Source organism: Peromyscus maniculatus, chromosome 3 (assembly GCF_049852395.1).
Source record: "Peromyscus maniculatus bairdii isolate BWxNUB_F1_BW_parent chromosome 3, HU_Pman_BW_mat_3.1, whole genome shotgun sequence".
In the NCBI taxonomy this organism is placed as follows: Eukaryota; Metazoa; Chordata; class Mammalia; order Rodentia; family Cricetidae; genus Peromyscus; species Peromyscus maniculatus.
This window is the reverse complement of record NC_134854.1, coordinates 110,379,108-110,920,223: the sequence shown is the minus strand read 5'-3', so window position 1 is coordinate 110,920,223 and position 541,116 is coordinate 110,379,108. Positions and strand designations below refer to the sequence as shown.

The following is a 541,116-nucleotide window of genomic DNA, read 5'->3' as shown; positions in this document are numbered from 1 at the left end:
CAAAACAAGTCTTGAGTTAAAACATCATTCACTTTGAAATGTCAGACTGTGGAGAAATTTGAACCATAGCCGGAATCTTCTAGATGGTTGTAGAGCACTCAGAAGAGACACTTGAAGGCATTATGTGAGAGGATATGAAAAACTAAAGTGAGTGAATTCAGCACCCGAGTCAGGGGACAGAGAAAGAATTGCAAATAGAATAAGAGAAACTCTCAGAAACAGCTTTCAGCTTGGTACAAATGATTCTGTCACACTTTTGAAAGTTCTTGATTTGAGGTCAGAAGTCCAATGTGATTTCCTGCTTTCCATGTGGCTAGTATATTCACTGGGATTTCACAAAGATAATAAGGCCTCCCCAATTCCCAAGATTGAGAAGTATATCTAATTAGCTTCTAATTAGGGTCTCTGCTGTAAGCCCTTCCCAATTTGATCAGAAATTATAGCATATAAATTCAATCAAAATCATACTAATTCTTCCTTTCTGTTCTGGGGATTAAACCAAGGGCCTCATGCATACCAGGCAGTTCCTCTACCACTGAGCTGATCTTCAACCCCCCTCCTTTTTTTTTTTTTTTTTTTCACTTTTTATTTGGAGATAGGGTCCCACTAAGTCGACCAGGCTGGCCTTGAATAATACAGTCATCTTGTAGACTAAGGTAGAAAAGACCAATTATCATTTATTTAGTGACTTACTCAAAGCACTGCTTATACTTCCTATTTGCCAAGCATGACTTCACTTGCTACCTGGAACAGAATGGCCTGGAGGAATAGCTGAAACAGTGGGCCATTGCCCTTAACACCCTGCTGACTGCCGTGTACACTTCTGCAAAACCCTGCTTGCTTGGCCACAATACCGTGTGGTTTTAGAGTATAAAATGAGAATACACCGGATCCTTCATCACAGCCCTTCAGGAGATGTCCTGGTTGCGGTGCCTTGGTGGCATCTCCTCTCTTCTGTCTCACTGGTGTCAGAGCGCTTATTTCAAAAAGATTCCCCTCACAGTCACTCCAATAGCCACACCAACTAGTTTGTCATTTTTTTTTAGTTTGTCATTTTTATTTGTGCTCTCAGTATGCTTTTATTTTCCTTCTCTTTTTGTTTTTTTGTTCATAGTACTTTTAAAGAAGTGTAAGAACCAGGCCATTTCACTCATCGATACTCCAGCAGCCACCTTTGACTGGATGTATTAACTCACCTCATGCTACTGTCCCGCCTAACGGTCAACAGTGTTGCTTGCGATCAGTGATGCCCCTTCCACACCAGAGTCCAGGTGGCATCAGGAAGCCTCTTCGTGTGTTTATTCACATCCTGATCCTGCTGTTTGCTCGTTGATAGTGAAATCTGAATTCAGTTGTGTTCTGGGCAGCTACACACTTTCTATAACTTCTGCTCTGTTGAGATTTTCTTTTGCCCTAATCCATTGTTAGTTAATGTGTACACTCTAGAAATGTTTGGGTGGGTGCATACTTAGATTCATTTGGCACAGGGTTCTGTGTCTCTGTGGTTAAATGTATTGATCATGCTATCTAGCCCCCTCAGAACAGTGTTACACATTGGAGTTGTGTTTGCCAAGGGCTGTAAACCCATAGGCAAGTTAATTAGCTTGTCTGAACCTCTTACCTTCACTATGAATGGAGAAAATGTTTCTTAGATGCTTGTTCAAAGGGCCAGTTGATTTTCTCAACAGTTAATGCACCTACCAGTGTTCAATGGTCATTTTATTAACATCAGCCAACCTTGCACAAATGAAAGTATTTGTCCTTATATGAATTTAGTCTTGTGGGTTTTTTGTTTTTTGTTTTATTTTTTTAAAGGCAAGATCTTGCTCTGCCCAGGCTGGTACTGAACTTCTAGGCTGCAATGATCCTCCTGCCTCATTCTCTATACCACTGTGTCCTGGCTAGCTTTAGTCAACTTGACAACTGAGAGAAAGAGATCTCAGTTGAGAAAATGCCTCCCTAAGATCTGGCTCTAAGTTATTTTCTTAATTAGTGGTCAGTGGGAAAGGGCCCAGCCATGGTGGGTGGTGCCATCCCTGGGTTTGTGGTTCTGAGTTCTATAGGAAAGCAGGCTGAACAAGTCCTGGGGAGCAAGGCAATAAGCAGCTCCCCTCCATGGCCTCTGCATCAGCTCCTGCCTCCAGGTTCCTGCCCTGTCTGAGTTCCTGTCCTGACTTCCTCAGTGATTGACAGTGATGTAGAAGTGTAGGCCATATAAACCTCTCCTCCCCAAGTTTTCTTTTGGTCATGTGTTTTGTTCCAGCCATAGAAACCCTAAGATACACTGCATCCAGCCTCTCATTATTCTTCCATCAGGACAACTTTTAAGTTAGTTGTTTGAACCTAAAATCCCTCTGGTTTGAAAGTATTATTTAGTTGTTCTCAAGACAGTAAACAAAAAGCATCAGAAATACCCCACAGGCACCAGGCACACATGTGGTACATAATACACATAAAATAATAAAATAAATAAATCTTTAAAAATTAGAAAAAGAGTAGAATTTTTTGTATGCAATAAAAGCAGTGAAATTTCTGCAAATGGTGACACACACCTTTAATTTCAGTACTCAGGAGGCAGAGGCAGGAAGATCTCTGTGAGTCTGAGACCAGCTGGTCTACATAGTGAGTTCCAGGACAGCTGGGGCTCAGAGCTACAAAGAGAGATCATGTCAAAAAAGAAAGGAAGGAAAAAGGAAAGAAAAAATAAAGAAAAGATGGAAGATAAGATTTAAAAAAACAGGGGCTGGGGAGATGGCTCAGAGGTTAAGAGCACTGGCTGTTCTTCCAGAGGTCCTGAGTTCAATTCCCAGCAACCACATGGTGGCTCACAACCATCTGAAATGAGATCTGGTGCCCTCTTCTGGCCTGCAGGCATACATGCAGGCAGAACCCTGTATACATAATGAATAAATTAAAAAAAAAAAAAAAGATTTAAAAAACCAAAAACAAACCCCTGCAGTTCCTAGCATACAGTACACAGGCTTGAATCTGAACCGAGGTGTTTTAGGCAGTATGGTTGATGAATGCAGAGCAACTGTCAGGGTTGTGTGTTTAGAACCAGGACTGCCAGGAGGTCACAGCGCCACACAGGTGAGCACGGCCAGCGAGGTCTCAGATGCAATGTGCATTTGACTTTCAACTAATTGCTAGTCCTTGGGCATTTATAAGACGTTTGCTGTTGCCAGAATTTTCACAAGTGGCACATGTGGAGACCTGACCCACAGTCTAAGAACTGCCTCTGCCTTTCGGGTATGAGCTAGTGCATTATAAAAGCGGTGCAAACGGTTCCTATAAGAGGACAATCTGCATGCTCACACAGATGAATGCAGGTGCCTTCTTTGCATAGTTTACATCCAGGGTTGGTCAAGTTCACAGATGCAGAACCAGTGGACATGGAGGGCCGATGGCGTGTTCATAGTCAGCCTGTCTTTGGCATGTGCCAGGCACAGCTCTTGAAGATCACGGATGATGTATATACAATCACATGTGACCTTTGAGTCCCTCCTCTGAGAACATTACAAAGAATGAAAAAGAGGCACAGAGCAGTGGTACATTATCCCAAGTCACCCCTTTCCAAATGGAGGATTCACCGAACATACCTGTCCTCTCTTGCTTCTGCATTAGTTAAGCTCTTTCAGTGTAAGCCACACATACGTCCTCAACTATGTTTGTGCATTGGATTGGAAGGGTGCCTGGGCACAAGGATCCAGGGATGAAAACCACAACCCATCTGGCCTCAGAACAGACTAGAATAGTTCCTGAGCTCCGTGTTCCAAGCACATCAGAGAAGCCAACTCAGTGCCTTTCTGGATTTCAGCCCTGTGCCCCTCACTCAGACCTATCACTTCTCCCTCTGCTGACTTCTGCCTGGTGCTCCTCGGCCTTCTGCTCAGTACAATCCTCACTTCAGTACTGCACCCGTGAGGATCTCCAGCAGGGGCCCAATCTACAAGCAGGCCTGAGTGAGAAGCGGGGATATGCCTGCCTGTCTGGACTCTCCACCCCTGGAGAGCTTGTCCTAAGTGCATTCCTCTGGAAGCCTTCTTTATCTATTTTCTCTAGCTTAGACATAATCCATTTTGAACCTTCTGGCTTTGATGTTCACCGGGGTCAGCGACTTTAGGGTCAGTGACTTAAAGGGCCAAGTAGTAGAATCTAGGTAATGACCCTAGGTAATGACCCTATGGATTCTCAGTCACTTGTGACTTGGCTCCTTCTCTCCAGGTTAAAATCTCAGAAGGAATGAACACAGTTGGCCCAGCTCACTTCCTGCACCAGTCCTTGGTGCCCAGGCTGCAAATCTGTGCCCTCGAATCCGTACCCACCCAGGAGCTATCAGCCATGGATACACATGGCCAGCAGGCTGCCCTTCCACTGGGCAACAAAGTACAGGCTTTACAGCAGATGTGTAGACTAGTGAATGAAAGAACAAGGGACCGAACAAATGCTTGGAGATTAAATAGCTTTATTTTTAGAAAAGTATTTGGGGTGCGGGTGTAGATCAATGGAGCCCTGCCTAGCATGTGTGAGAGGTCCTGGGTTCTAGGACTCCCCAGCACCAGTGAGTGAATGAAGGAATGAACGAATTAATGACTAAATAAAGCAGGACAGCCTGCATTTTGAATTTTTGCTTTCATCGCCACCTGCTGGCCGGAACTGGTATCAGGCTAAAGTTCTGTTACAGACGTTTCCTTGTATTCAGAAAGAACCTTTTTCTAAGAAAAGCTGTAGTTTCTTTCTTTAAAAAAAGTTTACTATTCTAAAATTAACATTTTATTTATAAGACAGTTGTGTAAATTTTTGTTTATATTTCATATATTTTACATGAAAACATTTTAGAGGAAACAAAATTGGTATTTTTACCAAAAAAAGAAAAAACAGATTTTTAAATATCTTTACATAATTAAAGAATATAGGAAAATCAATATGAAAATATTAGGGGAATGAAGAGATGTATCGGGGTTAAGAACACTTGTGGCTCTTGCAGAGGACCTGAGTTCAGTTTTCTGCACCCACAGGACAGCTCATAACTACCTGTAACTTTAGCTCTGGGGGATCTGATAGTTTCATCTAGACTCTGTGGCTACGCACACACATATACACAAATAAAGATAAATTACTAAAAGTCGACCAAACAAAAGACCTAGACAGTAGTAGACACCTGATGGGAAGTCTAGCCTGTGCCCGCAGGCCTGCCTTCTACTGCGTGACCACCTAGTGTCTTCACCAGGACACGGAATGGTGTGCCTTGTCCCCTGCCTCTGGGACATCATTACACTAGGCTGTTTTCCTCCTACAGTTCCTCCTGGCCATGCCTAGCTGACCATCACAGAACGACATAGAGCACAGGACATTTATCCCTGCACTTCGGCACCCGCACACTTGCCAAGTGTCGTTACATCTATCTTCTTCTGCCTGCATAAGCTCCTGTCGGGCAGACCCCTCCAGAAAGTATGGCTCTGGAAGTTACTGTGACCGCCCAGTGCAGGATTGCGGACCCCTGCTGTTGTCAGTTCAGGAACACTGGGGCGTCTATGACAGGTCTTCCTAAACCTCGCCCACATCTTTCTCAAGCCCCCTTTACTAAATTCTCAAGTTGCCCAAGGTTCTCATGCTGTCTGCTTCCTGCCCACATCCTGGCTGAATGTCAGTATCTGTATGCCCAGGAAAGGCGATGGCTGGGTCAAGGTCACACTACTCAGGCTGTGCTTCTTCCTCTTGTGCATACAAAATCAAGACAGTTCCACAGCATCAGAACATCCTTCCAACGTGAGACAAGCACGTATTCTATCAACCCTTGAATACTTTATAAAGATGTGTTTATTTTTATTTTATTGTGTATGTGTGAGTGTCTGCCTATATATATGTGTACCGTGTGTGTGTGTGTGTGTGTGTGTGTGTGTGTGTGTGTGTGTGTGTGTGTGTCCCAGGAGGCCAGAAGAGGGTGTCGGATCCTCTGGAACTAGATTACAGGTGGTTGTGAGCTGCCCCGTGTGGGTGCTGGGAACTGAACTTAGGTCCCCTGCAAGAGCAACAAGTGCTGTTAACTGCTGAGCCACTTCTCCAACTGTGCTGAGAATTTTTTAATGTGAGCTGCATGGCAGTCTTCTTTAAATTCTTAACTATCAGGACACATGTTTCCACATGCCTAAGTACCTTTTCAGTGGTTTGTTGATTGACCCTTGGCCCTCAAAGAGGATGCAGTTGGATAGAGTGGTGACAGCCTCTGAGCTTAACACACTCATGCTTGTTTTTCTCCCTACTTTGCTGCCTTTCAGATCGCCATGAGGTTATCTCCAAAGAAATTTTGGAGCTGGACCCTTGGGAGAACCAGTGGAATGTTGTCGCCATCAACGCCCTCATGCATGACAGCTATGACGTCTGCCTGGTAGCTAGGATGAACCCCCGAGACCTCATCCCACCGCCCTCAGATCTGACTGATGAAGGCGGTGACCACAGAGGGCAAAGCTGAGGGTCTCACGGCTGGAGGAGCCATGGCCTGGCAGCCGGGCCTCCGAATGCAAGACCCCGCATTCTGTGTGGCGCTGACGTTCTCACTGCATGCCTAGCAGCCCCTGTGTAAAGCGGTACTGAGCAGTGACAGGGGTGGGTGGCACAGGGTCTTCCCTTAGGGGCATCGCAGCCCGATGAAGTAGATAGGGCAGTGCCGGGCGGATGGCGAGGGTGCATGTGAGTGGGACAGGGAGCGCATGGAGGGCAGCACCCTGCTCTGCTGGGGACTCAAGAGCACTGCCGAGCAGACCCACGGGTGCTTCTGATGATGAGATTGTGGGAGAGGCCAGTCAGAAGCCCTAAAGTAGGAGAGCTGGTGCACGTCTGGGACATCTAGTCCGGCCTGGGCACACTGCTCGCACACAGGATTTGTCACCGAGAGAATAAAGGTTATAACTGGGTGACCAGTGCCGAAAGAGGGAGGAGCGTGGGTCTGGGCCCAGATAGAGGGGCCATCTTTCCTGGAGCTTTGCCCCAGCTTAGTCTGTCTATTAGAACTGCCCTGACCTACAGCCCTGACCTACAGCAGCAGTGCCCACTGTGGGCCAAACGCTCGGACCTGGAACCCAGCTCTGTTGCCACAGGCCACAGTGAGCAGAGCGTTACTGGACACAGAGGGGCCCCTCGGGGTTAGTACTGAGTGTCTAGACTGAACTTGCCCAAGGCCTCCGTCCAGCTCTCAGCTTTACAGGACCTTCCTCAGGTCGAGGCTGGCTGACACAACAGGTCTAAGTATGAGGACCCAGGCCAGGCTCTGAGTGAGGAGAGAAGAGGCACCTATTGGCTGCCTGCTGCCTCTTTCAGATCCCTCTCCTGGCTGGGAGGGTGAGCTGAAGCCTACTTCAGCCCAAGCAGGGCACGGTGAGCTCCCCCGCCCCCGGATATATTAGGGGTGATGTGCAGTTACAAGTGGAAACTCGTCTATTTTGCCTCCATTCACATTTCCGGATGCACGGCAGATCCATCGGGTGGCTGTTCTCCAATAACTTGAACAGAGCTCCTGGGTAAGCAGGGTGGATGCCCTGGGCTCCTCTGGAGAAGAGCAAACCCTGCATGGAGCGTGTGTTCTCCAGGTTCCAACCTCTACCTGACAGGGAGCCAGGCTCAGTCCAACTGGAGCCATTGCAACTTGTTTCCGACACCAAGGTGGGAACTCTGGGGGTCCAGCACAGGTGTACCCCCAGGAGGCTGCACTCTGGGAGGTAGAGACCATGTCTACCTCTCTGAGGTCACCCCCTAAGTCTCTGTAGCAGTATCTCTCACATGGGTGGAGTTTTGGGTGACCAGAATAGACAGTATGTCTAAACGAGCTCTCTGAGCCTGTCTGGGACTTCAAGTTTCAGTGTCCTCATTCTGCCCCCTAGTGGAGGGTAGTAATCTGAGGTTTCCTTTTCTCAGGCAAACCAGAGCTGCTCCTCAAATTGGCAGCCAGGCTTGGGAGAGGTTCTAAGGGGTCTCTGCCACCCCACCCCACCCCCTGATCCCCTTCCAGAATCCCTGTTCCTGCTCACCCACCTGGGCACGTTAGAAGCTGCCTGTCACCTGGATCATGGGCCGCAGTGGCTTTATCTTCTGAACGCACTGGCCAGGACCATGGGCAGAACTTTCCAAATCTTCCCTTCCTCCTATACAGAATGGGAAGGAAAACCCCATATCCTTTGCAGGGTCGGTGTGTAGAGTGAGTGAGAAAACGCTAAGTGGAATACTAGTTTCAACACAAATACCATGAACAGGCTTTAGCGGCTGGCCTTCTTACTGTTACCATGGTCAGGGTTTCCCAGGACAAAGTGCAGAACAGAACCCAGGGCTTTGGGGAATCTCAGACTTAGGGAGAGGAGTGGCTGCGTCTAAGTTGGTTCCAATGTCCCCTGTGCTTGGCTCTTTCAGCAGCGAAGACTCCCTTGGGTCTGCAGCCCCTTGAGAACATAAGTAGATGCCTCCAGGGCATCATCAGGTAGTGAGAACCATCCAGGGCTAGGACACCATTGCTGCCAATGCTAGGAAGTATGAGAAGGGAACTTTCCAGGGAAGGCTGGGGGAGGACACAGGACAGTGGCTGGTCCCCCTGGAGCAGACAGTCCCAGAGCTGGAGGAGAGGCAGGAGCTGGGAATATTCTCAGGTTTATTCCCGACAGGTGCATCCAGGATTTCAGATGTCTGGCATGAACTCCTTTTGTTCTACACTCAGAACCCAGAGGACAGCTTGCTAGCTTTAGTGCTCACTTTCAGCTCGGGGGGCCTCTCCGCTGACTTTCCTATTTGTGATTCAAACCAATCCGCTCTGGCCTCCTGGAGAACTATTGTTAGAGATTCCATTTGGACAGACCTTCCTGTTACCCCTTCACTGTCACTGAAGGTCTTCTGACACCGCAGAAGGCCCCTTATAAAATGTCTACTACTGGGGCTTCTTATCTTTGTGACGCAGGATTGCTGGACGCTGAGCGAGGAGACACAATGGGGAAGTAATTTGGATGCTGGGCTGATAAAGGACTGCAGCTGTCAGCCTCACTGACTCAGTTTGTGCTCAGCAAGAGGCAGCATTGTTCTCAGGCTGACTTTATAATGAAGAAATGCTCTGACTGCAGACTTATAAAATACATTTCTGCTAATGAACGATCGCCTGCATTTTGGTTTTCACATTGTGGGTGAGTGTAGGTTTCTGTTGAACAAGAGTCCCAGTGCCTGGTAAATGTGGGAATGCCATGTCAGAGAGTGAGCATCCGGGACAGAGGCAGGTGGAGAGATGGCAAGGGGCAGCAGGTGGCCTGCTTCCGGGCAGGGCAAGCCCTGGCCCTTCTCTTCACGGCTCCTCTTTCTACACAAAGCAGATCAGCAAACACAGCCCCCTTCCCCACCCTCCTGAGACAGTCTTGCTATAGCCCAAGCTGGCTTCAATTTTGCAATCCTCCTGCCTCTGCCTCCTGAGTGCTGGGCTTACAGGCAAGCACCACCACTCCAAGCTATAAAGTCTCATCTCATGAGGAGCAAAAGCCAAACTCATCTCAGTAGGCAAAAATGCCAAGAGCCCACATTTCCCGTGGTACCATACAACCTCAGTGGGACAAGTTACCATGGATTCAGAGGCTTAAACCAGCACAGACTTATCCCCTTACAGTTCTGGAACTCAAGAGCCCTTGTGAATCTCAACGAGCTAAAATCCATGGTGGAGGGGCTGTGACTCTTCTGGAGACCCTCTCTGTTTCTTCCTCCAGAATCTGCTGGGCTGTCTTGTTCTGAAGCCCTCTCCTCCATCTTCAGAGCCAACAACCGCACGGCCATGCCTGCATCTTCTCTGTCTCCCTCTTCCACTTTTCAGAACTATGATTAAATTGGCCTGCCTGGACAATTCAGGGGACTTCTTGTAGAGATCAACTAATTGGCAACCTTCAGGCCAGTGGTGACCTTAGTCTCTGCTATATAACAAAATATATGCAGGTTCTGGCACAGATGTGATGTGGCAAGGGAATAATTTTTCTGCCTATCATACCCAGAATCCTTTATGTTACCCATACAATGATCCACACATATGTAAATATCTGGTTCCCCCACCTTCTCTTTCTCTGGTCAGGAAACACAGGAAAGTGACAGAGGTATCAATACACATGCAGCATGTGTCCTAGGACCTTGCTTGCCTGTGAAGACACAGCAAGAGGTCACCACTACTCCCCAGAGGGCCTCTAGGAGCAGGGATGCCTGGAGCTGGCTGGGGGCTACTTCACACCCATGAGGAGCCACCACAAATAAAACCGGTATAGCAGAAGGGAAAAGTGGGCAGAGAGAGCCAGGTCATGACGGCATTGCAGAATAACCAAATTAAATCATCCCCAAAGCCAGCCCTGCCTCTGGGTCTTTCCAGGTTTGTTAACCAACATCTCACATCCCTTTGTGAACCATCCCAAGGCTTCTTAATAGTGAGTGGCACCAGGGATGAGGGCATTGTAAGCAGGAAGTTCCAAAGGTAGGAGAGTCATGGGTTGTCATCCTGGTTAGGCAGTTGACTCTGGTCCTTGATTGGGCACTCAAGAGTTAAGTCATACCTATTATACCTGAGGATAGGGCTGAGCAAGTGCAGCTGTCCAGTCCAGACACTTGCTGGAGAGACTTCACCTGCTGGAGCCAGTTACTACCTCATCAGACTTCATGAGTCTGTTATATGGGACCCACAATAAGGCCCCAAGAGGCAGAGACACTCCTGTTGAAAATGGCCAATTGGAAAACAGAGTGGGGACTCCAATCAGGGAAGCCAGTAGGCTAACTGCAGATCTTCACTTCCCAGTCCTCTCCTCTAAATCCAGTCAAGTCTCATCTTCAGTTCTGTAGCAGACCAACTATGGCCTCCTCCTTCCCCTTCCCCCATGTTGGCTGGATCACACGTATCTTCCCCTTCAATCTTCCTCCCCACAACTCATCACTTTATTCCAGCCCCCAGCTGCAACAGGCATTCCCTGAGAACCCACTTGCCAGAGAATCAAGTAGGCCAGCAGAGCGAGTAAGGTGAGCTTCATGTCTTCACTGTCGGCTCCAAATCCAGTCCCCAGTCTCACCCCTAGCTCTGCAGCAGACTACTTGTTGTGGCCTCCCCTGATTCCCAGGGAACTAAGCAGAGCCTGCTGGAACACTCTGCTTTCTTCCCTCTTGTGGACACCTTCAGCCTCCTCCCCTCCCCCACCAGCCCATCCCCTTTCATAAATGTCAGCTCCCAATACCTAGAAAAACATTTTACCCTGAACCCCCAGAGGCCACACCTATCAAAATCCCATAAGAAATCCCTACCAGGCAACATACAGCCACCACACCCTCCTAAGAATGAAAGAAGGTGACAGAAACCGAGGAACAAAACACCCAACCACGACCAGACCAGATAACAGCACCTGGAGCTACAACCATCCCGAACCCAAATGCCTAGGCACCAGCATAAAAACACAACCCATAACAACTGCAGTTGGGTTTGTTTGTTTGTTTTTTTCTCTTTTGACTCTTTGGGGGCCGCCACCCAGCTCCCAAATAAACACACAGAAACTTATTCTTACTTATGAATGCCCAGCCTTACCTTGACTTATTTCTAGCTAGCTTTTCTTAAACTATTTTATCTACCTTTTGCCTCTGGGCTTTTACTTTTCTCTATTCTCTTTCTCTACTTCTTTCTCCATTGGTGGCTGAGTGGCTGACCCCTGGCATCCTCCTCTCCTCCTTTTTTGATCCTCCCTTCTCTTATTTATTCTCTCTGCCTGCCAGCCCTGCCTGTCCCTCCCCTGCCTAGCTATTGCCTGTTCAGCTCTTTATTAGACCAATCAAAAGGCAAAGTAACACAGCTTTACAGAATTAAACAAATGCAACATAAAAGGATGCAACACATCTTTGCATCATTAAACAAATATCCCACAGCATAAATGAATTTAATGCATCTTTAAGTAGTAATCCACAACAAACAACCAGGACAGTGTGTCTCCACTAGAGCCCAGAAACCCACCACACTAGGCCCTGGGAATTACAACATAGTTGAAGCACAAACAAAGCCATTGAAATAACCTTTATGGGTATGATAGAGGTCCTTAAAGAGGAAATGAATAAATCCCCTAAAGAAATCTGTGAAAGGGGTTGGGGATTTATCTCAGTGGTAGAGCGCTTGCCTAGCAAGCCCAAGGCCCTGGATTCGGTCCTTAGCTCTGGGGAAACAAAGAAAGAAAGAAATCTGTGAAAACATAAACAAACAATGGAAGGGAATGAATAAAACAGTTCAAGACCTGAAAGTGAAATTAGAATCAATAAAGAAAAACCAAACTAAGGGAAATCTGGGAATGAAAAATTTAGGAACTCAAACAGAAACCTCAGAGACAGGCCTCACCAATAGAATACAAGAGTTGAAAAAGAGAATCAGGCATTGAAGACACCAGAGAAGAAATTTATACCTCAGTCAAAGAAAATATTAAATCTAAAATACTCCTGGCACAAAATATCCAGGAAATCTGGGACACTATGAAAAGACCAAATCTAAGAATAATAGGAATACAGGAAGCAGAATCCATTTCAAAGGCACAGAAAATACTTTCAACAAAATCATAGAACAAAAATTTCCTAACCTAAAGAAGGAAATGCATATCAAGGTACAAGAAGCCTACAGAATGCCAGAAAAGAATTTCCCTTAGCACATAATAATAATCAAAATACTATAAACATACAGAACAAAGAAAGAATATTAAGAACTGCAAGGGAAAAAGACCAAGTAACACATAAAGGCTGACCTATTACAATTACACCTAACATCTCAGTGGAGACTCTAAAAGGCAGAAGGGGCTGGCCAGATGTTCTACAGACTCTTAAGAGAGTACAGATGTCATCTCAGACAACTATACCTAGCAAAACTTTCAATCACAATAGATGGAGAAAATAAGACATTCCATGATAAAAAAAAAAAAAAACAAATTGAAGCAATGTCTATATACAAATCCAGCCTTCCCAAAAGAAAATTTCTCTTAAAGAGGTAAAACACACCAAGAAAACACAGGGAATAAATAATCCATGACCAGCAATTCAAAAGAGGGGGAGCACACACAACACTACACAACAAAATAACAGGAATCAACGAACACTGCTCATTGATATCTCTCAAGACCAGTGGTCTCAATTCCCAATAAAAAGACATAGACTAACAAAATAGATGTCTTACCAAAGGTAAATCAAGATCAGATAAGCAATTTAAACAGACCTATAACCCCTAGTGAAATAGAAGCAGTCATTAAATATCTCCCAATCCAAAAAAGCCCAGGGCCAAATGGTTTTAGCACACAATTATACCAGATTTTCAAAGAAGAGAATGCCAATACTCCTCAAATTATTCCATAAAACAGAAACAGAAGGGACATTGCCCAATTTGTATTACAAGACCACAGTCACCCTGATTTCTAAACTACAAAAGGACCCAACAAAAAAAGAACTACAGACCACTATCCCTTATGAACATAAATGTAAAAATTCTCAATAAAATACTTGTGAACCGAATCCAAGAACACATCAAAAAGATCACCCACCATGATGATCAAGTAAGCTTCATCCCAGAGATGCAGGGGTGGTTCAACATATGTAACTTGATAAATGTAATCCACCATATAAACAAACTGAAAGACAAAAATCACATCATTATCATCTCATTAGATGCAGAAAATGCCTTTGAAAAAAATCTAGCACCTCTTCATGATAAAAGCCCTTGATAGATTAGGGATACAAGTGATATAACTAAACATAATAAACGCAATTTAAAGCAAGGTGACAGCCAATATCAAATTAGATGGAGAAAAACTCAAAGCAATTCCACTAAAATCAGGAACAAGACAAGGCTGTCCACTCTCTCCATACATATTCAATATAGTATTTGAAGTCTTAGTTAGAGCAATAAAACAACTGAAGGAGATCAAGGGGATACAAATTGTAAGGAAGAAGTCAAAGTATTGTTATTTGTAGATGATGTGATAGTATACATAAGTGACCTGAAAAGTTCCACCAGGAAACTCCTACAGCTGATAAACTCTTTCTGCAAAGTAGCTGGATACAAAATTAACTCAAAAAATCACTAGTCCTCCTATATACAAATGGCAAATGGACTGAGAAAGATATCAGGGAAACAATATCTTTCACAATAACTTCAAATAATATAAAATATCTTGGGGTAACTCTAACCAAGCAAGTAAAAGTCTTGTATGATAAAAAGTTTAAGACATTGAAGAAAGAAACTGAGGAAGCTATCAGAAGATAGAAAGCTCTCTCATGCTCATGGATTGGTAGGATGAACATAGTAAACATGACCTTCCTACCAAAAACAATCTATAGATTCAATGCAATCCCCATCAAAATTCCAACACAGTTCTTTGCAGATGTTGAAAGGACAATTTTCACCTTCATATAGACACATACACACAAACAAAACAAAACAAAACAAAAAACCAGGACAGCTAAAACAATCCTGAATAATAAAATAACTGCTGGAAGTATCACCATCCTCGACCTCAAATTCTACTACAGAGCTGTAGTAATAAAAACAGTATGATAATGTCACAAAAATAGGCACATCAGTCAATGGAATCAAATTTAAGACCCAGACATAAATCTAGTGGTGTTTTATAAAACAGAAAGCTATATTTATAAAGATGTCAGAAACACACTGGAGAAAAGTCAGCATCTTCAGCAAATGGTGCTGGTCAAACTGGATGGCTGTGTGTAGAAGATGCAAATAGATTCACACTTACTACCCTACACAAAACTCAACTTCAAATGGACCAACGACCTCAATGTAAAACCAGATACACTGAACTTGATAGAAAAGAAAGTGGGAATAGCCTTGAACTCACTGGCACAGAAAAAGACTTTCTCAACAGAACACTGTTAACACAGGCACTAAGATCAACAATTAATAAATGGGACCTCATGAAACTGAAAAACTTCTGCATGACAGAGGACACGGTCATTCAGACAAAGTGGCAGCCTAAAAAATGGGAAAAGATTTTTACCAACTCCACATCCAAAAGAGGGCTAGTGTCCAAAATGTATAAAGAGCTTTAAAAAACAAGGTATCAAGAAAATAACCCAATTTAAAAATAGAGTTCAGATCTAAACAGAGGATTCTCAAAAGAAGAAACTCAAATGGCTGAAAACACTTAAGGAAATGTTCAACATCCTTAGCCATCAGGGAAATGCAAATCAAAACTACTTTGAGATTTCATCTTACACCTCTCAGAATAGCTAAGATCAAAAAGACAAGCATCAGCTCTTGCTGGTGAGCTCCTCCACTGCTGGTGGGAATGCAAACTTGTACAGCCACTAGGGCAATTCCTCAGAAAGATGGGAATAGATCCACCTCAAGACCCAGCAACACCACTCTCGGGCATATACCCAAAGGATACTTTGTCCTACCATAGACACATTCGCTCTATGTTCATTGCTGCTTTATTTATAATACCCAGAAATTGGAAACAAACTAGATGTCTCTCAACAGATGAATGGATAAAGAAAATGTGGTACATTTACACAATGGAATATCACTCAGCCACTAAAAAAAAAAAAAAAAAAAACCTCATGAAATTCACCAGTAAATGGATAGAAATGAGTGAGATAACCCAGACTCATAAAAACAAATATAATATTTATTCTCTTATATGTGGATATTAGCTGTTAAGTCAATGATAATCAAGCTACAATTCCATAGAACCCCAGAGATTAGGTATAGAGTAAAGGAGTAAGTGGGGAACAGAGAGGGAAGGTCAGGAGGAACTGGGAGGAGTAGAGGGAGGGGAACCATAATCAGGATATATTATGTGAGAAAATAAAAGGAAAAAAATCAATAAAAGGAAAAAATTTAAAATCTAAATGTAAAGGGGATGAGAAAGGACTAAATACAAGTAGTGGTCATGACTTATGAATGAGGAAATAAAGCTAATTATTTTTCTACTTCTAATTCTGTCATGGATGTTTTGGTTTGGGTGGTGGCTAAATCATAAAGTATATTCAATACTGAAAGGGTCAAATCATGTGAAGCTTCACATCTTTCATTTCAAATGCCAACTCTAACTGTATATATGTTCAAGTTGTATAGACTTCGAGTCTGGTTCATTTTGGTGTGTGGATTTTTTTTTTTTTACTTTGCAGGGTTTTTAATGAAATTTTAAAAGTAAAAATTAAAAAATAAAATTTTTATCTGGGCATGGTGATATATACATATCTGTAATCCCAGAACTTGGGAGACAGAGGCAAAAGGATTGCCACAGGTCAGAGGTTATTATGGTCTACACAGTGAATTCCAGACCAGCCCAACTTAGATAAGACCCTATCTCAAAAGCAAAACCAAAAAAAAAAAATGAGATTTAAATAAATAGATGGCTTTTAAACTACACCCTTGGCTTCTGGGGGAGGAAGAACCGGTTTTCTTTAAGACTGTGGCCCGGTAGGTCCACTGCGTCCCACTGGATGACCCCACACCCGTGAGTATATAAGAAACACAAATTCCACCTGATGGGCTATAAAAAACTTTTAAGGGAGGACAGAAAGTTGGGTGAGGTGGGTATAGATCTAGGAAGAGTTAGGGGTAGGAAAAGGTGAATAAAATCAAAATACATTGTATGTATGTACAAAATTCTCAAAGATTAATAAATATATGTGTAATTTTAGCAGAATATTTTATTGATTCTTTGGGAATTTCACATCATGAACCCAAATCCCACTCATTTCCCAGTCTCTCCATATCCACCCTTCACCCTCGAAGCATCCCTCTCAAAATAAAATAAAAATATTAATAAAAAAAAAGCACTTTGCTTCTCTATTATAGAATATTATTTTAAGGTATGTTACATTTGTTTGTGCTGTGGAATATTTGTTGAATGATGCACAGATGTGTTGCATTCTTTTATGTTGCATTTGTTTAACTCTGAAGCTGTGTTACTTTGTCTAAAACACCTGATGATGTAATAGAAAGCTGAACAGCCAATAGCAAAGCAGGAGAAAGGATAGGTGGGGTTGGTAGGCAGAGAGAATACATAGAAGGAGAAATCTGGGAGGAAAAGAAGAAAGAACAAGAGATAAAGGAGAGGAGGATGATAGGGGCCAGCCATCCAGCCACACAGCCATCCACAGAGTAAAAGTGAAAGTAAGATATACAGAAGTAAGAAAAGGTAAAAAGCCCAGAGGCAAAAGATAAATGGGATAATTTAAGAAAAGCTGTCTAGAAACAAGCCAAACTAAGGCCAGACACTTATAATTAAGAATAAGCCTCCACGTGTGATTAATTTGGTAGCTGGATGGCGGGGGCCCCCAAAAGATCCAAAAGAGCTAAGAGCAAAAAAGTAAAGAAAACAACCAACAACACTCCTCTGTCTTTCCCACTTCATTCATCTTAGTGGCATTGGGAGCTGTGGTGTGTCACACAGTAGACCCTTCTGTCCAAATAGCTTTACTTTCAAATGTTCACTGTAATGAGCTGATGGTCTGGTTCAAGGCCTCTGGCTTTTGGTACACCATTAACACTGGACCCTCACCAAAACTCCTCTTGGACATCCTGCTGTTGTCTTGAGTCATGGAGATCCTGGGACTATGGTTCCACAGGACCAGTTCCTTCATGTGCAGATCACAGGTGGGGTAGATGTTGGGGTAGACTCAAAGCCATGAATTTGTGCCCGGGAGGTAGCTGAATTGGTCAGTTTGGGCCTTTGCTGGGACTGCCCCCCTTCAGGTGAGGGTCAGAGCTAGCTTTCCTGAGCCCACAAGTCAGCTCTCCCATTCCTGTGGTAAGGGGTGGGGCCATCTCTCCCTTGTGGGGCGGGGCCGTCTCCCTTGTGGGGCGGGGCCATTTCTCCCTTGTGGGGCGGGGCCAGCTCTCCCTTGCGGGGCGGGGCCATCTCTCCCTTGCGGGGCGGGGCCATCTCTCCCTTGTGGGGCGTGGCCGGCTCTCCCTTGTGGGGCGTGGCCGGCTCTCCCTTGTGGGGCGAGGCCGGCTCTCCCTTGTGGGGTGGGGCCGGCTCTCCCTTGTGGGGCGGGGCCAGCTCTCCCATTGCAGCTGCAATCCAGCTGCAGGGCCAGATATCTCAGGGCCAGTGAGAGCAGGAGGGGAACTCTGTCCTACTTCTCACTGAGGGGAAGGGCAAAGAATGAACAGTTGTGTTGAGGAACTGCCAGATGTACTTTCCGTGGGCTTATGAAAAGACTCCTCAAGGATGTGCTCTGGCAAAAAACAAGGAAAAGGGAGATGATGGGACCAGGAAACGGCAGGTCCCTCTGGGAAAGCAGCCTTGTGGAGTGCTAAGCAGGCTTCCATGCTATGGTCCCAAAGAGCACCCACTCCCCTCTGCCTCTGCGTCAGTTCCTGGCCTGACTTCTCTGTATGATAGACTACAAGCTGTAAGCTGAAATAAACCCTTTCCTTCCCGTGTTGCTTTTGATCACGGCGTAAGTGAGCTCAGTACTGTCCATACACGACGTCCTATCTATGCCAAGATGACTACGTAGTCACTACAAGGATCAAGCAAGCAAGGCTGACAGTGGTGGCACTAACCCCAGTGTTTGCTGTGAGTCCAAGGACAGGCTGAAGATGTATCTGTACAGGAAACTGCCATTTGCGCTACGTCATATGAAATTGTGTGTAAATGAGCTCGTATGTACACAGAATCTTCAAGAATCAGATGCAAAAACCAAAACACAGGAATCTACACACAGAGGTAGAAGATGAACTAGCTTTCAGTGCCCATCCATTCCAGCCGCTTGGATGCTTTGGCATGTGTGTACAATAACAAGAAACGTGTGCTGCTGAGGACACTGAGCATCAGAACCTGGAGTGCAGCTGGTCAGACTGTGAGCCAGCATGAAAACCAGCTTGGCGGTTCCTCGGAAAGGTGGGTTATTGTCACCATCTGTCCCAGCAATGTCACTTCTGGGCATAGTCCCAGGAGAATTAAAACTGAGGACTAAAATAGATGTGCACACCAATATCCACAGTGGCAGGATTAACAAGAGGCAAAGGAAGCAGCCCAGGCACCCTGGACACGTGTCTACAGCACGGACAGCGGTCCAGAAGCCTTCCAGCAGATGGAGATGCTGCCATCTGCTGCCACATGGATGAGACTAAAGCAGAGCCGCGGGCAACAGTACGGCTCCAATCGTGTCTGTTATTTAGGACGGACTCAGAAAGCAGAAACCTTTCTTAAAACAGGAAAGCTGACTCTTCCTCTGTGTGAGGTGTCTGAAGACTTGAAGAGCTTCCATTTCTAGTCATGTGGTCGCAACTAAACAAGCTTTGCCTTCTGCAAACACCAAGAAGCTGGGGTGTCCTCGGCACTCCTCTTTCCAGGCCTTGGCCGGTGCCAGTGCGCAGACAGCAACCTCTGGGAGATGGCATGTTAGTCTACTTTCTATTGCTCATACCCTTGAAAGGACAGTCTACATATGTCACCAAGGAGATGGCTTTATTCGGGCTCATGGCTCTGGGAGGCCGAACGCCTTGTCCAGTGTTACACATAGTTCTTACAGTCAGAGAGTCCAGAGGACATGCAAGACTTTGCATGGTGAGAGAAAGGGGGTGTGTGAGGCTCTGTGCTTGGGCCTCCCTCTTCTCATAAAGACACCAGAATTCTATCACAGGGTTTACTATGATGGCTTGATCCCAGTTACCTCCCAAGGAACCCACCTCTGAAAACCACAGTCAGACCAAGTGTCCACGAGCCGAATATCTCTCAATGGGGTTGAACTCCATTGGGAACTTGGGAGTGGCCAAGCCACATTCAAACCACAACCACAGGGACAAATGAGGTGGCCTTCCAGCTGCCCCAGCTCCCTGCTGCGATGCAGTAGAGATCCAGGCAGAACAGAGTGCAGGGAGGGGCGCTGTCATCTGTGGAAGCCATCTTGCCAGCACAGGAAGGGAGAGAGCCCCCCAGAACTCCCTGATTCTGTGCACAGTTTGCTGGGGTTTCTTTCCAAAAGCCAACCTCTACATGCCCAAGTGAGATTACACCAAACCGGCCAAGAGCTGCTGGGAAGCCATGTGTGAACCCCAGGGGTCACACAGGGAAGGAGGTTTCTAGGTAGGACAGCCCTGTGGGTCACCTAAGAGCCCGAGAAGCTACAGAGGAGCTGAGCCTTTGGAGTATGACTGAAGAGGCCCAGAAGAAAAGGCCACTCTGGCCAACTGTTTACAGGTCAAAATCACAGACAGTCAAATGCTAGTCAGAGCCAAGTCCTGCCAACCATGAAGGAAAGTGACATTAGCACTTATCACTGTGGCCAGGATGACACTCGACACCAAAATAATATGACACTGTGACTCTGTGCTTTGGATCAATAAATGTCCCCCCAAAGAACCATGTGTTAAAGACTTTCACAAGCCTGGGTGCTATTGGGCGATGGTGGACACATTAGGTCCTAATGATTAGGAGGGAGAGTTAGTTGAAGTAAGGTTACCGGGGCATGCCTTCTAGGGGAATATTGGGATCCTGCCTGCTTTCTTTCTCACTCCCCAGCTGCCATGTGGTGACTGCAGCAGGATACTCTGTATGGTGATTTGGAATAAAATGGCTCCCAAAGGGAGTTGTACTATTAGGAGGTATGCATGGCCTTGTTGGAGTAGCTATGGCCTTGTTGGAGGAGGTATGTCACTATGGAAGTGCTCTTTGAGGTCTCATATATGCTCAAGCTGCACCCAATGAGCCAGACCACTTCCTGTTGTCTGCCTGTCAAGATGTAGGACTCTCAGCTCCAGCATCAAGTTAGCCTGCACACCACCATGTCACACCATGATGATAATGGACTAAACCTTTGAGAATGTAAGCCACACCAATTAAATGTTTTTTCTTAATAAGAATTGCCATGGCCATGGCGTCTCTTCATAGCAATAGAAACCCTAACTAAGACAAAAGTCGGTACCAGGGACTGGGTACTGCTGTGATAGTCCTGACCATGCTTTTGTTGGTAGGAATATGGACCTTGGGACTGTGGGTTAGAAAGGCAGTGGGATGCTTAAGTACTGCTTACTGGGCCATCCTAGTAGAAGCAGGGAAGACAGTGGTGATGAGTGTGATTTGAACCATGGGGGGCTGGCTCAAGATGTTTCTGAGGAGAAGAATTTTAATATGTTGCCTAGAGATTGTTCTTGTGATATTTTGGTGAAGAATGTGGCTTTTTGCCCTTGTCTGAAGAGTCTGCCTGAGGCTAAAGTGAAGAGTTTTGGAGTAATTCCATTGGCAGAGGAAATCTCAAAAGAGCCTAATACAGACTCTGTTGTGTGGTTATTACTGGTCTCTCTTACACTGATTTATAATGAAAAGGAACAAGAAAATGTAAACTTTGAGGTAGAAAAGAAGCACCAGGAAGTGGAATGGAGCTAAGTCCTATGTTCAAGGAGGAAAACAGATTAAGAAATGGATAAAGGGAGTGGTGACCTCAGGGCAAGATCCCACCCTGCTAAATTTCCAACTTGTGAAAAGGAATTAGAGAAAAGCTTAGAGCCAGGTTTGGTGGTGCATGCTTTTAATCCCAGCACTCAGAAGGCAGAGGCTGTTGGATCTCTGAGTTTGAGGCCAGCCTGGTCTACATATCTAGTTTCAGGACAGCCAAGCTTAGGCAGTGAAGGACAGAAAGGTGGTGAAGATGTAGTTGAATAAGGGGGCAGAACTTGGCAGTTTCAGTCATGTGGTTCTGGCTTTAAAATCAAGGACAGAAGAGGTTATAGAATATGTCTCTGTGTCTAAGGAAAGCCGTTGAGGCCAGGCATGTGTCAGGGGTGTCCATGAATGGAGGCCCAAAGAGGCCATTGTGTGAGGCTGTCGAGAAACGTGGGTTAACTTGGAGACTCCAAAATGTTGGAGATGCCAGAGTCGTGGGATACCTGCTGAGGAGAGCTGCTCACAGGGAGTGGGACCAGCCCAAGAGAAAGAAGTGTGCTGCAGTCACCAAAGCTGGAAGGAGTGGAGATCTGAAGAGCATTTTGACATCAGTCAGACAAGGAGATGTAGAGGTGGGAGTTTGCCCAGCTGGTTTTCAGTCTTGCTTTGGTCCGGTATTTCCTCACTGTGCTCCCTTCCCTACATTTTGGAATGGTAATGTATATCCTGTGTATATATATGTTGGAAGTACGTGATCTGCTTTTTTATTTTGATTTTACAGGGGATTACAGTTAAGAGATTGCATGAATCTCAGAAGAGACTGAACTTTAGACTTTTGAATAAGTTTGAGGCTGTTATGTGAAACTATGGGGACTTTTGAAGTTAGACTGAGTGCATTTTTGCATTATGATATGGCTACAAGCCTCTGGGGGCCAGAATGTGGAATGTAGTGGTTTGAAAGAAAATGGCCCCCAAAGGGAGTGGCACTATTAGGAGGTGTGGCCTTGTTGGAGTAGCTGTGGCCTTGTTGGAGGAAGTGTGTCACTGTGGAGGTGGACTTTGAGGTCTCTTTTATATTAAAGCCACACCCAGTGAGCCAGACCACTTCCTGTTGCCTGCCTATCAAGATGTAGGACTCTCAGCTCTAGTACCATGTGTGCCTCTATGCCATGATGGCACACCATGATGATACTGGACTAAATCTCTGAAAACATAAGCCACCCCAATGAAATGTTTTTCCTTTATAAGAGTTGCCATGATCATGGTGTCTCTTCACAGCAACAGAAACCCTAACTAAGACACCCTGGCAGCAGGATGCACCAAGCTGCCATGGGCTGAGACTACAGAGCTATGTAAACAAGGGCTGAAAGCTATGAAATCAGGAGCCAAAATAAACCTCCCTTTGTAAGTTGATCACCACAGGGATTTGTTACAGTTACCATTTGAAAGTGAAACATTGATAAGAAAGATTCTTGGGAGATTCAAGATGGTGGAAGCTGCCACATCTATAGGGCTACATAGCTGCTCTGAGAAGCCTCCATGATCCACAGAGGCTACGAGGGGAGATGAGGCGGTAGAAGATGAGCCTGAAGAGCACACAGTATCTCTGGAACAACTTTTAAAAGGCAGGTCTTATGGGAAGATGCTTTTAAAAAAGTGGTTTTATGGAACTGGAAAAGAAGATGGCAGAACGGCATGGCGAGAGGCAGAGAAAAGAGAAATTAGAGACAAGACAGTGGCCATAGGTGTGGAAGCTCAGCCCCAGCAACAAAGGAGAACGTTGTTGCCCAGTAGGCCCAGTCATCGTCTGCCAGGAGGCTTGGGCCATGGGCAGGGTGGTGTATAGCAACCTGGAGCTTGCACAGGCCCTGCCCCCAGACACACTCCCCAACTGCATGGTTGCCCTGACTCTGAGCAGCAGCAAGGTATCCAAGTTGAGGAATGGTTTGTTTTCTGGATTGAGTCTCCTTGAAAGACTTCCATAGTCCATGCTGCTGCTGGGGGCCATGATGATGTCCGTGGTCCACGCTGCTGCTGGGGGCCATGGTGATGTCTGTGGTTCATGCTGCTGGTGGGGGCCATGGTGATGTCTGTGGTCCACGCTGCTGTCAGCTGCTATGGACAGGGAAGCTTTTGCAGTGCTATCAATGACTAAAGACTCATAACTGAGAATGGGAGACATTGAAGACAACCTCTCTCCCCAACAAAAAAAAAAAAAAAGAGACAGTCTCAACAAGGAGCTATTGAAAAGAGTCCTTAAAAATTGTGACAAAGAGCCAGGCCGTGGTGGCGCACACCTTTAATCCCAGCACTCGGGAGGCAGAGGCCAGCCTGGTCTGCAGAGCGAGATCCCAGACAGGCTCCAGAACTACACAGAGAAACCCTATCTCGAAAAACAAACAATCAAAAAAAAAAACCGCTAAAAATGCTGACGTGTCCCTCTTCACAATTGATGGCTTCTGACAGGGTTGTGGGGGCCGGGGGCAGCACACTCAGTTTCCCTTAAGGGACCATCCACTGGGAGACTGACCATGCTCCAGTGGGTATGTGGGCAACACAAATTGGACTTGGTGGGCTTGTTGGTTTTGTGGGGAGGGCACAAGGGTGGGAGGGTGGACCCAGGAGGAACGGGAAAACAAGCGTGATGGGGTGCATTGTATGAAATTCCCAAATAATTAATAAAAATATTATGTTGGACAAAGAACAAAGAAAGTGGAACGTCCCCCACTAGCTCCTGATGTGAATGCTTGGTCTCTGGTGAGAGGTGCTATTTGGCAAAGCTTGGAAACCTTGGGAGGTGGGTCCCGGCTGGGGGAAATAGGGCAGGTTTGGGAGTGTGTTATTCCAGATCCTTCTTCTTGTGCCCTGTGCTTCTGCTTGGTCAGGAAGTCAACAGCTCCCCTCCAAGGCCACCGTTCTCTGCCCATGTGCATGGGGCCAAGCAGCCATGGCAGTGAAACCAATGCTTCTTCATTTGAATTTCTCCTCTCCTCTGTCTCGTCACAATGATAAAAGCAACTCCCTCACACACCGTGACGGGGGCTGCCTGCCACAACAGTCCACAACCTGGGAAGAACTCTGTCCGCAGAAGCAGAAGGAATGCAGAGGTGATGGCGTGCACAGGCACAATAAACACTGCTGGAAAAATATGCTCAACATGACGAGAATACACAGGAGGCAGAAAAAGAACCCAGAGGAACTTTGTCTAGAGGGGAAAAGCACCTGTAATGAAAAGAAACAAAACTATGGGACAAGAGGAACAGCGTATCACAAGAGGAACGGCGTATCACAAGAGGAAGAGCGTATCACGCGCTGACAGAGAAGGGATCGGTAGCTTGAGTGAGACGGAGCAACCACAGTGCCAGGAGGGAAAAGAGAGTATATGTCAATCTTCTGACCTTGGTGAAAGCTGTAAATGCCTAGCTCACCTTGAAGAGAGAGCTGATAGGTTCAGTCTAACACATTTCCAAGTAACCTGCTGTCCTTTCAACTGAGTGCAACTCCGTTCCAATGCCCTGCAACTGGGCCCGGGGGGAGCTCCATGTCCCTGCCTCTTCCCTGCAGAGGTGTCTGTACTTATGAAACATTTGGTGCCTCAGACCCCACCCCCGATCTGCTTCAGGAACCCACATAGGTGAGTCACAGGCACATCACCATCACAGGGCAGAGGAGGAGGGATAACAAAACAGCATCTTCAAGAGTGGTCCTGCAAAACCGACCCAGATGACTAAGACCCTCAAACGCCCGCAGCTGGCATACTGTATTCCAGCAGACCCACAGAAGAAGAACTGTGTGGGAAATGGGGGTCCCTCAGAGGAAGACGGCCAGACCCAAACTGGACCAGAGGAAAAGAGGAAGAATTCTAGAATGGGAAATGTGGTGGTACCTAGAAAAATGGTTTTCTTGTTTTAAAATTTTCTTTAAGAGAGAAGCCAACTGATAAAAGTAAAACTGGTAAGCTGGGCGTGGTGGTGCACGCCTTTAATCCCAGCACTCCCGAGGCAGAGGCAGGCAGATCTCTGTGAGTCTGAGGCCAGCCTGGTCTACAGAGAGAATTCCAGGACAGTCAGGGCTGTTACATAAAGAAACCCTATCCCTAAAAACAAACAAACAAAAATAAAACTGGAGACAGTGTTGTGGGATATGGGACATCCATGGGTGTGAGCTGTATGAACACAGCCACAGACAGGAAGTCCTGCTACCCGTGGGTTTATGCACATATTGAATTAATACGAAACCATTTGAAATTGGATTCTGTCATTTGAAGGTGCAAGCTGTAAATCCTTAGACAATCAAGGTAAAGAAAATAAAAGGAGGCTGGGGAGTTGGTTCAGGGGTTAAGAGCACTTATTGTTCTTGCAGGGGACCCAGGTTCAATTCCCAGGATCCACACAGTGGCTTACAACCATCTGTAATTTCAGTTCCAAGGGACCTGATGTCCTCTCTCAGGCACCAGGCACATATGTGGTGAACAGACAGACATATAAGCAAGCAAAATACTCATGCACATAAAATAACAAATCTAAAAAATATTAGAGAAAATAAAAGAGGTGCTAAAGACTAAAGAGTTTATCTGAATTTTTTTATTAGTAGTAAAAACTCAGGAGTCAAATATCGGGGTAAAAACCTGATTGATCAGAGAAGCGGTGGAGAAGCAACCAGTGACCTCCTCTCTCTCTCTCTCCTTTCCCTATCCACAAGGGCCCACAAATCTTTCTAAACCCCTCCCTACTACTGCCTTTATCTCTCTGTATGTATCCTGGGTCCTCCCAAACCTCTATGGCTAATTCTGGTCATCTAGTCGCTAACTCTGCCCTGATTTAAGGTTAAACTTTATTAACAGTCTCAGTGTCACTGTGCAATCAAATATCCCGCAACAAGAGTTGGCTCAGCAGTTAAGAACACTGGCTGATCTTACAGAGGACCTGAATTCAGTTCCCAGCACCCACATAGAGGCTCACAATCATCTGTGACTGCAGCTCCAGGTGATCTGAACCCTGTTCTGGCCTCCTCAGATATTGCACACATGTAGTGCCCATACATACATGAAGACATACAAAATAAAAGTAAGTATATCTTCTATGAAAAAAAAAGGAAACCTATTTGGGGTGGCAATGGGCTTCACTTGGCAGAGTGCTTGCCAAGCACACACAGAGCCCTATGTTCAATCCCAGCATCACATAAACTCGGTGTGGTGGCACACACCTGTAATCCTAACACTTGGGAGATAGAGGCAGGAGACCTCAGAAGTCTAAGGTCATTTATAGCTACATAGCAAGTTTGCAGCCATCCTGAGATACATGAGATCCTGTCTTAAAAAAAAAAGAAAGAAAGAAAGAAAGAAAGAAAGAAAGAAAGAAAGAAAGAAAGAAAGAAAGAAAGGAAGGAAGGAAGAAGGAAGGAAGGAAGGAAGGAAGGAAGGAAGGAAGGAAGGAAAGAAAGAAAGAAAGAAAGAAGTCATGCATGGTGGCACACACCTATAATCCTAGTATATTATAACAGAAGGCAGAACAGGTGTATCTCTGCAAGTTCAAGGCCGGTCTGATCTACATACTAAGTCCCTGTGTCAAAGAGGGGGGATGAGGAGGGAGGAGGAAGGAGGAGAGGGAGGAAGAGGAAGAGGAGGAGGAAAAGAAAGTGGACCCTGTGTCCAATAACCAACTGTATCAGCAACAGGAGACATGAATTAGCAAGCACCATGTCTTAACAGTACTTACAAAGGCCAACAGGTGAAAACCTGAGTTCCTAACTCCAAGAGGAAAGATCCTGAGTCACTAGCAGCCTTGCCACTCTAAGAAAACAATCAAGGTGAATAACTTATAAAAAGAAGGGGCTTATTTCAGCCCGAAGTCTTGGAAGTTTAGTCCATGACACAGTGCTTTAGACTAGTCAGCAGAACAAAATCCACTTATTTCATGTCCAGGAAACAAAGGCACAAGGATCCCACAATTTCCTTCAAGGGCATCTCTCCCCCCACAAAAGACCTACTAGGCTCCACCACTTTTGTTTGTTTATTTGTTTGTTTGTTTTTCGAGACAGGGTTTCTCTGTGTAGCTTTGGAGCCTGTCCTAGAACTCACTCTGTAGACCAGACTGGCCTGGAACTCACAGAGATCCGCCTGGCTCTGCCTCCCGAGTGCTGGGATTAAAGGTGTGCACCACCACCGCCCGGCTTCTAGGTGCCACCTCTTAAAGCTGTCACTGCCTCTCCAGTATGGTCAACCTGGTGAGCAAGGCTTTGACACATGGCTTTTTGAGAAAAGCTATCCAAGTCACAGTAGCTCTGCCAAATGGCATGACAGACAAGTACAGGCGGACATTCTGTGTGGTGTCATGAGCCACTGAATGCCAGGGGGATGTCAGTGGTTCTAACTGTCCGCTATCAGCTGTAAGAGCCAGTGATAAGAAAGCAGATTGTTCGATTTATTCATAGATGAAATTTGCCTAGGCACACGCTCTGTAGGCCGAGAGGCAAGGACAGTAGTTCTAATTATCTGGATAAGACATGAGGGCCTGGAGATCCCGCTGTCATCTTGAGAGTGGGCAGACAACTTCATATGAGGTTTGTTGTTTGAGACAGGGTCTCATTGTATAGCACTGGCTGGCCTTAAACTAAGAGATCTGCCTGCCTCTGTCTCCTGAGTGCTGGGACTAAAGGCATGTGTCACATCTGGCTTTGAGCTTTTGTTTTTAATTATTTGCTTGGGCACACGCCCACAGAGGCTAGAAGAGGGCATCAGATTCCCTGGAGATGGAATTATAGGCAGTCATGAGCTGCCTGATGTGGGTGCTGGGAACCTAGTGGGCATCCTCTATTAGAGCAGTAAGTGCTCTTAACCACTGAACCATCTCTCCAGCCCACTATGAGGTAATTTTAACAAAGTAAATGTGCTCCATGAGTTTGCTCAGGTTACATCAGCCACAGAAGCAGAGAGTATACGGAAACTGGTCCCAGCTTAGGGGTGTGAGGGAGGCTAGGTGTAGTAGTAACATCTGGGCTGAGCTTCAAGAGCTGAGTGGGGCATGCGTGTTCCAAGGCAAGGCTGGGAGGTAAGGAGCAAAGGAGAGAGAAGACCCAGTGGCAGAACAGTGGAGCAACAGGGAGGACCGAGCTGCAAGCAAGCTTGGGGGCAGCAGTTTGTGAAGAGGTAGCTCCATATCTGAACGCTCAAGTGCAGCTTCCAGGGGCCTGATGGTTTTCCGAACGTTCTCTCTGACCCCCTCCAATAGAATCCTATAGCTTTTAGCCGGATGCATGACCTTTTGAAATAATGACTACACATCCAGACTCAGTAATTCTGTTCCCAAATAAAACTCAAGAGAAATTAAGATGGAGAAGAAAGGAATATAGAGCAATGATTTCCTAAGTACAGAGTTTCTGGTTTTTTTTTTTTTTTTTGATTTTTCGAGACAGGGTTTCTCTGTGTAGCTTTGTGCCTTTCCTGGAACTCACTTGGTAGTCCAGGCTGGCCTCGAACTCACAGAGATCCGCCTGGCTCTGCCTCCCAAGTGCGAGTTTCTGTTTTGTGTGATGGAAAAGCCCCACAAACTGACAGTAGTATCAGGTCATAATATAATGAATGTAATAAATCATATCATAAATATAGTTATTGAATGAATACTGTGAATGTAATCAATGATTACCACAAATGCAATTAATATCATGAGTGTAATTAATAAATATTATGAGTGTAATTTAAAAAAAAAAGAAATAAAAACATGGCAGCCCAAAGATATGTATGAAAATATTCACAGTAGCGTTTTAAAAAACAGCCCAATCTGGAAATGTGTCTTCAGCGTCAGGATGACCAATTGTAGATTACAGAGCAAGGAAAAGGAGGAAATTACCTCACAGGGAACACAGACAAACTGACAGGTAAGGTTGAGTGGAAGAATTCCATGTGGAATGCTGCAGTTTTCAGAGTTCCAGAAGAGGTAGGTAATCTGTGTGACTGACAGACATCAGACATCGGGGCAGTGGTTACCCAGGGGGTAGCTCTTCCTCGTGGGCTGCACAGGGAAGCCCACAGAGGCCCCGAAGGATCCTGTGCACACACGTACAAATTTATCAAGATGCATCCACCCTGTGTACTTTACCAATGCCAGCACGGGCACCCCAGCCACCCTTTTGTTCTCTCAAGCCAGTGACTTCACAAGCTAGGAGCCAAATTTCAGGACTCAGGCCGTTCGGCCTGCATTGGATGGAAGTACTTTACCCCAGGGACGTCTCACTGGCCCCGGCCTGTCTTATCCTTACCATGCTAATTTGGAACTTTTCCTTTGTTTTGCTTTTTTTGGGGGGGAGGGGGGCCGGGGCGTTCTGTGTAGCTTTGCACCTTTCCTGGAACTTACTCACTCTGTAGCCCAGGCTGGCCTGGAACTCAGAGATCCACCTGCCTCTGCCTCCCAAGTGCTGGGATTAAAGGTGTGTGCCACCACGGCCAGGCAGGCACTCTTTCTTTCTTATTTAGAGCTTTTGTTCGTGTCTTGTAGCCCAGGCTGTCCTCAAACTGCTCATCCTCTTCCCTCAGCCCCTGAGTTCTGGGACTGCAGGCCTAAGTCACCAGGCCTTTCACCAGTCACTAGGAGGTCTTTAGTTTTAAAATAGTTAATGTATGATGTTCTCTTAGTTTTTCTTCTCATTGATGATTAAAATTTTTCACTCAAACCACAAGTTTTAACAGTATTTTGAAGAAACATATGTATGAAACACTATAATCCTTTGGTACTATGATTTGATTTTTGGTGTTATTTGTTTTGTGAGCACTGAACACAGGGCCTTACACATTACACAAGCAGTTTGCCAATAAGAGTTACATTCTCAGTTCTACTTTGACTTTTCAAGAAAACTTTTGCACCCACTGTCCTGTTACAAACAATAAGATGCTCAAATTTTGGGCTGGGGAAAAAAATTAAGCTACATTTTTATTCCAGAACTTTGTTTTGCAAAAGACGAATTTTATTTTGTACTGACTTCTTATAGTGCTAAACCAAGTTGAGGTCTGGACTCCATTACTATTTTAACTTCTTCGTTGTCCTGAAGATTAACAAGACTCATGCTTATTGTATTTTAAAATACGGAATCAAGGGGCTGGAGAGATGGCTCAGCAGTTAAGGTCATTTGCTGCTCTTCTAGGGGACCTGAGTTCAGTTCTCAACACTCTCATCAGATAGTACCTCTTCTAGCCTACAAGGGCACCTGCACTCACACGTAGCAAATACACACACAATAAAAAATAAATCCCAAAGAAATATTTAATCAAAACTTCATTCAGATTTTGTCTCTCCTAGGCATCTGTTTCTAGTATTTAAAATCTTTAAAATGTGCAAATGCAAAAACACTGCACACCTGTTTTAAAAAAATAGTGTGGCTGGTTGTGGTGGCACACGCCTGGTCCCAGCACTCAGGAGGCAGAGACAAGTGGATCTCTGTGAGTTCGAAGCCAGCCTGGTCTACAGAGTGAGCTCCGGAACAGTCAGGGCTACACAGAGAGACCTATTTTAAAAAATCAAAACCAAAACCCAAAACAAAACGAAACCTTGACATTGTGCTAACACAGCACATTGAGTCAGTGAGTTCCCTGACCCTACCAGGGTTTGTGTAACCGCATGCAACTTAATGCCAAATTAAATCCAAATGTCCCTTCAATGACACAGGCCTAGTGTCAAGGGTTTCTCAAGACACGGCCACCACAAACGCTGAAGTCTGGACGTTGCTGCATGGAACCTAATCCCAGCGCTCAAGGCACACAGCAAGAAGTCCCTGACTTAGCAAACAGCACTGAAATCAGAGACCCCTTCAAATGCAAATTCCACAGTGTCCCACCTCACCCCGTCCCTTCACACAGCCTTTGCTCCAGCCCAACGGGATTCCTTATCCTGAAGATCTGGAGCAGTCAGGCTTGGCTCGGGTTCCTCATCTCTCCTCTCTCTCCAGTTCCACAGAACCCGGGGAAGAGGCCTTCCCTGAAGGCGCAGTGCCGAGGCCCACACCGAGCCGCCAGACAAAGGCAGGAGCTAAGGCACCCTCAGAGGCTGCCCACAGCACCCTGGGCAGGCAGCGTGCTGTGCAGGATTCAACACACAGCTGTCCCGTCGCGCGTGTCGCGCAACACCCGAGGCCTACTGGGTCCCGACGTGCCACCACCGGCACTGAAGGCCACCAACACGGAAAGACGAATCGCCTGCTCCGTCTGGCCACAATGTACACCGTCCCTAAACTACACGACCGGAGTCTTCCCGGACTTCCGGCCGAGTCTGCGCAACTGCACACACCCAGTTCCGGCGTTCCCTACAGCCATCTTCCTGACAACGCCTCCGCTCCCGCTGCATGCCGGAAGTTGTGGTCTTGGCGCCGAATGCGCGGTGAGCGCGCGTGGCAGGAAGCGGAAGCGGCGGGTGGCCCATCCCCGGCCCCGCCTCGCCGCCCCGCTCGCTGCCGGGCTATCACTGACGTGTCTCTCGGCTGAGGAAACGCGCTCCGGAGCTAGCAGCATCGGCTCCCTCGAAGAGGAGCGCACCTGAAGCAGGGCGTGGAGTCGGATCAGCCGCCGCCATGGCGAGTGAGTCCCGTAGGGCCACCCCGGCGTAGCCCGGATGCGTCCCCTTTTCTTGCTCGGCGCCCGCCGGCAGGGCTGCCCGATCCCGGCGGAACGCGGCCTGCCCCGATACCCCTTGTCCCCGCGCCCCGAGACCGAACCCTCTAGGTCTCCGCGCCCCCACTCCCGGCTTCCACTCGTGCCGGACTCCCCAGGTGCCCGCAGGTTACTCTATACCTAACTTTCTCTTTCTGTTTCTTCCATCAAAGTCAAATTTCTGGAAGTCATCAAGCCCTTCTGTGTCATCCTGCCGGAAATTCAGAAGCCAGAGAGGAAGGTAAGTTCCCCAGATGGTGGTCAAAGAAGCCTCGAGAAACTGGGCGCTGGAAGTTTACAGTACAATTAAAGATGGCCTCATCACACCGAATGGAAACTGCCCCTCTGGAGTGTAGCTGTGTGTGCTGGGAGACTCACGGGAGCTGTCGATAGGTGACTTGCTTGTGTGGGGATTCTCATGAAACCATCTTGTTTCATTTGGAGCGTCTTTGAGTAGATGGTAACAAAGCCTCGAGATTGCCTGATCCAAAACTGGGTCTGAGCAGTGATTGAATAAGACCTCAGGAGCCCAGATTGAGTTACCCTCCCTTCTTCCCCTCCAGCAGGAGCAGCTCATGGGGTGTTGGTTTCGTCTAGGAGGCGACTTGAGTATCGAGTTTCCAAAGGAAAAAGCCAGTCATGTAATCGATATGAACGTGTTTGTATTTTTTTATGTATGCTGCCTCAGCATTGAGGATAACGAAGTCGACTGCCATTGGCAGCAGGTGCATTAAAACGAAGAAAGACGTTAGCACGGTGTGAATCTTTTTTTTTGGTTTTTCGAGACAGGGTTTCTCTGTGTAGCTTTGCGCCTTTCCTGGAGCTCACTTGGTAGCCCAGGCTGGCCTCGAACTCACAGAGATCCGCCTGGCTCTGCCTCCCAAGTGCTGGGATTAAAGGCGTGCGCCACCGCCGCCCGGCTCACGGTGTGAATCTTAATCAGAATTTCCATGGCTGTCAGCTTCAGCCCAAGAATAAATACTCCTAATGTGAGATTGCCCAATGAAGGATAGTCTAGGCCTATTGGTTACAGAAAACAGTAAAGCTACTTTGTGTCCCTGTTTTTTCAGACTGTGTCATACATTCACATATGGCATCTGTAGTTGGCATTCACATGGCTACTTAGTGTCTACTTGCAATTTTTTTTACTTAGGATAGTTTCCTACAGATGCCTGTACAACCCTAGCTATCTTCGGCAGGTTGATGTGCAAAGTTTCCCATGCTCCCCCTCAGTGCAAAGAATCTGCTCTAGGGCCAAGAAGCCCGAGTCCCATCTTTTTCCTTCTTTCTTCTGGAGCCTTATGACCTTGGCCTGGCGGAACAAGGGAAATGGGAAATTTTTATAAGGTACAACTGTGGCCCAGGGAGGGAGTTAGTTGATGAGGGTTTTTGAAAGAGGACTAGAAGTTGCCTTGAGGGTTTGGGAAGGATTCCTGGCAAAGGAATGTATGGTTTGCTTACACAGTGAAGACAGAACATTAGTGTGCTTGGATGGTAGGTTCTTAGATGCAGCTCTTGTCGATTTTAAAAGCAAAGGCTGAAAGAAACACAGGGAAGATGAGTAAGATGGCTGGGCAGATTGGAAATGACCTTGGCAGTAAGGGAGAGGCCTGGAGTGTGGCTTGGGGGCTCTTGCAGTAGAGGGAGAATCATGGCACTGGATGAGGATGGGTTTGGGGCTATTTCAGAGGCAGAAGAAGATTCAAGGCTCAGATGAAAAGCTTTTGATCTTTTGCTCCTAAATGACCAGGAGAGGAGGCTTACTCATTTAAAATAGTCTTGAAAAATACTTTCCTTTTTTTCTAACAGGTCCATTGCATGGGCTGGGGAAGTGGCTAGTGATGGACATGAGGCCCTGTGTCTGCTGTTCATCACCACACTATCTAGTAGTTGTGCATATTCATTACAAGCTTGTCTTTCCAGTTCCTGTGAAATGGTGTTGCTTCCCCCTCATTAGGTGCTGAAGTCTTGGTGTGGTAGGATGACAGGTAGAAAGGCTAATGACCTTGAGAGACAGAGGAGGAATGTGAGCCCCTCAGCTGCCTCTGCAGCCTTTGAGCTTTGAGTTTACCCCACCCATGCTTGGGTCCAATACTGTGTCTTTCTGGGAGTGACTGCATGCAAAGGACCAGTCAGCGCCCCACATAGGTGCTTGTTGGGGCTTTTCTTGGCATTTCATTCACTTAATATCATTCATTAGTCTTTAGCTGTCTGTTAAACCTGTGTAAAGCCAGTCTGGTAGTGGGGTCGGCACTCCTGGTGAAGACCCTGAAGAGCTCTCTATCTAGTGATCGTGGTCTCTTGAACAGGAGGAACTTCTTTCTAATCAGGCTAGTAGTAAAATGATTTGTGTTGACTGTTTAACATACTTAATTTGTTACCTTTCTGATTGTTGTGCCAACATTCCTGACCAAAGCACTGTAACAAAGGAAGGATTGATTGTGTTTTGGGCTTACTGTCCACAGTACAGTTCATCACGGCAAGGAAGGCATGACAGCAAGAACTTAAGGCACATGGGTCACATTATATCCCCAGTCAGGGACAGGTGAATGCTGGTGCTCAGTCACTTTCTCCTTTTTCTTCAGTCCTGGACTTCAGCCCGTGGATTGGTGCCACCCACATTTAAGGTGGATTTTCCCACTTCAATTAACTCAGTCCAGAAACTCCTCCATACTCATATCCAGACGTTTGTTTCCATGATGGTTCTGAATCCTATGATGTTGACAGTCAAGGTTAACCATCACACTAACTCACCCAGGAAGGGGTGAAAATAAACTGGTGCTGCTGAGTTTTAGTGAGCAAGTTACATAGCAACTCTTCCTGTCCTCCCCAGTGTTAATTATAGGCTTTACTCTTGATTCACTTACTGATCGGCCCCAAGTTTTTTAAACTAATTGAGTACAGAATCAGAAGATGGTTAGTGGTGCACTATAGGGAAGTGGTGACCGGGCCGTGAAGCTTGTCTGTTTTGCAAGTCACTTTGGCTGCAGTGTTCATCCATCTTGAGTCTCAGCTTTTACTGTGAATGGGGAAGAACAGAGCTTTGGGCTCAGTCACTTGAGCTGCAGGATTTGGGACAGATTTAACTTCCCTGGTCACTTTGCTCATTGTCACATAAAGATGATCTGTGCAATGGGAGGGTTATCTGAGGTGAAGATCCACAAGAGTTTTTGCATCACATCTTAGACAGAAACAGCACGTGACATACACTACTCAATGTTATGGTGTGTTTGGTATACATTTGACCAGCCTCTGATAAATGGGGCATGAGATCTTATTTGAACCCATCTTTATTTATTTGCCTATGAAATAACATAATGCTTTCATTCACTCTTTTCTAGATTCAGTTTAAGGAGAAAGTATTGTGGACAGCTATTACCCTCTTCATCTTCTTAGTATGCTGCCAGGTAAGGCCTGCTTTGGTGTTGGTAGGGGTACATAGGCTGGGAGCACGTGTGTGATACCTACCCTCTGCCTGTTTCCAGATTCCCCTGTTTGGCATCATGTCTTCAGACTCAGCCGACCCTTTCTACTGGATGCGAGTGATTCTAGCCTCTAACAGAGGTAGGACTCGGCTCACCCTGCTTTTCCCTGCAGTGGGTGTGAAGAGCCTGGTTTACTTCAGTTCCAGGCTTGGCTTTATATGGAGCTCAGAAAGTTCATGAAGGTGCATAGCTTGGAAAATAGAGGATGTTGGTGTGGAAAAGTAATGCAGCATTTGCTGATAAATGCATCCTGTTGGGTCTGAATGCAATATAGAACCTGTAATAACAAGATAAGGCTGCATTGTAGAAAATTGTTTAAAACATGGAAAACTAGAATACTTTTAAATACCTAAAGTGATAACATTCTTTAGAAGGTGTAATTTGTTTCTCAGCTGAATCTTTTTCATATCTATATGTTACAGGTTGTCCAAAAGAAAAAAAAATGGTTTTGTAAGCCCTGACCAAATACCCATGTGCACAGTGAGGATTTTGAATATGTTGATACTGCATTTGATTAACTCATTTATAAAATATAGTGCACATTAATTGGAAATCAGAAGTCTGACTGGTTTTAGTATAATGGAAGGTGGGAATTTATTCACAGCCAGATACAGTTGTAGCAGTCCCTTTCCAGACTCTGGGAATGCTTTGAATCTTATCCTTTCTTACTAACTGATGGGGAGACCAGCCTCTCTTATCACCATGAGGCTATGGTCAATCTGTTGCTGAATTAAAATGCAGCAGTCTGGATAACATGTGACTTCCTGAACAGAATGAGATGCTGCTGCCTGGCACGATAGAATGCATTAAGCTGTGCTCTGATCATTGGTATTTGGGGGTGGTTCTGTAAGTTGAATGCTGCCAGCAAACTGAATGCTTCTGAGTTTGTATAGGCGTACCCCCAGTGTTGCTCACTGTAGTTAACTATGTTTTGTTCTCCCGAGCTGATGTTGGCTGTGTCTTGCCTCCTTTCCCTAAGGTACCTTGATGGAGCTGGGCATCTCTCCTATTGTCACCTCTGGCCTCATCATGCAGCTCTTAGCTGGTGCCAAGATCATTGAAGTTGGGGACACCCCAAAAGACCGAGCTCTCTTCAATGGAGCCCAAAAGTGTAAGAAAGATCGTACATAATGTTCTGATGTCCATAGTTGAGAATGGGAATTTGCTGTAAAGCTTCTTGGGTTAAAGCAGTTGTGCTCTGTGCTCTGAACTCCTTGGCTGCCCCTCTGCGTGCACTCCTGACGCACCAGGGAGAGGCAGGGCTCATCCCTTTATTGTGCGGTGTGCACTCCTACATCACTGTCTCCCTCGTTGAACATAGCTGAGGGGCTGTTGTACCTGCTGCTTTGTTATTGGTGGTTGTTTTTCTTGTGTGTGTGAAGGGGATTTAAGGGACGAGAGGGCACTCCTGTATGTCCTTTGATCCTTACCAGCTTGTAAAGTGAAGAAAGTGAGGTGGTCATTCTGAAGGCTCAGTTTTCCTTCCTCAAAAGGAGGTAATGGTGTTTGCCATACAGCAAGTGATGAGTGTTACTGGTGACTATAGCTAGCCACCAGCATCAGTGGTGGTGATGCTACCTACCTCTGAACTGGAATAGGTTATTCAGGAAGTTTTCAAACCTTTTTCTGCCTTAAGAATTTAGGAGTGGCTGCAAACCTCATGCTGTCATTGTTTTTCTCTGCTGAGTAGTACTCCATTGTGTAAATGTACCACATTTTATTTATCCATTCTTCAGTTGACAGGCATCTAGGTTGTTTCCAGGTTCTGACTATTACAAATAATGCTGCTGTGAACATAGTTGAGCATGTGTCCTTGTGGTATGATTGAGCATTCCTTGGGTATATGCCCAAGAGTGGTATAGCTGGTTCTTGAGGGAGGTTGATTCCCAATTTTCTAAGAAAGCACCGTATTGATTTCCAAAGTGGCTGTACAGGTTTGCACTCCCACCAACAGTGTGGGAATGTGGATAGAACTACAAAGTACCATCCTGAGTGAGGTAACCCAGACTCAGACAAACATGGTATGTACTCATAAGTGGATACTAGATGTAAAGCAAAGGATAACCAGACTGCAACTCACAACTCCGGGAGGCTACCTAGTAAAGAGGACCCTAAGAAAGATACAGGGATTGCTCAGTGGCAGAGAAATGAATTAGATCTACGTGAGCAAACTGGGGGTGAGGGTGCGGTGGTAATGAAGGGCAAGGGTCAGGGGAAAGTGAGCTTAGGGGAGCGGGAGGGCCCAGCTGGATCAGGACCAGAGTGGGAGAACAAGGAAAGAGACACCATGATAAATGAAGACCCCATGGGAATAGGAAGAAACAGAGTGCTAGAGAGGTCCCCAGAAATCCACAAACATACCACCACTAGAGACTACTGGCAGTGGTCAAGAGAGTGCCTGGGCTGACCTACTCTGGTGATTGGATGGCCAAACGAACACTCTGTCATGATAAAACTCTCATCCAGTGACTGATGGAAGCGGATGCAGAGATCCATGGCCAGGCCCCAGGTGGAGCTCCAGGAGTCCAACTGGCCAGAGAGGAGGGATTCTATGAGCAAGAGATATTGAGAGCATGATTGGAAAAAGCACAGGGACAAATAGAATAGCCAAACTAGCGGAAACACATGAACTGTGAACCCATAGCTGAGGAGCCTCTGGATAAGTGAGACAGTTGATTAGCTTGAACTGTTTGGGAGGCCCCCAGGCAGTGGGACCGGGACCTGTCCTCGGTGTATGAGCTGGCATTTTGGAATGTAGAGCCTATGCAGAGACACTTTGCCCAGCGTTGGTGCAGGGAGGAGGGGACTGGACATGCCTCAACTGAATCTACCAGGGTGGGCTGACTCCCCAGGAGAGAACTTGCCTTGGAGGAGGTGGGAATTGGGATAGAAGGAGGGAGGACGGGAATCCGTGGCTGATATGTAAAATTAAATTAATTATAAAATAAAAATATTTATAAAAAAATAAATAAATACAAATAAAAAAAAATAGGAGTGGCCGGGCAGTGGTGGCACACGCCTTTAATCCCAGCACTCAGAGGCAGAGCCAGGTGGATCTCTGTGAGTTCAAGGCCAGCCTGATCTACAGAGCAAGATCCAGGACAGGCACCAAAACAACACAGAGAAATCCTGTCAGAAAAAAAAAGAATTTAGGAGTATTGGGCCAGGTGTGTAGCTCAGTTGTAGAGTGCTTGTAGCATGCCCAAATCCCTGGGTTTGATTGCTGATACTGAAAAGAAAAATTTATTTTAAACAATGCAGGGTTACTAAGCTATTTTTGTTGTTGTTTTAGTTTTTTACATTTTTTTTATTTATGTGCATGTGCCACAGTGGGTGTGCTCAGGTCAGAGAACAACTTGGAGGTGTGATTCTCTCCTTCCTTCGTGTGGGTTCCAGTATCATATTCAAATCATTCAGCTTGGCAGTGGGTGCTGCTGAGTCATTTTGCTGGCCCTGTTTGTTTGTTTGGTCTTATTTCTTTATTTTTTTTTTATTGTGTTTTTATGCATGTGTGTGACATGAGTCTGTGTAGAGAGGAATCAGGCAGGATAGTTTTGTGGAGTTGGTTCTCTCAAGTGTTTTATCAGCATAGACATCTTGGCAGCCCCTGAACAGTTTTTTTTTTTTTTTTTTTTGTTGGTTTGTTTGTTTGCTTGTTGTTGTTTTGTGTTTTTTTGGTTTTGGTTTTTCAAGACAGGGTTTCTCTGTGTAGCTTTGAGCCTTTCCTGGAACTCACTCTTTAGCCCAGGCTGGCCTCGAACTCACAGAGATACACCTGGCTCTGCCTCCCAAGTGCTGGGATTAAAGGTGTGCGCCACCACCACTCGGCTCTGTACAGCTTTTTAAAAATTCGAATATGGACTGTACTAGGCAGACTCCTGAAAATTTAATTCACTCTTATTTAGAACTAATACTGTAAAACTAATACGGTATGTCAATTCCACTGTGCCTAGGAGCAAAATATAATAAGATCCATGAAAGTGTCTGTAGAGGAGCTCTGTCAGAGGAAATGGGACCAGAAGTCATTTGCAATATAAACTTAGATCAGAAGGATTGGTTTTATCCCAAGGTCTTCTGTGCTCTGGACCTCAGTGACCTGCAGTGCACCTGGGTGCTGCAGGGGTGCCAGCCCTGCATTCCTCCTGGTTTTGCTTGGGATTCAGCCGCCTTTCCTGGGACCGTATTTGCCCTGCTTCCGCTCTTCCCCCATCACTAAGCAAGTGTTGAGCGCATGTGTTACCTCACACTTTGACAGTGTGACTATTGAGAGTCCTCCTCCAGCTCCTTGGAGGCAGTGTCAGCACGGTGCTTCTTCTCAGTGTCGGGCATTCAGGTGTTTATTAGCCACGTCCTATGCTGTGTGCTGTCCTGCTTTGAGAACATAGTTCTCTTGCTTTCTAGTGTTTGGCATGATCATTACTATCGGTCAGTCCATTGTGTATGTGATGACGGGCATGTACGGGGACCCTTCGGAGATGGGTGCTGGAATCTGCCTGCTGATCACCATTCAGGTAATTGTTATGCTGCCCCCCTCCCCAATATCCGAAATACCAAATCTCAACTGTGCCTCACAGAAGCTGAAGGTTGTGGGTTTGCCCTTCTTAATCCACCAGAGGAAGGCTGCGGGCTCACACTCACTCAGCTTTCTGTTTTTATACTCAAGAACCCAATTATTGAAGAAGAGAGCCACGTCCATTGGGAGCAGTAACATCTATTTGGGTTTCTTTAATCTTTTCTTCTTTCTTTCACAGCTCTTTGTTGCTGGCTTAATTGTCCTACTTTTGGATGAACTCCTGCAGAAAGGATACGGCTTGGGTTCTGGTATCTCCCTCTTCATTGCTACCAATATCTGTGAGACCATTGTGTGGAAGGCTTTCAGCCCCACCACGGTCAACACCGGCCGAGGTAAGGACCCCGGGAGCTCATGCTGGAGTTTAGCAGAGATTCTGTCTGTGGTAGGCACAAGCTCCTAGTTTTTCTGTGCATCCACTATGTTTTTAAATACAGGTGGGCTTATACTCATGGCAATATCCAGCATAGATTTTCACAGGCCTTGTCATGACTGGCATACTAGATGTGAGTGGGGTCTGGCCTCACGTCTCAGCTCAGTAAGAACTGCATTACGTAGTAAGGGCTTTGTGTTTTAACCTCTGTCTTGGGTGGACACCAAATCGTGTCCACTTCATTGACATTGAAATTGTGCACATCCTTGCCTTTATGTATTTTGGAAGTTTACTCTGGATCATTTTGGGGAAGAAAGAAAAAACAACTGAACTATTAAACAGAAGCATTTGATCACACTTGCCCTTGAGCTCAGATCCTGGCTAGTCTATTAATGGTCTGTAGGTGGTGTGAGCACATTCCCCTACTGCTGATCTGGGTCATCATGTAGTGAGGGGGTCATGACACATATCTAATTCCAACCCTCCAGAGGCTGAGGCAGGAGGATCTTGAATTTGAGGTCAGCCTGTACTATGTAGTGAGGCCATGCTCTCACAAAACTAAGAGCTGACAATGTAGCTCAGTGGTAGAGGTTGGTGCACAGTTTGATGCCTGGCACCACAGAAAAAGGAAACATGAGACCACATAATGCCTGGCTCATTGTAGGTACAGATCAAACATTAGTATGCTATGGCATATCCATTAAGAGTGCCCTGGGAATGGGAATGTTTCCAATCAAAATATGTAAAAACAAAGGAAGCCTTAGAATAAGACTTACTAGGGAAAGAGACTTTTGTCACTAAATGTGTTATTTATTTAGAAGAGTCTTATGAAAAATATTTGTGCATGTTTTCATAAAATTGAATGCAGAGGCAGTTTCTGCCTCCAGAGGCCATATAATCCTGTACCTCTAATGAACAAAAGCTGTCCTCTAATGAAATCAAAGGCTCATTGGAAGAGACTGGGGTGGTGGAAGGTGGGCGGGGCTTGTCAGACTTGGATGTGGGGAGGCAGCAGGTGAAGGTGCAGTTGGAGTCTACTACTTAGAAAGACCACATGATCAGGGACGCCTGTATTAGAAATGATGGCAGAGAAGGGAGCAAGGTGGGAGGGTCAGTGCCAGGCTCGGGAACCAGCAGAGCTGGATGGAGTGTGGTAGACTTGATACACTCACACTGCAGAACACGTTGCTGGGGAAGTGCCATGGCAGCCTGGAGCAGACAAGATGTGGTGGCATGGATTGGTTGTTAGGGAAGAAGATGTGGGAGATGGGGCTAAGGTGGAAAACTGAGAGGTCACTGGGGGTGTTTCCATGGCCAGGCCTGGTGGAAATGTAGTCTGAAAGAAAGGATGATTTGATTTCCCGGCTGCCAGTGTGGGATGAGATGCACCAGGGATCCAAGGATGATGACATCAGTAAGGTACAAGGACCAGAAGTATACAGTGGGCACAGATGACTTGTAGCCGGAAGGACTGCTATAGCTTGGCTAGCTCAGCTTCCCTGGGCAGTGCAAAAGTCTAGGACTAGAGATTAGTGTGGATAGCATGCATGGTATGCCACTGAGGTGGTGCTAAGTGTGTGGAGATGGACTTGTTCCCAGAAATTTGGCAGATATGACAATAATTGTAAAAATTACAAGATCTGGGACCTAATCCTGGCATTGCTGGCACTGCTGTGGGTCACCATGACAAAAATAAGGAAGAAAGGGCCACTGGGAAAGGTATTACAGGGTTGATCTGGGCATCTCAGTTGAGCAAAGTCTTGAAAGCCATGAGAAAAGCAACCAGCAGTGCTGGAGCCTAAGGTGAGCCTGTCCCCAACAGGCAGGAACAGGGCAAAAATAGTGCTTGGTGGGGAGCTTAGAAAGGCCACTGGGGATGAGCACAGCACTTCCTTCTTCCCCTGGCCTACCTGGACCACCCGTTAGGTAAGAGGCTTGTCCTGGCCTCAGTTCCTGTGTCCCTGAATACTGAACAGGAGATAGGCCACAGCTGTAAGTGTAGGCAGACTTTTCTGTCCCACCAGCCAGTTCCAAATAACCACTCAGGGACTTATTATTAATTAAAAATGCTTGGCCAATAGCTTAGGCTTGTCTCCAGCCAACTCTTAAAACTTAACCCATTTCTGTGATTTATGGGCTACCCCAAGGCTCATTTACCTCATCTATGAACTTTCCATGTTGCATCTTGTGCATCTGGCTTGAGACTTTTTGTGTCTCCCTAACTCCGCCCTCTTTCTTCTCAGTATTCTTAGTCAGGTTCTCCCACCTAACCTTATCCTGCCTATCTATCGGCCAATCTGTTCTCTTTTAACCAATGAGAGTTATTGTACATATTTACAATAGACAAAGATTGTTCCACAGCATTGGGCTTGCTCTAGTCTCCCCTTGTCCTATGGATATTTGGGACCCTCTTCCTGCTCCCTTCACCTTTCAGAAGCCTGTCTGTGCCAGGCCTGCTATTGGGCCTGACCTGTGGGAGGGTGGAGACTGGTCTCAGGCCACACATCCACGATGTTCCTCCTTGTGGGGTTATTGGTGCCTTCCCCACTCTCCCACTGTGGGCAGGCCTCTTCAGAGATGGATGAATTCTCTTACTGCCCAGCTTCTAGAACAGGCAACGTGTGTCACAGATATGTTTAAATTGGTGGCTGTCCTTCCACACATCTGGTGACCTAAGAAATGAGAGCAGCCAGCTCTTCTCAGAAGAGAACAGCTCAGTGCTGTAGTTTGTTTCTCTGAACTCCTTGACCTTTCCTCTCTGTTTTGGTTGTTAAGTGAGCTGCTCTTCCTCCTCCACCACATCTGTGTTCTACTCTGCCCACAGGGATGGAGTTCGAAGGTGCCATCATCGCACTGTTCCACCTGCTGGCCACCCGCACAGACAAGGTCCGAGCCCTTCGAGAGGCATTCTACCGCCAGAATCTCCCCAACCTCATGAACCTGATCGCCACCATCTTTGTCTTCGCTGTTGTCATCTATTTCCAGGTATGTCCAAAGGCAGCTAAGTCGGTCTGCCTGTGCAGTCGAGCTCAGCATCCACATGTCCTGCTTCATAGTCCTCAGGTTTATGATTACTGCTCTCTACCTTGTTTCTTTTAATTGTACTGACCCTCATACTTAATGGCAATTTTTTGCATTTGGGGGTTTGTTTGTTCGAGACAGGGTCTATCTAGTCCTGGCTGGGCTGGAACTCACTATGTAGATCAGGTTGTCCTTAACCTCCAAGGTGTTGGTTTTTTTTTTTTTTTTTTTTTTTTTTGCTTTTTTTTTCGAGACAGGGTTTCTCTGTGTAGCTTTGCGCCTTTCCTGGAACTCACTTGGTAGCCCAGGCTGGCCTCGAACTCACAAAGATCCACCTGCCTCTGCCTCCCGAGTGCTGGGATTAAAGGCGTGCGCCACCACCGCCCGGCCCTCCAAGGTGTTGGGATTAAAGACTTATGCCACCATGCCCAACATTCTTTGCAGTATTTCGATATTCACTAAAAGAAGGTGCAGCAGTTAGCCAGGTGTGGTAGCTCATTTAGGTGGGTGGGATGTAAAACTAAGAGTTCAGGACAGCCTGGTATATATAGTGCCATCCTGTTTCAAAACAAAGAAGGCCGGTGAGATAGCTCAGTATATACAGGTGATTTTTGCCAAACTTAGTGACCTGAGTTCAATTCCCAGGACCCACATGGTGAGAACCAACTCTTGTATGCTGTCCTTTGGTCTCCGTCTACACAGTATGGCATGCATGCATCCCCACGCGCGCGCGCACACACACACACACACACACACACACACACACACACACACACACATTAAAATCAGAAGAAGGGACAACACTTGAAAGACACATGTTTGTGATGAGGACTGTTCTGAGGCCAGGTAACTCAGTAGTGACTCCTGCTGGGTCCGGCTAGCTGCCTGCTTAGTAACAAGTCAGTCTTCCAGGGCAAGGTGAGTATCTGCAGTTGAATCAGTACGGAGTTTGAGTCTTCTGTCTTGTCCTAGTGTCGTGGTCACTGGCTTTGTAACAGGAAAGAAGATGTTCTAGTGTCCAGGGCACTAACAGGATCTGGAGCTGCCCGTGTACGCCTTTTTGTTTAGGAAAGAAAAGGGCATGTGCCCTCGGAAGCAATCACAACTGGGAGCTCAGTGGCAGAACTGACACCCAGGGCCACCTCTCTTGTGGCCAGCCTGACTTCCCTAGCCACACTGGGGACTGTAGGCACAATAGGACGGTGAAGGGGCATGTTGTGTCTGTCTTGTAGGGCTTCCGAGTGGACCTTCCAATCAAGTCGGCGCGTTACCGAGGCCAGTACAACACCTATCCCATCAAGCTCTTCTACACCTCGAACATCCCCATCATCCTGCAATCCGCTCTGGTGTCCAACCTGTATGTCATCTCCCAGATGCTGTCAGCACGCTTCAGTGGCAACCTGCTAGTTAGCCTGCTGGGCACTTGGTCGGTGAGTGTCACTGGATGAGGGAGGATTATACTGATGTGGCTAGTCGTGGTGGTTTGTGACAGGGTGTCTAATCTCAGGACCAAGTATTTCACCCAAAGATGAAATTTCTGAACTGCTTCTTACAAATGCAGTTCAGTGAGATTGCCTGTGGGCATGCTTATGACATCATAAGGCATCTGCTTGGAGCTCCTTGGCTCTGTTCTGTGGCATGTTGAAGCAGCATCCAGAGACTTCTGTAGTTGGACTTACCTTTGGGCCACCAGCTCACAAATAATGACACAGAGACTTACAATTATGAAAGCTCAGCCTTAGTTTAAGCTTGTTATTAACTAGCTCTTATAACTTAAATTAACCCATTTTTATTAAACTACATTCTGTCACATATTGCCCATCCTGCTTCCTCCGTGTCTTCCCGTCTTTCTCGCGTGCCTAGAGTCCTCCTCTCTCTTTCTCTCTCTTTGCCTGGAAGTCCTAAACCTCCTGCCCACCTGTTGGCCACTGACCTTTTTATTACACCAATCTCAGCAGCACACCTTCACACAGATATCCCACAACAGACTTCTGTGTCTTGCTCTAGGACACATCATCTGGGGGCCCAGCCCGTGCTTATCCAGTTGGTGGCCTGTGTTACTACCTGTCTCCTCCGGAATCATTTGGCTCAGTGCTGGAGGACCCTGTCCATGCTGTTGTGTACATTGTATTCATGCTGGGATCCTGTGCGTTCTTTTCTAAAACATGGATTGAAGTTTCGGGTTCTTCTGCCAAAGACGTAAGTCTAAGTCAACGTTCCTACTAGGGAGATGAGACGGCTGCTGGCATCCAGGTAGCCTCACTTGTTACCATTTATAAGTTTACGTAAGTTTGTGGTGTAAGTGGTCCATCCTGCCGATGGACCATCCCCTTTGGTGGGCTGTATGGAAGCCCTGAGGGCAACAGATGGAGATTGATAGAGTTGGTTCTGAGTACCTGAGGCCAAACTAGAGAGATAGACTACTGTGTGAGTGAGTGCATTGCTGCAGGTTAAAGTCCTCCGTGAAGACTAGGGATGGGGGCTGTGGGGGGTCTGTAATTGCTTAGTTCCACTGTGAAGCACCCCCTCTCCCCAGCATCTGGCTCATGTGCTTATATTTGGGTCACGCAGGTTGCAAAGCAGCTGAAGGAGCAGCAGATGGTGATGAGGGGCCACAGAGAGACCTCCATGGTACATGAGCTCAACCGGTAAGTGTGATCACTAGCCTGGACCTTAGCGGTACCAGAATAGCCCTGTACAAGCCGTCCAGCAAAGACAGCCCAAGAGGGAGAAGGAAGCACAAAGCCAGGGGTTGAAATGGTATGGGGTGGTGACGCCTGAGCAGTGCTGGCCTAGGCTGGCTGGGCCTGAGTGTACCCAGAGCGAGCTGAAAACATCCTTGGGCTAGGGGTCTGGCACAGATAGAGCAAGGCACAGCAAGAGCTGGCCTGGAAGGGTGCTTAGTGTGCAGAACAAGAGCAAACCAGAGGCCAGAGATGGCCAGGCTCAGCCACAGGCGATGGAGGATGTAGCAGTCACCTTGCAGAGGGGAAGGAGATGAGAGACTGGGGCTCCCCGAGCAGCAGGTGACCCTGCGCAGATGTCTCCTCATCAGGGTTCTGAAGCTGCCTCTTGGTAGGCAAAAGTGCCTGATGCTTTCCAGTCTGTCACCATGGTTGGCTCTTCTACAGATGCTTTGTAGAATGGGCAAGTGCTCCTATGAAGCTTGCTGACCTCACTGAAGGAGACCACCACAGGAATGCCAGAATTGCAAGTTTCCTGTCAGTTTTTGAACCAATGGTAGCAGGCTTTTCACTTCAGTCCATGACTCTTAAGGCCCCTGACTGAGACTTCCTGGGAGAAACATGCAACCCCAGGCAGAGAGAGACTCTTGATATTTGTGACTCACCCCTCCTGGCACATATGTGGATTGTTTCAGCTTTCGGGGGTCAGAAGAAGCTAGATGAAATGTCTTATGTTCTTGTTTTCAGTCTGTTTAAAATCTAGTGTGGCATCCATGTTTGGATTTGTGCTGGTCACACTCCCCAAGTCCTGTGTGGCCAGCTTAATGGGCCTATCAGGCTTTCTGGCTTAGTAGGCAACACAGGACTGTCTGTCTGTCCACAGGTACATCCCCACCGCTGCAGCCTTTGGCGGGCTGTGTATTGGGGCCCTCTCAGTCCTGGCTGACTTCCTGGGTGCTATTGGGTCTGGAACCGGGATCCTGCTGGCAGTCACCATCATCTACCAATATTTCGAGATCTTCGTCAAGGAGCAGAGCGAGGTGGGCAGCATGGGAGCCCTTCTCTTCTGAGCCTTGTGTGCCCATGGACCAGGGTGAGGGCACGGGCTCCAGAACTGCCCGGAAAGGGTGCTCTTACCACTGGAGCATGCTACCGTGGCATGGGGACTTTCAAAATTTTTTATTATTTTTTTTTAATTTCATATCTTTTCATTCCACTGTGTAAAGTGCTAGGAAATTTCCAATTTGAAATTTTGCTTTTTATTCTGGCATTGGCAAAAAACCAATAGAAGTGAATTGTTAGCTGATGGCCAGAGGGTGTGGTAACCGATTGTTCCCAAGTATCCGATGTAGTTTTTATTTAAACCCTTGCACTTCTCAGTGCCTGGCAGCTGCAAGGGTCCCGACTGCCCCAGGCAGTCTGTGGCCCTGGTTGAAGGAAGCACAAACTAGGAGATGTCTGCATCTCATCTGGGCCGCAGAAAACGGCTGCAGGCAGATGTGTTTTCTGGGGACCTGCTTATGGGGAACTCCGAGCTTGGCTCTCGGGGTGAGGACATCTGGTTAGGACTCTGTAAGATGCCATCAGTCTGTAAAGCGGTTTCATAGGATAGCGCTGCTACTGGAGGAATACATGCCCCAGACGCTGGCCCGCCTGTTACCCTGCATGTGCTGTGGGTGGTGCAGCTGAGCATGCAGACAGGTGAGGAACAGCAGGATCTGCCTGCCTGCCATTGCCAGCAAGGCGGGGATTCCAGGCTTTACCTGGAGCCTAGCCAAGCTAGGTGGCTGGGCACATGTAAAGGGCCTCATACTTGCCCTTTACTGGTTCCCACTAGAAAGGGAGCACCTGTGATGGCCACCTCTGTCTTCCTACTGGGAACTTCCTGTTCCAGTTTTTAGAATTTTTTTATTGTCGTTAGGACCAAATGTAGACTGGCCCAGGACCTGTAGGAAAATCACACCAGGATTTAGAGATCTCTTAGGGAAGTGGCTCAAAATCCTGTCTGGAGTTAGGTGTCTGGGGTAACAGATAACGTGGCCTGGGGTTAGAAGCTCAGACCTGTAGGAGAGGCCCTCTCAAGACAGACACTGCCTTGCTGCAAGGGTACAAGGCTGCGGTTTAAGTCAGAGCAAGTAGAGATTGTCAGCTTACCTTAAGACACAGGGGGGTCCAGATTATTCACACAAAGAAAGGGGCAAGAGCCGTGGGGGGGGTGCAGCCATATGGTCACAGCCTGCCAGCTACACCTGGGTCCTCACCTCAGTGGAAGTAGCAAATGCCTCCCTGACCCAGGGCTCCCAGGGACCCTTGCTGCTTTGCTTGCCAGCCAATGGCAATCCAGGGACAGCTAATCACTTGCCCTATACAGGTCAGCAGCAGGGCCAGATCCCTTGCCCACGGCCCAGGACTCACACCATATCACATGTGGCCTTGTCTAGACCCAGTCCTGAGCAGAGGAGCCTGGTGCCCTCCCAGTCCACAGGGTCTTCCCACTGCCCTTCCTCTGCCTCTGCCACAGAGTAGCAGGGCCTCCCACCTACCCCAGGGACTCCACAGCTTCTGGCAGGCAGGTGCGGAGTCCCCAGCTCTGGGCTGTGCTGGGGAACCCACAGCCTCAGCTGCTGCTGTAGCCATCAGCTGGGCCTAGTAGCCAGTGGTTGATGGTCACCATTAGTGGGTGAGTGGGGATGACCTGGCTTCCAAGAGGACTGTCACTGTGGACACCAAAATGGCTTAACTGAGATACAGTGAAAAAGTGACAAATAAAACCGACTTTTTACAAGCTGCCTCGTCATCTGTGTTGACTGCCACCGAGAGCAGAGGACTTGTTCGGGAGTGTTGGCGATGTGCCGTGGTTACCAGTGGACCTGTGATACCTCTGGGAGCTGCTCTACCAAGTGCTGCCTGCCACCTCCTCTCCTGGGGCTCCCACTCCCGGGAAGCACGGGCCTGGGGCAGTGGAAGCCCTGTGCACCAGCAGAGCTGAGGCTGTGGCTTCCGGGACAACAGTGTGCACCTGGGTCCTAAAGGCTACTGGAGTGGCTGCCCAAGCCAGGGAGGTGGCACAAGCTGGTGGGCACCTGTAGCTCTAATTGTCCAGGTCCAGAGCACAGCTGGTCACAGGGAGCCCTGGCCTGGCTGAGGCTGCTCTGGCACCAGACCTGCAGGCAAAGCAGAGTATGTTTGGGCTGGCCAGAGCCTGATGGGGACAGGTGACCTGGAACGGGCCTGCCAGAAGCTTCCTGTTGACACGCCCATACAAGTGACAGGCCTTGTGCCCTGTACCCTCATCAGCCTGGCTGGTGCTTCCCTAGTTCCCCTTGGGACAGGTGACAGCAGTTCTCGGGCAGGACAGAGAGGGTGTACTCATCAGGCTCCCTGCACATGCTGCTCTGTACAGCTTTGGGACATTGCTCTGCTATGCTGAGCCAGGCAGGCTCTCCCTTAGGACTGTGTGGTGGGTGGGTTAGGGTTAGGGTTAGCCTGACTGTCCAAGCCTGGCCTCAGCATCACTGCTCGAGACTGCTCAGACATGGTGGGCAGCCAGCTCTGCCCTGCACTCTCACTCTCCTGCCCACCAGCCACAGAGCTGCAGAAGCCTAAGACAGGCGCATGGTTGGAGGTGCTGGGGTCCGGGCAGCAGGTAACTGTTGGCTTCTAGAAAACCTCCCACTCCAGGGAGGGCCTGAACCTCTTGCTGCCTGGGCACTGGAGGCTACATCTGCCAGAGCCAGCCTGTCTGGGAGTTAACAGAGCCCTGATTACAGCAGCAGTTTGGCTTGACATGCCAGGCTTGGCCTCTGTCCGAGGCTCCCTTCCTGCTGCTTGGCTGCTGGTGTCCTCCAGGTACCTCTGCTGGGACCTAGCTGAGATGACATAGACAAGGGTCCAGGTCTACCAGTTTGACAGGCCCTAGAATCACCGGGGAAAGGAACCTGTGGGGATTCATGCCAAGGATTATTTAAATGAGGTTCACCTCTGTCCCTGTGAGGGATTTCCTTCATTAGGTTGGGGCAGGAAGGCCCGCCCTAAACGAGGGCTTCACTCATTGGCTGGGTTCTGGACTGATCAAGGAGAAAGCTAGCTGAGCAGGGGCAATCATCTGACTGTGATGATGCAGGGCGACCAACTGCTTCAAACCCCTGCTGCCTCGACTTCCCCACCACAGTGGACTGAGCGAGAGGACACCCTTTTGCTGCACCAGGGTTCCTCGTGCTCCCTGTAGCCCTGTTCCTACACTCCTCCCCGCAGCCCAGCCTGGCTGGATTGGATGACAGCCTCAGGAGAGTCCAGGGAAGACACAGTCTCATCTCTGTTCTGTACGGTGGCTCAGGCCTTGGGGAAGAGCATGCTTCTTAGTGGTAGCAAAAACCCGGCCTGGACCTCAGCGTTCACCAGGCTCTGGTCTCAACTGCTACAGGAGCACCATTGCTGGCCAGCCCGCCTCAATGTGGCTGAAACCTGAGGTCAATTCTTCTGGTATTGCATTGTACCAGCAAATAGCCTTGTGGAGGAAATGGAATGGAAGCTGAGTCCACCCTGTAAGCTCACACCCCAACAAGAGCATTTCTACAGTGCCTACCAAGCCTGGCACCTGTGTTCCCCGCTTGCCTGACAGACTCCTGTCCATCCTTCAAAGCCCACCTCAGTAAGACTTAAAAACACCCCCAGTCCATCAGAGGGGCTGGAGCAGGCCTGACGACACCCCAGTGTTCACAAGGCTCAGGGGAGGATCATGAGTTTGAGGCCAGCCTTGGCTACTGTCTCCACAGTGGTATGTCTGTGGGTGGGCTGACAACAGCTTTTTCCTCCATAAAGGAACCAGAGGACAGTCTGTGTACACTAGATCAGAAAAACCCCTACGAGACCCCGTGGAGGAAAAACAAAAAGCAAGAATTGGGTCCATTACTGCTCCTGGTTAGAGCAGGCAAGGAGCCAGTGCGCTGACACACACCTGTCATTCCATTGCTCCAGGAGTAGAGGCAGATGGGTCTTACTGAGTTCCAGGTCACTACACAGTGGACCAGGTCCACTACACAGATTCTCCCTTGTATCCCCTCTTACACACACACACACACACACACACACACACACGGGGGCAGTGGGCAAGAAGGGCATAACAATGCACCTAGGAAGGTCTGGCAGTCCCTTCAGAACTAAATGACATGACCTCTACCCAATTATTTTTTTTAATTATTTATTTTATATACAACAGATGTTTTGCCTGCAAGTATATCTGTATGGGGGAATCAGATCCCCTTGAAGGAGAGTTACAGACAGCTGTGAGCTGCCATGTGGGTGCTGGGAATTGAACCCAAATCATCTGGAAGAACAGCTCTTAACTGCTGAGCCATCTCTCTAGCCCCTCCCCCCAATTCTTATATGCATGGGTGTAGTGGTTTGAAAGAAAATGCCCCCCAAAGGGGATGGTACTTTTAGGAGGTGTGGCCTTGTTGAAGGAAGTGTGTCGCCATGGGGGCAGGCTTTGAGGTCTCTTTTGCTCAAGCTTCCCCCAGTGGGACTGTCTGTAGACTTCCTGCCGTCTTCTGGTCAAGATGTAGCTCTCAGCTCCAGCACTGTCTGCCTCCACGCCTCCATGCTCCCCATCATGACGATAATGGATTGAACCTTTGAAACTAAGCAAGCCACCCCAATTAAATGTTTTCGTTATAAGAATTGCTGTGGTCATGGTGTCTCCACAGCAAGAAAAACCTTAACGAAGACCATGGGAAATGGGAGAGCCCAAACAACCATGATCAGTCACCTGATAAGTAGATGGTGTGATAGCCATATACTGCCCTGAATGAAAAGAGCCAACTCAAAAAGGAGGAACCCTTTCAACCACAGCACTCATGTGGGCCAGAAACAGTTTGTCTTAGGGTTCCTATTGCTGCAAAGAGACACTGTGACCATGGCAACTCTTATAAAGGAAAACATCTAGTTGAGATGGTGGCTTACGGTTTCAGAGGTTTGGTCCATTATCATCATGGTGGGGAGCATGGCGGCTGGGAGTATGACAGTGTGCAGGCAGACATGGTGCTGGAGGATTCTACATCTTGGTAGGCAGGCAGTGGTCTGGCTCACTGGGGCTGGTTTGAGCATATATGAGATTTCAAAGCCCTGCCTCTAACAAGACTGTACCTACTCCAACAAGGCCACACCTCCCATTAGGGCCACTCCCTTTGGGGGCCATTTTTTTTTTTTCAAACCACCACACAACTGTTGTACAAGACTCCTCCAAGAAAAACTGCCTCCATCTTAAGGAGTTTGTCTAGACCTACTGGATAAAGGTCATCACAAATAGGCTTGTTGATGGTTGACCTTCCCTTTTCCAAGGGGCCAGGAAGCTCCTGGGACCTTCAGCCATCCCTCCCAACAAGTTGTATGTAATCTTGCTCTAATTCTACCCTGTGGGCCTCAGGAGCTCTGAGAGGCACTAGAGGACATGGGTGGGAAAGAGGGAGGAGGCTCCATCTATAACGCCATGGGAGGAGTTACCATCTCTGCTGGTGCACATTTCCAGTGTGGCTGCTTTAAGGTACCTACACCCCTGCCTATGATCCCTACGCTTTGCTCTGTAAGACCAATAAATTCAAGGTCTTGGGTGGAGTTTAGTTTGTCAATGGGACCCTAGGAGAAAGTGGGTAGACATCATTTATTCTCCCCTAGAGAAGGGACTTTAGCAACGGCCCAATGCTGGTGTGCCTTTGTGTGGGTGCAGGGTGGGGGAGGTTATGGAATTTTTTAGTGAATAACCTCCTTCATAGGAGTGAGGTAGATTTCCTTTGTCAGAGCTCACAATGGCCCACTTATGGCTTTGGGATTTTACTGTATGGAGGTTTAAAAGAGAATACAAGCAGATCTGAAACTCTAGGCAAGGATAGGAATTCTCCCATCACTTGGGATGAGGGAACCACGGCCCATTGTGAAGTGCAAAGGAGGTTGAACCTGGGATGGACAGCACCTTCCTTCCCTAATCTCTTTCATCTCTAGCTCACCAGGAAATGGGCTGAGTGTTGAAGTGGCTTGCACAGAGGGAACAAGAGGTGAAACACACCATCATCGCATACCCCTTTGATACATTCAAATTTTGCTCCAATTCAGAATTACCACAGAATTATCCGTTCAAAAAACATATCAGGGTGGGAGTAGAGCACACTTCTATCCCAGCACTCCAGAGGCAGAGGGATCTCTGTGAGTTTGAGGCCACCTGCTCTACAAGGAGAGTTCCAAGTCAGCCAAGCCTTCATAGTGAGACCCTGCCTTAGATAGATGGATGGATGGATGATGGATGGATGGATGGATATATGAGATAGATAGATAGATAGATAGATAGATAGATAGATAGATAGATAGATAGATAGATAGATAGATAGATATGTGATCGATGATAGAAATAGATGATGGATGGATGGATGGATGGATGGATGGATGGATGGATGGATGGATGGATGGATGGATGGATGGATGCCTCCTTTTATGTGCTCCTCCCGCACCTAAGCGCTCCCACAGGCTTTCTCTACCCGGAGGCTGCGTGTGTGGCCACACGGGGGCGCTTCGGGCCGTGCCACTCAGGGTCCGCAAGCCTTTGCAAGGTTCTGGGCCGCACCTCCCGCCCGCGTCCCCATTAATCACGCATGCTGACGGCGCCGACCCGCGCGCGGGCGGCGTGACGGCGCCGGTGACGGCGGGTGACGGAGCGGGCAATCGGCGGGCGCGCATCGGCCCATCTTATCGCGCCGGCCCAGCCTTCGCCCGCCGCGCGCCGCCCATTGATCGCGCGGGCTGGGGCCGGGGGTCAGCGCGGACGCTCGGCCTGACAGCCACATCCATCGCGCTGACGGCCGCACGCGCGCCTCGCCCGGCCATTAATCACCGCGCGGCGCCGACTGACGGGGAGGGCGACAGGGCCAGCGGGCGACTGCCAGCCCTGCCAGCCCGCATTTCCCACTGCCGGGCCCTGCCGCAGGTCACCCGCATCATCCCCAGATCACTTGCAACCTGGGATGGGAGAACAGGGTGTATCTCTCAGGATCCCAAAGGAGAGCTGACTTGTCTGGCTGAGACTAGGTCATACCATAGCTCCTTTCTAGGAGCTGGCGGGGCCATTTCTGGAAACCAGAGAACAACCAGGAATGCATCCAAACGCAGAAGGCTGGACCTAAGCTTGCGCCTGTTTCACAAACTCTGACCTCCCCTAGCAACAAGAGCCAAGAACTGGGCATTCTTCTCTGAACCCTAGTCACATCGTGCCTGTGGCCTCAGAGCCTCACTCCGGCTTGGCAGGGCCTTTTCAGACATGGCCAGCTGCCCAACCAGGGCTGACTCAGGGTCTACAGGGTGTAACTCCCACCCTCTGCCTGCAACTCCATTTTCTTAGCTAAGGCTTGTTGACCCATCACTTTTTGATGTGAGAAAGCAAGTTCTGTTCTTTCTTAAAACCCAGATATTCTCTGAATCAGCCTAGGGTTGAAGGCAACCTGAAGAGGTGAGGTGTCTGCAAAGCTGAGGACAACCATTCGCCCGGAGGCCACTTGGGGACCGGCACTGCACCTGGAATGAGGGGCAGAAGCTTCTACTCAGCCACCAAGCAGCTCAAGGAGTGGCTTCCAGGAGCCTGGCCCGGAGCTGGGACAGTGGCCACCTCCTGTGACCAGCCCCCATCCTGCCTGACTTTAATATTACAACAATTTTTCAAGCTGGAGCTGAACTAGTGGGAAAAATGGGGCTGCTGTAATTGTTGTTAGATTGTGTGTCAGCCTGATAAGATGTAACAAATACTTTCTCCCCACCAGGGTCTGCTGCCCGCCTGGGAATGGATGGAGAAACTTCTCACAGTCTGCGAGGGATGGGCCATAAAAACTTCGCCTGTAAGATTAATGTAATAATCACAGGCCTTGCTGGAGAAAAGAGAGGAAAATTAAAATAACCAAACCTTGCCACCTAGCCAGGCCATCTCCCTCCTATCAGAGAATGGCCCCCCCTCCTCAGGCACAGTCACAGCTCAGATGAGGGAGAAGTAGCAGGGTCCAGGGGCTGTGGCTAGGAAAAACAAGTCCTCACTGAAAGCTCTGGAGAGCAGGTGCCGGGGGCTGCACAAGAACATCCCCAACCCACCACTACTGCCACTGTTTCTATCCTGATCAGGTGCTGTGAAGGTTTCGACTCAGCCGTCACCTGCCTCAGTCTACCCTGCAGCCTCACCTGCTCAAGGTCAGATCCTCAGCTACTGCTGGGTACCAAGTCCAGACACACAGTTCCCAGCGCAGGCTCTAGCCAAGCTGAACGCAAATCTAATTTCTCCTGCTGGCTGGGCAGGCGATTTGGCCTCATGAGGACAAAATGATGTCACACCGAGGATGATGACACTTATAATCTCAGTACTCAGAAAGCAGAGGCAGGAGGATTGCCCCAAACTCAAAACCAGCCTGGTTTACATAGCAAGACTAACTCAAGACAAGGTATCCAATGTGCAAACTACCTACCCATGAGTCTACACTGACGGTAACTAAGCAGGTAAACAGTGAGATGGTCCTCATGCAGACTCCCAAACCATGATAACCTACAGCCCGGAAGAGGCACAGCTGTTCTAAACCCGTGTGGTCAGCACAGAGCGACTTCACTCAAAAGAGCCCAGCACAGAACAGGAAGCATCAACAATGTCCCAGACATGGCAGCCTTGGCCAGGAGCTGAGGGTCACAGTAGAAGTGTCCTACTGAAAGTACCTGCCAAGATGGGCTGCAGACTTGTGTGGCTCTGAATGCCCAAGGGTCACCCCCGTCACTGTCCAGATCTGAGAGGAAGACGAGGTGTGACATCCCAACAGCGCTCTCAACACTGACAAACGTGCTGCCCTACTGCAGACTGCTGTCCCGGCAACGCCCTGCACTGACGCCACCGCAGTAGCTGTAAATCTAAACTGCTTCTGTAATTCCTGTGTATGTGCCACGCATAAATAACCTTGTTTTGTGCTGGGGATAGAACTCAGAACCTCCCATAGTAACTCCAGCTCCAGGGGCTCTGATGCCATCTTTTGGCCCCCACAGGCACTTGCCAACTACACACACACACACACACACACACACACACACACACACACACACACACAGTAAGTACAAACATAAAAAGAGAGGTATCATCAAAATAACCTATTCAGTTTTATTAGAAAACAAGCCAAGTGGGAAGGGGTTCCTTCCAAGCAGCCACGGAGGTTTCCTAACTCAGAAAGAATGTTTCCACACAGAGCCAGCAACACTGCAAAGCATGCTTGACTCCAGCTCTGTCCACGGTGTGGGGTCTGTCCTCTGGGTGCACCTCAAAACCCAATGTTACTTCATGTACTTGTCCTGCTGGTCAGCCAGAATCTTGGCAGAGGACTTGGCATCATAGAAGAGTTCGCTGATCTCTTCCACGTGCTCCTTCTCAATGCTGTCCTTCCCGTTGATCTTTGCCAGCAGGTTGGCTGGGGTCAGCAGCTGCACCGAATACCTACAGCACAGCACAGTGGTCAAGATGGGGCCACTGAAGGGAGCCCCAAATCAGCAGGCAGCATGGGCACTGCCGCATGGCTGCAGCAGTCCAGCTGCAGTGAGCCCAGGGTGAGGACAGCAAAGGGGAACTTCCACTGCCCATCACAACTGAGACAGGGACACCAGGAGGCAGGGGACAGACACAGTGCTCTTCTCGAATCTGCCAAGGAGGTGACTCCATTTCTGCTGACAGACTAACACTATGATGCACACACACCCTGCCAGGGCAGACAGTGCCAACTTAGATGGGGACTTTGAACATGCAGAGAAATCAACCAGCAACCAAAAGCTCATGCTGGCCCAAGATGTGAAAACTCCATCACTGAACGTTCAATCAAACAGCTGACAATGTCTTCCTTTACTTCAGGAACAAGAGCAACATACTCAAGGGGCACAGGAGGGCTCAGGGCCTGAAGAACTACCTCCTGTCTTCTCCAGTCACCGCCTCTGAGCCCTGACAGAACAGCCTGGAGAACACAGCACATGCGCTGATCCCCGGGCTGCGTCCACCAGATACCTGGAATACACCCAGGGTAAGGTGATAGGGCAGGCCCTGCTCTACTGGGAAATTGAAATAGAGTGGTGTGGGCTCCGCCCGGGGCTTGTGGAGACTGAGTTCTAAAACTCATTTCTAGATCCTTGGCACTTTGAACTCATGCCTGCAGAAGGCCCTTGGCACAGCAGAAGGGTTCCAGCAGGCTGCTACCTGGCGTACCATACCTGAGTGTAGTCTTAGTGCCAATCTCTCCCAGGTGGTTGAGCGCCTCCTCGCTGATGTTGATGCCTTCTGTCTGGGCTCGGATCTTAATGATCTTTGGAGAAAAACCACGGTTAAGTGTCTCACCTGTGTTCAGTGTCTGCCCTGCTGATGGCCACCAGCCCTGCTGGCCTGCATCTTTGGGGATAACCCGCCATAATCACAGTCCACCCGAATGACGTCACACCAGGGGGACCCCCATGTCCAGTGCAGCTCACAGCTTCCTCTGGCCCTCTCCATGGCTACAGAAAACTAGGACCACTCCTAGCTTTGCCCGCAAGGCTCCGACTTCTCCTGCCAGCTTGGGTACTATCACTTATGAGCACTCAAGCAAGAGAAGACATTTTTTATTTGCTTGATAAATACTATGGTTAAATAAATCAAAAAAGTTACTTGAAGAGATTTAGCAGCCTCCTAACATCGCTGAAATATCTAATCTATCAAGCGCCTAATGCTTGTTGCACTGAGGCTCCTGGGGAGGCTGGAGGGGCGGCCGGCAGCCGCTGAGATGCCGCAGCAGTGGCACGGGGTCCCACGGGCGCAGCAGCACTGAGTGATAAGGGCCAGCGGGATAATGATGTTGTGTGTTGCGGGGCCAAGATAACTCGAGGACTTCGAGCCTCATATAATACAGGAATTTTTCACTCTGGCAGCTTCGTAAACAAGATATCAAGGAGCCGTTGTTTAAATTAAAGCCGTAAAAACAGCCAGCGTAGAGGCATAGGAACTGGAAGACACTGAGTCCTAGCACCAGACTCTAGAGAGAGGAAAAGGTGTGTGGAAGCTTGAGACGGCTGAGCCTGACAACCCAAGACTCTGCTGGGGTCAGCAGTCATCACTGTCACCGTGAGCAGCCTGGAGCTGAGGTCAGCAGGCTGGCATGCATTCTTAAGAGGTGGCCACTTCACGGGCCACCACTGCTAGTGCTGCCTTTATCCAGAAAAGGCCGTAAGAGGAGAACTGGGGAAAACCTCTTGACTAGTTCAAACATGTCCCAAACACCACAGAGGCCACAAACCCGTCTGCTGTGCTCCTCAGGGGTCAGGATGTGAGCATATATACACACAGGCTCAGCTATCAGGTCCAACAGCAGAGGAGCCCAGGGCAGTCACCAGATGAGCTCAAGAGCTATGGAAAGAAAGCTAGGAAGGATGCCCCCTGCTCTGCTCCAGCAGCCAGCTACACGACTCAAGGACTCGTGACCTCGGGCCAACAGCAAAAATGGCTGCTCAGGAGTCTTCTGGAACGGCAAGAGGGACTGGGATGTATGTACATCAGTGGCAGGGCATGTTCTCAGCATGCATTGGGTCCTAGGTCCCATCCCCAGGTCTGCCAACTCCAGAGAGATACAAAGACTGAAGGGCAGAGGCTGGCAAGGGGAGGGCCAGCATCATCTCTTTGCTGGCTGGCTCTGTGGCTTGGCTTCCTTCCATAATACCAGGGATATCTGCTCTCACTGTCTCTAGAACAGGCCGGAGCAATTGTGGGCGCTCCTACCTCAGCTGCTTGGGAACAGGCGGCTCATGGAAGAGATCTTTAATCATTTAATAACCTGCAGGGATGTTTGTGAGGTGTCAGCACCAGGGGCACCCTGCACCCATTAAGTTGAGTTTGTCTATGTAAAACCTGCCTTAACTCCAGCAAAAGGCTGAGGGGACCCCTGGAGCCACTAAGGCCAAAGCGAGACCCAGACAGGAAGCCACCGGGAGAAGCCTGGAGACTGACCTGAGCAGGCCTGTCCATCACAGCACCAGTATGAGGGGAGGCAGAGCACTCCAGAGGAGCTTCACCTGGAGCTCCAAGGTGAGCTTCTCCGGAGGAGGCCAGCTCCACCACTTAGTTATCACAAAGCTGTCGTCAAAGACCCTAGAGGCTGGCCATGAAGCAGCTGAGGATGATGGTGCCCTGTCCCATCACAATCTCACAGAATGCATGTGATAATTTTGCAAAGCAAGGAGACGGTCTTCTTTGTCACCATCTCAATGGAACCTGAGTGACAATGCCTCAAAACCAAAGGTAGGTCTCTCATTTCCCAGAGAAAGGGCTGTTCTGGTTTGTGATAAGACACTGACCAAATCGACTTGGGAGGAAAGGTCTACACATCTCATAGATTACAGTACAGCGTCCAGGGAAGCCAGGCCAGGAACTCAAGGAGGAGCCTGGAGGCAGGAACTGAAGCAGAGACATGGAGGTGTGCTGCTTACTGGGTGGCTCCCAGGTTCATGCTTGGCTAGTTTCTTACACAGTCCAGGCCCACTTAGGAATGCCTAAATGGTACTGTCCAGGAACTCTAGACCAGGCTGGCCTTGAACTTAAGAGAGATTCACCAGCCTGCCTGCCTCTGCCTCCCAAGTGCTGGGATCAAAGGTGTGCGCCACCACTGCCAGGCTGTGGTTTCCTTCTGAGACAGGATCTTACTACACCTCAAAATTGTGATCCTCCTGCCTCATCCTGTTGGTATGGCAGGTGTGCATTACTATATCAGGCAACTACATCATACTTGCCCTTCTGTAGGCTGATAGCATCCGGTGGTCATTAAGTCCATGTTTTCTTTTCTTTTCTTTTCTTTTCTTTTTTTGAGACAGGGTTTCTCTGTGTAGCTTTGGTGCCTGTCCTGAATCTTGCTCTGTAGACCAGGCTGGCCTTGAACTCACAGAGATCCACCTGGCTCTGCCTCCCAAGTGCTGGAATTAAAGGCGTGAGCCACCACTGCCCTGCTAAGTCCATGTTTTCTTTTCCCTTTTCCTCAAGCTCATCAAGAGTAGATAGATGGACCAGACCCACAGAGAGCAGAGGTTCTAACCCATCCGAGAATGTCCACTCAGAACGATCCATCTTTCAGAGTCACAAGGACACTGTGACTTTCTCAGACTGGTGAGCAAAAGCCAGGCCGGGGGGGGGGGGGGGGGGGGGGGGGGCTCCAGAGGCTTACCTGCTTCATCTCCTGTGGTGTATATAGCATGGTCCTGATGATCATCACCCGGTCCAGCAGGTCCAGTGGGATGCCGTGTGGAGAGGTGATGTCCTCAGTGCCCCTGCAAGAGCCAAAAATCACTCCCATTACCCAAGGAACTCTGAGATCCTGAACCACAGACACATGAGTAGAGGCACTCTTGGGACAGAGTAGGTTACTAGCATCCCCGAGAATCAGGGCCAGGTGGCCCAGGGGAACAGCTTCATCATTCCAGAAATAGAAAATTTGGGAAGATGGAACACAACAAAACCCAAAAAACCCTAACTATTTGCCACACCTTCAATGAGTGTTTTATAGTTATACTGCCAATGTGTGCATTTTTCTGGTTTTGCCTGTTGCTTCAGTCTTAATAACCATGCTTAATTTTTACTTGACAGCACATATTAATGAATTATTTCCTCTGAAACTAGCACCATGCCTGAGCAGCATAAGGGTCTAAGGAATGGATGACTACGCCAGTCTGCACAGCTACATGAGTGACCCAGTTGCCCAACACCATAGCCAGCAAAGCATTTGAATTCCTAAATGTTTGCTGCTTTAGTGATTTAGAAAAAGAGAAAGGGGAACACCTTGATTGAGTTGCATTTCCTCGGTTACTAATGAGGCACAAATGTTTTCCCTAACATTCACTCTTTTCTTCCTGAGAATTGTCCAATTACATCCTTTGTTTCTCTCTTTATCCCTTAGCCAAGCCCTTGTCAACAGTCAGGAGAGGAAGCCTGCCAACCTGCCAGGCCTGTGCCAGCTGCCTGATGGGACAGACACATGCTGGGCAGACACTGGTGCCCACAGGCCGGCCCAGCTGCAGCCATGGGGGGGCTTAGTAGCTGTGGCTCTGTATCAGGCCATCCTAACTCGGGTGGCCATCAGCCTCCCTAACATCTTGAGCCTAGTCACAGCTGCAAAAGATACCACAGCTGATTTAAAAAAAGAAAGAATAAGGCATGCCACTTTAATTTGTTAATATCAAAATATGTCGTTTTAGGGCTGGCAACACAGTCCAGCAGGCAAAGGTGCTTGCTTACCAAGCCCAATAGTCTGAGTTTAGTTCCCAGAACCTATATGGTGCAGAGAGAACCTCCACAAGTGTGCGACGCTAAGTGAGTGTGAGAATGCGCACACAGACACACACAAGGAAGGAAGAAGGGAAGCAAGAAAGAGAGAAAAAAACATTCAAACATCTATTTTGAAATCTTTCCAATGCAGTTTAGTACCAGTATATATTTATTATAAAAATAAATGGAAGTAAGATGTACAGCAGCACAGGATAAACTTGAAACCTACTAAGGAAAACAAGCCAGACACCAAAGGACAATGGGTGACAAACTGCACTCCAGGAAACTAAGTGGCCACATCCACAGAAGGAAGTCAGAGGCTACTGCGGTCGTCTACTGCGATCGTCTACTGCGGTCGTCTACTGCGATCGTCTACTGCGGTCGTCTACTGTGGTCGTCTACTGCGGTCGTCTACTGCGGTCGTCTACTGCGGTCGTCTACTGCAGTCTGAACGGGAAGATGGGACTGGATACGTAAGGGCTACAGGAGTCCTGTTTTGGGGGTGAGGAAAAGGTTCTGGTGGAAACAGGCTGGTGGACAGCTGAGTGGTTGAGGACACTGGTTGCTTTTAAAGAGGACCTGTTGTTTGGTTCCCAGCACCCACATGGTGGCTCACAACTGTCTGCAACTGCAGTTCCAGGGGATCCAGTGCCCTCTTCTGGCCTCCACAGGCTCCTGCATAGATGTGGTGCACAGATACAGGGAGGCAAGACATTTATACATGTAAGATAAAAATAAATGAGTCTGTAAAAGAGTTTTGGAAACACAGATAGTAGTGATGGTTGCGTCACTACTACATATGTCAATGCACGCTTTAGCACTGGGGTGTGCTCAGGGATGGCCTGCCTTGTAAGCATGGCACCCTAGGTTTGATGCCCAGCACCACGTAAGACTGAGTGTGGTGTACAAGCCTGTATTACTACACTACCATGCCTCAGGAGGATCAAGAGTTCTAGGTTACCATCAGCTATACAAGAAATCTGAGGCCAGCAACACTTTTTTTTAAATAATAAGGGGAATTGTAAAATATGAAGTTTTATCAGGATTCAAATCACAGTACTTACAATAGTTATCATCTTTTCAAGAAAAGTAACTTTTAAAAATGGTATTTAAATTTTTGTTACTGAATTCCCTTTCAATTCTTCTTAGAGTTTATTTGGGAGGGTTTTTTGGGAGGGTGGAGTCTCAGGACATCCAAAAATCTCAACTCTGCCATGTTGAAATAGTCCAAGAACAAATATTCAGAATTCCACAGCCTCATTATAAATCATCTTGGATTCATACATGATAAGAGCATAAGAAATTTAATGAAAAAAGGTATGTGAGAAATGAAGTGCCCCTCCAGCAGCCCTCAAAAGAACAGAACTTATATGAGTGTGGTTACTGAGCTTCTTATGGTTGAGTTCATAAAGCTAAAACTTAAACCAAAAGACCACTCAGAAGCTATTAAGTGTTGTAGAATATTACTTAAAGATGTGTTACATTTGTTTATGCTGTGGAATATCTGTTCAATGATGCAAAGATGTGTTATTGTGCCTGTCTAAAACACCTGATTGGGCTAACAAAAAGCTGAGCAGTCAATAGTAAGACAGGAGAAAGGATAGGCAGGGTTGGCAGGCAGAAAGAATAAATAGGAGGGAAAATCTGGGGGAGGAGCAAGAAAAGGAGAAGGACATCTGGGGCCAGCCACCTAGCTACAGAGCAAGTCACAGAGAAAGAAGGAAGGAAAAGATATACAGAAATAGAGTAAGGTAAAAGTGTAATTGGATGTTTCCTGTTCCACCTGCTTATTCCCAAATACCTGGGCAGCCGCTTCCCAAATAAATGACTCCGAGGCTTAATATTATTTACGAATGGTCAGCTGATAGCTCAGGCTTGTTACTAGCTAACTCTTACACTTAAGTTAACCCATATTTTTATTTATGCTTTGCCACGTGGCTCATGGCTTGTTACTTCATTTTCTACATGCCCTGCTTGTCCTGTGGGAGCTTGCTGTCTCCCCCAAACTCTCCCGACTCTGCCCTTCTTCCTTCCATCATTCTCTCTGCATCAGGCTGTTTCTCGCCCAATCTATTCTTGCCCTGCTACTGACCAATCAGTCTTTTTTATTAACAATGAGCATTATCCACAACATTAAAAGCCCAGAGGCAAAAAGTAGATTTAAGTTAAGAAAAGCTGGCAAGAAACAAGCCAAAGCTAAGGCCGGGCATTTATAAGAAAGAATAAGACTCCATGTGATTTGTTTGGTAGTTGGGTGGCAGGTTCCTCTAAGAGCCAAAGAGTATTTAAAAAAAAAAATCAACAACAATTAAGGACTGCAAAGTACTATTTAATCATGCAAGCTATGAATCTGAAGCACAAAGATTCTTCTGGAAAACCCATTCATGGGAAATTGTCTGTGGACGCCCATGTGAGACAAGAAAAACACAAGGACACTGTTCAGTGGCAGCTGCAGGGACAGCGCTGAACTAGGAACAAAGTGGAGCACATCTTATTACAAACTTCTTAATAAATGTATTTCGGTTAATATTGCGCTCCCGGGTAGACAGTCTAGACTGTGAGCCCACAGACCCAGTGCTCCTTGAGCTTGGGTACAATGCCTCTGCAGGATGCGCTGGGTCTCTAGAAACATAGCTTTCACTTGAGCAAAGAGCCCACTCACTTTTTAACACTCCTCTGCCTGAAACTCTGGGCTCTATACCATGCCACTGTTGACTTCTGGACCCCATACTTTCTGTCAGAGGCTGTGCTGTGCACTGTTGGATGCTACGCCACATCCACAGCACCGAGTCATGAAAAATAAAAATGTCTCCAGATATTGCCAGATGTTCACAGGAAAAACGGCCCCTGTTTGAGGATCAGTGCCCACTGCTGCTCTCTGTAATACATAATGCCAGGGACACAGATGACACAAGGCTTTGCTGATGCCTGAAAATGCAGTAAACACCTAAGCAATTCAACAGGCAACTTCCTGACATGCTCCTGACCTCAGTTCAGTGGACACAATGAGATACTTTAAAAGGCCAGCCATATGACTTGGCTGCCAATGCAACTTGGTAAGAATGGTCATTTTGGGCTAGGGAGAGGCTGTGCAATTAAGAGAGCTTACTGCTCTTCCAGAGGACCCAGGTTCAGTTCCCAACACCACACCAGGTGGTTCATAACCACCTGCAACTGTTCCAGGGTATCTAACACCCTCTGACATCTGTGGCACCTGCACATACATACATGGTGCACATAAATGCATGCACACATATACACAATAAATATTTTTTGTTTTGTTTTGTTTTTCGAGACAGGGTTTCTCTGTGTAGCTTTGCGCCTTTCCTAGAACTCGCTTTGGAGACCAGGCTGGCCTCGAACTCACAGAGATCCGCCTACCTCTGCCTCCCGAGTGCTGGGATTAAAGGCATGTGCCACCACCGCCCGGCCACAATAAATATTTTTGAAGGATGGTCATTTCAATGAACAGTTCTATGACAGCTGGACATCTTTATATCTGTGATGCAGAATTGACCCTTCTTTCACTGTGCACAAAAATTAACCCCAAATGATGTATGAACCAAGAGCTGAACTACAGACTCTTAGAAGAAAACAAGGGCATGCGCCTACAGTCTCAGGTTAGACAGTGCTTCTTATTGAGAGCAAAGCACAACAGTAGGCAGGCTGGACTCCAAGGTGGACTGGAATTTGTTATTGGGGGCAGGAGGGTGAAAACCATAGATAGCATTGCACACACAAGGCAAGTACTCTACTGAGCTCAACTCCTAACCCACAAATTAGTTCTGAATAAAAATTTAAAACCTATGTCAAAAAATTGATACGACTACCCAAAGAAAGGTAGAAAATACTCAGATACATTTATATAATGTTCATTCATTATTGATCTATGCAATAAATATCCTATATCCAAAGTACATAAAGATTTTGTTTTGCTTTTTTCGAGATAGGGTTTCTCTGTGTAGCCTTGGCTGCCCTGGAACTCACTCTGTAGACCAGGTTGGCCTTGAACTCACAGAGATCCACCTGCCTCTGCCTCCTGAGTGCTGGGATTAAAGGCACCTGGCCATAAAGAATGTTTACTGTTCAAGAAAAAAGACAAACAACCTAAATGAAAACTGGGCACATCTGTAATCCCAGAACTTGGGAGGGTTAGAAGTTCAAGATCATCTCTGGCTAGATAGCACAAATTTGAGGCCAGGTTGGGACACATGAGACCTTGTTGCAAAAAACAAACAAATACACAGAACATTATTAAGCATTTCTCCAAAGATTTATAAGTGACTATAAAAATAAAATGTTCAACTTCCCACCACCCATTAGGAAAAACAAATCAAACTAATGTGCTGCACATTCTACCCACTGGTATCTCTAATTGGAAAGACAATACTGGGGAGCACTGGAAGAATGGAAACATGGGACTCTGCCCAATGCTGGTGGGGCATAAAGAGGGCAGTGACTTGGAAAAAGTCATCACTGTTGAAAGGCTGAGCAGTTACTACCTAATCCAGCACCCATACTCCTAGGGACACATCCCAAAGAAGTCACAACTATATCCACATAAGATGTGCACAGATGTTCACAGCAGCATTATTCATCATAGCCAAAATAACTCCTGCCTACCTGCTGAGGAATGGACAGGTGACATACGCCATCAAATATTCCACACTATGGAATATGGTTCTGCTACAAAGTGTAAAAAGCAACACAGATGACCCCTGAGAACAAGCAGAGTGAATGATGGCAACCACAAGAGGCCAGGTCATATAGTACCATTTATATGAAAAAAGGCAAATCTGTAGAGACAGTGAACATACTACAAACTACTGAATGCTCCATTGTGCACCAGATATGTCTATCAATACAGTGCTTTTTGTAAAGCATCATTCTGGACATGTGTTACAGGTCAACCACATTGGTCTAAGTCTTGACACTTTGGCACAACAAGGTAACCAACCTTCAGAAATTCCTACCGACCTTCCTAAATCCGAGGAAGACATGGCTCCATGGGAAAATGGACCCTCCACAGGCAGAGCTGGGGCCAGTGCTGGCCACTCTCATCTAACAGTTGGTGCTCCTGGACCCAAAGGGAAAGGATTCCTTGGAACAGCAAAGGGGTAAGCACCTCCTCCTCCAGCATCCACAGGTGAACACTTTTCCTTATGTACGTTACCTAGAGGACCTGGGGATAGTCTGCCAGGGCCAAGAGGGCTTATGACAGGACCACATGACCTGTCATGCTCCCACAGGTTACTGAGACCAAGCCATGCACGGGACAGATAAGCAGGGAACAACCTATGGTACACCACTCCAGGCCCACATGGCTTAGAGCAATGGTTCTCAACCTGTGGGTCATCACCTAAGACCATTGGAAAACATATTTATATTACAATTCATAACAGTAGCAAAATTACAGTTACAAAGTAGCAACAAAAATAATTTTACGATTAGGGTCACCACCACGAGAGGAACTGTATTAAAGGATCGCAGCATTAGGAAGGTTGAGAACCACTGGCTTAGAGACTCTGCACTCAACATTTAATCTGTGTAATTTACAAGAAAAACAAGGGACTTGCTTAAGGTATGGGCTTCCATATGCCTGATATATATATCCCTTGTGGGAGGGAACCAGGCTCGTGCTAGGACTTATGCTCTAGACAACACAAGGCCAGCAGGCAGTGAGCTCATGTCTGAGGCTCAACCCATGAAGCCACTGCCACAGAGCTGGTAAGATGGCCAGAAGCCAAAGGATGAATGGAAGGCAACTTCTGGAAAGGGCACTGTCATGGCTATATTTTCACAGCAATGGTGTCAGAGCTAGTGTTCCCTGATGCCAGCTGTATAACAGTCCTGTACACTGTCACTGTGATTGGTTTAGTAAAGAAGCTGACTGGCCAATAGCTGGACAGGATAAGGTTAGGCGGGAGAACCAGACTAAGGACATTGGGAAGAAGTCAGAGGAGTCACCAGCCAGACACAGAGAAGAAGCAGAGGGTGCAAGATGAAAGAGAGGTGATGTCCTGTGGCAGAATGTAGATTAATGGGCTAATTTAAGTTCTAAGAGTTAGATAGTAACAAGCCTGAGCCACAGGCTGAGCATTTATATTTATATTTAAGTTTCTGTGCGGTTATTTGGGAGCAGCTGCAGAGAAACCCCGCTTACAGCCAGCTCCATGTGATGCCATGCTCAACACTTCATGCCTACTCACTGCCCAGCAGCCACTGGGTTGAAGCATCATGTGGGCTTTCCAGCAAGCTGAGTGGCAGCACTTTTGGCTTGTAGTCTACCATTGGGAGGTAACCTCATCTGCCCTTGGGTGTCAGGGTGCCCTGACATCACTTTGTATGTGGCTCATATAGAGAGCACTAGAAAGCTGACAAGGAGAAAGCCCTCAACACTGTGACTTCCCTTCGGAGCTTGGGTGTCAGGCGAGATGCTTGTGGTACAAGAGCTCAGCAGCTTCTCTGGGGAGAAGGCTGTGCATAGCTCACCACAGGCTGCTCACATTGTGCAGATATTCCTGGACTCTGTCTTTTAGCATTCTAGCCAAAACTTGCTGAGGCTATGTACTCTGGAGTCCAGTCTTCACCCGAACCCAAGCCATGTGCACACCTGGTGAGAGCTCAGGCCCTGCCTGCCCAAGCTAGCAGGAGCAGCAGTGCAGTGTGGTGCTCCATGTGGGCGTTCCACCATCTCTTGTGGATGCTGTCAACATGATGGAGCATCCCCGCCAGCACTCAGCACCAAATCCACTTTTAGAGTTCATATGGCTGGCAAGAGTTTGGTTCTCACAGCAGGCTGGGATCAAGAGCTCCTTCCTTCTGGATATAGCCCTGGCAACTGGGGCCCAGAGCTGCCAGCCTCTGTTGGCACCCACTGGCCTAGGTTAGCTCTGTTGGCAGAGCTCCCAGCAGGGGGCATCATATGTCTATGCTGAGCCCAGATGAAGCTGTGCAAAAAAAAGCAAGTCTCCAGCAGAGCCACGGATGCCAGGCTTTCTGGGCCAGGGCCCACATGTAGCTTCCAGATGCCACCCAGGTGGGCCTGATCCTCTCCAGAAGCTGGCCTGGACCTGGCACGACAGCTTCCTCCAACCCTGCAGGAGGCACCTGTGATAGTCAGAAGACTATCCAGACTATCAGAGGGAGCCAAAACAGCCACACAATGAGCCACATATATATCCCAACTACAAGTGGGCAGGGACACAACTGAGGGCTGCTGTGTAATGCACTGGTGCTCATAGCAAGCACCAGACCGCCCCAGAGCCAGCAGCACCCAGCGTGGACAATCTTAGTGTAGACTAAGTTTCTCCAGCAAGAGCCAGTGACATTCTTCTATGTGGCCCATCATCATGGAGTGGCAAGCCAGCAGCTGGGCTTCTGGTTCAGCTCTGGCTGTCATGAATATGTCATGGGCCATAGGACTCTTCCAGTTTTCAGTGCCCGCTATCAGGACTACATAGCCCCAGGGTACTGTCTCATGTAACTGCTGTGGGCTTGAAAAGCAGCCCTTTACATCCCAGCACTGCAGAGACCAGCCCCGAATGTCCCAAAGGACCACAGAAAACCTCTAGGCCACTACAACTACATATTAGGAACCTGACATGGGCCTCAGACAAAAGCGTGCACATTCTCTGCAGGTCAGACCCCAAGTACTAAAGACAAAATGGAGACTGGAAAAGCCCTCCACCCAGCTCTGGGCTTGCACTAACAGGGGAGAGACTGTATGACCACCCAGCATCCAGGACTCAACTCTCAAGGGGGTGTGAGGGAGGATGGCCACCAAGGTACCACCGTGTCACAGAAAGGTCTGGAATGGGAAGAACATGGCAAGTTACATCATTCAGTTCCCTCACCTGAAGTGAGGCGGGTATCACTCAGCAGGAGATATAAAGAAGTCAGCAGCTAACCCATGACATCCCAACGAAGACCCGCCCTATGTGACCATCACTTTCACACTCAATGGCCCTAAAGACCACTGGGAAGACTCCTCATCACAACAACACTGACACACAACCTTGCTTCTCCCCCATCTGCCTCATGGTGCTGCGGGTATCCTGAGTCCAAGCAGGAAACCTGCTCAGAAGGAAGGTGGGAAACCGGGCAGGCGGGAGGGGCCCTACCTGATGACACAGTTGCCTCGGTTGGATGCGAAAATGACAATGGGAGCGATGGAAGATTCCAGAGCTCGGTGCAGGTAGGTAAAGCACTCGATGTCCAGCATGTGGACCTCGTCGACAAAGAGTACTCCGGGAACGAGTTCTGCGACGCCCTGGTCAATGTATTTGTTCACCACCTTGTTGATCTCCCCTCGAAGTTTATCTAGATGAGGGAGGGCAGGGTCAGCAGCAGCAATCAGCTCCCGCTCTGAGCTGACTTCCATCCAAACCCACCCTTGCCGCCCGTTTCCCTGGCTGTGAGGCCCCAGCAGGCCCAGGCCACACTCCAGCTTCAGTTACATCGTCTGAAACAGGAACAAACACAGCTAAAGGCTACAAAACTGGCAGCTCTCCCTAAAGTTGTCTGGCTAACCCAAAGAGGGTTGTGCACAGGAAGACCATCACCTCTCCACACTCCCCATCCTGCCTTCCTAGCTCACTCTCCCGACCTGATGATCCAGCTCCCACCTCATCTCAGAGACTAGCAGATTTGGAGCCTAGGATGACAGGAGTTTTCATATGCAAATCTTCCTGTTCTGTGTTCTGTAAATGACCATCTTGTGGCCCTATATGACAATGCTTAGGTTAATTAGCCTTCAATCAAGTGTAGTCTCGGCCCTCCCTGGAGAGGAAGATGGTTTCTAGCTCCTAGATGACGAGGTTATCCGGAGTCATACGAGCCGCCCCAGGTCACAGCCCAGACGTGAAAACACCATCAGGGTCAGGTCACAGACAGAACCAGAAGCCCTGCAGAAGCTGCTGCCTCTTCCACCACATCTACCAGGTAAGGACTGCCTGAGAGTAAAGAACAAGTCAGGGCAAAAGGCTGTGGCCGTGACTGTGTGCAGCACACACCTGAGCCCCAACACTAGGGAGGCTGAGGCAGGAGGTGCAGAGTGCAAGCTATTCCAGACTGTACAGTAAAACCCTGTCACATCAGCCATAAAGCCAAGCAAAGACCCAGACCCAGCTGCTCTTGGGATCTGGAAGAACTGTCTCCAGCTGCTCCCCTGGCTGAGACCTCCAAGATCACAGAGACTTCAGTGTTTCACCCACATTTTAAGGTAACAAACCTACAGGTCATTAGGGAAAAGAGGACACCGAGGTGGGAAGAGAAGAGGGATATAAAGGCCACATAGGAGCAGAGCCCTAGGCAGTCGGGAGAGGGGGCACTGCCATGGCAGCAGAGTTTGGCCCGACTTCTCAACTTCCCTAGGACCTCATCAGGACCAGACAGGTGCACGGGGCCCGAGAGCTGTCTAGACAGAGCGTAGACAACAGGGTTAAGCTGTGATCTTAGAGTAGAGGAGGGAGGACACCATCCCACACATACTTTGCTTAGAGGTACACACAGGGCCACAGGGTCCTGACCCGCTGAAGGCACTGGGCTGGCTCTTACCTGTGATCTCTGTCTTCTTCGGTTTCATCAACTGGCCCATCATGGACAGGATATCTTGTCCCCCCTGGAGAAGAGAAGACTTAGTCAAGCCAGGCTGTCTAAGGAGGCTGCCAAAACTTTATTCTCCTGCTTCATATAGGTCTCCAATGCCAACTCACTTGAGATCCCTACACAAGTCCCCTGGAAAGCTTAATAAGCTTTTATTTTCATGTATGTATGTATGTGTGTATGTATGTATGTATGTATGTATGTATGTATGTATGTATGTATGTATGGTTTTTGTTTTGTTTTTTGACACAGGTTTCTCTGTAGCCCTGGCTGTCTCGGAACTTGCTCTGTAAACCAGGCTGGCCTTGAACTCAGAGATCCCTGCCTCTGACTCCCAAGTGCTGGGATTAAGACCCGTGCTACCATGCTGGCTCCCTTGATAACCTTCTAAACACAGAGGAACTTTCATAGGCTCTAGACCTGTAGGAATCAGACAAATTCTTTCCACTGAGAGTATAGCGGGCAGAGTGGCCTCCTCTGCTCACCGTTATCTTTTTAAACTTTGTGGATTAGCCACAAAAGACCACAAACTCTCCCTTGGACACAAGCTCTTCTATGACTCAAAGCTTGGTACAATCTATACCATCTTCAAGGAAGGCCCCTCCTTCCTAAGGAGCTGCTCTGTTGACACCCAGGCTCTTACACAGTGCTGACTTGCTCCTGACCCCACACTCCGCCTAAAGCAGAGGCTTCTGAGGTCAGTTTGGAAACAGACATCTACCTCCTGAAGGCACCTGCTGGTCGAAGACCAGTGTCAACAATCTCTTGAGCAAACCCTCAAGGGACCCCTCTCCTGCTGAAGAGGTGGCCTAGGGAAGATGAAGATGAATGCAACCTGAAAGGCCACCAGCAAGGAACACGTGTACTTTGGTTCTCTGAATCCTGTTTCTCAGAGACGTGGTTATGGGATGCATCCTTTCCTACAGTTACCAGTCAAGGTGTAAGAAGTATCCACTGTCCCTCCAGAGCTACAGACTTGGCTCCAACTCAAAGCTAAAGGTGCTGAGCCCTGCTAAGTGGAGGGAAGGTCAGAGTTGTGCTAGGCTTTCAGAAACCCTGTGTGGGCTCACAGAGCACTTGTGCCTTCCTGCCAGTAATACTCAGAGCATCCAGGCACGAGCCATGGCTGGACAGAAGCCAGAGAGGAAGCTGGCTAGTTCAGGGCGGGAGGCTTGGCTGGGAGAAGAAATAGCCCAGGAAATCATCTGTGACTGCTGCACTAGAATGGGAACAAAGGAGTCCCGCGTAGCTCATGCCCATGTTAATTGCTGAACATCACAGACAAAAAGGAGCGTCTGCCTCCAAAGTGGCAGCAAGATCTTGCCGATTCATCCCCAGAGCTTCACAAAGAGACAAAAGGCAAGTGTGCTGCCCACAGCGGCACAGCAGTACCTGAGGCCGTGCATTGGCCACATCCAGGTCATGCAAGGTCACATCCTGTATGATTTCCTTCTTCTTGTGCACATCTCCCTTTGGCAAAGGGACATATTCTTCAGCTTCAAGGTCAAACTCAGTGGCATAGGTGTCACACCTGCCTTGCCTCTGTAGACAGAGAAACATGAATGCTGTGTGAGTTTTCACTGCCCAGGCCTCAAATGGCAGAGTGCCCAATGAGACAAAGGCCTTGGTTCCCAAATGCAGCCTAGCAAGGACAGCCTCCCTGACAATCTCCCAATGTGCCCGACCTCAGTGTGCCCACTGCCCTCTGCCAAGAGAAGGAAGCTATCGGCAGGCTGGAGACACCCGATACTTTCTCCAGAGTCCCCCCAACACCCGTAACTGTATGCAATTCCTGATAAAGGGCAAATCCAGTAGATTAACTGGAGACAGAGGGAGCTGCTCAGACTCTTTTGTAGGTGGGTGATTTACTGCATGATATCAAGTATTATGCTCATCCATTAAACAGTGAGCAACCCTGTACAGGACACTGGGAATCAGATATGAAAAGAATGCCAGCTAATGCTGCATTCCTTCCCACATGCATATATCTTGGGAAGAAAATACCAGAGAGATAAAGGAAGATTAAATACACTGCACATTTCAATTTGAAAATGACTAAAGTTGTTTTGGTCTCTCACCTTGTACTCCCCCTCTAAACAGGTCTTAGTATTTCTAACAGACTGTTTTCATCATGAGAAGGTTAAAGAATGAAGATAAAGGAAAAGAAACTTTATAATGCGCAGAGGGACAACTGTCCTTCCCCTGGCACGGCACCAGGCAGCGCCCACCCTCCTCCGGCACCCGGCTCCTCTTCCATGACACACAAACCAGGCACAGTGCTCTGTCCCAAGAAGGAAGGACATTACCTTCACAGCCCCACTGTTGGCTTCAATGTAAATCACATCCCCAGCCTCCACTCGCTCTTTCTGCAAACTTTCGAAAATACTGGGGTCCAGCTGAAAAAAACAAGGGTGACTCAGAGAACTGCAATGCATATCTGACTTCCTTCTAGCATGCTGTGAGGTGCCTCTCCACGGGATGTGGAGAGGGCCGGCAACTGCACGGAGCATCCATCCATCAGCGGGGGCCATGAAAGCAAGAGCACATCAGAGTGGGATGAGGATGACTGGTCCAGGAGAGGAGGAGGCAAGCGGGCCCAGAAGCCAGCCACAGGGTACCCGGAGACTCTTCACCTTCCTTAGCTTCCAAGGCCATAAAGGAGTGAGGAGGGAGTTCTTAAACCTCCCCTACCTCAGAAAGCACCGGACCTTCCTAACAGAACTTTCCAGTACTTGCTTACCAGGCTAGCGTTCTGCCAGGCTCATGATTCTAGAGCCTTGTTTCCTCATCTACTAAACAGCACCAAGAGACAATCACAGATGCATAAAATTCAAAATGAGACATAAGCAAGGGCCCTCCCAGGTTCTGAGTCAAATACCAGTGCTCAGGGCCTGCCTGTGGGCACAGGCAGACTGCCAAGGAGCACAGGCCTGCTGCTTCCCTGGGCTCCCCAGACCCATGTCCCTGGCTACTGACATTCTAGGACAGCATCTTTTAGACACATCTCTCCAGGCTAAACTTCAGAGATATCACATATGTGGTTGCAGTGGGGGAAACTGGAGCTCTATTTTGAACAAAATTAAAGAGTACAAACTCAGCACTGCGTAGAAGTCAAACAGGAAAACACATTCTATGGCTCCATTTCTATGAAATGTCCCCAACAGGTAGACCCATAGAGACAGAGAGTAGTTTGGCGGCTGTCCAGGGCTAAGAATCAGGCTGGGAGGGACCATCAGTGGCTTGAGGTTTCTTCAAGTCTAAAATTAGACTGTGGTGATGGCTGTGTGACTGTGTATTAAAATCTCTAAAGCTGCATATTAAAAGTAGTGAACTATATTTTAAATTTGACATCAATGGAGCCCCAGAACACTATTACCTCACCTGCAAAGCCAGGGCTCTACCTTGCTGCTCAGTGGAGATGGATGGCCAGCTGGGTACTGTTGTAGCAGGACAATGAGTACCAAGTGCACAAGGCAGGCCTAGTAGAAGACTAAATGGGTACTCCTTGTTCAAACTCAGATGTGCCTTGTACACTAGACCACCCATCAAGTACCAGGTTCTTCTAGCCAATATCGACATTTGCTCCGGGATATAGAAGTACATTTGAAATTTTTTTTTAACTTTCCCCTTATTTTCCTCAAATAAACTGTCAAAGTCGCCTTATAGACAAGTCAAATTTAAGTTGCAGGCCTTTTAGTATAAGATACACTCAAGGACATACCGTGTGTGTGTGTGTGTGTATGTGTGTGTGTGTGTGTGTGTGTGTGTGTGTGTCTTCCTCTCCAGTGTTTTCATACTGGTTAATTTCCCAAATGAACTGGCTGAAGTTGTGATTACTGAAAAGGTGCTGCCTCCTACTAGGAAACTTCATGAGTACAAAATGAAGCCTGAGCATTGCATTCAACAGAGAGATCTGCCAAGCCAAGCTCTTGGGATGAAGAACCCTGTTAGGAAAAGGAGAAACAGCTCTTTGAAGAAATGACATTTTTATGATCTCCATAAAACAGTGACCAAAAAACACAGAATCACAGAACCAGAAAAATCAGAGTGGAGTAAAGACAGAAATTACCCAGTTGGTCTAGCAGCTTAGATGAGAAGCTGGATCCAGAGAGCCCAAGTGACTTCCTGAGGTTGTACAACAAGCTGCAAGGCAGATACATAATGCTGAGATCAGAGCTAGCCCTGCCATGCACCCTGGATGGGCTCGTGCAGGCTGCCTGACTTCTATGGGCAGCTGCCCATTTACCTTACACAAGGGAGCTTTGGTATGTCTACACACATGAACTGACAGCATGTGAAGCATCTGTTGAAGCTGTCAGCTCTAGGCCAAACACACACTCAAGGAGGGTGTAATGACGTTTACTAGTCATTGTGGCAATAACTAATGCAGAGCTATGACAGTCATGAATATCCACCTCTCACTGCGGATCTAAAACTACAAGTTTGATCCCCAGGATTGTATGAGATAAGCAATTAGCACAGACAGAGAGCTGCTCAGAGACCACATCACTTGCCTGTAATGGAAGAAACAAAGCTAAAAGTTAAAACAAAAGGTAAACAAAGCTAAAGATTCCCTTTTGACTTTAAAGTCTATGCTCTGCTCTCAAGCATCCTGGCTTGTGTCCCAAAGGATGACAGGATAATCCTCTGGGGCCAGACACCAAGTCCCACTCAGTATACTGCAGCCTCAAGCTCCAACCCATGGAAGCCTGTCAGGAGCAGCTGTCAGGGCCCTGCAGTCCACTGAGCTGTCTGCCTACAACTCAGTCAGGCCCTCGAGGTGCTGCTTTCTGTGTGCATCAGAGGGCTAGGCCTTGGATATGAAGTATCAATGGAATATGGCATGGCAGAGGCAGGCTCCTCACTTACCTACCAGCTCATTCTAATGCACATGTGTGCTTTTCTAGAAGGAAGAGAGTAGCAGCTACAGCCACTGAGCTTTCAAGGGCCAGACCCTGTACTACCATTTAACAGCCTCACCGTGACCTGTGCAGCCCCACTTTGCACAGAACCCAGGCAGAGGTTGTACCATCTTCCAGAGCCACACAACACTGGGAAGTCCAAGTAAGTGCCCCACAGACTCACCTTCAGCTGTTTGGTTCCTTTGGCAGTCTTGAGCCCTATGATCACATGGCTGATAGTTTTGCCATAACCACCCATGGGGTTCTCTGTCTCACATGGAGTGAGCTCTGTCACCTCCCCTTCATAAACCTCCTTGGTCTCCTTTATCCGAAGCCCTGGAAGAGATGGCAAAATGTTCATGAGAGGTTGCACCATCTTTCAGATGCTAACTTTTTCTCACACACCTACACCCTAAAACTCTTAGCCCCAAACATCCATGACAAATCAACTTTAATAGCCTAAGTGGAAGAATGTCACTGTGGACAGAGAAGCAGTAAAAAGACAAATGCAAACGGAGGTGCTGTGAAGTGTAGAAGAGAGCTCTGATTGCTTAACCCTTGGGACTTTTGTTTTATTTTAGTTATGTGTATGTGTGTGAGGATGTCTGCATGTGAGTGAGTGCAGGTGCCTGCACAGGCCAAAAAGGAGCACTAGATCCCCTGGAACAGGGGTCACAGGCAGTTCTGAGTCAACCTGCATAAGTGCAGGGAACAAAACTCAGGTCTTCTGCAAGAGCATGTGATTGAGTCATCTCCCTAGTCCCTGATTTCAATTTACAATTTTTTTAAGTATGTATTTATTTTGTTTGTGCATGCATGTGTGTAGGTACAGGAGTGTGTGCATAGAGGTCAGAGGGTGAGTTGGCAGAGTCATTTCTCCCTTTCTACCATGTGGATTCTGGGAGCTGAATGAAGGTAATCACACATGTAAGTTTAACCACTGGACTATCCTACCAATCCTTGATCTCGATTTTTAAAGGGTCTTTCTAGATTCTAGCCCAGAACTACATAGCTATCTTTCCCAACACTGACCCTCAGATATGCATTTCCAAGGAGTGAAATCTGTTTTGAGCTGATAACCATCTGAACCCATGGGATTCTACCCATTTCTCTGTGGAAGGCCACTCCCACTTTTTCCCCAGGGTACTCTTAAGGAGGGAGGGGTGAGAAATATGTAGATAGATAGAGGGGAGAGAAACAGAAACACAGAACAGCTCAGGAAGGCCTGGATCATTATCCACCGGTCCCTTCTGTCTCTTTTAAAGAGTTATTTATAGGAATGCCAAGGGGTAGAGCAAAAGATCTCCCCTAGCACAGCCAAGTGCAGACCCTTCCAATCACCTAGAACCACGCACATGGTCAAGCAATCCTCTAATGCAGCCCTGCTGGGTAAAGCAAGTTCAGATCTCACTAGGAAACCTCTGTGGGCCTCCATATCTCATTCCCCTAAAAACAACAGAATAACCTGCTATCCATCTATGACTCCTATACCTAAGCAAAGGATCCTGTAGCAATTGTAGATGACCCTGGACCCTGCCATGTGCTCACAGGGTTTGACCTCTTCACCTACTCCATAGCCCTCCTGCTCAGCAGAGAAGCATAGCAACCACTCTGAGCCACACTCCACTTGACTGCGACACTCCCAGGGCTCGTGCTCAGCTCCACTGCATACACATGAAGCCAGCCCCAGGAAGCCAAGCCAGCACTTTGCCTCCCTCTTGACAGACCTAGGCCTGTGTCTCTCCACACCAGTGCTAGAGCTATTCCAGTAAGCACGTGCTCACCAAAGAGCCTCGTCTCCATCTAACCTGTATTTGCCCAGGAAACCCTAGAGGAATTTAAGATGTGTTTCAACCGATCTCTTACAGAAAGCTCATCTGTACCCTGGTGCAGGTAATGTATGTCAACACACAGCACTTCCCAGACAAGAATCTGAGTGTTGGGAATCTGACAATATTGAGGGATTACTAATCATTTTTATAGGTGTTACAATGGTATTGTGATTTAACGTGTGTGTGTGTGTGTGTGTGTGTGTGTGTGTGTGTATGCACATGCATGTGAGTCCCCAGGGAAGCCAGAAGAAGGCATCTGATCTCTTGGAGATGGAGTTATAGGTGATTGTGAGCCACTGGACATGAATGCTGGGATTTGAACTCTGGTCTTCATGATTGAGAAGCAAGCCTCCCCCACTTTTTTTTTTTTTTTTTTTTTTTTTTCTTCTTCAAGACAGGGTTTTTCTGTATAACAATGTCCTGGAACTCACTTTGTAGACCAGGCTGGCCTCAAACTCACAGAGACCCACCTGCCTCTGCCTTCCCAAGTGCTGGGATTAAAGGTGTGCAACCACCACTGACTGGCTGAAAAGCAAGCATTCTTTAAGATTAATTTATTTATTATGTATACAGTGTTCTGTGTGCATGCATGCCAGCACACCAGAAGAGGACGCCAAATCTCATTACAGATGGTTGTGAGCCACCATGTGGTTGCTGGGAATTGAACTCAGGACCTCTGGAAGAGCAGCAGCTCCAACCCAAGCAAGCATTCTTAACTGAGCCATTTCTCTAGCACTTGTGATTATTTTTTAAGTTCTTGTTTTTGAAAGACATATGAAAATGTTTTGAAATATATGTAGATTAAAATTTTATGAATAAAAAGCTAGACAGGCAAGATGGTCCACCAGGGAAAGGAACTTGCCACCAAGCCTCACAACCTGAGTTGTATCCCTGGAACTCAAATATTGAAAAGAAAGGATCATCATACTTCTGATGAGTACACATGTGCCATGGTGTGTGCATATGTAAACATACTTCTAAGCACTCAGGAGTGTGTTCATGTGCACACGCATGCAAACACAAACACACACACACACACACACACACATATACAAATATAAAAAAAAAATTAACAGATCTGCAATTTGCTTCAAAATAATCTTGAAGGGGACCGATGAAGCCTTATGCCAATCCAATTGTGAGCTGAAGCTGGTGACGGGAGAACTTGATGACTTTTGTATTTTCCATGGTAAAGTTAAAGAGAAAAAAACCATCACTAATCCCCAAACTCCATCCAGAATACTAACATTAGAATGGCATGTGATAACAAGAATTCAGTTCTGGGGCTGGAGAGATGGCTCAGAGGTTAAGAGCACTGACTGCTCTTCCAAGAGGTCCTGAGTTCAATTCCCAGCAACCACATGGTGGCTCACAACCATCCGTAATCAGACCTGGTGCCCTCTTCTGGCCTTCAGTCATACATGCTGTATACATAATAAATAAATAAATCTTTAAAAAAAAAAAAAAAGAATTCAGTTCTGAAAAGCTCTTTTAAGGTCTGCATTCTGCTGGTGGGAATATAAACAGCATGGTGTGATCTGCTACAGTCTCTCATCCTTAGCATGAATGGGGACAGGCACAACTAAGTGGCACAGGTAACAATGGTCATAGCAGCATCACTTACTCCTGCCAGTCTCTTCAACAGTGGAAGTGAAATGAAGTCATGGTATGCTCCACAAGGGAAACCACCCAGCAGCGGGAGGCTCAGAGTTACTTGCAGCAGTGTGGATGACTCTTACACAGAGAACACTGGGAAAGGCACCATCAGCACACAAGGAAATAAATGTGAAGTTCAAAAGCAGGCGTGACCACTACAATGTGAGAAATCAAGACCATCCCTAATGTCCTCATGTGGAAAGGGACAGTAACAAGAGAACACAAAGGACACTGTGGGCTTCTGGCAGCATCACTGTTTTTATAATGGCTGGTCTTAAGAGTTTTGAGAACATGGATGTTTTGTGCATTTTTTGCACATTTGCTCAAAATGACGAAGTCAATTTAAAAGGTAGAGTATAAGTGAGTACGGCTGTGAGGCCTGGTGAGGGAGAGCACAAACACTGGAGAGGACATGGCTCGGCTCCTCTGCTGGCTCTGTGCTCATGGATCTCACCTCCAGACCCATTTAAGGGGCACTGCCATCCCTCAGCCCATCTGTACCCCAAAACCATCTGCTCCAAACGTCAGGGGCTGGGGCCATCATCAGTAGTTTAAGCTCTACAGAGGATCCTAAAGTTAAGCTCAGCAGAGCCCTAATGCAGAGAGTAAACAATGCCCACTCTTTTCACAAGAGTGGGCATGATGACTGCTCCTGATCGCAGAATGCCAATCCCTACCACTCAGCTACCTGCTCTGATATGGAAATGTCCCAATGCCACACTGGCAAGGTGTGAAGTGCTCTCTATCACCTCCCCATCTCAAATGCAGCCATTACCTTATGGGCTCAGTGCCAGCTTTCCCCAGAAACCTAATCAGGACAGACACTCTAACAGTCCAGCTGAGAAGAGCTTTGCTCTCCCACCATCCACCTGATAGCCTGCAAATGGAAGCTTTGGAAGAGCCCCAAGCAGGGGGTACACTGCCGCTTTAGTTACAAAATTCTCAGCTCCTGGGTATTGAGAACAGAAAACTTTGAACAAAATGCATCAGAAGATTGTGACAACCCAGGAACTGTCCTTCTGAGTGAGCTAACAGCAAATCTCACACATCCCCTGAGAGCAGCTGCCTTGACTGCATCCCAAAATTCCTGCTGGAGGGCAGAGGCTGCCCACCGCTCACTGGCGCCTCTATTTGTTAGCCGCCGCTCTGTGCTGACAAGCTGGCAGGGTGTGGGTGACGGACAATGAGACCTGCTGTTCGTGAGGAGAAAGGCTGAGTGGTGCTATCTCTGGCAGAAATGACATAAATGACGGGTTTCATCTGCTGGCTCAGGTTTCTGAACTCCTGACAGGGACCTTCATCACATCAAGGAAATAGCACAGACTCCTGGCTTTTCATTTCTGGTCAGCTTATGGTTTCCTCCCCACCCCCGCTGCCAACCTCACCAGCATTCAAAGGCACAGGGCAGGGAGACGAACAGGCAGGCCTCCTTTCTGAAGAGAGTGGATGCCTTGCCCTTTTATTCTGGTGGAGGATGGAGAAAGTTCTCTTCACCTAGCTCCCATCAACAGATGGGCAACCCCCTCATCAGAAACTGCAAACCACAGCCAGTGCTAAGATAACTCATCTGCATTTTTCATGGTTTAAAGCAGTGAAGTTATACCTGAGGCTCGGGTTTTTTTCAAATGTTGCCAATGTCAGTAAAACATTTTAAAACAAATTTTTAAAATTTATTCATATAAATTTAAAGCAGATGTAATAACTTGCTATTTAAATCATTAATCAGTTAAAGGAAACCATAGGCAACTGGGTATGGGAAAGGCCAGCAATACCAGCACTAGAAAAGCTGAGGCAGGAGGATTGAGGCCAAGGCAAGGAAGGCTACAAAGAGAGGCCCTATCTCAAAAGTCAAACTTTTGAGAAAAAGGAAGAAAGAAGAAAGAAAGGAAGAGGAGGAGGAGGAGAAGGCGGGAGAAGCAGTAGCAGTAAGACACAGAAAAGGAAACAATGGGCGTAAGCTTTATAGACTACAGTGTCTGCAGCCATAGCTGCCTGCCAGGCCTGGGCAAGGAAGGACCCCTTGAGCCCAGCAATTGAGGCAAAATGGCAACACAGTGAGAGAGAGCCCATCTCAAAAATTAAAGGGAGGCAGGGAGGAAGGGCACAAAGAAGACAAGGAAAATGGACAAACAAATAAGAACAAAAGCTAGTTCTCAGGAAGATTTCCAGCTCTGGGGAGCCCATGAGCCACATCTGCTGCTGTTCCAGACCACCATGGAAGTGCAAGGAATACACTACACCCCAAAACCATGGGCTGAAACAACAAACACGCACACCAAGACAAAGCATATCAGCACAGCACACAGTGCACAGCACACATCAGCGCACAGCACACATCAGCACACAGCACACATCAGCACACAGCGCACAGCACAGAGCACACAGCACACATCAATCAGCACACAGCATACAGCACACAGCACACAGCGCACAGCACACATCAGCACACAGCACACAGCACACATCAGCACACAGCGCATAGCACACAGCACACATCAGCACACAGCGCACAGCACACATCAGCACACAGCACACATCAGCACACAGCACACATCAGCACACAGCGCCCAGCACACATCAGCGCCCAGCACACATCAGCGCCCAGCACACATCAGCACACAGTACACATCAGCACACAGCACACAGCACGGCTCCACCTGGACAAAGAGCAAAGCCAAGCTCCTCGTTCCAGGATGCAAGAAGTAGACCAGGTTATGCCCATCAAAGATACAGACTCAGTTGCCATTCACCAAGGCTTCACCTAGCAGGGAGCAGACGGGAGACCAGGAGGTACTGGGACATGCAGGCGCTGGCTGTGCTCTACATGTGGGCTGAGGGACAACTGGATGAGCTTCATTTCTCACAACCCACTCGGGTTTTCACTAGGCTGCTTAAAGAAGGCAGAGGCATATTTCCAGGAACACGTGTTTTGTAGGTTTTTGAAAGGCTCATTTTATTTATATGGCTATATGTCTGTGTGTGTATATACTCACATAGTGCAGGTGTCCAAAGCCACAAGAGGGCATTGGATGCCCCAGAATTGGAGTGACAGGTGAATATGGGTGAGTGTTAGGAACCAAACTCAGGTCTTCCACAGAACAGTAAGTACTCCTAACACTGAACCCTCTCCAGCCCCTACTCTGTGGTTTTTTAAACTGTAAACCACTGTCTCTGACTTAAAATGGGAGTCACCCAGGGGCTGAGATATGGCTGAGTGAGTTCCATCCTAGCACCCCTTAAAAGACCTAAAAATGAACCATCTCATAGTCTGGTGCACACAGCAAGCACAGGGACACAGTAAGATGAGGCAGCATCACATGCTTTCAGCTTTGATCTTCCTCAAGGTCACCTGCTTCTCTCATGCACTAGGGAACATCAGGAAGCATCCACGACATGCCAGGTCTGGGGCCACAAAGACTCACACCTCTCTGTGTATGCCCAGCAGACTCTGAACACTCCCATGCTCCTCTCCATACTTCTCATCATCTCAAACACAAGCACAGAACTTGGAGTCATCACCTGCCCCTATCTCTGTCCCCACAACGGAGCCTTTCACAAGCCCTAAGAACTGTCCCAAAGACTTCTCTGAATCTAGTCACCCACCCCTCCTGCACCACCTCCTGCTCAGACCCCAGTGGGTCTCCCTCTGCCATGCCCCAGTGAAGGGGAACTGCGGATGGAGCTGGACTAGAACCCACAAGCACCTTACCCTTAACTGCTTTGATTGCACTCAGGGTAGTCCCGATCCTGGCCTGTGGAAGAGCAGCAGACTATCTCAACCTCCGCTTTTCTACCTACCTCTAGTGATCCAATGCATTTCCTTAATATTTCTCTCATTAAAAAAAAAAAAACAACAACAAGATAAAAACTTAAAAATAGATTACGGGAGGGGGGGGGTGTTGCTGGTGAGAAGGCTCAGTAGGTAAAGGGGATTTCTGTGCTAGCAGCAACCTAAGTCAATCCTAGGAAGCCATTAAAAGGTAAGGAGAAAACCAAACTCTGACCGTCACTCACATCCCACAGCAAGTGTGCCTACACATACATCATGTACCCCTCCAATAATAATATTAAATACATTTTTTAAAAAGGAAAACATACTTTTAGCTGGGCAGTGGTGGCACATGCCTTCTCAGCATTCAGGAGGCAGAGGCAGGCGGATCTCTTGAATTTGAGGCCAGCCTATCTACAGAGTGAGTTTCAGGACAGCCAAAGCTACACAGACAAACCCTGTTTCAATCAACAAACAAACAAAAAGTACTTTTCTGGGAGCTAAGGAGGTGACTCAGTGGGACAGAGTACTTGCTCTACAAGCATGAAGACCAGAGTCTGGACTCCAGCACCAATGTGGCTGGGCATGGTGGCACAAGCACCTGAAATAACAGCACAGATGGGAAGTGGGAGTAAAGACATAAAGAGCCCTAAGATCTACCAGACACCAGCCTAGCTCCAGATTCAGTGAAGCTGTCTGAAAAAAACAGGGCAGATCAACAGAGCAGGACACAGCGTCCTCTGCTGGCCTCTACACACACACTTGCATACGACTCAGAGAGTTTGGCAACCTGGAACCGGTGCCTCTTTCCACATCCCACTCTCAGCTGGAGTGAGATACAGATGCTTCACAGTCACCTGAGCAGCTCTCAGAAGCCTGCTTTTGAACAGCAAAACCTGAAAATCAATCTAAATGTCCACCTTCACATATGGGCTACCCACACAGTTAAAGGAGTCCGTGTTTCCATAGCAATTTGCAGAAATGAAACTGAGGACATACCTAGCACTAGACCAACAGAAACCAGGCTTAAAGGTCATCTAGAAGTCCTAGGTATGGGCTTTACCTCAGGAGGGGTCCTTCTCTCCCACAGGCAGTCCTGGCCTTGGCTACAGAAGGCAGGCTGACCTGAGCTCCAGCTAGCTTTGCTACTTACTAGTCAGGCCCTGGTCCACTAACTTTCTGTTCCTCCAAATGCCAACTGCAGACAGAAGTTTGGTTAGGGAATGAACAACCTGGCACAAAACAAACTCTATGGTGGCAGTATAGGCCTACGAGGCTGGCATCACAAGTCTCAAAGTTTGGCCAGTCCCTGGTGTCCTCGCTTTGTCAAACCACAACTCCTTTGGCCTGCCACTGAGGGCCAGACGCTACAGCAGCTCCGCACTCAATGAGTGGCGTGAGTCAAAACCTGTTCAATGGACAGTCACTCTGGAAAGCAAGACATGGGCACTAACTAAGGAAACCTAGCTGGCGCTCTCTCTCCTCCCCACCCCTGTGTGTGTGTGTGTGTGTGTGTGTGTGTGTGTGTGTGTGTGTGTGTGTGTTTAAAAGATCTCTTTAGCCAGTGTGGTGTTACATCCTAGCACTTGGAGGCAGAGGCACACAGATCTCTGTGAGTTTGGGGTCAGCCTGGTATACATATACAACCAAGACTACATAGTGAGATCTTGTCTCAAAAAATCTGTATAGCCACAACATTTCCTGAAGAGATTGGTGCTGAGATCAAATCTGGAGCTTTGCATGAGCAAACACATACTCTAAGCTATATTCTGATCCTGACGTACATCTATTTTTACCATGTGAAGAACCCAAGTGCCATAACTGGGGTCCACAATTGCTCCGGCTGCTGAAGCACTTTGTCAGAACACTAGGGTTTTGTCATTGACTTGCAACCGTGATTGATGGCAATGGGCCAAAGGAGAAACAGCTACAAACCCTGACACATGGCATCTTTACAACCAAGAAGCTCTAGGCCCGGGAGGTGAAAGCCGCTTTCCCATGCTCCCCACACTCCCCACTCACCAATGGCCCTTCGGAAGTTCTCCATCAGCACTTCTGTCTTCTTAATCTCAGTTGAGTACACTTCACTACCCACCATCGGGCAGAAAGGGACTTTACTGCCCAGCTCCTGAGCAATAGCCAGAGCCAAGGCTGTCTGTAGAGGACAAGAACGGGAAGACACTTGCTTAGTGTTAGAAATGGTCATTCAGAGACACGGGTTATTCACACAGCATCTGCTCACCTTCTGTCCTCAGCAGGCCTGCTTCTGTGTCAGAGGGTCTCTGCACACTCTGCAGATCATACACCCAGCCTTGAGCACCATCACACTTGGCAGGTCTCCCCCAGAAAAGCCTGACTGCAAGTGTTTCACACGACCCTCACATCTAAGCCGATGCTACTGTCTTCCCCACGCTACCGCAGAAAGACTGAGGACTAAACACACAGCCCAGATGCCACAGCCTAGAAACAGGCACATCTGAACGGCAGCGTCATCGTCTCAGAACAGCTTCTCACCAGAAACAGCACCACCTCCTGACTCTCGCCTCCCAGCCTCAAACAGCATCTGGCCTGTCTGCCCAGGCTACTGCAAGGCCCGAGACCACTTTCTGTTTGTACACATACCACAAACACCAACCTACAGGCCAGGAGAAATCAGCACTGAAGGAAGGTGTCACTTAATGTCCACTGTATGTTAAGTGGCCCACAAGAGATGAAACATTAGACAGAGTTTTCTGACATGAGTTAGTCCTAACAAGTCACATTAGTATGCTCTGTGAAATACAAATGGCTGCTGGTAACCCAGCTACAGGGGGCAGAGGCTAAGCAAGGCCAGACATAGTAGATATCTGGGCAAATATCAGGATGAAAGACAAATGTCTGAGAATGACTGAGAGCAGGAGATGCCGTGGCCTTTAAAGCTGGCGACCTGAACAGAGAGAATATATGACCTGCCACAGGTACCTCTTACTCCTTTCAATCCCTTTCAGTGATGGTTTCAAGATAGTAGAATCTGGCAGCAAATTAGCATACAGTAAAGTGGAGAAAGAAGTAGCCTGGGAGACAGAAACTGGACTGTAGTGCTAACTGCCGCCACTCAGAGTAACCTTAACACTGAGCAAATCTAGCAGCCTCATCAGTCAAATGAAAGGTACAAGCACTAGGTTAGATCACAGGTAGCAAACATGTTGCCCACAAACTGGTTCTATGTGGTTCTCATCACCCTGAACAGCAGCTGCCTCCCTACTCAGCCCCAAAGCATCTGGGAACACAGCTGCCTCACCTCGGCCCAAGCACACGCCTGAGTCTGTGAGCCCAGAGCAGACAACAGTAACACTGATATTCTAGGAACAAGGGGAAGATGTCCGGACTGTGACAGGGTACAAAGAGAGGAATGCACTCTTGACATGGGACACCTGGTGGGGGGCCATTTTCCAAGTAGTTCCACAGACCTCAATTCTCCACCCTGGGCTTCGTGCCCTCAGGCAATTCACTGGCTCCCTCACCTCCTCTGGCCTACTTCCGAAGTGGCCATCTGCACACTTGATTGGACAAGGTAAATGCATGAGAGGAGTGCTCTGCACTTTCCAGTTGCCTCTGGGTGAAGGGTCCTGGAAGGGAAGCACAGAACGTGCCGGCCTAGCCCTCCTATCTACCACTGGAAATATCTCACTGACCTTCCACAGGAAGCTATCAACTTCACGTTCTAGTTTGTATTTGCCTGTTTGGGTTTGGGGTTTTGACTGTTGTTGGGTTTTGTTTTTTGGGGTTTTGTTTGTTTGTTTGTTTGACAGGAAGAATATGGTAGCAAATGACCATATAGCTGGCCTAACACTCACTACATAGCTCAGGCTGGCCTGGTACTCTTGCCTCACCTGCCTGAGTGCTGGGATTGCAGGCATGCATGGAGGTCTTGGTTTGTATTTTACAGATTAAGACTCAAGGCCAAATGTAATACACCATATAAACAAACTGAAAGAAAAAAAACCACATGATCATCTCATTAGATGCTCAAAAGCCTTCGACAAAATCCAACACCCCTTCATGATAAAGGTCTTAGAAAGATCAGGAATACAAGGAACATTCCAAAACCTAATAAAGGCAATTTACAGCAATCCAACAGCCAACATCAAATTAAATGGAGAGAAATTCAAGCGATTCCACTAAATTCAGGAACAAGACAAGGCTGTCCATTCTCCCCATACTTATTCAATATAGTACTTGAAGTTCTAGCTAGAGCAATAAGACAACAAAAGGAGATCAAAGGGATACAAACAGGAAAGGAAGAAGTCAAACTTTCACTATTTGCAGATGATACGATAGTGTACATAAGTGACCCCAAAAATTCTACCAGGAAACTCCTACAGCTGATAAACTCCTTCAGTCAAGTGGCAGGATACAAGATCAACGTAAAAAAGTCAGTAGCCCTCCTATACACAAATGATGAAAGAGCTGAGAAAGAAGTCAGAGAAACATCACCCTTTACAACAGCCACAAATATCAAACACCTCGGGGAAGACTCAAGGCCGGCCAGCCAGCACAGCCGGGTCACAGCAGTGCCCATGGCCGTCTTCCCGTGTGTGCACGCCATGCCACTGACACCTGGCCCACAGAGGCGCTGCTGCGGAAAGAACGCTCAGCAGCTTTACTTCAGTCTCATCCGAACGCTCCTTTCCTAAATCCCAGCTCTAGTCTCACTGCCAACGGCGGCGTGAGGTCTTCTTAATGGGGCTGCACCAGTACAGTAAGATGCCCCTGCCTCTCCACACAGCAAGGCAGCCTCACCTTCAGGCACTACAGATCTCTCCTCAGACAGCACATGCCTTCAAACTCATCACATCAGCAAACTTGCAAAGTGAGGCAAGGCCTGAGTTCTTCACATTTCCTGGGAGGAAACTGGCCAAGTCTCACACAGGAATGAAGGACTCGCATGCTAGCAGCATGGTGCCAGCTCCGCAAAAAACCCAGGGGTCCACAAAGCACTTAGACCTGCAAGAGCATGGACAACTTCTGCCATGCAGCTCTGCAGAGTCTGTAGCTCCTAACAACACACAGCATTAGAAGAGAAACCCCTGAATAGAAACAGGTCCATAGAAAGGCAGAAAAGATGAGCCACCAGGGCTTCTACCTGGGTACAAGGCATGAACCTTGGTCCTATCCTACCTGCAAGTGGGGAAAAGTCGCCTGGCACACTCACACACAACTGCACTGCTCTGTGATAATCCAGAAACATACAGTTCAGGGCCCCTCACGAACCTCTCAGCAAGCACAGTCTGAGGGGAAGGAGGAAACTTCCTAGACTTGCCAAACCCAACTCCACAAGCAAAATGAATTTAGAATAAAATTAAAAAGAGAGAAAGAGAGGGCTGGAGAGATGGCTCAGAGGGTAAGAGTACTGGCTGTTCCAGAGGTCCTGAGTTCAATTCCCAGCAACCACATGGTGGCTCACAACCATCTATAATGAGATCTGGTGCCCTCTTCTGGCATGCAGGTAGAACACTGTATGCATAATTAATAAAAGTTGAGGGGTGGGGGAAATTTTCCTAAAGAAGGCACAGAGCCACATTCTCCCCCTGCACCCCTCCTCAGATAGGCACCATAGGACAGCCACGAACTGTCTTCAACAAAGCAACTGCTCTGGATGCTTCAAAACTGGCAAGTTGGGTGTTGGGCTGGCAAGATGGCTCAGGAGATACAGGCACTGCTGACGAGTTTCACAAGCTGAGGTGGATCCCTGGAGTCCCCAGGATAGAAGAAGAAAACCAACTCCCACAAGTTATCCCCTGACCTCCACATGCACACCATGGTAGGCACGAACTACCCTCCTCAAATTAAGTAAATGTGATTTTTTAAATGTCAGTATCATTAAGAGAAAACAAAGCAAAATGGTGGGGACAGTAACTCTTCTAAATGAAAAGGTAAAGAGACACAGGGTTACTGCCTGGGTGTGGCCTCTGACTGCGTTCTGACTTTCTCTTTCCAGTGCTGCTGAGGATGAAGCCCAGGTCCTTTGGTGAGTGTGCACCACTGAAACATACAGAGCGGGTAGTCTGAATTTATAATAAAAGTGAGAAACTGAAGAACCCTCTTTTCCACATACATGTCATCTTGTATGTGCATACATGTGTGTACATATGTGTGTGTGGGGGTGCAGGTGCACATGTGTGTAAAGGCCAGAGGTTGATCCTGAATATCATCCTCAAATACTTGATACCTTTTTTTTTTTAATGTGTACACATGTGTATCTGAGTGTAAGCTACATGTATTTACACATCCACAGAGGCCAGATGAGGGCATCCATCCCCTGGAGTTACAGTAAGGTGCCTAGTATGAGTGCTGGGAACCAAACTCAGGTTCTCTGAGAGGTCAGCAACTGTCTCCACCAATGAGTCTTCTCTCCAGGCCTCCACCTTAAACTCTGAGACAGGTCTCTCACTGGTTCAGCCAGACGGCCTCGGTCCTCTTGTCCCACCCCTCAGCACTGGAATCAGGCAAGCACTGCCACTCAGACCCTCATGCTTGTGTGGCAAGCGTGTCACCGACTGAGCCATCCCCCAGCGGCTTACTAGTCGTTTTCATTTCCTTTTCGTTGAAAAAGCAAACCAGAACAAAACAAAAAATCAACTGTATTATCTCTGAAAACATACTCCTACTGAGCACTGAGGCGCATGCCTGAAATCCCAGCTACTTGAAAGGCTGAGGAAAGAACAGAAAATCGAGCCAGCCTGGGCTATACAAGGAGTTTCTAAGCATGCAGGGCCAGTCAGTGAGGCTTTCTCAACAGGGCTCAGTGGCAGAGCACTTGCTATGAAGCACCAAGTCCTGGGCTGACCCCAGCAGCACAGAAGCAAAGCACAAGAGTGAGGTAATGCGTTAACTGACATGGGCGCCCCACACCTTCCTCAAAAGGCTGTGCTCCTCACACTGAGACCATCCTCTCCCTGCTCCTGATCCTTTTCAGTTAATTATTTGTAATTTATAAAAACTGCAAGAAACTCTAACACAAACTACACATTAGCTAATGCTGCAGGAGGAGTCAAGTTAAGAGGTAAGAGGAGGATATACAGCAGGGCCCTATTTTCAAATAGAGATAAAGAAATAGCAAATGTCAATAGAGTCACCTCTCCAGGTGGAGGCCCAGACAAGCACTCCATACTACTCTTCCAGCCCTTCTCCATGCACTTGTCAACGTCAGCCCCACTGACGTTGCAGACAGGACAGTCCCTTATTCTGAGGACTGTTACATTCCCTGGAAGATCTTCAGCTCAAGTTGTGACCAAAATTAATTATTAAATAATTTCAGAGGTTACCAAATGTCTTCAGGTTGAAAATTCATATTCCAACATTAACTCCACCTAACTAGATCCCAGAAAGAGAACAAAGAACATGAGCAAATGAAAGAGCTGAAAAGATGGAGGCTGAGGACATTCCAGAACAGACCAGAGACATAAAGATCAGCTATAATGATAAACATTTCTAAAAATGTTTAAGAAGCACAATTCACCCAGCCTGGTCTACAGAGCGAGCGAGTTCCAGAACAGCCAGGGCTACACACAGAGAAATCCTGTCTGGAAAAACCAAAAAATAAATAAAAAAAAATAAAAAGAAGCACAATTCACGTCAAGATGGAGAAACAAAAATCTACCTTGTGATGTGCATAATGAAGCAATAAAGCCAAAGCCCCTCCAAAGCACCCAGAAGGCAAACCAGAAACCCTCATGTCAGACTGCTAAACAGAACGCCTAGAGACACAACACTGAAGAGAACAGCTGAGCACCGTGCCCAGCATGAGCATCTCTCAACTCAAGGCCAAGGCCAGGCCTGGCAGTTCATGCCTGTAATCCAGCACTCGGAGGACGACAGGAGAAGTGCCAGCCACAACCGCAGAGACATGCACTTGAACTTCAAGTTTGAGGCCAGCGGGGAGTCTTCTCCACTAACAAACCTACAGAAGGGACTTCCAGCCAGTGTACCTTAGGAAAACAACTGGACGGAGAGGGAAGGGGCATGCCATAAGACAATGTGGTGAGCAGATGGCACACGCCGTGAACCAGCTGATGCTGCCTGTGTAGAGGCTGGTGAGCTCACACTGTGGCGGTTTCCACCTGTTTACCAACACAGCTTCCTCTCCAGTGTAACATCCATCTAGGACACACTCCCGAAGGGTGTAGGGGGGCATGCCTTTAATCCCAGCACTCACAAAGCAGGAGGTAGACCTCTGTGTTCAGGGCCAGCCTGGTCTATACACTGAGCTCTAGGACAGCCAGGGCTACGCAGTGAGACCCAGTCTCAAAACAAACACACCATCTATTCAACAGTTATGACTTCAAAGTAAAAATTAGTTATTCCCTCACTACTGACTTAAGAACTGGCGGGTGAGGTGCGGAAAGGTGTGTGACGTTGCGGAATATTTGTTTACACTGTATAAAGATGTGTCACTGTAAGTGGTTTAATGAAGAGCTGAATGGCCAATAGCTAGGCAGGAGAGCGAGGAGGGATTTCCCGGGAAAGAGAGGAAGAGGAATCTAGGCACTCGACTTATGAGGAGACACTAGAACATGGAAAGGAAAAAGGAGGTGCAAGATGGAAGAGAGGTTACACCACGTGATAGAACATAGAAACGGGTTGATTTAAGCTGTAAGAGCTAGTTAGGACAAGCCTAAGCTAAAGGCCAAACTTTCATAATTAACAATAAGTCTCTGTGTTGTTATTTGTGAGCTGGTAGCCAACAACAACAACAACAACAACAAACCTGACTACAGAAGGAAGAGGCTGTTTTAACACCCACAAGCCCAGGTGCCTCCTCTTTGTGGCTGCTGTGAAAAAAGGCTGAGGTTCAGACTAGGAACTCTGGTAACTTCCAAGTATCTTACCAGTCAGGCTTGGTGAAGTTCACCTATAATCCTGGCACTTCAGGTAAAGGCAGGAGGATCAGCAGTTCAAGGCCGGCCTGGGCTACATAGTGAGTTTGAGGTCAGGGTGGGCTACGTGAGACCCTGTTTCAAGGTCAGCAAGATGGCTCAAAGGGTAAAAGCATTTGCCCTGAGAGCCTGACAGCCAGAGTTTGATTCCCAGACCCCACAACAGAGGACAGAACAACTCCTGAAAGATGTCCTCTGACCTCTACACACGTCCTATGTAACGTATGCACACACAATGGGTAGAGTGAGCACCTTCAAAATAGATGTCACTCTGGAGATTTTTATGACACTCAGATCAACAGAAAAGTATTTCTTAACAAGGCAAAGGAGACTTGAAAGAGACAAAAGGAACATTCGAGAGACAATGTGACCCTCTGAGGATTTCACTCTCTGCTGGAGGTAGGCCAGGGTAATTTTAATTTTAAAACACAGATTTTATATGCTAAGTTGTGTTACTGCACATTGGTTTTTAAAACATTCATATAACCAGTCTAGCTAGACAGAGACTAGTTAAGACATGAATTCAATTGGGCTTAAACATCAATACCATTCTCTTGGGTAGCTTAAAAAAGAGGGAAAATGAATGATTACCTTGCCAGTTCCAGGAGGCCCTGCCAACAAGACAGCTCTTCCAGCCATTTTCTTGCTTTTGATTAATTCTACTATGACGCCACATGCCTGCACACAATGGAAAGAAACAATCAGTCAATATTAAAATGCCGCCTGGTGGAAACAATTCAGTGCTCAGTCCACAGCTCACATACTCTTTCAACACTGAGTGTCAGCAGCTGCCACAACACTGCTGTGGAGTGCAGTGGAGCAGTGGAGCAGTGGAGCAGTGGAGCAGTGGAGCAGTGGAGGCAGCCGAGCCACGTGCTCCAGCTATGGAGAGAAAAGGGCGATGAGAATGCGTGGCTCTGGGGAGCTGAGGGTCTTTCTCCTAACACTGTAACATTTGAAGCCCTGGGCAGAAATCTACGTTACAGGTAAAAACTGAAAACTCAGAGTATCCACAGCAGAAGCTTGTCATGACTACAGGACAGCACGCTGTAGAGGCTAGAGTATGGCGAAGAGAATGGGAAATGGAGGTTGAAGCAGCAGGGATCAGCACAGACCTGGAACTTAAAGTGCAAAGGCAGCAGGGATGTGAATTCCAGGCCAGTTTGGCTACAGCAACACTATCTAAACAAAAAAGGCATGCTATGAATCCATCCAATAAAAGAACCGGAAAGGGTGGTGAGATGGATTGGGGGTGGGTGGGTGTAAAAAGCACTTGTAGTGCAAGCCTGAAGAGTTGAGTTCAATCCCTGGATCCATCCCACCGTGGAAGGAGAGAACCTCTGGCCTTCACCAGAGCACTGCAGCAGTCATATGACCACACCGCACCCACAAGTTAACAAATGAAACGTAAAGAAATACCATCTAACATTAAAAGACTAGGAAGGGACTTTAGAAGATCACCTAGTCTTACTTTTCAAATGAAGATACTGAGTACCAGGGAAACTGCCGGTGTGTTCGATCATACAAGAATCCGGTACAGAGGCAGGTCTAGGGTAGACGGTGAAGTCACATACACTCTAGTTTATATGCTGGCTCTTTCACATGCCAGCTGAGTGCCCTTAGACTTATTTATTTGAATGCAAGTGTTCAAAATAACTTTTTGGGCACACAAGAAAGGGCTTAGGGGTAAAGTGTGCTGACATCTGCAGTTTGCTTTGAAATGTGACAAAGCATCACTGTAGGATGGTAACTGTAGAATTTAGGCACACTATTTTTTACTGTGCAAACATTTCAGCTTTTTGTCTGCCTAGAAAGCATCAAACCAAAGTGAGGGTTATTAGACAGAAATGAAATAAACAACGAGCTCAAATCATCTGATAAACTAAGCATTCAACTACCATGACCTGCTTTTAAGAAAAGGTGCAAGTGAGCCAGGTGGTGGTGGTGCGAGCCTTTAATCCCAGCACTGGGGAGGCAGAGGCTGGCGGATCCCTGTGAGTTCAAGGCCAGCCTGGTCTACAGAACAAGCTCCAAAGCTATAGAGAGAAACCCTGTCTCAAAAAAAAAAAAAAAAAAGTGCACGTGAATTAGGGTCAAATGCTTCCCTTCTGGAGAGATGGCACTCCAAGAGGAACCCAGAGTCTCCCCTGCCACCTTCTGTTTGCAAGAGGCTGAGAAAGCATCCTTCACCAAATTTAAAGATCAAGTTTTTGTAGCTACTGAGCCTCTGTAGAAACCAGAGTGGAGAGGGCTGAGGAAATGGGAAGAATAGTGATTTGGGGTGAAGAAGCGGGGGTGGGGGGTGAACACCAGCTTTATTACTGCTGAACTGACAGGTGGGAAGGTGGCCTGCCTTCTCCCACCTCCGATTTCTGCGTGTGAAAAACAGAAAAGATCAAAACACCTGGCATGACTGCCAAAGATTTTAGGTAGACTGAACTGGAATTAATAAGTAATGCTTAGATGGGGAATAGGCCAGACTGCTCTTCCCCATCACTCTACTTCCCAGGTCAGCTCCCAGGCCCAAAGAAACTGCATCAACTCTGAAAACTTAGTCAATTCTATACCTAACCCCACAGCCTTCCACTGTGTTTCCGGTGAGACCTAACTTGCGTGCCCTGACCTGCAAAAAATGCAATCTCTGCTTGCTAATGTGATCCCCGCTTCTCCTACTGATCTTGGGAGATCAGGCTCCGGCTACACACGCCCCGCGCACAGGCCCCACGCCCACCTCTCTCGCGTTCTCCTGGCCCACGAGCCCTGAAGCCGCCTGCTTGGCCAGGCCGCTCTCGTCCAGCCCCAGCCCCTTCACGTGGCTGTGGGAGGCGATGCGCTGCGTCTTCGTGGTGCTCTTCACTTCCTCAATCTTCATTTTGACCAGCGTCTGGAGACACAACTGGCGTGAAGAGGTAGGAACTACGGCAAGCCCGGTGCCCGGGTTACCACGCGGCCGTTACTAGGCCGCTCTCTGGGACACGCCCTTATTAGCGCGCCATTGGTAGGAGAGAGAAGGCCTCGGTTTCTATTGGCTACAAGTTACGCCCGTCGCTGGCTGCGGGTGAGTTCCGCCCACCAACTTCCGTTTGTGTCACAGGTTGGATTCCCCCAGGGCAGGCATTTCCTCCCCTGGCTATCTTCGATGGGGAACCGCTAAATACTTTAAAGCACTTTTAATGTCAGTGGCAGTTTTTTGTTTGCTTGTATTTATAAAAGCCTCTTTTAATGTTTATTTTTTTCTTTAGACTAAAATGTCTGTGCCAGGGTGACTCGCTGACAATTCCCGGGCGTCTGGCTGCCCTGAGAGAACTTGAAGCAAAGCCGCTGCCCAAACTTCCCCCAAGCCAACCGGAGTAGACACCCCAAGGATGCCCCGAGGAAGCTGATCAACCATCCACTTTCAGTTTTTCCAGAATAAAATAGATCCAGAAAGCACTATTCCAGCCAGGGCTTTTTCAAACAATTTATGCCATTATTTTGGTCATCACATACCTAATGAACTTTTTTTTTTTTTTTTTTTTTTTTTAAAGATGGTTTTAATGTTGCCTTGGTTGGCCTAGAGCTCAGAGACACACCTGCCTCTGCCTCCTGAGTGCTAGGATTAAAGGTGTTGCCACCATGCTCTTATCAGTCATTTTCACCAGACTGGAGTGGGTACAGTTCTCCAGGTAGTCCAGGAAAAAAAAAAAGAAAAAGAAAAAGAAAAAAAAAAGCCTATGATTGGTGAAAAGATGGTCCTTCATTTGAATTAGCAACCGTTATTGGTGCAAATACGGTAGTTCGGTTTCATGAACCACTGTGCCATAGCGTACATTTAATCTTTCATTTGCATGAAGGGCTGTCCTAAGGGCAGCAAACACTCTTGTTTCCCCTCCTCTACAGCATTCTGGCTATCGAAGCAGGTGTCCCTCACTTTTCAAGTTGCATAGGAGACGCCTTCCTGTGCTGCAATGTGCAATATATTGCAAAAATAGACCCACTATAAGACTTCTCTTGCCGGGGTGGTGGTGGTGGTGCACACCTTTAATCCCAGCACTTGGGAGGCAGAGGCCGGCGGATCTCTGTGAGTTTGAGGCCAACCTGGTCTACAGAGCGAGATCCAGGACAGGCTCCAAATCCAAAAAGCTACCCAGAGAACCCCTGTCTTGAATCAAACAAACAAGACTTCTCTTGAGTGGTCTTTCCACCTCTGTTAATAGTATTGTGGGCTGAGCTGGTAATATGAAGAAGATGAGACAAGGGGCTGTGGTGGTGAAGACGGTGATGAAAAGGCAGCTGGAGAGTTCCAGAATAACGGAGCAGAAATGACAAGTGACAGGCATCAGAGAAACCAAAGGCAGAAGTTGCTAGGCAAGTTCTTGGGAGCTCCAAGTCTTTTTTATTATTTTATGTGTGGGAGTGTTCTCTCTGCATGTGTGAATGTACATCACACACATTCAGTGCCTGAGGAGGTCAGAAGAAGGCGTCAAATCCCATGGAACTGAAGGTACAGATGGTTGTGAGCCACCATATGAGTGCTGGGAATTGAACTCAGGTCCTCTGGAAGAGCAGCCTTTGGTGCTCTTCACTGCTGACCCATCTCTCCAGCCCAGGGAGCTTCAAGTCTTAAGGGTCAAACTTTATAACATCAGACACTGTAGGAGTTGAGGGTCCCAGCACTTGACCATTCAGAAGCTATAATACTAGCAGACATTGCTTGCTGCTAGAAGCTGTGTAGAACAATAGTTGCTATGTACAGAGGCCATGGATAGTTAAAGCCAAGAGCAATAAGCTGCCAACCTGAGCACCTGAAGCTCTTAACCTGAAGTTAAGAGTTACTTGGGAAGAGGGAAACTCAATCGAGAAGTTGCCTTGTAGTGATATATTGTGCAGTCCAATAAAACTTATCTGGGGATCAGAGGACAGAGTCAGCCACTAGATTAGACACAGAGGGCAGACAGTGATGGCACCTGAAGCTACAAGCCTCTGGCTTCTAAAGCCTGGAACAACACGGCCCTGGCTCTCAGAGCTGAAGCTGCAACCTCTGGCTTGGCCAGTCCAGCCCCTGGGCCATGGCACTCAAGAGTTCGGGACTGCCAGCACAGAAGAACTTCTCACCTCCCCAGGATTTCTATCTGAGCAGAGTAGAAGAACGACTCAGTCATCTTACTGGTTATGTCAGGGTCACTTCCCAGCACCAGAAAACAAAAAAAAACTGTAGGCTAAAGAAATTCATCGAGCGGCCCAAGAACACACAACAAATAAGCAGCCCTGGAACTCCGAGGGAAGACTTAAAGCTTGAAATCCTGTGTCATATTTAGCCCATCCCACAGCTCAGGTGAGACAATAAGCCAGAGAATATGTCCTCTCAGCTTCCATAGTGATCTTGTTTATCTTCATAATTGTACTTCCATCCATTCAACAAGTAATTGTTCGCACCTGTATAAATAGACACTATTGTGCACTCAGATACAGGCAGGAAATGGCCTTGATGAGCCTACAATGAGTTGGAAAACATGCAACAAATGTGCGGGGACAAATTCCCTAGTCTAGTGGCATGCCAACCCAAGGTAGGCACCTGGAGTAGCCTGCAGAGCCCAGAAAGGTGTCGGTAAGGTGATGGTGCCTGGGTGAAATCCTGACTGACAGCTGTAACTCCCTCAGAAGTAAATGATACAGCAGCATCTTACAGATGAGTAAACTGAGGAAGGTAAGCCTTGACCAGAGTGTATGGATAGGGAGGCCAGAGAGATGAGCACTGGCTACTCTTGCAGAGTACCCAGGTTCAGTTCCCAACGCTCATAGCTGCCTGTAATTCCAGCTCCAGGGATCCAACACTGTCCTGGATAGTTCATTGTCAACTTGACACAAGTTAAGAGTTACTTGGGAAGAGGGAACCTCAATTGAGAAGTTGCCTTGTAGTGATATATTGTGCACTCCAATAAAACTTATCTGGGGATCAGAGGACAGAGTCAGCCACTAGATTAGACACAGAGGCCAGACAGTGATGGCACACACCCTTAATCCTAACACTCGGGAGGCAGAGACCCGTCTGGATCTCTGTGAGTTCAAGGCCACACTGGGAACAGAGCCAGATGTGGTGGCACACACCTTTAATCCCAACACTTGAGATCTCATGCCTTTGCTAACAAGTATTTGGGAAGCACACACGTCTTTAATCCCAGCACTAGGAAGGAAGGAAGATGGCAGGGCACAGAAAGGTATATAAGGTGTGAGTAAACAGGAAGTCTTGCTCTTTAGACTGAGGATTTTGTAGAAGTAAGAACTACTTGCTGGCTTGTTCTGCTTCTCTGATCTTTCAGCTTTCACCCCAATATCTGGCTCTGGGTTTTCTATTAATAAGACCTTTTAAGATTCGTGTTACATTGCCTCTGTAAGACTTGCCTGTAAGTAAGTCTGTAGTGCATTTTCTTAATTGATGGTTGACATGGGAGGGCCCAGCCTATTGTGCTACCCCTTTGGCAAGTGATCCTGGAATATGTATGAAAGCAGGCCAGGCAAGCCTTCAAGAGCAAGCCAGTAAGCAGCTTCCTCTATGGCCTCTGCTTCAGTTCCTGCCTCCAAGGTTTTTTCCTGCTTGAGTTCCTGCTCTGACTTCCTTCAATGATGGACTGTGATGTGAAACTATAAGCTGAAATAAGTCTTTTCTCCCCAAGTTGCTTTTATCATAGTGGTTTTTTTTTTTTATCACAATAGAAACCCTAACTAGGACAAACACCCTCTTTTGAGCTCTTTGAGCTTTTCAGGTGCCAGAAAAAAATGTGGTACATATGTATACATGTTGGCAAAATACTCATACACATACAATTAAATAAATCTAAAAGAAAAAATTAATTGCATGTGTATCTGTGTTTGTCTGAATGTGCACTAAGTGTGTGCAGGTACCCTAGATGCCAGAAGAGGGCACTGGAACCTCTGGACTGGTGTGGGCAGTGTTAACTAAACCTACAGCTTCTACAAGAACTGCAAATGCTCTTAGCCACTGAACTATATCTCCAGCCCAGGTCTTGGTAAATTTTCAAATAATGAAATCAGGCATAAAATTTCCCTGATGACAATGGACTGAAACTTGAAATAAAAAATTGAATAAATGGAAAATTCACTAAGATGTAGAAATATTAAGACATTTTTTCTTTTTTCTTTGCATTTTGAGATGGGGATTTCTGCTAGCCTTGAATTCCCTTTGCAGCAGAGGCTTTTCCTCACACCCCTGGTCTTTGCACCTTGCTTCCCAAGTGCTGGAATCACAGATGTGCACCACCATACCGGCAACAATGTATTCCTAGACAATTAACATGGCAAAGAGCAGATCACAGGGGATTAAGAAAGCACCCCAAAGCTAGGCACAGGGGTGTGCACCTAAGATCCCAGCGCTTGGGAAGTGGAAACAGGAAGACCCCAAATTCAAGGCCAGACTGTGCTGCACAGCAGGAAGAAGAAGATGATGAATTCTGACTTCTGTTACAGTATGAATGGACCTTGAAGCCTGCTAAGTAAGACAAGCTGAGGAATGGAGGGTTGGCTCAGTGGCAAAGTACTTGCCTAGCATGCATGAGGCCTTGAGTTCAATCCTCAAGTACTGCAAAAAACACCACACACACACACACACACACACACACACACACACACACACACACCCCCCTCATAAAACAAGAGGCAAATCACTACCACCATGTATTGACAGTGGATTTTTTCTAGTTTTGGTTTTTATTTTTAGTTGTTTGTTTGTGTGTGTGCCACGTGAATGCGGGTGCTTGTGGAAGCCAGAGGAAGAGTTGAACCCACTAGGGCTGGATGATGTAGTGGGCTCAGCTCCACCAGAAGAGCAGCAGTAGGCACTCTTAACAGCTGAGCTGTCTCTCCCATCTGACAATGGATTTTTAAATATGCACAAAAGCACAGTCAACAAATGAGAGGATTAAGATGTTAGACTGTGTTAAATTAAAGACTGTGCATCGAAGAGCAATATGAAATCACTGAAATGACAATGGGCTGGCTGAAGTGGGGAGATGGCTAGGCAGTTAAGAGCACTTGCTGCTCTTGCAGAGGACTCAGGTTCAATTCTCAGTATCCGCATAGTGGTTCACAGCTGTCTTTAACTATAGTTCCAGGGGAACCCCACACTCTCTTCTGGTTTCCTCAGGCACTATGCACACTTGGGGTACACAGACACACATGTAGGCAAAACTTTACTCATACACATAAAACAACAATCTTTAAAACATGTGAAGGACTTGGTATTTCTCCAAAAAGACACATAATCAGCAGGAGGAGAGGCTCCACACGTTATCACTGGCTCAGGGAAACTCAGAACCACAGTGAGACACTTCCCCACACTCAGATGGCTAGAATTAACAAAAGGGAAAATAACAATTGTGCAAAGATGTGGAGAGATTGAAACCCTCGTTTGACACAGCTGGGAATGTATACTAGAGCTGTGAAAATCAGTTTTTCCAAAAGTTAAAAATAGATGGACAGAAATCTAGGAAGTCGGCTTCTACTTTTAATGTATTTTTATTGCATTGGTTGAACGTGCGTGCATGGTCATCAGAGGATGACTTTTGGGAGTCAGGCCTCTGCTTCCACCATGTGGGCTCCAGGGATTAAACTCAGGTTGTCAGGCATGGTGGCTGGTGCCTTTACCCAGTGCAGTCTTGCCAGCCCAGTTTTTGTGGGTTTTTTTTGTTTGTTTGTTTTTGTTGTTGTTGTTGTTGTTGTTTTGTATTGTTTGTTTGAGTCAGTCTCATACCGTAGCCCAGGCTGGTCTGGAACTTCACTGTGTAGTCTTAACTGGCTTCCAGCTTTAGTCACTTGAGAGCTGGGATTGCAGGGGGGTGTCAACCAGACCCAGCTTTTCAGGCTCCCTGGCCCCTTGTATTTTTGTTTGTTTGTTTGTTTGTTTCTCTTTGGAGACAGTCTCACTATGCAGCCCTGGCTGACCTGGAACACACAGAGATCTGTCAGCCTCTGCCTCTGGAATTCTGGGATTAAAGGTCTGAGCTATCACACTCAGGCTATCATCATATTTGATGAGGCTGCTTGTATCCTAGTATATCCTTACCGAGGAACAGTGGAGCATGATAATGGGTTGTATCCGAGTCCAGGCTGGGCCATGGAGCTAGAGCTAAAGCCTGGCTTCCCAGAGACCTTGAAGAAAGGAGGAAAGGAGCCTCCTAGGCCAGCCAAGGACTGGATGCTGTTCCTTACAGACTGAGTGGGCTCGGGAACACTGTCCTATCTATTCCACAGGAAGATATAATGGGAGCTAGTGGAACGGTCTGAACTGGTGTGGACCAGCTTTTGCCATAGCATTTGATCTCTTGTCCTGGGACTCAAGGTGGTACTAGCAGATTATGTCCAGGACTTGGCATATCAGCTAGCTAACCTGGGGCTTGGGTGATTACCTCCCCTGGGGTTAGTATGGGACACACTGAGGCAAACACATGGTTAATACAATCAAGGCAGCAGAGACCCTCAGAGAAAAAGCACATTTCCATTTCATTCCTAAAAAGAATCTTTAAAGCCCAAACTCAAATCAAAGAGCACAGTATAATAACTTCCTGTGGGCAAATTTATAATTAATCCTGGATTAATTGGCCTTAATGAAGTTGAATTAATTACTGGCTGTTTGTAAAGAACTTTGAACTACCTGAGTACAAAACAGCATTAAAAAGGCAGAAAGGAGCCGGCATCACATTAATATGAAGAATGAATCCGAGTAATCGCAGCTCTGCAGGCTGGTTCCCGCCAGTGATTTTGTCAGGACTGCACTCAGCCTGTGCCACAGTCCCAGGTCTAAGGAGGCTGCTGCAGAGGCAGCTGCCTTCCCAGCTGGAGTGTCAGAGTGCATCCACACCAGCCACAGCTACACTCTATCTGACCATGCCGGGCCCAGAAGTGTTTTCAGGGGAGCCTGGACTGCCCCTCCCCCACAGTGAGTGGGGAGAACACATAATGGATGATGAATGCAGTAAAAGAAAAAACTCCGCCGGGCGTTGGTGGCGCACGCCTTTAATCCCAGCACTCGGGAGGCAGAGGTAGGCGGATCTCTGTGAGTTCGAGGCCAGCCTGGGCTACCAAGTGAGCTCCAGGAAAGGCGCAAAGCTACACAGAGAAACCCTGTCTCGAAAAACCAAAAAAAAAAAAAAAAAAAAAAAAAAAGAAAAAGAAAAAACTCCAAAGTATGTTAAGGGGCTAGGGCAAATATAGCTCACTGGTAGAGCAATAAGGCCCTGGGTTTGATCCTTGGCACCTCAAAAAAAAAAAATCATGTTAAAGGACGATACATGCAAAAGACAGACTAGAGAAAGGGAGAGGGGCAGAGGGGACAGGCGTATTTGAGGTATGCTGTCCAGGGCACCACTCACTGAAGGAGTGGCAGTTGAACTTGAAGGAGGTGAGGAGAACCGTGAGGAATTCTGGGAAAACATTCCAGGATGAATTGGCCTCATAGGTCTGAGGAGTACTCCTGCCAGTAGAAAAGAGTGGGTAAGGCTGTGAGGAGCAGGGGCAGATGCCAAGGGGCTAGAATAGTGACTCCAGTAAATTAAGAAGCTGATACACACCTATTGGAAGGGCTAAAATTAAAACAAAGCCGAGCACTTCTCAATGATGCCCAATGGAAGTATCCTGCCAATCAACTGAAGCCACATAGGGCTGCTGGGAGTATAAAACAGAACAGCCCCTTGGAAGACAACCCAGCAGGTTCATCATGTGTCTTAGTTATGGTCATCACTGCTGTGATGAAACACCATGACCAAAGCAACTTGGAAAGGAAAGGGTTTATTAGATTTACACTTCCACATCACTGTTCATTATTAAGGAAGTCAGGACAGGAACTCAAACAGGGCAGGAAGCTGGAGGCAGAGGCCATGGAAGGGTGCTGTTTACTGGCTTGCTCCTCCTGGATTGTTCAGCCTGCTTTCTTGTAGAACCCAGGACCCCCAGTCCAGGAGTGGCACCACTGAGAATGGACTGGGTCCTCCGCTATCAATCACCAATGAAGGAAGTGCCCTACAGGCTGGCCTACAGCTGATCATAGGGAGGCATTTTCTCAATTGAGGCTCCCCCCTCTGATGATTCTAGCTTCTGTCCAGTTGACGTAAACTGTCCAGTACACCATATGACCCAGCAGTCCCTCTCCTCAGCATGTAACATAGTGAGACTTGCCAGGCTGTGGTTGTCTACTTCATGCTGCTATTTATAGGGTGCTCTGAGGAGGGGAAGCTTGGAGGGACAGGAAACGAGACACAGGGGCTGTCAGGAACTACAGGTGAGGGCAGGTTTGATCACAGCAATTTGTGGGAGGGTTATGGGCCCATTTTTGTGTCTTGATCGTGGTAACAGGTTCTGGATTTTCTGAGTGAATCAGATTGAATGGTTTAAGAGCAATGGAGGTCCAGAGACGTTGCTGGATTACATAGGAAACATTAATGGGATTGCTGGATGGATGTAAGGACTGGAAAGGTGGGGTTCTTACCAAATGCATGAGAAGGGGGGGAAGCTGGTAGAGTGAGGTGGAGAGTGTGGTTAGGAGTCTCACTTTTGTTTGTTCTGAGACATCTCACCTTGCAGCCCTGGCTATTCTAGAAATCACTATGTTAGAGCAGGCTGGCCTCAAACACATGATCTTCCTGCCTCTGCCTCCAGAGTGCTTTGATTACGGGCATGTGCTGCAGTGCCTGACAGGAATCAACTTTAGGTGTTGGGTGTCTGGGAGCAAGGTCTCATGTAGCTCACAAGGCTGATCTTGAACTTGCTTTGCAGCTTGAACTCTTGAACTTCCTTTCTCTCTCTCCAAAGTACAGGGCTTATAGGTATGTGTCAAGATATATGATTGGAATTTGATTCTTTCTTTCTTTCCTTTTTTAAAGATTTATTTATTATGTATACAGTGTTCTGTCTGCATGTATCCCTGCAAGCCAGAAGAGGGCACCAGATCTCATTACAGATGGTTGTGAGCCACCATGTGGTTGCTGGGAATTGAACTCAGGACCTTTGGAAGAACAAGCAGTGCTCTTAACCTCTGAGCCATCTCTCCAGCCCCCGGAATTTGATTCTTGACAAGTCTACTTGATTGTGACTACCACTGGACTGCAGAGACATCTGGGTGCCACCATGCCTGGTTTATGTGGTGCCAGGGTCCCATACATGCTAGGCAAATACTCTACCAACTGACCTATGTCTCTGCCCCTATAATTCTTTTAGGAAAAAGCATATAGGGTGGTATAATGAAGTCCTCCAGATCCATCATCCAACTCAACAATAATCAACCCACAGGCACTACACAGTCCTCTTCTTTTAGGTTTCTTGTTTGGGTAGCTTTTAATTCTCCCAATTTCAAATATACCATGGGGATAAAGAAAAACCTGGTGCTAAGGAAGTCCCCAGAAATCCACAAGGCTGACCCCAGCTTAGACTACTAGCAATAGTTGAGAGGGTGCCTGACCTGGCTTACCCCAATAATCAGATCGGTGAATACCCTAACTGTCATCATAGAGCCTTCATCCAGTGACTGATGGAAGCAGATGCAGAGATCTACAGCCAAGCACCAGGCCAAGCTCCAGGAGTCCAGTAAAAGAAAGGGAAGAGGAATTCTATGAGCAAGGGGCATCAAGATCATGATGGGGAAACCTACAGAGACAACCAAACCAAGCCAGTGGGAATTCATGAACTTTAGACCAACAACTGTGGAGCCTCCACAGGACTGGGCTAGGACCTCTGCATAAGCGAGACAGTTGTGTAGCTTGATCTGCTTAAGGGGCCCCCTGGCAGTGGGATCAGGATCCATCCCTGGTGCATGAGCTGGCTTTTGGAGCCCACTACCTATGGTGGGACACTTTGCACAGTCTTGATGCAGGGGCAGGGACTTAGACCTGCCTCAACTGAATGTACCAGGCTCTGCTGATTCCTCATGGGAGGCCTCACCTTTTCGGAGGAGGGAATGGTGGGTAGGTTGGGGGAAAATGCTAGAGAGGGTGGGAGGAGGGAAGAGAGGGGGATCTGTGATTGGTATGTAAAATGAATAAAAAATTTCTTGAAAAAAGAAGAGTTGCTTTGCTCGTGGTATCTCTTCATAGCAATAGAACACTGACTAAGACATGGTCTTTGTCATTTACTTCTTCTAAACCACCTATTTGTCTCATTTGCTGCTCTGTCTCCAGCATAACAGTGTATGATAGCAGATGTTTGTATTTGTTAGAAAACCAAGAAAGTGAAGTCATGAAGACTTAGAAATAAATCAACATCTAAATTTGGAATTACATTATTCAGCTCTCTGTTACTCTAACAGAATGCCTTGGATAACCAACTTAGGAAGAAGAGAGGTCTGTTCTTGGCTGGCAGTTTTGGAGGTTTCATCCATGGGCAGTTGGCCCCATTACTATGGAGACTTCAGTGATGTAGTACATTGTGGCAGGATCATATGGCAGAGAAGTCTGCTTACCTCCTGCTTGTAGGTAAAGTAGAAAGGTGGAGGAAGGGGCTGGGGTCTCAGGGACACACCTCAAGGACCTCACTTCCTCTGATGAGGTCCCATACCCCAGAGATTTTGTCACCTCCCAAAAGTGTCCAGGCTGAGACAAGTCTTTGGCACATGGGTCTTTGGGGGAACTCGCCTAAACTATAGCAAATATCACCCAAGGTCTTCCTTCACCATCTACACCCAACAAGTCACAATGTCCTGGCAGCAGGAAATCTTTGTGAATCTCTTACCCAAAACTCCTAGGACCAAATACCCAAGAACTCACAACTTTGTAGACACAAGGGAAGATCCAGAGAGTAGCTAGATACCTACCACATGCCTCCCACATGGATAGGGGCAGCACCTCCAATCACTTCTGTGTCTGCAAGAAGCGTGGGCACTGATAATTTGGTACAGCAAGAGCCAGCCTCTCTTGGCGCAGGTCATGGTATGTTACTAGCTTGTCAAGACACTTGCCATTTTCAGAGCATTTTGGATTTTGGAAATACAGGCCCACGGCTGGAGAACTAACTATTTTAAAGTTCAGATTGTCTTTCATTTTTCCCAGTATTTATTACAAAATGATCAAAAGTACAGCAATGTTGCAGAATTTACCAGTGTATGTGGGATAACTCATCCCTAACAGGCTAGAGGGCCAGTTGGACCAAACCAGGAATAAGATACTTTCTGACAGCCAACCTGGGTCTGCCTAAAGGCCTTAGCAACAGCAGCTGAGACATGATCTGGAGATGACCTGGACCAATGAGAGGCAGCCAAGTCACACCAGCAGATGCATATTCATCAGACCTTCCTTCAGGGTGGGGTGGAGGGTATATAAGGCTTGCCTCTTCCTGAATAAACTGAGCTTGTTGTTTCCACATTCTCCTAGAGTCTGTGTCATTGACTCTGCGCCTACTTGGCCCCCTCCCCGAAAGGGAACAACAGCACGGGACCCTGCAAACAAGTGCACACCTGCATTTGTGCTGCTATCCCCACAGCTGCGACAGGGCTTTTAACAAAAGGACTTCAGGAAGGAAGAGTTTATTTTGGTTTCTGATGAGAGGGTACAGACATCATGGCAGGGCAGGCACAGCAGCATGAGGGTGTGGGTCACACAGTGTCACAGGCAGGAAGCTGAGAGGTGAATGCTTCTGCTTCACTCATTTTCTGTAGTTTATTTAGGCCGTGGCCTTAGCCCATGGAGTGGTACAGCCCATTATTAAACCGTCTCAAAACACCCTCACAGACACATGCAGAGGTATGTCTCTTAGGTGATTCTAAATCCCACCCAGTTGACAGGATTAAGCAATCCTCATTCTCCCCTCACCTGGACTTGAACAACCCCATTTTACTCACTTACCTTATCACACATATCCACCTGGCTCCTCTGCATAGAGAAGCACTTTAACCATGTGCTCAGCCCCAGGCTGGGTTGTGACTTGTGTTTTGCTTTGTTCTGAGATGGAGTGTGACTATCTTGTCCAGGTTGGCCTTGGACTCTTGGATTCAGACATCTTCTTCCTTAGCTTCCAAGGTCCCTGGATCACCCAATGTGACCCAGGCATCTCTGATGCATTTTAAAGTAAGTGACAGAAATAGCACCCTCCCCCCTAAGCACCCCACTATACTGCCACCCCCCCCCCCGTGTTCAATATTGGTCTTTAGGTTTGGGGGGGCATATAGAATTTCCATAAAAGTGCACAGATCTGAAGTGTATACTGATTGCATGTTGATACATACACACACTGGTAAAATGTAAACCATCAAGGCTCAGAATATTGCAATCAACTCAGAAAATGCTTTCAAGGCTCCTTCTAGTTCATTTCTGGTCCACCCCCACTCTCAGAAGCACCCTTAGCACTATTTAGGCTTTTCCCACCAAAGACAGTTTTGCCTCTGGGACAGTAAATAATTTTGAAATCTTCCCCCAAATTCCATCCTTAAAACTTCCTTCTAGCCCATTCAACTCGACTCTGTCTGAGGTTGTAACAGTCATGCCTCCGGGTACTATTTCCATTTAGGTGAGGTATCACTACCAACAGGAAACCTCTCAGGCCCATGGCTCCTTCCCACTCCACATCTATACCCACCTTATAATTACTGGGTTCACTGACTGCCGCTCTCCCTTCTTCCTGTTCTGTGGCAAGGAGCTCTTTCCCCTGAGGCCCAGAGTCGTCCCAAAGTTGTCATTCCTTTAAAAGTCAACCCAGGAGGGGAATGATAGCTCAGTGATTAAGAGTTCTTGTTGCTCTTGCAGAGGACCTGGATTTGGTTTCTAACACCTACATGGTAGCTCACAAACACCTGTAACTTCTGTTCCTGGGAAACTGATGCTTTCTTCTGACCTCTGTGGGCACCAGGCATGCACGTGTTGTACAGATATACATGCAGACAGAACAGTCATACACATAAAATGAAATATATCTAAGAACATTTTCAAAATTCAACACATGAAGTTCACTATTGAGTCTGAGGTCAATATCACATTAAAGCTTTAAAACATTCATTTGGGTGCTGTTTTTCAGTGTTGGAGATGGAGCCCAGGGTTTTTTGTGTGTACGAGGTGAGCACTCTGCCACTAATGACACCCCTAGCCCCTGTTTTATTGAGACAAGGTAGATAGATAGACCACGTTGGCTTCTGCCTCTTGGGTGCTGGGGTTATGGGCATGTGCTATCAGGCTCAGCTCCTTTCATTACAGGTTAAATACACCTCATCTGAAATGCCTAGGACAGGAAGTATTGAAGATTTCAGGGCTTTTTCTTCGTGTTTTAGAATGCTTGCATACACATAATGTGGTAACTTGTAGGTGGGACCCAGGTCTGAATATGACATTGTTTCATACAGCCCTGTGTACAGAATCTAAGGGTAATTAGATATCTAGCTTCAGTGGTTTCATGTTTTGACTCTTGCCTGTCACATGAAGTCAGGTGTGGAATTTTCTACCTGTAATATCATGTCAGAGCTCAGAAAGTTTCAGATTTTGCTGTATTTGGGATTTTTAGATTAAAGGTGCTTGATTCTTTACTATTTGTCAGGATTTTATGTAAGGCCGTGGTGGGCAGTGAGTTTATTTGAAGCCAGATCCTGTTCAGAACATTTTGTTGGAATGTCCTCTAACACTCTTGTTACATGTCTGCTAAGCTCCGTCCTAAAGATGCCCACTGTTTCATCACTGGGTTTCTTTTTCTTTTCTTTCTTCCTTCCTTCCTTCCTTCCTTCCTTCCTTCCTTCCTTCCTTCCTTTCTTTCTTTCTTTCTTTTTTTTTTAGTGTTTTGAGACAGGGTTTCTCTGTGTAGCTTTGCGTCTTTCCTGGATCTCACTCTGTAGACCAGGCTGGCCTCGAACTCACAAAGATCCACCTGCCTCTGCCTCCCGAGTGCTGGGATTAAAGGCGTGCGCCACTACTGCCCGGCTATCACTGGGTTTCAAAGAGAGTTTTATTTTCAAACAATTTTATGTTATGTTTCCTGTCTGGAAGATGGGAAAAATGGAGGCACAAAATTTGGGGGTCATTTTCCCAAGGGCACTAATTCATATGAGGACCCCACTGTCATGACCAATCTAGTCCTAATGACCCATCTCTAAACGCTATCACAAGCGGGGGGAGTGTCACAGCTCCGGAACACAGATCTGTGGAGAACACAATTCAGTCCACAGCAAGGACCCTAGTAGAGAGTCTTGATCCTAGGAGCTACTGGAGCCACCTTCTGCAGACACACATATATGGCCTGGTTCATCACAGAGACAAGCTGACTGCCAGGTAGGGGTCAGTGAACTTTAAGCTTGGCCACCATCTGAGTAAAACTGCGGCCATCTTCATGAGGCCAGCTGTGTCTACTTCCTAAGAGTCCAAGATCATTATCAGGCCTGTGAACTGATGACATTCCCTCCTAGGAGGAAGCCCCAGGAAGGTCACTAGACCTTCACTGCAGTATCTGGCCACTCCTCCAAGCCATGAGTATTCAGTTCAGCCCTAATTGCACTTGGCCTCAGGACCTCAGGGAGGGTCGAGAGTATACAGGCTGGTGTAGACTGGGGGAAGGGAAGAGGCTTCATCTGTGAGGCTGTGGGGAAGCCATAGTCCATGCTCAGTGAAGACTTTCCAGTGCAACTGCTCTGAGATCATCAACACTCCTAACAGGAACCCCTCACCCACATTTATCAGTAAGGCAAGTAAACTCATCCCTAGGATGAACCAAGGTAGAGATGCCCTTTGGTTTTGTCCTTGGGATCTTAGGAAGAGGAGGTAGATGCCATTCACATCTCCCCACAGGAACGAATTTTTTTTTTTTTTTTTTGGTTTTTCGAGACAGGGTTTCTCTGTGTAGCTTTGCGCCTTTTCCTGGAACTCACTTGGTAGCCCAGGCTGGCCTCGAACTCACAGAGATCCGCCTGCCTCTGCCTCCCGAGTGCTGGGATTAAAGGCGTGCGCCACCACCGCCCGGCTAACAGGAACGAATTTTAGCAACAAACGCTGAAATATTTCTCAGCACTCCCAAGTCAGGCTTTGCGTTAGACATCATCCATCCTTGTGATGAAATGCCTATACAAGCAACTTAAAGAAAGAGGTTTTAGTTTTAGTTCATGGTTTCAGAGATTTCAGTACACAGTCACTTGGGCTTAATACTCAGAGCCTGTGGTGGCCCAGTAGCCCATTATCTTGTGACAGGAGCAAGTAGTGGTCTGACTGAACTATTCATGGTGGACAAGAAGATGAGAATGGGGAAGGGACCAGGGACTACTAGACACAGCCTTCAAAGATACAACCTTCAAAGGCACTCTCCCAGCAACCTGCTTCCTTCAGCTAAGCCTCATCTCACAAAATAGCCCACCACCTGGGGCCCCAGCACTGAACACACAAGCCATGAGACTGTGGTGGTTGAAAGAAAATGGCCCCTAAAGGGAGTGGTGCTATGGAGAGGTGTGGCTTTGTTGGAGTAGGTGTGGCCTCACTGGAAGAAGTGTGACACAGTGGAGTCAGGCTTGAGATCTCATATATGCTCAAGCCATGCCCAGGGGTTCAGACTACTTTCTGTTGCCTGCCTATCAACTCTCAGTTCCAGCACCCTGTCTGCCTGCACGCCACCATGTCTTAACCACCCTCAATGAAATGTTTTTCCTTTATAAGAGTTGCTATGGTCAATGGTGTCTCTTCACTGCAATAGAAACCTTAACTACAGAAGACAGAGGACAATTCACTTTCAAATCTCAACCCCTCCTGCCCTAGAAAAATGGAAGGCTGGGAATGCAAGGCCAGCATGTTCAGCTCTCCGGTCCTCATCCCTCCCCAGTGAAGCCCCAGGTACCTTCTTTTCTTTGGCTTTTACTCTTTGCCAGACAACCACCTAGGTTTGTGGCCTCTTTTGTGGTTCCAGATGCCCTTCAAAACCTGAAAGGAGTTGCAGATGCTGACAGAACATTCACCACGCATTTCACCCACAGCTAAGTTGCAGCCTGTCATGGTAGCCTAGACTCCAGAGTGGTGTTTTGTTGTTGTTGTTGTTGTTGTTTTTCCTAGTCAATGAGGTCCTCTCCCATCTTTTCACAGTGCTTCCAGGTTTCCAACGGGCAGTTCTCACTGGAATTCTAGTGACAGTGTTTGAGGGGGTCTTACCTGAGCCTTACCAGGCTGCCTGCCTTCCCGTCTCTATTCTTGGCCACGGTTTTGCTTCATTCCTCTCATTTTCAGAGCGAATATGTCAGTCACCACATCCCAGTGCTGTGTATACAGTCTGCACTTTAATAAAGGCTGACAGAAATGAATGATAGACCAAGGAGTGTGTATGGAGGGATGAAAGGGTGTGTGAATGGATGGGTGGGTGTAATGATGGAAGGAAGAAACGATGGATAGGTGGCAGGATGGATGGAAGGAAAAGAGGGAAGGACGGATGGACGGAGAGACGAGTGAGTGGGTGAATGGAAGGATGGATACATGGAAGGAGGAATCTCCAATCTCAGGCTGGAGAGACTTCGTGGGGGGAGCCAGGTGACAGCAACCCCAGGTAGGCAGTTTGGCTGCGGTCCCGCCCTGCGTGCACCCGACGTCCTCTCCGCCCTGCGGTAGCGCTGTGGGCGCCCGAGGGCGGAAGCTTCCGTGCCGGAACCGGCGCGCTGGGCGCCGGTTGCGGGGGGTGCGGCTTAGCGGGCGGACCGCCTAGCCGGCGCTCAGGCGGCGGCGTGCGAGGCGGCGGCGGCATGGCGGGCCGGCGGGTGAATGTGAATGTGGGCGTGCTGGGTCACATCGACAGCGGCAAGACAGCGCTGGCGCGCGCGCTGAGCACTACGGCCTCCACCGCCGCCTTCGACAAGCAGCCGCAGAGCCGCGAGCGCGGCATAACGCTTGACCTGGGCTTCTCCTGTTTCGTCGTGCCGTTGCCGGGGGCTGAACCCGGGACCGGCGACACGCAGCTTCAGGTCACGCTGGTCGACTGCCCCGGGCACGCCTCCCTCATCCGGACCATCATTGGCGGTGAGCGCGGGCCGGGGCGGGAGCCGGGCTCGGGGTCCGAGCTCGCGGGACGGTGGCGGGCCTGACAGCCTAGGCCTGGCCGCCCTCCCGGGAAGCTTGGGGGCTCGAACTCACAGCCCACAGATGTGGACGCCGTTCCCGCCGTCACTGCCGTGCAGCGAGATACTTTCCTAGAAATACAATCCAAGGAAACAAACCCCACAAAAAGGGTATACGCAAAAGTTTCAAAAAGTCATCATCATTCACCTGACGTTTGGTGTCCCCATTCTCTGTCCCAAACACTGTTCCCAGCTTCCTGTGTATGGGTGGTTTCAGGAAAAGTACACAGAAACTCATGTACTCTCCGGAGATGAGAAGATCCCGGTTTTTCTCCTCCCCTTGTAGTACTTGGGGGGAGGGGGGTGGGGCTCGAATCCAGTGCCTTGATATTAAGAGGCAAGTGCCCAGTCCCTGGCTCTTATGACCTGATCTCTCCCTTTTTATACACAAATCAGCGCTGTATGGAGACTGCTCCACATCCATACATAAAGTTCCACGACTTATTTTTTAAGTCCACACAAAGTTCCTTTGTACACGTACACCAACATTTTCTTGATGGACTTTTGTGGCTTTTCTAGGGCTGGCTACCCATGCTGCGGTGACTAAGCCCAGAAGTCTTTGGGGTGTGCACTAGTATAACAGAGTGAGTTAGGTCTGCACTGTCTAAGGCAAAAAGCATATGTGTTTTCAGTCATGAAGAGTACTGCTAAAATCTCCCCCTAGAATGTGTACTACTTAATTCGTCTTTAAATACAGGCCACTTAGGAATAGGGCATTATAAATAAAACATCTCCTAGCTACCCCTCTGTGCTCAACTGTGGACCCCTCCCATTTGTCCACACGAAACTGTTCTTATGCCTTTTAAAATTCCTTTTGCAGACCCATTTAACTACTAGAGACAGGACCCCATAACCTCTTTTATAAGTACCCACCACAAAAATATGTATGGCTGAGTCTACCTTCTGTAGCCCCAGTGACCCATTTCCTGCCTGCCCCCTTGCCCTTGGGTTTCTTTCCAGCAGCATTCTGTAAGCATATGCCCGAATGTATAATGGGGCAGATGGTTCATTAGTCCCTGGGCATTCCAGGTTCCAGCTGCGGTGATTAGTAAGGGCTTTGATCTTTGTGGCCTCCTTTTCTCCATGCTGCAGGCAGTCTGAGACTATTTCCCTGTTTCACTGAAGTGGAAATGGAGACTTACCTGCCCAGAGTCACCCTCTTGCACAGTCTCTATTCAATCCACGATTCACTCATTAAAGACTGTCAAGACCCACATAGTAAAAAACAAACAAAACTAAAACCTCCAGCTAGATTCTGACTGGCCATGTTCAAATGCATTTTAGAAAATGTACTCTCAGCTAGTGTAAATTGGAGGTGGAACACACAGGGTAAGAACTAGAAAGTGGGCTGGCATGTGTCTCAGTGGTAGAGTACCTGCCTGGTGTGCAGGAGGCTCTAGGATCTATCCCCAGTATGGAAAACAAAAAAGAAAAGAAAAATTAAGTCTTTTCTGGTAAATACAGAATCTGACTTGGAATAACTTAATGCTTTTTCATCTTTATCATGGTGTACAAATGGTCCAAGTTCAGTAGAATTTTGACCTTTCCTGGTTTGTGACATGGTTGATTGTCAGGCCACTGAGCAAGCAGCAAGCTCCAGCTCCTAATCAGCCTTGAAGTCCAGAGGGCAAACTACTGTTTTCCAGAGACCGGCTGCTAAGCGGGCAGGCCCAGAGTTTCTGTGTATTCAGTTCCTTTTTTTGCTTACTATATTCTGAACATATAACTATATTGGATGTAGCCCAGTTGTAAGGGGAGAAACATCTGAAATATGGGCAAGGCAGAAGGACAGATATTCTTTTGGAGGTGTGCAGGACTGGTGTGCAGCTTTTTTTTCTTTACTAGCTGTGCGGCCTTTGAACCTAGCTCTGGATCTTCCATCACCAGTGCACAATGCTAACTATGCAGTTATTTTCTGACATGGCCTTTTTCAAATATTTTTTCAAAGTTTGCAAACAAATTTGGCAGGAAACCTGTTTGTCATGTAGCTACTAATGAAGTGGGGACTTAGGAAGGCAGCTCGTAAGCTGGATTGTCAAGGCCTGCCTGTCTCCCAAGCTGGGAACTTTCCATGTCACCCCAGTTTCTGAATTCTTGCCCACCCCTTCCACTATGTACATTCATGTAGAACCTCTTTGTGTGACAAAAAACGTTTCAGCATTAGCCCAGTATATATGATTGAATGGCCACGGCCATTTGGGTGTCTGTTCTGGCCCACACCTGTGGCCAGGAGGACCTTGTGGCTGGGCAGTCCCTGCAGGGTAGAAGTGTCACGTGGGTTTTCAGATGAGAAGACAAGCCTGGCAGGTAAAGTGTCCAGGGCTGCTGATGGAAACCATCTCTCGGCTGTCCTCATTTATCACCATGCCTTGCCTTCCTGAACCAGCTACAGGGCAAATCCTGGCAGTGCCTTTGGAATCCTGCCATTTGGACACTGCTACCCAAACAGTGGGTGGGGTCATCCACTGTCCCTTTTTTTCAGGGGTTCATCGGGTCATGTCAGCCCTTCCTTCTAGATTCTCAGTCCTCTTTTGTTTGGTTTGGTTATTGACATAGGGTCTTTCTAGTCCTGACTGTTCTGGAACTCACTTAGTAGACTAGGTTGGCCTAGAACTCACAGAGATCCACCTGGCTGTCTCCTAGGTGCTGGGATTAAAGGTGTGCACCACCATGCCTGACTCCCCAGGACATTATTGTGTTTGGACTAATCCAGCCTCCTTGTTCCAGGCTCAGTTTCTAGGCTCAGCCTTTCTCTGAGCCTCCTCCCTGACTGCTTTCCTATGTTTCTGGCCTTCAGTCCTGCTGGTGACCTTTCTACTACTTAAGTGGGTCAACAATTGCTCCCCCCAAGGGCTTTGCACCTGCTGCTGCTTCTGTGGTATGTCAGCCTCCTTGTTGCTTGTTCCAGTTCAAAGGTGACTTCGTTAGTGAGGCCCCCAGCCCACCTCTCTGTGGTGTGTCCCTAGCCCTCACCCCTCACCCTTTCTTGTGTGCTGATGCCCCTGGGGTGTTGTGTCCACACACAGTCCATGTGTTTACTGTAACTGGGGCTCTGAGGGCAGAGTGGGAGCTGACTTGCCAGTGCTCTGTGCTGCCTGGGCTGGTACCTAGCATCTGGCAGGTTCTTTGTGAATTCTGAGGGAGGGAGAGCTGTGTTCCACCTGCGGGCCTAGCTGGTTGTGAGTTCGTGGATAGAGTGAGGACAGGGCTGACCTGTTGAAGTGCATCATGGGGTTGGCTCTTGTCCAGGAGATGACAAGAGAACTGGTGGAGGCATACCGCCGCTCTCCAAGGGATCTCTGGAGCTCCATGCACAGAGAGTAGGCATACTGCCATGTTCCAAGGGGTCTCTGGAGCTCCATGTACAGAGAGCAGATGCTGGAGTCGCTCACTAAGCTAGGCATGGAGTGCGCCTGTCTAGCTCCTCAGTGTGCTGAGGCAAAAGGATCATCTGGGCCCAGGAATTTAAGTCATAGTCTCTGTTTGAAAAAAAAAAAGACATTCCCCGCCTCTTGTTGAGTGACAGGGTGTGGGCACATTAGAAAGAAGAGCTTTCCTAGAGCAAAGAACAATGTGATGAGGCTGCTTTGTCAGTTTAGGGTCGGAGGCAACTGGTAGCATGGGGTGCAGCAGGATGTCATTATGGGATGGCACGGGTGTGTTCATTTCAGTGGAAGGTCTGAGCAGAGTTAGATCCTAGAGAGTAGCCCTTGCGATGACTTCTCCTAAGGACCTGGAGCTTTGGAAGGCTGCTGCTGTGTAGGCTGTGTAGGCTGTGAAGGCTAAGCTGTGGGTAAGAAGCTGCAGGCAGGGACTTCATGGGCAGAGGTGTGGTCTCCTACTCCTCTCCTGGGATCCCTGGATGACTGTGCCAGCAGTTCTCAACCTGTGGGTTGCAACCCCTTAGGGGGAGATCAAACCACCCTTTCTCGGGGGTCACCTAAGACCATTGGAAAAAGCAGATATTTACATTATGGTTCATAACAGTAGCAAATTAGAGTTAGGAAGTAGCACTTTTGTGGATGGCGGTCACCACAACATAAGGAACTGTATTAAAGGGTTGCAGCATTAGGAAGGTTGAGAACCATTGGACTGTGAGTGGTTTACTGAGTGGTTCAGACCCTTGGTCCACTGGAGAAGACCATCACAACAACTGAGTCCATAGTGATAGCTTCAAATGATGGCCTCTCAAGTTAGAGCCCACCCTCTGATTCCGTTGTTTTCCTAGATGAACTCCAGAACAAGACTCCTTTCTTTATGAAAACTGGATTTCATCTTCCTATGGCTCAGATGAAGTACTGGTGGTGCTCTGGGTCAGAGGTGATGGATGAATGCATGTGTCAGTTATCTGGTGCTGTTCTTCGGGTTGGTGCATGGCCTGTTTCGTTATTTTATTTTCTTCACAGCTGCCCTGGGGAGTAAAGGTGAAATTCACATTTTACAGTTGAAAAAAACTGTACCTCAGAGAGAGCAGGGGCACAGTTACTGTTAGCCAGGTTTGAACCCAGTCCATGTGCCTCCCCAGCCCTTGACTGGCTTTCTCAGTGTAAATGAAAAGTGTGCTGTCCACTGCACCCCCACCCCACTCCCCGCCCTGTGGTAGTGCTTTAGGGTGATATTTTTCTCAAATCCATTTTCAAGTATAAATCTTTCAGGGTTAGAACTTCAAAAAGATTAAACAATGTATGTTTTAAAGACTTGGGTTGGGGTGAGGGACTTGAGACTCATCTTCAATCTAACTCCAGTAGGCAAGAGGAAGGCTGAAAAATGCTGGTATCTCGGCGTGGCCATTTATAGTCTCCTGGTGGCTGTGAGGATGAACAGTGTGTTGTCTCTGAGTCTTTTGTTCTAGTTGTTAATGAACAGCTCTTCTGCCAGCACTGACTTGTCTCCAAGCCCTCCCATCCCATCCCCACTGTGTGCGGCGAGTCCTGCTTGGCCCGGGCCGTCTCTGGGCCACTCCCCGATAGGAACGAACCAGAGGTTGTATGTCTGACCCAGTCACCGCACTTGGAGCTTAGAGGGTTCTTGTCTGTTACCCTGGAGACAACTTTCTTTGTAAAGCTTAAGCTATGTGTCGTCTCTGCTTTTCTGACTTTCTGTACTCTTGGTGCCCAAGAGGTAAAAGCTTTTGGCTCTGTGATCTTTTCTAGGCCTGTCCCTTTAAGTCCCTCTGTATTCTGAGACCCTTCCTTTGGACCCATGAATATAAGAGGGTTCATGTGCGCAAAAGAATGTATGCCATCAACTAAATTTCTCATGTCACCCTCTGTAGTCCACACTGGCCTTTAGGCATGCATACCCATGGCCAAAATGCTGCTTGGTAGGCAGAGGGGGCTTTGGACCCAGGCCTTGGCCACCAGGGGACACAGGGGTGTTACTCTAATTGGGAAAAAAAAAGATGAAAAATCCTTTTCATTTTCTTTGCCTTTGGTCTTTCCGTAAGAATCCGTGGAGGAACATGTGTTGTTAAAGTGTGGCACTTACATGCCTGTTGGACAACAGTGAGGCTTATTTAGGTGCAGAAAGAGAAGTGCTTCCTTCAACTCAAAGCCTTTGGCATCAGGTATCCGCTGGGCTGTGGTTCTCTGTTCTCTGTACCTCTATCTGTTATTTTCAGCATTAACACACACACACACACACACACACACACACACACACACACACACACACACACGCACACGCACACAGCTGGAAGAGTCTGCCGTGTGGTACAGCTTCTTTGCTGTCCTTTACTCTCAGGTGATGCTGGGCCAACACAAGTTGCTTGCTTTCCCTTGCTTCAAAGGTCTCTGGTCAGAGGAAGTCCTCCCCACCGCAGTGTGCTGCTAGAGACATACAAGTGCCTCTGCTGTGCCTGCCGCCTAATCACTCCCTGACCCCACTTGATCGCCTTCCAAGCTGCAGTGCCTTTAGCTGTCTCCAGGAGACTCGAGTTGAGCTCCTCGGGACCACTTTCCCTTGGAGCTGGACAGCGGGTGACTTTGCTTTGGTTGGGGTGACAGTGTGGGAGCGGCACAACATCAGACACAGTCTTGAGTTTAAATTAATGCAGAATATTTGAGCAGGAACCAACAGGAAAGAAAAATGGAAGCAGGTAGTCATATTTCATTCCGTTGGGGTACATTTTTCTTCTCATGGGGCTTGCCCTTGAGAACAAAACATATCAAATGTTAAATCAAAGAATATTTTTGTAGTCATGCTAGGAATAGAAAATAATGCAAAGACTTTGCCTTCTTGAGGCAAATATTTCTCTGGAAGGTTATAATCAAAGTCAGAAGGAAATTGTAGCCACAGCTTTGGTAAAGCTGTGATCACTTAAAATTAATTGCTTTTAAGCTTTTTTGCTGAATGTCTCCCGTCTGTATCCGCATGTCTCTGGGTTTTCCTTCAGAACCACTTCATTCAGGTTGGGGTAAGATTTGGACAGGCATCTCAGAAGATATAACCTATAAATGAAGCCTCAGGACCTGGCCCTTCTTGGTCATCTTTTGTTCAGGGGAACCTCAGCTAGGCTGGGACTGAGCCTTTCACGATTATTGTTCCCTTCCCAGTAAGGGCTTTGGTAGCATGTAGAAGGTGATGCTGTCTGTAGCTCTGGCCTTCAGCTACCTTACAGCCCCAGTGGCATTTCCGAGGCAGCATCATGATGGGGCTGGGAGCCAGTCTGAGCTGCAGTCCTCTGCTGTTGGAAGGACCCGTATGGCTGGAAGCACCATGGGGTAGGGTCGATGCCTGTGTTTTCGGTAGCTCTACCTGGCCTGCCTCACAGAAAGTCCATGATAATTTTTAAAGGCACTTTAGTTCAGATAGTGTGCAGTTTGTCATGCTCAGTGGTTTCCCATGTGCTTATGGTGTCTGTCCTCCACAAAGAAGTGCTGTGTTTGCTCACAGTCAGTTCTGCAGACCTGGGCAGCCGCCTTCTTCTACACAGCTCTATAGATTTGCCTTTTCTAGACTTTGACAGAAATGGAATCATTTTGTGCCCGGCTTGTGCTTGGGATATGCTTTGTAGTTGTTGTTTTGAAAAAAGGTCTCAGTGGGTAGCCCATGCTGGCCTTGAACTTGCAGTGCTCCCAGGGGCTGGCATTGTGGCATTCCCAATTTAGAACATGCTTTTTAAAGATAATCCATACTGTAGCATGTAACCAACTGTACTTCATCTCTTAAAAAATAAATTCTGTTTCCAGTTGTGATAAGATAGATATAATACTTGCTATCTTACTAAGCCATCTGGGTTGCTTCTTTCTGTGCATGCCTAGCCCGTAGAGAGCCCTGTCCTAGGGACTTCTCATGAGAGAGGGTCAGATGGTGATGTCTTGGTGGGTTTTGTTTTTGTTTGGTTTTTTTCAAGACAAGTTATCACTATGAAGAACAGGCTGGCCCCAAACTCACAGAGATCTTTGCTTCCTAAGTGCTGGTGTGTGCCACTATGCCCAGCTCTCTCAGTGTTTTTATCCTCTCACTTTGGTTCTCCATGCACCTACTGCTGTTTTGGATGTGAAGCCAGATATAAGCCATGTGTATCTTCAAGGGTCTTATAGTCAAGGGAAGCAGGAGGGATTGGGGTGGGCAGATAAAATGCAGGGTTGTAAGAGTCTTGATCAGGAGAACCTGTGTGATGTGATGTGTGCCTGTGTTGTGGCACAATCAGGAAGGACACCCCCATGATGGTTCTGGACACAGGGCCAGCCAGGCCTAAACAGATGACTTGGAGATTTCTGGGTAGAATGGCCACAGGGAGGAGCTCAGCCAAGTCCAGGGCTGTGAGAACAGGCTGATCTGGTGGGGAAGTATGCCGTGGTGAGGTGCTTAGCCAGTCCAGGGAGGAAGGGCTGTCCTGTTGGAACTCTGTAGGATGGTTGAGAGCTTACTGGTGGGAAGATGGAGGATATTTCACCTAGAGGACCCAGCATGCAGACAGACAAGGCATGGAGCTCATGAAAGAGGAAGCAAGTAACAGGCTCAGTGGCTAGTGGCGGGTTGGGATAGAGCTCAGGAACTGGGTCACCTTGTGGGAGGGAGTGTGTTTTAACCAGGAGCCTTATTATAGTGATTTCCACAAGTTCTGTCGGATTCTGAAAAAGGGTCCAGGACAAGTGGCCTCCGGGCAAGGTGTTCTGAATGTGCCCCTCCAACAGCAAGCAAGCAGACAGGCAGACAGACAAGTGGCCTCAGGTGTAACGTAGAGGTGCCAAGGCTGAGGAGCTTCTGCCTCTCAGGAGAGGGTGAGTAGAGGTTTGGAGGACACATACTGCCTTTTAGACCTGACACCTACTGTATTCTCAAAGCCTGTCTCAGGGAGGCTCTGGTGATAAGTAGCTTGCTGCCCGTCTCTGCTGGGGCTGCTGCCCCAAGCTTTCCCTAGCGTGGTTCCTTGCCATGGCTTTGCCCATAATTGCAGTCATGCCTCAATCCATGTCAGTATCAGAAGAAAGCTATAGCTCCTGAAGAGCAGTTTATATAGGCACAGGTTCTGTCATCATACTCCCCTGCACTGCTCACCCTCCTCCCTTGCACCACTCACCCTCCTCCCCTGCACCTCTCACCATTCTCCCCTGCACTGCTCACCCTCCTTCCCTGTACTGCTCACCCTCCTTCCCTGTGCTGCTCACTCTCTTCCCCTGCATTGCTCACCCTCTTCTCTTGCACTGCTCACCCTCCTCCCCTGCACCACTCACCCTCCTTCTCTGTCCTGCTCACCCTCCTCCCCTGCACCACTCACCATCCTCCCCTGCACTGCTCACCCTCCTCACCTACACCACTCACCATCCTCCCCTGCACTGCTCACCCTCCTCCCCTGCACCACTCACCATCCTCCCCTGCACTGCTCACCCTCCTCCCCTGCACCACTCACCATCCTCCCCTGCACTGCTTACCCTCCTCCCCTGCATTGCTCACCATTCTTCTCTCAACTATTTGAGTTTTGCTTCTTGTTAATTGGGTCTTTCATTTTTTTGTGCTGTGCAGTTAGGCCCCTGCTGCTTTGAAGTGGCCTCACTGGATAGGAGGGAGGACTTAGCTAATGTGGATGCTCCTCTTGGCAGAAGAAAAAACAACTTTGCTGTTGAGAGACGTTGACTTTCCCTCTTTCCTGTCACTGTGTTGTGATGATGCCTCTCTTGTCTTGGAGCCTTCAGGAAGACTAAAATGATTTCCTTTGTCTCTAACCTACTTCCTGAGGATATTTATTTGGTGGCACACACAGGTGCTACCCAAAGATAAACTTGACTTTTTTCTTTTAAAATCAGTGCTGGAAATGCACTAATGTTGCTCTGCTTGGTCGAAGGACCTGCCTGGCCTGGCCCTTTGCTGTAGGTTTAGAGCCCAGGGGAAGTCAATGGCTGCTGCCCTTGGCAATCTGACCTTGATATTAGAGTTCAAACTGCCCATCTGCATGTATTGTGACACTTGAAGACAGTTACTCCACCGTGGCCATTTCCAGGTGAGTCCTCTTTCTCAGCCCTTTTCACACAGGCACCAGAGACCCAGTATGTGTGTGCTTAGGTATTTCCTATTCTAGAAACGATGGCTTAGGGCTAGCTCAGGGATGGTCTGCAGAGCTTAGCTCTAGAGGAGGAAGACAGACCTAAGAAAGAAGGCCCTGTTTTTTTAACACTTCTGCCTGACACCTCGAGACCAGAAAACCACCAACTGCCAGGGATTGGCATCCAGTAGACACTCTCTATGGCCAATGTCCTTTGCTGCAGAGCCTAACAGCCAGCAGAACTTCCTGTTGGATATTGTTGAGAGCTTCCCACTGAAGATGATGGGGGACATTTTAGCTAGAGGACCCAGCGTGCACAGACAGACAAGGCAGGACCAGAGCACGGAGCTCACGAAAGAGGAAGCCAGTGACAGGCTCAGAGAGTAAGGTTCTGATTGTGTAGCCAGTAGTGTGGCCGTGAGCACTGGGTAGCTATTTGTGCATTTGCATCAAGGCTAGCGCTGCCCAAGCACGGAAATACAAGTTCTTCCTCAGTGCAGCACTGGATGGACTGAAACATGGCCAGTTCTGCATCCCTACTGTAGATCGGTTGGTGCTGTCTCTGGGTGTGGTTTGGTGCTAGGGACTGTCATCTTTCTGGGAAGGATCTTGGGCTTCCTGCCTTCCCTTGGATTCCATACTTGCTCTCTACTTGTTCTGCACACTTGCCAAGCCCCCCTCACCCTGCTTGCCTTCCTAGTGCCCCTTTAAAGCATGGCCTGTGAAATGACCCTCAGTCTTTCCTCCTCCTTATCCTCACAGGAATCACTTTAATCTCCAGCAGTTCCATTGGTGCAACTGCTGCTTTGGGACAGGTGCTAGGTCTGACTCAGTCTCCCAGTCTACAACCAGAAACTCTTATTAGGCACCTTCTATACCTCCCTCTTAAGTCTTCAGTTGCTCTCCGTTGGCAGAAGCCCAAGCTCCTCATTGTGACTGATGCAGTCCATCCTGATAGATTTTGTTTTCTCTCTCTGGGACTGACTGCCTGATACTGCTTGGATACTTCTTCACAGACAGAACATGCTCTCTCAGGCTGTGCCTTCTGTTTTTGTTTTTTTTTTTAAATAATTTTATTTATTTATTATGTATGCAGTGTTCTGACTGCGTATATACTTGTATGCCAGAAGAGAGCACCAGATCTCATTATAGATGGTTGTGAGCCACCATATGGTTGCTGGGAATTGAACTCTTCCAGGGGTTCAAGAACAGCCAGTGCTCTTAACCTCTGAGCCATCTCTCCAGCTCCCAGGCTGTGCCTTCTAATGACAAGCGCTTTTCTGGGGAGCTGCATCTCCCTCCCAGGCTGAACTAGGTAGCTTCACTGATGACTTGTAGCACCGTGTGCATGCTTTTAGAAGCTTATTTCTTCCATCTTACTCATTTTGTATTTACTGGGTGAACTCTTTGAGGGCTGGGGCCTGTTATTTCATTTGGTCCCTAAGGGGATAGGATGGGACCTGGCCCATTCTGAATAATTGACACATATATGTAGGTGCTCGGGAGTTACTGAATGAAGGGTGGATGGATGGATGGGTGGATGGATGGGTGGATGGGTGGAGAGGAGGTCGTTTCCTACTGCCTGCACCAAGCAGCCCTACTCCTGTAGTGCTTTAAGGGACTGACCAGAGTTCAACAGTGGAGAAAGCTTGCCTTGAGGTTAGACAAGTTAATCTTTCAATGGAAATTCAATCCTCACTTTTCATTTTCAGGCCACTTTGCGTAGCAAAGTAGTTTAACTCATAGCAGATTTCTGCCATGCTGATGGTTAATTTCACGGCCCACAGAGGGTCAGCACACTAATGCCGAGAACACGGCGACCTCGGTGTGGCTCGCCGCACACGGTGAGGGCCCAGCAGCCCTGTTTTTTTTAGAGTAGCAGTATTCAAACATCCTTCAGCAGGCCAATTTTGAGTTAACAGGGGTGACCCTTTCAAGAACATTTTTAAAAGCTATAGTGTAGATCCCTCCCAGGCCGTGTATTTTCCTTTTTCCATGCAGTTCAAAAGGGCTGCGTCATCTGACAGGGTTTTGCAGGCAATCTTCAGCTTGACCCTGGTTGTTTAAATCTGCAGGAGGAAATTTGAACAAACTTGTACTTTGGTAATTCTTCTGCCTTCGTGAACCTTTAACCTTAGGGTTTCTTTCAGAGCCATTGGCTGCATTGTCACCCACCCCCTGTCCCTGCTGAGGCTTTCAGGGGGCATTGTCTAGTGCGTCTGTTTTCACTTTGCTACTGGCGTTCTTTTGAGGAAGGGTATTAATTCAGACCTGATTCTGAGGCAGGAGGGGAACTTTTAAACTTGCCCCAGAGCTCAGGGATGGGGAAATGAGCATAATGCAAGCCCGTGGCTGATGCTGGTGAAGGAGAGGGAGGCCTCCAGCTATCCAGTGGGTAACTTCAGCTCTGCCATGTCCTGTCTGACATCATGGCCAAAGAGGTGATTGGCTCTGATAGACAAGCCTGCTGAATGTAAAATTCTGGAGTGCCAAGTTCTTAGGAACCTAGGAAGTTGCCAGTGAATATAGGGTCCCACTGACCACTATAAAGGACCATATACTAATGAACTTCCTGGAGTCAGCAAGAAGGCTCCTCAAGTCTCGGGGAGAGCTCTGTCTTGTCATTGCTCAAGACTTCCTGATGCTTGTTCCATCCTGCCTTTCTCTTTCCTCCACCAGCTAGCCTGTTCATCCTTCATTCCCTGTTTGTTTTCTTGCAATGTGACAGCGATGGTACCAGCACAGGTTCTGGTGGACTCCGCTGCTGATTTCATGAATGGATGGTGATTGAGACCGGTCTTGCTTGTTGAGTGTCGTACACTTTAATGCAGGATTTGGGGCTGCTCGAACCCCTGGCCTGGCTTCTTGGCTTTCTTTCTTTCTTCCCTTGGGCTTCTTAATATCCTAAAAGTAGGGCTGGGTGACCTTTGCTGCAAGCTTGATGGCACAGAAGGAGAAGTGGATCGTCATATTAATCAAGGCCATTCAGTAGTCTCTGAGAGACTTGTATGCTAGCGAGGCAGAAGTTGCCGAAGCTTTCCAGACAGGTGGGAGTCAAGTATCAGGAAGTAAGCAACACCATGAAGAATTGTGAGTTGTGGGCAGTACTAAGGATGGTACAGGGCTGTTGGCTTTGGAGTATCTACCTGAGGCCTTCCCGAGGTGGTGGAGTGGAAGGTAAATTCTGGAGAAGACTGGGGCCAGCCACTGGGGAGTTGGGATAGGTACTGCATGCCAGAGGAGCAGCCTCTGCAAGGGCTCTGAGGAGGGGCAGCTTGGGCTGCTTTGTAAGAGGGAGAGTGGGTGGGTGGCAGGCAGTGGTGGCTATCTTTGGATAGATGTGCACACCTGGACTCTGTTAGTCCTGATTTTGCTGGAGGATAAGCAAAGGTATGTTGTGATCCAGGGACACAGAGAGACACACACCACACCAGGCTTTTTCTACTGGTTTTTGTCTGTCCTTAGTTTTGCCTGTTTTTGTTACCAGGCCTCATGTTCATGTGGGTGTTTCTTACCCTTCCCTTAAATTCTTTATGTTGTTTTGGTTGCAGTATTGGAGAATAGAATCTAGGACCTTGTATCTACTAGATGGACACTCTATGCCACTCTTACCTTTAGTAGAGCAATGGGCTGAGGTGGAAACTGGGTTGGCAGACAATCCTGGCATGGCAGGAGTTAGTCAGTTTCACTGTTCTGTAGTTGTGATTGACCAGTAGACACTGGCACACTGGCATCTCTGGTTCCAGCCACAGAGTGGGAAGGAAGCATTCCTGAGTGGGCAGCAGGGATGTCAAGTAAGGCATCTAGTCACAGAGCTGGTGAGCAGATAAGATGTGGCTGGAACCTGGACACACACCTTCCTTTCTTTGCTTGTCTTCTTGAGCATACTGTCCTTGATGTTTCTCTCCCACCTCTCCTGTGGGGTGTCCTGGGTGGAAGGTAATACACAGGGTTGGGATGGGACAGATTCTACCTTTTCAGGAGAACCAAGGTTGCTATGGTTTGCTCTCCCAGCTTTACCCATGAGGTAGAAGAGTGGGTGCTGACATTCTGATGAGTCGTTGTTTAGAACAGAACTGGAAGCTGATTTCAGAGATGCCCAGCTCCTTCTTCTGAGCTTTGCTGCTGAGCAGATGGTACTGGCCTCAGATTCGTGTGGGTATCTTCTATCTTTTCCTTAAGTTCTTCATGTTGTTTTTTTTGCAGTACTGGGTTATGGAACTTAGAGCCTGGGATACACTCTGCCACTGAGCTACACCTCTAGTTCCCTTTTCTCAAAACAAGGGAACAGTAACAGACATCCTTCGAGCTTTCTTGAGATGCCAGCTTGGTCTTCTGTCTCCAGGAAGTGCTTGTGTCTGTGCTTCGGGGGAGTCACCAGAGCAAAAGTAACCTGAGGGGCTCTTGCTCCCTTTTCTGCTCTGGAACCAAATGAGTTTTTTTCCCCTGCAAGATTTCTTAGATAAATGAAAGTACTGCTTACTCATTATTTTAAGTTCATCCATCATTTCTAAAAGTTTTTCAAGTGCATAATAAAAGTTCCCATGACAACCAACAGCTTTTTGAGCGGTGTTTCCTAGGAACCATAAGAGTCCATTGCATTCAGTCTGATTTCTCCAGCTGAGTCTTCCCTCTTCTTATCTCAAAATCTGCCTCAGAAGGCAATCTGGGGACATGCAGCAAATACTCTGGTAACAGATGTGTGTCATCCTCTTCCTGACAAGTCCCCAGCGGGGAAAACCAGCTCTACCCCCTAAGCCATCTACTGGATGTGGGTAGATACACCCTGTGCTGCTGGTTGGAGCTGCTTGGTGCACAAGAGGGCAGTGTTTGCTTGCAGTCTCAGATGGGTGATCATGTCGAGTTCACAGGTCAGCATAGTTAGAATGACCTCAGACGTTTTCAAGACAAAATAAACTGTAAGCCATAGTCATGATGAGTCCTCATATATGCCTTTAAATACATGACCCCTTCGAAACCTTACTGCTTGTTAGCCTTCTTTTCCCTAAAAAGAAAAATATTGTTTCTTTCAATGTTTATTTTTCATTTTTTTTAATCAATGAAAATATGGTTTGCAAGTCTTGTACGACAGTGGCAGAGGTTACACAGTGTCGCAGAAGCAAAACAATGGCTTTCTAATTAAAAACCAGATGGGGAGATTTTTGTTTGGAGCAAGGGGTCAAATGTATTTTCTCCCCCTTTCACATCAATGTAAAGATTATCTGCCTTAACTTTTAAAGCGTTTGAAGGTGTAGCTGTCAGCCATCCAACCTTTAGTCTTTCATTCTGTTTTCTTTTTCTGCAAGGTGGCTTCCCTGCATCCTGGTGTTCTCTGAGATTGGCTATGCCTGCTTTTTTTTTTAAAAATGAGGATTGGCCATTTTCAGTTCTCTCATGATATTCTTTTGCAGAAACTTTCAGGCCAAAAGGACTCCACTGGAATGCAGATCCTGCCCCAACCAGATTTCAGCTGCTTCAGAACTGGGAGCCCCATCCTTACCTCGGTCTATACCTCCTGATTTCAGTGTTTCTAGGATGCTGATGTCCAATAGAATTTTAACTGATGACAGCAGTGTGGTCAGGCCCCACTCATTGACGACGTGCTGTAGGTGACAGAGCAGCTGGAGGGAGGAACAAAGGGAGACCAGGCATAGGAGTGGCCATAGCTTGTCTTGGCCCCCCCATGAGAACCATCTGGTCTTTCTGAGCTGCCTCTGCACCCTGGATGAAGGCAATGTCTTGAACAGGGTGACCGCATCAATAGCATGCCTGTAAAGCTCATGCACAGAGCAGAGGCCCTGACGGTGTAAGTGTCAAGGGTAGTGGGGGCTGTTGGACAGGCAGATAGAGACAAGGACATGGATTCCTGACTGGAGACAAGCCAGGTTTTCCTATATTGCTTGTGTACTTGATGCGTTGAGCATGTCCATTGCTAGCTCCAATGAGCATTGCAGCAAAGCACAGTGAGACCCAGATGCAAAGGGCTGTCCACCACCTGGTCCCCTGATAGCCATCAGGGAGACGGGCAGTTCCATGCTGAACCCTGTATGAGTTCAGATGTCATCTTCTAGTCTTTTGTAATCATATATCTTCCAAAGGGAGTGTAAAATAGGTGCTATATAGGCCCTGGGTTAGGTATGACATCCCCTGTGGTCTTGAATTAACCCGTGACTTCTCATTTAAATGTGAATGTGACACGACTGAATGCAGTGTCAATGGGTGGCTGCCTCACTGGTTTCCCTGTGACCTACCTGAATTCTACATGGGTCTGGGTATAAAAGAACGATTTTTTTTTTTTTTCCACATCAGCCTTGCAAAAGAGGCTGCTTACCAAACATTTTTCCAGGAACAGAATTTTTGAAAAATGTTGGAGCTCTCAGTTTGCAAAGGAACCTCCTTTGCAAGGGGTAGGAAGTTGTTTTGGTGTGGCTCTGGGTGGTTTTGTCTTTTCACTCCCCTGGTAGGGCTGGCAATCAGGAACGGAACCATGTTCTGTGCTGTAATTTCCAGTTGGGCTCGTGAATGCTGTGTGTTTGTTGGGTCAGTGTCAGCTCACAATGGAGCAAAATGAGTGAGAGCCCTGCCACAAGCAGTGTGTGGGCACACCACAGAGACATGGTGACAAGGTAGACTGTATCAGTGAGAGAATGTTCTGGGTGCTGTCCTGTCTGCGATGTAGATGGAGTCATTGTTCGGAAGAGTTCCAGGGTTCCCTCCACAAGTATTGCAAGGAAGGAAGACCAGCAGTGTTTTTTCCTTCTCTGTGTTGATTCCCATCACCAAATGCCAGCCTGGCCTTTCCAGTGAACATCAAGCAAATGTCATTTTCCAGCACGAATTAAGTTTCAGTTTCAAAACACACATGGATGCTTTGCTTTTGTACGGATAAATATCAGAAATGACCGGCACTGGAGGGAGTTGGGAATGGTGTTCCCAAAGGAGCCAGGCAGGAGAGGTGTGTATCCATGTGTGTACTGTGGTACAGTGTTCCAGAGAAACCAGCATTTTCTGCAGGCTCTTGGCTGGTGAGAGGAATCATTGGGACTTGACTCTGACAAGGCTAGGAAAACTGTTCTGACCACCACTGCTGGGAGTACTCACTCTAGTCACTGCTTTCGAGCCCTCCCCTTTGTTTCTTGGGGTGCTGCTTGGCTCTCTGGCTGCCATAGCCTTTATGGACCTGTGCTAGTGTGCTGCTTCTCACCATAGCATGTGCTGTTTAGAGGAGTCTGTGGGTGGCCCTCTCTTGTGTCTTGGTCAGCAAATAGATTGTAGAATTTTGAGGAACTTTTCAGTTTTCTGTGTAGATCTTGAGGTCAGTCAACTTCTTGTGTTTGTCCCGCTCTGTAAGCTTTGCATGGCATGCCTAAAACATTGTAACCTGTTGGGCACGCAGGGAATACAGTTTACTTTTAGATGCATGAAGTCTGAAGACCTTCGATGGAAATGTTGGGTGGACAAGCTGTCATGTGACCACAGAAATGAGATTTTCTCAGTCTTACTTTCTTTACCAGAGCAGTGGACTTACCCTGGGTGTGTGTGAGAGTTAGCAGTAGCAACTGGGATGCCAGTAAGTGGACACTGCCCTCCTCGTCCCTGGCCTTGGGGCCTGGGACCCTGCTTGGTTTAGCAACAGGATGTAGCTACTTTTAGGGTCTTTGGGGTAGTCAAACATCCTTTCCCTCAGCACTGCTGGCATCAGGAAAGGACATTAAGATTATGGAAGAGCAATGTTTCCGAGAAGCAAGTGACATTATTAATTTTTGTTTATAGCGAAGAAGAGGAAGGAAAAAGACTTTCCTTCTTTTCCTTGGCTGTTGAGTAGGATAGAGGGCAAAGCTGGCCTTCCTGTCTGGTGTCTTCATCAGCATCTCTTTTTCTTTCTCCTCCCTTTCTTCTTCCTGTCTCTCTCTCCCGGTCTCCTACATTCTCCCTGCTTCCCCTGTTGCCTCCCTCCTTTCCTGCTGGCCCTGCAAAGACCCTCTTCTTGTCTAAGCTAGTCCTAGGGGAATTCAGTGTCATGTTCTGGAGATAGCCTGATGCTGGGAGGTGTTTTGTTTCATATGGTCTTGGCTCTCCTTTCCAGCATGTACGTGGCTTTCAAGGGCCATGCCAGGTGCTTGCCCTGTGCTGGCTTGGCTTGTACAGAGTGCTGCGTGTTGCTTTTGGAGTGTGTTCTTGTAGTTCCCCATGGAGTAGCCAGGGCAGTGGATAGTTACAGGGTGGTAGCAGAGCTGGTGAGCTGAGGGGAAGGCTGGATGTGAATAGAGCTTTACCTCTGGGTAAAGCAGGCCTGAGGTTCTGGGCCAGGTGGAGGCTCTCTGGAAGAATTAGCCAAATTCAAAGTTGCTTGCCATTTAATGAGTCCCAGGTATATGAGCTCTGCCAGCCCAACACATGCAGGGTCTGGAAAGCCTGAAGGAAAAGACATGGGCCCATTTGGGGGAATGCCTTCTGCAGGGGGAAGCTTGCCAGGTCTTTTTTTCTTCAAAAGCAGGCAGGGAGACTGTCAGTTGGGAGCTCCTCATGGGTTGGTCATACAGTTTAGCCTTGATACTGGCCTGGGTCTGTGCCCTTACTTACCCTGCTCTGACTGGGGCTTGGGGTACCTTGGTGTGCTTACTTAACAAAGCTGGGCTCTCAGCCTCAGTTTTCTTATCTTCTAAATGGGAGGAGAATCGTGTGTGTGTGTGTGTGTGTGTGTGTGTGTGTGTGTAGAATCTCAGGAGAGAAGCTGTACATAGTGCTTGTCTAACTCAGGAAATTTATAATAGTATATATAGTGTAGGTTTTAATTTTTATTAGAAAGTACATATAACAATCTTGTGAAAAATCTCCCTGCCCTTTTGATGGGAAGATATGCTAGATGAGCAGTGACTCATGCCACCTGTAATACACAGATTCGTCTCTGCTTGAGACGAAATGAACACACTTGAAGTCACAAGTGTGGTTGGAGTTTAGAAGAGGAAGGCCATGGTGGTGAACGGTGATGTAACACAAGGACCAAGGAGCGACACATAGGCTGTTGGCTTGTGAAAAAGCAGTGTGTTAGTCTTTGGAGAGGCCAGTATTGCTGCAGGGATCCTTAGCCTGTGTTATTTGGAAGCCAGTAGGCACTGGTCACTGAAATGTGTGCTGCAAGGAACATAACCTTTCTGGAAAAAAAAATGATGTCTAATATCAGGGAAGAGATCCCAGCCACAGGACAGCACAGAGCAGCGTGAAGACGAACGGTATAGTTGGCAGGCGTACGGCCAAGAGCCAGGGAAACGGAACTTGAGTCCTGGCTTTAGTGCTTGTCAGTTGTGTGATCTGAACTTCTTTGGGCCTCAACTTCCTGGTCTTCAAAGTCAAGAAAGAACCATTTTGAGGACGAGAAGACATGCATCTGGCATACAGTATGCAGGTAGTAAACCTAACTGCAGCTCCTGCTGCTCTATTCATTGCTGTGATAAGGCTCTCCCGCCTCCTGGGACTGCCCATCGCCAGCTCTGAGTGTAGAGCGTTTCTCAGAACCCTATAGGTTTTCTCCTGTAGGCTAAATGAGTGCACTGAACCATGGATCAATCTTGTAGACAGGTTTATAAATGAATTTATAGGACCAAATTTTGGAAATCTATTTTCTCTTGATTTGCTACTTTAAAACCAGGTTTTTAGAATCCCTTAATAGCTTAATATATAAGAGCCTAAGCTAGGCCAATGTTTATAAGTCTGGTGAAGGTGAGAATTTCATAAAACTTTGGGATATTTTTCTAAAAGACTGGTTTAAATTAGGGCATACCCCCTCCTCTGAGTTGCTGTTGATTTTGGGGGACATACTCATGTCCAAATGCACTAAATATAAAAGTTGAATTTTAAAGCTTTTAACTATCACAAAGCATTCAACCTTTATGGGGGTTTTAAAGGCCTTGATGATTTTCATTTGCCCTCATTTGCATGTCTGTGAAGATTTTTGAAAATGAGGATATAAGGAACATTTTAGGGATGGCAGGAACTATCAGTTCATCTGATTCTGGAGAACCTCCCCCGCGCTTTCCTCTTGCATCCTGCTGCTTGCTTAAACCCAGCAGAAAGTCAGCCTACATTCTTTACAATTAGAAAGGCATATTTGTGTCAAATTTGTCTTAGAAGACAGGCTCGTATATATACATCGGTATATATATATATATATATATATATATATATATATGTATATGTATATGCATGTGTGCACATAAATATATTAAAAATAGGAAGGTTGATTTTGCAGAGTGATAAGTGAAGTGGAGCAGTCGGGAGAGAACTAGACACACATTTGAGTTTGAGGGAGCACTCAGCTGTGAATGGGCAGCAGAGCAGACTGGGGGTTAGCCTGCACATACTCACACAGGAGCAATGGAACAAGATGCAAGGTGGCTAGTGAAACTGCTCTGAGTCAGTCATGTAGTGCAGGCTCATGGGCTGGCTTGCCCCGTGAAGATTTTAATATTATTATTTCAGAGGCCTGGCTTTTTAATCACCTCAAAACATTGTCTCTTTGGGGGAGATTTAAAATATACAAGTCATCTTACTTCTCTGTGGTGAAATGCCACTTTTCCTGAAAAAAATTCCTGCACACAAAGTGAAACTGGAAGTTGTTGGTTTAAGTAGCCTGGACCCTGGTGCTGAGAACTGAAAGCTCGCCTCCCTAGCAGGCCACTCCAGCTTTGGATTCCTAGACAGCGGCCAAATTGCCTGTTGTATATTTTGCTCCAAACTTGGCTTATGGTGAAGTGTTTTTTGTGGAGCCAGAGAATGGGTAGAAGATGAAATTCAAGGACAAAATGGCATGTGTAGGTCAACGGTTCAGAAATTCATGTTGAATCTGTGCAGCTCTAACAGAGTTCAGATGGACTTCCGTTCTTTCCCTGTGCTGTCAAAACCTTGCTATTCTGCGGCAGACCACGGCTTCTCTGCTTGGGACGGCATTGTTACTCACCAATCCCTGTTGTTACTGTAGGTGTTGGTTTATCCTGCTAGTTCTGTTGTTACATGCTTTGGGCATTTGGTTTGAAAAGAGTCGATCAAGTGTTTGCTTGTGGTAATGAGCCTGGTGTGCAACTGAGCAGGGAAGCGAAGCTGGGATTTTGTATACATTTCTTGGCGTTTATGCTGGAACATAGGCAAGAAAGAAACTTGTTTTTACGTTCTAGATAGGTGGGAATCACAGCTTTAATTTTGATTTGTTCTTTTGAAATATAAGTTGGCCCGATACTTTTTTTAGTCTCTGGAATGAGTGGGAACCCGTGTCTGATGCAGATTGTACTGAAGCTGTGTTTCCTTCCCAAGGTGGACAAAACATGTTCTGTGTGCAGAAACGTGAGCTGCTGCCTGCATTGGGAGGAAGGGAGAGAGGAAGCTGTTTGCAAAACTACTTAAAATAAATTTGAGGGGTCAAACATGGAACACGGTCACAAAAGGGAAAGGAAAAAATGCCTTGGGTCAGTTGCACTGGAATAGCACAGGCATTCACACTGGCTAGAGGGCTGTGTGTTTCTTGCTAATAAAATACAATTGGAGTAGATAATATTTGAGTATCTATGGCTAGATCTCACTGCCTCTGTATCAGGGAAATTAACCTAAAGGGCCCTGTTTTAAAAGTTTGATTCAGGGGAACAGATGTCATTTGGAAGAGAGATGGCAAGCTGTTTTCCTCTTTGTGGGGGCCTGCCCAGTCCCAGCCTTCTACGTGGCACCTTGTGTCTGCGTTGGCGGGCTGTGGCTCAGCAGAAGGCAGGCTTGCGTTAGCATTTTATTTAAAAGCGATCGGTACTTTTAAATTAAACATGCAAAGTTATCTTGGTGAGGCATTGAGGCTGCTGGGTTATCGAATTTGGCCCTAAGTTTAGCCACTTCAGCAGGGATGGGGGTGGGATCTAAAGCAATTAATATGCAAGCACACTTGAGTCAGCAAGGTGGTAGGTTAGTGTCTTATCAGGGCAGAGAGAATCTTCTCTAGATTTACACTTTTTTTGCAGGTAGATTATAAACCTATTGTTTAAGATTCATATTTGAAGGTAGGGTGCCAGGTTTTAGCCAACAAAGCAAGTGGGGGGACGACACTTCTGTCTGATGCTCATATAATGCTTAGCACAGAGAAGACCTGATGCTCAGGTTATTTGTGGTTTTCTCTCTTTGCTCTCTTTGTTTGGGTGGACATTTTGTTGTTGTTGAAAAGTGCTCACAGAACTCACCAGCTCTGGTCAGACTGAGCCTTAAAAAGACAAACTGGGCAGGCAAGGAGATGGCTCAGCAGGTAAAGGTGCCTGCTGCCAAGCCTGAAGTGAACCCCTAGGATCCACATGGTGGCAGGAGAGACCTGACTCCCTCGTGTTGTCCTCCAACCTCCACAGGTATGCTAGGGCATGTGTGAAAATACATACTCATACACAATACATAAGTCAATGCAACACATTATAAAATGACAGATTTAAAAAGACTTGAACATGGTGCTGAGCCCTGAAAGGCCACCCTACCCCCTACACACACACACACACACACACACACACACACACACACACACACACAGGCAGAGCTCTCGCACCTACGTTACCCACCTGCTAACACTTGAGCCGCGCGTATTTTCCATGCTCTCTATGCTGTACACAGTTACTGGGCTGCCGTGTGGGGAGAGGGGCTGCTTCATACCGTTTCTTGCCTTTAGACGGGAAAAGTCAGATCTCACATATGCACTACACTGTGGAGACAAGTCATCTTCTGCCTTTACTTGAGAGCAAGACCCCAGATCCAGCACCACTGCAGCCTGGGAAATGTTGCTTGGTTCCGGCACACAGAAACATTGGCTTCTAAAAATCAGATGTGACTTAAAAATGAACAAATTTAAAGATAGGGTTCCTGGAGTGGTACAGCCCTTTGTTCTGTGTGTTTGAAGGTAACCACAACAGAGGGCCAGGTTAACCAGCAAAGCACACAGGAGGAAGTAAGTGGACACCCTTCCCTTCTGGAGGCTTAGCTGGGATAACTGGCTTAAATTCAGGAATTTGGGGGCCTTGGGGTGGCAGTACCCTTTGGTAAGAAGCGTAGGGCTCTGACTGCTTCAAGGCTGCTCCAGGACATGGCCCTGGGATGTATGGCCAAATGACCTCGGCTTTTGGAAGGTGACACGGACTGGGCCTGGGTGTGAGTGGGTGTGTGGCTGGCTCCCTCGTAAAGGGTCTCCAGGGTTTCCTGTGGGGCTGTGCCTTTTCCATCCAATGCCACAGTCCTTCTACTTGAGATGAAGGATAAAATGCTTGGGAGAATAGCTTTCATTGTTCCCATTCCCGAACGCTTTTCTGTATGTGGAGAGCTTTTTGAGTTTGTCTGTTTGTTTTCTGTCCTTCCATCTCGACCCACAGCCTGTGCCGACATTCTTCTGAGCAGATCACATGCGCCTGGCAAGCAGTGGGCATTCTGAACTCTTTTTGTGTTTCCAGCCATGGTCCTCAGTTTTCAAGGGATACCACCAGTCTCCATCCCGACTTAGGAGAGAACCAAACCAAAACAAGAAGCCTTGACATAAAATGCAAGTAAAACTTGGCAGCAGCCAGCATAGGAGTTTGGAAGTGTCTCCTCTGAAGGGTCTTTCTTGTGGAGGACCACTCACTGCAGCTCCACAGCTGGGGGTGGGGGGTGGGGAGGACAGAGGCCGCAGCACTCTTAGTCTGGGGTTTCCAAATTCAGAGATGCATGAGGAATGAGGAAGAGAATACAGGCAGCGCAGGCATGACTCATGCTTCAGGACTTGCTTTCCTGGGCAAAGGTACCCAAGTTGCATCGTGGCCAGCAGCTGGCCACCGAAGCCATTGCTCGCTGTCTGTTAATGTCACCACAGACTCCAGAACGAGAAATGTGTTTCTGTCTTGAACAAAAGAAAATAAATGGGCGTGGATAGTAACTATACCAAACTCAGTAATAGAAAAGAGATCAGCCAAGGTTTTTTTGTTTTGTTTTGTTGTTTGTTTGGTTTTTTTGAACTGTTAGGTTTTTAATTAGGTAATGTATGCAGACGTTAGACAATTCAAGTATACTAACAGATGGATATAAAGAGGAAGTTCTGTCCTCCTGTCTTGGAGCCCTAGGCTCCTAATTTTCCCTTGCCGGGTATGTGCATAATGTGCATGGTTCTGGTGACCTTGAGATGGTACATCTCATCGGGCAGCAGCAGCAGCATCGTGCATCTCTGTGATGTCACTGTCCTCCCTGTAGATGACCTGTGAAGTATCACTTGCTACTCTTAGTAGTGCTGGTTACTCCTTTTGTACTGCTTTGTGCAACCCGAGGGTTCCCTTCTGCATATAGGGTGCAGATACCATTGAACTTTCTTCCCAGAGAGGCCAGCGGGCTCCTACCAGCATGCTGCTAGCAGAGACTCAGGGAAAGCTGCAACTTCTAGACAGCTGCCGAGGGAAGCTATCACTGGTCAGAAGCATGGACAGAGAGGGGGAGCAGGGGAAGCAATTTCTTGCTGGGTTGTTCAGATTCACTTTCAATTCCTGGGCTCAGGCATTCCTCCTGTCTCAGCCTCCTGAGTACAGGAACTGCAGGGTATATGACAGTGCCTGGCTGCAGTGTTCCCTCTCTTAGGGCCCTGTAATTTTGTTCTTTGTTGGAATCCCACTGATGTGGCCATGAATTCCAGTCACATGTATCATCTGTATATATATGACCATATGTATATGAGCTGAGCCATCTTGGACAGATGATGTAACCTCCTGAGCTTTAGGCTGAGTCTGAGTAAGCAGGGTGCTCAAGGTCTGCCTGTTGGGACTGGAAGAGTCAGGGTGACCATACCTGCTAGTTTTCATGGCTGACCCATTCTTCTTATCTGGTCCTAAGAACCTCTAATGAGTCAGACACAGTTCTTCCCTTTTAACTAGCAAGTGACTTAAAATCTGAAAAATGAGACCCCACTAGAGTCCATCTGTGGGCTCCAGGTTGTCAGCTCTAGAGGAGACTGCTTCTGTCAGTTCGGAGCTGACAGTGCATGCCAGTGCACTCTCTAGCCTACAAATCCTAAGCTTTGTCCTGCATTCTCGTAGAGACCATTTTCTCCCCAGAAAGGCTGGGATGTTGTCTTGATTAGAAACCTGACTGTGGCTGGGCTCACTTACAGGACTTTGCCTAGTGTGAGCAAAGCCCAGTGCCATCCGCACCACCATAAGGAGGGAAGGAGAGGAGACAATGAGACATTGCCCAGAGGAGGAGCCCTCGTCTCTGCTCCTGGACAGCAGAGCTGTCTGGGTCACTCTAGCCATGGTGTCCAGCCCCTCACATAGCACACAGCAAACCCTCAGTGTGCAGTTACTGGATTTCTCCTCTCTCTCTCTCTCTCTCTCTCTCTCTCTCTCTCTCTCTCTCCCCATTTGGCTCATTCATAGACTATGAGAGAGAGATTTGAGTTTTTCACATGTTCACAGGACAGCCTAGAATAAAGTCACTTTCTAACCCTTGTGTGAGAAGTAATCACATGGAACATTACTTTAAGTGCTATTGATGGAGGTGCCTAATGGGGCTAAGCTGCTTCTGCATTGCTGAGAGGATACTGGGGTGGCCATGCGAGCAGTGGTGCACCCAGCTGCATGTAGCTCCGAACCACTCTTTTTATTTTTTCTTGAGAGATAGTTTTTGTTGTTGTTTTAAGATTTATTTCATTTTATGTGAATGAGTGTTTAGTCTGAATATATGTATGTGTACCATGTCCATGTCTTGTGCCTGTGGAGGCTAGAAGAGGGCCTTGGATCTCCTGGAACTGGAGTTAAGGATGGATGTCAGTCATCATGATGGTGCTGGGAACTGAACCTAGGTCCTCTGCAAGAGAAGCCAGTGCTCTTAATCACTGAGCCCTCTCTCCAGCCCTTTTGGGCTTCTCTTAGTGTCCCCAGAGAGTTGCCAGGAGTCAGTGGGTAGACATCACAGCAGAGCACTGGTGTTCACACCTTCTGTTCCTGTGTCCTTCAAAGTTAAAAAAAATGTGGTATAATATACATAACACAGAATCTCCTTTTTAATCATTTAAAATTAAAATAGTATTATACATGTTTGTGTACGTGTGTGTTGATGCACATTGTGTGTGGGCACGTGTCTCTGTGTGTGTGTGCATGTGTGTGTGTGTGTGTACATGTATAAGCACATGTGTTGTAGAGAACTTGTGAGGTCAGAGGACAACCTTGTGGAGCTGGTTCTCTCCTACCACTTTTATCTGAGTTCTGGGGATGGAGCTCGGGTCTCCAGGTTTGTAAGCAGACGCTTTCCCCCGCTGAGCTGTCTCGCTGGCTTCTTTTTAATCATTTTTACATGATCATTGGTATGCCCACTGCCGCCCATTGCCCAGACCTTTCATTTTCCCAAGCTGCACTTCGCACGACTTTCCATTTCCCTACTCGTGGCCTCTGGCACCGCCATTCTGCTGTCCATGGACCTGGCTACATGGGAACCTCACATGAGTGGAATCAGCAGTGTTTTCCTTTTGTGACTGGATTATTTTACGTAGTACAATGTCTTCAAATTCATTCATATTGTAGCATGTATCAGAACCTTTTCTTTATTAAATAGCTAAGTATCTCTCAGGATATATATTTATAACCAGCTCTGTAGTTTTGTTTTTTGCTTTGATTAATTCACGTTTCCTATGTTATTGCATGATCTTTGGAATGTTACTAGTAATGATATAGTCTTCTCATCCTGTTTAAAATGAAAGGCAGCAGAATTATTTATGATAGTCAAGTGAAAACAATCCAAGTGTGTATCAACTGATAAATGTAGTTTTTAAAATGTGATATATGTCAATAAAAAGGAATATTATTCAGCCTTAAAAAAGAACAGGGCTATGAACAGATATAATTTTTGTGTGTGTGTTTGAATATATGTTTTAAGTTATCCTGGGTGAGACTGGTGAGTCTTATGGTAACTGTTTACTTTATGAGGAACTACAAACCATTTTCCATGGTAGGTGTACTAGTTAACATTCCTCTCAGCAGTATACATTACCAGTTCCCTTCATCTTCTTTATCTGTTGGGCTGTACCTATCCCAATGTCTATTTTATTGTGGTTTTGATTTATATATTTCCTGATGGCTGAGGATGGAGAACATCTTTTTGTGTGGCCATTAATATTATCTTACTTGCTTATCTAAGCTCTTTGCCTATTTTTTAAATTGAATTTCTTTTTTTATTGTGAAATTGTAAGACTTTCTAATATATTCCAGATAGTTCCTTCTGAGATGTGGGACTTGGGAATATTTCCTTCTGTTCTGGGAGTAGTCTTCTTATACCAAAAAACAAACAAGCACTTTAAAAAACAGACATTTAGCCGGGCGTTGGTGGCGCACGCCTTTAATCCCAGCACTTGGGAGGCAGAGGCAGGCGGATCTCTGTGAGTTCGAGGCCAGCCTGGGCTACCAAGTGAGTCCCAGGAAAGGCGCAAAGCTATGCAGAGAAACCCTGTCTCGAAAAACCAAAAAAAAAAAAAAAAACAGACATTTAGCATTGTACATATTATGGGTGTAGCATGATGTTCCAACATGGGTGTAACATGTGTGGAAGGTGTCCACATGATTGGCATGTCCGCCACCTCAAATATCTCTGTGTCATTTGCACTGGAACATTCAAGATCCTCCCTGCTGGTGTTCTAAAGTGCTTGGCTGTTGTCAACCACAGTTGCTGTAGGAAGTTGGAATCTACTCTTTTTCTTTTTTTAAATTTTATGTGCATTGGTGTTTTGCCATGTATGTTGGATCCCCTGGAACTGGAGTTACAGATAGTTGTGAGCTTCCATGTGGATGCTGGGAATTGAACCTGGGTCCTTTGGAAGAGCAGTCAGTGCTCTTAACTGTAGCTGCATTTTGAATTTCTGGTTTTTGGTTTTTTTTTTTTTTTTTTTTTTTTTTTTTTTTTTTTTTTTGGTCTTTCAAGACAGGGTTTCTCTGCACCTTTCCTGGAACTCACTTTGTAGTCCAGGCTGGCCTCGAACTCACAGAGATCCGCCTGCCTCTGCTTTCCAAGTGCTGGGATTAAAGACATGCGCCCACCACCGCCCGGTGCATTTTGAATTTCTTAGGTACTGTCTCTCCACCCTTAGCCCTCTCCCTAACCTCTCAGAACCCTATTTTCCTCCCCTCTTCTACAATCATTCCTGTAGCTTCCAGTGGTATCTGCCTTCCTGTGTCATACACACTTCCCTTAGCAGAATGTCCTGTAGACATAATAGGTTACCACAAAATACAGGATCTCATTTTTTAATGGTTGAGTAATATTTCTTTTTCTTTTAAAAATATTAATTAAAAATTTTAATTATGTTATGTCTATGGGACGAGTATGTGCATGTGAGTGCAGGTATCCACAGAGACCAGAAGAGGGTATCGAATCCCCTAGCACTAGAATTATAGGTAGTTGTGAGCTGCCCAATGTGGGTGCTAGGAATCGATCCCGGGTCCTCTGGAAAAGCAGCAAGTGCTCTTAACTGCTAAGCTATTTCTTCAGCCCATCATTTTCTTGATACTGAAGCCAGAAGTTGTAAAATTTTGAACAAGTCCAGTTCATTTTGTTGCTTTTGCTTTTGATGTCATATTTAGAAACCATCGCATAGTCCACGGTCACAAAAATTTACTAGGCGTTTTATGGAAATTTATTAGTTGTTTTATAGTTTTAACTTGCTCTCACTTTCTTTCAGTCTCACTCTATTTCTCTCCAAAGTCTCACTATGCAGCATGACTGGCCTGGCTATGTAGACCAGACTAGCTAGCCTCAACCTCACAGAGATTTCCCTGTCTCCTGAGTTCTTATCAAAGCAAGTCTTTGATCCATTTGAATTAGTTTTGTGTGCTGTGAGGCAGAGGTCCCCTGTTCTATTGCACATGAATTCTTGAGCCAGTACCTTTGTTGGCTCTCAATTTGAGTCTTTCTTTTTACTCCCTAGTTCTTGTTTTGTTTTTGTTTTTGAGACAATGTTGCTCTGTGTAGCCCTGGCTATCCTGGAACTCACTCTGTAGACCAGGCTGGCCTCAAACTCAGAGATTTGCCTGCTTCTGCCTGAGTGCTGGGATTAAAGGCATGCGCCATCACTCACTTTGTATTACTGTCTATGTTTGCTTTTGAGGCAAGATCTTATGTAGCTAAGGATGACCTTGAACATCTGATCCTCCAGTCTTCTACTTAGGTGCTGGGATTAAGGCATGTGTCACCATGTCTAGCTTTGAATTGCCCTTGGCCAGGGATGGGGAGTGAGGCGTATTTATTTGTGTATGTGCACACAAGTCAGAAGACAACTTGCAGGAATCTGTTCTCTCTTTCCACCATGTGGGTCCTGAGATTGTGAATTTAAGAGTTTTCAGATGTGGCAAGCCATCTTGTCAACCCCCCTGAATTTTTAAAAAGCTGAATTCTGAAGCTGGAGAGTATTCACAGCAAGCAGGAAGACCCCAGTTTGATCCACAGAACCCATGAGGTTGATTGTTGGTTGGCTGGTTGGTTTTGTTTTGTTTTGTTTTGTCTTAAAGGCTGGCATGGTGGTCAGTACTTGTAATCCCAGCACTGGGGGCAGAATGATCTTGGGGCTCTTAGGCCAGCCACCCTAGCCTAATGGATGAGCCTAAGCCAGTTCGGGACTCCCAGAAAACAAGATGGACAGCATCTGAGGAGGAGAGACACCCAAGTCTGACCTGTTGCTTCCCCACACATATGCACACCCCTCCCCACAAGACTGCCTTCCCAGGCTTGTCGGGAGCAGATTAATGATAGAGTTCAACTGTGGAGTCGTGTGGAGGGACACACTTCCTCCAGCTCCTCTGACATCACTAGCCACCTCTACCGCTAGTCTCCCCTTTCGTCTCTAGGGTGCATCCCAGCAAACCTGACTGTTGAGGTGCCATCTGCAGGAACATGGAGACAGGGCCTCTCATGCCTTCACGATCACTAGGTTTCAACATGATGGAACCATTACTTTTAGAATCCAAAGCTTGAATGTGAAGGTCAAATGGGTCCTAAGCAAGCCCTGCCTCCATCTTGAATATTGCCATTCATATGTAGTTGCCAAGGGCCTTATCCATATTTAGTCCAGGAGTTCCTACCTGAGCCAAAATGAATGAAAAGATGCTCTCTCTGACTCAGGAACTTAGGAAGAGGAGACAAGGAAATTAGGTGTTCTGGAAATTTGCATGGTGGTAGCAGTATGGAAGAAAAGGCAGCTGTGCATTCCAAGTTTCTGCTGGCTTCTGAGGACCCTGGGATCCTTCCTTAAGCCCTCCTTGTTGATGCCATTTGTGAGGAAGAACAACCAAACCCTCCATTAGTGGATGGCCCATAAGGTGAGAATAGGTGCCATCTATTATTTCTCACAAATGTGGGGTGCTGGGTGCTGAGCCACCTCACCCTCCAGGACTTCGTTCTTGAAGTTGGTGAGTAAAGACAGCATGGGAAGCAGATGTGCTGAGAGGCATAGTGTATGAAGGGTACGGACTGTAAAACCGCTGGGTGCAGTAGGGGTGGGGAGGCCCATGGAGGAGGTACCATTCGTATGGGGCCCGGACAGGTGAGGTGGAGTCTGCCTGGAGGACACCTGCGACTTCAGTGGGTTCAGAAGGTGCAGCAGCGGGAGGAGACCGGCACCCAGCTGGTGACGCTGGTCAGGCCAGGACATGTAGGGCATTTCCTGGAGGAAGTGCTTGTCTGTGAAAGGTCTGTGGCATGGAAGGGAAGATCTGTGGTTTTCTGTGAGAGGTGAAGATGGGGAGAGGAGTAGACGTGCTGGTTAATGTTAAATGTCAACTTGCCACAACCCAGAGTCACCTGGGAAGAGAGCTGCAGTTGAGGAATTGTCTAGATCAAGTTAGTCTGAGGCCTGTCTGTGGGCTATTGTCCTGACGGTTGATTGACATGGGAAGACCCAACCTACTATGGGCAGTGCCATTCCCTGGGCAGCTGGTCCTGGACTTGGTGAGGAAAGCTAGCTGAACATGAGCAACAACCTAGCAAGCAGGCAGTAGTCATTTGTCTCTGTGCTCTTGACTGGATGTGATATGACTGACTGCTTGAACTTCGGTCTTGACTGCCCCTCAGTGACAGACTGTAACCTAAAGTTGTGTCGGTGAGCCCTTCCCTTCTCTGGGCTGCTTTTGCTCAGGGTGTAGGATCATAGCAACAGAAATGAAGTTAGACTCCAGGAGGCTCTTTTAGAGGCTAGCACTCATAGCCTGTGGGAAGGGCTGAGGGGCAGGAAGGAGGAAATGCAAGGTAGGAATCAGGCTGGTGGTGTTGGGAGAGGGTGCTCAAAGCAGAAGGGTGTGAGGTATGGGTGTAGAGAGAGGCCTGAGAGCTCTGTTGCTGCCTCCAGGAGGCCTGGTGGGTGCGCAGGCGGGTGGCAGGCAGGGCGGCCTCAGGGCCCCTCTTCCTTGGGGAAGATGAAAGGGACTCCATTTGACTTCGTTTTATGCCAATCAGGTGCAGCTTTTAGATTCCTGGCAAGCTGCCACATTGCCCCCAGGCGAAAGTTGGCGGCCATGGTACTGTTGACCCTTTGTAGTAGATGGGAAAGTCTCTGCCTCGCGGATGGCCTGGAATCAGGAATTTGGAATGCATAGCTAATGTGCCCCACTCCAGACCTTTGGTGTTAGTGTTCCACAGGATCACATCTAATTGACTATTTCCAAACTCTTGTGCATTTTGACTGTACAAGCAAGGTATGTTGCCAGCAGCCCCCGCTCGCCCCCTTGCTGGGGCTTCCTCATCTGCAGTGTTCTGGTCCTGCCTTGTTCTTCTGACATGAGGGGCCCCGTGCCTAAGGGTGCATAGTGCTTTTCTAGCAACTCACCTGGCTTCCCTCTGGTCTCTTGCCTGGAATTCCATAATGGGCCACTGTGTGTGAGGTGGCTCTGCCTAAGACTGCCTTTCCTATCATTGTAGGTCTGTGTGAGCTGGACGGGCTATAAGGCTGGCAGGGCCTTGACCTGGGGTTGGGGGCATGTCAAGGTGTGGAATCATTGCCCAGATGGAGTGGCCCCGGATCTTCTTTCATGAGTTCTTCCTTTCCCAGTCTCTTGAGCATGGGTTCTATGAACCTAACTTGCTTCCTTGGCATGGGGTAAGACCCAGCAGTCCACAGGGCTCACTGAGTATGTTTCTTTATGGCCACCTTCTGACTTGGGCATGTCATGATCTTCCTAATCACAGCCATAGAATGGTTCCCATTTTGGTGCTACTTTTTAAAATGTGTGAGGTGTTATTGTAGTAAAGTATAAAGGATGGAAGTGCTGTCAGCACTTCAAGTGTTCATCAGTGTTCAAGTTCAGTAGTGTTGAAAACACTCATGGTACACAGTCCTCACCACTGTTTCCAGACCCTTCACACCACACCAATTTGAATCCTCTTCCTCGACACAGCTCCCATTGTTTCCAGCCCCTGGCTGCTGTCATCTTGCTTTCTGCCTGGAGCCTGACTAAGGACTGCGGATAAGCAGAATCATGTACTGTTTCTTCTTCTGTGACTGGCTTTTTTCACTTAGTGTAATGTACTCAGAAGTCCCATGTTCTAACACATGTCAGAATCTCCTCCCACTTTATAGAGTGTATATCCAGCACATTTTGATTTTCTGTGTATCTATTGAAGCAAATATGTTCTTGGGAACTGTAGGTCTACAAGGATCAGGTCCTTTCAACCTCTTTGGGTGTTTACCTAAGAGTATAGTTGCTGGATACAATTCAAGTTATCCTTTAAGGAGAAAAGACAGGTTTTAAAAATTAAGATGGGGTTAGCTTTTTTTTTTTCTTCTTTAAACTAAAAAAAAAAAATTAGTGTGTGTATGTGTATATGTGGGTTAGGAGCACATAAGCCACAACATGCCCAGGGAGATCAGAGGACAACTTTGTAGAGTTGGTTCAGTCCTTCTACCTTCACATGGGTTCTAGAGATGGAGCTTGGGTCACCAGGCCTGAGCAGCAGTCACCTCTACCCACTAAGCCATCTCACTAGCCACAAGGCTATTTCTTTAAAATAAAACACTGGGCATAGTGGTACGGGTAGCTTTCTGACACTGGAAACAGCAAAGCTGGCTCTGGAGTGACAGCCTCTAACTAGCCTGGCTGAATGCTGCTGCTGGGACATAGTTCCCATGTGTCTTGGGCCATCACTTCACTCTGAAAGGTGGGGTGCCATCACACTCCTAGGCTGAAGTGTAAATCAGATGTCTGTGTGGGAGACTGTCAGTCTTCCTGTGGGTACCCTTATTCCATGTTAGCTGTGTGCTGCAAGCCTGTAGTCCCTGTACCTGAGCTCCTGCAGTGCAAGAAGAACATGCTTGGGGAATTCTGGGCCACCATGCTAAACTAACTTCAGTGACTGTCTCTCCAGCCCCTCTCCTGACCTTTCTCCCATGATGCCCCTGCCCTGCCATTGAAGCACAGCCCAGTATATTCAGGGTTCCCTCTGGTCTTTCCAAGTGCTGTGCTCCTGGACCAGTGTTCCTGCGACACATGTTCCGCTCCCTCCTGGCTCCCTCCCTAGTTTGCTAACTACTTCCATGGACTGATGAACGCTTTCCCCAACACTTACTAAGTGATGTTGGAAGAAGAGTGTAGAGTCTCTCGGGAGAGTGCACACAAGAGGCAAGAGATTGTTTCCCTAGGACTGTCCTTCTCCTTGGGCAAATGCAGATGAGGTTCTGCAGATGTGCAGGTGGTAGTGATATGTGCATGGGCCCTGACATGCTTTTCTCTTAGAAGCCACCCAGCCTCTAGCTTTCTCTGGGGACTGTTCAGCCCTGTAGAAAAAACCCAGGTTTTAGATTTTAGGTTCAAATTTGGAACTACTTCTTACTGACCTTAGGACAAATGGCTATGGGGAGGACTGAGAGGTTTGCCATATAGACTGTCAGCCATTGAGCCCTGCTTCCTAGAATCTGTTAGCCCCAAGTGCCTCACATGGAGCTTGGGGGAGTTAGCAGACGCCCTCTCTAGATGCAATACTCTCTTGCCTGGCACATCCCTGGGAAGATAGAGCTATATGGTCAGCCTCTGAGAGGCTGTGGAGTTGAGGCCTGCTCCCTGTCTGTAGTCCTTGCCAGGGCTTCTCAGACAGCTTTGGTAGTGGGGGCCCCAGGTTGAGCCAGCACTGACCAAATGCCCTGCCAAAGGAGGCCTGCACTGTACTGTAGCTTGGCATCTGCAGACTTCCCTGTGCATCTGCTCATTCGCCCATGTGTGATTTTTCAGTCTTTGGGTGATTGTTTACCTGGTTATTTGTGTGGAAATAATAATTTTAAAATATTGTCCAAGATATATTAACTTCTTTGCTTAGTACCAGCCACTATATTAATATGACTTAAAAATGCCATCTTAGGAACCTCACTGTAGCCCTGTAGGTTAAGGAACTCCTTGGTAAGGAACCACAGCCACAGAAGTGACTTGTGGGATCGTAGGCTCACTGATGGGCAGGCCAGGATGTGGATGTGGCTCATCCACTTCCTTGGTCTTCCCTGCTCCAAGCAAAACTCCTCCTGGTGCCAGCACAGGCACACGGCTTTCCCTCTGGAGGGGAGGTAGGAAAGGAAGCCGCGTGTCTTAGATGAGAATGATCTACAGCATGTGGAATCGGTTCTAGCCAGGGGACTAGAGGGAAGGAGAAAAGACTCACCATAACCGGCAAGGTGGAAAGTGGGGCCTCCACATGTTGCCCACATTCCTGGGGGGAGTTGATGCTTTGTTCCTCCTTCCCTGCTGCCACTCCTCAGGACAGAACACAGGGCACCTGTGTGGCGTACATCACATGGTCGCAGGGTCAGAGCCTCTGAGCCTCTCTGGGCTTCCTGGGCCTCCTAGTGGGAGGTGGCAGAGCTCTGTCTAGGTTGAGGGTCCTGTGTTCTGTGGCAGTCACCACTCCGAATCCTGTCAGAGACCAGCAGGGTCTTGGTAGGAGTAGAGAGGTTATTTCAGTGGCAGGGTGCTAGAAAGCTTCCTTCCACATGGCCAAGCATTCAGGGGATTTGTGGGAACTCTCCGTCCATACCTATGATCCATGTTGTGACTGTCACAGATGTTCTAGGAAATGACTGAAACGAGCCAGGATTCTTTGCAGCATCTGTGTAAGAATGGGATGACTGAGGCAGAGGCAGGTAGTCTGTGCTGTGTTGCAGTGCTGCATGGGACATCTGAAACATGAAGCATCACACTGACTGCAAGGCAGAGTGAACCATGCAGCTTCTCCCAGTAACATACAAAGTGCAAGCATACGGGAGCTGCCAGCTAGACAGAGGGAGATGTCAACAGGCCACTTCCAGGGCTGGGGATGCAGGTGCCTGACATCTAGTTTCCTTCCTAGGGTTTTTTTCTCCTGGGTTATGCTGTTCCTGGTGAAGTTTTCCCCAGTGCCTGCAGTGATCATTATTTATTTGTTTCCTTCTCTCCTCCGGCAAAGGCTGCCCACAGCTCTCTCTGAGGAGACCACTGCGTTGCTGCAGCCAGGCGCCAGGCTGTGGCCAGCTGGCACTCTTTGCCATGTTCTGCCCCTCTGTGGGATTCCCAGCGGCAGTGGTGCAAGCCACACTTAACACCGTCTTTGTATCTGTTGGCACTTGGAGATTCCTTCTTTTAAAGATTTCTCTTACTACTTTATAAGTGTATGAGTGTTTTGCCTGCATGTATGTATGTGCACCATGTGTGTGCCTAGTGTGCCCAGAGGTCAGAAGACAGTATTAGGGAAGTCAGAAGAGGACATCAGATACCCCGTATCTGGAGTTATAGCAGACTGAGCTGCTGTGTAGGCGCTGGGAATCAGACCTGGGTTCTCTTCAAGAGCAACAAGTATTCTTAACACTTGTGCTGTCTCTCTAGATTCTTAATCTAGACTCATTTTCAAGCTTAGGAGCCAGGCTTTTGGAGTTGAGGAAACATGAAAGAAGCATACCTTAATTTTATTAGTTTAAATATTAAAGCATTGAAAAAAGTTTTCTGATACCCCAACCACAGTTCACTTTTCACTGCTATACAGAGCTGGAACCAAGCTCCTGGCGTGGATGATTAACAAGGCACATACTTCGAAAAGTCTTTAAATGGGTCTTGGATAATGATTTGGTCTCCTAATGGAAGTTGAAGTCTGTGTTAGGACTGAGCGCTGTATCTGGTGACAGCAGAGAGATGCTCAAGTCTACTTGGAGCTGTCTCCCTCCACAGACACCTGCCATGCACAGGTGGGGCTTGGGTTGCTGCCCTCTGTCTCTGGGGCTATGAAAATGTCTCCTGCTCCTTATTTCCTGGCTGAGTGCATCTTCCCTGCCCACAGTCAGTGCGCAGTGGCCAAGTCTTCCAGCATCTTGAAAGATACGTTGTTGGGCCTGGGCATGGAGTCAGGATGGTAAAGCCTGTGACAAGGATACGTGAATAGAGGACCCCTGAGATACAAGAAAGAACTCAGCCTTTTCCCAGCAAAGTGCACATCCTGGTGTCTGGAGGTGCTGGGTCCCAGCAAAGAAGCCTTGCTTAGAACAGCAGTAGGTTGCCCTTGTGGCCTCTCTGTGGGGGCCCTGTCCCTATGGGTAGGTTTGTACTACGGCTAGGAGACAGGAGTCTGTGACGCTGCTGTTTGTGTGAGTCAGTTTCTAGAGAGAAAAGGGAGGAAGGAAAAGGGTGATTTGTAATACTTCTCTTCTGACGTGGGTCAGTCAGATAACTAAAAAGACAGGGCACCCTGCTGGGCATGGTGGTGCATGCCTCCAGATCAGCACTTGAGAGACAGAGACAGGCAGATAGCTGTGATATTCAAGGCCGCCTAGTCTATAGAGCAAGTTCCAGGACTGCAGGACTACATAGTAAGACTGTCTCAAAAAACAAAAACAACCCCCTTCACGGTGCATGGCCAAATGGAATTGTTCATTTGTTACGATCAGTTGATGGACATGGGCACAAGTTTCCCTCTGCACAGATTTCAGCATGCACATTTTTTGATTCTAATCTATAGGTAGAGTTTTTACTTAAGAGTGATTGGTGTGTGTATGGGTAGAATGTATGCTATGATTCAATATGACAGTAGTCTTCATGTATCTTTGTAATAGAAGGTTATTTTTTTCTAATTATTTTTGGATAATAAGCAAAAGTATAAGAAAATAATAATTGACTATTTTCCATGGTTGGAATTGTATATTTGAGTCATTTTCTTCTGCTGCTTTTTAACCTTAACACTGTACCCTCAGCATTTTCCCATACCATTCAGCACTTTAGCAAACATAAGTTTTTCATGCCTGTAGGCAGTCTAGCAGATGAATATACAGTTGTTTAAGCATGTGATGGTATGGAAAAAATTGACTTAGAGAAATTTTGTTCAGAAATTGTGTTTGTCATTCCTGGCTCTGGGTGGCCTCTGTTAATGTGCACAGAATTGACAAGTACCTTGTTGGGTACTGAGAGCCTTGTACAATAGGGGCAGGTGGGCAGGAAGGGCACTGCTGTCAGTGGTGGCAGCAGGGGCAGGAGCAGGTTTACCATGAGGTCTTCACAAGAATGCCCGTGCTCTCGGCTTAGGAATTTGCAGTCTACCCTGGCCTCTCTTGCTGAAGGAATGCTGTCCCTCCTGTAACCACGGTTCCCTCTCTTGCTTTCCCTGTTCTGTGTATTTTTGTAAGCTGCTTTACATCCTTTTGCAGTAAGGCAGCTTAAGAGTAAATAAACATGACTGTTCCCTCTGGTGCTGGACATTTAGCTTGTTCCGATTTCTTGCTGCTGTAAGTAGTGTAGCGCTAAATATCTTCGTGCATTGAGGGCTAGCCTGAGCTGGATTATTTCCTGTGACCACATTCCTAGGTCAGGACCAAAGGGCATGTGCACCTTTACACCTTGGTCCCACATTGCCACATTGCTTCTTGGAAGGTAGTACCAGTCTGTGGTCCCCATGGCAGTGGTGGGAGAAAAGATGGGCACATCTCTCTGATGTCCTCGTGAGTGTGGTATCCTTTTCAAGTCCTGACTCCTGGCTCTGTAGCACCATGGCTTTTCACCTGGCTGTTGTTGTATCCTATATCATTGTCACCAGAGTTGAGGTCTGTCCTGCCTCCCCATGTAAATCTTGTTTCTGGGGGGAGGTGGTCCTGTCGCCAGCCAGTCCTGCCTGCGAGGACTGCCCCTCTGCCAGACAATGGGCACATTCAGACCCAACTCTGTTTTCAGTTATTAAAAAGCGGAGCCGGCTGTCTGCCTGAGACTTTAATCTTTGAGCTTTTATTCCCTCTCCTTTTTCCCTCCCCCAGCCTTTTGTTTGTGCAGTTCTGAACTGAGCTGTGGGATGTGTGGGTCCTGGAGTCTGAGTGTATTGGGCCTTCTCTTGGCAGTGACAGAGAGTTGGAGCTTGAGTAGGCAAGGGTGGCCGTGGATGGGAGGACAGGCAGAGAGGAGAGGCAGGCTCCAGCAGCCTTAGGACTTTGCAAAAGCTATGTGGTTTCCATGGCTGTGGGGGCAGAGGACTACCACTTTATTCTGTCCCCATGCTTTGTCAAGACACTTCTGCCCTTGAATTGCATAGTCTTTATAAAGCCTGCTATATTTCCTCTTGGGAAATAGTTGCTATGGTCGAATTAAGTATGCACGTATTTGAAGACACACCCAGAAAGTTCCAAACCCAAAAATGTCTTCCAGCTTAGACAAGGTACTCTGGTGGTGGTATACTTGTGCCCTATAGCGACACTTTGTCCAAGGTCACTAAACAGTTGAAGATTGATTGGCAGAGCCATAATCCAGACCTCTAGAGTAGAGACACTGACCTTGCTCTCGCAGGGACACTAGGACTCCTGCCTGTGGAAGTATTTTTGTCAGCCTGAATTTCTTCTCTAAGATGTGGACACCTTTCTACCAAGGACCCCACTTTTCAGGCCAAGCAAGCCTTTGACCTGAACATGGGGCACATTTTCCTTCACACCCCGTGTATACATTAAAAACTTACTTATGTGTGTGTGTTTGTGTGAATGTTATGTGCACATGAGAATGTTATGTGCACATGTGCACGTGCGGGTCTGCAGAAGCCAGAGAAGAGTGTCTGGAGTTACAGGCTGTTGTACAGGTGCCTGATCTGGGTGCCGACAGTTGAACTCCTGTCCTCTTGAAGAGCAGGAAGCCATCTTTTCAGCCCCCAATGTATCATGCTTATAATTGAATATATCTTGTTTTTACTTTCTTTTTTCAGACCACTCAAGCATTCTCTAAATGGTTCAGAGAAAGTGAGTGTTGCCTTGCCTTCTATAGGCAGGCAGCGGAAGTGGACTCCTCCTCTCAGTTATCTTTGTCCCGAGTGCATGTGTGAGGAGGCTTCAAGCTTCTCAGTAGGTTGTGCTTCACTAGCTTTGCTCTTGGTTATCCTTCCTTCGAGATGGCTTTCCTTCACACCTTCAGAGTTCCAGTTCTCCTTAGCTTCATGACTAGAGGACATGCCTGTGTCTGTGTACCATTTGAGCCACTGTTAGCTGCAGGTGTTTGGGTATCTCTGGTCTTTCAGGATGAACACATCTTTCTGCACTTTAGTATTTCTTTCTTAGAAGTAGAAATAGCTGGGCAGTTGTGTTGTAATAGATGTTGCCGAGCTGCTCCCCCCAGATGAGTACTGATTGTTTGTTTTATATAAATAGTATTTTAAGTGAATTGTCATCTGGGAAAATACAAGCCTTGCCTCCATTCATTTTTTTACTTTCTGTGCCCTGACAAACCATCATACACACGTTGTAAATGTGGATTGGAAAGCCCAGCTTCAAGGTGAATCAGCTTTTACCCACTCTAAACTGGCAGTGTGTGGCCTCTGCCAGACCTCCACATCCATGGCCTTATCTGCAGAGGCATCCAGGAGACTCTCCATCTGACCTATAAGAGAATCCTTCAGTGGCCTGTTTTCATCCAAGCCTTGGTGGAGAGGAAAAGAACCTGGGTTGAAGCTGTGGGAAAATGGTCTGGTATTGTGGGCTCATGGAGGAATGAACTTGATGCAGGGTTCCTCGAACAGCCACAGCACTGCTGGAGAACTAACCCATGTTCTCTGCAGTGTGTCTTCTTTTTAGAACATCTGTCACTTGAGAACTGTGGGTTGGGGAGAGAAGCTGTGAACCATACAGTTCCTTTCAACCCTGAGTTGAGGCAGTTTACTGTTGGTTCCTTGTTAGCTGCTAAAGATCACAGGCATGTGTTGTTCACAGCCTACATTGCCCCCCTTTATTTTGTTTTTTTTTTTAACTTTGCTTTTCTTTTACTTAGCCATCTCCTCCTTGAAGTCATGGATTAAAAGTGCTAGTGTCATTTCCGTCTAGTACGTGTTAGAATAAATGCATAACCACTACAGTAAAATTTGTATGTCACCTGAGATATGGTGCATGTGCATAAACATAAGCAAAACATTCCTGCACATAAAATCAAAATAAACAAAGCTCTAAACTATGATGGATGCATCCTATACTTTGGGCAACTGCATACTCTAATAGTCCTTTACTCTCCCACCAGACGACTTGGAGCTGAGCTCTGATAGATAATGGACACAGGGGGTTGGGGATTTAGCTCAGTGGCAGAGCGCTTGCCTAGCAAGCGCAAGGCCCTGGGTTCAGTCCTCAGCTCTGCCGGGGGGTGTGGGGAGATATTGGACACAGATAGGAAGTAAGGGGTGGTGTCTGACCTAGAATTCTGGGTGCTCTCTGCAGAGCAGAGGTCTGTTGGGAGCCAGGATCAGTATACTGGGGAAGGTTTGAAGGAGCTCCAGAACTACAGCATTGGGGTCTGGGAAATCCCAAAAAGGGGGTGTGAATGCCCAGAGCCCATGAGCCAGCCCAGGACCCTGGGCAGTGCCCAAGAGAGCAGGACCCAATTTCTGTGTATGTGGTCTCTACTGGCATGTGTAAGGATGACTGACTGCCTGGTTCAGTGTAGGACCGAACTCAGTCTGGGACTGGGAAGGACAAAGTACTGTAATTCTGTACTCTGCATACCTGGGTTTGGTTTTGGTTCTCTAGTGTTCCACCACAACTGATTATTCTTAAAATGTCCTAATGGACAGAAGTTAAAAGAACTTGCTGTATGTTTTCCCCTAGATGTAACATATTGGCGAAATTATTATGGCCACTCCACGTAGTTAAAAGGAAGATTTATTTAGTAGGTAACTTACAAATGAAGGGATAGGTAGGTCGTGGGGTCTGGGAAAGGTGTATCGCAGTCCAACGGTGTTCTCTGGAGCTCTGCTCGGTCAACCTCCACCGTCTAGGGTCCAGGAACAGAGAGAGTGCTGGCCCATCCAGATCTCAGGTCTCCTTGGCGCCTCCCTTGGCCCCACCTTGTAGGTGTGACAGTTGCTGAAGCCTCAGTGGGGGTTGGAACTTCCAGATCAAAGCTGGAATGGCTACCCACTACAGTAACATGTTGCTGCATTCCCGTAGATCTGATGCTTTGAGTTGTAACATTTAAAGTTCTCCTGGCCCAGAGGTGGTGTTTCACTGCGTGTGGTGGGGCCAACTTGGTTACATGATGAGTTCTATGCCAGCCTGGGGTATATACAAAACTGCCTCAACAAACAAACAAAATCCCTAAAACAAACCCAAACAGAATCAGAATCTTTTGTTCTTTCTCTTGCCTAATATGGCAAGAAAGGGGTTTGTACTTTCTTGGTCTTATTAAGGGGACAAAGCATTTAATATTCCTATTAAGTGTGTTGTTTGCTGTGGGGTTTTTGAGGGCTCATTTGGAGGTAGAGTCTAGCAGGGGAGTGTGGCTACTCATAGACCCTTGACCAAAACCTAGTCCTCTTCTATCAGGGAAAGACATCATCTTGTACTAAGTACATAGCTCTGGGAAAGACACACGGAGTGGTGAGGGAGGAAGAGGCTACTCACCTAGCCAGCCAGGTCAACCAGATCAGCTCTGACAATGGGGCACATATATGGTAAATAGGTCACCCTTCTGTCTTGCTGTGGATGTTTTACACATGTCCTTTATTGTGTTAGACAGTCTTGTCATGAGTAATTGTGGAAACTGGTGTTTTTATAAAAGTTCATCTACTGCAATGATCATGTAGGTTTTTTTGTTCTGTTAATTATGGTAAATTATAAACTGAAACTTTCGAATGTTAAACATAACATGTTAGTTATAATTCTTACATATAAGCACTGCTTCAACTTTATAGCTTTTTGGTGGTGTTGTTGGTGTTTTGTTTGAGACAAGGTCTTGTAGCCTAGGCTGGCCTTGATCTCAGTGTGTAACTGAGGATGACCCTGAACTCCTAGTCCTTTTGTCTTCACATCTCGAGTGCTGAGATTACAGGGCCTTGCACATACTAAAAGATACTCTACAAATGGAGCTGCATTTCCAGCAACTCAGGTTTTGTTTTAGGTTTAGCCCAGTTCTGACATGTTCTTATGGATTATTTTCCAATGTGAGCTACCTTGCCCCTGGACACTAGACAGTAGATGGCACAAATGGATGGTTATGCCCAAAGGTAGAAATTTGAGCAGAAGGTCTTTGTTCCTTCAGTGACATTCTAATGGCATTTGTTGAGGTCACGTTACTTGGTTTAATTTGTAGCCCCTAGTAATTCTTAAATAAAGCCCCATGCTATTCCCATTTCTCTCTAGGCATACACAAGCCTTAGAGTTGAATCATGATGGGCTTTCTCTTATAGTGGTGTTGTTTTCACTTGGATAAAGGAAGATGAGTGTTGGCAACTACACAGGAAAGCACTGAACACAAGTTCCAGGATCAAGGCAGCAAAGGTTAGCCAGCATTGCCTGTTAAGTTTGACTTTTCCATTCAGGCGAACATGACTGGGTGAGTTTCTGATTGGGCTCTGGGGTATCTTACTCAAGTCCTTTCTGGGCACAGTCTCTGTACAGATACCTGAGCAAATGATCATACATAACAACTCATATAATCCTAACCTGTGACAAATGGCTGAGAGAATGGAAGCCGATGAGATTCAGTGTCTGTCGGAGACGACCTAAGTAGTGACAAGCTCGGCTTTGTTGCCCTTCAGTGATGGTGGGCTTTTCCAGGCAAGACCTAACTTCTGCTACTATACACTGTAAAGATATCTGAAATTTAGTGTGTGCTTGTGCTTTAAGGATAAAATGGTAACAAAAGTTCCTTTATAATCATTATTTGATGCACCTCATTTATTGCCTTGATAATTGAGTCACTGTTGTACTTGGCCTCTGGATTATCAAGTTTGGTGCTCCGTTACCTAAAAAAACAGCTTTCAGAATAAGTCAGTGATCTGTGCATGAAGCAGGGTGACTGGATGTCAGTGGTACTAGAACTCTTGGTGGGAATTCTGTTAGAGTTAGGGGTTTCTAAAGCAGACTACGACATATGAGTTAATCCCATTTTATCACTACTTTATAAAGTTGTGTGTTTCCAAAGAGCAAGTCCTTTGCATAGAGATGAACTCTTATAAGGAAGGAATGTAGAAGAGTCTGGACTTACAGTAGGAGTAGTAGGCACAGGGACTCTGGCACCTTGCTACTTTGCTAGGAAAGCTGGCTCCAGCACTTGCTCTGCCACCGTGAGCTTGGGCTAGTAACTTAGCCACTTGGCGCTTCAGTTAGTGTCCCTTTCTGCAGGATAGGAATAATAAAATTGTTTGTATTTACAGCAGTCATTGTGAGGATTAACAAATTAACATGTAAATGGCATAAAATGAAGCCTAGTGCATAGCCCACCCAATACCATCAGCTGCCATTGTTCTGAATGCTGGCATCTGTTAGTGAGACTGTACTTGGTTTTGATTTTCAAAAGACGTTCCCTACCTACTTTTGCTTATCCTGAGCACAGATGTCCCCTGCCTTCTTTTGTGTGAGGCTGGGTAGAATTGTCACAGTGCCTACCGACTGTGTTCAGGGAGCTTCCTAGAATTCTCACATTTGCTGTGAACAGGTGTGCTACCTGTTCCCTGCTACCCTCCCTGCCCAGTCATCTACATGGCACAGTGGCCAGGGTGTGTGCTGGGGCATCCTGAGGTGCCCATGTTGTCTTCCCCATGTCCTGTGGATACATACACTGACTAGAGGGAGCTTAAGTAGGACCCTCCCAAGTCCAATTAGAAACTCATCCAGCCATGTTTGTCTGATTGGGAATGTCAAACTTAATTATAGGAGGTTTATTTATCTAGGCATCAATGAGAAGAAAGGAGTATAGGTTTGTCACACATCACTGTCAGATACTTTTGTCAGCTTCATGGCTGAGGTTTTCAGTGAGAAGTGGTTGGCACTCAGACAGGTTGGCCTCAGCTTGCTAATTTCTACCGATTTTGTACAATTTGAACTAAAGTGAATGCTTAAGATATGTCAGCTGAAGTTAATCAAGATGAGCTAGAGGCCTTTCTATCACTGTTTGTCCCTTACTTAGCTGTTTGTTGGTTTTCTCACCCATCTGTTTACCTGAAAATTGATAGATCTTTCCTCTAGGCCAGACAGATTCTGTGCCGAGCTCAAGGCAAAGGATTGCCTTCTGGAAGCTTCAGTACAGGGAAAACAGACATGGAAAACGCCTTTTTGGTGCCACCAAGCAGGCTAGGGGAGGGGAGCCACAGGGCAGTAGTGAGCTGGACTGCAGGAGCAAGGAAGGACCTAATGAGGGGCTCCCAAGCTGCCAGGGAAGAGGGTCTTTCTAAAGCACAGTTAATTCTGTTGCAATGAAATCTGCCTAAAGAAAGGGCCTCAGGCCTCAGCACATGGACTGCTGGTCCTAGGCAGTACTTGTCTGCAAGGATCCTTTGCCCTGTAAACGTTTTATTAGACCATTAAGTTGTCTTCAGCTTCTCCCACACCCACTAATGCCTGAAAAGACTAAGCATATGCTTCCATTTTTATGAAAACTCTTGCCTTTCTAGAGCTTATTCTTTGTCTTTTTTGCCCTAACTTATCTGTCCAGAGTCCTTATCCCACAGATCTGGCCTGGAAGAGAGGGTGGCCCGGACCCAACTCCAGGGCCTTAGTATTGCTAAGGAGTTCATTGGTGCATTATGGCTAAATGCCTTTGCAGACCATTCTTTTTACAGTCAGTTACTAGCAGTACAGCATAGGAGTGGGATGTCTCAATGTACCAACCTTTTTGGAACTTGCCTCTCTCTTCCTTTTTCAAGTTGAAATTTATCCCTGTGAGGGCTTTACAATGCAGTGTAATAGTGGGTTCAGGACCACTACTAAAGACGTAGAGGGTGAATGCAGTGTATAAAGAGTCATGAGCTGAGATGGTTTGGGACCACTTGTTGACTAGCTAGGGTAGGATCAGCATATTGTGGCTTTTCTCACAGACACGTCAGACACACCAGTTTGAGCAGGTGAGGTAAGCTGGGTCTTTCCTGGTCTTAACACTCTGTGTTGAGTTGCACATTGTGTTCCAAGGTACTACTGAAGCCTTTTCTCCACATTGTTAGGAGTTTACACTCAGAGCTGACCTAAGTGGACACATCTTAATCATCCTCACTCCCAGTGCTTCTAAAAGGTACTAGAAGGATTTCTATGGTCATCTAGCTGCCAACCTTCCTGGTTGACTCCCTGAATGTCACTGCTAGCTGGTGCCAAGTTAGGGACAAGATTGCTTGCCCATATGCCTTCCTGTCTATCTCTTTCTCTCTTTAGACAGGTGACAGTTTTTTCTTTTTCTTGTTGTTTGTTTGTTTGTTTGTTTTTTGTCCCCAGTGAAGACGTTTTGTCCCAGGAGCTTGAATTGCTATGACAAAGGAAACTACAGGTAGTTGGATTGAGATCTCAGTGAAGGAGTTACTTGTAGTAGAGTAGCCCAAATAGCACATGGCCTCAGAGCTCCTCCCAGCCTCCTTGGGCATAGTTGGACCTATAACCTCTCTGGCCCCTCAGCACCCATGGTGACCTCTGAACCTCATTCCCTTCTACCTGTCCATCATCTAGATACAGGATGCCAGGGGCTCACAGTATGGGGGGAGGTGGGCTTCTGTCAATAGGTTATGTCAGTGAACAATCATGGGGAGTCACACATTCCATGAAGGGTTTGTGCCAAGTCAGGGTGCTGTCTGAATTACCCCTGAAAATCACCTAGGAAGGGCTTCTTTGAAGTGATTGTCTCCATGTGAACCAGACTTTCCTCTGACATTCTGTGGCTCTGCGGCTGGGAAGAAACAGGTAGCTGGTGTTTGGGAAGCATACTGAGTGGAAAGTGGCATTTGAATTTCTCTTCTCCCAAACTGATCTTGAAGACCTGGTTTAGGTAGGACATTGGCAGAGACACTGAGTCTGACTTGGGAACTGGGGTCTGCATGTGAGCAGACAGTGAAGGCGGAAACTTGGGAGACTTGGTATGCCAGCATCAGAGAGCTGCATTTGGGTGATCAAGACAGTCTTTCTCAAGTCAGACTGCAGTGGTGGCAGTGCACGCCTTTAATCCCAGCATCTCAGGAGGCAGAAACAGGCAGATCTCTGTAAGTTCGAGGCCAGCCTGGTCTTATAAAGTGAGATCCAGGATAGCCAGGGCTACATAGAGAAACTTTGTCTTGAAAAATCAAAACAAGACAAGACAGTCTTTTCTCGATTGCAGTCACTTAGAACCACCTGTATATTAGCCTCTTCTCGGCTCGAAGCCACATGTGTTCTGAGTTAATGTACTTCTATAATCCAATTTAAAGGTTTAGGTCATTGTAAGGAAATGCTGTCTCTCTAAGCAAGTAGAAAACCAATGTCCTTTGCATGTAGGAGCCCCATGTCTGTGTGTGGAGTGTCCTGAAAGCAAACAGTTGTTAGACTTCAGCCAGCCGTGGGCTGTGAGCTTGCTCTGTGTTTTGGTTTTGTTGCAAAGAGAACTTAGAACAGTTCGCAGAGTTAAGCAGATTATGCTCCCAGTTGGGACTTGCTCATTGTTTGATCAGAAAAGTTGAAAGAGACCAAAAAGTTAATAATTTTCTCAGATCATTGTGTAACCATAAATGTCCCCTACCTGGACGACTTTGCTTTAGGCCATAGCAAGCCACTGATAGTTGTGACTAGGAGCCTTCTGTGCTGTAGAAAGTCAGCCTGTGTAGGTCTGTGGATGGTGGGGTAGCAAGACTGGAGAAGCCAGGGAAGAAATTCAGAGGCCTGTGCCAGGACAGTGACTGTAGTGAGGGAAGACAGACTGATAGTTCAGCAGGGAGAACGGTAGGATGTAGGAGTCGTCAATGGAGAAGGTGATGGTCTGGAAGCTCCGGTCGTGCATAAGTGGCCCCAGTGAGGAGGGGAGGAGAGTCATAGGAAGGTAGCGTGGAGCAGTGGGGAGACATTCTGATATTGAGGTTTCTACATCTACACAGAGACATCCAGGGCAGCACAGTTATGTCTGCAACTTGGAGTTGTTTTGATAGAAAGGACAACTGAATTCCAGGCTAGATCAATCTAGGCTCAACTCTGGCTCCACTCTTTGCCTCTGAGGACCTTAGTTCCTGTTTGGACAATGAAATTCATGAGCTCCAGCCTTAAGAACTATGGAGAGGGTTCCTAGTGTGTGCCTGGTATAGCTGTGGCACGGAGCAGATGCCAGAAACCAGCAACATGGGGTTTGAGGTTTCTTCTGGTTTCCTAGTAACATTTTTTGGGGAGAATACTAGCATCAAAGCGAGCAGATTGCTGCATGCTTTCCCTGGAGTGGAAGAAGCATGGCTGCTGCCTGTCAGATAGCTGGTGTATGTAGAATGAGGGAGTTCTTGCTGATGCTGGGGGCACACGTTCAGGCATCAGGCCAGCTGGCTTGACTGACATTGTTTCTTTTTATTTTTGTCTGCTTCCTAAGCAGCAAAAGCAAAAGGACCCTGCCTATCTGCCAGACCAACTTTAAAAGTATCAAATGGCTGAGAAGAGTAGTAGAAAAGCCAGACTGTGGTGGTCTCAGCTTTGTCGCTGCTGGTATGTGCCCGGGCAGTGGCATGGCCTTAGTCATTTGCAAAGTAGGATAAATACTAGGGTGGTGGGAAGGTTGGAGTGGACAAAACAATCATACTCAGAGTCAATGCTTTGCTAATATTAGAAAAACCTGACACTGTGGTGTTGGCTCCTTGTCTTGTGTTAGTAGGCATGGCTTGCACCAGGACTAGTGGTAAGATTGGAGGTGTGGTTTCCATTTTAAGATGGCAAAGTAATAGTTCATATTTTTCTTGGACACTGAGCCACAGCCACCATGGTAAAAGAAAATAGGAGTAATGTGCAGTATAGTGCTCAGGCTGATGTCGTGATGGCTGGGCTGCCCATCTGTCAGAGCACCTGACCTACCCTTGGTCTCCTGGGTGGAGAGGAACTTGGATAGACTGTCGCTGACCTGCAGCAAGTTTGCTGCTAGCCCCTGCTGTCCACTGCTTGGCCTTGCCAGTGGGAAGAAGATGTTGGAGCTCAGGCCTCAAGAGTGGCAGCTACTGCACGTGGAACTGACCATGTGGTCTGGGGATATCTCTTCCTGTCTGAGTCCTTGGCTCTTCACCTAACATGGGTCTGACAATGTGCTGACTGTGGGGATACAAATCATCTTTTTCTGGGACAAGAATATGTAGCATGTTCCTGGCATGAATGTGGTGAGGTGAAAGTGCTTTTGAAGCCAGCTGATCTGAAGGGTTTGACAGGTGACATGACTCCTGTGAGGCCCAGCTTTGTTGTCTGTACACCAAGTGGTGACACTTCCCTCAGGTAGACACCTGGCTCAGGACATTCTAGATTTGGCAGATGTCACAGGCAAGAGCTCTTGGGAGGTAGCCCTTCAGGTATGAGTGCCTGCAGTGGAAGGTTAAGCCAAGTAGGAGGCTCAACATGGGCTGAGGTCTCTTCCATTAGCTGTATGAGGGGGCAGTGTCAGACCTATTTTAATGTATGTTAGAAAATCTCAACTAGTGCATAATCCTGTCATTCATATGAACATTTATTGTTTTGGAGGTTAGTAAGAGAGGGTCTCACTATGTAGCCTTGGTTGGCCTTGAACTCAGGGAGATCTGCCTGCTGAGAGTAAAGGTATGGCTATTATGCCTGGCTGCTTCATAACTTCAATTTTTTCAATATAAAAAGTTTGTCGACTTAAAGATAAACATCATATTGATGATGTTCATAAAAGAGATAAGACCCTTCAAGAATGCCAGAATCAGGAATGAGGCCCCTCTCCTCCTCAAAAGGGCAGGCAGCATTCTAGATTCAAGGAATCCAGAGAGATGTACCCTGAAAAAAAAAATCAAGAACTGTTCTGAGAGACATAAGGGATAATGAAGAATTTGATGGCATAGTATCTGTCCTGATTCTGAGACAATAGGTGTTTGAGGGCATTAGTGTCATTTTCTGCAAGCTACTTTAAAGTGGCTTTTAGGCAACTTACATACACAGAGGTAAAAATTGTTTTTAGATTCTGTTCCAAGTGTACAGTACCCATAGAGGCCAGAAGAGGGCATCAGATCCCATAGAACTGAAGTTATAGCCTGTTATGAGCCACCATGTTGGGTGCTTGGAACTGAAACCAGGTCCTCTGCAAAAGCAAGAGCTTTTAACCGCTGAGCCATGTCTCCAGCCCTACAAAGACATTTTTGATGTTTTATTACATTAGTAGACTCTATATCTGATGGTGGTCCTTTAAGATTGTATCAGATGAAAAAATATATATATACACCATCTTAGTATAAGAACACTTTATGATGTTTTCACAGTGATGTAATCACAACAGTATATTTTCAGTACATGTTCCTATTATTAAGTTTGTGTGTGTGTGTGTGTGTGTGTAGTACACAGGTGTGCACACAGCAACTCAGAGTGGATGGCAGCACAGCACAGGGTGTCCTGTGTACACCGATCTATTCCTTCAGATAATTTATGATTTGGTGCAGGATGACTGATATTTGAGAGTGTTATGCTGTGGGACTTTTCTTCAAGTCTTTGCTAGGGTTTCATTTCTGGAATGTATCTTTAATAATATATTATAATTGAATAAGAAAAAGTTTTGACCCCAGAAAAATCATTTAGTGACACATCAATTCAATGTAAGTTGGTTGTGAAATATGAGATCAAGAATTCTATTTCTCAGTAATAGAAAATGAGATGACTAAATTAAAAATTTTGTCTCAAATCAGCAAGGCAGAAATTTATTCAGTAGCTATATTTGCAGCCACCAGTTAAGATCCTTATTAAATAGAAAATGACCTGGTCCAGGCCCAGAGGCCATCAGTTAGCCCTAGAATATGTGATGTGGAATTATAGAGTTACCTGGGTCTCTTTATTTCCAAAGGGAAACTGGAAACTCTCTCAGTGTTTCACCTAACAGTCATAATTAAGATTCTTTTGACAAAGATGGTGCAGAGCAGTTGGTTGTGATCTGTGTATCTCCTAGCATGCAGATGTGAGGAAATGCCTATGCAGCTGTGGAGGAGACTGTAAACCTAGTAAGCCATGGTTGAAGGTGGGTGCAGAGAAGTGGAGCAGGTAGCTGGTGACCAGCTGAATTAGATGAACTATCTCGTCATTATGGCCATGACAATGTTAGTTTATTCCATATCAACATCTAGCCCAGAAATGTACCCTTTTCTCTTGATTCCTCCTGCCATATGGCTGGCAAATGAGGCATAGTTGAATCTCACTTGTATTTTGGCTTTTCTAAGGGGTTCATGGATGTATATCTTGTTTCAAGGTCATGCCCATTGATGTTACTCAGATATCAGGGGCAAGGTGTTCATTCATTTTTTGCTCTGTCTGCATTTGAGATGAGACTGAACTCCTGGAGGTGACGTGGCCATCTTTGGGTTTCAGATTCCAAGTGTCTATCTGGGTTTGGATCCTGACTCCACTTTCTAACATCTGTGACTTGGCATAAAATGATGATGATTATGACAGTGATGGCAGCATTGACCATCCCTGGGCCTTGATCAGAGTATAAGCAGAATGTATGTCCTTTGATCAGAGTGTGAGCAAAATGTACGCAGTGCTGTGTTGGGGCCAGTGGCACAGGGTTGCTGAGGAGGACAGTAATGGTGCTTCAGTTGCCTTGTCAAAGCATTGCTTCAGGATCCTTCTAGTCAGACTCTGAAGTTAGAAAGAGCTCAAAGTCCACTCCAAACTACATCCTAAAACCAGGAAGGGTAACCCATGTGTGGTAGAATACACCTTAACTCTAGCCCTTGAAGGAAGGTGAATTTGGAGTCAGACTGGGCTACATAGCAAGAGTATTTCTGATATACCCTTTCACCTAAACCTGTGAAGTTCTTGAGAATTACCTTTAAGCACAGCGGAACCCAGGACCTGAAGTGTTAATGGTCACTGCCTCACCTCCAAGATGACACTCCTCATATTGGGACTACAGAATTCCTCCAGCTCTACTCTCTGTCCAGTTTTGCTCCCTATACAGAGAACTGTCCAGGAAGATCCCAAAGAAGATACGGAGCAGGTGACAGCACCTGTTTGGGAGCCCTGTATACCTCTAGAGACAGGCCACCCTGTAACTGGAGTTTTCCTGCCTTGCCCACAGTCAGGACAAATCTCTCTCACCCACCGGTCCCACAGCCGCTCAGACCCAACCAAGTAAACACAGAGACTTCTATTGCTTACAAACTGTATGGCTGTGGCAGGCTTCTTGCTAACTGTTCTTACAGCTTAAATTAATCCATTTCCATAAATCTATACCTTGCCACGTGGCTCGTGGCTTATGGGCATCTTCACATGCTGTTTGTTATGGCGGCTGCTGGCAGTCTCCTTCCGCCTTCCTGTTCTTTCTTTTCTCCTCTCTGTTAGTCCCACCTATACTTCCTGCCTAGCCACTGGCCAATCAGTGTTTTATTTATTGACGAATCAGAGCAATTTGGCATACAGACCATCCCACAGCACTTCCCCTTTTCTTTTTTTAAAGAGGAAGGTTTTAACTTTTACACATGTCCAAAGCCAGCTTGGTATATTTGGGAATTTGGGCGTAGCTTCTCTTACTACTTCCTGCTAGATGAGGGCACTGTATCTTATGGGGACACAAAGAAAATTTTAGAATTATGGAGTAGTCCGTGAGGGTGTATTGTCTGAGCCAGTTGCCTTGAAACGGTTCTGGATGTTGGATCATCTGGGCCTTGGTGTCATCGGAGACCTTTCAGGGGGTCTTGGCTGGTCAAACCTGATGTATCTTAATCTGGAACAAATTCATAGCCTCTGGCTTTCTGTGGAAACAAAAGCAGAGCCTCCTTTCCAAAGCAACATATCCTTACATCCGAATTTTGAAGTCAAGGTACCTTTAAAATATACATTTTGGCATAACTCAACAGCTTTTGCAATCAAATGTTTTTCTTCAGTTACAAATATCAAAGAGTACATAATCCAGATTCTCTGTGGGGTAGCCATCTTCACATGGCTTATTTTTTTTATATTACCTTGAGCCTATTGCTTTAAACTGTAGCATTCTAAGCCTGAAACAGCGCTGGCGCTGTGGCTGCTGGCCCCCGCCCACTTCAGCTTCCCAACATGGTGGTGATACGTTTTCCGCCAGTTCTGGGAGCCATCAACTCTCAGAAATAGGGGGTCTATGCTTCTATTAAAGCAGCATGTAGCCCAGAAACCTCTTTTTTTGTTTTGTACTAGCAAAGGCTAAATCCACGACGCAGCTTAATGTGCCACTTGCAGAGGCCTCATTCCCGCCAAACTGCAGGTCAAGCGCACATGTCAGGAACCCGCCATAGTAGCTCAAACACGCAGGCTGCCACTAACTTGAGAAAAACAACTAGGAACTGTTTTTAGCTCCGTTTTAGAATCTTTTTTCTCAGGTCTTAGGTAGAAACTCTTGCCAACACGTTGGGCGCCATTTGTAACTAGAGTTTTCCTGCTTTGCCCACAGTCAGGACAAATCTCTCTCACCCGCTGGTCCCACAGCCGCTCAGACCCAACCAAGTAAACACAGAGACTTCTATTGCTTACAAACTGTATGGCTGTGGCAGGCTTCTTGCTAACTGTTCTTACAGCTTAAATTAATCCATTTCCATAAATCTATACCTTGCCACGTGGCTCATGGCTTATGGGCATCTTCACATGCTGTTTGTCATGGCGGCTGCTGGCAGTCTTCTTCCACCTTCCTGTTCTTTCTTTTCTCCTCTCTGTTAGTCCCGCCTATACTTCCTGCCTAGCCACTGACCAATCAGTGTTTTATTTATTGACCAATCAGAGCAATTTGGCATACAGACCATCCCACAGCACACCCCAATGTTAGGGACTGAGAAGGGGAAATAAGTGATCCCTGTTGGGGCATGGGGTCTTTAAAACAACAGGAGTGGCCAAGTTCTGGCTGGAGTTCCAAACCTCCCAGAAATAGCTTTTCTCCCACATCACATGGCCTAGCAGACCTGCCAGTCTTCATGACAAACCGAGTATTCTGCTGTTTCCTTTCCCTGGAGATTGTTGATAAGACTGTCATGTTTAGTTGGAACATCACAGAACTTAGACAGAAAAAAATAAACAAGCCTGAGGCTCTGGCCTAGTTGTACAATGGTGGAACATCAAAGCTTGGCCAGACAGCAGACTCAGCCCCTACCAGTGGCTTTATGGTCACCAGCAGCCAGCAGGCTTCAGTGCAGTGTAGGCTCTGTGGAGTGTAGGAAGCAGGAATGAGCTGAGAGCAGCTCTGGGAAAAGGATTTGTTAGGGAGAGGCAGAGCTGGACTTAGGCCATGCTGTTCACACCAAGTTGTCATAGTGGTGTCCCTGCAGGTCTGCCACCTGCCTCAGTCCAGTAACAACCGGTCCACACCTGTACTAGCTTTTTGGGTCTGTCTCTTGATGTGTTCACAAGATCCCAAGGTCTCAGGAGGACCTGCTTACAGACTACTGGTCTTGATTACTCCTGGGATGCCCCCAATGGTCCTATTCCACAGGTCGGTCCTTTGATTGGCGGAGGCTGGATGTGAACTGGCACCAAATCTGCAGGATGTTGCTGGGCAGCACTAGTTGAAGTTCATGCAGGGATAATCACATGCACTCTGGGTACTTACTGTGTGGGCCTCATCTCAAGGAGAGGAGGGATTGGAATGGAAGCAGGGTCCTAGCTCTTACCCTAGTGTGCAGCAAAGATGATATCTTGCCTCCCTTACCTTTCGGCAGCGAGGAGCTACAGTTTGTCAGGTGGCTGACTGAATCAGGCTTTCACACACTCCTTGATCCTCTAGACTAGTTCTCAGTCTCCTAGACCTGTGCCCACCTGCCCTATGGACTGCCTGGAGGCATCTGAATTGAGTCTAGGAACCGGTGGCAGCACTAGTTCCCTCCTCCCACCCCCAGGTACACGGTGTGTTCCCTCGGCATAGTCCTCTCTATTTTAGCATGATTGTGGCCTTGGTAGTAGGTCTGAGCAGGTATCCTCAACATCTTGGGGATGGTTGATATCGGTGCCAAGACTTGGTCAAGTGGTGAGCACCTTTGGTATTGGGCCTGACAGACTGGAAATATTAATCCCCTGTGCACACTCTCAGGGATCTTTCTGCACCCCTGTTCTGCACTCGAGGCTCAAAAGCATCCTTGGGTTGCTCTGTCCACTCTACAGATCAGTAGAGAGCTAAAGCTGCAGTTCACATCCAGGGAACAGGCAGAGGCCAATTCAGATGTGGTAATGGCATGGGGTTATTTTCTGGTGTATTACCAGTTTTTGGTCTGAGCACTCAGAAAGCTCTTCACAGGGCTCCCTTTGTGATTCATGCAAGCTAAGTGCCTGGGGGAGGGGGATGAGGAGCAGGGGAAAAAAGGCAAATCACAGCAGCTTCATGTGCGCAGACTGCTCTGCTGGGTCTGGCCTGAAGCAGACATAGATTGTAGGGACTGCTCCGAAACAGCTGGTAACAGGACACCATGCTTGCAGCCTTTCTTTCTTTCTTGTTGCCAGAAAAATAATCAGCTCAGTATCTTAAGTGCTTGATGGAGTGGCCCAGACACCAGCTGTAACTTAAAACAATTTTTGTTTCAGTTGTTTAAAATAAACAGATGGCTGGTGTTCTAGTTCCATCACGGTGTCTGTACCTTTGAGTGAATGGCCTCTGTATGCAGCTTCTTGGACCTTCTGGTCATGCTGGCATGGGCTGTGTTCCCTGGGACTGCCTGTGTATGCTTCCAGAGGCTGGATGTGGACTGAAGGTGGCCTTTAGGCTGGAGCTTCACCTATCCCTTCCTTCCTTCACTGTGCCCCGTGCTGGACTAGTTCATTGCATGAGCAGGAAAAGGTCCAGCCTCCTGGAGCAAGTGCTGACAGAGCCTCTTGCCACGCCAGAGTGGCCATCTCAGCCTCATAGGTGGTTGGGTTGCATGCTTTAAAGTGTGTTTATTGGTTTGAGTGTTATTGGCAGAATTCCTAGTGAGGAAGGTAAGAATTCTTCCCATTCTATTCATTTCCTTCAGCCAAGACTAGCCATCCTCCCACCTCTTCAGAAACTTTGCTCTGTGCATGAGGGCCGCTGCCTATTGTCAGGAAGTACATAGCTGTGGAGAGATGAACCAGAGAAGAGGTGCCAAGGAAGGTGTAGAGGGAGTTTCTCCCTGTCACCTGTGCCAGCCCACGTGGCAGATGGGCTCATTCCAGGCACGTGCTCTAGAGCACTGCACTACTATAGTCCCTGTGATTCCTGGTCCAGCCAACTTCCTTTCTCTGGCAAGTGGTAGCCACCTCCCAAATAGCCTCCTTGCAGTCTTTTCTCCTTCAGTAACCCCATTATCCACGTGATAGAGTAAACATCAGCAAATATACAGGTCATGCCATTCCTCAACCTAATTGGCCCTATTAGGAATAACACAACTTGTATCTTGCAGCTGCCATCCAGGCTCCATGTGACTGGGCCCTGCTTCTTTGTTGCTGTTAGACATTGCCTTTTCATGGTGGCATTTCCATGACTGCTCTCCTCTGAGACTTCTTGCCTACAGTGGCCTTAGCTTTGACCCCTCTTCCTTTCTACCTTGCTAAGGAGCCTCCTGCCATACATACTCGTTAGAACAGCATCCCACAGCACCTGTTCTGTCCCATAGTGCTGTTTGGCTTGCTGCATGCTTTTATATAGAAACAAGGCTAGGCAGGAATAGTTGCCGTTTGTGTCTCAGTAGAATGTAAACTTCACAAGGATAAGTATATTTCCTTACACTAGTATCTGACACATAGTAGCTACTTGAAAAAAAAATAATGGCTGATGAGTTAGATGTCCCTGGACCCTAGCACTGTTCTGCTGTCTGAAGTCCTTTGTGAAGACACCCACTTTTACCTACAGGAACGCAGTACTGCTGGCAAGTTGCATAGGTAGCAGAAAGAATGAGTGATGGTAAGAACAGAGCAGAGTTTTTTTTTTAATTGCAGTGTTAGGGGTGGAACCCAGGTCCTGGCATATGCTAGTTACCTGCTCCAGCATTGAGCTGCCCTGCAGGGCTCCTGTGCACTTACTGTGAGGCTATTGGAGTATACATATTAATGTGGGGATGTTCCAACACAACTTCTTGGGGTATGTATCATGTGTCCTCTTTTGTAGCTAGAGCACTTCAAGGACACAGAGATAGTCTCTTAATAGTTACAAGCTTCACTTGGGACTTGACCTCAGCTATCATTGCTCCAGAGGGTGTTCATAAGGGATAATGCCTCTGTTCCTGTCAGGGGATGTCTGGAACTGGATGAATTGATGTGGTCCATCTCCACAGGAAGATGTGGAGTAATAGTAGTTCCCGCATACAGAATCTTCTCTTAGGGTGTTTACATGACTGTGAGGTCGGAGCTGTTAACCTATGCTAATGTCTCAACAGGTGTAGAGAACATGAAATGCCAGGTGAAGGGGCTCTAAGTAATGCAGGAGGCCTAGGGTAGCATGCATTCTTTCAGCAGGGTATAGCTCACCAGACTCTGTACCTCCTCTGAGATGGCTACAGACTATTTCTTTACTTATACAGCTTTCTATGCTGTCCCCGCAGGGGTGGGTGCTTGTGCATGTGTGCACATATATGTGGGGTATGCTGGTGAATGATTGTGCTTGCTTGCATGGGTTTTTGTAGACAGCAAAGGTTGATGTCAGGGTATCCACCTCAATTTAGAGCTTGCCCTTTTGGTTAGGCTGGGCAGGTGGCCAGCACGCTCCTGGGATCCACCCCCAGCACTGGAGTGACAAGTATGTAGTGTACTGTGGATATGGTTTTTACATGGCTACTGGGGACCTGAACACAGCATTTTACAGACTGGGTTGTCTGCTCAGCCCTGCTGTGTGGGTTTTTAATGCTCACCTAGGACCTGTTCTGAGGTTCCAACCACTTGCCTAATGTTACTAGACAAAGCAATACACTTTGTGCACTGGGAAACTGGGAGGTACAGGTGACATCTTGGGACACCTGTAGCAGTCAGCTGGTGGTGCTATGTACATCACAATGGCTGGTGGTAGGACAAATCACAGTTCTTTTGGCTTCTAGTTAGGGACTTCTAGCTCTTTCCAGTGGATTGTGTTTCCGTCAGTGTTTGGAGGGATAAGAGTGGCATGATGGCATATGTCCCTCTTAGATGCACTGCATTTGCCTGATCATTAACCGCTCTCTTCGGGTTCCTGTTAAACATGGTAGACCATGCTAACCCTGGGAAGCCATATGCCCTAGGTACATTGGCATGCTATATAAAGTGAAGCAGTACTAATGAAGGCAGCACATGTAGCAAGGCCCTGAGGAGGAAAGAAGGACAGATCCACAGCTATGCCCAGAGGTGTCACAAGAGCCACTTCATCAACTGAGAGAGAACACCTGGAGATGCTCTTAGAGCCTAGTCACTATAGCCTGGCCACCCTAAGGATACCTCTGTATCCAGAGTCTATGGAGGTCACCTTTGTTCAGGTGAATATCCAGACCAAATGACAAGGCTCAGAAGAAAGCCACTCCCATGAGATGAGACATCCCGACACAGGTGGGAGAGGTCGGACCACGACTGGAGTGTTCCACCTTGAAAACACAGTAGTCAGGACGTTGTGAAAGAAGATGAACAGATCAAAAAGGACTGAAAAGGAAAAGACGATCGATGTGAATATCAAAACTAGAGCCACCACCACACCAGTGACTCAGCTAATTACCTCACAAGGCTCCCTAGCAGCAGGCTGGGCTTTATTCTTCCTATTACTCTCTTAAATTTTTGCCTCTGACCATGACAGTCATTCATATGTATTGAATATGTTTCTGGGATAGAGAAGCCAGTAGAAGGACGAAATGATAATCTATGAATCTAGTACACAGTATTCTCTCCTGGTTTTATCTAGATGTAATTATTCTGGATATAAAATTTTAGACCCTGATTTACAACAATGTTTGAACCCTGAGCCTTGCTCCATATCATAATTAAACATTCCTTGCTGGCTCCATACTGTTTTATGGTTTTGAGTTACTATGTTCACCCTAATGTGTGTGTGTGTGTGTGTGTGTGTGCGCGTGCGTGTGTGCGTGCGTGTGTGTGTGTGTGTGTGTGTGTGTGTGTGTGTGTGTGTAGCACCTCATTCTGACAGCAGCCTGCAGAGTGTTTTCATTGCAGAGTATTCTTTTTTTGTTGTTTGTTTTGTTTGTTTTTTCTAGACAGGGTTTCTCTATGTGTATCTGGCTGTCCTGGAACTCACTCTGTAGACCAGATTAGCCTCAAATTTAGAGATCTGCCTTCCTCTGCTTCCCAGGTGCTGGGACTGAAGGTGTATGCTATCACGCCTGGCTCATTGCAGATTGTTCTTTAGAGCACATTACTGGAATATTGGAAAGAAGATGGTTTTGTTTTTGTTTTTTTGTTTTGTTTGTTTGTTTGTTTTTAATGGGTGAGGGCATATTTTGTGGGTGGAATAGGGATGTCTTAGTTAGAGTTTCTATTGGTGTGAAGAGACACCATGACCACGACAACTCTTATAAAGAAAACATTTAATTGGGGTGGTTCACTTACAGTTCGGAAATTCAGTCCATTACCATCACAATGGGGAGCATGGTGGCAAGCAGGTGCTGGAGAAGTAGCTGTGAGTCCTATATCCTGCAGGCAGCAGGAGGTCAACTGAGACAGTGGACAGTGTCCCGAGCATAGGAAACCTCAAAGCCCGCCCCCTCAGTGACACACTTCCTCCAACAAGGCCACACCCACTCCAACAAAGCCACACCTCCTAATAGTGCCACTCCTTGCAAGATTATGGGGGTCAGTTACATTCAGACTACCACAGGGGACAAGGATATTGGAACATATGTGGCCTTATTACTACATAGTAAAGAATTTGTCTGGTCTGGGCCCTGAGTTCCCAAAGCCCTTGAGTTATCTTAGGTGCTAAGTATGTCTGTTCATGTTGGGCCATGGGCCCACAGTTGGGTTTTTGCCGTTAAGGAGATGTTTCAAGTAGTCATGCTGGGAAGACCAATCATATGAATGGGGTGTTGGGGCTTTGGGTCAATGATAGCATCCTGATTTTATGACCACTGAAAAGTGGAAAGTGACTTCAGTTTCATGGCTAGTAATCCAGTTAGGCACATCTCAGTAATGAGACCTCCCACCCCACCCCACCCCACCCCACCCCACCCGGAAAAAAAAAACCCTCTGGAAACTGAGGCTTAGATGATTTCCTGGTTAGCAAATACCGATATAAAGTCCTTAGAAAGTAACATATTCAGGCCCAATGGGGACTTGGCCCAGGAGCACAGAGAAGGCATCAGACCCACATAGGCCTCCTGCCACGTGTTTCCTCATTTGCCTGGTATAAAACTATAATCCTAATTATGATGCTGTCATAGTTCTCTAACCCCAGGGCTGGAAGAAGCCATTTGAGATTGGAGCACCTGGGCAGAAGTGTGAGCGGCCTAGGAAGTCTCAGTCTTGGTCTCTATGCATCAAAATTTCATAATTAGTGATTTTGGTGTCATCTCAAGTCTTCCCATGGCTATTACCAAGACATCTGGGAAAATGCTACTCTTAAATTTTATTTATTTACTTACTTAAATTTTTAAAAGAGAATTTCACACATGAGTGCTGTATTTATATCATTTTCACACCTTTCTCTCTCTCCTCCAACACCTCTTGTGCCCCTCTTCCTTTCAATTTCATAACCTTTTCTTCTTAATTATTATTGTCATATATCCACACATGTGTATATAAATACAGCCTACTGAGTGCATTTAGTGTTGCTTGTATGTATATGTATTTAGAGATGACCAATTGGGTTGAATAACCTATTAGGGAGTTCATTCCTGGAGAGGGCTGATTCTCCCTTTCCGAACAGCTATTAGTTGCTTGTACCTCTTCGTCTGGGGGTGAAGTTTTTGTGAGATTGCCTCTATCCACGTTGACAATCATCTGTTGTTGTCATTGTGTTGGTCTTATTGTTGAGATTTCTTGGGTTCAGCTTTCTTGTCGTATATGGAAGACATTAATTATCTCTTAGTAGGTGTCCTAGTCCTCTGGCTCTTATAGTCCTTTTGTCCCTCTTCCTCCGTGTTCCCTGAATCTTAGGTGTAGGGATTATGTTGTAGAAGTGTCAATTGAGGTTGGGCATCCTATAGTCAGTTGTTCTCTGTACTTGGAACAATTGTGTGTGTGTGGGTCTCTGGAACTTGTGTCCTGCAGAAAGCAGCTTCTTTGGTGAGGGGGAGAGCTATGCTTGTCGGTAGATAGAATGATAAGTATTTAGGATGTAGTTGGGAATTATACTGGCTTAGGAAGTGGCAGTGGTAGGGCTTCCTCTGGGGTTCGTGACCTTACCAGCCATGGTAGTTTACCAGCCATGGTAGTTTGGCTAGGTCCACTGTTCTAGCGTGGATCCCCCCTGTTGAACAGGCCTTACAATCAGATGGCTGTTGATTACCCCAGTATAAAGTGCCACTGTGGCAGTCCTGGGGCTGTCTTGCTGAACTGGTCATTGGTGTGGTTCATAGGCTTTACAGCGGACAGGACTATTCATTTCTTTACTTATTCCCTTGGCAGCTTGACCAGCACCTTCAGATACCCTGAGAGCTAGTCCTCAGGAGGAGGCTTTCTAGGTAAGTTGTAGCACTATTCCTCAAGTCCTGTGTCCTACGTTTATGGTTTCTTCAGCAACAGGGTCTCACTTTCATTTTCTGGTAGGCAACCATGGGCAGTGGTGATAGCCTGTATTGTTTAGGGAGTCTCTTAGACTCTCATGACTAGCAATTCAAAGGGAGGTTTCCTTTGCTTGGTTGTGGGAATTCTGTTAAGTAGTCTGTAGCTCTTTGGGGGGAGCATTAATTATCACCCCAAGTAGCATAACTTCATTTAAACTCTGTGTGTGTGTGTGTGTGTGTGTGTGTGTGTGAGAGAGAGAGAGAGAGAGAGAGAGAGAGAGAGAGAGAGAGAGAGAGAGACTATATATGTATTTTTAAGTAAACATAAAATGTCTTCCTATCCCCGCGGCCCGCCCCCCAGCGTCCTGCGTTGCTTATTCCTCTTTCCTTCTCCCTCTGTACAAATGCTGGGGAAGCTGTGGGGGAAGGGATCCTCATTCACTATTGGTGGGAATTGCAGACTGGTAATAGCCAGTGTAGGAATCAGTGTGGAGAATTCTCAGACAGCTAAAAAGCAGATCTGCCATATGACCCAGCTGTATCACTACTTGGCATATGCCCAAAGTATGACCTTCCTACTCTACAGAAACTTACTCAGCTATGTTCATTGCCACTCTATTCATAATAGCTAGGAAGAGGAAACAACTTAAATCTCCTTCAACTGACGCATGGTTGGTAAAAATATGGTATGTATACACAATGGAATTCTATTCCGCTGAAAAGGAAAAAAAATCATGAAATTTGCCAGTAAATGATGGGAACTAGAAAATATGAGTGATGTAACCCAAATTCAGAAAGGTAAACACCGTGTGTTCTCTCTTATTTGTGGATCTGAGCTCTGAATTTTTAGATGTGACTATATAGCCTAAAATAACCACAGAAATCAAGAAAATAAAAAGGGACCTTGGCAAGGGGGTGGGACGGGACACCAGAGAGACAGATAGTAGGACACAGGTGCCATGAAAATAGAAATGGGAAGAAAGAGAGCCTCCGCGTGGGTGGGAGGGGAGGCAGTATGCGTGTGCCCTGGCTGGGGAGGACTTCTGGGCTCAATTGATCCTCCTTCCTCAGCCGCTTGAGTAGCTGGGACCACAAGTACAGACCACTACTCCTGACATAACTCAGTCCCTTCCTTCCTTCTGCACTATCTTAAAACATTTATGAACCAAGTATGATGGCACACGCCTTTTATCCCAACACTCTAGAGGCAGAGGCAGACAGAACTCTTGAGTATGAGGCCAGGTTGGTCTACAGAGTAAGTTACAGGACAGCACGGCTATGCAGAGAGACCCTGTCTCAAAAAACAGCAACAAACAAATTTATGAAACCACAAATCAATTTACCTTTGCTTACATGACTCTAAAAAAATTGACAAAATCAGTATCATTATTAGTACTAGAGTTAACTGTAACTCCTTGAACTTAATACCATGTTAATATTCAGAATCACTGCCCCCTGGTATTTAAATCTTGTTCTATAGAAGGAAATAAAGCATACATATATATTTTCTGGTGTTTGGTATAAGTAAGGTGCCCAAGGCTCAGAAAGGTAAGTGGTTTCCTTAGGTCAGCTCTCACTGAGGTTTGTGGTCTATGCCCACTTGTTTAGTGAATGAAGCCTCTAACCTCAGCCAGAAGCTACCCCCCAGTGCAGGGCTACCCTTCCCTGGAAACCAGAGCTGGGTGCTCAGTGTAGATTTCTCTTAGATTTGAGTCTGCTCTTTGTTTACTTTTTTGAACAACTGGGGATGGAACCCAGGGTCTTGCATATGCTAAGCATGCATCTCCCACTAAAGCCATACCCCAGCCTCTGTGTCTTTAAGGGGCTGCTTTTGGGATGGGCCAGAGTCAGGTTAGGCCTCCTAAAATGAGAATGCATGACTAGAAAGGTAGAAAGGGTAGTGGGGGATCATGGCTTTGGTATCTTAGTTCTGCCATGCTCTGGCTGTGTGTTTGAGGCTTGTGAATTGCTCTCTCTGGTTAAGTTTGCTTTGGGAGGATGAAATTAGTCTTTCCTTTACAGCTGAAGTGGAAATGATGGAAATGTGGGTTCTGAGCACTCCTAGCATAGTGCTTTAGCGTGGGATACTTACAAATGTGAACTTAATGAGTCTTCTGTGCTAGGGAGGAGGACAGAGCACTGAGAGTAGAAGTTCCCACCCACCCTTCATCCTTCCTGAACCCCCAGTCCCAGGCCTCTTCTTCCTCTCTCTCTCCTCTCCCTGACTTGGTGCACAGGTGTGCAGGATAGGGATACTGAGGCAAGGGGATACCAGATGGCACCAGCAGACTTTGGAGCAAAGACAGGACCCCAAGTGTGACTGTGTCCTGTCATCACCCCTCATGTGGTCTTGATAATGATGCTTTGCAGATGAAGGTGCTTGGCACAGAGTGGGAAGTGCTCCTTATCTTCTTATGGTATTATGGGTATTTCTAATTTCAGAGTAAGATGTGGGACTTGTGGATGCAAGAAACTGGCAGGGTGCTCAGCTCTTGGGCTCTGCAAGAAAATGGAGCTCTGCTTAGCCTGAGGGTGGAGCTCATGGCTGTGGGAATCTTGCTGCCAGGGGTGTGCTGAGACATTCCTTCACCTTGGAGGAAATGAGAGTTTTAGGAAGAGGTCAGAGGCCCAGAACCTTGACGAAACCAGACAGACCATACAGTGAGTCACATAAGAAGGACATCAGAACCAATTGGCTAGAGAGGGTCTAATAAATTGTGTCCCTCACAAGGACCGACATTTTCTGTTCCTTGGGTGGGCCACATGTGCTTCGCTCTCAGGAAGATTGGGAACAGCTGTCCTGAATCGTTGCTGTTGAGTCATATCTGGTCCATGGGCCAGCGGTTGGCGCCTCTGGTCATTCCGTCCCTTTTTAGCAAAGCTCTTGGGGAAGTGCATGCTCAGCATCCTCTGTGTGGTGCTGGCAGCCTGGCTTCCGTGGCCTCCTGCTGTGTCCTTAGCCTAGAGCAGCCTCTCCAGGGCTTTCCATCTCCTCTAGTAACTTTGGTGCTTGCTTAGCAGATCTTCCAACTTTACTCTTCTGGACCCCTCTGTATTACTAGCATGTGTATGCATGTGCATGTGTCCCTACAGACTGGGTTCCTTGAGGAACAGTTTTGGGAACAGGTGTTCAGATGGCAGAGGACCAGATTCTCATTTCAGTGCCTGGTACCAGTGGAATTGGGGTAGCTGGTTTGCAGGCATGGGGCATCTTGAAGATTAGCAGTGGGGAAGGAGAGCCTCAAGATGGGGATGCTTCCCTGACACACTGGTCTGGTCTGCCCACCACTTCACCGGGGCCCTCTGTGTCCTGGCAAATCTCTCATTGATTTCATCTCTCAAATTGCTAACTGTTGGGCCCACGGGACATTGTGGGCTATGCAGCCCTTCACAGTGAGATGTGTTCCTGCTGCCCCTTCTGAAATGGGGCCTGCGGTGCCTCTTCAGTCCCCAGTCTCCGTCCAGAAAAATGTCTAATTGTATCTTGAACTCATTTACATTGCTTGCTTCAATGGCCTCACTTGGCAGCTGAGGCTGTATGCTAATTCCACCCTTTTCATGAAGGAATTCTGCTGATTTTACTTACTTTTTATGGTTGATCCTGTCCTTTCTTCTCCCTCCACCCCCCATTTTTTGTCTGCTGCTTTCCAGGCAGTTTATCAAGCTGCTCTTTCACTGGCCCTGCAAGCCTCTGCCCTCAGGATGTGTTCATCTGGTTGAGCTCAGACCTGAGTACTGGCCCTTGCCTTCCTGAACTTCTAGCTCAGGACTAGTGGAGAGGGCTCTGCCGTGGTTTCTCCACAAACAGGAAGGGCTTTCTGTGACATGGTGGCAAATATCTTCTGGGGCATGTGTCTGAGGCCATAGTGACAGCTGATTTTTTTCCCTCAGAGCCAAAGTGAGAGTACCACAGCATCAGGAGCCCTGGGAGGGAGGACCTGGCTTTTACACCAGGTGGGGTGCCCATAGTGTGGCCTAGACCAGTCTCTGCTGCCCTAAGTTGAGCCTTCTTTACCCATCCTCCCCATTCAGGTTTGCTGAGTGTTTTCCAAGTAGACTAGCCCTGGAACCTGCTCATCACTGGGAATGGTGCTGTACTTGAGCTGACACTTCTGTGGCACAGCTGTTCTCTCTCCTTTCTCTTCCTGTACTCCACATACCTTGTTTTGTTGTGTTTTGTTTGCAGTGCTGGGGAATGAACCCAGGCCTTGTACGTGTTAGGACACCACCACTGAGAAAGAAAGAAGGGCTTAGTCATTGTTATGGGGAAGGGGGATGTCCTTTGTGTAGTGACGAGCCTGTCAGTGATGGAGGCTACACATCCAGGGCTACGAAGTTGTAACGTTCTTGTAATGAACTCTCCCAACAACACCTCTCTCAGAAATTGTCCCTGCATTGGACAGTGTGTGACTAACTTCAAAGTACTGAACCTCTTGGGCCTTGTAGGGCTTTTCATTTACTCCACGAGTATTTGTTGAGCACCTACTATGTGCTGGTGGTACAGGGGAAAGACAGCCCACATGCCTGTCTCAGTGGAGAAGCAGAAGAGGAGTGAGCAGTGCAGCAGAACTGTCCCGGGGCATGATGGAGCTAGGGAAGGTGCCCCTTCGAGGCCAGAGAAATAAGGTGATGTGAGAGGTGCAGGCCAAGGCCATGTTGTCCAAGGGGTGGAAGGAGGGGCCTGACACACCCCCTCATTAGCTCTGGAGATGCCAGCGCTGGGGAGGGAAAGTACTCAACTCCGGGAAGCCCTGGTGGAGGTCTGGGTGATTTGGAGCCCTGTTGGAGGTTTGTAGCCTCTGACATCAGAGCGCCGCCCTGTGACCTTTAGCTGACCTTTAGCCTCCATCCCTGCCCTCTCAAGCACTAAAGGGGCTTCCAGGAGCAAGGGGTCACTGTGGGCCTGTGTGCTGGTGCCCTGCTTCTTTCTGACACAGGTAGGTGAGGGCCAAAGAAACTGGTGTTCGTTCTTCTTCTAGTATTCTTTTCTAGAGAGCATTCTCTTTAGAGAGCTCACACTCGGGAGCTGCAGGCCACTCTTGGCCTGTAGGCATGTTTGGTTTGGGTCATATAGTTTAAACATTTTTTGAATTGGTTGTCAAAGTTTAAAATTTGGCAAATTTCATGTAATAGTCCAGATTTTTGGCTTCTCTTGAAAAGTGGGAAGACCTGGCAGCCCGAGGCCTGCATTCCTGCCTGTCTGTGGTGGGCTGGAGCTGGGGAGACTGTCCCCTCCAGCGGGGCTCAGGAGTCTCCACTCCCTCTGGCCCCATACTTGGTCTTGCTCTTTGCTCCCTCCATCACCCACGTAACATGCCCACAGCCCCAGGCGTTTATGTTTTAGATCACTGTGTCCTATATCCTCCATTCCAGAAATGTAGGGCCTTTGTCAGTGAGAACAGGGTTTCCTGTCCCAGGAAGTGGCTGTGTGTTTCAGACCCCAGGGAGGGTTACAATTTCATCTGTAAGCTCTCTAGTGCCCAGCCGGTGGGAGAAGCTGAGGCACAGACATGGAAAGCCCATTTACAGTGCCATTTGGTGTAGCTGGTGAACTGGGGTCCAGTGTGTCACTGCAAAGCCTGTCCCACAACCCACTCTGTCTACCACAGTGGCCCACATAGCTGAGGTGTGCCTGCACACCTGAAGGTGGGAAGGCTCCCTGTGGCATCACTTGTGTTCAGAGGAAGTGGCCCGGTGGGTAGATCTCAGACAGAGCTAGGTTAGGCCCAGTGCCCCATGTTCAAGTTGTGAGTTGCACTGTCTCCTGCCCCCCTTTTCCACACTGACTGGACACTTTTCTGTATGCTGAGCAATTCTGACTTTGTTAAGCCCACATTGTTGAGGCATGCCAAGTTGAGACCTCCATAGGTAGTAGCTGGTTAGAAAATGATGCTTATTTTCACAATGGAAATAACATGGGTAGGACCCTAGAATTACCAAAGTTTTGTGAAAAATACTGACTTAAAAAATAAATCAGGTGCAGCCGGGCGGTGGTGGCGAACAGCTTTCATCCCAGCACTCCGGAGGCAGAGCCAGGCGGATCTCTGTGAGTTCGAGGCCAGCCTGGTCAATAGAGCGAGATCCAGGACAGGCACCAAAACTACAGTCTCAGGGGGAAAAAAAATCAGGTGCAATGGCAGGTACCTTGTAAGTCCCAACAACTCAGGAGGCAAGGCAAGAGGATTGCCTCAACCCAGGAATTCTTAACAAGTTTGGGTAACGTACTGAGACCTTGCCTTCAAAACAAACAAACAAATAGATAAAATAAAGAGTGGTGTTTTCCCAGGTGTCCTGGTAACAGTAGTGGGAGATCTGAGATGACTCCAAATTGTACAGGTCCACAGCTCTGTCCCAATATGGTCCCCTCCTAACCACATGCTGTACTGTGGACCACAGACTGGTTAGGAGTGGCTCCAGCTGTGCTGGTTGGCCAGAGAGCAGGGCAGCACTGCAGGCTTCAGACAGGCGCCCACACTCTAGATGTGCTCTGCACCCTCCACTGTGCGCCTTCCCCAGCTCCTGCTCATGACCCCAGGTAGAGAGAGTGGCCTGTGCTGAGGGAACAGTAAGTTCAGAAACCCCTTGTCCCGGGAATGTGCTCTGGGTCCTTAATGGCAGTAAGCCTGTCTGTTAATTAATGCCAGGAAGGTGCCCTGGCTTCATCTTGAGATACCACCCGCTCCTCTGTGCCCGCTTTAGCCTAGAGTTTCAGTGTGGTCTGTGTTTGGGCCTCAGACATCACCATATGAAGTTTGCTCTGGCCGCTGGCTCGGGCACCCTTCAGAGTTGCATTCCCACATCCCCTCTCGCTGGTTGTCCACAAGTTCTGCATCCATATTTGGTGATTCATCTCTATTCCCCTTCCTCCCCCAGCCCCTCAAGGTGTCTGCCAAAAGTCTGTATAACTCATATCATCTCCCAAGCTGTTATAGTATATGAAGACAGAGGATAACTTAGTTATTTTTGAATACAGATTCTTAGCAGAAGTAAGAAGTGTGGTGGGGGAGTTTTTATACTCGCTGCATGAAATAGACAATATTTCCTGAAACAGGAGATATGAACCTCAAAGAATTTAAAATAAAACATTCATTTTATTATTTTTTTTTAAAAAAAGGAAAACTAGGGGGGAAAAAGTAGAATAGTCAGTCTTTTTATCCTAAGTACAGATGAAATTGATTAAACCTTAAAGACTGGCCTCCGCACACCCGGTTTATTAATTGAAGAATTTCCTCTTACCCAGAATGGGAAGTTCACATTAACATCGAGCTTGCCCTGAGTGCTGGTGACACTTGAGAACTGAACATTTTCCACAATCCTATTTTCTCTTCGGTGCTAGAGGAAATCCTAAAATGGCTAAGATGGGGGAGGGGTGGGGGGAGCAGAACCCGTACTTTTAAGGAAGCCTTCTTTCATTTCCTTGTAAAGCATGAAATCAAATTATAGCTCGTGGCCCACAATTATTTTATTTCTACATTTCAAATTCCATTTTCTGCTCCTTTTTGCTGCTCTTGAACAGGGGCTGCACTGTTGGATGGAGTCCTCTGAAGAGATTGCCCCAGATAGACTGTGACACAGTAGCTGGAGGAAGCCAGCAGCCAGGCTCCCCTGCTGGGTCAGGAGCCAGGCCCCACGAACCCTCCTGCATCCGGAAGGTCCATGGCGTCACTGCTCCTGGCCAGGGAGCCTCTGCTGTGTGTGCAGATCCTGGCAGTACCTCGAACTCTTCAGAAAGGGCAGCATGTGGCATTTTAGAGACTCCCAAGTACTAGTGGTAGGAGGTGGCACAAGGTGAGGCTGGTACTAGTGGTCTACTGACTTCTGGGGGCTAAAGGTCATGCTGTGTTCCCATCCAACCCTAGGTTGGATCCCTCACTCTGGCCCTGTTGATGCTACCTACTTAGCATCTAATAATGTTTCATGTTGTTTTGTCTTGTTCTGTTTGTTTTTATTAGCTGTTTTCTACAAGTTATATGCTGTTACACTTACTACCATATAAAGTTCTTAACCTAAATGCAATTTTAAAAATATTTTAAAAACTCTCCAGCTAGGCACAGTGGCATGATCCTAGCTTCTCTGGAGAGTGAGGTAAGAGGTTTTCTGTAGCCCAGGAGTTCAAGACCAGCTGAGGCCACATACCAAGTGAGGCCTTATTTAAAAACAAACAAACAAAACCCATTTTAAAGACATGAATATGCAGATAACATATTTGCTCACAGAGAGTGCTTGGGGGGCAGAGAGCCCTAGTTTAACTGCTGCCCGATTGCTCAAGTGAACCATGTGTTTGAAAATGCTTTTTAAGGCTGCCTTCAGTGGTCACACAATCACAGCCTTCCTCTGGCAGACAGCTCTCCTCCAGGTGGGACTGAGGTACTCATGCTTCTGGAAAAGGTCTGTTTCTTGCAGTTTTCAGTCCACTGGAGACCATCTGACCAATAGCCTCTGACTTTGGAAGATTTCTTTGTGATTTCTCTGAGATTCCCAATCTCTTTGGTCTCTTATTCATAGACTTCAGGGTATTGCCCAGGCGCTGCCCCAAAGCATTTTGGGCTCCTGTCTCACCTGCTAGCTGTGTGACTAGGCATGACACTTAAGATCTTGCCAAGCCATGGCTTTGTCAGCCTGTGTGATGTGTGTATAGCAGGTCCTTCTTCCTGAGCTGTGTGGGGTGGAAATGACCTCCTCTGGATGGTTTCTCTTAGGTACCCAGTAAATATTCTTTCTCCTCATGCCCCTGACTCTTTGACTATAGGTGTCTCTTTTATTTTCCATTTTTAAGCTTTCACTTTGAAATAATTTTGTATTTGTTGAAAAGTTACAAGAATAGTAGAAAGAACCATTGTGTCCATTGCTGTGATGAAACACCAAGACCTAAAGCCACATGGGGGTGGGGATTGGTGTTTGTCTTACATATCCTGAGACACAATCCATGTCTTTCCATTTGGGAAGCCAAAGCAGGAACTCAATCAGACGGAAACCTGGAGGCAGGAGCTGATGCAGAGCCCATGAAGGAGTGCCGATTACTGGCCTGTTTGTTCCCTATGGCTTGCTCAGCCTGCTTTCTTATAACATCCAGGACCACTAGCCCCTGGGGCGGGGGCACCACCCACAATGGGCTGGGCCCTCCCACACTGATCACTAATTAAGAAAATGCACTACAGGCTTGTCTGCCTACAGCCTGATATTATGGAGGCCTTTCCTCAACTTAGGTTCACTCCTCTCAGATGATTATAGCTTGTGTCAAGTTGATGTAAAACTAGCTATAGCCAACACATCTTGTCACCCTGCAGTGAACTTTGACCCTCTCCACACGCCTTTGTCTGGTTCTGGTGCTGCCAGACTTAGACTAGGAAGACTGGCCACTGGTCTTACAGAGGCCCTGACTTTAGGAGAGTATCTTCACAGCTGACAGTATGCCTCAGCCCCGGTCCCTTCCTGGTAGCATCAGAGCCACTCCCTGAGGAGCCTATCCTGGTGGCATGGTGGCTGTCCTAGAATGTCAGGGTGATTGCACAGATGGGTGCTTCTGTTGCCTGACTCTAGAAATCCTTTCCTTTCCCCAGGGAGATCTGTGGCTGGTGCAGGGGCCTCTTTATTGCTTCTTTCAATGTTGAACTGCTGACAGCAACAGTGTCTGGCTAGATTTTAGTAACTTTTATTTTTATTATGCTTTCTTTTGAGGAGGGGGGAAATCCTGTTGCCTGGTCATAGTGGCATACATTTATAGCCCTTTACCCCAGCACTTGTGAGGCCAAGGCAGGGCTTTGTTTTGCAAACTGTATCGTTTAGAAGGAAGAAGCAGAATTGAGGAGTTCCAGGTCAGCTTCAGTTACAGAGTGAGTTTGAGGCCAGCCTACACTAAATGAGACTCTGTCTCAAATCCCTCACCGCCTCCTGCAAAAAAACAAAAACAAAAAACACCCCACAAAGAATCCCTTTACTTAGGTAAGTAATATTGGCCTTACAATGGTATAACATTACTCTAAAAAAATGGTTTTTGAGTCAGGACCACAGTGCATGTGGCTCAAAATCAAGTACAGAAATGTCAGCCATTGTAGATGACAGACCAGCTGTGTCTGCTGCTGCGCATCCATCAGGTCTTACTGACTCCTAAAGAAGGGGTGGGAGAGTGAGTGGACCCTACCTGAGATTCCAGTTGCTCCTCCCACCTGTGTGTGTACAGTTCTTTGCCTAGTGCAATGGAGCCCTGGAGTCAGTTGCTGGTCTAGAGGCTAGGAGAGGTTAACTGAAGGGCTAACCTATGTGGCTATGGGGAAGCTGTCATCAGCGCTGGGTGACAGCCTTTCAGTGCAGCTCCTTTGGGTCACCCACAATTCAGCCAGTAATCCCTCACCCATGCTGTGTAAGTAAAGTCAACAAACTCACTGGTTCCTGGGGGGACTTTGGTGGAGTCGGTCGTACTTTGAGTTGTTGGGACTTTAGAGGCTAGATAGACATTTGTTTATGTCTCTGCCTGAAACTCTCCCTGCCCTTCAGTTTTTGGTCTGTAGTACAGTTTCCTCATCTTTAATGGTGTGACAGTACCATGCAAAATGAGTACTTAATTCTGTGTTAGGTCCTTTGACCATGGTCACTGTTACATTGCTAATCCAGTAGGTGAAGCACAGGATTTGAGTGTGGTTTTACTGAAATTTTCCTTGTGATTATGAGGGATCTGTAACTAGAGTTTTCCTGCCTTGCCCACAGTCAGGACAAATCTCTGTCACCCGCCAGTCCCACAGCCGCTCAGACACAACCAAGTAAACACAGAGACTTATATTGCTTACAAACTGTATGGCTGTGGCAGGCTTCTTGCTAACTGTTCTTATAGCTTAAATTAATCCATTTTTATAAATCTATACCTTGCCACATGGCTCGTGGCTTACCGGCGTCTTCACATGCTGCTTGTCATGGCAGCAGCTGGCAGTGTCTCCCTTCCTCTCAGCCTTCTACTTCCCAGAATTCTTCTCTCTCCTTGTCCCACCTATACTTCCTGCCTGGCCACTGGCCAATCAGTGTTTTATTTATACAGAACGATGTCCACAGCAGGGATCTTTTTTTATGTGTGGACTGTTTGTGTTTATTTGCTCTCCTGCTCAATATAACCTCCCCTCCTTCTTTCTCCTCAAATCCATGAGCTTCCTCTCTGCCTTTGCTCAGATGGGCAGTGGACAGGTCCCTTCCATTGATCTGCTGTATACCTAAGCCACTTGTCCAAGCATAGTTCTGAGCCTGCCTCTCCTGTGCCCTTGCCTACCTGGAATCTACTTACTGTGTTAGCTCTTTGCTTGTTACTTTACATCACTGTATCATAATGGGTTGGAATCTTATTGTTTTGGCTGTGCAGGTGTGCCAAGGGCTCACCCTAGGCCAGAAACATGGGAGTGCTCAGTCAGCAGTATGCTGCTTTCTATTGACCTCTCTGGCACTTTCCATTAAATTGTTGGTGCTTTTATGACTAGTTTTAACTTTATTCTGTTTGAAGCATTAAGGATAGTAGCCTGATGTGAATGTTAGGCCTTTCCCCAGCCTTTGGACTTGTCTTTAATTTTCATGCAGAAATGTTTGAGTTTTATGTTGATGAGTTTATTGGCTTCCTGTTTTGACCTCTAGCTATGTACCTTGCCTGGGTATGCTTTACCTTAAAGTTATATTTCCTTCCCCATGCCTTTTCTTCTAGTACTTTTATGTCTTTATATTTGAAACAGTTTTTTGTTTTGAGACATGGTCTTACTATGTAGCTCTGACTGGTCTTGAACTAATAGCAATCCATCTGCCTCTGATTCCCAAGTGCTGGTATTAAAAGCATGTGCCACCACCATCCCTGGCTGAAATGTTTTGTTAAATTACATTTATTTGGTGTGTGTGTGTGTGTGTGTGTGTGTGTGTGTACATACCACAACATGCATATGGTCAGAGAACAGCTTGCAGAAGTTGGTTCTGGCCTTCCCGTTGTATGGGTCCTGGGAATTGTCTTGGTGGCAAGGGCCTTTATGCATTGAGCCATCTTGCCTGTCCTTGTGTTTGAAATTTGATTAATTGGGAATCATGGTGTAAGGTGTAAAATAGAGATCCAATTTTATTTTTATCCAGATGCTATCTGTTGTCCCTAGGTCACAGTTGTGAGTTGGTCCTGATTTACAGATAAGGAGCTTGGAGAAGGACAGCTACTCACCCGTGGCTTCTCAGCTACAAAACTGTGCATGCACTTAGCTCTGGAGCTTTCAGCCAGTCCCCAGCTTTTATACTATTTTGGCATTTTCTGCTTTTGGCTGGAGTCCACCTCTTCTGTCTGCTTTCTTGTCCATCCTGTTGGAAATTCCCCTTGCTCTATTACATGGTCTTCTTTGTTGTTTCCTTGTCCCTCCTCTGCAGACATGGCTGGCATTGTTCTTCTGCGGTGTCCTGAGGTGGTGATGAATGCAATGCTCTCACATGGCACGTGTGTCCTAGGGGACACTGGCAGATCGCCTTCACTTGAGTCTGCTCTCCTTCCTTTGCCACCTGCAGGGCCTTACCCACCTGCTCTTCGGGATGCCTCCGGGTTCCCAGAGGACTCAGGAATGTGGGACTCTGGCCAACAGGCAGCTGGCAATAGGAAAAGAAAAAAGAAAAACTGAAGTCAGAGAACACTTGGTTCTAGTGTTTCTTTGGCTGTTGATTGTGCAAGCTGGTCTGTAGGTTTATCTTTAGGAAAGTGGCAGAGCTTCTACCACATGGGGCCAAAGTAAGGGTCAGTGCTAATGGGGAAGTCACAAGTGCAGGCTTGATAGGAGCCAGCACTGGTGTAAATCCAGGGCAGGAGTTGATTAGAATGGTCAGGATAGGGTGGAATTGGGAATCCACCTCCTTACAGGGATCTTCTCCTTGGCTCCATTGGATGTAAGCCCTGTCTTACTTCATCTGCTAATTTGAAAAGATTTTCTGTGGACTTCTTGAATGGTGGTGTTGGCCATGCATTCAAACCTCACAACACTAAATGACTCCTATTCCAAGTCCAGGCTTGGCTCCATCTAGTTCATTCTAATAGTGGCTGCTGTTTATGGGCTGGACCTAGGTTGGCTGCACTCCCACCCTGGTACTCTGGGTATAAATACCTGGCACTTGTCCTTCTGGGCCACTTGGTCACTTAGTCTTTACCTCAGGAACAGAAGGTCTCAGTACTGCTTGCATCTAGAGTTCTGGGTGACTTGGGGAGATGTCACTATCACCTGCTCAGCCTCTTCCACCAGACTATCTACTCAGCATTTGGCCCAGGTGTTGGGAGGATTCCATCTTTGTAGGTCGGTTGACAAAATACGGATTCTTATTCCAGTGGCAGACACAGTGCTTCAGGCTGTCACTGACACCTGATGCCTGCTGAGGGGCTACCTCATGTACTCCTGGGAAATGGTGGTAGCATTCCTTCCTTGCTACATTGATGTGGGGAGCACAGGCCTGTGGGTGTATGTGAGCTGCACAGAAACACCAGGGATTCACAGTAGTCCCTTACTGTCCAGGCTTGTCCTACTTCAGGGACACTTCTGGAGAAGAGAAAAACAGAAATGCATCAACCATTATATACCCTAGTAGATTCTCCTTTGCAAAGCCAAATGGCTGTGACATGATGTAAGTCTTCACACACACACACACACACACACACACACACACACACACACACACACACACACACACAGAGCACTGAGAGTCAATGTAGAGACAGCTATGACCTGCGTTGACATCTGACTAATATTGGCTTCTACCTGTTGGCAAGGTGGTTTTAGGGAAGTTATCTAACTTGCTAGAGCCATAATCTTATTTACCATAAAATGGGGAGACAAGTAGTATAATGAGTGATGAATCAGTATGGTACAGTGATGATGGGATGCCCTTGGCCCGCCAGGAGCCTCATCTAGGCATGCCCTCTGGACTCTGCCTCTATCTTTCCTGAGCATCTGCAGGGGCGGGAACCTATGTGCATGCACTGCCCATGGACATGAAGGTTCTTTGGTTCTGGCTGACATCTTGCTGGCATGATATGGAGTATTCTGATAGAGAGATGTCAGTGGACTGAGCTTCATTCCCCCGAAATCTTTGCTCCTTGACCTTGACTAGATTTTCAACCTTCCTGAGGCTTTTTTTGTCATCTGTAGTACCTCTTTATCTCAGGTTGGGCTGCAGCTAAACCAAGAGGAGCATAGACCTCCATAGCACATGTGTCGACAGCCGTAAAAATAGAAACCGTGATGGCTGCAAACATTCTGGGGGCTGCTATGGCATTGTGCCATTCCAACACAGGTGCTGTCAGCGTTTCTCCCACAGAGGAGACAGCTGAGGCTCTGGTTCCCAGCAGCCATGTCAGGGAGCTCCAGAGGATCACGTGCCTGTGGCCTCTGCAAGTCACCTGCACTCGCACGTGCACTTGTACACACACACACACACACACACACACACACACACACACACACACACCTATCCATAATTAACAATAATAAAAATAAAACCTTTTTAAAAAATGGGAATAAGTTATCACTACAGCTTCACTTAGATGACAACAGTATATTTACAATGTTCCTGGGTACCTAAAAAGTCAAGAGCTGAAAACAAAATTTTTCATTATTTTAAATTTAATATTATTTCCCCTTCTTAGAATGCTTGCTCCTTTTGATTTTTTTTAAAAAGAAAATCTGATTTTATAGATGCTAAAATATGTTTAAGGTTTTATATCATTTTCCCCAGCCAAAACATTGTTTTCTGAATGGTTTTTTCCTCCAACCCCAGAAAGAAAATTACATCTCCACAGATAGCTCAGACTTTGTTAAATGCCGACCTTTGTATGGTTTTTTGTTATTTTTATTTTTGAAATGATTAAGATATGTAATCTACAGAATTGAAGATTGTAATTTTTTAAGTAGGGAGGAACTTTAACCCTGTCATAATTGCTCTGCAAACCTTTCAAGGGTTCTGTGGTCAGAATGACTGATGAAAAGCCCTGATAGATGGCTAAGTATAGAGGGTCCCTTGTAAGCCTTGGGTTTTTGTCTTATTTCCCACCCACTCGCTCGGTCTGTCCCTCTAGTCTCAGGGTGATTTTCTACCCTGGGTTCGTGGGAATTGGGAAGGACACTGTCTGATTCATTCCATGAACATACTAGAGAGTTTGAAAAAGGCAAGGAAGGCCAGTCGTATCACTTCCTGTTGCCTGATCAAATGTCTGATGAAGAGCGGGAGGGACTAGGAGCGGCTGCCGGACAGTGGGCATTTCCCTGGAGCTGACCCGGTTTCCAGCAGTGCCCTTGTTCTCAGTGTGACAGTCAAGCGGCCCTGACCTCTGCTTTCCTTAGAAGTTCCTGGTGCTGCCATGCTGCAGAGGGTCTCCTGGAGCAGAGCTGTGTGCTTGCTGCAACAAAGGCCATTTGTGGATGCCGGATAAGACTGCAGGCTCCTGGTGCTTGGGTCCTGGCTGCACTAGCAGTTAGGTGTAGTGGTCAGTTTCACTTTCTGTCGCCAAGATTCCAGCATGAGAGAGGGCCTGATGTGTGGAGCTCATAAGCTGGTCTCTCCACCAGCCAGGCAAGCGAGGCTCTGGATAGTTATATGTACTTTGGAAATTAGATTTTGAGAAAAAGAATAGACTTCTAGTCAACAGAATGGAAGAGGTGGGGGTACTAACATTGCACAGTTCACCCCAACAAGGACTTATTAAATGGTGCCCAAGCTGGGTCTTGTGTTTTGCATAAATATCGAAAGGCAGGCTTCAGGTGAGAACTCAGCCTTGGGTGAGGTGGACCAGGACCATGGCAGTAAGACTGGAGCAAGTAACCTGGACAGAGTGCAGCAAAGGCCAGGCAGGCACAGGTGAGCATCAGTACAGGGTACCATGATTCTCAGGTGGAGCCTGGGGAGGAACTAAAGATGGGGATTTGTTGGGCCTCTCAGGTCCCCATGGGAACGACATGTGTGGCACAGTGGGTGAGAGCTCAGCTACAGGTGTTCAGATCTCTGCTCTGATGCATTCGGTGTAAAACACAGACACTCATTCTGCTTCTTCAAAGTCCTGTTTTCCTCATCTGTGAAGTTCTTGGTGGGGCTAAAGTTCTGAGAGAACCTGGACAGCTGGAATTAGCCCTGAGCCAGAGATCTGCAGAATCAAGTACTGGGCTGTTCTGCTCTGAGTCTGTGCAGAGACAGGTGCCCAGGACATGACAGATGCCCCCTTCATGGTTTGCCTACAGGCTTTAGCTCCTCTAGTGGCTACAGAGCCAACTCCATGGTCCTGGAACCAGACCCAAGGCCTACTATGTGTGGGAACATTGATAGGTGGTTAGGTGCCTCTTATTGGTGGGATGGGCTCAGACTTATCTCATGGGAGACAAGGGAGCACCATGCAACCAGGGGGTAAGGTTTTGTGTAGCCCGTGGTGGCCAGCCATGGTAAAGCTACCACTGGTTAAAAAGAAGGAAGACTGGAGGCCACATTGGGAACCTTGTGTGTTCCGAGGGCAATGGGGTCTTTTAATAGGAAAGCAACTCTGCCAGGTCTGTGTTTCATTCTTTGATTTAAATACTTAAACTATTACTAGATTCCTTATACTCTCATTAGAAATGGAAAGGAACAGAATGTATGTGGATTCCTACCACTCTTTTCTCACTCTATTTTTTTAAAAATATTTCCTTGGATATTTCATGTGTGTAGAAGCAAATGCTCATTCATCTGCAGTGCATATGCAGGCGTAGGCGCAATCTTCCACATGGGTTATAACACACGTAACTCTGCCCTCTGCTCTTCTACTCCACTGCAGACTATTTTATAGTAGAAGCAGTGGCTATATACTATTCTATTTCATGGTATAACTATCATTTTTAAGCTTGTTCCCTACTGATGACATTTACGTGGTCTCCAACTTCAGTAACAATAGATGTGTTGTAAGTGTGTCCTATGTGTCTACAAGCTTGCCTGGGTCAAAGATCATATCTATTTTCTTTCCATTTTATTTTACATATTGGTGTTTTGCCTGCATGTATGTCTGTACACCATGTGTATAGTGTTCTTGGAGCCAGAAGAGGGTATCAGATCCCATGGAACTGGAGTTATAGGCAGTTGTGAGCCACCATTTGGTTTCTGGGAATCAAACCCTGGTCCTCAGCAAGAGCAGCCAGTATTCTTAATTGCTGGGCAATCTCTCAGTTCCAATTATGTACATTTTGATACCTGTCTCCAAGATGTTTTCATACCACTCTAAAGGTCTCCAGCAGTATGAATCAGTTATGTATTAAATTTTAGCAAGTTCTTTTGGGGGACACTAGAAGATGGATTGTGGGGGGCCAGTCTGAGGCTGTGTCCTTCGAGAACAACTGACTTGAATTGGAATGGAGATGGTTACCAGAGGCTAGTTGGTATCCATTGCATAGTGGGAGACTGTTACCTCCATTCTGGGAAAAGCTGTTGGGTTGTAGAAATAATTCTCTTCATAGAAATGGGAGAGTCAGTGTCCCTCCCACGCTGTAGGTGGGATCTGGGGTACTACCACCCAGTGACTTAAACAAGGATATGCTGCTGTTGATGCTGCTGCATACACCTGTCCTTCTAACTGCATTGTATCCTTGCCTGACCATGCTGGGCCATGCCAAGCCTGCCTACACTTAGACACACTCCTGCTCCTTGGGGCCAGAGCTTTGGCTAGCACTGACCAGGAGGCCTCTGGGAGCAGCAGGCAGAGTAGTTCCCTTTGGTGCCAGGTGGCCATGTGACCTAGAGCACGTACTGCCATGGTTTGAGCCTTTCTGCATCTGAAACAGGGTAATGAGGATTAAGCAAACTACCTTAGCACACATTGCTGGTGTGGCAACCGTGACAGAAGGTCTTTTCCTGGCCTCTCTCTCCCGCAGCAGTAGGTGGGGTTGGTCGTCAGACTCCCTTTCAGAGGGAGTCTTGTCTTCAGTCTTTCATTCTTCAGACTTGCTAGTGATCATAGTGTGGTCCTGAAGTCCTTAGGAGGAGGTCTTGTAAACTGAAGATGTAATTACCATTCATTTCAGAGGGGGACATATCTGTTTTCCCGCTTTCCCTAACTTACACTTTTTCCCTTCTAAATTATTGAAATATAATAATAATAATAATAATAATAATAATATTTATAATATTATTTCTAAAATATTGAATTGAATAATTTGAAGTCCTCTAAGTCCCCTTACAAATGGCATAGTCATTCTGTTTCTTAACACCTGTGCTTCTAACATGGTGGCTGGTACCTTCTCTTCACTGACTGCCCTGTCATATGAGACCTGCTTGTTCAGCTCAGGCGTGCTATACATGTGTTCACAGCCAGCTGTCTGTTCAGCAGTTCTGTGTGCCAACCTCCTAGAAAGAGCAGAGGCTCCATAAACAGAGCATAGGACCAAAGTTAGTAGATCATGAGCATCAGTCTTAAGGCAATTGTAGGCAACCTAGGTGTTTTGGGAAGAAGCGCTCTGCATCTCTAATCCTCACACATTGCTGGAGGCCTGTATTTTTTAAGCCTTGCTGTCTTTCTTAGTAAGGGCAGGTAGCTAGGTATTCAAGTTTTCCTGTGCAACATCTGCCCTTACTGAATGAAATGAAAACGAGAGCAGTGGTACAGCAGAGGGGGGCGGGGCTCTGGATGAGAGCAGTGGTACAGCAGAGGGGGGCGGGGCTCTGGATGAGAGCAGTGGTACAGCAGAGGGGGGCGGGGCTCTGGAGCCAGGCATCCTTCACCTAAACCTGAAAATGAGAGCAGTGGTAGAGCAGAGGGGCGGGGCTCTGGAGCCAGGCATCCCTCACTGAAACTCAGTCCTGCTGTGCACAGCCACAGGCCCCTGAGAAGACCCTCAGTTTCCTCCCATCTCCTGCTGCTCTTTTGCCTTGATGAGGTTATGCCAGTCAGAATACTCACTTGGATGGGGCAGGAAGTATCCAGCATTCTCCCCAGTCTGCCCACTATTGCAATGCTTTGCTGGGGCGGGGGATGGTGACTTCCTGTGAGGCTCACTAAGCCAACTCTTCTCCTAACCTTACCTTTTATTGCCCCAGGTGCCCAGATCATTGATCTGATGATGCTCGTGATTGATGTGACCAAGGGAATGCAGACACAGTCCGCAGAGTGCCTTGTGATTGGCCAGATCGCCTGCCAGAAGCTGGTTGTGGTGCTGAACAAGATAGACCTGTTAGCGGAAGGGAAGAGGCAGGCAGCGATTGACAGAATGACCAAGAAGATGCAGAAGACTCTTGAGAACACCAAGTAGGTTCACTAATGACAGCTCATGTGTAAGGTGCTTGCTCATTTAACCTCTGGACAGGCAGGTTAGCCTCACGTCCTGGGGGGCAGAGTGCTGCCTGTGGTCACAGCTGTGGCTGCGTGAAGCTGACTCAAGGCTAACATGCGGGTAAGGTTCCAGAACATACTGGAGCATAAGGAAATGGGGTACCCTCACTTGTGGGAGTGGCATAGTTGGAGGTTGGTATCCTCTGGGGAGTCTCCATCCTGTCACTTTTTTTTCTTTTTGGTTTTTTGAGACAGGGTTTTCTCTGTGTAGTCCTGGTTGTCCTGGATCTCGCTCTGTAGACCAGGCTGGCCTCAAATTCACAGAGATCCGCCTGCCTCTGCCTCCCGAGTGCTGGGATTAAAGGTGTGCACCACCACCGCCCAGCCCCATCATGTCATGTACCATATGAGTCGTGGTACATGCCCCTGTGTGTGTGCTGAGGGCCAGGTACAGGTGCTGCACTTTATAGCTCAGATGTGTGGCTTTCAAGGCCTAGGAACCTAGTCCAAGGGCCCCTCCATGTTGCTCCGTGAAGACCTGGTCCTGCCCTTGTCATAGCCAGGCCTCAGCACTGGAGCCTGGGTGTCATGTTCTCCAACCACAGCTCTGCTGTCAACTCAGGACAAAAATCCTAGAGCCCTGCAAAAGGGTGACTGCAGACATGTGACTGCTGCTGCTGGCAGCCAGAGCATTTGCAGCTTTATCTTGTGAGAGAGAGTTGGCATGTTCCTGAAGAACTCTGAGCAGGGAGCAGTCAAATGAGGTTTCACCTTGGGCCATCACCGGCTACAGGGGAAAGCTGGCCTGGTTGATGGAATCAGGGGCTACAGGGGAAAGAAAGAGGAGGTAAGTTAGTGTGTTGTGGACTTTTCCCAGGGAGAGAAGAGGTGTCTATGGTTGAGGTAATGCAGGAGGTAGAAGGAGAGATGTAGGAGACCCCAGTTGCCTCTGGTTGCAGTTGGGGCAGCAAGGTATCAGAGCCATGGACAGAGTTAGGAAGTGAGAGGTGGAGACCACAGTACTATAAGCCACCTGGTTGCTCAGGAGACCACAGAACTTACTGATTTCTGATGTGGCCAAGCAATGAGTTAGTGTCCTTGCTGGGCATACAGCGCTGGCGGGCCTCATTGTTCTGTGACTCTCTCTCCCTCTCTGGTCGTTCCTTCTGGTCAGTTCTGAAGAGCCGTCACTGGGCGACAGGGCTGCCGTCTCTCCGCTATGCTGCCTGAGACAATAGCCTCTCCTCGTGCCTCTCCTTCTCCAGCCTGTGGAGGGCAAGCAAGTAGAGAGTGTTTTTGTTTCCCTGTCATAAAGATTGATATGCCTTCCCATTTATGATTTTTTCCCCTGATCCAACACCTGCAGCTCTCCCTCAGAATGCTCAAGTTGGTTAAATTAAAGCTTCAGCCCTGTGAATGGGCCATATATGTCATAAAAGATTTCCTTGCACTGTCTTTTGTTAGCAAAATTCATCAATCTGATAAAATCGACACATTTAGATAAGTGTTGCATAAGAATTCAGACTTCGTTATTCCTAACGGAAGTGGATATGAGACTGTAAAAAGGAAGATAAAAAATTATATCTTCTTTTTAGTGAGTTATTTGATCTCCTTGCCATTTTATTTACTTGTCAGAAAGGGGAAAATGAATTTTGGAGTCCTGCATAGACCCCAACAGCATCAGCTCACTTACTTCATTGACAGGCCTTCAGGAGCCTGAGGGTACTCTGCACCACCTGCAGCTCTGACAGTCATGTGAGGGAAAGCCCCACTTGTTTGTAAACCATACTTCCTAGCTTAATGTATTGGCTGAAGGTCAGATTATGAACTTTATCATCTTGCCGGAGGAAATTGTCATCAGAGGGGGGTCTGAGCCCTTTTCCTCCTCCCACACCTAGAGGCCCTGCCACAGAGGGCAGGGTTGTCGCTTGTGGGTGGAATCCTGGAGCCCTGTGCTAGGCTGAGTTGTTAAGAACTCACTTGCGGGCTGGAGAAATAGCTCAGAAGTTAAGAGCACTGGCTGCTCTTCCAGAGGTCCTGAGTTCAATTCCCAGCAACCACATGGTGGCTCACAACCATCTGGAATGAGATCTGGCACCCTCCTCTGTATACATAATTTAAAAAAAAAAAAAAAGAACTCATCTGCATCATTTTCAGGGGTCATTTCCTTTCCTTTGCTGTCCTTGTAAACTAAATTTGAGGACATCTCTGTTTAGGAAGAAAAATATGGAATGGTGGACCCCAGTATGGTCCAAACCTGAAAAATGTTTAAGACAAAACTTATTCTTCTCTACTTGGAGTTTCAATTGAAATAGAAGGCTTCGGAAATACAGAAAAGTAGTTGAAAGGAAGAACTAAAGACTTTTTTCCTTAAAATAACAGCTGCTGACATTTGAGCTCCTAATTTCCTGTCTTTTGAACATATAACAACGCTCCCACAGGCGCTGTTTTGAAAACATAGGTATCACTGTGTAGCCCAGGCTGAACCAAAGCTCTAAACTCTCTCCCTCAGCCTCCAAAGTGCTGGGATCACAGGGATGTGGCACCTACACTCTCTTTCAAGTTGTTTTGATTTGCTTTGGTTTTTTAAATTATGGTAAAATACATAAATCTGTAATTTCAACCATGTAAGTGAATAATCCAATGATATAAAATGTATTCAGAATGTGTATGTCCACCCAGACCTTTCTATGATCCCTTGTAAACTACTCCCAGACAGTAACTCTCCTGTTCTCTCCTCACAGCTTCTTTTCTGCTCTCTGTCTCGGTGATTTGCCTTGTTCAAGTGGAGTCATGTATGGATTTCATAGAACATTTAAGTTCCATCTGTGTTACAGCTGTATCAGAAGAGCCCACTCTGTTGTATTTGTGCTGTGTGTTAGCCCCACCCCGCTCCACCATTGACCCGCCTATGGACTTCTCTCAGCTGTTGGAATGATGAACTGCTGTGACTGATTTTAGTCCCTCTGAGCCATGTCCCCAGGTATCTAGGAGAGGGGAGTGGCTTGTACACTAGTCCATATCCATCCTTTCTGAGGCACTGCCAAGCTGCCTGCATAGCAGCTGTCCTGTTCATGTTCCCAGCAGCCGTACATGAGGGCTCCAGGGTCTCCATAGTCTCTCAACACTTGCTCTTTTCCTTGAGACAGGGTCTCACTGTGTAGCCTAGGTCTACCTGGGGCAAACTTCTTGCCCCAGCCTCTCGCTCAAGTGCTGAGATTATAGCCTCAAACCACCATGTCTGGCTGTTTCCATTTCTTCCTCAGCCATCTTTGCTGTGTAAGGGGCCACCTCAGTGCGGTTAAAGTTTGCTTTTTCACTGTGGCTGGTGCCGAGCATGATGTTGGTCACCTTTATATTTTTATAGAGAAATAGCTGATTACATCCTTTGCAAAGCTTTAAAATGAGTTGTTTTCCCATTGTTGAAATTGTAGATCTATACATTAATCTCTGTCTGAGATATGATTTGAAATCCTGTAGGCTTTTTGCTTTCTTTGATATACAAATGTTCTGAATCGTGGTGAAATCTCTCTCATTTACCTTATGTTGCTGCTATTGTCTGTGGTTTTGGATTCATAGCTGTGAAACTGTTCTCAAATCCCATGTAATGAATGTGTTCTCCAGTGTCTTTTTATGTGTAGGTTGTTGGTTTATTTTAGTATCTTTTGCAGTGGTATGAAGTGAGAGTTCAGTTTCCTTCTTTTGCATGTAGCTGTCCAGTTTTCCCAGCACCATTTATTACCCCTTCCTTTTATTGTTGCTAAAAAATTAACCCTCCATTTAGACTTAGTTCTTGGCTTTCTGAGGGCCAAGGCAACTTATAGAAGGAGGGGTTTATTTTGGCTTACTGTGCGAGAGGGAGAAGAATCCATTAATGGCAGGAGGTATGGCTACAAAAGCAGGAAGTTGAGAGCTCCTATCTTCAAATGCACAAACAGGAAGCAGAGAATGTGAATCCAAAGAGGCACAAGGCATTTATTCTCCAAGCTCACCCCCAGTAATATACTTCCTCCAGCAAGGCTATACTATTAAACTCCCCAAAAGAGTGCAACCAGAGATCAAGTATTCAAAGTATCTGAGCCTGTGGGGGACATGCTCACTCAAACCGTTACAACTCTAGTCCATTGATGTATATGCCTATGCTTATGGGAGTACCTCACCTCTTTGACAGCTAGCTTTGCACTGAGTTTCGGAGTCAGGAAGCAGAGTCTTCATAGCTCTGGCCCTTTTTGAAATTGTTCTGACTGGATGGAACCCCTACAATTTTGTATGAATGTGAGGATCTGCTTATCTGTGTCTGTAAAAAGGCTCCTAGAGTTTTGATAGTGATCTGAAGATAACTTTGGTACATTTGATACCTATACAGTATTGTCTCCCAATCCACAAACATGGACTGTCTCCCCATCTGTCAGTGGTTCTCAACCTGTGGGTTGCAACCCCTTTTGGGGGTGGGGGTGCCTAATGATCCTTTCACAGGGATCACCTAAGACAATTGGAAAACGCAGATAATTTACATTACAATTCAGAACAGTAACAAAATTACAGTTATAAAGTATCAACAAAAATAATTTTATGGTTAGGGTCACCACAATATGAGAAACTATATTAAAGGGTCACAGCATTAGGAAGGTTGAGAACTACTGACCTTTAATTCTTTTTATTTTTATTTTTATTTTTTTGGTTTTTTTTTTTTTTCTAGACAGGGTTTCTCTGTGTACCTTTGCGCCTTTCCTGGAACTCACTCGGTAGCCCAGGCTGGCCTGGAACTCACAGAGATCCACCTGGCTCTGCCTCCCGAGTGCTGGGATTAAAGGCATGCGCCACCACCGCCCGGCTCTGACCTTTAATTCTTTCTTCAGTGTTTCATAGCTTTCGTTGTTCAGGTCCTTCCTGTGGCTAGATTTATCCCTGTTTATTTCTGCAGAAGTTTTGCAAATGCAGTCACTTTTAGTTTCACTCTGGGTTGCTCATCTCTAAAATATTAGAAGAACTAATTTTTATGTGTTAGTGTTATATGAATTCAGCTCCTTTAAAATATGATTGCAGTCATGACATATTCTTCATTTTCGTGTCTGTGGTTATTAACATTATATATAGCAGATTCTCAAGTAGTCTGTTCTCACTCTGTAGACTGGGCTGTTTTCCTTCTTATACCTAGTGAACCTGAACTGAGCACCTACCTCTTCACAACATTCAATTTTGTGCCTACAGTTATTCCGTCATGGTAGATTCTCAGCTGTGAGATCTTGGAATTAAAAGTCATGAAAACTTAAACCCTTTTTGAACATTTGAACACTTTCCAAAGGGAGTCTGCCATTTTACATGGGTACTTGCGGCCAAGTTTGGCTCTGAGTATAAAGTAATTTAGATGGAGATAGTGTTCTGTGCTTGTTTTGGTATGCAGGTGACTGCTGGTGAGACAGAACACTTTCCTGACATGTATTAAGCAGTTGGACTTTCATATGTGTGATTTGAGCATGTGTGTTTTGTCCCTTTGCCTCTTGATAGTTTAGCTTTTCTTTTTGATCTTAGTGAGGACGTTGCTGTTAACCCTTTGCCCGTCACACTTGGTAGGAACAAGGCAGCAGCATTTGTTTCTCCCCATTTTAGTTGCTTTTGTTTTGACATCTCAAGTTTCTAATTTTCATGTAGTCAAACTCTTTGATTGTTTTTCTTTGTGATTTCTTTATCTCTGAAAGCATTTAAAATTACTCTTGCATAAACATTTATCAATGTTAACAGAAATCAGAATAAAAGATAAAAATGTACTCCCAATCTCCCTGGTGCAGCAAATTAAAATGCTTCCTCCCAGGATTCCTGTCAGTCTTTTCCACATGGACATAATTTGAGGTAGTTGTTATCACTACATTGACACTGTTCAGTGTTCTGTGCTTTTCTGTTTATTTTTCCACTAAGTGTTATCATCTGACAGCATGCTTGATGCATCTTTCTTCCAGACTCCTGGTTCTTTCTTCTCTTAAAATACTTTCTATTTCCCTCTTTCTGTTACAGCCAACTTAGAGCCCAGCATTCCCCAGTCTCCCCTCATTTTTGACACCCTCCCTAGGATTGGACTTACTATCAGCCTCCAGGGATTCATTCCTGACTCTGTGGACTCTACAGGCCTGCATCATGCTGGTGTTGTGGCCACTTGCTAGCGCTGTGGTGAACTGCCACATGCCCTTGGGAAATACTTCCTCCCTGAGGTGCTGTTTCTTTGTGAATTGGGAGCTGGTGAGTTCAGCCTCATAACCTTTCTATAGGAAGCACATAGCACCCTGCATGCAGCAGGACCTTAGCAGGGAGAACTGTAATGAGGGAGCTTGGTCCTGTGCCAAGAATTCCCCCACGCAGATCATTAAGTCAGCTGGATCATACAGTTACCCCAGAGAATCAGTTTTGCAAGTTGCTTGACTGCTGAGAAAACAAGACTTGATAAATGGTGGCTATTTTGATATCTACTATTGCAAACTTCAAACTTCTGTTCTGTTTGCTTAGATTTCTTTTACACGGCTTATAAATCCATCTATATGTAATAGATGTATATGTGTTACTGTTATCTAGAACTCTTTGTATGCAGGTGAAGTTCAGCCTGCACGCACAGTCGGTGAGTCTGAGCCAGTGAGCACTATGACACATCTATGTGAGTAGACTGGAGGAGATGAAAGTGGGTCAGGAGATGTTCTTCACACACACACACACACACACACACACACACACACACACACACACACACACCTGCAACACCAGGTCCTAGGTCTAAGCCAGGAAGCAGAACCAGAGTAGTTGGGCTGGGTTCTAGTTCCAGAGCTCCCTTCCACCCTGTTTCCTGTGGAGAAGATGCCGGACTCTGACTCCAGAAGGATGGTGCACTAGGCCTCTGGCAGCCCTGACCAGTCCTGGCTTTTCTGATACAGGGATGTCAGCCCTGCTCCTGGCCATTGGGATCCTTTGGTGAGCATGTGCCTAGTGCCAGGTGCAGAGTAGGGCAGGGATGTTTACCTTCGTTCCTTTGACTTTATGTCTTCGCTACTGTACAGGACAGTTTTATGACAACTTGACACAAACTAAAGTCATCTGAAAGGAGGAAATCTCAATTTAGATAATGCCTTTCGAAGATCAAGCTGTAGGCAAGCCTGTAGGGCATTTTCTTAATTAGTGATTGAATAGTGTCTTAGAGTTTCAGTTGCTGTGAAGAGACACCATGACCAACAACTCTTATAAAGGAAAATATTTAATTAGTTTCAGAAGTTTAATCCATTATCATCATGGTGTGACATGGTGGTGTGCAGGCAGACATGGTGCTGGAGCTGAGAGTCCTACATCTTGATCGACAGGCAGCAAGAAGTGGTCTGAGACATTGGGTGTGGCTTGAGCATATATGAGACCTCAAAGCCTGCTTCCACTGTGACACACTTTCTTCAATAAGGCCACACCTCCTAATAGTGCCATTCCCCTTGGGGGTCATTTTCTTTCAAACCACCACAGTGGGGGAGAGCCCAGTCCATTGTGTGTGGTGCCATCCCTAAAAGCAGACTGAGCAAGCCAGTAAGCAACACTCCTCCATGATCTCCAAATCAGTTCCTGCCTCCAGGTTCCTGCTCTGTTTTCGTTCCTGTACTGACTTCCTTCGATGAACAGTGATGCAGAAGTGTAAGCCAAGTAAATCCTTTCCTCTCCAGGTTATTTTTGGTCATGGTGTTTCATCATTGCAATAGCAACCCTAAGACAGTTACTGTTTTATTGCTCTGAAGAGACACTGTGACCAAGGCAACTTTTAAAAGAAAGCATTTAATTGGGGGATTGTTTACAGTTTCAGAAGATGAGCCCATTATCATGGCAGAGTGTGGTGGCAGGCAGGCATGGTGCTGGAGCAGTACTGAGAGCTTCCATCCTGGTCTGCAGGCAGCAGGCAGAGAGAGTGAGACACTGGGCCTGGTGTTGGCTTTTGAAACGTCAAAGCCCATGACTTCAACTCCTAGTGACACATCTCCTAGTTCTTCCTAAACAGTCCACCAACTGGGAACCAAACTTTCAAATCTGTGAGCCCTTGGGGGCCATTCTCACTCAAACCACTACACTTTACTTTTGTGTTTCCTCTCTAACTCACTGTAACAATAATCTTAAAAGGTCTTATTAGTAAAAACAAACCTGGAGCCAGGTATTGGGGTGAACACTGAAAGATCAGAGAAACAGAACAAGCCACATCCAACCTCACCTTGCCAACTTCTCAGCCGATCCTGTTTCCTCAGACTGAAAGCCTCTGAATCCTCATCCAAATGGATCTCAGCTGATTTGCTGCTAAAAGCTTTAAAAGGCTGTAGTTCCTGGTCCTCACACCTTATATTCCTTTCTGCTTCCTGCCATCACTTCCTGGGATTAAAGGTGTGTGTCACCATGCCTAGCTGTTTCCAGTGTGGCTTTGAACTCATAGAGATCTATCTGAATGGATCTCTGCCTCCAGAATGCTAGGATTAAAGGTGTGTGCTACCACTGCCTAACCTCTATGTTTAATATAGTAGCTGTTCTGTTCTCTGACTCCCAGATAACTTTATTGGGGTGCACAATATATAAACCACAACTCACATCAGTGTTTTTATCTTTCTTTACTGTACCAGGCTTTTTCTCTTGGGCTACCAACAAGCTCTAAATCATGACACGGAGACTTCTTATTAGTTTTGAATGCTCAGCCTAGCTTAGGCTTGTTTTCAGCTAGCTCTTTTAACTTAAATTAACCTGTTTCTCTTTCTCTACCTTTTACCTCAGCGCTTTTTACTTCTTTCCTTCTGTATGTCTTACTTTCAGTACTTCTCATGTCTGCTGGTGGCTGCCTGGCATCTTGCCCTGGGTGTTTCCCTTATTCTTTCTTCTCTCTTGAGCCTAGATCTCTCTTCCTATTTATTCTGTCTGCTAGCCCCGCCTATCCTTTCTCTGCCTAGTTATTGGCCAGTCATCTCTTTATTAGACCAATCAGATGTCTTAGGCAGACAAGGTGAAGCAGGTGCAACACATCTTTACATAATTAAACACATATCCTTACATCTTAAATGAAGCATAAACAAATGTAACACATCTTTACACAGTTAAAATATTCCACAACACTTTTCTGCTTTCTTTTTGTTTAAACTCCTCTTCCTTCTTTCTATCCCTCTTCAAATTCAAGCATCCATCTCTGTTAGTGTCACCCAGGTGGAAATGTCAGCAAGTGCTCCAGCCTCTTGCTTGCCCCATGGCTCCAGAAACCCTTGGATTTAGTTGTGTATCATTCATAGAACCTGGCACAAGTGGGATTTCATCAGACCCTAGTTAAGAAGGAAGGAATCTGTTGTAAGAAAACCAGACATAATCTGTGTCAATAGTAGATACTGGGCTCTTTGGAAATGGCTGGGTGGGAGGATATTTAAGCCAGAGGAGTTTTCCTTTAAGAGAAGCGAAATCTGAGACTGCAGAAAGGCCTCCATAGGTCCTAAGAAGAGATCAGGAGGTGAAGGTTGGCTGAGGGACAGGCTTAGAGTCCTTTAGATAGACAGTGGGGTCTGGTGGTGCTGAATTCTTTCCTGGACTCTTCAGTTCTTTCCCTTCAGTGACCTCTTCTTGTGACCCCTTGAGGAGAGTGGGGGGTAATGGCAATGGGCAAGGGTCTTGAGGAAGGTGGAATCCTGAAGTTAGCGTCAACAGCTTACACTACAGCGCAGGCGGATGAGTCTGGGATGTGGAACAACTCCCACAGTTGTTAGAGAAACTTAAACTTTGAGTTCTCTAAATCTCCCTTACCTATTTCAGGGAAATGTCTCAGCTCAGTCTTGCCTTGTCTTCACAGTGCCCCAAGTTTAACCAGGCTCTGGTTACACTATCTAGCTAGACGCTAGTAGCTTTGTTTTAGTTTTCTTGTGTTTATTTTTGTAGCTTCAGTAGTAGAAATTTCTTGTCCCCCAAGACTTGGCTGCTATTAGTTAATTTAAAAAATCCCTTAGAGCAGAAAATACTTTTTAAATGACACATTCATACCTTAAGCATAATATTTTCATTGAAAACACTTATATTCCTGTTCACTTAACAGAATCAGTGTCTAAATGACAGAAGAGTGACCATGTTCATAGTGTTCCACCCCCTCTTCCTCTTCTTCAGGTGCTTGTTGGGATCTGCCCTGCCTGTCTGGGGTGTCTTGGGTGTGTGAACAGATCTGTGTTTGGAATTGGGGGCATCCCCTCTTCATGGTCTGATTTTGCAACATGTATGTTTTCTGCTTCATTATAATCTCAGTCTTCCACAAATGATCACTTACATTGTCTTGAATTCCTTGGATGCTGTGCCATGTGGGTAGGGGATGGGGGAGAAGGCAGGTCTTTTGTGATGTACCTAAGAGCCAAGAACTATGCTGATAGGGCTTTCCATTCCTTACCTCTGTCATGACCCTGCGAGCTGTATGTTGCTCCTCCCTGCCACTTTGACAGAAGAAAGTCTTGAAGCTAGCTAGCCTGGCTTCAGTGGCTTGTCACAGGTTACACAGCTAGTGAGTATGGGGAGTGTTTCAAAGCTAGCTCTGTGTAAAGCAGCCAACCTATGTTCTGTGGGTAGATCAAGAAGAGTAACAAAGCCTTTTGTCCAGTGTGTTGAGTTCTCAAACAAATATAATTATATGATAATTGTTGGGAACTTAATCTTTTTATTGTGGAAGGGCTAACATAACTTTCTGTTACATGAGAAAAGTCTCATTTTGTGTTTTCACATTTCAACATATATAAAAATGTTTAAAGATAAAAACTATATATAGTTAAATATAAAAGGTAAATATCTTATAGGAATCATTAATAAAGTTTTTGAGTTAGAACTTTAAAAACATGATAGACATAATTATAGCATCCAGTATTCTGGCCATTTTTTGTCACTTTCAAATAATATACATACTGCAGAGATACCTTCATATCCATGTTCATGCATCACTATTTACAATTACCCGAGTAAAGCAATCAGCTTAGGTGTCTGTCAACAGAGGACTAGATAAAGCAGGTGTGGCCTGTGTACACACAGTGGAGTTCTGTTCGGCCGTAATGAAATTATGTCATTTGCAGGGAAATGGACGCAACCAGATCATCAAATTTAGTCAGACTCAAAGATATATGATGTGTATTTTCTCTCATTTGGGGATCCTAGATATCATATGGATACATAAAACCATGTATGAGGAGAAATGAAACTATCTGGGAGAAAGAATAGCAACAGAAAAGGAAGAGTCGCTGGTAAATATGTCCAAGTACATGGCATACATGAATGAAAATGTCTTCATGAAACCTATCACTATGTATCTTAGTTAGCCTTGTCAACTTGATACAACTTAGAGTCATCTGAGAGGAGAAGCCCCAGTTGAGGAATTGTCTAGATTAGGTTGGTTGGTGAGCATATCTGTGAGGAATTGTCTTGATTTATTTTTGTTTTTAAAATTATGTAGATTCGTACTTGTGAATACAAGACATTAAATTCCCTTGGAATTAAAGTTACCTGCAGCTTTGAGTTGCCTGATGTAGGTGATGGGAACTGAACTCTGGTCCTCTGTAAGAGCAGTGCTTACTCTTGTTGGGTCATTCCCCTAGCCTTTGTCTTGATCATTGTAGGAGGGTCCAGCACACTGTGGGCAGCACCATCCCTAGGCAGGTGGTCCTTCACTGTATAAGAAAGATAGCTAAGCATGAGTCTGGGAGCAAAAGTGAGCTAACAAGTAGCATTTCTCCATGGTGTCTGTTTCTGTTATTGCTTGAGTTCCTGCTCTGATGTCCCTCAGTGAGGGATTATGGTCTGGAAGTGTAAGTCAGATAAACCTTTTCCCCCCAAGTTGCTTTTGGTTATTTTATCATAGCAACAGAAAGGAAACTGGAACACTATGCAAAATAAATGTACACAATTACAATTTTATAAAATAACAACAACAAATTACAGGCATAAATTGCTAGATCCTAAATGACCCTCAGATACAAAGGCAAGAACCATGATCATTCCCACATCCAGAATCTTGTGTTTTTTCCATAGATAATGCAGAACACACGTGATGCACATAGTACCTGGCTAGATGTTCTCATTGCAGTACCTTATTCAGCCCTCGAAGTAATTGTGTCAGGGATTCTGCTATCATCTTAATGAGAAAACTGAGGCACAAGGGTAAATGGGTACTGTGCAGTCATGGGAAGGAAATCCAGAAGCCAGGAAAGACAGAGCTCAGTGTTGTGATCTTGGAAGCCTCACTACAGAGCCTTGTGCTCCCTGACTCCATGATTGTCCTCACAAGGACACTAATCCCTCTGCTAGTTGGTATCACTTGTCCTTCAGAACCAGACTAGACAATGGGGCCCAGTGACACTCATGTAGCCTTGACCAAGTACAAAACCATGAGTCCTGTGCCTGTTCTTTCCTCCTCCTCTCTCAGGGAGACCTATACAGGCCAGCTGTCCCACAGTCTCTGCATAAGCTTTTCCACACTGTCTGTACCTTAGCATAGCTGACCTGTTTTTGTCTGTTTTGACCTGTTTTTTTAAGAGAGCTCATATTCTTCCTTAAATGTGGTTATCTTGAAGTGCAGTTTCACATCACCAAGTATAAAACCACTGCATGGCACAACCAAAAGGCAGAGTGGAAGTTGTCTTACAGCTTGCCGATCAGGAGTGTCCATGAACTGGTACGTTCCACTTCCCTCTTCAGGACCTGGGCCAGGACTGCTGAGTAGAATGCCTGCAGACAGAGGCCACATAAGGGTTATTTCCTGCATTTCTGTTGAACAACGGCACAATCCCAGTGCATTCTCTGCCTCCTCCTTGTGGATCTAGATGTGAGCTCTCAGCTATTGGTTCCACAATCATGACTCTTACCCTCTGAAACCCTAGGCCTAATTAAACACTTTCTTTTCTAAGTTGCCATCATCATGGTGTTTTGACACAGCAATAGAAAAGTAACTAACAAACAAGTGGACATGTGTTTGTTTCTTGTTTTCAGTGTGTGTGTGTGTGTGTGTGTGTGTGTGTGTGTGTGTGTGTGTGTGTGTGTGTGTGTGTTTAGTGGAATTGCTTGGCCGTGTGGTACTTTTGTGTTCTTAATTTTTTGAAGCATATTTTTGGTTGGGTATACAGTTTGTGTTGACAGGCTTTTTTTTTTTTCATTTAAATTTTGTATACTTTAAATATGACATCTTTTCACCTCCTGGCCTCCATATCTGAGACCAGTTCTGCCTTAATGCTGCTCTCACACACATACTTGAGTCCATTTCTTCCCCAAGCTGGGGAAAGTACCCTTATCACTGACCATGGCTGTCATCTCTACTTGTAGATTTTGAGTTAATGATTGAAGTTAGTTCAGCTTCTTAAGCGTGCAGGTTAATATCTTCCATCCACTTTGGGAAGGTGTAGAACATTATTTTCTCATTCCTGATGCTCCCACTTCGTTCTTCTTGCTTCAGAAAGCACCATTGTACTTAAGCTGCCCCACTTGCAGCACAATTGGGCTTGTACAGCTGGCTTCTCTCCCTCCTTTTCCCCAGATGGAATGATCTTGGTTGTCAGCTCTTTATTCTGCATGCTCAGACCCACTGCGGACCTCCTCAAGTGGAGTTTTCATTTCAGTTCTTGCACTTCTCAAGTCTGAAATTTTTCTTTTGTGATTTCTAACTGTTGTGTTAACTTTCATGGGGTGATGTGAACAGACATCTGTTCACCCCAGATAGGAGCTGATGACAGACCAAAGTCCACCTTAGTAAATTGCTGGATTTATTAGGGCTATGGAACTACAAGAGCACAGACAACTTGAAGAAGGTTGTATCACTGAAAGCTCACACCCTGCATGAGTGACACCTGGTGACAGCTGGGAGCCTGGGCTCTCTGTGTGACATGCAGGCAGGCTCTACTGCTTGGCATCCCTCTCCCCAGAAGTCCTTAAAACTTACTTAACCAGGGAAGAAAGGGCCCTGAGAGCCTGATTGCAGGGACTTCCTCACCGTTCCCATTGTTTCCTTTCTAAATCCTAAGGAATCTGTCTACCCTTAGAACTTCCTGAGTCTTAATGAGCTTCACAGAGAGTGTTTCAGTTTGGAGAAAATTGCCACAGTTTATCAACTGGTGTGTGTGTGTGTGTGTGTGTGTGTGTGTGTGTGTGTGTGTGTGTGTGTGTGTTTTGAGGTTTTGAGACAGAGTCTCTATGTAATCCTGGCCATCCTGATCCTGGAACTCTCTCCATAGATTAGGCTGGCCTCGAACCTACAGAGAACTGAGGTATGTGTGTGTGTTGGTTTTTTTGAGACAGAGTCTCTATGTAGCTCTGACCATCCTGATCTTGGAGTTCTCTCCATAGATTAGGCTGGCCTCGAACCTATAGAGATCTGCACCAACTGTTTTACTTTCTCATTTGGTGGAATATTGTCATCTTTCCTTATAGTTGTTTAGACTTGGTTCATTTATTTGAACACACTGGGAAAAACAAAAACACTGATGTATAGTCTGGGAGGCTTCCTGTGGCTGATTTCTGTTAATTCTTTCTCTTACATGTGGACTCTCCCTTTGCACATTGTGATGGGTAATTTGATTGTCAGCTGGATGGATTGATAAGTACTTAGAAGGTTAACATGATGCATCTGAGTATGTCTGGGATGGTGTCTGCAGAGATGATGAACTAAGAGCTAAGACCTCTCGGAATGTTGGCGGTACCACACCATAGGTGAGGGGCCTACATGGAATAAAGGAAAAGAAAAGCCAGACAGCATGGGCATTCTCTTTTTGCGTCCTGGCTGTCATGGTGAGTCATTCTGCTCCACCATGCCCTCCCCACTGTGAAAGACCTGAAACCCTAAGCCAGAATAAATCTTTTCTCTGGTGTTTGGCTCATGTATTATATCATAGCAAAAACATTCATGTCCCCTTCCTCAAAAAAAAAAAAAAAAAAAAAAAAACCAAAACACTGAACTATGTGCCTGTATAATGACTTTTTGATGGAACCTAGACATTTAGAATGATATAATAAGGTAGTTTTTGAAGTCACAGACACCATCACTATGCTCGTTATAGTTTGATGGCTTTTCTGAGCAGATTATGTGAAGTTGTATTCTTTGTCATGGGGACCCTGAGGACTGCATTCAGTTAGCTTAGTGATGACTAAAGATAGGACAGGAGTTTCCCTAGATGCCTGGATGTAGGATGTTCCTTTCTGAGGGGCTTCTACATATATGTTGGCCAAGCTGTCCATGTTCTAGCAGGCAGTTGACAACTATGGATTAGCTTTTACTTTCTGTTTACATAGAACTTCAAAGTCAGAGGTGAGGGCCCAGGTTCTTCTAGGGTCTCTCTTGAGCATACAAGCCCTGTGCCTGGAGTGACCTCAGTTCTCAGGATATGTCAGAGCTTTTCCAAGCCAGCTGTGAGCGTCTGGTTCCTGAGCTTTTCCTGCTCAGCTCATTGTCTGAACTGTTACCTCTCACCTCATTGTGTTATTGATGACTTCTCTTTATTTTCAACAGATGCCCTCAGGGAAAGGGCTTTTGCAATGAGAAAATGAGCTGGTTATTGTTCTATCCTGGGTTCCTGTCTACCCTCATTATAAGAACTGAGTGGGCAACCAGCAAAGGGAAGATGGGGGAACTTCATTTTCATGCAGGAGTAACGCTTTAAACAGGAAAGTAAAAATTCAGAGAAGAAGTAGAAACTCTGGGGCCCACAGCAGCAGCAGGATGCCAACTAAGAGGCTGTGGGTATCATAGCTCCATGCCCCCCAGCAGACTTTGGGGTGCAACCTGGAAAAGTCATAGCGATATGGTGCCAGAACTTTCTGAGAGCTTTAAATCTCAAATCAAGAAAAGTTCCTTTAGGGCAGGTCTGCAGAAAGCAGATGACCAATAGCAACAGTAGGAGGGAAATGTTTCCTGTCTCTCTCTGGCATGTCTGCAAGGCAGGAGTCACAGGTCTCTGGACTAACAGGTCTTGGAGGCTGGAGACAGCTGCAGGAACAAATACCTTTCTGCTCCTGGATCATGGAGTCTTGCAGGCTGAGTCAGGAATGAGGTTCCATCTAGGACAGAAACCTGGTGCAATGAGTCTTAACAGCATCTGTGTCTGGCAAGTCTTGAAGGCAGTCTTCCTTTTCCAAAGAACCCAGCATCCGGGAGCCTGCCTACTGGCCAGAGCCAGCAACTGGGCTCTGCAGTCTTCATTCCATTCCTCTCTGATAGTCTGGTGAGTCTCCTTCTCCAGAACTATTGGCTCAGATATCTATAGTGCCAGCTGGAGCCTGATTGGCTGAGCTTAAAGTGTGTACATGCAAAGATGGTGAAGAATGGGATCAGTCAGGAGACAGCTGTCAGACCTAGGAGGGGAAAGAGAAAGCATCCCCAACCTTAAGCGTGTTTACAGTTAGGTCACTTTCTCTATCTATTCTCCTTCCTCCATGTTGTAAGGGGAGTGGGAGTAGAGTGGGGAACTTTCCTTTGGCTTTTCATGTTTGTTCCTGATGCTTTGAGCTTGCTTTCAGCTGCATGCCAGGGCCTTGGTTTAGATTGCCATGAAGCCCCAGTCTCTGTCTCAAGCCATCCAGTCTGTCACTACCAGCTGTCAGATACATCCCGCTATGTTACAGATCCATTTTTGCATGGGTTCTGCTTTATTCTGAACCCTTGCTGCCATAGCAGCCCCTGCGAAGTAGGCACCTGGTTGTCAGAAGGGTGGCAGCCCATGAGATTGATGCCAGGGCCGGGATCCCTTCAATCAATTGTAGGAGTGTCAAGCATAGCCCATCTCTGCCTCCTTGCCTTTAGGGTTTTTGGGACTCTAGCTTCTCCTATTTAAAAGTCCCAAAGCAGGTCAGATACACATAGCCTTTCTGATGGGATCTTCTAGGAAACTACCAGATAGGAAAATTGTGATATTTTTCTGGATCAAGTGCTTTGAGGGAACTAAAAATCTATTCTGCCCCATTCTGGCTCATGGTTGTGGTTTTCAAGGTCACTACAGAGTCGGAGGGTAGGTAGAACAAAACAGGTTAAAAATATCTATTTTTAAACTTATTCTCAGGAACTCAATCATCAAGCCTTTGGTTAATTCCAGAGTTCTGAAAAAGTTGGGTCATTTCTGTTCATGCTTTTGTGGCTTCCATAAAGAGAACCTTTGCATGTACTTGTTCACCATGACTGTTGATCTTTCAAGGTATGTTCAGTCTGAGGTTCATAGCCTATGGATTCCTCCAAAGCCAAGGCAAGTCTGACCTTTGCCAGTATGCCTGTTGCAGTGTTATTTACAATAACACTGAAAGCTCATAAATGAGGAACTTCCAAGGCAAGCATATGAATATTGGATTTCATGCTATTGTGTAGCCAACAGTGATGAAGAGGAGACCAGGAGGGCATGCGTGAAGGAGTGGAAAGTCAAGTTCCACACTGTGGAAATCTGTGTTTGAAGTTGACTCTGAAGGTTATAGCTAGTGTCTTGGAGTAAGATAATATGTTTCTCCGGTCTTCATTTCCTCATCTACAACATGACAGAGGTGGTGAGCTGGAGTGTAAACTGAAGCATTCATGTTTTAAGCTGTCATTGTGCTTGATGTTTCTGTTATTCAGTAGAAAACTTTGTGATATGATAACTATGATAGTAGGGTATGAGATAGCCCATACATATGAAATATCTGATGTAAGGCATTGAAAATGTGGAAATAGGGTGTGTGGTGGTTTGAGAATGGCCCTCTCGTTTGTTTGAATACTTGGTCCCCAGTGGGTGGAACTGTTTTGGAAGGGTTAGGAAGTGTGGTGTTGCTGAAGGAAGTGTGTCACTGGGGGCAGGCTCTGAGGTTTCAGAAGACTCTCACCCTTCCCAGTCTCTTTCTCTGCCTCCTACTTGTGGATCAAGATGTGAGCTCCCAGCTGTTCCTGCTGCAGTGCCTTTGTCCTGCCATCATGGATTGCAGCCCTCTGAAATTGGAAGCCCCAAATTAAACTCCCTCTTCTCTAAGTTGCCTTTTTCATGGTGTCTTATTACAGCAACAGAACAGTAACTGAGCCAGGGGAAATTCCTTGGTGCAGAGCACGGAAAAGCTATGTTCAGAAGAGAAGATAGCACAGTGAGAGGACTGTAAACTGCTTCTATTTCCTCCTCCCCTGACAAGGTTACTAGTTTTGTTTCAATGAAGGTGGCTTAAGGAAGAGGTTCTCCTCAAAGAGGCAGGGCTTCCTCGATGCAGCTTTAGGGACTTTGGGGTCACAGTTAGTCCTGAATTTCAGAGAACCAGATTGTGTGAGTATTTTTAAGGGCCTCTTGTATTCTAAGTCGTACCTAGATCCCTGCTGCTTCCTGGGGAGGCTCAAGAACTCCTAGATGAACCCCTTAGATTCTGATGTCCAAAGGGGCAGCCTTTCTCTGTGTGGCCTCTACTTTACCTCCTGACAATCCAGAGCAGCAGTGGTACCTTCTCACACTCACCTGAAGGGTGAAAAAAAGGCACATGGCAGGTGGGAAGAGGTGGGATCTGTGGTTGGTATGTAAAGTAAATAGAAAATTTCTTAATAAAAAAAAAAGTGGAAAAAAAGAGAAATGTTCCACATACAAAAAAGAAAAAAGAAAAGAAAAGAAAAAGGAAAGGCCCATGGCATGCTCAGTGATATGCCAGCAGCTCCACAGGTCTGTGCTGGGTTGTGCCAGCAACCTCTTTGACTGTTACAATGCTTGTTGTTCTGTTTCAGATTCCGGGGTGCACCAATTATTCCCGTAGCAGCCAAACCTGGGGGACCAGAGGCCCCTGACACAGAAGCTCCACAGGGCATCTCAGAACTCATTGAGGTACTGTCAGCTGGAACCCACGGTGCCCTTTGCTCCAGCCCTGCTCAAGTAGCCCTCCATGTCTCCCTCTGCCTGAGAGAGAGGGAGAGGCAATCCTAACAGAAGGTCTCCAAGTCGGTTTCATGGTCTCCCACTCTCTCTGATGTCAGACCCCCCACCTCCCTCAGAAACTCCAACACAAAGACCCATGGAGCCCCTGGGCATTGGGCTGTGCAGAGCTCTTCCCGCCCACTGTGTGTTCTGCTCTGTCTCTTCTCTTTCACACACTTCCATTCAGACAGAGCAGTGCCCACCAAGGTTACCAGTCCCTCAAGCCTACCACTCTCCCTCTCCCTCATTCCTCAGTGGAGACTCAGCCGTGTACAGCATATCTGATCACAAGGTCCATTCCTGTCCTTCAGACCCTCCAGTCTGCAGCTGGAGCAGCACAGCCTCCATCCTGACGGCCTCCACTGGAGGAGTAGACATTTCATCTTGCAAAACTATGGGCTTAAGGTTCAGGCTCTCCCTCCAGGCTCGGGCAGAGGACAGAGACAGGGAGCCCAGTCGTCCAGGTGGGCCAGTGCCCTTTCCTTCTCCCTGAGAAGAGAGCGCCGAGAGCACAGCAGAATTCCAGAGCACAGTAAGAGTGCTCAGCAGCTTGCCGAGGAATGGGGCTTCCATCCGGGTATCACCCTGGTGGGCCTGGGGAACACTGTTTTGACCACTGTCCTTGTTCTTCCCCTTGCCTGGCAGAGGGCAGCCAGCAGACAGGGATGCAGGCAAGGTGGTGGAGATGGAAATATGAAGGAAGAAGGCCGTGAGAAGGAAATACATTTATTTCACTGAGCTCAGTCACTGACATGGTGCAGGAGCTCTGTGTTCGACTGTGTGCTGGTGTTGACCTGCTACTGCTCTCTGCCTAGACTCAAGTGATTCATAGGTGTGGTCACACACACCTGTAACTAGAGTTTTCCTGCCTTGCTCACAGTCAGGACAAATCTTTGTCACCCGCCAGTCCCACAGCCGCTCAGACCCAACCAAGTAAACACAGAGACTTATCTTGTTTACAAACTGTATGGCCGTGGCAGGCTTCTTGCTAACTGTTCTTAAAGCTTAAATTAATCCATTTCCATAAATCTGTACCTTGCCACGTGGCTTGTGGCTTACCAGCATCTTCACATGCTGCTTGTCATGGCAGCGGCTGGCAGTGTCTCCTCCCACCTTCCTGTTCTTTCTTTTCTCCTCTCTGTTAGTCCTGCCTATACTTCGTGCCTGGCCACTGGCCAATCAGTGTTTTATTTATTGACCAATCAGGGCAATTTAACTTACAGACCATCCTACAGCATACATCCTTAGAGGCTAAGGCTAGAAAGATGGGAAGTTTGAGGCCAGCATGCTTAGTGAGACCCTATCTCAAACAACAGAAGAATTGCTTGTATCAGACAATCCATTTCATGCAGTGAACAAAGTTACAGTACAGGGAAGGTAATGGCACTGTCACAGAGATGCTGTGAGGCTAATTGAGTTACTAGGGGTGATATGTTTACCACAACAGTGACATGATTTGGCATACTAGGCTCCACGCTTAAACTCTTAACATACTGGGTCTGCAGCATTTTCAACAGCTGAAAGGCTGGGAAAGAGTAAGTTCAGAAAGTGAAATGACCTGCCCCAGTCACAGGGCAAGTTTGTGGGCACATCCCCTCCTGAGACACTTGATCTGTGGTCCTGAGCTCATGTACTGTCCTTGCCTAAGATGCAGGCTCCCAGGATTTCTCACCTGGCCCCAGGTGTCACACAGGCCTCATCTGCCATGTATCATATTCCCCCTCATCAAGTACACATGATAGGCAAATATGGAATGTCAGCTTCTCCTAGAGAAGTTACTTCCTCTTGAGAGGCCTCTCCATCAGGGCTGAGTCTCCCCACCTAACACATCCCCACACCCCCACTGTATGAAATAAATTGATATGGGAAATTCTGCTCTTGGTGCCCCTTTCTATTGGAGCAGGATCTCATTAAGTAGCTCAAGCTAGCCTGGAATTTTCTATCTTCTATCCTGAACCTTTGAGGGTATGTAACACAATGCCAGGAGTTCCTACTCTATGTAAGGGAACAGAAGAAAGAATGTAGATCATTTACCTGCTTATCTTAGTGGGAACTCAGACTCAGAACAATGGTCAGTTTATTGGGGTCACCTGCCCCCATATCCCCAGAGCTAAGTCCACATGTGACTGCCATGTCCCGGCCATGCCTATTTTTCACACTTAACAAATGTTTTCTGGGAAAGGCTCTTGTTACTCCACCAGTTCCAGAGAACACAAATCTGGGATCCTGAGACAATTCAAGCAAAATCCAGAAAAATGTGACTATGAAAGATGTTCTTTAAGGAATGAGCCTCTGTGCAAATCTCAGACCAAGTCTGTTATGAGTCTCTCCATTATTTTTCCAAAGGAATTGTTATCATGAGACAGTGCTTTCAGAACATTTACTCCTGACCTGAATGCTTGGACAACACTGCTACTCCCTCATAAAATCAGAAAGTAGAAAATACAAAGAGAAGTGTGGTCTCTGTGCTCTTTTTTTAAAAAATAGTGATTAGCTCTGGCAGCATCTCGAGCCCATAAATGACCTGAGAAGCAGTGGCCAGTTGGTACTGTTGCATATGGAAAGTCAGCCATGAAGGAAAGGTGGATGCCCAGACCACAGAAGCCGCCGGGCTGAGTTAACTTAGATCTCCATTTGTTAGGGCTTGGCAGAGGGCAGAAAGGCTCCATAGCACATGCACAGACCTTGGCCTTGGACCTCAGGCCTAGGCTGCTGCCCCTGGAAGCCAGTCTCCTACCCTCTCACCTCAGTTTCCCTCCATTTGTCCTTCATTCACACACCTTTCCCTCAGGCAAGATACCTGCTACTGGAGATCTCTCTAAGTCCTCCACAGCCTTGTGGGGCGGGGAGAGACACCAGATGGTAACAGCAGGGGGTGGTCTGTAGTGATAGGTGTGGAGACTGAGCCATACAGGAGAGCCCCCTGTAGAGGGCTACTATGGGTGCCTGGAATTGAGGTACAGCAGACAGACAAGGCCTGTCTGGCCCTGAAACCTAGATGAAGACTCCTGGAGCCTGCAGCTCCGGCAGGGACTGTACGTGAGGACTACAGGTCAGATGTCCTGTAGGAGCTGCTTCCACTGCAGTATGGAGGCCTCACGAGTCCACTTCCTCTCCCTAAGCTACGTTGCAGTACTGGCTCTGATCTGAGCCAGCTTGCCAGTCGCCTTGCAGGAGGCCAGTGGCATAGCTGCCATGCTGCCAGTGGTTATAGCAGCATTTCTCTTCCAGCTCCTGAAGTCCCAGATCTCCATCCCAGCCAGAGACCCCTCGGGACCGTTCCTCATGTCTGTGGACCACTGCTTCTCCATCAAGGGTCAGGGCACCGTGATGACTGGAACCATCCTCTCAGGTGCTATCAGTCTCGGAGACAGTGTGGAGATCCCTGCCCTCAAGGTCAGTCTGCCATGACGCTCCTTTGTCCCCTGCAGCAGCAGGACAGAGGACAGGCGTTTGGTCTTCAGGGCAGCAGAGTCTACTGGACCTTTCCCAAGTCTTCTCTTCTACCTGAGGGGTGAGGCGGCCTGCTGCTCTGAGACCCCATCCACTGTTCAACCCTTCTGACTTTGTAGCTTCCTTCCTGGATTCTAGAACCAGGGCTTTCCCTAGTCTCACAACAGTGACTGTGGGGGGATGCTGGGGGGCCCACATAAGAGGTTCCCAAGATAAGGACACTGAGTCTTCAGGGATGAGGTGAGTTTTAAGAGCAAATGGCCAAAAAACTAGGGTGTCAGGTGAAAGTCTAAGCTTTCTGGATATTGGCAACAAGTATGGTAAAACTATCTCTATCCTTTGTACCCCTGACTGGCCTTAAATTTGTGATTCTCCTGCCTTAGCTGAAATTGTGTGTGTGTGTGTGTGTGTGTGTGTGTGTGTGTGTGTGTGTGTGTGTGTGTGTGTGTGTGTGTGCGCGCACGCGCGCGCGCGCGCGCGCACACCCTCTGGGCACCTTTTTCTTAACTATGAGAATCTTAACTCCCTCGTAGTTTTGGTGCACAGTTATTTCCGATATCAGAAATACAGATCACTCTGCATTCTTGGTGACCACAGCAGGTGCCCTGCAAACTCTTTGAATACCCTTAGAGAGAGTGGAGGCTTAGGGTCTCCCCATCTCCTCCTTCTCCAGGTACCATGGCCTGGTTGGCCTTGATAGTGACTTTATTTAGAAGGTGTTACTTAATTGGGCCTAGTGGCACTCACCTATAATCCCAGCTACTAAAGAAGCCAAGTCAGAGAGGAAGCTCATTGGTGAAGTGCTTGCCTAGCATAAGACCTTGTAGGATATTCTGCCAATGTTTCAGTGTATGTCTGGGCACCATGGTTCAGCCATGTTGACACATGAAGTGAGCATGTTACTGAGCAAACAGGCCAAAATTCAGCCCTGTCCTGAGCAAGAAAGGACCATCCTTCCTGTATCTTGTGCCATCTCTGGTTTAGAACAGTGTGGTTGGGCACAGGGAAGGAGCATTTTCTAGAGACAGGATGAACAGTGTTGTATCTCACATGAAGGGTTGGTTCGTGGTAGAGGAAAGAATTCTCTAAGCAGGGAGATCCAACTGGGGGAGGAGCAGCCTAAGTTCTTGTAAATCCAGGGACTCCAGGGATGATGCAGTCAGAACGGGGCAGCGAGCCCTGTGTTTTCCTGAGGAGAACTGTGGATAAAAGATCTCCTTCTCTTCTCCCCATGTAGATATTCTTCTGAAGATCACATGAGTCAAAGCCATTTTAAGCCAGGGATTAAAAGTACAGATTATATAAAATAAAGCATAAAATTATGAAAATAAACTAAAGTATATTTAACAAAAACAAGACTAGAGTTGTGACTGTGTGCTAACTCTTAGTTGGAACAGAAAGTAAATTGATGCTAAATTTCTGAACGGTTCCTGTGTTCAGCAAGGTAGACCTGTAGGGCCAGCTTGACTAGCTCCTTCCATCCTGGGCAAAGACACATTGGCAGCTTAAGCGAGGAGCTAAAGATAGGAAAGAGATATGACAGGAGGGCTCTCAGTAGTGAGCTTTGATCTAGGGTCCATTGGGCATTCAAGGGATAGAGAAGGCTGATACCAGAGTCAGCTGCAGGGCAGAGACCAGGGCCTTGGAGGGAAGATAAAACCAATGTTCCTCATCCTGGGTAGGCACACAGACATGAGAGTGGGGACATACTCTGAAATTCCTAGCCACCTTTTTTACCCATTGAGGTAGAACTTACCTATCCATATCCTGACCTGTGCCCTTGGGCATATGACAGATGTTTAGCATCTGCATGTCTAACTTTTCTCTTGCTGTAGTATCCCTGTATTCCCAGATATTTGTCAGTAATCTTACTGGTTAGGAAAAGCAGAACTTGTAAGTGCTATGTTTGAATAGTCAGCTAAGATTTCCAAGCACAGTGTGGAAAATGCAGCCTTCTCTTTTCTACTTAAAGTAACGTGTGGGGAGAAAGGGACAAATCAAGGAAGAACTGTTAGGGTGTGGTTATTCCACAGCTCCTTGGTCTGTCTGGACCGCCAAGGATAGGAAATCAGGAGATGGCCGTTGAGAAAGCGCAGCTGCAGTGGGGCATCCTTCTGTTGAAAACATTCGGGTGTGCCTGGTGGACCCTGTCAAGCATCTCAGCAGAAGCTGGGGCGGAAGTGGACTTGTTGAGGAAGGATGTGTGGGACCCTCCTGTTTAATGGGACAGATCCCTGTGTGTACAAGTCCCTACATGTCAGAGACTGTTATACTAGCAACATTTCTGGACAGGAAGGGGCAGAGACCTGACAAAATGGGAAGAAAAAAAGCTCTTGGACTAGGATACTACACACAGGAAATGATATTCATTCTTTAGCTTACAAATGCATGCTATTCTTTAAAAGCATATATAATGAGTTAAAAAACTACAACAACTCTGAGCACAGAGCCAGAGAAGTGGTCCTGGGATGGTACTGTTGGTGTCCTGCCCCTAGGTGAGGCCTGTCGTGTGCCCAGAAGCTTTGCAGGCATGCTGGCATTCTCTGCAGAGGCCTTCATAGGCTGCAAGTGCACAGAAGCTCACCTCAGAGCCCGAGCCCCGGTCTCTTGACCTCTCACCCCTCCACTGGCTGTGAGTGGTGACCAGTGCCTGTCAAGCCTGTCAAGCACGAAGGCATCATAAACTGTGGCCTTTTTCCAAAGCACAGTGCCATCCTTGTCAGATTTCACTAATGGATGCAGACACGTCTGACCGCGTGAACTCCCTTGGAGCAGGACACAGCCATTCCAAATAAACAGTGCATTCCCCTGGCCATACCTTGGCCTGTTTTCTGCTGCCATGTCCATTCCCAGCTGGGGCTGATTAGCTGAGTGAGGAAATGTTGGGGAACAAGGAGTAAATGAAGGGGAGGGGAATCTCATTTAGATCCCAGAAAGGTTTAAACAGCAAACATCCTGAGAGTCACAACTTACTGGCTGTCTTGGGTCTATAGGTTGGGGGATCCCTCTGGTGAGATTTTATCTGGGGATTGTAGGCAAGTCATATTCCTGTTGCTGATTGGCTACTGGATTGTAATACCAGAAACTGTCCAAACCTCAGACATGGGAAAGAACATGCTGGGCCTTCAGAGCACACCTGGCATTTTCCAGCTCTTTGGGCCCAGGCAAATTGCTCAGCCTCTCTGTGCTACACCGATTCAGTGCTGACAGGCTTCGTGCTTGCCTCTGGCCAGGGCTGTGGGACGAGGGATTCAGGAGGGTGCTTGGCAAGGCTTCTGCACTAGGAGTGGCAATGTCTGAGTGGACAGTTTTGGCTCATTGTCACCTTTTGGTGTCATATATGGAACTCTGGATGTGGATTCAGAGACATAAATGTGGTGTGGCCTGGCTGTAAAGTCGCTGGTCTCTAAGGACTGCTGAAGGACTTGCTGAAATGAGATGTGCTTTGCACACAGCCCAGCCAATGCTGGGATAATGGTGAGATGTGTTAGTTAGTAGCATATTTAGATACTTAGTTTATGAAACATGTAGAGAGACAGAATTTGATAGCATATTCCTTCAAGTTGTCGTGGTCAGACTTATTTAGTCCCAGAGAAGAATCGGAAAACTTTACACACTACAGGGCATTGTTGCTTTTATCTTTGCCTTGGCTCTTAGAAATTGGTCACAAGGTTATAACATCTGGGAAGAATAATTTCTCTCACTTCCACAGACCTCTACTTCCTTCTACTACTATTTCTTTTTTAAATTAAAAAAAAAAAAAATTGAGACAGGGTCTCATTATGTAGCTCTATAGCCTGGAACTCACCTGCTATCTTTGAACTCAGAGATCTGCCTACCTCTGCCTTCCAAGCACTGAGATTAAAGGCTTGTGCAACCAAGTCTGGTTCTGTCCACCTTTCTTAGCTTAGCTTTGGTGTACTCTGCTAATGATCCCTGAGGGCCTTTGCACTCTCAAAACTCTGCAGATCTCTTCCCCTGACCTGGGCCTGTGAGCACTCAGCCTGGCACTCAGCATGCTATGATAACATTTGTCTCTGAACTTTTGTTTCTATGATGCTGACCTCCTAGCTGTCCATCTGTTTTCAGGACTAGACCCAAGATGGACCCTACAAAATATGTGGTTAATAGGAGAAAAAGTCCCTAGAGCAAATAATTGAGATGGTTTTTAGTTGGCATTTGATTGGTACTGGACAGTGGGTGCCCTTGGAGGCCACATTTGGCTTCTCCTGGGACTGTATCTCCTCTTTGAGGCAGTGTCCTGATGCTTCAAATAAGCAGTCCTTGCTTGGGCAGCACATATACTAAAACTGGAACAATACAAAGTAAGTAAGCAAAAGTAGAGATGTACCCTGGAGTCACCATGTGGTCTTGTTTGGGAGGAGCAACTCATCATATGTCTAGGGCTAACCAGCTGCCTTACTCGGCCAGGCCCTGGTCTAGGAAGCAACTCTTTCTTTCTCTGCTTTTCATCTAGAAGTTCTATCCTTGCTTCATAGCTAACTGCTTGTTGCTTTAGAAGAGCCATGCTGGGAGGCAGGTTTCCTGTGAATTTGATGCTTTCATAGGTTAGCTTTGTCAGTGAAGACTTGGGGAGGCTGTTCTCCAGGTCTGTGCGTGTCTGGTTGTGCCAGATACATGGGCTTGGAGGCCCTTGCTCACTCTAGTGGAGCAGCAGAGCAGAAGAAGGCCAGTGATAGAAACTGGGACAGTCAGGAGAACTGGGGGGCTCCCCTTTGAGCAGATCAGCTCTTGCTTGGTGGCCGTACAGCTCTGACTGTGCCATGGTTAGGTTCCTCAGACCCACTGAGGCCACTGCTACCTCTCCTTCACCTCACCCTGCCTCCTGCTCTACTTTTTTACTCTGCCTAGCATTGACAGAACAACCTTAGGCAGAAAGCTGCCTGTGTCCAGGTCTTTGACCTGCTCAGCTGTCTAGACCCATGGTTGCCGATGTAAAGTCTGCAGTACTCTCACGGCATGGCAGACTGTAAGCTTCCCTGAGACTTTAGCCTCAAAGTCATTCTAGAGCCTCTCAGGATCACCTGCTGCTCTTAGTGTAGTAGCCTTGAGTGAGGTAGAAACTGGGTCAGTCCTGTCACAGGCTTAGGGAAGCCATTCTGAAGATCTAGATCAGTTCTAGGGTATAAGGCCTATTCTGCATGCCGTACATCCACCTTTCTACTTTACCCCTTCAGACCTGAGATGTCATACTCCTATGGTTAATCCCTAATACTACTCTATCCCAGTGGGCTAGTCTGATGGGTTAGGGTTCCCTTCCCCTGTCAATGAGAGAAAGTTGAAGTCCTGGGACTTGGGATGCTACGCCAGGAAAGCCAGCCTTTCTGCTCCTTCGGACATTGGAGAGGAAGGAGGTAATGCCTGGACATGGAAGGTCATAAATGTCATCAGCTGCCAGCCCTAGAGAGACACAAGAGGGAAGAGGCAAGAAGAGGGGCCTAGAAGTAGAGACGAGCCCCGCAGGCTTCTGGGAACCACCTACCTCAGAACTGGGTCTTGTGAGAGCCACATCTCAAGCCTTCAGGCCAGGACATCTGCTCTCAGCCAGAAGCATCCCGAGTGGCAGGAGCAGAGTCTTCTCTTTAGCTGTCAGGAGTGTAAGCCCAAGCTCGTCGCTGTGGCGGAGATGAGTTAGATGTTCTGACTGGATTGCTGCAGTACATGAGCACCCTAGAGCTGCAGGGCTTGGGGGAGCTCTCCAGGAGAGCTGGGATCTGTTGATAGAAAGTAGAGTAGCTGCTGGACAGGAAAGTGGGGGGTGGCGACCTGCTTTGCGGATCAGGCTCTGGACATATATGGACTGTATTTGAGGCTTTCCCTCCACTCCATAGGACAGTTACATCACATCACAGAGCCATTGTTTCCTTCTTGGTTAGTCACCGGGACTTGACAGTCTACACGGTATGCCTGCAAAAGGGCTTGTGGGTAGTAGGGCTGGCTGTCTCTGTCATTGTTGTCACTGTCTCTGCCATCAACTTCACATAGAACCCTGAATTTGTCTCCCCCTCGCCCCCACTCCATGATCCTTTTTGCTTGGTCCTTAGAGATTTGCAGCTCAGGTGTTCATCTGAGCTTTATACAGTGAACAGTCCAGGACACACTGGCTCATGAGACTTTGCCTTCTGTCTTAAGGATGTGAATCACGTTTGTGGTGAAGTTGTAATATCCTGTGGTCTTAGCAGGGCTTGGCTGAGGATGGGCGGTGACAGGTGAGGTGGGAGATTAATCTCAGCAGGCAAGTGGCAGGGAGGACAGTTCTCTGCTGTCATCAGAAGTTGCATTCAGCATTTTACACAATTTTTGTTCCTGTGGAAATCCTGAAGGCTTTCTCACCCCTCTATCCCAATAACTATCATACCATGTCAGCCTGAGTGTCAGCTGTAGCTTGACACACTGGACCCAAGATGCACCTCCATGGAGCCCACATCCCTCCAGTGCTTACTGTGTTAGGTCTCCCCTTCTTCTGGGCACAGTTTCTATGTTCTGACAGCCTACCCTCAGGTACAGTGCTGAGGCCCACAGTGCTTCTAGGGAGGCCTGACTGCTCAGATGCTGTGGGTAAATTAAGAACTTTGTGGGGCTGGTCTAGTTGGGGTCTCATGTTCTAAGCTTATGTTTGGTGACTTTTAGAGGTACTGGATTCAGAAATGGAGCTGGGATTTGGCCTGATGCAAGGAGGAAGCCCAGAGAAGATAAGAGTTATTTAAATTGCTTCCTGGGCACCAGGCTGTGCTCCAAAGCCACATAGATTCCTAGTGGGCCATTAGCAGCAATCTGAGGACAGTGGCATTGTCCTGAAACTCCCCACCAGTCCTTGCCCTATCTTTTGCACAAGATAAAGCAGACATGGGTGCTAAAGTCTTCTCAAGGCCAGTCAGCAAGGACCTCCATGTATGCTCTGGCGACATGAGCTCTTCAGTCTGCAGGAGCTCCCAATAGGGAGGAAATTCAGCTAGAGCTTGCTTCAACTTAAAGAGCCAGCTAGAAGTCTTGGGGCCACCTATAATTATTACTCTTGGGCTGTGAAGAGCTTGGCCCTGAAACTGTGGGTCTACCCTGTTCCCTTGAGGGTTGAGTGCACATGGTTCTGTGCTGGGAGAGCTGCATCTAGGCCAATGTCCTAGTGTGGGAGATGTGGCAGCTACAACCTGGGTATCTTGGGAGGGGGCAAGCCTGGAGCAATGCCATCCTCTTCCTGCTCCCTGGCTTATACTTCCTACATGAACAGGTACTTCCCTTGTCTGCTATAAAGTGGGGAGAACATGTCACCATCCTCAGATAAGAGTGTGAGGATTCCTTTTCTGTTGCTGTTATAAAACACTGAACAAAAGCAACTTGGGGGAGAGAGGATTTATTTGGCTTACAAGTTACTGTTCATCTTCAGAGGAAGTCACAGTAGGAGCTTGGAGCAGAAACCTCGGAGAAACACTGCTTACTGGCTTGCTTCCCCTGGCTATGTGCTACCTTTTTTCTTTGTTTGTTTGTTTTTATACAATGTAGGCTTACCTGCCCAAGAGTGACACTGCCTACAGTGGGATAGGCCCTCCCACATCAATCAGCAATCAAGAAAATGTTCCACAAACATGCTCACACACCAGTCTGATGGAGGTGATTCCTCAGTTGAGGTTCCCTCTTCTCAAGTATAGGTTTGTATCAAGTTGACAAAAAGTATAATGCAGGTCCCATGCATGCACCTCAATGACTAGGTTAAGTCAGTGATGTCATCATTGACGGCACAGGATGCTCCGGCTTCTGCCATCCCCTGCACATAGTAGGGCTTCCCACCCAGTGGATACCTGTAAAGCAGATGGGTGGCAGGAGAGTCTGGTCACTTCAAGTGGATTTCCCTTACCGGAACTGCCTGTTGGTAGAGTACCAGCCTGGGCAGCCTCACAGACTCACCAAGTGGCCATTGCATCTGTATGTCCCACCACAAGGCAAGATCCCTGTCCTGTACAGGCTTTGAGTGGGACTGAGTCAGTTTTGTTTCTAGGTCAGGAAAGTGATTTGGTCAGAAATAACACGAGGACTGTGCTGGTATAGCTGGGCATGGTGCCCTGCCAGAGCACAGCATCCAGGTCCCAAGTATGCATCCCATTGTTGGACCACAGGTGAGTCATTCCTCTGCAGAAAGGTTACCTTTCTCGTGAGGACAGCATCCAGATGGGCCTGAAGGCACTTGTCCTTTTCACCCTTGTTTCCTTCTCATGGTAGGGAAGGTGGCCAGGAAAGCTCTGACTCAAGCTAGGCCACGATGGATAAGGGCTCACCACAACCTTTCCACCATAGCCTTGGGGCCACCATGCCCTCCTTCAGCCATGGCATATGACATGTGTCACCAAGGAAAATGTGAGTTGCCAGTAACCTGAGAGCTGGCAGGACTACAATTTGGCACCTGAAATAGGTTCTCTGTTGGGAAGTGAGTGACAGCCAGGGGTTGAGGACCAGGTGGACATAGCCTTGGTGCAGCGATGCTGAGTTGGCTAGCAGCTATCTAGTGCTAGACTGTGCCCAATCCAGGCGTGATGCTGTGTGGTACCTAGCAGCATCTGGTCTGTGCAGTCTCCAGTCTCCTTTCCGCAATGGAAGCAAGCTCTGGCTGCAGTGAGCAGTGTGGCCTGGTGTGGTCCAAGTAATTAGTCTGGTTGCTTCTGTGAAGCCAGGCCTGCCCTCCCAGATGTCACTGCCTCATTTCATATTGAGGGTGGACCACTGAGTACATTAGTCCTGTGGAGACTACAGTGGATGCAAGTGTCCCTTATCACTTCATGGGGGAAACCAGTCTTGCCCCTCAGATGTATGCATTGTTGCTGAACCAGGAGGAGGGCACAGCACTCTGCCCATCATCAGGAGTGGTTGTGCCCACAGGTGAGTGGTACCTAAAGTAGCTGATGGACACGAGAGGGTCTCTTAGCCCCAGGCTAGGAGCTGAGCTGCTTGGTAGATTGTGACTATCAAAGAACAGAAACAGGAAGGGGATATCTGGAAGGCCAGTGGAGAAGGCTTCAGGGGAGCCTAGTCAGGAAGTAGGCTCTAGAGAGCTGTTCTAGGGCCCCGTGTGGTCTCGCTTTTGAGCACTTCTGTTTGCCCTAGGCTCTCTTTGTCACAGAAAGCCTGTGACCATAGCATGAACTTGTTGCTCCAGCTCCTCAGGACCCACCTGCCCTCCAGAATGGCCTCCTACCCTGTGTATGTAGAATAAATCCCAGAAACAGGGATGTCGCTCTTGTCCTTCCTGGTACTGAAATTGTGAGGCCCAGCAGGCCCTAGGCCAACACTTTTTGCATGTAGAAACAGCCGAGTCTGTGTTTGTAAAGACTCAGTCCCATCGCATTTGCCTGAATGCCAGTCAGCAGGAGTCAAGGAATGATGTCTGTAATAGTGAGAGGACCTATAAGGCAGCAGTTCTCAACCTGTGGGTCGTGACCCATTTGGGTTGAACAACCCTTTCATAGAGTTTGACTAAGACTGTGAGAAAGCACAGGTATTTATATTATAATTCATACCAGTAGCAAAATTACAGTTATTAATTAGCAACAAAATAATTTTGTGGTTGGGAGTCACTACCACATGAGGAGTTATATTAAAGGGTGGAAGCGTTAGGAAGGTTGAGAGCCACTAGTCTAAGGAGATTCTTAGCAAGTGGTTTAGGAGAACTGGGCTCTAAAGTGGGTCTGACCTGGTACCTGTGCCTGCATTGTGTCTGTGCAGCCTAATGGCTTAACCTCAGCCCCTGTCTGCACAGAGGAAGAGTCAGTAACTGTGTTTGCTGCGCAGGCCTGTGGTGAACAGTGAAAGGAAAGAGTGATTTTATTCGGCGCCCACAGTGTTCATTCAGCACATTGTGAGCACTTGCTGTGTGCAGGAGCCATGCCAAGTCACAGCTGTTCTTAGAAGTTACTTCTCTGGGGCAGGGGACTGAGTGACTCATTGAAGTGATAGCGGACAGTGAATCTGAGCCTGCCTTGTGAGTCCCTGAACTGTCAGCACACAGCTGTGGCACAGCCTCTTCCTGGCTTGGCTATTCGGGACAGTGGGCAGGAGAGCTGTCTTTGTGAATAGGCTAGAAGTCTTACATGATTCAAAGGATCCAACCACTCAGTGATCCCTGGGAAGAGGCTTGGCTTAACCAGGCAGGGTTCTGTAACCCAGGAAGTACTATGCTAGCACCCCCTTACTTCTCCTTGGGGATCCAGCATGCTGGCTAGGGGTTGAAGGGAGCTGCTGGCCCTCCAGCACAGCCCACCTGTCTACACCTGCAGCCTGGGTTCTGTCCCTCCCTCCCTGGTTTCACTCTCGGGCTCAGCTGTGACCTTTGTTTTTGTTTTCTCTTTAAAGGAAAGTTGAGTGTTTCCTGAGTATGTGTAAAGTCAATGCACCATTCAACTGAATGCTTACATTCTTTCTTTAAGAATAAAAATAAAACAACAATAAAAGCACTGTAAACATTGCTGTAATTATTCACAGGCTTTGACTTGTAATAATCACAGGGAGCAGGCAAGTGAGATGCCTTATTAAAGTAGAGACTTGACTGCTTTCGTTTGAAGTTTTAGTAAAAAATATTCCATTATACCATATTCCTTTAAAAACTAAATTCTGTCCATTCAGAGTTTGAGGACTTTTGTCCTTTTCATGATATTTAAATGAACTAGCTCTGGGCAAGGGTCACCCAAGAGTCTGGGCCTGTTTTGTGGGTCCCTGAACTGTCAGCACACAGTTGTGGCACAGCCTCTTCCTGGATTGGCTATTCGGGACAGTATTTGTGAAGACATCAAACATGGAAACGGAGATTAGGACCAACCTGGCCTGTGCTACATTGGTACCCACTGACCTCACTGTCTGCTGTCCTCACTGCCTGGCACTAATACACAGAAGCCTTCAAGGTGGAGCAGGCATCTGAAGTCTGAGGGGACGAGACTTCTGAGAGGAGGCTGAGCTGCCGAGGCCAGGCGTCCAGGGCCCCCAGGCTAATGCCAGGGCCTCGTGTGAGAGGAGCTCCAGGTGTTGGGGGTCATGGGACAGTGAGCCTTAAAAGTATTGAGGAGGTGGCCTTACCCTGGCTTGGTGAAGGTCAGAGCTTAGGAATGATGAGGGAGAGACAGACTGTAGGTGACCCCAGACCTCTGGCCTGAGGTACTGTTGGGTAACAGTACCCTTGCTAAGAATGAGATCCCCAAAGGTCTGGAAATAACCGGGGCTTATAGCCAGTGCTGTGACTTAGGTTTCAACAAAGTACAGGTGACTGGGGGCCCCTACTTGGTGAGTTCTAGGGTGCAAACTAACAGACTAGTTTGCAGCTCAAAGTTTGGGGTAATTTTGTATCTATCTGTGGATCTAAGCCTTGCACTCAAGTCCTCTAGCATGGAATGATCAGGAAAGTTTAAAAAACGTAGCCATAGAGGATCCATGAGGGCTGCTTCTGACATCTCTGGCTCCCAGTCACTTCTTGGTTTTGCCTCAGGAGCTATCCCCATTCTGAAAGGTGAGGGGGTGCTTCTGGGGACCCCCGAGAGAGACAATCCTTGCCTGCTAGGGCCAGGTAACAGAGAGGGCAGCCCCCTGCTTCTCAGCCTCCTGCCTCCTCCTCTGCTGCTGCCGCTGTGAAACAAACCGGGGTGCCTGGGCGGAAGGTCAGGAGTTTAAAAGCTTGTTTGATTCAAGACTGGGGTAAGAGACAGGAGGGGAGTGCGCTGGTTTTATATGTGGATCCCAGTATTTTCTTTTGAGCTGGGGCGGAGAATGGAGGGGCAGGGAGGGAAGGCAGGCTGCCAGAGGGAACATTGCCAAGCAGAGCACTGCTAATGCAAACCATACGGCCGCGGGCAGGCAACAGGGCCCATCTCCTGGCCTGCTTAATGCAGTCCTTGCAGGCAGGCAGGCAGGCGGGAGGGCAGGCAGGCAGCCTGGGCAGCAAGGCTGCTTAACCCTTCAGGTGCTGAGCCAAAAGCAGGCCTTCCCACTTCAGCATGTGACCCTTTCTGTCCTCAGCCCTAGGCAGTAGAAAGTTGAGCAGCAACCTTAGCTCCTACCCACTGGGTACCAGCAGCATTTCTCCTCTCATCTGTGGTAGCCTGAAGTCCCTCCAGCATTCTGGAAGTCAGCTTAGCTGGGGATGGGGAAAACCATGGTGGGCAGCCGTAGGTCTAGAGCAGGTACTTTACACCCAGCAACCCACCTGGGAAAGCTGGCCACCCCTTCTAAGGCAGTTCCTAGAGTGGTCCAGACTAGGTGCCAGTGGCATCAGGATAGTAGTCAGCCTGCATGCAAAGCCCGCTGCTGCGGTCAGGCGATAGACAGATGGGGACAGAGACTCTTCCGACCTGCCGAAGGGCTGCAGTAAAGAGCTGGAAGAGCTGGGGTAAATGCAAAGCCCGGTGCAGAAGCGGGTTTCAGAGCAGCATGCCACTTGGCCCCGTTTACATGCACTCGAGTTTGTACAAGTGCGTCAGGAAAGATCTGGAGGAGACAGTGCAGGGTGAGCAGTGGCTATCTTGGGGGAGTGAGAGACAGTGGAATTTAGGGAGCTCAACGAGCTTTCATGTTTTCGTCTGTGTAATTGGTGTCTAACTCTTTACAACGAGCCAGCATTCATCTGGTTCTCGTGGGGCTTTTATGAAAGAAAAACCATAAAGAGCCAGAGAAAGAGGAACTTTTGTTCTACTCTCCCATGTCTCCATTATCTCCCTTTTGTGCCTTCACCCAGCTCAGGCCCTGGAAAGCCGTTCTCTGCTGGGGAGGCCTCTGGTGGGGCCTCCCCTGTTCTGGTGGGCCCATGGCCACCCAGTGCCTTTGTGTGCTGTCTGCAGGCTAGCCGGACCCACTCAGTGCTCAGCACAGCTGAAGCTTACCATGAAGTAGCCCTGTCTCTGGGTCACTGTGCTAGGGTGACTACAAATGGCAGCCTTGCTCCGTGGTGATGAGCATGGCTCCTTCTCCCCCTCCAGCTGCTTTTGCTTGTAGCTCCCAAACTTTGGCTCTTTCCCTGTGTACCCTTCTCAGAGAAACACACAGGGCCTGTTGTTTGGTGGTCTCCTGTGGCCTGTGACCCCCTGTGCACGTCCGTAGATGGTTCTGTCCTTCTCTCAGGGGGTAACTGCCATCTTCTCTAGCAATGCTCTGTAAATGTAGCACTTTAGTACTCCTGGCCTCTGCTATGACAGTGATAAACTCTTATTTACCAAAAGCCTACTTGCTCTTCCTAAGGCACCCAAACCAGGCACTTACTGTCCTTTAATAGGCAAAGAAAAATTGAAGACTGTAAGAAGTCAAATCCCATATTTTACATGCAGATCTGGCTCCAGTGCGCATGTGCCCTGCACACAGCCTCCGTAGCTCCTGTAAGTGATTATTACATGGTTTAAAGCACTCTTGACGCTGTCACACTTGGTCTCTCCAGCTGCTGTGTAGTTCCCAGGCAGGACCCTGCCCTGCAGCAGTTCTTGGCAGTTTTTAGCTTTGGGCTCTGCAGGCCCCATGGTCACCCTTAATCTTAGCTTAGACTGTGGTATAGAGTGACCACTTCTAGCTACCAGTTCAAGCAGTATTTTTCCCAGAAACTGTATGTAGCGGAGGGGCTACATGTATGTAGCTTCATTCCAGCAGATGAAGATGTGAATGTACAAAGATCTGCCTCTTGGAGGTTCTAAAACCTTAGTAAGAAAGGGGCTTGTGCCTGGCACATGAGGCTCCTGGAGAACTTGGCTGTGGAATGCCATGTAAAGAGCGGTGCTTGAGACGGTTCAGTTGTGTCTTCCTGAAGGACCTGACAACGAGGAGCCCTCCTTCTGGTCAGTGCTATAGAACCCTTGCTCTGGAGCTCTCAGGAACCTGCTAAAGCTGTGGTCCAAGGGCAGGGCAGTATGCTCTGGGGCAGGCAATCGGGTATCTTTCGGCCTAACTGGGCTTTGTGCTCTGGGGTGGGTCATGGGACTGGGGTTGGCAGCTTGGTAACTCAGGGATGTGTGATAAGTTGCTGAGTTCCACTGAGTCGTGGTGGGGTGGGTCATGGGACTGGGGTTGGCAGCTTGGTAACTCAGGGATGTGTGATAAGTTGCTGAGTTCCACTGAGTCGTGGTGGTTCCCAGCCAAACCTCTTTCTATCAGGAGACACCCAGGTCACTGAACATGCCTTGAGAACTTCGAGACCTTACATGGTAGTATCTAGCAGAGGAGACTTCTGAAAGAGCCTTTGCCCCCTCTTTCTGTGATCAGAGCTCTAACCTTCAGGCTCCAGCTCAACACCTGACCTTGTGGCCCCCATGAAGTGTCAGGGGCCAGTGGTGGGAAGCAGGTGGTCGGTCTGTGAAGGCCAGGAGTGGGTTGCTCGGGCCTGCTCTTGTGGCCATGGCCAAAGTCCGTAGGGAGCCCTGTGAAGCTTTTGATGTGCCGCTGGTGCTCGGCTGCACCAAGCTTGTTTGCCTAAGCACTGCTCCTGCCAGTTCACGCGGACCTTCTCCTTCTTTTAAAAACATGCTTCTTGCCAAAGGTTATTTTGGATCTGTTTTTGTTTATCAGGTAGGATTGTTCCAGCACAATTGAAAGCAGACCCACATGTTGACACGCACTGGAGCTGCTTGCCAGGGCACGCGCACATACACACACGCAGGATATGTGGGAGTCAGCCAGAGCCCTTGAATGTAAGTGACTTGAGAATGGGCTCCAGGGAGACTTCTCCATGGAAGACTTGTAGCTTAAAGATACCCTATAGGTACTCGTGTGGGCTCAGTGTCAGTGGAAGCTAGGGAAAGGACCTTTTCAGATGGGTTGATGGGCTTTAGGGGCTAAGTGGCTCTGATGTGGCTGTATAAGGGCCTCACTACTCTAGACATAAGCTTCCTTCACTGTGACTGCGCTTCCTCATTCTCAGGCTGCTGTGCAAATTCTGTGTTGACCAGGGCTGAGCAGATGTAGGTCAGAGGCAAAAGAATGGGACTGCCAGGCCCTGTGGCTGGGCCTCCTCTTTGAGGCAGCAGCCCTTTCTTTGGAACACAGCTGGGTGCTTTCTGCTGGAAGACTTGTAGTGGGTTTCTTCTGAACACCCCCCCACACACCGTGGACTGGGCTGCACACAAACTGCGCAGAGGAGCCCATTCTGAAACAAACTCATTTGTATCTTGCTAAACCTTGCAGCCCTGTGGCACCTGGAGGCATGCCGGTTACAGAGGGGTTAGGAGGCTAGGCTTGACCTCTTCAATTCCAGGCCAGCCTTGCAGGGAGGCAAGTGCACCAATTCAGCTCTGGGTCTCACTGGAAAGGAAACAGAGTCCAGAGCAGAAGTCTATTGCTTGTATTCAGGTGCCTGTGGGAGGAACCAAAGAGTTCATTTGCTTCTCTAACTGAAGACATATCTGCTCTGAGCCCGATGGCCCAACAGAGATGTCTCTCCTTTGTGTCCTGCTTCTACTGCATTTGACTCCACCACAGCGGCTGCTTCCAGTGTAATGTGGTGCAGCTCCAGGCTGGCCTGCTCAGGGCTGCCCTCCTTCCCACCTGGCAGTGCTCTGCCACAGCAGGCCTCAGTTTCCTGCTGTCTAACGCTGACTGCTGAGGTTCAGGGCTCACATAAGTGGTCAGCAGCTTGGCAGAGCGAGGCCCTCATGCCTGCTGACATTTCTGATGCGGCTTCACTCATCCCTTCCATATCATCCATTTGCAGTCTTAGACCAATGAAGGCACCACAATGGGAAATACAGGGACACTTGAGCTTTCCCCTTAAATAGGAGGAAGAGGCATTCTGGCATTTTCTTCACATCTTTCAAGATAAGATAAGCTTAATCACTAAGCACCTTACTGAAGAGTATCTACCACTGACCTTGTCCTGCCAAAGCAGGTGCTGGGGGCCAGCTCTTCCCCAGTAGCTCCACAGCAGCCACATACCACAGACTGCTGCCCAGTCCTGTGATAGTGCTTTGGGGGACTCCCCACCCCCAAGCATACTGGACACCTTTCTTCTCCAGTAAACAGGTCACATTGTCACAGAGCTAACTGAAAGCACAAAGTGACGTGTTTCATCTGAGCTTGGACTTTTTCTAAAATGTACTTTCTACTTCTTGTTTCCATGAGCTTCACAGTTCTTCCTAGAGTTCTGCATATAATTCTACCTTTACTTGATGACTCGGCTCATTTTGATGAATCCGGTGTTATTATAGGGATGGGTATTATGGGAATTTACTAAGTGGCTCCATGCCAACTGGTCCTGGAGGGGTTTGGTGGGCTGTCGGGGGGTGGGGGGGAAAGGCTCTGGTCCTATGCAGGCCACTAGGTACAGTGTGAACAGAGGGTTTCTGTGCTCTCTGGGCTTGGGAAGGACCGAGGGACTGTCATAGGAAGGAAGCAGAGTCAGGGTCCCTGGCCTTGTGGATAGCTGGTTGGAGACCCATTGTGAGTGTGGTGCTGTGCCAACCAGGTTGGGGCTGCTGGTAGTTCACATGAGGATGAGAGAGCTGGTCAGGATGCCACTGGCCTTTGTGACACTTGATGAACTTGTGACCCTCCCACCGTAGCCTCCCAAATGCTGGGATTACATGCATGCACCACCATACCTATAGTGTGAGATGTACCATCTTGCCCCTTTTGAGTATGGGGCACTGAAGAGAACCTAGGGCCCTTAGTGTGCTAGGGTAGCATTCTGCTATCAAGCCTTCCACTGGACACAGGACTCCTGACGACGAGAGGTAGCATGTGATGGCTCGGCAGAGGTGGGAAGCCTGTAAAGGAGGACTATAGGGTAAAGGAAAGCCAGGGCCTGCCTCTGCCATGCCCTTACTGCCTGCATCATTGTTATTGTGGGACCATAGGATGGACTGAGATCAGAGGGCTTTCTCCTTCCCAGTCTGCAGCCTTTGCTGAGGTTTAACCTATTTTTCTCCGTATGCTGCCACTGTGGACAGTGACCCAGCTTCCCTAGTGTACACCTTCAGTCTGCTTCTTGTCAGCCTAGAGCCAGCACCCATCGGCCTCAAGGCACTTGGTACTCGGCCTTTTCAAGCTGTCCCAAAGTCTGTGTAGAACATAGTCCATAAAGGCTGTAAACCAACACACTTAAAGAGTTTCAATTGTACTTAGGAAGACCCTGAGAGTATCTGTAAACTCCTGAGTTTAGATAGTTTTGCTCTATGGGTTAGAGCTCTTCTGTCTGAAATTGATAGAGATACTTCTCTAGGTCTGTAGTCATAAATATTCACGGCATTGTTTTGTGGGTTTTACAGCCCCATGTAAGTGGTAATGTTTTGCTTACTCTGAGCCTGTTCCCTCCAGTCAGCACCCTGGTTTCCAGGCTTATCTCTGCTGCTCTGCAGTCTTAGCTCATGAGGTCTTCCTGCTGTGTGGGGCTCTGTGTGCTTGCTAGTTACCATTCATTTCTTTCTTCCCTTCGCTCTTGTGGTACCTGGCACCATTTTTGTTGCTGCTTGCTTTTCAAGCATATCTCTTGCACCTTTAGTGTTCTTTTTGTTGTCATGGCGTTTACCTGTAGAGTGGTATGCGGGCTTCTTTTCTGGCCATGTCTGGTTGGGTTTTTTTAATGCCTAGAGTTCATTTCTTTCCTAGATGTGGGGATTTTCTGCTATAATCTTATTGAAAACACTTTGTGTTTTTAGTCCGCACCTCAGCTCCCAGGTTTAGTCTGTTCACTGTGTCCCAGTGATGCTGTGGTTAGGACTGCTCTTTCTGTCTGTTTTGCTGTCAGAGAGCTAACTCCTTAGCCTGATTTTCAGTTGCTGCTGTCTTCTCTTCCACCTGGTTTAGTCTATTGGTGAAGCTTCCCATTTCCATTTCCACATAAAAATAGTTTTATTCTATTTATTGATTTCTACTTTTGTCTTGTCTCAGGTTCCCTCTGACTTTCTTGTCCAAGTTTTTGAATTTATTTTTCTTTTTAATGTGTGCATGTCTGTATGTGCATGCCTCATCAGCATATGTGTGTAAGAACCCAAAGAGGCTAGAAGAAAGTGGTGGATCCACGGGAACTGGAGTTACAGAGGGCTGTGAGCTGCCTGCATGTGTGTCCTGGGAACCCAACCCAGGCCCTGTGCAAGAGCAGTAAGCACTCTTAGCGCTGAGTCATCGCTCCAGCCTTTTCCTACTCAAGTTGAATTTCTGGTCCAGATCTCAAATTGACTTCTTTACTCCATTTGTCTGTCTATTTGAATCCTCTTTGAACTCACTGGTCATTTTAAAACCCAAAATTTTAATTCTTTGCCTGGCATCTGGCCATTTTGCTGTCTTTGAGTTTGGTTTTTAAGGAGTTGTAGATTTGGAGAAGTTGTGTTTCGTTTGTTGCTTTGTTGTATGTGTCTAAGTTGTGATACACATATCTGTTGGAATGGGTCTTCATTTGGGGATCTTCTTAGTGATCAGTCTTCTCTTGAGGGCTCAGTCCTAATACCAGGGAGGAGAAAATGAACTGCAACCCTCCCAAACAACTCAAATATAGAAATACAGCTAGAGTCAGTTAAGCCAGCAGATACACCAGTGGCCATAGAAAAGAATATAGCAACAATATTGTGAACTAGAGTTAAAATCAGTTACAGTAAAAACGATAATAAATGAAGTAGAATAGGCAGTGAAAGAGAAAAAAGAAAAGTAAGGTAAAGTAAAATAGAAGAAAAAAGAAGGAAAGGAATTAGAAAAGAGTGAAAGATAAAGCTAATTATACACTAAGGAAAAATACCTTAATGAAATTAGAAAGTTAAGAAGAATGATTTAAAAACCAAAAACATAAAAGATCTTTAAAAACAGAAAAGTGAAAACAACTAATAATATAGTAAAAAGAATGGAAAATGTTTTTTTAAGTGATAACAAATTGAAAGGCTTCTTTCTGGTCCTCTGAAATTGGAATCTGCTGGGTGGGGGTGGGGGTAGTAGTAGCTGTTGTCTCTTGCCTTTCCTGCCATTCTGGCTGGTCAGCAATCCGTCACAGCTGCATTGCTTTTGAGCTTCTAGGAGCCACTGTTGGCCTAACCAGCTTTGCTGCTTGCGGTCCAGGCAGGTTCCACTTCATCCTGGATCTGCCCAGTGCATTCGTAGGTGACCCACGTTCCAGCCCCAGAGAGTCTAAGTGCACTGGAGAGTGGGAGAACCCGACAGCTCTGAGATCTGCACTGGAGGGAGAACTGAGGGAAGGAAGCTGCTGCTCTGCCTGCCCAGCCAGCACTTCCAGACCTGCCCAGCAGTGAGCCACCCTGCCAGGAGGGAGGCAACTGCAGCAGTCAGGCCTCTGCTCACTCTGGGCCCAGAACTCCCAACTCAAGCAGGCAGTAGACCACATGTGCCCGGGAATGAGCTGCTGAGCTCAACATTCCACAGACCATGGACTTGGGGCCTCCACAGGAATCCTCAGGGATATTACTTTGCCACAGAGGCAGATCAGGACCACAGACCACAGCCCGGTCCTACCTAAGCTTCTCTGTACCCAACTCTCAGTTCCCTGTCTTTCATGGCCATCTCCAAACAGACACCATAGCACGTGCCCAGTCTCCCTAAGTTGCATTTGTTCCTCGTTTGGGCCTCCTTTCAAAGTGGCACCTGGCTACAGCACCCAAGATACGGAGAAAGATCAAATGGATTTCTTCTCTAGCAATGGCTGCCGCACAGGAGAAGTCACTGTCACTCTGCATTTCCCCACTGGATTTGAGCTTCAGGTTTGTCCCCTGGCTAGAATGCCCATTGACTATTCCCAGGTCTGCCTTTTTTAACTCTAAGTGTGACTTCAACTCCCATCCCAACATGTCCTGCAGAGATTGCTGTTTGTCCAAGCTCTTCTGCCATCTCATCTCTCTAAATGGTTCCACCGTTCTTCCTCTTTCTCTCTGGAGTATAGTCTGTCCTTTGTTGTCTGGGATCTTGGCCTTTCTTCACTTGATGGACATTCCCCAGGCATTTTCATCCTTCCCTTTGTGATTGTTAGGAACATTTGAGTCCTGTGTTCAGTGTACACTTCCATGACCCTCACTCCTCGTGGACAGAGCTTGGTCTAGTAGGAAGAGTAAGCCTCACATCCTTAAGGAAAAAGTATTTCACTGTTGTTATTTGGAATCTTTCCCATGAGAGATGTGCCTCTCCTCCCCTGGTAATTCAGTTAGGCATCTTTTTTTGTTGTTGTTGTTGTTGTGTTGTCGTCCGTCCGTGTCCCCCCCCCCCCCAGACAGGGTTTCTCTGTGTAGCTTTGCGCCTTTCCTGGATCTTGCTCTGTAGATCAGGCTGGCCTCGAACTCACAAAGATCTGCCTGCCTTTGCTTCCCAAGTGCTGGGATTAAAGGCATGCGTCACCACCACCTGGCTCAGTTAGGCATCTTGAGCAGTACAGACTGTGGGTATGGGCTTAAGACTTCATTTTACAATCCGGTGCTACATTATTTTGCTACCCAAAAGGTTTTGGGTATCCTTGACCACTGGGTGCTCTCTCAGTCTGACTCCTGTGTCCCCTTGACACAACCTGTCTGTATTTTGAGTATTTCCTGACTTTCAGATATTCTCTGCGCATCTTGTAATTTCCTGTCCTAGCCCTGAATCTGTTGTTTCTCCCAGAAGCCTCTGGTTCTTTTTACTGGAGAATGATCATACAAACCGAGATCTAGGCACTGGTACTTCACTGATACTGGGTCATCGTTGCTTCTGAGCCTTGTTAGAAAAACAGAAAATGCACTGAGGTGTAGTAACACTTACCTATATACTTATAATGGCAGATGAAGATATATCCCCCACACAGCACATATTGCAGCTGGGTGAGAGTCCCCTACTCTAATCAAAACCCATGGGGCTCCCTCTAGCCTTCCTTCCTCCTTAGCGATGATTTCTTCCAGTAGAAGGAGCCAGGCTCCTGTCACTGCACCCTTTACCTGTAGCTGCCTTAGAACTCTCCTCCATTAAGTTGATAGAGGTGGGTTGATGATGTCACCCACACTACCATGAGCCACTGTGCTATGGGAACAGAAGCGTTGCTCTTCAGAAACGCTAGTCATTTCGAAGAGTGAACCTCAAGAGTTGATCTGTGCATAAAAGATGACTTTGAAATATGGAGGCCAAGGAGTTGCCCTCAGAAAGGACCTTGGTGAAGCGGCTCTAAAGTAGAGGCCTGTATAATCTGCTCCTGTCTCCAGAAAGAGTTGTACATACCATGCCTACCATGGTAAGAGGAGAAGCCATACCTCTCCCACCAGTGTTTACTGCATTACAGCTTCAGAACACACTGGAGATTCTAAAGGGCAAAGCAAGGTTGGTCTGAGCCAGGAGGAAAGAATGATGTAGGAAGACTACTCTTCTGGGGTTAGGCCAGGAGAATTAGTCTATGGGACTGTTTTTCAGTGCTGAAAGTAACGCCTGGGGCCCTCATACAGTGCAAGGCAGGTATTCCACTACTGAGCTGCATCCTTACCCTTACAAAAATAGACAATACATTTTCATGACAGGAAAAAAGTCTAAATATATTGCAAAGTGTGTTTCCCACCCTAGTCCATTCCATATATATGCCTATGCACAGTCAGACATGTCTCTATGTCCCTCATTCCTGCTCTATTAATAGCACTGTGATGTACACATTTTGTACCCTGAGTTCCCCACAAAGACTTTATCTTGGAAGATGTTCCTGTGTAATGCCAGGTCTGCCTGTATATTGCTTAGGGTTTTTTTTGTGTGTGTTTGTTTGTTTGTTTTCAACTTAACACTAAGTCGTCTGGGAAGAAGGAACCTCAGTTGAGAATTGCATCCATCAGATTAGCCTGTGGGTAATGTCTTAATGCTGACTAATGTAGGAGGACCCAGCCCACTGTGGGCAGTGCCATTCCTAGGCAGATGGGCCTGGGCTGTGTAAGGAAGATAGCTGAACATGAATGAGAGAGAGCAAGCCAGGAAGCAGCATTACTCCGTGGTTTCTGCTTCAAGCTCCTGATTTGTATTTCTGTCCTGACTTTCCTTAATGCTAGACTGTGACCTGAGACTTGTAAGATGGAATAAATCTTTTCCTCCCCAAGTTGGTTTTGGTCAGTGTTTTAGCACAGCAACAAAAACAAATGCAGCCCATTTCCCCGCCCTCTGCCGCAGTTGCAATGGTACAAATGCACCTTCGTGTTGTAACCAGCTTGCCTGTTGTTTCTTTCCAGTCTTGATTGGACTTTTATTTTGTGTCTTAAGACTATGCATTTATGGCACAGTTCTTTGTTTTTGTTATTTGAGTGATTTTGGTTTTTAAACAATTTTCCCAGAAAAGAATTTCTAAGGAAGTAGGTGGTTTTGGCAGATGTTGCAAAGACAAAAGTCAAGGCTATGACAGCTGGTATGTTTCCCTCAGAGTAACAGAGGTGCCAGACAGGAATTTGACTGTGTCTCCTGACTCCTTATCCTTCTCACTACTGGAGAAAGTGTGCATTCACCATGAACTAGATGTGCCTGAGCAAGACTGGACCCTGCCTTTCTCTGACAGTGATCATCAGGTCAGGGGTTTGGGGTCAGTGTCCGCTTTGATGACACTTGTCTCTAAGACCCAGCATAGGGCCAGGCCGTGGAAGAGGAAAGACTCAGGAGTCCCTTGTGAACAAGTGTGCACTTGAGCCTGGGGAGTGGGGCCACACACTGACCCTCTAGGAAGCACATGGCAATCAGCTGGCTCACTGAGTTGGAACCAAGGACCTATAGCCTATACTTGTCAGGTGACAGAGTAGAAATCTACATCTGTAAGTCAAGTACCCTGTTTTAAATGTGGAGTCATCACACAGTGTCAGCCAAATAATACCCTGTGTACGGATCCTGCCTTTTGACCACCTTTGGGATATCTGTTCACTGACCTCTCTGCAGTACCTTGGCAGTCTTCTCTCTGGAGGCTTCTGTCCTGTCTGAGGGGGCTGTGGAGAATGGGTATCAGTATGGATGTATGTTCAGCTGTTATAGCACACATGGGTGGGTACAGTTGTGTCTCTGTCCTGTCGAGGGGCCTGTATCCAGTGGAGAGGACCAGCTCCCATGTCCAGCACCAGTATAGCAGAATAGGTTCATATTGCTTGCTATTTAGTGTGTTGTATTTTGGCTGGTAAAAGATCTTTTGGGAATGACTTTTTATGCATTTTTATGCCATGTTCTTTAATGTTGATGTGAAGGATTTCTTTTGTGTTTGGGACATGGGTCCTTTGTCAGATAATAGTTATGGAGTTTATTACTCCATGTCTGTAGCTTTCCTTTTTCATGATATCTGAGATCTTTAATTTTGATAAACCAATTTATCTTTTTTTTTTTTAATGGCTTGTGTTTTTTGTGTTTTATGTTGTATACCATCCCAAGTTAATTTTGTTTGGTGTGAAGAAAGGCTTGAAGGGTGGAATTTTTAGTTGTTTTTTTTTTTTCATATGTTTGAATAGTTGTTTATTGAGAAGAATCGCCTTTCTCCCACTAGTGCCTTGGCATTTTGTTTTAAAAAGTGAATTACTTGGGCTGGCAGGTTGGCTCAGCAGGTAATGGTGCTTGCTACTCAGGTGCTTGCCTGAGGACCTGAGTTCAATCCCCAGGACCCACATGGTAGAAGAAAAGAACTGACTTCTGCAAGTTGTTCTCTAACCTTCACATGTACATATACATACATAAATGATACAACTAAATTTTACATAAATTGCTTAATATATGTGGGTGTATTTCTGGGCTCTGTTCAGTGCTGTTGATCTGCCAGTTTTAATTACAATCTCATGCTGTCTTCATTACTGTTAGAGTAATTTTTAAATGACATAGAGTGAGTCTTTCAACCCTGTTCATCTCATTTTACACATTATTTTGGTTCTTCCAGGTCCACTGCCACCATACAAATTTTCATGTTAACTTATTTTTTTAAGTGTGTTGGAATTGTGACTGGCACTGGGTAGGATCCATGGAACACCAGAGAAACTGAGCATTCCAGTCCATGAACATGGTATATCTTCTACTGTTTGGGGGTATAGTTTTTCCCCAGTAAAAATCTGCAGTTTTTAATATCATTTATTAAATTTATTTCTAAGTATTATTGATATTACTGAGAAATATTTTCTGGTTTATTTACTGTTTGAATATAGAAATACAACTGAATTACATATTTTGATACTGCTGTGGTCACATATTGAACATCCCCTCCAAAACTCAGGTTGTTTGAAGGTATTTCTGGACTCTGTGTTTTGTAGCTTACCTTTTCTTAATATCTGAGATCTTTAATTTTGATGACTTCAGTTTGCCTTTTTATATTAATGGCTTGTACTTTCTGTGCTATAGGTTGTGCGCCACCAAATTAATTTTTGTTTGGTGTGAAGAAAGGCCTGGGGGAGGAGGAGCTGCCGGGTTTTTGTTTGTTTTTTCATGTCATACAGAATTTAGCCACCATTCTAACAGTTTTCAGAGACAGAACCTTTAAGGAAGGAATAGACCTACATTTCTAGCTTTTAAGTATGGGTATATATCAGATTTTCCCCTTGTTTTTTTATTATTATTATTTTTTTTTTGGGGGGGGGGGTTTCGAGACAGGGTTTCTCGGTGTAGCTTTGTGCCTTTCCTGGAACTCGCTTTGGAGACCAGGCTGGCCTCGAATTCACAGAGATCCGCCTGGCTCTGCCTCCCGAGTGCTGGGATTAAAGGCGTGCGCCACCACCGCCCGGCTCTATTATTGTATTTTTTAAACCTAATTTTATCCATTTATTGGTATAAAAAATAAGAAAAAATATCTTCTTGTTATCCTTTCTGTTTTTCAGAATCTGTTATGGTCTCGCATTTTTCTAATATTGACATTTTTTGAACAACCGACTTTTGGCTGTTGGTTTCCATTGATTCTCCTTTTTCCTTTTTTCTTCTTTCTTTGGGTTATTTAGCTGTTTTCATGCAATCTCTTGAGGTGAGAGCTATATCATTAATCATCAGGCTTTCTTCTTTTCCAGTAGATACATTTAGAACTATAAATTTTCCTGTAAATCCTGGTTTAACTTCTTCCTAATGATATGTCCTATTTTTAAACACCTGACTAAAACTTTAAAAAAATTTTGTAATGGTTCCTTCTTGGTCCTATAGGTGATTTATAAAAGTGTGGCTGAATTTCCCAGTATCTAAAGATTTTTCAATTAACTTTTTGTTGTTGGTCAGAGAACCAGCATCACTCTGTCTTGATGAAGAATCACCTTTTCACATCTGCCCCCAGCCTCTGCTGTGCCCACCACACGGACTGTCCAGTATTGTCAGGGATGAGGATTGCGTATGACTTCCACTGACTGGCATGGGACAGTTTGCCGGCTGCAAGCAGAATGAGTGTTGTCATCCGGTTCTGGTACAGCATGCTCAGTCCTGAGGTACGATGTCTGGTGATCCAGGCTCCGGGGAAACAGAAGGGACTGATGCAAGAAGCCGCAGCAGGTTCCAGGCACTCCAAGATCCCTCCTTGCTCAGCATTGACAGGCATGTCATGTCCCCTCAGTGCTGCCTCTGGTGACGGCCAACCACAAGAGCAGGGGTGGCCCCTGGCTGCTGCCTGAGGTCTGGACAGGAAAGGAAGCAAGTTCAAGTATGTCACCTGTTTATAGTTTTCATGATTTTGGATTTGGCATTTTGATCAGTCTGGTTTTGGTCAAGGAAATGCACCCGTATCTCATAACAGGAAGCCCCTTTTGTGATCTTTACTTCAAGGCATTTTTCTCTCTCTACTTCCCCTTACCTTTTTTTTTCTTGGCAAAAATACAGACCTAATATGATGTGCATCTTATTAAAAGTTCAGCATAATTTATTGCCATTGGTTTGTTTACAAAATAAACATTCCAAACTGCATGACATGGCCTTCTAAGCATCACTGCTCTTTTTTTGTGTGGGTTTTTTCTTTTTCTTTTTTTTTCCATCTTCCTTGGGGCTGAAATTGGGCTGGGGAGATGGACAAGAACCCAAGCCTGAGAAAAATCACATGGTACCATGCCTGCTTCCTGTGGGAGTCACTTGTTAACTGGCTAATCCCAGGCAGCTAGCTAGCCCAGCAACTAGTATTAGGGATGTGGGCAGGCACCGCAGCATGGGAGGCTGGAACTCATCCCAGACCTGCCTTTGCCTCCTAGGTGAGGGCCTCAGTTGGGAAGCAAGAGCCAGGGAATTCTTGACCCTTTCCCAGCCAGCCATCCTTCTGCTCATGGGAAGTGTGTGATGGGAAGAAGAAGAAGAAGAAGAAGATAAAAGCAGTGTTCCCCAGCCCTAGCTGAGCCTTACACCTAATGGAACACACACCATTGTTAGGGTTCAAGTCTTACCCCCACCAGTCCAGAGGATTGTTTGCCTTGGCACCTGGAGCCAGGCTAGCCTGGCTGTTTCTGTGGGGAAAGGGATTAGAAAGTTAAGATTTCAGCCTCTAGGTTGAAGACTGGTTGCTCTCACTAGATGGACCAACCTTAGAAATACCCAAAAGCTAGAAATTGAAGTCCATGTGAGATCTCAGAATACACTAGGCAGGATCAGATCGCCTGCCTCCATAGGCAGGAAGGTGAGGCACAGGCTAGGCAAAAGGAACCTGAACTCTGCAGCCAGCAGTGTAAGACACACTGACTTCCCCCTGGTTTCCTTAACTCTCCTCATGCTTCTGCCTTGAGTCCAGTGCTGCAGACTCCCGGATGGGCCTGCTTCCCACTACAGTGTGGGTTTTCCCACCCTTTTCCTGCTGCAGACTGCAGGTGTTTTCTGGCTGAGGCTGCTCCAAGCTATCTATCCACAGGACTTCAGCACCTCTACCCTTCTACACTCTGTAGGTCTTAGAGAGGCAGCCCCAGGGTCACCTCATTGACCTTCCCAGCCCCTCCACTCTGCACTCACACACTCATTTCTGTCTGTCCTCCAGGAATCTGGTGGCCACTACCTGACTATAGGGTATCCACTGTTCATTGTGTCCCTCTGCGGTTTGATACACTAGTGTAGTAGCTTCAGACAACTTGCACACAAGCTATGCATTCAACACATGCTCCTGATGTGCTATGAACCAAAAGTCTCTTTAGGACTTTGCTCAAAATAGTTGATAATTTGCAGATTTAGTTTTGCAGATCTTTCTGTGCATATGTAAAAATAGATAACTACCATTTCTTAAGATTGCTTACTGTTCTGTGCTCAGGTATTTTCCTGTGTTTTACACATACCATGAATTATTTTTTTTCCTTCTTGGGTATTTAAGCTGCTGTTGGGTTTTTGTGTTTCATCATGATTCAAGTTGAATAGGGATGAATGTAAAATCATGTGCTTGGTTCCTTCCCTCAGCTCATGAACAGAGAAATGTCACTTCCTGACAGTACAAGGGGTGCTACCATTGCTGTGCTGGAGCACATGATGTGTATGTGGTCTCCTGTGCCAGTGGCCCTTTTATAAGAGACTTGGCTGAGTTTGAGCAACAGGACAACACTGTATTTCTGTAGGGTAGCATGAGGCTATGTAGCCTTCCAGCCTCTAGCTTTCATATCTGTGTAGGGCTGGCATTCCCTCATCTGTACCTGAACAGTTCTCTGTCAGTGTACTTGGCCCAGCCTTGCAGAGCTCCATACCACCTAGGCTGCGGGTGTCTCCTGGGACTGGGCTCTTCCAAAAGAGACAGATGTAGGTTGTCAAGGCCTTTTCCATTGAAGATCAGAAGAAGCCTGGCTTTGGAAGCATCCTGGGAAACCAGTTGGGTGTCCAGGCGGGTTCTGATTCCTGGCTTAGCAAATTCACCCTCTCCCACTACATTAGTTAGGGTTCCTATTCCTATGAAGAGACACATGACCATGGCAACTCTTATAAAGGAAAGCATTTAACTGGGGCTGGATTACAGTTCAGGGGTTTAGCTCATTGTCATCATGGTGGAAAGCATGGTGGCACACAGGCAGACATGGTGCTGGAGAAGTAGCCAAGAGTTTTGTATCTAGATTGGCAGGCAGCAGGAAGAAAGAGTGAGCCACTGAGCCTGACCTGAGCTTCTGAAACATCAAAGCCCACTCCCAGTAATACACTTCCTCCAACAAGGCCACACCTCCTAGTACTACTATTCCCTATGAGACTATGGATGGTTGTTTGAATGAGAATGGCCCCCATAGGCTCATGTTTGAATATTCATTCCCCAATTGGTGGAATTATTTGGGAAGGATTAGGAAGTGTCCTCTTATTGATGGAGGTGTGACACTGGGGACAGGATTGAGGTTTCAGAAGACTCCCGTCATTCCTAGTGTGCTGTCTCCTGCTTATGGATCAAGATGTGAGCTCTTAGCTTCTCCTACCATCATGCCTTTGTCCACCATTATGGAGTCTAACCCTCTGACACTGTCAGCTCAATTAAACACTTTCCTTCTAAGTTGCCATGGTTGATAGTGTTTTGTCACAGCAATACAACGGGAACTAAGACACCTGACTCTTGTACTGTTCATAGAATGCACTAGGTCTCTCATTTTCCTTCATCTCCCTCATAGTAGCTTTACTTCTGTCTTTCTGCTCTGGACTCTTTCATGACCAAAAGAAGGAAAGAGAAAATAAGGCTGAGAATGGGCCAGTGGAAGGACTGGTACCCGAGGGACTTAACGACTCTATCATCTTTAATGAGAGGATCAGCAGTGAGGATAGTGTGGTCCTTGAAAAGGCCATGTGGGAGCAAGGGGATTCAGAAGAAGGCCCCATTTGGAGGAGGCTACAGACATGTGTGGTCAGCTGCCCCAGGCCTAGGTGGCTGTACTTTATGAAATAACATGAGGATGAGTTTTTCTCATTGCAGTAGAAAAACTACCAGATTTTTATCAGGACAAGTTGTTGAGAGTGTTAGTTACATCATTTGTCAAGACTCATTAAGTTGTCAAAATTAAATCATTTTCCTCCACTTTCTGGATGATAGGTCCTAGGGATAACTTTTCATAGCATGACATTTAATCAACCTAGTCAAAATGCAGAGGGGGCAGTACAGTGTTAAGGACCTTGTGCCTTTGTGGAGTGTAAGTGTTGGAACTCTGAAGGAAAAGGAATCCTGGTGGTCAGAAGCCAAGGAGTACCTACAGCTCTGAAGGGAAAGGTATCCCAACAGAAGTGTTACAGCCCTGTTCCAGTGGGGGACAGTTTCCCAGCAAAGTATTGCAGTCCTTGCTCTTGGAAAGGTTTCCCTAAGGCAAATGTAACAACTCTGTTCCGGCAGGGAGGGTTTTCCCAGTGAGGTGGTCCCAGCTCTGCTCCAGAGAAGTGTTACAGTTCTGCTCTGCTTCCCTGGAGTGTGCCAGTTCTGCTCCAGCAGGGGAAGCTTCCCTAGCCAAAGTGCTACAGCTCTGCTCTGCTCCAGCTCAGTTCTGTTCCACTGTGGTGAGAGCTGTCACAACTGTTGTGCTCAGGCGGAAGTTCCAAGGGAAGTCTGCCCATGGAAGTGTAGCAGTTCTGCTAGCTCCAGGAAAGCCATTACCTCCGTGCTGTGCTCTGGTGAAAGTTGTTACAGTCGAAAGAGAGTCATTACCACAAACCCCACTCGAGATTTATTGGGAGGGGAATCCAGGAGAGTGGCTGCCTCTGCCAGGGTGGAAAAAGGACAACCCCAAACTGGACAAGTACAGGGCTTATATAAGGTTTCCTAGGGGTGAAGCTTTCCAGGGTGAAGATTTTCAGGGTGGGGATTGGTAGGATCTCAAGTCCTGAGCTTGGGACAAGCTTCGAGATTAGTTGGATTTCGTGCTCATGGATTGGTTGGATAAGTCCTGAGTTGGTTAAGGGCAGGGTATGTTTCCTTGGCTCTGGTCTCAGGGCCAGGGTGTTTTTTTGTTGGCCCTTTTTACCCTACGTGGAGTGAGGTCACTGTCTTAGGGTTATTACTACTGTGATGAAACACCATGCTCAAAGCAACTTGGGAAGGAAAGGGTTTATTTACTCTTCTTCGACATCACAGTTCATCATCAAAGGAAATTAAGACAGAAATTCTGGCATGGCAGAATCCTGGAGGCAGGAGCTGGTGCAGAGGCCATGGAGACATGCTGCTTACTGACTTGCTCCCCATGGCTTGTTCAGCCTGCTTTCTTGTGGAACATAGGACCTTCTGCCTGGGGTGTTCCGTGCACAGTGGGCTGGGCCCCCCACATCAATCATTAATTTAGAAGATGCCCTACAGGCTTGTCGACAGCCCAGTCTTCGGGAGACATTTTCTCAATTGAGGCTTCCTCTTCTCTAGCTTGTGTCAGGACATGAAAATCTGTGTTGATGAAGGGCTAGGACTAGTGGTTCCCACCCATTTCCTGAGATTCTGGTATTAGGCAAGGATGACCAGATAGGCCAACAGATGCATTGTCCTGCTCTCTTATAAGTTCAAAACTAAATACCCTGGGTTGAAGAGATAGCTTAGTACAGTGCTTGCCCTAGCAGCATGAGGACCTGAGTTCTTTCTCCAGAGCCCACAGAAAAAGGTCAGACTTGGTAACACATACTTGTGACCCCAGCATTGGGAGGAAGAGACTGTAGATCATTATACTCTGCTTGCCAGTCAGGTTCATCTACTCCATGAGGCTCAGACCAATGAGACCCCGACTCAAATAAACAAGGTGGACGACAGCTCCTGAGGATTGACACCTGATGTCCCCTTCTCTAGACATTCACTCTCTCTCTCTCTCTCTCTCTCTCTCTCTCTCTCTCTCTCTCTCTCTCTCTCTTATGGATGCATGCACGCACAAATAAATAACCTAGAGTAATCACAAAAGTAAAAGATAATAATGCTTAGCTGAGAAGTAAACATTTGTTAGCTGTTATACAGAAAATAAGGGAGAAATGATTGAAAATTCAAATTAGTGGGAACTCATGAACTTTAGACCAACAGCTATGGAGCCTCCATGGGACTGGACTAGGCCCTTTGAATAAGTGAGACAGTTGTGTAGCATGATCTGCTTAAGGGGCCCCCTGGCAGTGAGATCAGGATCCATCCCTGGTTCATGAACTGTTTTCTGGAGCCCATTACCTATGGTGGGACACCTTGTGCAGCCTTGAGGGGGGGGGGCTTGGACCTGCCTCAACTGAATATACCAGGCTCTGCTGACTCCCCATGGGAGAGACCGTACCTTTTTGGAGGAGGGAATGGGGCATGGATTGCGGGGAAGAAGGCTGGGGGGCGGGACGGGGGAAGAGAAGGGGATCTGTGATTGGTATGTAAAATGAATAAAAAATTCCTTAATAAAAAAAAAAGAAAATCTCATTTCTTCAGATAATCATGGCTTTCTTTTTGTAGAGATGAAATATGGCTATGGTTAGAACTCAAACAGCACCAAAATGGCAAAATGAAGACAGGTAGTTATTCCTCTTGCACCCTAGCCACTGCACCCTAGCCACTGCACCCTAGCCACTGCGCCCTAGCCACTGCGCCCTAGCCACTGCGCCCTAGCCACTGCGCCCTAGCCACTGCGCCCTAGCCACTGCACCCTAGCCACTGCACCCTAGTCACTGCGCCCTAGCCACTGCACCCTAGTCATTTCACCCTAGCCACTGCACCCTAGTCATTGCACACTAGCCACTGCACCCTAGTCACTGTACCCTAGTCACTGCACCCTAGTTACTGCACCCTAGTCATTGAACCCTAGCCACTGCACCCTAGTCATTGCACCCTAGTCACCGCGCCCTAGCCACTGCGCCCTAGTCACTGCACCCTAGTCACTGCACCCTAGCCACTGCACCCTAGTCATTGTGCCCTAGTCACTGCGCCCTAGCCACTGCACCCTAGCCACTGCACCCTAGTCATTGTGCCCTAGTCACTGCGCCCTAGCCACTGCACCCTAGCCACTGCACCCTAGCCACTGCACCCTAGTCATTGTGCCCTAGTCACTGCGCCCTAGTCATTGTGCCCTAGTCACTGCGCCCTAGTCACTACACCCTAGTCACTGCACCCTAGCCACTGCACCCTAGTCACTGCACCCTTTCCACTGCACCCTAGCCACTGCACCCTAGCCACTGCACCCTAGTCACTGCACCCTAGTCACTGCACCCTAGCCACCACACCCTACCCATTGCACCCTAGTCACTGGACCCTACCCACTGCACCCTAGCCACTGCACCCTAGTCACTGCACCCTAGCCACTGCACCCTAGCCACTGCACCCTACCCATTGCAAGCAGATAGTAATGTTTTTATCAGCTTTCTCAGAAGCAGTTTTATATTAGGACTCATATAAGAGCATATGTGTAGCCGGGCGGTGGTGGCGCACGCCTTTAGTCCCAGCACTCGGGAGGCAGAGCCAGGCGGATCTCTGTGAGTTCGAGGCCAGCCTGGGCTACCAAGTGAGTTCCAGGAAAGGCACAAAGCTACACAGAGAAACCCTGTCTCGAAAAACCAAAAAAAAAAAAAAAAAAAAAAGAGCATATGTGTGTCTGTGGGTTGGGTTGTTTTTTACTTGAAAATGAAATGGCACAATTTTAATTGTGCTTTGAAATTTTTAGGTTTTTAGAGATATTTGAAAATGACCAAAATTTATCCTGAAAAAAATAGACATTGGCAGATTTGTATTTTTCTTTCCTTACAAAATTGGAGTTTTATTTATTCCTGCTCTTCTCTGTGTAAAACTTCCCACAACTGATGTGTTATCTTCATGTTAACAGAACGTTTTAACTTAAAACTAACTTAAAAATAGTGATGAATTGTGTGTACTATTCACTGAGCTTGAGCACACAAAGATCAGTTCTGTTCAAGTCATGGGCAAATGTGTGGAAACTAAGGCTCAACAAAACAGAGGCTGCAGTGTTTATTTATGTCCATGATAGGCCAATGTAAATTCAATTTTATCTACTACAATAATATATTTAACAAGTAGTAATTTACTACTATTGCCTCACTGCCCTAGTCTTTCCAGCCATACTATCTGCTGTGCTTTTTTATTGTTTGACAGTTCCTTCCATTTATATGATGAATATCAGTCCTTTATAAGGAGTGCTCAATAAAAGAAAAATTTCACTCTCCCCTCTTTTTGAAATGGAATCTTTATGTTTATTTATTTATTTACTTGCTTGTTTTCAATACATCCCAACCACAGTTTCTCCTCCTTCCCCTCCTCCCACCTCTCCTCTCCCCCAGATCCTCTGTTTCCCTTCAGAAAGGAGCAGGCCTCCCAGGGATATCCACTGAACGTGACATAACAAGATACAGTATGACTGGGCACAAACCTGTATTTGGTTTTTCTTATTACTCTTTGGGGGCCCGCCACCCAGCTCCCAAACAAATACATGGAGATGTATTCTTACTTATGAATGCCCAGCCTTAGCTTGGCTTGTTTCTAGTCAGCTTTTCTAACTTAAATTATCCTGTTTCTCTTTAACTACATTTTGCCTCTTGGCTTTTTTTTTTTTTTTTTTTTTTTTTTTTTTTTTTTGGTTTTTTGAGACAGGGTTTCTCTGTGTAGCTTTGTGCCTTTCCTGGATCTCTCTCTGTAGACCAGGCTGGCCTTGAACTCACAGAGATCCGCCTGGCTCTGCCTCCCGAGTGCTGGGATTAAAGGCATGCGCCACCACCACCTGGCGCCTCTTGGCTTCTTACCTTTCTTTATTCTATGTATCTTTCTTTCCTTCTAACTTTATGGCTGGCTGTGGCTGGCCCCTGGCATCCCCTTCTCCTCCTTTTCTCGCTCCTTGCTCTTCTTTCTTCCCTAGATTTCCCCTCCTATTTATTCTCTTTGCATGCCAGCCCTGCCTATCCTTTCTCCTGCCTTAGCTATGGGCCATTCAGCTCTTTATTAGATAATCAGGTGTTTTAGGCAGGCAAAGTAACACAGCTTCACAGAGTTAAACAAATGCAACATAAAAGAATGCAACACATTTTTGCATCACTAAACAAATATTCCACAGCATAAACAAATGAATGTAACACATCTTAAAGTGATATTCCATAACACAAACCCTCATATCAAGGTTGGGCAAGGCAACCCCACTAGGAGGAAAAGAATCCTAAGAGCAAACAAAAGATTCAGAGACTCCCCGACTCCCACTGTTAGGAGTCTCACAAAACCAGGCTAACAACCATAACATATATACAGAAGGACCAAGTGTGGACCCATGTAGGCTCCATAATTGTCACTACAATCTCTGTGCTCCCCTATGAGCCCTGCTTAGTTGATTCTGTGAGCCATGTGTTCCTGGTGTCCTCCACCCCTCTGGCTCCTCCAATTCTTCCTCTTCTGCAGGGTTCTGAGAGATTCAAGGGGAGGGACCCAGTGAAGATCTCCAATTTGGGCTCTCTGTCTGCTTAATGTTTGGCGGTGGGTCTCTGCATCTGCTCCCAGCAGCTGCCAGTGGAAGCTTCTCTGACGATGATTGGGCTATGCATCAATCTGGACTTCTGACAGCCACATGGTGTGTGTGTGTGTGTGTGTGTGTGTGTGTGTGTGTGTGTGTGTGTGTGTGTGTGTGTATGTGTGTGTGTGTGTGTGTGTTTTAAAAATAATACTCAAGCCAGGCATAGTAGATTATACCTTTAATCTCAGCACCTGGGAGCCTGGTTTCATATTATGGCTGTGATACCAGGGCCAACCTGGGCCATAATATGAAACCCTGTCTCCAAACAAACAACAACCTCGAAAATGATAGGGGGCTGGAGAGAGAAGTCAGTGGGTTAAGATCATGTACTTACTACCTTGTAGGGGACCCGAGTTTGGTTCCCAGCATCCACATGGTACCTTACAACTACCTGGAACTTGAAGAGGGGATCTGACACCCTCTTCTGGACTCTGCAGACATCTGCATTCACATGTGCACATGTGCCCACACAAACATGCACACTCATAAGCAGTGCTCACTTTATTAATTTACTGTGGTTTTCAGGATATTTGCCATGTGTATATTTGCATCTAATGGTTGTTCACATTCCATAAGCACTTGGTTATACGGCTACTTTTTTTTTTTTTTTTTTTTTTTTTTTTTTTTTTTTTTTTTTTTTTTTTTTTTTTTGGTTTTTCGAGACAGGGTTTCTCTGTGTAGCTTTGCGCCTTTCCTGGAGCTCACTTGGTAGCCCAGGCTGGCCTCGAACTCACAGAGATCCGCCTGCCTCTGCCTCCCGAGTGCTGGGATTAAAGGCGTGCGCCACCAACGCCCGGCTTTTTTTTTTTTTTTTTTTTAAAGATTTTATTTTATTTATTATGTATACAGAAGAGGGCGCCAGATCTCATTACAGATGGTTGTGAGCCACCATGTGGTTGCTGGGAATTGAACTCAGGACCTCTGGAAGAGCAGTCGGTGCTCTTAACCTCTGAGCCATCTCTCCAGCCCCTACGGCTACTTTTTTATGTAGAGTGCTGCTTTAAAAACTTTCAGTTGATGATGTACACACAGCCTGTTTCTTAAGCTCAGTTGACTTGTGTGAGGATAGCATGTGTGACTCCTCAGTGATAAGACTGCAAGTCAGATGGTCCATGGCTTTACAGTCCTAGTTCTTATAAAGATTGTCTAATTTCTTCCTGGAAAAGTGGCATCAGGTTACACCCTGCAGTACTCTGTGAAGATTGTTCCTTTCCCCAGACTTGAGCCCACATTGGTACTAGTTGTTTTAAGCTTTGCTTGACTTGGCAGGTGAAATGAGGCCATCTTTCTTTGCTGCCCTTTGAATTTCTGTAACTTATAAACAAAATTATCTTCACATACTGTTTACTGGACATTTGTGATGCAGTGTCTATAAATCACCTTTTTATAGACTTTGTCTATTTTTGTACTGGACTATTTTTGTCTCTTTAATTTGCATAAACTGTAAAATGAAGAAATTGGCCTGTGCCAAATGTGTTATAAGTATTATTGTTCTTTTAGTGCTTTTTTTTACATTATTTATTTATGAGTATGTGTGTGTGTGTGACAGTATACAAGTGTAGAGGTCAGAAGACAATTTAGAGTAGTCAGTTCTTCTTCATGTGGGTTCAAGGGACCTAACTCAGGTCATCAGGCATGGCAAGTACTTCACCCACCTCACCATTGTGCCGACTTCCTTTAGTAATCCTTTGACGTGGCTTATTCTGTTCCACTCAGCAGTTTACATGACTTGTATGTTTTCTCTTCTGTTCAAAATGATCTCTGAGGTTAAAATCTCACCCCCTGCTTTGACCTGAAGCCACCCCATTTCTCCATCCTTCTGCATATAGTCTTTGCCAAATGTTGATGAGGAGTAAGCTGTTCTGACCTTATCTCCATCGGGTCTAGGCACATGTGTCGACAGCCCTCCTTTTGACCCTCGCTTCAGTGTCACACTTCTTAGGACACACCAGATCACCTCTGTGCACTCTTGTCACTCATTGGTACGCTCACTTCCTCCTGTGCCGGCTCTCTGTTCTTTTTGGTAAGTCTAGTTTGGAAGACATTTTTCTGGAAGGGGTGGTCCATCTCTTCCCTTGTTTTCCCCTTAGCGTCTCTGTTGCTGTTTCATGTTTATGTTTCAGATGAACTTTCACTTTGTTTGGGTATAGTTCTAATTGATTTGAATACAGAACAGCTAAAGATCAACTCTTTAGTATTCCTAAGGGGGAAAAATTACCTATTTTAAAATCTGGTCCTTTTTTGTATTTTCCCACCAATTTCACATTTCCTTCAGTTTCTCTCCATTCCTTGAGTTTGTACTAGACATGAGGTCTATTTATTTTTATTTTTGCTTTTGTGTAGAGAACTGTTGGTTTTGATATTAATTCTAAACTACCAGAACAGCCTCCAGTGATGTTTTTATTGTTTTTTCTCTCTGATCCTCTAGAATCTTCTGGTACACAGTTGTGTCATTTGCAAGCAGTGATAATCTCCATTCTTCCTTTTGAGTACTCAGGCTTCCGCTTCCTCTCTCACTGCAGCGCTTACTGGCTGCAGAGAGCACACAGGCATTCACTGTGTATAGTTTTAGTGTTAAGTAACTAATGTTTTATCATTACACAAGATGTTAGTATCTGGTTCATTTAATGTTTTTATTGAAATAAGGAAATAGTTCACTTATTTTTCAAGTCAAGAATCACTATAGAATTTTGCCAGAAATCTTTATATTATTTAGCATGGTTTATGCTTTCTATCTTTGACCTACTAATGTGCTGGGTTCTCTAACAGTGCCTTCCAGAATCTGTGCTGTTTAGTTACATGCCATGCTTTCAATATTTGGACTGTAATTTTGAGTACTGTTAGTGAGTATCTCTATGTTAGCATTCCTAATTGAAATGTATGGTTGACACTTCTGTTGAGTCATGGTGCTGTGTGAATAGAAAGCTTCGGAGGAAGAGCTTGCCTACTTTCCTCTGCTGTTCCGTCTAAACAGACACCTGCTCCTTAGAAGAGGGATGGAGCTTGTCTCTGGAATCATCTGGAATTAGTAGGAAGGGTGGTACTTTAACAACTCAATATTTTTTTTGTCTATATTATTGGTATTTTTTGTTTGAGTCCCTCATACCAGTTTGGTAACCTGTTTCCCTAGAAAAGGGTCTATTATCTATTTTATTTTATTTTGGTCTTTTTGAGACAGGGTCTCTCTATTAGCAAGATGTCCTGGAACTCACTATGTAGACCAGGCTGACCTTGAACTCACAGAGATTCTGTTACCTCTACCTCCTAAGTGCTGTGACTAAAGGCATGCACTACCACACCCAGTTTCTGTTGTCTGTTTTCAAATGTGTTTGCATTGCATTTTGCAGAATAAACACCATTTTGTTTTACATGGTCATTTTTTTTATTTTTTTGGGGGGCGGGCGGGTGTTTTTGGTTTCTTGTTATTTGTTTGTTTGTTGAAACAGTCTCACTAAGTAGCTCTAGATGCCCTGGAACTCACTACATAGACCAGAATGGCCTCAAAATCACAGAGATTTGTCTACCTTTATCTCATGAGCGCTCAGATTAGTGGACTACATAAGAACACCAGGCATTCATTTGCCATTTTTCATTTTAAACTTTGTATGTGAACTCATTGTTGGCCTTAACAACTCCCTTTTGCACACATTACCAAGTCTACGATTATTTGTGTTCTGACTGAATATGCCACCACCTCTTCCCCTTCACCCTGCCTCCCTGGGCTTCCTGTTCCTTCTTCCCACTGAGAGGCTCTCCCTCTGCCATTCCTAAAAGGTCCCCCCAAGTCCACCTGGTGCTCTCCACTGCATCTTTCTTCTTCCTGGATGCCCCGTGTGAGTCCTTTACCTCTGGAGCTGCTTAAGGGGGGGGGGGGGAGGGAGGTCTTCATCTCCAAGGTTTAGGCTCTTTCTCTTGGTTTTCTTTCCTTATAAGCATTTTTACGGTTGTATGACACTTTTTCCAACTGTTTTCCTGTCTGTAAAATGGGTAGTTTTAAAACCTTTTGGATTAGATGGGACTTAAGTCATCATGTTATGTTTTCTCACCTGACTTGTATAACACTGCCCTTTTAGTTCATTCTTATTCTCTGACAGATGACAAAACTAAGACTCAGGAAGGCGACTTTCCCAAGGTCACACACTTGATACAGTGATTCACACTTTTCTCAGGGGTCCCTAATTCCCAAGTCTTTATTTATTGTTTCTGTTAGCAGCAGCCATAGCACTGTGGGTGGATTCCAGGTCACCCTGTATTTCTGGCTTTTGAGGTGAACTGTGGCACATAGGGTAACCTGGTAACTAGGCTTATTTTGTGCTTAATTGGAACCAGACTGCAGTAGGCTCAAAGGTCAAGCAAACAGTCTTCTGGCCAGTACCGTACTACCCTCCCAGCCTCCTCGAGTCGGGGCAGCTCTGCTGCCTGGAGTGTGGCCTGGCCACAGACAGGCCCTCCAAGCTTTCCTTCAGCTCTTGGGCACTCTTTGGACATTGTTTCCAGCCTCAGTTCTGTGTCACATTCAGAGACAGTAGATGGAGCCAGAGACTTGGAGAAAAATGACACCCAGTCCAGAGTCCCCAGCTCTTGGGGCCAAGACACGGTGTTGCAGGTAGAGGAAAGGCTTGGCCCACTGGGGCTGAGGAGTGACCAAGGATTTCTTGGCTTCTTTCCTTGTGGTCATATATTCAAGTTTCTGTGAGAAGGAACGGCTCCAGGCTTAGCCAAAAGAAGTTCATAGAAAGTCAGACCAGCCTCCCCCAGGCCGAATGGCTGCTGCTGAGCCTTGTCCTGGGTTTTGTGTCAAAGCAGAAACTCTTCTGTCTGTTGCCCCACAACAGTGACTGGAAAACTGCTGCATGTGCAGCTGGGATAGGCAGGAAGTGGGCCGTGTCTGAGCCATGGAGTGTCGATAAGAAGGGTGGGACAAAAAAGACTCCCTGCTCTGTGTAGGTGCAGCCAGGCCTGCCACCTTGCCTGAAAACCTGCCCTTGTACATCACCACCCTGGCTCTCCTCTCCAGAGCAGAGCTGCCACTGACAGCAGCTGGCCTTGCCCTGTTTGGTGGTATGATGAGAGTGCTTACGTCACATTCCCCTCGTGCCCACGCCTAGCCTGTGTAGGGGGTGGAGCATGTACCCGATGACCCTGTGTGACTCCTCACTGTGGAGCCCAAACAGTACATGGCACCAAGGTACTTAAGCTCGCTGGCACTGTGGCGGATTGAGCTTTTGTCTGGGGTAGAAGCAGCAAGCAGCTTGGTGCCCTGTTTGTGGCACCCTCTGTGCCTGTATGGGGGTGCAGTGGGAAAGCAGGGCTTATGAACTGCTAGCTACTGCTCGGATTCGGAGCTGGCCTCAGGAAAGGCTGGCTATTGCGCTTGTATGGTGCCTAGTAGCCCAGCCCTTTGCTCACTCAGAAGAGAAGGGCCAGGCCTCAGTGCTTCCAGAGCTGCCTTTGCTCTGCTCTGCATGTGCCAGGCTGGCTGGGGGTGTATGAGACCAGGGGGCTCTTTCTTGACTGCCTCCTGTATGCCATGCGTTGGCCTGGACCCTCTGCAAACTGATCTCAAGCCCTCCCATAATCTTCCAAAGCTGGGATCTTGTCATCCTCTCTACAGAAACTGAAGCCATTGGTGTCACAGCCAGTAGGCCCAGCCTTCTCAGAGCCCTCATCCAATGGTTTTCAGACATTTCAGCTAAAGAACTTGAATTCAGATGGACTTGCTGTAGAGCCCCTCAAACACAGGCTATAAAAATAGCCAATCTGTTACAGTGCGGTGGGGAATTTAGGCTGCTGCCTCGTCATCCTCATTCTTGTGGCAGCTGTAAGCACCCTTTTGTGTAGCCTGCTCAAGAGTCCCAGTATGGAATTGTATTCCTGGGCCTCATTGTCTGCAGGAACATGGAGCCTGAGTTTCAGTCTTCGCAGCTGTAAAATGGATGCTTTGTAGGTAGCTTTTGTTTTGTTGTTTTGAGCTGGAAATTGAGGTGCTTAGCCTAACAGTGGTTGTGGATGAACCATTCTGCCACATGGTCAACTGGGGGCTTGTGCCCAGGAGCTCATGAACAGTCTGCCTTTACCTGGGAACCAGACTGTGCAACATTTGTTTATTCATTCTGTGACTCCCTCACAAGTACTCCTCAAGGACTGGACTAAGTCTGGGCATGGGAGATTGTGTAGCAGCCTGTCACTTACTGTTGGGATTAGCTTGGCCCAAAGCTTGCCGAGAACCTGAGTTCCAGGTGGTAGTCATACAAGTAGAGAGGCAAGGCTGACAGAATGGGCACCTGGTGGGACTTAGGTGCTAGGAGGAGGACAGGGCAGGAAGAAGGGAGTAAGAGGCTGGCTGGCGTTGGAGCCACAAGGAAAGTGACAGGAAGCTCAGCAGCAGCAGTGAGGGCAAGGACCTGCCAGAGGAGGGGTCAACACACAGGGTGAGGAGAGAAAGGAGGGCCCTTAGTGATCAGCTGACTGGGTCCACACAGAAAACCTCCGTACCCATTGTGTAGCAAAAGGGGAAACTGAGGTTCAGAGAGGAAATGTGCACATGGTTATATAACCAATGGATGGTCATAGATTGCAGATGTGGATTTGTAAAAACTGCCAGCAGCTGTTGGTTTCATCTGAAGTTGTTGTGAATCTCCAGTCGCAGAGGTTCAGATCAGATGCTCTGGTTCTAAGAGCTCTTAGGTAGAGTCAGGAAAAGTCCAAGTGGTCAGTTGCAAGTGCCTCCTCCCTCAGCCTTTTCCCAGGAAGGCTTGGCAACTGCCCTGGGCCTCGCCCTGTCTGCCTTCTCTACCTGGCCTGCCTTGGCTTGCTGAGATGGCACCTCCACATTCTGGGGTACTACTCACATACCATCCTTTTTGGGTTTTTATACTGATCCATCCATTTAAAACAAACATATTTGAGAAAGGAAATGGAAAACAACAGAGTACTGGTTGTTTCCAATTGTATACACCCTGTGCAGTTTAATGACGTCATAACAGAATCAAAGGAGGGGCCTGTCTGCTCCTCAGTTCTCAGGAAGAAAAGCAGGTGCCACCATTATCTCCATGACTTGGCCACAGTGCTTGAGAGCCTGGGAAGCAGGGCCATGAGTAACCAAGTAACCTTCAGCTCTATGTGGTGAGCCTGTCAGCAGGGTGAGCAAATTAAAGCTCACTTCTCTGGCTCTAGAGCTGGGGAAGACAGGCTCACCTGGTTTTCTCCATCCTGCCATAAGCAGGGGCTGTGTCTGTTAAGCTGGGAAGCATCTGTTCTTGACCAAGCAAGACCCCAGCTCCCTAGTCCATGCATAGTGACAGGGCTGCCACTTGCAGTCTTGGCCCTGGACTGTAGCTCTCTCACTGGGCAGTTGATTCCTGAGTATTGGGGTGGGGGTGGGGGTGCAGGACAGAGCCGAGCAGATGAGAAAGCAGCAGCAGCCCGGCCTCTTGACTTGTGTTCTGTTGCAGTCTACTTTTTGTTCTGTTCTTTTCACTCCAAAGTGGTTAGATTGGACCCGCTGAACTGCCAGCTCACAAGATGGAAACCTAGAGTGGAGCTCAGCCCTGGGCCACCTACCAGGCTCTGCACCTCCTGGGCTTATCACCTTGTTTGTCTGTGCCATCTCCCAGGCTCTGCGTCTCTAGGACTGTCACATCCTAAGAAAGCTCCCCTGGATAAAACAACCTAACTTTAAAAAGGCACCTCAGGAAGGCTACTACAGAGCAGTGTGAACTAACATGAAAATACGTCAACCAAAGGTGGTTTGCATCTCGGAAAAGCCTGTAAAAATTTTTAAAATAAATAAAATTTGGACTTAAAGTGAAGCCATCATAGAGGGTGGCAGTATTCTTAGGGGAGGGCTAACCATGGAGTCCCTTTAATTCACAGCTCCTTAGTTCTCAGAAAATGTAGTTTTTACACTAATACGATCTTCCTGCAGTTTCCAAAAGTGCCTCTTTGGGAACACGGTGATGTTCCTTTCAGAGCACTCACTCACCTGCTCCATTCTCTTTCACAGACTTCCACACTGGACCCGCTGTTTTCTGCGGGGGAGAGCTTGATAGGTAGTTGGTGGAAGCATGGCCCTCTACAGGATTGGAAGCTGGGCACGTTCAGGAAAAGGGGAGGATTTCATTTCCTAATCTTTCACACACTAGGTGTAGCCCAGCGTGGTCCTTGGGCCTTGAGTACAGCCTGTTTGCAGCTTGTCCCTCCATGGGAAAACCCGGGTCCTGGATCTAGTTTCAGCATTCCACTCCCAGCCTCTGATAGTGCTCTGCCTCCTTTTCTGACCTGGGTTGGGTCTCTTGTACTGGCAGGAGCCTGCAGAGGGTGCAGAGGCTTAGCTGCTCGTTCACATGATTAGAGCAGCCCCCCAGGAGGACTGTGACCTGCCATGGTTTGGACCTGTCTGTCCCTGACCATTCAAAGTACTGTTAGAAATCTTTCCAATTCTCACGTCCTCCTCCTCCTCCTTCTGGCGACAAGTGGTCCCTACTCTGCTACTGTGGCCCAGTAACCTTTTCAGTGACGTCTCCTCCTTCTCCAGCAGGATGGACTTGGCACAGTGTATGTACTCCAGGATTTAGACAGCCAGGCCCCCTGTCCTGGACCCACGGTGGGCTTCCCAGTGCTGTGACTGTCTAGATGCCCAGGTGCGTGGCAGGATTGCGACAGAACTTGAAGATAGACTGCAGAGCTGGCTCACTGCCTGGCAGACCTAGCACCAAGCCCCACCCATCTCCTGTGCTGGCCCTGCTCTGCCCTGGAGTTGTCCTTATGGTATTTACTCCTCAAAGGCACAAGTTAAGGTACCTCACCACATATGGTAGTAGGTATACATTTTGGACAGTATAGGCCCTCCCAGCTACCTCCAGTCACCCATGACTGGTCCAAATATCTCTTTTCTGTAGCTGTGGCTACTTCTACACACACAGGACAGAGTAGAGGGGTCTTCTGTCTTTGTGTCACCAGCCTGTACTGGGATAAGGGGACCTTTGTTTGATATGAGCACCCACCAGCAGTCAAATACCAGCATTCAGCAGAGGGTCCACCTTCACTTTCCAAGGAAGGACGGAGTCGTCCTTGATTGTTGAAAAGTAGAATGTTCTAGCTAATGAGAAGCAGTTGAGAGATGGGTGGCCACCATCCTTGTAACAGGCCTCATGTCCTGACCTGCTGTTGAGGTGCAGATGACAGACAGCAGGCTATAGCAGGTGTGGCTTCATCTGGCCAGATGACAGGCCGAGTGACAGTGGGCTAGGGTGGACGGGCGGGGCCGCTGTCTCCTCCACACTAGTCGGTTTTGTAAAAGAAAGAGTTCTCAGGCTCTAAGCTACCAAGTGTAAAAAAAACCCTGATCCTCTCTGCCAAGTTCTTTTGCAGGAAGATGACTTGGTTTGGGGAAATGCTGACTTTGGGCTTGTACAACCTTGGTTGGATTCTGAGGGTTACCAGCTCAGCTGTACAGTTGAGTTGAGTCAAGAAGCCTGGAGGTCTCTGTTCTTTCTCATTTCTAAGTCCCAGCATGTCAGAGGAGACCACCTTGGAATACACTGGCAGTTTGGAATCTGCCAGTTTATGCAGATTCTCTATGCCTGGCAGTTTATGTGAGGCTGCATCCTGATCATCTCACCGAACCATGGTGAGCCTCCCCTGCAGGGGAAGTTGCTGCGCCTGTCACTGCTACTTGGGGCAAAAGGGCTACCTGAGACGAGAGGTCTGTGACCACCTGTGGAAGCCAAGTGTGGACATGGTGAAGACGCAGTGTTCACTGTCCAGGCAGTGGGTTCCTACTGTGCTTTCTGTGGACTGTGTTCCCACGTTCAGCTTTGCCCCGTGTTGTTCCTTTCCATGCCACACTGAAGCCCCAGGTAGCCAGTAGGTGTTTGCCACCACACTGTAAGCACAGGGTACACATGCCTCTTAGCTAAGCTGGTTTGTTGTCAACCTAGCTTTGATATATCTGTCTGTCTCTCACGAGCCACAGTGCCACCCACGATGTGTGTGTGAAGGTCTGGAGGTCATTTACGACCTGGGCGTTGTGAGCTTAAGGGGCATAGACACCGGGCTCTTGGGAGGTGCTCCCTGGGGAGGCACTGCCTTCGTGTTCCTGAACATACTGCACTTTTGCTTCAGAACTGTTCAGTTTTCATTTTTAAAAGTTTTCTTTATTATTTTATTTATGTGTATGTGTCTTTGTGAGTGTATGCTGCATGTGTGTGAGTGCCCTCAGAGGCCAGAGAAGGACATTAGCTCTCCAAGAGCTGTAGTTTCAGGTTGTTGTAATCCACTTGACATCAGTCTGGGCACTGAACTTAGGTCCTCTGGAAGAGTGGGAAGTACTCTTTCTTAGGTTTTTTATTGCTGTGAAGAGACATGACCACGGCAACTCTTATATAGTCGAACATTTAATTGGGGTGGTTTGCTTACAGTTCAGAGGTTCAGTCCATTATCATCATGATGGGGAGCAGAGCAAAAGGCAGACGTGGTGCTGGAACTGAGAGTCCTTACATCTCGATAGGCAGGCAATAGGAAGTCCAGTGAGACACACATAGGAAACCATTCCAAAACACAGGGAAGGGAGCGTAGTGAGGAAATACTGGACCAAAGCAAGCCAGTAAGCAGCTCCCCTCCATGGCCTCAACATTAGCTTCTGCCTCTGAGATCAGCCCTGTTTGAGTTCCTGTCCTGTCTTCCTTCAGTGATGAACAGCAATGCTGAAGTATAAGCCAAATAAACCCTTTCCTCCCCAACTTGCTTTTTGGTCATGGTGTTTCATCACGGCAATAGAAACCCTAAGACATTCCTAACCACTGAGCCATCTCTCCAACCCCTCACTTTTGTTTTAAAAGAAAGTAATACCTTCAGTTGGAAAATAGCCCCAAGTTTACTAGGATCCTGAACACTTGTGCCCTGGCTTCTGCACCCTCCAGGCAGCCGCTGTTCCTCTGGTGATGCACTCCAGTGTCGTCTTCTCACTCCATTCAGGCTCTGCAGAGTGCATCTCTGCTTTAGTTCCCCGGGTCTAGATTTGACTGCCACACAGATAGCTCACTCCTAAACACTGCCTAGGAGTGAAAATGTGCTTTCAGATGCTCTCCCATACCTGTCCCCCTGCTCATGTTGGAGGCACAGAAGGCCTAGCTAGGCAGAGTTCTTTCTTTTTCCCTCTGATATGAGTTTTCAAGCTCAGCACTGTTGTATGTTGACCTGACAGTCCTACAGCTAAGGATCATCCTGATCTCTATGGAACAGTTAGAAGCATCTCTGGCTGTGCCCAAAAGATGTCAGGGACACAATGACACCTCCCCCACACTCCTCATTGCCATTGTGACAGCCAACAGTTTGTTCATGTTGGGACATCACCACTTTCTCTGAAGTAGGGATCCCCCAGATGGAGAGCCACTGCTGCTCTGGTAGGATTTGGAGAGCTGTGCAAGGCCAGACACAGATGCTCGGCTTGGGAAGACAGTAGCTGAGGTCAGGTAGAGACATCAGCCTGCACACTCTGCACACTGCCTGCTCATCAGTACCACCACACACACACACACACACACACACACACACACACACACACACACACGACTCACACGTACAGGATCTGGACCCCACACATATCAAAAGAGGGTGCGGTATGTTGTACGGTAGGTGTATTGTGAAGCTAAATTTCTCAATGGCAGCACTTCTGAGCTGTGTGATGTTCAGAAAGAGGCTTCTTAGGGTAATGCTAATGCACCTGCCTCCTGTGCTGAGGAATAACATGATAGTGAGCACACACTTACATAGGGGCAGGAGCAGGAGCATGCTCTAAGCATTGGGTATCTCTTTATTCTCTGAGGCAGCATCTTGTGTCCTGGACTGGCCTCAGCTACCACACCCAGCAGATACCATTCTATGCAGGAAGTGTCTGCAAAGCCCTCCCCAGGTGCTGGGCTCCTTGAGTCCATGTCCACAGTAAAATTCGATTATAGTAGTGGGCAGTGCAGGCCTTTATCCTCTTCAGATTCAGGAACCGAAGGATCAGAAGATGAGGCCTTTGCTTAGGACCACACAGTGTACTCAAAGAGAGAAGAGCATGAGCCGCGCCATGCTCAGCCTGCCTGGTTCTTGGACATCCAGCAGACAGGACTGGGTCTGAGGGAGGAGGGGGAGATAGAAAAGAAAGGAGGCTGTTGTTGGTCCTGTGTGTTGTAGCCAATTAATCACTGTCAGGATCCTCTTTGCCTGAGGTCTTTTGCAGAGTGTTGGTGTGTGGATAAGCTCCATGTCTTGAAATCTGGGCATTCACCAGAGCCCTTGGCAGGATGTCCCCAAGCTAGCCTACCTCATAGGCTTAGTCCTCCCTTGCCACTGCCAACGACCTGAAGTTGTGGGTCATCTTGGACACCCTCTTCCTGTTTTTTTCTTAGTTGTTGATAGTCTTTTTCTGATTTTAAAAGCAATACACATCTACTTATTAGGCAAAATACGCAGGAGTATGAGGAAGAACATTGCCCAGAATTCCAGTGCTCATCATTGTGTTAATGTCTTGTGGTGTCTGCATAGCAGGGTTCATTGCGTTTAACTCTCACTTACTCTCCTGTTTCTGACACGTTTTCATACCACTGTTTTGTGTCCCCATGTCTTTGGCAGCTCTTGGCAGTTGCCATTTTATTGGTCACGTGATATTATGTTTATATGTTTTCTGTATTAAGATTCTCAAAATAAATTTTAATTGTACAGCTGACACCTGAAATACATCTTTGTTGTGATTCTTTATGCATTGGCAGGAAGGGTCAAGTCTTTTTTATCACATCATGCTTCTCATCTGGCACAGGGATGTGCTGTTTGTGAATTTCTTTTTCAGACTGCTGTTTCTCTGTTGTTTGTTCAGTTATAATGGGAGTCCATGCTCTTGTAAAAAATTGATACACAGACAAGTTGAAAGTCTCTGAGATTCCACCCAGAAAGAGCGAGGGTTAGAAGTAGCTGTGTATCCCTGCAGACGTGCTTGGAGTCAGCTGTACGCCATTGAACACATACATTTCATACAGCAAGTGTGTCATCAGACCTTCATGTATGCGTACCTACACACCCTGGCCTCTGCCCCTGCAGGGCTTGGCGTCTCAGAAGGAGCTAGCTCTGCTGCTGCATCCCTTGTGGTCCATATGAAGATTGCTTAGCATTTATGCTGCACAGCATCTTTGGTGTTTAGTGTAGTTTGGAGCTACTTTGGCTCTCTAGAGAACTGTCACAAGGGTCTGCTGTCTGGAGACCCAGGCCATGTGGGGGGCTGAGGAGTCTGACTGGAGCTTCCTGGGGCTCTGGTGCAGAAGACCCAGGGTGAGAGCCAGCAGGCGAGGCTGCTGCTTGGTCCGCCAGCATCCTTTCACTGGGGCACAGGCCTCCCTCAGCGCTGTGTGGTGCCATCATTTTCCCTCCCATGACATACGACAGCAGGGAGTTGAGTGGTTTGTTTCATCTCTTCTTAAGAAAAAGTTAAATTTATAATCCCAGTCTCGACCTTCCTTGTAACTCATGTGCTCATCCTGTTAGCTGGTTTAATATATGGCACCACTATTTCATTAAACAACATACAGGAATAATTAGTTCAGCAACGATGCCTCAGAACAAAAGCCCTTGATTTAGTTTAACTTTATAAGTTGTTCTCTTTTGATGTGCAAGAACACATCTGGGGTCTTAAAGAAAGCAGAAAGAAAAATAGAAGCCGTTTTGTCAGGCGGGGTTAGGGTTTCTGAGCTCAACCAGTAACCCTTTGGTACCAGGCCTCCCAAGCCAGCAGAAGACCCGAGAAGAAGGCACAGGGCCTTGGAGACAGCAGCAGTGGCTTATGGCTATCTGTTGTGGGCCTGGGAGAAGTGGTGTACCTCCTTCCTTAGGGACAGAGTTCCCTTCTAGCTGTGTTCCCCACATTTTTCTCCACCCTACAGCACTCTTCAGAGTCCCTTGGAGTTTGCCGCTGTGTTACTGAGGCAGACCAGGAAGGGAATGAGGCCCCACTTTTAGGACACTCTTCTCAGGGCTGCTCAATAGCCCACTGGGTACTCTGGCTTTGTCTCTTAATCACTGCTCACTCATAAGGCATCTCATGGCTGTCAGTAGGGTGGAGAACAGCCCCATCCCTCCCTGTGGCAGCCTTTGGGTGCTGTTCTACTCAGCTACAGCACGCCATACACTGCACTTTGTGGCCTCTGCCTCAAGCTGCGTGCAGCCTGGGCCTCCTCTGACCTCACCCTGGGCCTCCTGCCTTCCCACCCACATTTCACTGCCTCTCCGGCTTTCCTCATGATCCTTGCTCTGCAGTCCTGCTTGACCAAGACTCCTGTCCTCCGTGCCCTTGGGCCGGTCCTCCCTGGCCATGATTTGGAAGCTATTAGTGGCCCAAAGCTCCTAATAAGGTTGGGTGGGGTAAGGCCCGCTCCTCTGTCTCCATAGACATGTGCAGTTTGGAGGCACACCATCTCTGAGCAGGTAGGAGACCAGGCCCTGCATTAGCCTGGCTCTAGCATGTGACAGCTATGTAGCTATGAGTCTCATGTTGGCCATGCATGAAGTCCATGTGTCGCTCTCCCAGGAGTGACTGCTAGGAGTCAGATGCTTAGTAAGGTCCTCACCAGAACCAAGAACATAGGTTGTTCAGTGGTGGCAAGCATTGTCCCCTTGAAAAGTTAGTTGGGGCACACTTCCCAGACTTGATTCCAGATGCCTTTTAGTCCTGACAGCTGAAGTGATTCTTCCATCTGTGGCTTCTGGTCTCTAGGACTCTGGGTTCTGCAGTAGGCAGAGGGATGTTCACATCTCCTGGAGGCTGCCTGCTCCCCTCCACTCTTTCAGGGCAGCCTCTTCTCTGTCAGTTTACTCTTCCCTACCTCTTGCCCAGGACATGAGGGTCAGGCTGCTACTCAGTGCCTTCTGCTTGCAGAATCCAGGTAGAAGTGCCAAGCTTCACCATGACCTTGCTTCAAGTGTCTAGGAAGTTCAGACAGATTGGTTCCCTTTGTCTCTGCTGACATCACCACCCAGGCATTGCCTTTGCTATCACTTCATATCCCAGCCCTTTCGGAATAATACATGGAGTACCAGCAGCAAATGTCAGTCGACCAGGAGAGTGTGTCATGGGCAGATACCCTGTGGACATCATGCCAACAAAGGGAGAAAGGCCATGTTTATCCTACTGTGTGAATGAGAAAGCAAGGTCTGAAGATGAAATGGAACACGCTGTGTTTAGACCTGGACAAAGTCTGTACCAGGTCTGTTGGAGCTTAATATCCCTGCTCCTTTCGCTGCTTGGCAACTGTTCTCAGTCATCATCAGAAAGGGAAGCCTGAAGGTTGTTCACACTTTTTCATCTGGGTCATGTGTCCATGTTAACTGCCATTTATGTGCCCATCCTTGTTTCTAAAGCCCTGACCCATCTGACCCTCCTGCCCCTTTCTGTGGCTGCTACTCTTCAAGGCAAGGCACCAGGCTAGCAGTTAGGAACCAACTCATCCTGCCCAGCTGCCTTGCTGGGGACAGCAGTCTGCAGAGGCCCCCTTGTAATCTCTCTATCCACAGCTCTCATTTTAATTTGCAAAATTGAGCCCAGATCGAGAGCAGCAAAGCCAGGGGCGGTAAATATTCATGCCTCAGTGAGCGAGGGTGGCTCCATTACTGGTCTGAGGTTGGGAGAATTACCTGGGGATTATGTATATTCATGGACCGATTTTTATTTGCGATAGAACATGACTCACGTTGGCCTGTGTGCTGCGCGGTCTGCCCCAAACAGACTGCACAGAGCTTATGCCCTTAAGCTTCTGAAAGTCATCTGTGGATTGGCCTCTCCTCTGCTCCTAGGAGACAGTTTGGAATAACAATCACACCGCAGCCAGCCAGGGGCTCTCTATGAGTCCCTGTCTTCTCAGGGCCTGGGTCATCAATGTCAGGTTATAGGTGAGACAGACAGCGATTGCCATACTGCAGGGGTAATGTGGCTGCCCTACCATGCTGGTACCCCTAACCTCAGCTCTCACCCATCCTTTGCTTGATCTGCAAGTGCCCCCAGCTTGAGTGATGCCTGGTGAGGCAATGCAGATCTGCCCACTGCTCAGCACTGCGTGTCTTGCTGCCATATTCAGGGCCTTGATAAGGGAAAGTACTTTGCAAGGGTCAGCAAACCACAGGAGGGGAAGTCTTTATTGGATAAACTATATGTTACCTATATATTTTTAATTTTTCATTTGTGTTTATTTTATGTGTATAAGTGCTTATCTGCCTGCATGTCTGTGTACCACACATGTGCCTAATACCTGAGGAGGGCAGAAGATGGCATCAGATCCCCTGGAACTGGAGTTACAAACAGTTATGAGATGCCATGTGGGTCCTAGGAACCAAACGTAGGCCTTAGAAGCAGAAGTGCTCTTAACCACTAAACTATCTCTCTCCCAGCTTGAGACGTGTGTGTGTGCGTGCATTTATTTCAATGCCACACTGTTTCACATAGATTATCTCAATCTTACAGCTGCCCAATGGGATTGGTACATTTTCCATTTAAGGAAACAGAGAGGGAACTCCTTTGTTCAATGTCATGTTGTTACTGTAACCTAACATCAGATCACAGGAAGCCAGACTCCAAGGCCTGCTGTCCATCAATTATGTGTGCCTCTACACCAAAACCATTACTGCACAGAGAACATACCCAGTCAGAGGGATGATGTAGAGCAGCGCTTTCTCAAGGGTCTTGTAGAACATGCAACTGAGGCAACAACCATTCCACCTTCTGTAGGTGCCAGTTGACAGCCCACTAGACTCCTGCCTCCATATCATGATTGCTGAGTGGGTGACCTTGGGTTATTCACCTGGCCTTTCTGGGCTCTGGTTTGGGCATCTCTATGCTATGGGGCATAGTGAAGAGTCCAGGTAGAGTTTTTATGAAGATGAAATCCTGCAGGCTTGCCAGAGTAGCACCTGGTCCAATGGTAGGGCAAGAATGGGGATAGTGAGGAGCCACTGTGACAGAAACAAGGCATGTGGGAAGGGCAGGGGAGAGGACACTGTTTGTAATGGGTGGATGCTGGCAGAGCTCCATCGGCATGACCCTCCTGTGGGTCCTTGTGTGCTAGGATCCCATGTGTTATCCAGGCACGAGTGGAAGACCAGCAGGAGGAGTGATGAGAAGAGAACCAGGCGGTGATGTAGTGACTCCCCAGTACCTTCCCAGCCTCTATCCATCGCTCTTATCCCAGGATGGTTCTAGGCAGTTCCCCTGAGCCCGCCTGGCAGATCTTTCCCATGCTGACCTCGCAGACCTTCAACCCTAGAGTTTCCCACATTGCTTGCTCACTGACCTCCTCCACTGGGAAGGCCTTCCTAGAAACCTTTGCTTACTCAGTCCTTGCTTGGGCATCACCTATTAGGTGCTGACTCAGAGTGTCCTATTGGTCTCTGCTGGTGCCCTGGAGTGTGCCATGCCATACCAGAGCCAGACTGTTCATGGGTCTCTGTGCTAAGAGTAATGAGAGGGCCATGAAGGCCTGAGTGGACCTAAATGTTAGGGGTGAAGAGCGGAGAGCAGCAGGCACCTACATAGGTCGGGGAGAAGAAAAGCAGAAGCCACTGTCACTAAATACATGCTGAGGACACAGGACAAAGGTCTACGGGTGCTGAGGTTTTTCTCTTAGCCTAGAAACCTGACAGAGCTTCCTATCTCGCCAGGCATTGGTGGCACACGCCTTTAATCCCAGCACTCGGGAGGCAGATGCAGGCGGATCTCTGTGAGTTCGAGGCCAGCCTGGACTACAGCGTGAGATCCAGGACAGGCACCAAACTACACAGAGAAACCCTGACTCAGGAAAAAAAAAAAAAAGCTTCCTACCCCCCCTCCCCCCATGGCCTAACTGAGCCTACTCAGGCACCAGCTCCACTAGTGTGTCCTTAGTCCCTGGTCCTTGGTGACATGTGTCTCAGTCCACAGGTAGCCTTTCCATTTCCTGACAGACGGCTCGGCCTTCTTTTTACAATTAGAAAGAAGCTGATAACAGGAAGAGACAGACGAGAAAAATCAGTATTTCCTGTGGTCAAACAAGCCAGGCCATCCCTCTTAGTTGGTGTTGTCTGCCTAGAGGTGGACCTGAGCCAGGCTGCTACTATACACCCCAAATGCACAGTCTCTGCAGTCCTGGGGGAGGAGGGCAGGGAGGCAGCGCTCTCTCCTTTAGTTCTGGACACAGACATTGTGAACCCCATTAACAGCATCCATTTTGTCCCAGATGTGGAGTGACACCTCTGTCACAGCAGCACTGTGGTCCGGTGAACACCGACTTTGCAGCCAGGTGTGACTCTAGCCAAGCTGGAATCCTTGTCGGATGCTACCGACCAAGTGGTCCAGGGTAATGACCGGCTTTGGTTTCCATCTGTCAGATGGTGGCAAAGGCATCCACCTTCTGGCCACTGTGAAGGCCAGAGGGTGACACCAGGGCCTGGCTTCCCTGCAGGGTGCTGGACTGAGGAAGGGACTTAGAGGGCTTCTGTCACCTCAGGCACCAGCGGTAGCACATTCCTGCAGCCTGCTGGGGTGGACTTTGTTTCTCCTTTAACTTAGAGTTCTCAAAAGCCTTTATTCCAGTTCTCAAAGCCATATATACTTACTTTAGAAATTGTTCTGAACTATGGGGAAACCAGAAAAGACAACACACACACACACACACACACACACACACACACACACACACACACGGTTAAGATGATTCTTGAAATACATTTTATGCCTGGACAGTCTGTCCACTATTACAGGGAAGCATTTCTCCATGCTGACACAATTGCCTACTATAAGCGACATTTTATTCACTGTTCTATTGAACTGTCTCTCTGTTGCTTGGGTGTCTCCATCTCTTGGTGATCATAAACAGTGAGGTCAACTTTGCTGAGACATCCTCCTTGTCTTTTGAAAAGTTTCTAAGAGGTGGGGGTGCTTAGGCCTCAAAGGAAGGCATGTGAGAACTTTCCAGAGTAGTTGGGCCAGAGCGATCCCTAATGGAGTCAGGAGAGCTGAGCCTTGGTCTCATGATGACTGTGATGAGGAGTGCATCCTTGCTGCAGGGCACATTGGTCCACACACATTTGGACCAGCACCTTTTAGGATCAAGTACCTAGTTCTTAGACCTGGCCTGGGTACTCTGCTGGCCATGCCGAGCAGAGCTGAACAGACAGGCAGACACTCCTGGAACCCTGCTTGCCCTAGTATTTCCTGCCACTCCTTTTATTCCCTGCTTACTCGGTCTGCACTGTTGCTTTGGCCTCCCCCTCTCGGCAGGAACAGCTGCTGTTTCTATAGCAGGGAACACCTCAGACTTCCTGTGTTCATCAGAGACCTTCCTCCCGTGATGGTGACCGCAAGGTAGCCTCCAGGCCACAGTGAGCCCTGTCACCTTGGGAGTCTGGGAAAGGCTCTTCCTCCAGCTGCCTGCCTACCCACTGCTTGCTTCCTCGACCCCCACCCTCACCCCCAGTCTAGTTGAAAGTAGACTATCATTATTAAGTGAGTTGATTGGAGCCCATTGGTAAACCTTGCTGACTGATAGTCTGCCTTTAAAAGCACTAGTTTTAAATTATGCAGCTAGTTTTTGAGTATCTCCTAATAATAAAACCTTTAGTCAGCTGCTAAGCCCCAGGCTCTTGTGGTACCCCATCTGGAGGCACCCCTGTCCTATTGAGTTGTCCTTGGAAAACCTTCTCTCAGCTTTATGCCATAAAGATAGACAGTGTGATTTATGAGTGTGTGGTATCATGGGTTGTGGTGTCTGCCTTCTCTGACTTGATCTGAAAGCCAGGTGGTATTGAGGACCTCTCCTCCTCATCACACAGTCCCCATACTGCTTTGCTAGCCACATGAGCTTAGCAGTTTAGACACCTCAGCTGTGTATAGCCTCCTAATAGTCTCACGCATTGTCCAGTTTGCTTAATCCTGAGGCTCTTGATCACACCCATATGGGGCCTCCCAATAGACACCAAAAAATAAATGCTGGCTTTACTTTTCTGAAATGTGTTAATGTGACTCTGAGGACCCCTCTTGTATTGTTCCTATATCCTTAGGATGACACACAGAAAAAGGCAGATGGGACTTGGTCTCCTCAGAGTCCCACTCAGGATTAGTACCATCTAGTTGAGAGTTCACCATCATGGCACACTGTGGCCCCTCCTTGCCTTTTTCTACATCCCACTTATAGTCATTGTCCTTCAAGACTCAATTCAGATGCTGCCATCCTTCTGCTATCCCAGATCCCTGCATCACCCTCTACATACCACACTTATACTATATCTGTCACCTTCCCCAGTGAAGATGGAGCCACGATTTTCTTCTCCAGGTCCCAGAAGCCAGTGCAGGGACTACTCTGTGCTTCATTAAAGCCAAATGAGAGGTGAGGGCAAGTGACACTGGATGAGCCTTGAAGACTGCCACTATAAAGGATGAGCAGCAGGGCATTCCATGTGGATCCAGCAGAGTCAGGGACCTAGCCAAGAGCCATGCAGTCTCCTATAGATACTGCATACAGCCAGGCTAGAGAGAAAGATGCAAAGCCAACCCAGCAATGAACCAGGATGTCCAGAGCCCCACAGCAAGCTTCCACAACTGACCTAGGCTCTAGACTGGGGGATGATCTGACAGTACAGAAGGAAGGAGCAGAGTTTGGGGAACTTAAGCATAATGGGAGGTACAGGGAAGAGGATGAGGCTAGGTAGAAGGACAGTGAATGCTAGGTCTGGGCTGCCACAGTTGAAGAAAGAACTGAATACTGAAACTTGGATGATGAATAATACAGGCTACCCCCAAGTACCTGATGGCTTCTGAAGGCTCACCTGTAGAGACATACAGCCTCCATACATCTTCACAGATTCCCACAGCCCGAACCCTACAACCCCATTTTATGGAAGATGACCAAGCCTGGGAGAAAGACAAGAATTGAGACGGCCTCTCTACCCTCAACTGCTAACCCTGGCATCCAGTGCCTAAGGAGAGCCCCTGCCCCTTAGCCAAGCCCTCCTTCTATCCTGTGCACCATCGTCCCACAGCCTCCTGTAGCTGAGAGGCGGGACTGCTCACCACATTGGTGCTCATGCCTCCTGCCTTGACCTCAGTGTCTGTGGCACAAGGTGTGGAATACTGCTGGTTGGTCTCCCTGTGCAGACGGGAGCACTGGGCAGCACTGGCCTCACCTCTTCCCTGGCAGTGGTAGTGCTCAGGAATCCACTAGGCTCAGCTGATGGAGCAAATACTCTGACACTATAGGGCTGGAAGGGAAGTAGCATTTCCCATACCATCCCGTAGCCAGCATCCATCTGTGACCATAAGCAAAAAGCGCAGGCAGGGGAATCCAGGTCACTGCCTTGGCGGATCTCAGGTCAGTCATGGCAAGAAATGAAGTGAGAGCAGGGTGATGAAGACAAAGGAACAGGAGGAGGAGCAACAAACCCATGGCTTCGTTTATCTAGTTAGCTGACACTGTTGGCCTCCTGAGACGGGTCAGACCCAGACTGCTGTCAAAGGTGACTTGTAAGGCTGGGACAGTTTCATATTCAGCCTCATGCTAGTCTGTGAAGTGGGTACAAGAAAGTAGCATCTGTCCATCAATCTCCAGATAATGGAAATACCACTTTACTGGCCAAGTGCTGGTCAGTGGAACAATGGATAACAAGGACAGCCAGGTTTACAACCTTGGAGCAGCCAATTTTTGGCACCAGTGTGTGTCTGAACTCTTAGTTCTGAGGGATTTGAAACCAGGGCCATCCACATGTTAGACAAACACTCTACCACTGAACTGGATGCCCATCTCTTAGGGGTATGTCAAACGCTGATGACCTAAGCCAGGTTTCCTCACATGTTCTTTTGCTCATTTCTGTTTATTATAACTTTAGCCTTACAATAGAGAAAACAAAATGGCCGCATGCATGATGTGTCATGTTACAAGTGTTTTGGAGGGCCAACCCTCAGCCTTGGGGTGCTGGAGTGCCTAATCTGTACCTCTTTCAAGCCTGAACTTTTGCCCATCTGCCTTCTGACACTGGGTGATGGGTGTGGCCTGACATGCAGGCTTTTCCATGCATGAGATGGCTCTCAGACTTTCTCCTGCATGCTGGGGTCTGGGAGACTCATGGGTCTGCGCTCAATGCTGGGCTTTGATGAAAATAGGGTAGCCACAGAACTGGGGGAACTTTCTTGTCCACCTAAGATTTAAACCCACATGTTGTTCATTGCCAAGGCCCAAAGACCCAGATGTGGCCACCCTTGCTGCTCCATTATGCAGAGGGCCTCTGGCCACCAAGAGGACAGCTGGTCCCCTCAGCTTGCTTCATATGGATTCTTTACTCCAAACCCAGCAGTCACTAAAAACAATTAAAGCATAGTTGCATGGAAGACAGAAGAATCTAATGTTGATGTAATTGAGTTTAAAGTTTTATGAGATAACAAATACTAGGGGTGGTTTGGAGGAGGAAGAAGGCTTCCTAGAAGGCCCCTTGTCACTTTTATTGTTCCCCTTGTTACAGCCACTGAGAGGCTAATGGGCAGAGTGAATTTGTGAGGTTGACATGGGGGGACATGACCAGTGCCATGTCAGGAATCAGGGATTAGTGCCCAACAAAGTAAATGTATTCATTTTAGGAGCTGGCATCCAGCATGGAGAACCCCAAGAGGCAGCTGTACACAGACATACTAGAAGTTAGAGCTGGCTATTTTAAGCATCTCCTGAGGTGGGTGTTAGAATCATTTGTATACAGAGTGAGGAAGGTGGAGAGCCTGAGCAGAGGAGAGGAATTGCTATTGGGCCCAGTTTATACTAGCCAGTGCTCAAGGAGCTGGCACCCAGTGGAACTGAAGCCAGCCTAAGTGAGCAGGTGGAGATTGGCCTCGAAGGCAGACTGAAGACAAACCTGCTGCTTCCTCTCATCTTGGAATATGGGGAAAGTTCCCCTTCCCCTAAGCATGGGTCTCCCTGGCTCCCTTTTATTTAAGGTCTGGTGGAATTTTTGCATAAAGTAGAACTATCTAGTTAAAACAGCTTCCATTGTTATGGAGGGTCCAGGAAGAGAGAACCTAGGCCAGGTGGAGGAGTAGCCTTAACTATCACGAGCTTCCAGAAAAGCCCCTGGCCTCATGCCCAGAAGCTGTATGGGGCAAGGTGAGAGAATCATACACAGCCCTTCTCACCTGCCCCTTCCCTTCTTTGAGGACTGAATCAGGCTCAGAGTGTATACCCACAAAATACCCTGTTCTAGCAGGTTTCTTTGTTTTGTTTTTAATTAGTTTTTATTTGTAGTAGTTGGGAGTAGGGCAAGTGAGAAGCCTTTTGGAGGGGCTTGTTACTGGTGATCACAGGGATGGCACAGGAAGGCGGCAGCAGCAAACACCAGGCTTGTCTGTCAGACTGTTAAGACAACAGACTTAGCCAAGCATGGTGGCTCACACCTTTAGTCCCAGCATTGGGAGGCAGAGGTAGGCAGATCTCTAAGTTCAAGGCCATCCTGGGCTACAGAGTGAGTTCCAGGATAGCCAGGGATACCGAGAGAAACCCTGTCTTGAAAGACAAAAACAAAGAGCAACAGACCTGCAGCCCCAGTGAGTATGTAGGAAAGAGACTTCCTTGCATTGTTGGTAGGAACATAGCTGGCCACTACCAAGAGCAGTCGGTGAGATCTGCTAGGACCAGAAGCATACACGGTGCTAGAGAAACTGCATTTGTACAAGCTGAGGCTTAGTCACGACAGAAGCTTAATATATCATAAATATCAATAAAGGTGGGAATAAATGATTGGGTGCGGAGATGGCTCGGTGGGGAAAGAGTCTGTAGACCTGAGATCTGATCCCCACCATGTAAAAGCTGGATGTGGCAGTGCTTGTCTGTAGCTCCAGCACTTGAAGGGAGGATGCAGATCCCTGTGGCTGCTGACCATTCTAGCTGAATTATGAGAAACCTTGTCTTGCATAAGGTGAAAAGCATTGAGGAAGAAGACACTTTGTTTTTGTTTTTCGAGACAGAGTTTCTCTATATAATTTTGATGCCTGTCCTGGATCTCACTCTTTGGTTTTTCGAGACAGGGTTTCTCTGTGTAGCTTTGCGCCTTTCCTGGGACTCACTTGGTAGCCCAGGCTGGCCTCGAACTCACAGAGATCCACCTGGCTCTGCCTCCCGAGTGCTGGGATTAAAGGCATGCGCCACCACCGCCTGGCTTTCGATCTCACTCTTTAGACCAGGCTTTAGACCAGGCTGGCCACGAACTCGCAGAGATACGCCTGCCTCCCAAGTACTGGGATTAAAGGTGTGTGCCACCGCAAGAAGACACTTTGATGTTCACCTCTGGCCTCCACTAGCATATACCACACACATCATGATAACATATATAGATACATGCTATGTGTGTGTGTACTCTGATATGAATAGATGTCAGAAATACAACACCAAAGGGGAGCCAGTAGTAAACAGGGATACCATGCCTTCGTATATACTAACTAGTATGTGTACTACTCAGGAACACATACAGGGATGTAAATGTATAAAACAGAACACAGTGAATTCATGAGGGTAGTTCCTGCAAGTCAGTCAGGAGGGGAATAGGATTGGGATTTTAGTCAGCTCCTGGCAGAGGAACACAGGTGATATCACATCACTTGATTCTCTGTGTTTTTGAATGGCTTTAATTTCTCTAAAAATAAGTGGTTAGAATGGAATGCCCCAGGCTGACCTGCATTTTGCTCCCCAGCCCAACCTGGCCCAGCAGGGAGGCCCCCCTGGCAGCCCCCAGAGGCTCATATGTGCTGTCCTCACACAGAGCCCTGAGTTTGCCTTTTTGTGTGTGTGATGCGATTAAATGCATTAGGGAGAGGAAAATGTCTTATCTGTACACAGCCTTGCTCGAAGAAGAGGGAGAAATAAGAGCAGCCAAATTGAAACCTTATTAAACAAAATTGGTTAGGTCTGATGGAGCCCAACCTAGACGGATCTTTAAAAGCTTATTTCATTTTCCCCTCTAGTCTGAACCTCTTTGAATTGAAGTAACTGATCCTGCTGTTGTAAGCTCATTAGCGTCAGACCCGTGTGTCTCTTTTCTGCCCCAATTTACATTTTATTAAGTCACAGCAAAGCTGCGCAGTGCTGACCTCGGCCAGGGCACAGGCTCATTAACAGAGAAAAGTTGGGTAAGGTCGGTCCAGTCTCCTCCTAGCTGGTACCACCACTCCAGAAACCGCTGCATGTCACAAAGTCTGTTCAGCTCGAGCTGGGCAGCTGCACAAGCACCTGTGGATTGTGCAGAAAGCTGAGGTCCTTAAACACTGCTGCTCCTCCAAAGATCATACTGTGTCACACTCACCCAGCAAGGGGCTACCAGGGACTTGCTGCACTGTCTTGGAGCCCACTGGATGGCATTACACTCATCCTGTACATAGCTCTGGTATTAGTGCCTAACTTCGGCAGGCCTCAGTGTCCTGGTCTGTGTAGTGAGACCACCATTAGCAAGCTAGAAGACTCTTCCATGAGAGGTGCATGTGCACACCTGCAGTTCTTCTATGTGCACAGCAGCAGATGGTGAGGTTTCCGGACTGCAGAGGACTAGGGCTGCATCAGTCAGGGTTCTCTGGAGGAACAGAACTGATAGAGTGAGTGAGTGTGTGTGAATATGTATATATATTCATTCGTGTGTGTGTGTGTGTGTGTGTGTGTGTGTGTGTGTGTGTGTGTGTGAGAGAGAGAGAGAGAGAGAGAGAGAGAGACAGAGACAGAGACAGAGACAGAGACAGAGACACTAATAAGGCTGTGGTCCAGCTACTCCAAAATGGCTGTCTACTAATGGAAGATCCAAAAATCCAGTAGTCGCTCAGTCCTCAAAGCTGGATGTCTCAGCTGTTCTTCAGTATCTGCTGGAATCCCGAAGAAGTAGTCTCTAATGCCAGTGAAGAATGGACTTGCCAACCAGAGCAAAGGCAATCATCAGGCAAAGAGCAAAAGCTTCCTTCTTCCATGTCCTTTATATAGGTACCACCAGAAGGTGTGGCCCAGATTAAAGGTATATCTTCCCATCTCAAAAACTCAGGATTAAAAGTGGGTCTTCAAATGATTTAATTAAGAAAAATCCCTCACAGGTGTACCTAGCCACTTGGGTCTTAGTTAATTCCAGATGTAGTCACGTTGACAACCAAGATTAGCTATCACAGAGTGTGGCAGAATTCTTGCCTAATATGCATGTGGACCTGGGTTCAAGCCTCAGCATCACATGAACCAGATGTGGTGGCACGTACTTGTAATTCTGGCACTTGGAAGATAGAGGCAGGAGGATCAGAAGTTTAAGGTTGTTATCCTCAACATAGTGAGTTCAAAGCTAGCCTTGGCTACACAAGACTATCTAAAGAATAAAAAATAAAATGTTTTTTTGCGTAGTGGGAGACCCACCCCAGTTGTTCCAGACAGTTGCATCATGTACAGCCTTCAGAAAACTAAGTTGCAGACACTTGAAAGCTGGAGGTGTGTCAGGCACAGGCTCTGTGTGCTCTCGCTTCCAGGAAGGTAGCAATGAACCTGCAGTGGAGACTGGGTGCTGGGGCAGTGCAGCCAGGAAAACGTCAGGCTTAGTTTGCATGAGGAGGTTGCCACCCTTTGCCAGGCAGACAGCACGGTGGCTCAGACTGAAAGTTTGGGGAGAGGTGGGGTGGCTGTGTCTGCTAGCACTGCTAAGGCTTTCAAGGCAAGTCTTGCTTTCCCAGCTCCTTCCTCACCCACCAGAAGGCCTTGGTGGGGTTGGGCAAGTTGTGGTGGTGTGTGATCACCTATCTGGAACTTTGGACACTTATGCTTATGGACAGCATACAGCTGCTCACTCAGAATCTGTAATCACCTGTGGGTCAACACCCCAGAAGCTTGGCAGGGAGAGCGATCTGCGCTCAGCTCCAGTGGCCTGAGCTTTGGGTTCTGCTCAGCTGCTCAGGAGAGGAGACTGAGTGTCAGGCCTGCCTTGCAGCTCTGGCATTTATTGTCCCAAGTCTCAGCCTATTTGCTTTGTGACCTTGGAGACATCACAAACCTCTGTTTCTTCATCCATAAAATTGAATGTAAAAATATTGACCTGCCTCGTAGGGTTTTTATGTAGAATAACTGACCCAGATGATGGTAAAGCTTCTTTGTTAATCAGAAAGGACCAAAGTGCTTAGCAAGCACAAACTTGAGTTTTAGAAAATTGTGTGTCTGCTTGATGTATTCCTCCCCCTCTGCTTCCTCCTTGAGTTTACACCTTCTTTCCTCAGCAGGGCTGAGATCAGGGCCTAGAGCCTGCTTAGGGTACAGCAGGGTCCCAGCCCTATCACGTAGCCTCTGTGCATTCTAACTACTCACCAGAGAACCAGGACAGGGCCCACCATAGTAGGGGCCCATGACAAGGCTGTGCTGGGTCTACCTGGAAGGCAAGACTGTTGTTCTTGGTGACAGGTATAGCTGTGTAAACACAGGGTGAGCCAGGAAGTAGCATACACATTTTACCTAAGGTCTGGGAATGTAGAGCTACCATTTTCAGACAATGATGCCTAAAGGAGCTTTTCAGTTTTGCTGAGGCCAGGCTGCTCAAGAACAAGGGTAGGGTGGGGTGGGGTGGGGTGGGGTGGGAATTTGTCACTGTAACATTGGCCATTCTCTCTAAGACTCTACTTCTAGGCCATTGGCTGAGAACTTCCCTGAGCTCAGACCCTCTGTTCTCACCCAACACAAGACAGGTCTTCTACTACTTGGAACCTGTCCTTGTCCCTATGTCTTCCTCATCCTAACATACATTCTGAAGCTAGGCTTGATGGCACATACCTATAATCTTGGGAGATGGAGGCAAGAGAATCAGGAGTTCAGGACATGAGACTGTGTCTCAAAAATACAGTAACAACAACAACAAAAATGTCACTTAACCTCTAAGGCTTGTCTTTGTCCCGTTTCCCTCTGTCCTGCTTCATTTCTCCTCCATCTGTTTTCCACTCTATAGACAAAGTACTCCTTTAAAGATGCAGGCAAGCAGGCATGGTGGGCACATCCATAACTCTGTACACTCAAGAGCTACCACAGGAAGACTGAGTTCAAGGCCAGCCTGGGCTACATAGTAAAACTCAGAAAACAGACTCCAAGGCATCATCCCAGGCTCACCTGGTTTGTCCCTCTTATGTGGTGGAGGTGGTTTACCTTTGTCTTCAGCCTTATGCTCTAGCCCAACCCCCAGCAGCCTGCCTCCTCCAGTTTCTCAAAGGGCCACACTCTCCTCCTCCAGTTTCTCAAAGGGCCACGCTCTCCTCACAGGGGCCTTAGGTTTGCTCTCCCCAATTACTGGGTCTCCTATGCATGGTAGTTCTTCCTCCTGGTCCCAGCTCCCTGCTATCTCCTCAGGCAAGCTGGCTAGCTTCCCTAAAGCCTGCTTCCTTTTCTCTCCCTGCACCTCCCCACAGTCATGCAATTAACATTAGTTATTAGTCATTAGCTGAAAACTTAGCTCTTGCTCTCAACTCCAGGTAGCAGATCCCTTAGACCCAATGCTGTTGGTTTCTTGCCCAGATCCTGGCCCTGGACTTACATGTGAAAGAAATGTAGCAGACATGTTAAGTGATACACATGGGCTAGCTCATTCTGCATTGTGTAAGGAGTGCTTGGATTTTTGAGTGAGTGGATAGGGTCTCACAAACTAGAAAATGCGTGAGTGGAAGGGAAGCCTGTTTCTGAACTCTTGGTGTCTAGGTCAGCCCTCTATTCTGAGCTTTGCTGGGTGGAATGCAAGCTCATTGACGACTGGTGGTGCGGTCTGCATGTGGCCCGAAGAGCCAACGTAGTGGCATGCTGCCTGTCCCCATCTTTATCTGCTTCACAATTTCCTGTCTCGGCCCTTGGAATCTTGATCTTCAGTTATTTGCCTCTCTGCTCTTATGCCCTCGCAAGGCATTCTTTATTATTTCAGTCCTGAGAACATGAGCCTGTTGAAAGGAGAGCATGCTGTGAGGGAAGCCCGCCTGGCGCTGGGTGGGAGCAGCAAGCAATGCTACGAAACCTAGCAGTGCCAGACTGTAAAGATGTACAGCAGCTAGGCTCACCCTGATGAGAAGTGTATGTCTGTGCTTAGAGAACTCAGCCCTCACTCCCGAGCCCCTGAAGTCCTGCTATAGGATCCAAGTCCTTGAGAGCCCATCTTGCATCTAGGTACCTGGTCAGATTCTTGTGAGAGGAGAGGCTCATCAGAGCACTTCCAGCCCCAGTCACAAGCACTACAGATGAGTGTGCATAGGAACCCAGCTCAAGCTAAGTGTAAGACTCTGGCAAGCAGTCCCCAGCCAGTGACCTGCAAGTACCCACCCCATGCAGGGTTCTCAGTACCCTATCTACAGTGCAGTCCTTGGAAAACCCAGCCACTCACACAAGGCAGCGTGATCAGCAACTACTACTGCACATGTAATAAGCCTGTACACAGTCATATGTGTGTGGGAAAGGAGAGGGAATGCTGGACACCCGATTCCAGAGGTGGTCCCTGCACCAAGGCATACAGCATGTTTGCAGGGAGTGCACAGCAGGGTCAAGGACTGGTGACACCGGCGCTCTGGAGGGGCGATCGCTGATAGGCTTACAGGTCGGTGTTCACTGCCTTACAGTTAAAACCACCTTTGCAGAAGTGGTCGCTACCCTGTAAAGCAAGATCAGGGTCAAAGTGTGCAGCTTTGCTTAGGGTGCATGTAGGGAAACCCTTCCCAAAGTGCCCTGGGTGCTAGGGGTACCAAGAATTTGTCAAGAGGAAGGAATTTAAGCAGGAAGAGTCCTGGCAAAGCACAGGACATTCAGAATCATTGTGTGTGGGAATTCATTCCAGAGCCCTCTAGCTGTGGCTTATGGCTTAAGGAAGGAAGTGTTGTGTACATGGGATGCGGAGGGTGTGTAGTTGGGCTATATGAAGGGTTTTACTGAAGGCTGGGGGCCCCACCTTCTGCAGAGTACTTCCCAGGTGCCTGAGGGTCTGAGGAGTCTGGCAGCCTACCCATGTAAAGGGGCCCTCAGGTGACTAAAGGCCCTTCCTGCTCCTGAGAGCCGTGACTAAGGGAGTCAGAGTCGTGAGGCATAAGACTGGAGCCCCAGTAGAAGCGGTGACACACTTGCCTCCCTGGATCTACAGTGTAGAGCACTGCCCCGGGAGAGGTGGGGATGCAAGTCCTCTTGGGGTAGATGCTCTCTGAGCTGGTAGTCTTCAGGACCCCGCCTCCATCACCCACCCTAGGTGCCTCCTAGGCCACCTCAGAGAAGGCTTGCATTTCCCTTTGATTGATCTGGGCTGCAGCTTTTGACACTGCTTCTCACTTTCTCTGCCCTCTGACCCTGTGGGTGGGGAGTTAATGATCTCTAAACAAACACTTGAGTTTGATACTCTGGTGAAAGGCTCTGGGCCTGAGTGCCACCAGCACAGCATTCGCCTTGTGTCCAGGAGGAAAAGTGTGGGTGTCTGCCCGCAGCCCCGGTGACAGGGATGTTTGTAACTGAATCATACAAGTCCAGGCTCATTCCGTCCCTCTTGCTGGGTTTTCTGAAATGGGTTTCGTGAACTCTGCTCTGTTCAACTGAAATTGTTGGATGACGTCTGGCGAGTGGGACACAGGAGGAACGCCACCATCTTGGGCTCTGCTGTGTCTGCTCCTGATTTGCAGACTGGGAAGGCAGAGCCTGCTCTGTGTGGAGTCACCGGTACCTTTCAGAAACTGAGATAAGATCACATTGCCCTTTCGGGTAACTCCAGGCAGTCCCATATGATATACATGGCGCCTAGGCCTTGACCTCTGGCCTGCCACTGCCCTCCTGCCTCTTGATTGACTGCTTAGCCTCACAGGCGGTTCCATCTCTGGGCCTGGCCCTTACTGCTGCCTCCACCTAGAGCTATCTCGCTCTGGATCTTCACAGGCCTCAGCTCAGGGGCTGCCTCTGCAGCTCTCCTTTCCCTGCCTGTGCAAAAGCCGGAGCCTGCCCCACCCTAGGCCATGTTGTTTCTCATGGCTCATGCATCTACATTGTAGAATTGTGTTTCAGTAAATATCAGCACACATTTTCATATATTAATTTATGTTATACAAAATAGCATTACTATATCTGAATGTCCTGTGTAGATAATTTTTCCTGTTTCTAGATACTGAGCTCTTGGAAGCAGAGCTGGTTCTGGTCCTTCTCCTGGAATAGGGCCTGCCACATGTTAGGCACATGGACCATGTCAAAACCAGGGGAGGACCCTTCTCAGATAGCCCTCAGCCTGGACAGGCAGACACAATCTAGACAGTGGGAGTTTCATGGGTGAGGAGAGGCAGAGGGTCAGGCCACTCGGGAATCAGGGACAAGTCCTGCCCTCAGTCACAGACTCCATAGCCTGCCATCTGACCTCAGCCTTCAAAGCAAAGGGCACACTGGTAGGCTGCGGACCTGGGTGTCAAGGCTATGCAGAGGACCAGAATGTGCTGGGATGGTGGATGAAAAGGAAGAAGCTGGAAGGTCTGTATCCTGGATGAAGCAGCTTCCGGGGGATGGGGGGGCCCGGGGGGACCACTGTTCTTATGCTAGCACGGGGATGAGATTTGGAAAGTGGCCTAGCCTAGACCTTGGCTCTTAGGGGTCTGACTGAACCCTGGTCTCCTACTGTTTCCTGGACTTCCACCAGGACTGGAGATGGGTGGATTTGGGGGCATAGAGGCAGAATCACCCCAGCCGCAGCTTCAAGGCTCATGATTTCTCATGTTCTCCCTCTTGCTCCTAATCAGGTGGTGAAGAAAGTGAAGTCCATGCAGATGTTTCACACACCTGTCACCTCTGCCATGCAAGGAGATCGACTGGGCATCTGTGTCACCCAGTTTGACCCCAAGCTCTTGGAACGTGGGCTGGTCTGTGCGCCTGAGTCTCTGCACACCATTCACGCAGCCCTCATCTCTGTGGAAAAGATCCCTTACTTCCGGGGCCCCCTGCAGACGAAGGCCAAGTTCCATATCACCGTGGGCCATGAGACAGTCATGGGCCGCACGCTCTTCTTCAGCCCTGCTCCTGCGAACTTTGACCTGGAGCCCACTCTTGATTCCTTCGACCTCTCCCGAGAATACCTCTTCCAAGAGCAGTACCTGTGCAAAGACTCCATGCCCACGGGCACAGAAGGTGGTACTGAGGTGGACAGGAAAGCAGGCCACGCCCCAGGGGGCCAGTGCCCCCGGCAACAGTGGGCCCTGCTGGAGTTTGAGAAGCCAGTCACCTGCCCCCGACTGTGCTTGGTGATTGGCTCCAGGCTGGATGCGGACATTCATACCAACACATGCCGCCTGGCCTTCCATGGTGTCTTGCTGCAAGGACTAGAAGACAAGAACTACACAGAGAGCTTCCTGCCATCACTGAGGGTGTACAAGCTGAAGCACAAGCATGGCCTTGTGGAGCGGGTAAGCTCAGCCCTTGGGTTCCTTTCTCTCCCTGCTCAGTACTAGGCCCAAGTGTGGGCTGGGACCGGAGTCAGAAGTCCTCAGGTTTTAGACTAAATAATTAAGGCAGGCTACAAGGCAACCTGAGTGCTTTCCATCATGCCCTCGTAGAGCTGAACTCTAGCCAGACCCTCCAGGCCAGCAGACTGGCCTTTCCCAAAGGCCTCCTGCCTTTGCCAGGCCCTGTGCTCCATGTGATGGGCTCCTGCCAGGCCCAGCCCAGGTTCTCATGACCAGTGGGAGGACCTGGGCACAGTCCAGGTCCACTTTGCCTACAGGGTAGGAAAGGGCTAGTGGTTCGTAGATACAAGGAACAAGAGGAGAGAAGACCAGAAAAGTCACTGGCTACCTGAGCACCTGGGGTCACTATGACTGGACAAAGCTCTGGGATGCAGGCTTGTCACTGGAGTCTGAACAGTGTGGTCCCTTTCCTGAAGTTAAGTGGGAATCCAGGCCTAGAATGAAGGGCTCTTGGGTGTCCGGGCCTCATTGTCTCTTCTGCTTGGCCCTCTAGCTATACCACAGGGCTTGGTAGCTGTGTGTGGTCCCAGGGTATAGCTGGGCTCCCACCAAATCAGCACAAAGGTAGCCCTCCTCCCCATCTTGGTGCAGCTGCTCGTACAAGGCCTGACCTCTGTATAGTACGCACCTGTGGCATACAAGCACACACTCCTCGGGTTCTTTTTTTAAATTCATGGTATTCACTAGAGCTCTCTGCCTTCCCTGCCTCTTCTGCTTCATCAGCCCCACAGCTAAAGACCTAGACCTGGGTGAGTTCCATCCACCTCAGCACAGCAGAGATGCTTCTGCAGATGTGGTGATAAAGTGAGCGTCGTTGTTCATCCAGCTTGATTTATTAGCAGCATTACGGGGTGTAATTATTCTGTAGTAAAGTATCTATCGGAGAATAATGTCTTCTTGGTATGGCTCCAGATCTAATTGTTCTCCCTCGGGCCTGTCACTTCCTTAGAGAACGAGAGGAACTGTGAGGAGCAAGGAAACACACAAGTGAAGTGACCCAGGCCTCCCAAGAACAACAGAAAGGCTCTGGAGACATGCTGATCTGTGTCCTGTCACTAGTCCAGGGCAGCCCAGGGCCACCAACCTTTTCATACTTAGTCCAGGGAGGCAGCAGAGCATGGATTTGCACCAGATCAGATCCCACGCAGGCAGCCCTGAGAGCCACAGGCTTCTCAGCCACCAGGGATGGCTGTTTGGTCTCAGTAGGCGCATCCATTGAATGTAGACAGTGTTGACCTGACAGGCATGAAGCCTGCACCTTCACATTTGAGAACTGGCTCTCATCAGGTAAAGCCAGAACAGCATAGTTCCCAAGGGCCCAGCAGGGTTGTGAAGGGCAGCTGTGTTCGGCAAGGTCTCTAAGTGGATTGAACCCAGAGGGATAGGAGAAAGGTGTGTGTGTGTGTGTGTGCGTGCGTGCGTGCGTGCGTACATCAGGGGACCAGTGATGTGCCCCCAGTCCAAGGATGAAGGCCTGAAAAGTGTCTGGAGTCTCATGTCTACAGCAGTAGGACAGTGATAGACATGTCGGCTCCAGAGAGGAGCATGTTCACATAGACAGTCTGTGCAAGGCAGAAAAGTGTCCTGAACTCTCCTCATCCTTGGCTGTGCTGGCCACCTCCAGACATTCCTAGGTGTACCTCTACCAAAGTAGTTTCTGGGTGGTCAGGTCATCTTACAAGGTTAAATCTGATAACCTAGGCAGGTCTGCACCCCATGCTCTATGATACTGGACAGACTTGATACACTGGCCCTGTCCTATGAACACTCAGTCAGCTCAGGTACCTGAGATGTCCTAAGTTGCTAGTGAAGAGAGGCCCCACCTTCATAGATAGGTGTGAGTGGACACTTGCCATCTGAGCATGGACTGAGGGAGGCATCTGGGCTCTCTGTTTCTGCTGCCTATAAAGGTGTCATCTTTCATAGTCAGCTTTACAGAGTTCCTGTGTTTATGTCAGCCTTGGATACACAAGAAGGAGGTCCAAGATGGTCCTCACAGTAGAGGCTGAGACTGAAATGGAAACAGGGTCCAAAATAATGTTATGAAGGTCCTGCCGGCAGTGCTCGGCCCCCAGGAGATGATGCTAACTCTGGGGGCCTCAGTCTGCTGGGCTTGCTCTGCTGCCTGTAGATGTGCCTGAACACAAGGGTGTTCCTCAGAGTAAGTGGTCCCTGGGCCCAGGCTGAGCAACAGTTCTTACTCCAAATCTAGTCATCTGAAATAAGCTTATTTTCTCTGGATACCTTTTTTCAACTGGTGCGATCAAACACAATTTAATTAACTTACCATTAGTAAATGGCTTTCTTTGCTTGGCTAACAAATGAGCCACCCAGAAACTTTGGTACCAGCTTCATTCCCATTTTTAATTATTTTGTGTCTACAGTGATGGAATATACTGTTTTCAATTTTGTCACTTTTCTAATCATTGTTTTTCTGTGAGTTAAGAATATTGTAATGTCAGGGTATATTGAGTTAACCTAAATAATTACAAGCACAGGGCTTTGCTGATGGGACTCAATAAGATGATGCCCTACGCCCCATTGAGCCTCCACGGTGCACCCTTGGAAGCCCATTTCATCTTGTTTTCACATGAGGGGTCCACACGACTAACAGAAATCACTAGTACTCCAGAGGCAGAAGCAGGAGGATCTCTGTGAGTTTAAGGCCAGCCTGGACTACATGGAAAAGCTTGCAAAATTTAAATAAAGTGTCATTCTCCACTAAAACATAGACTGCACATGAGTTCCTTCTAAAGAGTACAGGACGGTGAGTGAAAGGCCGAGAAAACAAACCCAAACAAACCTCCAGGTGAGTGTTAGGTGGAGTGGGCTGCTGGCCGTCCTTGTTCCTGCAGTGGCAAGTCCCTGAAGGCCTTGTTCAGTCTCTGCCCCATGGCTTCCTTGCTAGTAAGGCCCCGAAACTGCTGTGAGCTGCGCCTAAATGCAGGTGTGCTCAAATACGTCTTTTCATTAGTGAACACTACAGTTTGACTTTCACTACGTTTTCATGTATCATGAAATATTCTTTTTAAAAATGTTTTTCAGCTCACTAGGCAAAAAGCTGTTCTTAACTCACCAGCTATCTAAGAGCAGGTCCAGGCAGAGTCTGACCCCCTGGTCAGTTTGCTGCTCCTTGTCTTCGTGGTAAACAGCTCTTGCTGAGGCATGATCTTCCTCTGAGGGAATCCTGGTCACAGCTACAGGTGACCAACCCTGCTTGCTCCACAGCCCCAGGACTTGGGCCATGCAGTATGGGCTCACAGAGGTAGAGACATCTGGGGTGTCACTCAGGAGGAGAAGAAAGCAGTCTGAAGGGCTGGAGCTCTCTGGAGATGCTCAAGGCTGGCCTGTCTGGCAGTGGGCTAGCCCCTGGGGGGGTGGGGGAGCATTTAAATGTGCACTGTTTGAAAGGAAAATACAAAGAATGAATCAGATTTTGAGAGAGAATGAATGGAATGGAAGAGATGGAAGAAATGCTGATTCACCGAAGGAAAACTGGAGTGAACTTGATAAACCAACAAAAATAAGAAAAACAAGAATAATGCTAAGAAATGATGACAAAGATACAGAGGACAAGATTAAGAAGTACTTACTGTACTAAATAAATGCCAGCTATAAAGACAGATTAATAGATTGGGTTAAAACACAACTTTACTGACATGCTATGTCTAAGAAGCAAAAGTAAAAAAAAAGGATGTCAGAAGACTAAGCAGAAAGATCACGTGAGTGGTCCTTTAACAGAGGAGGGGCAGTTACAGATCTGAAGCAAAGAGGGGTAGCATGTAGTAACAGGCACAGTTACAGACCCGGACCAAATACATGAAAAGTCAGACCCGACAGGAATCCAGGGAGATGGGGTGTGCATTTTCAGATGCAGTGTTCAGCCTCCCTCTGGGCATATGTAAATAAAAGTGTTAGGTGTATAACAGTGTGGGTTTGTACAGATCTAGCAGAAATTATGAGTTGCTAAGGGTAGTCAAGTTGAGCAGAACTACTGGGCCCTGTCCTCACAGGCTCCTAGTGCATACAGATTTAGACACAGCTGCTGTGAGCCAGGGGCCAGAAAAGTGAGTCTTCCTATGGGCCAGCGGGACCAAAGCCCATGGGTGCAGTGGAAAACTGAGAGGCAGGAGAGGAGAAAAGGAACCCCACCTAAGGTGGAGCAAGCCCAGAGGAGCGGGACCTTTGAGCTGTGTCTTGAGCAGCTAAAGAGCCACTGGTCAGACATGGAAGAATATGGAGGGTTCCAGGTCCGGGGGCTGCTTCTGTGACACAGAGGCCAACCAGTGCCCGGCCCTGAACCACTAGGGGAGCCCTCAGCCAGGCCACCCAGCCAGCACCCAGTGACAGCGTCAGGGCCTCTTGGAATAGGGGATTGGGTGGGCTTGGGAGCAGTGGCTTTGGTTCCCAGAGTGGAATCACCTCAGAGCTCGACCCACAGATGCTGTCCTGTGGAAGCTTCAGCCATCGCCTCACCTGCCCTGCCACACCCTGTGACTCAAGGCTTCCCGACCCAGTTTACCTGGATCCTAAGAACTCCCCGGTCTGAAAGAACCTGCTCCATCGAGCCACATTTCTCCTCCCTAGCACTTCTGCCTTCCTTGGCGTCGGGTGAGAGTTGGTGCCCAGCAGCACCTGCCTGCATGCCCAGCACATGCTGACTGTTGCTGAATTCGGGACACCACTGATCTGACTTCCAGCACCGTCCTCCTCCTGCCTCAGCACCTGGCAGCAGCTCACATAGCCCCACACAAATGACGGCACACAGGAGAAAGGTCTGTCAGCTCTTACCACACGATCTGTTTAGATAGAGACCCTTACAAAACTAGACAGCACTGTGCACAGCACTAAAGTGGGCCCCAGGGTGTGGTGAGTGGATAAAGAATAGGAAACAAACATGGAAAGTGCTGGTACTTTGCCAGCCATAAGTCGACCTTTGTTAAGCCCTGTGCATCGTGACCATACTCACATGAGCATTGCTTGTGGCATACAATCCTGGGTCCAGGCTGAAGTGGCAAGAAGCTGCCCCCACTGTGTGTGGCGGGGGAGTCAAACCAGGCATACTGGCTACTGCCGGTCTGGCCCCATGGCGCCAATCAGAAAGGCCTCAGGCTGGACTTCAGGAGCCTGAGGCATGGACCCAACCAAGTGTAAACATACAGACGCCACCAGGAGTACTGGCCAGCTTTGAAGTCTGACCAGCACTGCCTCGGGCTCCTGGCTCTACGTAGCTCCACTGCTGATGGTTTGTTAAGCCTGCCCGGGGCCTGAAGGAACCTACCACCTGCTTCTTCCTGAGCAGGGACAGCCCAGGCCTGGGGTTCCTGTGCAGGTCATCTGCAGCCCTCCAGCCCCTGGTGGAAGTTGCTCCCTGGTCTTTCAGTCTATCGTGCTGTTCTTGCCTACAGGCTTCCAGCCAACAGGGTGGAGGCTATGGACCCTTGAACAGATGGGTCCCAGGAGGCAGAGGTTATGAAGGTCCACTGCAACAGCTTGCTTTTCTCCTGCTCTAACCTGACCGTAGCCCCAGCCTCTCTCCTGGCTTCCGGGGTCAGAGTCTGATTGCTGGAGCCCAGCTCCACTGCTCACCCACTTTGGAGATTGCATTCATGTTCAGAAGTAGATGCAGGTCAGGTGGCTGGACACAGTAGAAAGCCAGCTCTGGAAACTAGGACTGAGTTGGGGCACAGAGTAGCATGACTGTGCTGTGTCGCTCTAGCCCGAGTCCTCTGTAATAGTGCTGTCTGTGGTGGGAGTTGAGAGCACATGTGAGAAAGCCAGGGGCCTGGCAGATAGTCAGTACTCCGTAAATACTCATCTCCTTTTCCCTGTGGAGGGCAGCTGGCAGGAGCCCTCACTTAGGACCTCTTTAGCCCCGACAGATGTTTTACCCAGGAGGGACTCAGGTGATGGCTGCACATACAGAACAGGTAAGGAGTGTTCAAGGAGGAAGGAGGCCTGGCCTGAGGGAAGCAACCTTAGCAGCCTGAGAGCCTGTGGTGAGCAGAGGTGTAGTGCAGCTATCCCCGGCAGCAGCCTGTTGTGAGGCACGTCACTGGCCTACCCCAGACGTCAGGTTCTGAGCCTCTGGAGTATGTGTGATGAGCTGAGACCATGTCAGGCTAACTTACTTTCCCAGGCTTGACACAGGCCTTATGATGAAGTTGCTCATTGCTCACAGACTTTGGTGTCAGAAACCTTGTCTTATCCCTGCAACAACCTTGAGAAGCAGAGAACTGTGTCTAGTTTTACAGAAGCAGAACCCGAGGTACAGCATGGTGAGTTGGCTTGCCTGGGTGCTGCAGTGGGGAGGCAAGAACCAACCCCACCCCGTGGGTTAGCCTGGGGCCTCTGCTTTTCCATCAGGCCATGCTGCTGGGGAGGAGGAGGAAGAGGACTGTTTTCTGCTGATGCGTAAAGGGCACACCATTCTGTCTGTCAGTGTCAGTGACTTCAGGTGGACTGGAAGAGGAGACACCTCAGTAGCAAGGGGCTCCTTCCTCCTGAGACTGCTGGTCTCTGTCTTCTCCCAGGATACTGTCCAGGGTGGAAGGGAGAGGGGGAGACTGGGGTACCCTGCTGCTGTGAAGACTGAGTGTGGGTCCTGCCCTCCTTCCTGTCCAGAAGTCCTGATCCCTGCAGCTGGGCTTTCTGGGTATGTTATATCACCTGCCCCACATGTCCCTCCATCCCCACTTCAGTGTGACATTCACTAATGCAGTCTCTTCTAATGGTCATTGTGCTGTCAGTCTTGGTGTTCTGGCCAGTATCAATGTCCTAATCCTAACAACCTATGTCATGAAAAACCTGAGGTTCGGAGAAGTCCCCTGCCCCAGGCCATGATGCTATAAGAGACAGGGCCAGAACTCAAGCAACTAGAACCATTTCCCTTCTGGGAACACAGGGCCCTCCCTCCTCACTGTAATGGCTTGCTCTCTTCACCAGTGACTTCCCTTCCTGTACAGTGAACTAGTCGAAGCTTCAGAACTTGGGCAATTCCCAAGCCTCATCCTGGGAACCAAGCCCTGGAAGAGAGACACATGTAATGACATAATTATGTGCACCAGCAGCCAAGTCCCTGCTCAAAAGCTGGGGACAATGGGGACTCTCCTGGCATGGCAGCAAGAGCCTGGACACACAGCTGTAACTGCTGAGGGAGCTTGATCCCTCCAGCAACCATGGGCGGGTAGATGAAGCAAATTACTCATGCAAACAGTGAAAGTCCCCACTTGAGCTATTGTGACCGCTGGCCTGTGTTCAGCATTGTCCCCAGGAACAAGGCCACCAGCAAACCCCACAGGCATTGCCTTCGGTTTGACACCGGTGATTGATTCAGAATTCAAGTCCTCTAACTGCTCTGGCAGGGCTTTCCTTGCCGTGTGCTGGTGTCTGCTCTGTAGTCTGTCACTGCAAGAGTCTGAGTTGGGCCACAGGGCTTCTTTGGTGTGGGCAGCTAGACAGGGCAGCCTGAAAGGGGGCTGGGCTCCAGGTCCCACTGTGTTGCCAGCTCCACTTTCCTCCCTTCCTCCTCCCTCTAGACCACTTGTGGGAAGTAGAGTCCCTGATCATAGGGACTGTCTCCTCTCCTGGCAGGGTTTTCCCTGAGCTGGGGCAAGCAGGGTTGAGGCTGCTCAGAACCCCTGGGCTGGGCTTCTAGTACCTGAGTCAGCCAGGTAACGTTGGCCCAGCGGAACCCAGACACCAGAGAAAACCATGCTGGACTCATTCACAGCAGTGACATCTCCCCTGCCCCTTAGGTCTTGTGAGGAGCAGTCAGAACAGCCCCCGCTTGGGCTCTGAGCAGCAGGACTTGACAGTCTGGGTGAAATATCTTGATGGCCTCCTCTGTTCTCCAGCATGGCCTCAGGAGTAACCACACTCAGGGTGCCACCCTAGGTCACCCTCGGTCTCCTGTGTGGGGCTGACACAGACAAAGACCACTCTGTCTTTTATGTAAAGTCTTTATGACACTCACTTAGTTGTGCGAAGTGATCATAGGAGCTGTAAGCAGGCATGGCCACCAGTATCCAGGGAATGCACAGGAACCAGGGGGTTGAACTTGTACCCTTCCTGGACTTAACCTGCCCTTGGGAATGAAGACACAGAGGTTAATGGAGGACACAGTGAACCTAGTTGGTGCTAGTATGTCTTCTGGCCAGGCCATAAAACAAGAAAGCAAGAATGACAGAGACACTTCTTTTGGATTTTAAATCCTTTTAGCTGCCACTCTTGCCATAGCAGAACTGAGGCCAACCAGCAAGATGTAGCCCCTATAGGCTCTGGTGAAGCCACAAAAAGCCCATTAACTTCACACCTTTACCTGGATTCTTAAAACAATACTGGGCATGGTGGCACATGCCTTTAATACCAGCACTCATGCGGCAAGGCCAGCCTGCTCTATGGCAAGCTCCAGGACAGCCAGGGCTACAGAGAGAGACCCTGTCTCAAAAAACAAACAAAAATAGTGTGGTAATATAGGTCCATGAACAGGGCTTCACACACACACACCAGCAGCCCAGCAGGACTGGCGGCCCAGACATCACTGGTCAGCCAGACAAGAACACAGCAAGTGTGGAGCCCTAGACCTTCACTCTGCCTTGTTTAGGTAGCACTAAAACTAACTTCAGGGACTTCTCTGGGGCTTTTTGACAGTCTCCTGATACTAACAGAAGTACTCTGTCCCTTGGCAAGGACCTGGTTTATGGAAAGAGGGAGGCTCCATGTCTTGGTGGCCTTTGGCTTATAACAGTTTATAGACGAAAGACGGGAGAGAGGGCCCAGTAAGGAGGCGCCTTCTGCAGGTCGTTGCTAACGGATAGCATGCCACCCAGCTCTGTGTGCAGGAAGCCAGGCCTGCAGGCTCACTGGACAGCCAGCTCTGGCCACCGAGCTGCAGAACTGAGTAGGCAGCATCTGGGCTGGAATCAGCTCTACAGTCTTCCTAAGAAGATTAAAAAAGAAGAAAACCAGTTGATGGGGGGCGTGGCTCACACCTTTAATCCCAGCACTTGGGAGGCAGAGGCAGGAGGATCTCTGGGTCAAGGCCAGCCTGCTCTACAGAGTGAGTTTCAGGACAGCCAGGGCTACACAGAGAAACCCTGTCTGGGAGCTGAATGCGGGGGCTTGGGGGGGCACGACCATTTTTCCAATGCTGGCAGTAGACCTCTCATAGATGAGTCTTGTCCCCTTGGACATACCACATGAATGATAAAGTTTTGTCCCCAGGGAGCAAAGAGCCACGCAGCCTCCCACCCCTTCTTCCCCCTCAGTTCCATGCATGCATGCTTGTGCTTTCCCATCATCTCTGAGCACATGTGTACCAAGCTCTGTGGGATGTGGGGTATAAAGAAGAACCCCTTTCCTTGAAGGAATTTTAATCCTTTGCAGGATTAAATGGACAAGCTATCAGGTTTTAACACAGGGTAGCCAAGCTCAGAACCAGGAGTTCTACCTTCCACCTGGGGGGTTGGGAAAGCTACCTGAAACAGGATGCAGACTGGAACCTGGGTTGATAGGGAGGAGTCCCCCAGGGGACAGAGGAAGAGGGTGATGGGGGCATGTAGAAGGATCACTGAGGCTTGAGATCATTCCATCTAGGCGGATTCTGGCTGGCCATGCATACCCACAGATGCCAGCTAGATATCTGCCTTGATGTTGCACTATAGGTACTTAGGAATAATGCAGGTCCTTATGGGAAGAATGAATAGATGGATTTGTTACTGGTTTGGTCTCAGTAATTAACTCTTTTTGGGGACGGGTTGTTTGTTTGTTTGTTTTTCTGAACCAGGGGCTCACTATGTAGCTCTAGCTGTCTTGGAACTTGCTCTGTAGACCAAGCTAGCCTTGAACTTACAGAGATTCTCCTGCTTTTCTCTACCCTGGGATTAAAGGCATGTGCCACTACCACCTGGCCAAACTTTGATTTTTTTTTTTTTTTTTTAAAGACAGGGTCTTACTAGTAGTATACAGCCTGGGCTGACCTTGAACTTTCTAAGTACCCTAGATCCTCCTTGAACACATGCTTATCCTCCTGCCTCAACCTTCCGGACAGCTGGGCTTACAAGGCATATGCTACCATGCCCTACTGGTGATGCTTTTTTAAGATGCTTTCAAAGTAAGCTATGAGTTCTTGGTCCAAGGACTGCCTTTCTTAATCCGTGGATACAGTGATGCTGGAGGTAGTCTGGGTCTCAGGTGTATCTGTCTCGGAGAACCTCACCATCCTGGGCAGCACTCTAGCCACTGCTTCAGTGTGGAAAGGAGCTACATCATGCTGACTGCTGGTCTGGGCCAGATCCTTGTGTGCTGCTCCTCAGATCCGACTCCCTTAGGTAGGAGGAAGTCCCTGAAGGTGATGAGGGCTAAACTATTCAAGGCATGCCAGACTAGGCTGTAGAGGTGAACAGTAATAGATCCTACCCTCTTGGGCAGGGAGCCCAGCTCTTCACAGTGACCATTCTGTGCTTGTGGGGATGGGTTTCTATGAAGCAGCAAGCTCCCATCTTGTGCCATTTGGAATTGGGGATGTCCAGACTGGGCAGCAAGGTGCAGCTTGCTTGCTTGCTTTTTTGTTTTGTTTTGTTTGTTTGTTGTTTGTTTGTTTATTTGCTTCTCAAGGCAAGATTTCTCTATGTAACCGTCCTGGTTGTCCTAGTACTCTCTTTGTAGCCCAGGCTGGCCTTGAACTCAGAGAGATCCACCTGCCTCTGCCTCCCAAGTGCTGGGATTAAAGGCATGCACCACCACTGCCCATCTAGGCGCAGCTTTCATAAAGCCTAATCAGTGGAACTTCCTGGATGCCAGTGAGCAGAAGGCTGGCACTGCTGGCTCAGAGGCTGAGTAGACAGACCCACCCTCCGAGAGCAGGGGCTGCCCTGGGGGAGCGTGCTGGAGCCATCTCGGAGGGAAAGGAGGAGTAGCTGTGTGGGAAAGAGGCTTGTGAGGTACAGAGGGCTGCACAAGTGGAGATTGTAATTCTTATCATTGTTTGTATCCAATTCATCAATCACCAGGAGAGAAGGAATGCGGGGCCTTTTATCTACTGCTATGAATCAAGGAGAATAGGATATGTTTTTCCAAAAGGGTTTTAGGGTAAATGAGACAGTTTCTACTTTTCAAAACAATCTATCTAGGGTGCTTGGCCAGATTCAAGCCTCTTTAGTAGCAGTGAGATGTTTCTGCATCTTAGCAGGAGATAGCCCAATGGCCCAGGGCATGCACCTCAGAAGGGGACAGCCACTAGAAGTGACTGGAAGAAACCGTCCTCTACTTGTGGCTGTCAAGAAAGAATAGGTTTGCCTGGTTAGAGTGAAAGATAAATACTTACCTGTTTCTTTTAAATTTTTGTTGGTTTGGTTTTGGCTTGTTTTTTGAGGGGTGCAGGGGAGGTTCAAGACAGGGTTTCCTTGTGTAGTCCTGGCTGTCCTGGAACTAGCTCTGTAGACCAGGCTGGCCTCAAACTCACTGGGATCTGCCTGCCTCTGCCTCCCAAGTGGTGGGATTAAAGGCGTGTAGCACCATCTGGCTTAGTTTTTAATTTTGAACAGATAATTCATTCATTTCAAAGGTTAGAATGTAGGAAAGATATATAGTGAAAAATTCTCCAGGCACTGCATGGCCTTCCCCTGAGGCAGCAGCTTCTCTTGATTCCATGTACCCCTACTGCACACAGCTTTGCTAGTGCCCACCCAGTGTCCTGTGACCTTCATACCGTTTCCTCTTTGTGGTCACTGTGGCCAGTGGGAGCCATGCTCCATTTTTCTGCCTGTAGGCTGGGACTTTGAATTGATCCAAGGCCGTGGCTACCGGACACTGACAGTGGGTAGCCTGTGTGCTGACATTTCCCACCTGGACAAGCATCTCTAAAGGACATTTTCCTAGAAGCACCATGCGTGCCTGAGAGATCTGTGAGTGCATTTTCCATAGTAGTTGCCAGAATGAGGGACACTTCTTATAATAGGGTCTGACTTAGTGGCTGAGCACAGTATCTACAGAGTGGGTTGGTGAGGACAAGAACCAGCCAGGTAGAGAAGGGGTCTCACTCCCAGCTGTAATGAAGCTCTTATTGACAAGACTCTGGCAGGCTAGGTACAAATGCAGCTAGGCTGAGTGCAGCGACATATGTGGGAGAAGACAGCTCATGATAGAATCCATTCAGGATGACTGCCCCCCCCTCCCCCGCCGCCAACATATATGCTTCTTGTCAGCCTGAGTACCCACAAAGAGATGAGGGGGCAGCCAAAGTCCCCGGCAGGGATGTGAGCTTTGAAGAAATGGGCCTGGCAAGGTAGCAGGGGCCAGGGACCATAAGGAATCTTGCTGGAACTAGACCGACAGGGGGCATCATTGAGGGGAGATGCATACTGCATAGTGAGCAAAGAAAAGCTCCAAGCAAGGCCTGTGGGTAAGGCGGGATGGCGGGCCGGATGAGACTGCTCCCTAGAGACTCTCCTGGGGGAAGCCAGAGCCACAGGAGCCTCGAAGACAGGGGCAGGGAATATGGCCCAAGGCCACCTCTGCCCCTCCAGATCGCTGACCCTGGAAGATTTGTATCTTGGCTTTAGCATGGGGCTTCTGAGGTTGCCATGACTGTTGATCCTTCTTAGTGCCTGTGTTAAGGAATATGGTGAATATTTAGTAGTGGGTCAGACCTTCTCCCTAGTCTGTATACATTATTATATATGAGGTGGGCACAGCACTTCACCCCAGAGTCAGTTCTTAGCGTGCACTACTAATGCCTCCTTTCCTATGTGGGGACAGGTAATGGATGACTACAGCGTGATTGGACGTTCCCTGTTCAAAAAGGAGACCAACATCCAGCTCTTTGTGGGGCTTAAGGTGCAGCTGTCGACAGGGGAGCAGGGTATCATCGACAGTGCCTTCGGCCAGAGTGGCAAGTTCAAGATCCACATCCCTGGTGAGTGCAGTTGCATCTGTGCAGAGTGTGGGGGAGATGGCAGGCCCAAGCACCATCGGGACAGCATTGCTAGCCTTAGCTTCTGGCTAGGAAGCCAGTGAGTCCTGAGAAGGTCTGGGCAGGGACAAGGTCAGGGTTGAATTTTATCCCACTGTTTACTGTTTTGGACACACCTCAGGTTCCTGGTGAAGTAGGTATTGATCTTACAGAGAGCTCAACGGAGGAGGGAAGGGGAAGCCTTCCAGGACTGGCACAGCACCATGGTGCCCAGTAGGTTCAAGCAAACTGTAGAGACCATCAGGCTCAGGGCCGTGTGCGTGGCTGTGTCAGGGTGTCACCTGCTTCTGGAGGTGGAGCCTCTGGGTCTCTTTCCTGTAGTCATCCTTTAGGTCATGTGTGTATTTATACAGTCGGCATTTTATTGAAGCTGACTGTGTATCAGGCCAATGCTTGATACTAGAGGTATGGAGCTTGTGGGAGAGGACAGGCAGTGAGCTAATAAATATCCACAGACAGCGCAAGACAAGTGCACAGGCCTGAGCTGGGGTGTGCAAGGTGTGTGAAGGCCTGAGCTGAATCTTAGCTGGGTGTGGGAGGGGTGGCCTTCAAAGGTGGGCATGCACTGGTGTGGGAGTGATGCAAGTGTGAGGTGGGCGTGTGCTAAGTATTTGAGGGCTGCAGGTCTGAGGGTCCTGAGTGAGAGATCTGGGGGTGTGGGGGAGTCATATACTGGCTGTGTGAGGGCTGCATGTCTGAGGTGATGTACTAAGTACACATGGGCTGGAGGTCATGGGCCGGACTATCCTGGGAGGTTGAACAGGTAGTGCACAGGTTACAAGCAGGGCCTACGCATAATTCCTTATGGCACAGGAGGCACTGAGGGGTCTGTTTGTAGTGAGTAATGCATTGTGATCCTCAGGCTTTTACCCCCACATACTTTGTACTATGACAATTTTCAACTGAACAAAGTTTAAATATTTACAGGGCCCCATCTCTGGTAGCACACAGACTCATAGTTTTCTGTGGCTCCAGGACTCTGGGTTGGGAAAGGATAGATGTGAAGGGAGGTTTAGATGAGGTGAGCAAGGTCATCTTGGTTTGTAATTTCTTGGCTAAATCAGCCCTGATTCAAGCCAGAAAGGAGGGCTCATTGGCCACACCTCAGGTAAGGCTAGGGGACCCAGAGGGCCACAGATAACATTGCCCTCTCACAAAGGGAGGCAGCAGTCACGAGAGGCCCTGTCTCTCTGTGCCTCTCTGGGGTTAGGAAGCATCAGGTAGGCCCACAGCAGAGACAAGGACCACTGTCTTGTATAGCCAGCTGCTTACCAGCTGGGCACACAGCTCACAGTGCCTGAGTCAAAGAGTTCACAGCCAGTTCTCCATCCACTCCGCAGTGCTGAGTCCCACTGTCATCCACTCCGCAGTGCTGAGTCCCACTGTCATCCACTCCGCAGTGCTCTGAGCCCCACTGTCATCCACTCCGCAGTGCTCTGAGTCCCACTGTCATCCACTCCGCAGTGCTGAGTCCCACTGTCATCCACTCCGCAGTGCTCTGAGCCCCACTGTCATCCACTCCGCAGTGCTCTGAGTCCCACTGTCATCCACTCCGCAGTGCTCTGAGTCCTCACTGTCATCCACTCCGCAGTGCTCTGAGTCCTCACTGTCATCCACTCCGCAGTGCTGAGTCCCACTGTCATCCACTCCACAGTGCTGTGAGTCCCACTGCCATCCACTCTGCAGTGCTGAGTCCCACTGTCATCCACTCCGCAGTGCTCTGAGTCCCACTGTCATCCACTCCTCAGTGCTCTGAGTCCCACTGTCATCCACTCCACAGTGCTGTGAGTCCGACTGTCATCCACTCCGCAGTGCTCTGAGTCCCACTGTCATCCACTCCTCAGTGCTCTGAGTCCCACTGTCATCTACTCCACAGTGCTGTGAGTCCCACTGTCATCCACTCCGCAGTGCTGAGTCCCACTGTCATCCACTCCGCAGTGCTCTGAGTCCCACTGTCATCCACTCCTCAGTGCTCTGAGTCCCACTGTCATCCACTCCACAGTGCTGTGAGTCCCACTGTCATCCACTCTGCAGTGCTCTGAGTCCCACTGTCATCCACTCCGCAGTGCTCTGAGCCCCACTGTCATCCACTCCGCAGTGCTGAGTCCCACTGTCATCCACTCCGCAGTGCTGAGTCCCACTGTCATCCACTCCGCAGTGCTCTGAGTCCCACTGTCATCCACTCCGCAGTGCTCTGAGCCCCACTGTCATCCACTCCGCAGTGCTGAGTCCCACTGTCATCCACTCCGCAGTGCTGAGTCCCACTGTCATCCACTCCGCAGTGCTGAGTCCCACTGTCATCCACTCCGCAGTGCTGAGTCCCACTGTCATCCACTCCGCAGTGCTCTGAGTCCCACTGTCATCCACTCCGCAGTGCTGAGTCCCACTGTCATCCACTCCGCAGTGCTCTGAGTCCTCACTGTCATCCACTCCGCAGTGCTGAGAGTCCCACTGTCATCCACTCCGCAGTGCTCTGAGCCCCACTGTCATCCACTCCGCAGTGCTGAGTCCCACTGTCATCCACTCCGCAGTGCTCTGAGTCCCACTGTCATCCACTCCGCAGTGCTGAGTCCCACTGTCATCCACTCCGCAGTGCTCTGAGTCCTCACTGTCATCCACTCCGCAGTGCTCTGAGTCCTCACTGTCATCCACTCCGCAGTGCTGAGTCCCACTGTCATCCACTCCGCAGTGCTGAGTCCCACTGTCATCCACTCCACAGTGCTGTGAGTCCCACTGTCATCCACTCCGCAGTGCTGAGTCCCACTGTCATCCACTCCGCAGTGCTGAGTCCCACTGTCATCCACTCCGCAGTGCTCTGAGTCCTCACTGTCATCCACTCCGCAGTGCTCTGAGTCCTCACTGTCATCCACTCCGCAGTGCTGAGTCCCACTGTCATCCACTCCGCAGTGCTGAGTCCCACTGTCATCCACTCCACAGTGCTCTGAGTCCCACTGCCATCCACTCCGCAGTGCTGAGTCCCACTGTCATCCACTCCGCAGTGCTGAGTCCCACTGTCATCCACTCCACAGTGCTGTGAGTCCCACTGTCATCCACTCCGCAGTGCTGAGTCCCACTGTCATCCACTCCGCAGTGCTGAGTCCCACTGTCATCCACTCCGCAGTGCTCTGAGTCCTCACTGTCATCCACTCCGCAGTGCTCTGAGTCCTCACTGTCATCCACTCCGCAGTGCTGAGTCCCACTGTCATCCACTCCGCAGTGCTGAGTCCCACTGTCATCCACTCCACAGTGCTGTGAGTCCCACTGTCATCCACTCCGCAGTGCTGAGTCCCACTGTCATCCACTCCGCAGTGCTGTGAGTCCCACTGTCATCCACTCCGCAGTGCTGAGTCCCACTGTCATCCACTCCACAGTGCTGTGAGTCCCACTGTCATCCACTCCGCAGTGCTGAGCCTCACTGTCATCCACTCCGCAGTGCTCTGAGTCCCACTGTCATCCACTCCGCAGTGCTCTGAGTCCCACTGTCATCCACTCCGCAGTGCTCTGAGTCCCACTGTCATCCACTCCGCAGTGCTCTGAGTCCCACTGTCATCCACTCCGCAGTGCTCTGAGTCCCACTGTCATCCACTCCGCAGTGCTGAGCCCCACTGTCATGTGAGTCCCACTGTCATCCACTCTGCAGTGCTCTGAGCCCCACTGTCATCCACTCCGCAGTGCTGTGAGTCCTACTGTGTTGTCCCTGTGTCAGGCTCTGGAACCACCGAAGTGAACACAACTGGGGTGACTGTGTTCGTGGAGCTTGCAGTGGATTGCAAACTTGTCATCAGGTACCACAACAGTTCCATAAGATCACTGGTTAAACTGTTGCCAGCTCTGGAAGTCTGGAGCTGGAAATCCAGGATGAGAGCTTGGGCAAGGCTTGTCTCTCCTTGGTTTACAAATGTCCCTTCTCTTTGTGTCTTCATGTAGCCATCTCTCTATATCTGTCTTAATCTTGTGTAGACATCAGTCATATTTTATTAGAACTAACATTAACAATCTCATTGTAACTTGATCTCTTTAAAGGCTGTCTCCAACAGCAGTCTCAAGCTGAGGGGCCTGGGGGTCTGTGTGTTTGTGCGAGTGTGGGGCCGCTCGGTCAGCCTGCAGCAGGTGTGAAGACAGACCACATATAGGCATTCTTATATCTGCATTGCCACTAGCCATGTTTATCCTGGGCAGGAAGGTGTACGGTGTTGTAACATCTCACAGCAAGGCCCCTGACTGAATCTGGGGTTTGGAAGGTTTCCTGAGAAGGTGACATGGCTCCCAAGACTGTGCCCAGGACACACACACTGGCCAATGGGCACGCAGCAGACAGTGCATCCTGTCATGGCCTCAATGCCCATGATGTGTGGTGGTGAAGAGCATGGTTAAGCAGGTAGAGTCAGAGCTTGGTATCGAGTCTCACCTATGTGCAAGAGCCAGGTTCATGGTCACTGGTGGATCATAGCTCATCAGTGGGCCACAGGAATGTGTATAGAGGAGCATCTTTGATGCCTTTGGAAGTCAGGGCCAAGGCCTGAGCTGGCAGATGTGGCAGAGCCTGACTAGAGATGCCTTGCACGCCATGTGCTCCTGGAGGTAAACAAAGAAAGAGGAACTGCTGTTCCCTCAAGACTTCCTGCACACATCTCCTCCTGTGTTCCAGCTATGGTCTGTGTCTTGGTGACACCTGAACCCAGTACACTGGTTTTAGCTCCTTCCCAGGAGCAGACTGGTATAGAAAACTTCAGGGCTGGCTTCTTAGGGAAGCCCTAGGGGAAGGGGTCATGGGAGAGAGCACATGACCCTCCCCTTCCAGAGGAGAATGGGAGGTGATGAGGAAGTTCCCCAGGCAACAGAAGAAAACCATCCAGGATAGAAGGAACAAAGAGTGCTAAGTCACAGAGACTGGACAGAGTGCAACATAATTTGAGAATGTTGAATAACAACAGGGTAATAGTCATTGACCATTGTGTCCTGTGGGACATTGTTCTGAGTGCTTTCTGTCTTGTAGCCGTTTACTTTGGTGTGTCCAAAATGCTAGTTTTTAAGCAATGGTACTTCTGTCCCCCAGCAAGGTCTTACAGGAAGTGAAATAGTGGTGGAGGCCCCAGGATACTCCCTGCTGCTCACTCTCTGTTCCAGCCCAGAGGCTTGTCCTTGGATAGTGAAAAGAAGTCACTTGTACTTTGCATCTGGTCTTGCCAAAAACTGGCTATCTTGACTTTGGGTCTGGGTCCTTCTGTCTTGGGGATGCCCTGTACCCCCATTTCCTTCTCCCTGGGTGCCAGTGCTCTGCCATAGTCTGCACAGTACTGGGCCACAGCCTTCTACCTGATGTCTCAGGGCACATGCAAAACTAGGTTTCCCTGTGCAGAGCTCTGTACTCGGCACATTAAGACAGACACTTGTCTCAGTCACAGAGAGCATCAGTGGTTCAGTTATTGGCCAGTGGTTGCTAGCCAAAGAAAACCTCTACCAGTCACATGCCAGGAGCACAGAAGAGGTCTGGATAGGGAAGGACGGAATGGTATGCTCTGTACCAACCATTGCTGGTGCTGGGCACCAGCTTCTGCCCAAGACGTGTTACAGAAATCAGTTTTCCATCTTGTAGCAGTCCTCTGTGGTGGGCTCTCAGAGAAGCTGTCACTCACTCCAGATCTGAGGATAAGGCAGTGTTCGCATCTTGGAGGCTAGACAGGTACTGGCCCCTCCCTGCTAAAGCAGAGTTCTCAGCATGGTGTCTACAGGACAGTGCCAAACAGTCAACGTAGGACATGTTGGCAGTAGCTACTGCACCTATAAATGTCGTCTTTGTCATTTCTTGGGCTCCTTCCTGTTGGGGTGCCTGAGAAGGCCAAGAGGTAAAATGGTCACACCCTTAGCAGTCCCCAGGGGGAGGGAGCATTCTACCCACAACTTTCACGAAGTCTACAGGTGACAAGGTGACCTTCCAGGTCAAGTGCCTTACCAAGTTACACGGCTGGAAAAGGGAGGGACTTTGTCGGGCCCAGCATGTCTGGGTCCAGCAGAGCCCATCTGGATGCTGAGAACTGGGCCTGAAATGGGACATGAGGCTTAGTCTGGGAACCAGGTGGGGGGGGGGGGGGGACCCAGTGCTTGCCATGTAGGCTCCAGATTCGCCACATTCTCTCTCTCCCTCCCCAACCCCTCTCTCACTCTCTTTTTGGTTTTTAGAGATAGGGTTTCTCTGTATTGTCCTGGAACTCACTCTGTAGACCAAGCTGGCCTCGAACTCACAGAGATCCACCTGCCTCTGCCTCCCTGAGTGCTGGGATTAAAGGCATGTGTCACCACTGCCTGGCAATTCACCATATTCTTGCTGTCATCCTCTGGCTGAATTTGGATTGGCACCTGGCCTACTATAGGTGCACCTGGGAGCACCTGTGCCCTGAAGAGGACCCACTCTGAACTGAACTACCACTGCCCAACAATGAATCGGGTCTCCTGGCTCCAGTGGGTCTGGGACGAGGGGCTGTGCTGTGAGTTACTGTTCATTTAGGGCTCAGAGGATAGACAGCTACACGATGACTATGGCAAAGAGCTCTGCCTTCCATGGCACAACTGCCTGTAGCAGAGGCTGCTGCTCCAATCTCAGGCCCTCCATTCAGGATCCACCCACTCATGCCCCCTTCTCTCTGTGGAAGATCTGTGCAGGGAACCAGAAGGATCCAGTGTCCTGGTCTTAAACCAGATTTCACTGGACTCAGATTATGTTAGCCTGAAGAGCTGGGAGACATAAAGTTGCCCACAGTCTCCTCATCTCAGGGCCATGAAGGCTTTTGTTTATGTTTCTTTCCTCGTGTGTGTGTGTGTGTGTGTGTGTGTGTGTGTGTGTGTGTGTGTGTGTGTGTGTGCGCGCTCGCGCACCGAGGCCAGAAGTCAACCTCAATTATTCCTCAAGAGCTGTCTACCTTAGTTTTAGGGTTGGTTGTTTGATTGGTTTTGTTTTTAAGACAGGGTTTCTCACCTGGAGCTCACAAGGCCAGTGTGCTTCAAGCTCTTTGGCCTTCCAGTGCTGGGGTTTTAAGCACACGCCACCACACTGGGTTTGTTTTTACGTATATTCTGAGGATTGAACTGAGGTTCTCTTGCTTGTGCATGTGGCAGGTACTTTACCAGCCTGGCTATCTCACCAGCCCTCCTCCTGGCACTTCACAATACCACAGGTGTGATGAGGAGGGTACATTGTCAGGAGCAAGGGCAGAACACCCCCTGCTCCAACCTGCTTGAGAGTTATTCAGACTGCAATGGCCACAGGCTGTACTATCCCAAAATAAGTGCCACGTCATCAGACCACACAGGTGGGATTGGAAGACCAGTCCCTTCACTTGTCAAATGGCCGCTTCTAAATTCCAGTGGCTGGTCCCCACGGGAGGTGCGATGTCACTCCTTCTCAGCAGCCCTGGCATGTTTGTCTGGCCAGCAGAATTTGCCGGCCACCCACCTGGGCCTGAGGCTGGCATTTGGGAAAGAGTTTCTGTGAGAGCTCAGGGTGCACTGACCGCTCCACACCCAGGGCCCTCACCAGTGAGCTAATAGCCTCTGTCCTAGGTAAGAAGCTTCCGGCTAGCCTCTTCCTGTCTCAGCAGGGGACGTGACTTCTCACACAGAGTCAGGGCTTGACCTGTGTCTATCTCCAAATGGGAAAATAGGAAACAAAACAGTTTTTATACCTGTACCCTTCAAGTAATAGCTCATCTGTCTCAGCTGTGAGCCCGCTCAGGGCAGGAGGAGAAGGCTCTGCTCTCAGTCTCCTTGCTTAGTGACATCACCTGTTTCCTTCAGTTATCATCTCACCTTTCAGAAGAAGCTGGTCCGAATGGTTCCAGCTCTAGCCCACACCCATACTGAGCACCTAAGCTCCTCCGGACACAGTTTGGGTGCTGTGAAGTTTCACTGTAGCCTTCCCTGGTGGAGTGCAACACTAACTTGCCACCTAAACTGAGGCTGGACCCAGAAACCCAGGGCTCCATAAATGTTCGATGTTTCCAGCACCTGGGTTATGAACAACATTAGCAGAGCATCTTAAGTTTACTGTATTATGAACAGTGTTTTCTTAGGATTGGTTCTCAGAAGGTAAACTCTTCTAATTTTCCACAAAGAGAACACCAAATATTTAGAAGTTTCCTGCAAGCTCCTGGCAGAGTAATCCCCAGAAACATTGGGTCGCCTCACCTCACACTCTTGTCAGCCAGGTAGATGGAGCTGGATTTCAGCTTTCCTGTCCCAGGTGCCCTCTCTACTCAGGGCTTATTTACATTTCTTAGGTGTCTACTAAAGTCAGTCTTACCCACCCACCCCCATCCCCTAAGCACACACACTAAAAGGCTGTGGCTCCCAGCCTGGACCAAGCAACTGCACAGTCCCCACTCTGGACCTGCACCTGGGGCTGGTCTGCTGATTCTAACCATAGACCATGTAGTATAAGCACATCACCCCAGTACCCCATGCAGGTTTGGGGTGCTGCTACCAAATGGCCCTTGGTCGTCCTCAGCATCTGTACCTCTGATCCAAAGACACTATGTCCTGAACGCAGAGCCAGGGCCTGTGGTGGTAATCCTATCAACCCACAGTCCTGAAGCTGAAGCCCGTCGGAAGCAGTTGTGGCTTGGGGCACTGGCAGGCAAGCTTTTCAGAGTCTCTAGAAGGTATCATCGTGTCCCAGTCTAGGTAGCCTATGAGCCCCCAGGCACCCTGCTGGGCTGCTGCACATTGCATCCCTCCGTGCCCTGGCCAGAGTGTGTTTCTGGGGTCCTCCTCTGAGGGCACTTGGCAGAGGAAGTCAGTGTCATAGGATCGTGGGGTACTAATCATAGAGGGACATGGTAAATACTTATGGAGATCTGAAAGCTTCTGGGAGAGCATAAGACCAGATGGGGGTGAGTCCCAGGTGCCAATTCATCCAAAGTGCTGGCTGTCCCCAGACATCCTTACAAGGGGCCCCAGCCAACTTGGGGAGAGACAGCTAGGTCACCCATGATGGCAACTCTTCTGGACAGCCATTCATTCCACCGGGCTCTGCCTCACAGCTAGCTGCCAACCCCACAAGGAGACAGGAAAAGAGCTCTCTGGGAGAAGAGAGCTGAACAGGGGTGAGGGGTGAAAGTTGAGGTTTCAGAAACTCCTATAAAAATGAAAACAAACCATCCATCTTTCTCCCGGCATCTTACCCCGACAGTGCCCTTTCTGGATCTTGCCCTGACATCTATGGGGACAGCAACTCTGAAACCTGACCCAGCTCCCATAGGCTGCTGCCACCCCAGCCTAGGGCTGCCCTGGATGAGGACAACCTGGCATCCAGAGCAGGGAGCACTTTGGGGTGTCTTCTCCCCCTAAATGAATAGCCTCCTTCAGCTTTGGCCATTGAGGCATTTCAAAGCAATTGTAAAAATTATATGAACCCCATCGAAGAACTGTTACAACAATGTTTATTCCCAGCATTTGAAACAAGGACAATGATATTATAAATAATTGTAGATGATGAAGATAGGCAAGAAAAAATAACATAATTAAAAGAATTTTACAAGACGGCCCGTTCACAAAGATGGATGGAGTAACACAATACGATGAAAATATCTGCAATTAACATAAACCAGCACAGTGGACAGAAACCAGCTGCTGGTCAGCCTCCCCACAGGGTCCCATCATCCACATGGGCAGTACTGGGGCTTCTTGGGGTGCCTATCACAGCTCTGGGGCCCCAGGAAGAGGCAGTCTGAGGGTTCTTTCCCAACAGCAGTTAGAAGCCTAGAATCCAGGGCCTGTTCAGTAGGACCAAGGAAAACCCAGGATTCTGGAAGTCACAAGGCATGCTACAGAGCTTCCCTCAGGATCCCCTCCCTAGCCCAGGATGACATTAACCCACTACTCTTTCCCCGGGTTCCCCATCACAGCACCCTGCCAAACCCTTCTGTGTTTAAATCTCCTACAACTTCTCCTATGGACTGTCTCCCTTACATAGCCTCACTTCAGGATTGGCACGCGACAGGTGCTTGGTTACTCAGGGTTGGTCAACAGATTGGTAGCCTCAGGCCAGATTGTGTGGTATAAGGAGCAGATCGAGGTGACTATGCTTATGTGGTTAGAATGTAAGCAGAGCACACAGCCTGGCTGGACACCAATGATTTAGGTACCAGGTATGTACCTAAATGCTGGACCAGCATCCCCACCTCCTGTCTGGGCAGGGACAACCTAGGAGCACTTGGTCACTTAGGTCTCTTGTATGCTTGTCTCCTTTTCATCACTATTTGATTTCCTAAAATAATAATATAATAATTAAACTTGTTCTTAACTGAAAAAAAAATATGCCAGACAGTACAGAGTTAGATGGTTCTGTTGCCAGCAAATCAGAAAGTTTGGATCTCTCCCACAGCCTCCTGTTTGCTTTTAAGAGAGGGAGATAGATGTGGTGGCCCCTGCCTGTAATCCTAGCATTCAGAGGGCAGAGCCAGGAATCCCAAGCCAACCATAGCTACAAGGGGAGGCCCTGGTTTGGGGGAGGTTGGTTTGGTTTGGTTTGGAGGTTTGTTTTTGTTTTTGTTTTGTATGTTTTGCTGTTTGTTGTGTTAAGAGGTATAGATAAAGCTGAAGTTCAGGCCTCCATGGAGATGACTGTCACTCCCTCCAGCTGGCCCGTGCCCCAGTGGGTTTTACAAAGCTTTCCCTGTTTGAAGACTCTGTCATTGCACAGGCTAAGCATCCCTTATCCAAATACTGAAGACCAAAAGTGCTAAATCAACCTTTTTTCGGATTTTATGTTATTTAGAGACATCACTAGCTTAGCATCCCTAATCCAGAATTGAAATGCCCTAAAATGTGAGACTTTCTGAGCAGCACATAGGCACTCGAAGAATTTCTGAGTTTAGCACCTTCTGGGTTTTGTCTATATTGTTTTGAGTTTTATGGACATGGCTGCAGGTTGCTTCTGCAGCCATTGCAACTGACCCTGTCTAACCACAAATGTCTCACGATCTGAATAGCTCAGTTTGCACACCTGTCACCTGTCTGAGGTTACCAGGGCATTCCATTTTTCCACTCCACAGACAGACATGTGAGCAGCTCTGGGTAGGTGCTGACAGCAGAGTTGTCCCCAGTACCACGGGTGACAGAGGCCTGCACATCAGTCAGTTTGCATGCCTGCCATCCCCAGCACTGTGCTCTGGCCAGTTCTTGCCAGTTCCCCAGATGCAGAAGGTGCTTTTCCGAGCTGCTGTGCTCACCTTGTTTTGTGTCTCGGAAGCTCGGGACTGGCCTTCCCTGAGCAGAGCAGGCTGGGCTTTTCAGGTGGACTTGTGCCGGGGAGGAACAGGAAGCCTGGGCATTTGGTTAGAAATTGGGCTCTTGTGGGTGCCACCTGGTTTCCTGCTAGCTTTGACTTCCTGTCAGTGACTGAGAATCAAGCAACCTTGGCTTTGTGAGAGCTGACCCTTTGCTGAACCCTCGGGAAGGGCCACACAAGTGAAAGTGCTTTGGCCGCAGTTCACGGGAAGGAGAAGTGATGGTTCTCGAGGTGAAGGATCGGATCGGGTGGCGTGAGTTCTTCCAAGGCAGGGAGGCCCTGGAGCTGGTGGGGTTCCTCGGAGGAGCAGCTGTGCAAAGGCCCCCAGATGAGACCCAAGGTGTGTGTGGGGGGCAACAGAAAGCAGAAGCTGTAGGGAGGAAGGAGAGGGGTACAGTGGGGAAGAGTGGGGAAGCAGTGAGTGATGTCCTGGAAGGCAGGGGCAGGGGCAGGGGCAGTGGTCCTGGAAGCCAGGAGAGAACTCAGCACATTTGTCTATGTGAAACCTCTTTCTCGGTGACTTCAAGTGAAGCCCTGGGCTGTGGGTCTCTTTCAAACTCGAGTTCAGTCAGCCACCCACTATTGGTCTGAACAATAAAGCCTGTGGTCTGTACCTGCCCAAAGCCCTCCAAGACTCTGAGAGAGTCATCGGTGTCTGCGCTCAGACTCTTGGCCCTCCTGGCACAGCTGGGCACTGAACAGGTCGGGGAGGGGCACAGAGCAGCGGGCCCCAGGCACTGGGCTTCTTCAGCCCTGTCTCCGTGCATCCCACCTGTGTGTGCCGTCCTCTGACGAGAGGGAGGTGAGGGAGAGGCCAGCTTCCTGACGGGGCAGTTGTGAGACATTCATAAAACTTTTATTGGACTTGCCACCCTTCCAGATAAATATTTTTCAATTTTATGAGCTCGTTTTAGGGCCTAGGCTTAATCCTGGCTTTGTAGCTGCCTTAAAAAAATTAAATATTGTTTTGGCAAAAGGAGCCCCTCCCCCATGCCGCCAAAGGCAGCTCATAAATCCCAGTGTTCAACTCTTGCCCTTGCCCCTCCTCACCCAGCTCTCTTCCCTCCCACACCCTTGTCCTAGAACAAGATGGGATCCAGCGCATGGCCGCGAAAGAAAGGAAGTTCAGAGGAGTCTGCTTTGGAGGCTCCCAGTGGGGTTCACGTAGGCACTGCTGCTCCATGGGTCCCAGGTCCTCAGTGAAGCCTCTTCTTGCATGCCTCCCTCGGTCTGCTGTCTTGAGGACTGTCCTCCCAGGCCACCAAGCCCAGGAGTGCCCCAGCTCCCTGTCTGCCTCTTCCCTTATGACTGTGTGCTGTCAGAAACTGTCTGCTCTGTGTCCTTATCAGGCATGAATCTGGCCTTCTTGGAAATGTGACACACTCTTCCCCAGGCATGGCTCCAGATCTGAGCCCCTATCGGCACCCAGCAGGCAGAGGTGGCAAGTGCAGAGTGGGTGTGTGTGGTGGCTCTGGTGGAATAGAGTTGACATGGTTTAGACTTCATTTTATGTGACACTACAGTCACGGTGACTCAAAACTTTATCGCAACCCTGTATGGTAAGTGCTCCAGCCATCCATTTCTCAGATGAGGAGCCTGAGGCCAGGGCCTAACATCCCATATGAAGCTACACAGTGATTGGCTCCTGGGCCAGAGTCTGGGTCCCAGTGGTGAGCAAGGAGCCTGTCTTCTAGCTGCCATAGGGATGCCTAACTCTTGAACACACGGTGTGTGAATGCACCTGAGGAAGGGAAGGCTCCTGTCCAAGGATAAAGTATATGGCTTTATCTTTCCTGAGCATATGCTGCCCAAGTGCCGAAAGATTTTCTCTCTGACATCTCCCTGTGCCCGCCAAAGAGTGGGCGTTGCCCCCTATCTCAGAAGAGGTACCTGTGGGCCAGTGGCACAGGGGCTGGTCAAGGCACCTGCTTGCCTGGGAAGAGCAGTGTGTCCTGCTCAGCCTTTGGGCTCACTCCCTGGCCTGCTGTTCCTGCCCTGCCTAGTCCTGCTCCTGCTCTAAGGCCCCACATGGCCACCCAGGGTGTAACTGCAGTCTGGATGCCTGGAGACTCCAGAGGTACCACCACTAAACTGTCTCAAGGGAAGCTGTCCCTGTGACAATATCTGTAGCTTTGCAGGTCACTGAGCTAGCCACCAGACAGGCAGGTAGCATAGGAAAGTTGCTTTCCTGGGGGTAACTAAAGAAAGCAGGGACCCGATGTTGCCCTGAGAACAGAATCTCACAATTTTCCATGTACCCAGGGGCCGAAGTTGCCCTGTGACAGCCAGATCTGCCTGTGTCTATATGATACAGGGTGCCCAGCCATGTGGGCCAGCGCCACAAGCACAGGCATCGTGAGTCTGGTCCTCAGCAGTGTCTTACACACCGTCACTTTGAGAACTTCTGAGCCTCACTCCCACTTGCCAGGCAACTTGGAGAAGACAGACCTCCCACAGCCAAGCATGGCCCTCGAGGTCACACAGACCCCTGCTCCTTACCCCGCAAGGACAGAGGAGGCTGAGCCGTGCCATTGCAGGCGGGACAGCACCAAAGAGTCCTTAGTGGGCTGGTGCTGTGGAGGAGCAGACACTGATGTCCCAATGGGCTGCTTGTCCTGCCTGTGGCATCCCAGACCTCTCACAGCCCTCAGACCGAGAACATCACAGTGGCCCATTTATGTCACTGGATGTGCTCTTTTTGACAAAAGGCCGGGTTTCCACTCACAGAAACACACAATGCTCTGTGAGGTGAACTGATCTGAAGAAGGCTTTCTTGAAGAATGGAGGGGGCTGCGAGGAGTACAGCAAAACAGTGTTGCTGCCCAGTGAACTGGCTGAGCAATGAGTGTGATGGGTGATGAGGCCACAGCTTGTCCCCAGTACGAGGGAGATGCCACGGCCACTGCACCTTGACAGCTAGCCCTGCAAACACAATTCATTCAGAGATTTCCACTCGGAGAGGTTCTCCTGAGAAGCAGGGTGCTCGGGCCACAATTGGCATGTTCCCTCCTGACCCCTGGGCACCAGAGCCCACTTCGTTCCTTGCATCCGGGGGCAGCTGTGTTGGAAGCCTGGCATCAGCTGAGGCAGGCACAAGTGCATGCAGGGCCAGGTGCATGCGCTGCCAGCTCGTGCAAGCTCAGCTCACCATTGCCGGTACAGATTGCCTTGTAATATGTCACAGAGCAATAAGGTACAGGCCACCAGCCCTTCAGAGAAGCTCTCCTGGGCCCCCTGCTTTCCCACCTGTGCTGGAGCTGACTGGGGGCCGCGGAGTCCTGAGGAGTGGTGCAGGCCGTAGGGTTCTTGAGTGGTTTGGTTCTCCCAGAACAAAGGCTTACAGCCCTGTGGCCTTGCCCTCCTTCCCAGTGCAGGCAGGAGCTTACTTTAGAGATAGCCCCTCTTCTGGCTGTTCTCATGAGTCTGGATTCTCTTTTAAAAGAAAAACAGAACTCCTCAAAGTGAGCAAAAACTCTAGTGTGGGTTAAGCTGGTGCAGCTGTCCCCACTGAAGACCCTGCCAGCCTTTGCTGAAACAAGCTCTCATTTCTTCTCAGTTCACTCAGTGGCAGAGGCTGGGGAACAGGGCCACAGATAGCCTGGGTCACTAGCCACTGCCTGCCGTAGAGCCCTTCTCTCTAGTTACAGAGGAGGCTGGAGAAGGAGCATGCCTCAGAGCATCTGCCCTGAGCACTGGGGACCAACCCTAGCTGTCTCTAACAGCGCACTGTCAGACAGGCTGACATCCTGGTCACATGTATAAATATGGTCCAGTTACAGGGAAACTGGGAGGGTTTGGGTTTCACTGGACACAGTGATTTCATGGATGCTCCCCGACTGAATGGTATAGTTGGATTTTTTATTTGTTTGTTTGTTTTTTGTTTTTATTTACTATTTGGAGGCTCACCACCCAGCTCCCAAATCAATACGTGGAGACTTATTCTTATTTATGAATGCCCGGCCTTACCTTGGCTTGTTTCTAGCCAGCTTTTCTAACTTAAGTTACTCTGTTTCTCTTTAACTATGTTTTGCCTGTGGGTTTTTTACCTTTCTTTATTCAATATACCTTTCTTTCCTTCTTACTCCGTGGCTGGCTGTGTGGCTGGCGCCTGGCATCCCCTTCTCCTTCACTTTTTCCTTTTCTCACTCCTCGATCTCACTCTCTTCCCTAGATTTCCCTCCTATTTATTCTCTCTGCCTGCCAGCTCCACCTATTTCTCTCTTCTGCCTAGATTAACCAGTCAGCTCTTTATTAGACCAATCAGGTGTTTTAGGCAGGCAAAGTAACACAGCTTCAGAGAGTTAAACAAATGCAACATAAAAGAATGCAGCACATCTTTGCATCACTAAACAAATGTTCCACAGCATAAACAAATGTAACACATCTTAAACTAATACTCCACAACAGAACAGGGGTGTTGGCATTAATCCCCAAAACCCACCTCCTGTGTCTTCATGATGTGTCCTGTAGTGGGTCTGTGTCCCACTTCCTGCAAAAGCAGGAAGCAGACCTCCAGTGCTGGGCTGAGGCTGACATAGCCAAACCACATTGCTCTTCAGAACCTACCAAGAGGTAGCCAGTAGTCTATACTAAGAGAGCCACAGGGCACCAGCACAGGATATATAAGGTCCCTGCCACAGGCCTGGGCCATGAGAACACATACATAGGTTTACTGAGGGCAAGTTGTGCAGTATCCTCAGATATAGTATCTAGTGGGCTACAGTGAGCCCTGACAGGGCTATCGGAGTGGAGAGAGAAGTCTGTGGTGTTTCTGTGTGCCATGCCTCTACCCCACATCCCTCATGCCTCAGTCTCATGCCCAGATCACAGATGATGATGCACTGGTGAGCCACTGTGCTGCTATGCAGTAAGCACTAGTAAGGCGTTGGTTACCTGGATTTGGCCCTCGAGGCCAGGTCACTGACTCCAAATGCCCCTTTCTTTCTGTACCCCCTCCCCTGCAGCATGTGGTAGAATATGGCCTCCTAAAAGTGTAGCCCGACTTTCTCCTCAGGTCTAATGCACACTGTCCTGACAACCCAAGGTCATGGTGAAGACAGTGCTCTTTGGGGTCTGGAGAATTGTTGACTGAAAGGGGTCACTTTGTTCACAGCAGCCCTGGGTAAGTCGCTCTGGGCCAGGGGGCATCTGTATAGCACGCGGGAAGTAGAGACAGTGATGGGGACACTTATCTGAGGAGCCTGTGCCTATGGCTCTACTCCCAACCACTATGTCCCGAGAAATGGAAGGACCTCAAGCCTGACCACTGTAACAGGGACCACAGCAGAGGTTGACATCTTGTCAGCCGAGGAAGCCACGTCTCATGACAGAAGCCGTCCCCTCACTCCACTTTCCTTTCTGTGCCAGTGCCCAGGCCGCAATGCTCTCCTGTCTAACCTTACCCAGTCCACGTCACCACCCCTGAGTCCCACAAGGTGCTGGAGGAAAATGGAGGTGAGGCCTGGCACACGGGGATACCCAGGCTGCCCCGGCTCACTCGCTATGCGCTGCATGATAAAGGATGTGTGGTTGGAGAAGGAAGCGACAGACCCACCTCCTTCCAGAGTGTATTCGTTCCTGTCCCTGACTCCTCTGGCTCCTCAGGTCTTCAGCCACCAGCCCTAAGCGCTTGGCACTTGTAGGGAAGGCTTCTGCATGTGCTGAGAAGAAAGGAGGCATTGTTTGGCTCTTGGAAGCAGAGGTTTCTGTCCCTCTCCCAGGACCTTGCCAGCACAACACTCTTTCCCTGAGGCTCTGTACCTGTGAGCAGCAGGACCTGGTATTCACAGAGCAGGCAGCTGATCCCCTCATCCAGTCCCACATCCCCTCAAAAACAGATGTCTTCTCATCGCACTGGCCGGGCTTTGAAGGACCAGGCTGGAATCCAGATCCTGACAATGGTTGTTCTTTTGGTGCGGGGCTGGAGAGCAACCCTTAGACTTATGATGTCACAGCGCACCACCAGGACTCAGGTCTCCAGGGAGGGGCCCAGCCATCTGTCATCTCCCAAGAGCTTCCAAAGAGACACACTGGGGGAGGTATTCCAAACCAGAGGCCTGCCTGAGGTCTCCATATATGTGAATAACTCCACTAGCTATGTACCACAGCTTAGAGCCAAACAGGGACAAATCTCAGCCTGGGTCAGAGCACAGTGAGTGTTTTGGAAAATGTCAAACCAGTAGACAAGAGCCACTTTTGACCACCAGCCACTGTGCTGCATGGTGCTGTAAGAGGCCCAGGCAGGCAGCAGGCAATAGTGATCCAAGAGATAGCTGCTATGAAGGTGAGAGTTGGGACAAAGGGGCCTGTTGAAGGAGAGAACCAAGACCTGGGCAGGGAGAGGTACTGTTCTGCAGACCCTGCTTTGGGCACAAGGACCCATGTGACCTCAGCATGAGGAGACAGCCTTGGCAGATATACCAGGAAGGCAAGCTGGAGTGCCAGTGTTTCAGTGGGCCATGCCCCTTGGAGGCACAGGCCAGGCCTGAGATCTTCCCTAGGGGTCACAGTAGGGCAGCTTATATGACTAGCTTATATGCGGAGCGTCAGCTGTGTGCTTGCACACACCAGTGGTGGGGAGAGAGAAACTGTCAGAGTCTACAGTTCCAGGAGCGTGGAGAGGGACCTGTGCGGCCATGCCACCCCCGCCTTCATCTGCCAGCCGCAGAGGGCAGGGGTACAAGTCACCTGCGCTTGCCTCTCCCTCTTCTCGGGCAGCAAAGCTGATACAGTAATCAGGATGCCACATATGGGCCCTGGAAAATGACTGCGCCTGAGCCTTTGTTCACTCTCATTATTCTCAATGGCTTTTTCCCTAAGTCATAAAAATGACGTTTTTAATATGTGGATTTTTTTTAAGAAAAAGCAATATGAAGGCACTATGAAGATGACTTTTATTGTCAATAGCTCTACCTTTTAAACCAGTTATCTTAGTTTCTGCTCTAGGTATTTTAATTGAAGATTAACTTATGTTAAAGAGTGTACATGTGAAGGGTGGGAGCATTAAAATTCTGCTCCCTGAGTGGTGGGGGAAAATACTTCGTGGGAAGCCACCAGGAACCTGCTCCCCACTCTTTGGCTTCAGGACTGCCCTACCACAGTCTTTCCCACCTGCCAGGAAAATACAGGGTCTTCAGTCCCCCTAGATTGCAGCAGCCACACCACAGCCAGAATTGCCCCTGGGCATAAAGGAGGGAAGGTGGACAGAGCTGTGCAGTGGTTGAAGGCACGGGTCTAAATGAGGACGTCCTTGCTGTGCCCCTGGTCGGTCACTGCGTGTCTCTGTCCCTCAGTGTCCTGGCATGTCAGTGGAGGTGGCTGCAGTTGAGATGTGGTGTCTGTGGGACATAGTCACCATGCAATGCAGGGAACATTTTCTCTGACTGGCCCAGAAATAGCTTTTTTTTTTTTTTTTTTTTTGGTTTTTTGAGACAGGGTTTCTCCAAGTAGTTTTGGTGCCTGTCCTGGGTCTTGCTCTGTAGACCAGGCTGGCCTCGAACTCACAGAGATCCACCTGGCTCTGCCTCCCAAGTGCTGGGATTAAAGGCGTGCACCACCACCGCCCAGCCAGAAATATCTTGATAGTGGGGCACCAGCTAAGCTTTCTGTGGCCAGGCTGGGATCATGTGAGATGGTCTTCCTTCAGGATCCCTCTGTGTAGCAGTTAGCTACTTTAAGACCATTTTGCCCACAGAGGACACCCAGCAGCCCTCAGGTCCAGCCAACCAGTATTTCCCCATGGTGACCCAAAGTGCAGAGACCCAGTCCTCAGAAGTTTCTGAAGAGATGTTCTGGAACCTGGCCCTCCCCGAGGACAGTTCCTGGAGTGCAGTAAAGGGTCTGGCCTGCCTCGAGCCCCAGGCTGCCGTGGGTACTTCATAAGCACATCTCTGGATGTAAGTCCTGCTCCTTAACCGTGGCTGTGAGCCCTCAGCTGCCTGGGCAGTGACTCCCCTGTGGAACACCTGTGTGGCACTGGCTAGGTGAGGGGCATTAAGGGGATGCTGGCAATGGCAGAAGAAAAGTGACCTGAGACTGGCGTCCCTCAGTCCCACTGAAGAAGGGGGGGGGGGGGTGTTCAGCCACCAGCTCCCTTCCCTACAACCCTGCAGAGGCGGCCCTCTCCCCTGCCATTCCAGTATCCTCCCACCCCACCTCAGCTCTGTCCCCGTGCTGTCCCCACTGCCCTCTCACCCCATTCATCCAGCACCATGGCCCGTTTCCTAAAAGGTGTGGGCATCTACCTAGCAACCTTGATTGAGCCCCAGGGGAGGAAACATATAGATCCTGGACTTCCTCCTTATCCTTGCCTCAAAGGGCTCCAAATCCAGGTGGGTGTGGCCAGCAGGAATAGAAGAGCTCTGGTATTCCAGGACCCCCCCTCCCAACCTGCTTGGCTGTGATCAGAAGACATGCTCATCGCCCCTCAGCCTATGTAGGCCTAGAGGCTGCCTGGCCATGAGAGGGCCACTAGGACCCCAACAGGCTAGCAAGAAGCTCCCTTTCTAGGAGTCACCCCAGGAACAGAGCCATACTCAGGGCCCCTTCTGCTGGGTCCTGGTAAGCTAAAAGGGCCAGGGTGGCCCTTGCTGGAGTCTCTGGGGAAGGGTCAGCACCTTGACCCCAGGAAGAAGACTACCAGTGTACAACCACCTCTTACTGAAAGTCTAGGCAGGAGATACCAAGGCAGTTGCCATATCCCACTGAGGAAGCCCAGCAGCAACTGAAACTGAGGGGACCGAGGCATGCCGAAGGGTCTGTAGGAGGCAGGCTGCTGGGGTGCCCAGGAAATATAGGCCTCATCTGAACATATATGAGGATCTAAAGATTTCTTCAGGGGAGCTTGATCCAGGAGGAGTGGTCGAAATTTGTTCTAAAAGGATTTTGGACAGCAATGGGGCAGGTAAGCAGAGAGATGCTTGCTGCAGTGGCTGGGACATTCACACATAGGCTGCACTGTGGCCCACTCAGCAGGACCTTCCCTGAAGAGGCCCTGGGACCTCGGAGGAACATGAGTCAACTCTGCGTGGGCACAGGGGCTTGACTAGGATTGCCAGGGAGTCCAGGTTCCATGCTGCATGTGAAATGGCACCCTGCTTAGGCGGAGGCAGGGGCCTGGCTGGAGATGTCCTCATGCCAACACATGCTTCCAGGAGCTGCAGCCGCATCAGGGAGTGGAAACCTCATAGGATCGGGTAGTAGGAAGCTGGCCTCAGGCTGGCTGGCTGCTCATCTCTAGCCAGCTCCCCTCCAAGCTGAGTAAGAACCTAGGACAGCAAATGTCTCTCTACTAGGCTACCCTCTCAAATGGCTCAGCCTCCAACTGAGCCTCAAGACCAAGTCATTTCCTGTCTGGATCAGACTGATTTTGGTTTTGTCTTTTTATTTATTTACTTTTTAAATTTATTTATTTTTATTTGTTTTAATTACACTCATGATATTCATTAATTACACTCATGATATTCATTACATTTGTGGTATTCATTGATTATATGTACATTATTCATTCAATAATTATATTTATGATATTCATTAATTGTATTGATTTATTACATTCATGATATAATGTCCTGATACTACTGTCCATTTGTGGGACTTTTCCATCACACAAAACAGAAATTCTGTACTTAGGAAATCATTGCTCTGTATTCCTTTCTTCTCCATCTTGAGATAACATCTAATCTTTCTGTCTCTATGAATTTGTATATTCTATATATTTCATGTAATACAATTCTATAGTATTTGTCCCCTTTATTGAATGTAAAAGCATTTTATGTACAACTGCAGGAGAAATAATACACAGATAGCTTGAACATAAAAACAGGTTATAATTCAAAAGTCCAGTGTTATTTTAAACAGTAAAATATTTTCTCTGTAGAAAATAGTAAGGTTTTGTCTTTTTAAAAAAGCTTTCACATATTGCATGTTTTTCCTCCCTACACACCCCAATCTCCAAAGCTCAGCTTCATTGTGACTTCAGTTAACTTGGTTCGCGAATATCTCTGCAAAGGGCCTTTTTTTTGTTTTGTTTTGTTTTTGAAGAATTCATTGTTGCTGCTAAGAAGCTTAATATAAATTAAAGAAGGAATTAGGCAACATTAAGACATCAAAATGGGCATGCGTCGCCCATTGCCTCCGTCTCCTCCCAATCAAAGGAGTGTGTGAGCCGTCAAGTGTGCTCAAGAGCCGTAGAAGGAACCTGGTTTCGTGGTTACATGGGCCTATCTGCCGCCCCCTCCCCTAATTCCTTTTGTTACCGGGACGGCAGAATTCAGTTCTGATTTTTTTTTAATTAATCACCTTATCTCTTTAAAGCAAATTGCATCTTTGTTTACATACATGACCGGTGCAGAGAAGGAACAAGGAAAATCAGGGCTGGTACCCGCAGCTAGCGAGGACAGGCCTGTGAGACAGTGAGCAGAGGGCCACACCTGCCAGTACATGGCAGGAGGACCAGTCACTCCCACAGAAGTTCAGAGGGAACCCAGAAGGCACCAGCTGGTTCTCCCCAGATCACCAAGATCTGCCCTCTGGCCTGTCCCTGGCCAAGTGAGGAGCAAATGACAAGCCAGCCATGACAAAGGGAGTCCCACATCCAGATCCCAGCGCTATCACATAGCTAGAGGGCATACACCTTGGCTCACCTCATCTGGACCCCTGCACGTTAAGTGCAACCAAAGCCTGCTGTGAGTCAGATGTGACCGCCAGGCCTGCATTAAAGCCTCTCCCACCTTATCAGCTCATCCATTCCTGTCATGCCAGCCAGAACCCCAGTCCACACAAGCTGGCTTCTACCTTCCAGCAGCATCAGCAGGCCCTCCGCAGAGGCCAGTCACCTCCACCCGGGGCTTCTGTTGCACACGGCCCCGCATCCTGTCCAGCTGCAAGCCTGTTGAACTCGGACTCTGTGGCCACCCAGCTGCCAGCCCAGCAGTCCTCACCAGGATGCTGTCCCAGGGGAGCTCCTACCCCCATTCACTGTCTCCTTCTACAGCCTCCTCATAGCTGCTCTGGCCTCAGTGAGTCCCTGAGGGGCCTCCTGACCCCAAGATGCTTACAAGGGCTCCTTTCCCACTGGGGGGTGCCAGCTGCCCACCAACGTGAAGGCCCCTCTTCTAGTCTGGCCCCTGACATGAAAGCGACGCCAGCAATTGGAGGCAATTTGCCGGCCTTTGATGGCCACTGCCGGGCGGCACCCTCCCTGGGCTTGAAAAACTTCGCTTCCCACATTCTTCCCTGATTGCCCAGTGGAGCCAAGACCCAGCAGCCTGCAGCCCATTGTGCCTTTGTGTGGGGCTGGCACACAGTGAGAAAGGCCAGCCAGGCCCTGGGAGAGGTCCCCATGGGAAGCCATGAGCGGTGGTGTCACATAGGGTCACTGCCACCCCCACTACGTCCTGGGGTCTGGGCTCAAAAGAGAGTAGAGTAGGCTCCAGGACTCGTGCTGTCTAGGGAGAGAGGAGGCCTCCTGAACAGGGGACATCATGGGCTACCTCAGCCCCAACACACCCCCTGCCAGGGGAAGTCTGGTGCTGGCACATGGGAGAGGACCAAAGTCCAGCCTGATGTCTGGTCCAGACTGCTCTCTGGACCACTCGAAGGGCAGGCATGGTTTTCACAGGCCTCACCACTGGCCTGTTCATCTCAGTGGGATGCACGCAGGTGCGTGTAGCATGGAGGGACTGGCATGTAAATGTATGTGATAGAGATAAGTGCATGTGGGTGTGAGTGTGGTGTGTGTGTGTGTGTGTGTGTGTGTGTGTGTGTGTGTGTGTGTGTGTGAAAGCATATGTGGGATATATGTATATATATATATACAGGGTCATGGGTGTGTATAGTATAGGTGAGTACTAATGGCTGTATATGATATGTAGTGTATGTATGAGACAGTGGATACATGTGACATGGGAGTACATGGAAAGGGATGTGGGTTCATGGAGGGTAGCATGCAGAGGTGTAAGTATAGTGATGTTGGGTGCTGCATACACCATGGGATGCCTCCAACACATTCATGTGCCCCCAGGAGACCTAGAGGGCTCCATGCCCGGCAGTGGGAGGATCCTCCCCACTCCCCGGCCTCTGGGAAGAAGGCACTACATAACCACAGTGAAAACAGGTGCTCAGTGTGGCTCCTAGGAGGGATTCCATTTAGCTCGGGGCAGTCAGGGGACGTGCTCCGAGGAGCAGTGGCAGAGTGAATTCTCCGGGTGGAAAGGAACTCAGCCCACAGACATGAATGGTCAAGAGCCCTTGCTTGGTTTCCTGTGGTTGATGGTCAGAGTGAGACAGGAGCATCGGGAGTGGAGAGGCAGAGGAGGCAGGCATGGCTCTGAGTGAGGACATACTCCTGCTGTGGAACAGGTCCCAGCGTCACGTGGGCCCCAGAGGATTCTCTCTGGCGAGGGAGTAGAGCAGGAGGCAGCAGCAGTGGCCAGTGGGGCTGAGGAGCTGGGAGAGCCCGTCCCTGAACCTGCCCTGAGACTCCTGCTCTAGCTGGAAGCAGCTGTGCCGGACACTCTGACCTTGGTGCCCATAAAGGAGCTCTACCCATGCTCAGCCTCACCCTTCCCAGGCACAGCCGGAGCATGCCAGAAGCAAGGCCACTGGCCTCAAAGTGCCAGCCTGCTTCCTGACCACAGCTGCCCTGGGCCCCACCCCCAGGCTGTGGGGACCCACCTGGACCTCCTTCCCCTTCCCCTGCTTGCCTGTGTGCTAGGGTGCACTGCTATACATTGTCCTTTGTTGGGGTTCAGGAGTGGGCACACTGTGGGGCCCGTGTAGCTGGACCTCTGTGCCTAACCAGGGTTACCCAGAGCCCGTGGGCAGTACAGAAAAGTAGAAGAAAGGCACTACTTATAACCCCTTGTGATCCCTGGTGGCTAGGCATAGGGCCGTCTGGTCTTTTCTCTGTAGCTCAGTTGATAGGGTTCTTCTGAAAGTTTTGCCTGCTGCATTTTTTGAACTAAGTTTAGAATACATGTTTTGTATAGAGGTCAGAAGTCAACTTTGTGTGTCTTCCTCTGTGACTGTCCCTAATTTAGTTGCGGCAAAGTCTCACTGAACCTGGAGTTCACAAAATTCATCTAGACTGGCTGGCCAGCAAACCCCAGGGACTTCCTGTCTTTACCTCCTGGATGCTAAGGTTATAGGTGCACACCACTTTGCCCAATTTCTTACCTGGCTGTTGGGGATCTGAACTCAGGTCCTTGGGCTTGCAAATACATTACCAAATAAGCCTTGTCTGTGTCCTCGCCCCTAGCATGAATCTGTCTTTAAATGTTTATTTAGCCCGACTGAACATCGCTTTACTATGGCAAGGGGCTTTGTCTTATCAGCCCTTGGTCTCGGGTCCCCTCTAACCAATGTTAGACATGTGGGTCTTTGATGCTCAAACACAGATGGACACCAGACCACCTTAGTCACCAGCACTGCCCACCACCCACTGCGGGACCTTGGGCAAGTGTGAAGCCCCTGAGCACCTCAGTTCCTCCAGCCCTGACCAGTGAGGACCGGGCACCTCCGCACATCTGGGCCCACATGGCACATGCTTGTCTGGTCTGCATCCCGTGGTTGACTTGGACTGTGCAGGAACCTTCTCACAGGCTGTTTCCAGCTGCTTGACCTTGGGGTTCTTGGTCCTAGGGGTTTGCCTCCAGTCCTGTAGGGTCTCACCAGCACTGACAGCTAGGAGCCAGAGTCCCCAGCTAGGAGCAGGTCACATGGGCAAAGACAGAAACCTCACTGTGGTAGGACTGGTCACAGAAAGCCAGCAGATACAAAACCATGGAGGTAATAGAGCCTGCCAGAGGAGACGGAGTGAGAGGAGAGAACTAGAGCAGTGAGGCCAGAGAGGCTGGGTACAGTGGCCAGGTAGCCAGGAGGCCTGAGGAGTGACTTCTGAATAGAACTTAGAATAGTGCTCTTCGAACTCCAGGGCGTGCTTCAGCCGAGCTGAAGGGCTGACAAAGCCAGCAGTGTGCAGAGGTGGATGTACGGACGTGCAGGACCGGGAAGCTGATGTGTGCTGTTTGCCCAGGCACGAAGGAAGAGCCGGGAGAATGGGGTGGCAGGGTGGGAAACTGTCCTGCCTGATGGCACCCTGGGCTATGGATGCGGGCACCCTAGCTGCCTGCTGACTCCCTTGACCCAGCCATCACCCTTTCCCCACAGAACAAGCATATAGCTCATGGACTTGGCCACGTCACAGATTCCTTCTACCTCTGTAGCCTGCCAGCAGTCTCTGGGGGGTCCCTGTCACCCAAGCATGCGTCCAGCAGTCGTTTTCAGAGAGCCCTGCATTAGGAACATCAAAGCTGCTACCACCGCCCTCCCAGGGACACAGGGTCATTTCCTTAAGTTACTCGTGCTATCTAGGGTTATCTGCCTCCAGACCTGTTGACTAGAATCTCTCCAGGGGAGCTGGCTTGGACTGTGGGTCTCCTCCCGGCTGCCCACTGATCCTGCAGTGCCAAGTATCTTTAAAAGGAAAGCCCCGGGCAGTTGAGAGACAATTGCAGCTTGAGCTGGGCCACGAGCCTGTGGTGGGTACAGCTCCAACTTCCTCAGCATATGCCACCTGGCCCAAGGAAAGGGAGCCACTGAAGAAACGGCGTGATATCTGCCATATGCCCCAGGAGTTGTTGGGACAGGTTTCTTGGTAGACCCTTGATGGTGCTCCCAGACCCCTGTGATGGCTGAGGCGACCAAGCTGCTCATTGGCCACAGTACTGCTTGTGCCAGATTCCTCTTGCATCCCTGCCTGCTCTGTGGTGATGCGGCGTGCACTGTGTGTAACCAGAGCCATCACAGATGAGATGGACTGCTGATTGGGCCACACCTGTCTCCCCAGCGTGGCACAGACGCTCTGGAGCCCTGTACCTCTTCAGCGATCAGACCTCCTGGCACCAGAGAGAGACAGGCCCGTACCATTTGTCAGGGTCTGGTGCCAGCAGGAGGAAGGCCCAGCTCTGATTCAGGGACTCAGATACCTGCAGGCCTGGCACCAGCCCAGGGCCCTCTTCTTGCTCCAAGGCCTAGGCCCCGTCTGGGAGGAGGCAAAGCCACAGATGCGGGGCTAAAGACCAGGCAACTGCGGGAGGGCACCTTCTCCTTGCTGCACTCCGGCGGGGGCAATGGGCAGCTTGTCTCTAGGGTACTGCTAGCAACTTCAAGCCCCTAGCTTTCCCAGGGGGTCCAGGATTTGAGGTAGCTAACAGTCTCACTTTTGTCTGTCAGAGTGAGCCCAACCCCTTCATACAGTGAGACAGGCCATCCCTAACTGACTTCAGTTTTCCAGGGACATACCACTTTTTAAATGCCCAGAGATTAGGGACCAATGCAGAGTGCTTGGAGAGCCCTCTTCAAGATCATTGCCAGAGCCAGGCAGTGATGGTGCACGCCTTTAATCCCAGCACTTGGGAGGCAATGCAGGCAGATCTCTTAAGTTCAAGGCCAGCCTGGTCTAGAGTGAGTTCCAGGACAGCCAGGGCCACACAGAGAAACCCTGTCTTGAAAAACAAAAACAAAAATCATTGTCAGAGGCCTACATGCAGGTGGATGCTGCCTTTCAGAATCAGGGCTGTCAGATTTCCCCCAGGAGCCAGTAGGCACCAGCAGGCACTGCCTGAGCCCCTGCCCAGCGTCTCATCTGGAAACCCAAGACAGTCGGTTGGAAATACCAACACAAGAATAAATAAGCATGTGAGATGCTGGATTCGATCTAACCAGTGCAGTGTCTGCAGCTGCCAGGTGCTGTCAGTCTGCAGCTTAACAGAAAACAGCTAAGCTGCGACGCTTTCCCTGAAGGGCCATGGGACATCTTCCATGTTAGAGCAGAAAGGATGTTCTGCATGAAGAAAGATCGTACTGAGTTCTTGGAGATGGCAAAGAGCCCAACCTTATTCAGGGTGGGTGGTGAGGATGGAGGAGTCAGCTAGAGACAGTGTCTCCCAGAGCCTGGGTGAGACCCCCACACACAAGAGCTCTGGCCGAGGAGAGCTGATTAAACCTCCCAGCTGTTCCCTGCTCACCTCTGGTCTGCTGAGGCTCCCCTCCTCTGAACCCACCCAGAGGCAAAAGGCACAGAACCTGAGAGAGCCTGCTACAGAGTCAGACTTCCGGCATAAGGGGAAAGAGGGTATCTACGTGGTGGCCAGAACCTCAAGTGGTCTGTCTGGCAGGCAGAAGAGTGTTCTCAGAGAGCATTAGGCCCTTAGGGACCAGGTGAGCAGCCAGAAAATTAGAGAGTTGTGCCCCAAAGTGACTGGCTAGTAGTGAATTAGGTGTGGGGAGGAGTCAGAAAGGCCCTACCTTGTTGGGCAGAGAGGGTGATACTGGATGGGAAGGGCACGGAGCTGGGAGACAAGGAGGCCGCTCTGCCTACAGTGAGTCAGTGACACTTTTATCCCTCTCAGGTGGCCTCAGCCCTGAGTCCAAGAAGATCCTGACACCTACACTCAAGAAGCGGAACCGAGCAGGCCGCGGGGAGACCGCCAAGCCAGAGGAGAGCGCCGAGCGGCCAGAGCCCATGCAGCCTGTGACACTCAGCCTGTCTTTCAAGCGCTATGTCTTTGACACCCAGAAGCGCATGGTACAGACTCCCTAAGTGAACCAGCCCCCCCCCCCGGGGCCTCTTGCCAGCTACAAGCCAGACCACAGTGCCAGATGCCCCCAATGTGCCTCCGTCTCCCCAATCCTGCAGGCAGCCCATGCACTGCCATCCCCACTGATGTTGAGCCCCTCTGAGAAGACCTGGGGAAAGTGAGGAACAGTGCAGAAAGGCTGCCACTCCACTCGTGCACCCGCCCCGGAGAGCAACTAAGCCCGGCTTGGAAAGGGCCTTAGCAGAGCCAGCAACCTGGGCCTCACAGGCTCCCCCAGTTAGGGTGTCTGCAGCCACTCTCAGCCCTATCCCAAGTGACTGGCACCCTCCAACTGGAAATAAACATCCCATACATGACATAGCCACCCATGGTCTGCCTGTCTCCCACGGGTTACCAGGAATCACGGGATTATGTGGCGTTGGGTGAGGACTCAGAGCTGCTAGGACCACCCAAGTGGCTCCTGGGGTGTCATGGGCCTTGAAGAACAGAGGTTCTCTGAGTAGCTGAGTCTAGTAAGGTCCCTTGGGCGGGGGCTAGCACCCTAGGGCTCTATCTTGACACTAGAGGTCAATAGACCCTGACCTCCAGTTTGGGGACCAGACTCCCGAGGGTACTAGACCAGGGATGGAGCACCTGGACCTTGTCCATGTTCATCTCCAGCCCCAGCACCCCCAGGCTTAGCATGGGGACCGAGATGGGGCGAGAGGGTGGAACTGACCAATGAGGGAATCAGAGCTTTTCCAGACACCTGTAAGGGCAGCAGATGTCCTGGCGCTTCCCTGTTTGGCCTCCAGACAGACGTGAAGGCCTCTCTTTATCCCAGTAATCAGTGCATTATGCTTTAATTTTCAAAAATGGCATTAAAAATATTAACAGGGGCAGGTTGTGATCAAATGACTTGGGTCTGTTAAGCCCCAGAGCAGAGGGCAGAGGAAAAGGAGCCAGGCTACAGAACACAGCGTCCCTGTAAACCATGGCCCTAATCAAATACCCCATCAGCCCGCCAAGCCCCTCATGCCTCCAGGAGACCAGGGTGGCAGCGGCTGCCCTTCACTGTCCTTGGCCAGGCCTCAGGCAACCATAGTCAGAACAGCCTAGAGCTGAAGGCCAGCAGGGCCTGGGCTTTGTCTTGCTGCCAGGCCCCTAAGGAGCAGCTTCCTGCGGGCCTCCATGGTACCCTTGCCACTACGCTGTCGGCCCCCTGGCCTGGGTGTGACCCGGAGGACAGCAGACGTAGTGAGTGTGATCGCAGTCACTGCAGGTGTTCCTCTAGCTCCAGGAAATCCCACTGCTGCCGCCTGTGTGAGCACCTCGGGGTGCTGCCTCCTGCTTGGTCCTAAGCCTCCTGCGCAGCGCTGGGCCCTCATCGGCCCCACCCAGACCTGAAGACTGCCATGCCTGAAGGACAGGGTCACTGGCTGAGCCACCCCAGCCCAGCCCAACCCTGCCCACCAGTTAGGATGCCTGAGAGGAGCAGCCAGTTAGACAGTGAGGCCCAGGCTTGGCAAGGGTCTCAAGGCAGGTAGCCCAACAGGCAGAGGTCCCACAGTCCCCTACGTCACTCCTGGGAGCACAAGAGGCCTTCCAGAACTGGTGGCCTCTAAGCATGGGTGAGTGGCTGAGCCAGGTCTGAGTCCTCATAAGGAAGCCATTCTGCTCAGCATGGGGCCTGAACCAGGAACCTCCCCTGGCCAAGGGGCCTGGAGCTGACTATTCTTGGGGTCCCTGAAATTTGGGGCATATTATCCCTGTCTGCGCTGAATGGAGTTTATGGCCTTGGTTAAGTCCCCAGCCTGTGTCTCAGAGTCCCCATTATTTAAGGGAAGCCACTGCTTCATGAGGTAGATCTGAGAACTTGGGGCTCTGCTGAGCATAGATAGAGCTGCCATGACACCCCCACAGCCTGGGAGCAAGCCCCAGATGTGCCCACACTGAGGGACAGAGGCTGTAAACCACAAGAGGCAGTTCAGCCAGCTGTAGCTCTGGCACAGCTCCAGGTCAGCCATTTTCTCCAGGACCTGTATGTGGGTGGAGTCTCCATGTCCATACCCCCAACCTCTCTCCTGAAGACTGTTTTCCTTAAAGCCCGGAGTGAGAGCAGAGACAGAGGGAAGTGAAGGCACACAGAAGAGCCCAGGGCTGAGCTCTGGGAGTGGTGGCTCAGCATGTGACCCCCACAAAGCCTCTAGGACCCTGAGAATGTGTATGACGCCGACCTGCCCGGTGTGGCCTGAGAACACAGCAGCCCCAGGAGAGACCTCTATCAGGCATGGCATCGGTGGAAACCCGAACACCCATTAGTGAGCTAAAGCCAGGGTGCCCAGTCTGGAGGGTGGCCCAGCCAAGGCAGCAGTGGCAGGGAGCGGGGTATACTGCTGACCAGGACTGGCTGCAGGCAGGGCCCAGCTCCAGGACCCGCCAGCCCTCCTCACATGGTCCCAGGCTCCAGTGTTTTAGGGAAGACAAGCTTCATTGCAGCCAGAGCCCACAGGAACTGCTTGGGGTCTCCATGCCATGGGTTAGAGCACTAGACAATTCCAACCCCCCTGCCATGGTGCTGGGGGTGTGTCCTCGGAAAAGAGGCACCCTCCGGCCTCCTGCACAATGTGAAGTCACAGCTAGTGTCGCACTACCGGCTGGGTGGGGGCAGCATGATTGGCAGGCCCTGGAGCATGGGGCTAATGCACCAGCCCAGAGATAAGGCTTATCTGGAACCGTCCCTGGAATCGAGACTCTGATGGAAACAGGCCCGGGGTTAATATATTTTTGATAGATAACGGCTGGTAAATGGGAAGCCCTGGGGGCCTGGGGCAGAAGGGGCAGCCTCTGTCCTCCCCAGCCATGCACATGTGCACCTGGGTCTGTGTGTGGACAGAGCCTCTGGACAGGGCCAGTGTCTGGACACCATGTACTCAGGGCTTGTCTGCTACTGCATGTCTGCCATCTGCCTAGGAGTGGAATAAAGGAGGTGGGACCCGGTGTACGCAGAGTGGTGACCCACAGAGCACAAAGGTGGGTGAGCATCTTCTCTAGGGCCTGGTAAGACTAACGACAGGAGTTATCAGAAGTGCCAAAACCCAGGGCCCTCAGCCAGCTGGAATTCCCTCCTGCTTGGTGATCCTAGCCCTGGCTTCCTCAACACTACTCCTGGCCTCCCAGTTCCTAGTGTGGCCCTCCCATGAGGGTCCTCTATGACCCTTCTTTCTGCTAAGAGACCCCAGAGGCTCCATGAGTAAGATGGAAGAGAGAGTGGAAGTTTGCCAGGGGAAGAGGGGCATGCTGTGGAGGGACCAGAAGTGTGGGCTCTAACAAGGAGAACTGAGAGGTTGCTAAAGGAAGGTCAGGACTTCCAAAGCCCATCTTTCCAGGAGCCTCCACAGGGAGGAGCCCTCATTAGAAAGAGTGATGGCCCCAGCACTGAGAGTCGAGTCAGCCAGTAATGAGCTCGCTCAGCCATCAACAGGCTTGACTGTAACAGGGAGTAGGTGCTGGGCATGGGCACTGGCGGGAGGCTCACAGGGAGACTGAAGAGGAGACCTAGGGAATCCCGAAGAACAGCAGCAGGGTGGGTCCCCGGACCCTGACCCTGACCCTAGTTGGGAATCCTAGTCGGGGATCCACCTGGGAAAGGAGTCCCTGTGAGATGACCAGCTCCGGGATAGGGAGGTTTCTGGATGTAGGAGGGAAGCAGTTCAGGATGAGAGTGGAGAGGGCTGTCTGGAAGGTTTGGAGATTCAACACAGGTGCTGGAACTTGGATGCAGGGACGGAATTGTGCAGGGCATCAAAGAAGCGTCTTTGGACACTGGCTGAGGTCCCTGTGTGTGCCGTCCTGGCCCAGCACAGGGACACGGACCTACCTGTCCTGCACTCACTAGACTTGGAGAGAGCGGATCGGACTTTCCCACTAGCCTAGACGCTTCCTCCCACCTCAGCTTGCATGCGCAGGCCCAGCTCCGAGGCCTGTAGGTCCGAGCATGCGCAGGCCCAGCTCCGAGGCCTGTAGGTCAGAGCATGCGCAGGCCCAGCCCCGAGGCCTGTAGGTCAGAGGTCCTCAGCTCAGGCTTAGGTGTTGCTCAATACACAAGGATCCCCCAACGTTATCATGGGCCTAGAGGGGAGATCAGCAGCACAACAGTGACTTCCTGCGGCCACAGCTGGGGCCCCAGATAAAGAGTGCTGGAGCCTGGTGACCCTTCTAGGGACACCCTTTGGGCACACCTCCCACATGACCACCTCTGGGCCCAGGTTCTGCACGGCCCTCACTTGCCCAGTTGCAAGGGACCACTCTGTGGTGGGGATTTCTTCCTCGGCATGGTTTCCATCAGCCCTGCCCCTTCCCTGAGCCACAGGGCTGCCTGGGGCAGGGCTGCCGATGGCCAGCGACTTTTTCCACAGCAGGGCTCCAGGAGGAGACTTAGGTGTGGCCCACTCTCCAGCTCCTGGCCTCTGCTCTCCACATCTCCTGTCTCTTTCTGTTTCTCTTGTCCTTGTACCAGGACAGTTGGTGAGCAGGAGGAAGGAGTGTCAGCCTCCTTGACCAGGCCCACGGGGTCTCCTGGCTCTCGTCCAGACCCCTCCCCTCTGCAGTTCGCATCCTGTAGGCTGGACTCTTCATGAGCCAGAGGGACTCCCAGCTAGGGGTCTAGAAAAGCAGGAGGGGACAGGCTTCCCAGCGACACAGAAAAGGACCCTGGAAACCTGAATTTCTCAAAGGCCTCGTGAGTTTTTAGACCAGGCTACGGAGACCAGATCCCTGCTCCTACTCGACCCTTAAGCCCATTGCTACACAAAAGTGTCCCCACCCTGTCACCCCTGAGCTTCGACACTGACCTCACCATGTCACCCCCATCGCTAAGTTCAGCGTCGTTGTCACCCAACCTGTCACCACTGTTGTCACCACCAGCAGCACCCGTGAGGCACCAGGCCTGGGAAGAAAGCCTGTCTGAAGGAGAGCAGTCCAGTCCACCACCCATCCCCCAGTCCAGCCGGGAGTACACACTGGCCTCGGCCCCCGTAGAGAGCACAGCTCTATGTGGGGACTCATCCCACTTGTTGCCTTGCAGCAGCGACCCAAGCCATCCTGTGTCTTGGTCTGCCCTCCTGCAGAGATGTAGAGATCCATTCTCAACATGGCACTCCTCAGGGCGGCTGCCTGTGACAGCTCAGGACCTTTGCCGGTGTCCTGTGTCTGGCCACGCATCTAAATACAGGTTTATAAACCAGGTTGTAAACACCTGTAATCCCAACACTTGGATCAGAAATCCAAGGCCATCCTCCTCCCTGTGCGCTGCCAGGGAAAGGCCGAGGTAGTAGAGCTGGGACTAGAGTGCTATGAGCTGACTCTGGATCTGCTCGATGGGGATTTAGGGCCAGCCTCAGCAGAGCTAGGTGACCCTGCAGAGGTGAATGGCTTTATAGGAGCAAGCAAGATACCTTCAGGGTGGGATTCCTGAGAAAGTGGCTAGCTGGGTTTCGGATTTGGTGCTGGGGAGAGGCCTGAGCTAGACACACAGTAGGGCCATGAGCACAGAGGCGGTGAAGCCAGGGTCACACCACTGTGGGGAGGAGACGGCCTTGGAATTCTGTGAATCTTGGAGCAATGGTTCTGGAAAGCTGGGTGCAAGGTGTCCGTTTCATAGGGTCGGCGCACAGGGGATGGATAGAATCAGATGATACTACCGTAATTGCGGGGTCTGGGGAAGAGACCTGCAGAGACAGCCTCGGGCAGCTGCTTACAGGTGCAGACTGGCGCCACTGAAGGCAGGTGGTGTGGGTGGGTGCTGGACAGAACTGCGCAAAGGCAGAGAAAGATGGGGCAATACTTCTAATCAGATGTGAGCGGAGATGGCTGAGTGATAGCCAGTAATTGTGATATCTCCCAATTCTTGGTACTTGCCTGGAGGGAAAGAAGCATCAGTATGCTGCCTGGTCCTGCCAATCACTGCTCCCAGCTTCCCTGAGAGGGTATGGCCTTCTCCAGGCCTGGCCTCAGCTAGGTCAGAGCCCATGGGCAGTTACAGGCTGGGTCTCCTCTTTGGGATACAGGCTCTCTCACTTGTGGCTTGCTAGCCTCCATAGGGGACAGAGAGGCCTCATTCTAGGCCCTCTATAGCCCAAAGGACAGCAGAGCTCTGTGGCCTGTGGCATGGACAGGCAGTGGGCCACCGATAAGAGAGACAGTTGTCAGAGTCATGGGGACCACTGATAAAGCAGACAAGCATCTCCCGGTGGCCGGAAGGTGCTGGGAGGGCCGGCAGGGGCACCCACATGGGTGGACATGCTGAGGCTGCTGGTTCCGGGCAGGACCCCTCCAGCCTCAATAGACATCCAGGCATCCGCTGTGTGTACCCAGCCTGGAAAGGAACCCTCCACATGGGTTCCCAAGGCTCCCCAGCGTTCCAGATCCTCCCTACAGCTATAGTGCCACCAGCAGGGAGGGACCTTAACAGGAGCAGTCTTCCTCTATGTCCATCTACACTTCTAGCATAAGTGATCACCCTGGGAAGTCGGAGCTGCTAGGGAAGTAGGACCCTCTATCATGTGTGACAAGCCTCATGTGGACATGGCACATACTCTCACAAACTCCCGTGACATCCAGCAAGATGAGAAGCCTCACCCCTTTTTGCTCTTTGCTGAGTCCCAGAGAGGCCAGGTGACAGGCCCAGAGTCACACTGTCTAGGGTACTCAGGCACCCTTGAGTATACAAGTGGACACTGGGCTCCTTGGGAGCCACCTGCCAGCCCTCAGGTATGAGGTATCAAGGCTGGTGGCGGAGCTGGGTTGGCTCAGGCTCTGTTCTAGGTGGGCCTTGCTGGTTCCCATTCTAGAAACACAGTTAAGGCTCAGATAGAGTGGAGAGCCTCGTGGGGCCGTCTGGGATGGTGTGGCCTGGGGAGTCCGAACCCAGTCTGAAGAGCCAGAGTCCACACCCTTCCCATAGAGGGCCATCTTTGTGTATTTTGTCACCCTGCGTATGTATACATAGGGGACATCCTTCTTAAAAGTGGGCAACGGTCCCTCTCCCTGGGACCTATTATGCTTCACACTGGGGTAAAGGGGGCCGTTCTTCTCATAGGGACTGTCCTGCTTTATACTGGGGAGGGCAGTCCCCCTGTCCTGCATTATACCGGGGGAAAGTCCCTCTCAGCCCCAGCCATGTCCCTGCCTTGTTCATTCCACATGCATGGTGAGAGGGGACGCACCAGCATGTCACTGTCGTGATGGAATATGGGGACAGGACCTTTCTCCGCCTGGGGATGCAGAGCTGCCATCCCTGGTTCACCAGGAGAGCAAGCAGTCCACAACCGGAAGGAATGATACCTACCCAGAAAAGACAGGAGTGGAGTGTGGTCCCTGGAGCTTGGGCCAGCTGTGCTGACGCACGCTGGGGATGCAATGCCATGCTCCCCACACCATCAGCCTACTGGAGCCAGCTCTCTCTTCTGTGAGTCAGTGTGAGCAGTGGTTAGTGTGCTTCTTAGCAACCTGGGATGTGTCCTGGGTCCTGAAGGAGGCACGTGTGAACCCATGACCCATCACAGAATCTTGCCTAGGCCAACACTCTCTCCCTGTTCTGAGTCCTCAGCCGACCTACCCGGCGTTTGCCACCATATGCTCCATTCTGCCCTCAAGTCAATCCCCACCCTGCCACAGAGCCACCACCCGACAGCTGGGCACCCAGGTCCAGCCTAACCATTCTGTTGAATCCATTGCACCCTTAAATATATCTATAATATTTTATTGTGTGTGTGAGTATTTTGTCTGCATGTATGTCTGTACCGCATGCAAATCGGTGCCCACAGAGGCCAGAGAGGGAGATAGATTTCCTGAGACTAGAGTTACACAAAGTTGTGGGCCACCATGTGGGTGCTGAGAATCTAACCTAGGTCCTCTAGAAGAGCAGCCAGTGTTTTTAATCACTGAGCCATCTCTCCAGCCCCACTTACGTATTTCAAGCTGTACTGCCAGCCCTCCCCAGTAGGCATGTTTTAGGGCTGTGTTGTGGCCCTGGGTAGAATGCACAGTTAGCTCTATCTCCAGCCATAACAAAACATGAACTTGAGCCTCTTGCTGGGGTACAAGCCCTGCCCCCTCACAACTCTTCTCTGTTGCAGCCACCATGCCTGACTTCCTCCTGCAGGCTCCTGACCTCCACCAGACTCATCCTGCCTTGAGGAGAGACCCTCATCTAGCTCCCAGCTTCTTGACATCCTAGTTTCCCTGAGTGCCAGGGAGGCTCGGGCAATGGGCCTCTCACACAGAACCCCAACACTCCTGGCATACATCAATTCAGTGGGGTCTGTCCGCAGGTAGCCCTTTCCTGCACGCTGGCCCCACCCAGGGAAAGTTCCCTTGGCTCAACCCAGAGGAAATTTCAAGTCACAGCCTACCTAGAGAAAATGACAACCAGGGCTCACAGGAAGATAGAGAATGGGCCCCTGGGTAGATGGGAAGACAGACAGACAGACAGACAGACACACACACACACACACACACACACACACACACACACACACACACAGACCCACAGGCCTGAAGTTGCCCAGGCTGACCTCTACTCTGCCTTGGCTTCCCTGTCCACAGACTTAGTGAGTGAGCAGTGCTGAGTATAGACACCTTGGCAGTTTTCACACTGACCTCTCTTGCAAGAACAGAGGCCATGTACAACTTTAGCAGCCCATGTCCAAAGCCAGGCAACATTTTTGATTGCTCATGTCTGCTGTGTGCACATGTGCACATGTGTATAAGACTGTGCACCCAGACCCCACCCTAGCCTCCTCCGGCAGTCACCGCCTCCTAAACAGTGGGTCTGCTACTGCTACCTCAGGGTCACCTCCAGGACGAGGAATGAGGCACAGTCACAGACTATCCAAGTGATGTGACTGTCACCTGTCACCTCACCCATGGCTGCTCATCCATCTCTGGGCCTCTGTTCTCTCCTCTAACCTCTGGACTCCTCTGGACCACTTTCTCAAAATTAACAGTACCATGTGGCCATCCTCTGCAACCTCCCTGGCAGCCCTGGTCTCTGTCTTCAAACCTTTGGTCTGGTTTGTTGGTGGTGGTGATGGTTTTGTTTTTTGTTTTTTTTTTTTATTTTTTTAAGGGTTAGGGGCTGGAGAGATGGCTCAGTGGCTAAGAGCACTGACTTCTCTTCCAGAGGACCTAGGTTCAATTCCCAGCACCCACATGGTGGCTCACAGCTATCTATAATTCCAGTTCCAGGAGACCAGACACCCTCACCCAAGACATACATGCAGGCAAAACACATAAAAGAAAAATAAATAAATTGTATATCTTTTTTAAAAGGTTGATATGTCTTGTGTTTGTGAGGAGGTACAGTGACCTGAAGAACACAGGTAAGAAATGATCCACTCCAGAGCAACCAGGACTGCCACTAAAAAAAGGCTACATACAACGGGTAGGGGTGGGGTATTCGGGCTACATTGATGTGTAACCCACATAACTTTCCATGGGACAGAGGTGTCTGTCATCGTGGGGTTCACGCTCACAATTACTTAAGTCCCCATCTTCACGGACAGGTTCCATTCAGTCCAGAGTGTGGGAGACCGGGTGTGCGGAGTGAGGCCCTGGCTCCACATGTGGCTGCCCTTGGCCCTTCATCAACCTCCAGCTCCATGCTGCAACCCTGTGCCCTGATCTGGCTGGCCAACGGAGAAAGGGAAAGACAGAGACACTGAGTGGGGAGGGGTGGAGAAAGGGGGAGAAAGTGAACCAAACTAGAAGAGACAGAGAGGCAAAGGGAGCTGATAGGTCAGAGATCCACAAGGCAGGGCAAGGCCAGGCCACTCTGATTGCCCGGACTGACTGCAGTTAAAGCCTGTCATTGATTCCCTCGATGAGGACCATTTCAATGTGCAGAATTAAGGTTTTCTTCTAAGAGGGAAATAAAGATTAATTTGCAATTTCCTTCCTCACTGCACATGTGAGAACAGCCCCTGCTGAGAAGAGCCCAGCCCTGCAGGAGAGCGGCAGACCTGGCCTCATGGACAGGGCCCCAGAGCCTAGAGGGCTCCAGATCTGTCAGTGCCAGGCTCACGTGGAGAGGCCCACCTATGCCAGCTCCAAGTGCTCAGACCAAGGTCTCTGGGGGTCCGAACCATGGCTTTGGTTCTGAGCCAAAGGCCCTAGCCAGTGGTCTTGGGGGAGCAGTCTAGGTTTTGGGGGGGAATCAGAATCAGCAGTGCCCCCACAGCCAAGTCAGAGTCCACTGCAAGAAATGGCCATCAGGAATAAGTGGAAAGGTCTGCATGTTTTCCTCAACTTCCTCTGAGCCCTTTCAACAGAGCCAACTGGGTCCTGGAAAGGGTGGCCAGGAATGCACGTGAGAGCTGCCGAGAGGCCCCCATCCAGCCTGAACCCCCACAGCTCTCTATGGTAGCCCTCTCCCCCCAAAAACTCCAGTTCAGCTCCCTGTGTGTATCCCAGAAGCCACAGCCCAGCATCTCCCACCACCATAGCCTCTTGAGATCAGCATGGCCCTCCACCCCTCAGAGTCTCGGCTCCATCGTGGGGGTGCCTGTACCCCATCCTGGCCCCTTATGTTGCTTAAGACCCATCTTGCTCCAAAATGGGTACAAGGGGTTCCCAGCTGTATACACTTCTGAGGTTACCACTGCTGACAGTTTCAGGGTGACTTGTGGGTAACCCAGTGCCTATGTGGTAAAAACAAGTAGTCCTCTCATCCCTCTGCAACCTGGCCTATCTCCCCATCATACTGTGGCTGTAGAGTCCCACTGCCCTCCTGAAACCCTCCCCGGCCCTCCTGTGACCCCGCATGGCCAGTCTGGTGAACCCATCCTGCCAGTGGACCTCCGAGACCTCTTCTGCATACCTCCAAGGGCAGTGTTCCCTCCTGCCCGGCTACAGAGGCCAGGGAGCCAGGTCCAAACCTCAGGATAGCCATGCAGGAGGCTGTAGGGGTGAGTGGCACCTCAGTTTCCCTGAAGAACCCCACCACAGTCAGAAAGGTTCTAGTCTGAGGTGGACTGGAATGCCACAGGCCTTCTGTGTTCAGGTGGAGAGTCAGCAAGACAGGCCCCTGTGCTACAGAAAGAGCACCTAAGGGGTTAACATGGGACAGCATGGCCGGGCACATTTCAGAGGCCTGTCTACCGTGGATGGAGACAGGTTTAGCTGAGTGTGTGGCTCTTGGATTCCTTTTACTGATAATGGGACTGGAGTTCCCTGAGCCTTGGCCTGGGCTGGGTCCAGCTTGTCCCCCTAACATGCTGCTGTGTGTCCCTTGGCTCCCCTCAGATGAAGTCCCAGCATCCAAAACCTTCCTGTATGTTCAACCTCCCCAGACCTTCTGAGGACAGGGCTGCTGGGGGGAGCCTGTGCTGCTCCCCGTGAGACTCGGTGGCTGGCTCTCACCCCTACATCTTCCCTGAGGATGCAGTAAGGCCTGGAGCAAGTGTCTTACCCTCTCGGAGCCTTAGCACCTGAAATTCCTAATGGGAACTGCCCCAGTGGGTGGGGATGTGGGCAAAGGGAGCATACACCATGCACCTAATAACTGTCCCATGCCTAGTACTACAAAACACAGTTGAGCGAAGCGAAGACGTTGACAAAGAGGTCTTGCCCGCAAATGACAGCAGCCTGCTTTATCGACTGGTGTCTGTCAACCGATGGATAGATGAGCAAGTGTGGCCTGCCCAGCTGTTAGAAAGCCTCAGGAACAGAATAATGTCCATACGGCACAGGTGAACCTTGAAAGTATCAAAGCCTAGACTATCACACAGTATGAGAAGTGTGTGTGTGTGTGTGTGTGTGTGTGTGTGTGTGTGTGTGTGTGTGTGTGTGTAAACGGTCCAGAACAAGGGGGTGGGGCGGGGAGACGGGAAGGAAATGGTGCTTGCTGGAGGTAGTGGAAGAGGGTGCTGGGAGGAAGGAGTGGGTTTGTTTTTTTTTTTTTTCAGGATGACAAAAATGTATTAGAATTTACTGAGGTAGTGTGCACCCAACCCTGTGAACATATTAGGACCCAGAGATTGGACACTGAAAATTTTTTGTGTGTGTGCATGTGTGCATGCGTGAGTGCGCACGCACGCATGTGCACTCAACAACGTGCCGTGGGTGGGTATATGGAGGTCAGAGGACAGCTTACAGGTATTGATTCTCTCCTTAAATGTGGGTCTCAGACTCGGGTCATCAAACTGGCTGCAAGCACCTTTACCTACTGAGCCGCCTTGCTGGCCCTGAAGAGTTATTCTTCAGACATTATTATGGGAATAGTGTCTCAATAAAACTTTGAAAAGCCGGGCGGTGGTGGCGCACGCCTTTAATCCCAGCACTCGGGAGGCAGAGCCAGGTGGATCCCTGTGAGTTTGAGGCCAGCCTGGGCTACCAAGTGAGCTCCAGGAAAGGCGCAAAGCTACGCAGAGAAACCCTGTCTCGAAAAACCAAAAAAAAAAAAAAAAAAAAAAAAAAAAAAAAAAAAAAAAAAACTTTGAAAAAAAGCAAAACCAGGGCTGGAGAGTAACTCATTGACACATCAGGGCCCTGGGTTCCTTGCCCAGCACTGGGAGAAATAAATCCAACATACCTGTGGTCCCTGTGCTGGGAGGCTGAGGCAGGAGGATCCTGTGTTCAAAGCCAGAATGGGCTGCAGAACAAGACCTTGTTTCAAAAAAAAAAAAAATTGACATAGAACCCAACAATTCTACTCCTAGGTATATATGCCCAAGAGAACTGAAAATATGTCCACATTCAAACTCACATATGGATATCATAGCAGTGCTGAGCCAGCTCCTGGAGAGCAGCCCCCATGTGCCCATCAACTGGCAGATGGAGATATGAAATGTAATCCACCCATACAATGGAATATTATTTAACCATAAAAATGGGGTGTGGAGAAATGGCTCAGTCAGTAGAGTCCTTGCTGTGAAACCGTGAGCACCTACGTTCTGATTCCTAGCACCCAGGTAAACAGATGAGCAAGGCAGTGTGTATCTGTAATGCCAGCACTGGGGGCAGCAGAGAGGAGGAGGATCCCTGGGGCTTGCCGGCCATCCAGTCCAGTGGAATAAGTAAGCTCCAGTTTCAATGAGAGACCCTGTCTCAAAAAATATATGCCGTGGAGAGTGATCAAATACAGTACCAGTTCACGCCACAATTCGGGTGAACTTTGAGAACATCACAAAAGAAGCCAGACTCGGAAGCCCCCAGGCTGTGCGGCTCTTCCTCCATAACTGCCCAGAGCTGGCTGAGCTGGGCTGAATTGGTGGTACCCAGGCTGGGGGCTCAGGCTGGCAGTGGCTACAGGTGGAGGCAGGACATCTCAGCTCAGTCCAAGTGTTATCTGCGGGGGCCGGGGCGGGGGCGGGGCGGGGGCGGGGCGGGGGCGGGGCTACACCCACGGGTCCCCACCCACAGCACCACTGGAGCTGCACAGCACCTGCTCCCGGGGGTGAGGCCTCGGCACCTACAGGGAAATGCTGGGCCCACTCTCAGGCTGTTTCGTGACTATTTAAATTTGTATCATTCTTATTGAGAAAATGGCCTAAGTGTACAAAAATGCACAGGGGCCTCCCCTCCAGCGCTGGCCTGCAGTTCTACTGCAACGTAGATTATGCACACAGCCAGCTACAGTGTCACCCCTGTACCCACCTCCCCATCCCACCCACCCCCATCTTCTCCCCCTGCCTTCTTGGGGATGACTATGGAAACTGTTCTGTCGGTCTTGGGTGGGAGAGGACAAGGAGGACGGAGCCAGGGTTCGAACCAAGTAAGGCTCAGAGAGGTGCACTGGACTTGGAGGCTCCCTCCCTGGTTCCCTTGTGGTTCCCTCGGTGTTCCTGTGCTCCTCTTTGAGCAACTGCTGGCTCAGGACACCGGAAATGTCTGAGCATGTTGGTGACTCTGTGGGGCCGGGACAGCTGGCAGGGGGTGATGAGCGCCGGCGCTGCCCTGCCCTGCCGCCAGGCTCCGACAGAGGGCAGGCGCGGCCCAGCCTCCGAATTGCTGAGTGGAAGGACCAGTGAGGAGAGCTGAGCACGGGGCTGGAGGCCCAGGAAGTCCCTGAGCACGTGCTTTGGGTAAAGACCCAGAGACAGGAGCCTGTTCAAGAGTGGAAGAATAGGAAAGACTCAAGGTACCAACCTCCCCGCAGCAGCCCTGGCTGGACCTGCCGGGGCCCTGCGGGATCACAAATGCTAGGGTCCAGTGTAGGCTGATGTCAGGCCTCGTAGAACGAGAATGTGTGCAAATGCAAGCGTCAGTGTGTGTGTGTGTGTGTGTGTGTGTGTGTGTGTGTGTGTGTGTGTGTGTGTACACGCGTGCACGCGCGCACGCGCGCACGCGTACGTGTCCTGTACTGCAAATGTTTTGAATATACTGGGCTCGGTGACATGAAAATTCACTTTCTGTTTGTTTTAAATGTGGTTTTTGACATTTTTTTTATTGTACCCTGACTCGTTCCTGGGCCTGAGTGATCCATCTCTGGACCACTTTCATCCCCATGGAATCGTCCTGCCGAAGGCCAGCTGCTCAGAAGCAGAGGTGTGGCCTGCCCAATGCCTCAGCCGCTCAAGGACACAGGTAACGAGGGCGCTGGAGTTTGTCAGGAGGAACCCTGGGCAGCCAACGAATGCTGTGCACATGCCATTTGTGTGTACCTGATCTGTGGTGGTCACAGCACAGGTCCACCCTGCTGTCCCGTGCCCATGCACACACCCCTACTGACACCTCAGCTCATGTCTCTGCACGTGTTTCTATATGCGCCCCGTTATGCACCCCTGCATATGCCCCTGTATGTACCCCTAAGCTCATCCCTGCCCATGCCCTTCCTTGCACCCATGCAAGTGTGCGAGCCTGCAAGGTCCCCAAAGGTCTGCAGGACCATGTAGAGGATTTTGGGAAGTTTTGGATGCTGACCCACTGACTGGCCCAATCACACCCGAAGGTGTCCTGAGCCCCCAAGGCTTGAAAACTGGGGCTATGTTGAGGCTCCGTCTACCAGGAGTGAGACCCGAGGTGTGTAGCCTGCAAGCGCCCTGTCTCTCAACGTGTGCTGCCTACCACCAGCTACCCTGTGGGGCCGGCCTCACCCCCGGCGCCCAGCATTTGCGTAGGGCTCCCCAGGCCCGTGATCGCCTTACACGAGGCCGATGATAATCTCTGTTGAAATAATATTTAACACATGCTGCACTTTTAATTAACTATCTGAATAATCTCAAATTAATACCAGAGCTTTAAAATAAGTTTTCATTTTCACATTTGGTAACATAATAGCAGCCCGGCTGGCCCATTTCCCCCTCCTTTGATTTAATTAAAAGCCCTTTTGTGTGCCTCTTGTCACTTCAGAAAGGGACAAAGACCCCCCCACCCCCACCCCACATGGGCAGCCAGGCTCCTGGCTCCAGGTCCAGGTCTGAGGCTCTGGACAGTCTAGCTGCAAGAGACACTTAGGTGAAGCCTTTCCCGAGGCCCAGGCCCAGCCTTGGAGTGCCACCGAGTGGGCCAGCATGCCCAGCGCATCACACACATTTGCACAGGGGCCTGGGGCATGGGCATGAATGAGGTACATCCTGTACCCACAGCACAGCCCTGGAGGCTAGCGGCAGTCATTGCCCTGTGTCCACAGTATGCACAGCCAGGCACACAAACAGACTCGAGAGCTCCTGGCAACACCCCATCACAAGCACACGAACATGCACACACACACACACACACACACACACACACACACACACACACACACACACACTCCTGGCTTGGTGGAATATTGCGCTCAGGGTCCAGGTCTGGGAGCACCCCTGGACCTCTGTGAGACGCATGTGGGCACATTTTGGAGGGTCTCTGTAGCCTGTTTTTCTGTCTCTGTCTCTCCCATTTCTACCTCTGCTTCATCATTTCTCTCCCTTTCTGTGGCTCTGTCCATCTATTTGTCTGTCTCTGCCCACCTAGCCCCAGGTCACAGATCCACCCCAGGCTCTCCACTTCTGGAGATGACCAAGGCACGGGTTATCTAGTTGCCCATGTTTATATCATTTATTTAACAGTTGCTGAGGGTCCAAATATGTTTGATAAACATCTTAAGCCTGTGGCCCAGGCTGGTGACTGTGAGAGGATCTTTACCCCTGCCACATACCCATTCCAGTGGGTACCAGTGTGGGCTTCCATGAGGAGGCTGGCCAGCATGGGACATGCAGCGCGGGAGTTAGATGGCATCTGTAAGGGGGTTAAAAAAAAAAAAGGCTCCCAGGGCTCTGATGGCTGAAGAGGCCTCTGGGGGTAAGTCCTGAGCTGCCCCCTGGGATGCACGGCTCCCACCTCCCCTCACTATCCAGTCCTTTCCTGGTTCAGAATGGCCAGCAGCAGTCACCCACCAGCAGTGTCTCCTGCCCTGATGGCTGCTGGACGGGCAGCCAGACAGCTCCCACTTGCCACCCTGGCTACTAGGGAACACCAGCCGGGCTATACCACAAATGTCACACGCACAACCACACTGTTTCCATCTTACACAACAACACCCAGTCACTGACAAGCAGTAACAGAGCTACTGCCAGGCTCCAGCCATCTTAACCAGATGCTTACAGCCACGTGTGGTCACTCAGCCACATTCACCCAGTCACATACAGAGACACACCCAGTCATCAGCCACAGGCATTCACACAGGGAAACACATGGCCACTGGTAGTCACTCAGAGCCACAGGCGCACACACAGGCACATGTGATCGTTCAGCTACAGGCGCTTCCACAGTCACATACATAGTCACACAGGGTAATTCCACCGCGAGCGCTCACATAAGTAGACACTCAGAGCCACAGGCAATCACACAGGAACACACACGGTTGTGCACTGTCATCAACCATAGGCACTCACGTGGGGATGCATACGTGGCCACACATGGTGTCACAAACATGATCACAAACACTCACACTCACATGATCACATGAGGTCACCCAGGGGCCCAAGTCATGCATACAGGTGGGCACAGAGCACACAGTCCTGGACCCAGACAAGCAGATGATGGTCCTCCTACGGTAGAGGGGACCTGCAGAAGCCCCCACTGCTGTCCTTCCGTCTGCTCAGGTAGCCCCCCCACAGTCAGGGTCTGTCCTCAGCACCCGACAGCCAGGCATGAGCCCCAGGACTCTACAGGTCTACATGGCGACCCCACCAGAGAGGGAAACAGACAGAGAAGATGTAAACTCAAGGCTACACAGTAAGAAACACACAACAATGGGCAGTGGAAGCAACAATCCCAGTACTCAGAGGCAGAGACAGGTGGATCTCTCTGAGTTCGAGACCAGCCTGGTCTATAGAGTGAGTTCCCACAGAAAGTTTCTTTCTCAAAAACCAAAAAGAAAAAAGGAAGGAAGGAAGGAAGGAAGATATCCACAACAACATAGTCCTCACACTCATGCCGTGTGCCTCCCAAACTCTGCAGAGGGTCATCTAATGCACATCCCCCACTGGCCAGCCTCCTTGTGGAACTTTACATTGGTATCCAATGTATGGGTGGAGGACCCTCTCATAGACCACAGGCTTAACATGTTTGCTGAGCATGTTTGGACTTCAGCATTTGTGGATTGAATAAATGAACTAAAACATCAGCATCTAGAGGAGGTGGCCATTTCCAAAGCTGACCAGACTGATCTGGGGGCTCACCCTGAGAGGAAGGAGCTCCAGGTCTGGAGAAATTGGGGCTGGCCCGAAGGCTCATGGGTAGCTGGGCAGAGGTTGCATCTGGACCACAGAGGGGCCCTTGGTTTGGCTAAGCCTAAGGACTTGGCCCCCAGGTCTGTGCTGAGGAGGTGCAGATGTTGGAGGGTCGGGGGCTCACAAAGGGGCTAAGGGTTGTCACAGGTGGGCATGTGCTGGGCTGGGAGGACCGGAAGCCATGCAGGGAACTGGACTCTGTCATGGCTCCCAGATTCCATCACTCACGGAGCGGACACCTGGCAAGGCACAGGTGCTGTCCCAGACAGATGCTGGGGTAAGCACCTGCCTTCCACTCTCCTGGACCAGGCTCTCCCAAGACTCAATGTCCAGGCAGCAGACACAGCCATGCCGTGGGTTCTGAACTCACCATGAATTGTAGCTGTGGCTAAGGGGCTTCTGAGGAGTCTGCATTTGAGCTGAGACCTGAGTAACAAGAGGCAGTAGGAACCAAGACTGCCTACTGCAGAAAAAGGACCCCAGGCAGAGAAGAACCAGCAGAGGCCTCAGAGGAGCAAAAGTCCATGGAGGGAGGTTGAGTGGCCTGGAACCTGCAGGGCTGGTCAGGGGAGCTGCCTTGAGAGGCGGCAGGGGGGCACCGCGGCTTTATCCAGCCTGTGACTCACATAGGTTGACTATAAATACGAATAGACGCTCTGATCTTGCAAGAAAACTGGGAAATCTGGAATTGTACACAAAACTTCCTAGTTTTTTGTTGTTTTTTAGATTTATTTTAATTATGTAGGGTACACACACGCCCATGAGTGCAGTTTCCTTCAGAGTCCAGAGGCTTCCAATCCCCTGGAGCTGGAGTTACAGATGGTTGTGAGCCACCTGGCGTGGTTGCTGAGAGCCAAACCTGGGTCTTCTGGAAGAGCAGCACACACGTGCTTCCTTAACAGCTGAGCCGTCTCTCCAGTCCTAGTTTTTAAACAACTGTGTTTTTGTTTGTTTGTATTTTTGTTTTGCTTGTTTTTTGAGACAGGGCCTCATGTAGTCCAAGCCTGTCCTCAAGCTCCTGGCCTTCACTTTTTGATCTCCCTGCCTCCACCTCTGGAGCGCTGACGGGGGCGGGTGTGCACTCCAACCCTGTGCTCCGCACTGCACAGCTGGGCCGCACGGGCTAGCTTCTTGTTCTGTCTCCACCTCAGTGTTGTCAAAGGGAGACAAGGACGCTGATGTTACAGAGCTGGGTGGACAGGAAGTGATTAAATGTACTCGTGTCTCCACTGAGCAGTAGGACACTTTCCGTGTACCTGGGACCATGCTAGGTGTGGGGAGTCACAGCCCAGGGAAAAAGGTAAGTCTGCGCTGGTGCATCTCACAGGACGTGGAGAGAGAGAAGCCAGCAGGAAACACCTAGAAGCCAGCAATACCAAAGGGAACAAGCAGGGCAGAGGGGAGCTGACATTAGGGACGGTGACATTTAGGTGTAAGTCCAGAAGGCACTGAGGAGGAGGAGGAGGAGGAGGAGGAGGAGGAGGAGGAGGAGGAGGAGGAGGAGGAGGTATGGCCCCAGGTGGCACCGTGAAGCCAGTTTGAGAAAGCAAACAGCTGTGCAAAGGCCCTTATGGCTAAGGGCTAACAGCAGGACGTTGCAGCTGCACAGAGACCAGGGTGAAAGAAGTGAGGAGTGGACTAGGGTGGAGGTCCTGTGGACTCTGGCCCATCCTCCCTGTCAGAAGGGACCAGAGGAGGAGCGTGCCTGGGGTTGGCTCCAGAAGATCGGCTTGCCGCTGGAGCAGAGGCCGCAGGAAGCCAGGAAAGAGGCTGTTGCAGGAAAGGGTGCTGCCACTAGGTGTGGGCCAAGCTGCCTGGGTTCTGGGGCTTGAGTGTCCAGCCAGTCTGGAGGGCTGATGGCAGGCAGTCAAAGACCAGAGTCTGGCCTGCGTGCATGGGATGGAGAAGGTGTCAAGCCCAGGGCTGTGGGATTGCATACTGTGAGAGAGACTGGAGAAGTTGGGGGACATGGCCCCGTGCCTCGGACCAACCCCCAGCTTCCCCTCCCTCACCACGCCCCCCCCCCATGCCCGGACAAGCCACTAGAATCAAGAATAGGTAAATGAGCAGAATTTTCCATCAGGGTGGTGCCCTGAGAATCCAAGAACAGTAGTGTGGGTGCCCTTAGCCTTTTTGAGTGCCAAGCATGGAGAGGGGAAACCTAGAGGTCCCCCGGCCAAGTTCCCAGTGGCCTGAAGGGTCTGGGACACTGGAGACGGTGGTTGGGCTTCACACAGTGCTGGGCCTCCTCTCCCCTCCCCCTCACCACCTGCAGGTCAGTCAGACCCGGGCCTTTGTCCCACCACCCAGCCCCATGCTCCGCATGGTGCCCCCGGAGCAAACACAGCTGAGTGCTGGGCTCGCGTGCCGCTCCCGCCCCCCAAATCTCCGGGGCTGCAGGGCGGAGGCTTAGCAGGCAGCTGCCCGGCTGGCTAGGCTGGACTCACCGAGGCCCCTCGTGCCTTTCCACTGTGCGCCTTTGTCATGCAGATGGCCCGCTGGCTGCTGCCTAGGGGCCGCTCACTTGGGCGACTTCCACTCACAGCTGACCCGGGAGTGGGGGGCCTCAGGCTGCCGGGGAGAGTGGTGTTGAGGGGCTCCGTGCCTGTTGCCAGCGACCAGGCAAATCACTGGGCGTCTCCGCACCGGCTTCTTGCTGCACCGTGCCTCGAGGAGCTAAGGCTTTACACGGAGGCTGCAAGCACACGTGGAGAGTAGCCCCGGACCCCCACCCACAGTCCCAGCTCGGACCTCAGACTTCTCATGGTGGACCCCTGGGATCCAGTCCCTCCCCAGTCCAGCCTGTGTCTTCCCAGTGTGCTTTGAGGGTAGGGGTAGGGGAGTCTGGGCATGGAGAGGGAGGGCTGCCTCCCGTTCTGCCCGTCACAGCCTGTCAGTCTCATGGGCCGCTGGGTGTCTGAGATGAGGGTGTCAGTGATCATAGCACCCAGGCAAGAATGCCAAGGCTCCTCATCTTGTCTCAGCAATAGTGCTGTGCTGCCCCCCTCCCCCCAGGAGCAGAGAATCTCCCAAACAGGCCATCCGGTGGAGACCGGCTGAAAGTCTTGTATAGGCATCAGGTCTGAGCTATCCTGTGGGGAGGGTAGTCCTGCCATGTCACCTGTTGGGGTCCTTCCTCTCCTGGGCAGGGAGTAGTGACCATCCAGACTTCTCCTCCCCATCCCACTCCCCCCCCCCAGCAGACAATGGATGACAGAGCTTCAAGCCAGGAGTACAGAACAGCACAAAGACCCCCTCCCCCAGTATGTTAAGCTAACCTGGTGATGTTGTTACCCACCACAGGGAAGACCCTGGTGACCCCGGAGGGGCAGGTGGGGAACAGGCAGGTTGCTCAGTCGTTTCAGCTGGTGACTATCCTTTAAGAGGAACACACAGGGGCCGGAGAGATGACTGAGCAGTTAAAAAACATTTGCTGCTCTTTCAGAGGACCCAAGACCTACGCCTTGTCTCTCACAACTGCCTGTAACTCCAGCTGCAGGGAATTCGAAACCTCCTTCTGGCCTCTGCAGGTACCAGCATAAACATGCACATACCCCAACCCTCCTAGATAGACACATAAATAATTAATAAAATAGACCTTAAAAAGACACACCTGGATACCACAGGAAGAGGGGGCAAAGCGACTTCAAAGCCAAGCTCGTTTACCGTGAGGACAGAGAAGATGGGGAGTCTTATCCCAGCTCAGCCAGGTCCAAGCTGTGTGACCTTGGACCACGGACCCTCACCCTTCTGAACATAGTTTTCTCATGTGTTTAAGGAGTGACAATAAATGAATCATGATATATGAGCTTTCCCAGGTGGAATGCACACTCTCATGAGTGCAGTAGCCTTGAGAACCTTCTGGTGGCTCCTGGAACCCTCAGAGATGGACGGCCTCCTTCCAGGCCCTTTGCTTTTGCTGGCCCTGGCTGTGGCCGGCTGACCCAGGCTGTCCCTCTGACTCGGGGTGAGCAGCGGGTGGCATGGGGCATTGCTGGTCTCCCTTTGGGGCTGTGTTGGACTCACTATGCTCTGCCTAGGAGAGGGGCAAAGCCCTCCATCTCCACCTGGGCCTGCAGCTGAGCACTGGAGGGCAGGGGTAGGGGCTGCCTCTCACGCCAGGAGGGGCCTCACCTCAGCCAGATCTGGTTTCTAGTAGGACCGGTTTGTCCAGGTAGCCCTCGATGGACAGGGGAGATAAGGCCTATTGCTGACTGACCAGGCCAGCTAGAGATGCTAGGCAAAGAACGGGGCTAGTCCCAGTCTGAGGCAGAGTTGACTCATACCTTATTCCAACTGCCATCATCAGCTTGGGGGAGGGGGGCAGGGTCCCCCTTCCAAGTCCTTCTTCCTACCTGCAGGGAGAAGAATGACATAATGAGGTGACCCTGGGGAGAGCCATGTTGGGCTCAAGGTTGTCTGAGGTGGGTGTTAGCATGAGGAGGTTCCAAGACTCCAGAGCAGTTACACAGAGGCTGTGAAGGGTGAGGCTGCGGAAGAGGCCACATTCCAACAGGCACCACCTTGGCTCTGCCTCTGCAGTGTGGATGTTGACACAGTCGTGAAGGCCGCTCTAGGCCTGTAGCCTCTCCTCATCAACGGGGTACTCTGCTCTGCCCGGGTGTTCCTCAGGAGATGGGCTCTCTCCTATGAGTGCCCTGGCCCAGCACCCTGCTTGGGATAACTACCAAGTTGGTGGACAACTACTAGCATCTGCCACCTGTGGGGTCCAGACAGAGCTCTGCTCACCCACCCCGTATGCTCACAGGAGTCCTGGCCCTTCCCGTATGCTCCCTCCTCCTGCGGGGGACTGCAGTGTTTCCTGGGCCCTTGACCTTGGATCTGTCCCTGACAGGGGTATAATCTCAAGGTGGGAGGCTGGTAGGATGGGAGAAGGGACCGCATTATTGATGTTTCCCTGGGCCAGGTGACTGTTGTGCCTCCTCTGGACCCTACGCTATCAGGAAAAGCAGCAGAACTTGAGGGAGGGACTCTCTTGCTGGAAATTTCTTTGGGAAGTGACCCCGGGGAAAGGACTGAGCAACAGGAGCAGGACAGACCACACAGGACACGGATACCACGGGCAGAGGCTCCACCCCACGGGCCGCTGCTTTCCTTGGACTCCTAGGGTGCATGGTGGTAAACAGATCTTGAAGGTGGTCTTCGCAATATGCCTGTGGAGAGCAGGGTACGAAGCCAGCTAGACTGCCGTGGGCTTTAGTACAGAGCTGGTCACATGGTCCCCATGACCCACGGCTGGTGGCAATAGGTAGAGAGAGCTTAGTGTGGGGCAGAGATGTCAATGCAGCCCTTGATATGACTTACTGTAAAACAATAGAAAATGTGAGTGTAGGGGGGCCAGCGGAGGAACAGATGAGGGAACAGCAGCCACCGGAAGGCGGTTGTCAGAGGAGGGGCATGTGTGCCGTGCAGGGCCAGGAGGGAAGCAATGGGATGGGTGTGGCAAGGGTGTTCACTGTGGTAAAAAAGGGACCTATCCAAAGGTGGCCCAGGGAAGATTCTCAGGAATCTGGGCTGTGACTGCCCTAGGTGTCTTTCCTGGCCTGGAGCAGATGACATTTGGGAACAGGGCTGCGGAAGGTATGTGAATAAAGTGGAGGGGCTGGGTGGAGCTCTGGATTTGTTGGCTTGCACGTGAGAGCTGCTCCACGTGAGTGATTTGGGATTCCCTAGGAATAACCCAACCTAGCAGGGGATGTCTAGCCCAGGCCAGCACAGCCCCAGATGACAGAGCAACCAACCCAACCCATCCCCACCCAACTCCACCACGGGCTGTGGCTGAGCCCATTTGTCCAGAGCCCAGCCTTGACCGTGGATGGTTTCTGATATGACAAAGGGTGGTGTGAGCCACAGACCTCCTTTTAAGCCGTGGCCATCTCTCACTTCTCCCACCTCCCTTGGACTCCAAGTAGCTACTCTGGGTGGTCAGCCAATCAGAGGGCAGGGCTTCATGGGGCCAAACCCCAGCTGCCCCACCTTTCCCAGTCAAGGTGCCCACTTGTCACTAAGTATGAAGCCTGAGAGGTCCGTGGGTTCTGGACGTTGTCTTCCTGCCCCACAATGACAGTAGTCCTGTCCTGTCACAGTGGTCAGTATCCACACACACATGCTGCAGGGGTCTAGGCTGCCCCACTGTAGACCTCTCAAGACCAGTCCAGATCTAAGTCCCTTTGCCTCGCATGACAGATGGCCTTGGCACTCATTGGCCTGCTGGCCACTTGTAGGTCCCTAATGTTTGGGAGTCGCCCCTGAAGCAGCAGTCTGGCCTTGAGCCGTGGACGTATGCACTGCCACTTCCTACCATGACTGACAGTGACGTCGGCGGGCTGTGTGCGATGTCTCCCGACGGCTTCTCCAGTGTGATTGCCCACAAAGCTTCCTGCAAAGACACTACTTGTTTGGTACCCAACTCAAAACTGGCCGAGCCCATCCCCCACGGGGGACATTTGCTGTATCGACACTAGGCAGCCCCCAAGGCCAGGACCTCTGCCCTCTGGCAAGTGGAATGGGGTGGTTTCTCTCCCCACAGGGCTTTCCCAGTGTGCCCAAGACCTGAGGACCTCACGTTGTTGACCTGGGACATGACACACGTGTCACAAGGGTGGCAATGGCACATGCCACATAGCCCAACTGGCATGATATCACCGATGGAGTGGACAGTGTGGCCTCTTGTCCACGAGGGCTCATCTTTCTCAGTGGCGCGTGAAGCTCTCTGGGCTGGGCCTTTGTGGTGGTGGTCAGTGGAGACCTCCTTCTGTCTCTAACCGGGTTCATCCCACCCTCCTCCAAGAGGCAGAGGGCAGGTGGCCCTGAGCACAAGCAGGAAGTGATTTGTTGTTCATTCGTGATTAACAGTGGAATAAACCAGCTTTAAGTAGATTGCCACACAAGAGTTAAAGGAAGCAAGTGTGGATTCTGTTAGCTGAGAACCACTGCAGGCCTGAGGATTACCGTTCTGTGAGGTGCGAACTCCAAAGCTCTCAGAGGGCTTCAAGGTGCCACCCAAGAGCGTCTCTAAGGGTTAGCAGTGGGGCTCCTAAGCTGTGAGTCTCATCTGAGGCGGGAGTCCAGATCTAGAGATGAGCCACCATGGGTTAAGCATGGATTTCTCAACAAATACAGGACAGCAGAAATAAACAGCCCACCTGCTCCTGTGTCCTTATCCTCAGAGTGGCCTTGGTCCACTGGAAGAAGACCTATTTCATGGATAGCATGTGGTGAACAAAGTTGCCACTATGAAAGCAAGGGCATATGAGAAACTAACTCTGCTGGGAACAGGGCCAGGATCCTGGGACAAAGGATATTTTAGCTGCACCCCAACGAAGGAATGCAAATTAAGGCAAAATAAGAACCTTATTAAGGTGGGGGTGGGGGTGCATGCCCTTAATCCCAGCACTCAGGAAGCAGAGGCAAACAGATCTCTGAGTTTGAGGCCAGCCTGGTCTACATAGGGAGTTCCAGGACAGCCAGAGCCATGTAGAGAGACCCTATCTCAAAAACAAACAACAGAACATTATTGGTAGGAGGCACAATATTGCGAGGGCCCGGGGGCAAGCAGATGGGGTCATTAGAGACTCCGTAAGGTTTTCTGCACAGGGGCCAGGTGAGAGATGGGAATGGAATGCCAGGGATTTTATCTTCCAGCCCGTAAATGCAGGGTAAGGAGTTTGGATGTTTCTTTTCTGCGCTCTGTGGAAAGCCATTGGAGGGTTTTAAGCGGGGCAAAAACCTATCGTGAGTCACATTTGGCCCCGGAGGTCAGAAACAGAGGCGAAAAGAGAAAGACCCACTGGGAGGTGTTTGTGTAGCACAGAGGAAGGCAATGGCTGCCTGAAACTCAGCGCCAGGGTCAGGCAGGGCGCCTCCCGAAACTCCACGGACTCGGGCCCGGCCCAGCCTGTCTAGCTAAGCCTGGTTTCTGGCATACCTTGCTGCGAGAGAGTTTGGCAATGTCACCTTTTTTGGGAGACTTTGTGCTGAGGAAGAACCTAGAGACAGCATGAAGCAGCTCTACCATGGTGACTATTCGGTCTCCTCGAGGATGTGCACTGCACACACATGGTGCACATACACACATGTAGACAAAACATACACGTAAAATGAAACAAGTACATCTAAAATTATTTTATTTAGTGTAGGGCACACATGTCACACATGCCTGGAGGTCAGAAGACAAGTTGCAGGAATTGGGTCTCTCTTCCCACCATGTGGGCCCTGGGGATCAAACTCATGGGGTCAGGCTTGGTGGCAGGCGTCTTTGCCCCATGTCAGCAGCCCCCGCTGTCTCCTCGTGCTCACAGTTACATACACCGTGGTGGTCTGGTTCTGAAATCCCCCTGGAAAGTCAGTGGCTCACAGCAACGATAGTGTGTGTGCTTAACTCGTGTTTCTTGGGTCAGGAATCTAGGAGCATTGTGGCTGGGTGCCGACACAGGGTATCCCATGAGGTTTCTGTTAGCTTCCCACTACTGTAACATAATACCTGAGACAGTGAAACTTAAAAAGAGGGAAGGTTTATGGCCTTGGAGTTACAGAGAGTTGGCACTATGGTTCCTGGGCCCTGGGCCCTGGGCTTTGAACCTGTAGAAGGCAGTACATAAAAATGAGAGCTAAAGGTAGAGGAAACTGCCGCCCTCATGACAGGAACCAGGAAATGAGAGGACCGAGGAGCCAGAGTTCCTACTCAAGATACCCACAGTGAGCTGAAAGCACCTCCTCATAAAGGTCTCACTACCTCCCAGTAGCAGCACTCTGGGCCCTTCTGGAACATTCCAGAACCAACTAGAGCAAGGTTGCTTCCAAGATGCCTGTCGTTATTTTGAGGTGGGGTTGGGGATGGGGCATGCTCACCCCTGGCCCATGGAAGCAGGCTGTTGGTGAGGGTGACTCCTCACCTCTTGGACCTCCCCTGGTCTTTTGACGCAGAGTCTCTGGTAATGCCACCATGCCTGCTGGCCCAGCCTCCAAAGCTAGGCTCTGCCATGATCAAAACACCTTGGAGAGGAAAGGCCTCAGTCTCAGACCCTTTGAGTGGAGGTCTCGCAGGGACATCTAGCAGTCACTAGAGGGGGCCTCCCCCTCCTTGTTGGCCCCAGGGTGATGGAGGCCAGCAGGAGCAAGCCATGCCTTGGGCAGATCAGCCTGAGTGGATTCATCAGCACTCAGAGCCCAGGACCCTGCCACGCCTCTCACCTGCCTGTCTTCCTCTGTCGTCCTCAGGCACTTGGAAACTCCCCCTGAGTCCATCCCATCTCCAACTTTGCAGGAAAAAAAGAAATAGACACTACAGAAATACCCCATCTTCCTGTGACCAAGCACCGAGTGTGTGTGTGTGTGTTTGTCTCCTGCAACTTCAGTACAAGAGTCAAATGTAATCCAAGACAGCTGCCAGCAGCTGGACCTCCCACCTTCCCAAGGACCCATCACTGTCACATCCCTCCCTCTCCCCCTGCCCATGCCCCTCTCTCAGGCATGCTCCTCTTACCTCAGTGGACCTGAAGCTCTCCCGCCTGCTTCTCTCCGACTGCCTCCCTCCCCTCTGTGGTGGAGAGTTCAAATCTTCCTCTGTTCCTCTGTGTCTCTAAATCCCACCTCCCACTAGAAGCGGGTCAGAGGTCACACTTCCTCAACAGGAGCTAGGAATGGGTGCCATGTTGTGCCAGCGACCGGCACTCCTGGGTGGGAGGCGCCCACCTGTGTCAGAGGAAGGCAGTGTGGATATCAGACAGATGCCAGCCTTCGCAATGTCCCCAAAGGGGGCTAGAACCCTCCAGAAGAAATTCTGGACACAGCAGGGACTGCTCTCATTGTGCCACCAGCATTAAATAAAAGCAAAGCCTGACCGCCAGGCCTGCATTGTCCGTGGATTGTTGACAGCAGCCGAGGATGTCCTCTCCAGCAGCATTCCAGATCATGGCATAGGGAGGATCAATGTCACCACCGTGTGAGCCCCTGACTGTAGAACTAGGCACAGTTATCAATGACGGCCAAGGTCACGGGTGAGAAGCAGATGGGTGGGTGGACCACACTGGGAGCCCTTGAAGCCAGTACTGAGCCTTAAATCTATCAAAAGATGTGGCCAGACCTCAGGTGACCCTGCAAAGATGCTGTAGCAGGCACACACCATCCTCATGAGAGCTTTTGACCAGGTCCCGGCACACCTCCGTCGGAGCTGATGCCTACCTACAGTAGCTGCTGACGTCACAGAACATGTAGAGATGGTTCCCACAGAATGCTCAGTCCCTGGCCAGCAAAGATGAGCTGAGGCACAGCTGTGGATGGTGGCTGAGTGACGGCTGAGCCCTGTGGGCACTGGGCAGCCTATAGTCGGGCATCTAACACCAATGAGTCTGCCAGCCCTCCAGAGGAGAGCCGCCCGTAGACAGTAAGACCAGGGGCCAAACTGCGGTGGGAGCAGCCATCTGGGACAAGCCACAAGCACAAAAGCTCTGCAGTGGCTGGCCATAAACCAGCCTCTCCTAGCCAGCAACCACACTGGCCGATAAGCCTAATTAATAATTAACTTTTTAATTAAATATCAATTTAAAGTAGCACACGTGCTGTCTCTTGCAGTGAATGCCTTGGCCTTCCTTTCCTAGAGAGGCTGTGGAGGTCAGGGGTGTCAGGATCCTGCGGCAGAGGGGTGAGGAGAAAGCTGGAAGTTGCCGTGGCAAGGAGGTACCCATGGCTTCCTTCACCTGTGGCCACAGGGATTCTGGACCCAGCGGCACCTCCCCAGCCACACAGGGCAGAGCGCTCTCCCTTTACCTCCAAGCCTCTTCTGCTCGCCCTGGGCCAGGCAAGCTAGAGTCAGGATGGACTCTGCCAGTACCCTTGGTGAGTAGACTGGGCCCGGGCAGATGGACAGAGAGCCAGGGTGAATGGTCCCAAAGGAGAAGAAATGGGTAACCAGTGCCATGGGCGTGGGAGTTCTGGCTGGGGAGGGTCAGGTGATAGCTCCCGGGTGGGATCCAAGAGGCAGAGAACCCCATGCAGCCTCGGTGTTTAGAGAACATGGCTGAACCCTAGCCACCAACTCAGATCCTACAAACTACTCCAGGGGTTTCCTGACCGGCTGCTTGGGTGACCGCAGGCGTAACCACGGCGCCTGGGGGCTTGAGAGGCTGGCGGTGCCAGGTTCCTGCTTTGGGGTGTAACAGCCCAGTGTGGTCGGCGGGCAGGTGGCCCCGGACAGCGCGGCCCAGAGCCCATGCTACATAGCTTATGGAGCGGAACCTGTCCCGGGGACAAGCCATAGGGAACCAGGGCCTGAAACCCAGGAGGCGGTTCCGTCAGGGGAGCCGCTCCGAGAGGGGCCTTGGGCTAGCTGAGCGTGGGTGGTCTCTAGCCCAAGATGCAAATGCACTGTGGTGGAATCTGTGGCATATGGGAGGGACTCGCGGGGCAGCCACATCCACCTGGCTGTCTGAACCTACAGAAGACACTTTCCTGGAGTGGGTGCTCTTCATTGTCATACAGTTTGCCCATGAAGGGGTTCGCTGCTGCGACCAAGGCCCCGAGACAAGGGACACGGCCTTTGAGGGTGTCCACCGGAGTGTTCCCAGAGCCAGGGGGAGAGAGAACAAACAGAAGTATAGGGACAGGGGTCATAGGGGAAAGGACAAGCCTGTGGTCTCCACCAGCAAGACAAAGACACTCCATCCAGGGCTGTATGGGCTGCTGGCTTCATCCTGGTTGGTGTCACCCCCCTGCCTGAGTGATGCTGCCAGGCCCACACCACATAGGACCTCCCTCCAGCCCTGCTCCCAGCCAACCGCCTTCTGGCCTCTCCTGTGCTCTGTGCCCAGACAGAACCATCCTCCTGCCCTTAGATCCACTTAGGGGGGCCTGCACTTGCCCAGGTCCTGCCCCAGGCCAGGCATTCAGTGTCCCCTCTCTGTCACCTGGAAAATGGGCCCCTTGGGCGTAGAGCCATTGGAGAAGATGCTGATGAACTGGTCGCTCCACCAGCTCTTCTGTGTGGTCCTGTGAGGAGAGAAGGTGAATAATATCCCCCACAAAGATGCTTCTGCCCTGGTCCTCCACAGGACAAAGGAACTCTCCAGAGGAGACTGGATGAAGGACTCGGGTTGGGAGATGGCTGTGGGTGCTCAGTGTCACCCCCAAGGCCCTGTGAGAGGCAGGATAAGAAGGATAAGAGACACAGAGACCCAAGGATGCTGGCTGCCAGTTCTGAAGCTGAAAGAGGCCAGGACAGACCTCAAGACCTCGGGAGGGCCAGGCTGACAGCACCGCTGTGCATGGAAACAGGATAAGTTTGTCTTGCTGGAAGCACCAAGGTTGCCTTTTTTTTATTTTTTATTTTTTTGCCACAGAAACAATGGAAGGCAAAGCCTTGGTCCCACAGGCTCTGAAGCTGGGGATCCAGCCCCCTCCAGACCGGGGCTAACTCGTGGCTGCTCTTATCATCCCAGCCCCTCGAGAGGCTGACTGAGGCAGGAGGATCACTTGAGCCAGGAGCTCAGGACCAGTCCAGGCAACACAGCAAGATACTATTTCAAAAGATTTTTTTTAAACCAAAAAATAAAAAGTTTGTTAAGAAAAGTTATGGATGTACGCGGGTCCTCCATCCATTAGGCAGCCAGCTGTTCCCGGTGCAGCTCTGGTACAGAGTGGGGTGGAGGTGCACACTGTGGCTATTCTAGTTTATGCTCTTTTGTGTGCTTTGAGATTGCCAGGGGTATGAGCTGGGACATTCCAGCCTCACCACGGCCTCAACTCAGGAACCACCAAACATGGGAGGGGCTGTGACACCACCCCACCATTAATGGGGACCGGTTCCAACTCTGCCCAGCCTGGGGAGGGGTCAGTATTCCCCGGACACTGAGACTCACCATCCTCTATGGCCCACACTGGAAAGGAGAGGGAGGGTGAGGCCAGTCCTCCTGGTAACTAAACAATGGGTATGGTTCCGCCCAGCCGCCAGATCCAGGTCCAGACAGGATGTGGGATGGTGGGTGCCAGGGGCCGGGGAGGGGACAGATTGGTGTCTAGTGGAGACAGTGTCAGTTTGGAAGGATGGAGAAACTCTGGAGGTGGGTGATGGGACAGCAACAGGACCCTTGATGGGTTTCAAGCCATTGACCTGCACCTTGAAAAAACAGTTGAAGTGGTAATTTATGTTACATGTACTTTTCCACAATTAAGATAACAGGGGAGAAAGAGCTGGCCCTGTATGAGGCGGAGGCTGTCACAGAGAGCAGAAAGGATGCCCTGGAGTTGCTGAGATGGAACTGCCCCCACCCCAGCTCCCACGAGGAAAAAGCTTATATTATGGTGGAATGTTCTAGATCTTCGGTTCGAGGGCAGAGCAGAGGCAAGACTTTGGTTTCCTTCTAGTCCCCTTCCCTTGCGCCCCCCTGAGATGACAGTCACGGCTGCATGAGTTCTGGGGCCCTCTGCGTAATCTTTTCTGGGAGATGACTGACAGTCCCACCCTGCAGGGTGGGTACGAGAGATGCTGGAGGTTGGGTGGTAGTTGGCAGATACAGCACACCACAGGGCACTGTCCCTCCATTGGCAAAATACAGTCTCTATCACCGTGGTAATGTTGATGGTGCGGTCGAAGCTTCTGGAGGGAAGCAGCTGGGCTCCTGGCTGAGCTGGGCTGCCAGGGGTGTGCCAGCTTGTCACAGCAGACAGACTGACTGGGGTGTCTGGCACCACCTATTACCCTGCCCCAGGGAACAGAGGAGTCCTGGACCAGTAGGAACCCTTTTGGCTGTGGGGTAGGCTGTGGATGACCCAGCATGCTGGTCCCCAGTCACCTGTGCGGCAGCCACTGGCCTTCCTTGGATCCTGCTCAGCCCTCCATTCTGCAGGGTCCCTCCTGTCCCCACGCCTCCCTCCATCTCCCTCTCCTCTGACTCTCTCTGATCTCAGTCCCACTGCAGTCCCACCACCCACACCCCCTCAGCGCACTCCCTTATCTGGGTCCCGCACAATCCAGGGAGCCCATCCCCATGACAACAGGGCAGATGGCCCTGCGATAGTGGCTCTCCCTCCCACCATGGCTCAATCCGTCTTTGAAATTAAATCAGCTGTGATAACATCAAGGGCCAGAGGGAGGGGAGGCTGCCTGGGCCCCACCCACCCGGCTTGCTCAGGAGAGGGGATATCAGGGGGCAGAGCAGCTCAAAGTGTGGTCATGTGACCTTGGCCCCCGTTCTCGTGCCCCTGGAGCCTCAGTCTCTCCATCTATAAAACAGGCTGATCATAGGTATTGCTTAGGTCAGTGATCATATGTATTGCTTAGCCTTCCCATTATAGTGGAAAGCTTGGGAATAATGGGCAAGTCTGATGCCCTTCAGCCCACACAGACCCTCAGCCCTCTGAAAGCCTACCTAGCCAGGCCTTGGGACACAGAGAGACCAGCTTCCCAGAGCAGAGGCTGCAGATTGTTCTCATGGGCCTCACCACCACGGCCATGGTATCCTGCGTGTAATGTACTCTACGATATCACGTCGGTGTTGTGTATTCTCTCCAGCAGGGCTGGGCCATTTTGGACAATCAGAACCCCTGTAGGACACAGCAGGTGGGGGAGTGACGAGCAGAGAGAGCCTGAAAGGGCCTTTGAGACTGGAAAAGCTGAATTGGAGTCGAGAGTCCAAACAGGGTAGACTATACAGAAGCTGAGAAGCAGGAGAGAGCAGAGGACTGAGGCAGGGCTGCAAGGGACCTAGGGAGGAAGGGGGCTGGGACAGAGGGTACAGCCTATGCAAATGTCCTGAGGCAGGAGTGTGCTGGGTGCATGCAGTGAGGAGGCTGGTGAGGCTGGAGCAAAGCAAAGGAGGGTTATGGGGCGGGTGACCTGTGGCCTCATAGGGATGGTGAGGGATGAGGGGTGATGGCCTCTACCAGTGAGCATCTCAAAATGCCCTTGACTTTCACTCTCAGGTTTTTAGAAACTCCTCTGGCTATGGGGTGAGATAAAAACAGGACAGGGGAAAGGGTGGGCTGTCCAGGTAGGCAGGATGGGAAGCGGCTGGGAGCAGCAGGGTAAAGTTATACATCATCCCCAGATCCTGATGCACCTCGGGCAGGGCAGGCAGGGTCCATGGTTGGCTCGTCTCCACATGAGCCCCTTTCAGAGAGGTAAGACTCGGGTGGGTCGTGGGCAGCCAATCCCCACTCTAGACTCAGAAGGGCTCTAGGAGACATTTATCTTGGCCCGAATGCCCTGCCCAGAGAGGCTTGTTGAGGCCGCCTGGGAGAATACAGAGAGTGGGCTTTTTAGGAGGGATTTAGTGAGCCAGAAAGAGACTAGCAGGTCTTACTTCCCACACAGGTGAACCTTGACATGGGATTCTCACAGAAGATCCAAAATGGACACTGCCCATGGCTCTCAGGAAGTGTGGCCCAGCAGAGCGGACAGTGTGATGCCAAGCAATAATATGGGGAGAACGAAGGGCCCTGAACCAGTTTAAGATTCGGGTCTATTTCCCTGAGCATCCCTCTACCCTGTGGTATCCCACCAGGTCCCACACAGCCTGCAGGGCCTCAGATCTCCCGTTTGCAGAATGGGCAAACACGTTGTTGCTGGGACCCCAGGGTGGTTGGGGCTGTCCTGGGGGAGCGTTGGGGATGCCATATCATGTCTGTGGTGGAGAGAGAGAGGACACAAGGTGAGACTCAGAAAGCAGACAGCCAGTGGTCCCTGGCACCGGGATTCTTTGGATACTGGAATCCCTGGGTCTGGCAAGCTCCCAGATTTCCTCTGGGCACCCACCTGGAGTGCGTGGCTGTTTGGGGCTGCTGGGCTGTAATTGGATTTGCCCAGCAGCTGTCTGCCCTAAGCAGGGCCCACTTGAGGCAGCCATAGCTGGCCAGGGATCGGGGACATTAGCAGGTCAACAGGGGCAGAGGTCAGGTGGCTGGTGCCATGGAGGCTTTGATAAAGTTAGTCCCCAAGCAGGGCTGGGAGCTTGGGCTCCGCCTTCTGTGTGGCCCAGCTCCCATGCCCTAACCAGTAACGTGGTTAGCTGTGTCCAGCTGCCGGCGGCTGAGGACCTCCGAGGCGTATTCCAGGGAACCGGAGCCCAGGCCAGGCCTCAGGGTCGACAGCTTCTGGCCACCACACCTGCAGCCCTTGGCTGGCCCTGGATATCTTGGGGTGCTACCTAGCTTCCTAGAACAGGAAGAAGACTCCTTGGCCCACCTCTCAGTGACCTGAACCCCTACCCAATGGTCCTCTTCCTAGTATTGTGTGGAGAAATGGGGACAAGTTCTTCCCTGGTTCCCTCCGTTAGCCAGGCTCCCTTAAGGCCTCCTGGTCTCCTGTCACTTCTCCCTCACAAGCACCAGAACCCCCCTTTGGCCTGCTGTCCCCCGGAACTTTGAAATTTACCTCCTTCCTCTCCACCCCACAGGCTGGGCCCCTTCCGAAGCTGGAGTTTCCGAGGGAGCAATGTCTGCTCAGCTCATCCACTCTGTGCCCAAAGGATTCGTCCCTTACCCGAGAGCGACACTCTGTCACTCGCCAGGGTGAACCCTGGAGTCCGTAGTGATTGCTGCAGCCCCCAGGAAGCAAGCACTGGCCAGTGAACCCCTGCCATTGCCCCCCCCCCACGGTAATAATCACCATGGACACCGTTAAAGGCTGGTCCCTCGGCGCTAACCCAGAATGGAGCGCCGGCTCAGCTGCCTGTCAGCTGTGTAGCCTTCCTTCCCTTTACCTCGGTTTTCTCTTCCATGATATGGACTCGAGAACCCCGAAATGTGAAAGTTGGGGGTGTTCCACCAAGTTGCTTATACCCCTTCACTTATCTCCTCCTGTTCTTCCAACAGGGCAGCCGGTCCCTGGCCAGGTGCTTTTCACATGCTGGTCCCACCACCCAGAATGTTCTTCCTGAGTGTCAACACCTCCGAAAATCTTTCCAGGAGACCTGACCCAACACCCCATGCCCAGAGCAGGGGTAGGGGAGGTTGAAAGCAGTGTAGGAAAGAGAGGCACGTGGTTCTGGGGTGGCTGCTCCCCCTTAAGTGAGTAAGGAAAAGTGGGAATTGAGCAGGGGCGCCCGTGAGGATGGCGGCCATCCTGGAGAAGGGACATGGAAAGAGCAGGTGAGGCAGGACCTGAGGGTGACAGGAAGGGGCAGGTGACAGAGATTAACCCCACCTGAGGAGCTGGCCCTAGGCTTCCTATGGGAAACAGCTGGTGCTGGGCATGGAGGCCACGGGCTCCTGAGTGTGGCTGTAGACTTGTGGGAGCCACACCGTGGGCCTACAGTGACCCACCCACCCCTGAGGACGGGAGAGGCATCTACATGAGCTCACTTAGCATATTTATTAAGCACTAGTTTGCGACTACTGTAGCCCCCTATGATGGTGACTGGCCCAGGGTCTGGCTGGGTGGCTCTCACTTGGTGCCCACCCGCATGAGCTTCTCCTTGCCGTTGACAGTTACTGACCGGAGCTGTCCATCCTCCTCCACCTCCACCCGCTCCTGGCCGTTCTCAACGATGCGCTTGGTGGTCACCTTGCGGCCGTTCACCATCTCCGTGGAGGACATCACTGACTTGAACCCCGAGTTGCCTGAACTGGAGCCACCGATGGAGGTGGACGAGAAGGTGGCGCGGCTGCCCCCACCGCGGCTCAGGGTATCGAAGCACGAGAAGGCCTCCATGAACGCTGGCAACTCACCGAAGCCCGAAGAGAAGGCCCCACGCAAACCGTAGGACCGGCCGCGGTCGCTGAATGGGGTGTCCCAGAAGTCAAAGGAGAAAGGGTCCGCCCCCCCAAAGAACTCACGGAAGATATCCTCAGGGTTGCGAAAGGGGTAGCCAGCGCCGAAGGGACTGCCGTGGGGCACGTTGCCGCCACCGCCGGCCCTCCAGCTGTCACAGCCTGCCCGGTCGTACACAGAGCGCTTTTTAGAGTCGGACAGGACCTCGTAGGCCTCAGACACCTGCTTGAACTTCTTCTCAGCCTCCTCCTTGTTGTCAGGGTTCTTGTCGGGGTGCCAACGCAAAGCCAGCTTTCGATACGCCTTCTTGATGTCCTCGGCGGAGGCACTGGACTGTACACCTAACACTTCGTAGTAGTTGGCCATGGTAAGAGTGGAGGGGTCTAGACCGGATTAGGAGGGCTGAGGAGGGCTGAGGCAAGTGGCTGGGGTCCTCCCTTGGGTGGGGGACTTGCTGGAATCTGCTGGCTCTGGGTGGCGAGAACTTAGCTTTTCATCCTCCCGGTTGTAAGGGACAGGTGGAGCCTCCACTGAGAGGGCTTGGGGGGTAGGGACAGTGTCGCTCTGGGCTAGGCCCAGGTGGCCCCTTCCAAGCTGGGGCCAGGACCCTTTGTGACATAATCGCTGAGCAGCAGGTTCCCCCCGCCCCCCCTCAGCCAAGCTCTACCCATCACAGGGCTGTGGGGGCGGCTGACCACTGTGGAAGACCTGGAGCACATGTCTGGCTGCACGGAGGCTGATTGCTGGGTTCCCTGGGAACCAAGGAGGAAGGGCAGGTCCGCTGTGGGATTGGGTCAGTGACACCATAGATGGCAGTGGTCAAGAAGAGCAAGGACTTCCTGGGATCTGTCCTCTGAGCCGAGTCTGGGGTGCTGTGATGGCTTGAAGGAGCCCCAAGCAACGTGGGGTAGATAGGGACAGTGATCTATTATATGTGTGGCCTGTTACCTTCTAGATTCTCAGAGACATCAGGGAGGCAGGCGTGCTTGTCAGCAGCTGAGACGGATCCAGCCCATAGCACACGATCAACCAAGATTTGTTTAATGGATGAGGCTCAGAGACATACAGCAACAGCTCAGGGTCACACAGCAAATCTGTGAGAGAGAGAAGGACACTGGAACTAGGGTCATCTGGGCTGTGGTGGCCAGCAGGAAGAAGATGCATTCTGCTTAACTCGGGTATAAAAGGAGATTAATACAAAGTACAGGTGAAGGAAGACAGGGCAGGAACCCCCAAAGCCAAGGCTCCTCCTGATCCCTGGAAACCAAATGCGGTCTGATACATGGGATGAAAAGTGTAGAATGAGCTCATCCTAGACCTGGAAGACATTTGTCCTCGGGAGTAGGCCGTGTGAAGGTGGTGACAGACCCTGAGGGACACAGCTACAATGAAATGGTACAGCGTGGAGCATGGCATGATGGGTCAGTGGAGAAGAGGTCTCTGTGGTGTCACTGGTGCTGTCACAGTGGCCCTGGAGAGTCTCCAGGTCTGTGGGCCAGGCTTGGGCTCTGCCATCAGGTCCCGTCTGGAGTACCAGCATTGACTTCTCCCTGTTCCCATCTCACCTCGTCCAGACGGAAGCTGCAGACTCCACTCCTCATAATGTCAGTAACAGGGACTGGGCTTCCCAGACTTCTGAGATGCTGTCCTTCCTTCCTCCTTCCCCTCTTTCCTCCCCCTTCCTTCCTTCCTTCCTCCTTCTTCCTCCTTCTTTCCTTCCTCTCCTCCTCCTCCCTTCTTCCTCTGCACCTCGAAGTCTGTCTCCATTATCCTCCCTCTCATCCTCTCATCTCCCAGGGCTCCTGGGCTCTCAGTTGCAGACACCTTGCAGGGCACATCGTTCTCTTGAGTCCCACAGGCCAGGAAGGACAACAACAGATTCTGGAGACACTTCAGGTAACTGTCACCATCCCTCACATTTCTTCTCACTAAGAGCAGGACAGGTTCCATGCTCCGCACCAGCCCTCACTCACTACCCCAGGCTCCTGCTGGCGGCTTCGGGCGAAACTGGCTGCACCCATCCATCGCGGTAGTGATGGTAATAGCCGTGTCAATGATGGAGATGATGGGAGGAGCAGGAGGTGACTCGGGCCCTGGGGATGGGAGTGGCGACTGTGACACTCCTATGAAGGTGGCAAGGCATGGACGCCACGTGTGGCTCAGCTTGCTAAGGTGCAGCGCCGCACTCAGTAGTCACACACACTCAGGGTGTGCCTGCCTCATCTGCCCACACGGTAGGGGCTGCTGGGGCTCCGTCTCCCAGGCCTCGTCAGTGGGGCCCCGGAAGAGAAGCTGTTCTGGCCTGAAATTGCCAAGTGTGTGGCAGAGGGGCTGGGGATGCCAGGCACCAGGAGTCACTGCAGTCCTCCGGTGGTGTGTGGTGGACAGTCCTCGCCCACCTCTCGGTGAAGGCCGGTGTCTGCTGGGCGGGAAAGGCCCTCCTCCTGGATGACTATGCAAGTCCCAAGGCAACTGCTGGAGAGACAGGAGACTGCTGGGCAGGGGGAAGGAGGAAGCAGCTCTCTGCCAAGCTCTAGGTGGTCACAGCGGGTGGTGGGTGACCCTAAGGAGGAAGTAATGTTGGAGGTGGTACTGTGGTGATGGAAGAGGCAGTGGTGGTAGCGGTAGAGACGGTGGGGCTGGTGATGAGGGAGGTGGTGGTGACGGTGATAGCAATGGTGTGATGGAGGAGGAAGTGATGGTGGCCATCATAAAGGTGGAGGTGAAGAAGGGGATGATGGAGGCGGTGATGGCAATGGCGGGGTGGTGGTGGTACTGATGGTGATGATCGTGGTGATGACGGAGGTGGTGGTGAAGGTGGTAAGCGATGGTGGTGACGGAGAAAGTAATGGTGGTGGTGATTAATGATGGAGGTGATGATGATGATGGAGGATATGGCGGTGGTGAATCTGGGTTGAAACGATAGAGGTGGTGGTGATGTCACCGTGGTGATCATGGGGGAAGGCAATGATGGTGACAGCATCAGAAGTGATGTCAGAGGGTGGTCATGGCAACGGTGACGCTGATGGAGGTAGAGGCAGCGGTGGTAACAGAGGGGCGTGATAGTGCAGAGGGTGTCGCTGATGCAGACTGGGACAGAGAAGGAAGGCAGTGGTGATGCTGGTACCAGGTAGGTGCTGGTGTAGTCTGAGGCTCCCATAATGATGTCATCAGGGTGGTGGTGGGCTTACAGTCCTGAGTTCGAGGGGTTCAGGGTGATGATGTGTCCTGAAACCCGGTCGTCCCCTCCGGCCCCAGCCAGGCACCTCTCTTGTCCCGCTGGCATCTCTGGTTCTGTCTCAATCGTCTCCCAGGAGGAACCTCTGGCTTCTGCTGACTAGCTCGGCTGCCTTGCCCTCTTCCTCCAAATGGAGCCTGTCTGTCCAAGTGAGACAACATGGAGGCCCCAACACCGCTCAGGTTCAGGGATCGCCCAAGACAGAGAACACTTTCAGTGACTTAGGGCGTTACCACATCCAGGGCCCCTCAGGGCCGGAGGGACCATGACAGTGGAGACCCCCTAGGTGGGCAGTGAAGGAAGAGACAGAACTTAGAAGTGGACAGCCACTTGGTGGCAGCATGCCGAGGTGACTTCCCCCTCTACAGAGTTCTACGAACCAATGTCCTGTGAGGTCCCCAAGTCTGAAGTGTTAGGGGGGTCCCGGTGGAGGAGTGTAGGATCTGAGGGCAGAGCATGGTGCACAGGCAGGGACACTAGCCAGCCCCTGAGCTCCTGATTCCACGACTGTTAGGCCATCTCCATTTTGTAAATTTCTGTCCTCATTCACGAGTGGGATGATGAGACGCCCCCTCTCCCCTTCTCTGAGGGGTCAGCCTCTGATGCCTCAAGACCATAGTCTCAGAAAGGACTCTGGGAAGAGAAAGGAGATCAGATGATTAGATGATCTCAGCAGAACCCAGCTCAGTAGAGAAGCAGGCCCAGAGACGGCAGGGCATACCCAAGGTCACACAGCAGCTCCAGAAAGCCCTCCCCAGGCAAGCTGATGGAGGCTGATTAGGCAGCCAGAGGCCCCTCTGTCTCTCTAATTAATGGAGTGGCTTTTTAAAAGGATTCTAATCACCCCGATGCTATCTGCTTATCGCCAGAATTCCTAATTAGATGGTCCTGGCAGGAACTTGCCTAATTCCCTCCAGCCTCTGCCCCCTGCCCAGGGGGGCAGCCCACCCACCCATCCTCCCCACCAGATGGGCAGCTGTGGGGCCTCCTCTCCTCTCGGGGCCTGAGGTGGCCAACTCCATTTCCTTCAGGATGGATGGGTGACAGGAATGGATGGATGGGCTGCTGGATTGACAGTGACAGGTGAGTGATGGCACTGGGTGGCAGGCAGCTCTGAGGAAAGGATGAGCGGATAGACTGAGGGATAAGATCCTATAGTGACCAAGGGTGTAGACTGCCAAGTCAGATGACCTGGGTTCGAATCTCAGCTCTGTCACTTCATAGCTGTGTGTTCTTGGGGAAGTTGCTTAACTGCTGTGACTCAGTTTCCTCATTCCACCTGTTAAATACGGATACTAACCCTTCTCCCGGGGTGTCTGGCAGTGACTGGGGAGGGCTGCTGTGGGCATCTCTGTTCCAGGTAGCCACGCCACCCTCCACACAGAGACCGAGCGAGCCCAGTGTCAGTGGCAGCGAGGTTGAGAACTTGTTCCGAGCCCTGGACTGGCCCCTAGCTGTTAAACACAGTTCTGCACTGTCGGACTGTGACGAGGCAATACGATCTTCACTGTGGATAGTTTGACTACACGCAGGACCTGGGGGTGGCTTGTTTCTCAGTGAAGCAAAGACTGGAAGTGTGGGTGACTCCAGCAGAGGGGCCAGAACAGGTGGCCGAAGAGACCAGGGCGCCCCGAGGCTGAGAGCGGGGCTCAGGCCAGGTCTAAGGCTGGAGAGTGTGCTGAGATGGGAGGCCTTGGGAAGAGCTGGAGCAGGAGGAGGGTTGTAGGTTTCCAGGAGGATCTCTGTAACAACAGTCCTGAGTGTGATACCCACCAAGCAGCAAATATGCAAAGTCTGGGCATTACAAGTGTCCATGGAACTAGGGCGTCTGGTGTCACCATTCTTTGCTGGTTAATATGAAGCAAAATGACGAGGTGGGAAAATCTTGAAATTACAGATTCAAGTATATAAAGACCCTTATCTCAGTAAACCTCTGGACTTTCATCCCAGAGGAGCTTTCACGCGGGGGGTGGAGACATCAGCATCCTTGCTGCCCTGTATATAGCAGTAAATAGGACAGATGGATTAAATGATTTTATGTATGTGTACGGGGTGTTTGCCTGTGCCCCGTGTGCGTGGGGCCTGTGGAAGCCAGAAGAGGGTGTTGGATTCCCTAGACTGGAGTTACAGATGGTTGTGAACCACCATGTAGGCGCTGGACATCAAACCTGGTCCTCTTCGATGGGCAGCCAGTGCTCTCAACCACTGTACCACATCTCCAGTCCACTCACTTAAGCATCTTATGGAAAATGAGCAAATACACCAAATGAACTTCATACTGCCAACTATTATATCACAACAAAAATGAATGAACCAGAACTTTATGTATTAATGTGAATAAATATCTCAAATGTGATGGTAAGCAAAAAAAGATTTCTTTTAATATATGGTGCTGCAATCACAACCTTCCCCTTACCTGATGTTCTGGTTGGAAAATATTAAGTGGAAATTTCCAGAAATAAACAATTCATAGGCTTTAAACTATGCACCATTCTGAGCAGCTTGATATCGTCATCACCCCCAGCTCCCATTCTACCCAGAACATAAAGCATCCTTCATCCAGTGACTCCACAGTGTACATGCCACCCACCTGCCCATCACGTAGCTGCCATCAGGGCCTTGCTTGTGTACAAATACACACATCCCATTTAATAGTGGCTGGAGAGAGGATGGTGATGTCCGTGGTTTTATTGTGTGATTGTTCTGTTTCACTATTATTGTTAATCTTTCACTGAACCTCACTTAGAAACTGAACTTTATCATAGGAAAAACACATCACCTCCAGATAGGGTACTACTCACAGTTTCTGGGACTCATGTGAATCTTGGGCCCCATCCTTTACAGGTGAGCAGAGATCTCCCACATCTGTCAAATGTGAAAACATGTAGAAAGATGCAAGTCCATCTTGAGGATTCCCACTCTGAGGAAGGAGGAAGCCCTGGCCACCGGGGGAGGAGGGGAGCCCTGGTGGCCACGGGGTCAGAGTCTTTAAGCTGCCTCCGTTCCCCAGCTCCCACTGCCATGCACCGGAGGGTGGGTGGGAACTGTACAAAGAAGGTGGGTTCCATTGTTGGGGTCACTGCTGGTCATGTAAGACTCCACTGTGGTGGCAACACAGGTGTCTCTCTGGAAGAAGCTACAGGAACCCCACAGCTGTGGGAAGTGAGCAGGGCTAAGCTTGAGGGACCTGGCAAGCATTTCTCAATTCCTCCCAGCAGAGCCTGAGCTTCCATGTTGGAGTGAGTGCCAGCTGAGGATTGCCCTCAGATCTAGCCTGGTGGGGGAGCAGGGAACCCCACTGGAAACCTGGCTGGCTACACAGGCTCCTGGCAACAGAAACCATGAGGTAAAATTGGGCAGTTTTAAGTTGGTGAGTGTGCCATGAGACATGCCAAGGACTGCAATGGTTAGGTCATCTGCGTTTTGGGATGTCTGAAATATTTCTGAAATAAAAGGTTAAGAAACATCCTGTGGTGGTCTCACCTGTGAGAGTGGAGCAGAGCAGGCGTAGGGGTGAATGCACGAGACGTGAGTGGGCTGGGGCGGGAGTGGGAGGGTGTAGAGCGCCCCTGGTCCTCCATCCTGGAGTGGTGGGGACCAGCATCCTTTCAGAATTAGAGCCTGATTCACAACCTGCAGCTACTGCTTAGCCCGAAGTAGCACCGCCCGCCCACACTGAGGGGAGGTAGGGAGAGGGGAGAGCAGCAATTTTTCCCAGGATCCCCTGGGGAGTCCCTGTGTGTGCTGGGCGTGGGCCTGGAAGGACAGATGGGCTGGGTCAGCAGCTGGCAGGACCCTCCACCCTCTCTGGGGAGCATCCCCACCACAGCCATCCTATTCTGTCCTAGAGTTAAGCTACCCCTTTTCCTCTCCTCCCCGCCCCGTTGGCCTCAGTTTCCCCAGCTTCATGAACCCAAGCCAAGCTGGGGGAGGGGCAGGAGTAGGAAGGTAGACCTGCTTACTGAATGCCCACCACCATCCCACTGCATTCCACAGGCAGGCTTTAGTCCTGTAGGAAAAGTACCTGGGAGGAAGGTGCTTATCCGGAGACAGGCACTAGAAGGATCTCTCCCAGCTGGATGGCCTCTCAGAAGGCCCTGACCTGCCGCGTATCTTCCTTACAGCAGATCTGTAAGGTCCTGGGTTGTTTTACTGGTGGTGGTTCAGAGAGGCTAAGCCACTGTTCAAGGCTGTTCAGCAAGGAAGAGGTGAGTCTTGCCTGTCTGTCCATCCCCCCCCTCCCAAACCCTGAGTGACACTGTTCCAGAGAGGCCCTGAGAGCCTCCACCGAAGAAGTCAGTTATGTCTTACCTCGATATGGGGGCGTTTCAAGGGTTATAGAGAGGTTCTTTTGGCAGAACTGAAGGAAAGGACAGCCAGGAACTAAGGCTCACAATTCTCTGTTATTTAAACGACAAAAATGTTATTTAAATAACATCAAAGTATTAGCATGTCTGTAAAGTAAAAGGGCCCTTCCAGACCAGATGCCAAAGTCACACGCCTCGGCGAACCACTGTTCTGCTTGGCTGTGCATCTTCCTGAATGGTTTTTCTACGTGTGTGTGTGTGTGTGTGTGTGTGTGTGTGTGTGTGTGTGTGTACACGTGCTGAGGGTATTGTGTGACAAAGCTTTCCCCAGTGAGATGCAACACACATCTAATCACCTGAGATAGGGAGTCCATGACAAAGTACGGATGCCACCAAAGTCCAACTTGGAGAACCAGTAAGTTTTATTAGGGTTACTTACAGAAATATGGGTGAGGGGTCACTTACTTTTAAAAACAGAAAAAACTCACAGACAGCTGCCTCCCCAAAGCCCACCCCAGCATGGATGTCTAAATGCCTCCGTTGGCCTAAACCTCTTCCAGGCAGCTTGGAGAGTGTCCTTTCCAGGTGCCTCAGTTGGTCTAAACCTCTTCCAGGCAGCTTGGCTGGTTTCTGTTTCTTCTAGGCAGCTGGTCTGGTCTCAGAGTCTTCCTTGAAGCTTGGCTTTGCTCCCCTGAGAGGTACTCTTCAGGCTTTTATTATTTAGTCTGGCAGGGAGAGGCCTAGAGAATCTGGTCAGTTTCAGGTACTTCCTGAATATATTTTTGAGTCGTTTACCTTCCTGCTTCCCTGTGGAATGGAATATTTCTATCTTGAAGCAAACTGTTTTACAATAGAGAATTGGTCTCAGAGTTTCCCACATGGCACATAAGCACTCTACCATAAAGATACATCTCAAGGCCAACACAAACATTTTTCTTTGTTAATTTAAATGACATTTTGACTCATACATAAAGACATAGAAATTACACATATAATTAACAGTTCTTTGAGACAAAGTCTCAGGCTGGCTTCAGACTTGCTTTGTAACAGTTTGTAGCAGCTGGCCTTGAACTTCTGACCATCGACCTAGTGCCTGGATTGCACCATCATGACAGGTTTATTGCACATGTTTTAGAAACAAAAACACCATCATAACTGTGCCTGCTGGTGCATGCCTGTGATCCCAGTCACTCAGGAGGCTGAGGCAGGGGGATCAAAATTTCTAGGCCAGCCTGAACAATTCAGTGAGATCTTGTCTCAAAAAAAAAAAAAAGAGTGGTGAATGGCTGGGATGTAGCTCAGAGATAAAGGATAGAATACCTTCCCCAGAATATGCCAGAATTTGGGCTTCAACTCCAGAACTGGATGCAGAGATGCAGAGCAGTGGGCTTTGTTTCATGCATCCCAGAACTTCCACACAGACCAACTAGACCAGGGAACATTCAAATTCTGCTCACTTCCAGGGATGGACAGCCATGCAGGGGGTTAGTTTCTACATGGCCCCTCAGGAGGCAATGCTCAGGTGTAGGGGTGGAGGGGTGACTTCTGACCACCTTCTTCCTGTTCCCCTTTTAAGGTGGGTGAGTTGTTTCATTCTTTATTCTTGAGACCGGTCTCACTGTGTAGCCCTGGCTGTCCTGGAACTCACTCTGTAGACCAGGCTGGCCTCGAACTCTCAGAGATCCGCCTGCCTCTGCCTCCCGAGTGCTGGGACTAAAGGCATGCGCCACCACACCTGACCCTATCATTTTTTATTTTGTATTCTGGGTCTTTACATATTTTGCAAACTTGCCTCTCATCCTGCAGACCTTATTTTAGACATTAGTTAATTTTATTAAGTAACTTGTTTTAGACATTAATTTTGAACATTCATCTATCACTGAAGTTATTTAGCCACACTATGGAACATTTGGGAGATAGGAAAATTCCCATCACATGAATGTTACCTTTTGTTAACATGCAGGGGAGTGGGTGTCATGGTGACTGCAGCTCGGTGTCAGGAAGTTACAGTGTCTCAAAGCTGTCCATACCAACCAGGTCCAGAACTTCTCAGACAGGTGTGGTGTGCACACCCAGCATTCAGAAAGTAGAGACAGGAGGAGCAGGAATTCCAAGGCCATCCTGGGCCACGTGAGACCCCATCCAAAAAACAAAAACAAAACCAAAAAGTGTTCAGAGCGTTCCCATCTTCCCCAACCAAAGCTGGCCCCCCTCCAGCACTACCCTCCCCCACAGCTGCCGGTGCCCACCATGTTGCTCTGTCTCTACGTGAACTCTTGGCTCTGGAGACCTCAGGCTTGTGGGGTCACCACACTGTCCTTTGGCTGGCTTATTTTTCCTTACTTCTGAAAGCTGAGTGGCCACCGTTGTTTGGACAGCCTCACTGTCTCACCTTTGGATGGATCCCGGGGTAGCGGCCACTTGTTAGCTATAGTGAAATGCTGCTGTGAATGTGGTGTGCGGACACCTGCTTGAATCCCTGATTCCTTTCCTTTGGAGTGTCTACTCTCACCATCCACCTACTTTTTAAAAATATTTTATACATGTGAGTGTTTGCCCGCATATATGTTCATACATTACAGTGCCTGAGAAGGCTAGAGGCAGCAGCCCTCCCGGACCTGGAGTTACAGACAGCTGTGAGCCACCATGTTGTGATGCTGGGAACTGAACCTGAGGCCTTTGCAACAGTAGCAAGTGCTCCTCACTTCTGAACCATCATAGCTCCAGTACCCTCAAACTTTTCCTTAAAAAAAAAAATTCTGGCTGGGCAGTGGTGGCAGGCGCATCTCTCTGTGAGTTCGAGGCCAGCCTGGGCTACAGAGTGAGTTCCAGGACAGGCTCCAAAGTTAGAATCCCCCCACCCCCCACCCCCACCGCCCTTTTTTTTTTTTTTTTTTTTTTTATAGCATGCATGCTCTCAGGTTTATCAAGAATGTCCTGAAAATCTCTGGTCCAAAGTGAAAGGTCTTTGGACAGCCATGGGATATTCATATCTAGGAACAACTCTAGTGCAACTCTCCACGCACTGCTTCTGATGTGCTGTCCCACCTTCATTATTCGGCTTCCCTCCCTGGTGTAGGAGAAAACCTATTTGTTCCCAGGGTCCTGCTGACAGCTTCTCTGTGAGGGAACCAAACTGGGTGATCCAGCCGGGTGGGTTGTAATAGTTGGTCTCCAGATTAAATCTTTAGGGCTGGGTGTGGCTTGCCTGGCACACATGAGGCCTAGAGTTCCATCCCCAGCACTGAAAACACCAGAAAAAGATCCAATGTTTAACATATATATATATATATATATATATATATATATATATATATATATATATAATATGATATCTGTGGTATTGTCGAGACTCAATGTCTTCAAGATCCAGGTAGACATAGGACCTAGGGACCTGCTGCAGATGGTCTGGGCGTTCTGAGATCAGCTGTCCTTCACTAAGAGAGTCAGTGGAAATGGGTCAGACTCTGGGTGTTTTTATGGAATCTCCTCATCCCAAATTATTCCCAACTAGTTCATGTTTCAGGAGCCATTCAGCCCAAAGCTCCTCATTGCTTGGCAAGAACCTCTTTAACAGATTTGCGGTACCACCTGTACCACAAACTACCCTGTAAGTCATGGCCTGTGTTTAGGCTCACCTGGGTCCTCAGACATCTGCTTATCCTCACAGCAAAAGCAGAGGTTTGAGCAATCATGGCCGTGGAATCTTGGACAATGTTTCACTCACGTGTTTCACTCACCCCCTCCTCACACACACATTCCATTTTTTCCTAAGCTTAAGATTGATTCTGTTGACTTGCCTGTTTCTCCAAGTTTGGACTGGTTTTTGTTTTTTTTTTCAATTGTCTCTTTAAAAAAATCAAGCTGGGCGGTGGTGCATGCCTTTAATCCCAGCACTGGGAGGCAGATTTCTGTGAGTTCAAGGCCAGCCTGGTCTACAGAGCAAGATCCAGGACAGGCATCAAAACAACACAGAGAAACTTGTCCCGAAAAAAAAAAAAAAAACAAAAAAAAAACAAACCAACAAACAAACGAAAAAAATCAAATTGTTTTGCCTCATAAACTCATTGAGGACCCGCCCACCTTGGGAATGGCTCCACGATGTCTATCATCTTTCCTGCCTCAGGTAAGCTTGTCCTATACTGCGGTGGATGATAGGCATTCCTCCCAGCATTCTCCTTGGGGCTGTGTCCACTTCTGAGACCCTGGGATTGATCAATGAGACTCACTCCCTTCCCTCTTCTGGTCATAGGTCACCTGGAGGCAGGAGAGACTGGGAAGGACAGAGCTGGTCCCTAAAGGTCACACAAGAGGTTTGGTTTCTACCATGGAAAATGGGAGGAAGAAGCCAGGCTTGGAAGTGTCCCAGAAGAGGAAGGGAGGGAGGGCCTGGGCTGGCCAGCCCCACCTGGGTGCAAACAGTTGGAACAAAGACCCACCCCACCCTGGCTGCCCTGGTGCCTGGCCCTGTGGGATCCTAAAGACAGTGGTCACCCTGCTCAAGGCTTGTGGCTCCTGATCTGCCTGGGTGCTTTTGTCCACAAAATCCTAATTGTTTACCAAGTAATGACAGAGTGGTGGGAGTGTGAGGGGCCGATCCTCGTATGGAGGGCGGAATACAAACAGGCATCAGCAGCCCCTAGGGCTCGCTTGGGCTGTGTCCCTGTGGTCCTTAGCTCTCTCAGACCGCCAGTCTCTCACACTGGTTCGATAACTTTCTCACAGGTAACCCTCAATAGGCAAGGATGCATGAAGCATCAACCTATTCAGCAGTCACTAGGGGAACACCTATCCCAAGAACGCAATGGCATTGAGTGTACACAGAGGGAAGCCACTCACTTGCTGGCTGCCTCTTGGTCTGCCTCTCAGCACCTGAGACTGTGCCTGGAATGGATGCTCCAAAGTTTGGGGCTAACAGGAGAAAGGAAATAAGCCAGGGAGGGCCTCATGGCCTCGTGTAAACTTACTCTGCGTTCTGGGCTTGGATCCTGGCCTCTGGGTCCTCTGAAAAACTCTAGGTCTCGGATGTGGGAGTTCCGCATTCCAGATTCCAGATTCTAGGCCTCGTAAGCCAGGGTCTGGAGTCTGATGTCTGGGTTGAAGGCCTCATTTTAGGGTTCTTGCGAGGTTCTAGGTTCTGAGCTCCAGGAGGGCTCTGGATGTGAGGAACCTGGCTCTGGACTCTGTGGTTCTGGGTTTAAGAGTCCCATGCTCTGAGCTCTCCAGTTTGGATGTGGGTGTCCAGGCTCTAGACTCTGAGCTATAGATCCCTAAGTTTTTGAGTCCAGGGCTGTGATTCCTGATTCTTGGGTTTAAACTACAGGTTCTAGACAAGTGGCTGTCAACTTTGCTAACGCTGTGACCCTTTAATACAGTCCCTCATGTTGTGGTGACCCCAACCATAAAATTATGGCCCTGGTCCACAAGGACCACCATACTGGCCTAGCCTCCTGCTCACTGCAGCCACAGTGAAGACAGGAGCAGCTTGCTGTCTTGTGCCCAGATTTCAGCTATAGGGTTGTGTGTTTATTTGATAAAGTATGGATCTGGGAGTAGATATGCATGCATGTGTGTGTGGTGGTGGGGGGTTAGCAACCCCCTTTTGCCACACACTGTTATAGGTGTGAGAAGCCTCATCAGTGAGAAATAGGAACCACTTCAAAGGAGGTCATGTTCCAGGTATGAGATGTAATGATACTTCTTCTTGGCTCAGGGCAAACTTGTCTGGCTCAAAGTTCGGAATGGACAGTGTAGAACAATGATTCTCAACCTGTGGGTTTCGACCCCCTTGGGGATTGAACAACAATCCTTTCACAGGTGACACCGTTGGTGGCCCAGGACACCAGTGACTGCCTGCATCTGGGATCCACACATTGGCCAAGGGAAACCTTGATGAAAGATTCTAGGCATGTGATTGGTGACAATTGCTGAGATCACTGCCAGGGACAACTTTGTGTACAGGCCAGTGATTGGACACATCACTGACCGGATGCAATGATAGCATACTGGTGATCGGTTAGCAATCAGTGGCAGGGTGATCAAGTTTGCCAATGAACAGATTTGGCAACCTGGTACCCTAGAAACCAGAGCTGACCACACCTGGGGGAACCTGAGTGGTGCCAGGGCAGTTATTGTCTCTCTGAAAAGCCCAAACGGGTACCTTGCTGGGCTCTCAGAAAAGGAGGCTGGAGAAGAGCCCTGTCCACACCCATGTACCTTCCCTGAAAGACAAGAGACAGCAGAAACAAGTTCACTCGACAGCTCAAGCCCCATCAGGGATGTGGGGTCTCAGGGACCCACGCGAAAGGCTGCAGCATTCACAAAAAAAGTATTTTATTATTTTTAACAGTATTCACTTTAAAGGAATAGGAGGGTAGCATACAATTTTTACAGACAATATTTAAATGTTGTACATAGTTAACAATAACTTAGGTCACTAAACCAAAATAAAACAAGCCCAAAACATAAAAACAGAAAATACTGCCGATTCTTTTTCTTATGCGGGTACTAGCACAAAATAAGTTACTTCCAGTGACGGTGCGCTGCAGCAATTGGACGCCAATATTGCACTTAGTTGACTTAGCACAATTGTCTTCCCGGGCTAGGGGCCCCCTTGCTGGCTGCTGCACCACCGCCACCGCACACAGAATCGGAGCTTGGGACACATTTTATGTACAGCTGTACCTTGAAGGATCCAGCCAGCCACAACAGAACAGAACCCCCGGGGATCGTGGGGCCACTGCCTGCCCGTCCCCTGTCCCCCAGCAACCAAGAGCATAAGATCCCTCTTGTCCCCAGCCTCCTGCTAGGGCCCTGGGATCCAAGAACTATTCAAGAAAAAACTGTGAAGCTCAGCCTTGGTTTGTAGGTTTTATTCCTTTTCATACTGGGGCTTCTGTGGCAACGTACAATTGACTGGACCCAAAATGAGTTTAAAAATAAAACCACTCATCAGTGAGTTAAGCTTATGCAGTTTGGGTTTTGTTTTGAATATTTTTCTTATTTATCTTAGAGTGGAAGGGGATGAAGGGGTTAGCAGAAAAAGGATGTATTTACAGGGGTCCAGCTGGCCTAGGCACAGGCCGCAGCTTGGCCATCTGGGTCACACCAGCTTTGGCCTCTCGAAGCCAAGGGAATGATCTGGGAGACGTTTCCCCTTTCCAGAGAATGCTTCCTTCCTGTGACCCAGCCCTGGCCTGGGAATCTGCGCAGGACCGCCTGCGATTGTCTCTGCCCTCAAGGGCTGCGTCAGGGCAGGGGCTACCCTCCAGGCAGCGGGGGAGAAGGCTCAGGCTGAGGCCCCGTAAGTCTGCCCCCCCCCCCAGAGCCCTGACTGATGGCAGTAGGCCCCAAGGAAGGACCCAGAGAACACAAACAGTCCATGCCTCCATGTCCTTGTAAGAAATAAGAGCAAAATAAATTATTATTTTTTTTTGCCTACTCCTTTCTCCTTCAAAAAATGGTTTCATTTTTCTGTCCCCAGTCTCCTCCTTTTCTTGCTATAAACCTGTCTCTTTTGCTCTCCAAGCAACTGTCGGTGAAAAAACTTTTTTGGGCAGCACCCAGGGCGCACACAAGCCGTAGCCCAGTTAGAAACATTCACAGTAATGGCGGCACAAGGCTGGGAGTCCTCCAACGGGAGGTGGCTTCGGCCAGGCCAGGCTGGCAGGAGGAAGTGGGTCTCTTGGGATGGGCGGGAGCCAGAACTGTGTTCCACCCAGCCTGGGAGTGCCCGGCCTCACTCTGGTTCTGCCAGCCACCCTCGATGTCCATGTCTGTCCAGAGGCGGGAAGCTGTGCCTAGCCCATGGCCGTCACCATGCTGGATGGGTGGGGATGGCCGAAGGGGAGAGTGGAGGAGGGGTGGATGGGTGTGGGCGTGGGCAGGATGTGTCCAGAGTGGCTGAAGGGCGGGAGGTGGCCCACGGGTGCCATGTGTCCAGCCAGGGCAGCCGCACTGAATGGGGATGACTTCTCCTGCATGCACTTGGAGAGCTCCTCAAAGCATTCAGCCCCTTTCTTGCTCTTCTTAGACTTGCTGGACATCTTCCGGTTCCGGGTCTGGATTCCTTCCTTCTTCATGGTCAGTGGCCTGTTAACCTGGGGGCAGCCATAGAGCCTTTAGGATCCCTTCTCCACGGGTCAAGGGAGACTGGGTCACATATATCCCTAGGGTGTCAGGAACTGTGCCTTCAGCCGAGCCTCCAACGTCACTCACCAAAGTCCCCTTAAGCCTGCGTGGTCACCATTTCAGGAAAGGAGACCCCATGGCCTAACAGCCCATACCGTTGTTTTCAGTCCACTAAATGCCTGCACGGCTTTGCCTCCCCCTAGACACCTCTCATTCTCCCCTGCCCCTCACTTACCCTAAGACAGACAAATTCCCTGCCGGCCCTGCCCCCACCGGCCCCACCTCCAAAGCAGAGGCATCCTTCTTACAAGGAGCCCTTCTGGCCCTCTTGGGCTGGCCAAGCAGGCTGCCGGCTGCGGCTGCCGCTTCCCAAGCCAAGCCAAGCTGGAGACCGTGGCCGGGCTGCACAAAGAGCTGAGGTCCCTGGGGAGGGGTGGGGTGCACTCACATTGTGCAGCTTGTAGTAGAGGCCACAGGCGTTGCACACAGGGTCCCCGTTGGCGTTCCGGCGCCATAAGGTGGTGGTTGTCGTCTGGCAATTTGCACAACAGGTACCCGCTCTTCTGGCAGCCGACTAGGAGGGGGGGGGATAGCGTCAGAGGGCCCTCTCCCACGCCCCACCTTGACCTCCTCCAGGGCCCTTAGCACCACCCCCAGTCTCACCACTTAGCCCAGGAGCAGTGGGTCCCACAGGGGAATCAAGGCATCTCTGACGAAGGAATGTTAGAATTTGAGAAGTAAACTAGTTGGGAATCACAGAGCTTTGGAATAAAGAGCTCTTAGAATCCAAATGTCTGTAAACACCGACGGGAAAAGCAGCCTCTTCCCCCAACTGCCTAGTGTCTAATTTCTCAGGTGAGGAAACTGAGGTCTAAGGACAGTTTAGCCCTGTGGCCATCCTGAGTGGCTGTCTTCAGCTGCACGTCTCCTCCCCCACCGTTCCCCCTGGAAATCCAGAAGCCTGGTGAGTCATGGCGGCTGGGAGGCCAGGGCAGCGAGACCCTGCATTGCCCAGGAGAACCCAGAAAGGCCTGGGGAAGTGTGAGCCCCGGGATTCGAGTGTGGAGCTGCCTTGTCCTATACAAGATCTGCAAGCCACCAAGAGAAATTTAAATTGAATTTAACTACAGTTTAGAAACTAAACATTCAGTTCCTTTGACTGCACTAACCACATTCCTGGCGATCAATAGTCATACTAGCCAGAGGCTTCCATACAGGACCGAGGAGCAAAGACATTCTCATTTCTCACCTGCTGCCTTTACCAGACCCTACTCCCAGCCCCCCAGGAAATGCCAGTCAGAGGCGGGGAGTGGAAGAGAGGAGGTCTGGTCTCTAGAACAAGGAACTCAAGGTCCAGCGAGAAAAGCCTTTTCCTAGAATACAGATCACCGTTCCCCATCCCGTCTGCCCCAGGTGAATGGAGAGGGGTGGTAGTGTCCAGCCCCCTCGTCCCCCAGCAATCCTAGCGCGGAACTCCGCCGGGCAGCCAGTGTGGGGTGCGGCCGAGTCCAGCAGAGTCCAGAGTGGCCCGGGGCCTGAGCCTGCTCATGGAGGGGACCAGAGCTGGCCGCCGCGGGGGCAGGGAGGGTGAGTAAGCAGCCTGAAGCTGGAATTCTGACTCAGGGGCCAGCAGTATATCCTCCTCCCACCCCCACTGGCCCGCACCCGCCCTCACCCTGCTCCAGGGGGGAAAAAAAGGGGCCCCAAAGCGGGTGAACGATTTAAGCTCATAAATCACTTCGCCCTGAAAAAAAATATATTTATTATTCTTAGCATTTTACACATTATTTGCAGAGTGGAGGGTATTAGAAATTTCAAAACAGCCCAGCGAGAGGCAGGACTGAGTCGAGGTGGCTCTGAAAACTTGCCGGTCCGGAAACAGATACACGAAGTTTCCTTATCTACCGGCTGCAGATGTCCGGATAGGAAACTCCGGCAGGAGATCCGAAAGGACATTTTTTTAAAAATCACTCAAATGAAAATACACAGTATAGGTGACTCCATGGAAAAATAATAAAGGGCAGGTTTTTTTGGTGGCTGCTGTGTGTTATTTAAATAAGCGAAGGAGACTGTGAGCTGGGAGGTGAGCGGGGGGAGGCCAGAGCTGCCACAGGGAAAAGTACTTCATGACCCTATTTTTAAAAAGAGGGAATCGAAGGCCAGAACATGAGGGTGGGCTGCTGGACCCTGGGTTCTGGGAATCCTTCAGCAGTGGGGGGCGGGGGAGGGGCGCCCGGTGGCTGCAGGACAGGAAATTTGGCAGGAAAGAATCCACCAGAATGAAGACCGACCTGACTGACCCCCCAAATGATTTTAATGATAAGAGAGTTTCAGGTGGTGAAGTCTCTGCATTTGAAGTTTTGTCGTTGGGTTGTTTTCGTTTTTTTGTATTTTTTGTTTATTTTTTCCCTTCCCTTAACTAACTACCAGCTCCACTCAGGCCGGTGGCCACCGTGACCCTGCCCTGCCCCACACCACACCGTGCCCGTTCCTACCAGCCTCCGCTTGGGCTTGATGAGGGGCCGGTTCTGTCCATTCATCTTGTGGTAGAGCCCGCACGCGTTGCACAGGTAGTGGCCCGTGCCATCCCGTCGCCAGAGAGGGGTGGCTGTGGCCCCACAGTTGACGCACTCCCGGCCTTCTGCGGGGAACAAGGAGAGACACAAGGCCTGCTTAGTGGCTAGAGGATCCAGTCTGACACGCACTGTTGTATCAAGGGGGACTTCTAGTCCCACCCCTGCAGACAGAGGGACTCAAGGGGTCCCCCATAGAAGAGGTCCTGAGTCTTTTAAGGACAAATCCCCGTTTTAGATGCTCCTGAAGAAAAACAAAGAGAAGCCTTAAGTTCAGGGTACCAGGATTCACAGAGGCAGTAGCGAGCTACCCGGAAAAGGAACTGAAGACCAGCTCTGTGGAGCACAGGCTACAGCCACAGTTGCCAGCCTGACCTGGGTCCGGGGAGCCTCTCTTCCTCCTCTTCCCTCCCACTTCCGCCTCCCAACTGTGCCAGCATCTCCAAGTCTGTTCCCCATCCCTGCTACCAGCCCCTCGCCGCCGCTGCCTTTATGTTTGGTCCAGGGTCAGGAAGGAAACTTCTCTTCCCCTAGCTTTTCTCCTTTTTCAGCCAAACCCCTAGAATTCAGCGATCAAAGGTGATGTTTTTAAAAAATGAAATAAGTTCTTTCACTTTAGGTAAGGTGGCCTTATTTGTTTGTTGTTTTTGGTCATCTGGAATTCAAATAAAACACAAAACAAACTCGGAAGAAATGGGTTCCGAAAAAGTTAAAGACACTGACTGGGGTCCAGTGGGGTGCGGAGTAACTGGCATCTGGGACAGTCCTCCTGGTTCAGTTGAAACTGAACCTAGGAACTCAAGCAAGAGAGGGTGGTTTCTGAACTCAAGGATAAACTTTGGAGAAAATCTTCCCCTCCCTAGCTAAACGCTACGGGAGGAGCCCAGAGCCCTGGGTTATTGCCTGAGGGCCACATTGCTGGACAAACCCAGCTGGATCCAGCTAGGGCTGGCAAAGGGGTGCAGGCACCCGCAGAGGTTCTCACTCCTACCCTCAGGGAGAAGGATCAGGGTCACTAGGATACAAACAGGCCTTGGGAATTTTGCTTTGGGGAAATCTCCCAGGAGATCTGGAGTCACCGCAATCCTGAAAGCAGACTAGCAGTTGGAGAACCGGATTCCTTTAGGGCCTGCGTCTCTGCAGGGCCCCGCAGCATGTGCACACGCTCCCAGACACACGTACACACATGGCCACACTGACTCCTTCCCTCACCTACAGCCTGCACTCTCCCCCACACCCAGTCATGAGGCTGCTCGGTTTCAGCTGATCATTTTTGGGGGAGAGGACGGGGAATCTTATTCTGAGTGTGGGCTGCTGCTCACCAACCTTGGAGAGGAGGGCATGGTGAGGGGTGAGGAAAGGAACTGAACATTGGGGTACTAGGAGCACTCAAGGGCAGGATGAAAGTTCTCAGGGTCCCATCCTCCCCACGGGGAGCTACCAACACCTGTGGACTATCAGCAAGGACCCATTCTTGGATCAGGAGCCCTAATGTGGCCCCTCTTCAGATCACAACCCCTTTGACAGAGGCACACCCCACCCACAGGCCCTGAAGCCCCACACCTGCCTTTACCTGAGCAGGAGCGTGCCTTGCTTCGCTGCTTAGGGGTGAAGCTGGAGGCTGGGCCACCCAGGAAGCCTCCAGGATGGAAGAGGCTGCTGCCATACTCATGAGCTGAGGCAGGCATATAGGAGGGATAGGTGGGTATTGGGTGGTGTGTTGCAGGCTGAGTGCCCATGGTAGCTAGGCCTGGGCGCAGGGGACTGCCACCTTCCATCTTCATGCTCTCAGACAGTGACACTTGGTACTTGACACCGTCCTTGTCCTCACCCCGGGCTACACTACCCCCTGCAGAAGATGAGGCTGGGGAAGCGGCTCCCGTGGTGCTGGGGTCTGGAGAAACTTCTTTAGGTGGTGTGGGTGGGAAGCCGAAGAGATGGGAGCCAGAGTGGGCTGCCGTGGGGGTGAGGGAGGCCACTGAGCTCCCGCTGCCTCCCCCGCTCCCACCCGCAGCCCCTGGGTACACAGACAGAGGCCCTCCGGGTGCTCCAGCAGCTGAGGGGTGCAGCGGGGTCTTGGAAAACGGGCTGACGGTCCAGGGGCTGTGGTGATGGGCAGCGGCGGCAGAGAGAGCAGCCTTGCCCCCGTCCAGCCATGGCAAGCCTGGGCTGTGCAACAAGTGTGGTCGGCACATCTGGCCTCCAGTGAGACGAGCTGCAGCAGAGGAAGAAGGGTTAGTGTGGGCAGGGGTCTCAGAGCCCTGACACAGGCACACAGGATCACAACTCCGGGAACAACAATTAGCAGCCCCACCCTTTAAAACACCAGAAACATAACACCCCGGCCTGTAATCATCAGCAATATCAGTGAAAGGCCGAAGGACAAGTGACACAGAGCAACCCCACCGGACAGGGCCCAGAAGGATTCCCCCAAGACAGTTGGAAACGGACAGAAACCCTACAGGTCCCAGACCCTCCCCGAGAGGTCATTGCCTCCACCTTCCCCAGCCCGATTTCGCAGCTGCTCAGATTCCTGTAGATCCCACATCCGGGAAGCAGCAGCGGGCCGTCCTCCCCTCCAAAGCCTGGCGTGGACGCCGGGCTTCCAGAAACCCCGAGGACCGAAGCTCACCGTGCGCTGGACTGTAGGAAACGCGCGCGCGCGCGTGGGCCGGGTTGGCGTAGTAGGGGTTGCCCTGCGAGTCGAGATGGTTGAAGAAGACATCCACCTCGTCGGGAGGCAGCAGCTGCGCTGGCTCCATGTAGTTGTGCGCCAGGCCCGGGTGGTGCGAGTCGGGGTGCTGCGCATTTAATACGGCTGGGTGCGCCATCCAGCGAGGCTGCTCCGGCGCCACCTCCATGGTCCGCTACTGCGGCTTGGGATCCAGGCGAAGGCGGGGCGGCCCTGAGTGACATAGGAGATGTGAGGGGCACTGCCAGCCTCTGACACCCCCCACTCCCAAAGTCGGTGTCTTGAAAGCAAAGGCGTCCCTGTGGAGCTCCACTGAGGACCGGGGCCCGGGTGGGAGGAAAGCACAAGGATTCAAAACGAAAGGAAGGCGGAGGAAGGGGTTCAGCCTCCCACACTCGCAGGGAAACCAGCGTTCCCACAGCCACACACCCATGCACACGAGGTCACACACAGGGGTGGACCCTGACACCGGCGACCCCAAACAAACGCACGCGGAACTGAAATGAGGTTCTCACACCGAGCCCCTGTCCTCTGGGCACAAAAACACACGAACTCCGACTAAAAGTTAGAGATAGGAGCCTAGACATCCACTCTGAGGCACACAGCCCCCCCTACCCCCCGCCATTCACTTACATTGGCAATGTATACACAAACTAACCTCGACACCCCCGACCCCAAACACGAACACGCACACGCAGTTCCTGGAGCTGAGAGCCGGTCCCCAATGCCCTCTCTAGCAGTCAGCCAGACCTCTCCCCAAGGCATAAGAACGTAATCGCCCATAGGAGATCCTGGCCTGAGCTCCACCGAGATCCTTCCAATCTAGGAGTGCCCACAAGCCCCCTGCTCCTCAAACTTACACTCGCAGCGGCGCGGGAAGGGGAGGGCTCAGCAGTAGAGAGTAAGGGACACCAGGAGAGCCCCTAGAACCGCGGGTCCCGCGACAGCGCGTCCAGAGACTGGCGGGTTCACGGGATAGGGGCGGGGGACAGCGCGCGCCTCGGCCTCCGGCCCGCCCGGCTCCGGCCCCTCGGCATCCTCCGGCCGCCCTGGCGCCAGCTGCCGACTCCTGCACAGACATGAAGCGGGGGCCGCGCACGCCTAAGAAGCTGGCGCCAGCCAATCAGCGCCGCGCGCCGCCCAGCCTCCGCCCCCCCATTGGCTGCGCCCGCAGCTTCGGCCGCCGGACTTCGGGACTGACCCGCGAGCCGGCCCCCCTCGGCCTCCTGGCCCCCTCCCAGCGCCCTCCGGGCGGCCTCTGATGCCAACGCCCCCCCAGGGGACCCTCGCTGCGGGCAGAACCCTGCACCCCTCTGGCAGACGCTCGGGTCCTCCAACCTCTGCCCTCCCAGCAACTAGCCACCAATCGGGTTCCTGACTTGCCAGGAGCCGAGACATGCATCTTCTGGGTTTTTCTCTGCTAGGACCCCAGCCGTCCACTCTCTCCGGCGGAGCCCCAGCTCCTTCGCTACGGACCACAGCCAGCCGGAGTCCTGCGGACTCCCCCAGACCTCTGCCTCCTTGTGCAAGGGGCTGGTAGGATCGGCTGGATAGCACGAGTCTAGGACTGTGGACCCCTCTAGGGCACCCGGGCTTTGGGCACTAGGACACTTTTAAGACTGTGCTGGGCCGAAGGTCGCGGTCCGGCCAGTGGCCCAGGAAGAGGGAAGGGCTCCAGGCGTGGTCTTAGCAGACCACCAGGCCGAACTGCCTGGGGCGAAGCCGTTGAGCTGGGGACTGGCGCCAGCGTCGGCTGGAGGGAGACTCCCGGGGCATTAGCCATATGTATATTTTTTCCTCCTAGGGGTCCCCGAGACGGCCTTCGGGGAGAGGGAAGCAATGTTTTGAGCACTTTGTACCTAAAGTCACCTGGAGTTTTTCTGGCAACTCCTCCTTTCTGGGGAGGCCGTGAGCTCGGAGGCGGGTATACAAACCTAGCTCCCTCCCTGGGTATAGACCTGAGACCTAAGCTCAGAAAGAGGCTTGCTAGTCAGACTTTTGGGGGAATCTAGACAGGTGCGAGGGATTGGCCGAGCTCGACGCCCTCCATCGAGCCCCTCTATCTTTGCGGGGCACTAGACCCCCAGGGGATAATCCCAGAGGGGTCCCAGGTGGGTCCCGAGCCGGGGGAGGGCTGGGGTCCCCGCCACCCCCCAAGGATGGGGGAGGGGCAGCAGGATTGACAGTCCGTAATTGGGTAACTGGAGGCGGCTTCTCCGGCCCGGCGGCCCCGCCACCGCGACGCCGGGCCCCTGACGTCACCCGATTCGCCAGGAAATGAACTTTTTAATAATCCAAGGAGGGAGGAAAGCCCTCGGTCCCCTCGGCTCGGGGGGCGCCCAGCCCGGCTCAGCTCTGCGGGCGCGCCCCCATCACCCCCTCCCAGGTCCTCTGCGGACAGCTCTGAGGGGGCGCGCGCACGGCAGGGCCTCCTCCGGCCTCTGCGGCTGGCGTCGATCTGACTGTCCGAGGCTTTGGAACAGGTACAGGCCCGGGACCCGGGGTGCAGAACTGCACTGGGCCGGAAACCCGCACCTCTCGCGCCCTGGGGGGTCCCTCCGGTCCTCCGTGCTGCCTGCGCTTCAGCGCACCAGAGCCAGCAGGGGCCCAGGCGGCTCCGGAGTCCGCTCCCAGCCTAGGCAGGAGGTCGTGCGAGAGGGCGAGAGGGTCTGCAGGGGCGCAAGGCCGCAGTGCCTCGGGGCGGCCTGGGCAGGTGGGTGGTCTCTGTGCCGCCAAGCTAGCGCTCCCACTGCGCGGGCAGCTTAGGACCCACTCCCTCTCGGGATGGCTTTCTTGGCTTCACCCCGCCTTTAGACCACGATTCTTCATTCAAGTGCAAAGCGAGATCGCCGCGGAGTTTCCAGAGTGTTCGATGTCCCTGGAACCTAGCAGGAGCGTCTAAAGGCCTCGCAGCCCTGGCGATAACCCTACTCTCGGCAACGGTGCCCCGTGTGGCCGCATCCCAGGCCTCTGCTCTGCAGACTTCCCGGAGGAGAGCGCGGAGCGCAGAGGAAGCTGCCCTTGGCCGTGTAGGCGCCTCGGCTGGCAGGGCGGCAGGGCGGGGGGGCCTCCCAGCACCATCCCCGAAAGCAGGTAATTCCCCTCTTTTCTCTCCAAGTCGCAATTAAAATTATCTCCCTGTTTGAACGAGATGGGGGTTGCGGTTTCCACGCCACGTCGCCGACTGGGCAAGTCCTGCCTCTCGCAGAGGTGAAAGTGGTCAGCCCGGCGGGTCCCCAATCTAAACGCGAGCCCCAGTGTTGCCCACCCGCCTCGCGCAGAGCCGAGTGCAGAAGGGGATTTAATTACTCCGCTCGGCAGCTCAGAAAATCGCCACGCAACAAGGGTTTAGCCAGGCGGTTAAGCGACGCTTGAGCCAGGGCCTCAGGAGACCCGCCACAGCCTGCCTGCCCATGGGCATGGGGTCGGGGCGCGGGAGGAGGGGGGGATGTCCTGCTAGGTCCTTTGAGGCCCCGAGGCTGCCTTCTGGAAACTGCAAGCAACCAGCCGGCTGGCCCGAGCCCCTGCCGAGGTTGGAGCCCCTGCGTCCGATGCGGGACTGCTCGAGTTTTCCAGCAGGAACAAACCCGTGTGAAAGGGAAAATTGCCGGCTAGGTAGCAGGACACTGAATTGGCGAATAAAGGGGAGCCTGCGCTGATGAACGTGTGTCAGCCAGATCGATCCACAGCCAAGAACCCACTACTAGGCCAAAAATGAACGGCTAATAAAGCCCAAACAAACACCAGGGAGGGCCGAGACAGATCCCAGGATGGCTTAGATTTGGCTTCCCCCAGCCCCCGCCCGCCGACCCCCAAAACGAAAGCAGATTTATTCCAATTTACAGCCCCCTACTAAGAGGTCCCAGGACACCTTCAGGTGGACACTTTTTTTTTGTAGTTATTGTTGATTTTGGAGCGTACCTGGGGCTACTCTTCTCTGAACTAAACCGTCCTTTTCCTTCCGCGGAAACAAGATTTCTAGAATAGAGGGAGCCTGGCTCCCAAACTGAATTTTCTAACCACCATTTTTTTTTTTTTTTTGCGTGACCTGGAAGCTTCTGTAGAGCGGGACAGTGCAGGGGGGGTGGGGAGCTACTCCTGAGTGGGAGCTGGGTTCTGTGGACCCAGGCCCTTTTCTGGGTGTGGCCCGGATCCTGCAAATCAGTCTGAAAGGAGATGGAGTCATATAGGGCCCCCAGTTGGCGCTGCCCTCTTCACTTGCCCTTTGTTGAAACATCCTCATCCAAGCCGTACCTCTGGGAACACAAGTTTGCCCTCTCCTCGCAGCCTAATTCTCTCCTAAGGGCAGCTAACTGGTCGACTAGCTTAGGACTGCCTTCCAAACCGAAGTCGTTCACAACCCAGAGGCCTCCAGCCCTGCCTTAGCCACAAGCTTTGAGGAACACTGGGAAGGAAGTGGGGGAGCTTTGGTCACTATGGCTCAGTGTCCCCTCTATGTAGAGGACTCAGATATGTCCCAGGCAGCATCTATCAATTTAGAAGGACTCCAACAGTATCTCTCGCTCTCTGGGGTTCGCTTCCAGCTCCTCAAATCAGAAGATTCCCGCTTCCCCAGCATCTACCGTCTTAGTCTTTTGGAAATACAGACGCTGTGACCCAGTGTGTTAGGTTCTGGCCCTCTGGTGCCAGGTGCCTTGGACTCTGCCATTTCTGGTCTATTTCCACCCTCCATACCCCACCCGCAGACAATCGGGGGCCTTCTCTTCGCCAACAGCTATGCTTTGCTCAGAGGCCTGTGGGTCAGCGGCTTGACAACTGCTAAATGCATTTCGTTAGATGCAATTTGCTTGCAATTTGTCAACCCGGCTGGGAAACGCTCTCCAGACGCCTGGCAGACGCTTCGGCTCTACCTGGTTCCTGGATGCTGCCTGCTTATAAACGAATCCCAACTTGGGCCTCAGTGTAGACCCAGAACTCACCCCCAGATGTTCCCGACCTTGGGAGGCAAGTTTTTTTTTCCCCAAAACAAACGAATTTCTTTCCTTGTTTTCTGATAAAGGAGCAGACGCCATACAGGAGGCCCTTCTGAATACAAGACCTTTCCCCTCACTGCTGGGGTAAGCTGGAGTTCAGGCCCAGCCGCTACCGAACGGTTCAATGCCCGGTGTCCAGACAGGCCCAGAGCTCTGTCTACGCCTCTCCACAGCGGATCCCCGAGCCTGCGTCCGCCTCGTTCTTATTGAAATCCCACTGAAAGGATTCTGGCTCCGACTTGGGCAGGGGAAGACTTACATACCCTGCGCTCTCCCCCACCTGCACCCTCGCCACACAGGATAAAGGGCCGCGGGGCGCTTCGAACGGGGGGCACAAGCAGGAGCGAGCCGGGTTAAGCCGCGCAAAGCCGGTGCACGGGACCAGCCGGCAGGTGCAGCCAGCGCCCGGCGGCCCGGCTTGGGCGCATCGGCCGGCGCGACCCGGGGGTGGGGAACCGCCAAGACAAAGGCTCCAGCTCTGGGGTGGGAGGGGGGCGCGTCGCAAAGCTCTGGAAAGCCGGGTCTCCAGGTCCAAGGCTCCGGAAAAAAAACGGAAGGCAGGAGCCCCCAGGGAGGTCTCTGGGTTTCCGGATGACCTGGGTTTAAGCCACTAGTCGGACCGTGCGATCCGGGTGTTGGGAAGGCCGAGCCTGGGATCCGGAGGCTCGGGACAGCGCGGGCGGCGGAGTGCAGGAACTTACCGACAGCGGCGCGGTGGGCGGCGCCCTCGGGCGGCCACGGCCAGGGCTCAGCAGGGAGGGAACCGTGTGTGCGGCGTGGATAGTCGGCCCGCGGGAGCCAGCGTGACAGCGGCGGTCACCAGCGGGACCCCGGCGCGGCGCCCAACGAAAGCTCGGTGCGCAGGCCGTGGCTTTTGTCCGCTCAATGGGCCCCAGGACCGGCTATGGTTGAGGTGATCGCAGGCCAGAGAGACCTGAGCAGCGAGCTACCGCCCGGCTCGCCTGGCCACCTCTCTCGGTTCTGGCTGCCTCTCGGTTCCCGGCCGCACCGCGGCAGCTTTTTATTTCGACATCACTGGGGGGGAGGGGGGCGCCGCAGGGGGGCAGGAGGGTGCCCGGGCTCTGCGCCCTGTCTGCCGGGTCCAGCCGCTGGGCTGGCCAGGCTCGGGCCACTAGTCAGTTGAGGCGCGCACGCCCTGCAGGCCACTCCCGCCTTCTTAGGGCCACGCAAGCACTTCTGCTCTCAGGGATGTAATCTCAGAAAGCCTGGGATGTCTCTCTTTACAGACTCTCCCTCACAAGCAAGTACACAGACACCTGCCCCTCCTTCCATACACACATTGTGCACGTGCTGTCGCTGTGTAGATGTCCCCAGACAGGAGCTCTCCGGCACACAAACACCCGTGTGCACACAAAGGTATAAGGTGCACGCACACTCATCGACACAGCTCCCTCACTTCCTGCACGTTTGGCTAAGTGCAGATGTATTTATTTCCACTTCCTTCCCCACAGACACCCGTTCCCAACTCAGAAGCATTTTAGGAAAGGAGTTTCTGGTGTGTCCTTGGCCCATTACTGGCAAACCTTTTGCGTCAGCGAATGCCACAAGGAGAGCAAGAGACTTGTCCTTACACTGGTAGGAGGAGGCAGTCTGGTGGCAGTCTGAGCCCTAAGGAGGTACCTGAGCTAGGTAGCAATGAGAATCCATTCCTTGTACCACCTTAAGCGCCTATGAGAAATTAGAAGAATCCCACAGACTCACTCTGTTGGGAAAGACTATGCATCTGGTGTGCCCCATGCAGGGAGTGGGTCTGCTCCTCCTTCCCCATCCTGTGCCACCAGCTGTTCTAGGTCTTTCTGAATCTGTTGCATTGTGAATGCACTCTCTGCATGCAATTCAGTTTATGTGCCCAGTGGGCTATGTTTTCACGATGGGGAGTTCCTAGCGTGTTTGCAAAACTGAACGTATCCCTAAGCACTTGCTTTAGGTGGCTGGTCACAGCTTGACTGGTATCGGAGTGTGGCCCCACAAATGCATGTAAGACAGTGTCTGTGGAACTGGGTGTACGTCTCTGCGTCTAGATATCTCTGAGACAGACCACCATCTTCAAGAATCATGTGATAAGCAGAGGGTATCTCTAAGTATGGCTTAATCAGTGTGTTACCTTTGTGCATTTGTGTTTGTATCTAGACATGCATTTGTGTATGTGTCTTTAATAGTCTGGATATCCATGTATATCTTTCAACTTGTATTTAGGTGTATGTGTGTGTGTGTGTGTGTGTGTGTGTGTGTGTGTATGAGAGGGGGTTGCAATGTGTCTGGATATTCACTGACAAGTCTATTAATTAATGAGAGGTGTGTGTATCTGTATTTGAGGCCATACAGGTGTGTGGGTATCATGCACATGCATGTGCATGTGCGTGTACACACGTGTTTAAAGGCAAGGTCTCACTGTGTCACTGTGGCTGGCCTGGAACTCACAGAGATCCACCTGCACCTGATTCCTGAGTGTTGAGATTAAAGGTGTGTGCCACCACTCAGGGTTAGTATGTCTTAACGGCAGGTGGTGATTTCCAACTTTGAGCTGGAGGCAGATGGGGTTAAACATATCCAAGTATGTCTGCATATCTGTTGCTTCAGGTGGAACTGATGTGTTGGGCTTGGTGTTTGTGGGCCTGTCTGAGGGGTGGGCACCTGTGTCTATCACTCCATCTTGGACCTGTGTTTCTGTATCCAGGACTACTCTGTCTGGTAGGGGAGGAGTGTGGAGACAGTATGTGTATCCTCGGGGCTCCCTGGCCACGGCGCCTTCCCTAACCAGCAGGGCAGGCGGCCAGTGGAGCCCAGGGGTGCCATTTACTCTGGCACTTTCTGTCTGTCTGTGGGAGGGGGAGATGAGCTGATAAGCCTTATCTGCTATTACCAGGGCCATGCTGAATAACTGTTCTAATGAGGTGGCCTCACTGGGACCACCAGCTCCCAGGCTCCCTTCTTATTGGGTAAGGCATGGTCAGCCAGACCTGGAGCACAGAGACAGTCCCCTAGAGACCTGGTAGACCCTATGTCCTAGAGACCCTTTTAAAAAATTTATTTATTTATTTATTCATTTATTTTAGGTCTGTCTTGATTCTTAGAGAAAGGTCCTAGATACCGCATCGGGGAATCAAGTCCTCTCTTCTCTGCCTCTCTTCTCCGTGGGCGACAAGAGGCCCTCAGTCTAACTTCTGAGGTCATGCAGTATGAGACCCAGAACTTGGGACGGAGGGAATTGGAGTTCCAGTGACAGAAAGATCCAGAGAAAAAGAGAGGGACAAGCAACAAGGACTCCAGAAACAGATTTAAAAAAAAAAAATAAATGCGATCACGCTAAGGGGCAGAAGCACTAACAGGGTTGGCCCAGGGACTGGGGTACTCAGGCCGAAATAAGCAACAAGTGGCAGAATTAATCAGAGAGGTGGGAATAAAAGCAAAGAAAGTATCAACCAGAGAGAGGCAGGACAGCGAGACAGAATCGAAATGCGGGAATGGAGAGACTACAAAAACACGAGAGCAAGAGAAGACAGACCCAGAGAGACTTGGGGGGAGGAGAGCAGGGCTGGGGGAGAAGGACAGACCAAAGATGGAGAGACCAAGTCGGCCCGGCCAAAGGGAGGCCAGGGCCTTGGAGACCGGGCAAGGCATGAGCTGAGCTCCGCTCGGACCCCGGGCGGGGCACCGATCGCGGGGCGGTGGCGACGGGCAGGGGGGTCTGAGTGGGGCTGAGCCGCTGGCCGGGGTAATTTTTCATCTCGGCCGGCTAATCTTTGTTCCCGGCGAAGATAATGAATAGCCAATCGTTATCTGCCCGGCTCCCGGAGGCTGCTCGAGAATGGGGTTGTACAGGGCTGGGAATTGTTTCCAAAGTGCCGCGGAATAAATGGTGTTTCTTATCTCTGCCTTCCAGATTATCGCAGCCCTTTCAGAGCGCGCACAACAAATGCGCCCGCCATCGAATGCAGCATTTACCACCGCAGATCCGCGCGCCGATGGGCAGGCAGATAGCGTCCGCGGGGGGCTCGCTGGGCGGCGGGTGTGCGCCCCGGCTCTGCCCGGTGTGTTTGGAGGAACACGTGGGTATGCCAGCGAGTGGACTCTGAGCAAGCAAGGATGTGAGTGTGCGAGTAAGTGTGCCTAGACAAAGTGCACGTGTGTGAGCCCCTGAGCACATGCGTGGTGAGTGTTCGTGGTGAGTTCCTGGAAGTAGCCGCGGAGCGCACGCGGGGAGTGGTGCTGCACGTGACCGAGTGGGGAAGCATGCAGTGGATGTGCTAGCCGCGTGCACGAGCGAATTTATTGTAAGGGCCTACAGGTACCTGGCCCTGGAGGATGCTGTTTAGGGGTGCGGAACAGAGGGGTTTGCAGCCACTCATGAATGTAGCACGCGCAGGCCGCACTCCACAAGGTGTGTTTCCGAAGCTGCGCGGTGGGCGCAGTAGCCGGTGTTTGTGCCAGTGGCACAGGCTTTTGGAACCGGCACGCATCTGTAGGACAGTGTGTATCCAGGGCGACCAGGTGTGCAGAGAGACGCGCGAAGCGAAGGGCCATTTTCTGGCCTTGCTTGAGCCTGTGTTGTGCAGACTCTGGGCTGGACACTGGCTGTGAGGAAGAGACCTCTGTACGCCGGGTCCGGGGAGTGCTGGAGAGGGACACCCGGCGAGTAGCTGTTTGGGGGGTTTGAGAATGCCCAGGGGTCCTGGTCCTAAGGCCCCTCCGCCAAGGCCTTGCAGCTGGGGCGACAGAGCCCAACCTGCCGCCCGAGGACCCGGTCGTGAGTGACACACGCCGCCACAAAGGCTGTATTTTTCCAGGCCCGCGCCCCGCCCGCGCGCGATGGTCCCCATGGCGACGCAGATAGCGCGCGGCCATTTTCCTATCTCCCCGGAGTCTATTATACAGCGGGATTAGCTCATCTCCAGGCAGGTCAAACCCAAAGTCACACAACCTGCGGCGTGAGCCCCGCCTCCGGCCGCTCCTCCTCCGCAGCCGGAGTGGGGGAACCCCCGCGGCGGGGCCCGTACGCGGGAGCAGAGTGCCACCTGGCGGCCGCGCGTTCCGGGCGCGCTGAGTGAAAGGCTCCAAGTGCCCCAGGCTGTGGCTTTGTGTGGTCGCTTGGGCGACCCCTAGGGAAAAGCTGGCACACAGTAGGTACCCCCAAACCATTTACTGGAAGGATGGAGGGACTGAAAAGTCGATGACAGGGGCTGACTGCCAAAGGCCACCGCATGTTGGCAACAAAAGCCCATCCCACTGAATGAAGGATAAAAGCCGATCTCCCTTGCAACCCTGGCAGCCTTGCTGACCCCAGGCCCGGTTTCCGTCCTCCAGGGACAGCAGCCTTTGGATTCTCTGAACAGGAACGCTGGGTCTGCTGGTTCCTCCACCAGGAGAAGTCGGCCTGGGGTCAAATGTCACCCATCAGACAGCAGTTGCCCTCCTTACCCCTACCCCTCCTCTGCTTGTTAGTCAATTTCACAGGATTTAGTGAATTCTCTAATAACGTTTGCTTGCTCAGGGGTCTGCGATGTTCCAGACAATGGCAGAGCAGTGGAATTCTGACAACTGGTTGGGATTATCACATTAGGACCCGGTTGAGGACCAGAGGGGTAAGCCCCATGGGCCAGGGCGCACAGCTCTCTTTCCATCGTTGAACCTGGGATACCCACTAGCTGTGAGTTACAAGAGTTACTCAGTAACCACTTGGCCCCAGGGCCTGACCCCACCCACCCACCCCATCCGAATGGGAGCTACAGGGTCCCCCACTCCTCTGCACCTGCTGAAGGTGAACTCATCCCGTCTTTCTCTCCTAGAGCAGGTCCTGAGTGGTGGTGGTGGTGCCTGAACCACAGGAGCCCTCACTCTCCATTTAGGTTCATGAGGGAGAGCAGTCCTGGCCTTGGTCATCCATGGCTGACTGTAAAGCTGGGATCACAGGCTGCCAAATGGAACTCAGCAGACTCCATGCTGGAGGGTGGGAGCATTGGGGAGAGGGCTTGGCCAGGAGTACTTCAGGTTCTAGCAGCTTCCTCAGCACCGTCCTGGAAGAGGAGCTGAGTGGGGACCCCTCCACACCGTGCTCACACCCTCCCCTCCCACACTATCCACACACCCTCTCAGCTGGGCAGCTTTAGGCCAGCTGCTTTCCCACTCTGAGCCTCTGGCTCTGCCTCTACAGTTCTCCCTCCAGGACCATGGACTGTTGGCCTTGTGTGCGAGCTAGCCTTTAAAACGCATTTGGTGAGCCTGGCTTGTCAAGCTGGCGGACAAAGTTCCTGGCCTGTGCCATGCTGAAAGTCCACCAGCACTCTGGAGTGGGGGAATCTCACCTAAAGAATCTCACTTCTTGCTTCTTTGTGCCTGAGTTCTTGCATGGTGAGGGGATGCCGGAGTTCTGCAGAACCCCTCTGAGCACTTGGTGCCAGCCCATGCCCACCCCACCAAGCCACTGAGTACTCACTAGTGGGTGTGCCAGTTCTGCCTTCCCTTCCAGCCCTGGGGCCTTCCGGCGTGTTTCTTCCTGTAGGACTGCCAACCACTTAGCAATTAATTAGTCGATGAATTAATGCAAGCAACCTTTGAAGGAGGCTCATGGCCACACTATCAAGGTCTCCTCCGGCTGTGCATATTGAACTCCACCCGACCTCCCAACACGGTGAAGCAGCTAGACCTGACTCACCATGCAGATCAACACATCATCAGGTTATGGTATGTATTGGGAGGGGATATGCTTTCATATCCAGGCTTCCTCTGAACAGCGGGAGCCGTGGAGTAGAATAAGAGTGGATGCAGCCGCCGTGTGTGGTGGTAAGGCAGTGGGCACAGCAGCAGCCGTGACGAGGTCTGAGGAGGAGGTGCCTACCAGAACTCGGGAACACAATATATAAAGAGGGTTGACTGGGCCAACAAGATGACGCTGGATAAAGGTTTGCCAGCAAGCCTGGCCTGAGTTCAACCCCTAGGACCCACACGGTGGAAGGAGAGAACCAACTTCTGCAAGTTGTCTTCTGGCCCTTACACCCTCCCCCAATAAATAAGTGCAATAAAGGTGTCAGCAAACCAGTGGGATACACAGTAGGGAAATGCAGGAAGGGCATAGAGAGAAGACTCACTGAAAAGTAATGAGATGTCTCTTAATAAATCAAAACATCCAATTTCCTTAACCTTTTCTCATTAATTCTATTCCATATATATCAAATTATCAAATTGTCTTTTTCTGATATCTCTCTCTCTCTCTCTCTCTCTCTCTCTCTCTCTCTGTGTGTGTGTGTGTTGTTGTTGTTGTTCTTTTGTGGGGTGTGCTGGGGATGGAACTCAGGACCCTGCGATGACCTCCAAGCCAAGCCAGACTCAGAACTAGGACCATTTTTGAAAGACAAATTGCAGCCCTCTGAGTCAGGATTCATGAGCAGTGGTGTCGCATGCCTTTAATCCCAGCACTCAAGAGGAAGAGGCAGGTGGATCTCTGATTTCTAGGCCAGCCTGGTCTACAGAGTGAGTTCCAGGACAGCCAGGGCTATGTAGAGAGACATTGTCTCAAAAAAAAAAAAAAAAAACTGAATAAATAAGAATTCTCTGGACTTACTGGCCTTGGTTGTGATGGTCCATTTGTATTTCCTCATCCATTTTGGAGACAGAATGGACTCGAGGTAACAGTATGGAGGGCAGAGAAGCACCTGGAGGATGGTGAGGTGAGGCCAGGGTCCCACCCTGCAGTCTGTCTGTCCAAAATCTGACCTTCTCTCCATCTGCATAGCTGCTCCTCTGTTCCCTGCTGCTATCTTTTCCGGCCTGGATTACCATAGCAACATTCTCTCTGAACATCACAGCCAGGGTCCTGTGGAAACCTCTCCCACCCTGCTAGGAGAAGCCCCAAGAGCTGATCCTTTGTTACTGTTCCAGCCACTGAGATGTCCTCCTGCCTCACTCACACGGTTCGGCCCTCTCCCCAGGTATGGGTGTCATCTTCCCAGTCCACTTCTTGCTCAGCTGGGAGAGGAGCGAATAGCAGGAATCAGGAGAGTCTGAGGGCTTACAGCTTCTGAGTGGGCTGCTGGGCAGCACAGTGCCCGGGATTCCGCAGGGCACAGGCAGCCAAGGCTGGTGATCAGGCCAGAGACATAACCTGCAATGAAGATAAACAAAAATCCAAGGCTCAGTGTAGGGCCAGAGGTCAGCTATGGGCCAGGTTAGGCCACCTGTGGAGACTGGGATGCAGGACTGGACATCATGGGCACACAGGGGTTCCATCTTGGACCCCACAGCCACTCAATGCAGAGTACCCATGTTCCCCCAAACCTCCAGCATGGCCAATCAGAACTTCCTGGAGCAAGATGCATTAGCTGAGGGTAGGGACATAATTCAGGCCTAGGAGAATCACATTCGGACACTCATCTATTTTCTCAAATAGCTCTGCCCTTTTCTTGTTCAGGGCTTCGAGCTTCTGGTACCATCTTTGTGCCACACAGAAGCCTTCCTAACAACAGAGCCACACAAGGGCAGAGCTGACAGAGACAGAGGAGAGAGAGAGAGAGAGAGAGAGAGAGAGAGAGAGAGAGAGAGAGAGAGAGAGAGATTTGTGCTATGCTACCGTGTGTGTGTGTGTGTGTGTGTGTGTGTGTGTGTGTGTGTGTGTGGTGTGTGTGTGTGTGTGTGTGTGTGTGTGTGTGTGTGTGTGTGTGTTGTTTCTTGAGACAGGATTTCTCTGTGTAGCCCTGGCTTTTCTGGAACTCACTCTGTAGACCAGGCTGGCCTCAAACTCAGAGATCAGCCTGCCTTTGGCACCTGAGTGCTGGGATTAAATGTGGGCACCACCACACCCAGATCCTACTGTTCTCTCTAAACCCCAGGGCTTTAGGCCAGACATAGCCTGACCTTTGCAGTTCCCTAAGAAAATATGGCGCCTCTATGTTTTTCCCTTTCGTTGGTTCGAGGTGAGCTTTTACTTCTAACAACTGGACCTGCTCTGACCCCACAGCTGTGGTTGGTCAAAACAGCTACAGTCTCTGCCTCTGAGAGGGACAACCCTCCTCTGGCTGACTACTAGTAGGCTCTTGCCAATGACCTGGAGTGGTAGAAATGGTGCCTTGAAGTGTCCTGGACCAAACCTAGATTATCCTCTCCCACCTATGATTTCTTGAAAGTCTTGGGAATCCTGAGCAGACACAAAAAAGCCCAGGCAGGCAAGGCCACTGTGGGGTGAGTGTGGAAGTCACAGCAGTCAGGAGAGGGCTCTATCAGGTCTCAGCTGTGCTGGACACAGATACCCGGGGGCAGGTGAGCGACCCCTGTGAGTCCCTTTCTTCATCTACCAAGATTTCTTTCCTTCTTCATTCCAGTGCGAACAGTATAAAGAGATGATTGGTGTGTCTGGATCTAACACGCAAAACAGAAACCACTTTGAAAAAATGAAAAAGGGGTTGGTGAGATGGTTCATTGGGTAAAGGTGCCTCCCAGCAAGTCTGACGACCTGAGCCTGATCCTCAGGACCCAAACGGAGGAAGGAGGAGCCACTGCTCTCAAATTGTCCTCTGACCTCCACACATGTGTGTTGTGTACAGGTACATACCACACATGCACGCACACACATACAGACAATATAATTGTGTGCGGGCAGAATAGATGGTAGTACAGCATGAGAGGGCTGGAAGTTGTCAGTATGTTTTGTATGTGTGTGAAACTGTCTAAAAACAAATTTAATAAAGTATATATAAAAATCTTTTCATTTGAAAAGCTGTGTGCTGTTCCGTCATAGTTTCTCATTTTTATAGAATTTCTCTCAGCCTTTGTTCAGTGCATAAATCTACTTCAATTTACTAAATTGCTTTCCTGTCATTAGACATTAAGGTCTTTATTTTAATTATTAAAAATGTTCCAGTAAACATGAGCCAAATTTCCAAAGCTTAAAAATTTAAAAAGAAAGCTGAACAATCTGTTAAAAATTTAACTTGGGTGTGGTGGCACACATCTTTAATCCCAGCACTTGGGGGGTAGAGGCAGGCAGATCTCTGTGAGTTCGAGTCCAGCCTGGTCTACATAGGGGGTTCCAAGCCACCATCCAGAATTACAAGGTAAGACCCTGTCTCAAGAAAGAAATGGAAAGGAACACCAGCAAACAAAACAGAATTTCAGTTCAGAGTCATAGTGGCACCGGGGATGGAACTTCAGGGAAAGGGGACAGTGACAATGAGTCACAAGAAGTTACCACCCCCTTGGGTTGGGGAGGGAACTCAGGAAGAGGGAGCTCTGGGAAGTGTAGCCTGTGAAAATAAAGCCATACACCAGCGAAACCACCTGTGTGGGTCAGCCTGTTACTGCGTGAGGGGAAAGTCTCTCTCTCTCTCTCTCTCTCTCTCTCTCTCTCTCTCTCTCTCTCTCTCTCTCTCTCAACTTATTTATTTATTTGGTTTTTAGAGACAGGGTTTCTCTGTGTAACATTCCTGACTGTCCTGGATCTCACTTTGTAGACCAGGCTGGCTTCGAACTCACAGAGATCCACCTGTCTCTGCCTCCCGAGTGCTGCGATTAAAGGCATTTGCCACCCCCGCCCACTGACAAATGTATTTTCAAAAGAAGACAGGGTTTCTGGTCCAGTTTTGGAGAGTTCAGGCCTTGGTCAGTTAACACTGCTGGTCTGTGGTAAGCGGGGTAGAGCAAAGATCCTCACTTCAAGACCTAGTGCTAAAGAGAAGACACTGGTCCATAGTCCCCTTCAAGGACACACCTCCAATGACCAACACTTCCCACTCCACCTCACCTAGACCCAAGTAGAGGATCTTAGCTCACATGGGCATGGTGAACTCACAGAGCAGAGAACTTTCTCTGGCTGGCATAGAGGTCAGAGAGGAAGTTAGAAAGGGAACACAGACTTGTAGCTACCTCCTGAAAGCATTCCTTTGTGGAGAGAGATTTAAGACTTAGGTAAGGTACAGGACTCACAAGGACCCTCCCCAGGTTTACAAAAGCAGTTAGCAATTAATTGCTGGGGAGAGACTGTTGGTGCTCCTGCAGTCTATGTGGAAAGCTCCAGGGGTGGGTGCAGTTTGCACGACTCTGTTGCCCATGCTGGGGTGGGCTTTTCTGTGGGGACTCAGCTGCCTCTGAGTCACCACCAATAAACTCAGTGGTTCACTGAGAGAGATACCTGGTTTTATAAAGCATCACGGTTTGAACCCAGAGCTCTGTGCACTGTAGGCAAGCACTCTACTGATTGGGCTCCATCTGTACGACACACTGATGACTGGAACATGCTCTGTGGCTCAGGAATATATGCAGGCTACACTACAAAGATGGAAAGGACCTTTAGTGCCACCCCGGTAGAACCAATAAAGATCTAGAAGACTGTGGGACATGGTGGTGGTTCATTCTTTTAACCCCAGAACTTGAGGCAGAGGCAGAGAGAGGCAGAGGCAGGGGCAGAGGCAAGGGAATCTTTATGAATTCCACAAGCCAAGGGCTACGTAGTAAGATTCTGTCTTAACCCCACCCCCACCCCCAGATCTCCATATATATAGTTTGGGGGATGGAGAGACGGCTCAGCAGTTAAAAGCACTGGCTGCTCTTCCAGAAGATCTAGGTTTGATTTCCATCACCCACATGACTGGTCACAACGCTCTCTTAACTCCAGGCCCAGGGGGTCCAATGCCGTCTTCTGGCCTGAGTAGGCACTGCATGGACGTGGTGCACAGATATATATGCAGGGGAAACAGCTGTACACATAAATATAAAATTCCATTTCTTTTGAAATATAATAAATTTAAGCACAGAAGAAATTAAATAGAATAATACTTTAAAAAACTATCTGTGTGGGACTGGAAAGATGGTTCAGTAGATAAAATGTTTCCTGATGTTTGGATTCCCAGAACCCAAGCAAAAATAAAACAAAAACCACTGAGAAGACACTGGGGGTTGGAGGTGTCTCAGAGGCTAAGAGAACTCTCTGGCTCTTTTTTTTTTTTTTTTTTTTGGTTTTTTTTTCGAGACAGGGTTTCTCTTGTGTAGCTTTGCGCCTTTCCTGGAACTCACTTTGGAGACCAGGCTGGCCTCGAACTCACAGAGATCCGCCTGTCTCTGCCTCCCGAGTGCTGGGATTAAAGGCTTGTGCCACCACTGCCTGGCATCTCTCTGGCTCTTGTTCCAGAGGACCCAGATTTGATTCCCAGCACCCACAGGCATCCAGGAACCATGTAACTCCAATTCCATGGGATTGATCTGACACCCTCTTCTGGATTCTGTGAGCACCAGGCACACATGTGGTACATAGACATACATGCAGGCAAAATACCCATACATATAGAAACAAAACAGAAGAAAAACTGGGCAGACATAGCAGATGCCTATAATCCCAACACTTGGGAGACAGAAACAGGATCCCCTGGGCAAGCTAGCTAACAAGATGAACCACAGTGGTACATTCCAGGTTGAGTGAAAAATCTTGCCTCAATAGATAAAGTGGAGATTTATTGAGAAAGACACTGTGCTGGCTAGTTTTATGTCAATTTGATACAAGCTAGGGTCTTTGGAGAAGAGGGAGCCTCAACCGAGAAAATGCCTCCATAAAATTGGGTTATATGCTAGGCAGTGGTGGAGCACACCTTTAATCCCAGCACTCAGGAGGCAGAGGTAGGTAGATCTCTGTGAGTTTGAGGCCAGCATGGTCTACAAATTGAGTTCTAGGATAGCCAAGGCTACACAGAGAAACCCTATCTTGAAAAACAACAAAAACAAAAAATAAAAACAAGCAAACAAAAGAAAAAAGATTGAGTTGTAGGCAAATCTATAGAGCATTTTCTTAATTAGTGATTGATATTGGAGGGCCAGATCATTGTGGTGGGGCCAACCCTGGGCTGATGTCCTGAGTTCTATAAGAAAGTAGGCTGAGCAAGCCATGAGGAGCAAGCCAGTAAACAGCACCTCTCCTTGGCCTCTGCATCAGCTGCTGCCTCCATGTTCCTGTCCTGTTTGAGTTCCTGTTCTGATTTCCTTCAACCATAAACAGTGACAAGCATAAGCCAAATAAACCCTTTCCTTCCTGAGTGGCTTTGGTCATGGTGTTTTTATCACAGCAATGATGACCCTAACCAAGACAGACACCCAAAGGTAACGTTAGGCCCCACATGCATGTGTCATTCGTGTATACATAAACATTCAAACATGAATACACACGTGCGTGCATACACAACACAACAAAATCTGTAACAGCTGGTTTAGGCATGGAAACTGTTGAAACAAAGGGTTTTTACTATAAACTGGGATAAACTGGACAACTTCCTGAAGCTTGAAATGGTGGTACACACCTTTTATCCAGCACTTGGAAGGCAGAGGCAGGTAGGTCTATGAGTTCAAGACCAGACTGGACCTCATAGTGAGCGCTAGGCCAGCCAGAGCTATATAGTGAAACCATGTCTCAAAAACAAACAAACAAACAAACAACTTTCCCCACTTGCCTTTCTAAGCATTGCTGCGAAAGCAGAGCAGAAGCCGTAAGGGAAAACATCGACTCACTGCGCTATGCCAACCATTCCAACTTCTGCAAACTAATTCAAGAGTCAAACAACAGCTTGAGAAGGAACATTTGCAATGTATATAATGATATAGTCGTTATCTATCATATGCAAAATGTTCCTAAAAATCAATAAGACCAACAGTCCGAGAGAATATCAGGCCACTCTTTGAGAAGAAAACATGCCCTCATCCTCAGTCAAACTAACAAAAACTGGAAGCAACACTATTTATTCTTCATTTGGCTGTCTGGTTTTTAAAAAGTGTTACCCAGACAAGAATAATAACATTCAGCCTTCAGCAAACTGAGGGATTCTCCTACATGGTGGGCAGGAGTATAAGGTGACACAAGGTAGCTCAGGCTGGCCCCAAATTCTTTCGTAGTTGGAGGTGGCCTTAGACTTCTGATCCTCCTGTCTCTCTCTCCAGAGTGCTGGGATCACAAGTGTGCACTACATGGCTGGCCCGTGTGGTGCTTCAGATGGAACCCAGGGGCTTAGGTATGCTAAGGGAGCACTCTGCCAACTGAGCTGTGTCCCAGCCCAAGCAACTTAAGAAAGTACACACCTATATACCATATAGATATCTATGAATAATATGTATATGTGTATGGATATAATACAATATGTCCATACACATATACATATCTGTGCATACCTCTATACACATATAATATATATACATATATACACATCAATGCACATACACATACATGTGCATACACATATACATATCTATGCATGTCTGTATAACATACACACATATATGCACATATACATATCAATGCATACCTGTATACACATATATGCACTTATACATATCTATGCATATAGATACATGTATAAATTAATTTTGTTGTTTGACGGTTTCACACATACATATAATGTATTCTGATTGGCCTTACACACACTTTTCTCCTTCCCATCCCTATCAATAGCCTCTTATCTCTAACAATCCCTTTCCTGGGTTCCTCAGCACCATGTGCGCACAGTGCTGGCAGAGATCCGAAGAGTTTGTTGAATCCTCTGCTCTAGAGTTACAGGAATCTGTGAGCCACCCAGTGTGGGGGCCATTTGCTAAACTCAGGTCCTCTGCAAGAGTATCAAATACTCTTAGTGGCTGAGCCTTTTCTCCATCCCTTTATTTTATTATTTAAAACAATTATTTTTATTTGTCTGAGACAGGGTCTCACTACTATGTAGTCTTAGCTGACCTGGAACTCACTATGTAGACCAGGCTGGCCTTGAGCTCATAGAGATCAGCCTGCCTCTCTACCTCTCAAGTGCTGGGATTAAAGGTGTGTGCCGCCAGGCTGGCAAAGACTTATTTGTGTGTGTGTGTGTGTGTGTGTGTGTGTGTGTGTGTGTGTGTGTGTGTGTGTAGGTTTGTGCACATGGGTATGGATACCCACCGAGGCCAGAAGAGGGCACCAGATGCCGTGAAGCTGGAGTTACAGGTGGATGTGAGCCACCTGAAGTAGAGGCTGGGAACTGAACCTGGTTCTTCCCAGCCGGAGCAGCACTCACGCTTAGCTGCTGAGCCATCCCTCCAGCCCTCCTGTGTAACCCTCCTCCCTCTCAAATTCATGGCCTCTTCTTTAATTATTATCTTATTTTTTTAAAGTTTATGTGTATGGATGTTTCACCTGCATGTGTATCTGTGCACCATGTGCATGGCTGGTGCCCCCAGAGGCCAAAAGAGGGAATTACAGCACCTGAAACTGAAGTTACAGACAGTTATGAGCTGTCCTGTGGGTGCTGGGAATCCAACCTGGGTTGTCCAGAAGAACAGCAAGTTCCCTTAACCACTGAGCTATTTCTCCAGCTCTTGCTTATGTGATTATTATTGCTACACAGATGCACACATGTATATACAAATACAGCTACAGAGTCTCTCAGTGTTGCTGTAATGTGTATGGACACAGGGACTGGGTAACCAACAGGGTTATTATAAAACTTTTTAGTAAACCTTAGGAGCAGGACCTGAGCTTGATTCTCAGCATCTACCCAGCGGCTCACAATCATTTGTAATTCCTGTTCCTAAAGATCCAACACCCTCTCTGGCTTCCTGTGTATACATGAAGATAAAACATCCATATACATGAAATAACAATAAATAAATTATTAAAGATTAAAATAAAATTCCTTTTCCCATTTATTGTTAGTTTGCAGAAATATAATAGATTTATGTATTGATTTTTGTTATCAAAACTTAGTATAATGAGTTGGCTGTTTGAAACCTGGAGCTTATGCAGGGACACTTGGCTCAGTCTGGGAGGAAGGGACTGGACCTGCCTGGACTGAGTCTACCAGGTTGATCGCAGTCCTCGGGGGAGGATTTGCTCTGGAGGAGGTGGGAATGGGGGGTGGGATGGGGGGAAGGGGAGGGTGTGGGAGGGGGGAGAATAGGGGAACCCATGGCTGATATGTAGAACTGAATGGTATTGTAAAATAAAATAAATAAAATTAAAAAAAATAATGTTTAAGTTTAAAAAAAACTTAGTATAATCATTTATTCTAATAGTTTTTATTTTTCTCAGTTAATTGGCGTTTTGAGTACATACCCATGTTGAGCATAGATAAAGATGGTTTTCATGGCTGGAGAGATAGCTCAGCTCTTAAAGACTAAGGCTCACAATCCAACTTCAAGTAGTTTTACATGTTTCATTTTCTTTTATTTTAGTGTGTGTGTGTGTGTGTGTGTGTACACACTCATACCATAGCACAAATGTGGAGGTCAGAGGACAGTTTGCAGGAGTGAGTTCTCTCCTTGCATCATGTGGGTCCCAGGGATGGAACTCAGGTCATTAGGCTTGGTGGCAAGTGCCTCTACCTGCTGAACTATCTTGCCATCCCATTTGTTTCTTTTCAATTTTTATGACACTTCTTTCTTTTTCTTTTCTTCTTCTTCTTGTTCTCTCTCTCTCTCTCTCTTTTTTTTTTTTTTTTTTTTTTTTTTTTTTTTTTTTTTTTTTTGGTTTTCCAAAACAGGGTTTCTCTATGTAGCTTTGTGCCTTTCCTGGAACAAACATGTGGTCTCAAACTCACAGAGATTCACCTGGCTCTGCCTCCCGAGTGCTGGGATTAAAGGCATGCACCACCACTGCCCAGCGACACTTATTTCTTTTTCTTCTCTTATTACATTAGTCAACAAATGTTGACCCTAATCATAGCATTGAGTCTTTCACTCTTGACTGTGATGTTAACCATAGGTTTTCCAGGCACCCTTCATTAGACTATTCTTTCTATTCCTAGTTGGTTGAAAATCATTATTTTTTCATTTATGTTACATCTTATCAAGTATTTCCTGTTAATCTTTCACAATGGCTTCATTTTTATAGATTTATTTACTTTATATGTATGAGTGTTTTGCACTGTTGTGTGGCAGATCTTTCCTGGGGAGAGGTGCTGTGAAATAATCCTTTGGTATACTGTGAAAACATGTTGCTCTCATTGTTAACAAAAAGCTGATTGGCCGATGGCTAGGCAGGATGTGGGGGGCAGAGAGAACGCTGGGAAGAAGGGCAGAGTCAGAAGAGTCGCCAGCCTGATGGAAAGGAGGCAGGACATGCTGGAGAGATAAAAGCCACAAGCCTCAGGGTAACACATAGATGAACAGAAATGGGTTAGTTTTCGTTGTAAGAGCTAGTTAGTAATACATCTGAGCTATTGGCTGAGCATTTATAGTTAATAATAAGTCTCTGAGTGGTTATTTGGGAAACAGCTGGTGGAACAGAGCTGATCATGGTCCCGATGAAAAACCCCTTCTACAGAGAGGCAAAACCAGGACAAGGAGTCCACAACAGACCAAAGCATAGATACAACCAAAGTCCAACTTGGTGAGCCAGTGAGTTATATCAGGGTTACTTACAGGAGTGTGGGTGAGAGGTTACCCACAGGAGCAGAAATGACTCAAAGACAGCTGTTTCACCAAGGTCCACCCAGCATGGGTGACAGCTCACAACAGCTAAGGATCTGGAGCACACTGCACAGCCTGCAGGCAGATCAGTGGGTTTGAATGGCCTCCCTTCCAGGTGGCTCAGTTGGCCTGAGCCTTTCCAGGTAGCTCAGCCGGGCTTTGTTTCTTCTCTGCATTTTGCCTGGGCTCTGCTTCCTTCCTCCAGACAGCTGGGCTTGTCTCTGAGTCTCCTTTGCAGCTTACCTGAGAGTGACTTTCAGGAGTCTTCATTGCTTCCCTGCAGGATGGGAGGTTTCAATCTTGAAGGAAACGGCCACACAACACACCTGCCTATATGTAGATGCACCCAAGGAGGTCAGAAGAGGATGCCAGATCACCTAGAACTGGAGTAAGAAAGGGTTGTGAGCCTCCACATGGGTGCTAGGAGCCAAACCTAGCCCCTCTGCAAGAGCACCGGTCTTAACCACGGTGCTGTTCGTCAGCCTCCTGGTCTCATCATTCTTTCACAATAGTAAGTTATGTAGATTGATGTTGGATACTAAGTCAATGTTGCTATCCTGAGGTAAGCCTTGGCTGGTGATCAAGTATTTTACTCTTTTGATACATTACTGAATTCAAATTGTTAACATTTTGTTAGGACATCTGCATCTACACCCATTATGTCTGTTTTGGCATCAAGGTAGTACTTGTCCTGTAAAGTTAGCTGAAAAGTGTTTCTTGCTCTGCTGCCATAGGAAATAGCCTCTGCAGGGTGGATACATTGTTGTTGTTGTTGTTGCTTAATTTCTTCTCTGTGGGAGACATTTTTTGAGGTCCTACAACAAACAACATGATTATTTTAAATGCACAGTCTGAACGGACACTTCATAAAAGACAGGGTTTGAATGGCCAATAGAAACAAAACAAACTCTTTCGCATCATCTATCTCCAAGGGAACACAAACAAACTTCTGCATTCAATAACATGACTGAAGTTAAGTTGTTAACAGACCCTGGTAGGGAGGATGATGTGGACCAACCAGATTTTTCATTTGCTAATGGTGGGGATGCAAAAATGACAGCCACTTTGGAACACGGTAGGATGAGAGTTTATTCAGTTAACCACGTCCTAGCATGTCACTTGCAGTTCCATGCTTACAAGTGTACCCCTAAGGAAAACAAATGCATGTCCACAGCAGCATTATTCACAATAGCCCCTGTGGTGGTGCAAACGGGAAACGTACCCCACAGGCTCAGGCATTTGAACTGGGTCTCCAGCTGGTGGGACTATTGGTGAAGGTTATGGAGCCTTTAGGAGGCAGACCCTTGCTGGAGGAAGTATGTCACTAGAGGTGGGCTTTGGAGTTTGATAGATTGGCTTACTCCACTTCCTGTTCTCTCTGTGGGCTTCCTGTATGTGGATGAAATGTGATCCCTGTTTCCAGAGTATTGAGGCTGGCCTCAAATTTCTGACCCCATGCATTCCCCACAGTGATGAGCTGTATCTATTCTAGAACTATAAGATAAAATATATCCTTTTCTCCTCTAAGCTGATTCTACTCATGATATATTATCACAGAAACAGAAAAAGAGCTAATACAGTCCCTAACTGAAAATACCTACTATGTCTATGTGTGTGTGTGTGTGTGTGTGTGTGTGTGTGTGTGTGTGTGTGTTATACAAATGGTGGTATATCCATACTATGGAGTATTACTCTGCAATGAAAATGAATGAGACATTAATTCATACAATGACATGAATGATTTTAAAAAGTATTGTGCTAAGGCAAAAACATCAAACACCAAAGATTATTTGCTATATATATGATCCTGTTTATATCAAGTTCTAGAAGTAGCAAAAGCATCATGGTGGAAAGCAGAGCAGTGGTCACTGGGCTGGGAGAGGCACTCGCTACAGAGGACTGGAAATATGGTGGACCGTTTCCCTGATGCAGGGCCTGGAACAAGATGAAGGACTGTCAGTGGCAGATCCGGAGCCAGTGTTGGACACCTGTCACCACACCATTGCCCGAGAAACTCTCCTTAACCATCTCGGCTTCTTTTCTACAGCATGGGGCCAGTAACTACGTGGAGCGGGTGCTGTGGTCAGCACCAAGATGTCTTCAAAGCCCAAGGCACTCGCTTGCTTCCTCCAGCTGCCCGGAGTGCAGTCACCCAAATCCCGCCTGGGAACTGCCTTTGCTGCAGGAGGCTCCTCCCATAAGGATGCTGGGAATGCTGGGAAAGGAGCCTGGAGAAGACAGCTGGGAGCTGGTGCCAGTACCATCAGGCATGGAAGAAGACACACAGCTTAAGAAGGATCCTTCTAGCCGGGCGGTGGTGGCGCACGCCTTTAGTCCCAGCACTCGGGAGGCAGAGGCAGGCGGATCTCTGTGAGTTCGAGGCCAGCCTGGGCTACCAAGTGAGATCCAGGAAAGGCGCAAAGCTACACAAGAGAAACCCTGTCTCGGAAAACCAAAAAAAAGAAGGATCCTTCTGGGCTCACAGTTTGGGAGATTTTGGTCCACAGCTTGTGACAGCACAGGACACCACACTGAGAATGCCGTGGGGATCAAAGTCTCTTACCTCACGGCAGCCAAGAAGTAAAGAAGTGGGAACAGGCTGTGGACCTAAAATCTCCTTCAAGAGCCAGCCCTCAATCCCCTAACTTCCTTCCACTAGGATCCACCGCCCCCCTCCAGTTCCATACCTCTCCCGAACACAGGCTGGAGACCAGGCTTTCAGCATGTGAGCCTTTGAGAAACATTTCATATTCAAACTTAGCAGCCCAAGGCAAATGACCACCGCATATAGGTTTACAGGCCCCTCAGGTGACATTGACTCACCATGCAGGGAAGACTACGAAAGACCTGAACCCCACTTTGTGAGGGAAACCCACCACTCTGAGCTCTGCTCCACCCACTTCCATCCTTTATTCCCAACAGGCTCTCCCATGCCCTCAGATCTACTCTGTGTCTGCCTCTCAGATGCCAACCAGAGAGACCCACAGGTCTGGTGTTCCCTGGCGCCAGCAAGGGATGGAGTTTCACAAGGGATCTTGAAGGAGATTAACAGTTAGCCTTCATGCTTCTTAGGATGAGAGAGGCAAATGTTTGCAGATGTTTATGAATCACTGAGCTGGAGTTCGTCTCCCCTCCCAGACTATGGAGCTGAGATACCCAGCAGGCAGGAGAGTAGGATTCCCCTGCCTGTTTTAAGAACAATGGGCTGTGGTCTCCTTGCAATTGGACTTCATATATAACAACAGAAACATGGTGTTGGCGAGCTGGTCTTTGGGTCAGCTGGAAGACTTGACCTTGCTAAGGGTTGGGGCTGGACTGGCCCAGCACTGCTCTGTTCAGTGCCTTCAGAAGGACTGAAGCTATACTCTATCTTAATATTCCTGGTCCTCCTGTCTTGTCCCCAGCCTGAGTGACTCCTGTGTGACAAGTGTGGAACCTTCATTTCCAATTCCAAGAATCCATGTCCTGTGACCCATGAAATTCTAGCACTTCTGGCTGGGTATATGGAGATTTTCAATCAGGAATTTCCAGACTCTCACTGAAGGGGCCTATGAGGTCATTAGGTTGACCCTTCATAAAGCCAGCACCCCTCTACAAGGTGGCCAAGTTTTTGCTTGCTTCCCTTGTCTAGTTCACTCCTTCCAAGAACACCCTTCTGAGCTCTGACTGTTTGGAAGACATTTCTCACATGAAACCAGGCTCTGAAACTCTCCCCAAATCTTCTGCTGACTTCTGAGACCACAGACTTTTCCACTTTGCTCCAAGAACTCTCTGTAGAGTCTTTGGAACCAGGTTGTGGTAGAGGCAAGAATACTGACTCTTAAACCAGTGATGGGAGAAGCCAAGACCCACCCAGATGACACCAGTAGGACCTCAGGGCATAAAGAGTTCACCAGCTGTGTCCTGAAACTGGGGGAAGAACACACAAAACCTAAGAACCATGGTTTCCTGCCCCAAAGTTTATACCCAACTAAACTATCCACACAAAACCTAAGAACCATGGTTTCCTGCCCCAAAGTTTATACCCAACTAAACTATCCACCAAGTCAAATAATAAAGACATTTTTAGACTTTCAGGTTCTTAATAAATTTTTCTTCCGTATTATCCCTCTTCTGAACTTCTTGGAGAATATGTTTGACCATTATGATGGAAAAAGCCAAAAGAGATAGGTCTGGCATACCTGGGTGTGATAGCTAGTTTTATGTCAACTTGACACAAGCTAGAGTCACTGGAAAAGAGGGAATCTCAAACAAAGAAATGCCTTCATAAGATCTGGCTTTAGGGGGGTTGGGGATTTAGCTCAGTGGTGGAGTGCTTGCCTAGCAAGCACAAGGCCCTGGGTTCAGTCCTCAGCTCCAGGGGGGGAAAAAAAAGATCTGGCTTTAGGGCGTTTTCTTATTAGTGATTGATGTGGGAGGGGCCAGCCCATTGTGGGTGGAGCCATCCCTAGGCTGGTGGTCCAGGGTTCTATGAGAGAGCAGTCTGAGCAAGCCATGATGAGCAAGCTGGTAAGCAGCATCCCTCCATGGCCTCTGCATCAGCTCCTGACTCCAAGTTTCTGCCCTGTTTGAGTTCCTGCTCTGATGTCTTTCAGTAGCAGACTATGATGTGGAAGTATAAGCCAAATAATGTTTTCCTCCCCAAATTTCTTTTGGTCATGGTGTTTCATCCTAGAAATAGTAACCCTAACTAAGACACTGGAGATACAGGTGTGCACCACACAGGGAAAGGAGGTCACCAGAGGACCCTCTCTAGGCTGCATCTGAGAAGATGCAGTTTGCCTCTGAGCACCCAACAGGTGTCCTGACAGCCTTCCAGATTCAAGGTTTGTGGTTAGCAAAGATAGACGTCCCACCAAGGAGAACAGGCCCAAGATACCAACTTCAGAGGGAAAACCCCTTGGAAACAGGGGAAGATTAGCTGTTTATTCTAAACAGCTTGTGATGACCTAACAAAGCAGTGCTCTTATTGGGTGGGAGCCTTGGAGGATCAGGGCAGGCACAATTCTGGCCAAGTTCTCCTGAACCACTAGCTGATACTCAAGCTGTGGCCTGACAAGTCTGCAGAGGTACGGAGGCCGGCATTGTGTGAGCTTGTGTTCAAATTTTTGTTTTTAGGGACTCAGTTGGTAGGTGCTTCCCTTGCAAGCTTGAGGACCTGAGTTGGGTCCCCAGAACCCACATTCTAAAAAGCCAGGCATGGCACTTGTAATCCCTGAAGCTCAAGGACCAGTTACATAGTAGGCTGTTGTTGTTTACAATTGGACACCAGCCCTCAACTACCTCCACAGCTGCTCCATCTAGAGCAGTGGGTCTCAGCCTTCTCAGTGCCGCAACCCTTAATACAGCTCCTCATGTTGTGGTGACCCCCAACCATAAGATTATTTTCGTTGCTACTTCATAACTATAAACTTGCTACTGTCATAATGCAAGCATTTTTGGAGTAGTAGAGGTTTGCCAAAGGGGTTGAGAACCACTAATCAGGAGGCTCCTTCCTTCAGAAGAAAGTGGGGCGTCTCTGGGACCTTCCCCAATTTCAGCTGGCTGGGATAGGTGTGGTAGGTGGAATCAATGCACCATTTATCACAGGAAAGCCTCCAAATAAAATGGCAATAACAGGAGACAGGAAGAACCTGGGACCGTGTTCCTGTGGGCACACAAGTCAGTCCAGATCACCTCAAACTCTACCCTGATACAGAAACCAGCATGGCTCTGGTTTGGCCAACTGCCATATTGTTCCCCTGAATACACCTGAGTCCTATGGATTAGATGAAGACGACTGTGACTGTGGTTGCATGGCCACAGGAGGGGACCCCTGGAGCGGGGCTCACTCTTCTTAAAGACTCACAGGAAGGGACCTTCCTCTCTGTCTCCCGCATGTTCCTGTGATGAGTCCTGGAGTTGACACAGTCATGTTCCCATGCAGGGGACCACTAAAAAGGATGAAAGCAAATCTACCAAATCTGGCTGAGGGTAGAGAGGGACAGCCGGGGGTGGAGGAGCAGAATGACATCCCGAAGCCACTTCATAAAAACACCCATGACTGTGTCTGTGGCATAGGACAGTAACTTCCCACCGCCGGTCAGCCAGCTGTAGTTAAAGGAACTTTGTAAGTCCTACAGCTTGGAGATCCTTGCTGGCCATGCTGGGCTCCAAGCTGCAGGCAGCTGCAGGACCTTAGTTTCCTCTCTCCTGGGTGCAGGGACCTTGACTCCTCTGCAGTCTCCAGCCCTCAGCTACCTCCAGCCAGGCAAGCTGAGGACTGCCGGGCAGCTCCTCCCCCAGGTCAGGGTTTATCAGGCATCTACTGTCCGTGAACTATCCAACCCTCTGGACTCTGCTAGCTTATCTGCAGATAAGCTACGGTCCCTAACAGTCCTATACACGATCTTCGTGTGAATCAAATCAGATAATGGATTATTTGAAAACAGACGGTGTGTCGATTTACGAGACTGGAAAGTGAGTTTGTGAGGATGAATGAGCAACAAATCTCTGTAATCCGAGAACCTGAGACAGGGCCTAACAGCAGGCAGATACTCTGTAAACACAGGGGAAAATGTGAGCTGTAACCAATCAGGACCCTGCAATTCCTTCAAGCCGCAGGGATTGGCTGATGGATGGCCTAGCCGCATCAATAAACTGGTCAAAGTGAGTCCAGGGCTTTGGGCAGCTAGAAGATTATGGTCTTCCTCTGCACTCCACCGGTGTGTATGTGTGATGTGCCAGAATGACTGGGCGAATGCCACACAAGTTGAGAGGCCTCCCAGGAATGGCCCCAAAGAAGAAGCAGACCCCAACCACCGAAAACAACCAAGTGTGTTTCCTAAGCCCCTGGACCAAGCCACACCTAAAGAGCACTCTGAGTCTTCACTTAATACGCAGTCCTTCTTCAGTCTCCTTGAGCGGGTTCGTGACTCCTGGCTGAGTGACAGAAGGGCATCAGTGAGTGCCTGTCCTACTTTATTGTTGTTGTTCGTTTGTTTGTTTGTTTAGATGCATCCCTGGCTGGCCTGGAACTCATTGTGTAGACCAGGCTGGCCTCGAACTCACAGCGACCCGCCTGCCTCTGCCTCCCAAGCCTAGTTTGCTTTCTATTGCTGTGATAAAACATCATGACCAAAAGCAACTTGGGGAGGAAAGGATTTGTTTGGTTTCTACTTCCACAGCACAGCCCATCACTGGGGGAAGTCAAGACAGGCACTCAAGCAAGAGCAGAGGCAGGAACCGTGGAGGGTGCTGCTGACTGGCACACTCCTCGTGGCTTGCTCACCCTGCTTTCTTATACAAGCCAGGGCCACCCGCCCAGGTGTGGCACTGCCCACACTAGAATGGACCCTCTCATCCCACATCAGCCATCAGTCAGGAAAATACCCCTACAGACTTGCCCACAGTCCAATCTGATGGAGGCAACCCCTCCGTTGAGATTCCCCTTTCCTAGATGACTAGCTTGTGTCAAGTTGACAAAACTTTACCCAGCCCCGGGATCCCTCTGTACACAGCTGTACACGGCATTATTCCTGCTGCATGGTGGGAAGGGAAGGGCTGATGGCAGTCTTGGTTTTGCATGGACGTAGCATCACAGGTGTTCCCTTTTCTGTGGGAATTGAAAGGTGACTGGAAGGCTTCCCTGTCCTTGGCATACTATAGAGATTTCCAAAACAGGCCAACACAGAGGGGTTTAGACTCAACCCAAGCTCTGCCATGTGATGCGCCCTCACTAGAGAGGGCCTGCTGGAACCTGTCTAAGCAGTTCTCCATCACACCCGAGGGTGCCATATTAGCTCCAGGCAGCCCACAGGACATCCAGCAAGGGCGGCCAGGACAACGTGGGCTGGAGCAGACCAACATGGAGAGGCAGACACTGTCCGATGGAACCAAACATCCACATCCTGGGTCTGGCTGCTCTGTGGTCTGGCAGATTCCCTGCTAGGTTGGCTCCCCAGGGGACAGACTCCAAGAAAGGCCTGGAGTGAGCATCTCTTTGGAGAGTGAAGGGGGCAGGATGGGCAGGGAGGGATGTGCGCCTAGAGGAGGAGCTAGGGCTAGGGCATCTTGGGGTAGCCTGCAGCCAGAGCAGGGGCTTGTCATTAACCCTCAGTCCTGGCCACTCGTCAGAACCAGGCTGTCCCCAAGCAGATGTCTGACCCTCGGGGGGCAGCTCTTTTTCCCTCGGAGTTATTTTAAGAGTGAGTTCAGCAAATAGCTCTTCCAGTAGTGAGGGGACACATCAGAAATGTGAGACCCAGCAGTGTGTCCAAGGCACCTCCTGACAACCCAAACCAGGAAGGAGATGTGTCCCTCACTCCTTGTCTGCTCCCACTTTCCCTGTGATCTCAGGCCATGCTCTGGGAGAAATTCAAAGCACTGGGAACATCCTCCTATCTGAATCCAATGGCCCCTGGGAACATATGGAGAAGGCCAAGACTGAGCTAGGCTTGGTCACCTGCTCACACTGTCCATGTTGAGGCATGCACAAGATGTGGAGAGGTCTTCTCTTCCTTTACTCATCAGGGAACCCTCGCATTCTCCCAATGACCATAATATCTGCCATGTCCCCAGAACTCTGTGTCCTTGAACATGGCTAAGCGTCACGCCATGCATTCTGGAACTTTATCTCATATGTGACCTGGTGGAAGTCAGTCCATGAGGTAGGTGAGGTGAATGCTCCCAATGGGACTTTGAGTCTATATCTCCACTTGAACTCCAAGAAAAGCTTGTGACACGTGATGGTGACTTCTTAGAAGCCCAAACCTCTCTAATTGGCATGTGGGTGTTCTATGTTCCCTCTGCAGCGAGAGAACATCATCTCCGACTGGGTCCAAGTATGGCCTGCAGAAGGAGGGGCAGCCTGAGGTTCCCAGGTGTCAGGGTGGTGGTGCAGTCAGTCAGTACCTCTCACTCTCAGACTTCCTCCGGCCTCTGCGGGAAGCCTGGCCATGCCAACCAGCATGTGTGGCACAGTGGCCTGAGTTGCAAAATATATCCGGCATGGCAGTTGGTAAAGTTATGCAATCGCCCCCAACTTACGGAAACCACCTTGAGGTGCTCCCAGGGAGCAGAGGTGGATGGTCCGGCTACCCAGCTGGCTGCAGGCCTAAAGTGATAGTTGGCTTCTTATAATCCCCAGGGGTCACCTTATGAGAGTGGGACCAACCCTTGAGGGGGCCAGAGAGCATGCTCCAAGGAGCTGTGGTGGCCAGCTGGAGGAGAGGGTCCCGTCAGGGATCAATCAGTCACCCTCCTTCTCAGGTGAGACAGCAAGCTTCACGCCAGGCTCAGGTAGCAGAAAGACTCAGGGGAAAGTCCCACAGAGACTGGTCCCAGCTCCACATGGGAGCGCTCTCCTGTTCAGAGCAAGATGAAATGAGGGAGGAGACGAGTCCACATGAGGACACCCTGGGATTCATCAAAGCAATGTCAGGCTGTGCCTCGGAGCCACAGCTGCCACAGCTGCATGGTCAGTCACTCCTGAGAGTGTGTAAAGCACAGCCAGAGGGACCCTGGAGTTAAGCTGGGGTCTCCCGGTGCCCTGGACACCCCAGCCTCCTCCACAGCTCCCAGGCAGGGAGGAGTGGCCCTAACTGGGTTAAAGCCCTGTTTACCTAGAATGGGACTCCGGCCCTGCCTCCCCCTGGTGCCCTGGTCACAGCCTCCTCGGCTCTCAGTTCTCCGAGGGTGACACAGATGAAGGATGTGAGAGGAACAGCTGGCCTTGTTCCATTCTTGACACCTGGCCACCTACACCTCAGGCCCCCAGCTCCGAGGCTGGGGAACATGCCATGGTTTTCAACCCTCTCAGTCTCCTTGTCCCTACCGAGGGGGGTGATTCTGTGTGAATTTTCATTAGACGTTGTACAACATACTTTTCCTTGCTCTTTCTATTCCACGGTGTGTCTGAGGCCAACTTGTTGAAAATCGTCAGGGCCAGCCTGTTTGCCTCAGCTGTGGGAGGCATTGGAACAACGGGGCCCCAGCTTCAAGTTGTCCTGGCCCACTTGTTAAAGCGTGGCAACTTGCAAGTCAACTCTTGTATTTTATTCATTGTTACTGTATGTTTGTGTGTGTGTGCGTGAACCAGGTGCACGTGTGCAGGTCGGAGGACTTCTGGGTGGCTGTTGTCTCCTTCTGCTGCGGCTTCTGAGTGGGATGTGGGTTGTCAGGCTTGTGTGGCAAGCGCTTTTACCGGCTGAGCTGTCTCGCCAGCCCGAAGTGTGGGGATTTTGCTTTTATTCTTGGCCTTTTGCTCTGTATTGCCCGTGTGTAGTCGTGTGACATTTGGGCTACAATGGACCCTACATGTCCTGTCCATCAGCCTCATACGATGAGGATAATTGCATTGCTGCTGTGACTTTTTCTGAGGACACAGAACAAAACGTCTGTTTCCCCCAGCTAGGCCACCAAAGAGACACCAAAAGAATTCCATGCTCTCCAACTCAATGAACCAATGAATTTCTTGGGGTCACTCACAGGAGCATGGATGAGGAGTCACTCACAGGAACATAGGTGAGTGTTTACTCACAGGAGCGCAGGTGAGGGGTTACCGGCAGGAACACAGATGACTCAAAACCAGCCGGATCTGCCGGGCGGTGGTGGCGCACGCCTTTAATCCCAGCACTCGGGAGGCAGAGGCAGGCGGATCTCTGTGAGTTCGAGGCCAGCCTGGGCTACCAAGTGAGTTCCAGGAAAAGGCGCAAAGCTACACAGAGAAACCCTGTCTCGAAAAACCAAAAAAAAAAAAAAAAAAAAAAAAAAAAAAAAAAAAAAAAAAAAAAAAAAAACCAGCATCCCACATCTTGGGTGACACCCTCATGGAATCCCACCTTCAGTCAGCTTGCATTTCCTATACACTCTAGTACCCACCCCCTAAAACCCCGGGTGGCTGGAAGCTGGGGGGGGGGGCGGGGTGTGTGTGACGGTGGGTGGAGATCCGGAGACGGCCTATCCCCTGCTTCCACCACAAATGTCAGCAAGTCCACTGCTACTGGGCCAAGAGTTCTCTAGGTCACCGTAGAAACCTCTGCTCCATGATGGCTGCTGGTCACACCGTGCCTGAAGGAGAACGCTATGCAGGAAGCAGCCACGAACCCCTGTCACGTAGCGACAGCACGGGACCCAGCTGTGCAGCTGTGAACAGCTGGGCAGTTCATAGCTGACACCTGTGATGGACGACTGTGTTACTGCACCCTGCAGTTGCTGTGCTGGACTCCAGTGTGTCCCAACCTTAAGGGGGTCCTTCAGAGTCTGCGAGAAGGCACTGCCATTGTCACAGGATGACCGCTCCATGGGAGTCACTGCTTCTGAAGACCGAGGACAGTGACCCCCAAGTCAATTTCTAAGACCAGTAATAGAAGTCCTCCCTGCCCCTCTCTTTAGAGAATCATCTTTATTTTTAACGATGTGTCTGTGTGCGGGTTTCTGCCATCAGAGGCCAGAACAGGGCGTCAGATCCTAGAGCTGGAATTAATAGGCAGTTACGGGCCTCCTGACATGGGTGCCGGGAGTCGAATAGATCTCCTGCAAGAGCAGGATGTACTTTCAACTGCTGAGGCATCTCTCCAGACCATTCTCTTCTCTAAAACCCAACCTAAAGCCGGTGTGGTGCTGCCTGCCTTTAATCCTAGCACTCGGGAAGCAGAAACAGGTGGGTCTCTACGAGTTCCAGGCTAGCCAGGGCTACATAGTGAGACCCTATCTCAAAAAAACAAAGCAAAACAAAATTCAACCTAGCTAAAAAGTATTGATTTGTTATTTATTTATTGTTGTATTTATTTTTATCTGCATTGGTATTTCACCTGCATGTATGTCTGTGTGAAGGTGTCAGATTCCCTGGAGGTAGAGCTTGTGAGCTGCCATGTAGGTGCTGGGAATTGAACCCAGGTTCTCTGGAGGAACAACCAGTGCTCTTAACCACCAAGCCATCTCTCCAGCCTGTTTATTGCTGTACTAGGCAAGGATTCTGCGGTCAAGCTGCATCCCCAGTGCCCTGAAACCCATTTTGCCTCACGTACAGCCCATGCAGACGTCTAGTGGCAGCTGTCTGCCTGACACATCTGTTTCCATCATCTGATTCTAAAGGGAACCTCCATACACGGTGTGTAGGAGGGCTTGTGTGACACTCTCTGGCATTTCCCCACTCCCATACTGGATACTGAGCTCATGTCCTTACACATACCGGGCCAACGTGCCACCAGTGAGCTTCCCCTCCGCCCGGACAGTCTCCAATTGAACTGTCCCACTCATCTTCAAAGTTTTTAATGATGTGATTGGATTTATATCTGACATTTTCATTGTTTATTTTCTGTGTCTCCTGTCTTTTTTTCTGTTTCCCTTTGTACTAAATGTAACATTAAATACAGTATAAAGCCAACAGTACATACTGTTATACATACTGTTTTGTACAACTGCTTAAGATAAGTGAGGAGGAACGTGCACACGCACTTGCTGTATTTCACTTTTGGTTACATTAAGTATGACTCTACTTCAATTAAAATGGCCTTGTTACCTTACTGGTTCTCTGGCTCTGATTCTGTGAGTTACACTCACTGTCTGAAGCCCTCTGTGTCTGGCCTCAAGTGCTTCCTTCAGTATTTCTAAGACAGGTCTGCTACCCACAGATCATCTCAGGGTCTGCGTGTGTGGAAATGTCTTTAGCTTGTCTCTCGTCACACTTAAGGCGCCGTCCCAGGGCCACCCATAGCCTCTCTCTGTTCCCATCACCCTGTCCCCCTAGGTGCAGTGCGGGACTTTCTTCAAAGAAAGCAAGTCCACTCTTTCCTGCTGTCTTCAAGACCTCGTTATTGGTTTCGACCCTGCCATGTCTGTCATGGGTCATGGTGTCTGTCCGGCTTGGAGTGAACAGTCAGAACACCGGGAAGTTTTTAGCCGTAACTAGAGCAAACATTTTCCTCCACTTCTTTCTCCTCTCCCTGACCGGCTTTCCCACTGTGCAAATGCTGGTGTGCTTAGATTCCGAGTCTTTTTCTTCATTCCCTCTTTACACACTGTGTAGTCTACCAGTCCACCTTCAAGATCATCAATTCTTTCTTCAGCCTCTTTAAACCTACTGTGGACATTCTCTAGCATTTGTGATTTTACTTTTTCATTTTTAAAATTTATTTATGTGTCTATGCATATGCCACAGGCATGCAGGTACCTGCAGAGGCCAGAAGAGGCCGTCAGATACCCTGGAGCTGGAGTCACAGGCAGTTGGGAGCCCCCCATTGCGGGTGCTGGGAACCGAACTCTGGTCCTCCAGAAGAGCATCCGATGCCCTCATCACTGAGCCACCTCTCCAGCCCATCGCTCGCACCTTTAGCTTCTCAATTCCCTCTCGTTTGCTCCAAGAACTGGGGTTTAAACCCAGTACTCAAGTGCACAGCACTGGCTCTCTCACTGACACCCTCGGATCTCTGTCTGCCTTTTGGAAAAGTACTTTGTGTCTTCGCTGACATTTTCTGTTGATGTGGCACTGTCGTGATGCATTCCTGACACCTTCAGTTGTGATTTCTCTAGTTGTTCCTGGTTTTTCGTTTTTGTTTGTTTTGTTTTATAAGGCTTTATAATTTATCTGTTAAATTCTAAGTGCCGACCTTTGTTGCCACCATTTTTCATTTCTTCACACTCATTCTCTTGTTGAAACTGGACCTTGTGGACAATACACTACAGCAGCTCTGGGTGCTGCCTCCACGAGCCTCAGTGTGCTGGTGAGTTGGGGGTGTCTGCTGGTGATGTCACCTGGCCACCCCACAGCACTCTCTCCACCTCTCTCCAGCCTTGGTGGCTGTCTTGGTTGGAGGGACACTGGCAGGTCTCTCTCTGCTGGTTCCCTGAGCACACCGAGAGCCACCGAGACGACGGCATTGCCATCTCTGCAGTCATTGTGGTGAAAACTTCTCCACACTCTGACCCAGTCAAACGCAGCCTCCTCTGAAGCCACGGTGTGTAGTCAAAAAACCGTCACCTTTGCCCCCATCTGGTCCGTCCCTTTACCTCAGCCTCCAGGAAGCAAGAGGAAGCTCCAGGGTGTAAAGCCTGAGACGTGTTCCCTGGGTTAGTGAATGGTCTATGGCGTGGCGAGGCAGCCGCAGGGACCGTCTCCTGTCACCAAGTGGGCTCTTGTCTTGCCCTCTCCAAGAATGGGGGAGGCAGTACAAAGAGTACAGAGGGAGGTACTTCATTACTACCTCAGGACTCAACAGTGGAAAAGAATAAAATGGATCGCCACTCAGGTGAGTCCTTCTCAGTTTCCAGCGTCCTGAAGCAGAGTCCAACCCTCTGCCAGAGCAGGGAACCAGCAAACCAGGAACCTGGCCCGAACCTCAGACTCAGCCAAATGTACTGAGAAACATGCTGACTCTGATTGGCTGAACATGAGCACACGAGGAGAGACCCAGGAACAGTCGGGGAAGGCTGGCAGACCTTAAGCTTGCTGCGATTCTCGGTTGCTATGGTAACTGAAGGCTTGCTGCTTTCCCACGTAGGGGCTCTGGTCACCAATTTCCTTCAGCAGAGGTTTCACTTCATTTGCAGCTGCTGCTATATTGATTGACAGCTGTCAGGGAGCCATCCTTTGCCTTCTGGGCTTGAGCTTCCCAGTCACATATTGGGAGTAAGTTCTATATTGGGGGTCAGGGGAGCTGCATTTTGGAGATGTATCTACCAAGGCTGTCCACCTCTGCACTTCTCTCTTTCTCTCTCTCTCTCTCTCTCTCTCTCTCTCTCTCTCTCTCTCTCTCTCTCTCCCTTTTTAGGTTTTTTGAGACAGGATTTCCCTATGTAGCCCTAGCTGTCCTGGAACTTGCTCTTTAGAACAGGCTGGCCTTAAAATCAGAGGCCTGTCTCTGCCTCCTGAGTGCTGGAATTAAAGGTATAGGCCATCACACCTGGCTTTATAGCTGTCTTTTAAAAGCAGTGTTAGAGATTTTCTGTTCCCTGCAGAAAATCTCATTTTAACTACTACACCATCCAAAATACTTCTTTTGGGGGATGGCCTGTGATGAACCAGCCTGACTCCATCTTAACATCTGTAGCCATCTTGTTACAAGGTGAAAATAAACTCAATTTTGTTTCCCTACTTAAGTTGCAGCTAGGCGGTGGCACACACCTTTGTTCCCACCACTGGGGAGGCAGACACAGGCAGATCTCTGTGAGTTTGAGGCCAGCCTGGTCTACAGAGTGAGTTCCAGGACAGCAAAGGCTACACAAACAGACCCAGTCTCCAGAAAACAAAACAAACAAAAAACCCCTTAAGTCTCTATGTCTTAGAATTTAACCATCACTTAAATCTTCTTGGAATTTGACCTTGTTCACACCTGACTAAGTCTTGGCCTGTAGCTACCCTCATAAGATAAGATGTTCTGCCAAATAATTTTGAGATGTTTTTCCAAGTTCCTATGTAACCAAAACTCCTCTGGAAATTTCCCAACCCTTAAAACTTGCCCCCTAGTTGCTGGGTGGTGATGATTCACACCCTTGATCCCAGCACTCAGGAGGCAGAAGCAGGTGGAGCTCTGAGTTTGAGGCCAACCTGGTCTACAGAGTGAGTTCCAGGACAATCAGGGCTACACAGAGAAACCCCATCTCAAAAAACCAAAACCAGGGGGCTGGAGAGATAGCTCAGAGGTTAAGAGCACTGACTGTTTTTCCAGAGGTCTTGAGTTCAATTCCCAGCAACCACATGGTGGCTCACAACCATCTATAATGAGATCTGGCACCCTCTTCTGTATACATAATGAATAAATAAATCTTTAAAAAAAAACCAAAACAAAAAAAAACCCACAAACAAACAAAACCCACAGGCCTAGTCTTACAGTTTTTGAGCTGTTTAAACCCCACTTTCTCCCATGTCCACGCTGTTCTTTCAAACCCCACTTTAGGGAGACAGCCCTGTCTGACAGAAAATAAATCTTGCTTAATTTGACTAAAAAATATTGAGTAATGGTCTTTACTCTCATTCAGTGGGATTAACAGGTGAGCAAAGGTTGCTTGGAGTCAGCTCTAACTACTTTCCAACAAGGAGCTCAATGTGGAACTTCTCTGCAGCGATGAAGGGCATCTCTGCTCATCCTCATGGGTTTGAGGTCAGGACACAGAGGGACAAGCTTGCTCCCATCTTGTCCTCAAGGATCACTGTCCCCTTTTCTTGCCAAAGTGACAATGTCATCTGTCAGGGCCACTACTTCAAGTAGCACCTGCTCAGAATGTTCAAGAGACATTTACAGCTGGTGGGGCATCTTGGAAACCCCCACATTCAGGAGACTGGAACAGGAAGATCACAGGTTCAAGGCCAGCTGGGGCTGCAAAATAAAAAAATGAAAGAGACTTTAGAGCCGGACTCCAGATGCCTGCCTCTCTAGCTCTTGCTGCTTCTAGGGCTCTCCACTTTTATCACAGGGCTCCTCCATCTATGTTGCTTCCTATAAAGTCCCCACAAGGTCCCTGTCACTTAGGATGTTATTTCCCCACTTTACAAGTGGGTAGCAAAGACTGGATGAAGTCATGAATGCAAGCAAGTTTCCCCACCTAGTGTACACACAGCCCTGCTCAGCCTCCCAGGCTGTGTTCTCATTCCTGTTCAGGCTGGTCGCATAGACATCAAACTCAGGATGTAATTTAATCTTCCCTGTCCCCACCCCCACCCTCATTGTGTCTCTCCTCCAGTGGGGATCCCATCCTCTCATATGAATGGATAGAGACTTATATTACATTTTGATTATACAGTCCAAATGGACTTATAAAGTTAACATATGCCTTTTACCTTCCCAAACAAAACAAAAAAAAATCATCTTTAGCTGACTTGTGCACACCGCACATTTCATACTTGTGTTAATACAGATATGTATGTTACCTTTAACAGTCTGTGTGTTTTCAGATCAAAAAGACCAGACACCAAAGAAAACAAGTAGCCCAGGTGATCCAGCCTCTCAGAATGTCTCTGTTATAGTTTCCTCAAAATTCTACATCCAGAACAACTTCAAAGCTGCTGACCGAGATGGTCCAGCTCACAGACTATTCAGTCAATACTTCAGATAAGTCCTATATTTTCCCATCACACCAAGACTAGACAATAACTAGCTTTCCTAGGACTTGACCATTATCCCACTTTTCTCAGGGTCCCCTAAAGATGCCGTTGCCCCCAGACAACAGGAGGTAGTCTAGTGAACACAATGCCTACATTTCTAAGAGGTGGGGTGGGTGGTTTTTGGTCATTTGGTAGGTTATGGATGTTTGTCATCATTTGAGGTGGGGTTGGGTACAAGTTGTTATTGGTTATGGCTAGGAAAAAAGATGAACAAAGGAAATTAGATTCAGGGATCTCTTTCTGAAGGGAAAAAGAGTGAATATAGCATAGAAATGATGGGATAAAAGGGTGGATTGTTGAGTCCATTTTTGAACAACCACGAGTTTCAAATATTTTACATTGGTATGAATATTTATATATTGATACAAATTTAAGGTTATTTTTGTTATACTGTATATATGTTTCTACTCTTGTTTAAGGTATTGTACCTATGCAGCTCATTTTAAAAGGTGGTGTAAAGTTCTAGTCCTTGAAAGCTTTTTAGGATAATAAAAAAAAAAACAGGTTAGTAGTTAGCCATCTACAGCAATCAAACTTGTAGTCACGTTAAGTCTGTTTTCAAGGTCATACAGAGATATATTTTAGATAGATTTATGGTCTTTAAACACTTTAAAGAGCTACAGAATATGGCATTAAGGATGTTTTAATAACATAAGGCTTTTCATGACAGTGAGACACATCTGCTCCTGGAAGCACCAATTTATTTCAAAAAAGGATGATGGGCATTGAAGAATCTCCATATGGAGTTTGCTTTCTTTGGGGTAAAGTTAGCCACTAGGCAAGAAACTGTCCTTGCCTTGACTGCTGACAGAATGCTGTCCAAGCTGGACCAGCAGGACATAAAAGAAAACAACTGGCCGGGCGGTGGTGGCACATGCCTTTAATCCCAGCACTCGGGAGGCAGAGCCAGGCGGATCTCTGTGAGTTCAAGGCCAGCCTGGGCTACCAAGTGAGTTCCAGGAAAGGCGCAAAACTACACAGAGAAACCCTGTCTCGAAAAACCAAAAAAAATAAAAAAGAAAAAAAAGAAAAAGAAAAAGAAAGCAACTGCCAAACTTTGCCAAGACAAGGTAGGACAATCCTTCATAATTCCTGCTTCACAGAAAAGTCTGTCAGATATTCCAGGCCTGTAGGCCAAAGACGGATGCCCCAATGTTGCAGAGGACCCTTGGGTGACTGTCCAGGCAGCCAGCTGCTTCTGTCATTGCTATCGTTTTGGAAGTTTCTTGCTCTGCATTTCCTATTTACTCAGGTAATATATCCATCTTGGGTCTCTGATGGGGACTGAAGACTAGATAGTTACAGTTTTCCTTGTTACCAAATTCAGGAGAAAAAAAACTCACAAAAGAGGTGTAAAATATACAGGGTTGAGAGACATAAAAGTTTAAGTTGTTTATCTAAGAAATGTTATAAGGCCTAAAAAGGTATTTTTAAGGAGTTAATAGAAGTTATGATAAAAAATGGTTTAGGTATAAAATTTTGGATTCATCAAAATAGGATAGATAATAGAGTATTTTCTCTGAAATTGCCAAATACAAATGGACCTGACATTACAAATGTAATTCTTATCTGATAATTATTCTTATTATATATAATTTTACTGTGTTAGCATTAAACCCTATCCTTTTTATTTATACAAAAAGAGGGAAATGTTGCAGAATATTGTTTACACTGTAAAGATGTATCTTTGCCAAGGCATCTTCTGATTGGTTTAACAAAGAGCTAAATGGCCAATAGCTAGGCAGGAAGAGGTTAGGCAGGACTTCCAGAGACAGAGAGGACTCTGGGAAGAGGAAAGGCAGAGTAACCAGCCAGACATGGAGAGGAAACAGGAGCTGTAAAATGGAAGACAGGTAACGTAGCGTGGCAAAACATAGATTAAAAAATATGGATTAACTTAAGTTATAAGAGCTAGTTGAGACAAGCCAACGCTAAAGGCTAAGCTTTCATAATTAATAATAAGTCTCTGTGCCATTAATTGGGAGGCAGCTGGTGGGACAGAGAAAGACTCATTACTGTCCTTCCACCGTGTGAGGACATATCTCAGACACCTCTGCTTTAGAGCTGTCAGAAATAAAATTCTACCCTAATAAGTCATTTAGCCTACAGTGTTTTGTTATGGCAGCAGAAACATACAAAGAGAATAGTCATACACCAAACTGAACTTTTGTTGCCTTGACTTGAGATGTGAGTGTGTGTGCATGCACACTCACGTGCTCACACACCTGGATGGGCCTGTGTGGAGGTCAGACACTGAGGCCAGGTGACTTCTTTCTCTCTCTGCACCTCATTTTTTGAATCAAGATCTCTCACTGACTCTGATCTCCCCAATTTGGCTAGACTGGTTGGCCATTGAGCCCCTAAGATGCTCCTGTCTCTGACCGCCAGCCCCCAGGATTATGGGTGCACACACCTGGCCTTTTACCTTTGTGCTGGGGATCCAAGCTCAGTCCCCATGTTTTCACAGCAAGCATTTAATGACTGAGCCTTCCCCTCAGCTCTAAGTCTTCTATTAACTGAGTCATCATTGACAGATCATGGATTCTGTTATAAAACGGGAGCTCCAGGGCTGGAGAGTCAGCTCAGTGGTTAAGAGAACTCCTTGCTCTTACAGAGAACTCAGTTCAATCCAGGCACCCACATAGTGGCTTAAAGCCAGCTGTAACTCCAGTCCCAGGGGGTCTGATGCCCTCTTCTGACCTCCGAGGGCACCAGGCATGCATATGGTACACATACATGCATGTGGGCAAAATACTCATAAACATAAGATAATAAAATAAATAAACATAAAAAGAGAGATTTAAAAAAATAAATTTGGTAGATTAAAATTTTAAACTATTTTTATCTTTTTTTCCAAGTCATTAGTTTCACTATATTCACAGAACTGTGTAGCCATTGCCTCTCTGTGGTTTTAGAACATTTAAAAGTATTTTTTTAACATATATATATATATATATATGTATATATATATGTATATATATATATGTGCCCCGTGTGTGTGGATGCCTGCAGAGGCCTTTAGAATTGACTGGAGTCACAAGCACTTGTGAAGCGAGCCCATGAAGGTGTTGGAGCTAGGTGGGTCCTCTGCAAAGGCAGTAGGCGTTGAGTCAGCTCTTGAATTCCACAGAGTATTTCTTCTTCTTCTTCTTCTTCTTCTTCTTCTTCTTCTTCTTCTTCTTCTTCTTCTTCTTCTTCTTCTTCTTCTTCCTCTTCCTCTTCCTCCTCTTCTTCTTTTAATATGCATTGGTATTTGGCCTGCATGTATGTCTATTTGAGGGTGTTAAGTTACAGACAGTTGTGAGCCTCCATGTGGGTGCTGGGAATTGAACCCAGGTCTTCTGGAAGAACAGCCAGTGCTCTTAACCACTGAGCCATCTCTCCAGCCTCCCACAGAATATTTTTACCACACACACAGGAACACTTGTCGTTAGCCATCGTCTCTCTGTGCCCTTCCCTGAGCCCTGGGAACCATCCAGTCACTGTCTCTGCAGACTTGCCTTTCCTGAACACTTCCTACACACCAGGTCTTCCAACCTGCAGCCTCCACGTGGAGCCTCTTTCACTGACCCTCGCAACACTGCTAACCCAGCCTCCTGTGTAGTCTTTCACGGCGGTGGCTCTGTGGGCTGTTTGCGCCCTTTGGAAGTGCTACTGCTGAGTTCATAGAAGCATTTTTGTGGACATGTGGATATTTTTTCTCTTCTTTTCTCTTCTTTTCTCTTCTTTTCTTTTCTTTTCTTTTCTTTTCTTTTCTTTTCTTTTCTTCTCCAAGACAGGGTTTCTCGGTGTAGTTTTAGTGCCTGTCCTGGATCTCGCTCCATAGCCCAGGCTGGCCTCGAACTCACAGAGCTCTGCCTGGTTCTGCCTCCCGAGTGCTGGGATTAAAGGCGTGCGCCACCACCGCTGCTGCCGCCTGTCAACTATACAACAGTTTTATGTTCAATATTTTTCCTCAGCTTTCTTTTCTTTTTTTTCTTTTTTGACTTCTTGATACAGGGTTTCTTAGTGTAGTCCTGGCTGTCCTGGAACTTGCTCTGTTGTCCAGGCTGGCCTTGAACTCAGAGAACTGCCTGCCTCTGCTTCCCAAGTGCTGGGATCAAAGGCCTGTGACATCACAGTCAGCTTTAAGATTTATTTTCAGTTCTGTGTGCAGGTGTGTGTTGCACACAAAAGTCTAGGTGCCCACAGATGTGTTCTATCTCCTGGATCCGGAGTTAAAGGCGGATGCAAGCCACCCAATATGGGTAGTGGGAACTGAGTTTCAGTCTTCTACAAGAGCAGTAAGCCATACACACCGCTAACCACTGAGCCATCCCTCACACCCTTGTGTGTTCTGAAAAGTCAAAGTGGCTTGTTTCCAAGTGGCTGCAGTTTTACACCCCAGCAGCAGCACGTGAGGGCAGCAGTTTTTAACCCTCACCAACCTTTGTGCCCACACTTTCATTAGGCCCATCGTAACCAAAGGCAACCTGGGGAGGAAAGAGTTTTTTCACTTCCACCTCCATATCACAGTCCATCATCAAGGGGAGTCAGAGCAGGAACTCTAGCAGGGACCTAGAAACAAAACGTGAAGCAAGGACCATGGAGGAGGATGCTGAATGACTTGCTCTCAGTAGCTTAGTCTGTGTTCTTAGATAACCAAGGACCACCTGCCCCGGGTTCTCACCACCCCTAGTGATCTGGGCCTTCCCAGATCAATCATTAATCAAAGAAATGCACTACACACCTACCTCAGGCAAGATGATGGAGGCATTTTCTCAACTGACGTTTCTCTCCCCAGATAACTGTGATGTGCATGTGATTTTTTGTTTTGTTTTGTTATTGAGACAAGTTCTAACATAGTCCCAGCTAGCCATGAACTCACCCTGAAGCCAAAGATGACCTTGAACTCTTGATTCTACTGTTCTGCTTTCCAGATGCTGAGAATTCACACACAGGCTACCATGTCTGTTTAATGGGATATTGAGGGTTAAAGTAGGCAAGTACTCTTCCAACTGGGCCATATTCCTAGTCCATCAAATCACTGTCTTAGTTACTGTTCTGTTGCTGTGAAGAGACACCATGACCAAGGCAACTTATAAAATGAAGCATTTAATTGGAGGTTGCTTACAGTTTCAAAGGGTTAGTCTGTGATTATCATGGCAGAGTGTGGCGGGCAGGCATGGTGCTGGAGCAATACTGAGAGCTTATATTCTCATCTGCAGATTGGAAGCAGAGAGCGGGCTGTGGGCGAGAGGGAAAGGAGAGGGAGAGACAGAGACAAAGACTGGGCCTGTTCATTGTTTGTTTGTCTTTTGAGACAGGGTTTCGCTGGGTAACAGTCCTTGCTGTCCTGGAACTCGCTTTGTAGACCAGGTTGGCCCTGAACTTGCAGAGATCCTCCTGCCTCCAGCTCCCGGGTGCTGGGATTAAAGGCATGCCCCTGGCTTGGTCTTTTGAAACCTTAAAGCCCACCTCCAGTGACACACTTCCTCCAGCAAGGCCACGCCTCCTAATCCTTCCTGACAGTCCACCAACCGGAAGCCTAGCATTCAAACACATGAATGACACTGTGGGGGTCTTCTCACTCAATCCACCACAGTTAGTTTGATTTTAAAAATTACTGTTTGGGTTACAAGATTGTTAAATAAAATTTTGCTTGGGATTAGGACTTGCAACAATTTCTGAAATGTCCCCACGCCATGTCCTCTAAGGCCCTCCACTTGCCAGCTACAGCTCAAAGTCACTAGGGTCTGAATCAATCCCAGTAGGAGCAAGGGATTGCTGTCCATCCAGACCTCCCTATACAGGCTGCCCAGGCCGGAGCTCACACTAGCCTCAGCTGTCCCCAGCCCTATGGAGTGCCAGGATCACCTTGCACCTAGACATACATTGTTAATCCTCACAGCCTCCCAGAGTGCAGGTTCTGTCTCACACAGATAAAACCAAAGTTTAGAGAGGTAAGCCCACGTACCAACACCCACAACGGTGACTGATCTGCGATCCAAACACATCCAAGAGGTAGGAACTCTCCTCATGGGTGACACAGCTGTTGTCCCCGCTGGCCGCCTGTCTGTCACTCTCCAACCTCTATGACCCCTGGACTCTAGAACCAGGATGCCAAGGAGGGCCCAGCTGCCCCTTCCCTACTCAGAGCCCAAAGGAATGTCCACCATCCCCTATGTCATGGAGTGCCTGCCTCAGTCCGAACCCTGCCCTCCAGGAATCCTTCCCAGACCTACTCCAACAACATTTCTTCGCAGGGCATGGCTTCCCTAAAGGGTTATAGCTGGAAGCTTGGTCCCCAGTGGCCAAGTTGAGAGTGATGGGACCCCAAGAAGAAGATCCAGGGCAAGTGAACAAGTCATGGCCATGACCTCCACAAGGGACTGATTTTGGTCTCAAATGGTGAGTTATTTTCTCAAGAATGAGCTATGATGTTGTGGAATAATCACTTGGTACACTGTGAAGTGTGTTGTTCTGATTGGTTTAATTTTAAAAAGCTGAACAGCCAAAAGCTAGGCAGGATTTTCAGGCACACAGGACGCTGGGATGGATGGCAGTACAGAGTAAAGGTAATAAAGCCACAAGACAAAAAGTAAAATGATAAAAATTGGTTAATTTCAGTTGTAAGAGCTAGTTAGTAACCAGCCTAAGCTATTGGCAGAGCTTTTATATTTAATAAGTCTCCGAGTCATTATTGGGGAGCCAGCAGTCCTGACGAAAAGGTCCAACTACACTATGGAGCTGGAGAGATGGCTCAATGGTTAAGAACACTTGCTGTTGTTCCAGAGGACCTGGGTTAGTCTCCCAGCATCCACATGGTGCTCACAATCATCCATAACTCTAATCCAGGGGATCTGATCCCCATTCTGGCCTCCACAGGCACCAGGCACACACGTGGTGCCCATGCACTCAAAACACTCAAAAAGAGAATAAGTGAATTAAAAGAAAAAACCCTGAGTTTGGCTGGAGATGGAGATTCTGCCCCAGGAGGTCACCCAGGACTGTGTACTAAATAAACACCTTTTTTTTTTTTTTCATAAAGACTCTGCTTCAGGTATTTTGTTAAACCAACAGGAAATGGACGAGGACATGGGGTAAGAGTGATACACCCTTCCTTCCAGGTTCTTCTTCTTCCTCCTCCTCCTTCTCCTTCTTTAGTTTTTTTGACACAGGGTTTCTCTATGTAGCCCTGGCTGTCCTGGAACTTGCTCTGTAGCCCAGGCTGGCCTCCAGCTCAGAGATCCCCCTGCCTCTGCCTCCCTGGTGCTGGGATTAAAGGGGTGCACCATTGCACCCCACCCTTCCTTCCAGCTTCTTATAGGGAAAAAAATGTGGTTGTTTGAAAACTTCCCTGCCTTTCCACTCAGAGGTCCCTATATTCAGTTATGTAAATGCACAGGACAGTGGCTCACCCACTTCTACCCCTTCCTTCCTCACAGAAGGATGTTGGGGGTTGGGGGGGTAACACCAGCATATCCAATGTGCACATGTCCTGTGACCCTGCCTGGCAAGGGTCATTGTGGCGGGTTCAGGGCTGGTGGGCATGCCCAATGTAATCAGCTGGCCTGGTGATTTTTTTTTCTTCTTCTAGAACTAATGGGAAAAGGGAAATCTTCCAATTCCCCTGAAATTGTTGATCATGTCCAGAGAAAGAAGTCAACAAAGGGACGTGGAGCAGCCAGTCCTAAAGCTGGCAGATTTCAATGGCAGACATTTTTTTCCTCTATACTGTCACATGCAATCAGATGACCCTGCTGGACACAGCAGACTGCAAAAGCGGAGTTCCTCTCTGGCCGGTGTCAATCCTCCCCACTTCGCAAGTGTTCACTGTCTGAGTAGCCGGTCCGCTCTCCTTCAAGAAGGTCCAGATTCCCCCCCAGAGGCTGGCACAGGCTCCAGGTAGCAGCTGAGCAGAAAAAGCCTAGAAGGTTCCAGTTTGTGGAGCCCATAGCGTAGCAAGAAAATAACAGCTGGAGCAGACACCTGAGATCCACAGTGACAGTGAAGGACTTCTCAGGTGGAGGACCTGCTATGGTTCTCCTTCCCACCAAGCTGTTTCCCAAAGTCAGTATGGAAAGTGAAAGGCAGGGCCCTGCCTGTGCAGACCTAGTGAGCCACCATGGAAACATTGGCCCTGTATGGGGGGCCGGGGGGGCCGGGTTTCCAGGAAGAGCTTGGGCAGGAAGCCAGGCAGGAAGGGGCTGGGAGTTCCTGGAAGGACAGCCCAGAGGCCTGAGGAGCCTCCACACCAGCAGCTGGCCTCCCCTTCCCGACGCGGGGAACCCTCCATGCTTCCTGGCGCATGCCAGGCAGAGGGCAGGGTTGGTGCTGAGGCTCATTGCCTGCAGGCCTCCTGGGTATAGCTGTGGACAGGCCTGGGAGGCGAGACTGTCACCAGGCAGACTGTGGTGGAGGGTTACTCTTCCCAGGCCCACGCAGGAAGATTGTCCTATGTTTAACTCCAGCTCAAAACATGTAGTTTCAGGTCAGCCTGGGCTACAGAGTAAGACCCTGTCTCAAAAATCAGAACCACACAGCCTAATATTTTCAACAGCACGTAACCTGCTTGTCCTCCGCGTGGCCCAGGAGGGGTCCCTCTGTGGGGTAGCTGAGCTCTGCTCTCTCTAGATGCTACCCTTCTGCAGCAGCTGAATTTCAGGGGATGGGTGATGGGGAGAGAACACAGGGGACAGAAAGGAGGGACGTTAAGGGCGTGGTTGGCAGGAAGGATGCTGGACACAAAGTGCCAAGACCAGCTGGGGACAGACCACCGCGTGGGTGCCTCCCAGACTCCGTGGCCCGTGGCAAACACCAGGAGATGCCTCCTTCTGTTTGTTTTCACTAAAACAAAAAACGAACAAACAAACAAAACCAGGGGACTGGAGAGATAGCCCATGAGTTAAGAGCACTTGATGCTATTCCAGAGGGCCCAGTTTGATTCTGAGCACCCACAAGGTGGCTCACAGACACCTGTAACTCCAGTCCTAGGGGATGGATGCCCTCTTCTGGCTTCTGTCGGTACTGCATGCACATGGTGCACACACACACACACACACACACACACACACACACACACACGCACGCACGCACGCACGCATGCACGCACGTGTGTGCGCGCGCGCGCGCACGTGCACACACACAGGCAGAATACCCAATAAATAGAAAAATAAAGGGGGGAGCACAACTCATCTCCCGTCATCTGTCTCGCACTCAGAGTTGATTCTTCCAGCCTTCCACTCTGCCTTCTGCTGGTCCATCAAGGCAAGAAGAGGGAGAAGAGACAGGAAGGGCCCAGGCTCCTCACAAGGCCATTCCCACTGCAGGGATGTTGAGGCAGCCTCTCCAAGGTGGCCAGAACCTTGTCTGATCTCTTCCTGTGGATGGTGGAGGTGTGAGGGCCGCCAGCACACACCTGGACTTGGAAGTCCTGAGTATATGCAGGAGCCCAGTCCCCCACCCCACCCCCGACTCCCAGCTTTGATGATGATGAAGGGGAAGAACAGGGTTGTTATGAGGCTCGGTTCTCAGTGTGGCATCAGGAGGTGCTATGGGGCCATTGGAAGCGGGACTGTGGAAATCCCTAAGCCACCAGAGACTTGGTGTCTCACTCACATGCCCTCTGGAGCGATCCCATAAGAGGGTTATAGGAAGATGCTCAGCCCCACCTGGGCCCTGTTTCCCAGCTTCCAGGGGAGAAGTTGACCCTTGACACGGAGCTTACACTGTACCTTTCTTCCCTAAGTTGCTAGTTCTTAGGACTTTGTTACAGTAACAAAAATCTGGCTTGCTTATAGCCTTTGGCCTCTAGTCCCCTGCCAGATCCCTCCTGGGCTAGCCCCAGACATGGTGAGCCTTCAGAGAGACTGTCACCTCTGTCTGCTCTTCACGGCAGACACTGAGTTGTTCACAAGTTTGGCCATCACCCTTTCTTAGTCTGTCCACTATTCATTATTCATACCCTGGACGCTCCAGTCTTCATCTAAGGACCCGCCAGACACCTTTAAGTCCTGTGCCCAGGCCGCAACATTGACCACATAGGCACAAATGTCATCTCAGTTTGTCTTCTGGGGCCAGAAGTCAAGGCTTTGAGAGATAATGTCCTCACAAATATTTGACCCTGGAAGAAAAGGGTCCAGGACAAGCGGGGCCATTTGTCACTCTTGGAAAGTCTTTCTGAAGGTGGACTCAGTAGAGGGAGAGATGCAAGCAACCAGGACAGACCGGTTTGATGACCCTAGAGAAGGCCCTGGCTCCACCCACACCCGAAGCAAGCCTTGGGGAGTGCCTCCACCCCCACATTTGAAGCTGGGTTTCTGTCACCTACAACCTGGTGCATCAGAGACAAGGCATGGAAAGTGGGTCCCAGGGTGACAGGGTCTGAGGGAGAGCAGACGGGCTGGATAGGCACTGGGCAGAGTCACCCCCTTCCCCTTGCAGTGAGTCCACAGATCAATCTCCCGAAGGAAACGGCAATTTTCCAGTCACAGACTGAGAGACCCATGTTTCAGAGGACTCAGTCATCAGTGTGGCCAGCAGGTGGAGGAGGCCAGGTCCATCCCAAGGGCTCCTGAGGAAAGCAGGAAGGTGGAGTCATTCCCAACCAGCTGAGGCTGGGCAACACCTTGCTGAGTCTCCATCAGAATCCGTGGCCACAGGCCTGGAGCCATCATACTCCCCGTCCTAGAGGCTCACCAGACTCCTCCCCATCCTAGAGGCTCACCAGACTCCTCCCCATCCTAGAGGCTCACCAGACTCCTCCCCATCCTAGAGGCTCACCAGACTCCTCCCTGTCCTAGAGGCTCACCAGACTCCTCCCCATCCTAGAGGCTCACCAGACTCCTCCTCCCCATCCTAGAGGCTCACCAGACTCCTCCTCCCCATCCTAGAGGCTCACCAGACTCCTCCCCATCCTAGAGGCTCACCAGACTCCTCCTCCCCATCCTAGAGGCTCACCAGACTCCTCCTCCCCATCCTAGAGGCTCACCAGACTCCTCCTCCCTGTCCTAGAGGCTCACCAGACTCCTCCTCCCCATCCTAGAGGCTCACCAGACTCCTCCTCCCCATCCTAGAGGCTCACCAGACTCCTCCTCCCCGTCCTAGAGGCTCACCAGACTCCTCCCCGTCCTAGAGGCTCACCAGATTCCTCCTCCCCATCCTAGAGGCTCACCAGACTCGTCTTTGCTGTGTTTACTTTGGCCCCAAGTTGCAGGAGGAGCAAGGCACACAGTTGGGGAGAGACAACTCAGTGGCCTCCTGGGCTGGCCTCCAGACAAAGAAGTTCCTTAGATGATGTCTGTTGGCAGGCGTGGGGGTGGGGTAGATAGAAGGACTGGAATAAAAGGGGCTGGTGGTCAGGGAAGACTTCTTAGGGGAGAGGGAAGTCCAGGTTGAGGGGATGGATTTTCAGGCCAGAACTTGATTCATCTCTGGCAGTCATGGCTGCAGGTTCTTTGTGTGACTAACAAGCAGCACCCTGGGCCAGGTTGGGGGTGGGGTGGAGTTGGGGGGTGAGGGGGGCAGGGAGTCATGGTCGAGAAGGGACAGGGGCTTTGGGAGCTACCAGCTAATCAAGCCCATGCTTGGTCAGCATGGCAACTGTCCAGGGTCACTAATGAGGCCCTTGCCATTGGTATGGCCAATGATGAGTGATGTGTTCAAACTCAGGTGCGCTATGTTCTGTTCCCTGGGCAGCTGGACCAGCACACAGGCCATCAGGAGCCGCAGAGCCCAGAAGACACCTAGGTGGGGAGCAGAATCAAGCAAGCATGGGGTCACGCTGGTGAGGGAAGAGAAGGCAGAGGTCAAGGAAGAAATTTCAGAGTTCCCGCCTCACAACACATTTCAGGTCAGTGACTCTCCCTAAATCAGGCAACAGAGCCAGGTCTGACTAGCTTAGCTCTATAAACTATCGGGCAGAGGAAACCTGGGCACATTTTGCCCAGGTCAAGAGATACCTATATACCACCCCTCCCGCTCAGCTCTGTTCCCCCTCTTGGCTCACTTCTACGGTAGCTTCGCTTTCCTCCTGGGGCAAGATGGCTGTGGCAGCCCCAGCCCTTACGTCGCCTCAGCCTGGAAGCCTTCAGGAACAGGGATGTCTTTGGCTAACTTGGAGCGGCATCTGTCTCTAAGCATGTGACTATGAGCAGGACAAGACAGGGCATTGACCGGCTATGGCTACAGTGACCTCTGGAGACAAATGGGGCCTGTTCCAGTCAAATCTTATTGTTCAGCATGAGTTAACGGTGGTAAAGCTCCCAGGGGGAGTCAGGAGAAGTTAGAAAAAAGAAGTGAATGGTGGTCCACCCAGGGCTTGCAACTGCGGTCTCAGAACTACAGTACCAGAGTGTTGCCAGCAATATCTCAAGATTCCCTGAGCCCGTGCCTGTCAGCCTACAGAACACCCACGGGCGGCATATGCTTCCTCAGGACAGTCACTGACAGCGCGTATCCACAGCCACAGCAGTGGGGACACTACCACGGACTCCCGGGCCACCAGGAGACGTGCCCCAGGAAGGACAGTGGCCGTGCAATACCCTTGAGGTGAGCCAGGAGACATGACTTCTATCTGTGACCCCAGAACTTGGAAGGATAAGGCAGAAAGGTTTCCATACATGTTTGAAACCAACCTGGGCTGAGACCCTGTTTCAAAGAAACAGAAAAATAAATGAATATATAAAGTCCCGAGGCAGGTGTGTGCTGTGCAGAGGCCCTGAGGCAGGTGTGTGTTGTGCAGAGGCCCTGAGGCAGGTGTGTGCTGTGCAAAGGCCCTGAGGCAGGTGTGTGTTGTGCAGAGGCCCTGAGGCAGGTGTGTGCTGTGCAAAGGCCCTGAGGCAGGTGTGTGTTGTGCAGAGGCCCTGAGGCAGGTGTGTGCTGTGCAAAGGCCCTGAGGCAGGTGTGTGTTGTGCAGAGGCCCTGAGGCAGGTGTGTGCTGTGCAAAGGCTCTGAGGCAGGTGTGTGCTGTGCAGAGGCCCTGAGGCAGGTGTGTGCTGTGCAGAGGCCCTGAGGCAGGTGTGCAAAGGCCCTGAGGCAGGTGTGTGCTGTGCAGAGGCCCCAAGGCAGGTGTGTGCTGTGCAGAGGCCCCGAGGCGGGTGTGTACATGTGATAGGTTGCAGGTCCTGGGGAAGCTGCTGGCCGAGTGGAAGGTGGAGAGTACTCAGTTTTGCCCTGAGCTACACGGGCCCCTGGAAGGGTGGATGGAAGGGAGTTTCTGGCTATATAATATCCTATTGGCTGAAGAGCAAGACTAGGGAGGACTTTGGGGGATGGGGTGGTGGGACTGAGACCTGGTGGCAATTGCATTCGGGAGGAAGATGGGGTGGTTACAAGGGTGATCAGTGTTGAAGGCCACTGGGGCCCTATAGTGGCTGTACAGACCAGAAGACAGGCCCCCTGTTCCCACACCCACCCTCGTGCTGACGGAGTCTTGGAGTCTTGTGCCTGGCCACTTGAGGATGGGCCACTCCCTGGCAGAGGCCTCTCCTGTGCACCCAGCTGTTGCCTGGCTTCTCGGGGCCACGGAGGAGGAGGACCAGCAGATGTGATGTTCAGGAAGGAAGCTCTCGCTGTAGCAGTCCCAAGTCGGGTACCAGGAAGCTGCCCTCGTGCCCTTACTGGCAGTGGTCCAGGCACAGCCAGAGGAGAACAGGAAGGGAAGAGGGGAGGCGAGCATGGAAGCAGCTGTGGAATTAGGGGCGGCTGAGTCAGGGGTCCACACAGCCTCCGGCTCCACAGTGTGAGCCTGCCTGCCGGTGGGGCTGTGGCTGGCAGGGCGCCTAGCACCACAATGCACTGCGGGCCGGAATTCCTGCAGGACGCTTTGTTCTGAGGCAGCGGTCAAGTTCTGCGGACCTGCACAGGGTGGGTGGTGGCCAGAGCAAGGTCTCGGGAAGTCCCCGGAGGGTCCCAGCTGGGCACTGCCCCCACAGTGCTGCCCCCACCCTCCCCTGGGCACCTCCACCCACGGCGCCACTACATCTCCCAGGCCCGCCACCCTGGAGCCACGGAGACACTGAGTCCTATCCAGCTGGACAGGCTGTGTGGACTGAAGTTACATATAGACCCTCACTTTCCTGTGGCCATGCCCACGCTACAACAGAAACCACAGCCTGTGCCCCTGACCCCTCCCTTCGTCCAGCATACATGCCCCAGAGCCAGCTGACGGGCACCACACTGGCTGTTGTCATCTGAGTCCCCCAGGAGAACTCTGACAAGCTGCCCGTTCTCTAACTGGCTGGGTGACATCCCAAGAGTGACCTAACTTCTCTGGGCTTCCTTCCCTTCCCTCTGCTTTGCGGCAGGCCTCCACCCCCTCCCCACTAGTAGTAAGGGAAAGGCTTCCGTGAGAACAGACTCAACTGTGATCTCCAGAAAAGGCTGGAGGAAAGTGTGTGACTTTCACTAGCGAGTTTTGGTGTTGCTTGGATTTGTCAGCAGTTTTTAAGACAATGCCTTCTCTTTCTTGCACTGGCATTGTTCTGAACTTCACCTGTGGGAAGGGCGGGCCCTGGTCCGGTCCAGTCTGAGGCAGGGGAGAGACAAATCACTTGAGTTACAGTGCCAGGGAATGCCTGGTATTCCGCCTGGAGGCCTGACCCAAGTCCACTTCCATAGCACTGCAGCCCACGCAGAGGCTGGGTCCCATGGCTAAGGCCTAAGCTGACCTCCCCAGGCAAACCTAAGAAGGGAGGCCGGAGCCCAGAGGAAGAACTGGGTGACTTTACAGGCCTATACCCGGGGCCAGTGTGTGTGTGTGTGTGTGTGTGCGTGTGCGTGTGCATGTGTGTGTGTGTGTGTGTGTGTGTGTGTGTGTGTTTGCAGACTTTGTGTTGTTGTGTATGGTCTATATGGTGTGATATAGGGGTGTGTGTGCAAGTGAATAAGCTGGAAGATTATGTCTATATAAATAAATGTGTGTAGTGTGTGAAACTGATATTGTCTGTGTGAATGTACGTATATGTAAAGATGTACGTGTGGTGTGTATGTGGTTTTGTGTACTTGTGTGGTGTTGTATATGTATATGCCTGAGGTGTGTGTATGTGTTGCACGACGTGAAGGCGTGTGGTACAGTGGGTGTGTATGTGAAGATATGTGGGGCTTGTGTGTGTGAGTGTGTAGTAGTGAGTGTGCCCATGTTGCAGGGGTATTTAAGTAGAGCTGGTGAGCTCACAGAGGCTGAGGTGCCATGACAGAACCCATCACTGTGCAATCGATCAAAGCTTGGCCATTTCCCTAACCCTAAATGCCAACAGCATGGCTGCCACCTCCAGATGGTTCTGGAAATTCTGGAGGCCTCAGGAAGCAGGTGCTTCTGGAATACTTCCTGCTGCTAGACCGTAGTAAGCAGACAAGGTCACCATGCTCTTGATTGCTGCCCCTGGAGCCCAGCTGCTGCTGCATCTAGCGGGCTGGAACCCCACGACCACTGGTCACAAAGCTGGTGTCAATACAGACAGGCCCAAAGCTCCACCACCCCACCTCACCAGCCAGCACAGTGGGTCTCCAGACAGTGCCACTAGCTAGGCAGCACAATGTGCTGTAGACTCTCGGGACTCTGACAGGAAGGTTCTGAGCCACCTGATTTGTAGAACTGTTAAATTGGTCTCTGAGGGGGTGTGGGGGTCATAGACACCCCCGCCCCAGCTACAACTGCTAAGAGCTGCCTCTCTGCACCTTACACCCTCTCTACACCTCACACCCCCTCTACACCTTACACCCCCCCTCTACACCTCACACCTCCTCTCTACACCTCACACCCCCTCTCTGCACCTTACACCCCCCTCTACACCTCACACCCTCTCTACACCTTACACCCCCTCTCTACACCTTACACCCCCCTCTACACCTCACACCCTCTCTACACCTTACACCCCCTCTCTACACCTCACACCCTCTACACCTTACACCCTCTCTACACCTTACACCTCCTCTCTACACCTTACACCCCCCCTCTACACCTTACACCCCCTCTCTACACCTTACACCCCCTCTACACCTTACACCCCCTCTCTACACCTTACACCCCCTCTCTACACCTTACACCCCCCCTACACCTTACACCCCCTCTCTACACCTTACACCCCCTCTCTACACCTTACACCCCCTCTCTACACCTTACACCCCCTCTCTACACCTTACACCCCCTCTCTACACCTTACACCCCCCCTACACCTTACACCCCCTCTCTACACCTCACACCCCCTCTACACCTCACACCCTCTCTACACCTTACACCCCCTCTCTACACCTTACACCCCCCCTACACCTTACACCCCCTCTCTACACCTCACACCCCCTCTACACCTCACACCCTCTCTACACCTTACACCCCCTCTCTACACCTTACACCCCCCCTACACCTTACACCCCCTCTCTACACCTCACACCCCCTCTACACCTCACACCCTCTCTACACCTTACACCCCCTCTCTACACCTTACACCCCCCCTACACCTTACACCCCCTCTCTACACCTTACACCCCCTCTCTACACCTTACACCCCCTCTCTACACCTTACACCCCCTCTACACCTCACACCCGCTCTCTACACCTCACACCCTCTCTGCACCTTACACCCCGCTCTGCACCTCACACACACCCCTGCACCTTACACCCCCCCCCTGCACCTCACACCCTCCCTTACATCTTGCAGCACCCCCTCCACACCAGCCTTGTCTCTTCTCCTCCCGAGTCCATTAGCGGACGCTGGCACCTCCATGGTCAGAGGGGTGCACAGACTGAGTTTGTGTTAGGAGGGTCTCCAGGCCTGCCATGTGATAATGAGCTGGGATACAGCGAGGACAATGTCCAGTCACAGGAACAACCCAGGGGCTGGGACACTGATGATGGTGGAGTCCTTGCCTAGCATGAGCGAGGCCCTGGGTCACAGTTCCAATACCCTCAAGACAATAACAAACAAACCAGGACAGGGAAAGTGACCCAACTTTCCCCAAGGGTGTGTGGCTAAAATGTTCACTTTTCCTTTCTCACTCTAAGACACTGGGGCAGAGCGATTGGAGTCCTCACTGACCACTCTGACACACTTCCTGGTGCCCACAGCCTTGAGCTGAACACCAAGCGTGTGGTCCAGACAGGCATGGTTTCTCCATGCTTTGAACATTCCACAGAAGCTTCGAGAAGCTGCACAGCAACCATAGGAACTACAGCACCACTCAGCGCCATCCCAGCCGCAACTGCTGCAAACCATTTGGACAGTTTTCTTTTAACCTGTTTGAATCACAAGCCTCTGTGAAGCCCTGGGGCCACTTTTCCCCCAGGCCTGGTGGGAAGCACCTCCCTTGTGATTGGTGGAAACACAGTTCTTCATTTGCATGAGAGGCTGAGCTGTGGTTGGTGCTAATCTGCCTTCATTTGCATGTGGGCTGTCCCTTGGATCAAACCCCTCTGCCATGCCCATTCTGGGCACTAAGTGGCTGGCCTGCCTGGTATTCTATCCTTAGGCCCGACCAATGCCTCTGTGTCTTTGGTTTTCCTGTTACCTTTGAGATGGTAAACCAGCAGAGATACCCACAGGTGCCAACAGAAATGACCAGAAGGAAGCTTTGGTTTCTGGTACCCCAAAGCTCCCTGTATCCAAGGGACCCAGATGTCCCACAGCCCACATAGTGGGGACCCCCTCCAGGGTGCCCACCTAGGCCTCCAGACTGACTGACAGGCTATTGCCTGACTATCCTGCTCTCCCCATGTGGCCCTTTGGGCTAGGCTAGCCCTTCAGGGTCACAGCAGAGGTCTGCACTCACCTGAGCATGGCTTCTGAAGCTTTGCTCTTGCCCTGCAGCCCCCAAGGGGCTCCTTAACAAATAATTTCCATGTTTTACAAATAATTCCAGTGGGACTTCTGCGTGCAGCAGGAAATTGCAAGCATCAGTCTGTCGTTGGCACGCCATGGTTACAGCCAGCGCAGGTTCTGGGCACTTGGCTCACCAGTACCCTTGTGGGGGGATTTTCAGTCTCCCCATTTTACAGGTAAAATGACTGGCATGAAGAGAGGAAAGAGCTTGCATGTCCACACAGTGAGAAGTGACCTTTAAGTTGCCTAGAAATGGTTAAAGCAGTGCTTCTCAACCTGGGGGTCATAACCCTTTGTGAGTCAAACGACCCTTTCACAAGGTCACCTAAGACCATCAGAAAACAGATGTTTACACTATGATTCATAATAGTAGCAAAATTACAGTTATGAACTAGCAGTGAAAATAATTTTATGGTTGGGGAGAACCCCAATATGAGGAACTGTATCAAAGGGTCGCAGCATTAGGAAGGTTGAGAACCACTGGGTTGAAGTGTCTTCAGTATCCTTAAAATGTGTAACAGTTTGCAACAAACAATTTTTTTTTAATTTTTTTTTGTGTATCAAGACAGGGTTTCTCTGTGGAGTTTTGGTGCTTGTCCTGGATCTCACTCTGTAGACCAGGCTGGCCTTGAACTCACAGAGATCCACCTGCCTCTGCCTCCTGAGTGCTGGCATTAAAAGCGTGCGCCACCACTGAACAGCACAAATGAATTCTTAAGGGTTTTGTGAAAGGGGCCTCATTCGGGGGTACAGCTCCCACTCCTGAAGGGAGGGTGGCACTGACTGACCACCCTCAGAACAGCCCAGCAAATGTTTCTGCTTTTGTTTATTTATTTATTTATTTATTTTTTGGTTTTTCGAGACAGGGTTTCTCTGTGTAGCTTTGAGCCTTTCCTGGAACTCACTCTGTAGCCCAGGCTGGCCTCGAACTCACAGAGATCTGCCTGCCTCTGCCTCCTGAGTGCTGGAATTAAAGGTATGAGCCACCACCGCCTAGTTGTTTCTGCTTTTTATTAGATCTCTATACATAACTTAGTTAACTGGTGATTTAGTTTTATATCTAGGCTGCAATTAATCTTTTTCTTTGGTGATGCTTATTTCTTTGCCTTTAAAAAGAAAAGAAACTTTCAAGTTTTGGGTGTTCTGTTGAATCTAGAGCTCAGTCACCATGGCGACATATTTACCTTGGAGCATTGCAAACAAATATACTAGGAGTAGACCCTTCTAATCCTCACTAGTTATTGTGAGATTGCTGTGTAAGGTAATAAACACGTCTGTAGATGCATTGTTTGCGTGGTGGGGAGGGAATCTGAATTCTAACTCTCAGAAAGCTGCTGGGTTTCTGTCGTGAGCATTACTAAACATGGTATAAAGACAGAAAGACAAAAATAACTCCCCCTTCCTCACCTCTTCACTGCAGTGATATCCTTAACGGGAAAACCTGACTCCCTCTCCTCCTCTCCTCACTGACACCCTGCAGTAAATAGTTGGAGAGCCCTGAGATTATGGATGTGAATAGAGAAATAAATTCAGATAATCATTAGCCCACATACCCTTATATTTAAAGATGCGATGGAGTTGTAAAGTGCTTTTAAAATACAGTAATATTGCTAAACAGCAAAAGCAAAACAAAAAGATCTCAGCATGGAGTGGACAGTAACTGTACCAGGTCATGGGTGAAGAGAGGTGGCCTTGGCCACATGGTGAGGTAGACATGGCCATGACATTCTGCCATCAGGCTTTATGTAACAGAGTGTGCATGTGCGCGCACACTGGTTGGTTTGTTGGTTTGTTTGTTTGTTTGTTTTCTAGTCCAGCTTCCAGGTCTGGTCTGGGCCTTGGCTCCTAGACACTTGTTGCAGGAAGACTGTGCCTAAGGCCTGCCAGAGACAGGGGAACTCACTCTTCAGAGAGAGGCTTCTCTTGCTCTTGCCTCTGGGACCAGCTGCCTCAGCTGCAAGAAGGAGACTTGTTTCAGCCATTGACAACTGCTGGAGACCAACAACCTGCAGCCTTGCCCCTCAGGCTGCTGGCCTGCTCGTGCCGAGGCTCTCTGGGAGCTTGGAGCTGCCACACCTGGACGCTCTCTTGGTCAGCATCTTGCTGACATTGAGGTTCTGGGAAGTTCTACTTCCCTGTTTGCATTGAAGAAACTCTTCCTTGAGGCTGGAGAGCCAGCTCAGCGGTTAAGAGCATTTACTGCTCTTGGAGAGGACCCAGGTTTTGTTCTCAGCACCTACGTGGTGGCTCACAACCACCTGTAACCCAGTTCCAGGAGACAAGACACCCTCTTCTGGCCTCTTCCAGCTCATGCATGCATGTGGTACACATAAACTCACACACCCAAACAAACACATGTACACATAAATAAAATAAAATCTTTGATAAAAAAAAAAGTCTTCTTCTTGTTTGGTTTTTCTTTGCTGGCCCACTCTGTTCTTAGAAGGAAGGCAAGACAAAACCTGATTGACTGTCTCAAAAATACAGTCAACAGGGAAGGGTGCTTGGGAGGGGCTCAGTGAGACAGTGCCTTAACCTAGCATGGGCAAGTCCCTGGCACCTCAAAAATGGGGAAAGAGGGTGAACACAATAGTTCAGCAATTAAAGGCATTTGCTGGCAAGATTGAAGATCTGAGTTTGATCCCCGAGACCCACATCACGAAAAGAGAGGATCCCTGAAACTTGTCCTCTGACCTCCACACAGGTTCTGTGGTGTGTGTGAACCCATACACACATGTGCATTCACACACACACACACACACACACACACACACTTAAGTTTAAAAATAAAACTCCCTGCCGGGTGGAGATAACACACACCTTTAATCCCATTACTAGGGAGGCAGAGGCAGGTGGATCTCGGAGTTCAAGCCCAGCCTGGTCTACAGAGTGAGTTCCAGGACAGCCAGAACTACACAGAGAAACCCTGTCTCAAAAAAACAAAGCAAAACAAAACAAAACAAAACAAACAAAAAAAAAAAAAAAAAAAAAACCCTCTCTTCCAGAATGTAGCATCTGGAATGTGATGAGAATTTGAAGAGTCTGTAAATAATAGCTAATGCAAATTTTTTCTACACACACACACACCATGCTCTGAAAGGTCATTGTTACCACTAAATCCTTGAGCATGTGACAAGGTGAAAACGTGAAGTAGGCGTCACGGTGACGCGGTGACCTTACATCTCAGTTAGAGGTGCAGTACTAAGCATATTAGATGGAAACACTGGCCCCACAGCACACTGTCGTTTTAACAGCATTTCCATCGCTTGCCAGCCAAACCACTCTCTCAGACTAGGACATGAAGAAATGATTCTGGAGATGTGCTGTGGGACCCAGCCCCACCCATCACTGCCTCTCCCTTACCCTCAAGGCCTCACCACCCTCTTTCTCCACCCTCTAGTCTCACCAACGGGCACAACTCATGGGCGGCTGGAGCTCCTGGCTCTTGGGCGAGATTTGGTCGGTACTTGCCCAGCATCTTACACTCAGCCTTGTCTGTGTACTCTCTTTTAGGTTACATTCTTCTAACCCATTTCCCATCAGAAGAAACAGTATTTCTAGCTCTAGTCACAATAAGCAATTTTGCGTTGGAGCTGCTCTCGGGGAATCCCGAGTGACTTCCTGTTAAGCATCAGGAAAGAAGGGGTCAGAGGTCAGCCGCTGGCCGGAAGTCACAGCCTTGGTTGTGGGATGAGAGTGGAACTGCCGTCCTTGACTTACATCTCTCTCTGTGCTGACCTTGCAGTCACATTGCCGTGCGTTACAATCATGAGCTCTAGGATCCGGGGCTGTGTGGCTGCCACAGGTGGTAACTGACTTCCCTATCTGAATGGCGCCTGCAGAGACTCAGCAAACGATATTGGCAAGAGCAAAGGGTATGTTTCAAGTGCCTGAGCCCACAAGTGCGTTAGGATGCCAGCCAGACTGCGCTGGGCATCCTGGCTCTGCTGCCAGCGGCAAAGGGGACACGCTGGACGTGGGCGCTCGGCCAGCCAGCCAGTCTGTGCGCCTGCAGCTCGGTTCTCTCTGGAGCGAGTCCCTGGCAGTCAAACAGACTAGGTGGAACCCCGGTCTGCTGCTGACCTGCTTGAGGGCCTCTGGGGCAAGTCACTCGCTTCCCTTTGTCCTCTGTGCTATGTGAAACTCTATCCAGGGCAGGGGGATGATGGGAAATATTACCTTTAAAATTACTGAAGCCAAGCTTGGCACAGAACAGATCCTCAACGAATGTCAGCTGTTGTTAGCAGAAAAGGGAACTTGGGGGGCAAATTCAAAGGCAGGTGGGAAGAATCTGGCTAGGGCTGGGACCATCACATGTCAAGGGCCTGCCCCTCAGTTTTCAATGTCACTGTGTCCTTGTGCTAGGGAGGTGCCAACCTATTTCGAAGTTGAAGGTCCTGGTTCTTAGGACTTGTGATCAGCCGGCTGGAGGTGACGGAGCTGGTCTCTCCCCTGACTTGCCACACGTGGCTGATTAGCACCGTGAGCTCCTCGTGAAGGCCAGAAAATGAAAATTCCCCACCGTAGCTTAAATGCCTGGGCTGTAGCTAAGCCAGGATTCAAACACAGAGTCTCCTGGCTCCAAAAGTCCCTTTCTTGGATGTTTGGGTGTGGTGACGCATGCATTTAATTCCAGCACTCAGGAGGTAGAGGCGGGCAGATCTCTGAGTTCCAGGCCAGCCAGGAGCGAGACCCTGTCATAAATAAATAAATACATACATACATACATACATACATCTCTTTTCTCACAAGTTTGGTTTGCTTTTTGACTAGCTCACCGGCCAGTCTGCTTTGCAGAATGAGACAGCCTGTGTTCGGCTGAGCTGCAGCGGTGCCCCCGTCCCCACCCACATCTTGCCTGGCTCCACACCCTCTGGACCAGGACTCACTGCCAGGCCCTCCATGCTAAACAGATGTGGTGCCAGAAAACCCCTTAGTTACAGAGAAGACGACCCTCGATACCTCCTGGGCCACAGTCTGCCGTCTGAGTCACACAGATTTGGCCATCACGTGATATGATGACAAGAACGCTGTGTTAACTGTTGTATCTGGTGGGGGTGGGGGGTAGTTTCGTTGTGCTGGCTTTTTGTTTCGGAATAGGGACGCTGCCCTAGACATGGTGTTTCAGGATTTTAAAAATGCCTCCTCTCACAGACCTGCAAGATGGCCCAGCAGGCAAAGGTTCTGCCATCAAACCTAACAGCCTGAATTTGATTGGAGGGACTCTGATAGAAGGAGAAAGTTGTTCTTGGGCCTCCACATAAGCACTGTGGTATGAGCATACAATGCCCTAGATCATACATGCTCTCGAACACACACACACACACACGCACACAAATAATAAATAACTTTTTTTTTAATTAAAAAAAATGCATCATCTCATTAAGAGTCTGGAACTACCTCCTGTTCATTCCCGCCCCATCCCAACAAAGACAGGAAGTTCTCAATTTACCAACTAATTGTGTCGCGAAGATTCCTTTGTGAAACCGCCGTTGAGATGATGGAAATGGTTCCTACATAAACAAGGCTATAAACGGCTCTGGTGCCCCGGGAGCCCCTCAGGCCTGGCCTACTTTCAGTCCGTGAACCCCACCCAGGAGCAGAGGAGAGGGGAGCAGGCTCAGGGCCTTCGACAACCTAGGAGGCAGATGTTTGTTTATCTTCGGTGCTGGCTACTTGAGGAAGCAGCAGTCAAAACCCAACAGCTTTCCATATTGTGGCAATTTGGGGTCTGGCCTCAAAGCTGTTCTGTGTGCTTCGAGAACCAGACAGCGGTAGTCCAGCTGTCACACCAAAGGCCACACCCTGTGGGACGCTAAACTTTTGAGAGCCGGCCCATGGAAGCCAGGCCACAACCAGCAGCCATACCCTCACCAGCACACTGCATCACCCAAGGTTCCCACGTGAAAAGCGGAACACCCTCCCTCTTGGAGAGGGGGGCTTCAAAGAAACCACATGGATCAAGAACTTGGTCCAGCCTCTAGCACACAGTTGGGTGTTCAGTAAATAAAAGTCCCACAGGGTTTACGATGAAGAGAAAGAGGCCAAGGAGAGGAGGTTCCACTGTGCCTGGCAGAGCAGCTAACCAGAACAGACTTCCCCAGCCCCAGGTCCTGCCCAGCGTCTCACCGGGAGTGGAGGAGAAAGGCTGTCTCCCAGGAACTCTGGACTGTGAACGGTGAGAGTGAGGCAGTCATCCAGGACAGCCCCAAGTCTCCTGAGAACGTGAGGCCAGGTGCTGCTGAGATCGTGAGACTATTCAGAAGACCTCAAATTAAATAAGGCTGGGCACCACCGGGGACAGGTGAGGTCCCTATAGGTTATCGCTTTCCTCTTCTCCCATTGAAAGATGGCTGTACTAAGATCTTGGTTGTCTCAGCCCTGAACTCCCGGCGCCGGCCAGGATATTTGGGACCAGAGAACATATTCCCTACACTGTTGAATCTAAGCTTCCACGGTGAGGTCCCCAGACCTCTCTGAACACCCAACCTGCTGAGACACCAAGCTAGGTAAAAGGCATCTAGTCAACATCTGTGACCTCACAGCCATCTACCACCTCCTGCTGTGTGCCTGCCAGCAGGTCAGGCAGCCTCTCTGGGCTGTGGTTTTGCATCTGTGAGCTGTGCACAGAACTCTCCTCGAGCATGAGCTAGTTTGCAGATCAGCAATAAATAGTGTACAAAAGTACCTGACTCTTGGCAGATGCTCAAGGAGTGGTACTGTTAGCTAAGATGCCAGAGCCAGGACCATTGGATGCCTTGAAACCGGGAAGAGCTGGGGTCTGAGGATAGCTAGCCCCTTGCAGACGCTCTATTCCAAATGCACATGTATCGCCTGCATGGGGTGGCATCTTTAACCAGGAACCTGCCACTTTTGCTCTGAAAAATGGGACAGAAACTATTGAGCGGGAATCCCTTCTTATCAGAATTCAGAAGGGGGTGCTGGGTGCCCCCTGCTGTTTTTCCTCTCACCACCCTCCTCCCCAGTCCTAGAGCTGGCCCCACCTGATTGGTGTCCTCTAAGACCTTGCCACAGACTGCAGCCTGTCCGCAGAAGAGAAGCATGTTGTCCTGGGCTCAGAATTGTGCTGTGTGAGTCTGAGAAAACTGTAGACCCTCTCTGACACCAAGGTCCTCATCTGTAACTCGGGGGAAGAGGCTGACAACCACCTGTTCACCCAGAAGGTTTTGCAGCGCCTACTAGACCAGGGCCTGTCTGCTGACAGTCTAGAGAGCGTCATGTTTCCATCAGCGCACCGCCAATACCTAACTGCAAAGTAAAACGCCAGCCCTAGACCGTGTGCGAAGGAGCCCTGGCTCTGAGCGGTTCCAATGGTGTTGCAGCAGAATCCTTTGTTCAAGGAAACTTACACAGCACCAGGCTTAGAACCCACATCAGTGGGAACTGCAAGAAGGAAGGGAACCCTAAGCTGTCTTTAGGGAGTCCCAGGGTATGAAGGATCACCTGAAAAAAGTGCTGGGGGGGGGGCAGGGCAAGGCCATCAAATGTCCGCAAGTGATGGAGATCCTTGTCCATCAGAGACGAGAGAGAGAAAAAAGCCTCTCTCTCTCTCTCTCTCTCTCTCTCTCTCTCTCTCTCTCTCTCTCTCTCTCTCTCTCTCTCCTTCACATGTGAGTGGAAGGTTGGAGAACCCAGGCTCCCTCCTGTGTCCCTTGGCCAGAAGCCCCTACCTGTCCTGGACAGGGGTGTATTGAGTCTGGGGTCCTGGGAAGCAGAGAAATGAGCCTGGGCAGCTAGCTGGAGCTGGAAGCCAGCTCGCTGCAGGCTGATTATCTGATGGAGCGCTTCCTTCATCGGTGCTAATATCCATGTTGTGAAACAATGAGAGGGTTTCCTATCAGTTTCAAATAGGACGTGAACAGCTTGGGCGCTTCGAGTAGAGGATGCGAGAATTGGGCAATGGGAAACGCCTGAGTCACTGCAGCGGCTTTGATTCCATGGCCCAATCCTGGAAAAGGGAAAAAGAGAGAGAGTGGTTCATTAGTGACCTGGGGAGGGGCAGGAAGCACTAGCCCTTCACACAGGATCTCCCTAGAGGGCAGAGGGACATGACCAGAGAAAGAAAAGGAGCCCACAGCCTCCACCATCCACCCCATCGCCAGCACGTCTGAGCTGCCTGCCCCGTGTCGGTCCCAATGGCTACAGGTGTAAGTGTTTAGTGAGGTAAGACTGTATATTACCCCTATATGCACGCACTGGCTGGCCCAGGCTGCAAGGCCTCTACGACCAGAGGTTGCCTCCTCACTGCCCTGTCCAGGCTTGGGGCGGCCCCTTTGACCTCCACTGCCCCTCAAGAGAGAGGGAAAGCCACGGAGATGCCCGGAGGCTTCCTGTTCCCTCTGACTAGATGCAAGCTCTTCCTTCTTTGAGAACGTGCTAGAATGGGTGGTTCTGGCAGCGGGTGCTGGCTGAGGATGCTGGAGACCGTCTTCTATCCCCAGCAGTGCAAAAGAGGAAAGAGTTCGTCCACTATTCTTTTCTTTTTTGTTGGGGGGAGGTTTTGAGACAGGGCTTCTCTGTGTAGTTTTGGTGCTCATCCTGGATCTCGCTCTGTAGACCAGGCTGGCCTTGAACTCACAGAGATCCGCCTGGCTCTGCCTCCCGAGTGCTGGGATTAACACCTGGCATGTCCACTCTTCTTTAAAAGGTCAGACATGAGCATGCCCTGACACGTTTGCTTATGGATTCCACAGCTGATATGTGCATTCAAGGGCATTCAATTAACTCTCAGAGTCAAACCACAGCGGGACAGCAAGATGGCTCAGTGGGCAAAGGCACTTGCCTCCAAGCCTGAGGACCTGAGTTCAATCCCCGGGACCCACATAGTAGAAGGAAAGAACTGACGCCTGCAAGTTGACCGCTGACCTCCACAGAGTACTGTGGCATGATTGCTTACACACAACACATGCACATACTAAACAAACAAAAGTAATGAACGACAGACCACAGGGCTGGGGATGTAGCTCAGCCGGGTGAGGGCTTGTCTAGTGTGCACGAAGCTCTGGTTTTGATTCCCAGGTATAAACCAGACATGGAAAGTACATGCATACAATCCCAGCACTCAGGACACGGAGACAAGAGAACCAGAAGTTCGAGGTCATCTCTGGTTACATAGTGAGACCAGCCTGAGCTGCAAAGAAACCTGCCTCAAAATCAAAACAAAATACATTAAGCTGCAGCTGTTGTACCAGCCTCGGGTCCTAGGGGAGCCTGGCATGATACAAGGCTTCCTCATACCTCACCTAGGAGCCACCTTCCCAGCCCACCTCTGCCCAAGGAACCAACCCATCAGGCCCAAAACTTGTTTTCAGGATTGCCGTCCTTTGGGTCAGTAACTCTTGTCATGTTTCTGAACTGTCCCTTCTGGCTGGTGCAATTAGACATGTCCATTCTGAGCCTTCACTGGTCAGCCTGCATGTGGTCTGTATCTGCATGCATATGCTGAAGTTTGTGCGTCTTTCCTGCTGGCCCTGCAGCTCCAGCCAGCCAAGGCAGACCAAGGGCCTGAGCTGAGCTGTGTTCTGCTCTGTGTGGGGCTTCTGTCCCTCTGAAAACCTGTGCTGGCAAGCACACCCAAGGGTTTCCAGAACACTGTGGAACAAAATGGAACAGAGGAAGTGTGCTCAGCCGTGTTTCCAAGCCCTTCTTCCCTGGGAAGTACATGACTGAGGAGGAATGTTAGTCCCCAGGGTTGGTCCTGACAGCTACAGACAGACTCCCCAGAAAAGGAGGCCCTCCTTGGCCTCCAGCCTGAAACAATGCAGAGGGCTTCATACCGGGCAGGTGTGGGGGTGGGGGCTGCTTTCCTGAGGCCTCCCCAGGACAGGGCCGGGGCCAGCAGGCTGCGCTTATTGTCCATTGTCCCAGGCTGGGACAGGAAGCACTTTCTGTTCCCAATTGCTTGTGTGGATTAATTTACAGTGAGGGACTCAGAGCTTGTGCCTGCACCTGTATTTCCAGAGGCCAGCTTCTGACTCGGGGCGGGGGGTTCTCGGGAGGAGCCCCCTGTTTAGGGACCAGCACCCCCAGGGCCTTCAGCTGGAGCCACTGCCTGTCTCCCACGAGTGCTGGGCATGGACAGATGTAGGCGCTACCTGAGTCTCTGGGAGCCAAGGACTGCTTGCCTTAGTTAACTCAGTTGCCCCCTGAGCCAGTATAACCAGGAAGAAAGTTTAGCCCAGTAGACTACACATCCTATGGATCAGAAGGAAAAACTGTCAACAAAACTCCTGTGATGGCATCTTCTCTCTCTCTCTTTTTTTCGAGACAGGGTTTCTCTGTGTAGCTTTGCACCTTTCCTGGATCTCACTTTGGAGACCAGGCTGGCCTCAAACTCACAGAGATCCGCCTGGCTCTGCCTCCTGAGTGCTGGGATTAAAGGCATGCGCTACCACCGCCCGGCTGGCTTCTCTTTTATTGGGGATCCCCTTTCTGTACCCCACTCAGCAGAGGATGGACAGACACCATCCTCTTATCTTATTTTCATTTGGTTGGGGCTGTGAATCCATTCTACAGACAAAGAAACAGGCTAAGAGTGGTCTCTCACACCCATAATCCCAGCACTTGGAAGGCTGAGGCAAGAGGATAGATTTGAGGTCAACCTGGGTTACATAGTGACTTCTAGTCCAGCCCAGGCTACAAAGTGAGTCCCAGTCTCAAAAAAAAAAAAAAAGGAAAAATTAAAAGCAGGGAGGAAAGGAAGGGAGGGAGAGAAAGGGAGAGAGGGAGAGAGGAAAGGAGGAAAATGAGGAAGAGATGGAGGGAGGGAGGCAAGAAGGAAGGCAGGCGAACATGGAAGGGATAGAGAGAAGGAGAAGCTGAGGCTGGGAGTGACTGTAACTTAGGTTCAGTGAACATCTGCTCAGAGTCCCTGAGTCCTCAAGTCTGCAGAGGTCAGGGAATAGATGCAACTGAGTGTCACTGACCGGTGTGCTCCATGACCGGTGCAGCGAAGTGGAAGAAGCCAGTGGCAGTGGGCTGCCTCCTCTACTTGCCCCACTGGGCCACCTGTGGGCCCACAGCCCAGCTCCCCCCCCCCTCCCCCGTGGCCTTGAACTGGGGTAAGCCCCGAGCAGCCAAATTTTCACTTGGAATTTACATAACTTTCTATTAGTAAACTTCCACACACTGAGGAGGTGGGAGAAGCCTATTTGCAGGAGGCACAATGCCTGTGGACAGCAGCCGTGCAGACAGTGGACACCTGCTGGATACAGCTTCAAGTCTTCCCTGTGCAGCTCATGTGTGCTTCGCCGTGGGAAGAGCAGATGGACTCTAAGGGCAATGTCACTTGCCTCCAGGCGCCTGGCCACGCACAGCTTGTTCATTCTGCCCCTGCCTCGCCGTATCCCGTTCATCACCATGGACCCAGAGGCAGACGTGGAGGATGCCTCTGTCTGGCGGGGTTAAGGGTGCTGACCCTCTTTTAGGGCCCTCCTTTAGGTTTCAGAGGATGACCTGAGACAGCCTTCCCCCACAACCGACACTTTCTGTGCCACACGCACGCGCGTCCAAACTTAACTCAGCTCCTTGACTTGGGTGGGTCAGGATGGCTCTGCTCCCCCTACCCTGTCCAGGCCATGGTTGCTTCTGCTAGGCTGCTTCCTCTAATATCACATGGCCCCGGATCCAGGTCCGCCTGCTGTCCCCCTGAGTGACAGAGCTGCCCTTTGTGAAGGGGGAGATTAGAGGCGGGCTGGAGGCTGCACAGCTTCGCCTCGATGACAGAGGCCATCAGCCCTGCACACCGCCGAGCCCAGAGCGAGGAGAGTCTTGACAGGCCTGGAGGGGATCCAAGCGGGGGGATGTCGGGAGGGGGACAAGCGCCTTGCACACAAAGGCCGAGCCTGTCTTCACACCTGCAGGGACGAACAGAGTCCAGGCCGGGGGAGGCAGGGCTTGTGGGGGATGAATAATTCGCTCTGAAAGAAGCATGTCACCGGGAGATAGCTCAGCCAGACACTTCAAATAAAGGCAAGCAGCCACAGTGACAGGGGACATTCTTTGCCACCGATGTGCTGCTGGGACCTAAGTGCTGAGATGTCGTGAAAGAAAGGCATCTTGAACTCTTCGTAGTTATTTTTATTAAAAAAAAAAAAAAAAAAAAAAAAAAGAAGAAGGAGGAGGAGAAGAGAGGTGGGGGGGGGGGGAAGAGAAGGAAAATACCACCTCGGAAGCAGAGACGAGCCTCAGTCCAGCAGAGTGCCAGATAATGCATTCTGGCACCTTCATTTCACTGTTATCAGAGAATGTGGACACACCTGCTGCGTGATCAGCTTCTGCACCTCAGGCCCTGCTGGTCGACTGCCTGGGAGCATACCTCACCCGTCCACCCCACAAACACTGCCCAGACTTCCAGAACCAACTCAGATGCTCTCTGCTTACCGGATCGTCCCAGCTGGTACCCCAGGTTCTCACGCCTTCCTCCCAAATCCTCTATCTACTTAGCCAAAGCCTGTAATCCCAACACTCTGAAATCTGAAGCCTGAAGCAGAAGGATCCCAAGTCCAAGGTTAGCCTGGGCTACATTGCAAAATCCTGGTTGAGAGAGAGAGTGTGTAAGAGACAGACAGACAGACAGACAGACAGACAGACTGAAGCTGAAACTGATCTATGCGTGTGTTCTCAAGGATAAAAGTTAAACTACTAAGTGTGAAAAAATTACAGAATGGTGTGTGTCTGTGTGCTGTGTGTTACTCTAGGCTATTTTTCACTGCTATAACAAAAGTCTCTGGGTCTGGATCAAGACTAGCTGGGGCTAGTGAAATTTTCAGTGGGTGACGGCATCTGTGGTCAAACCTGATGGAAGGAGGTTGGTCCTTGGGACTCAGCATGGAAGAAGAGAAATGATTCCCCGCCCCCCCTCTGCCCCCGTCCTCTGACCTCCATGCACACACACTTGTATGTGTCCACACACACACTAAATACATAAATAAATAAACACATAAGTATTAAAGACAAAAAGGGGGGCTGGAAAGAGAGCTCAGTGCTTAAGAGAACTGACTACTTTTTCAGAGAACCCAGGTTCAACTCCCAGCACCCACACAGTGGCTCACAATTGTCTGTAACTCCAGCTCAGGGGCTCCAATGCTCTCTTCTGGCCTCCTCCGGCACCAGAAATGCTCACGGTGCACAGACTTACATGCAGGCAAAACACCCATACATGTAAAAAATAATAAATAAATAAAGACAAAAAAAAAAAAAAACAGATTACACTCAGAGCTGGAGAGACGGCACAGTGGTTAAGAGCACTGACTGTTCTTCCTGAGAGCCCAGGTTCAATTCCCAGCATCCACATGGCAGCTCACAACTGTCTGTAACTCCAGTTCCAGAGGATCCGACACCCTCACACAGACATACATGCAGGCAAAACACCAGTGCATAGGAAATAAATATAAATTAAAAAAAAAAGATTTCTCTCAAGCTGGGTGGTGGTGGTTCACACCTTTAATCCCAGCACTTAGGAGGCAGAGGCAGGCAGATCTCTGAGTTCGAGGCCAGCCTGGGCTACAGAGTGAGTTTCAGGAAAGGTGCCAAAGTTATACAGAGAAACCCTGTCTCGGAAAAAAAAAATTCTCTCACAGTATTGGGGATGAAAGTCCCAACATCACCAGGTCTGTCGCGAGGCTCCTCCCTACAGTCCACCGTAGCAGGTGGCATCCTGGGTGACTATGGAGGGGAAAGACCACACTTTGCAATAGGAAGCCGGAGGTGGGAAGGGCCTGTCAGTTTCTTCTAGCAGCCTACTTGCAGGGCATGCTCCCAGTGACCTGACCACCATCTCCTCTGCTCTACCTCTTAAAAGTTCTGCCGCCTCAGTGACCAGGGTAGGAATGGCCTCAGAAACCCTGAAGGCAAGTAGCCTGGGTGGACTATGTTGACAGCAGGTGTCCACAATTGATTGTAAGGTCCCCAGTGACAACTGAACAGGCCCCCGACATCCAGGTGCCTACTTCTGGCGGTTGCTGCGGCAGCCAGGGGACAAAGCACACAAAGTCCCCAGAACCCACCCAAGAACCCCCTGAAACGCAGGCTGCATTATCAGCCGGCAGGTCAACCACAGCTCTGAGCAGACACTGGGTCTTACGTTTCAGCAGCCTGGGACCAGCGAAAAGCAAGCTGGACTCTGAACCAAGCTCAACAAACTGCAGGGATTTTCCACCTCCCAGCCTCCCTTGCAACACAGAGGAAGAGGGAGAGGGCAGAACACAGGGCCTAATTGAGAACACCCTCAATTTTCCGCAGGCTTTCTCCACCCACCCTCTATTTGACAGCTCTCACCTGATTGATCCTATTTTTCACCTTATCTGCATACCTACACATCCAGCCAATCAGAGCCCGCCTTGCTCTATATAACAAATCGTGTTTCAGAGGTTGTCAGAGGAGGAAGAGAAAGAAAAATTCAGACTCTGGATCCTGGCTGGGGAAGCTGGTCTCAGACCATTAGTCTCCCACTGTCCTGTCCCAGGCAAGTGAGGGAACTCACTCAGGCTGCCACTGCTCCAGCCTCTAAGACTTACGTGGGACTGCAAGGAGGAGGCCTTGTTCCCTCAGCCTCCCAGACTCCACAGTTTGGCAGCAGATGGGACTCTGTGCCTGCAGCCCTCTCCAGCCCGACAGACAGGAGACCAGCTGCTGCTCCTTCTTGTCTGTGACCTGCATTCTGACTTCTTGGTGCACCCCAAAGCCTGCTGGGAGCATGGAGCTAGGACACCAGCATCCTCTTGGTCGGCATCCTGCGGCTGCTGAGGGTCCCACATCTTTGGCTTTCCTGCTTAGATGTTTGCTTCCCCATCTAAATTGTCATTCCTGCATGGCAAGCGAGGTTCCTCCGTCTTCCTTTGCCATCTGCTCATCCCGTGCTCGGAGCGGGGGAAGACAAGCTCCTGGGAGGATGGAAGGTTCAGTGGTCTCGACAGCGTGCACACCCGTGACACACTAGCCTGGAGGACACAGAAAAGCCTGGGTGGTATAGACGGGACTAAGGGAACAACAGGTACCTTCGCCTTTCATTTTCACGGAACCTCCACTGCATTTGAGATTTTAAAAAAAATACTTCAGAACCGGAGAGATGGTTCAGCAGTTAAGACTGTGCATTGCTCTCACAGAGACTCCAATTCAGGTCTCAACACCCATGTTGGGCAACTCACAGCCTCCTGTAACTCCACAGGCACATGCACTTAAGCATACCACATATATGCACATAATTTTTTTTAACGAAAAGAAAACAGCACACCCACATATACTTCAAACCATAAGGTTTGCTACCCAAGGTAGAATTCCAAGGTAAGGCTTTGGTGAAGGAAGAAGATCAGTCAAAGATGGCTACGATGGATCAAGGGCGGACATGAGGGGGAGGGGCTGGCACTGATCTGTGACATCATCTACCTCCCAAGGACAGGGAGCTGCATCTGGGGACACCTTCAGTGAATATAAGATACACTGTCTAAAAGAAGGCGGGGCATGAAAGGTCCCCCCAAGTTTATGTGTTGGGAACTGAATCTCCAAGTTCATCTCCTGACTGTGTGGTGGCAGGGCCTTTGGGAGGTGATGAAGGGTAGATGCAGTCATGAAGGTGGGCCTCCATGATGGTGCTAGTGGCTTTAGAAGAGCCAGAGACCTGAACTTACACACTGCTCTGTCTCTCAGGTTACAATGTAGCACAAGGTTCTCCAAGGATTCCAGAAACTGGGAGATGAATAAACCTCTTTTCTTTATAACTTATCCCGTGCTTAGCTGTGTCATTATAGCTAAGGAAATTCAATGTCAACAAAAAGTAGGGCACACACAACCCTAGCTGCAAGGGAGGCTGGGATTGGGACAAGGTTGTCACAGCCTCTGGCTTACAGCAGGAGCTCACTTCCTCTCTAGCCCAAGGATCTCCACTGATTTTTTTTCCTCTTTCTTAATAATTTTTTCCTCTTCAATTCTGCTATGAGTCTTTCTCTTCTCGGAAAACAAACAAACTATCTCTAAATGGAAATGTTCCAACTTAACCTTGTCCTTTGTTCACAGAACCTCCCCCAGCTACCTCCTGGAAACAGGTTTCTCCCTACATTATTCAACAATCTTCCTCCCTCCCTCCTTCCCTCTCTCCCTCCCTCCCTTCCTTCCTCTCCTAATTTTCTTTCTTTTTGTTTTTCAGAAGTTTTCACCCAAGTCCCAAATGGTCATGAATGCCAAGTAAGTGCTCTGCCTCCAAGCCATACTCCCAGGCTCTGCAATCTTTCTATGTGCAGGTCTGGGTTGTTTGTTGTGTTTTCCTTGATGGGTTGGTTGGTTATTGGCTGGTTTTCCACAACACATCAGAATTCTGAATTTACATCTTGCCTTTCTGAAGGGAATGCCCAACAAGCATGAAAACAGCCAAGATCCAAGTCTTGTCACAAGAAGCCCAAGTCAGCCATGCCTGTAATTGTCCCTGGCTTCACACTCTGCCCCACACCTGTCCCTCCAGTGCTAGAATTAGAGCCTAGATCTCCTGAATACTAGACAATCATTGTACCACTGAGCTGTATCCCAGCCCACTGCTTCATCTTTTAAGAAAGAACCAATAAGTAAACTTTGAAAATTGGGGGGGGGGGGCGTGCTGGAAGTTGGCTCAGTGGTTAAGAGCACTTGTTGTTGCAAAGGACCCAGGTTCAATTCCCAGTGCCTACATGGAGGCTCACCACTTCCCTGGACACTAGGCATGTATGTGGTGCAGATTAATTTTTAATTAATAAATAAATTAAAAATAAAATACATACATTTGAGAGAGAGAGAGAGAGAGAGAGAGAGAGAGAGAGAGAGAGAGAGAGAGAGAGAGAGAAATAGAAATGGTCTTTGAGCTTAGTAAATCTGTGCCCTGAGCATGGTGGTTTCCTCCCCCGGGGGGTGAGGGGTGCGTGGTGGTAGGTCTCATACAATGCAGATGTGCCCTACAATGGCCCTACTCTTGGAATTCAATATGATGGAGTCACACCACTGAGCTTTACCTTGTGGCCCGTCTACTCCATCCCAAGGGCCCCTCGCCTCTGTGTCCAGTGCTCAGCCCTCCCCATCACAACACCCTTCTCATCCAGCACCTCAGCTCTTTATTTTCCCTCACTTCTTCCCAAACCAAACTCTTACCTGCCCAGCACACTTCCAGGAGTGTTTTCCAAAGGAAACAACAGTCTCTCCGTCTCAGCTGCTGCTGTCCTCGTTACTGTGACCAAACACCCAACAAAGCAGTTTAAAGAAGGCAGAGCTTACTGGGGCTCACAGGCTGAGGGTGCCATCCATCATGGTGAGCAGGAAAGGTGGTAGGATGGCGCACAGCTGTGCTGGGAGTGTGAGTCTGTCGACTCACACCCATCCAGATCAGAAAAGGGGGAGGGACAAGCTGGTAACTCAGTCTGTGACTCCAGACCATGGGTGGTGCCACCCACATTCAGGATGAGTCTTGCTTCCCCCCACACACCCAGAGGTGAATCTCCTAGGTGATTTGAAATTTAGTTCAGTTGACAATGCAAACCAGCCATCACACCCCCTTAGAGCTAGGCTGCCTGCCCATCTGCCCTGAGTGTCTCCCACACTTGTTGTTCTCTCTTAATCATTAGAACCATACGTTTGGGGAATGGCCATAAGGAGCATAGTTTCTGAAACTCGGAAGCAAGCCAAATTGATTATGGAAGCCTGTGGACAAGAACAGATGTGTTCATGCACCAAGGCAGATGGGGTCCACCTGGACCAAATCTCAGAATTATTTTGGTGGTGTCATCATATGACCAGCGGGTGACACTGGGTACAGTGATGGAGTTCATGCCTAGGAGGCTTTCTTACTTCCTCCCAGGAAGCCATGAGATGCTTGAGGATGTGAGCACAGGTCATGGCTCACGCTTCGGTGAGCTGAGGCAGGAGAATTGCTACATGTTTGATTGCCAACTTTGGGCTATCAAATGAGACCCATTTCAAGAAAACTGTACAGAGCAAGCTACAAACCCCCTCTTTCCAATGACCTCATGGATAATAACGTGGGGCTCTGAGGCTCCTGTCCTGGAAGTATTGTGATTGGGAGCCACGACCCATTAGAGAAGAGGGCACCTTCCTGGCCTGTGACCGTGGTCAAGAGCGGCAGCAGGTCTGAGGCTGGCAGGCTGTAAGTGAAGACTCAGAGAATGCTGGGAAAGGCGCTCTCGCCCCTCTACACCTCATGCACACGCCTGCCAGACCCTCCTCCAGCCCTACCTCCGTCCTATTCCTACCGTCACTGTCCAGGCGGCCATTTGCTCTATCTGGTTTCCAGCCTATCCTGGTCCTTCCATCTTCACCCAGCATCAACTTCTGAAGAGCATGGTCCAGATCCTGCTGAAGATCCGCAAAGGTGTCGCAGCCCATAGACGGAAATGCTGTGACAGACCCTCCTTAGTGGCTCCCATAACCAAGACTACCTCTGCTGTCGTCTCAAAGCACCAATGTTGAGGATGCTGTGGCCTCCACTCCCCACATCACAAGTGACCCCAGCCACCCACCAAAGCCCAGATGTCAAAATTACTGCTGGAGAAGTGTCTCCCAAGAGCTCCTGGTGGCCTCTGAGCATCAGTATCTAACCCCTCCACTCTCATTTTGTCCCCCATAGTCTTGGACCTTTTTTTTTTTTTTTTCACACTTTCGGCCCTACCATCTTACCACTAGACACTGTCCACAGGAAACTTGAGTCCTCTGGCCTTCTAGTACCTCCAGTCACATGCAGTCACCTCGGAGTCCTGGAAAGCATTTCTAACCTTGTCCATGGGTGGTGGTGGTGGTGGTGGTGGTGGTGGTGGTGGTGGTGGTGGTGGTGGTGGTGGTGGTGATGGTGGGTGGGGGTAGGGGTAGGTGTGGTGGTGGTGGTAATGGTGGTGGTGGGTGGGGGTAGGGGTAGGTGTGGTGGTCGGGTGGTGGTGGTGGTGCATTTGGTGGTGGTGGTACATTTTGGAACCTCTCCAACTGATTCCAGGTTACAAGCAAAGTGGCAGAGCAGGGTGTGCTCAGGCTGGTGCACACTCTCTGACAGAGCGGGGTGTGCTCAGGCTGGTGCACACTCTGGCAGAGCGGGGTGTGCTCAGGCTGGTGCACACTCTCTGACAGAGCGGGGTGTGCTCAGGCTGATTCACACTCTCTGACAGAGCGGGGTGTGCTCAGGGCTGGTGCACACTCTCTGACAGAGTGGGGTGTGCTCAGGCTGGTGCACACTCTCTGACAGAGCGGGGTGTGCTCAGGCTGGTGCACACTCTCTGACAGAGTGGGGTGTGCTCAGGCTGGTGCACACTCTCTGACAGAGTGGGGTGTGCTCAGGCTGGTGCACACTCTCTGACAGAGTGGGGTGTGCTCAGGCTGGTGCACACTCTCTGACAGAGCGGGTTGTGCTCAGGCTGGTGCACACTCTCTGGCAGAGCGCAGGCTCAGCTTTCCTGCTGGCTTTCCATAACAAGAAACTTTAAGGCTATCTCTCTGATGGCTGCCCTGGCTTTTCCTCATCACTTCTCTTCTGGAAAACAAAGATGGCAGTTGCTATGCTTTCTGCAGTGTCTCAAGCACTCGCAACAGTCCAGGCTGACTGCAGGTGTGGACCAATGTCTGTGGAAAGATTTACCTTCCGGCTCTCAGGACGTCTGCATCTGTAGCCTCACAGACTCTGCTGGGCAGCCTTGTGCACGAAATACATGCTGGGAAGCAGCTGTACATGAGCTGGGGTGGGGAAGCCCTGGTGTCCCTCCAGCCCTGTGGGGTCCTAGAGAGGGAGACCCGGGGGGCAGGTCTGAGATGACTCAGGAGAGATGGGGGGGGGACTGTTTCGTTCAGCTTTCCTTTGATAATGGACTTGAGTTTGGATTCCGTCTTGCCCGTGAGTCCTACCCTAATTACTGCACACACTTTTGGAGGGTGTGGTGCTGGCAGTGGAACCCAAAGTCTCATACATGGTGAGCTAACCCATGCAGTGTTTACACTTCGTAGACAGCACCATCGGTCTGGATGTGGGTTGTCTCGTCTCCATTGTTTAGCCTGTTGGAAGGCTCTCTGTCTCTTACAGGGAGGGGCTGTGACCGATCTCAGAGCCTTCTAAGTCCCTTTGCTTCTACCTTCCAAGCAGTGGTCTCCCTGTGCCCAGGAGGAGCTGTGGTTCCATCTTGCTGGTCCTGGAGACCCCTCAGAGCCAGCGAACAGAAGGAAGTAGAGTCATGCAGAATTCTCTTCCTAGAACCACACCCCTAACCACTGCTCAAAGGCCTGAGGCTGGCCTGGACAGGGAACTCCTGGTGTGCAGCAGGGTGTCTTCTCCTGAGCAGTGGCTGCCCCCCTGAGGGCAGAGGCAGCAGCTGTGTGCAGGAAAGCCAATGGGAGAGACATTGCCACACAGCCCCGCCAGTAACTGACCAAGGGAGAGGCTTCTGGAAACAAGGAACCCTGGAGTGCTGTGTAAGACCCACCAGAATGTGTGGCCCAGGGGTTCCTGGGGAAACTGAGGAGGCACAGGCAGGCTGCCTGTGTGAGGGTGGTCTTTGGAGAATGTGGGAGGTCCCGGGGGCTGTGTTAAGTGTAAAGAATGACCACCTAGTGGGAGCAGAAATCAAGGGGACTGTTGTATACAGCAGGCTGCCCAGAAACATAAGCCTGCAGGCTGTTGTCCCCCAGAGGATGGTGACACTGCTCTTCCCTGGACAGGGATATGATCCAGGTCACAGGGTAGAAAGCAGCACTACTTGGTGCTGTCACTAGGGGTCCTTCTTGAGCTGCCTATCCTTTATGTACATGGAGACTCGCTTCGTGCTTCTCACAGTCTGAGCCCGGAAAGGCTAGCAATCAATGCCAGATCCCCCGTGCTCACCTAGCCACACTCTGGAAAACTGAGAACTTTCAAAACCCACAGTCCAGATGCCTGGCCAAGAAAGTCACCTCTCAGTGGCAGAAGCACCACTTAAATATTCGAATATGTCCCGATCTGTCACAACCATGAGATTGATGGCACTTGATTTCCCTTTTCAAAAGCCGCCACCGAGAAGAGCCGAAGAGGTAAACAGACAACCGTGTAGGAGCCCAGCTGGTTTCCCTGACGTGACATCAGTTTCACAAACATCCCACAATTGTCTAAGCAGAAGCACGGCTCTATCTGCACTGGCCCTGGACAAAGAGAAGCTGTGAGGGGCAAATCAAACACCCTCATCGTGGCCCGGGGTGTGTGTAAGCAGAGTCAAGGCCTGGCATCATAGCAAGAGCCCACCTCCTCCCAAGAAGTTATCACAAGGGACAATGACCTTGATACCCCCGATGCAAGTGAGCATCACCATGGAGCCACACAGCACACCACAGGGAACTGCCGTTTCTCTCATGATCACGGGGCTGGTGGGAGCTGGGTTTACTTTCCAGTGGGCAGCATGGGGATTGAAATGGAGGACCAGATCATGTACTGCTGCTTGTTCAGGAAAAAACGTCCAGATTCCTAAGTCCAAGGAAGGATTTTACTGGATGCACTAAGACAAGCTATAGGAAGTCAGGGATAGCCTGAAATGGCTTCCTAATCAGCGATGGGTACCTCAGCCTGCATGGTGACCGCCATGTCAGCTCCCATGGCCGTTGGAAAGCGTGTAGCTGTTCAGCATTGAAGAACCAGCTAAAATGTGGCTGTGGGAAGGCAGCACCAGCGGCCACGAGTGCAGCTGCTGCCTTCTCTGGGGGTGGTGCATGAGAAATCCTACACAAAGACCGGCTTAGAGCAGAGGTTCTCAACCTGTGGGTCACAACCCCCTTGGCAAACCTCTGTCTCCAAAATTATTTACATTACGATTCATTACAGTAGCAAAATTACAGTTATGAAGTAGCAGCAAAAGAATTTTAAGGTAGGGGGCCGCCACAACACGGGGAACTGTATTAAAGGGTAGCAGCATTGGGCAGGTTGAGAACCACTGGCTTAGAGCTAAGCACAAAACACACACACTCACACACACACACAAACAAACACACATAAAAGTCTGTCTGTCTGTCTGTAAGTACAGATAAAACTAGGGCAGCCTGAATCAGATCAGCTGTGACATCATCCTGTAGTTCCCAAAAATATCACCACTGGGGACATGGGCAAAGCACACATGTAATGGCCCTGTCTTGTTTCTCACAGCTGTGCATGAACCTAAGGTCTTCTGAGCCAAGGTTCAGCTGCTGAAATGTAGGGATGGCTTCAGCCAATCAGAGACAAGACCCAGAGAAAGGCTGGGAGGAGAGTGGGATACCACACTAGAGCTTACAGGAACCAGGCTGAGAAACAGGACCTCCTATGGGAAATGGCCCAAGAGATCAGAAGGGCCCGGCAGAGAGCCATCTGCTGAGGGTGTCTGCTCCTACTTTACTGGAGCATGGTGGGAATATCAAGGTCTCACACCTGTGGGGCAGCCTGGCCCCAATCTCAGCCAGGCCTCTGGGCATGCGCTTCAGCACAGAGCCTTGGCCTTTTGGACCATCCAGGGGGCCTGGCTTGGATCTTGTGGCCTTGGGGGTTAACTGCAGGCAGGCTGCATATGTTGGCTGAGCCTGGTGTGTGGTGGATGCTCAGGAAATGCAGCTTCCTTCCCCTTGGCTCAGAGAGGGCAATCACATTGAAGGAGTGAGTTCTGCAGTCTCTGGGGGCCATCCCCCACCCTTTCCCAGATCCCTTCCCTTTATGGGCAACAAACCAGAGAGAAACTGCTGCTTGGAAGCATCCTCCATGGGAGACGCTTCACGAGGCAGCCACGCTCTCAGCACTATTTTTTAATTCCATTTATTTTGTGCATGTGTGGGTGTGGGTGTGCCACGGCACATGTGTGGAGGTCAGAGGACCACTTGCAGGAGTTGGTTCTCTGCTTCCACCATGTGGGTTCCGGGAATTGGACTCAAGTCGGCAGTCTGAGTGGCAGGCACCTTTACCCTCGAGCCAGTTCATCGGCCCCACAGCAGTTTTACTTCTAAATCAGCCTCACAAGGCGAGGTACAGTTCAGCATTTGTGGGGCTGGGGTTCTAGCCCCAGCCCCACAATGTGGGTGAGGAGGGGAAGGAGGAAGGCTTTGCAGCCCACTAGGCATAGGACCCAAGAGTTGCCCTGGGAACAGAGCACACTGGTTTCTGCCCGCTCCATCCTCTCTGTGCCTCAGCCTCCTTTTCCATAGCCTAGGGTTTATGGTAAGGGTTAAGTGAGGTGACGGATGAAAGGATCCTGCATTGTACCCAGCACCCAGCACTTGCTATCATCACTGACCCAGGTAGCTAAGAGACACATCTTCCCTGCACTGTCACCTGGGGATGGAGAGTGATGTCTCAACTGACTAAAGATGAAACAGTTATGGTGGCACTCAGATCATGAGGCATGTCTTCAAGTCCTGGGCTCCTGCTCATTAGTCCTCATGACACTGCACAGAACTTACTAGCCTGATACTCTTTTCAAATGAAGAAAATGAGGAGCGGAGAGACTGACCCACCAGCATAGTCCCCTGTAGCTGGAGCCGAAGAGCAGCTGCCTCTCGGTGTGTGGTTCTCTTGTGCCCAGTGGTTCTCTTTAGTCCCCACCATCCCCAGTAGCCACGTGACACAGTTGTTCTTCCTCCAACACAGTTAGGTCTCAGTACTCACACCTGTCTTGAAAACTGTAAGTCAAAAACCAAATCAAAGGCCATAGGCTTCACAGAACAGACGTGAGGAATGTCCATGGGTGATTGAATGTGCTAATGTCTGTCTGTGCTAATGTGCATCCCCTGTCTGAACAGAGTCACCCTGCGAGATGATAACGGTTGCACACTGCTCACATCTCTAGAAGTTCCCTGCAGCCACAGTCTGGGGGAACAGCACCTCTGGCTGTCCCACCCGCTCAGCCATAGTCCTAGGAGGGTCAACACCAAAGTCTCAAGACTAGGGCTTCCAGCCTCCATCCCCAGGCTGTGTCCTTGAGGGCCTGTCTAGGTTGTGGGGGTCATCCTTTCACATGCTCCACACACAGCCTTCTGTGGCATTAATAAGTCCCTCCTGAGAAAGTCCTGGGGCAAAATGTGGCCCTATGAGCCCTTCAAATTTCCTGAAGCAGCGTAGATAATGCAACGGAGATGACCAGATGCTCATGGGTGATAGTGACTGTGACGATGAGGATGCCGGGCAGCAGCACTTCCCATAAGCTGCTTGGAGTGATCTAAGATTCACTGATCCACGATACCCCCACATTCCACCCCACTAGTGGGAATTCCCTTGCTAAGGAGGGAAGGGGTTCTCACTCAGTAGTTTCAAAGAACCCATGAAAATTTGTTATTTGTTTTAATCCACCCTTCCCCTGCTTATCCACTTCTAGCCTTAGAAGAAGAAAGAAGGAGGCAGGGAGAGGCAGAGGGAGGAGAAGGAATGGGGAGGAAGAGATGATGGGGAGGGGAGAGAAAGAGAGAGACTTACACTCAGTGACTTTGGGCAGGGATGCTCCCAAGTGACCATGGGGCTGTGGCTGTGGGGAAATGTCTGTTTTGTTTGCTTAAATTTGTTACTTCGGAAACCTTCTGAAACAGGACCTGATCATCTGCACCAATAATCCGAGGCTAAGGCAGGAGCATTACTGCGCATTTTAAACCAACCTTGGCTATCGAGTAAGAACTCGCTTGAAAACTAACAACAACAAAATCCACCTTTTTGGCTGGGTATGGTGTAATCCCAGCCCTGAGGAGGCAGAGATTGGAAGATTATCCCAAGACAGAGGCTACACAGTGAGTTCGAGGCCTTCAGGGTGGCACTGAATCTCAGCAACAAAAACCCTCCATATTTCTATTTACTTATGTGTGTGTGTGTGTGTGTGTGTGTGTGTGTGTGTGTGTGTTGCCTGCATTTATGTCTGTGCACCACATTTACATCTGTGTGCCTGGTGCCTATAGAAATCAGAAGAGGGCGCCAGATCGGCCCCTGGAACTGGAGTTATGGATGGCTGTGATTGCCATGGGGTGCTGGGAATCAGATCCAGGTCTGAGTAGCCAATGCTCTTAATAGTGGGGCCATCTCTCCAGCCTCACCCATGAAAATGGTCAGCTCTTTTATTCTCTTGGGCTCATTTTTCTTGTTTTCAAAATGAGCATAATAATGATCCCAGCATTGGAAAGTCCAAGGCAGAAGGACTGTTTTAAGGCCAAGGCTAGCATGGAAGTGCATTCTAGGCCAGCTTATTCTAGTATGAGACCCTGTCTCTAACAAACAAACAGACAGACAATGAAAGAGCCAGACAAAATGTAATGAAAGCCCAAAGTTCTTGGAAGTCCTTCTGAAGTTTGCCCATGGTCACCATCCATCACCTTCTACCTCTGGTCAGAGCCTTGGGCCTCTCCCTCCCAGAAATCCTCACCCCTCAGCATCCCCAGCCCCCATACCACCCTCTGCCTCAGCTCATTCCCAGAGCATTGTCGTGAAACTTTGATAAGAAGGTAAAGAGTAGAACAACATTTTAATGAATTTAATTTTTATGTTGACCTGATTCAAAGTCAGCGGCAGACTTTGTGTCTCACACACCTCCACAAACTCCAATGCATATCCTGAAAAACTGCAGCTAGTGAGCCGGGTGTTACTCAGCAGGCAGGGTGCTCGCCAACAACACAATGCCTGCTTTCATTAAATGACCAGCATTTCGAAAGTAGCGTGACGACACAGGCCTGTGTGTCCCCATGTGACATCATCTGAACACTAAGAGATGGAAGCAGGAAGATCAGGAGTTCAAGGTTACCCTCAACTACAGAACAAGTTCAAGACCAGCCTAGGCTACATTAAACCCTGTCTCAAAAAAAAAAAAAAATGAGGGGCTGGAGAGATGGCTCAACAGTTAAAAACACTGCTCTTGCAGAGGACCCAGGTCCAGTTCCCAGCACCCACGAGGTGGCTCACAACCGCCTGTAACTCCAGCTTCAAGGGATCTGATGCCCTCTTCCGGCCTCTGTGCACACCAGGTGTCGCACTTACATAGAGACAGGAAAAACACTGATACACAGACAGGAAAAACAAATGATTTTTAAAATTATTCATTTCGTGAGCATGGAATGCAGACACGTGATCACAGATGTTATTAGGTCCAATGGCAGGAAAGAACTCTAGATCACAGATCAGAAACAGGTAGTGAACAGAGATCAATACTGTAACATAGGAAAAACTGTCTCTTAGGAAATACGGACTTGGGCCCCTTGGAGCAAAGAATCAGATGCACACAATTTCTCAAACGTGTGCTACAAGTGTGATGTACCCAGTACAGGATGCACACACCTACATATGGATACAGAGAGAGACCAATAAAGACGCCAACACAGGGGTTGGAGCAAACGGCTCACAGGTGTTTGTGCTGCTGCTGCTGCTGCTAACAGTTTCGTAAATTTGAATTTATTGCTCATTAAAAATAAAATGAAGGCCGGGCGGTGGTGGCGCACGCCTTTAATCCCAGCACTCGGGAGGCAGAGGCAGGCGGATCTCTGTGAGTTCAAGGCCAGCCTGGGCTACCAAGTGAGTTCCAGGAAAGGCGCAAAGCTACACAAGAGAAACCCTGTCTTGAAAAACAAAAAACAAACAAACAAAAAAAAAAAAAAATAAAATGAAGGGCCGGGCGGTGGTGGCGCACGCCTTTAATCCCAGCACTCGGGAGGCAGAGGCAGGCGGATCTCTGTGAGTTCGAGGCCAGCCTGGTCTCCAAAGCGAGCTCCAGGAAAGGCGCAAAGCTACACAGAGAAACCCTGTCTCGAAAAACCAAAAAAAAATAAATAAATAAATAAAAAATAAAATAAAAAAAAATAAAATGAAGGGCGGTGATGGCTCACGCCCTTAATCCCAGTACTCCAGAGGCTGAAATAGGTGGATCTCTGTGAGTTCAAGGCCAGCCTGGTCTACAGATCAAGTTCTAGGACAGCCAGAGCTACACAGAGAAACCCTGTCTTAAACAAACAAACAAACAAAATTAAGGAGAGATGCAAACAGATATGACCACCATGTACCCTCATCAGGATAAAGGGGGGGGGGGAACCTTTGCAGCAGAATGGGTGACATAAGCCCCTGATGCTGTCTGAGGGTCAATGCCACTTCCCAAGGACAAGACCTGGCTAGCAGCAGTGCGGCTATCAGGGTCATCTCCATGACAGAGACGGGAATAACCGAGTTAGCCCAGGAAGAGCCCTAGGTCCGCAGCCTCCCTTAATTAAGGACAGTAATCCTGTGCTCCTGAGTCCATGGTGACTGCAGAGCTCTGGCATGTCAGGGTCTAGCCACACTCTGTCTCTTCTGAGCCCCAACCTGAACCCGATTCCTGCCAGGTTGGTGGGAGGGGGGCTAGTGAAACACAAACCATCTGCCTGCAGAGGCCTAGGTGCCGCCAAGGGTGGGGCACCGCCTCCCCCAGGCAGTGGACGGGGCCTCTCGAATCCGTTACTCGCCCCCAGCCCGTGCTCTGCCCACCGCACAGCAGTGATAGATAGTTTGTGAAACACCCTGAGCTTGCGGTTGACCAGAATTCTGAAATAATTCCATTGAGACCGGAATTCATGCAATGCTCTGTATCCTGATGTGGTAAAGAAGGCGGCCCACGGGGTGGCGAGGGAGGGGGGAGGCAGGGGCTGTGAAGGCCCAGGGATGGTAAGGCAGCCTCCAGGCCCTGCAGCAGGGACTCCTTCTGCCCCCCCCCTCACCCACGGGCTCCGGAAGGCCCATCTGACAGGAGCAGGGCCCTGATAAGCGCCACCTGACCATGAGGCCCCAGGCAGAGAGATTAATGCTCAAATCGTCAACAACCTCCCACGACATACCCCACGGGGAGCAGGGGCCACGAGGAGGCAGCTGAAAAAGGATAGACGAGATGTCAGGAAGAAGTGGACAAGGGGGCGGCTCAGGCTCCCTGCCTCCTGGTCTCAGCTTGCTATTGTCAACCCACCCTGGCCTGGGTTGGCCTACCAGGGCAAGGTGCCAAGGCTTGAGGTACAGCAAGCATCATGGCGCTCAGTCATGTTCCATGCTGGCCCTGAGCCTGTGCAGGCCCTGGCTGGGCTCTGCAGGAAGGTGGCTGGTAGTCAGCCAAAGTCCCCGAAGCCGTAAGGCTTCCATAGGCAGGACAGCTCCCGGGTCTCCTCTGCTGGGCCAGGGCTCCAGCCAAACCTGGGTTACCTGTCCCAGCCCTGTCAGCCCCTGGCTGCTGTCCTGAATGGCATGTGGGTTTTTCCTGGGTGGTGCCGCCCTCCCCCAATTCTTGCATCAGACTGGCATCATGTCTGGGTTTGGCAGTCGCTGGGCCATCACATTCAGGACTCGGTCCAGTCCTCAGGTTCCGGCTGACTAAGGTTCCTAAGCTGTGGGGGAAACCAGAAACTCAAAAGACGGGTTTTCTACGAAGCAAAATGTGTTCTCTGAAAGCCTTCCCTGTGCTCTGTGGTTATTCTCCCCCGACTTCTTAAGGGAAAAACCCTTTTTTTCTGAAGAAATGGTGATACTAGAAATCAGAGTCATAAACCCAGGCCCCTGGGGCATTTCACCAACTCCACGGTGACTGGGTTTCACATTTCGCTCTCTATACACATTTGTGTTTTCACTGTACGTTGTATTTCCAGCCTTGCTTTCAGAGGCTCTGTGCTCTGGCAATTGAGGACACCCCCTTCCCAGGCCTACACCTCGAGCAGAGCAGTGGTCACCCTTAAAGGCGGCCACTCTGTCCTTGACTGTCCTGCAACATGAGCGCCCAAGTGTGATAGCATGTCCCGGGTCCCAGTGCTGGGCCTCTGGCCTCTACGGTGGGTAAATGTTCCCCTCTGTCTGCTGGTGATGTTCCCACCCAAGGACAATGGGAACTCCACATGTCAAGCCAGATGCTGTCCTGAAGGGCCCAGACAGACTCAGGTCTGAGGATGTCAGGGGACATAGTCTCTCTTGTTTTTTTTTCTCCTTCCTCTGTTCAGGCCCTCGGGTGCAATGGCCTCTTAGTGACCGTTTCTGTGCATGTTGGTCTTTCTCATTAAGTTGCCAAGGACAGAGGTCACAGCCTCAGGAGCCTTGGGAGCCAGGCTGGAAGCAGAGGGGAGGTCCCAGGGCAGGAGCAGAACTCTAGAAGGTGCTCAGAAAGCTGTAGCTGCTCTAACCTGGTGTGCCAGGCACCATTGCCTTCAGAACTGACTCCAGACACAGACAGTGCCAGGGAAATCTTCAGACCAGTAAACGCTGAACCTGAATTCCTGGATTTTACTTCTTTGAAATAGAATCTCATTCTGTAGTCTGGGGTGGCCTTGAACCAGACATCCTCCTGCCCAGGATTGCAGACCTAAGCCACTATAGTCAGTTTTGAGTTCAAACTGGTGCTTTGTTTTGTTTTCGTTTGGTCTGATGTTTTGAGGCAGGGTCTCATGTAACCCAGGTTAGCCTCAAACTCAGTAGACAAAACTGATCTTAACTCTTGATCCTCCTGCCTCCACTTCCCCACTTCTGGGATTATACGTATATGCTGTCACATCCAGCCCTAAATTTACTTACAACAGAATGTTGTATAGAGAAGACCCAGGTGCCTGCTAGAAGGAACTTCACCAGGGAGGAATGAGCTAGCTAGCTCTCTCTCTCTCTCTCTCTCTCTCTCTCTCTCTCTCTCTCTCTCTCTCTCTCTCTCTCTCTCTCTGTGTGTGTGTGTGTGTGTGTGTGTATGTATACACACACCTCCATAGCCACCTTGTGCAACATCTTCTGTGTATCTTGTGTGGGCCAGGCCTCGGGGGGAGCTGCTGTGCAGAACTACACAGAGACACACAATTACAGCACAACCCTCCAGGGAATCCACTAGAAATCGCCAAGGAAGCTTTAGGTGGGTAGCAGGGTGGGTGGGACTTCCTCTCTCTTCTGGGCACTTCCGGTCAGGTTGAAGGCTTGCTAGCAGCATGCATTGTTTTTACAGTTGAAAACATATGCGTACCTCTTGGAGCCTACGGAGGGAATGGTGCAATGGGCCTGAAGAAGTGAGTCCGGGAGAGGTGATGGCGATGGACGGAATACAAGCTTGGACGTGGAGACAGAACGTCAGGCCGGGTGTCTGGGCAGGCCTTCCTCACACACTCACGTGTTACTGGGTCCTAACCAGCCATCGGAGCCTTCTGGCAGGGCAGGGTGAGGGCCTAGGCCCAGGTCCTGATTTGTTCAGTTGGCCCTCTGTGCTCAGTTCCTGTGTCTGCTCACTGGGGGGACTTAACTCACCTACCTCCCACAGGGTCAGCATCTGAAGCTGCCGACACACCATGCGTGAGCTGGCCCTCCACCAGCCAGAACCTCAGAAGCCACATGGAGGAGGGCTAGCCCAGCTTTGTCCCAGCAGCCAGGCTTGGGAGGACAAGCCTCTCACAGGACATCCATATTCCTGTTGAGCAAATCTCTCCAAGGGTCAGCCTCAGTCTCAGCTTATTGGCTGCTAGCTCTGATGCCCAAGGTAGGCAAGAGAAGGACCCTCAGCCTGAGAACATAGGGGTCCCTGTACACCCAATCCACAGTGATCACCCAGAGTCCCAGGGGTGTTTTCAGGTCCCCAGTCAGCTGGGTCCCCTGCTTCCCTGATGACACGGACCTGAGAACAGTGGCGTGTCGCTGTGACAGGCCCTGTCTGTGGGCTGCCTGTCACATTGGCTGTTTGGTTCAGAGCCCTCACAGCACAGCGTGGGGTCTTCAGCTCTTTCCCAGCGTTCCCTAGTGTCCTCCATAAAAACTTCTTCTCTGATGTGTACAGGGGGCAGCTGCCAGGAACTAATGGGGGCTGGGGTGTGGCTCAGCAACCTAGTGTACCCAAGCTCTGGGTTCTGTCCCAGCCCCAGGAAAAAAATGGAAAGGAACCAGTGGTCTAAGGGGCTAAACCCAGAATATGAACCTGACAATAAGGTGACAGTGTGGGGACCTCACTCATACCTTGATCCTCACCAGAACCTTCTGGCTGGTTCCTAGCATGAACTCATGTCAGATCAGAGAGGGAGGCCCGCAAGGCCACCCACAGCCAGTGCAAATAAAACAGGGAATGAAGGATGGGAGGCCCCAGTGTCCAGGCTCCCTCCATCTCTGCCTGCAGACACCCACCTTCTCTCCACCCCAGGGTTGGATTTGCAGGGTTTGGGGTGCCCTCTTGTGGCTGTGAGGCTCCAATTCAACCCCTACCCCAACCTCGAGATGCCCGCAGTAAGGTGAACTGGCCCAGCTCTTCCCTGACCCTGTGCTCTGGGGCCAGGAACACCACCCCACTTTGCAAAGGGGAAACCAAGGCACAGGCTGCGTGCACAAGACAACGGGAGGAAGCGGAAGTGCTGCCCAGCACGTCTGTAGCACATTCCGGGGGTCGCGAGCCTTTATGGAATGGCCGCTATGTGCGCCAGTGCAGGGCTCTGGGACCCCAAAACAAGAGATTCTTCTCTTCTAAGGGTAAAACTCAAAGTCACTCTACATCCCTGACCTAGAAAGTCCCCACAACAGCCCCGAGTCTCACTCCGTGCAGTGGGAGCTGAAGGAGACCAGTGCCTTGTGATCGTCAGGCTGGGTCTTCACGTCATTAGCAGTGTGGTGTGCACCTGCCACTCAACTTGGACTTCTCAGGGAACAAGATTCCACCTTGGGCCACCACCAAAGGAGCCACCTCACAGGCTGACTTATTTGAGGCTCACACTGCTCTAAAGAATTAGTATTATTGCATTTTAAGGGGTGAGAGGAAGATGAAGGGAGTGTGTGTCCCTCTCTGTAGAGTGGGAGGTGAACAGAAAGACAGAGGGAGGGTATTCAGATCTGGCAATGGGTGAATGATGAGCGATTTGTGTGTGCTGATAGGATATATCTATTGAGACCAGTGCTGAGCTCTGACTATTTCAATGTTACAAAATCTACTTTTCAAACATTTATAAACTTTCTGGATAGTCTTTCAAAGAACAATGTTAACATTTCAACCACTTTTGGCTAAAATTTCTCACACAAAGAAACATGAGTTAAAATTTATAAATGCTAGAAGACTGATTTCTTAGAACCTTCAACTGTTACTTTATACAAGTATTTGGCGCATATAATAAACCAGACAGGAAATTACTTTCCTTGTCTTTCAGAAAAACCACGAGTGTTCAGTGGTTAAAACAGAATTAGAATAACTTATATATGGGGGAAATAAGTCTAAATACAAAAAAATCTACATATGGCAAAACTCACATCTTGAAAACCTAGCCAGGAACTAGTGAGAGGAATGCAGCTGACTGTAAGACGCTCAGGTCAGGATCATGAGCATCATGACGAGATTCCAGACTCTGAAACAAGAGACCCTACAGCCAAGGACCTTCTGCCTGGTGAGGGTCGTAAGACTGCCCAGAACATGAGGTGCCGGCACAGGAATCTTGAGCTTCCACCCTGCGGAGCCCCCAAGAAATAAGTACCCTTGTAAGAAGCCATCCAGCCTGCTGTTGTGAAGACACGTGAAACCTCACACATCCCTGGGGGTACACTCATCCCTGACAGGCCCTCACTTAGTGGGCTGGCATCCCAACATGGGGTGGGGATGTGGGAAGATGCATCAAGAAGAGGGCAGTACGCCCCAATGCAGAGAAAAAAGGAGAAGAAAGTTGGTAACAAAGTGCTGAGCCAGGCCAGCTCATTTACACCCCAGGTCTTCTGTGCAGGGCCCGGCTGAGCCATCTGGGCCGAGGTCGGTGTGTCCTCTCACGAGCTCACGTGGCTGCAGCTTGAGCATACTGAGTTGATGGCACCTCCGGGGCAGAGCATGGTAGAAAATGAGTGTTTTATGGGGATTCGGGAAGGGTTGGGGCTAGTCTTACGCAGTGGGTTGGGTTTCCCAGGGGTCTTTCAACCTTCCAAGCCCAGGTTGTCGTGAAGAGAGTCCACCCCTCTTCCATGTACCATGTTCTTTTTATTATCATTACATTTGTTGATAACAGGCCACGGTCCATGCGTGGAGATCGGCTTTGGGGGAGTCAATTCTTTGCTTCCACCGTGTGAGTCTCAGGGATCCAACTCACGTCGTCAAGCTTGGCAGCAGGTGCCTTTACCCAAGAGCCATCTGGCTGACCCTGCACACTCTTACCCATTTCTCTGCCACATTATGACTCTGCCAGGGCCACCAGCCAGAAAGTTGGTTACATACTGTTTCTGATGGGCTTTCCAGACACCAGAATTGTGAGCCAAATAAACGCCTTTGCTCTAGAAAGCACCCCTCCCTTCGGGAACTCGTTAGAGCAGAAGACAAGGGACTGAGGCAAGGGCCCTGTGGGTTGTCACCTCTGTGTGTGCAGGTGGACAGTGTCCTCAGAGTCACAGGCAGCCACACTGGAGCTGCTGGCACCTGCCATTCCCAACCCCTAAGAGCTTCTAAAATCCAGCCACAAACACACACAAATCCTCACTGCTCTGTCTAAGTGCAGTGTGTACCCCAATGGTTTCACCCATCTGTCACCCTCACAATTCCAGGACAATTTGGACTTCTGTCTGATGGGTACCTCATCCATTAAGAAACATGGACACAGGCACATGGATCCCTACTCAGCCATGCCTGCCCCAGACACACAGCTGGATATACCACTTCCCTGGAGCTAGCCCTTCCCCCTCCTAGGCCAGACTCAACTGTATAGTGTCGCTCTCTAGCATTGTCCTCCAGCCTCATTCTGACAAGTTAAGTGAAGCCCACATAGCCCTCCTGCATCGCTCTGCTGCTCCTGGCCCAACCTCAGATCAAAGTCTGGGCTCCTGGGAAGAGCTATGGGTGTCGAAGGGTGGGAGACTGTGCCTGTCCCTGCATCCATTCCTCACTTGCATACTTCCGGACTGACCCACCTTCTCCTTCCAGGCCTTAGTGCTGGGCACAGGTCCTGTTCAGCAAGTTCCCCCTGACAGCAAGAGGGGGTGGGTTATAGCTTCAACCTGACAAAAATGTGCCCATACCCAAGCCCTCATGACCACCGTGTGTGTTCTGATTCTCAGGACTTGGCAGGACTCTCTGTGGGTATCAAAGGCTCTGAGGATAGGGACGTTGCCCCTGACTACTGTTTTCCTAGGGCTAAGAACAGTACCCAGAACTGACCAAGTGCCTAACAAAAGTCCACCTACCAGCACGTGTTTACCTGTGTATACACTGCGCACGCGGACAGTGAGCCTTGGTGAAGGTAGCAGCTTGCGTAATCCAAACTTTGGAATGGCCGAGAGCCTGCCTATGGCTCTCTGCCTCACTTACCCACAGAAGACAGAGAAGTGTCTAGGCGTCAGTGTCAAAAGCTCGCCTATCTGTCATTGCACAGTGTGCCAGGTGGGACCCAAAGCACAGAACTGACACCACGCCTGACAAGGCAGCCAGGAAACCTACTGCGCACCTCAGCCTCACCTGCCTCGCCCCAGCCTGGGAAGAGATGGCACCTGGGATGGAGAACGAGCCAGTGCCGCTGACCTCCACTCAGGCTGAGCCAGACTCCCCAGCACCACCAGACTCATGGCAATCAATGCTCCTGGGCATCAGTGCTCAGGTACCTGTCACTAGACCGCAAGGCCTAACTAAGGCTTGAATCATTGCAGATGGTGATAGATACTGTGAAAGAAATGACTGGGTGATATGTGAATGGATCTGGTCGGAAAGTGGACAACCATTCCTGGCAGAGAGGGAAGGAGGCAGGAGGCAAGGAGGGGGAGAGAGACCTGCCCCGGGCTGCGTACATGCTGGCTATAGCATTTGTGACCTGGGTCTGGGGGACTCAGTAGGAGTGACATCCTGGCTGACGCCTCTACCTGCTGTTAGCACCAGATGCACACAGACTGATAAAGTGCTCAATAACACTGTCACTCAGTATAGCTTTCTGGCTGTGGCTGCCCCTGTTGCTGCGGAGGGCAGACCCCTGTACTGGGGGTCTGTGCTGGGCCTCACAGATGTCAAGTCATAGAGCTCTTCCGTCCTCCTGATGACAATTCAGGCTTCAAAGAACAGCAAACACAAGTCTCCAATGAGTGGACGGTCCCAGGGGCCTGTCAGGTATGGCCACAGCCTTCAACAAAGAAGAGCTGGCTCCATAGAGAGGAAGCTGGGTGCTAAAAGGAGGGAGGCATGCTGGGAAATTGATTCCAAGGCAGGAAGTTCTGCAGCCACCAGAGGCCTGGATGCGTGTGTAGTAGAGAGACCAGGAGAAAGGACAGTAGGAGGTAGGGACACACTCTGCCTGCCAAGGATGGCTCCCAACCTTCAGACCAGATCTGTTCATCGTATCATCCAGTCACTTCCTACAGCATCTGTCACCGCCTGCAATGATTCACTCTGTAGTGTCTGATTCCTCTCCAAGTCACAGGAGGCTGGGTCCTCCTTAGCAACAGAGACTTGGTGCCTAAGACAGTGCCTGACACAAAGCGAAGAATTGAGTAGAGGGCAGAAGTGAGGAATGCTGCCATCCCTTCACTTCAGAGGGCAATGCCAAAGCTGGGGGTGGGGTGGGGTGTGCCTAGCCGTAGGTGCTGGTTGGCAGCATCCTTTCACATTCCCACCCACCCTGCTCTTTCGACTGCCTTCGACAGTTTTCTCCTGGATCTAACAGCTCTCCCTCCCTATTACCTCCTCCTCCTCACCCACTAGTGTGCCCCCAAATTCATGCTGGCCTAATCCCAAATGGGGGCACGTGTGAGGTGATTAGGGCATGGAAGAAAACTCATCAGTGAGATGAGTGACCTGATAAACAATGTCCCTGAGAGGTTCCTCCTAACTGCTCCAACATGGAGGACTCCGTGAGAAGCCCACCACACCCACATGCCCACACCTCCCTCCCAGCCTTCTCCAGAACTATGGCGGCCAAGTCTTGTTTATAGGCCACCCAGGCAGTGTTTCGTGATAGCTGCTCAAGAAGACTTAGACATCCATTTTAAAAGGAACCCTTCTGGGTTCCACATCGAGAGCGGAAGTCAAAAGAAGGGACTGGAATCTGCGCTTCTCTCCCTCGCCACATCACCACATGAGAATGCTTCCCTCGGAATTCTCTAAGCTGTCGATGGTCTTTCCTCATCCGAGTACTAACTACCCTTTGTGCTCCCTGGTTTATTTAGGTCTACACCAGTCACAGGTCACGTGTAAGCTGAGGGCTGGAACGTGACACGATGAAGGGCCTGGCCATGGAGCGGTAGGGGCTCCTGACCCTTGGACCAGGGCCAGAGGACTGGAGGCCAACTGTTCCGACTGTCACCTCCCCAGCCTGGTGAACAGAGCAGCAACCTGCCAAGCCCGGGGAGTCTACCTTCAACATGGCGGCAGCCTGGTCTCAGTGCAGGTCTGCAGAGGCCCCCTGGTGCACCGGGGCGCTTCCTGTCCCAGCCTGTGGCCCCTAACCGCTGGCAGCGCGGTTTCCGGCAGGCTGCGGCCAGGGCCTGCACTATCAGCCCGGCACCAGACACCCGGTCAGGATACTTGTGGTGAAACTGTGAGGGCGACTGGGCCTTCGGGGTTTTCTCCATGTCAGCCGCCAAGACAAATGGAGGCAGCTCAGAACCCGCAGACCTCTGCTGTGCTCTGAGCCAAGACAGGGTTACCCAGGGCTGGGCCCACCTGCCATGGGGCCTTGGGACACGTGGGCTGAGGTGGCAGCCTGGGTTCTGGGCCACCTGCCATGCCTGGACCCAAAGTGAGGCTGTGCATTGCCCAGGGGTCCAAACCTGGTGAGATGTGGGGCCAGGTTTCCCTTCCACTCGGATTCCCAAGAGAGAAATTGAGGCTTTGCCTGCTACTGGGGGAACCAGGGTGCAGGTAGGCTCGGGGATGTGATGGCCTGAGGTTCTTGGCTCCAGGGCAGCCAGGAGGACGGAGACAGCAGAGAACAAGCTGCACCTGCTGTACCAGCCCAGGGATTCCGGAACATCACTGCTGGGCCACCTGCAAACCCATGTCCTCCGCCCTCCGGCTTCCTGAAGCAGGGCTACATAAACCCCAGAGGCAGTAATACTGGAGCCCTTGGCCAGGTGGCTTTGAGCAAGGCCGCACAGAACCAGGCCTTTAAATCAGGAGCAGTGCACGCATGCGCCACGTTGTTCGAAGCTGGCCACCAGCTGCGCCTGCTCATCCCAGTCTTGGCACCCTCCTCTCCCCAGCATTTGAAGTGATGCCAGTAAGCAAACGTGGCCCTTTCTGCCCGGGGTCCACTAGGGGGCGACTGGCGCACGTTCCAAAAACCAAGATCGGGCATGGCTTGATGTTTCCCAGAAGGCTCCAAAATACTAAGAAAAGACAGAGGCCTGGGCTTCAGCGGGCCTGGTGCTGCGCTGGGCACCTGCACAACAGGCAGTTCCCAGAGCGAGCATCACCTTGACACCGGCTCCAGCTCCAGCTCCTCCTAGGACCGGCACCCAAGAGAACCAGCTCTAGTGCCTCAAGCCATGTCAACCTATGAGCAGGCTGCCCCATCTTAAAGAGAGCCTTGTCCAAGGCCAGAGAGGCAGGACTGGATTTCACTGCCCTTAGGTCTTCTGACCTCCCTTCTTAAACACACCACACACCTGTTCTCTCCCCTTTTGTTGTTTGTGAGGCTGGATCTTATGCAGCCCAGGCTGACCTTAAAGGCCAGAACACCATCGCCCACCTCCCGAGTTCTGAGATCACAGTCCTGCACCAGCCACCACACCCAGCACACTCGGAAGTTTCACAGCAGATCTCTGTACCCAACTCAACAGCAAATAGCTGTCCTGGCCCACTCCTAAATCCCAGGCATTGCTGGCCTCCTGTCTTGACCTGGATGCAGTGCTCACTGGTTCCCAGCTCTGGCTCATCTTGTATCTTTTCACTTGCCTTCCTTCCCTGGTCTCTCTTCCCTCCCTGTTAAATGTCCATCCAAGTGGCACTGTCTCAGGATGCAGATTCTTGGGAATCTCTTTATTGGTGTTAAGATGGTCTCGTCTTGATTTTGTTTCAATAACTTCTACTCAGCACCAGAAGATGGACGTATTTTTATAATATAAGCATACTTTTTTGTACGTTGTGTTCATTCTTTAATAAAGTGAGCTCACTGTTGGCTTGCAGATATTAAAAATAGATTCAATAAATGCTTTAATTGGAAAACAAAAAGATGGTCTCACCACATTGCTCCAATTCATCTCAAATTTCTTTGCTCAAGTGATCCTCCTGGGCCTGCCTGGGCTACAGAGTGAGTTCCAGGACAGCCAGAGCTATACAGAGAAACCCTGTCTCGAAAAACAAACAAAAAAACAAATCAAGTGACCCTCCTGCCTCAGACTTCTAGACAGCAGGCACTACAGACACAGACTGCCACACAGGCCCTATGTGTGTGTTGTTGAGACAGGGTTTTTCTGTGTAGCTCTGGCTGTCCTGAAACTCACTGTAGACCAGGCTGGCCTCAAATTCAGAGATCCTCCTGCCTCTGCCTCCGGAGTGCTGGGATTAAAGGTGTGCACCACACGGGCTGGTCTCTTCTAATTCTATATTCTTCATAGGCACTCCCACCCACCACAACCTCCAGCCCATTTCCCTAACCAGCTCTGTGCTGGACAAACCATTCGTCATCCCAAACCACATCTCTCCTTGTCAGGTCCTAAACTGCCTGTGGCACCCTATTTGGAGCTCTCAGGCACCTTGCCGTATCTGAAACAAAACCCCACCAGTTCATCAAAACTGGTCCATGGTTCTCTGTGCTCAGTGGATAGTACTACCACATCAACTCACCCACCAATTTAAGAAGTACATAGCCCCTTTAATCCCAGCACTCAGGAGGCAGAGCCAGGCGGATCTCTGTGAGTTCGAGGCCAGCCTGGTCTACAGAGCGAGATCCAGGACAGGCACCAAAACAACAAAGAGAAACCCTGTCTTGAAAAAACAAAAACAAAAAGAAGTACATAGCCAGCCGCCCAGTAACCGCCTACAACTGAGTGCACACCTGTTAACACAAAGGTGAGCTTGTCAACAAACGCCCGTCTGCCTGCCAGTCCAGTGGTCACTTGACAACAGTAGATTATGATGTGAGAAACACGAGAGCCTGACTTAGTCAGGTAACACCTCCTGACCGCTGCGTGCTATCTGAGGGAGGAGGACTAGGCGAAGATGGGGCTGTACCCCAAGCAGACACTTCACAGCACCCACTGAAGCACCAAAACCCACTCTGCCCCCATCTATGACTACAGTATGATCTTGGCTTTCTCATTCCAAAGTCTACTGGCCCAGCTCCCACAGTGAGCAGTCAATCCTGATGTTTTTTAGTTTTGTTTTATATATAATTTTTTATTTAAATTTTTTTCTTTCCTTTTACACACCAACCCCTCCTCGTCTCCCACTCACCCCACCTACCCCATCCCACCCCTTCCCTCCTCTGTTGTACCATGTCGGGGCCAGACCCAGCCCCTCCCTCCTGCATCAAGACTGAGTAAGGCTTTGCACCATATGGAATGGGCTCTAAAAAGCCAGTGTACCCAGGTAAGTCCTGGTCCCATTGCCAGGGGACCCACAAACACATCAAGCCATGCAACTGTCACCCACATTCAGAGGGCCTAGTTCAGTCCCATGTGGGCTTCCCAGCTGTCAATCCTGATGTTAAGGTAAAGCCAAAGCCATGACAGACCTAGCAGACTATCTTGTTCTGGACCTCCACCTCTGCACCCCGTCAGACATCATCCACTCTCTTCTACAGACTCCCTGTGGGTCCTCAAACACCAGCCTCACCAGGGCCTTCCACACACACTAGCCACCGCCTGGAACGCTCCACCCTGTCATCTGTTCCATTCTTTTTTTTTTTTTGGTTTTTCGAGACAGGGTTTCTCTGTGTAGCTTTGCGCCTTTCCTGGAACTCACTTGGTAGCCCAGGCTGGCCTCGAACTCACAAAGATCCGCCTGCCTCTGCCTCCCGAGTGCTGGGATTAAAGGCGTGCGCCACCAACGCCCGGCTTATCTGTTCCATTCTTAAGCCTCAGCTCTAGACCACCCCCTCCTAAACATTCCCAGTCTAAGCCCTGTTCGTGTTCTCCAGGCCTGTGCCCTTCCTCGGTGTGGTCAATTTGAGATCATGAATTTGTGGGGTACCCCCACGAACCACCTCTGCTCTGCTCATCACCCTTTTTCAATGCTTAGAATGTGTGACACAGACTTAAGGAATACAAAAGGATTACTTCACCACTGTTCTGTGACTATCTGAGTCTCTCAGCTTGTATTAGAAAACATCAATGTTCTGATACTTGCCTTGTAATTACTCTGAGAAAACTCACAGCGACAAAAGTATCATCTACTGGCCAGACGTGGTGACACTTTAACCCAGCACTTGAGAGGCAGAAGCAGGCAGCTCTCTGTGAGTTTGAGGCCAGCCTGGGTACACAGCGAGTTCCAGGACAGCCAGGGCTGTTATACAGAGAAGCCTTGTCTCAAACAAACAAAGTATTATCCCCAAACTTCAGAATTACATGAGAGATTTCAGTACAGTAAAAGCAAATTTTCACAGTCCCTCCTTTATTTTCATTTGGTCATACACACTTTAAAAAAAACCATGCATACACTCACAAAAGGCCAAACGTTAGGAGTTAGAAAAGTTTAAAACAGGACTTAAGGTGGAAAAAATATCCCAGGCATCAGAACAAATCAAACCAACTACTGAAAATGCCTTTGTTCAAGACACAGCCATATTTGTTTCTATATAAGATTTTTGTTTAGGTTTTTGTTTGTTTTGTTTTTTTAAAAAAGGGAACCATTCAGAAATAAGGGACAGGCTTCTCAGACCACTGTGGGCGGGCCTTGGCTTTCTTCTCTTTCTGGAGGCCTTTTGCTAATCACCACCTCCTCCCTCTCCCTATGCACTGCATCTCAAGTGTAGGCGACCTAGGCCTATCCCGGAGACAAGAGCTACAGAGCGTCCAGGATGTGATCGATCTTGGTGACCAGCTCCTGACGTTTTCCTGAGCTGAGCTTTTCATTCTCGAGGTACGTATCCTTCTTGAGCTTGCCAGCCACCAGCCTCTCGGCCTCCATTGCCGACTTCAGTACCAGTTCCTTGACCTGTGCATCCAGCTTTTGCATTTCACTCACCTGGCAGAGACAAGATCAGGGAAGGGTTTGAGAAGTGCCCTCTCACCCCACTCAACAAGCCCCATCGGCTCCCAGGCCTACAGATCCAGAGGTCCACAGAAGTCAAAAATTCAGCATAGAGCAGTGCCAATGGCAGAGGGCTGGCATGCAAGAAAACAAGCCTGGTTCCAGACAGCAGCTTCACTACCTACAGGCCATGTTCTTTTCAGCTCTGACAAGCAAGGTGCTTTCCACCCTAACAACTGAGAGTGAAAACCACAGGACCCCAGTGTGGAATATTCCTCTACACCATGTGAATATATGTTGCTGTGACTGGTTTAATAAAGAAGTTGACTGGCCAACAGCTAGTCGGGATAAGGTTAGGCGAGAGAACCAGACTAAGGACACTGGGAAGAAGGGCAGAGTCAGAGGAGTCACCAGACATGGAGAGGGAACAGGAGATGAAAGACGAAAGAGAGGTAACGCCACATGGCAGAATGTGAATATGGGTTAATTTAAGTTGTAAGAGCTAGTTAGCAATAAGCCTGAGCTATCAGCTGAACATTTATAATTAATATTAAGTCTCTAAGTGGTTATCTGGGAAGCTGCTGGTGGAACAGAGCTGATCACAGTCCTGATGAAAGACTCTGCCTACACCCCAACATCATGACTAGCACACAGGCTCCATGAGTGTCCTCTCTCTCTACTGGGACCAGAGATTAGTTAGGACAAAGACCAACAGGTGATGTGGAAGGTGACAGCCAGACCAGACCATATCCACTGTCACCTGTGTGCCAGGCTCCAGAAGCAGTAAGGACAGACAAGGTGGCCTGCCTTCAAAGAGCTGACACACAAAACCCAGGTGAGCACATGAAGAACTGTTTCACAGCTGTGCTGCAAAGGAACTGAAGAGTTAGTAAGAGATCCAGGGTGGAGGTGGAGGAGCTAACAGGAGCCTGAGAACTCTGAGGGCACTTTTTAAAGTAGGTCGTACTTCCTTTACAGATAATAATAGCTGGCTCCCACAGGACATGACTGACACGAACCACCTTTCAGGTACTGTGAAAGACTACTGGCTTCCCATTATCTATAAGGACGCTCAGACACAAAAATGAGGTAATGTGCCCAAGTTTAGATAGTCTGGATCAGAGCCTGGGATTTACGTTTGAGTGCCTCCGCACCTCCCCCTCCCCGACACCTTTTTTGAGTCTCACCCTCTGGCCAGGACTCACCTTGAACTCATTATGTAGCCTAGCATCAGGATTTCATCTGGAAATGCATGCCCCTACACTTACAAATGCATTTCCAGAGTGCTGGGGTTACAGGCATGGCCATCTGGAGCTGAAGATGGCATCTGGAGAGGGGAATACTGCCCTTACTGCCAACCCCATGGACACAGAGCTGGAGAAGCTGCAGAACTTCTCCAAAGCCAGCCTACAGATACCACAGTTTCGTGTCCTACCACAAGTACTGGCACCACTTGAAGAGTCGAGGTCCTGCACATGTGAGTATGAGAGAGCCACCTAGAGCCTAGCTTACCCCAAGGAGCAGGATGGGTGCTCTTTTGACAAGTGGAAAGAGTCCCTCAAGTGGAGGGCCACAGACAGTGACTCACAGCACTAATACTTACTCTGTCACACAAGTCAGAGCCTTCTGTCTTTAGCCTGGACTGCAGCACAGCAATCTCACTGGTCACAGCTTTGTGCTCTGTCTCCAGGCTCTTCTTGCCACTATTGAGAGTGGAGGCGTCCCGGGACTGCTTGTATCTATTGATGGTCTCATCAAAGTGACGGTAGAGGCCTAACCTCTTGTTGACCAGGGTTAAGACCTGCTCTGTGATACAGGCCACTTTCATCCTGGCTTCTGCAGCTGGATCCTGGAGGGGAGAGAGACCATGTCTGTCAACATAGGGTGGTGCTCACCCCGACCTATCTGTCATAGGATGCCTACTACCACCAGCCAACCAAGGTCACCTTAGGAAGCCAGGCGTCAAACCCTTCTGACACTCAGAGGACCAGGCTCTACAACGAAGACTGGAGGAGACATCAAGACAAAGTACACACCACTTTACAGTTCCACAGGTACATGGTCGCGACCAGGACAGTAATGGTAAGATGTGCCATGAAACTGGCACAGCAAGAGCTCATCTCTAGTCATGGAAGACTCTGGGGAACTATCACGTCTCACCCCTTCAAAGGTTTTCGGAACTTCAGGAAAGAACGTGAACTCTTTCTTCCATTTACCATCCCTCAGAGGCCCCACCCTCTCTAGTTCCTCTCAGTGTGGGTCCACTGGCAAGGCCTGCCGACAACTCAGAGGCTGGCTTAGGTCTGGTGACACTTTTACATAGTAAATCCCCACAACTTTACCATGGGGTAGATGTAGACATAGTAAAGGACTGATCATTCGGTGTCACATCTGCAGATGTGAAAGTAATAACAGGAACTGCTTTGTGAACTGACAGAGGGGAATTCCAGGATATACTTGACAAATGGAAAACGCTAAGTACAAAAAAATAGATTCAGTCTCTGCCGTTAGAGTAAGAAGAGATAATAAAAAGTATCTGCCTAGACCCACAGCCAAACACTAGGTTGAGAGCGAGCCCAAATTAGAGATGGCAATCAGGTCCCTCCCCTTGGAGCTCCGGGAAACCCTGAGGAAGAGGGGAAGGAAGAAATGTAGGAGGCAGAGGGGTCGAGGACACCAGGAAAACATGGCCCACAGAATCAACTAAGCAGGGCTCATATGAGCTCACAGAGACTGAAGTGGCAGTCACGGAGCCTGCCTGGGTCTGAGCCAGGTCCTCTGCATATATGTTATGGTTGTTAGCTTGGTCTCTTGTGGGTCTCCTAACAGTGGGAGTGACGGTGTCTCTGACTCTTTCACCTGGCCTTGGGACCCTTTTCTTCCTAATGGGTTGCCTTGCCCAGCCTGGATATGAGAGTTTGTGCCTAGTCTTACTGTATCTTGTTATGCCATGTTTGGATCAATCCCTGGAAGGCATGCTCTTTCCTGAAGGGAAAGGGAGGTGAAGTGGTTATGGGGGGAGGGGGGAGGTATATTATATAAGAGAAGAATTTAAAAAAAAAAAATCTGCCTAATTTTTTTTAAAACCACAAAAAAGAGAGGCTACCAGGGACTGATGAAATTAATTTCCTATAAGGCAAGAAGGGAGGACAAGGCAGAATTGCCATTTTAGAATTCTGAATTTCAAACATATTAATTCATAACTAAAATTAGTATTAGCAATGTCTTGGTGTAAGGCACACACCTTTAATCATAGCAGTCCTGGAAAGCTGAAGGAAGTGGATCTCTGAGTTTGAGGCTGGCCGGGTCAACACAGCGGCAAGTCTAAACCAACTAGAGCTACACAGTGAGAACCTGGCTTCCCCTGCTCCCCCAACTTAGCAATGATGGAAAAGAAATCAAACTGAAATTCAAACACAAATAAGCAAACTTAAGATTTCAAATAAAAACACAGAAAAAGAGAACTAACCCAAGTGCCCCGGGGACACAGTACTGTAACACCACGCTCTCCATATGAATACAGAATTATGTAACTTCAGGACTGTGTCAGAGCATATGGTCTGAGTGTGGCGGTTTTGAAGCCACTCTGTGTGTGTTTACACGACTCAGCAATGAAGACAAAGGGATTCTGTTGGTCGCAGGAGGGAAGAAAGGCAAGAACCCTATGGCAACTGGACTGAGTTAAAAGCAACACTGTTCCTTCTTATACGTTTTCCCCCTAGTGGGCTGCTTAAAGGACAGAGCAAAGTGACACCCGACAAGCACTGATCACACCCAAAGCACAGCCTGTCTCACTGGCTGAGGCCTGCTTGGCTCCTGCCTCACTAACCAGACCACACAAGGTGCCTCTGGTGCCCAGCACAGGGCTCCAGATCCCTTATCAAACAGTACTGCTGGTAATAATGAGAAAGAAGGGAACTGAGGGAGGAAAGAGACAAAGAGAAGATGGCCTTCAGTCAGCAAGCAGAACCCCAAGGAAAAAAAGGTGGGCACCAGGTCGGCAGTATCTGATGAAGTCTGATGCCATCTCCCCACAAGGCACTCCCACAGGGGAAGGGACAGAGGGTACTGCTGACATGACCACTAGGACATGCCACCTCCATGTTCAGCTGAACAGGCAGCAAATAGAACCACCACCACCAATCACTCAATGGTTCTCCTGCCTCCCCCAGTGTCCAGGGTGTTTCCACAACCAAGACAAGGCAGGAAGCAGGGACTTAACATGAGGCTCAGTGGCCACCTGGCACACCTGACGCCCTGGGTTCCACCCCCAGCACCACACGGGGAAGAAATGTCTCTCTAGTGAGAATGTGCAGAGGCCTGGAAAATGTAGGGAATTACAGCCACAGGTCCTAATCCAGCTCACTGTGGAGATGTGTGTGACACATCACAAGGGCACAAGGACTGTCTGACACAGACAGAAGAGAACAGAGTACCTTGGTGATGGAAAAGTCCAGACGGACGTAGACGATGACGGTGAAGAACAGAATGTAGAAGGCGGCCACGACCAGCAGAGGCTCCTGCAGCATGAGCACCTTGTTGAAGGTGTAGTGCACCTGCAAGAGCCGGGAAGAAGGTGTCAGGAAAGACCAGCTCAGATCCATAGACCAAAGCCACTGCTTTCGGCAGCTCCAACAACAAACAGCACAGCCACTCACCACAATGTCCTGAATGTGCTGCTCAACCAGATTTTTCTTGTAGGCCACAATCACTGGGCGGCCGAATGTGTCTAGGTAGGTGTAGTGCAGCTCATCTGCGGCACGGCTAATGTCGTAAGGACTGTCTACCTGGATGTTCCTGGAACACAGACACAGTACAGCCTCAAACAAAGCACAGCGACAATGGGGGTGTGGGCTGCAGAATTCTAAGGCTAAGGGCTATCAGGAGGTTGAATTCACACTGTCACCTTGCTTGCTACAGGCATCTAATGTCAGAAAGCTAAAGACCAGACTGACAGTCTCCCTCCAGCACTCACAAGGATGGTTCACAGAGTAAACACAGCTCCCCAGTACAGCCCACCCAGGGAATCTCTTAGGGACCTAAAGAATGCCTTCGGAGCTATTCCAAATGCTCCCTCCTCATAAGAATCGTAGTCTTTTTCGGAACTAGGGCTCATTATTACTTTCTGGCTAGGCCTACAGTCCCTAGGGGAATAGTAACACAGTAGTTTGAAGGAACAAGCCCTCCTCCATGGACTAGTCAAAGCATATGTCATCCTGGTCATCAGAATAGATATATGAACCAACAGAGACCATTCAAACACTGTGACACAAACTATAAGCAGCTCACACTAAGGAATCTGCTCCTACCAAATGGACTCCTCCAGAGGCCCCTGGCTCCTTCCTCAAGTCAGCAGTTCTCCTCCACACACACACTCTAGCAGTACTGGAGCTTGAACCCAGAGCCTCACAGTGCGTTACACAGCTCCAGCTCTTGCCTTCGCACCTTCCTTCCCAACACCTAGCTCTTTAAGATAAACTCTCACTTTATCAACATCTCTTCCCCAAGCTGCTCCAACTGACCACAGATGACTCCTCCTGTTTGTTCAGACAGACCCTGAGAAAGGCCCAGGGAAGAATGGCGCCACAGCTACTCCACTCCTTCTTTCTTTGTTAACACAGCAAAGTCTACCAATTCTTTTTTATTAGATAGGCACTTTCTACATGTAGCCCAGGTTGGCCTGGAATGTAGCCCAGGCTGGGCTCCAACTCAAGATTCTCCAGGCTCACTTTCCAAGTCCTGGGATTGTAGGTGTGCAGCTCAGTAATCCCCTCCACCTTCCTCCCTGGCATTAGACTCAGGCCATTACTCTGGTTTATTGAGGCAACTCTGGCTTCTGCTCCAGGCATATGGAGGCACTATGTTTTTGGAAAGCCTCCTGACTAAACCGTGTGCCCTCCTTTGAATCTAATTTTTCCTTCCTAGCTTTAGTCAAAGGTTCCAAAGGCTTCTCAGTCAAAGCTATTTAATGAGTACCTACACTATACGCCTAGAACACAGGTCCCTCATGTGATACCGGGCACTATCAGAGAAACGGGGTGTAGAGGAAAGGAACAGTCACTTACTTGGCTCCCTCGGGCAAGATGATCTTCACTGTCAGAGAATCTATCACTTGCTCATCAAACACATGGTCCACAAATCGCATCTTCAGTGCATACTGGTCACCTGAGAATCGTCAAGTACAGGCAATGGTGTGAGCAGAAAACAAGACTGCTGACAGGAAACTACAAGATAGGAGATTTCTCCTTTTACACAAAGGGAGAGATGTTATCAAGAGTTCATGGGCAAGAGCTGGTGGGTTGAGAGAGAGGGGTGGGTGACAGTGCAGGCTTTCTGGCTCTTCTCCAATCTCCACAGAAAGACAGAACAACTGTAAACAATGTCAAAATCCTCAGACACAACACAGCACCCTCTTCAGTTCACATCACCCACCACAGCTGGGCTTCTGGACCTGGGACATCTCCTCATAGGAGGAGGGTCATGGGACCCTCACCTGAGTATCCAGTATGACTCTCAGATATTTGCAGATAAAAGTACGCCCTAACGCACATGTCAGCCACAGGGCCTCTCGGGGAGGGGCTAGAATAGTTATTGCTAGGGAAGGCTAGGAGAAGGGAGCTCTCCATTTGTAACTATGAGGAAGTTATCAAGCATGCCAACTTTCCAGCATGGCTGCTTTAGGTCACCCACACTCCTGCCAGTAGCCCCTCACCTAGACTCTGTATGTAAGCCTAATAAACACTGGTTCCCCAGGGGAAACTGAAGGAATCTAACTTTGATTTGTCACTGGGACCTTATGGGGAGGGGGCAGCAAGATATGGCCTAGTCCTCCAAATCCCTGGAAAAACGTTCTCACAATACATAATAACCAGAGCCAATGATTATAATCATTCTATCATATTTTCTTAAAAGACCTGCAGGTCAGCAGTGTGTGTGAAGGAGAGAGAAAGAGGAAGCTACATGGCAACTGATGGGACCAAGGAGAGAAGACCCCCAACAGTTAAGAGTTTCTCCAGAGAGCAGAGCAGGTCAGCAGATGAATCCCCAAGGAATATTGTGCCTGGCTCAGCAGGAAAGAGACAAGCTTGGAGAGAGCCCAAGTCAGCACCAACAGTGGAGACACAGGACCTGAGCATCCAAAGACACAGGACTGTGCTTTCTAAGGAACGGGCACCTCATCACCTCCAGTCATGCTAAAGCTCACCCAGAACAAGGGACAGCTGACAATATGCAGGAAACAGGAAAGACAGAGGGTGTTGTACTGAGTGAGCAATCAGCAAGTCTAGACAGCAGCAGGCTGCAGCGCAAGAGAGTCAAGTTCTTCCACAATAAATTGTAAAGGAAATGGAAAGAAATGTATAAATTGGGAGACTAAAAAACAGTATCTTAATAAGGGCAAAACTTAACAAATAATATCTTAAACTATGTAAGTGGTTATGGTGGTATTCTATTTGTACTGAAATGTGATTTTAATTGTATGTTAATAAATAAAGTTCCCCGGGGGTCAGAGCTATTAGAGCCATAGCAAGAGTGTGGCGGTGGTGGTGCACGCCTTTAATCCCAGCACTTGGTAGAAGAGCTAGGTAGATCTCTGTGTGTTCAGGGATACAGCCAGCATTGGAGACATACGCCTTTAAGACCTGGAGGGCTGTATATACAGGCAGTGACGAGGCAGTCACGTGTTTGGGTTTACAACCAATGAGAAGGCAGAACAAAAAGACTATGTAAAGACATACATACAGGAAGTAGGTCTCTTTCGGAGAGGTAGGAGCACCACAGGAGGAAGGGTGAGATTTTAGCTCTGAGCTCTGACCTCTTCGCTTTCTCTTTTACATTGGTTCTGTGTTTCTTATTTAATAAGACAGTTGGTTACATCTACAAGTGGTAATTAAAAAAAAAAACAAACCTACAAGAACAAGCCTTTAATCTCAGTACTCAGAAGACAGAGGCAGGTGGATCTCTGTGAGTTTGAGGCCAGCTTGGTCTATACAACCAGTTCAAGGACAGCCAAAGTTATAAAGAACTTGGCCTAGAAAAATAAACAAATAGATAAGAAAGAAAATATGATAGAATGTTTATAATCATTGGCTCTGGGTATTTGTATATAACTTTTTTTTTTTTTTTTTAAATTTTCATCTCTTTTTGGAGACAGGGTCTCACTATGAAGCCTGGCTGACCAAGAAACACTATGTAGACCAGGCTGGCTTATAACAGAGATCAGTCTGTCTCTGCCTCAAAAATGCTAGGATTAAAGGTGGGCACCACCAAGCCTGGTCTTAAAACCTTTTCTTATTCCTGTACTTTATTATTACTATTTTTTAAATGATTCCAAATTAAGAGCTGGGTGGGCTTCAGTGGTATTTGCTTGGATGTGGGTTCAGTCTCCAACACTACACAAAAAATAAAAGATCTGTGAGTACTGAGATGGGTCAGTTAGATGCTTGCTACCAGTGCTGGCAACCTTAATTCCATACCTAAAAACCAAAGAGGAGAGAACCAGCTCCAGAAAATGTCCTGACTGCCACACATGTGCTGTGGAGCGTGTGTACACACACACACACACACACACACACACACACACACACACACACAGACACAGACACACACACACACACACACACACACAGACACAGACACAGACACAGACACAGACACAGACACACACACACACACACACACACACACACACACACACACACACACAAAGAATTGAGAGAAGAGGAAATTCAAGAACTACATCTAAGAATTTAATTAGCTGATTTAAAAAAATTTTTTTTAAATAAACATCTACAAGAAGTTAAAAGAAAAAGCTGGCCCTTTGCAATTCTATTCTTACTATGTTCAACACTCACCCAGATTATAGAGGTATTCATAGCTTGGGAGGTTGTAGCCAACAATGTAGTGTGTCTTCCACCCACCAAAGAGAGGAAATCGAGGCCGGATTTCCATTTCCACGGAGTCATCCAAAATAAGGAGGTGGCTGGTGGAAACATTACCAATCTCATCCCGGTAATAAACATCCTGGGCAGCAGCAGGAAGGATGGTCTGCAAGAGAACATAAATACCTTCTAGAAACTCTAGGAACCTCTGCAGAAATATGACCTAGTAAGCATGAAGCCTGTACCAGACCCCAGACAGTAAACCTTCTAAATTATTAACTTTTCCCAAGGTTTCAGAAGATGTAGACATCACATCTATTTCTCAATGAATGATAAAATCTTTTAACAGGAAACAAGATATTTGCTAAGACCCTTGTGTATACTAAAGTTATAAGAAGAAAGAAATTAAAGAGACAAGGAATTGTGTCAAATTGCTAGTAGTTGAGTTTACACAGATCTCCACCCAACACACTTGCACATCTTCTAAGTGTACTGACGAGGGATACTGTAACACTTGTTCACATGAGTGAGTATTTCTGTAACATGTAAATATATAAAAATATTTGTAAGACTTCACTTAGACAAAGGCACATTCAATCTATTACTTTTTTAATAGTTTAAAATGACTCTGAAGGAAGCCCATACCCACGCTTCTTAGCTGTCTTTCCATCTGAGGGGCTCCTTCATTCTCTTACCTTCATATTTAAAATCTGTATTACATGCACATCACACACAAGCACACAACAATAAGTTAGTAAATATAAGTTTTAGAGTCTTTTCATAAACCAACTCTGCTTCATAAAAACAAAAATAGCCTAAGACATGGTAGTATACTCCTGCACTTGAGAGGAAGCACCAAGGAGCTCAAGGCCATCTTCAGACACAGATCAAGTTAGAGGTCAACCTTGGTTACACCAGACCCAATCTTAAAAAGCAAGCAGCAGAGATGGAAAGATGGCTGAGCAGTTAAAAACATTTGCTGCTCCATCATGAGGCCCAGTCTGGATCCCAGCAACCATGTCAGATAGCTCTCAAATGTCTGTAACTCCAGCTCTGAGACATTCAATACTTTTCTGGTCTCTTCAGATAGGTGCTCATACACTCACACAAAACACACACACACACACACACACACACACACACACACACACACACACACACACACACTAAATCTGTAAAACAAGGGAATGTTTAGGTAGTGGTATTATGGTTTTTTCCTTTTTTGGTTTTTCGAGACTGGGTTTCTCTGTGTAGCTTTGCGCCTTTCCCCTGGATCTCGATCTGTAGACCAGGCTGGCCTCGAACTCACAAAGATCCGCCTGCCTCTGCCTCCCAAGTGCTGGGATTAAAGGGGTGTGCCACCATCGCTCGGCCTATTCCAATTTTCTAAACAACAAAACAACTACAGTCTAGGGCAGTGTTCTCAACCCGTGGGTCATAACCCACTTGTGGTCACAACCCACTTGGAGTCACCTAAAACCATCAGAAAACAGATATTTACATTTCTATTCATAACAGTAGCAAAATTACAGTTATGAAGTAGTAGCAAAAATAATTTTATGGCTGTTGTGGTGATGGCGCACACCTTTAATCCCAGCACTCGGGAGGCAGAGCTAGGCAAATCTCTGTGAGTTCAAGGCCAGCCTGGGCTACAGAGCGAGATCCAGGACAGCCTCCAAAGCTATGCAGAGAAACCCTGTCTTGAAAAAAACAAACAAAAAAACATTATCATTATTAATAATAATTTTATGGTTGGGGGTCACCACAGCACAAGGAACTGTATTAAAGGGTCATTAAAGTATTAGGAAGGTTCGGAATCACTGGTCTAGGGCTAGGCAGGCACAGTGGCACATGTCTAAAATCCCAACACTTAGAAGCCAAGGCAGGAGTATCGAGTTCAAGGTCAGTCTAAGTTACATAGGTCGTTCCTAACCTGTGCTGTGCAGAAAGAAAAAAGAAAGAAAAGCACTATTTATATAAATACAGGATGCCATTCACATAAACACAAGAACTTTTTTCTTTGAAGATCCTTCTGATTGCCGGGCGTTGGTGGCGCACGCCTTTAATCCCAGCACTCGGGAGGCAGAGCCAGGCGGATCTCTGTGAGTTCGAGGCCAGCCTGGGCTACCAAGTGAGTCCCAGGAAAGGCGCAAAGCTACACAGAGAAACCCTGTCTCGAAAAACCAAAAAAAAAAAAAAAAAAAAAAAAAAAGATCCTTCTGATTAACATTGATTCTCAATATCACCATTAGTTAATCCCAAAAAAACTGAAAAGCAAGAGAAGGAACACACTGATAAAGACACAGTTCCCCGTGTCCAAATTGGCCGCTCATACCTTAAAAGAACGGATGGAGGAGATGCCACTGTCAGGCTGTCTCTGGTAATCATAGCGGGAGAAAGGCCCCTTCAGCACCGCACCTGTATGCTTCAAGTCCACATTCTCCTCCACAGCAATATTACCCCAGTGAGAAACCTCGATGACCCGGGTCATACTGGTGATGGTCAGGAAAGGGCTGTTGTTCTCATAGTGTACTTTAAAAGTATCCTAGAAGGGAAGGAAACGAACAGTTCACCGCCTTGGCAATAGAGAAATCAACATTAGTTTAAAAGAAATTAACCAGAAAGGGCCTATGCATCATCCACAGAATGGTTACCAAGCACTAATATATGGAGTGTTTTTTTGGATTTACTTCTATGTGTGTGTGCCTGTGTGTGTGCCATATGTGTACAGGCACCAAAGGCCAGAAAGTGTTGATCTCCTAGAGCTGGCATTACAGGAGATTGTGAGCAACTAGATATAGGTGCTGGGAAATGAACTCAGGTCCTCTGGAAGAGTAGCATGCGCTCTTAACCACCGAACCATCTCTCTAGCCCCTACGGATAAGAGGTTTTTTTGTTTTGTTTTTGAGAAAGGGTCTTGCTCTCAAATTCGTCATCTTCCTGACAGACTTGTGAGTACTGGAATTATAGGCCTGCACCATCACTCTCACCTTTTTTTGTGGTCACTTAGGCCTGTAATCCCAATACTCAACAGATGGAGGCGGGAGGATCACCATGCGTTCCAAGACCAGCCTGGAAAACAGTGACCCTGTCTTATAATAGATAAATAGACAGACAGATAGATAGGTAAATAAATAATACACAGACAGACAGATAGATAGATAGGTAAATAAATAAGACTATTGCAGGTTATCTGTTTACACTGCATGTGTCTTGGGTCACCTGCCTAAGGCACCTGGTTGGTTTAATAAAGAGCTGAATGGCCAATAGCTAGGCAAAAGAGAATAGGTGAGACTTCCAGGCAGAGAGGAATTCAGTCGGATTGAATCTAGGCACACAGGAGATGCCAACATGGAGAAAGTCAGATGCACAGAATGGAGGAGAGGTAAAAAGCCATGTGGCAGAGGGCTGGAGAGATGGCTCAGAGGTTAAGAGCACTGACTACTCTTCCAGAGGTCCTGAGTTCAATTCCCAGCACCCACATGGTGGCTCACAAGCCATCTGTAATGAGATCTGGTGCCCTCTTCTGTATACATAATAAATAAATCTTTTAAAAAAAAAAAAAAAAAAAGCCATGTGGCAGAAAAAGGTTAATTTAAGTTATAAGAGCTAGTTGGGAACAACCTTAAGTAAGCTAAAGACTTGCATAATTAACAATAAGTCTCCATGTTATTTGAAAGATGGTAGTCCAAAAAAGTTCAACAAGAAAGTCCAACTATATAAGGCCAGGTGTGGTGGCACACACTTTTAACTCCAGCACTTGGAGACAGAGGCAGGCAGATCTCGGAGTTTGAGATCAGCCTACAGAGAGATTTCCAGAACAGTCAGAGAAACTCCATTTCAAAAAACATAAAAAACAAAATAAATAAAAGTGGGTGGAAGTCCAACTGTCTCCACAGCCTTTGCTCTAGATGATAAATATAAGCAACAGGGGCTGGAGAGATGGCTCAGAGGTTAAGAGCACTGACTGCTCTTCCAGAGTTCCTGAGTTCAATTCCCAGTAACCACATGGTGGTTCACAAGCATCTGTAACGCGATCTGGTGCCCTCTTCTGGCCTGCAGTCATACATGCTGTATACATAATAAATAAATCTTAAAAAATATATATATAAGTAACAATACTAGGTCTGCATTGAGCAGATATTCTGAGTTCAAGTGTCTGCATACTTCCTCAAGGTCTCTGCCAGTTCTCCCAGAGGTTAACCTTGTTTTAGTCTCTGGTAGGAACACAAAGATGGCTCAGCAAGGAAGGGCATTTGCTGCTGCACTTGGGACCCACACGGTAGAAGAGAAAAGACTACCAAAAGCTGTCCTCTGGCCTCCAGACGTGTGCTGTGACACTCACACCAACACACATCACACACACACACAAATAAATAAATAAATAAATAAATAAATAAATAAATAAAAAAATAAATAAATAAATATTTAAAGAGCTCTCTGGGGTTGGGAATATATATGGATCAATGGCAGGGTGCTTGCCCAGCACATGAAGGACCTAGGTTCAATGAGGAGTAGGTTGAGGGTCTCTCTGGTCACTGAGTAATTCTAATGCCCCTTTATGAACTTGCCTGTAACTCTATAGAAAGGTAATATAAAATTAGAATGTTAGAAAAATTCTCCTTCCCAAAGTCTATGAAGATAAGTAGATATATTTTGTAATTTTACAAACTCTTATTCTCTCACTTTCTAACCACATCTTTTAAGATTCAACTCAGAATCCTATTGAACATCATGCAGAGCCAGTACTATAAGATGGCAGCTTCATGCTGCAGAAATCATAGGTACAGCTCACTGATAAAGCACATCCTTTGCATACCTAAGACCCTGGGTTCAACCCCAAATGTACACACTTGTAAGCACTTAGACTCAAATACACACACACACACACACACACACACACACACACACACACACACACACACGCAGGCAAGCATGCAAGCATACATACACACAAAAACTTATTTTTATTTTTAAAATGCTCATGGTGTTTTTTGTTTTTGAAACAAGGAATATGAAGCCTGGCCGGCCTCAAACAATCCGGTTGTCTCTGCCTCCTGAATGTTGGTGTTACAAGCAACTGTCATCATTCCCAGCTTCAAACCGTTTGCTTGAGCTGGGAATGGGAGCTCACACCTGCAATGCCACCTGTCTAGGGAAACTGAGGCAGGACTGCCACAATTTTCAAGGTCAGCCAAGGCACAGTGTCAAAAAATTTTTTTTTATAATTTCATGTTTTGATTTGCAATTTTTACTGTAGAATCTATTTCAGAGTCAGAGAGGACAACAGTTAAAGAGCCCCCTACCGGTTGGCAGTTCACATCTCTAGCTCCAGAGATCTGACCCCTCTAGCCTCCAGAGACATCTGCACTTATGTGCACATCCCAGCCCCCAATCCACAATTTAAAAAAAATTTTTTTTTTCTTTTTTTAAGACAGGTTTCTCTGTGTAGCCCTGGCTGTCCTGAAACTCACTCTGTGTAGACCAGGCTGGCCTCAAACTCACAGAGATCCACCTGCTTCTGCCTCCCAAGTGCTGAAATTAAAGGTGTGCGGCCACCACCGCCAACCTAAAATAACAAATCTTAAAAATATATATCTACTATTTCTGAGCCACGCATACTGATGCATGCCTATATCCCAGGACTTGGAAGATAAAGGCAGGATCAAGATTTTTGAATCATCCTCAGCTTCACAGCCAGTTCCATAGGCTACATGAGATCCTGTCTGTCCCTTGCCCCAAAATCTATTACTGAGAATATATGCAGAGAAATGTACATTATGGTGTTAAGCAGGAAAAAAAGCAAAAGAAAACAAAATCCTAGCCATTCATCCAAACATTGGCAAATAATCCAAGGCAGCAATCAGAAATGGCTACCAAAAAAGTATACAATATAGTTATTAAGCACAATTATGCAATACTATATATAACATGATCTCTACATTAATACTATTGCTAAGCACAAGAATTCTGCAATACTATATATAACATGATTATCAATATTATCTCTAGCCAAGCATGGTGCTACACATCTGTAGCCCCAGTACTCCAGAGGCTGAAGCAACAGCCTGTGTTACAAAAAAAACAAGAATAGAGAGAACTCCAGGGAGCCAGTGCTATAGCTCAGTGGTAGAGTCTTATCTAGCGTTTATGAAGTTCTGGGTATAATCCCCAACTTGCCAAGAAAAGTGAGAGTGTGAGCTGAAGCAGGACTGACACAAATCTGAGGAAGCAAGACCAATCTACATATCAAGTGCCAGGCTAGGCAGAGCTACACAAGACCCTATATCAAAAAACCTTACCTCTCGCCAAAAAAATTATAAAGGAAAAAAAAGGAAGGGAAAAGAAGACCATCATAGAAGGGGGTGTCAAGACTGTAAGACCAGACCAAAACAGTGTCTTCTAGACATGTAGACCTGACAGGACCACTGCACTCATCACCTCACAGCAGCTGCACAGTCAGTCAGCACTGACACGGAGTGGGAAGGAGTGCATGAGCTCCTACCCTGAAATGAAGAGCTCCGGCCATTGCTCTGGGTAGGGTGACCACTCTCCAGAGGATGGCCCCACACCCAAACACATATACAGACAACACAAACTGGAGTCAATGGGTTACTGGGGGGGGGGGGGGGGTGAAGCTAAGGAAGAGGAAGGTAAGGATGGATCTGGGAGGGGCAGAAGGTGAATAGGACCAAAATATATTACATGAAATTCTCAAAGAATAATGAAATATTTTCCTAAGTTTAAAAAGGAAGAAGAAAAGGGAAGGTAGAAGAGAAAGGAAAAAAGCAGCTAAAGAAAAGAGAGATCAAATGCAATGGGAAAAAAGGGAGGCGGTGAGATGGTCAAGCTACTTGTCATCACACCTGACAACGACCTGAGTTCAGTCACCAAAACCACACGGTGAAGGTAGAAGCGACACTAGCCACTCCCACACAGACATAGAATAAACAGTCAAAAGAGAAGAAGTGGCAGGAAGCACTGCTAACAGGACAGGAAGCCCCGTGACAAGCAAGCACGTCTTCATACCAACGTCTCCACTTTGACAGTTTTAAAATTTTCCACAACAGTTTTACATTTTATTTTGCCAGCATGTGTGTCTGTGCGTCACACAGGCATGCAGTCCCCAGGGAGGCCAGAAAAGGGCGCTGGATCCCACAAGCCTAGCTACAGACAGCTGTGAGCCGCCATGTGGGTCTGGGAAGTAAGCTCAGGTCCTCTGGAAGATCGGTCAGTGCTCTTAACTGCTGGGACAGTTGTTTTCTTTTTGACACAGGATCTCACTGTGTATCTCTGGTTAACCTGGAACTCTATGTAGACCAGGCTGGCCTCAGACTCAAGAGATTCTCCTGAGTGCTGGGACTGAAGGTGTACACCACCTTGCCCCACAACAAAAATTTTTATCATGAATTTCTCTCCCAAAAGTACCAATCCTGAGGCCCTTAGCCTCTGGGTCAGGTTATTACCACAGTCACCCCAGTTTCTCTCCTTGTCCATCACTAACCTACCCAGAATGCCTCACTGCCTTCTCCCATGATGCCCACTTTCTAACCTCTGAACTCAGTTCTCAAAAAGAAGTTACTGGGACGACGAGTTACTTCAAGATAGGTTCAGAACAATTTCAGGATGCCACCCAGCACATACCATCCAAGCCTGGCAGTGATGGTCTGTGAAACCTACCTGACTATAAGCAGGGATGTCTTTGAAAGGTCCATAATCCAAGACGTCCTCAGATCGTGAGGGGTTACCCAGCTTCGTGTAGCTTTCCACATTTCTGGAGGCAAGTTTGACTCGCATGGTCTGGGTCTTTGTTGGATAGGGAGAGTAGAAATAATGGTTGCCCTCAAATACCACAAACTGTTTCTCTGACTGAGTTATCTGAGTCGGATATGGATGAAGCACGTGGGTGTAGACAGTTTCCACAACGACTGAGATCTTGGACCCAGGATCAAGAGCACCTGGAAGCTTGACCGTGAAAAATCTCCCACTGAAGGAAGAAAGCAGGAGAATTAAAATTAAAGACACTGACCAGGCATGGTGGAGCACACTTTAATCCCAGCACTCAGGAGGCAGAGGCAGGTGTATCTCTGTGAGGTCTAGGCCAGTCTAGTCTACAGAGCAAGTTATAGAAAAAACAAAAGAGACTAAAGATGCTGAAAATAGCTAATATTTCAAAGTCATAGTAAATTCCACACTCAAGATAAAAGCTATCACATTTAATATCTTAACTTAAGCCTTTAAAGATGGGTGTCCAGATGTCCATCCCAGGTTTGTTGTAAAAACTACCAGAGACAGGTCAAGTGACAGACCTCTAATCCCACACTTGAAAGATGAAGACAGAAAGTGTAAGAATTCAAGGTCATCCTTAGTGACAGAGAGTTTGAGGTCAGCTGGAGCTACATGAGACTGTCTCAAGAAAATGGGTGACTGGAGAGATGGCTCAACAGTACAAGAATGGCTGTTCTTTCAGAGGAGCCAGATTTGGTTCCCTGCACCCACATAGCAGCTCACAACTCTAACTCCAGTTCTAAGGGGATATGACACCCTCTTCTGGCCTCCGAGGGGCACTGCATGCAAGTGGTGCACACATATATATATATACAAGCAAAACACCCATACATACATACACCCACACCCACACCCACACAAATCAACTAATTAATTTTAAAAAGAGATCCTGTTTAGTGGGAGACCCGTTTCCACATTTTCCCCTCAGGGTACTCAAGGACGGTGAAGTGAGAAATATTTAGATAGAAGGACAGAGGGGAGAGAAACAGATAGAAACACAGGATAGCCTCGGGAGGGCCTGGATCATTATCCACCAGCCCCTTCTGTCTCTTCCAAAGGGTTATTTATAGGAATGCCAAGGGGTGGAGCAAAGACCTCGCCCTAGCTTAGACCCTTCCAATCACCTAGTAACCATGCACATGGTCAAGCAATCCTCTAATGCAGCCCTGCTGGGTAAAGCAAGCTCAGAACTCACTAGGAAACCTCTGTGGGCCTCCACACTGTCTTCAAAAACATTTTCGTTAAAAAAATGCTTATGGGCAAGGAGATGTATCAGTGGATAAAGGGCCTGCTGTCAAGTCTGACTACCTGAGTTCAATCCCCAAGACTCACATGGTAGTAGAGAACCACTCCTGCAAGCTGTCCTCTGACCTCTACACACCAGCTGTGGCATGCATGCAAGTGAATAAATAGACTCAGCCTGTAAACTAATGAATCTGAATTTCCTAAGCCATGAAATGAATTTTTGTTAGACCTAGTAAGTCATTAGTAAAAACTTGAAGGCTTTTTTTGTTTGTTTGCGACAGGGTTTCTTGGTGTAGTTTTGGTGCCTGTCCTGGATCTTGCTCTGTAGACCAGGCTGGCCTTGAACTCACAGAGATCGGCCTGGCTCTGCCTCCCGAGTGCTGGGATTAAAGACGTGTGCCGCCGCCACTACCACCTGGCAAAACTTGAAGGCTTTTAAACATGTTCCCATGGAATTCAACCTCAATGATTAGAACATTATCCTCAATGATTAGATGACTTCATTTAGATCTCACAGCATTATACATCATATTGCTATGTAAAGTTCACAACTAAGACAATACTCCAAGATAGAGATCTTCATCCCCTTCTTGGCTTCAAGCATCAGATCTGCTGCTTTTCCTTTTACCGCTGGTCCTGAGTAAGCAGTGTTCATGTTTCTTCATCAGCTCCGCTGACAGCCCAGTCAATTCAACATACTAGTACCATCCCAGCAGCCCCGCCTCTGTTCACAGCACTGCCATGTAGCCAACTCTAAGACAGACAACAAGCTCTACCTATGCTATCCCAAATTTCTGGTCAGCCCACCTTAGAAACGCCTCCCAGTCTGTTTGCTTACCTTTTCCCCTTAATTTTGGTTTCTCGTACTTCTAGGTTGCTGTCTTCCTCATCTTCTCCCTTTACCTATAACAGAAAGAGTAGTTTATTCTTTTTTATATTTTCAAGTTCTAAATTTTAAGCCAACTATTAACCAACTATGGTTTGAATGAGAATGCCCACAAAGGCTCATGCAAATACTTGGTCCCCAGTTGGTAGAACCATTTGGGAAGGATTGAGAGGTTTGCCCTTTGTAGTGGTTTGAATAGGAATGGCCCCCACAGACTCATGTGTTTGAATGCTTGGCCCATAGGGAGCAGCACTATTAAGGGGAGTGGCACTATTAGGAGGTGTGGCCTTGTTGAAGGGACTATGTCACTGTAGAGGCTGACTTTGAGGTCATTTATGCTCAAGCTACGACAGTGTGTCACACAGTCTCCTGCTGCCTGCAGACCAAGGTATAGATAGACCTCTCAGCTCCTTCTCCAGCACCGTGTCTGCCATGTCCTACTATGATGATAATCGACTGAACCTCTGAAACTGTAAGCCAGCCCCAATGAAATGTTTTTCTTATAAGAGTTGCCATGTTCATGGTGTCTCTTCACAGCAATAGAAACCCTAACTAAGACAACCTTCTGGGAGGATGTGCGTCACTGGGGGTGGACTAAGAGGTTTCAAAAATACTCCAGCCATTCCCAGTGTGCTCTATGCCTCCTGCTTGCAGATCAAAATGTGAATTCTCAGCTGCTGCTCCAGCTACCTGCCACCTCTAACCCTCTGAAACTGTAAGCACCAAAGAAGTAAATCCTTCTTTCTACTAGTTGCTTTGGTTTTGATGTTTTATATCATAGCAATAGAAAAGAAACTAATACGCCGGGCGGTGGTGGCGCATGCCTTTAATCCCAGCACTCGGGAGGCAGAGGCAGGCGGATCTCTGTGAGTTCGAGGCCAGCCTGGTCTCCAAAACGAGTTCCAGGAAAGGCGCAAAGCTACACAGAGAAACCCTGTCTGGAAAAACCAAAAAAAGAAAAAAGAAAAGAAACTAATACACCAACTTTCTTACAATATTTCCATTAAAGTAACTTTTCAAAGTCTTTTTTCCGTGTGTGTGTGTGTGTGTGTGTGTGTGTGTGTGTGTGTGTGTGAGAGAGAGAGAGAGAGAGAGAGAGAGACAGACAGACAGACAGACAGAGACAGGGCACATATGTGGAGACTGAAGCAGGATCTCTCCTGCTGTTTCTGCTATGGTGGGTACTCCAAGCTTTCTGGCCAAGCTTCTCTGTTTCCCATCTGAAGGTACCAGTGTTGATATTACAGATGTGGACCACTGCTCCAGGCTTTTAATATGGGCTTTAGGACTCAACCTCCAATCATCAATCAGGCTTACACCATGAATGCCTTTACCCCCTGAGGTTTCTCACTGGCCTAGAAATTTTGTTTACAGTGCTGGAGATTGAAGTCAAGGCCTTATTCATGCCAGGCAAATACCTTTACCAGTGAGCCATATCCCAACCCAACAATTTTTTTCTTCCATCTGAAACATAAGATTTATCCTGAAACACCACCACAGACTGACTGATGCATTGAGAAAGTTCTATAAACATTCTATAAACATTTTCCTGAACAATCAAATATACATAAAGACCTTATCTCCATGTTTACTTCCCAAACGTTCCAAAGACTTCTTTCTGAACATTTTTTTAATACCAAAATATCTGTAAGCACAAAATATAAGGAAACAACAGAAGTCCCACCTGTGACTAAGACAGTTGATCCCAGAGTGGCAGCAGTGGCAAAGGCCTTGGGGACAGGAGCCCTAGTGGCCGCTATGGTACACTCTTGTACTCAACCTTTACTGCCACCAGACACGGAACCAGACTAACTCCAGAAGACTGCTGAGGCTTCTGAGGTGTTATCTGGAGTCACAGACTGTGGCAGTCTATGTGAAAAACATACATGCACTCTACTAACCTTAGCCAGACTAACCTAATCCCCACCAGAAAAAAAAAAGACTTTTCTAAGACTGAGGCAGTAATTCTCAGAGAACAGAAAGCTATGAAGAATAATTTCATGTGTTGTGCTGAGCTGAGACTTGCACTCGTGGCCTGGTGCAGCTAAGCATGTGCTTTCCCACTGCACCACAGCCCAACCCCACAGGAAATTGTTGTCTTTTGTTTTGAGACCAAGTCTCACATAGCCCAAGTTAGCCACAAACTCCCTTTAGGATGATTTTGAACTACTGATCCTCCTGCCAACTGCTGAAATTATATAAGCCATCATCACCATATCTCAACTCCAAAAGCAATTTCTTAAGTATTATTTTTAGTATTTCAGAAAGCCCAAAAAGTTATATAATCAGCCTCAATGATATCATAGGATTAAAAAAAAAAATCCACTGCCGGGCAGTGGTGGCGAAAGTCTTTAATCCCAGGACTCAGGGAGGCAGAGCCAGGCGGATCTCTGTGAGTTCGAGGTCAGTCTGGTCTACAGAGCAAGATCCAGGACAGGCACCAAAACAACACAGAGAAACCCTGTCTCTACTTGAAAAACCAAAAAAAAAAAAACAACTTATTTTGACTAGAATTTTGCCACAAGGATGACATTTTAGTACACTCATGCTTATTCAGAACTCTTTGTTAATGCAGAGCTTACTTATAGTCATGAAAAATTAAAAAATATTCATTACTTAGTAAAGGTAAGAGAGAGCCAGGCATGGTGCCAGTACATGGGACAAAGCAAGATGACCCAACGTTCAAAGTCATTTTTAACTATCAGCATTCTGGAGGCTGCAACAGGAGGACTCCCAAGTTCTAATACAGTTTTAGGGCTACATAACATGACCCTGTCTCAAAACAAAACACTATATAATCACTATTGTCCTTCTACCAGTTCCTAAACAGGATTGTAATCCATCCAACCTCACCCAAGTTTCCAACGCACTATGTGTTCTTTGTTACATTTTTCATTCAGCCTTTTCTCACCAAGGTAAGGAGTATAAAGCAGTTCATATATTCAACTGGTCTCCCTCCAGAATTAACACAACTGTGAATAAACCAGTGATATAACTGCGGAGCTGAAACATAAGACCTAATCTCATGTCAAGGCCAGAAAGCAGGGTGGAAATAATGCAGGAAAATACAGGGTATGGAACAAATTAGACTTTCATTTGTGGGGTTAACAGCTCCAAGGCCAGACGCTTCCATAGCCATGTAATAACACCCATACCTCAAAAGGCTGCTATAAAGGTGGAGAATGCATTTAAAATATCTGCTGCAACCTTTTCTTTTCCTTTCTCTTTAATGTGTATCGGTGTTTTGCTTGCATGTATGTCTGTGCACCCTGGAACTGGAGTTACAAATGGCTGTGAGCCACCATGTGGCTAGGAATTGAACTTAGATGCTCTGTGCTCTTAACTACTGAGCCTTGTGGAGTGACCCAACTTGTATGCATTCTCCACCTCGACAGCTATGATTATATTGTAATCTGATTATACTGTGACTTCATTAAGTCATAAGTGGCTTTCACAAAATAGGATTGAACATTCAAAACATTCACAGGTGGCACTGTCAGTTAAATTAAGTCATGAATGTCTTTCCAGAAACATTTGAGGAAAGCTGTGCTTCAGGTGAACAAGGGTCCAATGTGAAGAAACAGGAGTCATTTCAGTGACAATTTATAAGCCCAGCTTTATAGCTCCATACAGTCGAGAGAATGTGGTGTGCTTAGAAATGTGATACTGTAATAACTAGTCTCCTCCTAATAAATTGGGTAATCACTTAATGGATATAGTTTAATGAAAACAGTAATAAAAAGCAACCTGTGTGGATAGTCCCTCTATTCCCAAAGCCAACAATTTCTTTCCTTGAAAGCTGTAAAAGCTTATTCACTGAAAGGCACAGAGGCTAATGCTGAGGTGTTCCAATGAGAGACGGTGTGGAGGAAGAGACTGGGTTTCACCTTTCTGTACAGCAGAGGGGGCTCATTATTACTTGAAAGACTTTTCAAGTTTGAACACTAAAAAAAAGTGTTCAGCAGCAGCTTTTAGAGGTGTGAGTAATGACAAACTTGGACACCAGAAACCTGTTACATTTCCGAACGCTGCTGTCCAGAGAGAACATCGGACAGACTACTGCATTCAGGAATTAATCCATTTAACTCGCTGATGGTCCTTCACTGGACGAGCACGTCCAGGGGACAGGGGGAAAAGCTAAGTGCCCCAAGTACCGCACTTGGCCACAGCCGAGACGTCCCTGTGGTGTGGAAGGTGGTCGCCAGGGGACCAAGGGGTCGCCTCGGGCTCCGGAGCTGCCACGTACGTGGGCGGCGCCCGACGCTCCAAAGCCTGTGCTGACGTGTCGGAGAGGACACGCGGACAACAGGGGCGGCAGACCCCGACCTCCACGCCGTCCCCTCCACGCCGTCCCCTCTACATCAGCCTATCAGACAACCGGGCGCCTCGTGGATCCTTAACGCCCTCAACTTCCCCGCGCCGCCCCGGCCTCCCCGGGGACCCCCGGCCCCCTCAGGGATCCCGTGTGCGGCCTCTCCGGCCCCTCTCTCCGCTCACCTGCACGCCGAGGTGCGCCAGCCGCGACTCCAGTTCCGGCTCCAGGGCCAGAACGAAAGAGCTGGCTCGTGATGTGGAGCCGCCGCCCGGGTGCGCCAGGACCACCTCGGCCGTCACCTTGGCCAAGTGGCTGCTCAGGTCCACCGTGCGCTTCACCTCCTCGTTGACCAGCGGCGGAGCCTCCGAAGAGGCGCTGCCCGGAGCCGGGGCCAGGGCCCCGAACCACAGCAGCAGCACCAAGCCGACCGGCGCCTCCATGACCGCGAGCTGAGCGCCGGCGACGCGCGCCCCGCCCCCTCCGCCACGGAGCAACCGCTGATTGGACGACAGCTACACAAGATGGCTGGGGCCCCGCCAGAAAGGACCCCGTCTCCGGGGCAACCGGGCAACCGCGGGGCGCCTGAATGAAAATCTTCAAGCGCGGGCCTACCTCTTGAGAATGCGCGGCTGTTCTTTACTACCGAGATGACACTTTAATGTGGCATCAGCCAAGGAAGTCATTCCATAGCCTCATACGGCAGAAGAGCAGGAAAGAGTTTCCCTGGGGCAAGCTCCTGTACAACGGCGTCTTGAGGATGGATTCCTCTGGTGCCATCATTTACCAGAGTCACACTGAAGAGTTAATGGTTTAAAACAAAGAACCTCAAACTAGTGCCCAAACTCTCTGCTCAGCATCCTGGTAAGAACACCTGCCCGACGAGGAAGCCTGCATAGTAATGAGAACATTCGCTGGCACTATTGGGCCTTGAAACCATAACAACAAAAAACCCCACATCTACCGCTAAACCTTTCCTCTCCAAAAGTTCCCTTTTCACCCTAGAAAACCTCCAAGCCCCCTGCACCACGGCGACTGTACAGGCCCCACGCCCACGGAGACTGCTGCCCTTCATTTGCTCTGCCTGAAGGACAATTCTGTTTCTGTAGAGATCTGTCTCCTCTTTCATTTCCACGTTTGTTGCCTCAACCCTCTAACAAACATTCCCCAACATTGCTGCTCGAAGGATTTAGTTTCAATGTAAATTTTTGGAGGACGTGTAAATAGTCAAACAATAGCACCAGCTAATGGCAAGAGAGAAGGGAAGGAGAGACATGCTCCTCCCTACAGAGCAAAAGTCAGAAAATTAGCACCTGCAGGCCAACAATCTATCTCTGTCTATAAAGTTTTATTGGAACATAGCCACATTTATTTGCCTGTGGCTTATGATTGCTTTCATACTACAACAGGAACAGTGGTATAGTTGCAAAACAGACTGCGGCCCACAAAGCAAAACTGCTTACTGTTTGAACACTAATACTTGCATGAGGCTGGAGAGATGGCTCAGTGGTTAAGAGAACTTGCTGCTCTCCCAAAGGACCTAAGTTCCTCTAGTTCCCAGCACCCACACAAACAGCTCACAACTGCTCAAGCACCAGGGGACCTGATGTCCTCTTCTGATCGCCACGGGCACCCGCACACATATGTTCTCTCTGTTCCTCTCTGTCTCTCTATCTCTCTCACACACATAAATACACATTTTAAATTACTTTTTTAATGCCGGCCTGAGTGTAGTGATGCATGTATGTAATCCTCCAGTACTTGGGAGGCTAAAGAAAGAATACAGCAAATTCAGGACCGGCACAGGATATTTTTGTCTTACTGTAATATCAACGATTAAAATAATAATGATAATAAGAAGTATGACCACTGCTACTCTATTATCAAGTTCACCAGGGCAAGGATCTGTAAGGGTAGTGGGGCAAACAGCAGCTGCTTAGGATAACAGTCCAAAATTAGAGACAACGTTTTTTCAACTCTTCCAACTTAAAAAGTATAAAGTTAGGTGGCTGGAGAGATGGCTCTGCAGTTAAGTGCACTGACTGCTCTTGTAGAGGACCTGGGTTCAATTCTCAGCACCCACATAGCAGCTCACCACAATAAGTCCAGTCTCAGCGGCTCTAACATCCTCTTCTGGACCTCACTGGCATTGCAGGAACATGGTACAGAGACACATGTGCAGGCAAAACATCCTGACACAAAATAAATATTTTAAATAACAAGTTATTATTATGAGTGTTAAGAAGGGAACTAGGTAGATAGCTCAGTCATAAAATTTTTCCCACACAAGCATGAAAACCTGAGTTTGATCCCCAGAACCCATGAAAAGAGCCAGGCACAGTGATACACCCTTGCAATCACAGCACTGGGAGTCAGAGACAGGTGGATTTGTTTGCTACCTGGAGTTTACTGTCCAGCCTAGCCTACTAGCTGAGCTTCAGGCCAGTGAGGATCCTGTCTCAAAAAACAAGGTAGACAGCCCCTAAGGTGCGAAGTTGTTCTCTGGCTTCCTTTGCACACGTATGTGCATACAAGCACAAAGAAAAGTGTGAAGAAGGATTGGGCACTTGCTAAGCATGCTGAAGGAATTTAGAGGTGTTGCTCAATGGCAGAGCATATGCTTCACAAGTACAAGACCTAGGGTTTGATACCCAGAGTGATGCACACATATACACAACTCTGGCGGGGGGGGGGGGGGGGGGGGGGGGACGACAAAACTGGAACACATCAAGCAGAAGACTTCCACCCAAAATAATAGAAAAATACAAAATAACAAGAAAAACAACACTTAGTATAGTAGAAAATGAATGGAAGAATTTGAATAAGCATGTCTAAAATATGCAGGCTAGCTCAAATCACTTCCTATTGCCTGTGCAAGATGTAGAACTCTCAGCTACCTCTCCAGCACCCATGTCTGCCTGCAGGTTGCCATGTCCCGCCATGATGATAATGGACTAAACCTCTGAAAATGTATGCTGGCTAGTTTTGCTGTCAACCTGACACAACTAAAGTTATCTGAGGAGAAAGAAGTCAGTTGAGGAAACGCCTCCATCAGATTGGCTGAAGACAAATCTGTGAGACCCATATGTCAGACTTCTACTCGATGCTATGAAACACTCAGGTGTGCTATTGATCAAGGGAAAGACTTTTCTTACGAAGACTGTGATGGAAATGTCAGCAGAGGGTTTGATGCTTCAACATCTCAGATTGTTTTGTGCCAGGATAATATCCAAAATGAGGCCCACATGAGCAGAGTCGTCACCCATGAGCTCATTCACGTATTCAATCATTGTCAGGCTCACGTCCACTGGTTTACCAATGTCAGACATTTGGCCAACTTGGAGATTAGAGTTGCAAGCCTCAGTGGAGACTGTTGACTTGCAAATAAAATCTTCAGGTTGCATTTTGGATTAAAACAACACCATCAGACTTGTGTGGGGGACAGAGCTGTTCTTTCCATCTTGGCTGTTCGGAACATCAGCAGAGAAGAGGCCCAGAAGGCTGTGGATGATGTTTCTGAGTCTTGTTTCAATGACCGTGAGCCTTATGGCAGGATACTATATACTAAGACATATTATGCCAGATACGTTCACAGAGACTTTCAGAACTGTGATCGATATTACTCATTACTGGAACATATGAAGGTGGTGGCCAGTCAGTATCCCTGAACATTAGGACCATGAGGGAAATGAGGTTCTTAGACATAGAGTGTATACAATGTAAATGATCAGTTAAGTACTGGATACAGTGCAGAAGGCAAGGTGTTCTTAGACACAGATATATACAATGTAAATGATCAGTTATGCACTGGGGATACAGTGCACAAGGTGCTGGTTTTAGCATTTGACTACAAAAAATGGATATGGCAAAAAAGGAACTCCTTAAACTGCAAGGCAAAATTGGATATTTATAGCTAATCATTTAGTAAATAAGGTAAATAAATGACATTTTTGTATTCTCTACAGTAGAAATTAATGAGTGAATATATTAATTAACTAATTAATACATGCAGGCTATAACTCAGCGAGAGGACATTTGCCTCATACGAACAAAGCCTGGGTTCCAGCCCCAACACTGAGGTTAAAAAAAAAAACTGAATAAATAAATAAATAAAGCCAATGCAACTGATATGATCAACTTATCAGCAAAGTTTATATGACTCCCAATTTCACAAGTTTTAGTCCGTGATTGGTTAGCCCTGTTGCTTTGACTTTGTGGCAACCCATTATGATAGAGCAAAACTGGTCACTTAAAGGCCAAGAAGGAAAAGAGAAGAGGAGAGGTATCTTCCCTATGACTTTAGGAATCCCCACTTGGCCCACCTCTTACAGTTCCACCTGGAGGTTAAGTGTGCTGGTTAGTTTGTGTCAGTTGGACACCCAGGGAAGTCACCTCAAATGAGGAATTGTTCCCATCAGATTTGTCTGTTGGCATGTTTGTTGGCTAGTTTTCCATTGTCAGGCATGATTTCCCTCCTGTTGACTAAGCCAATTGGACAGTTGTTGGTTACTGCCAAGATATTAGTGCCACTATTGCACGATTACGGATATTTTGCCATGCCTGTGAAGAGCTGAGAAAGTCATGTGTGAGTGAAGTGCTGAGTAAATGTGTGATGTCAATGTGGGCATGGCCATGTTAAGGACCCCACAGCCTTAGGTCCAGAGATTGCAAAGCCTTCCTCAGGGGGCTGAGTGCTAGTGTTAACAATGTGTGCAGAAAATGTCCATGCTAGCCTTCTCCCCCTGGATACTTGTGGCCTGAAAACTGCTCATCTACAGAGACTGTTTCTACCAAGATTAGCTAAGCCTGTCCCCTTGATCCAGCTGTATACCATAAACCCTGATTCCTTGTTTATCTGTACGTAATAACCCCACCTCCTTGTTCAGCTGTATGAAATAGCCTCATGTCTCTGTTCAACTTTACATAATAAATGCGCTGAGCTTCCAAAATGCTGTAGTTTCTTCATCAGAGATCCAGTCTGCCCAATGCCGGCGTTTCTGTGTGCCCATGTGTCCAACCATCCATATTTTCTTCATTCCTCACTGCCCCAGTCAAGCCCATCCCTGAAGTCATGCTGGGTGTGGCACATGCTGGTCATTGTTATGGTTCATATGCATCACAGCTAGGTAGGGCTATGGATGGCTTCCCTCCCTTGGAAGCTTGCATAGCAACTTCTAGTACTATGAAAGCTAGTCCTTAGGGAATGCTTTCATATTAATGATTGATGATGGACAGCCCAGCTCACTATGAGCAGTGCCATCCCTGGGAAGTGGTCCTGGGCTATATAAGAAAGAAAGCAGAGCAAGCCATGGAGAGCAAACCAGTGAGCAGCATTCCTCCATGGCCTTTGCTTCAGTTCCTGTCTAAAGGTTCCTGCTTTGAGCTCCCACCCTAACCTTCTGCAGTAATAGACTGAAGTAATAGTGAAGCCCTTTCCAACAGAAAGCAAATAGCAATGCTTTTAAGTATTTACTTAATTTTATTTTGTGTCATATGTGTGTCTGTGTATACAATAGAGTTTCCTTGTATCCCAGGCTGGCCTTAGAACTCACTGTATAGTCCAGGCCACCCTTGAACTCGTAGCAATTCTCCCACCTCAGAGTGCTAATCCCAACTTGCCTGTCCTTAGTGGTACTCTGACTTGCCTTATTCTTATTTTTCTCTCTCATTCTCTAAGCCTGTGGTAGCTTTGCAAAATAAGACAAAAGAAATCATGGTGGAAACCAGCCTGGTACCCCCTGGAGGGTAGAGGATGGTGTGACAGCTCCTCTAAAGCCCAATCCCTGTTGCAGCTTAACCCACCAGCTATTCCATGGGAAAGTCCCCTGAGAAGGTTTGTCTTGGGCTTTGCCCCAGAAGCATTTGTGGGAAATTGCTGCGGGCGCAGGAATATATCATAAGAACTCAGCTGGTTATGGCAAAGTCACTACCTGGAGGAATCAGGGAATTCCTCCAGAGGAAGCCGAATCCCAAGGAGTTTTTGGTGTTACTTGGCTTGTTATATATCAGCTGTCTTCTGTTATGAAAATCATGTGTGCCTTCATAGCTTTCCAAATTGACTTTTCCCTAAGAAGGACTAACAGTGTGGACTGATCACTCTCTGGACATACACATTCCAGGTATTTGGAGAACAGCCTCAGGAAAGGCTTTCTCTGGAATCAGATATCTCCCTTGGCTACTTTCAAGGACTAGCAGTAATAACAGTCCACATGCAAGTCTCCTGATTTAAGGTAAATTCCACAAGGAGACACCACCTAGGTCAGGTGGATGTTAAGTAATAGCTTTATACAATTCAGCTCGGACCCTCCTTTCTTACAGCCTTACTAACTTTATAGACCGCTAACTCCTTACCTAACCACTTCTGGGAATATTTAGATAACCTTCTGTGCTGACAGCTATGCTCAGCCAGAACTCCAGTTCAAGCATCCCTGTAATTATCATTAGCAGCATCCGGCCAGGTCCATCCCCAGATGGAAGAAAGTACTTTATCAGAGATACCTCTGTACTCTCTAAGAACAGACTTAAGCATCCGGGCCACCTGTTTGAGAAGGCCTGGCGGATGTGCCAATTAAGCCTTATTTCCTCCTTTCCCAAACCTTACCTCTAGTTCCAAATCTCCCTTTAACTATCACCAGAGGCATCTAGCTGTACACAGGTTGCCTAGTGACTGAGCACACTTTCCCCCACCCTGCAGAAAAACGTCAGATAGCTTGAACAGATAGGAGCCACAGGAAAAAAAAGAAGACAGTTTTATTTTCTCCCATTGACCTAGCAACTTATAGATTCATAACACTTTCTAAGATTATAGTTGAGCACATAAGAGCCCTCTTCTTTTTTTTTTTTTTTTTTTTTTTTTTTTTTTTATTTTTTATTTATTTATCATGTATACAGTGAGTGTTCAGCCTGCATGCCAGAAGAGGGCACCAGATCTCATTACAGATGGTTATGAGCCACCATGTGGGTGCTGGGAATTGAACTCAGGACCCCTGGAAGAACAGCCAGTGCTCTTAACCGCTGAGCCATCTCTCCAGCCCCAAAGAGCCCTCTTCTTAGATATTACCTGAATTTAGCCTTTAGTTAATTCATTTCCCCATTGGTCACTTCCCTTTGGGGTTGCAAATGATAATTAACGGTTATTGCCTCCCTATGTGATTCTTATCTCCCCTCCGTTTGACCCTGGAAGCCTGGTTTTGCACTGCTAAAGGAATACTGCTTGTAAGTGTATATATACCAAGACTCCCAGGGTATGAGAGGACAGTGAAGAGTAAAGGGAATGGAAGAACTAGATGGGTAAGAACTTGAGAGGAACAAACTGAGATGGGGAAGAACTAGATTGAAGGGCTAGAAGAGAGGACAAGAGGAACGAGATGGAAGATGAGGAAGAGACAGATGGGGAAGAACAAGATGAGGAAGAGCCAAATGAGAGAGAAGGAGACGGGAGAGGAGCTGATAGGGAAAAGAACTAGATAGATGAGAACCTAGAAGGGACAGAACTAGATGAAGGAATTAAGATAGAACCTAGAGGGGACAGTAGACAAATATAGAGAAATCAACAGAATAGAAGCTGTGTAGAGAGAGAACTATCACAGAATAATAAAGTGTATGAACTAAGGAGTTTCGTGTACATAGATTCATTTCTTCTAATTAAAGATTAATTATCCACTGGTTGTAGATTCTTCCCGGACCCTGGGAGGGGACTATCGAGGGGCTGGACCCCCATAGTCCTCGATAGGAAATAACAGTGAGGATCTTTAAGCATCACTGTGACCTGGGGTGGTGATAACAGTTGAGCAAAGAACAAGCTGATTGAAGCATCTTATAATGGAGGAGAAGGAGTTTGGGGATCTAAAGTCTGCACATACACAGAACTGGGCACAAGCACGGGAGGACACAAAGGGCTGTAAGATCTTACCATTGACTGACCTTCTGGCTCTGTGCGCACTGGAAGGATGAGATAGAGCTGTAAACTGAAGAATCTACCTGTGCTTGTCCAGCATGGCTTGGACCTAATTGAGTTTATTGGACATGGCAAGAGGCGAGGTCAGCCAGTCTCGGTGCAGGGTCTCTGTAGATGAGCTGTAAACATCTGGGAAGAGGAAACAGCAGTCGACACTTTCTGTACTCTGTCACTTGCACACAAAACCAAGGAAGGGTCTGCCAATTCCCATGTGTCTGAAGCATTAGTCTTGTCAATAACGTACATACACTCAGGTCTTCATTCATACCTTACACATTCATTCAAGGCTTCCTCCACTCCCCATGCCATGGAGCATCAAAGGTAAGTAAGTTTCCACGTGCTCACAGAACAAAGTTGGGAGATTTAGGAATTCTAAGCATTTCAGGAAGCCTCTCGCCAGTAACTTTCTGGTCATTCGGCTAGCTGTTCAAACTGTTCAAAGAAAAATAAGACTAGGGGCTGAGTGTGGTGGTGCATGTATTTAATCCCAGCATTCTGGAGGCAGAGGCAGGTCTACAGAATGACTAGGCCAGGGCTATGTAGAGACCCTGTCTCAAAAAGAAGAGGAGGAAAGAGAGAGAGAGAGAGAGAGAGAGAGAGAGAGAGAGAGAGAGGGAGGGAGGGAGGGAGGGAGGGAGGGAGGGAGGGAGGGAGGGAGGGAGGGAGGGAGGGAGGAAGAAGAAAGGAAAAAGAACATGGGCTGGAGAGATGGCTCAGAGGTTAAGAGCACTGACTGCTCTTCCAGAGGTCCTGAGTTCAATTCCCAGAAACCACATGGTGGCTCACAACCATCCGTGATGAGATCTGGTGCCCTCTTCTGGCCTGCAGTCATATATGCTGTATACAAAATAAATAAATAAATCTTTAAAAAGAAAAGAAAAGAAAAAGAACATTGTTAACATTACTGAAAAAGTAGACAAATAAAAATGCAGACAATGGGGCTGGAGAGATGGCTCAGTAGATAAGAGCACTGGCTGTTCTTCCAGAGGTCCCAGTACCACATGCTGGCTCACAAACATTAGTAATTTCAGTTCCAGTGGATCTGACACCCTCTTCTGACCTCTATGAGTATCATGCATGCATGTGGTACATAGACATACATGCAGGCAAAACATTTGTACAGATTGTGTGTGTGTGTGTGTGTGTGTGTGTGTGTGTGAGAGAGAGAGAGAGAGAGAGAGAGAGAGAGAGAGAGAGAGAGATTTCTTCAGGTGTGATGGCAAACATCTGTAATCAAAAGCACTTGAGGACACAGAGGCAGGAAAAGCAGGTGTTGAAGTCCATCCAGCCTGAGTACATGACATCCTGTCTCAAAAACAAAAAAGCAAGCAAGCAAGATGTCATTTCAATATGTTGTGCTAGGCCAAGTAGATAACCATATGGAAAATCTTTTTTGTTTGTTTCTTTTATTATTCTTTTTTTTTTTTTTTTGGTTTTTCGAGACAGGGTTTCTCTGCGTAGTTTTGCGCCTTTCCTGGAGCTCACTTGGTAGCCCAGGCTGGCCTCGAACTCACAGAGATCCGCCTGGCTCTGCCTCCCGAGTGCTGGGATTAAAGGCGTGCGCCACCACCGCCCGGCGTCTTTTATTATTCTTATTTTTCTTTTTAAACTGTTTTTTTTTTTTTCAATTTTGGGGCAAATCATTTATATATCTATTTGAACTTAGAAGCTTTATTCTGCAACATGGGAGGCAATACCATTGCCTCTCCACAAACTTTTAAACTGTTGTCAGGCAAGAGAGATAGATACTCAGCGGTTAAGAGTACCGGCTGCTCTTCCAGGAGACCCCATTTCAATTCCCAGCACCCACATGTATGGTGATATTTTATTTGTACTGAAATGCGATTTTAATTTTATGTTAATAAATAAAGTTGCCCTGGGGTCAGAGCTACTAGAGCCATAGCAAGAACGTGGTGGTTAGAAGAGCTAGGTAGATTTCTGTGTGTTCAAGGATACAGCCAGTATTGGAGACATATGCCTTTAAGACCTGGAGGGCAGTACTTAACAGGCAGTGATGAGGCAGTCATGTGGTTGGGTTTACAACCAATGAGAAGGCAGAACAGAAAGACTATTTAAACACAGACAAACAGGAAGTAGCTCTCTCTCGGGGGAAGCTAGGAGCACTGCAGGAGGTAAGATTTTATCTCTGAGCTCTGACCTCTCGGCTTTCTCTTTTACATTGGCTCTGTGTTTCTTATTTTAATAAGACGATTGGTTACATCTACACACATGGCAGCTCACAACTGTCTGTAACTCCGGTTCCAGGGAATTCAACACCCTCACACAGACATACATGTAAGCAAAACACCAATGCACATAAAATAAAATAAAATAAAATAAAGACAAAGTAAGTCATTAAATTATTATCACCCCAAGATTCCTAGCACCCCCTTTATGATCTGTTTAATTTTTTGCTCTCTCTCTCTCTTTCTGTGTGTGTGTGTGTGTGTGTGTGTGCGCGCGCGCGCGCGCGCGCGCGCGCGCGCGCGTGCTCACCTGCATATGTGAATGTGCACATTTGTTTGCATGAATGCATTATGTATAGGTCAGAGTACAATACCAGACATTGGTCTTCATCTTCCTCCTGACTTGAGATAGGGTCTTTGCTGGTTTTCTGCTGCATATGCCAGGCTAGCTGGCCCTCAGATTTCTAGGGGTTCTTCTGTCTCTACCTCCATCTTCCTGTAGGAGTGTTGTTATGACAAAATCTTTTTTAGCTTTTATGTGGGTTCTGGAAATTCAAACTCAGGTCCTCATGTTTATGTGGCAAGTGTTTTTACACACCTCTGCCTCTTTCTTGGCAACTCAAACACACTGTCCAAAATGTTTCCTCAAGGCTGCAAATCTAGTCTTTCCAGGTCTCAAACACCTAACATCTAAATGCTCAGATTCTTCCAGAACTCAGGAGGTGGAGGCAGGCAGATCTCTGTGAGTTCGAGGCCAGCCTGATCTACAGAGCAAGTTCTACCAGGGGTGCACAAAGAAACCCTGTCTCAAAAAGCCCAAACAAACAAATGTTCAGACTCTTTCCTCTTCTCATCCTACATCAGGATTTTTACATCTATCTTCCTTACTTCCTCCTCTACTACATTAAGCTAGGAGAATTAATATCTTATTTTGGTTCCCTAGATGGACATTTAAATATATATATATATATATATATATATATATATATATATATATATATATATATATATACATATATATATATATATATGGAGAGGGAGAGAGAGAGGAGAGAGAATTTAAATCATAGCTAGATATAGTGGCTCACTCTTGTAATCTCAGCATGTAAGAGGCTGAAGCAGGAGGATAGCTATGAGTTACAGTGAGTTCCATGGCATCCTAGGCAACAGAATGAGATTCTATCTCAGAAACAAACAAATAAAAAAATAAATAAACACTTCTGACCTTTGCAGGCACCAGGCACACCATGTGGTGCACATATATACAAGCAGGCAAAACAGTCATACACATAAAATAAATACGTTTTATAAAACATAAAAAAAACTGGCACTGGAACTAAAAACTCGTTAAATCTCGCAATGATGAAGGCAAAGGCCTGCAAATCTATCTCAGCCAGAGTTTAGCCAAGTGCGTGAAGAGAAAGAGACTCGGTTTTGTTCACCGGAAAACTTGAGCAATGTTCCTAACTTCTTGTCTCCTACGCCAAACCGACAGGCCCCGCCCCTACAGGCTCCGCCCCGACAGGTCCCGCCTCCGCCCGCTGAGTAATCTCAGACTGGGTAGTGAACTCAATTCTTTTTCCTGATTGTTGATTTCAACAGTCAACCCGGAAGCAGAATTCCCAAGTCAAAGACCTCGTACCTGATAAAGCACGGCCGCCAGGGGGTCTGCAAACCGCCATAACGTGGAGCAGTTCCTCTTTAAACCGAGCCTGCGCCTCCGAAAACGAAGGCTTGCAATGTACCTTCCGGCCGCTCCCTGAGAGTGTGGAGAGGCATCCTTGCTTCCTGGAAGGGGAGAGGTTCTACTCACAGAGCCACCACTGCGGAGTTTCTGTAACTGCGACGCGGGAGGCAACCTAGAGGAGAATATGGCGACGCAGCGCCGTGCCCCATGGCTGAGGGAGCGAAGCCTGGTCTCCTAGTTATTGTGGTTGGGTGCCAGGAGAGCAAAAGCGGCAGTCCGTGTGACGACATGGAGATGTTTCCTTGCACCAAGTTGAGAGGTTTCCAGGAACCATAACTTGAACTGCAGACGATCTCCCTTTTCCAGTTTTCAGCCACAAATCAATGGCTGGTGAAACCCTTTCAGTGGAAATCTCTAACCCTTAACAGTGCAGAACAGTGGTTTATACGCTGACATGGGGCAGTTTAGAAAGGCAGGGAAAATTAAGGGGCCATGGAAGAGAAAGTGACCCTTCACCTGGAGTTCCCTGAGGGTCAAAAATTCTGCGAACATTGCCTTACAGGCGATTTTTATTAGATAGGAATATTTCAAAGAATGTTACAATACCTGAATTGGTGGGGCACCCATAATCCCAACACTAGGAGAGCCTAAAACAGAGGGATTGCAGTGAGTTTGAGGTTAGCCTGAGTGTCAGAGTGTTGCCTTGTCTCAATCCAAAAAGAAAAACTCAAGGTCTTAGGTTGCTCAGCCTTAAACTTTAACAGTGTTTATCAACTTATGTATCATGACCCCTTTGTGGGAGTCGAACAACTTTTTTTTCACAAGGGTCCTCTGAGACCGTCTGCATATCAGATATTTACATCACAGTTATAAAGTAGCAATGAAAATAATATGCTTGGGGGTCACCACAACATGAGGAACTGTATTAAGGGGGTGTAGCATTAGGAAGGTTGAGAACCACTGAACTTAAAGTATGATTCATTGTCATTTTAATTTATTTATTTTGAAAGGTTACAGGTAGCACAAGCTGGCCCTGACTCTTCATGGCCAATGACGTTCCACCTCCTGAGCGCTGGGAATCTGGTGTACACTGCCACACCTAGCTTCATTTGATTTTACTTTTTGAGGCAGAGTCTCACACTAGCCCAGGCTGGCTCAGGCTGGCCTCTGTCTCATGCCTCAGCCATCCCAGTGCTAGGATTATAGGTACCACACCTTGATACATCTTTGAGTTTAAACTTTTAAGTATGCTAACTGTACCCTGTAACCTTCTGAGAAACTTAGACGATAACTAGCCTTATTTACCAGTGAAAGCATGATTTAACTTCAATGTTGCCACTATAGAGAAATTCTCTCTACAGCAAGTCAAGAAGCCTGGCTTTTGGGGGGGCTAGCAATATGGATGCCTGCAATATACAAAGCCCTGTGAGACCCCCCCTCAGCACAGCATAAATCAGGAGTGTGGGTGTACTCTTGCCATCCCAGGACGCAGGAGGATCAGGAGTTCAAGGTCATTGTCAGCTGCATACCGATTTCAAGCCAACCAGGGCTACAGGAGACTCTTGTCTTGAAACCAAAATATCGTTAGGGTCTGGAGATGCAGTTCAGCTGGTGGAGTGCTTGCCTAGCATCCGTGAAATCCTGAGTCTTATCCCCGTCCCCCCACCATACTGCATAAACCAGGCATAAAGTTGTAAGCCTAGCACTTGAGAGTGGAGGCAAGTAGCAAGTTTAAGATCAACCTGGGATACATGAAACTATTAAAAAAAAAAAATCCTGCCGGGCGTCGGTGGCGCACGCCTTTAATCCCAGCACTCGGGAGGCAGAGCCAGGCGGATCTCTGTGAGTTCGAGGCCAGCCTGGGCTACCAAGTGAGCTCCAGGAAAGGCGCAAAGCTACACAGAGAAACCCTGTCTCGAAAAACCAAAAAAAAAAAAAAAAAAAAAAAAAAAATCCTGGCCAGGAATGGGGGCTCATGACTTTTATCGCAGCCTGGAGCCAGAGGTAGGTGGATCTCTTTGAGGCCAGCCTGTCTATATAGCAATCAAGTTCTAGACTAGCCTAAGTTGCATAGTGAGACCCTGACTCAAAAAATCAAATCAAATCAAAACAAAAAACCCTGGCTCCACCTGAGTGGAAGTCTCTGAAAAGAATTTGTTAAGTCACCATTTGAAATAGGGTTGAGTTGTATTCCCCTCTCTTCTCTGCTATTGACAGAACCAACTCCAAAGTGTGTGTGAGCAAAGCACAGGAAAATGTGTATGGAGAGGGCAGTGTTGGTTTTTAGACAGATCCATGAAGGTAAGGATACATACGAGCTTGTGTAGCACTGTATCTCCAAGAAATGACAAACTGGTAACTGACCAATGAAAGGACAGTGTCCATCTAAGATTAATTCTGCTAAGGTTTATAAATTATGGTGCTTTTGTTTGTTTTTTTCAAGACAGGGTTTCTCAGTGTAGCTGTGGCTGTCCTGGAACTCACTCTGTAGACCAGGCTGGCCTTGAACTCACAGAGATCTGCCTGGCTCTGCCTCCCAAGTGCTGGGATTAAAGGCATGCTCTGTGGCCACTGCCACCACCACCCAGCAGAGATCCAGTTCTTAACACTGGGTCATCTCGCCTCTGTCTGACCTGTCCATTTGTGAGTTGCTGTTTACCTTAAATTGCAGGATGTCAGATCTGGCAGATAAACATCCTGTGAGGGAAATGGACATTGGCCTCTGAGCCAGCACTGGCCTTTCCAGCAAAAGGAGTTTCCTGAGCACCAGACTCGTGGTTGTAGACCCCACCCCACCCCAGCAGCAGCAACTACTTTGACTCCTAAGACTGAGTCCCTCAGCTCTGGCCTCGCAGCCTGAAGAAACATACACGTTGAAGGTAAAGCTCCCTTTCCTGTTTCGTCATCTTTCCTGCCTCCTTTTCGTTCAGGGTGAGTAGCAAAATCTAGTCAGTTAGGATCCCCCGAGGCTAGCTTTTCTTCTGGGGTTCTAGACATAGACCCAACACACCTGAAAAGATCAATGATACAGTTTGCAGGGATAAAACTTTCAAGGTTGGTAGGTATTACCAGCTGCCAGGAATACAGTTCCGAGTGACAGTCTGAGCCCTCTTGGAAGTCACATGTAGTTATTTTGGGGGAGATAGAGGATGATCAGGGCCACGAAGATCTATCTACCTGTCAGCCACACCCCTGCCTTTCTACTGTCCACACTCCTGTGGCTTTTCAGGTGACTTGTGCTTTGGGTTTAGTATTACAAAAAACGGGTAGCATTAAGTTAGAGTTGGAGCCCAGCTCAGACTTAAAATCCTTTGGAAAGATGTTTTCAGTGCTTAAAAAATAAAGTAGCAGTCAGAGTGAGGTCAAGATAAGCCCCTCCTTCCACAAAGAAAAAGAAAACCCAAATATATAAATATAAATATAATATAATCAGCCAAGCCACTTGATACCTGTACCAAGTACTCGATAGGTATTAGCTGTGTGTTGTCCTAGAACAATACTTCATAGCTTGAGACAGTGCAGTTTAGCCTCTGCATTTCTTGGGGGCTTAAAATATGTTAGTTCCGTAGTCATCTTAGAGGACATATAGGACACTAGGAAGAATTCGGCTTCATCCTATGTATCCTTTAGTAGTTTACTTCAGCTCCATCCTAAGGTGAAAATCGCAAACCTCTTTCAAGGGTAACAGTGAAAATTATTAGAAGTAATTTACATAACCAGGCGTGGGGGTTCACATCTGTAATCCCAGCTGAGTCAGGAAGAGCTCAAGTTTGAGGACAGCCTGGGCTACATAATGAGACGCTGCCTCAAACAAAACAGAACAGAACAAAGCCCCCTTGCCAGTCACCCCGACACTGCTTCAGGTTTGGTGGCAGACTGTTTCACCTGCTGGCCCTTCTGACTGACTTGAAAAAGGAATGTGCACCGGGTGGGTGGTAATTCCAGCACTCAGGAGGCAGCAGCAGGCAGAGTTTGCGGGCCAGCCTGGTCTACAGACTGAGTTTCAGGACGGCCATGTGTCTGAAGCTCATCTTCATCCGTTTCTTTCCCCTCTTTTCTTTTCTTCCCAGAGACTACCCAGCAGTCCTGAAACTCAAACTCACTTGGTTAGCCAAGGATGATTCTGAACTCTCTCTCTCTTCTTTTTGTTTTGTTTTTCGAGACAGTTTTGTTTTGTTTCTCTGTGTAGCCCTGGCCGTCCTGGAACTCACTCTGTAGACCAGGCTGGCCATGAACAATTTTAAACTTTTGATCTTCCTGCTCCACCCCTACCCTACCCCCAAATCTGAAGTGCTGAGTCTACAGTCATGCATCACCACACCAGGCTCTTATCTTCATACTTTACTATGAATTGGTCTTGGATACATTTTAAAATATATTTAATTATTGCAAAATACACATAACACAAAGCTTAGCATCTTACCCTTCTGAAGTGCATAGACCAATAAAGTACACTCACAGTATTTCGTAAGCAACCACCGGGACTCTCTTCATCTTGCATAACTGAACTGAAAGTATACCACGAAGCAGTAATTCCTCAATTCTCCAGCTCCAAGCTCTGGCAACGAGCATTCTACTTTTTTGTCTCTCTGAACTTTACTGTTCTATATAGCTCATTTTGATGGGACCACACAATATTTATTTTTGTGTATCTGGTTTATTTAATTCAGCCCAGTGTTTTCAACATCTCAAGCATGTTTTCAGGACACAGCAGAACTTCATTTCTCTTTATTCTGAATAATCTATTGTATTTATAGAGTACATTTATCCGTTCACCTGTTAATGAACACTTGGGTTACTTCCACTGTACAGCTATCAGCATTAAAATCACTATAAATATGGGTTGCAGACATACTTTAATATGAGGAAATTCTGATAGGACCAGAGACAGTTGATTACATTTTATATTTGACTAAGTAATTCTGCTATTGTAAAAAGCTGCTATGTGCCCTGAGCAGTGGTGGCACACGCCTTTAATCTCAGCACTCAGGTGGCAGAGGCAGGTGTATCTCTGTGAGTTCAAGGACAGCCTGGTCTCCAGAGGGAGTTCTAGGACGGCCAGGACTGTTATACAAACAAACAATAAATAAAGAAGCAACAACCAAAAAGCTACTATGTTTTATGTTTTCAGGCAATATGGAAGTTCTTAGAAGTTTCTTTTGTGATTTGTTTGAGTTGGTTTGATTTTTAGGTTTTGCTTTTTTTTTTTGTTTTTTGTTTGTTTGTTCATTTCATTTTGTTTTGTTTTTTGACACAGGGTCTCATGGACTGCAGGTTGGCCTCCAACTTGCTTTATAGTTCAGATCAGCTTCAAACTCCCAATGTAGCTGAAGATGACTTTTAACTTCTTATCCTCCTGCCTCCACCTCCCAAATATTGGGATCACACCACTTGTGACTATTTAAATTTGTTTTATTAGCTCGGGCTGTCCTGGAACTTGCTGTGTAGCCCATGCTGGTATCAAACTCATGATCTTTCTGCTTTAACTTTTTTTTTTCTTTTGGTCTTTTTGAGACAGAGTCTCTCTGTTTAGTCCTGGCTGTCCTGGAACTGGCTCTGTAGACCAGGCTGGCCTGGAACTCAGACATCTGACTGCTTCTGTTTCCCGAGTGCTGGATCAAAGGCATGTGCCACCACTGCCTGGCCTACTTTAACATCTTGAGCACTCAGATTGCAGGTGTGTGCCAGAAGTTATTTTTGTTTTGTTTTAAACACAGTTTCTCACAGCGCATCACAAGCCGTGACAGCCCTGTAAGGAGACACAGGTTTAAGATTCTGTGACAGCATTGGTCTTCCTTTTTACCCTAGAGCAGCAGACTCTAGGGATCTTGTCTACAGTTTTATTTAGCAATGGCATTGACGTGTAAGAACTCAAAGATAGAAATCAAAGACTCTAAAAAAAATGAATGACAGTTAAATGGTCAGAAGCACCTACAACTTTATTCATATGTAAAATGTGGATTATTACAGGATTCATCTGACAGGGTCATGCTGTGTAGTGAAGAGCCCACCTAGGCAGCAGTCAGTGTTGTATTTGACGGTAAGTGTGTGGACATGGTAATATTTATAATAAATGGGATAATCTGAGTACATCCGCAGCATTTCGTATGAGGAAGTCCTGATTCCTAGGCCTTGGCATTGGTTAGCACACATGTACAAAGCCACCGTGATTAAGATTAGTGTCCTCATAAAAGGGAAGAAGGAGCTAGCTGACCTTATCCACCATGACGGGCACAGCAGGAGAGTGCCATCCAGTGAGCCAAGAGCAGCAGACCTTCACTGGAAAGGGCATCTGCTGGGCTTGATCTTGGATTAGCAGCCTCTATGATGGGGAAAATGACATGCAGCTCAAATGTGATCTGTGTATGGTGTTTATTGTTGTAGCCCAAATGGATTAAGATAACTTCTGACCGATTTTATTTCTTTACATTGATTTACTTATTTTCACATTTATGCCACAGCCTAAGTTTGAAGGTGAGGGGACAGCGGCTGGGATTGGTTCTCTCCTTCCACCATGTAGGACAGGGGGATTGAACTTAGGTCATCAGGTTTGGTGGCAGGCTGCTTTACCTGCTGACTCTTCTGACTGATTTTTAAAGTAATGCGCTCTGGGTGGGTGGTATTTCCAGCACTTGGGAGGCAGAGGTAGGCAGATTTTTTTTTGAGACAGGGTTTCTCTATGTAGCTTTGTGCCTTTCCTGGAGCTTGTTCTGTAGAACAGGCTGGCCTTGAACTCACAAAGATCCACCTGCTTCTGCCTCCTGAGTGCTGGGATTAAAGGCATGCACCACCACCGCCTGGCTTAAATGTGTTCATTTGACTTTTTTTTTTTTGAGACAGGGTTTCTCTGTATAGCTTTGTGCCTTTCCTGGAACTCGCTTTGTAGCCCAGGCTGGCCTCGAACTCACAGAGATCCACCTGGCTCTGCCTCCCGAGTGCTGGGATTAAAGGCATGCGCCACTACTGCCTGGCGGGGTAATCTTTTTGTACACTATGTGAAGATGTATCTCTGTCCTTCCTCACCTGCCTAAGGCACCTTTGGATCAGTTTAATAAAGAGCTGAACGACCAATAGCTAGGCAGGAGAGGATAGGTGGTAGGAACTATGGGAAAGAATCTGAGGCCAGGAGATTTCGTCAGCCAGTCACAGATGGAGGAGAGGTAATAAGCCACATGGCAGAACGTAGATGAATATAAATGGGTTAATTCAAGTTTTAAGAGCTAGCTGGGAATAAGCCTAAGCAAAGGCCAAGCTTTCATAATTAACAAGAAGTCTCAGTGTCAGTATTCAGGAGCTGGTGTTCCAAAGAAAGACCTAATATATTTGCCTCATACACTCTGCCTCCAAATAAAGTAAAAAGGAAGTGGGAGGGGAGCTGGGGCTATAGTAGAGTTCAGTGGTAGAGCATTGCCTAGCATGAGACCCTTGGTTTAGGAGAGTCCAGAGTTCAAGGCAGCCTGAACTTATGGTGAACAGGATGACTTGTCAAGAAATAAAGAAAAACACAGCAACAGGTAGATCTCTATATACTGGAGGCCACCCTGGTCTATAGAGCAAGTTCCAGGTTAGCCAGAGCTACATAGTGAGACCTTGTCAAAAGCCAACAAACAAAAAATTGTAAACCAGATGTGGTGGAACATTTTTTGATCACAGCACTCACAAAGTAAAGGCTCACTTTACTCTCTCCAAGAGTTCCAGGCCAGCCAGGGCTTCTTAGTGAGACTCCATCTTTAAAAAAAAAAAAAAGAGGAAGAAAAGACAGAATATACTAGGCAGATATAACCATGCTTGTAGTCCCAACACTTGGAAGATGGGGACAGGATGACCAAATACTCAAGGTCTTCCTCTGTTACTGAGCAAGTGTGAGGTCAGCCTAGGCTGCATGAAGTTCTGTCTTAAAACACACACAAAATTAAAACACCTTCAAAATGCCATGTAAAATAGAATACAACTTTCAAAAAATGAATATAGAAAATAATTGATACTAAAATAATAAATGTGGCTCTCTCCAGGAAGCAGAACTACAGTTTCCTACAGTTTCCTCAAGATGGTTCCTTACCTCTTTTCTTTGTTGTTTTGACCATGTCTTAGTTTAATAAACATGGATAATAAGTAAATAGTTTTTTTTTAATCTTATTCAGGCCTGGTGCCAAAGGGCTGCAATCCTAGCTGCTCAGTAGGCTGAGACAGGAGGATCACAAGGTTCGGGGCAGCCTGGATAATTTAGAGTATGTGCTTGTGGTGATATACTGTGTACCTTAGTAAAACTTACCTGAAGATCAGAGGACAGAACAAGCCACTAGATTAGACACAGAGGCCAGGCAGTGGTGGCACACACCTTTAATCCCAGTACTAGGAAGCCCACATGCCTTTAATCCAGGAAGCGATGGCTGGATGGAGAAAGGTATATAAGGTGTGAGGAGACAGGAACTAAAGGCTTTTCAGCTGAGGAACACCTTTTGGCTAGAGGCCTTTCAGCTAGAAAGCCTTTTCAGGTTGAGGAGTTGGTGAGGTAAGAGGTGGGGTGGCTGTGGCTTGTTCCTTTGTCTCTCTGATCTTTCAGCATTTACCTCAATATCTGGTACCAAGTTTTTTTATTACAAGACCTTTTAGCAATTCGAGGTACATGTGGTAGTTTGAATGAGAATGGCTCCCGTAGACTCTTATTTTTAAATGTTGGATCCCCAGTTAGTGGAACTGTTTGGAAAGGATTAGGAGGTGTAGCCTTTTGGGAAGAGGTGTGTCCATTGGGAGCAGGCTTTGAGGTTTCAAAAAACTCTTGTGGCCGGGCGGTGGTGGTGGTGGTGGCGGCGGCGGCGGCGGCGGCGGCGGCGGCGCACGCCTTTAATCCCAGCACTTGGGAGGCAGAGCCAGGTGGATCTCTGTGAGTTCGAGGCCAGCCTGGGCTACCAAGTGAGTCCCAGGAAAGGCGCAAAGCTACTCAGAGAAACCCCGTCTCGAAAAACAAACAAACAAACAAACAAAAAATCTCATGTTATCATGTAATTCCCAGCCTCTCCCCCCCCCTCTCCCTCCCCCTCCCTCCCTCCCTCCCTCTGTCTGCTTCTAATTTGTGAATCAAAATGTCTTTGTTGCCATGCCTTTGATCTGCCATCATGGACTCTGACCCTCTGCAACTATAAGCCTTAAATAAAATGTTTTCTTTTATAAGTTGCCTTGGACATAGTGTTTTATCATAGCAACAGAAAATTAATTAAGATAGTGAGAACTTGTCTCAAAATAAAAAGATGAGGTGATAGGGGTGTGGGAGTGGTGGGGGTGGTGGAGGTGATAATGTGTAACAAGCTTTCTCATCAGACTTTCTTTGGGGACTGCCATCCCCCAAATGATGACATGGAGACATTATTAATTATGAAAGCTTGGCTCAGTTTAGGCTTATTTCAAACTAGCCCTTATAACTTAAATTAACCAGTTTTTATTCATGTACATTTTGCCACGTGGCTTTTTACCTCTCCTCCATTCTGTATGTCTGACTCACTCTGTGTCTTGCTGACGTCTCCTGCTATGCCATATTCTAACCCTGAGTTCCTCTCTCTACCCGGAAGTCCTGCCTATTCTCTCCTGCCTAGCTATTGGCCATTCAGCTCTTTATAAGCCAATCACAAAGCACCTTAGGCAAAGAAACATCTTCACAGTGTACAAAGAGGTTATTCCACGACAAGAGTGCACATCTTTAATCCCAGCACTTGAGAGGCAGAGGCAGGGGCTCCAGTCTAGCCAGTGCTGCATAACCAGACCCTATCTCAAAAAAGAAGTAGGGTGGGATAGGGGGAGAGGAGGTGCTGGGATATAGCTTAGTGGTAGAGCACTTCACTAGCATACATGAAGCCCTGGGTTCAATCCCCACAACCCCTAATACCACTAAGTTAAAAAAAATACATAAATATCTTCAGCCTAATAATTACCCAAAGAGACATATCTTCCTGGTTGACTCTGTCTAAATGAGCCTAGCTTCATCGAAGAGTAGTACACTGCGGGGAAGCAGTTCATTGCACCTCGACCTCAAATGGATGCTCTCTCAGTGTTGTTAAAATCCCACTGTAGAATCAAGTTATGTGTTTAGAATACTAGTTCAAGGTGGCAGGTTCCTCAGCAGTCATGGAACACAGACCTCTAAGTTCTGGGCGTCAGCTGTTCTATCAGGAGTATCCATCCCTGAACTGAACATCCTGAGGTGGTGCTTGCTCACTCACTCTTGGAAGCCTGACATGCTTTTGTAGTGCTCTTGCCACGGGAAGGTCTTCCCTCAGCTGGAGCACCAATCTGAACCTCTCTTTTCTTCCTCAGAGTGGTGCTGACATTTCTACCCAGCCCCAGGCAGGTGTTGAGGGACTTTCCAACTACCACCAGGAAGCCTCCAGCCTGTCCTTTCAGACCTCTTCCCAAGTCCCTGACCCAAACATCACCTCTCTCTCAGTCTGGTTGGTTGTCCCATCATTGAGGTGCACCATTTCCATTGTGTGCCCATAAATTACTTTTTATCCAGAACCATAGTATATATGCCAAAACAACTAACAAGGAGCTGAAGAGAGAGTTCGGAGAACTTGCTGTTCTTGCAAAAGACCTGGGTTCAATTCTCAGCACCTGCAATCATCTGTATGTGGTTCGGAACCACTCAGTTCCAGAGAATGGGATACCCTCTTCCGATCTCCATGGGCACAAGGCACACATGTGGTACACACACACACACACACACATATACACAAAACACTCATGCACACAAACAAGTTAGGGCTTGGTCATTCCATTCTGTAAAAGAAATTTGGATCTATCCTTTTATCATTTAATAGAAAATTCAATACATGAAGAGGGTATGCTCAATGGTACAGCACTAGCCAAGTACACACAAGGCCCTGGGTTCATCTCCAGCATCTCAAACTCAGGCCGTGGTTCCTCAACCAGACACACATTTAATCATCTTTCTCCTTAATTGAGAGGTCACCATGGAGTCACTAGAGACCAATGCCACTTTTATGCTCAGTCTTCCTTATCCTGTGGCTTTTATCTTTCAACTGTCCCCTCAATTCAAAGATGATTGTGACACTTCCCCATCACTGCCCAGTTTCAGACAGGATGAAGGGGGATACAAAGCCACCAACTGTACTTTCTGGTTTAGTCAGTTCTTCCTCTGTGAAAATTTCAAGGAAGCACACCCATCAGCTTCTACTTCCACTCTGTCACCTGGCCACTTGCTCCCTGCACGGAACACTGACAGAAGTAGTTTTCATTTTATTATTATTATTTTATGTGTGTCTGTGTGTGTTACCTGTATGTATGTCTACATGATAACATGAGTTTTTTGAAACTGTGAGCATGCTGGTACCCAAGAGGCAAGAAGAAGACATCAGAACTGCAGTTACACATAGTTGTAAGTGCCTTGTGGGTGCTGGGAATTGAGGTCCAGTCCTCTGGAAGAGCAGCCAGTGCTGTTAACCAATCAGTACTTCTCGAGCCTCAATGTATAGTTCTTTTTTTTTTTCTTTTGGTTTTTTCGAGACAGGGATTCTCTGTGTAGTCCTGACTGTCCTGGAACTCACTCTGTAGACCAGGCTGGCCTTGAACTCACATAGATCCACCTGCCTCTGCCTCCTGAATGCTGGGATTAAAGGCATGCACCACTGCTAGCACCACCCATCATGTAGGGTTTTTTTTTTTTTTTTTTTTTTTTTTTTTGAGACACGATTTCCTGCAGCCCAGGCTGTCTCTACCTCCGGAGTGCTGGGATCACAGGTGTGAGCCACCTTGCTCAGTTTTAACCACAGTTGGGGATATTATTTTAAGGTATGTTACTTTTGTGTGTGTTGCATTTGTTTAACGCTGTGAAGCTGTAATACTGTGCTTGTCTAAAACACTGACAAGTGTAATAAAGAGCTGTCCGGCCAATAATGAGGCAGGAGAAAGGATAGGCATGGCTGGCAGGCAGAGAGAATTAAGAGAAGGAGAAATCTGGGCGTGAGAGGAGGAGGACATCAGGGGCCAGCCATCCAGCTGCACAACAAGCAACAAAGTAAGGAAAGAAAGGTGGACAAAAATAGAGAAAGATAGGGCGGCAGTGGCACACGCCTTTAATCCCAGCACTCAGGAGGCAGAGGCAGGAGGATCTTTGTGAGTTCAAGGCCAGCCTGGTCTACAGAGCGAGATCCAGAAAAGGCGCAAAGCTACACAGAGAAACCCTGTCTCGAAAAACCAAAAAAAAAAAAAAAAAAAAAAAAAAAATAGAGAAAGATAAAAGCCCAGAGGCAAAAGACAGATGGGTTAATTTAAAGTTAAGAGAAGCTGGCAATAAACAAGCCAAGCTAAAGCCGGGCATTTGTAATTAAGAATAAGCCTCCACTTGTGATTTATTTAGGAACTTGGTGGCAGGCCCCTCAAAAGAGCAAAACCAAACAACAAACTACCTTTTCTAACTTTAGGGCTTCCCAAGGACTTTAAAATTCCAGTATACACATTGGGTGTGGTGGCACAGCCCTGTAGTCCTAGCATTCTGGAAGCTGAGACAGAATTTCCTGGGCTACTTAGTGAACTCTAGTCTATCTTGGACTACACAGAGTGAGACTCCGCCTCAAAATAAACAAACAGGTGGATAAGTAAACAAATATAATTGCAGCATTTATTAGGAATCTTCTGGGAAAGACAAAGCTGCAACCATGGTGCACACATTCCAGAAAACAGAATGAGCCTAAGGAACCCTGTTACTTTGTTTTCTTACTTTTTAAAATACATTTTATTTTGGGCCAGAAAAAGATGCCTCAGTGGTTAAAAGCACTGGATGCTCTTTGCAAAGGACCCAGGTTTGGTTGGCAGCATTCACATAGGGGCTCATAACTGTCTGTAACTCCAGTTCCTGGGGATCCAGTGCTCCCTTCTGGTCTCCACTGACACCATGCACATGTGGTGGCCAGACATGTATGCAGACAAACACCCATACATATAAAAATAAATATACGAAACTAAAAAACAAAATCAAATACATTCTAGTTGTCTTCACATTGAATTCCAGCCAACGGAAACAGAAGAAAGAAAAAAGGGTGCACACACATTCCATTTTTAGTAGTGGGTATCGACCCCAGAGCCATGCTCATGTCACACAAGTGCTCTGCTGCTGATCCACACCCCACACATCCCTCTGTTGTAGCATGGCATTTTAAGGGGTGTTACTTTTGCTTATGTTGCATTTGTTTAACTCTGTGAAGCTGTGATTCTTTGCCTGCCTAAAACACCTGATGGTCTAATAAAGAACTGAATGGCCAATAGCAAGGCAGGAGAAAGGATAGGCAGGGCTGGCAGGCAGAGAGAATATATAGAAGGAGAAATCTGGAAGGAAAGGAAGAAGTAGCCAGAGAAGGAGAAGGACTCCAGGAGCCAGCCACCCAGCAACACAGCAAGCCATGGAGTAAGAGTAAGATTTACAGAAGTAAGAGAATGGGAAAAGCCCAGAGGCAAAAGGTAGATGGGATAATTTAAGTTACGGAAAGCTGGCAAGAAACAAGCCAAGCTAAGGCCGGGCATTTATAAGTAATAAGACTCTGTGTGATTTATTTGGGAGCTGGGTAGTGGACCCCCCAAAAAAGTAAAAACCAACAGCAACATTCCTCTTTTTTATTCTGCCTCAAATTTATTTGTAAAAATAGTACAGAACACCAGCCATCTTCAAATGGTGAGGGGACTGGGGATAGAGTAACACCAGTCTGTCTTACAATGGCAGATAGAGGTCTTCACTGTGAGGCCTTCATGGGAGCCTTCATGGGAGCTGGGAATCGTTAGGAGTTTGAGCAACAGAAGGAACTGAAGCCGGGCCTTGGGCCAGAGCCCCAGCCTCCACCTTGGTATGGGCTTCTTCTTTGCTTGGCAAAGCCACAAGTCAGCGTTCTGAGCTTGCTGAGAGCCATGAAACAAGTTGGTAGAGCTTGTGGTTGAGACCCTTTAGCAACCTGGGGTTAGCATCCCCAGGCCTCCCAGAGGCCTTAGCCATGGGCGCACTCACCGTCTTCCCAGTCCAGGCCCTCCTGTGCTTCTTGGCAAAGCACATTTCCTCAGGAACTTGGAATCAGTGTCCCTCAGAGATTCATTTCTCTGTCACCTGAGTTTCTTGATGCCATTTCTCTGCCATTCTGGGGTTGGCTCACGGGGCTTGACCTCACTAAAGGTCCTGAAGGTTAAGAAAGTATTTGAGAGGTGGACTTAGACAGTGACAAATCCATGTTCTTAAAAAGTGCACCTCTTCCTCCTTTTCAAGATCGTGACCTACAAGTTGCTCGAGCCGGCAGAACTCCCATTTCAGATAAACACTGAGTTTTGGGGAGCAGGGAGATGGCTCAGCTGGTAAGATAGCTGCCATGCACGCATGAGGACCTCTTCTGGTTTGCTTTCTGTTGCTGTGGTAAACACTGTGACCAAAAGCAACTTGGGGAAATGGTTTGTTTCACTTTACATTTCTAGATAACAGTCCCTCCCTGAGGGAAGTCAAAGCGGGAACCTGGAGCAGAAACCCAGGAGGAAGGCTACTTATTGGCTCCCTCTCTGGCTCTTACTCGGCTAGCTTGCTTCTGCTGCTCAGGTTACCTGCCTTGGAGTGATGTTTCCCACAGTAGCCTGGGCCTCTCACATCCATCATCAGGCCTGACAGTCTCTCATAGACACGATCACTGGCCAATCCGACTGAGGCAATGCTCCACTGGAGGTTCTGTTTGCAGGTGATTGATTATAGGTTGGGACTTTTGTCATATAGGTTTTAGTGTTAACTTGACACTAACCCTAACCAGGACAGGACCTGAGTTTGAATTCCTAGCATGCATGTAAAAGTGAGGCATGGTGGTTAACCCCTATAACCTTAGCTCCTAGAGGAAATGGGAGGGACAGATGTAATAGGTCCGAGACCTTTGTAGGCCCCAGATCTTAGCACAACTGACTCCATGATGGAAGTACCATTCAGACCATAAAACTCAGCATGTAGACAGCACCACCTGCCAAAATGAAAACAAAGACCTAATCCATCAAAGTCCGTAGTTCTGGGAAAGTCTCTAAATGTACTAACCTTGCCTTTTGGCTTCTGTAGTTCTGCTCTGGCTAACTATTGTAACTGAGGTATGTCAACCCAGAATATGGGTTTTGTACTTAAAGGCTCACCCTGAGAAAGGCTCCATTGTGACCCTGAACACCTACTGTCACCACCAGCTGGCTAACAAACACTTTCTATTGGCTTAAACCAGTGTCCAAGTAATATTCTTTGGTGAATACTCCACAACACAGAGACAGACAGATTTCCCAGAGCTTGACATCCTGAGTTCAATCCCCAGCGCCCACATGGAGGAGAGAACTGACTCCATAAGTTATCCTTTGACCTCCACACACGTGCACAGCCATGGCATGTGCATGCCTCCTCCCACACAAATAAATAAATGAAAAAATGTTAAAGAAGATATGTAACATGAATTGCTGTATGGTCTTATTAATAAAAAACCCAGAGCCAGATACTGAGGTGAAAGCTGAAAGATCAGAGGAATAGAACAAGCCAGCCACAAGTCTTACCGCTAGGAAATCCTCAGCCCAAGAGAGCTACTTCCTGTGTATTCACGCCTTATATTCCTTTCTGTGCCCTGCCATCTCACTTCCTCTTTCTGCCCAGTTACATCACTTCCTGTCTGTCTGTACAGACCTCCAGACCTCTTTGGTTAACTAGTGCTGGGATTAAAGGTGTGTGCCACCACACCTGGCTCTGTTCCCAGTGCAGTTGTGAATTCACAGAGATCCAGATGAATCTCTACCTCCCAAATGCTAGGCTCAAAGGTGTGTGCTACCATGTCTGACCTTTGTCCTCTGATTCCCAGGCAAGCTTTATTTGTTAGAGCACAAATAAAATATCACCACAAAGATACCAGTGTTGAATTCTGTCCTCTATGTGAACAGACACATATTTGCATGTACACTACCATATACATCCAGCACACACACACACACACACACACACAAAAAAAAAAAAAAAAACCCACTGATAGCTTTGGTGCTAGTGAGTGTTTACCGTGTGTGAGACCCAATGTTTGATACCCAATACCACCAAGACTAATTGAGGGGCTCATTCGAATGTAAATGATCAAGACCCTGCCTTGTGCTTTTGCACATTTTCTCATCTCTCTTTAAAATGAGTAATTTCTAAAGATTTAACTTATGATTCTGGAGGCTGGGAACCAGGAGACTGGAGCACACCTGCTAAGTGCCTTTATGCTGTGTTATTCAATGGCCAAAAGCAGAAGGACAAGAGAGGGCCAGCCTGCTTTGGTTTCCAGCAAATTCACTCTCCGTAACTAATTACTGTGCAGCACTTCATCACTCCATTCCTGGGCCAGAGCCCTTTTGACCCATATAAAACCTGTTGCACAACCAAACTTGAACTTTGGGAGCCATATTCAAACCCCAGAGCCTTCCTAGAGTATATATTCTCTGAAGTGGCACAGTGAGATAACAATAAGCAGAAATTATAGGTCCTAAGAAGGAAAAAGAGCAGAATTGGGGGGATGGAGGTGACCTCATTAGGATGGTCAGATTATTGGGAACCTTAAGAGATGCTCATGGCAGGAGGAACATTGAGTACTCGCTCCCTGATAAGGAATGTGCTTGGCATGCTTGAGGAACAGCATGTTATGGCCAGGTGCCTGGAACTGGGTGAAATCAGAGAAGGGGTATAAGGTAGAGCAAGTTGAGCCCCGGGGGATGGGGTAGGGGATAGAAGCAGGAGGTGGCATTTAAGAGCTGAGAAGCCTCTATGGATCTCTGAGCAGAATGACATTTCAATTTACACTTCCCAGACACTGTTCTAATTTGATAGGTTATAAGAGCCACCAGAACCCTAACAAAAAGGACAAAGCTGTCAAACTTGTAGAAGAAAACTCACGAGACCCAGGGAAGTACTTCCTGACATCTATCAGTTAGTATAGAGCATATTATAGAGGATACGACAGCAACATGGAACATAGCATGGGGTGCGGTTTGGAGAGAGGGTACCGAGCTTCCTCACCATCTCCAGGCAGGTATGCAACCCTCCAGGACCCCTGCACATTCAGCACTGGGCACTCTCCAGACCCGTTCTTTGGGTTTTCGGGCAGCATCTTTACGTATGCATGGTGTATTACATTACAGGCTATTGATGACCATTACCACCTTTATCTTCTGCAAGAGTTGTTTATTAGAACAAAAGGTGCTCATACTAGCCCGGTGTGCTGGGACACTCCTTCAATCCTAGCACTCGGGAGGCAGAGGCAGGTGGATCTCTGAGTTCAAGGCCACCCTGGTCTACCAAGTGAATTCCAAGAGACAGCCAGGACTACATAGAAAAACCCTGTCTTAATTAAAAAAAAAAAAAAAAAAAAAAAAAAAGAATCTTATCACCAAAGAAGTTCTAAGGGATTGAAGAGGCCTGATATCAGAGTTGTGGGGTCCAAGCTGAAGCAAGCATTCCTACCACTCAAGAAATTAAAGCGATCCCCAGAATCCTAAGCCACAGTTTAGAGGCAGGAAGCAATTGTGTATATATCTTTTTAAAAGTTTTAGATTAACTTTATTTTATTTGTATGAATGCTTTGCCTGCATGCCTGTCTGTGCACCACTTGAAATTCCAGGTGCACTTAGAGGCCAGAAGAGGGCACAAGATGCCCTGGAACTGGAGCTACAGAGGGTTTTGAGCCACCAGCTGGATGCTGGGAACTGAACATGGGTCCTCTTGAAGAGCAGCCAATAGTTGTTGGGGGATAGTCAGTCACACTGTGAGCCCTGAGTTTGCATTTCCATTAATTGAATAAAATTAACCTTGGGTCAGGAGACTGAGTTAGCAATTAGTTGACAGAAAGTAATCATAGAGGATCAGAGGGTGTCCAGAAAGATAGACACAGGAAGTAGTAAGGATGGGTTTGGAGTGGCCCGCACTGCCTAGGTCTTGCAAAGACATTTGTAAAGGCATATCCGCACAGCCTTATTCATAGTAGCCAAATGGTAAAAAGCAAATGTTCACCAGTGGATGAATAACTAAACAAAACATTGTATTTATTGAACCTGAGAAAGTCTTCGTTGAGAGTAGTGCCACATGCTTATAACCCCAGCATGTAGGAGGTGCAGGAGGCCATCACAAGTTGAAAGCTAGCCTGGTCTATGTTAGTGAATCCGTGTTGTTTTTATATAAACCTCAAAGGTTTAATTTTACCAATAAAGACCTTTTTTTTTCTTTTCTTTTCTTTTCTTTTTTTTTTTTTTTGTTTGTTTGTTTTTCGAGACAGTGTTTCTCTGTGTAGCTTTGCGCCTTTCCTGGAACTTGCTCTGTAGACAAGGCTGGCCTCGCACTCACAGAGATCTGCCTGCCTCTGACTCCCGAGTGCTGGGATTAAATTCATGTGCTGCCACCGCCCGGCGACTTTTTTTAATTTTACCAATAAAGATTTTCCCAATAAAGCAGGGTGAAAGCCTGGTAGCTCAGAGAGGCAGATCAAGTACCCAGTTAACCTTCCTCCTCCACTGTCGTCCCAGAAAAAAAGGCCTTTCTCAAACTATGCCATCTCAAACAAAACTCCTCAAATTCAATGTCCCTCCCTCTACTTCCTGTGCATCTCTCTATCTGTCCTCCTGACTCCCTGTTACTCGCTCTGTGTTTTTTTTTTTTTTGTTGTTGTTGTTCATGTCAACTGGTTTCTTGTTCCAACTGTTGACCTATGGTTGACTTTATTTAATCCTGTTTATAATAAGCAGAAGCTCTTGGATTAAAGGTGTGTGCAAGAGCTGGGCCACACAATTTTTTGCAGTAACTAATGCAATCTTGGGGTTCACAGTATGATCAAATATCGGCAAGAAATCTGAGTCTAGCCAAGACAAGAAATTCTGTTTCATTTCTCACTCCCTCTCCCCCTCCAAAAAAAAAAAAGAAAGAAAGGAAGGAAGGAAGGAAAGAAGGAAGGAAGGAAGGAAGGAAGGAAGGAAGGAAGGAAGGAAGGAAGGAAGGAAGGAAGGAAGGAAGGAAGGGGGTTGGGGATTTAGCTCAGTGGTAGAGTGCTTGCCTAGCAAGCACAAGGTCCTGGGTTCAGTTCTCAGCTGGGGGGGGGGGTAGAAAGAGAGAGAGAGGGAGAGAGAATATGAGAAAGTTTTCTAAAGGAAGGAAACTTTGAAGTACTCCATTTGTAGAGTGTCTATCTAACATGCACAAGACCTGAGTTCAATCTCAGCACTGCATAAACTGGGTGTGGTGATGGACTGGAGAGATGAAGGCAGGAAGGTCCGGAGTTAAGGGTCACTCTCTCTCTCTCTTTTTTTTTTTCCTCTGTGTAGCCCTGGCTGTCCTGGAACTCACTCTGTAGACCAGGCTGTCCTCAAACTCAGAGATCCACCTGCCTCTGCCTCCTGAGTACTGGGATTAATGTCATTCACCACTCACCTCCTGGTCTAAATTTAAATATTTGAAAGTTACTTTAAAAATTAAGTTGCAAGGCTGCATATGGCAGTATACACCTGATGGCCTGACACAATCAGGTCCTCTTTTTCACACACTGGGATAATAATTAAACAGGTAGAGAATTGTTCAAGTTAACAGTAGGCCCTCTTTATAAGCACCTCCTTTCAGGTGTGTGTGCGCGCATACATGTGTGCAAGTGCACACGTGTGCACGTGAAGGTCAGAGGAAAATCTCAGTTTAATTCTTCAGATGCCACCTTGTCTTTGAAAGGTGTCTCTCAGTGACTGGCAAATCTCCAAATAGGCTCAGTTGTGTGCCCAGTGCGTCCCAGGGGCTTGCATGTCTCTGATTCCTCAATGTAGGAATCACACAGGTATGAACCACCAAACTTTGCTTTTTGAAAAAAAAAAAAATTAAAGCGTCTCACTTTGTTGTGGTGGTTTGGGGGGTTATTGAAATAGAGTCTCTCTATGTACTCTGGGATATCCTAGAACTCACTATGTAGACCAAGCTGGCCTCAAACTCACAGAGATCCTCCTGCCTCTGCCCCCTAGGTGCTAGGATTAAAAGTGTGCACCACCATGTCTGGCCAGAGTCTCACTTCGTAACCCAGACTGGTCTCAGACTTGTGCCTCTGCCTCCTAAATGCTGGGATAACAGGCATGAGCCACCACACACAGCCTGGCTTAAGTACTACTTCTTCTACCTCTGCTGTGTGTGTGTGTGTGGTGCATATGTGGGTTCATTCCCATGTAAGCACATGCCTGTGGAGGACAGAGGTTGGTGTTCAGACTATTCCCCAGTCTCTCTCTATTAACCGAGGGAAGGTCTCTCTTACTGAATCCAGACCCCTCTGATTTCCGTAATCTAACTCGCCATCATGGGGGGTTGTGGCATCAAGCACACAGGGGTTTGGTTTCACAGCGATAGATGACTGATACAATCATTTGGCACAGTATCCGCTTGAACTAATGGCTGGAACTTCTGGAGCTCCATCCTCCCAGAGGTTGCCAGCGGGTAGCATCCCCTGAAGTCTCCATCCCCACCCCACCACTGCCTTGCTCTCCTTCCAGCTCTTGGAAGACAGAGGACAGGCCCTCGCCTTGTGTCCTTATATGTTGCCTCGGGAAAGGAGACACATGTGTCCCTGGTGTGTCATGTCTCGTGCCTTAAAAGCCAGGCTCTTAGGACCCCTTTTGGCAAGGATGGGGAAGGAGAACCCCACAGGAGGCACATCTGCTTTCCTAGCTGCTCACCTGGGTGTGTTGAGGGAGGGGACTGTGGTGGTCCAGCTCTGCCACCTACTAGGGAACTCCCAGACCTTGTTCTTCTCCATTCTTAGTAGACTTCCTGAATTCCTCCTCACACGTGAGGTCCACTGTCCTCTGCCTTCAGTTATGGCTCTCAATTGTCAATACCAGGAAAATGGGGAAAGTCCCCATCCACATCAGAGCCAGGGTCCCACCACAACCTGCTCTCTGCTTGGGCTCCCATGTCCGTTTCCTTCTCTCCGACATTGTAGCTGAGCAGTGTTCAGAGTATTCCTCGGTCTCTCTCTATTAACCGAGGGAAGGTCTCTTACTGAATCCAGAGCCCTCTGATTTCCGTAATCTAACTCGCCATCATGGTGGGCTGTGGCATTAAGCACACAGGGGTTTGGTTTCACCAGCAGTTTCCAGGACGAGTTACGCCACCCTGTCTCCTCTCCATGCCTTGTGCATGCTTGTCCCTCAGCTGACAACAGCCTTCCTCTTCCTTTACCGGGGCAGAGTAAGTTTTGCCTTCCTGAGTCATCCGCCTGCTGACTCTTCTGGGAAGTCCTCCTTGAGTGTCCCACTTCCCTGGTGACATCAGGGGCCTCTCCTGGGTCACTCCAGCTTCTTTGCTTTCTTCAGATCGCATTTATTCTGCTGGACTAACGGCAGACACAAAAGGTTCTCCACCAACTATTATTCCTTTCCACAGTGTATGTCTGTTTCTAGAAAGCAGCTGTCCAAACTGGAGCCCAAGTCATGGCCCTCTGGCTTGTAGGCGTGGCCACACAAGTTGCTCCTGCCACAGGTATGTGAGCAGAAGCGATAGGTCATGACTGCACGGAGGCTTTTAAGTGGGTGTGCCTCTTGACACACTTGTTGTCCTGGGATCAGCTGTATTTAGACAATGACAAGCCTCTTTGGAATGGTGCTACAGAATGGTGCTGGCATGGTCCCTGGGATCTGCTGATGGAAGGAAGATACCTGCTGTTATTTTGTTTGATATGGAATTTCTATGGAGACATATTTGTCTCATAGCTAAGTACCAGCCAGCCCTAAGTCCTTAGCTTTCAAGATAAGATAAGGTGGGGTGCATCACATCAAGGATGGTATGGCCATAGACCAGATCTATTGTTACAGCATCTAGTGTTATCTTACTTAGAACATACCTTAATGTTATGTTTACTTCTTTCTGGGTGGCCTCTTTGCTAGACTGGTCTTAAAGGAAAATGGGGCTTTTTTTTTGTTTTTTTTGTTTGTTTGTTTTTTTTTTTCTGTGAAGGGAAAGGGGACAAAGGAGCATTGAATATATGTAATGCTGGCAAAATAAGTTCTGCCTTCCTGATTCACCTGACTGCTGCCTCCTCTGGGAAGTCCTCCTTGAGTGTCCCACCTCCCTGGTGACATTAAGTGTGTCTCCTGGGTCACTCCAGCTTCTTTCCTTCCTTTAGATAGCATTTATTCTGCTGGACTAATGGCAGAGAGAAAAAAAAATGAATCTCACTGAGGGCCAGGAAGGTCCCAGACATTGCCCCAAGCCTGGGAGTTATACCAATGAATAAGACAGACATGGGCATAAGCTTTAGGGGGGAATCACTGGCAATGTGAACCCTTCAGTGTAGAGAATTATTTCTGAGTGGTGATGGGGGAAAGGTAGCACCATGTAGAGGGTGGAGGTCAAGCTGGACTGGGCAGGAGGCTCCCCCGCTTCCTTGACTTATTCTATCACACTTACCATTGTCTAATATGCTACACATTGAAGCATGCTCCTAATTAGTCTTAACAATAAAAACCCAGAGTCAGATATTAGGCTAAAAGCTGAATGATCAGAGAAAGGCAGCAGCTGCTAGAAATTTCTTACCTCTACAAATCCTCAGACCAAATTGGGCGGGGGGGGGGGGGGGGGGGGGGGGGGGGGGGGAACCCTGTCTCCACTCACCTTATATTCCTGTCTCCACCTTCCTAGTGCTGGGGATTAAAGGTATAAGATCCCAAGTGCTGGGGTCAAAGGCATAAGATTCCAAGTGCTGGAATCAAAAGCATGATCCACCACTGCCTGGCTCTGTTTCTCTTTTAGACTGATTAAATCTCGTGTAACCCAGGGTGGCCTTGAACTCCTGATCTTCCTGCTTCATCCTCCCAAGTGTTAGGATTAAAAGTGTGTGCCACTACTGCCTGGCCTCTATGGTTAACTAGTGGCTAGCTCTGCCCTCTGATCTCCAGGCAAGCCTTATTTGTCAGAGCACAAACAAAATATCATACAGCAACAGATTTCCCTCACTCACCTGTTTTCAGTTTAATTTTTATTTTGCATTGCTGGAAATGGAACTCTGGGTCTCCTGTATGTTAGGTAGAGCTATATGTGCATACATAACCTGCTTTGTTTTTTGTCTCTTCCACAAGAACATACATTCTAGTAGGGCAGAAATTTGTGGTGTTCTTATTCACTGAGGTCTCCTAGCAGGCCCTACCTAGAGCTGTCTGTGCCTGCCAGGCAGTAATGTTCAAGCTATGTTTGCTGAGCAAATAAATGGATGAGGCACACAAGCTGGATTGAAATAGAGTCTTCAAGGCTCCAGGGTCTTTCTAGGCAAAGAATATCTCAGATGCACACAGATGGATCAAAGCAAGCCACCCTCAGTCTGGTAGGGATACAGCCAGACCAGGGCTTCAACCCACAATGCAGACATGATAGATAAATGGGAGCAACTCTGTTATTTATGAATTTGAAGTGAAAGGCTGGAAACAAGTGGGTGCAGAGGTCAGATGAAGTAGTAGAGTTAAGGGTGTTGTGCTCACGTCCTGAGACCCCCCCGAGCAAGACCACCACAGAGCCGATATCTGATGCAAAACACACAGGGGCTTATTGATTACAAGTCCGGGCTTGGTCCATGTCCAACACTCTGACACAGCGGGTGGAGGAGGACGGCCCTGAGCTCTCAGAATGAGGGGTTTTTAAAAGGAAAAGCCAAAAGCAGAGTGGAAGAAGCCTTTGCGTCATATGATTGGATGAGGGTGTTGTAACCTTTGGATTTAGTGGTTGGGGTCCAAAGGAATTTTCAACAATAGTTATCAGGAGGACATTTGGAGCCCACAGATATTGCTTATCAGGATTGGTTTATTTGAATGGCAATCATGTTAGTAACTTTTAATTGGCTAGGGTTAGTTAGGGGTTAGTTACCCATTTTGGGGCAGGCCTGGACAAGTCCCAGGCTTTGTCCTTGAGCTGCCATGAAGGCTGGCTGGCCTAGTACATACTGACTGTGAGGGCTGACTCAGTGGCCCACGCTTTGTCCATGACTCATGCACGTAGCTCTAAGTTGGTGAGGGGGTCCCAGACAGTAAACAACTGGCTGAACCTTGAGCGGTCAGAGTACGTGCAGAAAGGGAGCTACTGCAAGGACTATGTCTTTTGTTCATGGCCCTCCCAGAAACTGCTTGCTCAGGTCTCAGGAAGCTGCAATTGAGGCCTGATCTCTGAGAGAAGACCGAGCAGTCTGTTATGGTATCTGCTTGGTCCTTTCAAGGGGATGTCAACTGTGAGTTGCTGAGAGGAACCAATAGTCAAGGTGTCTTTCAGCCACCTTAGCTCTGTGCCGCAGGGGCAGCTCTGGCACTCAGGCTCCTGCCTTCAGTGGCTCAGGTGTTGAAGGTTGGGTCCTGAGCTGGTGACTCAGGAGAGGTGATTAGATCACAGCTGGGTTCAGTGGGTTGATCTTTTGGACAGCTCATTTTCAGGGGGCTGTTAGGAATGGACATAAATGTCAGGCTGTCGGGAAGTGTGGCCTGGTTGGAGGGATGACTGGGTGTATGTACTTGAAGGGTCCCTTGTCTGTGGGCTCTTCTTGCTTCCTGCCAACCATCAGGTGAACAACTTCCTTCCACTATGCCCTTCTGCCGTAATGTTTCAGCAGACTGTGGCCAGAGACCTCCTAGGCTGTCAGCCAAAATGTATTCTTCCTCCTCATGTTGTTTCTCTCAGGTTCTTAGTTGAAGGTACTAGAAAGTGACGAATACACATATGACTACAGTAGCCTAGCGACTCTGGAGTTGACACCCTGCCCATGGGGAAGCAACTGTCATCCCATAACAGAGGGAAATGAGGTTAAGCATCATGTTCAGGACTCTTAGAGGTAAGCGGTGGAAATCCTGTTTGAATTGGCTTGCGTTTCTAGAACAGAGCCTGAGAGCAAAGTTCAACCTGATGTTGCTGACTGTGACATTCAGGCCTGGGCAGCAAGACCTTTACAGAAAGAGAAGAGAACAGAGAGGTGTGATATTAACTATCCACAGCAGCATGGTGCTCCATCCATCCTACAGAGGCTGCCAGATCAAACTCATGTTGCACAGGAAAGCATGAATTCTAGATGGCTATGGCTAGTGTTTTAGCACAAGCTTTCACATTTGCTAATTCTGACAGTCCTGGTCCCAGGCGCTATCTCTAGGGAGGTCATATGAAGGCTTTACCTCTCACCCCCTCTCCAAATTCTGAGTGTAGTTCCTCAGTTTACCCTGGGGAATTGTGTAAGAACATTGTAACAAATGCCTGACATAATTTATGAAGAAATTAGGCTCATCTGTTGTTTTATTTTTAAATTTTTATTATTTATTTATTTTGCTTCTTGAGAAAGGGTTTCTCTGTGTAGCCCTAGAACTCACTTTGTAGACTCAAGAGATCTGCCTGCCTCTGCCTCCTAAGTACTGGCATTAAAGGTGTATGCCATGTCCTCTCGTCCCCCAGCTATTGTTTAATTTTCAACCCACTGTGTCCAATTAGTGCTGCCCCTATGTTTGTGGGAATAGGTGGTCTTCCACTGGACCATGAGCAGATTGGTAGCTTTTGAATGAATGAATGAGCAAACCTTCATTCCCTTAGTACCTACCAGACCTTAAGCCACTGCCCACAAGCTCCCTTACCGGGCACCTGGCAAGAAGCTTCAGTCACTCCATGTTATGAGATGGAGTGTGCTCAACACGTTCACACACAGTCTCTCACAGTGAGATGAGACTTATTACCCCCAACTTTGTAGGTAGTAAATGATCATAGAGAGGCACAGAGAACTCCTGAAATGGCTGCAAGAAGCAGAGGTGTCATGGAAGCTGGAGGTTGGGTGGGGTAACCAAGGATGTTGAGTGCAGCTGGGCTTGTGGACAGAGTCTGTGTGAGACTCAGGGCTGATAAGAACTTTCTAGGGAAGAATCTTGAGCAAAATTGGCTATGATAATAGAGTGATTCTCTCTCTCCTTCGATTTTTCATTATTGTGTATTTGTTTAATTTATTTGAAGCAGGTTCTCAAGTTCTCTAAGCTAGCCTCTGCTTTCTAAGAGCTGGGATTCTATGCATGTGTCAATATACTAGGCTAAAACTGATATTTTATTTTTATTTTTATTTTTGACATACTCTCATTATGAAGGCTGGCTATGAGTTTAGTGATTCGAGATATTTGATTACACTGTGTAAAGATATGTCACTATGTTTGGTTTAATAAAAGTCTGAATGGCCAATAGCCAAGCAGGATTTTCAGGCACAAAGGATGCTGGGAAGAAAGGGGGAGTCACCAGCCAGATGGAGAGCAAGGAGCATGGGCAATAAAGAGTAAAGGAAACCAGGCCACGTAAAAGAACGTAGATTAAAAGATATGGATAAATTTAAGTTGTAAGAGCTAGTTAGAAACAAGCCTAAGCTATTGGCTGATCTTTCATAATTAATAATAAGTCTCCATATTAGGATTTGGGAACTGGCTGGCAGGACAGAGTAAGATTCACTATAGTTCAAGGCCAGACTGGTCTACATGAAGCAGTGGTTCTCAACCTTCCTAGTGCTAGGACCCCCATACAGTTCCTCATGTTGGGGTGACCCCCCAACCATAAAATTATGTTGTTGCTACTTCAAAACTGCAATTTTGCTTCTGTTATGAATCATAATATAAATATTTCATATACATGATATCTGATATTCCATTGCCAAAGGGGTTGTACCCTATAAGTTGATAACTACTGACATAGAGAATTCTAGGACAGTGAGAACTACCTAGAAAAAACCTTCTCAAAAAAAAAAGAAAAGAAAAAAGAAAGAAAATACCTGCCCTGGGGATCGTTTTTCTTCTACTGGGTTGCCTCATCCAGCCTTGAAATGAAGGTTTGTTCCTAGTCTTACTGTATCTTATTATGCATGTTAGGTGGATATCCTTAGGAGGCCTGTTCTTTTCTGAAGGGGACCAGAGGAGCAGTGGATCTGGGGGAAAGGGGAAGTGTATGTGTGGGAACTAGGAGGGTTGAAGGAGAGGAGACTGCAGTTGGGATGTATTGTATAAGAAAAGAATAAAAATAATCAAAATCAGAGGTTAGAGTGTAACTCAGTGGATAGAGCACTTTCCTGAATGCAATCCACAGCAGTGTATAAAACAGAGGTGGCCGTGCATTGCAGAAGGTGGAAGCCGGAGGAGCTCAAAGTTAGACATTTGTAGCTAGTCTTTCTTGTTGGACTTCCTTTGACTGCCAGCCCCCAAATAATGACAGGGAGACTTATTAATTATGAAAGCTGGGCCTTTAGCTTAGATTTGTTCCCAAACAGCACTTATAACTTAAATCGACCTGTTTCTGTTAATCTATATTCTGCCACATGGCTCTATACCTTCCCTCCATTCTGCATGTCCTACTCCCTCGTGTCTCCATGATGTCTCCTATCACGCCAGATTCTGCTGTGGAATAATCTTTCTATACACTGTAAATATGCACTACTCTCATTGGTTAATAAAGAGCTGACTGGCTAATGGCTAGGCAGGAGTTTTAATGCAGAGAGAATGCTGGTAAGAAGAAGGGTGGAGTGGGAGGAGACTCCATGAGATGCAGAGCAAGCAGGATGGGAAGTGTGTACATGAGGTAAACAAGCCTCAGGACATCACATGGATGAATAGAAATGGGTTAACTTAAGTTGTAAGAGCTAGCTAAAAAAACAAGCCTAAGCTATTGGCTGAGCATTTATAGTTAGTAAGTCTCTGTGTGGTTATTTGGGAAGCAGATAGCAGGACAGAACAGTCCACCTACAAGAGTTCCTCTCTTTGCCCAGAAGTCCCAACTATTCTCTCCCTCCTAGGTATTGGCCATTCAGCTCTATATTAAACCAATCAGATGTCTTAGGCAGGTGAGGCAAAACATAGACACATCTTCATGCAATATAAACAAACATCCCAAAACAGACTGGATCATGAGCTATGGGAAGAACCTTCCATGGACATGAGGTTCATTATAGGAAAGAGGAAGAAAAGATGGCGGCCTGGACATACATGCTCTGCTGTGTAAATGACCTACACAGACACCTCTCTCTCTCTCTCTCTCTCTCTCTCTCTCTCTCTCTCTCTCTCTCTCTCTCTCTCTTTCAAACACACACACACACACACACACACACACACACACATCTCATCTCATCTATACCTTCAGGGCTTCTTTTTACACATGATATAAAGGTCATGATGCGGAAGCCACCATTGAATCTGGCTCTCCCCCAACCCCAATTCCTTCTCCTCACTTACCTATTCTTCTTCAACCACATTGACCTCTGCTGTTCCCTGAACAAGGTGTTTTCTTCTGTATAGAACTTTTGCTCTATTGTTATGGCCACATGCAGCACATTCTGTTCATGTAGGCTGGCTGTGTTAGTTGGTCTTGCTCAAATGTTACCTCCTCAGGAGGAATTTTTGGACACCCATGCCTGGTATCATCTATTTTCCATCATGACTCCCTAGCATTTTATTTGTTTATTGAGATAGGTTCTCTATATGTAGCCCAGACCAGCCCCCAACTTTTGGTAATCCTCTGGTGTCAGCTTCAGTTCCTCTGTCTAAAAGGGCTGAGATCCTCTCTTAGCCCCTCCTTACCATTTCCTGTGCCCCTCTCTCTAAAGTCCTCCAAACCTCTATGATCAACTAGCTGCTAGCTCTTGTTGTTGGTTTTATGTCTGTTTGTTTGTTTCTTTAATCTTTTGACTCTTTGCTCTTTGGCTGTTGCTGGAGGGCTTCTCTCCAGGTTCCACCAATCCCCGCAGTCCCACAATCCACTTATAAAATAATCACTCAGACACTTATATTACTTATATAAACTGTATGGCTGTGGCAGGCTTCTTGCTAACTGTTCTTATATCTTAAATTAACCCATTTCTGTAAATCTATACCTTGCCACGTGGCTGGTGGCTTACCAGCATCTTTACATGTTGCTTGTCCTGGCGGTGGCTGCAGTGTCTTTCCCTCCTTCTTCCTGTTTCCCCAATTCTCCTCTCTCCTTGTCCCGCCTATACTTCCTGTCCGGTCACTGGCCATCAGTGTTTTATTTATGTAGAGTGATATCCACAGCATTTGGCTTTTTTGGGGGCCCACCACTCAGCTCCCAAGTAAATCACACATGGAGGTTTATTCTTACTTATAAATGCCAGGCCTTAGCTTGGCTTGCTTCTTGCCAGCTTTACCTAACTTTAAATTATCCTGACTACTTTTTGCCTCTAGGCTTTTAACTTTCTCTTACTTCTGTAAATCTTATGTTCACTATTACTCTGTGGCTGGCTGGCTGGCCCCTAATGTCCTCCTCTCCTTATTCTCTTGCTCCTCCTTTTTCTTTTCCTCCCAGATTTCTCTTTCTATTTATTTTCTCTGCCTGCCAGCCCCGCCTATCCTTTCTCTTGCCTTGCCATTGGCCATTCAGCTCTTAATAAAGATCATCAGGTGTTTTAGACAGGTAAAGCAACACAGCTTCACAGAGTTAAACAAATGCAATATAAACAAAAGTAACACACCTTAAAATAATATTCTACAACAAGCTCTGTCCTCTGACTCCAAGCAAGTTTTATTTGTCAGAACACAATCAAAATATCACATATTTCCCCCTTTTTGTCTAAATAAAAAAACAAAGTTTTTAGCTAACATAGTAAAACTATATACAATAAGCGCAATAACTATATACAAATATTTACAGGCAATAATTACATTAACAATGTCTGATCTATTTGCATTTGACAAATTCGGAGAAAATACTAATACTCTATTAACTATCTTATCTTGGTGAGTACAAAATGTTGTACCAATTCACTTTCTATCCTAACTT

The 541,116-nt window shown here is 48.8% G+C and overlaps 7 protein-coding genes, 5 long non-coding RNA genes and 1 pseudogene across 24 annotated transcripts in view; 7 read left to right on the top strand and 6 right to left on the bottom strand.

Moving 5' to 3' along the window:
* The window catches only part of Kbtbd12 (kelch repeat and BTB domain containing 12), a 79,653-nt gene extending 69,794 nt beyond the window's left edge, over nt 1–9,859 (top strand). For all 6 annotated transcript variants that reach the window (XM_042274483.2, XM_076567284.1, XM_076567288.1 and 3 more), the window contains one exon: nt 6,279–9,859. In XM_042274483.2, the coding sequence (XP_042130417.1) occupies nt 6,279–6,472 (194 nt within the window). In that variant the 3' untranslated portion in view covers nt 6,473–9,859. The remainder of the gene's footprint in view (nt 1–6,278) is intronic.
* A 21,927-nt stretch (nt 9,860–31,786) lies between these two features.
* On the top strand, nt 31,787–48,916 carry Sec61a1 (SEC61 translocon subunit alpha 1). 2 transcript variants are annotated; one of them, XM_006996201.4, is made up of 12 exons: nt 31,787–31,926; nt 32,172–32,239; nt 35,340–35,405; nt 35,484–35,562; nt 36,463–36,594; nt 39,885–39,994; nt 40,235–40,388; nt 43,251–43,411; nt 44,680–44,877; nt 45,455–45,646; nt 46,019–46,095; nt 47,015–48,916. In XM_006996201.4, exons 1-12 carry the CDS (start codon nt 31,920–31,922, stop codon nt 47,199–47,201), a joined length of 1,431 nt encoding a protein of 476 aa, XP_006996263.1. In that variant the 5' UTR covers nt 31,787–31,919; the 3' UTR covers nt 47,202–48,916. The 2 variants fall into 2 exon arrangements, 1 of the variants encoding a protein (XP_006996263.1); XR_013049989.1 differs by lacking the exons at nt 44,680–44,877; nt 45,455–45,646; nt 46,019–46,095; nt 47,015–48,916 and adding an exon at nt 43,845–44,204 and having other exon boundaries at nt 43,251–43,652.
* Nucleotides 48,917–53,823: 4,907 nt separating this feature from the next.
* On the top strand, nt 53,824–89,288 carry LOC121828205 (uncharacterized). 2 transcript variants are annotated; one of them, XR_013049987.1, is made up of 7 exons: nt 53,892–56,073; nt 57,032–57,197; nt 60,173–60,295; nt 66,356–66,567; nt 75,964–76,120; nt 77,826–77,893; nt 89,195–89,288. It is a non-coding gene; the product is annotated as an uncharacterized LOC121828205 (long non-coding RNA). The 2 variants fall into 2 exon arrangements; XR_013049986.1 differs by lacking the exons at nt 66,356–66,567; nt 75,964–76,120; nt 77,826–77,893; nt 89,195–89,288 and adding an exon at nt 61,083–61,344 and having other exon boundaries at nt 53,824–56,073.
* Nucleotides 56,269–95,113, bottom strand: Ruvbl1 (RuvB like AAA ATPase 1). Its single transcript, XM_042274492.2, has 11 exons — nt 94,864–95,113; nt 92,724–92,810; nt 85,237–85,369; nt 76,142–76,293; nt 73,363–73,452; nt 72,449–72,598; nt 71,009–71,072; nt 69,574–69,772; nt 60,354–60,456; nt 57,385–57,476; nt 56,269–56,623 (listed from the first exon to the last, which is right to left on the bottom strand). Exons 1-11 carry the CDS (start codon nt 95,002–95,004, stop codon nt 56,464–56,466), a joined length of 1,371 nt encoding a protein of 456 aa, XP_042130426.1. The 5' UTR covers nt 95,005–95,113; the 3' UTR covers nt 56,269–56,463.
* LOC121828209 (uncharacterized) lies at nt 95,072–95,592 on the top strand. The gene is made up of 2 exons (XR_013049988.1): nt 95,072–95,190; nt 95,375–95,592. It is a non-coding gene; the product is annotated as an uncharacterized LOC121828209 (long non-coding RNA).
* Nucleotides 95,593–111,656: 16,064 nt separating this feature from the next.
* Eefsec (eukaryotic elongation factor, selenocysteine-tRNA specific) lies at nt 111,657–322,097 on the top strand. Of its 3 annotated transcripts, none has more exons than XM_006996141.4 (7): nt 111,657–112,063; nt 191,624–191,831; nt 210,547–210,643; nt 213,965–214,129; nt 280,160–280,819; nt 293,639–293,795; nt 321,549–322,097. In XM_006996141.4, the coding sequence occupies exons 1-7, from the start codon at nt 111,790–111,792 to the stop codon at nt 321,737–321,739; spliced, it is 1,752 nt and encodes a 583-aa protein (XP_006996203.1). In that variant the 5' UTR covers nt 111,657–111,789; the 3' UTR covers nt 321,740–322,097. The 3 variants fall into 3 exon arrangements, with proteins under 3 accessions (XP_006996203.1, XP_076423398.1, XP_076423397.1); XM_076567282.1 differs by lacking the exon at nt 111,657–112,063 and adding an exon at nt 172,499–172,555; XM_076567283.1 differs by lacking the exon at nt 293,639–293,795 and having other exon boundaries at nt 111,728–112,063; nt 321,549–321,721.
* LOC143272436 (uncharacterized) lies at nt 281,694–285,420 on the bottom strand. The gene is made up of 2 exons (XR_013049985.1): nt 283,683–285,420; nt 281,694–281,841 (listed from the first exon to the last, which is right to left on the bottom strand). It is a non-coding gene; the product is annotated as an uncharacterized LOC143272436 (long non-coding RNA).
* A 25,463-nt stretch (nt 322,098–347,560) lies between the features above and the next one.
* Nucleotides 347,561–348,695, bottom strand: LOC143272435 (uncharacterized). Its single transcript, XR_013049984.1, has 2 exons — nt 348,644–348,695; nt 347,561–348,445 (listed from the first exon to the last, which is right to left on the bottom strand). It is a non-coding gene; the product is annotated as an uncharacterized LOC143272435 (long non-coding RNA).
* An 8,042-nt stretch (nt 348,696–356,737) lies between these two features.
* On the bottom strand, nt 356,738–362,873 carry Dnajb8 (DnaJ heat shock protein family (Hsp40) member B8). Its single transcript, XM_076567281.1, has one exon. It carries the CDS (start codon nt 357,519–357,521, stop codon nt 356,829–356,831), a length of 693 nt encoding a protein of 230 aa, XP_076423396.1. The 5' UTR covers nt 357,522–362,873; the 3' UTR covers nt 356,738–356,828.
* An 8,143-nt stretch (nt 362,874–371,016) lies between these two features.
* On the bottom strand, nt 371,017–383,931 carry Gata2 (GATA binding protein 2). Of its 2 annotated transcripts, none has more exons than XM_015989491.3 (6): nt 383,791–383,931; nt 378,036–378,308; nt 376,977–377,618; nt 375,326–375,471; nt 373,279–373,404; nt 371,017–372,799 (listed from the first exon to the last, which is right to left on the bottom strand). In XM_015989491.3, the coding sequence occupies exons 2-6, from the start codon at nt 378,262–378,264 to the stop codon at nt 372,500–372,502; spliced, it is 1,443 nt and encodes a 480-aa protein (XP_015844977.1). In that variant the 5' UTR covers nt 378,265–378,308; nt 383,791–383,931; the 3' UTR covers nt 371,017–372,499. The 2 variants fall into 2 exon arrangements, with proteins under 2 accessions (XP_015844977.1, XP_006996201.1); XM_006996139.4 differs by lacking the exon at nt 383,791–383,931 and adding an exon at nt 378,956–379,152.
* LOC121828207 (uncharacterized) lies at nt 379,303–393,412 on the top strand. Of its 3 annotated transcripts, none has more exons than XR_013049981.1 (3): nt 379,303–380,578; nt 380,910–387,210; nt 388,602–393,409. It is a non-coding gene; the product is annotated as an uncharacterized LOC121828207 (long non-coding RNA). The 3 variants fall into 3 exon arrangements; XR_013049982.1 differs by having other exon boundaries at nt 380,910–389,791; nt 392,422–393,407; XR_013049983.1 differs by having other exon boundaries at nt 379,306–380,578; nt 380,910–381,188; nt 386,994–393,412.
* An 82,374-nt stretch (nt 393,413–475,786) lies between these two features.
* On the bottom strand, nt 475,787–504,545 carry Rpn1 (ribophorin I). Its single transcript, XM_042274490.2, has 12 exons — nt 504,416–504,545; nt 501,588–501,684; nt 499,678–500,383; nt 495,133–495,197; nt 492,942–493,248; nt 487,597–487,806; nt 485,235–485,427; nt 482,448–482,547; nt 481,041–481,179; nt 480,819–480,938; nt 477,986–478,231; nt 475,787–476,376 (listed from the first exon to the last, which is right to left on the bottom strand). The coding sequence occupies exons 3-12, from the start codon at nt 499,933–499,935 to the stop codon at nt 476,194–476,196; spliced, it is 1,821 nt and encodes a 606-aa protein (XP_042130424.1). The 5' UTR covers nt 499,936–500,383; nt 501,588–501,684; nt 504,416–504,545; the 3' UTR covers nt 475,787–476,193.
* LOC143272434 (mitochondrial inner membrane protease ATP23 homolog pseudogene) lies at nt 502,599–503,299 on the top strand (annotated as a pseudogene).
* Nucleotides 504,546–541,116: the final 36,571 nt, after the last annotated feature.

Coding starts and splice junctions, on each gene's coding strand:
- Eefsec (XM_006996141.4), top strand. CDS start 111,790: ATGGCGGGCCGGCGGGTGAATGTGAATGTGGGCGTGCTGGGTCACATC. Junction 210,644..213,964: donor GCATCTCAGAACTCATTGAG/GTACTGTCAGCT, acceptor TTTCTCTTCCAG/CTCCTGAAGTCCCAGATCTC. Junction 280,820..293,638: donor AGCATGGCCTTGTGGAGCGG/GTAAGCTCAGCC, acceptor ATGTGGGGACAG/GTAATGGATGACTACAGCGT.
- Gata2 (XM_015989491.3), bottom strand. CDS start 378,264: ATGGAGGTGGCGCCGGAGCAGCCTCGCTGGATGGCGCACCCAGCCGTA. Junction 377,619..378,035: donor TTCCTACAGTCCAGCGCACG/GTGAGCTTCGGT, acceptor CCTCTGCTGCAG/CTCGTCTCACTGGAGGCCAG. Junction 373,405..375,325: donor TCAAGCCCAAGCGGAGGCTG/GTAGGAACGGGC, acceptor CCCCCCTCCTAG/TCGGCTGCCAGAAGAGCGGG.
- Dnajb8 (XM_076567281.1), bottom strand. CDS start 357,521: ATGGCCAACTACTACGAAGTGTTAGGTGTACAGTCCAGTGCCTCCGCC.
- Rpn1 (XM_042274490.2), bottom strand. CDS start 499,935: ATGGAGGCGCCGGTCGGCTTGGTGCTGCTGCTGTGGTTCGGGGCCCTG. Junction 485,428..487,596: donor CCTCCATCCGTTCTTTTAAG/GTATGAGCGGCC, acceptor GTTCTCTTGCAG/ACCATCCTTCCTGCTGCTGC. Junction 481,180..482,447: donor ATCTTGCCCGAGGGAGCCAA/GTAAGTGACTGT, acceptor TCTGTGTTCCAG/GAACATCCAGGTAGACAGTC.
- Ruvbl1 (XM_042274492.2), bottom strand. CDS start 95,004: ATGAAGATTGAGGAAGTGAAGAGCACCACGAAGACGCAGCGCATCGCC. Junction 85,370..92,723: donor GGCCTCCTGGAACTGGCAAG/GTAATCATTCAT, acceptor TGTCCTCTACAG/ACAGCCTTGGCTCTGGCTAT. Junction 71,073..72,448: donor TGGCCAATGCACGGCCTCAG/GTACTGCTGTGC, acceptor TCTCTTCTCCAG/GGGGGACAAGATATCCTGTC.
- Sec61a1 (XM_006996201.4), top strand. Junction 35,563..36,462: donor GATTCTAGCCTCTAACAGAG/GTAGGACTCGGC, acceptor CCTTTCCCTAAG/GTACCTTGATGGAGCTGGGC. Junction 39,995..40,234: donor GCCTGCTGATCACCATTCAG/GTAATTGTTATG, acceptor TTTCTTTCACAG/CTCTTTGTTGCTGGCTTAAT.